Genomic DNA, 576,716 nt, shown 5'->3' with positions numbered 1-576,716 from the left:
ACATCATAACCTATGGCATAAAATAAGCTTTACATAGCAATCCGGTACACACACACACACACTCACTCTCTCACTGTCTCTCCTCTCTTTCTCTCCTTCTCTCTCTTTGTAAAATGTTGCTGAGGGACAGAATCAAAATTTCACCAATTAATGCATATCTTTATTGTAAAAAATAAAATATAAAGTGTTATGTAAATTTATGCTAATCAACTTAATTTCACAATATGTTCATAATCAATTAAATTCAGTATAAACTTTGAATGGATCTTGACCCATCAGCCTCCTAGGAGCCAGAAGGAGCAAAACTCATGCAAAGAAAGTGGAGTAAGAAAAGCAGTAAAGCAGAACTTTTCCTGCTGTTGACCTGCAGGGTTTGGGCTCAGGCTTTAAATTGTACAACAGATTGAAGTTATGATTTTATACTTGACTCGATTTTTTTTTCATCTGTTCTCACATCCCCAACACACTTGGAAAAAAGGTGACACCTTCCTGACTCATTATACTGGGGTGAGCACAGGAGAATGACCTAACCTCTTACAAGACCACATTTGGAAAAATAAAATAGAGCTATTTTCTCTTTGTACTCTTATTAAGTTCAGCCATGCAATAAACTTGTCTCATAATAATAGTTAGCCTTTATAAAGACCTTAACTATGTGTCAGCTGTTTCCAAAACCATTACCTCATTTAATCTTAACAATAGGTACTCATAAAGTACTTATTAAGAGGAGTTTGATGGTTTCAAGTTGAGTGGTGCAGTTTTCTTGTCCTCTAACCCTTGAAGCACAATACTCAGTGTCAACTGTTGGAGATATTTGCGACAGAAACTCAGAGTGAAAAGAAAGAGGACAACACAAATGCCTTAGGGTGAAGGGCTTAAGGAGGATCTCTTTTAAGTAGGTGGACAGGGAAGGGTCACTGAGGAAATAGCTTGAGAGGCAGCTTCTGCATGTGAAGGCAAGACTACCAGGAAAAATTAAATTGTAAAAATATTGCTGGGGGTTTGTATTTTCTCTCATGGAGTTCAAGAATACAGCAATGGAACTGAGAGCTATTGATGTTATATTTGCGTGAAGAAGCTTAAGAAGTTTCACCAGCTAAAATGAGGTAGGGCTAGGATTTGAATCCAGACTAACTCTCAAGTTCATGCTACTGAACTTAGTTTGTAGATACTATTCTAATTGCTAAAATGAATAGGAGCCTGCATTATCTGATTGTGAAGCTTATAAACTTGGCTGTCCCTGTTACTTAAAACTGTATTACAGGCCACGCCCAGTGGCTCATGCCTGTAATTCCAGCCCTTTGGGAGGCCGAGGTGGGTGGATCACTTGAGGTCAGGAGTTCGAGACCAGCCTGGCCAACATGGAGAAACCCCATCTCTAATAAAAATACAACAATTAGCTGGGCCTGGTGGCACATGCCTGTAGTCCCAGCTACTCGGGAGGCTGAGGCAGGAGTATCGCTTGAACTTGTGAGGTGGAGGTGGCAGTGAGCTGAGATCTCGCCACGCACTGCAGGCTGGGCAACAAAAGTGAAACTCCATCTCAAAAAAAAAAAAAAAAGTGTATTACAGAAATTCATTTATTATTCTTAAGAATTCTGGAGAACTTTTTGTGTAACATTTACTCTGCCACGGAAATTACCAAAGAGTTTGATAGCAGAAAATGTTGTAATGGACAAACTGTTCCTCAAAAGGATGTCACAATCTTTCACTGTTTGTCCACATCTACTTAAGAAATTATTAACAGCCAGGAGCCCTAAGGTATATTCTCAAGACTACTTCATTTTCAGGCAATTTTTTCTAATTGCTCATGTCACTATGATTCAGGAATAGGCTCTTAACAACACAGAAATTCAATGTATTTTGTAATTGGCTTCACATTTTCTCAGAAAAAAATTCTATGTGCTTCGATGTATGTATGTATGTAGCTCTCTGTACTATCACAATAGACTGAGGAAATGACAAGCAGCAGGTAGTCTATTCAAAGCATCTCTGGAATGCTGATAGAAAGAGAAAGAATATGTGTGAATGACTGAAACTCATACACTGAGTCAAAACTCATAGAACTACTCAGAAGTCCAGAAGGCTTCCTATACAATTTTTGTTAAACTAAAATGGTATATAAAAGGTTAAGATGAAACCTTTAAAACTACCATTTCACAAGATATTACAACTTTATCTGTAGTTAAGTTTAACTTAGTCACAAGACTTAGAACTAGCTCATGTTGACATACAGGCTGAGTTAATGTGGAAAATACGTAATGGTAAGCACAAAATCTCAAAATGTTAATCTGATAAAGTTTCAACAATGAAGCAGTGGTTTTAAGGCAGTGAGCAGATACAAAAAGAAAAATAAGGAAAGTTTTCCTTCTCTTGAAGTGAGTTTCGTTGCTGTAAAGAGACTTTTATATGTCACTGCCTTCTTAACAAGGCTCCTCCAAATCCTTCCACTTACAGAGATAATATATAAAGATATTAACTTCAAAATCATTTCCAACAAACTAAACTAAGGCAACAAAACTTTTCCCTATCACAGTAAGCAGCCTTCAGATATTTCATATCAAAAGATAAACAGTAAAACATGCATTATTATTTTTCCATTACACATGCCAGCTTTACTTTGAATTACTTTATGCATTATTCTTTCCATTTTTGAATAATTTGATTAAGTTTTAGGAAAATAATTATTTCTTAAGATGTCTTAAGATTTTATCAGCATTGTGTTTATTAGCATTCATTGTTTTTCATCTTTACATTTTTGTAGGGATGTCTGGAAATACAAGGTATAAAGAAAATATATCTTGTGGAAATAATAACAATACGCCAAATTGAGAAATGAGAAATTCTAGAGGTAGAAAGAACTTTAGAGATAGCTAGTCCAATCACATTATTTACAAATGAATAAACTAAGGTTTAAAGAAATGTGAATAAGCTGGTTGACCCCACTCATCCAAAAAGGTTATCAAAATACACATTGAGTTTAATTGTCTTTCTATTATCTAATATCATCATTCTTTAGGTACAGATTCTTTTTGTAAGCATTTTATTCCTTTACTCATTTAATTTATCTTGTGAAGAATAAGAGACTGTATTATACTTTATATATCAATGTCTTGCTTGATTAAATTATAACAGATAACTATCTTTCAACATTGATTGGAAGCTACCCAACTACTGAATCCAAGACCAAACGCCATTTTATTAATAGTTGGGTGTCATATCTGACCTTCTAAAGTGACAGAAGATTTTTGTTTTTCCAAATAAATATAAAAAATTCATCAAAGTGTTTTTGTAAGGAGCTTATTACCTATAAAGGTATAGCCTTTTAAGACATACTTTAGTATAAAATATGTATAACTCCTTTATAGATTATTAATAGGTTCCCAGTATGTTTAGCACACTAAATGTGTTAGAGAACAAACTGGAATATTGATCATAAGTTTTGTTTCAGATCTGTTTTTTTTTTTTTTAATTGTGGGAGAATTTTCTTAGATTATTTATTTCTAAATTCCTCTGATAGGAAGGAATTGGTTAGATCATCCAAAATGATCTTGTATCGAAGAAAAACAAATAAAATTCATTTATAATCAAAATAACAAACTAATTTACTCCAGTGATTCAGGTAAGGATTAATTATACCAGAGTGTAATGCAAATACAATAAAACATGTCTGCACATGAATTCAGATTTATCTACTGGACATTTTTTCCATCAACTAAAGAAGAATGTGAACTGTGGTATATAGGGACCTAGATAAAAAGATCAAGATGTTAGACTGTACCTTAGTGACTGGACAAAATATTAATGGATTGATTAAAAAAAAAACTAAAAATATAAGAGCCAATACCTATTTGAAAGCTATTAGTCAGAACTTGTTTAAAATTTTTCAAGAAGAACCACAGAGGAAAGTTTCCATATAATGAATTTCTTCATTGCCATAACTTCATTTATTCAACAAATTTTTATTGAACATATACTTTGTGCCGGGTGCTCTTCAGGATGCTGAGGATATAACAATGAACAAAATTATCTGTCCTCACAGAGCTTATGTTCTGTTGTAAGGAAACACATAAAATGCTATATATCAGGTGGTGAATGTCATGCACGTCTGTGTGAAGAGACCACCAAACAGGCTTTGTGTGAACGATAAAGCTTTTTAATCACCTGGGTGCAGGTGGGCTGAGTCCAAGGGAGATAGGGGTGGGGCCTTTTTATAGGATTTCAGTGGGTAGTGGAAAATTACAGTCAAAGGGGGTTGTTCTCTGGCGGGCAGGGATGGGGGTCACAAGGTGCTCAGTGGGGGAGGTTCTGAGCCACGAGAAGGAATTTCACAAGGTAATGTCATCAGTTAAAGCAGGAACTGGCCATTATCACATTATCACTTCTTTTGTGATTCTTCAGTTACTTCAGGTCATCTGGATGTATACATGCAGGCTTGGGCTCAGAGGCCTGACATTCCTGTCTTCTTATATGAATAAGAAAAATAACATAAAATAGTGTTGAAGTGTTGGGGCAGCGAAAACTTTTGTGGGGAGGTATGGAGAGATAATGGACGATGTTTCTCAGGGCTGCTTTGAGCAGGATTAGGAGTGGCGTGGGAACCTAGAGTGAGAGAGATTAAGCTGAAGGAAGATTTTGTGGTAAGGGGTGATATTGTGGGATTGTTAGAAAGAGCATTTGTCTCTAGAATGATTGGTGATGGCCTGGATACGGTTTTGGATGAATTGAGAAACTAAACGGAAGACACAAGGTCTGAATAAGAGAAGGAGAAAAACAGGTATTAAAGGACAAAGAATTGGGAGGACCCAGTGAGAGACAGGACTAGCTGGATTTCCTAGGCCGACTAAGAATTCCTAAGACTAGCTGGGAAGGTGACCGCTTCCACCTTTAAACACAGGACTTGCAACTTAGCTCACACCCCACCAATCAGATAGTAAAGAGAGCTCACTAAAATGCTAATTAGGCAAAAACAAGAGGTAAGGAAATAGCCAATCATCTATTGCCTGAGAGCACAGTCGGAGGAACAATGATCGGGATATAAACCCAGGCATTCCAGCTGGCAATGGCTACGCTCTTTGGGTCCCCTCCCTTTGTATGGGAGCTCTGTCTTCACTCTATTAAATCTTGCAACTGCACTCTCTTTTGGTCCCTGTTTGTTACAGCTCGAGCTGAGCTTTCGCTCGCCGTCTACCACTGCTGTTTGCTGCCATCACAGACCTGCCACTGACTTCCATCCCTCCCAGTCTGGCAAGGTGTCCGCTATGCTCCTGATCCAGCGAGGCACCTATTGCCGCTCCCGATTGGGCTAAAGGCATGCCATTGCTCCTGCACAGCTAAGTGCTCAGGGTTCATCCTAATCAAGCTGAACACTAGTCACTGGGTTCCACGGTTCTCTTCTGTGACCCATGGCTTCTAATAGAGCTATAACACTCACCACATGGCCCAAGATTCCATTCCTTGGAACCTATGAGGCCAAGAACCCCAGGTCAGAGAACCCGAGGCTTGCTGCCATTTTGGAAGTGCCAGCCATCATCTTGGGAGTTCTAGGAGCAAGGACCCCCAGTAACACCAGAACATCCAATTAGAGAGTGACCATGGGGGTTCAGCATAATTACTTGCTTGGTTGGCAAGTTTTGGGGCTCTATCCTTGAGTTTTTTTTTTGTTGTCATATACCAGGCCAGATTGATTCAGGTAAAAACAAAACTCTTCATTTAAAAATATACAGAGTCCTCCTTTTTCAGCAATGAGTAAGTCAAGGCCTAGGCAGTTTTGGAGGACAACTGCAGCTAGAGAATCAACTTGGGTCTGAAGGACTGATAAAGTTTGATAGAGCCCAAAAAACTCACCAACAAGAAAGTAATGACGCTGCACCCCCTTGGTCATTCTCTAATTGGATGTCCTGAGTGCTCCCATTTCTTTGTCTTTTAATACCTGTTTCTCTCCTTCTCTTATTCAGACCTTGTGTCTTCCATTTAGTTTCTCAATTCATCCAAAACCATATCCAGGCCATCACCAATCATTCTATATGACAAATGCTCCTTCTAATGAGGGAAGAGAGAGACCCTCTCATATTGTTTTATATTGTTTTATACTCAGTACCTGTTTTAAGAAAAAAACAAAGAAGTGAAATCAAAGACAGGCAGCCTGGTGCCAGGCCTAAAACCAGGCCTGGGCCTGCCTGGCCTAAACCTAGTAGTTAAAAATCAACTCATGATTTCGAAACCATTGTTATCCATAGATTCCAGACATTGTATAAAAGAACATTGTGAAACTCCCTTCTCTGTTCTGTTCCACTCTGACCACAGGTGCATGCAGCCACTGTCACATACCCCCTGCTTGCTCAAATCAATCATGACCCTTTCATGTGAAATCCTTAGAGTTGTGAGCCCTTAAAAAGGACAGGAATTGCTCACTCAGGGAGCTCAGATTTTAAAACAGTAGCTTGCCGATGCTCCCAGCTGAATAAAGCCCTTCCTTCTACAACTCGGTGTCTGAGAGGTTTTGTCTGCGGCTCGTCCTGCTACATGAACAACCCCACAATATCACCCCTTACCACAAAATCTTCCTCCAGCTTAATCTCTCCCACTCTAGGTTCCCACATTGCCCCTAATCCCACTTGAAGCAGCCCTGAGAAACATTGCCCATTATCCCTCCATACCAGCTCCCAAAAATATTCGCTGCCCCAATACTTCAACACTATTTTATGTTATTTTTCTTATTAATATAAGAAGACAGGAATGTCAGGCCTCTGAGTCTAAGCTAAGCCATCATATCCCCTGTGACCTACACATATACATCCTGATGGCCTGAAGCAAGTGAAGAATCACAAAATAAGTGAAAATGGCCAGTTCCTGCCTTAACTGATGACATTCCACCATTTTGATTTGTTCCTGCCCCACCTTAACTGAGCGATTAACCTTGTGAAATTCCTTCTCCTGGCTCAAAACCTCCCCCACTGAGCACCTTGTGACCCCCTGCCCCTGTCCACCATAGAACAACCCTCTTTGACTGTAATTTTTCCACTACCCACCGAAATCCTATAAAATGGCTCCACCCCTATCTCCCTTCACTGAGTCTCTTTTCAGACTCAGCCCACCTGCACTCAGGTAATTAAAAAGCTTTATCACTCACACAAAGCCTGTTTGGTGGTCTCTTCACATGGATGCATGTGACAGTGATGAGTGCTGAGAATAAAAAAAAAAAGGCAAAATAACACAGGGAGTTTGGGACAGTACAAGGGTGCTATTTTAGATAGAGATATTCAGGGAAAAATCTCATTAGTTAGAATCCTGAAGGAGTGAAACATACAGACATCTGAAGAAAAAGATTCTAGGTGGAAGGAATAACAAGTGCAAGGACGCTGAATGGGAATAAGCTTGGCCTATTGCCACAGCATCAAGAATGTCAGGCCTCTGAGCCCAAGCTAAGCCATCATATCCCCTGTGAACTGCACGTATATATCCAGATGGCCTGAAGCAACTGAAGATCCACAAAAGAAGTGAAAATAAGCTTAACTGATGATATTCCACCACTGTGACTTGTTTCTGCCCCACCCTAACTGATCAATGTTCTTTATAATCTCTCCCGCCCTTAAGAAGGTTCTTTGTAATTCTCCCCACCCTTGAGAATATACTTTGTGAGATCTAACCCCTGCCTGCAAAACATTGCTCCTAACTCCACCGCCTACCCCAAAACGTATAAGAACTAAAGATAATCCCACCGCCCTTTGCTGACTCTCTTTTCAGACTCAGCCTGCCTGCACTCAGGTGAAATAAACAGCCTTGTTTCTCACACAGAGCCAATTTGGTGCTCTCTTTACACGGATGTGTGAGACAAAGAGGTCAGTGTGGTTGAAGCAGGGTGAGTAGAAAGAGAGTGATATGGATGAGGACAGGGACATAACTTGATTTTGGAGGGTGTACTGGATCACTCTAAGAACTGTGGATTTTATTCTAAGTGAGTTGGGAAGCATTAGAAGAGTTTTGAAAGTGATACAAATTATGACTGCTATTTTAAGAAATTAACCAGGCTGCTATGTGGAAAATAGTCTGTAGTGGTGTTATGAAAAAGCCAAACTCTGTAAAATATTTTAAGAGGTTTATTCTAAGTCAAGATGAGTGACCATGGCCCACAGTAAAGTCTAAAGAGGTCCTAAGAAAGTGTGCCTGAGGCAGTCAGGTTATAATTTGGTTTTATACATTTTAGGGAGACAGAAGTTATAGACAAGACATAAATCAACACATATAAGTATACACTACTTCAGCCCAGAAAGATGGCAAAGTGGGGGGCTTACAGGTCAGAGGTGGATTCAAAGATTTATTTTATTTTGTTTTTTTGAGACAGGGTCTTGCTCTGCCGCCAAAACTGAAGTGCAGTGGTGTAGTCATGGCTGACTGTAGCCTCAGCTTCTTAGGCACAAGCGATTCTCCCACCTCAGCTTCCTGAGTACTTGGGACTACAGATGCACACCAACCCACCTGGCTATTTCTATTTTTTCAAATTTTCTGTAGAGATAAGCTCTCCCTATGTTGCCCAAGCTGGTCTCAAACCCATGAGTTCAAGTGATCCTCCCATCTTGACCTCCCAAAGTGCTGGGATTACAGGTGTGAGCCACTGTGCCTGGCCAATTCAAAGATTTTCTGATTGGCAATTGGTTGAAAGAGTTAAGCTAAAGACTTGAAATCACTAGAAAGAAATGCTTGAGTTAAGATAAGGGGGGTTGTGGAAGCCATGGTTCTTGTTATGTAGATGAAGCTTCCAGGTAACAGGCTTCAGAGAGACTAGATGCTGTCTTTTTTTAGGATCTTAGAAGGCATCAGACTCTAAATCTCTTCTAGATATGGGAAAGACCTAGCTGCACTAATAGAGATTCTCTACAGATGCCAAATTTCCCCTACAGATGGCAACATTGGAGGACCATTTCAAAATATGTCAATGAAATATATTTGGGAGTAAAATATTTTGATTTCCTTCAGAGTCTGCAACATCTGTCACGTCATGCCATACCAGAGTGACGTTGCAATTTGGTATCTTATTACTACAAAGAGTCTGTTTTCTCAGTCTTAGGATCCCTATTTTAATGTCAATACTAGTCATTTGTGCCTAAGCTCCAAAGAGGAGGAGGCATAATAAGGCAGGTCTGACCCCTGCTTCCTGTTAAAATCCACAATTTAGTTTTTCAGAGGGGATCCATTCAGTTGGTTGGAAAGCTTAGATTTTATTTATGGCTTACGGAGGCAAGGATGAAGCAATAAGACCACTGTAAACCAAAAATAAAATTCTAAGTCCCCCCCAACCATCTTAATGGACTTTCTTCTCAGCCAGGGCTCTTAAAATTTAACCTGAGAGTCTGTTTCAGGCCCTGATGGGAAGTGCGGTTCAAACATGCCTCATTATACCTTTCAACGTCAACACAGACTTTAAATCTGATAAGAAACATTTTACAACCTATTCTTTCTGAAGCCTCTTAGCTAAAATCTTCATCTGCATAGTAAAACTTTGATCTCTACAACCTCTTTTGCAACCCAGACATTCCTATCTATTGACCCCAGATCTTTAGACAAACTCAGCCAATTGTCAGACAGAAAATGTTTAAATTTACCTTTAGCCTGGAATCCCACCTCCTGCCCTTCCCCGCACTTCAATTTGTCCTCTTTCTGGACCAAACCAATGTATTTCTTAAATGTATTTGATGGCTCATGCTTCCCTAAAATGTATAAAACCAAGCTGCACTCTGACCACCTTGGGCACATGTTCTCAGGACCTCAGGCTGTGTCACAGGCTGTGGTCACTCATATTTGACTCAGAATAAATCTCTTCAAATATTTTACAGAGTTTGGCCCTTTTTGTTGACACCAGTTATAAGATTGATATAATAATTCAGGCAAGAGATGATGTTGAACTACAGTGACAGCAGTTGTGGTAGGAAAAGTGGTGGCACAGTAATGTATTTGAAAAAAATAGTAAAAATTTTTGCTTTTGGTAGCAATTTGCTGTGTGGAAAGCAGAATAAAGGCCTCCCAAATGTTCATGTCTAATCCCCAGAACAGAACATATGAATATGTTTGGTTATATAGCAAAAGGGAATTAAGGTTGCAGATAGAATTAAGGTTACACATGAGCATATCTTAAAATAAAGAGACTATGCTGGACAATTCTAGAGGGGTCAATGTAATCATAAAGTCCTTAGAAGTGGACGAGGCAGAAGAATGAGAGAGAGGAAGAAGTTTCTACCAAAGAAAGATGCATTGCTGCTGACTTTGAAAATGGAGGAATGGCTGCATGTTCCCAGGAAAGTGAGCAGACTCTAGAAACCAAACAGGGCAAGGAAATAGGTTGCCCCTTAGAGCATCCTGTCTAGACTTATGGATCTAAGTTCGGTGAGACCCGTGTCAGACATCAATCCTACAGAATAGTAGGATAAGAAATTTGTTGTTATTTAAGCTACTAATTTTTTAGTAATTTGTTGCAACAGCAATAAAATATTAATCCAGATTTGATATGGTGTATAAGAGAAAGAGAAGAGCCAAGAGTGACTCAAAGATCAATGCAAGTTTATTTCTATTACTTGTTTGGCTTTAAAGTGTGGATTCATTCTTTGTGTAGCTAAATATGCTGGTTAAATCTTTTCTTTTGCGGGGAGGTTCTAAGATGGCCGAATAGGAACAGCTCCAGTTTACAGCTCCCAGCATGAGCGACGCAGAAGATGGGTGATTTCTGCATTTCCAACTGAGGTATGGGGTTCATCTCACTGGGGCTTGTCGGACAGTGGGTGCAGCCCCCAAGGAGCATGAGCCGAAGCAGAACGGGGCATCGCCTCACCCGGGAAGCACAAGGGGTCAGGGAATTCCCTTTCCAAGCCAAGGGAAGCCACGACAGACAGTAGCTGGAAAATTGGGACACTCCCACCATAATGCTGTGCTTTTCCAATGGTCTTGGCAAACAGCACACCAGGAGATTATATCCCATGCCTGGCTCGGAGGGTCCCACACCCACAGAGCCTCTCTCACTGCTAACACAGCAGTCTGAGACCAAACTGTAAGGCAGCAGCAAGGCTGGGGGAGGGGCCTCCACCATTGCTGAGGCTTGAGTAGGTAAACAAAGCTGCCTAGAAGCTCAAACTGGGTGGAGCCCACCACAGCTCAAGGAGGCCTGTCTGCCTCTGTAGACTCCACCTCTGGCAGCAGGGCATAGCTGAAGGAAAAGCAGCAGAAACTTCTGCAGACTTAAACGTCCCTGTCTGACAGTTTTGAAGAGAGGAGTGGTTCTCCCAGCATGTAGTGTGAGATCTGAGAATGCACAGACTGCCTCCTCAAGTAGGTCCCTGACCCCCAAGTAGCCTAACTGGGAGATACCTCCCAGTAGGGGCCAACTGACACCTCATACAGCTGGGTGCCCCTATGAGACGAAGCTTCCAGAGGAAGGATCAGGCAGCATTTGCTCTTCTGCAATATTTGCTGTTCTGCAGCCTCTGCTGGGGATACCCAGGCAAACAGGGTCTGGAGTGGACCACCAGCAAACTCCAACAGACCTGCAGCTGAGGGTCCTGACTGTTAGAAGGAAAACTAACAAACAGAAAGGACATCCACACCAAAACCCCATCTGTATGTCACCATCATCAAAGACCAAAGGTAGATAAAACCACAAAGATGGGGAGAAACGAGAGGAGAAAAGCTGAAAATTCTAAAAATCAGAGCACGTCTTCTCCTGCAAAGGAACGCAGCTGCTCACCAGCAATGGAACAAAGCTGGATGGAGAATGACTTTGATGAGTTGAGAGAAGAAGGCCTCAGACGATCAGTAATAACAAACTTATCTGAGCTAAAGGAGGATGTTCAAACCCATTGCAAAGAAGCTAAAAACCTTGAAAAAAGATTAGATGAATGGGTAACTAGAATGAACAGCATAAAGAAGACCTTAAATGACCTGACGGAGCTGAAAACCATGGCATGTGAACTACGTGCTGCATGCACAAGCTTCAGTAGCTGATTCAATCAAGTGGAAGAAAGGGTATCTGTGATTGAAGATCAAATGAATGACATGAAGTGAGAAGAGAACTTTAGAGAAAAAAGAGTAAAAAGAAACGAACAAAGTCTCCAAGAAATATGGGACTATGTGAAAAAACCAAGTCCATGTCTGATTGGTGTACCTGAAAGTGACAGGGAAAATGGAACCAAGTTGGAAAACACTCTTCAGGATATTATCCAGGAGAACTTCCCCAACCTAGCAAGACAGGCCAACATTCAAATTCAGGAAATACAGAGAATGCCACAAAGGCACTCCTGGAGAAGAGCAACTCCAAGACACTTAATTGTCAGATTCACCAAAGTTGAAATGAAGGAAAAAATGTTAAGGGCAGCCAGAGAGAAAGGTCGGGTTACCCACAAAGGGAAATCCATCAGACTAACAGCAGATGTCTCAGCAGAAACTCTACAAGCCAGAAGAGAGTGGGGGCCAATATTCAACATTCTTAAAGAAACAAATTTTCAACCCAGAATTTCATATTCAGCCAAACTAAGCTTCATAAATGAAGGAGAAATAAAATCCTTTACAGACAAACAAATGCTGAGAGATTTTGTCACCACCAACCCTGCCTTACAAGAGCTCCTGAAGGAAGCACTAAACATGGAAAGGAACAACTGGTACCAGCCACTGCAAAAGCATGCCAAATTGTAAAGACCATTGATGCTAGGATAAAACAGCATAAACTAATGAGCAAAATAACCAGCTAACATCATAATGACAGGATCAAATTCACACATAACAATATTAACCTTAAATGTAAATGGGCTAAATGCTCCAATTAAGAGACACAGACTGGCAAATTGGATAAAGAGTCAAGACCCAGCAGTGTGCTACATTCAGGAGACCCATCTCACATGCAGAGACACACATAGGCTTAAAATAAAGGGATGGAGGAAGATCTACCAAGCAAATGGAAAACAAAAAAAAGCAGGGGTTGCAATCCTAGTGTCAGATAAAACAGACTCTAAACCAACAAACATAAAAAAAGACAAAGAAGGCCATTATATAATGGCAAAGGGATCAATTCAACAAGAAGAGCTAACTATCCTAAATATATATGCACCCAATACAGAAGCACCCAGATTCATAAAGCAAGTCCTTAGAGACCTATAAAGAGACTTAGACTCCCACACAATAATAATGGGAGACTTTAATGCCCCACTGTCAACATTAGACAGATCAGCGAGACAGAAAGTTAACAAGGATATCCAGGAATTGAACTCAGCTCTGCACCAAGTGGACCTAATAGACATCTACAGAATTCTCCACCCCAAATCAACAGAATATACATTCTTCTCAGCACAACATTGCACTTATTCCAAAACTGACCACATAGTTGGAAGTAAAGCTCTCCTCAGCAAATGTAAAAGAACAGAAATTATAACAAACTGTCTCTCAGACCACAGTACAATCAAACTAGAACTCAGGATTAAGAATCTCACTCAAAACTGCTCAACTACATGGAAACTGAACAACCTGCTCCTGAATGACTACTGGGTACATAACGAAATGAAGGCAGAAATGAAGATGTTCTTTGAAACTAATGAGAACAAAGACACAACATACCAGAATCTCTGAGACACATTTCAAGCAGTGTGTAGAAGGAAATTTGTAGCACTAAGTGCCCATAAGAGAAAGCAGGAAAGATCTAAAATTGACACCCTAACATCACAATTAAAAGAACTAGAGAAGCAAAAGTGAACACATTCAAAAGCTAGCAGAATGCAAGAAATAACTAAGATCAGAGCAGAACTGAAGGAGATAGAGACACAAAAAACCCTTCAAAAAATCAATGAACCCAGGAGTTGGTTTTTTGAAAAGATCAACAGAATTGATACACCACTAGCAAGACTAATAAAGAAGAAAAGAGAGAAGAATGAAATAGATGCAATTAAAAATGATAAAGGGGATATCACCACCGATCCCACAGAAATACAAACTACCATCAGAGAATACTATAAACACCTCTACACAAATAAACTAGAAAATCTAGAAGAAATGGATAAGTTCCTGGACACATACACCATCCCAAGACTAAACCAGGAAGAAGTTGAATGCCTGAACAGACCAATAACAGGCTCTGAAATTGAGCCAATAATTAACAGCCTACCAACCAAAAAAAGTCCAGGACCAGATAGATTCACAGCTGAGTTCTACCAGAGGTACAAAGAGGAGCTGGTATCATTCCTTCTGAAACTATTCCAATCAATAGAAAAAGAGGGAATCCTCCCTAACTCATTTTATAAGGGCAGTATCATCTGGATTCCAAAGCCTGGCAGAGACACAACAAAAAAAGAGAATTTTAGACCAATATCCCTGATAAACATCGATGTAAAAATCCTCAATAAAACACTGGCAAACTGAATCCAGCAGCACATCAAAAAGTTTATCCACCACGATCAACTAGGCTTCATCCCTGGGATGCAAGGCTGGTTCAACATATGCAAATCAATAAATGTAATCCAGCATATAAACAGAACCAAAGACAAAAACCACATGATTATCTCAATAGATGCAGAAAAGGCCTTTGACAAAATTCAAAGCCCTTCATGCTAAAAACTCTCAATAAACTAGGTATTGATGGGACGTATCTCAAAATAACAAGAGCTATTCATGACAAACCCACAGCTGATATTATACTGAATGGGCAAAAACTGGAAGCATTCCCTTTGAAAAATGGCGCAAGACAGGGATGCCCCCCTCACCTCTCCTATTCAACGTAGTGTTGGAAGTTCTGTTGAGGGCAATCAGGTAGGAGAAGGAAATAAAAGATATTCAGTTAGGAAAAGAGGAAGTCAAATTGTCCCTATTTGCAGATGACATGATTGTATATTTAGAAAACCTCATCGCCTCAGCCCAAAATCTCCTTAAGCTGATAAGCAACTTCAGCAAAGTCTCAGGATACAAAATCAATGTGCAAAAATCACAAGCATTCATATACACCAATAACAGACAAACAGAGAGCCAAATCATGAGTGAACTCCCATTCACAATTGCTTCAAAGACGATAAAATACCTAGGAATCCAACTTATAAGGGATGTGAAGGACCTCTTCAAGGAGAACTACAAATCACTGCTCAATGAAATAAAAGAGGACACAAACAAATGGAAGAATATTCCACGCTCATGGATAGGAAGAATCAATATCATGAAAATGGCCATACTCCCCAAGGTAATTTATAGATTCAATGTCATCCCCATCAAGCTACCAATGACTTTCTTCACAGAATTGGAAAAAACTACTTTAAAGTTCATATGGAACAAAAAAAAAGCCCGCATTGCCAAGACAATCCTAAGCCAAAAGAACAAAGCTGGAGGCATCACGCTACCTGACTTCAAACTATACTACAAGGCTACAGTAACCAAAACTGCATGGTACTGGTACCAAAACAGAGATATAGACCAATGGAACAGAACAAAGCCCTCAGTAATAATACCACACATCTACAACCATCTGATCTTTGACAAACCTGATAAAAACAAGAAATGGGGAAAGGATTCCCTATTTAATAAATGGTGCTGGGAAAACTGGCTAGCCATACGTAGAAAGCTGAAACTGGATCCCTTCCTTACACTTTATACAAAAATTAATTCAAGATGGATTAAAGACTTAAACGTTGGACCTAAAATCATAAAAACTCTAGAAGAAAACCTAGGCAATACCATTGAGGACATAGGCATGGGCAAGGACTTCATGTCTAAAACACCAAAAGCAATGGCAACAAAAGCCAAAATTGACAAATGGGATCTCATTAAACTAAAGAGTGTCCACACAGCAAAAGAAATTACCATCAGAGTGAACAGGCAAGCTACAGAATGGGAGAAAATTTTTACAATCTACCCATCTGACAAAGGGTTAATATCCGGAATCTACAAAGAACTCAAACAAATTTACAAGAAAAAATCCACCCCATCAGAAAATGGGCAAAGGACATGAATAGACACTTCTCAAAAGAAGACATTTATGCAGCCAAAAGACACATGAAAAAATGCTCATCATCACTGGCCATCAGAGAAATGCAAATCAAAACTACAATGAGATACCATCTCACACCAGTTAGAATGGTGATCATTAAAAAGTCAGGAAACAACAGGTGCTGGAGAGGATGTGGAGAAATAGGAACACTCTTACACTGTTGTTGGGACTGTACGCTAGTTCAAACATTGTGGAAGACAGCCTGGCAATTCCTCAAGGATCTAGAACTAGAAATACCGTTTGACCCAGCCACCCCATTATAGGGTATATACCCAAACAATTATAAATCATGCTACTATAAAGACACATGCACATGTTTATTGAGGCACTATTCACAATAGCAACGACTTGGAACCAACCCAAATGTCCAACAATGACAGACTGGATTAAGAAAATATGGCACATATACACCATGGAATACTATGCAGCCATAAAAAATGATGAGTTCATGTCCTTTGCAGGGACATGGATGAAGCTGGAAACCATCATTCTGAGCAAACTATTGCAAGGACAAAAAATCAAACACCACATGTTCTCACTCATGGGTGGGAATTGAACAATGAGAACACTTGGACACAGGGTGGGGAACATCACACACCGGGGCCTGTCGTGGGATGGGGGGAGAGGGGAGGGATAGCATTAGGAGATATACCTAATGTAAATGACGAGTCAATGGGTGCAGCACACCAACATGGCACATGTATACATATGTAACAAACCTGCACATTGTGCACATGTACCCTAGAACTTAAAGTATAATAATAATAAAAAAATTTCTTTTTAAAATCTAAGTAAATACATTTGCAAATGAAGGCCATTAATTTAAATGCAGGTGTTTAACTGTGACCAGATCACCTCTGACTAGTAATGATGATTACACCAACATAATTTTTTATTTTCAGAATATGAACACAAACTCTTATTAAATTTGATCATTTACCACAAGAATCTATGAAGTGCGACTGGAAAGCATGGAAAATATTTTTATGTAGCTGTTAATTAACATGGTAGTACTATTTAAAAATGAGAATTGTCATTTCAGACTGCCAGCTTTCATAGCTAAATCCTAATAGCAATCTGGTGCCGTGTCGAAATAGGTTTAAAATTCTTTGGCATTGCCTCTAGAATCTGTTTATAAATCCTACAAGCAAATCGTATTAAGAATTTACAAAAACACTTTTTTTCCCTGAAAACAAACTAGCAAAATGTATTGTTCATTTCATTTTTTTATTTGTATCTTCAGTATTATATAAAAAATGCCAACTGGGACAAGATCAATCACTTTTTTCATCATGTGTAACTGTAATAAGTCCATTGCCCAATGCACAGAGCAAGTCAATACACCAAGAAACTGGGTTGCAGCGGAGAAACAGGTTTAATCCGTAGGATCACTAAATGAGGAGATGGGAGGAAACCTCAAATTTAAACTCCCCAAGGAATTTGGGTCCAAGGGTTTGGAATGAAGCAAAGTGTGGGGAACATTTGTCAAAGAGTGCAGGGTGAAGTCTTGAGACAGGGAGATGAAGAAATGATATTTTCATGCAAATCCATTCCTCTCTTGGGGTCTTCAAAATAGCTGGCCTCAGCTGTTTTGCTGCAATTCAGGGTCTGAAAAAGATCTTAAGCAATTCTTAAACAAAGCCTTATGATTCTAATGTCAGAGACCCTATTTATCTTAAATAAAAGCCCTGTGATTTTAATGTCAGAAATTCTATCTGTAGAAACAATGGAGATGCAAATGGTCAGTATCTAATGCTATGTGACTTACAGTTACAAAGAAGTGGGTCAATGTGCAGCCTGATTAATGCCCAAATATCACTATATTTCTGTCCAGAATTCTTGTTAACCCTGTGAGGACAGCTTCACATTCAACAAACATTTGTATTTTTATACTTGGTTCACTGGACCTATATGAAAATCTCTTGTCTGAGAGGACATAAATCAGCTATTTTATTCCCTTAGCAACAAGCTCCAAGGCAACCAATCAACAGGGGAAGCCAGGTGTTAGCCCAATTATTGGGACCCGAAAGGACAAAGACATGACAGTGTCATTCCTAGAAATCTGAGCATATGTAGAAGAAATTGTCTATACTGGAGAGATAAGGCACGATCAAGCTCCTGGGAAAATTCATAAAAACAAATCAAAGACAGAGCATAAGGCTGAAGTGAGAGATGTAGTTTACATTGAAGCTTTGATCCTACAGGCAGGAATTGGTGAAATAGAGTGAATCTTTAAAGTCAAAAAAAAAGCTTGGTCCTATGGTCTTATAACTGGAATAATAGTAATATGAAACACTGTAACTAGGTGAACATCTTGGGCTTATATCTAACACACTTGACTCACAATTTTGTTGGCAGCTAGAGAAACATAGGACATGAGCTACACAGAAAATAGATGGCTCTGAGGGTCTCAAGTCTAGGACAAGTACTTGATCTAAAGCCAATCAGACAGAGCTTGTAGGAAAAGCCAAGATTGTATTTCTTGATGTTTCATTGATTGACTCAAGAATTAGATGGGCCTGGGTCTGCATGGAGCTGTATAGGAAAATGGAAGGGTATAAAAACATAATAGAGTTAAAATAGAAAAAAAATATATTGGTTGGGTTAAAATGGTAGAGTTCAAAGAAGCTTACTTCTTAAAGATGAAAAGAGTAACAGAGTTCAAAGGGAAAAGGCATAAATTCCCAAGGGCCTTTTACTTTCATCCTCCTATGCAAAACTGAAGCCCTTAGCATCTGTCTCACTTTAGTAGGAGTTTTTTATTCCATACCTGTCCATCGTGTCTCTTCTGCATTGGTTATACATCTCTTTTACCATGTTCAGAGCAGGAGTTAACTTTCTAAACTTGCTAAATGAATCTCAAAGTACTCTTTCAAATAAATGTGTAATCTATCAATAATTTAAAAGTTTCTTTTTTTCCAGATATGCATCAGGCCTTGCCTTAGAGGGTGCTAACTTTCATTAGAACTACTCACATCAAAAATGCAGCTTATCTCAAATAATTAGGGAAATATTCAGAATATCTTAAGCAGTTCCTCCTATTACAGGTGCCAATGCTGCAGACTTTTTGCAATTTCTGCTTATCTCAGCACCCATATAGATAATGTCCCTGCCACGCAGAGCGTGGAAGATGATGAAGAGGCTATGACAATTGTCTTAGACACAAAATTTAAGAAGGTGCCAAAAAATTCAGTAGCCAAGGTAAATAATATTAAATGCAATATTTTAAAAAATATAAATTAACACAAAATTAGTATTGAGAAAATATCAAATTGATAAGCAAAATGTCAACATTTTAAATAAAGACAGGATCAGTAATCCTTTTTTGGTGCTCTGATGCAGTATTATTTGGCCTAACAAGTGAGAATGTACTCTAAATTGTGTGTGCACTAATATATTTCCTAGCATTAAAAATATGGGATTTAGTTTATTACTTTTTATATAAATATGAGAGTGTTAATTGCTAAATTTTTCTTCCATTGAAGTTATCAAATTAGTTGCTAATTAGTAAGTCACTGAATGTCTGATACTTTTGATTTATCTCTCATTTATACTTATCTTTCACTTATCACTGATCTATACAGAACAGATTTTGCACACTTTTATGAGATTTTTTTTGGCACCAAGTTTTCAGATATAGTTCTCAAGATACCCTGGCCACAGAACTACATGTATTTTTAAAAATGCTTTTGAGATAAAATCAAATTTTATCCATCAATGAAAATGATATATAACTCAGCTGTTAGACATTTATCACTTTTGTATAATCCACCTGTATCTATCTGAACTCAAATTTGACCACCAAACTAGCTCCAATAACAGCTTTCTGGAGAAAGCTACACACAAAGCCTGTAGCTCTAATGAATATTGTTGGAATGTGTGATGGGTCACTTTGCAGTGGGTAACATGTGATCATCAGAAGTCCTGCCTTGGATGCCCAGCATTTCCTCCTGGCTGCAGTCACCAGATCACATCTGCCCCTTGACCCTTCCTGCTACAGCAGGGACTCTGCCTCTCTCCTCCTTCCCCTGCCTTCCTCCAAAGGCTGAGAAAACTACACCACTTTTCTCAAAGGAATTTCTGTGTCTGCTGCTGAAAAGATAAATGTTTCAATGTACTGTTATGCATTTCTTTTAAAAAAGGAAAAGAAAACATGAATTGTAGTATTCCTTCTAGAGAATGCCTCTCTTATCTGGAAGATAACAATGTAGAGCATTTACCTGTCATTCCTAGGTGTAGCCCACTCTTCTCTTCTGACTTTCAGGGCATCTGTAACTGTGTTTCAAACTGTCTCCTGAGCTACCCAGTTACCTATATACATGAAAGATTTCCTTCTCCCCTCCTGGACACATCTCACAACCTAGTCAAAATATTCCCATTGCTGCTTCCTGAGTGTCAGCTTCCATCTCTAGCGGTTCTCGCCCAGGAAGCATCATAGGGAGCCAGGAAAGGAAGCCACTTCAGCAGCCTGAGTTCTTGGCTGTAATTCCTCTCCTCTCAGGGCAAGGGTCCAAGGGTGTATATATACCACCCATTTCAGCAACCTACTCCAGCAATTCTATATCCTACAAACAGAGGTTTTTATTAAGGTTTTTTTTCTGTCATGGTACTAAAATTGTTCATTACTCCAACCCATTTCTCATTTTCCAACATTCACCTCTCAACTATCGAGACATAGTTATCTTTATGGCTGTATGGTCCCTAAGATCTCCATTCTTGTTTCAACCCTGCTCTTTTCTACTTTACCTAATCCTAGGAACTCCTTTATATGTTCTCTCTTAATCTACCTCCAAATTCAACTTGAGATCCCTAGGTGCTAAGAGTTCAAAGCCTGGGTGGATAAATACAACTGCCCTATTTGGGCTAACATTTAGCCAGTTTTGCTAACTGGAAGCCAGGTGACTCGTATAGTCTCTGACCAGATCACCTGGTATCTTCTGGGCAACATTTCAGCCAGAGGTGGATGATCTGGTTACTCGCATTTCCTGACACTCTGCTTGTGTGTGATTACATTTAGGGAGCATAATCATGTTGGTATCCGTGTCAGCTCCCTAAATTTGAATTGTTGCCTTCAGTCTCAGTACAACACAACTGTCCCATCTTTGTTTATTTGGGAGTGCTGTCTCTTTCATTTCTTCTTCAGTAATTTATTTTACTAGCAGTGAGAAGTGGAGGAACCTTCTGGCCTTTCCTGGATCCTGAAGTTTTCTTTATTGTAAATAGCTCCTGAGGCAATGTGCCCTACCTGGTGATGATTTTTCGTACTGCACTCCACAGTACTTCAATGCAAAAGTCCCTCAAGTTTTGACACATATACTAAGGTACTTCCAATGATGTATGTTCACAAACTTGACATATACGTCTCAGCATCTACTTGTGTTATTGAGTAACTTTTCGACTGATGTCAGACATTCTGCTGTAGAAAGGAAGGCATTTTGTGGTTTTTGAAAATGTACATAATTCTTAGTACCAGTTTCCAAAAACTTTCTATTAATCTCTGTTGCATCTATATCCCAGAGGCTTTGCACCCCACTAACATTCCAATGATGTGATCTAAACACCGTACAATATTTACTTCTCAAGTCCATGACATTGAATTTTTCCCTGTCCCATCCCTGCGAAGTCTCTAGTTCCTGGGTAATACAAGCTCTCAACCAAGAGCCCAAACATTGGCTCTCATAAAGTTTTCAATAGCAGACCTGTTACAGCTAATAAAGCCAATTGGGTCTTTTAATTAGCTCAAGCATATATGCAATACACACTTTTTTCACTTGACACATTCCAATTTCCTAAGAATGATGTCAGCTTTGGTTTAAACAGAAATGTACAGTTAGCTCCTTCATGGACTTTCTTTGATCGATTCTAATCAGCTCACAAAACACTGGGTATGTGTGACTCTCCAGGTAAAACATTTAATATCCAACCATGCATTTTTCCAAAGCCTTTTCCACAGCATCCTTCTGACTTTCAGTTTCTTTCCAAAGACCAGCTCTGCTCCTCAATCGATGCTCCCCACACCATTAGCTATGCTAAATAGGCACTAGAGGCTCTATTAAGAGTGATGTATTAATCAGATAGGTATCTAGATGCCCTCCTTAAAGTATCTCAGAAAATTCTCTAAGGTCCAGATGTCAGATTCACCCCTTAACAGTACGGGTTATCTATTTCTGCCCAATACCAACCCTGGTTTTAAAATACAGCTATTTCTTCAGTTTCCAGATAATGTATCATCACACCAAGTACATTGAGATCTTTACATTTTTTTAGTTCTGCTCCAGTTTTGTAGGGACGTGTGATTTTAATTGTATTCCTTTGCTCAATTCACCAAGTCTCTTTCCTAACCCTGATCCTACTCACATGTAGATGCTGAGTGGGCAGTTTGCTACATAGTTCTAGAATTCAGGGAGGTTGAATTGAAGATGTACTCTTGGGATTTTGAGAATTAATTGAATAGAGAATATTTAGGAGCCTGAGCTCTCAGGCATTCCAAATTTGGGAGGTTTGGGAAATAAGGGAGGACTGATAAATGTAAAAAGGAAGAAGTGGTCAGTAAGAAGAAAGCAGGATCACGTGAAAGCCAAGGAAATAAAATGTTGAAAAGATAAGGTAGTCACCAACTGTGCCAAATAATGCTGAAAGGCCAAATCAGAGGAAGAATGTGAATTAACCTTTGAATTTGACAGTAAGAATAGACTGTCATAGTTATACTGACAAGAACAGTTTCAATGGGGAGGAGCAAAGGTCTGATTGAAATAATTTGAAGAGAAGATGAGAAGAGAGAAGCTGGAGGTAATGAGCATAGACCATACTCTTGAGGAGTTTTGCTGCAAAGTGAAGAAGAAAAGGGATAGAAGGCAGCAGCATACACAGGATCAGTCTGAGATTTTTTAAGTTAATAAAAATAGTAAAGTTTGTGTGCTTATGAGGAGAAAATAAGAAGATACAGAGAAAATAAGAGAGTTTTTGTTGTTTTTATTGTTGTTGTTGTTTTTGAGATGGAGTCTCGCTCTGTCACCCAGGCTGGGGTGCAATGGTGCCATCTCCAATCACTGCAACCTCCGCCTCCTGAGATCAAGCGATTCTCCTGCCTCAGTCTCCTGAATAGCTGAGATTACAGGTGCGCACCACCACGCCTGGCTATTTTTTTTTTTTTTTTTTGTATTTTTAGTAGAGACAGGGTTTCACCATGTTGATCAGACTGGTCCCGAACTCGTGACCTCATGATCCGCCCACCTCTGCCTCCCAAAGTGCTGGGATTACAGGCGTGAGCCACCGCGCCTGGCCTGGAATAATGGTCTTGAGAGGGCAAGAGAGCTTGGGTGAGTACACCAGTGAAAAGGTTGACCCTTACTAGGAGCAGACAGGCCATCCATAGTAACCAGAAAAGAAGGTTCAGCATATGGACCCAATTGTCCATATGAGTAGATTTGTTGGTGGGTTCCAGTAATATTTCTTTTCTAATAGCTTCTTAATTCTCAGTAAAATAGAAAGCAAAATCATGAGCTAAGAGTGAGTATAGGGATGGAGGTTGGAGGTTTCAGAAGAAAAGTAAAAATATTAAATAATTACCAAGGAGAGTAAAAAGTTTAGCAAACTAGAAACATATGTAATCTGATGGCCAGGCAATATTAAAGGCACAGGTAAAATTAGTAATCATGAATTTAAAGTAAGATAGTTGGCTACAGATTCATACAGCTTTGATCAGTTGTGTGGATTCAGACATTCAGCGAGGGTAGAATTTCATTAGTATTAATTAGGACTGTACTTGGCTAAAACAGGCATAAGAAAGTGAGAAAGAAACACAAAAGTTGCAGCTGTTATGCAATAGAGTGACCGTAAGAATTGATGAGGGAATTTGAGCAGACTAAAAAGAAGAGCAAAGATATAAGGCAGATAAGAGAAAGTATAAATGGATAGAATCAATGGATTTGAGGCCATGCTAGGTATTATGTTTTCTGGTTTTAGAATACAAAAGGGAATGAGATTGAGCAAAAAAAAAAAAAAGTATAGATTTTGATAGGAGAGAAAAGGTGATGTTTGAAATTAAGATTAAGAACAGGGTGTGCATATGTAACAAACCTGCACATTGTGCACATGCACCCTAGAACTTAAAGTATAATAATAATAAAAAAAGAAAAGAACAGGGTGTGATTTTTTTTATGATGATAAGGTCTGAACTATGACATTAGAAAAGATGACCAAGAAAAAGTATAAAACAAGATCATTGGAGAAAGTTCACAGAACTAAGCAGCCACATCATTATAGGACCATCTATGTAGATATTGAAATTACGATGAATTAGGGCAGGAGCCATGTAAGAGACAGAGTGTGTACCAAGAGCAAAATCCTTCAAGGAATCAGAGGAAATGACTTAAACATTTTTATTTATTTATTTTTTGAGATGGAGTCTCGCTCTGTCTCCCAGGCTGGGGTGCAGTGGCACAATCTCGGCTCACTGCAACCTCTGCCTCCCAGGTCAAAGCAATTCTGTTGTCTCAGCCTCCTGAGTAGCTGAGATTACAGGCATATGCCACCACACCTGGCTAATTTTTTATCTTTAGTAGAGATGGGGGTTTCACCATGTTGGCCAGACTGGTCTCAAACTCCTGACCTCAGGTGTTCCACCCTCCTAGGCCTCCCAAAGTGCTGGGATTATAGGTGTGAGTCACCGTGCTCGGCTGACTTAAACATTTATAGAAAAACTAGTCTTTCTCTCTGTTAGTCAATCTCTAACAAAAATAGATGCCTTTTTATTATGTTCTCAATATAATGATAAAGGCAACAAACAAACATATTCAGTGCACACTAAATTGAACATTGTTATTATAGGCTGCTAAGCATTCATTTAACCCTTTCCCTTTATTTACTATGTGGACCCTAATTTTGTTCTGTTATCCTTTTTTGTTTGTTTTGAAATTATGTACTAAAAGGACTGTTGCCTCCAGTCCCCATCTCCAAATCGTGCCTGACTGTATTAAGGATAATCACATTCCCCTTACCAATGATTGGTTAAGGAATGACATGTAATCTAATTTGTGCCAATGAATCACCACAAGGATTTTTCCAGAGCCTCTGAGTAGTTTCTTTCCAGAACTTTAAAAAATTCTTCTTGAAAGGGCTTCCAAAAGGGACAATATCTTCCATCTTCCAGTTGTTATCATGTATGGATGTGATGCTTGTGCTTCTTGCCACCAGTATGAAGATAAAGCAAAAGCAAGAAAAGGGAAAGATATCCAAATATTTCAGATTGATTGAGTCTACCTTACAGCCAGTCCTATTGAGGACTTCCATTTATATGAGCCAATAAATTTCCTTATTGTTTAAGGATAAGCCCTTTTTTTTCTTTTTCTTTTTTCTTTTTTTTTTTTTTTTTGAGATGGAGTCTTGCTCTGTTACCCAGGTTGGAGTGTAGTGGTGCTATTTCGGCTCACTGCAACCTCTGCCTCCCAGGTTTAAGTGATTCTCCTGCCTCAGCCTCCTGAGTAGCTGGGATTATAGGCACCCACCACCATACCCAGCAAATTTTTCTATTTTTAGTAGAGATGGGGTTTCACCATGTTGGCCAGTCTGGTCTTGAACTCCTGATCCACCTGCCTTGGCTTCCCAAAGTGGCAGGATTACTGGTGTGAGCCCCAATGCCAGGCCAGGATAACCATTTTGATGGGAGTTATTTCTTACTTAAATAAAGTAGGCTACTCAATACATATGCAAAGAAAATTATAAATGTCGGTGAAATTGTTTGCATCAGAGGCATGGAAATATAAATAAAAACACTGAGAAATCTCCACTTCACAGAGTAGGTCAGACTTTCATGGATATATTAAATTGTTGATAATTTTGATTCTCCAGAACATCAGTAAGTGTTATATGTGCCTTACTTTTAGGGAAGTAAAAAGTATTCCTTTTTATAAACTATATTAAGAAAATGAAATTGTCCAATATATGAAAAAACAATAATTTTAAAAATCCTGAACTGTTAATAACGGAAATATATTGAGTGAAAGAATGAGTAACTGAAAGTTAGTGCTGGTGATCAAAAAGGTATCAGAGAATATGTAAACATTTAACACATACCTAATAGTCTCATAAAAAAGAAAGAAGTTCTAAGACTAAAAAAAAGAAAAAAAAAGCCCAGGACCAGACAGATTCACAGCCAAATTCTACCAGAAGTACAAAGGAGGAGCTGGTTCCATTCCTTCTGAAACTATTCTGAACAATTGAAAAGGGGGGACTTCTCCCTAACTTATTTTATGAAGCCAGCATCATCCTGATATCAAAACTGGGAAGAGACACAATAAAAAAAGAAAACTTCAGTCCAATATCCCTGACGAACATCGATGCAAAAATCGTCAATGAAATACTGGCAAACTGAATCCAGCAGCATATCAAAAAACTTATCCACCGTGATCGAGTTGGGTTCATCCCTGGGATGCAAGGCTAGTTCAACATATGCAAATCAATAAATGTAATCCATCACATAAACAGAACCAAAGACAAAAGGCACATAAGTATCCCAATAGATGCAGAAAAGGCCTTCAGTAAAATTCAACATCCCTTCATGTTAAAAACTCTCAATAAACCAAGTATTGATGAAACATATCTCAAAATAAAAAGAGCTGTTTATGACAAACCCACAGCCGATATCATATTGAATGGACAAAAGCTGGAAGTACTCACTTTGAAAACTGGTCCAAGACAAGGATGCCCTCTCTCACCACTCCTTTTCAATATAGTATTGGAAGTTCTGGCAGGGGCAATCAGGCAAGAGAAAGAAATAAAGGATATTCAAATAGGAAGAGAGGAAGTCAAATTGTCTCTGTCTGCAGACGACATGATTTATATTTAGAAAACCCCATCATCTCAGCCCAAAAACTCTTTAAACTGATAAGCAACTTCAGCAAAGTCTTAGCATATAAAATCAACGTGCATAAATCACAAGCATTCCTTTACACCAACAAAAGACAAGCAGAGAGCCGAATCATGAATGAACTCCCATTCACAATTGCTACAAAGAGAATAAAATACCCAGGAATACATCCAAAAAGGGATGTGAAGGACCTCTTCAAGGAGAACTACAAACCACTGCTCAAGGAAATAAGAGAGGACACAAACAAATGGAAAAACATTCCATCCTCATGGATAGAAAGAATCAATATCATGAAAATGGCCACACTGCTCAAAGTAATTTATAGATTCAATGTTGTTATTCCCATCAAACTACCATTGATATTCTTCACAGAATTAGAAAAAAATACTTTAAATTTGACATGGACTCAAAGAAGATCCCATATAGCCAAGGCAATCCTAAGCAAAAGAACAAAGCTGGGGCCATCACACTACCTGACTTCAAACTACACTACAAGGCTACAGTAACCAAAACAGCATGGTACTGGTACCAAAACAGACATATAGACCAATGGAACAGACCAGAGACCTCAGAAGTAACACCACACATCTACAACCATCTGATCTTTGACAAACTTGACAAAAACAAGCAACGGAGAAAGGATCTCCTATTTAATAAATGGTGCCTGGAAAACTGGCTAACCATATGCAGAAAACTGAAACTGCATCCATTCCTTAAATCTTATACAGAAATTAACTCAAGATGGATTTAAAGACTTCAATTTAAAACCAAAAACCATTAAAATCCTAGAAGAAAACCTAGGAAATACCGTTCAGGACATAGGCATGGGCAAAGACTTCTTCATGACAAGAACACCAAAAGCAATTGCAACAAAAGGCCAAAATTGACAAATGAGATCTAATTAAACTAAAGAGCTTCTGCACAGCAAAATAAACTATCATCAGAGTGAACAGGCAACCTACAGAAGAGGAAAAAAATTTGCAATCTACCCATCTGACAAAGGTCTAATATCCAAAATTTACAAGGAACTTCAAAAAATTTACAAGAAAAAAACAAACAACCCCATCAAAAAGTGGGCAAAGGATATGAACAGACACTTCTCAAAAAAAGAAATTTATGGGTCCAACAAGCATATGAAGAAAAGCTCAATATCACTGTTCATCAGAGAAATGCAAATCAAAACCATAACGAAATACCATCCCACACCAGTCAGAATGGCAATCACTTAAAAAGTCAAGAAACAATAGATGCTGGTGAGGATGTGGAGAAACAGGAATGCTTTTACACTATTGGTGGGAATGTAAATTAGTTCAACCATTGTGGAAGACAGTATGGCAATTCCTCAAGAATCTAGAACCAGAAATACCATTTGACCCAGAAATCCCATTACTGGGTATATACCCAAAGGAATATAAATCATTTTATTATAAAGACACATGCATATGTATGTTTATTGTAACACTGTAATAACAAATACATGGAACCAACCCAAATGCCCATCAATGATAGACTGGGTAAAGAAAATGTAGTACATATACACCATGGAGTACTATGCAGCCATAAAAATGAATGAGATCACGTCCTTTGCAGGGACATGGATGAAGCTGGAAACCATCATCCTCAGCAAACTAACACAGCAATAGACAACCAAAACACTACATGTTCTCACTCATAAGTGGGGTTAGGGGGCAAGAGGAGGGAACTTAGGGAACAACAGGTACAGCAAACCACCATGGTACATGTATACCCATGTAAAAACCTGCAAGCTCTGCACATGTATCCTGTGTTTTTTTTAGAAGAAATAAAGAAAAACAAAAATTATAAAATAAATAAATCCATCCATACATACAGACATACATAAAAAATGCATTCTACCAATATCTTTTAAAAAAAGCATTAGAAACTAAACTGCATTTGTATTTAAAATGCATACAATGTCAATATATTTTCCCTCAAGCATATAAATTAATTGTAAAAATTAGAAAAGTTAAAATTAATTTTTAATGGTTTCAATTTATCTTTCTTGCACAATATTCAAAATTATCTATTAGAATTAAAAGGCAAAATGAAGAATAGGTAACGAATAAAAAACATTTATATAAAAACAAATATAGGAAATCAATTGAAAATAGTTTTGGCCATGTAGCTGTCAAAGTGTCAAGAAAAACTGAGGATACAATTTATAAGAATTTCACTATTTTGGCATTACCTAATCAACTATTAAAATGAGGTAGTAAAATAGCCATGCTGAATAGAAAACTGAACAGCAACAATAGAACTAGAGTACACAACATCTACTAAGATGTATACAAAGGACAAATTAATCTTGGGAAATAGAACAGACTATTTTATAATTAAGGAAACATACAAATTACTAAATTAATATTCTCGATTATTCTCTGCAAGTGTAGTGAGAAGATTAACCATTCCTACCTGTGCCATGTGATTTGCAGTGTTCCTCCCTACAGGTGTCAAGTATTCCAGTAAAATATGAAGTTAAGTTTACTGCAGAAGCTTTAGATGTCACTGCTAGGCTTTTCATCTTTTATTTTTGCTTTTTCTCAAGGACAGTGTGTCCATGTAAGGGGCTTATCAGTCAGCCTGGATTCTAGAATGAAAACAAAATGTAAAATAAAGTTAAATATAACCCACAACAGACACACAAATTAGAAATAAGTCCCCTTTTCTTTCCCTGTAAGCTGAAGAGATTTGTGATTGTTTGTTATTGCAGCATAACCTAGTAAAGACTGACTAACACAGAGCATTCAAACAACATATATACACATGTAATCTAAACAAGATGTTTTCGCTAACAAGATGTTTTGCTTGTTTTAGCTAATCTTAAGAAAATCCACGTAAGGGTCAAAAAAACATGTATAAAAGAGCTGAAATTATATATTTATATATATAAAGACATAGACCTTAGCACATTGAAGATAAAATCAGCATCTTGTTAATAGTCAAAAATAACAATTGATTTCCTCTCCTTCTACCTGCTTTTCATCTTCTTGATCCTCATACACAAATTCCTTCCAGGCATTTCCAGAAATACCTCTTGGATATTTCAAGGGAGATGCAAGATTAGTGTTCTTGATTTTTCTGCAACAATTACTAGTCTCTTCCTTTCTGGCTCAGCTTGCTGCACAGATGTCTTCTGTATCTGCCAACATAACAAAGATTATTTCCATAGCTAGTGTGCACCAGGGGCATTGTTAATGCTGTTGGTATCTTTTGGAGTCTATTCTGAGGCTTCTGATGCCAGATATCCAGGGAGCTGATGTCTGCAAGAACAGCATGGTCTATGTCCCTGCTAAAGTGGTAATTGCTAACTAAACTTCAATCACCAATTCTGTTTTGCCTTTGTGTTTCAGGTCCCTCAGAAATTTTAGTAATACCATTGATTTGCTTTCTCTCTCTCTCTCTCTGGTATCTTTTGCTTTCTTGTCAAAGAAAACAGAGATGACTCTAGGATACTGATCCAGATGAGATTTTAAATGACTAACCCTATTCTGTATTAAAAGTGGTCCCTTCTCTCCCTTGCTAGTCAGATGCCTTTGAAACCAGCATCTGTAACTTCACTCTAGGGCAAATTTTTTTCCCAGATTGGTTCACAGTCTCTTGTATACCTAGATCCCTGCCCAACACCCCCAAATTTTTCAGAAATGTATTTAACAATCATGTATGGAAGGCACACTTCCATACATGACTAGTAAGTATATGCCTAGAGATGTATTAAACAGTCATGTATTGAAGGAACACTCTGTATTGGGCATGATGATAGGTACATACTGGAGATGGAATGCTAAATGAAAACTCAGCAAACTCAACCTTGGTCCTCAAGAAGCTTGCAGTCTATTAGTAAAACTGAAAAGTAAATAGAAAATTGTAGTCGGGCTAATTCCAATGTACTACCCAGTGAGTGGGAATAAACTATTTAGTGGTCAGGAAAGACTCTCCTAGAAAAAAGCAAGTTTGATATCAAACCCAGGGCATTGGAGAAATTACACCATCAGATAAGAGGAAGAATGGCAGGAGAGGTAGGGGAGCAGTATTTTTAAAGGCCTAGAACTGAGACAAAGTGTGATCAGTTTGGAGAACTGAGTCAGCCAACATAGATGGGTCCATGATGAGCACACATGTAATGTGGGCAGGACAGTGTCACTGAATTCGCCATGCCTGGTATTTACCTAACACATAGTAATTACTCAAGATCATGAGGGTCCTTGTAAGGTACTTTAAGTATTTTGGATCTGATAGCAATTGATAATAATTTAAAGGTTTTATTTATTTATTTTTGAGATGGAGTTTCGCTCTTGTTGCCCAGGCTGGAGTGCAATGGTGCAATCTCCGCTCATTGCAACCTCTGCCTCCTGGGTTCAAGCCATTCTCCTGCCTCAGCCTCCCGAGTAGCTGGGATTACAGGCGTATGCCACCACGCCTGGCTAATTTTGTGTTTTTAGTAGAGACAGGGTTTTACCATGTTGGCCATATTGGTCTCAAACTCCTGACCTCAGTTGATCCACCCGCCTCAGCCTCCCAAAGTATTAGGATCACAGGCATGACTCACCACTCCTGGCCCCATTTAAAAGTTTTAATAAGAGTAAGGAAGGACATGATTACATTTATACTTTACCGAAGTGTTAGAATGGTTTATATTGATGACTAAAAGTGAAAAAGGAATTCTACTTAGTAGGTTATTGCAGTCATTAGCTAATATTAGTAATAACCAATACTTATTTTATATATACTATGAGCTTGGCCCTATTCTAAATGTTTTACTTGTGTTATCTCATTTAATCTTGTGGAAAACTCAATGAAGTAAATAACATTATTGTATACATTTTACAAAGGAGGAAGATCAATCATAGACAGTTTAAGCAATCTGCTCAAGCTCAAGATCACACAGCTAGTAAGTAGGTAAGTAGTAGATCCAGGATTCAAAACTAGGTAGTCTTACTCCAAATCCCATATTCTTTTTTTTTTTTCTTAAGACAGAGTCTTGCTCTGTCACCCAGGCTGGAGTGTAGTGGGGCAATCTCAGCTCATTGCAACTTCACCTCCCCAGTTCAAGCTATTATCCTGCTTCAGCCTCCTGAGTAGCTGGGATTACAGGCACATACCACCATGCCTAGCTAGTTTTTGTATTTTTAGTTGAGATGGGCTTTCACCATATTGACCAGGCTGGTCTCAAACTCCTGACTTCAAATGATCTGCCCACTTAGGCCTCCCAAAGTGCTGGGATTACAGGTGTGAGCCACTGTGCCTGGCCTCAAATCCCACATTTTTAAACTTTCATATATTCTACATTACAAGAAAGATGATATTGATTTATTACAAAAATAAAATTTTAGAAATACGGTATTGGTGGAGAAAATTGGCCCAGAAAGAGAGATACTAAGGGAAAATTAACAAGAGCAGAGAACAGGATTAGATGAGTGGGATGTGAGTAAGAAAGACAGAATGAAGAACAAAGTCAAAGTTTCTAGCTTGAGCAAATGAGGAAGCACAAAGAAAGCATTTTGAGGTTGGAAAGAAATTGGGATAAGAAGCTAAGTTGTAAGTACTTGTGAAATATGAAATGGAGGTGTTGAACAGGTAGATATAACTCTAGGAAGGAGATTTAGATTTAGGTCATCAACTTTGATTGTCATTGAAACCCTGTTTGGTGCATTCATTCAAGGACTGTATACAGTGAAAGGAGAAGAAAAAGAATTAAATCCTGATGTACATGAAAATTGAAGAGAGATCAGAAGGTCCCATGAAAGAAACAGATAAGAGTTAATCCAGGAGAGTGTGATTTCACAGAAGCCAGAGGGATTGAGTGTTTCAAGAAAGAAGATGTAGCTGACAGTGTCAAATACTGCAGAGCTGTCAACTAAAGTAGTCTGAATATATCCAGGGACTTTAACAGAAAGAAGGTAATTTAGGACTGTGAAAAAATAGGAGAGAATCTCCCTGATAATGAGAAATGTTTAACACATATAAGATGCTCCAAGAAAGGTTGACTATTTTTTAATGCAAAGAAAAAATAAGAAGAGTCTAGTTTAAGAACAGATATTGAACTTATATAACTTTTTGTTTTCAAGCTTCAGACATCAACTTCAGCTGACTTAAAAACATAGTGGAAATTTTTTGTACAAGCCAGAAGGGTCTTGATATAATCCAGACACAAATGCAGCCAGACTCCTATGAGAGAGTGGCAGGCAGCCTGCAAATGGCCCCAAATGATGCCTGCTTCTCAGGATTTGTGCCCTTTTAAATTCTCTTCTCTTGGGTGCAGGCTGACCTAGTGACTCATTTCTAATGAATAAAATATGACAAAATTGAAAAAATGTCAATCCCAATATTAGGTTACAAAAATACTGTGACATTTGCCTTGTTCACTTTCTCCCCTAACACCTCTCTTTCAGTTTTTGCTCAGGGGAAGCCAGCTACGATGTTACAAATAGCCATAATTTTGGCGTGCGTATGAGTAGACAATTTTTCTCTTTAGTTTTGTTGATCTAAAGATTTACAGATGATAGGAACTCTAAGGAGCTATACTTAAGAAACCGTATCTAAGAATCTTCATCTGCACCTGCACCTGATTTATACAAAGAGCTTCTGGGCTTTAAGCTGATGTTGTAATAGGATGAGACTTTTGAGGACCTTAGGAGGGGCTGAGTGTCTTTTGAATATGATAGGGTCATGAATCATTGCTGGCTAGAGGACAGGCTATAGTAGCAGCCACCAGAATAGCACTTAATGATCTTTGTCTCCTGGTATTCATGCCCTTGGGCAATCCCTTCTTCATGAGTGTGGGCTGGCCCTAGTAACTCTTTTCTGATGAATAAAATACAGCAAAAGTGAGGGGATATAAATTCCGAGATTAGGTTATAAAAAGCCTGTGACTTTTGCTTTATTCACTCTCTCTCACTCTTCCTCTCTCCCTCCAAGCCCTAGCTCATGGAAAAGTAGCTCTGAAGAAAGCAAGTAGCCCTGTAGAGAGGTCCGTGTGGCACGGAAATGATGCTTCAGACCAACAACCTTAAGAGAAGACCTTAAGCCTGACAACAGCTATATGTGAGTGACCCTACAAGTGGACATTCTACAAATCAAGTTTTGACATGACTACAACCCCAGCCAATCCCTTGATTGCAGCTTTGTGAGAGACCCTGGGAGACAGGTAGTTAAGTTCTATATGGATTTTGGATCCACAAACACTATAAAATTGTAAGTGTTACTGTATTAAGTTGCTGCATTCTGGAGTAATTTCTTACATTACAATAGATATCTAATACACAGAAATGAGAACCAGGGAGCATAACTGTCTCAACATCTCTACCTCTCTATTCACTGCTTCTCTGTATCTTTTTCTCTCTCTGTGCACATCATGGTAGAAAACACAGATGTCCTTGGGGCCTAAATTCCTGGGGAACTAACTGGCCACCTTTGTATTAGTTGTCTCTTCTAGAAATATCAAGTATGGTCAATAGGGTAGGATTACCTCCACCATAGCCACTATTGATCAGGGGTGAGGAGTGGTTCAGGTAAATGAGGTCCTAAAAATATAAGCACACATCACTTAAGCATAGACACTAAAGAAGATTCCATTTGGAGTCTTTTAAAAGCCAGTGCTTACAATTTATTCTCAAATATATATTATGTTAAAATTTATGTATTTTCCCACCCTAAAAACTTTTATTATGAATTTTAAGTCATGTTAGATCATTCAACTATGTGGGTTTTTTAATTGCTTTTTACATGCCTGGGGAAATTCTTTTTGGAAGTCAGAAATTATTGTCACTTTCTAAAATATTTAATACAAATGAATACCAATCACTCCTGATCTGAGTTTCAGAGCCAAACATTCCCTCAGTAGTTTATGCAGAAATAATAATAAAATTCAGGAAGAAATATGGCCTTCTCCATCCCACAAGTAAGGGATTTGAAAGCATTCCTTTGAACACTTCAAAGTATTAATTGATACACTAATGTTCCTATTAAACCATTTATTTATAATTATTTTAATAACACAAAGAACAATGAAAACTTGTTACAGAATAAAATTTACATATATGTCAATAGTTGGATTTAAAAAGATAAAAGGTATCTGGTAGGCTAATTTTAAACTTGGTCCTGTTAAAGTATTAAAGAGTTCAAGGTACTAAATTAAAACCAAAATAACTGGTAACATAAAAATATGGGTGGAGGCAGAAAAGGTTAATGTTTACTGTATCAGTCTGTTTTCATGCTGCTAATAAAGACATACCCAAGACTGGGTAATTTATACAGGAAAAAATTTTAATGGGCTTACAGTTCCACATGGCTGAGGAAGCCTCACAATCATGGCGGAAGGCAAGGAGAAGCAAGTTACATCTTATGTGGATGGCAGCAGGCAAAAGAAGAGAACTTGTGCAGGGAAACTCCGCATTATAAAACCATCAGATCTCATAAGACTTATTCACCATCACAAGAATAGTGTGGGAAAGATCCGCCCCCATGATTCAATCACCTTCCACAGAGTCCCTCCCACAACACATGGGAATTCAAGATGAGATTTGGGTGGAGACACAGCCAAACCATATCAATTTGATTGAGGTATAATCTTGCTTCTAAAAGAATTTGATATGGGGTAAAATAAAAACTCAGGTACAATAAAATTAAATATGTGCAATTATAAAAAAAGGAATAGAAAAGCAATAGACAATTAGAAAAATCAAAATGTTAAAAATATTTTTAATATTAAGGTGAATTGCTTTTATTCTTTCATGTAGTATACATTTATTTACTCCTTTACTCCTCAGATATACATTAAATCCTCTTTTTGCCAGGCCTTCTGATAAATTCTGAATAAGACAGATGCTATTCCTGCTTTGTTGGTGTATTCGGAAAAGTTTTTTCTTAAAACAAATATCTAGATTCTGAAAATATGCCAGCCTGAAGTGAAAGAAGAAAAATGAAATTCTAAGCAATACATTTTGTAAATGTTGAAACATGTCTGGGAATTAAGGGTACTTTTTCTCTTGCTATATCATTGATTACAAGATTTCCAGGACACAGTAGATTAGAGAATGTGAATACTATGACTATCGTCCTGTTTTTAGGAATTAAATATTATGGAAATGATGCTGCTTATATTTAGACACCTTAGGGATTTTCCAGTGTTTGATAAACTAATTGAGCTGACTGAGTCCTACTTAAAGAGAGCAGAGAAAGCATAATAAGCAACCTCACATTCACAAACAGATTTTTAACTCAGTCTTTACTTAAAAGATTTTGTATTTGTTTTTAATGTAGTAATGTGTTGACTTTTTAAAAAATTTAACTGAAGAAGGATGCACAAAAAGGAAATAAAATGGGATTTGGGTGGTTAGATTTTGTGTGTGTGTGTGCCTGATAAGTTATGCTACTGTGCTTCCTCCCTACTGGGGAGTCCATATTTTAAGACTTGGCGAAAAACAGTTGAACAGAGAAGGCCTATACTTTTTCTATATGAGTTAAGCAAGCAACTGAAAAGCAAAGCTGTAAAGCATGAATAAGGCATCTCAGTCACCAACACTACATCTTAGTGGAGGATATTAGTCTTAAATGCTTGTGCCATTCACGTATTTATTGACATATTTATTTATTCAACACATAGTTATTGAGCACTTAGTAAATGTCAGGTACTAAAGGTATGGGGATATAGTGATGGTAAGGCAAAGCCCCTATCCTCATGGAGTTTATAGTCCAGTGAAACAGACACACATGCCTGTGTACACGTGCACACACACACACGCACACATGCACACACACCGAGTAACTTATGTTCAGTTTGTGACAACTGCTTTGAAGAAAAACAAAATAAGATAAGAGGAGAGATAGTAAAGGTGGTGGGCATTATAGAGAGGGTTATAATGAAAGGCCTTTCTGAGGAGATGGTCTTTGAAAATAATCTTCATGAAGTGAAGCTGGGGGAAAGAATATTTATGCAAACATTGGGAATGAAAGCAATTTAGGAAGATAGAGCAGCCTGTTACAGACTATAAAAACAGGCCTGGCATAGTCCTAAAATGTCAAGAAAGAGGTGTGCAGAAAAGGGAGAAAGGCGATCAAAGAAGGAAGATACAACACAATATACACAGATATGATGCAGTTAACCTACATTTTCTAGGCCATTGAAAGGGCTTCATATCTTATTGCTCGTACAATGAAAAGCCATTGAGCATGATATGGCCATCTCTATTATTATCTAGTGGCAAAATTTCCAATTCAACTTTCCAAAAATCAAACTCATTATCCATCCCATACTTTGTTTCCCTAAAAAGTCTTTAAGATTCCTCTATGACATTTAAAAATCAAGATTCTATCATTCAAACACGTATGCAATATTATAGTCACTATCAGTTCCTTCTTCTTCCTCGCCTCCCCCCATAATGTGTACATAAAACTAAACTAGAAGTCTAAGCATCTGGATTCTAGCCTTTCCTGGGTTACCTACCTACTCAGTGACATTAACAGGTCACCAAAACTCTCTGAATATCTGTTTTCCCAGCTTTAAGATAAAAATAGTAGATAGCCACTGTCAGGATTATTGTTTATGGGGTGTTTATTATATGCCAGGTTCCTCACACATGACCAATTTACAGATAATAAAACTGAAGGACTAATAGGCAAATTAATTTGCCTTGAATTAGGCATCTAGTAAAATGTATTGGAGATTCAAAGGCAGTTTTCTTACTGCAAAGGTGAGGCATTTAGTTAAGTTTACTATCCTTCGTTTAAAGTGCAGCTGTGTATGAGAGTGTGCTTTGAAATAAAACTCAAAGTATTATCTTTTTCACCCATTATTTGACATAGTTTATAGTTCTTATTTCAGCACTTATTCTAACACTTATTCTGATTCATGCTCTGTCCAGAGGATAAAGATATAGGAGACTCCAATCTTGCCCTCAAGTAGTGTTACATTTTTAAAAAAGTCTTTTCAATATTGTTCAAGAGGCTTACTGCAGTGAGAGATGAAGTAGAGCAAAAAGGTTGTATATATAAATTGACATGTGCGAGAAGTCTTGAAGGATAGCATTTAAACAAAAGTTCCAACTTGGTCTTACCATTTCCCTAACCATCACACTGGTTCAAGTCCTCATTGCCTCAAACATTAAAAGTGGAAGAAATCTTAGTGTTATGAACTGAATGTTTGTGTCCCCCAAATTTCATATGTTGAAACCTAATCTCCAATACGAAGGTATTTGGAAGGGAAGCTTTTGGACGGCAATTAGGCCAGGAGGGTGGAGCTCTCATAAACAAAATTATTAGTCCTCTTACAAAAAGAGGAAGAGGTGCAAGATTTCTTCTCTCTCCACACAGGCAACAAGGAAGACCATGTGAGGATATAGAGGACATAAGTTGGCAAAGGCCCCTCACAAAGAACCCAACTCTTCTGGTACCCTTATCTCAGACTGCTAGTCTCTATAAATAGAAGTTTGTTTTTTAAGACATTCAGTCTATGGTATTCTTTTGTAGCAGTACAATAGAAGACACTTAAGAATCAACACTTTTTAAGACCAATTAGTGTCCACCTGCTGGTGCCACACTGCACATGCCAATGTTTATATTCATTTTATTTTTAGCATTGTCATTTTTCTCTCTATTCTGGCTTATTCTTTAAACATCTTTATTACCGTCCATATTTTGCTATTTGTAGCATTGATTTAGCAGTTTCCTGTGCCTATTTTTTGAATGATTAATTTTATATGTTTTGCCCTTTTCGTTTTTTTCTTAGTTCTCTTAACTCCTTTTTCACTTCATTTAGAGTTTTATTTCTTGTTTCATGTAATCCATTTGAGAGTGTAAACCACTTGCAATCTATCTTAACTGCCCCACGCAAAATTGCACCTCTTACTCTCTTTCCACTTATTCTGTTTTATTTCTCTTCTTAGCACTTTTCTAAGCCAAACTTATTCTATTTTTATTTTCTAACTTCCCAATTTGTATTTATCTGTTTTTCTTCTTTCATTGCTGTCATCCCAGTCACTGGTACATGCTTATCACAAATAGGAAGCTCAGTATTTGTTGAATTCAATGAATCTCATTTTCAAAAATGTCTAGAAGTATATGTTTTCCTAATGTGAGCTCTATGCTTTTTTTTGCAGGCTGGTGTTGCTTTCCTTCTTTGTGTTGCAGTATTTTTTAATAGATTCAATCTTGGGGTGACTTTGTCTCTACTTACATATCTCTGAAAGTGTGCAAATTAATCCGCAACTGGTATTTACTTGAAAAAGAGTAGGTATATTCCATTTATATCTATGATCTGTTACACCTGAGTATAAATTTTCTGTTCTCTTTCAAACTTGAGTTGGAGACTGGCCGTTAAGTTTTCACCTATCCAGTAACCTGAAGGAGATAAAGAAGAAACTAAAACCACCAGCAGCCACAGTTATGGAATTTTATATCTGCATATTCTTTGTCTCTACGTTTGTTAAAATTCTATCTGAAAGTCATGTTTAACCTACTGAATTGGGAGCGTTTGCCACCTAATTAAGGTTTCTAATAAATTTGATTTCCCACCTTGGGACAAACTCCCAATTTCAATGAACAGTTTATTTTGAAAAGTGTGGATTCTATTAATTTCATGTGACTACACATCTTGTCCTGGCAGTTCCCTGCTGTTGATGGCCTTTAGTTGTAAAAATGGCTTTGGAAGGCGCGATGGCTCATGACTGTAATCCCAGTACTGTGGGAGGCCAAGGTGGGCGGATTATGAGGTCAGAAGTTCGAGACCAGCCTGGCCAATATGGTGAAACCCCATCTCTACTAAAAGTACAAAAATTAGCCGGGTGTGGTGGTGTGTGGCTGTAATCCCAGCTACTCGGGAGGCTGAGGCAGGAGAATTGCTTGAACCCGAGGGGCGGAGGTTGCAGTGAGCCATCACGGCACTGCACTCCAGCCACGGTGACAGAATGAGACTACATCTCAAAAAAAAAAAAAAAAAAATGACTTTGGAATATTCTTTTTCACTCTTCTGCCTTGCACTTTTATAGTCAGTTGAATGGTAGCATTCAATAGATATGTCCATAAAACTGGGAATGTGATCTTGTTTGGAAAGTAGGGGAGGGCTTTTGCAAATGTAATTCAGTTAAGAATACTTAAATGAGAAAAGTTTGGATTATCTGGGTGGGCCCTAAATTCATTGACAAATGTCTTGGCAAGGATATACAGAGGAGAGACACACAGAGAAAAAGAGATGAGGCCATGTGGAAAAGGAATCGAAGGTTGGAGTTAGAAGCCCAAGGAAACTAATACAGCTCTTTATGCTAGATACTGTCCTTCCAGGTAAGATAGAAATTCTATTCTTTATTTGAATACACTCTGCAATTATTAGAGAATGAAGGCAGAAAAAAATTAATGGAGAGCTCTGGTCACATATATTCTCTGGAAATTCTCTCATTAAAATGTCAGTATGACATTAATAATGCTCTGAGGACAGCAGCTTCCAAATGGAATATAACCTTCTTTCTGTTGTTGTCCATGCCCCTCACCCAGTCATTCCTTAATTTGCAGAAGCAGTAGAGCACTCTTGAAAAGTATGTTTTATGTGTTGTCTGTGTAGGCAGTGGTGTTTGTGGAAGTCCAAACTATTTCTTGGATTTTACCTTCATTTTGCTGCAAATTATAGTGTGTTTGGCAGGTAGTCCAAGTGATATAAATGGAAGAAAAAAATCATTCTCTGATTTTGAAGTTAATTTTTTTTTGGCATTCAAAACTTTCAGTTGTGTTTTTGAAAGGGAACAATTTATAAATCTGCACTTTACATCCTATCTTTTTTGCAGTACTTCATTTTGCTCTTGAAAACTAAGAAGACAGTTGGTATATTGGCTAATTGCTCTCCTCATTGTCAATTTTGATCAACACTTACATGTGTATTGCGTATGTATTATTAAAAATAAATATAAGTACCATAAATATAAATGTCTGGTTTTATAAAGTATCTGCTCAGCTAACAGCAATTCTAATAGCATAAACTTTAATGGTTCATTGATTATTGTATATGCTTATGATCAGAGTATCTTCCTGCCTCCCACAACTTCATGGAGGAAATCTCAGGCTATTCTGCATTCCAAAGAGTTTGTGTGTTTGTAGAATGTTGAGGGTAATACCTGACTGCAGGATCTACCCCCTTCATGTGCCAACTCATTGATTTCCTCCAAAATGTATATTCTACTCAACCACAGAGTACAATCTCTATCAGAGGAGAAGTATGAAAATTATGAGACATAACTAAAAACATATGATCAAAATATTCCTTTAACATTTCATATATTGTATTTCCGAAATACATTCACTTCCATACAGCATAAATTCTCTAAACCAATGCAAATAAATAAAAATGCTATGGGGAAGGTTTTTCCAAAAAAGTCTCTTGGGACTTGAAATAAACGCTAGTCTGTTCTGTTTTAACCTCCTCATTAATGACTTGGATAATGGTGGGAATCAACAGCACATTAATTAAATTCACAGATGTTTCTTAATTCAAAGGTATAGCACATACAGCAAAGGACAGAGACTCTAGGGTTAAAAATAGGAGCACAGAAAAAAATGTATAAATATACAAGCAGGAAAATAATCTAAAAATCCAATTCCATGGGTTGAAGATACTTGACATGGTGTTTATAGTTCAATGACACTCAGGTTGAAAATGAAAGTATGTAATATTATTATACTATGATCAATATTTTTAATAGAAGTTTAATTGTTTCATTCTTTATAGACATATACAAACATACATTTTCATGTTTATATACATATATATAGTTCCAAATCCTATATATAAATTCTATATATAAATCCTATTTTGGAACTTCTCTGAGTATTTATTATTATTATAATGCTTTAAGTTTTGGGACACATGTGCAGAATGTGCAGGTTTGTCACATAGGTATACACATACCATGGTGGTTTGCTGCACCCATCAACCCGTCATCTACATTAGGTATTTCTCCTAATGCTGTCCCTCCCCCAGGCCCCCACCCCCCAACAGGCCCTGGTATGTGATGCCCACCCCCACCTGTGTCCATGTGTTCTCATTGTTCAGCTCCCACTTATGAGTGAGAACATGTGGTGTTTGGTTTTCTATTCTTGTGTTAGTTTGCTGAGAATGATGGTTTCCAGCTTCAGCCACATCCCTGGGGTTTCTGCAGAGAGATCCGCTGTTAGTCTGATTGGCTTCCCTTTGTGGGTAACCCGACTTTTTCTCTGGCTGCCCTTAATATTTTGCCTTCATTTCAACCTTGGTGAATCTGATGATTATGTGTCTTGGGGTTGCTTTTCTCAAGGAGCATCTTTGAGGTGTTCTCTGTGTTTCCTGAATTTGAATGTTGGCCTGTCTTGCTAGGTTGGGGAAGTTCTCCTGGATAATATCCTGAAGAGTATTTTCCAACTTGGTTCCATTCTCCCCGTCACTTTCAAGTACACCAATCAAATGTAGATTTGGTCTTTTCACATAGTCCCATGTTTCTTGGAGGCTTTGTTCATTCCTTTTCATTCTTTTTTCTCTAATCTTGTCTTCTCGCTTTATTTCATTAAGTTGATCTTCAATCTCTGATATCCTTTCTTCCACTTGATCAATTCAGCTACTGATACTTGTGCATGCTTCCCGAAGTTCTTGTGCTGTGTTTTTCAACTCCATCAGGTCATTTATGTTCTGCTTTAAACTGGTTATTCTAGTGAGCAATTTGTCTAACCTTTTTTCAAGTTTCTTAGCTTCCTTGCATTGCGTTAAAACATGCTCCTTTAGCTCAGAGGAGTTTGATATTACCCACCTTCTGAAGCCTACTTCTGTCAATTTGTCAAACTCCTTCTCCATCCAGTGTTGTTCCCTTGCTGGCAAGGAGTTGTGATCCTTTGGAGGAGAAGAGGCATTCTGGTTTTGGAATGTTCAGCCTTTTTGCACTGGTTTTTCCTCATCTTTGTGGATTTATCTACCTTTGGTCTTTGATGTTGGTGACCTTCGGATGGAGTTTTTGTGTGGACATCCTTTTTGTTGACGTTTATGCTATTCCTGTTTGTTAGTTTTTCTTCTAACAGTCAGGTCCTTCTGCTGCAGGTCTGCGGGAGTTTGCTGGAGGTCCACTCCAGATCCTGTTTACCTGGGTATCACCAGTGGAGGCTGCAGAACAGCAAAGATTGCTGTCTGTTCCTTCCCTGTGGAAGCTTCATCCCAGAGGGGCACCTGCCAGATGCCAGCCGGAGCTGTCCTGTATGATGTGTCTGTCAACCCCTGCTGGGAGGTGTCTCCCAGTTAGGAGGTATGGGGGTCAGGGACCCACTTGAGGAGGCAGTCTGTCCCTTAGCAGAGCTTGAGCACTGTGCTGGGAGATCCACTGCTCTCTTCAGAGTCACCAGGCAGGAACATTTAAGTCTGCCGAAGCCGCCCTCACAGCTGCCCCTTCCCCCACGTACTCTGTACCAGGGAGATAGAAGTTTTATATATAAGCCCATGACTGGGGTTGCTGCCTTTCTTTTAGAGACACCCTGCCCAGAGAGGAGGAATCTAGAGAAGCAGTCTGGCTACAGCAGCTTTGTCAAGCTACAGTGGGCTCTGCCCAGTTCAAACTTCCTGACGGCTTTGTTTACACTGTGAAGGGTAAACCACCTACTGAAGCCTCAGTAATGGCAGACGTCCCTTCTCCCACCAAGTTCTAGCGCCGCAGGCCGACTTCAGGCTGCTGTGCTGGCAGCAAGAATTTCAAGCCAGTGGATCTTAGCTTGCTGGGCTCTGTGGGGGTGGGATCTGCTGAGCTAGATCACTGGGCTCCCTGGCTTTAGCCCCCTTTCCAGGGGAGTGAATGGTTCTGTCTCACTGGCGTTCCAGGCACCACTGGGGTATGAAAAAAAATTGCTGCAGCTAGCTCGGTGTCTGCCCAAACGGCTGCCCAGTTTTGTGCTTGAAACACAGGGCCCTGGTGGTGTAGGCACCCAAGGGAATGTCCTGGTATGTGGGTTGTGAAGACCTTGGGAAAAGCATAGTATCTGGGCTGGAATGCACTGTTCCTCACGGCACAGTCCCCCATGGCTTCCCTTGGCTAGGGGAGGGAGTTCCCTGACCCCCTTGCCCTTCCCGGGCGAGGTGATGCCTGCCCCACCCTTCTTCGGCTCACCCTTGGTGGGCTGCACCCACTGTCTAACCATTCCCAGTGAGATGAGCCTTGTACCTCAGCTGGAAATGCAGAAATCACCCACCTTCTGCACTTCTGCATTGATCTCACTGGGAGCTGCAGACCAGAGCTGTTCCCATTCTGCCATCTTGCCAGCTACCTTCTACACTATGATCAATTTTAAATGGCCAGTGGTCCAACTTAGGAGAGAGGGGCACACAGAAGGACATCATACACCATATGAAGACACAGATAGCTGTTGAAAAGATGTATTAATCTCAAGTTAGCATAAATGTAATAGAAGATAATTTTTTAAAGATTGGCAAGAAGAGATAGCTGAAAGAACTAATAATTCATAAAAATAAAAATTTATGTAAGGTTGCTTAATTTTGTTGAACTTTCAAAGGGGCCTGGTCCAATCACATGATCCTAAAAAGTGCTCTCAATTTATAGATAACACCAAGAAAGGCTAAGCTACTAGCCCAGAATCTTAGAGCAAATATTTGTTAAAACCTGGGCTGAAGGTTGTCTCCTGACTATTAATTTCTGTGCTGAACTCTCACACCATTGCCAGGTCCACCTTAAACATTAGCATTCCAGGGACATGAAAATATTCTGATTATCATATAGGAGATTCCTTGTGAGGATAATCTAGTAGAAATTTAAAATTCCATACTAATTTCTTAGAGGACTAAAGGAAGTAGAGTTCATTCTACTAGGGTGAATGCAAGAATGGTGGTTTGTGGTAGTTTCTTCTCTGCAGACCATTTTCTAATATGTTCCACACTGACTTATAAAAATCTGCAAGAACACCAGAATCAGAAGAATTTGGTCTGAAACCTTAGACATTTGCTTCAGCATTATGACTCTCAGCTTCTAAATTTGCAAATTAAGGCTAGTATCTGCACTAACCAATTGACAAGGTTGTGGTGATGATCAAATTTTTAAAACTGTATAGGAAGAGTCCATGAAAGAGAAAAGCCTATATCAATCAAGGTATATTTTTTCCTGAATACTGACTTGATGATATGCTCTAGCTTCCCAGGGGAAGTCCACTGGATAGAGGCCATGTAACTGCAGTAGCTTTTAGAGAATGTCTATCCAAGAAGGGATAGAGATTCGAGGGAAGTAAACTAAAGCAAGTTTAAAGAGCTATCCTCCACTGAAGTGCAAGGTTGCTGCCTTTAAGATAAGCCAAAAAATAGTAGGTTGATATTTAGCATATGTATAATCAGTAAGAAAGCTAAAAATGTCTAAATTGATTGATTAAAAAAATGCCCAAAAGTCAGTCCAGACTTAGTGTCTAGGACTTAGAAAGGTGTAGAGAATGTGGCACAAACTTTATCATTTACATCAAAAAGTTGTTGTAAGGATTCAAAGAGCACACGTAAATTCTCCAGTACAGTGCTGAATCTACATCATAATAATTTTTATGCCTTCTAAAGCAACTGTGGAAAATTTCTTCCAGATTAGAAAATAGTCCTGTAGTTTGCGTGGAAGTCGACTTCTAGGGGATTTATTTGAAACCCCAAGATAGAAACTAAGCTGTCAATGTTAAAGAAAATAAAGACAAAGGCCATTGAATGTACCTAGTTATAACTCCACCAACAATACATAATCATACTGTGAAACGGTTTTGTCCTCACAAGATGATAATATTTTAGATAATTTCATGAGTCCTTTTATTTCTAATTTCTCTGGCTGTGATTTTCTAAGTAAGTTAAGGAACAATTCAAGCCTATGTGGAGGTAGCTGAAGAAAAGATCGTTCAACTAACATTTTGCTGTGCTATTAGTTCCATTAAAACCGACTCATTAAATATAGTCAGGTCAGGTTCAGAGAACAATGAAAATTAGAAATAACGGGTTAGATCTTTTAGGTAGTCTGAGCCACAAAATAATCACAGCCATGATTTTCCCAGAGCTAACCATTTATTTGCACCCTAGCACTTATGAATCATTATGTTATTATTTTCCTCTTAATGTCTGCTATGCATCAGTGGTCATAATGGATGGAGATTGATGGGGAATTGAGACTTAGCAGTAACTTAGCAATTAAAATGCTCAACTGGTCTTTGTTCTAGTGTTCCCTGGTGAATATGGCCCTGTTCATTAATCTGCATGTTGATTACAGCCACAGTGTGCTATTGATCTGTGTTTCCCAGTCCTGTGATTGTAGGAGTATTAAGTTGCCATAGGCATCTATAAAAACTCATACCTCCGAATTTAATGCTGCTGACAGTTGTGCAATGAAAAAAATATATAATCACCTATTATTCTGACTTGAGGATTGATATGAAAAATTTCAAATCCTACCTACATTAAATTATTTTAATAAGATAAACTAAAGACTTATTTTACTTTATACCATAGATGTTGTTCTAAAATTTCCAGGTAATAAAACCATCTTTCCTTATTGACCTACTTTATAAATTTCAAGTAAATATTGTTTTTATATTCAAATATTAGTTATTTCATTACATTAGTTCTAAATTTCTCTCTTCTGTTCCCAACTTCTTCCTCTCTATGAAGCAGTTAATGATGTGTAAACTAACACTTAGGTGTGTTGAAAGAGCTTATATTTTTTCCAAAGAATGTGATCACGAGTCTTTTTATGAAACAATTTTTTAAATTGTGAACAATTATCCTGATATGTATATGTTTATATTAATTTTCTTAGAATGGAATATACTTCAAAATAATTGTGATATGAAGAATGAAGCTATTATAATTAGCACAAGATGAAGCCTTGTTTTAGATCACAGTGATTGAGAAGAATGATTTGGTAAGACTTATATTTAGTAAACCGTAGTTAATAGCACAGGTGTTAAAAATGAATATTTGAAACATTGTTAAACTCACCAGTAGGATCTATAAATACTTTCATTTAGATGTTTGCTTTAATTACTGTTGCATTTTAACAATGTAGTTAATTTCTTGGGTTCTGTTTTAACACTAGTAGTAGCACCTACTTAGCCTAAGACATTTAAATTTTCTGGGGATGTAACATGACCTTTATACATATAACTCTGTTAGAAGGATGAGAGAGTGCTTAATTAGTTTTTCAAAGTAACAAAAATTTTTTATTAAAGTCAAAAATTATAAACCCATGTTAACATGAATATTATGCGTACATAAACAAGTATATTATATATTTTCTTCTTCACCAGAATTTAGATATTGCTATCCTTTCACTACCTTGTCTATTTCTACAAAAGTGAAAATAAATGATAAATTAACACATTTTTAACATACTGAAAACATGGAGATGAAGAGAAGAGAATAAGTTACTATCCAAGAAGCAGTGAGATTGTCTGAATATTGCCTGAGAACTACTGTTAATGCAACAACGTATGGCCTGTGCTTTTAAAAAATTATTCTGCCAAAGTCCAGACCCTAATTGCTCTGCTAGGTCTAAGGCCACTTTATAAAGTTAAGGCAGCATAGGCTGTATTTCACATTATTTGATATTATGTTAAGTTTGGAAAAGACCACTTAACTGGTCTAATTCATCCCACTGAGTCACTTCATACGCCTTAAAAATATTCTCGGCCAGGCACGGTGGCTCACGCCGGTAATCCCAGCACTTTGGGAGGCCTAGGTGGGTGGATCATGAGGTCAAGAGATCGAGACCATCCTGGCCAACGTGGTGAAACCCGGTCTCTACTAAAAATACAAAAATTAGCTGGGCGTGGTGGCCCATGCCTGTAGTCCCAGCTACTTGGGAGGCTGAGGGGCAGGAGAATCGCTTGAACCTGCGAGGCAAAGGTTGCAGTGAGCCAAGATCAGGCCACTGCATTCCAGCCTGGTGAAAGAGTGAGACTCTGTCTTAAATATCTATATCTGTATCTATATCTATATCTATATCTATATCTATCTATCATCTATCTCTCTCTCTCTCTATCTATCTGTCTCCTCTAGGGTCCCTGTTTAGACTTGAATATGCCATGTAGAGTTCTTTTTCAATGGTTTTCAAATAAGATCTTGGTGTACAGTTGGCCCTTGAACAGCACAGGTTTGAACTGCATGGGTACACTTATGCCAGATTGTTTTTCAATAAAAGTTACACCAAGTGTGACTTTCTTTCTTGTCTCCCTTTCCACCTCCTCCACTTCTGCCTCTGCCACCCCTGAAAGCAACACCAACCCCTCCTCTTCTCCTCCTCTTCAGCCAACTCAATGTGAAGACGATGAAGATGAAGACCTTCATGAGGATCTACTTCCACTTACTAAATTGTAAATAGATTTTCCCTTCCTTATGATTTTCTTAATAACATTTTCCTTCTCTAGCTTACTTTATTATAATAATATAGTATATAATACTTATAGCATACAAAATATGTGTTCACTATTTATGTTATCAGTAAGGCTTCCAGTCAACAGTAGGCTACTAGTAGTTTAAGTTTTGGGGGAGTCAAAAGTTATAGGCAGATTTTCAACTGTGTGGAGGACTGGCACACTCAACTTCCATGTTGTTCAAGGTTTAATACTATACTAAATTGTAAGTCATCATTATGACCTTACACTGTCTGAATGCCAAAGGATTCTGTTGTATATCTCTGAGACAAATTCACCTAAAAACAATGGAGAAGCAACATTGATCTGACTTAAGTGCAGCAATTGCTTCAATGACTTATAATTTCAGAGAAATCTCAAGGCCTTACCTTTCAACAACAAAAATGTCAGTTACTTGCATGACACTGATGAAAACTCTTCCTTCCCCTCGCCAAACTAGTCACTTCCTTGAGTTGACTATTTTTTTTTTTACAAGAAAACCCTTGCTAAAATTTAAATGTATTCCCTGAGCAGAGAAAAAGATTTACTCTCTCACATCCATCAGGCTACAAAAAGAAAAAAAAAAATACACAAAAGTCAAGAATAACCTGCTGTAGGTGAGAAGGTGTTGACGAGAGGCTGAAAAGATTGCAAACACCAGAGGATCCAAGTGTGAAAAGGAGGAAGAGAGGATGAAGAATGAAGACATGAAAGACTTGGAGTTCAAGAGAAACAAGAAGCAAAAAACAGAAATGTAGCTCTTGCCTAAACATTTTCATTTCTTGTAATTTGTTTAGGTCCTCCCAAAGTTGTGCCACTCTGACATCAAATTTTTCACCAAGTAGTCAAAATTCAGAAGCCCTAACCATTATTTAGGGCATAGAACATTTACTCCTAATTTTGTTTACTCAGTTTTAGGTTATTGCAATGACGTCAGCTTCATCTTTTAACTAGGAGTAATAGTGCTACATCTCAGCTCATCTACTTCAGAGATATTTTAGTCTGAAGGCTTAAGCTAATACATTATGATTTAAAGATAATAGAAGTCTTCTTTTTGCCTAGACATCAGTACTGATCTCAGTAATATTTTCAACTCTGAAATAAACCAAAATAATATCTTCGTTATTTCCTATCATTCTTTCTCTACCTAGAATTTGATTAAGTTATTTTCATAATAATAAAATAATGAATATTGATTTTGATTTGCATAAACTCAAATTGAATTTATTATTTTTGTTTTATAATTTAAATTTACCCTGTTTAATGTATTGATTACTTTTTACACTTATGTACCAGTGAGAAGCAGATAAGTCAAAAATGTTTTTTAACTCAAATGCAATCTCAAAAGAAATAACTTTTTAAAATAATTTACTCTACAAAAAGTAAGTTATAAGAGCTGTTTTTTTCTGAGAATCATGAAGTCTACTCCAGCAACCATCTGCTTCTTTTTATCCTGACCCCTAATCTACTCTCTAGAACATAAGTGAAAGCTAGCCTGCAAGATCTTTGTTGATATTCCCATTAGCCAAAAGGAATTGGAGCCTCTGCCAGCCATTTTTCATCCACCATCACCATAGTGCGTTCCATCATAATGCCCTGGCAATCTGAGACCCAACAATCATAAACATAATTCCTCCTGTGAAAAGACGCTACAATAAAAATTATTCCTAGGATTTTCTTGGCAACAGGAGCCACTGTAATTCTCTACAGAAACTTCGTTCTTCTCTATTTTTCTACGGGCCCTGATAAATTTTGTAGCATCCAAACTGTCCTCTTAGGTACTTAACCTCATAGTACAAGTATTACATGAAGAATAGTTTATTGTACTCTTCCATTTTTCCAGGTATTATAGAGATCATAGCCTATGAGTTCTTAGTATTTTTGTATGTACTGACTAATAAATATGACTTATACTGCACTTAATGTTACTTTCAGCAGGGGGCAAATAGGAACAAAGTTTAGTAGAGAATGACAACATGGAACATTATGTCCACAAGTTTTTCCTCTACTTTATATTGTACAGTCAATGCTACATGACTCTTTAATTCCTATGAACCTGACTCTGCATATACAAGTTGTAGCTGTGTAATGTAGCTTTTCTTTTTTAGTGATTGAGTATGAGCCTTAAAGCAGTCTTGAAATGGATGGGGAAATAGGATCCAAGTTACATAGCTGCAAGCACTCAGATAATAAAACTCATACAAAAATCATAAGAGGACTAATATAGCTAAAAGATAAAAATCAGATCCCAGGTATCCTGTATGGGATAAACATTTTCCTTGAAGACACATTTTTCAAAAGGCATTAGAAGATGATCCAGTTTGTTTGCAGGCAGATTCAGAGAGAATGAAATAATATGTGTTGAGAATGTAGGGGAAGAAATCAGGAAGTGGGAAAGATAGAATAGACTTGTGATATTGTTTACCATGACATCTGCAAAGGAAAATAAATAGAAATAATATCTGTGAAGTAGACAAGATAAGAAATACAAGGCAAGAAACTGAATATATTTTAAAAGCCTAGCGTAGCATAAAGTGGCCAGAAGAGAAAGTCAATCATAGTCTTTATAACAGAAAAGAGAGTGACCAAAATCAGAGAAAAAACATATATTTATCACAAGAAAAGTTTGTGCTAATGTTGAATGAGTCACTTATTTTTAACTGTAGGATAAAAAGTAAAACAACTGACAAGATTCCACCACAGTCTGAATGAAAATAGAAGGTAATATTCACCCCAATAGTTATGTTTTGTAATGATAAAAAATGACTTCAGAAGTAGAAAATATTGGTCAAGAAAATATTACTAGTATGCAAAAGTTAAATGAAAACTAAACAAATATGTACAACATTGAACAAGACAATTTTCGGCACCAATATGAATCTGACATGCTCCTTGTCTTAAAGAAACTTACAGTCTAATGAGATAGACAGGCATATCTATCAGTAATTTTTACGTCACAAACCACTGCAAAATGTAGTGGTTTAAAACCAAAAGGGTTGTATTGCTCATAAGTTTATGGGTCAGCTAATTATTTCTATTGATCTGAGACAGAGTTACTTGATTAAACCTTTTAGACAACCACATGCAGATGGCAAATCAGTCGGCTGGTCCAGGAAGGCCTCAGTTCAGATTATTAGTCTCTGCTTCATGTAGTCTCTCATACTCCAGCAGACTAGGCCAGGTTTATTCACAGGTATAACAAAGTTTCCAAGAGATGCAGCTGAGGCATGCAAGGCCTCTTAAGGCCTAAGTGTAGAACTTGCAAATTCATTACTTTTATGACATTCTATTGACTAATGCAAGACACAAGGCTATTAGATTTAGGAGAGAGGAAATGGATTCTACCTCTATATGTAAAGTCGTTGCAAAATCACATTGGAAGGGAAAAGAACAGTGTTAAATCTTAGAGGCCTGAAAAAATATGACATTCAGAGACTGAGACTTCATTTCTAATGGCTGTAAAGTATGCTGAGTGGGGAAGAGATAACATGAGAAGACGGCTTGGTTATATTCAAGAAAAGTAGAGTTTACAAGAAGATAATCAGGGACAAAGCTGAGGAGTGGAAATATAGAGATATTGATAGGAAGCTATTAAAATAGTAAAGTAAGAGAAGACAAGAGAATAGAAATTAGATCCAAGGGTCATTCAGAAGTATATGGTTGATGGATTGAATGTTTGCATGCAAGACTGAAGGCTAGCGAATGAGGAAGAGGAATTGATAGTGATCCCAAGGCTTCAGCTTTAGACAATTGAGCCGATGTAACCCTATTTACTGGAGAATATTGCAAGATAAGTATTTCTTTTTGTGTGTGGGGGGGGGGGACTGTATTAGGATGTTCTCACACTGCTAATAAAGATGTACCTGAGACTGAGTAATTTATTTAAAAAAGAAGGTCTAATTGACTCACAGTTTCTCATGTCTGCAGTGGCCTCAGAAAACTTACAATCATGGCAGAAAGGAAAGCAAACATTTTCTTCACAGGTGGCAGGAGACAGAATGAGAGCCAAATGAAGGGGGAAGCCCCTTATAAAACCATCAGATCTTGTGAGAACTTACTCACTATCACAAGAATAGCATGGGGTAAACTGCCCTCATGATTCAATTACTTCCTACTGGGTCCTTCCCACAACACGTGAGGATTATGGGAACTACAATTCAAGATGAGATTTGAGTAGAGACACACAACTAAACCATATCAGGGAATAATAAGGGCTGAAAATTAGGAAAGTTTGAGAAATGCTGTTTTTTCAATGCCCCTGATGATGAATTTCAATGAGGTAGGAAAATTAAAAATCAAACTATAAGTTGATGAAAGAATTGGAAGTTAAGTTGAGACATATTAGGCATGTAACTTTTATGATGCTTCTCTGAAAAGAGATGAAAGTTGTAGAATGTTGTCAGAATAGAACGAAAGACTGAAGAAAAAATGTGTTTTTTTTATTTTTTGTTTTTTTATCAGATGAAAAAAGTGTCAGCATTTTTCTAAGTTGAGAGAAAGAGATAAATTAAATACATAGCTATTGAGAGGGTTGCAGATAGGACTAACTTTTGGAAATGAAATAAATAACAAATTTAAAAGGATGTGCATTAGATCCTTTTTTTTTTTTTTTGTGGCAAGATGGGGAGTTCAGAGTTAAATGCCTGACAAGCTCCTTTCTCTTTTCATATAAGTATGGTTAGCAGGGTAGAAGGTTTAGGAAAATAAAAATGACATAGAATAACTTACTTGGAAAATCTGGAAAGACAGCAAACTGAAGACACATTAAAAAAAAAAACTGTGAATGAAAGCTGAGGGCACTCTGAAAAGAAAAAGCTTTATTTGCATTGCAAGGAACCATGTTAAGTCTTTTCATAGGTGTTTCTACATTGGAATCTTTCATCAGCTTCTCCTAAGGCAAGTAATCCCATTCTAGACATGGATAAATAAAAGTTTCTAGAGGTTGAATCACCAGATTATCCTAACACAGAGGGTGAATGGCCAGGAATTTGAGCCTAGGTCTATTTGTCTCCAAAGCAGATCTTTCCACATCATATGTCTCCCAAATTCCAATTTCCCATAGTTTTTGATATGTACTTGCCCACAACTTTTAATTTCTCAAGGTTTTCCCTGAAAAGAAAGAGCTTCTTTCTGTATCACAAGTATAATCAAAGGATTGGTCCTTCCAGGGTAACCATTTATAAAATAGGAGGTTGGGGCACAGACAGGGGGCTGCTGTCTCATTCCTATGGTGGATGCCCACTCAGGCACCAAACTTGTTGAGCTGTTTTTTTCTGATTATTTATTAGGAGAAATAGGATTTATGAGGATACAATATGGAACAGAGTTGAGGTGGCATGCTCCCCCACTGTTTGACACAGTAGGTAGAGTGTTTTCTCTGGGGTAAGGGGTTTCTGAGAAAGGTAGCTGGGCATATACCATGTTTATAGGACCTGCCCAAGAAAACTGCCTCCTGTGCAAGAATATCCTGACAACAGGAGACTGAGCAGGAGATGATAGATCATGTCAGGCCAGGTTATCCCAAAGTAGCCCTCACTATTCTGGTGTCTTTGCAGCAAAGAGACCTCATTCAGGGATTCCCTAGAAATTAACCCACCCATGCACCCCATGAGGCAATAGGCACTGTACGTACCATAACAGAGAAGTAAAGAAGAATCACAGCATGACTCAGAGCTAGTGCAAAGAGAGAAAAGCTTTAAGATGGATTTGAAATAGAAATTACAGCCTGGACTAAGCTGAACTGGGCTTTTTAGTACCTAACAGCAAAAGAGCTAAAAGAATTTTAGGTGATGTTCAGTGGCAGAACAGGAAAAAGAACAAATTATAATTATAAACAGTGATTAGAGAAAAAATAAAACCATTACTTCTTTACAACTCTAACTTTCAAATCATATTATTTGATAAACAAATTACACATGGAACCATATGAACTAAAATTAGTAAGATCCTAAAGACTTAATATTTAACATGGTTTGGTAAGAGCATCAGAGTGAAAGTCAAGACTGCAGACTCAAACACCTGGAAACAGTGCATATGGCATGCAAAGTAAAAACATTTATAAATGACATTTTTATTTATTATTTATTCATGTGGCTTAATCTGTCTTTTTGCCATAAACATTATCTTCATTCAAAGAAATGATTCTTGCATTCTTACTTATGTTCTCAGTCTTTCATCTCCACAGCCAAGTACAACTCCAATTTCTATTTCATTAAAAAATAAAGTTTCTCCATTTCATTTATGATTTCTAGGTTCCTTTCCTTTAAAAAGTGAAACTAATTTTCCTCTATGTGAAATAAGCTCCTTCCTCTGATTTTTCTTTTCTGATGTTAAGTAGACAGTCAAGGTTGAGAGAATGAGTTGAGCTGAGAGAGTCCTTCAGCAGACTTGAAAACACCCAGACACAGGCTCAAAGGCACTGATTGATTCCCTCTGTAACTATATGATTCTGGGGTCTCCCCAGCTGGACTTATGTTAAACTACAGGTGCTCCATAATTCATTTTCATTTCATAATAAACAAAGGAATCCTAACTGATATGGCTTGGATATTTGTCCCCTCCAAATTTCATGTTGAAAGGTAATCCCCAATGTTGGAGGAGGGACCTGGTGGGAGGTGTTTTGGTCATGGGGGTGGATCCCTCATGAATGGCTTGGTGCCATCCTCCCAGTAATGAGTGAGTTTTCACTCTATAAGTTCATGTGAGATCTGGTTGTTTAAAAGAGCCTGGAACCTCCTTCTTGCTCTCTTGTTTCCTGTCTCACCATGTAAGGTGTCTGCTCCCCCTTTGCCTTTTGTCATGATTGGAAAGCTTCCTGAGTCCCACATCAGGAGCAGATGCCAGTATCATGCTTCCTGTACAGCTTTTAGAATCATGAGCCAAAATAAACCTCTTTTCTTGATAAATTACCCAGCCTCAAGTATTTCTTTATAGCAACACAAATGGACTAACACACTAACTGAATGTCTGAACATTTAAAGAGCCTAATACTTCACACAAATAGGATGTTGAGTCCTTTTATTGTATCTAATGATGTCTAAGGCTAGAGTTGAGAAAGTTTTTAAAATTCATCAAAAAAATACTGATGTTTCCCAAAAGTTGGCAAAATATTAATGCAGTACCATGGAAAACCAGCATGGACTTCAGGGGAAAATGGATTTGAGTTAAAGTCTATATACACCCCCGTGCTTTTATTTCATTAATTGTAACATGGAGGCTGTCATTCTTGCTTCAGAGAGATGATGTAGTAATGAATAAGATAACAAATGTAGGCAGCCACCCTGGCAAGATAAAAGGATCCAGTGCAGTGAGAGATTCACCCGGACTGGGCAAACCAGGAGTACATTGGGGTCATCCTAGTGACTTACCAGCCCAAGCTCCCATGTTTGCACTTTTAGCTGACTAAGTCATCCTGGGAACCATTTGGTCATTCAGGACATTTACATATTTACCAAGTACTTTGTGTGTAGGCTTGTAATATACCAAAAAAAGATACAGCATTGAATTAGGGGAAATCAAAGCAAATTTAGAGTATCTGACACTTAATAGTTGTTCACTCTTTTTTTTTTTTAGAATGCATAATGGTTAGATTTATGCCTATACTATGTGGTATGTGATTAACATACTTACAAACTTGGAAAGTATGGACACATTCACTTACCAATGAAATGTTTTTGATCTATGTTTTTGACAGGGGCAAAGATGGGATAAGTCTTGGAAATCCCTCAAATTTATCTTCATCATTTAAATCTCCCTTGGATGTTTTTTCCCATCTGAGTTCCACATCTTCCCCCACTTTTGGATATTGAGATGCCTTCTATTTTCCAGTCTCCTCCACCTAAAGCAGGTCTGGAATAATGTTATATATTATTGATTTGTATTTTCACTTTGTAAAAATTCATATTTCTAGTTTGGTGCAGGGAAACAGATCGTATGGCTATATCCTGTGAAAAAAAATTTAAGTCTGAAAATATAAGTACTAAATGGGAGAGAAATATTACCTAAACTTTCCTGTGTGTCCAGTCTATGCCAAAACTTTACATAGATTACTTCATTTATACTCAAAACAAGCCCACAAGGTAGATATAATTATTATCATCATTTAACATATAAAGAAACTAAAGCATAGAGAAATTAAATAAAGTTATATGGTCACATAGCTATAATGTAGATTTGGGATTCCAATACAGGCAGCCTGCTCCTTGAACCTATACTATTACTTTACAAATCACTATTCTATTTTCTTTCTTCTTTCACAATCCTCACCTCAAATTCCATAAGGGAGTTACTTCAAGAGAATCATTTATAAGGAATTAGATGGTCTGTCAGGGACAAAAATATATACTAAGAAATAATAAATAAGAACACAAAATCAGTTACATGAACTCTATTAGGTATCTACTGCTACTATAATAAGTTAGCAAAAACTTAATGTCTTAATACAAATTTATCTTACAGTTAAGAAGGTCACACATCTAAGATCATCTTCACTGGGCTAAAATGAAGATATTAGCAAGCCTATATTTCTTCTGGAGGTTTTAAGGGAGAATCCGTTTCCTTGTCTTTTTCACCTCCTACAGTTCACCTATATTCCTTGACTTGTGGTCCTTTTCTCTACATTTCAAGCCAGAATCTTAGCATCTCTCCTGTGTGGCATCTGTTTCTGCTGTTTTGTGTGGACTATTGCTAGCAATATGGGCCTTAAAGCTGTTGCTGGTGAGGGCTCAGAATAAAGTAAGGAGCATGGTAGAGAGAGCCTATATCTTCTTAGAGAATAAATACATTGTCATAAAAAGAAAATGAGTACAAATACAAATGTTAATGGCTCTGCTGGTGAGTGCTCAGAAGGAAATTAGAAATAGGTTATTGAAAACTGAAGGAAAAGTGATCCTTGTTACATAGAAGCAGAACGCTTAGCTGAATTATGCTCTTCAGTTGTGTGAAAGCAGAACTTTAAAGCAATGAGCTTGCATATGTAGCCAAAGAGGTTTCCAAGCAAAATGTTGAAGGTGTGGTCTGTTTTGTCTTGCTTTTTGTTGTAAAATGCTACAGGAAAGAAATAAATTGAAGAAAGAACTGTTAAGCAAAAAAAAAAAGAAGAAGAAAGACTTGATGATTTGGGAAACTCTCAGCCAATACAGATTGCAAAAGAATAAAACATTCAGAAATTCATCATCATGAAAATGTGCTCTGGAGTGAAAACCAAGGGTGTGACTGGACAACCTTTTGCTAATGCCTTGGCAATATCCAAAGTTCACAGTATTCAATTACACAGAAGGCTCTTTAAAGAGTTTAGACATATGACTTGACCCATAGATCCTCTTTAGTCTTTCAAAAGAAGCCAAAATAAGAGATATTATTATCCACTTTAACATGTGGGGAGGAGCCTCTTGTCTAATAGAATAAATATCTATGACATACATTTGAGATTCACAAGATTCTGGGAATGTTGTAATAGCAGAAACACTGACAAACTGGACTAAAAGGGACACGCAGTGGGTAGAATGAAAGAAGGCTGCTAAACTTCCAAAATTCTATAGTCAGGAAACGGGCCCACAAAACAACTCATCTGCAAATATGTACTGCTCATTTTACGAAAAGAATGGCTTCAGAGGATGAGCTGTGAGCTCACAGGAAAGAGCTGTTCAATGTAGAGGATTATCCCCAGCCCTTGAAACCTAATGGAATCTCCCTGCTGCGATTTCAAAATTCTTGAGACTGATAACTTCTTTCTTCTTTTTCATTTTCTCCCTTTTTGAATAGGAATATCCATAACAACTATCCTTCCCTTTCCTGTCGTTATATTTTGGAAACAGGTAACTTGATTTTTAGTTTTGCAACTCTAAAGATGGAGAGGAATTTTGCCCCGTGATGGATTAAGAGTTGCACACATACCTGATTTACACTATGAGATCTGGGACTCTTGAGCTTATGAGACTTAAACAAGACTTTGGACTCGAGTTGATGCTGAATGGTTTGAGGTTTTTGGGAACCTACAGATGGGGTGAATATGTTTTCATGTGGAATAGACATGAATCTTTGGAGCCAAGAGGGTGTCCTTTTTTGCTTCATGTGTTTTGAAGTTATTAAAATTTCTTTTGTTTTCTTAATGAACTCAATCCATGTTTGAGAAAAAAGAAGTAGAAAAAGTATGAGACAGAAATAGGACTTATTGGTAAGGTTTATTTTTAATATTACTTTCTAACAAATACGTAGTTCAATATTCTGTCAAGTCATCCAGACAGAAATTTATTGTATTTGTCAGGATGTAATTTGTCTTACAAATTAATTCCCACTAAGTTATGAATGTCACAAAGCAAAATGCAGCGGAAGGAGCAACGGGGTTTATCAAGATATTTCTGGAGAGAGTTTCTTCTTAGTCATGCTTCATTTCGACATTATGTATAAACTGGCTGTGTTGCACACAATCCTAAGTCTCGGTTGGAGAGGATAGCGCATTTATTTAGAGAAAAATTGCATATAAATTATCCCCTCAAATCAGAGACTCTAGAAAGCACTGAGGAAGGGAATCAATGAACAAATTTTGTGGAACACATGACGTCTTCTAACCTTTACAAATAATCTCTACTCTCTTTTTTTATTATGTATAGTTCTCTTTCTCTCTGCCATATAGTATTTTATTTATTGTTTGAAAAGCTTCAAAGGCAACCTGGCCAATTATATTCTCAGAAGCTTTGTTCACGATCTGCTCCTGCAACAAAATTTCATAGCACTTGGTAAATTATCAGTTTCAGGCTATGTCTACACAGCACCAAATGAAAGAGATTCATAATACTATAAATATTTTTCACTACAGACTAAGAGAATTAAACTTGGAATACTTTATGAATCACATTTTATTAACTGTTAATAATCTCAGTAAGTAAACATTAACCAAACTTTAACTGTTAATGAAGCTATGTGACAAAAAAGAGGCCTTCTCGGAAATAAAATTTTTGCAGATATAATAGTTTCATTGTACACTCTTTCATCTAACACATATTAATTGAGCACTAATATACACCAGGTATAATTCTGTACATTGAAATAGTAAAAAAAAAGATAAAATTCCTTCTTTTATATTTTAATGTAAGTACAGTCAATGAGCAAATGAACTTACAATGTCAGTGAGAAATGCTAAGAAGTCAAAAATAATGGAGATACACTTCTGAAAGATGGTTAGAAAAAGTTTTCCTGAGGAGGTGACATTTTAACAAAGATAGGAATAAAGTGAAGGAATGAGCAGGACAGTTATGTGGTGAGAAATCATTCTAAGCAATGCAAACAGCTGATGCAAAAGCCCTGAAGCAAGAGCAAGCAGAGGCCAGTGTGGCTTCTGCGGGGAAAGTAAGGAGAGAGTGGTAGGAGAGAAACTCTAAGGTCACTGGAGGCATGTGGGACATTAGATCATGTGCTGCCTTTTGGATTTTATTCCAAGTGTGATAGGAGATCATTGGAGAATTTGAATAGATAAGTGATTTGATCAAGATATTGCATAGGTCGAAGTGGGTAAGGTGATGGCAAAATAAATAAGAAGTAGTAGGATTTGGGATCTTTTGTGAAGAGATTTTGATAACAGATTAGATGTGAGAGAAAAAAGAAATCATATGTTTTCAAGGTTACTAGGTGCACTGGGTGAATGATTGGACCAATTACTGGAATTGGGAACACTAAGAGAAGAGGATTATGCTATTGGGGGGGGAAGAATTGGGAAAGAATCAAGGGTCTAATTTTGAGTATAGCAAATGTGAGATGTCTACTTTACATGTAAACTAGATGTTAATTGGGCAATTTGTAGAATTCCAAAACGTGTTTCACAAATTTGGGAGCCACCAGCATATAGATAATATTTAAAGCCATGAGTGTGGGTAAAAAAGAGATCTGAGGCTGGAGCCTTGGATTACTCCATGTTGGTATCCTGAACTGCTCCATCACAGAGATGAAGGAATGACTACTGAAACAGAATGAAAACAAGAATTTGTGTGATCTCATGGAAGCCTATGAAAAGAAGTATTTTAGAAGAAAGAGAAAGTGACTAACTTTGTGCATTTGTCTCTCAATCAAAATTAATGTAACTAGGAAGAAATACACATTTTTATATGTGGAAGAGCTAGAAAATAAAGCTGAAATATAAAATAGAAAATGTAGGATAAAATAGGGTTATATGCCATTTTTCCTGACCATGAAACCTGGAATCCATATAAAATACACCATCATCTTATTTATAAAACCATTGGAACTAATAGAATAGTACCTCAGAGGAGGAACAGATGTGAATATATATCTATTTCTGTTGCTATGTTTAATGGCAATGACAGAATCATTTTCTTTTTTTTCTGCTTTCCAGATTCAGTGATGTGGGTAACCAATATATTTAGAAAAATACCCATAGTGATGGTGGTAACCAATATATTTAGAAATGAATCATTCACCAAGAAACTAAAATAACTATATAGGCTGTCACTCAAAATGATCTATTCCTAGTTGATTTTTTAAAAATCCTTCTAAACTTATATCTCCTACTTAAAATTTTGAATATTACTTTGGTGCTAAAATTTCCCAAGGCTTTTTTGCAACTTTTTTTATTTTTTATTATTATGGATACACAACAATTATACATACTTATGGGATACATGTGATATTTCGACACAAGCATAGAATGTGTAATAATCAAATAAGGATAACTGAGGTATCCTCATGGCTGTAATATCTCTGTTACCCCATGATTGCAAGTGTGCAATGTCCTCAGTCTAGATAGAACATAGGAGACATCTTATTTCTTTTTCTCTATTAAAGGAGCTAAAACAAGTATATTCCTCATGATAAACACACCATCTATCTATCCCCACAGAAGCCAGTCTGTGCAAGTTAATTGCTTAGACCTGACAGTGCAGAGAAGAGCATTAATAAATGGGGTGTACTGGGTTGTAGAAAGAACAGATGTGAGTTTTCTGCTCCACTGTATGAAGAATTAATTCTCTATCTCTCCATTTATATACTGTGGTCACCATTCAGGATCTGTGTTTAAAGATCCTATGGTAAAGCACTCTTCATGTAACCACCACTATTTCAAAAGTCTCCAGTGACATTTGAAATTTCTCCTTTAAGAGATAGTCCTTTTTCACAGTGTTGGGAAGGAGAAGGGGGAATTTTACTTGAAATACCACTGAAATATGATTTTTGTTTCTGGTTGCTCTGAACAACTTGTGTTTACAGACCTACTGCCTGGAGAAACTAGAATTGTACAATAACCTGCAACTTTATCCCAGTGGAAAATGTAGTTCAAATATGTTTTGTAAAAAATTTTGCTTTTTTATTTTTTATCTAACTTAAGGATTCACGTCTTTAAGCTCCTAGGGATGTAACATTAGTTAAGGATTCAGAAGTGTGACCCTTGAAAGAAATGTACATATTTTAGTACCACACCGAAGTAAAAGTGTTTTTTGTCATGAATCTCATTATTTGATATCAAATGTCTTTGCAAACCTTACGGGTACTTATTGCTTCTCTGGGTACAGACCAAACACTTCTAGATAAAAAAAAAAAAAAAAAATTCCGAGACTATTACTAGACAGAAGTTAGAAATATAGAAATATTTTTCCAGTTTCTATGATATTCTAAGCATTGTGCTATACATATTTGCTACTCTAGCACACTTAGTTATCACAACAGTCTTGTGTAATGGTAAGAGAAACTGTGGAACAGAACTTCCTTAAGATTCAATTTTCTTATCTGTAAAAGACAGAGATCAATTTTATATAACTCATAAAGATTCAGGGAGTAATACCTCTAAATTACTTAGATTAGTTGCTGCATAAAAAGCTCTCTTGGTTAACTACATACCATCTATGAGTTAAATAATTTGTAACAAATAAAAAAACAAATTGCTTTTTATGAAACACGGTCCAATTTCATAGACCATATGATAAAAATCTAGAATTTATACTCAAAACAATTTCCAAATATCAACAACCGCCACATTTATTGAATGATTAACTTTGCAACATGCTAGGAATTTTGAAGTATTATTTCACCTAATTAATAAAAACACTTGTGAGTAAGGTAATATTTTAATTTCATAAATGAGGAAACTGGAGATTAAAGATATTAAGAAATATCTAAAGCTGCCAAAGTTCATAGAAGGAGGAATCAAAACCAGCTCAGGTGCATTGCAAACTCTACTTGGAGAGTGGAAGTCAAGATTTGGTTCTGTTACTAGCTAGCATATGGACAGTGTCTACTGAATGGTTGTGGAATAAATCAACCTGACTCAAAATATATATTTTAATGTATCATCAATTCATCACACTTGAAAAATATCTTTATTAAAAGCCATGTTTCAGCCAGGCGTAGTGGCTCATGCCTGTAATCCCAGCACTTTGGGAGGCCGAGGCAGGCGGATCACCTGAGGTCAGGAGTTCAAGATCAGCCTGGGCAACATGGTGAAACCTCGTCTCTAATAAAAATACAAAATTAGCCAGGCATGGTGGCACATGCCTGTAATCTCAGCTACTCAGGAGGCTGAGGCAGGATAATCGCTTGAACCTGGGAGGTGGAGGATGCGGTGAGCCGAAATCACGCCATTGCACTCCAGCCAGGGCAACAAGAGTAAATCTCCGTCTCACCAAAAAAAAAATAAATAAATAAATAAAAATAAATAAATAAAAAATAAAAGTCATGTTTCATGGAGTAGCACCATATGTAGAGCCTCAAGCCAGTAACTTAACTGCCAAGCCAAGATGGGATTTTCAAGACTGCCACCAGCAAGGGTTCAAGATGAATCCTACAATTTCAATTGTGTGTTATGAACTAGTTTCTTTGGAGAAAGAAAAGCCAATTGGGCAGAGTCAGAAAGACAGAGTATGTGGACCTCTATCATGCCATGGAAAGGCATGCCAGGACTAAGGCATCTCCTGGACAGGATGTGAATTCTCATGCAATGATACCTAATAAACTAGATTTAAATTATCACCTATTTGTAGACATTGTTTATAAAAATAAACTGCCAATTACCTGGAGACTTTGGGGCTTTTCTTTATCAGGAAAAGAAGATGTCCAGAATGTAAAATGTTGTACCTGGATATAGCTGAGTGTGGAGTTAGTCGTTTTAGAATCTCAGCTTAACTAATCATCAAAATTTGATTTCAATCCTAATAACCATAAAAGTTTCACAAAATATAGTTGGTGCCAATATATGTCATATAGTGTACTTGGATCATTATTTTGAGGTGTTTTTAGTTGATAAATAATATTTACATATTTATATGGGGTATATGTAACATTTTGGTACAAGCATAGAATGTGTAACAATCAAGCCATCACCTCCAGTATTTTATTATTTCCATGTGTTGAGACCATTTCAAGTCCTCTCTTCTAGTTATTTTGAAATATCCAATACATTATTGTTAACTATAGTCATCCTCCTCTGCTATCAAACATTAGAACTTATTTCTTCTAACTATATGTTTGTACCCATTAACCAACCTCTCTTTATCCCCACTTTCCACCCACACACCCTTCTCAGCCTTCAGTATCTACCATTCCAGTCTCTACTTCCATGCTATCTATTTTTAATTCCTACATGTGCATGGCAACATGCAATATTTGTATTCCTGTTCTTGGCTTATTTTACTCAACATAATAACATCCAGTTCCATCCATTTTGCTGCAAATGACATGATTCCTTTTTTAATGGCCAAATAGTTTTATATATATATATATATATATATATATATATATATATAATATATATATACCTTTGATATGATGGTATATATATATACCTTTGATATGATGGTTTCCATTTCTTTGGATAAATACCATATAGTGGGGTTGCTGAATTTTCTGGTAGTTCTGTTTTTAGTTTTTTGAGAAATCTCCATACTGTTTCCCATAGTAGCTGTACTAATTTACATTCCCAACAACAGTGTATAAGAGTTCCCTTTTCTCTTCATCCTTGTTAACATCTATTATATTTTGTCTTTTTAATAATAGCCATTCTAGGGCAGGATGTGGTGGCTCATACCTATAATCCTAGCACTTTGGGAGGACAAGGCAGACAGATCACCTGAGGTCAGGAGTTCGAGACCAACCTGACCAACATGGTGAAACCCGTCTCTACTGAAAATACAAAAAATTCGCTGGGCATGGTGGCAGGTGCCTGTAATCCCAGCTACTCAGGAGGCTGAGGCAGGAGAATGGCTGGAACCCAGGAGGTGGAGGTTGCAGTTAGCCAAGGTCTTGCCACTGCACTCCAGCCTGGGCGACAGAGACTCAATCTCAAAAAAAAAAAAAAAAAAAAAAAAAATCCACTCTAATTGAGGTAAAATGATATCTCATTGTGGTTTGGATTTACATTTCCATGATGATTAGTGATGTTGAACGTTATTCATGTGCCTGTTTGCCATTTGTATGGCCACTTTTGATAATTGTCTATTCATGTTCTTTGCTTACTTTTGAATGTTTTTAATTGTTGCATTGTTTGAGTTTCTTATATGTTCTTTATATTAGTCTCTTATCACATATCAGGGGAATAGTTTGCAAATATTTTCTTCCATTCAACAGATTGTTTTTTCACTCTATTGATTGTTTCCTTTACCATGCAGGAGTCTTTAGTTTAACACCATCTCATTTGTCTATTTCTGTTTTTATTACCCACACTTCTGAGGTCTTAACAATAAAATTTTTGCCAGTGTTTTAAATCGTTTCCCCTATGTTTTCCTCTGGTAGTTTAATAGTTTCTGATCTTGTGTTTAGGTCTTTAATCCACCTTAACTTTATTTTTTGTATATATGATAAGAGATAGGGGTTCACTTTCATTTGTCTGCATATTTATATATTTATATATAGTTTCAAAGCACTATTTATTGAAAAGGGTGTCCTTTCCTCAATGTATGTTCTTGGCACATATGTCAAAAATTAATTGGCTGTAAATACATGAATTTATTTCTGAGTTTGTTATTTTGTTCCATTGGTCTATATTTCTGTTTCTATAACAATACCATGCTGTTTTGGTTACTGTATCCTTATAATATATTCTGAAGTCAGGTAGTTTGATGTCTACAGTTTAGTTCTTTGGGCTATTGTGGTTCCTATGAATTTTAAACGTTTCTATTTTTGTGAAAAATGACATTGGTATGTCACTATAGAGTGCAGTAAGTACATAGATTGCTTTGGGTAGCATGGCCATTTAACAATAATTATTCTGATCTATGAAAATGAGATGTATTTCATTTGTTTGTATCCTCCTCAATTTCTTTCATCAGAGTTTTGTAGGTTTTTTTTTTTTTCTTTTTTTGTGGAAGTCTTTTAACTCCATGGTTAAATTTATTTCTAGGTAACTTATTTTGTTTTATATATATATATATATATATATATATATATGGTATTGTCTTCTTGATTTCTTTTTCAACTATTTCATTATTGGTGAGTAGAAATACTCCTGATTTTTGTATGTAGATTTTGTATCTGCAACTTTGTTAAATTTATTTATTGGATATAAAAGGGTTTTTTGTTGTTGTTGTCCAGCCTTTAGATTTTTCTAGATATAAGATCAGGTCATATACAAAGAGGGACAATTTAACTTTCTCTTTTCCAATTTAGAAGCCTTTGATTTATTTTTATTTTCTAATAGCTCTGTCCAGGACTTCCAGTACTATGTTGAATGGGAGTAATGAAAGTTGACATCTTTGTCTTGTTGCAGTTCTTAGAAGAAAGTCTTTCTGCTTTTCTTCATTCAGTATGATGAAAACTGTAAGTTTGTCATATATGGCCTTTGTTATGTTCAGGTACTTTCTCTCTATGCCTACTTTGTTAAGTTTTTATCATTCAATGTTTTAACCATCTTTGTATCTCTGAGATAAATCCCACTTGATCATGATGTATCATCTTTTTCAGGTGTTTTTGAATTCAGTTTGCTAGTTTTTGGTTGAGGATTTTAAAAATCTATGTTCATCAGAGATATTGGCTGGTAGTTTTTTGTTGTTGTTGTTGTTATATTTTGTCTGGTTTGGGCATCAGAGTAATACTAGCCTCATAGAATGAGTTAAGGAGAATTTTCTTCTCTCCAAGATTTTGGAATAGTTTGAGGAGAACTGACGTTAGGTATTCTTTGTAAGTTTGGTAGAATTCTGCAGTGAAGTCATCTGGTCTTAGGCTTATCTTTTATCGGGAGAATTTTTATCACTGATTCAATTTCATTATATATTATTGCTCTATTCAGATTTTTTTCTACCTCTTTCTAAGTCAATCTTGGTAGGTTATATGTTTCCAAAATATCTATTTCCTTTAGGCTTTCCAGTTTGTTAGTGTATAGTTGTTCATAATAGTCTCTGATTAGCATTTATTTTTCTGTGGTATCAGTTTTAACATCTTCTTTTTCACTTCTAATTTTGTTAATTTGGGTCTTCTCCTTTTTTTCTTGGTTAGTCTAGCTAGTGGTTTATTGATTTTATCTTCAAAAATCCAACCTTTTGTTTTATTAATACTTTGTATTTTATTTTTAGTGCATATTTCATTTAGTTCTGCTCTGATCTGTTTTTTTTTGCTTCTACTAATTTTGTATTTGGTTTGTTCTTGCTTTTCTAGGTCTTTGAGGTACATTGTTAGATTATGGATTTGAAATATTTCTACTTTTGATGTAGATATTTACTGCCATAAACTTCCACCATAGCACTGCTTTTGCTGTATTTCAGATTGTGGTATGTTGTGTTCTAATTTTCATTTGTTTCCAGGAATTTTTAAATTTTCTTCTTAAATTCTTTTCTGACTCAGTGGTCATTCAGGAGCATGTTGGTTAATTTCCATGTATTTTTATAGTTTTCAAAATTCTTCTCGTTATTGAGTACTAGTTTTATATCATCATGGTCCATGAAAACACTTGATATGATTTTGATTTTTTTAATTTGTTAAGGGTTATTTTGTGGCCTAATATATGGTCTATTCTGGAGAAAGTTTCATATACTGTTAAGAATGTGTATTCAGCAACTGTTGAATAAAATGTTTTGTCAATGTGTATTAAGTCCATTTAGTGTAAAGTACAGTTTAAATCCAATGTTCCTTTGTTTATTTTCTGTGTAGATGATCTGTCTAATGCTAAGAGTGAGGTATTGAAGTCTCCAACTATTATTGTATTGGAGTTTATTTCTCCCTTTAGATCTGATAATATTTGCTTTAAATATCTCAGTGCTCCAGTGTTGGATACATATAGGTTTAGAATTGTTATACTCTTATTGAATTGATGCCTTTATCATTACATAATGACCTTCTCTGTTTTTACTGTTTTTGTCTTAAAGTCTATTTTATGTGATGTAAGTATAGCTACTCCAGCTTAATTTTTGTTTCTGTTTGCATGGAATATCTTTTTTCATCTCTTTATTTTTAGTCTATATGTGTCTTAGAGGTGAGATGAATTTCTTGTAGGCAGTACATAACTCAGTCGTTTTTTTTTTTGCCACTTTATGTATATTTAAGTGGAAAGTTTAATCCACTTACATTCCAGGTTATTACTGATATGTGAAGGCTTATTCCTGTCATTTTACTAAATTATTTTCTGGTTGTTGTGTATATGCTTTGTTCCTTTCATTCTCTTTCTCTTTTTTTTTTTTTTTTTTTCACTGCAACCTTCGCTTCCTAGGTTCAAAAGATTCTCCTGCCTCAGCCTCCCGAGTAGCTGGGATTACAGGCCCTTGCCACCACACTCAGCTTTTTTTTTTGTATTTTTAGTAGAGACTGGGTTTCACCATGTTGGCCAGGATGGTCTCAATCTCCTGACCTTGTGATCTGCCTGCCTTGGCCTCCCAAAGTGCTGGGATTACAGGCATAAGCCACCATGCCCAGCCTCATCCTCTCTTATTTTTTGTAGTTTTGGTTGATGACTTTCTGTAGTAGTAATATATGAGTTCTTTCTCTTTCTTATTCATGTGTTTGCTCTACCAATGTGTTTTATACTTTCCTGATGGTAGGTATCGTCCTTTCATTTCCATGTATAGGACTCCATTAAGCATTTCTTATAAAGCCGGTCTAGTAGTGATGAATTCTGTATGCTTTTACTTGTCTGGAAAAGACTTTATTTCTCCATTTATGAATAATAACTTACTTTCCTGGGTATATCCTTGACTGGCAGTATTTCTTCTATCAGCACTTTGAATATATCATCGCATTCTCTCCTGGCCCATATAGTTGCTGCTGAGAAATCCACTGCTAGTCTGATGGGGGTTCCCTTGTAAGTGACTAGACACTTTTCTCCTGTTGTTTTTAGAATTATATCTTTTGTTTTACTTTTGACAGTTTGACTAGAATGTGCCTTGGAGATCTTTTGTGTTGTAACTTTTTGGGAATCTCTGAGAGTTTCCTGTGTCTGGATGTCAAAATTTCTTGGTAGACATGTGAAATTATTTCCAGCTATTATTTAATTAAATAGGTTTTTTATCCCTTTGGCCTTTTGTTTCTGCAACACCTAATATTCAAATATTTGGTTGCTTTATGGTGTGCCATATATCATGGAGGCTTTTGTCATTCCTTTCATTCTTTTTTCTTTATTTTTGCCTGACTGGTTTATTTTAAAAGGCCATTCTTCAAGTTCTGAAATTCTTTCTTTATCTTGATCTAGTCTATTATTGAAGTTCTCAGTTGTATTTTTTTATTTTATTCAATGAATTCTTTAGTTTCAGGATTTCTGTTAGGTTTTATTTTATGATCTCTACCTACTGAGTACATTTTTCATTCATATACTCTTTTTTCTCATTTCTTCATATTGTTTATCTGTGTTCTCTTGTATTTCACTGAGCTTCTTGAATACTGTTATTTAAACCTCTTTTCTGGCATTTCATAAATTTCTTATTAAAGCCTATTGCTTGAGAATTATTGTGTTCCTTCAGAGGTATCATATTTCTTTGCTTTTCCATGTTTCTTGTGTTCTTATGTTGATATTGATATCTGATGTGATTAATTCTTCTTCCAATTTTTTGGCTTTGCTTTTGTAGATGAGGATATTTCCTAAAGATGTATTGATAATATTGATAGTGTAGGGGCACCTTGCCTTTGATTCTGGGTACATGAAGCAGCATAGTGTGAATATACTTTCTTAAGATATAAACAGCCTCAGTGGTCTCTGTGATTTCCTCAGAGGCTCAGGGTACAATTGTTAGTGAAAGCTGTGGTGAAGTTTTGCTGAGGACAGGGATGCCAGGTGGGCTAGTCCTCAGGCCCCAGTGGTGGCAGCAGTGGACCAAACCTGCCTGTCCTTGGGCTCCAGGGAGATATATACTTGCACCAGTGTTAGCATGTCCAGGTCAGTCGATTTATGGTCCTCCAAGTGGCTTACAGCAGTGGCAGTTGTGGGCTGTGGATGGGTGGGTCCTCAGGCCCCTTGTCAGGCAGTGTGGTGTGGGTAATGGCAGTAGTAGTGGTGGAATAACCCTCTGGCTCCCAAGAGATCCATGATAGTGTTAGTGGTGGCTGCAATGGTCTTAGAGAGCTAGTCTCCAGGCTTGTAGTTGACACATGCATTTGGATGAGCCTGCTTCAGGGTACATGCCAGTATGCTATAGCCCTGCTGCTGGGGAAGGGGAGTGTGAGGTTATTGTCAGTGGCAACAGCCATAGGCAAGTGGCTGGCATATTATTCCAGTTTCATACTGCTATGAAGACATACCTGAGACTGGGTAATTTATAAAGAAAAAGAAGCTTAATGGATTCACAGTTCCACGTGGCTAGGAAGGCCTCACAAACATAGCGGAAGGTGAAAGGAAAGGAAAGGCACATCGTATATGGTGGCAGGCAAGACAGCATGTGCAGGGGAACTGCCCTTTATAAAACTATCAGATCTCATGAGACTTATTCACTATCACAACAACATGGGAAAACCCACCCCGGTGACTCAATTACCTCCCACTGGGTTTCTCCCAAACACATGGAGATTATGGGAGCTACAATTCAAGATGAGATTTGGGTGGGGACACAGCTAAACCATATCAGCTGGGGAGCATGTGTTTCAGCTCTAGGCAGCAGCTCCAGTGGGGAGAGTTTGTTCTCAGGGCACTTGTGAATGCATGGCAATCCCGCTGCTGTGGGTAGCAAGGTTGCTGCCAGTGGCTCCTGCCAGTAGCTGGCATTTCAGCCTCAGTGGCAGCAGCTAGCAACAGTAGCAGCTGTGAGTAAGGGAGCTTCTTTTCAGGGCAAGTGCAGATGCATGGAAGCCCCACTGCTAGAGGTGGTGGGGTCACTGTCAGTGGCTTGTGCTTCCATCCCGGCAGCAGTAGTGGCTGCAGGTGGGGGCTCTTGTCCTCATAGCATGTGCAGATGCACAACGGTCCAGTTGCTGGGGACAGTGAGGTCATTGCCAGTAACCCTCAGCCCTGGCAGCAGCAGTCAGCAGCAGTAGCAGCTCAGGCAGAGGATGTCAATGCAGCTCCAGTGATGTGATGTAGGGTATGTTGGGCCCTAGGGCAGGATGCAATCTGGTGGGGGCTGTGCTCTCAAAAATGGCACCGTGCTGTAACTGCTTAGGTCTCTGTGGTTGTGTGGGACCCAGCATGAGCTCCCTCTCTGGAGCAATAGTGTCACACAGACCCCAGGCAGTTCACTATATTAGTTTTAGTGCCCCTGAGGATTGAGAGGCTCTCCCATGGCTAGGATTACAGGCGTTTGCCGTGGGAATATGGATCATTGGGGATCTGTCATTTATCCTTTCCCCACAATGAGGAGCCTCTCCAGACTGCTAGTCAATACTGGACAAGGAGGCTGCTTCACTTTACTCTCCTTCCTTGCCTTAGGTGTTTCCTGTCACTTTCCTGTTGAATGTCAGTTCTCTCTCTTAGATGACCCATTCAAAGTCTGATTATCTACTCAGTTTGTTAGTTCCTCTTTGTGGAGGAGGTGAATGTCAGATACCTCTAGACAGCCATCTTGAAGCCCTACTCAAAGCTATATTGGTGTGTTTTAATCAACAAATTTTTTTATAAAAATATATACTTAAAATGATTTTACATTATCATCACACAAATATTGGAAACTTCTAGAAATATTTTATTTCTGTTTTTTCTTTAAAAAAAAAAGGGATATATACACAGAATGTGCAGGTTTGTTACATAGGAATACCTGTGCCATGGTGGTTTGCTGCACCTATTGACCCGTCGTCTAAGTTCCCTCCCTTCAGCCCCTACCCCACAACAGACCCTGACGTGTGTTGTTCCCCTCTCTGTGTCCATGTGTTCTCATTGTTCAACTCCCACTTATGCAGTATTTGGTTTTTTGTTCCTGTGTTAGTTTGCTGACAATAATGGCTTCCAGTTTCATCCATGCCCCTGCAAAGGACATGATCTCATTCCTTTATATGGCTGCATAGTATCCCATGGTTTATATGTACCCCATTTTCTTTATCCAGTCTATCACTGATGGGCATTTGGGTAGGTTCCATGTCGTTGCTATTGTAAATAGTGCTGTAATAAACATACGCGTGCATGTGTCTTTACAGTAGAATGATTTATATTCCTTTGGGTATACACCCAGTAATGGAATTGCTGGGTCAAATGGTATTTCTGGTTCTAGATCCTTGAGGAATTGCCACATTATCTTCCACAACAGCTGAACTAATTTACACTCCTGCCAACAGTGTAAATGTTTCTATTTCTCCACAGCCAGCATCTATAGTTTCCTGACTTTTTAATAATTGCCATTTGGACTGGAGTAAGATGGCATCTCATTGTGGTTTTGATTTGCATTTCTCTGATGATAAGTGGTGGTATTTCTTTTCCTGGTCTATGTTATTAGATTTTTCCTAGTAAAACCTCAGAGAGTTGTTTTTAATGTCTGTGAATCCAGGGATGAAAAAAAAAAAATGGTTTCTAGAAAAGACATACTGTAATATATGAAGCTTCCCACAGACCTATAGCAAGACACCTCTGCTATTTTATTATTAAACTCAGATTTTCACTGATCATTTACCAAATAATACTAAGGCCTAAACAAAGTTAAAAGAAGACAAAGTAAATTAGAGCTGTAGAGAAACAGTTAAGTCTTCCACAATGATAGGTAGCCAGGAAAAAGCCTAACATTCTTAAAATTCAAATTGACAAATTCCAAGAGACAGGATGAATGAACTAATGTTCCACTGAAATGTACCTTGATCAGATACGGGATTTTTGTTTAAGAGCTGCCATTTAATGTAGAAACGGATCTAAAAGTAACAGATTGATTATCAAATTTGGCTGAAGGAAAATATGAAACTATGTATGATGAGAAATCTCATGTGGAAAATCCAGAAGTATTATGGATGCAAAAAATGAGAATTTTTGGACCATTTATGCTTTCAATGATCAAAATTTAATAAGGCCTTGCATGTGTATATATCTGTTATTTTAAGTTATTGTTTTATCATGTTTTCACAAAAACTCTATTTTTATATATGACTGGCGTTACTGACACACAAACATGTCAAGTTCATTCCTTTTCTAATCCCTGTCATTCCCTATCATGTTAAAAGTTATGCATGTAAGATAGCCTTACAGCAGGAGAACAAACTGGAAAGGTAGTAATGGGATGATGATACGGTTAAGAAAAAGTGCTAGACTGTAAAATAGATTGGAGTTGAGACTTAGTTCCAACTTGCGGGCTATGTGTCCCTGAGTAAATTATTTAACCTCCCTAAGACTGTTTCCTTATCAGTAAAATGAAGATAATTAATTCATACCTCATGGTGATGTTATGAGTTTTAAATGAGATTACACATACAAAGAGTTTTGCATAGAGCTGAGGAATAATGACTATCAAGTTTTTTTGTTAAAAATACTATTGTAGCTATTATGAGTTATCAATTAGTTCTTTACATGTGCAGAAATCATTTTGATTTCTCTGAAATACTCCTTTAGACTTCATATGATATCAGCCTAACACGTTTTTCTCTTTCGGGTTGAGAAATGAGACCACCCTGGCTCCAAGTGGGGTTATCATTCGAACATGTGGAGAACTCATGATCAATCATTGCCTGTTAAGCTTTTAAAAAAACTCTCAATCTAGGTGAAAGTTGGTACAGCAACTTTGTACATTTCACTGGCACCCTCTCCGCAGACCACCACTCCAATTTTCTAAGAGGCTGTGAATTGGGGAGTAAAAAGAGAATTGGATGAAAAACAAAAAAAAAAAAAAAAGCTTGGCTATTGATATTGGAAGTAGTGAGACTGAGGTAGACGTGTCTTTTCAAATTGTGGAAAATGAAGGTAGAGGGCATTTGAAGTCCACTTCCCCCCTGAGCTCTGAGGGTACTGCAGATGAGACACAGGTCACAGTGAGGCAATGACCAGAAGAATCACAATGGCGGCCAGGCGCGGTGGCTCATGCCTGTAATCCCAGCACTTTGGGAGGCCGAGGCGGGCGGATCACGAGGTCAGGAGATCGAGACCATCTTGGCTAACACGGTGAAATCCCATCTGTACTAAAAATACAAAAAAATTAGCCAGGCGTAGTGACGGGCACCTGTAGTCCCAGCTACTCAGGAGGCCGAGGGGAGGCGGAGCTTGCAGTGAGCCGAGATCGCACTACTGCACTCCAGCCTGGGTGACAGTGTGAGACTCCGTCTCAGAAAAAGAAAAAAAGAAAAAAAATAAAAAAAGAATCACGATGGCTCCTGGGATTTCAGTGGCAGACAATATCTGATGAGGACCCTCAGTCTCAGAGATACTCAGTCAAACAATCAAACCTTACCTGAAGCTAGGAGAATGACATAAAATTCACTTGGGAAGATGATCTTTAACTCAATGAAGATATGCATCCAGAAACAGTAGCTTGGACTGTGTGGCAAAATGACACTGCAACAAATGCCAGTGAAATTGGAAGCCAAACAGTTGTGCATCTCTCTGGATACAAGTACAGAACAGATTAAAACCAACAAGTGGAGTTTTCTCCGTTCCAAAAATACAGACGTTTTTCATAAGCTTTGAGGCATAGAATCAACTGCAGAGATAAGGAGAGTAAGGGAAAATATTTCTACATTTGATTTTGAGTTTGAAATATTTACGACATGTTTACGTTTCCCTACAATGAATAGATTACAGATTCTGACACTGGATGGAAATGGGGAGCAAGATAGAAATTAACTTCAGGTGTGGAAAAATAATGTTACTTTTTTACACACTTGAATTTGTGGTGTGTGAAACTACTTTGTTCTACTTATGCAGCTTTCATTGACTTTACAGAGCAGGTTTTATTTCCACATAGAAAAGGAATAAACTATGTATCAAAGAGCTCATATAATTAGCCTAACACACATAGGCAGACACTGCAGCTGCTACCAGATGTACAATGGATCTTACTTGTACAACAGACCAGTGTTCCTCAAACACTAAGGTGCATAAAGGGCTTATCAAAATTACCCTACACATTACATATTCTTATTCCTTAGGTCTGTGGTGAAGTGCTAAAATGTGAAGCTTTAACATGGTATCCATACTATTTTGATACCAGCTAAGCTATTCAGCTTTTTAAACTGGCTTCAGTTTAAAAAGAAGAAGCAAACAGAGACAGACAGACAGGTGTACATGCATGCAAACAAACACACACACACACAAAGAGAGAGAGACAGAGAGAAGGACTGACGTATATGACCAAATATTAAAATGATTACATATTTAGGTCATAGCATTGTACTTACTCTTTAAGGAAAGAAAGACCCTGTTGCAATATTTAGGGACAATATAAATATCTAAATTTAAACTATTGGATTGTCCTCCACCTTAATCTATCGTTTATTGGACCATAAACCAATTATAATGAAAGTAGTACAAACCTTATTAGAACAATTATAAACGCAAACATTACTAAAATATGCAAATCCACTGTAAGAGTAATTATTTTAGAAGTAAATCACAATAGTAAATATGTGTTACTAAATGGGCATAGAACAGCTATTTTAAAACATTTAAAACCTAAACTAGCAATATATTGGACAAAAGTCTGGTTACATAAAGAATGAGCTGCATCTAACAATGCCACAGGAATTAGCCATTGTGATATTGGCTAGGAGGTCAGTGATTAAAATATTTACCAATAAGAAACAAATTAACTACGGGAGGACCTTGACACTCCCTTACTGTAATTTCACCTCTAACCTGTATACCTCTGTAGAAACGCCTTTCACCTCTATAGAAACAGAAGTTTTTGTTAGGCATTATGAAGCCATAGAGACTTTGTCAGCACATTATCACAATGATATTATCCTCAAAGTTGCTCAACTTCACAGGTGGCGTCAACAACTGTCCAGTTTATTCAGGACTAGCCTAGTTTCAGCACTAAAAATTCCACATCCTAAGAAAGAAATCCTAATTCTCAGACAAACCAGGATAGTTGTTCACTCGGTTTGCTGGAGAAAAGATAGCATGTCTGGTAGACATTCTACTTAGAAGAATATGCAGATGTTTGTGGTGGGAGCAACATTTTGAATACTAACCATGAATTGTCTCCTTTGTCTTCTTGAGCACAAGACTTTCAATGGGTCCACCCAAAGCCTTCATCTACTAGGGCATGCAGATGAACAGCGCTATGGAGAATGACAAGAAATTTGGGATTTGACATAGAAAGGATTCTTGGTGAAGGAATAGTGTAATATTTGGCTTCAGATGTGTAACTCAGGGCTATTCACTGAGATGATAGTGTTTCCATCTAGGCTATATACTTGAGAGAGTATTTACTGGATTGTTTTAGTTCCCCCTTTACCTTGACACACAAGCTGAAATACATAGCATATAGAGTTCCCCCAGCATAAAAGTAATCTTTTACCTACCTCAGAAATCCAGGTGACTTTTTTGATATACAGCTCATATGATATCAGGGAATTAAAAGAATTGCTCTTTTTCCCCTGGGACACTGAGGAAAGAAGAAAAACGGAATGCAAGAAAGAGACAAGTAGAGTTGTACTGTCTCTAAGCACACCAGGGAAGAGGAGAGTGTTGCATTTCCTGATTAGAGTTCAAGGAGAAGACTATCTCCCCAAATGTCCATCACAGTTTCAGGCATTGACAAATCAAGGTAACTGGTGGAACAGAAGACCCTAGGTGACTACATTCCCAAGCCATCCTTGGTTCCCATGTCATATGGAAAATTTGAGAGTCAATGGCCTGCAAAGGTATGCATTATGAGGAGGAAAGTGCTCCCCTTCCCCTGTCAAGTCTGTGAGAGGATCTCCACGCCAGTGCAACAGATGGAGAATATGGCAGATGCCCATGGTCCTACAACCAGCAAAAACCAAAGTGAAGCAGTGCCACAGAGGGGATGATGAATAATAATAAATAATAGTGATGGGTTCACCAGCTACAGACTTGAGCAACAGAGGCTATCACAGCCCTGATTATCCAGTTCCACATGAGTTTGCTTCAGCAGCCAGAGAAAACTAGGCCCAAAGAAAAAAGAAGAGTTTTCCTTTTCTAACTTGAGATCATCTATAACCTACACCCTTCCACCCATGTACTAGATCTCACCTGAAGGAGAGAAGCAGACGAAGAGGGATTCTTTAGCATATGAGACACTAAAAAATTGTATCTAAGAAAGACTAACTTTTACCACAAGGGACGGTTTGAATTATTAGATCAATTAGACATATAGTTATTTTTTCCTACTATCTAGAGAATGGGTTGTCACAATGAAGTGCAAGTCATTGAGTAAATTTTAAAAAAAAATAGGAAACTATTTTTTTGTTTCCTATGATTGTTATTGTAACATGAATTTGTGCTATTTTTTAGAGTCTACATACACCCACCCTTTTTTTAAAGTGTAGAACCAGTACCCTGGTATGGAAAAGGCTGCTTACTATCTACCCATATTCTTTTCATCATTTTCCTGGTCAAGCAGCTGGATCATATCTACAAGCCTAATTTGAAGCTCATGCCATTAAGTCCTAGCTAAAGGAATATGAGTGAACTGAGAAATGCCACTTTATGTTTGGACAAATAAAATCTTCCACATATACGTCTTTCAGTTTCCCTTCCAGTGGCCAGATACAGAAAACTCTCAGGCAGCAAGCATCTAAGGTCCCTGAGTACTGACTCAGATTGCCCTCACCAGATTATAGTTTGTGTCAGACAGAAATTTTTATTGTGTTAAGTCACTGGAAATTTTGGATTTGTTTTTACAGCAGTTAGCTTTACCTTAACTAAATACGTACTACACAGAAGGGAAAGTTAGGGGTGGACAAAGAGGATCAGATCAGGACTGACGGGTTTAGAAAGGAGAAGGAAGATCAAACAGAGAAGGAGATTCTCAAAGGTTCCTAGTAGTGGTCTTAGACCTGAACGGCACTTTACAATCTACTATTTTGCTTGAATATGACAGAAACATAACTCAAACTAGATTAAGCTAAAATGATATTATAATTCATGGGCTCTTTACATTACAAATTTTACCCTCACAGAGCTGGAACCAGGAACTTTTGTTACTCTTAGGTCTCCCTCTCTCTCACTCTCTCTTTCACTGTTCTTTCTCACTGTCTCAACATTTTTTCTAAGTGTGCTTTATTTTTACCCACCAGATGGAGAAGGATAAGTTTTCAAAGGAAAAGCTTCAGAGCACGCAAAAATAACAAATATCCACCACAATGACTTACTAAAAATACAGATAGATGGATATATACATAGAGAGAGACAGAGAGAGAGATAGATAGAGATATATATATAGAGAGAGAAAGAGTGAGAGAGAGAAAGAGATAATGATTCACATCATCCTCTAGTCTCTTTGTGTCAGGTTTCAAGAAACAAACACTTCCTTTGCTGAAGTGGGATGGACTTAAATATCATTTCAATTATTATTACTATAACTAAGATGTTATATTTAGAAGACTATATCATTGAACTGTGGAAGTATTGAATTGTGCCAGTTTATGGCTGTCCTCAAATAAAAACATATTAAAGAAGTCGGCCAAATATATTCTATCGCAATAACATCCAAACGATCTGTTTATTTTTATTTATTTATTTATTTTGAGATGGAGCCTTGCTCTATCACCCAGGATGGAATGCAGTGGTGCAGGCTCAGCTCACTGCAACCCGCCCCCTGGGTTCAAGTGATTCTCCTGTCTAAGCCTCCTGAGTAGCTGGGATTACAGGCAAACGCCACCATACCTGGCTAATTTCTGTATTTTTAGTAGAGACAGGGTTTCACCATGTTGGTCAGGCTGGTCTTGAACTCCTGACCTCAAGTGATCCATCTACCTCAGCCTCCCAAAATGGAGTTTATTAACTAAATTTAGTTTATTAACTAAAATGATCTGTTTATTAACTTCTGGATAATAAACCACACTCCAGAACTGAGTGGTATAGTGACTTAAAATAACTATTTTAATCACCTCTCATGATTTGGTGCAATGACTAGATAGCTGGCTGGATTTCTGTGCAATGTGATGTGGGCAAGGTCAGTAGTCAATGAGGGCATGACTTAGGCAAGAATGTACTACATGTCTTACTTAATATGGCTATTGACTTGTTGCTCAGCTGGAGTTGTTGACCAGTTCACCTATACATGATCTTTCTATGTCACTTGGGCTTCTCATAGCATGGTGCCTGTGTTACAAAGGGAGTGTCCCAAAAGGAAATGATTCAAGATGGTTAAAGCAAAAGCTGAGAGTCTGTCTAAATGCTAGGCTAGAACTGTCAAAATGTTGCTTCAATCACCTTCTGTTAGTTAAGCTCTCACAGGTTAAACCCAAATTCAAGGAGAAGGGAAATAAAGCCCAAATAAACTACCTCTTGATGAAAAGAATGACCCAAAAGCTGCAGCTATCTTTAATACACTACTCAAACTATCAGGAAAATGGTGTGGAAAATGTGTGTGAGTCCATCATGAACAAGCACAGCATTGGGATACCCTCTGATTCAGTCAGATACTACCAGAGAAACAGGAGCAATAGGAAATATATATATACAATTTGACTTACTCTTTTCCTAATTGAATACCCTTTATTTCCTTCTCCTGCCTAATTGCCCTGGCCAGAACTTCCAACACTATGTTGAATAGGAGTGGTGAGAGAGGGCGTCCCTGTCTTGTGCCAGTTTTCAAAGGAAATGCTTCCAGTTTTTGCCCATTCAGCACGATATTGGCTGTGGGTTTGTCATAGATAGCTCTTATTATTTTGAGATACATCCCATCAATACCTAATTTATTGAGAGTTTTTAGCATGAAGGGTTGTTGAATTTTGTCAAAGGCCTTTTCTGCATCTATTGAGATAATCATGTGGTTTTTTCTTTGGTTCTGTTTATATGCTGGATTACATTTATTGATTTGCGTATATTGAACCAGCCTTGCATCCCAGGGATGAAGCCCACTTGATCATGGTGGACAAGCTTTTTGATGTGCTGCTGGATTCAGTTTGCCAGTATTTTATTGAGGATTTTTGCATCAATGTTCATCAAGGATATTGGTCTAAAATTCTCTTTTTTGGTTGTGTCTCTGCCCGGCTTTGGTATCAGGATGATGCTGGCCTCATAAAATGAGTTAGGGAGGATTCCCTCATTTTCTATTGATTGGAGTAGTTTCAGAAGGAATGGTATCATTTCCTCCTTGTACCTCTGGTAGAATTCGGCTGTGAATCCATCTGGTCCTGGACTCTTTTTGGTTGGTAAGCTATTGATTATTGCCTGAATTTCTGAGGCTGTTATTGGTCTACTCAGAGATTCAACTTCTTCCTGGTTTAGTCTTGGGAGGGTGTATGTGTTGAGGAATTTATCCATTTCTTCTAGATTTTCTAGTTTATTTGCATAGAGGTGTTTGTAGTATTCTCTGATGGTAGTTTGTATTTCTGTGGGATCAGTGGTGATATCCCCTTTATCATTTTTTATTGCATCTATTTGATTCTTCTCTCTTTTCTTCTTTATTAGTCTCGCTAGCGGTCTATCAATTTTGTTGATCCTTGCAAAAAACCAGCTCCTGGATTCATTAATTTTCTGAAGGGTTTTTTGTGTCTCCATTTCCTTCAGTTCTGCTCTGATTTTAGTTATTTCTTGCCTTCTGCTAGCTTTTGAATGTGTTTGCTCTTGCTTTTCTAGTTCTTTTAATTGTGATGTTAGGGTGTCCATTTTGGATCTTTGCTGCTTTCTCTTGTGGGCATTTAGTGCTATAAATTTCCCTCTACACACTGCTTTGAATGTGTCCCGGAGATTCTGGTATGTTGTGTCTTTGTTCTCATTGGTTTCAAAGAACATCTTTATTTCTGCCTTCATTTCGTTATGTACCCAGTAGTCATTCAGGAGCAGGTTGTTCAGTTTCCATGTAGTTGAGTGGTTTTGAGTGAGCTTCTTAATCCTGAGTTCTAGTTTGATTGCACTGTGATCTGGGAGACGGTTTGTTATAATTTCTGTTCTTTTACATTTGCTGAGGAGAGCTTTACTTCCAACTATGTGGTCAATTTTGGAATAGGTGTGTGGTGCTGAAAAAAATGTATATTCTGTTGATTCGGGGTGGAGAGTTCTGTAGATGTCTATTAGGTCCACTTGGTGCAGAGCTGAGTTCAATTCCTGGGTATCCTTGTTAACTTTCTGTCTCGTTGATCTGTCTAATGTTGACAGTGGGGTGTTAAAGTCTCCCATTATTATTGTGTGGGAGTCTAAGTCTCTTTGTAGGTCACTCAGGACTTGCTTTATGAATCTGGGTGCTCCTGTATTGGGTGCATATATATTTAGGATAGTTAGCTCTTCTTGTTGAATTGATCCCTTTACCATTATGTAATGGCCTTGTCTCTTTTGATCTTTGTTGGTTTAAAGTCTGTTTTATCAGAGACTAGGATTGCAACCCCTGACTCTTTTTGTTTTCCATTTTCTTGGTAGATCTTCCTCCATCCTTTTATTTTGAGCCTATGTGTGTCTCTGCATGTGAGATGGGTTTCCTAAATACAGCACAAATATATATACATATATACGTGCATACACACACACATATACATATGCATATACATACATACACAGAGTGAGAGATTTATTTTAATAAATTGGCTTATACAATTGTGTAAGTCCAGTCTGAAATCCATAAAGCCATCTAGTTTTTCTTTACAGAATATGATAATTTGTGGAGCAACTAACCAAGACTGCTTTAACATTCCTTTCTGCTTGACTAAATTTTAGATAGACCTCTTCCTGACCATAGGCCTCTGTCCTCCTGTTTGCTAAAGCATTTACTTCAAAACACTTGGAATTGTAAATTGCTTCTCTGCCCCTTTGAGATGCAAATCTTCCACAATCCAGAACCGTCTTTCTCAAGGACCTGGGACCATCTCTTTGAAATGTGATCATCAAGAAGATAGGACCCCTCTATCCCAGTCTCTGCTGAAGAGTAGGAACCTCACTTCAATAAATGCCGATTAGCAAACATAGGTGATCTAATTGCATTAACCAACCTCCCCACTAATGTCTTCTGGTACTTTTCAACTAGGTCACTCAACTGCTTAAAAGCTATCCTGCTTTTCAGTGAAGTTGAGTTCTATTTCTGTCTCCTATCTCAATAATTTTGAACAAAGTCTTCCTTGCCCATTTAACCAGTTTAGTGTAATTTTCTTTTACAACAGGTATAAAGCTAATTGCTGATGAGGCTGATCCTTTTGTGGCTTGCTTTTAAGTTTTCTTAGAGTGGTTCTCTAGTAGTCTTTTTACTAGGACTACTTTAGCCTTAGGCATCACAATTTTGTAGTGGTCTTTATTGAATTCCCATGTTTTGTGCCAGTGAGGTTACACCACTCTAATTAGTTAGAACTTGAAATTCTGCCAATCTTCTACAAGCTATGGAAATTGTTTGACTTACAACACACTAGTATTATTTCCCTGAGCATAAGCAATGCCCCTATACATGTGTACAGGTCAACTCCTTAGCCAAAGATCCGAGGGGACCTCAATATAGATTTTGAGCTCCTTATCTATGTAGCTGCCTTCTCTATAACACTTTGACCAGCAAAATTTAGCTGCCTTTGTCGTTTAGAACTCCTGTTACTGACCTTTTGACTCCATGAATCATGGTTCTGAGTCTCAGTTCCCCACATTGTTGTCTGCAAACCCTTCTCCAGGCAAAAAGCCAGGAGAATAGCAGAACTCACTTCATTTGTTTCCCTTTTTTCATGGACCACTATCTTCTGTTTGTTGTCTAATAGGTGAAAATTGTTGCTTCAAATGTCAGTTTTAACCCCAGTTTTTGTTTTATTGTGGTGTTGGTCAAATACCGTCTTCTTTGCTTGATAAACGGAAGTGGAAGATTTAATATATTACATAATTTGAAATGGCTGTTCTATGGTAGATAAAGGCTTCCTGCCCAAAAAGAAGTCATTAAAATTCCCAGTGTCCTTATGTGTTTATGTAAAGTGTCATTTTGTTTCCATTTGAAAAACAGAAGTTTCCTAGATCAGTGCCTAAATACACAGCTGGTCAATTGCTTGCAATGACTTAATGTTAAATGCAATTTTATATAATTATTTTCATACATTTCTAACAAACACATGGTATGTTATTGGGGTTATATTTAGATCTGTAGTACATAAAAATCTTTTAAAGTATTTGTTTATATATAGATATATTTTAGCTGTCCTTAAAATTCTAAAAAAAATAAATAAAACATAAGAATGCTAATTGCATGGCTATAAAGTTTTCACAGAGAGGCTATTAAAAACCTGCAAGTGCATCATCAGAAAGCTTTTTCCATACTATTGCATTTATTTTTTCTCAAACTCAAAATTTCCAGATTCTGTAGCTCAAAGAAAGATACCACATCATGTGCGCAAGTTACACCTGAGAACCAGCCAAAAAAAAAAAAAAAAAGTTATTGAATGTTGAGGGTCATGGTTCAGTTCTTACTGGTAAAGAAAATTGTGGTAGACAAAAATGATGAATCCCTAATAATTTGATTTTGAGCTAATCATAAAAGAGATTATCACAGATGAGCAAGACCTAATCAGGTGAGCCCTTTATTTATTTATGTTTGTTTGTTTGTTTATTTAATTTTTAAATTATAACTTAATTTAGGTTCAGAGGACATGTGCAGATTTGTTATATAAGTAAACTGCGTGTTACAGGGGTTTGGTATACAGATTATTTCATCACCCAGGTATAAGCATAGAAACAAATGGGTAATTTTATGATATTTCCCCTTCTCCCATATTCCACTGTCGAGTAGGCCACAGTATCTGTTGTTCCCCTCTTTACGACCATGCATGTGTTCCCATTGTTTAGCTCCCACCTATAAGTGAGAACATGTGGTGTCTGGTTTTCTGTTCCTGCATTAGTTTGCTTAGGATAATGGCCTCCAGCTTTATCCATATTGCTACAGAGACGATCTTTTTTTTTTTTTTTTTTTTTAAATAACTGTAAGTATTCCCTGGTATATATGTACCACATTTTCTTTATTCAGTCTGCCCTTGATGGGCATTTAGGTTGATTCCATGTCTCTGCTATTATGAATTGTACTTCAATGAATATATGAGTGCATTGTCTTTATGGTAGGACGATTTATATTCCCTTGGGTATATACCCAATAATGGGATTGCTGGGTTGAATGGTAATTCTGTTTTATTTCAGAAATCACCATACTGCCTTCCACAATGGCTGAACTAATTTATAGTCCTGTCTGCAGTGTATAAGCAATCCCTTTTTTTGCCAGCATCTGTTAATTTTTGACTTTTTAGTAACCGCCATTCTGACTGATGTGAGATGGTATTTCACTGTGGTTTTGATTTGCATTGCTGTAATGATTATTGAGGTTGATAGTCTTTTCATATGCTTCTTGGCTGCATGTATGTCTTCTTTTCTTTTAAAAATTGTCTGTTCATGTACTTAGCCAACTTTTTAATGGGGTTGTTTTTTGCTTAGAAATTTAAGTTCCTTATGGATTCTGGACAGCAGACTTTTGTCAGATGTATAATTTGCAAATATTTTCTCCCATTATGTAGGTTGCGTGTTTACTCTATTGATAGTTTCTTTTACTGTGCAGAAGCTCTTTAGTTCAATTAGGTTCCACTTGTCAATTTTTGTTTTCATTGCAATTGCTTTTGGCATCTTCGTCATGAAATCTTTGCCATTTCCCATGTCCAAAGAGGTATTTCCTAGGTTATCTTCCAGGGTTTTGATAGTTTTAGGTTTTACCTTTAAGTCTTACTCCATCTTGAATTTATTTTTGTACATGGTATGAGGAGGCAGTCCAGTTTCAATCTTCTGCATATGGCTAGCCAGTTATCCCAGCACCATTTATTGAATAGAGAGTCCCTTCCCCATTTTTGTCAACTTTATCATAGATCAGATGGCTGTAGGTGTGCATCATTATTTCTGGGTTCTCTATTCTGTTCCGTTGATATACATGTCTGTTTTTATACCAATATCTTGCTGTTTTGGTTACTGTAGCCTTGTAATATTGTTTGAAGTCAGGTAATGTGATGCTTTATTCTTCTTCCTTCTTTTTGTTTAGGATTGCCTTGGTTATTCAGGCTCTTTTTTCATTTCATATGAATTTTAAAATAGTTTTTTCTTAAGTTTGTAAAAAATGTCATTGGTAATTTGAAAGGAAGAGCATTGAATTTGTAAACTGCTTTGGGCAGTATGGCCAAGAATCAACAATATTGATTCTTCATATCCATGAGCATGAAATGTTTTCCAATTTGTATCATATCTGATTTCCTTGAGAAATGTTTTGTGATTCTCATTATACAGATGTTTCACCTTCTTGGTTAGCTGTATCCTAGGTATTTTGTTCTTTTTGTGGCAATTATGAATAGGATTGCATTCCTGATTTGGCTCTGAGCATGGATGTTGTTGGTGTATAGGAATGCTACTGATTTTTGTACATTAATTTTGTATCCTTAAAATTTGCTGAAGTTGTTTATCAGATCAAGGAGCTTTCAGACAGACACTATCAGACTTTCTAGATATAGAATCATGTCATCTGCAAAAAGGGGTAATTTGATTTCTTTTCTCCCTATTTTGATGCTTTTTATATCTTTCACTTGCCTGATTGCTTCAAGCAAGTATAGGACTTCCAGTACTATCAATGTATTGAATAGGAGTGGTGAGAGTGGGCACCCTTGTCTTGTTCTAGTTTACAAGGAAAATGCTTTCAGCTTTTGCACATTCAATATGATGTTGGCTGTGAGTTTGTCATAGATGGCTCTCATTATTTTGAAGTATGTTCCTTCAGTGCCTAGTTTATTGAGGGTGTTTAACAAGAAGAGATGTTTAAAATGAATTCATTTCAATAAAATGAATTTTATCAAAAGCCTTTTCTGCATCTGTTAAGATAATCATGTGGTTTTGTTCTCACTTCTCCTTATGTGATGAATCATGTGTACTGATTTGCATATGTTAAACCAACCTTGCATCCCAGAGATAAAGCTCATTTGATCACAGTGGATGAGCTTTTTGATGTGCTTCTGGATCTGGTTTGCAAATATTTTGTTGAGGACTTTTGCATCTACGATCATCAAGGATATTGGTCTGAAGTTTTCTTTTGTTGTTGTGTCTTTGCCAGCCTTTGCTATCAAGATGATGTTTTATAGAATGAGTTGGGGAGGAGGATCTCCTCCTCAACTTTTTGGAATAGTTTCAGTAGGAATGATACCAGCTTTTTTTATACATCTGGTAGAATTCAGCTCTGAATCCATCTGGTTCTGAGCTTTTTTTGGTTGGTAAGCTATTTATTACTGATTCCATTTTGGAACTTGTAGTTGGTCTGTTCATGGATTACATTTCTTCCTGGTTCAGTCTTGGGAGGTTGTATGTGTTCAGAAATGTATCCATTTCTTCTAGATTTTCCAGTCTGTGTGCAAACAGGCGTTCATAGTTCTCTAAATTTTTTTTTATTTATTTGGAGTCAGTGGTAATGTCCCTTTTGTCATTTATGATTGTTTATTTGGATTTTCTCTCGTTCTAGCTTGCAGTCTATCTATCTTATTAATGTTTTTAAATAAGAAACTCATGGATTCATTGATCTTTTTATGGTTTTTTTGTGTTTCAATTTCCTTCAGTTCAGATCTGATTTTGCTTATTTCTTATCTTCTGCAGCTTTGGGTTTGGTTTGCTCTTCCTTCTCAGTTCCTCTAGCTGTGTTAGGATGTTAATATGAGACCTTTCTAACTTTTTGATGTGGGCATTAAAGCTATAACCTTCTATCTTAACACTGCCTTAGTTGTGTTCTAGAGACTCTGGTGTGTTGTATCTTTGTTATCATTAGTGTCAAAGATGTTCTTACTTCTGCCTTAATTTCATTATTTACCCAAAAGTCATTCAGGAGGAAGTTGTTTAATTTCCATGTAATTGTGTAGTTTTGAATGATTTTTTAGCATTGATTTCTATTTTTATTGCACTATGGTCCAAGAGCACGATTAGTATTTTTTTATGATTTTGCTGAGGATTATTTTATGTCCAATTGTGTGGTCAATTTTAGAGTATGTACCATGTGGCGATGAGAAGAATGTATATTCTGTTGTTCTGGGGTGGTGAGTTCTGTAAAGCTCTATTAGGTCTATTTGGTCAAGTGCTGAGTTCAGTTCCTAAATATCATTGTGAATTTTTTGCATTGATCTGTCTGATACTGTCTGTTGGGTGATGAAATCTCCCATTTTTATTGTATTAGAACTTAAGTCTCTTCATAAATCTCTAAGAACTTATTTTATAAAGCTGGGTGCTCCTGTGTGGATGAGTACATATTTGGGATTGTTAGCTCTTCTTGTTGAGTTGAACCTGTTACCATTATGTAATGCCCTTCTTCATCTTTTTGATCTTTGTTGGTTTAAAGTCTGCTGTGTCTGAAATTAGGAGAGCAACCCTTACTTGTTTCCGTTTTTTATTTGTTTGGTAGATTTTTTTTCATTCCTTTACTTCGGGCCTATGGGTATCATGGCATGTGAGATGGGTCTCTTGAAGGCAGCATACCACTGGGTCTTGATTCTTTATCAAGCTTGCCACTTTGAGCCTTTTAATTGGGACATTTAGTCCATTTATATTCAAGGTTAGTATTGATATGTGCAGATTTGATCCTGTCATTGTGTCAGACACAATGGTTATTAAGCAGACTTGTTTGTGTGGTTACTTAAAGTGTTACTGGTATGTGTACTTAAGTGTGCTTTTGTAGTGCCTGATTATGGTCTTTTCTTTCCATATTTAGTGTTCCTTTCAGGACCTCTTGTAAGGCAGCTCTGGTGGTAACAAATTCCCTCAGCATTTGCTTCTCTGAAAAGGATCTTATTTATCCTTTACTTATGAAGCTTAGTTTAGCTGGATATGTAATTCTTGATGGGAAATTCTTTTCTTTTAAGAATGCTGAAGGTAGGCTCCCAATCTCTCCTGGCTTAAAGAGTTTCTGTTGAAAGATCTGCTGTTAGCCTGATGAGTTTCTCTTTTAGGTGACCTGCCCTTTCTGTTTCATTTCGACCTTGGAGACTCTGATGTTTATGTGTCTTGGGGATGGTCTCATGCAGTACTTCATGGGGATTCTCTGCATTTCCTGAATTTGAATGTTGGCCTCTCTAGCAAGGTTGGGGAAGTTTTCATGGAAGATATCCTGAAATATACTTTCCAAATTGCTTGCTTTCTCCTTTTCTCTTTTGGAGATGCCAATAAATCAATATTTTCTCGCTTTTTATCATCCCATATTTCTCAGAGGTTTTGTTCATTCTTTTTTCTTTATTTTTGGCTGACTGAGTTAGTTCTGAGAGAGAGTCTTTGAACGCTGAGATTCTTCCTTCAGTGTGGTCTATTCTGCTATTAATACTTTTGATTGCATTATGAAATTCTTGTAATAGGTTTTTCAGCTCTATCAGATCATTTTAGTTCTTTCTTTTCCCGACCATTTCATCTATCAGCTCCTCTACTATTTTATTGTAATCCTCAGATTCCTTGGAGTTGGTGTCAACTTTCTCCTGAATCTCAATGATCTTCATTCTTATCCACATTTTGAATTATCTTTCTGTGATTTCAGCCATTTCAGCCCAGTTGAGAACTCTAGCTGGGATATAAGTGCAGTCATTTGGAGGAAAGAAGCCACCCTAGCTTTCTGAGTTGCCAGAGTTCTCACACTCATTCTTTCTTATATGTATGGGCTGTTGTTCCTTTAACTGAAGTGTAATTTGTGAACAGTCAGTAGACTTTTCTGGATATTTTCAGAAAGTAGAGACCTTGTGCAGGGACTTTATTTATAGCTAAATTCATGTCCTTGGTTTCCCAGAGTGGGTATATTAGCAAAGTATTTTTGGTGTTGAAGATTTGGCCTGTGATCCAGTAGGTGGCACATAAGCAAAATGGCCAGTACATAGGCTCCTGCTAAGCTACTTGACTCTTCCTTATTTCTTCAAGATTGTAGCCATGCTCTTTCTCAGTGTTCTGTAAGTGTGGGCTCCTCTCACACTTGATTATTGGCTGCAGATCTCAGCTTGGCACTCTCAGGCTGCACACTGTAGCTCTGGTGCAAGCTCAGGCTTTATGTTCCTTCCCTAGCTTGGAGGCAGCAGGGGAAGGGATTTTAGCAGTGGTTGTGGAAGAGGGCTTTTCACTTGTCTCTTGGGGCTCCACTCCAGAGAGATGTGGAGCTGCTATCAATCACTGCTATCAGTCTGGGATGGGGCAGCTGAACTGTGGGCCCAAGACAGGAGGGCCCTTCTTGGTAGTGAACAAAGAAGGAGAGTGGGGTAACAGGAGAGACAGACTCATCTCTTCTCCTTAGGGCAACTGCAGCTTGCTGGAGGTGCAGTTAAAGCACTCATGGTATTTGCTTCTTTCCCAGTCTGAGGGCAGCAGGGGCAGTCCCACTGCAGTGGCAGTGAGAGAGGGGTTTTTGGTGTTCTCTGGGAGCTCCATCTCAGAGAAACATGGAGCCACTGCTACTGGGAATGTTCAGCCAGGTGGTTGAGCAGCTGCACTGCTGGCCTGATCTGAAGGTTCTGCTTGGTGAGGAGCAGCGGGGGTCAAGTGCTCACAGGGAGGAGAGACCGAGCTCCTCTCCATATGGTGACTGTGGCGTGCAGGGAGTGAGCCCTCAGGCTCTCTGTTTCTTCCCCAGACTGAGGGCAGCAAAGGAAGAACCACTGCTGTGGCAGTGGCAGAGGGGCTGTCAGTTGCCTCTGGGTGGCCCTCCCCAGGGAAATTCAGAGCCAATACCAGTGGGTGTGCTCAGTAGTAGGTGGGGCAGTTCATGTGTGATCCTGAGCCAGGGGCCCTGCTTGGTGAAGGGTCAGAGGTGAGCTCTTAGGCGAGCTCTTTTAAAGAGGATAAGCCTTCTCTGATATTAGAGATTCTCCTGTTTTCCTAGAAGAAGTAATCAGCTATAAGAGAGGGCTACCCCTCTACAACTATGAGAGGCTTCTAGTATCTGAGAGTGGCCCATGGCCAAAAACTAGCAATGAAATCACAACCTCAGTTTATATCCACCCACAAGGAACTAAATTCTGCAGTATCTCTGTGACTCTGCAGCTAGACCCTGAGCTCCAGAACAGAATGCAGTCTGACCAAAACATTTAATTTCAGTCTTGTGAGACTTTGAACAGAAATCCCAGTTATGCCGTGCCTGAACTTATAACCCATAGAATTTATGAGATAATCAATTTGTTATTTTGAACCAGTAAGTTTTGGGTACTTTGTAATGTAGCAATTGATAATTAATAAAGCCACATTGGTTAGTAAAATGTTAAATACTTCTACCAGTTTGGAAATAGCTTCTGTCTAAGCTCCTGAATATCCCTCCACCATACCTGGTCATCAGACTATCATTGCTCTTAGACTTATGGATGCATCACCTAATGGGTTAACGCTTGAACCAGCAGGGACCTCCAGGAACTTGCTTCATCAGTATAGCAGTTTCCCTTCTGATTGGCCAGTGTTCAGGTAATACTAAATATTATACTATATTATATATCATTATCTATTGAGTTGTATATGTCAATATGTACAGATATTCCTTGACTTACCATGTGGTTACATTTAGATAAACTCATAATAAGTTGAAAATATTGTAAGTCACAAGCGCATTTAAAACACGTAACATACTGAACACCACAATTTAGCCTTATCCACCTTAAATGTGCTCAGAACATTTACACTGGCCTACTTTTGAGCAAAATTATCAAACCCAAAACCTACTAAAATTAGTTGTTGAATAGCTCATGTTATTTATCGAACACTGTACTGAAAGTGGAAAACAAAGAGGTTGTATGCGTACTTGAAGTATGGTTTCTACTGAATGTGTGTCTCTTTCACACCATCATAAACTTGAAATCTGTATATATTTCTCTCTCTCTCTCCATATATATATATATACACTTTATATATATATATATATATATACACTTTATATATATATATATATATAAAACAAAATATATGGTAATCTCTCATTGTGTTGGTACAGAAGTAATTGCAGTTTTTGCCAAAAACTGCACAATTACTTCTGCACTAACTTAATGCATTATGTAATATATATTACTATGCTACATATGTTAAAGGTATATCAAAGGTATATCAAAGAGTTGTTGAAATTGTAGAGAATAAAGCAGGAAAAGTCCCTGCCCTCATGGGGCTTATTTATGAGCTAAAGAAGAGATAGAAGAAAAAAAACATCAAGTTAACAAATATGATTTTAGACAGCGATCAATACTATAAAGGAAGTCAACAGGGCCTGTATGACATAAACATCTGCTTCATGCCAACAGTTTGCCAACTTAGTTTCCTGCCTTATTTTGTCACAGCTTCCTTCTTGGCCTCTTTTCTCATTCTGTGCTGCTGCTGATTATAATGATGATACAATAAAAATAAACACAAGTATGCATCCGGCGTTTTCTCTGTGCCAGGCATGGAGATAGTTGCTTAACATACATTACCTCATGTAATTCATTCAACAACTCTGTGACTTGAGTACTCTTTAAAGTACTTGTTTGATATGTAATATATTAATATATATATAACAAAATATATAACACAGTAAGGATAATATTCAAAATATTTAACAGCCAGTATGGCCAAGCAAAATGATGGAGAGTGATTGGCAGGGAAAGGACCTCTCAGAAATGTGGGATTTGAGCTGAGATCTGAATGAAGCAGAGTCAGCCATGAGACAATCTCTAAAAGATAAGTTCAGAAAGGTAAACCAGGTCACTTTACTTAACACTACTCAGACAATTGTAAGGCATGTAATTTTGTTTTTAAGTGATAGGAGTGGGCTTTCAGTAGGCTTTCAGAAGGGAAGTGACACGATTTAATTGACGTTTTAAAAACACCACTCTGCTTCCTGCTGCATTTAACCTCCAGAATCTAATAGCTAGGCAGTATTGCCAGGAGCTGTATATAGGGAGTTCCTTTACAATACTTCTCTGTACCCACCCTACTAGCAGTGTCCCATGTGGCCTCTCAAGTGAACAAAGTTTAGTTAACTGGCAGCTACCAGTGTAATTCCTGACACCCTATTGTTTACAAAAGTTTTAGGTCAAGCCATGTAGCTGTAGTGTGTGTTACATTTTTAAGCATATTAATGAGGTATCTTCTTAGTTGATCCTCCTTTCCCCACTTCTTAGAGAAGCTGGAGAATATGTTTTAGTACAGCTGTAATAGAAGAATGTAGGCTGGATTGCTACATGGCTAGAAAAAGATTAACTGCTGCTATATTTCCATCATTCTTTCCCATGCCTCCTAATTTAATACAGTATTTTGATAATATTGTATTTTTGGCTAGGATCTAAGTCACACAAGCTTTTCTCACACAGGGTGGTCAACACATGACTTAAAAAGGGTTGTATTTAATATCAAGTTTTAGCTGGGTAGTGTGGATGACAGTTTGGGTCTATGTATGCTCCTCTTGATTCATTATTGGGCTGGAGCAGTACCTTTAAGGAGCTGTCCTGCTCTGGAAGTGCACGCTGAGCTCTGCATGACAGAAACATCTGCTTTATGCCAGAGTTTGCCAACTTCATTTCCTAAACTGCCTTGTTAGTGCTGCATTGCATTCCTCACAAGGTCTCTACTTCTTAGCTTCTATTCTTTCTATGATGATAGTAACGATGATACTCATAATGATAATACAGTAACAATACCCAACACAGTATGCATCCAGTGTTTTCTCTACGCAGACATGGTGATAGTTGCCTAATACATATTATCTCATATAAGTCATTCTATAACTCTGTGACTAGAGTATAATTTTTTTTTGCAACGGAGTCTTGCTGTCGCCCAGGCTGGAGTGCAGTGGCACGATCTCGCTCACTGCAAGCTCCGCCTCCTGGGTTCACACCATTCTCCTGCTTCAGCCTCCCGAGTAACTGGGACTACAGGCGCCCGCCACCACACCCGGCTAATTTTTTTGTATTTTTAGTAGAGACAGGGTTTCACCGTGTTAGCCAGGATGGCCTCGATCTCCTGACCTCGTGATCCGTGCGTCGCGGCCTCCCAAAGTGCTGGGATTACAGGCGTGAGCCACCGCGCCGGGCCCGACTTGAGTATAATTTTTAAGCCCATTTTATGGAGAAGAAAACTGAAGCTTGGAGGCTGGATGATCTTACAGCTTGTGAGACGTGAACTCAGAATGTATACCCAGAATACATTAAAGCCCAAAGAATTTCCATCCATTTTTCTTTTCTAAACTGCTGAGTGTTCTTGCTCCTCTAAGCTGTAACTGATGACTTAACTTGGGTACATAGACTTGTTTGGGTAATAATGCTTCCAGCTTTGTCTTGCCTTGGAAAAACCCTTCCAGCATGCTTCTCTTGAGTAACAAAGGCAGATCCATGGTTTTCTTTCTCTGATTTACCCAAAATGCTTCCCACTAGGCTTTCTCACTTAAAGCCACTTACAGAGCTCATAGATCAAATGGAAACTATGCTATAAAAATGTAACGTACACAAACTGAATTGTTATTGAATTACTTTGCAGGGGCCAGAGAATTTTTTATAAGGTCAAGAAGTATACATTTTTATTGATTAATATACACATTGTTAAAAAAGATTTAAAGTCATTAGAAATATAATATCAATTCAACCTGAGGTTCTTTAATACAGCCTTAAAATAGTTATAGAAAATTAATTGAAAATAAATTTATTTTATTAAGTAAAACTGTTTGGAATTGCACTTGGTCAGAAATAAATTATATTTGTATTAGCCATGAAATATGTAATGGTTTTGTAAAAATCTATTTTTCTCTAATCACAATGTTGGAAATGGTAAAAGAATATCTTTTAGAATCTTCTAGATTTCGTCAGTACTTGTATTTGAGTATGAAAAAGTCTTTTCTTTCCCACTTATGAACTGAGTTAAAATAATACTGACTTTCCACAAATTATTTGAATTTGCTTTTATGTTGCATATGCATTTAATCTGCTTTTCATACTCATTTAATCTGCTTTTTTGTTTATCTGTTTGTCATTAAATAGCATGACAAGGCAATTTATGATTCTTAAACAGCAGGTAGTATTTATTTTCTGGCTACCCTTCTAATGGATGCAGTCTTCAACGCAGCAAGATAGAAATATTTTCAAAAGTACAATATTTGGATACACCCTCTGGCTGACCACAGTACCCCAACTGAGTAATTATATTGGTTCAAAGGGGAATAATTCTTTAAATAATATTGCAGCATCACAACACAGTAAATGGTCCAATAATTTTCAAGAATGACTTTTCTTGTTCTTAGTGCATATTAACTCTGCATCTTTATATAAGCAAATATATAGGCAAAAATAGACCTGGGCATTCTCATCCTCAGAAATTCCATTGTAAACAAACAGATGTGTTTTTTTTCCAATGGTATTTCCAGATTTACAAGTCAATAAATTTAAAATATGTTAACTATTGAAAATAAAATATTTTTAAATAGTTTTTTCTCAATAATAATGTCAAAAATATATTTTGAATACATTTCTGATAAATGCATTTGAATTATTTTGCCCAAGTTATCTAAACTGAGTTTATTTGCTGACTGAATTTGTCTCATTGTTTTATCTTCTAAGGCAGGGAAATTGCTATCTTCAAAGAACATGGTAAATAAATTCAAAGGGCATAATCCTGTCTATTTCCTTTTGGACATCTAAGCAATTATTCAAAGACTTGTTTAGTTGAAAACATACATAATAATGGTAGCAATAATTCATTTTTTAAAAATAACATTTTGAAAATATTTGTTAAAGTGCAAGAGAAGAGACACAGGTGGTTGTTATAGGTATAAAACTTTTCTGATTCATATTGTACTAAACTTGTTATCAACTCATGGAATTTATATAAATCCAATGGAATGAAATTTGAGTTCATTCTAGTACCACAGAAAAAGTAACTTAGAATCTTCTAAATGCACATAAAAAAGGACATAAAAGTTAGGTAAAGTTTTTTCCTGAATCTTGAATAATATTGATTCTGTAATATAGCAACTTGGATATCTTACCTTTATTATTTGTTGGTGTATATATGTAAAAAGACTGTGTTTACTTTTTTATTCAAGTACATTATAATGGATTTTTCCAATAAAACCTTTCAAATCTCCAAGAAAGTTCATACTCATGAAAAATGGTAAGCATTCAATGAATGTTTGCCTTTCAAGATGATTTTGGTTAAAAACAAAGAGTCTGACTAAGCATACTTATGGCTAAAATTAAAGAGATAATTGTGTTTATTTTCAGTTCTTCTGTGATCCATTTTCTCCCCCTGGAATCCTCATAACTAGAATGACAAGATGGTCTATATTGGTTTTTCTAGTTTTTATTCGTTTTATTCTATTTATTTCTCTTGAGGTCTCAAATGCTATTATATATCATAGTTGTTTCCAATTATCTAATTACTTTTCATTTTTAAGAACTAAATGATAAGGGCATCGGCCCTGTGGACTATTGGAATTTTGCCAACTCTTAATTGTTGGAGTTGACAGCAAAGCCTTCTCCACAGACAGTGAAATACTGCTCAGGCATGATTGGAGTAGTTTCTGGGGATAGGAGATTATCTTATTGTGCCGCTTGCTGCCATAAATGCATTTTTATAAATAAAATTGGTTAAAATGAATGTCATGGGGACACATAAAGGGAAACACAAATTGCTAAAAATGTAGCAGGCAGATTTGGAGAGCTAGGTAGAAGGTTGCAGGGGCCTGCAAATAGCCAAGAAACTGAATGAAAACATGGACTGTGGACTAAAAACAGTATGGACTCGAATTCTATCTCTACCACTTACTAACAGAGCAAGGCTCTGAACCTCTCTGAGCCTAATGAGTAAATAAGGATAAAAGTAGTAGGTATCTCATAATATGATAAATAATTTAATACTAAAATTAAAGAGATAATTATGTCTGTTTTCAGTTCTCTTGTGATCTGTTGTAGGCACCAGGAATACAGCATTAATAAAGTTTAATCTCTGACTTCATGGAATTTGCTTGGGGGAAAGGGACAATAAATAAAGATGTAATTGGTCAGGGAACAAAGATAATATAAGGTAAAAGAATAGAGAGTGAAAGGGAAAGAAAGCAGGGAGGCTGTTAATATTTTAGAAAAGATTCTCAGTGAAGATCTCAGCAAAATAATTGAATCTGAAGGTAGTGAAATAGCAAGTTATGTAAATGTTCTGGAAAAAAATCATTCTAGCCAGAGAATAGCATGTAGAAAGGATTGATTCAAGAACACATATGGTTTGTACAAATAATAGCAAGGTTGCCAATGAGGATTCAGCAAAGGAAGACAGGGGAAAGAAGGTGATTTTCATTAGATAAAGGGCAGTGCGTGGGAAGGTAGCAGATCATACAGGGCCTTGAGTCAAGGTAAAGACTTTGATTGATAAGTGAAGTCATTGGAGGATTTTGTGGAGAAACATGACAAAAGCTTGTTTATGTTTTATAGAATAGCCCTGGCTGATGAATTGAAAAGGCAATAGGAGATAAAGAATGGAAACAGAAAGAAGTCTAAGAAATAAGATCATTGTAACTCCAACTAATGCAGTAGCCCAGTGAACAGATTCAAGATATCATTAAAACATAGACTTAAATGAATTTACTTATGTATTGACTGTTGGGTAGGAGAGAGAAAGAGAAGGTGTTTTGCCTCAGAAATAAATTAGCATATACTGAAATGGTGAAAATTAGAAGAGGAGCACTGTTGATAGAGAAGAGAGGTTAAGGATGTAATATATTTGAAATGCTCCTTGGTAGGTAGTTACATGTAGGAGACTGAAGTTCAGAAAAAGATGGAGATATAAATCCATCAATGTGCAGCCATTATCTTAAGTCAAGACACTGTGTGACTTCTTCTGGGCTGTTAGTGTGATAGATACAGGGTCTAAAAACTAAACTCTATGACATTCCAATATTTGAAGTCAGAGAAGATGACTAGAAACCCACAAAGGGCACTGAGAAGAAATGGCTAGTAAAAAAGGAGGCACACTTAGAAAATTCCAGAGAATCAGGGAAGATAATATTCCAAGGAGTAATGAACAGTTTCAACTGGTATCAGTAGATGAGTAACAGCAAGTGATTATTGAATTTTGTAACATGGGAATGACTGTTGACCTGGATAAGAGAAATTCTGGTAAAATGGTGGAGACAAAAGCACTATTGAAATGAGGTCAAGAGAAAAGTTTCATGAAACAAAAGACGGCAACTCCTAGCCAACTCTTTCAAGAAATTTTACTAATTAAAAAAAAGGCGGGGGGAAAGAATAGTAGCTAGAGAAGGAAGTGTGATTAATAGGTTTTTTTGTTTTCTTTTAAAATAAGAGATTATTGTGTATCTTAAATGAGATAATTTATATAATACATATAGAAGGGAGACTTACAGGACAGTTACTTATGGTGGCCTTAGACTAATCCAGGAAAGATCCAAGGACAAAGAAAAGATCTAAGAAAAGAACCCCCCGCTTTTCTTTCATGTGGCTGTCAGAATAATCATAGTATGTGTTGGCAATACAATATTCTGAGGTAGGGAGGAACTGCTTGCAACAGCCTCAGCCTTATTCCTATTCCTCCTAGTCAATGTAACAGCTTGAATTAAAGGGGAACTGTCTAAGACAGCTGAGGCTTGGTTTCTCACTCCCCCGGAAGCAGAATGTCCTTCAAAGCTTTGCTCACTGGTCCTGTTGCTTTTGAGTTATATAATCTAGGATGGTCTGCCTTTTGGGGCCCCTCAGCTGTGATGCAAGTGGGGCACACATAGTAATGATTTCATCTGCCCCAGGCAGCTTTCCTGAGCCTTAGTGAACCGGCTCACAAGGGATCCTAGCTTTCTCTTGTTCCTTGAAACTTACCTGCAGATAATAAATCCACTTCATATAACTTGTTGCATATGAGTGTGCTCTGTCTCCATGGACTTAGACAAGTTGATAACCAGTGCACAGTGAACCTGCTCCTCCAGACTGGCATATAACGGCTCAATAAACATTTTCTATTGTGGCCATTGCACATTAAATAATATGATTTTCTATACTAGAAATATAAAATGAGCTTTTCTTATTCCTTCTCAACCTCTGAAAAAGCTAAACAGCTCTAGAATCACTGAAATCTTCATAAAACAGAGAAACCACCTTGACTTGAAGCAGACTGAAGTCAACTGATTTGAAAACAAGAAAATATAGATAATTCAAACTCACGATGTATTAGATAATGTAAACTCTCTATATATTTTGCCGTATATTTCAAACTACTGCATTTGACATTATTAACCACATCCTCCTTCATGAAGCTCTTAGTTATCTTGATTTCTATGACAACTTACTGGTTTTTCAATCTCATTGAACACGTCTCTAAATTGCCTTTTTCCTCTCTGAGTATGGATTATTTTCCAAGATTCTGTCCCCATTCTTTGTCCCTTCTCTCTCCCTTAATAAACTCAACATCTAGAGTCACCTCATTCTCAACATGCTAAAATATGAATGCATTTTCTTAACCCTACATTAGCTCTTCCTATACTTCTCACTGTTACAATTAGAAATATTATCTTCTATCTTATGGATACAAAAAAATTCTGTAACTTTCAACATCTTTTTTTTTTTTCACTTACCCTCAAATCCAGTTACTTTTCTGGTCCTCATTTACATCTTTGTGTCTATTTGTTTACATGCCACCTGTTATGGTTTCAAAGTTCCCTCCAAAAATCATATTGAAACTTAATCTCTACTGTAAAGGTATTAAAAGGTGGGGTCTTTAAGAGGTAATTAGTATTAGATAAGGCATCAAGGTGGGGTTCCCATGATAGTATTGGTGGTTTTAAAAGAAAAGAAAGACTTGAAATAGCATACCACCTCAGCAGCATGAAGCCCCTAACCAGATGCAGCCCATCAACTGTGGGCTTTCCAGCATCCAGAAGTATAAGAAATCAATACTTTGTTTATAAATTACCTAGTCTCAGGTATTCAATTATAGCAAGAGAAAACAGACTAAGGCATCATCTAATGTTTATGACTCACAAATTTATATCTCAAGCCTAATCATTTCCTCTTAAGGGCTAGACTCATGACATCTCTTCTTGAATGCCTAGTTGTCACCTCAAACTTGACATATCCATATCAGCACCTCCAAAGAATTCCCCATCACAGTAAAAGGCATCTCCATTCATATACTCCTCTAGTATTGAATTCTGTGATCATTCTTAACTATTCTATTTCTCTAACATCTCATCTGCAATTCATCAGCATATCTTCCAATTCTGCTATCAAAATGTATCCCCAATAGATATCAGTTCTGACAATTTTCTACCCCTTCACTGCTGCTACCATTATCTTTTTCCAATAATACTGAAATAGCCTTCGTGGGAGGCATTATTTTTGTTAACCAATATCTGGTTCTTCTCTATTTGTGGGTACAGAAATTCTTGCTCAGCCATGTAACTTGCCTGAGAAAGTAAAATATGTACAAATATAATCTGTTTCATTTCCAAATGAAGTCATTTAATTACCATTGCTGACTCTCTAGACCTTTCTTTCCCTTCTTCAGCAACTGTAGAAGCACCTGTTGGTGTGGTGGTACCATGAAATTGAAAAAACCTACAATGCTGCATGTAGAAATGCCTCCAACCACAGCACACTTTGAGTTGTTGTTACCTAGCCTGACTGATACAACTTCCAAAGGGATTTCCTTGATATTGCTCTTATTTCCACATACCTATAGACTAGTTTCAACCAAGCAGCTAATTTCTCTCTTAGCACATAAGACATTATATCAGTCCTCTTCTTCAAGCCTTCTGCTGGCTTCCCATCACACCATGAATATAATCTACAGACAATACCAATACTTCCAAGGCCCTGCATACATGATTTGATCTCTACCATACTGTTTGATGAATCTTACTACCTTTTCCCCTCACTCATTCATTACTCCAGCTACACTGAACTTTCTAAATTCTTTAACTATGACTAGTATGCTCCTGCTGGAGCAAAAATTAAAATAACGTCTCTTTTGTCATCTACTCTCTGGTCAGGTCTTCCCAGTGACACAGCTTAACCAAAAATCAACTGGGAAATACCATTTGCAGCTTTCTAGTTCTAGTAATACAGAGAAGAGTATACATGAGCAAGTACAGGCTAAGAGTCATAAACAACTAGCCAGTGCTCTTGGCATAATATAAATTGCATAATAAATATTTATTGAGAAGGCAAAATGAATATGTCCTCCTCAAAGCTTTTCCTATTAATCAGCACTGGCCTATAAGATTATGAATAATACAGAGAAACACAGTTTATGACAATGGAAGTGGTAATTAGAGAGTTGTTTAAGTAGGTACAGTAATCCTCAAAACTCAAATGCTAAGCAAGCCAATACAATGAGACTCTTTTCTTATAGGTGAAAGTTACATTAAAACATGTCACTGAATAATACTCTTATTCAAACTCCCCTCCTGAAAAGATGGGTTATAGTGCTAGCCTAAGGTTGCAGTCTGTTGAAAGACAAAATTAGAATAAATTTTGTTAAAGTTCTAATTGGCTTTTATTCATGGTTCATGGATTGGGCAGCCTTTATTCTATCAAATAGATGAAAGCTCCCATTGGGCAATTGACAGAACAGTGGGATTTGTAAGGTAAAAACAACAACACAGGATAATAGAAAAAAAAAATGCTGTTGGTGAACATTAGGTTATTTCAGGTTTCTTTTCTTGTAAAGGTAAAAGCACAGGGGACTTCCTTGTTACACTGACTTGGGTGGCCTGATCTCTTTTGGATTGGGTGCTGTGAATATACTGTTTTCAGGGAAAATTGGTATGTTTGGGGATCTCACGGTTTTCTTAAAATTTCAGTATAATTATATGACACTTAGCATAAGTGATGCCATTTTGCTTTGGTCTGGTCTGTTAGGACCCATTGCAAAAGATCAGCTCAAAACAATATTCTCTCATAATTCTTGCTTAACAGATCCTAGTATCCAAATATGGCAATGATGCTAGGACTAACATGAAGGTCACAGAGCATGAACTAAGGGAGATCTGAATGATTATAACCAGAGAAAGCAGTAGTTTCATGAGACTAGGCAGTGAACATAATGAATAGTGAGTATAGTGAAAATAAGGAATGGACAAAAACTAGAGTTGCAAAGAAATAGAGAAAAGGCTTAGAATAAAGGATACGAGGCTGAACCTTACAAAAATGCTTGTAGTTCTGGAGCATAGCTCTTGGTAGCTTTCAGAACAGAAGCATGTCTTTATTCTCTTAAAGGGGAAAAGCTTCTGACACACTGTGAGATTATAAAAGAACAGATACTCTGTTCAATTCTAGGCACTGTGTTAAGCACTTTACCTGAATGCATTAACTAATTTGTAGTTTATATTTTGCTCTGTTTGTTTTTGTTTGTTTGTTTGTTTGTTTTGAGAGTGTTTTGCTCTGTTGCCCAGGCTGGGGTGCAGTGGCACAATCACAGGACCTCCTGGATTCAAGCAATACTCTCATCTCAGCTTCCTGAATAGCTGGGACCATAGGTGAGAGCCGCCATGCCTGGCTAATTTTTATTTTTATTTTTAATTTTTTTTTGGTGTCTCCGTTTGTTGCCCAGGCTGGTCTCAAACTCCTAGGCTCAAGCACTCCTGCCACCTCAGCTTCCCAAAGTGCTGGCATTAGAGGTGTGAGCCACTGTGCCCAGCCTAATTTGTAGTTTAGAAAACCCCCAAAGTTATCTACAGTCTCAATTTCATAACTGAGAATGAGACCCTTAGAAGTTAAGTCGTTTTCCTCAAGTCATACAACCAAGTAGGGGAAACAGACAAAAATCAAATAATGGCTTGTTTTCACAGCAATGTTCTTTCCCAGTAGCCAGATCTCTTGGTAAAAGTTTCTGGCATCAAATATATTAAATATATAGAACACATACACACACGCAGAGGAAAAAACATTTTATCAATAATGCAAAATATAACTGTCTTAAAAACATATATAGTGAACTGATTTATCTTGCTAATCAAGTTTCTCATATTAAAATTAGTATTAAAATGCATTTTTTTTTTGCCCAGCAGCACAAGCCCTGTAAGAATGTGAGAGCACTCAAGGATGTTGGCTACTGGAATAAACATTTGTGACTACAACCCACAAAACAATCTGCACATGGCTAATCAAGAGAAGACTGCATTTTCCTATTTTTGTTTATATCATAGCAGTAGAACATTGTGCATTAAATCTATAGTGATGATAAACTGCCCGTTGGGATTTTCTTCATTCTTGTAATCACCCTTAGGACGCAAAAAAATCCCATAAATTTGCACTTTTTGAATTCTGTTGTGGGAAATGCTGCAATTAGGTGCTATTGAACCAATCTTTGAAAATTAAAAAAGCTGTAGAAAAATACATCAGTTTACATTCCACTTTTTCACTCCCTTTCCCAGTGTGTAATAGATTAAAAACAATGGGTTATCTCTGTGAAAAACTTGGAATGTAACATTAAAATCATTTAAATGTGCTATATCCTAGCACATTTCTCTGGCAAAGGCCAGGAAGAAGCATTACAATCAAAACAACAAATTTATACATAATTTAAAGATATAAATGAGAAAAGTAACTTAAGGAAATAAGATTATTTTTTAGATTTTGAAAGGAAGTAGCATTTTACCTAAAAACTGTTTTGCTATTAAAGGCTAATATATGTAGCAAAGTTATGCAATCATTTATGCTTGATTTTTCATCTACCCTGGTTGACACCTATATTCTTTACTAGAACCATTATTCTTTACCCTTCCTTTACAGTAATGTTAACAGCTCTAAGGCGCTTTCTAACCTCCCATTCAAACCACTACCACTTGAATCTACCAAACATGGAAGTTGCTCTCCCAGAATTTTTAGATGCTACATAGTTAAAAAGTACAGACCTAATTTGATTTTTGATGTATATGGTACTATTATTTGATACTAATTTCTGATACTAATATTTACCAATACCTTCTCTTTGAAATTTTCCTTCTTTGGGTTGTGTATCAACATTCTTCTCTGGTTTCTTCCTACCTCCCTAACCACTCCTTTACAAAATCTTCCGAGGGTTTCCCCTCTGTTTTTGTTAATACTGTAAGTGTTAGTGTTCAACAAGATCAATTTCTCTACTGTCTTCTATAAGTCATTCATTGTGATCACATCTCCTCTTAAGTACTATTTTAAAAATTATACTAGATCTTTTAATCATACTGTACACTGGATAGTTCCAGTCGAGCCTCTATATCAATAAAACTAGATGCAAATCTATCATATTGACAAACAATCTGTTCTTTATCCTGTATTCTTTATTTTGTCTAATGTCACAGCTATTCATATAGTTTTCCTAGTCCAGAATCTGGGAGATGTCTTTAGCTACTCTTTCACTTGCAACACCCAACACACCTGAAGGAAAATGAATCAATATTAATACTATAATTTTAATAAATACGTGCAAAATATTTCAATTCCCTCTCCTTTTACTACCTGTTTTCTTCCATTTTAAATGTTTTATTTTATTTTACATTTATTTATTTGTGTTTTATTTTATTTTTTTATTTCCATAGGTTTTTGGGGAACAGGTGGTGTTTAGTTACATGAATAAGTTCTTAGTGGTGATTTGTGAGATTTTGGTGCACCCAACACCGAAACAGTATATGCCGTACAAAATTTGTAGTCTTTTATCCCTCATTCCTCTCCCATCCTTTCCCCCAAGTCCCCAAAATCCATTGGGTCATTCTTATGCCTTTGCATCCTCATAGCTTAGCTCTCACTTATAAGTGAGAACATAAGATGCTTGGTTTTCCATTCCTGAGTTATTTCACTTAGAATAATGGTCCGCAGTTCCATCCAGGTTGTTGCAAATGCCGTTAACTCATTCCTTGTTATGGCTGAATACTATGCATATATATACCAAAATTTCTTAATCTGCTTACTGATTGATGGGCATTTGGGCTGGCTCCATATTTTGCAATTGCGAATTGTGCTACTATAAACATGCATGTGCAAGTATCTTTTTTCATATAATGACTTCTTTTCCTCTGGGTAGATCCCCAGTAGTGGGATTGCTGGATCAAATGGTAGTTCTACTTTTAGTTCTTTAAGGAATCTCCACACTGAATGGAAAAAAGTTGAGAGCATTTCCTCTGAGAACTGGAACAAGACAAGGATGCCCACTCTCACAACTTCTATTCAATAGTACTGGAAGTCCTAGCCAGAACAATCAGACAAGAGAAAGAAATAAAGGGCATCCAAACTGGTAAAGAGGAAGTCAAATAGTCGCTGTTTGCTGATGATATGATCATACATATAGAAAACCCTAAAGACTCCTCCAAAAAGCTACTAGAACTAATAAATGAATTCAGCAAATTTTCGGGATACAAAATTAATGTACACATCAGTAGCTCTGCTATACACCAACAGAGACTAAACTGAAAAACAAATCAAGAACTCAACCCCTTTTATAATAGCTGTGAAAAAATAAAATACTTAGGAATATACCTAACCAAGGTGGTGAAATACTTCTACAAGGAAAACTACAAAACAGTACTGAAAGAAATCATAGATGACACAAACAAATGGAAACATATCCCATGCTCATGGATGGGTAGAATTAATATTGTGAAAATCACCATACAGCCAAAACCAATCTACAAATTCAATGCAATTCACATCAAAATACCACCTTCATTCTTCACAGAACTAGAAAAGATAATCGTAAAATTCACATGGAACCAAAAAACAGCCTGCACAGCCAAAGCAAAACTAAGCAAAAAGAACAAATCTGGAGGCATCACATTGCCTGACTTCAAACTATACTATACAATCAAATATGTTTTCAGTCATTGGCAGATGTTTCATGGAGGTGGGAGGGAAATTGCCCCTGGTTGAGAACCACTGCTCTAGATATTCAGGGCTCCCAGTTCTCACCCTCAAAAATTAAGATGCTCTATTGTGTCTTTGCTACTATGTACACTTTCCAAAAGCATAGAGAAGGAAAAAGCATCGAAATTTATTTTACAAAACCAGACTGACAAGGGTAACTATAACTTAAAATGATTATCACAAGAATCTTAAAAATAATAACAATGGGATTTAACAATGTATTAAACAAAAATACAACATGACCATGTGGGATTAATCTCATAACTGCAAAACTCCCCAAACAAATATCAAAAAATCAAATTAACAATTCACTGTATTTGTTGGTCAAAAATGAAAGGTGCAGGTATAGAATAGTCATTTATTTATTTATATTTCTGCAGGAACAGACAACCTTGTCTTAGACTAACATTTGCTTCATTCCCAACCAAGAACAACTGTGAATTTATTCTGAAATTTAACAGAAAACATTACAGAACTGAATTTAAGAACTTTATGAATGTTTAGCTGCTTATTAAACCTGGTTGCAGAAATAAATTTATGAAATGAAAAAGGATCTGGAAAAATACCTATAGATAAGCAAAAACAATAAGATGATAGAAAACATGGAAAATGATTGCAGAAATAGGTAAGTTTAGGGGAAAAGATCTTAAAATGTGTAATTGGGGCTCCAAAAGGACAGGAAAGAGAAAAATGAGGAAGAATCAATATTTGAAAAAATACTGGGGAATGGACAAAAACTAGGGTTGCAAAGAAATAGAGAAAAGGCTTAGAATAAAGGATACGAGGCTGAACCTTACAAAAATGTCCAATAACCCATTGAAGAGGCATTTCTAAGGAAACAAAGGAAAAACAAACAAAGTGTTTGGACCAGTCTATACACTAGTTCCTGAGTCCAGAGGGTAGCCAGTTGAAAGGATTTCTAGATGCTGGACTCAAAACATCTTCAATTTGAGTAGAAGCAGGTAGTGTCAATCTGACAGGTTTTAAGATGTTATTTCTCTGGAGTTTATTTATCAGGTTGACAAGCTTTAGCTTGCATGGCATCATGATAATGTCAGTTTTAGCTTCAGTGATTCGAAATTAACAAAATGGGAGAAAAATTGAAAATGTTAGTTTGGAGAGTTGCTGCCAGGTATTGGAGGAAACTGAAAAAATTCAGAATCCAGTCCAGATTGAAGGTAAATAATGAAATCTCAAAAGCAGGGTACTAGAATCTCATAACAAGCACACTGTAATTTTTCTTTCTGAAACATAATTTTCTTTCTACATAATCCCCCATTTTTACCAAAAATTACCACAGTGAAACTAACTTATTTGTAAAAATAGTTCTACTCTCTTTAAATTTGGCCTGATTATTTACATAAGTGCAGCAAGAATAGTGATTGGTCACATAGGGTTTTAAGTCTGCTTGACTGAAACTTTCAATAAAGAATCTCAGATATGAGTTTTAAAAGCCTCTCCAGGCTAGGAAGGCAAGGCAATGATTCACCATCAAACTTCAGCTGTAGTGAATTCCTTCATCTGAGTGAATACTTCACATCTTGTAGTCTCCTTAATATTATGAGGTTCTTGAGACTTTCTGGAAGTGACAATCTTTTACTTACTACAAGCCTAGGAAACTTGTAAGAGAGCCATGTATTGAAGGCACCAGGCCAATTTTTAAAGGGTGCTTTATTGGCTATATAAAGTCAACCTCAGTTTTTTAAAACTGTTTGATCACAATAAAGATTTTAAACACTTGATCAAAACAGGTTCAGAAGTCACTGTAAAACCGTAATCATTTATTTAACCAAAGTGATAATTAAAAGATTTGAAAAGCAAATGAAGAAAGTTACATAGTTGTAGAAAAAAAAAAACCTTAACTTTTTAATAAAGACAACTGTTTTCCTAAGTTATCAAAGACCTAATAAAGAAAACATGAAGCACAAGGAATCATCTTGATGAAATAAAAAATGTCTTTTTGATTAATCAAAATCAAAAACTAAACAAAAGTATTTTGCTATATCATGAATGCTAAAAGAAATCTTGTTTAAAAGACAAGACCAATTTCTAGTTTTGTATCAGTGTACTTCTGTATTAAAGCTCATTTTCACAAAAGCTTATAATTTTTTTCTAATCTTAGCAAGCTTGATCACACATAAAATTCCTTTTATAAGATGTATATTTTATAAACTCTCTAAAACTTTCATATTCATTCAGTGTTATCAGTATCATTTCTTTCTTTATTCATTCTGAACCTCCAAACTAGACAAAATTACTTTCTCAACAAAAAACACATTTGTATACCCTATCATTTTTTAGTTTACTCTCCTTGTATACATTGCATACAATATTGTTTCTCTTATATTTAGTACTTCTAATTACATATTAGATTTTCAAGTGTTAGTAACCCTAATTTCCAGTGAAAACCTATGAAGTAAGGAATTATGAGCTGTCATGTACCAACATTTTATGAATATAAATTTCATGATTTCCAGAAACATGGGCTCTTTGTAGAACAATTTTTCATGTTTAACACATCCATTTTTTTTTGTTTTTCTATAAAATTTAATAAGCCAAAAGTAAATAAGCTTATATTTAGCAATTGATGGTTTAGTATTTTATTTTATTTGGAAATGATCTAGATATTTATTAAACCAAACAAAGAAGACTAGAGTTGAATACCAGTTGATTCAACTACTTGATTCAGTCGATTTCTGATTTACCACTGCACTTAATATGTATGGAGTGGTGGATGTTGCACTGTATTCTTATTCACACTTTTTTTCTTAGATTAAACTCATACCTTTTTTTATCTTAAACACCTAGTAGAGGTAAATATTGTGTTTCTGCATTGTATTTAATGCTGACAGATATACCTGTTTTAAGTAAACCAATACTATTACTATTTGCCAAAGATTTACCCAAGTCACATGGGCTTGCAAAGCATTTGTTAGTTCCTATATTTTTAGCAGTTTCAGGAGTATTTAATTTATGAGTGCTCATTTATCTTTAAAACAATTTTAATAGAATTTTTGTTCCTATTAAAATAACATGTTAGAAACAACAAAAAAAGGATATTAGGCACATATTTCTTTTTTTAACTTTTATTTTAGATTCAGGGGAACGCGTGCAGGTTTGTTATATGGGTAAATTTGTGTCACAGGGGTTTGTTGTACAGATTATTTCATCACACAAGTACTAAGCCTAGTAGTATCCAATGGTTATTTTTTTTTGCTCCTCCCCCTCTTCCCACCCTCCATTAATAGTATTTTGTGAAGAGATTCCAAACCATGTTGTAATTACTTAATTGTTTGTCCTGCCTGATGGACAGGCAAAACAAAATCAGTGAGTCAATGGCATTGCAGTAAAGAAAGAGTTTAATTGATGTGAAGCTTGCCAAGCCATGTAGATGAAGTTATGACTCAAATCAATCTCCCTATGGAGGTTAGAGATTTTCAAGGACAGTTTGGTAGAAGGGGGACTAGGGAATGAGTGATGCTGATTGGTTGAGAATGCCATCATCATTGAAATATGAAAAATGGTCCTTGTGTACTGTAGTAGTCCATTTTCATGTTGCTGATAAAGACATACCAAAGACTAGGCAATTTACAAAACAAAGAGCTTTAATGGGCTTACAGTTCCACGTGACTGGGGAAGCTTCACAATCATGGTGGAAGGCAAAAGGAAAAGTCATGTCTTACATGAATGGCAGTGGGCAAAGAGAGAGAGAGAGCTTGTGCAAGGAAACTCCTATTTTTAAAAACATCAGATTTTGTGAGATTCATTCACTAGCAGAAGAATAGCAGAAGAGCATGGGAAAGTCCCACCTCCATGATTCAGCTATCTCCCACCAGGTCCCTCCCACAACATGTGGAATTATGGAAGCTATAAGAAGAGTTTTAGGTGGGGACATAGAGCCAAACCATATCATTCCTCCCCTGGCCCTTCCCAAATCTCATGTCCTCACATTTCAAAACCAAGACTGCCTTCCCAACAGTCCCCCAAAGTCTTAACTCATTTCAGCATTAACTCAAAAGTCCACAGTCTAAAGTCTCAGCTAAGACAAGGCAACTCTCTTTCACCTTTGAGCCTGTAAAATCAAAAGCAAGTTGGTTACTTCCTAGATACAATGGGGATATAGGCATTGGATAAATACAGACATTCTGAATAGGAGAAATTGGCCAAAACAGAGGGGCTACATGCCTCATGCAAGTCCAAACTCCAGTGAGGCAGTCAAATCCTAAAGCTCTAAAATTATCTCCTTTAACTCCATGTCTGACATCCAGATCACACTGGTGCAAGAGGTGTGCTCCCACTGCCTTGGGCAGCTCTGCCCCTGTGGCTTTTAAGCAGTCCCTCCTGACTGCTTTTATGGGCTGGCATTGAGTGTCTGCGGCTTTTCCAGACACACAGTGCAAGCTGTCAGTGTATCAACCATTCTGGGGTCTGGAGGAGGTGGCCCTCTTCTCATAGCTCCACTAGGTGATGCCCCAGCAGGGACTGTGTGTGGGAACTCTGACCCCATATTTCCCTTCTGCATTGCCCTAGCAGAGGTTATCCATGAGGGACCCCCCTGAAGCAAACTTCTGCCGGGGCATCCAGGCATTTCCATACATGCTCTGAAACCTAGGCAAAGGTCCCCAAATCTCAGTTCTTGACTTTTGTACACCACAGGCTCAACACTGCATGAAAGATGCCAATGCTTGGGACTTCTACCTTCTGAAGCAACAGCCCAAGCTGTACCTTGGCCCCTTTTAGTCATGGCTGGAGCAGCTGGAATGCAGGGCACCAAATGCCTAGAATGCACACAGCAGAGGGACCCTGGGGCTGGCCCACAAAACCATTTTTTCTTCCTAAACCTCTGGGTCTGTGATGGGAGGGGTTGTTTCAAAGTTCTCTGACATGCCCTGGAGACATTTTCCCAATTGCCTTGGTGATTAACATTTAGCTCCTCATTACTTATGCAAAATTCTGCAGCAGGCTTGACTTTCTCTTCTGGAAGAATGTCTGCTTATTATTTACCTATGCCTGCATCTTAACAAAATAAAGGCCCCTCTGATAATCTTAACCTTGTGGACTTTCATTACTTTTACAAAGGCATTTTAGTTTTGGGAATGGCTATTATTGGCCTTGATTTAAAGTGAAACTATAAACTAAATTTCTTCCAAAGTTGGCTTGGCCTATCCCCAGGCATGGCAAGGACAGCTTAGAGGTTAGAAGCAAGATAGAGTTAACTATGTCATATTTCTCTTGCCATCATAATTCTGTAAAGATGGGTTCAATGTTGACACAACAAATATGTACACATGTGTACATAAAAATACAGACAGACATAAACAAAGGTCTTATAGGTTTCATTTAATAAATTTTAGCTATGAGACAGGTAAAATAACATAAAACTCAATAGTTTATAAAGAACAGTTGCATCCAAATTGTGCTTTTGCAAGTTAAGTGAACCTGCTCACATGGCTAAGGCCCTTTACTAACAGTAAAAAAGCCTTCAATATTTTTTATTTGGTCAATTTTTAAATGATTTAAGTTTTCTGGTGAGTCATTACCCTGAAATTTATTTCCAAAAGATAGCTACTAAGTTCTAGAGAAGATGCAATAGGAAATTAACATATCAAAGGCAAAGAGAAAATAATGCAAGTTTTTCCAAGAAAAAGTTTAGGGTTTGTCAGTAAGGTCAGACATAGAGGAGGATTTAAAATGGATGCCCAGGTAACATAAAATTATAGAATTTCATTACAGAATTTTACAAAGAAATACACAGATGGACCTAGAGAAGGTTCAGAAGTCTAACTACATTTGGTTATGGAAATGTGAATCCAGCTGGGCATGGGAGGTGGGCTTGAGCTTAGGAGTTTGAGAACAGCATGGGCAATGTGGCAAAACATCATCTCTACAAAAAATAACAAAAGTTAGCCAGGCATAGTGATATGCATCTGTAGTCTCAGCTACTCTGGAGGCTGAGGTGGGAGGATTGCTTGATCCCAAGACGTCGAGGCTGCAGTGAGACATGTTCACAACACTGGACTCCAGCCTGGATGACAGAGCAAGACCTTGTCTTGAAAAAAAAAAAAAAAAATACTTCTTACTCCCCTCAGGTATCTTCTTAGTAATTTTCATTCATTGCCCACCAAATGAAGAAAGCAGGGGCTTGAAGGGGAACACATCAAGGATTCAAGGGAACCAGATGGAAGATTGAAGGTGGCAAAAGGGAGGAGGAGCAGAAGGAAATGAAAGAACAAGTCTTAGAGGAGCCAGTTTGGAAAGATCTTGAGTCTCCAAAAGAGGCCAATGAAGTTTTATATTATCCTCAGCAAAAATCACTGCAGCAAATAAAGTATAAATAGAGAGCAGAGTATAAAGTTAGCATGGCTTGGAGAAAAGAGAGATTCAGTTGACTGAGGTGTTCACATGGGAAAAGCAGGATCCTATAGAGAGAATCAGAGTGGTCAAACAAAACAAAACAAAGCAAACAAAAAACAACAATGAAAAACCATAGCCTGAATATCAGTTTTGAATTAAGCTGACTTCTGACCACAGAGTTCTTTTTAAAATTATATTTCCTTCATTATCTTAAGTGCCAGATAATTTCAGTTCCAATATTCTGACATTTTACAGTATCTGCAGGCATCCTGAGATGGATAGCTGAGGTTTTGGGGTTGATAAAAATAAGTAGGCTTCAAATTGCCTCTAAACTTATATTCCTGTTTTTGTAAAGACTCAATTTGTAAAACCCTAACAGTTGCTTTTAACTCTTCAAAGAATTGGGATGCAGATTGAATGATACCAAGAGACTGACCCATCCATCTAATTGCATTATCTTTATGCTGTTTTTTTTTTTAACTAGGAGAAGATTTCCCACTAAAATGTAAATCAAAAGATTTATCTGTTTTAGATTTAGAGCTGTTCATCTTTGAAATATTTTAATAAACTTGCTTCTTACATTCTGAGTATACGGTTCCATTTTAGCTTAGGAGAGAAGACAAAAAAAAAAAATCCTATCACACTCTGAATATAAACCAAAGTACTAAACCAAAGGTATATCTACAAGTGACTCAAGACCGAAACTACTACGAAAGACAAAATTATTAAGTATTTTAATGGCTTTAACCAAGGTTTCCTAAGAGAAAGCAAAAAGATCCAGCCCTTTGAAGATCCCAAAAATAGGCAAAAAGGAAGAAAAGCTTCAACAGTTAGTGTACTTAGTCATAAATGAGGCACCACTCACATTTCTGTTCGGCCATATTCTTAGAGCTCTCAACCTTTTGGCTGGTAGCCTACACACAAAGGTCCCATAACCTGTAACCCCACAATAGACAGAGAGTTTTTAAAAAGACATTAGTTGCTAAGATAAACAGGGAAACAAAAGCTGTTCATAGGAGAAAAAAGGATCACTAACAAATGGGTACCCCAAAAATCAAGAGTCAGACCAATTCAAAACAATTAATTTAAACTAATTCTTGTAAGTTTATTCAAAAGAATTCTTATAAATGTTTTTCTCTGGAGCTATAGAAATTTCCTGAGGAAATAGAGCTAGATTCAGAGGAAGGAAATTTTAAACCAGGGGCTCAGAGATCCAAAAGATCTTCAGCTTAGAGGAAGGGAATTTATGAATTTTAACTGATTTCTGCTTTTAATTTTGCCAAGAAATTCTCTAAAGTTAGCCGTTACATTTCTTTGTATCCTCTTTTTAATTTGATCTTTTCATAAAAAAAAACTTCTCAAAGATTTTGAGAAAATATTTTCTTAAAAAATCTTTTCTCAAAAACATCTTTCAAAACATAGCCAATTTATTCCAAAAGTGACTAAAACCAATAATCCTTCTTCATGGAAAGACATGGAGGTAACTTTTCAGATTTAGAATACCATGGCATTGTCAAAGTGGGTGCACAAGATGCAGCCCTGCCACCAATTTAGAAAGTTTACTCCCAGAGACAGAATAAGAAAGCAAAGAAACTTTTCATTACCACAAACAGTTAAGGATTGTATCTGTGAATACAGTGACTCTAGACTCCTATGGACACAGGGGGTGCCACATGGAGTGCCTCCACTCACAAATCTGATCATCTGTGACACTGGCTGGGAAGGCATTATTGGGATTGGGCTTTCTTAGCACTCTCCAGGCAACAAAGGTTATGAGGACAAAAGCCTTTATGGACTGGGGCCTCTTAAGATAAACTCCCCTGAGAGATGGAACAGTCTGACAAAGAGAATGTCGCTTGGAACTTTGCATCTTGGGTTATGACCCTTTTTGACTAGCTGACTGATGCGACCTGACAATTGCACCCCTCTGGGTGGCAGAAACAAGAAAGAGACATCCTTCCTCACTGGGTCACAAAGCCAAGCTCCCAAGACACAAAACAATACAAAAGGAGAACCTCTCATCCAGTTTTTGTGCTGGGCACCCACAGGAAAGTTTGTCTAAGGAGAAGCTGGTCTGATGAGAACTGTGAACTCAGCAGTTCAAGGCTGGCTTGAACAGCAGGTTTACAGGATCTATGCCTGTGTGCTATAGCTTTTCTCTTTATAACAAAACGACACAAAAGATGAAGACAAAGAAAAACAAAGACCATCTATGGAGGGAAGGGATCATAAAACAAAAATACTCTCACTAAAAATAAAAACACCAAAGTTGCTATACAAGAACTCATTTACATACACTTTTTTTTCCTGCTAATCTACATTTGGAAAGGAAAAAGACTCCTGCCACTTGCTCAACTAGACTCCACAGGCAGAAAGCCAGGAGACTGACTTGACGATAATTCTTACCTTTTGCCAGCTTCATCAGGTCTCAGGGTCTCAAAGCCTTCAGAGTGAGCAGAGAGATTTGTTCTCCTGGCTTCTCACCGAAACTGCAGAGGGGAGGGAAACTTTTCTTCCACTTTCTGAAGTTTTGGTAATTTGAGTCTCTGGAAGAAACTGACAGCAGACAGATTAATAGGAGAAAAGACTTACAAATTTATTATGTGCACATATGCATGGGATCCACACAAAATATGAGACTCAAAGAAAGGCCAGATGGTTGAAGCTTAAATAGCATTTTGAGCTGCAGAAAGAAATAGGGGCTTGGGGCTTCTCAAGGGGAGTTGGCAACATAAGCTATGGGAGGATGAGGGGAGGAAATGCATGATGAACAAAAGTTGCCTTGTAACATAAATATAATTTCTGAGGTAGCTGTTGTCAGAAGAATAGATGATGTGGACCTTTAGTATCCTTTCCTATGAGTTAATCTTTCCAGTTTGATGAGACGATAGGGATGGGGGCTCATAATTGCATTCCTTCTAGAGGAACTTCCCTTAGTCACATAAGGAAACTTCAAAAAAAGTCCTTTCCTGCATTTGCTGCTCTCAAGGTGCTCTTGGTTTAAAGTGCAAAGTGGCATATTTTGGGCTATCATTTCCTGAGCTCCAACACCTGAAACTAAATATGTAAAATAAATCAAAATGCATATTTTAAACCAAATTGATGCAATGTGAGAAAAGAGAATCAATTGTATTTCAGATTTTTTCTTTCAGTGGCTTAGAAGCCTTAACATTGGACACAAGGAAAAGAAATTATGATCCTATGTTGTCATGTAGCAAACAATGCATCACTAATCTTAATCATGTGACCTCTGTTTAGTGCCTTTTGGCTTTGTGCTTTCCCTTTGGGTTTTTTTTTTTTTTTAAACAAAGCCTTTAATACTAATTGTAATGACAAAACAGAATGTAAAGTATTGTGGCATGAAAAATGTATTATGTTAAAGCTGAACTTTTCTGAAATGAGACCCTAGGATAAAGATTTCAGTGCAGGTCTTTTACTAGAGCTAATTCCAGGAAAAACCAAGAGAGGAATGAGGAAAGGAGACAGGGAAGGGAAGAAAGACAATAAAAGGATTATTATTAAGCACATGATCTCTGTGGACATCTGAGCCTCATTCAGACAGGAAAACTGAGATTAATCCAGCCTCAGAGTTGCTTTCCATTGAGGGGTAAGGATACTGGGGTATGTATCTTCCAAATCTCACCTGCTACTTGCTGAAGCTTAACACTTATGGCCTGCTCTGTGGGAGGTTGGAGAGGAAGCCCTCATGTAAAGTCAGAGGTGTTTTTGGATGCAAGAGGCAATGTATGGGAACAATAATGCTAAGGGAATATTAGATGAGTGCCAACAGTTTCTGCTAATGTCCACATCTTGCATTGTTCAGCTCTACTCACATGCCAAGGTTATATTACTAAGAGCTATCACTTCATCTTTAGGCTAGTGGACAGTCAAAATTTCTAGGGGGGGAAAAAAAAGAAAAATTACTTATAAGTTAGGAAACTTCATGGGACAAGCTACTATTTTAGGTATTTATTCTGTTTTTGGCACTCATTCTAGATTTTTCTCACCCTTGAACATTATTCTGTTATTCTAGATTGCATGTTTGGTGGGTATCCCAGACCTTTATCATGAGGTATCTGAGCCCCTGGTCACTGTGCCCTTGTCAAACCTTGTTTACTACACTTGTTCATTTATGATTATCATTGCAAATGAAAGAAGCAAGAGGCAACCTACTAAATCTCCTGAGTCCTGAAATACTTTTCACTGCCCAAATATGTTACAGCAGCATAGTGTCTATGTAACAATCAGGTCAACTACTCCTGGCAGTATAGTCATTCCTTTATTTGCCTGTTGGTCCGCTGGCATAAGAAACCTAAAATCATCAGGTAGCAGCTTCAGCTTGTATTTAATTGAACATTCACTATGCTCCCAGTTGTACCCCCATCCCTCCCCTTACCTCATAAAGGAACCAAAAATTTTAGTCTAATAGAGACTAAATTGTAAGGACAAGAATAAAGAGGAGTAATGTTGAGTTGGAGACATTCCGTTATACTTCCACCACTTGTTTCATAGACCCACGTGCTTTAGCTATTTAAGTCACAGTAGCATAAAATGACCATTGATTTAAAGTATATACTGCATTTTGAAGAACAATGCTTAATACTGAAGGATGTCCTTTCCAGATGACAACATATGTGCACTTTGAGAGGCTTTTCCAACACTATGAGGCCAACAGTTTCTGACCTTTGGAACTCATGATCACATGCCCCTTGTTATACTGTCTTAATCCAATAGTGGGTCCTTAGTCCTAGGTGATATTGTCAGGTCTCTGAACCCAAGCTAAGCCATCATATCCCCTGTGACCTGCACATACACTTCCAGATGGCCAGTTCCTGCCTTAACTGATGACATTATCTTGTGAAATTCCTTTTCCTGGCTCATCCTGGCTCAAAAGCTCCCCCACTGAGCACTTTGTGACCCCCCACCCCTACCTGCCAGAGAACAACCCCCTTTGACTGTAATTTTCCTTTACCTACCCAAATCCTATAAAACAGACCCACCCCTATCTCCCTTCACTGACTCTCTTTTCAGACTCAGCCCGCCTGCACCCAGGTGAAATAAAGAGCCTTGTTGCTCACATAAAGCCTGTTTGGTGGTCTCTTCACACGGACGGGGGTGAAATTTGGTGCTGTGACTCAGATCGGGGGACATCCCTTGGGAGATCTATCCCTGTCCTCCTGCTGTTTGTTACGTGAAAAAGATCCACCTATGACCTCTGGTCTTCAGACCGACCAGCCCAAGGAACATCTCACGAATTTTAAATCCAGTAAGTGGCCTCTTTTTATTCTCTTCTCCAACCTCCCTCACTATCCCTCAACCTCTTTCTCCTTTCAATCTTGGTGCCACACTTCAATCTCTCCCTTCTCTTAATTTCAATTCCTTTCATTTTCTGGTAGAGACAAAGGAGATACATTTTATCCATGGACCCAAAACTCCTGCGCCAGTCACGGACTCAGGAAGGCAGCCTTCCCTTGGTGTTTAATCATTGTGGGGACACTTCTCTGATTATTCACCCATGTTCCACTGGTGTCTGATCTCCGCGGGATTGCCTGCCTTGATCATTCACCCACGTTCCCTTGGTGGCAAGTCAACCACAGGGATGCCTGCTTTGGCTGCTCACCCACGTTGCAGCCCAGGGCTGCTCCCCACCCCCTTCTTCATGTCTCTACCATTCTCTTTAAACTTGCCTCCTTCACTATGGGCAAGCTTCCACCCTCCACTCCTCCTTCTTCTCCCTTAGCCTGTGTTCTTAAGAACTTAAAACCTCTTCAAGTCACTTCTGACCAAAAACCCAAATGCCTTATTTTCTTCTACAATGCCACTTGACCCCAATACAAACTTGACAGTGGTTCCAAACAGCCAGAAAATGGCACTTTCGGTTTTTCCATTCTACAAGATCTAAATACTTCTTGTCGTAAAATGGGCAAATGGTGTGATGTCCAGGCATTCTTTTACACATTGTTCCCTCCCTAGTCTCTGTTCCCAATGTGAATCGTCCCAAATCCTCCTTCTTTCCCTCTCCCCTGTCCCCTCAGACCCAACCCCAAGTGTCGCTGAGTCTTTCTAATCTTCCTTTTCTATAGACCCATCTGACCTCTCCCCTCCTCCCCAGGCTGCTCCTCACCAGGCCAAGCTAGGTCTCAATTCTTCCTCAGCCTCCGCTCCTCCACCTATAATCTTTTTATCACCTCCCCTCCTCACACCCGGTAAGGCTTACAGTTTCATTCCGTGACTAGCCCTCCCCCACCTGCCCGGCAATTTCCTCTTAAAAAGGTGGCTGAAGCTAAAGGCATAGTCAAGGTTAATGCTCCTTTTTCTTTATCCGACCTCTCCCAAATCAGTTAGTGTTTAGGATCTTTTTCATCAAATATGAAAAACCCAGCCCAGTTCATGGCTTGTTTGGCAGCAACCCTGCCACGCTTTACAGCCCTAGACCCTAAAAGGTCAAAAGGCCGTCTTATTTTCAATATGCAGTTTATTACCCAATCCGCTCCCGACTTTAAATAAAGCTTCAAAAATTAAATTCCGGCCCTCAAACCCCACAACAGGACTTAATTAACCTCACTTTCAAGGTGTACAATAATAGAAAAAAGATGCAATTCATTGCCTCCACTGTGAGACAAACCCCAGCCAAATTTCCAGCACACAAGAACTTCCAAACGCCTGAACCGCAGCAGCCAGGCATTCCTCCAGAACCTCCTCCCCAGGGAGCTTGCTACAAGTGCCAGAAATCTGGCCACTGGGCCAAGGAATGCCTGCAGCCCAGGATTCCTCCTAAGCCACATCCCATCTGTGCGGGACCCCACTGAAAATCGGACTATTCAACTCACCTGGCAGCCACTCCCAGAGCCCCTGGAACTCTGGCCCAAGGCTCTCTGACTCCTTCCCAGATCTTCTTGGCTTAGCAGCTGAAGGCTGACACTGCCTGATCACCTCAGAAGCCCCCTAGACCATCACAGAGGCCAAGCTTCGGGTAACTCTCACAGTGGAAGGTAAGTCCATCCCCTTCTTAATATGGAGGCTCCTCACTCCACACATTACCTTCTTTTCAAGGGCCTGTTTCCCTTGCCTCCATAACTGTTGTGGGTATTGATGGCCAGGCTTCTAAACCTCTTAAAACTCCCCAACTCTGGTGCCAACTTAGACAATACTCATTTAAGCACTCCTTTTTAGTTATTCCCACCTGCCCAGTTCCCATATTAGGCCGAGACACTTTAAGTTATCTGCTTCCCTGACTATTCCTGGGCTACAGCCACACCTCATTGCCGCCTTTTCCCCCAGTTCAAAGCCTCCTTCACATCCTTGTATCACATCCCCTTGTATCTACCCACCTTAGCCCACAAGTTTAGGATACCTCTAATCCCTCCTTGGTGACCAATCATGCACCCTTTACCATCTCATGAAAACCTAATCACCCTTACCCTGCTGAATGCCAACATCCCATCCCATAGCAGACTTTAAAAGGATTAAGGTCTGTTATCATTCACCTGCTACAGCATGGCCTTTTAAAGCCTATAAACTCCCCTTACAATTTCCCCATTTTACCTGTCCTAGAACCAGACAAGGCTTACAGGTTAGTTCAGGATCTGCGCTTTATTAATGAAATTGTTTTGCCTATCGACCCTGTGGTGCCAAACCCATACACTCTCCTATCCTCAATACCTCCCTCCACAACCCATTATTCTGTTCTGGATCTCAAACATGCTTTCTTTACTATTCCTTTGCATCCTTCATCCCAGCCTCTCTTTGCTTTCACTTGTACTGACCCTGACACTCATCAGGCTCAGCAAATTACCTGGGCTGTACTGCCGCAAGGCTTCACAGACAGCCCCCATTACTTCAGTCAAGCCCAAATTTCTTCCTCATCTGTTACCTATCTTGGCATAATTCTCATAAAAACACATGTGCTCTCCCTGCCAATCGTGTCTGACTGATCTCTCAAACCCCAGCACCTTCTGCAAAACAACAACTCTTTTCCTTCCTAGGCATGGTTTGATACTTTCAACTTTAGATACCTGGTTTTGCCGTCCTAACAAAACCATTATATAAACTCACAAAAGGAAACCTAGCTGACCCCATAAATCCTAAATCCTTTCCCCACTCCTCTTTCTGTTCCTTGAAGACAGCTTTAGAGACTGCCCCCACCCTAGCTCTGCCTGACTGATCACAACACTTTTCATTATCCACAGCTGAAGTGCAAGGCTGTGCAGTCAGAATTCTTACACAAGAACTGGGACCGCGCCCTGTAGCCTTTTTATCCAAAACTTGACCTTACTGTTTTGCCTAGCCCTCAAGTCTGCATGCAGTGGCCACCACTGCCCTAAGACTTTTAGAGGCCCTTAAAATCACAAACTATACTCAACTCACTCTCTACAGTTCTCATAACTTCCAAAATCTAGTTTCTTCCTCACACCTGACACATATACTTTCTGCTCCCTGGTTCCTTCAGCTGTACTCACTCTTTGTTAAGTCTCCCACAATTACCATTGTTCCTGGCCCAGACTTCAATCTGGCCTCCCACATTATTCCTGATACCACACCTGACCTCCATGACTGTATCTCTCTGATCCACCTGATGTTCATCCCATTTCCCCATATTTCCTTCTTTCCTGTTCCTCACCATGATCACACTTGGTTTATTGATGGCAGTTCCACCAGGCCTAATCGCCACACACCAGCAAAGGCAGGCTATGCTATAGTACAAGCCACTAGCCTGCCTCTTAGAACCTCTCATTTCCTTTCCATCGTGGAAATCTATCCTCAAAGAAATAACTTCTCAGTGTTCCATCTGCTATTCTACTACTTCTCAGGGATTATTCAGGCCCCCTCCCTTCCCTACACATAAAGCTCAGGGATTTGCCCCCACCAAGGACTGGCAAATTAGCTTTACTCAACATGCCCTGAGTCAGGAAACTAAAATACCTCTTGGTCTAGGTAGATACTTTCACTGGATAGGTAGAGGCCTTTCCCACAGGGTCTAAGAAGTCCACCACAGTCGTTTCTTCCCTTCTGTCAGACATAATTCCTCAGTTTGGCCTTCCCACCTCTATACAGTCTGTTAGCAGGCTGGCCTTTATTAGTCAAATAAGCCAAGCATTTTTTTCAGGCTCTTGGTATTCAGTGAAACCTTTATATCCCTTACAGTACTCAGTCTTCAGGAAAGGTAGAACAGACTCGTGGTCTTTTAAAAACACACCTCACCAAGTTCATCCACCAACTTAAAAAGGACTAGACAATACTTTTATCACTTTCCTCTCTCAGAATTCAGGCCTGTCCTCAGAATGCTACAGGGTACAGCCCATTTAAGCTCCTGTATAGACGCTTCTTTTTATTAGGCCCCAGTCTTATTCCAGACACCAGACCAACTTGGACTGTGCCCCAAAAAACTTGTCATCCCTATCTTCTGTCTAGTCATACTCCTACTCACCATTCTCAGCTACTCATACATGCCCTGCTCTTGTTTACACTGCCGGTTTACACTGTTTCTCCAAGCCACCACAGCTGATATCTCCTGGTGCTATCCCCAAACTGCCACTCTAAACTCTTAAAGTAAATAAATAATCTTTGCTGGCAGGACTATGCTGAATCTCCTTAGGCGCTCTCTAATTAAATGTCCTAGGTCCTCCCAGTTCTTAGACCTTTAATACCTGTTTTATCCTTCTCTTATTCCATTTAGTTTTTCAATTCATACAAAACCATATCCAGGCCATCACCAATAATTCTAAATGACAAATGTTTCTTCTCACAACCCCACAATATCACCCCTTACTACAAAATCTTCCTTCAGCTTAATCTCTCCCACTCTAGGTTCCCACGCCACCCCTAATCCCGGCTCAAAGCAGCCCTGAGAAACATTGCCCATTATCTCTCCATACCACCCCCAAAAAATTTTCACCATCCCAACATTTTACCACTATTTCATTTTATTTTTCTTATTAATATAAGAAGACAGGAATGTCAGGCCTCTGAGCCCAAGCTAAGCCATCATATCCCCTGTGACCTGCATGTACACATCCAGATGGCCGGTTTCTGCCTTAACTAACAACATCCCACCACAAAAGAAGTGAAAATGGCCTGTTCCTGCCTTAACTGATGACATTATCTTGTGAAATTCCTTCTCCTGGCTCATCCTGGCTCAAAAGCTCCCCCACTGAGCACCTTGTGACCCCCACCCCTTCCTACCAGAGAACAACCCCCTTTGACTGTAATTTTCATTTACCTACCCAAATCCTATAAAATGGCCCCACCCCTATCTCCCTTCACTGACTCTCTTTTCGGACTCGGCCCGCCTGCACCCAGGTGAAATAAACAGCATTGTTGCTCACACAAAGCCTGTTTGGTGGTCTCTTCACATGGACGCACATGAAAGATATTATATGAGGATCCTTTAACAATAAATCAGATACTCTTTGAACTTTCAGACAATGCTATTAGCTGAGGCACTATAGGCAGGGGAGGCATATCAATATCAGTAAGGAAGAACTGTTGTCAGTATAATTAGCCACCAAGTGACTGGTTGGATTCCTCAAAAGATGATACCATATTGGCAGTTTAGTGATACCTCTGTAGCTGTGTAATACCTCTGTAGTCTGACATTCAGCAACAGATAATCCTTGGCAAAAGGGAACTCATGCTATTGGTCTTTTAGACAGCCCAAATCCCTGCCAACATGACTTCTCTATTCATGGGCCACTCATGTAAGTACTAGGTTAGAAGAACAGAGGCTGGCTAGTGTATATGAAATTAGTAACTCTGTCCATCTGATTTTGGTAGCTTCTTTGAAACTTACACATTTAGTGAAAACTGTCCTAAAGCAAAAAAAAAAAAAATCAACAAGCCTTTATATCACTCCCATATGTGTCCATTTGCATGCCTCTTACCTATATCTTCCGGTTTTCAATCGACACCTGCATTTTCCAAATTTCTGAACAAGCTGTCAAGCTACTCAGTTCTTCCCAGTATTTTGAGTATCTCAAACCACTTCTTTCTTAACATAAAATTACAGTCAAATATACTGAGTAAGCCTCTGCCCAATAGAAAACTTTTCATTCACTGCCAACTTTTAGTGCCACCCCAAGTGATAGCAGTGTGACAGAAGTACTTTCTTTGGTTGAACATTTAAACGTTCCGTCCATGATCCAGGCCTAGATGTTTTGCAATTCCATCAGCTATTCCCAAGGAATCCTCAAAGACAATGTGCCTGTGAACTTAGGAAGAGTTCATTGGTATAAACAACAAACAAGAGTCTCTGGTGAAGGAACCAATGTGAGGTTTATACATCTAGAAACTTTATCCAAACTGAATATTCCTCAGATACCAGAAAAATTACTACACTGTATGTATGTGAAAGGGATGTGAGTTAGAACTTCATTTATCAGTTGGCCTCTGTATGCCTCCCTTGACAAGGGTACCCATGTTGATTTTGTGGTACTCTGGTGTTAATGTCAGCACAGAATCTGTATCTAAGTGTTCTCTCGGGAGATCTATGTATTTCTCCTTTTCCCAATGTATGCCATCTTATTAGAGACAAAGGAATGGTGGTGGGGGTTGCTATTGCCGTTTATGTATATTTCATCTCCTGAGTTCTTCCTCTCCTTCAGTCAATAATTCTGAGTCTGAAAACTGGCTAAGGTCTGGAAACAAGGATTGTGATTTTCCATTATAGAGGCTGACATCAATCTTCTCACTTGTTCTTGACCTTCTTTGATTATATAGGTCAGGGTCCTAACTTCTCCTGTAAAGGGCTAGACAGTAAATATTTCACAGTTTTGTAGGCCATACAGTTTCTGTTTTATCTACTTAACTTTGCCATTGTAGCACAAAACAGCCATAGACAGTAGGTAAATAAATGGACATGGTCATGTTTCACAGACAAAAGACTAGATTTCACCCACAGGCTGTAGTCGGCTGACCCTGATACAGATCAAATAATGCTGGTTGCTACTTGTCTATCTCATCCCTAGCTCTATGACCGATTATGTATAATAGACCTACAATGTAGGTCCTCTGCATGTCATCCAGACCTTGCTACCCATCATTATAAGTAGATATGCATTGCAACTGATGGTTAGGTCCTGTCACCTGATATCAAATACGGCATGATTTTATTATCCATATTGATCCCAAAGGCAAAAGTTCCATATAAAGATCTTCTATCATCAACCCAGAACCATAGACACAGCCACAAGTATACTTGTCATCAGTGTTGACACCTTTGTCAGTGGTGAATTCCTTACCATTTTAGTAAAAAGAATGTCCTCTGGGTCCTTCCAGGAAACAGACTCAGATGATATATTTTCCAGACTTAGGTAATAAATTCATTTTAACCTGCCTGGTTCTCCGAATTTCACCCCTTCTGTCACACTCTGCTAAAGCAAGTTTATTTACTTTAGGCTACCATTCCAAGCTTTAAACACTTATCCCAATAATATGATAGAAGCAGCTCATGATCACATTTCCAGAATTTTAATCCTGAGTTATGAGAGACTACTCCCCCATATCCATTGATATGGTTTGGCTGTATCCCCACTCAAATGTCATCTCGAATTATAGCTCTCATAATCCCATGTGCCATGTGAGGGACCCAGTAGGAGGTGATTGAATCATAGGTGTGGTTTTTTTCCTTGCTGTTCTTGTGATAATGAATAAGTCTCACAAGATCTGATGGTTGTATAAAGGGCAATTCCCCTGCACACACTCTCTTGCCTGCCACCATAGAAGACACAACTTTGCTCCTCCTTTGCCTTCTGTCATGATTGTAAGGCCTCCCTAGCCATGTGGAATTGTGAGTCCATTAAGCCTCATTTTCCTTTAAACCATCCAGTCTCAGGTATTTCTTCATAGCAGTATGACAATATACTAATATAGTAAATTGGTACCAAGAGTGGGGTACTGCTATTAAGATACCTGAAAATTTGGAAGTAACTTTGGAACTGGGTAACACGCAGAGACTGGAACACTTTGGAGGGCTCAGAAGGAGACAAGAAGATGCAGCAAAGTTTGGAGCTTCCTAGAGACTTGTTGAATGGTCTTCACCAAAAAGTCCAGACTGCAGTGGTCTCAGATGGAGGTAAAGAACTAGAGTAAATATGATTCTTGCTATGCTTCAGCAAAGAGACTGGTGGCATTTTATCCCTGCCCTAGAAATCTGTGAACTTTTAACTTGAGAGAGATGATTGAGGATATCTGATGGAAAAAATTTCTAAGCAGCAAAGGTTTCAAGATGTGACTTGAGTGCTCTTAAAAGCATTCAGTTTTATTCATTCACAAATATATGTTTTGTAATTGGAACTTATGCTTAAAAGGGAAGCACAATATAAAAGTTGAAAACTTTGTAGCCTGACGATGTGATAGAAAAGAAAAAAAGCCATTTTCTGAGAAGAAATTCAAGCTGGCTGCAGAAATTTGCCTAAGTAATAAGAAGCCAAATGTTAATTGCCATGATAATGGGGAAAATGTCTCCAGGATATCATCGCAGCCCTTGCATCACAAGCCAGGAGGCCTAGGAGGGAAAAGGGCCTTGCTGCTTTGTGCAGTCTCGGAACTTGGTGCCCTGCATTCCAGCCATGGCTAAAAGGGGCCAACATCCAGCTCAAGTCGTTGTTTCATAGGGTGCAAGCCCCAAACCTTGGTAGCTTACACATGGTGTTATGCCTACGGGTATATAGATATCAAGAATTGAGGTTTAGGAACCTTACACCTAGATTTCAGCGGATGTATGGAAACACCTGGGTATCCAGGCAGAGGTGTGCTGCAGGGGTGGAATCCTCATGGAGAACCTCTGCTAGGGCAGTACAGAAGGGAAATGTGGGGTAAGAGCTCCCACACAGAGTCCCCACTGGGGCACTACCTGGTGGAGCTGTGAGAAGAGGGCCACCATCCTCCAGACCACAGAATGGTAGATCCCCTGAAAGCTTGCACCGTGCACTTGGAAAAGCCACAGACACTCAATACCAGCCCATGAAAGCATCCAGGAGGGGTGCTGTACCCTGCTAAGCCACAGGGGCAGAACTGCCCAAAACCATGGGAACCAACCTCTTGCATCAGTATGACCTGGATGTGAGACAGAGTCAAAGGAGATCATTTTGGAGTCTTAAGATTGACTGCCTCACTGGATTTTGGACTTGCATGGGGCCTGTTGCCCCTTCATTTTGTCCAATTTCTCCAATCTGGAATGGGCATTTTTACCCAATGCCTGTATCCCCATTATATCTAAGAAGCTACCAACTTGCTTTCGATTTTACAGGCTCATAGGTAGAAGACACTTGTTTATTCTCAGATGAAACTTTGGACTGTGGACTTTTGAGTTAATGCTGAAATGAGTTAAGACTTTGAGGGGCTGTTGGGAAGGCATGATTGGTTTTGAAATGTGAGGACATAAGATTTGTCAGGGGTCAGTGGTGGCATGATATGGTTTAGCTGTGTCCCCACCCAAATCTCATCTTGAATTGTCACTCCCATAATCCCCACATGTCATGGGGAGGTAACTGAATCATGGGGGTAGGTTTTGCCTGTGCTGTTCTCATGCTAGTCAGTAAGTCTCATGAGATCTGATGGTTTTATAAAGGACAGTTCCCCTGCACACACTCTCTTGCCTGTCACCATGTAAGATGTGTCTTTGTTCCTCCTTAGCTTCCACCATGATTGTGAGGCTTCCCCGGCCATGTGGAACTGTGAATTCATTAATCCTCTTTTTCTTTATAAATTACCAAGTCTCAGGTATATCTTCATAGCAGTATGAACGTGGACTAATACATTCTTAATGTTCACTATCTAGCCTTATATTCCATTCTCCCATCCCCCACTCCTGGTATAGCATTTCAAGATTAATTATGAGGCATGTTCTCCCAACTTCTGGTAGTATATTTCTACCAGCTCCTACTGCTCTTTTGGTAAATTATCCTTTTCCTTTTGTTCCAGTACAGTATTTCATTACTTGGGCCATGCTGAAACAACTCTATTTATTGGTCTAAAGGCAATGGGATGAGGCAGTGGAAGATCTTGAAGAAGGTAAGCATGCAAATAAGGAGAGGTTGGATTCTCTCTTCTTGAAAGGAGTGGTAGTGAGATGGGGGACTTTTGCTGATGTAGAATACCTGGGATAATATGGGAATTCAAGGTTTTCAAGTCCATTCACCCAAGTATCTTCATCTAGCTCTAAGGGTACCACTCCTTCCCTCTCAGAGTCCTGACATGATGTAAGAGGACTGTAAATTTAAATCTGCATAACAGCACAACAATTAAAATCAGGAATTTCTGATTTTCAGCAGATCCTTTTCCCTTCTGCACAAGATTTGTGATTCTCTTTATTATTGCTGTGGAGACTTTCTGGCTTTTGCACAATCCCTTTGTTAATTGGTAACTGACCTAAGCCTCTCATATTCTTCCTTCAGGGTATCTGGGGCAGTTAACAATAGTCAATCAACTCCAGGATGTAAATAATAATCATTTCCACCATGTCTCTCAAGGGCTAGAGCTATAGCATAAGCCAGTGCATCCCCTTTCACCTGTATTTTATTACAATTCATCACAGGTAAGAGCCTTAGCAATTGTGATGCTCTGCATGCCAGGGTGAACTTCCATCAGTTACTAAGTCATGCACCAGTTCCCAGGAGTTTCTTTATCTCAGACCACTTCTTCCTTCCCTAAAGTTTATGAAAAGATGTACTAAATGAAGTTTTGTCCATTAGGGAAGACTTTTCTTCACTGCTATCTTTACACTGCTGAGTAGCAAATGTGGTAGTTTTCCTTTTTCTGCTTGCACCAACATATCAAGCAAACCACCCTTGATCCAGGCCCAGGTGTTTAGCTCCTGTATTAGCTGGTTCTAAGGGTTACCTCAAGAGTCCATTCACAAGAGCTCAGAAAGAGTTTCTGATGGAGTTGTTATCACCAACTGACTGGCAAACTCTCTAATTCCAGATTTTTTTTTTTATCAAGGGATAGATTAGGATCAGAACTTTTCATACTACCTTGAGTTCCTCAACTAGCATATCTCAAAAAATAAGGCCAGGTGCAGTGGCTTATGCTTGTAATCCCAGCACTTTGGGAGGCTGAGGTGGGTGGAACACCTGAGGTTGGGAGTTCGAGACCAGTCTGACCAACATGGAGAAACCTTGTCTCTACTAAAAATACAGAATTAGTCAGGCATGGTGGTACATGCCTGTAATCCCAGCTACTCGGAAGGCTGAGGCAGAAGAATCGCTTGAAGCCAGGAGGCAGAGGTTGTGGTGAGCTGAGATCGTGCCATTGCCCTCCAGCCTGGACAACAAGAGTAGAACTATCTCAAAAAAAAAAAAAATTGAGGATAAGCAGTTTATTTGAGAGTTTTGAGAGTTGTTCCCAAGAAGTGTTGTCAGGGAAAGAAGGAAATAATACAAATAAGAGAAAGAAGACTGTATTATCAATCAAGTTATATATGTGAGCAACTAGAATGCAATCTTGCTGAAGAAGTCTAGGAGACAATGTAAAACATGCCTAAAATGATGTTTTCCAAGGAAAACTTCAGGAAAGCTGGAGTATTTATCTTCAAACTCCAGTCCATCAGTAGCCAAGGACTACTCCTGGGGTATAACTTCCTATTACTTTCAGAGGTGAGAGGAGGAAAAGCCTTGAGACTGAAAGTGGCAGTCATTTGCAGCAGGGCCCTGTGGTATGCACTGACACAGTGAGTGCTAAGAGGATCTGAGCAGGACATGAATGTGCTGCATATGATAGATCTGATGGAATGTAAAAAGACAGATGGGCAGAGGTAGAAAAAAGTTTATTTCTTAGATTTAAAAGATATCATAACAAAGAGCCTCCCAAAATGCTACGACTCAAAAAAGGATAGAAGCTTATTTTCCTCACATGTTACGCTCAACATTCCTGGTCAATAACTGGTCCATGCCACCTTTCAGAGTCCAAGACTATGGAAGTTTTACAATATTCAACACATGGCTTCCAAGCCACCCTAATGATCATCTTTTCAACCAGAGAAAGGTGAAAATAATAGAAGGTATATTAGTCAGCGTTCTCTAGAGGGACAAAACTAATAGGAGATATATATATATATGTATATATGTATATATGTGTATATATGTATATATGTATATATATAGAGAGAGAGATATGTATGTGTGTGTATATATATGTGTATATATGTGTGTGTGTATATATGTATATATATGTTTGTGTATATATATACATATATGTGTGTATATATATATACACACACATATATATATATATATATATATGGGGGTTTATTAAGGAGTATTAACTCACATGATCACGAGGTCCCAAAATAGGCCATCTACAAGCTGAGAAGCAAGGAAAGTCAATTTGAGTCCTAAAGCTGAAGAACATGGAGTCCAATATTCAAGGGCAGGAAACATCCAGCTAGGGAGAAAGATGCAGGCTGGGAGGCTAAGCCAGTCTAGTCTTTTCACGTTCTTCTGTCTGCTTTTTATTTTGACCATGCTGGCAGCTGATTAGATTGTGCTCACCCAGATTAAGGGTGGGTCTGCCTTTCGCAGCCCATTGACTCAAATGTTAATCTCCTTTGGCAACACCATCACAGACACACTCAGGATCAATACTTTGCATCCTTCAATCCAATCAAGTTGACACCCTGTATTAACCATCACAGAAGGTAATAGTATTCTTTTAAGCAAATGTATAGAAGCTAACAGATATCATTCCCACACCATGTTGTATTAGCAAGAATTTTGTTACATGATTACATTTAGCAACAAGTCTTTCTGAGAATTACAGTACTTAGTTGGGCAGCCACATTTTAACTAAAACTATTTTAATGTGGAAGTAAAGGAGGATGGATTTTGGTGTAGTCTCTGCCTCAGAAGGTAAGATAACTATAGGGGATTATAGGCCCTAACTGAAGATCATGGAACAAGAAATAGTAATAAATCTATTATTCAAAATTATAAAGATAATCAACATAGCTATCAAAAATTAGAAAAAGAGGGAAGGAATTAATGTCAGCAAGACAAATAGTCATGTTTCATAAAAGGGACTCAAAAGTAATTGTTTAAAGATTATTATAGAGGTGATTCTATAGTAGCTTAATCACCAAATGATTTTAAAACCGAAAATAGTTTATAAAATAGTTGCATCTAGGTATAAGTGGGAGGATAGGTAAAATGTAATCTTTACCAATGCTTTGAATATAATTAAGATACATTTTGAAAATACAAAAACTGAAGTAGATCTCAATTTCCTGGTTTAAAATGATTTCAATAATATATTATTATCAGATAAAAGTAAAGTATATAAATATATTTTAGTACTATCCCATTAGTGTAAATAAAAAAGATGTACACATATACAGACACAGATGTGCTTGTTTATCTTTACAATTATTTTTAGAAGGATACTTGAAAGATTGTAATCAGGGAGCTATTGTTATCATCAAGGATTGAAATTGCTGGTCAAGAGTTTGGATTAGAAAAAGGAAAATTTCAATTCTTCAGATTGTTTATTACCACTTTAATGCATTACTTTCATTTAAATAAATTTTAAAAATCCATTTACAGTGAAATTATATAAGTTCATTTGACAAAAATGTCAAAGCTCTTAACAACATGTTGTGCAACCTGAGCATTGAGCTCTTTTAAAATTCCTGTGTTCACTGCAGCCATCTGTCTCCCATCAGTTGCTGAAATTATTGAGTTATAACAAGACAGAGTTTCATTAATATGGACAAAGAAGAGCACTCCTCTTTCCCACATTCCCCATCAGTGCTATCTGACTGACTTCCATCCACTCAGAACAAGACAGTTCTAAGTTAGCATGCATTCATTCATCCATTTGTCAATTCATTCATCTCCTTAAAATTTCAAGTCAGAAGCAGTAACAAAATCATTAGAAGCAGCTGATGAAAACATCATGATGGGTGATGGATGGTGGAAAGGGAATTTCTGAAGACAGCTATGTTTGGGAACAGGTATTTGCATTATTTAATGAGACTCTAACAGCTATGGCCAGAGTTGGAAAGGATAGTCTTAGTTTTTGTTTCCAAAATTTTTAGATTATTTTAAATTTTAGATTGTTTTTTATTGTAATGTCTTTAGAAATAATAGACCTTTAGAAGAAAATGTTGAGAGGAAGGATGTTTATTAACAATAATGATTTTCCTAGAATACTTTAATGAATGGGATTACTAAAGTGTGGTAGATGTCTCAGTACATTTCCATACCTGCTCCCTTTGTACAGCCAAAGAGTGATCAATAACAATCACTGTTAGTATAATATGCATTCATGAGTTGTTGTTGTTGTTTTTTTACCATAAGGCAAAGTTTCCATTTCCACATAATGAAACTTTTTATGATGTAATTCTTTTTACTTCTCAGCTTGTTCAATGTATTTTTTTCTCCAAAGGCAATCAAATTTGCCCTATAGTTTATGCAGTGATGTCCTATGGCCATTTAGAACATTACATTGAGGCTACCTTTGTCTGATGCTTCTGATCATGTTGATACATTTCAAGTTTTTTTTGAGGTATTTACATAAATTATTTAAAAGTTTTGGTGCTGTTTTAATTTCCTCTCTTCCCCTGGGATGCTGGGGTAGGCTTGCTCTGAGTGGGGTTTTGGATTCTGCTGGGCCAAGCCCAGAGCTGAGAATCTCATTCCCAGATATCAAGGTCATGGTGGCTAAAGAAGCAAACAAAGCCACTAAAATAGCAAAAATGTCCAAAATCAAAATGGTAGAAGGTGACTCAGAGGGTCATTCAATGTGAGGCTATCAGAGGCAGACTTCAGAGTAGGGGTCTGGAGAAACAGGAGTCTGGAGTTTGGAAGTGGGTACAAAAAATAAATAAATAAATGGAAACAAAAAGCTAAAGAAGGTCTTAGGAATTGCCCAAAATGATGTTACACTGGTATACTTGACAATGACCAACCAGGCAGGATGGCTATGTGTAGCTGTTCAGCTTGTTCAGTGTATAAAACAGACTGGAGATGCCAGTGGGGGCATCTCTACTGGTCTAGTCTGCCCAAGGGAAGTTTGTTTATTTGTTTTTTTGTTTGTTTTTAATTCACCCAAAGGGTTCATACAGGATAGTGCAGCGTTGAGCTCAGTTTAAGTAGCCAAGCTTCCACTTAGCTGCATTATACCTTTTAATCATATTCCTTTCTCTAAACTATAACAGCTTGTCCTCAGTCAAGCAATAAGCACATAACAAAATCATTGCAAAATAAACCAAAACAATAATAATAAAAGAATTAAAGCCAAAGTTAGAAGACAAATTTGCAGAACAAATTAAGAGTTTTCATATGACTTAGAATTCCTGGTAGCTACTTTCCCATACAATAAAAAATATATATGTGTATATATATATATACACACACACACACGCACACACAATAAAAAAATATAATAAATATATATACAGTAAATATATATACAATAAATATATATACAATAAAATATATATATACAATAAATATATATATATATTAATGTATATATATAAAATCAGGTGGGTAATTTTCAGGGTAAGACTCCCTCTCACTCTCTCAATAAAACACTACAATTCTTATTATTCATTGTTTTTAATTATGGGATTTCATTATTTGCTTTCTTTTACAAAAATGCATTGAGTTCTTACTTCACATGTTCCAGGAACTATTCCAGGAAATAGAGTGGTCTTTGCTTTTATGGAGCTTACAATTCAGTGAGAGAAAAACAGTGATCCTACCAAGATAAGCATTCCAGTCTAAAGAAATAAAAAGAGTGCCTTGGGAACATGAAACAATGGGAATTGGATGGGGGAAGTAACTGATGCAGACCTTTCAGCTTCCTGGTGGGAACAGATGATGTTCTATGAAAATACATCAACACATTTCACTCCATGAGATTAGTGCATTTCTTTTGAATTATAAACACCTTAATAAAATAACAAATGCCCTGTAGCAATTAATCAAGTGTTCTGGTACTCTAAATGTTCAACTGACAGTCATAAATCTAGTTACAGACACTGGGGTGGGATCACTTTCTTACAAACATTAAAAAGGGTTACATATAAAGGTGGAGAGATAGTACATCTTAGCTGAAAGGATGGATGAGACCCAATTCTGCTTCATCCCAGCTTTCCAGTGCCTTGTAATAAAGTAACCCACTCTTTTCCCAATATTGCTAGAATTCAAAGGACTTAAATTTGAATGCCACCATACTACTTGTTACTGAACTTTCCTGCAAGTTTCATCACTTGGAAAAATAATACTTGTCAATGTTGAAGGATTAAATGAGAAAATAGAAAAAAATGCATAGCATTAAATTGATTGTGTGGTCTTTAAACAATTAGTAATCTTGTTAAGGAGTATTTATTTTGACATAATTCAGGAGAAAAACTGGCCACAGTCTTGATTAACATAGAGAGAAAAAACTTGAGTTTCAATATCTATTGTCTGAGACTTGCAGCCAGCCACAGGGCCAGAGCTCTCCCTTTTCCCACTTCCCTTTGGGGCCAGCAGAAATTAATTAATTCCATTAATATGCAACTGAAGTCTGAGATGCCACAATGTAACACAAAAGAAGGAGTGGGAACCTTGGCTTCTACTGCTACTGTAACAAATTACCAAAAACTTGGAAATTCAGATGCCAATTTATTATCTCAAATTTTCTGTGGGGCAGAAGTTCAGGCACAGTGTGACTCAGCTGTTTGTCTACTTGGAGTTCCACATGGAGGAAATCAAGATTGCATTCCTTTCTGGAGGCTCTGGAGAAGAGTCAGCTTTCTCATTCAGATTAGTGGGCAGAATACAGTTCCTTATGGTTATAGAGATGAGGTATCTGTTTCTTTGCAGACTTTCAGTCACGAGCCTCTCTTGTTTACCAAAGACCACTTGCATTCTGCCCTTTGCCCCTCTCATCTTTGCACCAGCAACGGTGCATCAATTTCTTCACTCTGAATCTCTCTGCCTTTCCCTTATTCTTGATTCAATGGAGGCAGTTCTCTACTTTTAAAGCTCATGTGATTAGATCAAATCCAGACAGAAAATTCAGGATAATTTTTTTTTAATTTTAAGGTCTCTAACTTTGATTCATCTGCCAACTAACATCATATATTCACAGTTTCTGAGAGATTCGCATGCAGACATCTTTTGAGGCCATTATTCTGTTTATCTCAGCTTGGTTTCACTCTGGTTTCACCTGTGGGAAAAGGGGAGGAGGAGACACATGATAGAAATGGGCTGGCAAACAGGATGGTTGACTGAAAATAAAGAACCTGCATCTGTTTGAAGATTTTATTTGGCTAGCAGGGTGTTTGCTGTTTGTATTGTTTCTCAAGTGAATTTGAATGCCTTTTGGGATGGCATGTATATGCATACTGGTTCCACATTTCCCACCATTCCTTATTATCTTACTCTGCCCTGCTTCACACAATTATCTTACATGCCTGGTCTCTGGAAGCCTCTATGTTTGCAAAGAGTGCCTTCAAGTGAGTTCCATGGAAGACAAGGAGGATAGAAGAATTAGGGCATGTGGGGGTCAGTGTTCATTTGGTCAGGGGAAGACAGAAAGGTCATGATTCTTGCCATTTCACCCCATGGGGATCTGAAGAGCACGAAAAGACCAATCTTTGTAGAGTACAATATTGTACAACCAGAAAATGGCTCCCAATCCAGAGTTATTCGGTCATCAATTTTCCTGATATTTTTCATCTAGAAAGAAAATAGGAACATATCCGAGAAGACAGAAAGAAAACATCTCCCAAACTTAGCTACATTAGTATATAGTAGGGGCTTAGTAAATGTTTATTACTTCTACTGACTTGTCTGTCTCTTTTCACGAGCTCATTTTTAACTGTTCACTAAAATGCCTACAAATACGGTCTCTGTGCTTGCCATCTATCACATGAATAAATTCACAACATGAATACTTTCATAAGAAGCGATACAGTGACATGAAAGTTAAAGTGAGCACAGTTTCTGGAGCCAAACTACTGAGATTCAAGACTTGGCCCTACCATTTATCAACTGCTTACAACTTGGGAAAGTTATTTAACCCTTCTGGGACTCACTTTTCTCACTGTAAATTAGGAAGAGAAATAGAACCTACTACAAAGGATTTCTGTGAGGATCAAGGAGGTTACCACATATAAGGAGACCATCTGCTATTTAGTGCTTAATTAATAAATATTGACTATAATTGTTATTAAAACCTCTATATTTTATCCGTGATATTTTTAAGAAAGAATGAGCATTGCATTGCTTACAGATTAAAATGTTGTTTTAATATTTTGTGTTTAAGGATTAAAAAAATGTACTGACTTCTCACAAGGTGCTCATTGGCCTTGTAAGACTTCAAAGTAAACTGACTTTACAGGAAATAACCATAAAATTCCCTAGCAGGGAGTGCAGGGCAGGGGCAGGAGAATAAATGTGTGTCTGCCTGTGTGTGTGTGTGTGTATGTGTGTGTGTGTGTGTGTGTGTGTAGAGGTGGGAATATAACTGACAGAGAAATAAAATTATACCTTAGCCAGAGGTGGATTTTCCATGACACTAATGAAGCTTAAACTTTAAAAACTTTTATGGTACAGACCTTTCCAAAACTTAAGAGGGGACCTAACAATGTGTGAACTTAGATTTGTGTTGGTAATTTTGTAATAAGTTTCTTAAACTATGTCTACCAAAGGAAAAAAGTACATCAGATTTCTCCGCAAAAGTGTAGCCAGGTCACCCCAAACCTGGTCTTACCCCCCAAAAAAGTATTCTTCTGTAACTAATTCTATGGGATACCTGAGATCTACATGTGCTTTATAAGTATCCCTTATACTTATATACTGTTATGTATTTAAGTATATGTTATATACTGTTTATGTCTGCCAGGTGCTGTGCCATTAAGTCTATAATAGGCTTCGCTTATTGATAGAAAATACCTAGTCTCTCTAGCCAGAAACCTATTTATGATAGGAAACTCTTTCCTACCCCATAGCCATTACATTAACAGTGGCTTACATCCTAGAGTTTCTGCCTCCTAATAGTTCTCAAGGGCATTACCTTTGTTCCACTTCCATTGCCAAGCTTCTGTTCAGAAAGTTACCAAATCTGTCATGGACGAATGCAATAAGCTATCAACTGATGTCAGAGACTCCACCCTTATCCTAATTTTCAATTACCACTAGTATTATCTTCATAAAACTCAAATATGATCATGATAATCCATTTCATAAAATCCTTCAATTACTTCCCATTTCCAGTAACATAAATGCCTTAGTAGGAAATTTAAGGTACTTCATAATCTGGCCAATGTCTTTCAGTATAGTCCCATCTTCTGCCATTTGCTTTGTTACTATTTCCCTGCAATATTGAATTACTCATTTTGCAAATATGCTGTTCTGCTTCACAATTCCACGTGTGTCCCTTCCATCTACCCCAGGTAACAATGCCTTTAACCCAAATACCCTACTGCCTGGTTGATCATACTCTGCCTGGTGAATTCCAAGTCAACTTTCAAGAGTCAGTTTTTTAAAAAAATTAACTCTATTAAGAATTCCTTGACATACCGTCAGAATCAGGCATGCTTTCTTTTATGGGCCCATTGCTCTTTGTTTACAACTCCTTCATAATTATTGCTACATTATCTGCAAAGGCAATAACCACTTATTTTCTCTATTGTAACCTCAAACCCTAGCCTAGCACTTTCTAGAATATGATATGTTTTCATAAATTTTGGGGAAACGAATGATTGAAGGAATGGAATAAATTAGGAGAGATTAAAAATGGTTGCCTATAAGTTACTTTGTATGAATAAATCTTGCTCTTCCAAGAAATATTTCAGTAAGTATGTCATTGACATGCCATGTCTTTTCTTTCCATATTAATCTCTTGAGTACTTATCACAGTACAGAGAACATTGTAAATACTTTTTAATTGATTAAACTTTATCAGCAAGGACAATCTAAAACACTCCATTTAACTTATCTGATAGAAAAGTTAGAGAGTGCCACACAGAGAAAAATAGGAGCAAATAAAAGACAAGTTCTACTCCAGGTATGGAAGATTGCCTTCCTTTCTTAAGATCTCTAAAAGAGTACTGAGCATCCAGTTTAAGAAAGAAGATCTCTGTGATAAGAAGCCCACAGCAGTTTTCATAGTTTCCATCTTATAAGAAAAGTCAGTGGGAGCCATTAGATCCCTTCATAGATTAATCTAATTTGGGCTTTTATTTTTTCATGGCTTGGAAATATATACTGTTTATAGCTATATTGATTTCAAGGTATGTAGGTCTGGGTTCTGCGCACAATGCATGTTGATGTAATTTATGTATTCTAATTGCAAAAAATTACAAACAAAATTAAAACAATAGAACTATTTCTAATCTCAGTATAAACAAACAGGCCAAAGAATGTGATGGAAACTTTAAAGAACTAAAGAGTTCTTTAATGCTCTTCTTAAAAATCCCATAATTAACATTAAAATTGAAAAATCAAAATCCTTTTTCTTAAACAACTATACATTATCATTGAAAATGCACTCAAAAAGACCAGCCTGAGCAAGATATAATCAAGTTTTAGATGTGCATGCTAAATATAACCATTGAATCATAGGAAGTATTTAAGTATTTTTCTATATAAAAATATTCCAAAAGAAATATATTTTGTCATTTATTTCTCTAAAAATCTGGTACTTAATCCAATCTAAGATTACAAGAATAAAATTAGCGTATTATTATTGTAAGTTAGAATGGCAGGGATATGGGCAGCAGCACATTATGAGATGCTATTAGAGAAAAATGGGTTTCTTCCTCCAGGAAACATGGAGAATTCTCGTTCTCCTATTATTAAAGGGAAAATAATCATTATCAGTTATGTTTTTTAAGAACTACTTTGTGTGTTATTTGCCAAGCTTCCTTCCTCCAAATGAAGATTGGGAAAATCATTGCCACTGAAATCACCTTGAACTGATATGAGATTACATGTCCCCAAGTCAGTGGTAGTGATAATAATCACAGCTACCATTTATTGACTGTGAATTACGTTTCAAGAGTTTCATGTAAATCGTTTTAAAATCTATGCAGTAGCTCTAAATGTTAAATATTATCTTCTCCCCTTTTTCAGTTGATTAAATGGAGGCTAGGAAAACTCAAATCGTCCAAGGATACAGACTCGGCTAGGAAAGCACAGATTCAGGAATCTATCTCAGGTTACAGGCTAGCTTTCATCCACTGGGTCACATTTACTCTGGGAAGAAAACTTGAACCCTTCAGGCTTCTATCAACCTTATCATCAGAAAGGTTTTCTTCCTTATAACTCTCCATTTCCTATGTAAGTCTATTTCATCCAATTCTGCCCCTGAGGAAGAGAACAGCTGGTCAGTGCCCTCCTCCTAATAATGTTAACTGATTCACTGGTTGAGTAATTTTTCTTATGAGAAATTTTAAGCCCCTAGAGAACCAAGTATTTACTCACAGAATGAAACAAATCTACACTGAACTAATGGAAGAGGAATATTTCCTTAGTATCAAGCTTTACTTACGTTTTCAAGGTGAGTAGGATGAGAATAAGTAGACAATGTAAAAGAGCCAGAAAGAGAGGTATTTTCTTAATTTTTTTTTCTTAACTGTGATCTAGAACTTGCTGACTACAGGCAGAAAAGTTGATGGAAACTCAGAAAGCACCAAGAAAATACCCATGCAAACAATTGCAGTGATTACATCCTAAACCAAATTGTCAAAAATTGCTTAACATATTATAAAAACTTTTCACTACAATAGTATCTTTTTTTAGGTAGGGCCTCTTTCCTCAAATTTATCATTCAATAATCACTTTGCAACTATTCTTATTTCATGAATATTTTTGAGGGATCTTTCTGTGAGCTCTCTCATCAGGCTGATTTAATGCAACACTATGGTTTTACTCATTAATCTCTGCCTTACCTTTGAAAGATAATCTGCATTTAATAGATACCTTATGTAATATGGAACAAGGCAAGAGTCTCCTATACATTCCAAGAAGGGCAGTATCATAATGTGTCAACGGATCTCTTTGCATCAAAATCCTATTGATTCAATTATGAGTCTGGGGAATTTTAGAGCTTTACTATCTTTATTTTTCTTTATACGGATTCTAGAAATTAGAATTCCACGTCATTCTGCTATTTCTCAATGGATTACCAACATTGCAACAAAGATAAAAACCATCATATGCCAAAATAAAATATAAATTTTAAAACTATATTTAAATTACTAAGTTCTTGGAGCAGAGGAGTTCCCTGTTCTCTCTGTATTCAAACATGACTACAGTTTCTAATGTTAATCAGGCTTGATAATGAATTCAAAGGGTAAGGTATTTTTTCTTGAGTATAAACATAGTGCTGAGCCCTATCTAACCGAGTGGCTGGACTGTACAATACATAACAAGTTGTTTCTAAAATAGAAATAATTGAAAATTATTTTACTCTTTTGTAAGGAGGCAAATAACTCATCTCTTAGTGGATGAGTGAATGAATGAAAAAATTTTAAAGTAAATGGGTTGTTTGGTTATGATCTCAGTCTATAATTTCCTCCCCTGTACTTTCTTTGAAATTTTCAAAGTATGATAAGCCCACAAGGCCACAAAGGAAAATCCTTACAGGATAAATACAGTGCTCTTCCCTCATTTCAGATTTTTATCCACTGTATTGACCTACTATGTATCTATTTCACCAAAGCATTGAACTCCTACTATGTGCCAGATACCATGTAAGTCACTAAGATACAAAGATAAATAAGAATAATATTGTCCCCTTGACTTGACATTCTAGCAAAGAGACAAATGGATAAACAGATGATTTCTATGCAGTGTGGAAAGTTTAAGATTGAGATCTGATTCAGTGAAAGTACAGAAGAAAGGTAACTAAACACTTGGCAGAGCACGCATCACATCTTATTAAAAACACTTGCCATTTGTCACTTAAACTTTCTCCATGCATGCTTTACACGTACACATTTAACCCACAAAATTGCCAAATTTCTTCCAAATTCTGCCAGCCAGTTGTGAAATGTACAATAATAGCTAACTCTTATTGATTGCTTACTATGTGCTAGTCCAGGTGTTGTTCTAAGTTCTTATGTCTATTAGCTCAATCTTCTTACTTCTCTATCTGTGTTAGGTACAATTATTAACATTTCATAGATGAGTAAACCAAGGCAAGAAAAGCCAAATTACTTTATCAAGATCACAGAGCTAGAAAGTAGAAGAGCTGAAATTCGCATTCAAACAATCTGACTCCAGATATCAAGTTCTCAGACACTCCACTTCACTGCTTTCTGATGATTGAAAGTATAGTAAAGTAAGAAGAATTTGGTTCAAATCACTGCTGCAGCCCCTATTAACTCTGATTTTAGGAAAGATCCCAATTTCTCAACTTTTAACCTTTCTGGTATAAAATACAAAAATTAAGTTTTTCTCATTTGGCAGTTTTAAATGTGATTTTAAAATTCTTTGGCGCACTGTCCATCAAGATGTGGGATTTATGTTCCTCCCTTTGCGTCTAGGTTCTGTAAATGACCAACATAATTCAATAGTGGTGTGGGAACTGTGACAGTTCCCAGACGTCATCCTTAAGAAATTGCTGCATCTACTGCTTATCACCTTGGATGCTGTCTCTTGGAATCTAGCGTCCAAGTATGAGAAAGGCCAGGCCACATGGAAAGGCTATGTGTAGGCATTCAGGCCAACAGCTCAAGTAGGACTCCAGCTGGTATCAGTCCTAGGCATGTAAATGAAGAAATCTTCAAGATGACTCTGGACCCAGCCACTGTCTGACTCACTACATGAGAAACCTTGAGCAAGAACCACCTGTGCCCAGTCAACCCCCAGAATAATGAAAAATAATTTTTTAAAAAATAGATGGTATATTAATCAGGGTTATCTAGAGTGACTGAACTCATATGATGTATACATAAAGGGGAGTTTATTAAGGAGTATCAACTCACACAATCACAGGTTGAAGTCCCACAATAGGCTGTCTGCAAGGTGAGGAGCAAGGAAGCCAGTCCAAGTCCCCAAACCTCAAAAATAGGGAAACCTATAGTGCAGCCTTTAGTCTGTGGTCGAAGGCAAGACTCCTAAAGGTGAAGAACTTGGAGTCCGATGTTCATGGGCAGTAAGCATCCAGCATGGGAGAAAGATGTAGGCCAGAAGACTAAGCCAGTCTAGTCTTTTTAACTTTCTTCTGCCTGCTTTTATCCTAGCCATGCTAGCAGCTGATTAGATTGTGCCACCCAGATTGAGGGTGAGTCTGCCTTTCCCAGTCCACTGACTCAAATGTTAATCTCCTTTGGCAACACCCTCACAGACACAGCCAGGAACAATATTTTGCATCCTTCAGTCTAATTAAGTTGACACTCAATTTATTAACCATCACGGGTGGTTTGAAGCCTGTAAATTTTAGGGTGATTTGGCATATAGCAATAGATAACAGAAACTGTTACTTGTCTTGTCAATATTGTTACAAGTATGAAAGTCCTTGGCAAATTGTGAAGTATTATGCAAATGTAAATAAGTATTATTTAACCTATATCAAGTATATATAAACAGATGATTCCCTATAAAATAATACACCATCACAGAAATCTGTCTAATACCAAGGGCCAGTGAGTACATTAATTTAAATCCAGTGGGTATTCCTTGAGTGTCTACTCATTGTTAGCAGTAAATTAGGTTCCATGAAGACACAAAAACAACAAAGGCAGGAGTATTCCATACATTCTAAGAATATATGAAAAGCATCTTAAAACTGAGCTGTAAATGGAATGTTTTATTTAGCATCCTAATTTCTCACAAACATTGTTTTATTCCCTAAAGCATTGTTTGCTTCTTGATAAAAAGTCGGTTGGTGCTGGCATCAGGAAAATTGGGGTTTCAATCTTTCCTCTAATACTTCCTTGAGTACATACAAAACATATTTAGGTGAAGGGTTCCTATTTGTGAAATGAAGGTAAAAATATCTATATTGCAGGAGTCTTGGGAGGATTAAATGACATGTATATATTAAGAGCATAGCACAAAGAATGAGATCAATAATAGCTCCTATTATAATTGATCCTTCTAGGTTTGATCTCCATTGCAAATTTGCAATAAAAAAATCATGGATATTTATCATTATTGTTCAGAAATATGGCTGTTAGGTATTCTTGAGTTCAATTCTTAAGAGCAAAAGGCTGCATTTGTTCTTGAATTACTTCTAATGCTTCCCTAGGCACCACAGACATGTCAGCAAATCATGTCAATTTTACCTTTTTAAGGTACCCTGGATCCAGTGCCCCTCAAGACTTCCAGCAGCACCAATCAGGCAAAATCATCATCTCTCACATGAATTATTTTAATAGCCCCCTGTTTAGATTTCTAGGGCTTTCATTAAAAAGTGCCACAAACTGGGTTGCCTAAAACAACAGAAATTTATTTTATCATATTCTGGAGACTTACAGACCAAAATCAAGGTGTCAACAGGGCCATGCTCTGTTTGAAGGCTCTGGGAGAGGATCTAGATCCTGACTGCTTCCCAGTTCTGGTGGTTGCTGGCAATCCTTTACTATTTCTTGGATTGTGTCAACAGAATCTCTATCTCTGTCTTCATAAGACTTTCTTGTTCATATGGGTCCAAATTTCTCTCTTTTTATAAGGACAACAATCATTGGATAAGGGACCACCCTAATTCAGAATGACCTAATTTCAATTTGATTACATCTGCAAAGATCCTCTTTCCAAATTAGGTCATTTTCACAAGTATCAGGGGATTAAGACTTCAACGTATCATTTTGGGAGATACAATTAAACTCATTAAACTTCCCAGTTGATATCCCTGCTTTCCCTTTGATTCCTTTAGACTATTCATTCCATCGCAGTCAGAATGCTTCCCATGTCAAATCATGTTTTGCTTCTGCCCAAACTCTTTAGTAATGCTCCATTTCCCTGGAAGTAAAAAAATCAGTGTCATGAAAGAGGACAAAAAGTTCATCAGGAGCTCCTTTTGCCTGTCTCCTCGTATACTCACCCCAGGGTCATTTCTCACAGCTCCTCTTCCTGGAACTCATTACATTTCAGTACATCAGGTCTACTTGCAGTCCCAGTTCCCCTGCTCTGGGGCTTTTGTACTCAGGGTTCCCTATACATGGAATTCTCTCCCCTTAGCTCTCATAGCCTCACAGTTTGCTTCCTTTTCCTTTGGGTTTCCACTTAAATATCACCTTTGCGGAAATACCTTATTGATTACTCCATAGAAATTAATACTCTCCTTTATCCTATATTACTTGGCATTAGTATCCTGCTTTGTATTTCTTTATAGAGTAGTACATGTCTCTAAAGGCCATGTTATATATTTATCTGTTTAACATTTGACTTTAACTTCTTACACACACACACACACACACACACATACACACACACACAAATATAAACTCCAAGAAGGCAGGGATTTTGTTTTTTCCACTATATCTCTTTTGCTTATGTAAAATATCCAATAGTAATGCAAATGATTCTTGTTCATAGACATGCAAGTTGTGTCTGGTAGAGATTTGGCTGATTTATTGCCCAGTGGATACTGACCAGTTTTGCCAGTTTGTCATCAATTAAGTGCATTTATATCAGCATTCCTGGTGGCCTTACATCCATGTGGTTCTTTGAGTTTTTTGAACAGCTTATAACATCTTACTATTTCCAATTAATTATCTCATTAGTTAATTTCTCATTAACTATCTCTTAACACCATTCATATTGATAAGGTTTCTAGAAAGGGGTGAATGTGAATTGAGTTTCAAAGAGTGTAGGTATGTACTAGAAGAAGGGAGGGCAGGTGACACATGGAGACTTACAAGGCAAAGAAGGCAATAGGATTTATGCATAGTAAACCCTGTTAACTCATAATTTTAAAAAGGTAAAATAATGACTCATAAAAATATAAAATAAAGTCAATTCAACGCTTTAACTCGTTAAGTAATGAGGGAACTAGTAAGATGTGAACAACAGCAGAGAGTCTTAATCTTTATAAGACCAATTCTTCAAACTGCCAAGAGCAGGAATCATTTGCATCACTATGAACAGGAAATATCTGCACTGTCATCAACCTTTAAGAAGTTTATCTGTATCCCTAGAAAGGTGAAAACTACACTAGTCACAAGTAACTCAAAGGTGCACACCATGAAATACCATAAGATAAAATAGCTCTTGAAGAGTACCCTAAAAAACATTCAATATTCCATTGAAAGGACATCAGTAAACTTTCTCAAAAATCTTTCACAATGTCCCTAAAAACATCAAGCACATTATGTAATGTATACAGGCCCACATGTTTCTGAGAGTGATGACTATTTGTTTGGTTGGATGAAGGGGTAGCCCAGTTGGTGAAAGATGTTATTGCAAGGCAAGTTAGGATTTTATATAACAAGTTATGGAAAGTCACTCTAAATTCTCAAGCAGAGGAGTGATTTGATGAAAACAACATTTAAAAAGAATCATTTTAGCAGAGATGTGTAGGATGGAATCTTAGAGCTGGAAGATAGGCAGGGAGAAGACAGGAAGCAACAAGATACACTCAGAAATGTTTTATAGGAATTCAAACCTGATTTAGGCCTGAGATTTGCAAATGATCCAGAAGAGGTTGGACAGAGAGTATTGGGTTTGGGGATAGTTGATGTAACTGAATTGACTGAGAGACAGAGTCAAGGTTCCTTGAAATTTTTCAGAGGATACCTCATTGTGAGGAGATTTTATAGTTCTAAAATGTGTACTTTCTAACATTTGACAGTCTATTTCTCTGCATTTATATTACTTTTTCGATGGCATGCTAATAAGTTACTTTTTCTTTGAATTTAAAATATCACATTCACCTTTTATTTAAGACTTAGGCTTTTGTAAAATTTTCTCACCTAAAATCTTTGCTCCCTAAAATGTTTTTCACCTCTATCATCTGAGAAAGGCATACATCCATAAAATATTCAAGTGCATTTATTTCATCTCTGTAAAAGTATTTATGATATTCTTTCTATGTTGGATATTATTTAGATGTCAACTCTAGTGTAATTAATTCGTATAATTTCACTAATATTTAATGCTTAAATGCAATACTGCATGCTAATTAAAGCTCTTGCAATATCTGTAGCAAGCTTAGATAAATCCATTTTTTCTTTGTAAGCTTTCTTTTAAAATAAGTAGTTTAATTACATTTTCTGTTTGTCTGTGTTTGTTTCACTGGATTTTACTTAGTTTATTAAAAAATAAGAAGAAGCATCATGTCTTTTCAATATTAGAAAATAAAGTAAGTCACTCAGGTCATTTAAATCCATAGCAAAGCATGTTTGAAGTGCTTAGGTTATAGCCTGATTTCAGGAAAACCAAATATCAAGGAATAGTCTCGTGGTAATTGCAGCTAAACATTTGAAGTTCAAGCCATGTTTCCAATCTGTGATTTGAGTCTGCTTTTTTTCACTCACATGGATTTTGTGGAAATTAAACAGTGGTATTTTATGAAAATGCCCTTTTGTAGCTTGACATATTGTAAGCAAACACACACACTCTAAAAATGCACATCCGAAGTTAACCTTTTGAAAATTCAGACTGTACTGAGGACATCATAAATGATTCACCAGTGACAGACATATAGGTAATTTTTATGACCTGAACCATGAATCGTTCTTTAGTTCTTGATTCAGGTGACTACTTTTCACTATATTGAGCCGTGAGTTTCAGAAATAAACCTTTTGCTGATAAGGAGATCTACAGGGAACAAAAAAGCCTGAGTCAACTATTTATCTGGGACCAAATTCTGTGAACTAAGCTTAGTTCAAGCAAGAGGTTTTCTAAGCAGTTCATTTATTTTAATATGGTACAAGTGATTTGGAGTTACATTGTAGCTTATGTTCACAGAGCTTTGACAGAAGAGGAGGGGAAAGGCCTGGAGGTAACATTTCATGCATTCTTAGAGATAAGAATTAAGCACCTGCTAGAAGCAAAGCCCCACACCAGATGCTCTGGAGATACATAGGCCTAGCCTGCAAGGAGCTTCCATCTATTCTAGAGGGAATAAAACAAGCTCACAGATCATTATGTTATGATAAATTATAAGACAGAGTGTTATAAATAGTAAAGAAAGGGTAAAAAACAAACTTTTTTTTTTTTTTTTAAGAAATTCCAAAGACAGAGAAAGCACATTGGTTTTCCAGGGGAAGGAAAATGACTTCATGGCATTTGAGTAGAACAGTGTTTCTCTAACTTCTGCATGCATAAAATATACCTGAAGAGCTTGTTAAAATTTAGATATCTGGACCATCCATAGAGATTCCGATTTCTAACATCTGCATTTCTAACCTGCACCTTAGATGATTGAGATAGAAATGGCCCAAGTACCTTGCTTTAAAACACATGCTTAGAGCCTTAAAAGATAAATAGCATTGAGAAGGCAGTCATAAAAGGATAAAGTATTCAGATGAAAGCAATGATAGAATTTAAAAAAGAGATAAAATGGTGAGGATCTCACCTTGGTGGGTGGGTGGCAGCGTGGGGAGGGGTGTTGGAATCTCTAATCAGGATTAACCTATTAAAATAATGGTTTTCTGATGAGCAGTTCTAGAGAAAGGCAGTCTTACAACAGAACAGATTTAATAGTACTACTCAAAAATTATCTCTAAGTTGATCTAAAATTTATGAAAGAGTAAACAAAGTATCAATAAGAAGTTCTCACATTGCAGGGAAAGCTCTTCTAAACAGCTACAGGACACCAGAAGGGAAAACATTCCAGGGAACTCACCAGGGAGTCCAGCACAGTGACAAGCTCACTTCTTTTCTGTCTTTTTCTTTTTCTTGATATGGAGTCTTGCTATGTTGCTCATGCTGGTCTAGTGTTCCTGGGCTCAAGTGATCCTCCTGCCTCAGCCTTCCCAGTAGCTTGGATAACAGGCATGTGCCCATTTATGATCAGCTGATTTTTGAAACAATATACAGTTACAGGTTTTCTGTTGGTCTGCTTTGAGTAATTGTTGTCATTTGCTGGTATCAGGCTGGCTCACTGTATCCCTGAAGCCAGTGAACAGTGCTCAATAGTATATGCCAATGATGGTCTTCACGGAGTTGGGGGAGGGAAGTCAATTATCTTTCTCCTATATCCAATTGCAAATGGTTAGGGGTTTCCTGTCTCCTGTATTTCTGAGCATAAGCTTGGAATCCCTCACTTACATTTTATTTTCACTCACATCCCTACTTTACATATTATCTGCCCTCACACAACATTCTACTAAAGAAAAGGAAACTAGCACTCCTTATCTGTGTTAGCATGTGGCTAAAGCAGCAGAGGCTGGGGCTAGGACTCAAAAAAAAAAAATGTATGATTGGTAAAGAGCCCATATCCAGCCTCCAGCAAATGAGAATTATCTAAATGCTCATCACCACAAAAAGCCTGCAAAAGAGTCAAGAAAATTATAGCCAACATATGATGTACAACAGGAAATGAAAACCAAGGAACAAATAGTACATCAAAGGCAAATTGTAAAAGATCGTGAATATTAGGGCAAAGAACTTTTTTCAACAGACCAAAGGGAATCATTAAACATGACCCAAATTTGGCTGTAGGAAGTTTGAACTGGCTACAGTAAGGAAAGCATGCAGAAATTGGTTAAAAGCCAAACAAACAGGAATTTTAAACAGATACATGGAGTTACAATTATTCTTAGTCAGTCCCTGCAAAAAATTTTGTTTTTTTGTTGACCTATGGAAGACATGTACTTACATGATTAATTCCAATTTGTTTCTTAAAGAACTTTTGAAACTGTCTCCACAAAATTTTTATAAAATTGGTTAAGGGAAAAAATAAATTTCAACTAGGCTTGCAGCACAATCAGCAGCAATCATTAAGCCAGCTTGCCCTTTGGTCCACTTCCTTGTAGAAGTCACTGCTTACTACACCAGGTTAATGTAATCCTTGACACAAATTTCTTTGTTTCTTTCTGTTCTATAAATAAAGTATAAGAATTGGAGAGATGATAAGCTTTCCACTTGAGTTTCTCTTTTAAGTTCTGCAAACCAGTAAATTACCTCCATCACCTGATCTGAAGGGTCCAGCAAGGAGCTGACTCGTGGAAGAATACAGTTTCTACATCTGGATGATTTTATCCTCATCACCCCCATCAATCAATGACCCCAATTCTCCAGCTCTTCACTCTCTATGATCCCCTTAACACCCTAGGCCAGAACCCCTCACAGAGACAAATTTGAGGCTTGAGAATTGCAAAAATCAGGAAGTAAAAAAATGAAAGGATTATACATGTATTTGTTTATTTGCTTTCCTGCCATATAGTTCCATCACTCACATTTAAAGCAGGCATTTGTTCTGTATATTAGATTCTTCTTACGGTAATCACTATTCTAAAAAGTAAACCTCAGAATAGAAATACTTTGTTCTCATCAGATCAGAAAAAATAAATTAAAGCTAGTCAGAGCCTTTCTCTATCTTTGGTGGATAAAAAGGGTGAAGAGGGGAGATCCTCAAGGTCTTCTTATTTAACTTTTTCAATATCATTACATGTCCCTTTTACCCACACCACCCCACAGCTTCTTATCTTGCCTTTCATGGAAACCACAGGTAATGGTTAGTAATCTTTCTCCAACTCCATTTACTCCACAAAGCTTTCTTAAAGCATTCAGTCCATACACAACTTTCCCTTCTCTCTGTAGTGACCTCAAAATATATTTTGTATGTTTTCCTGTATGCTATTATATATATTATGCTATATAAGCATATTAATAAATATAACACTATAATAAATATGTAATATGGAATATACATATATTAACATATTAATAATATATAGTTGTATATAATATATAAACCTGGAAGAATTTATATAATATATATCAAATAGGATACAAGAAAACATATATACATATATATAAAAAATATGCTTTTCTATACCATACCGTATATGGTATTCTGTTCTATTTGTAATTGCTGTTTGTGCAAATAAGAAAAAGTTATTTTAGACTAAAAACTATGCCTTATATTACTTTAATGTCAGCATTGCATCTTATATAGATTTGAGCACACAGTAGGTCAACAATAATATACTACTTATTAGCTCCATAATGGTTATAGCTTAGACCATTAGCAGTTAGTAAAGATTATATAATTCCACCTGATCTCTGTTTTATATTAAAATATCAAAGAATAAAAGCTTAATGAAATTTTCCCAGTCCAATCCAAAATCTTGCAAGACATTTGAAATCCATAAATGTCATCATTTTCTTGGATAGATTTACATTTTGTGGCAATAAAGGAGATACTGTGAATGTTTTCTAGATGATGATAATTTGAGAAGGCAGCACACATGCAAAATCAAATATATGTGAAGTTGATAGATCATTAAATGGAAAATGTGCTTTTTTAAAATCATAGAATTTCTATTAACAGTGAACAAAAATCTCTTTTAATAAACCACATAGACACTATTTTTTAAAAAATTATCTTGGTTAGTTCAGTTTTTCAACTAAAGTTTCTCTCCCCCTTGTGCATTTTGCAACCTTTTGGCAGCTTTATTGTTGAAAAGCTCAGGTACATTCATAATTGCACCACAGTAACATGCATTTATCATTGGCAAAGGTTCCGTAGTATAAATGAATTACTGTAATAGATGTGTTATGAAATAGCATCTCATTATCCTCCTCTTCTTCTACTTACTCCACCAAGTGGGTCAAAGTCGATAACTAGTATGGCTCTAAAGTGATATTTTTGAACAAATTAAAGAGATGGTGTGAGCTTTAAAGCTTTAGCTTCGCAATGCTTTAAAATGATCAACATTTTTTATTCTGGTTGTGGCTCTACGTGCTTAAAAGTCTCCTTGCTCTGCTGTTTTTGCTCATACTGGAAAGTTGTTTTAATACTGGCACTTAGGTTGTTCTCAATCAACAAAATGTGATTGAGAATTTATTATATTTGATGTTTCTGTCAAAAATGGAGATAAATACCATCTCTACCCTTGAAGAATTTATAATCTAGCGAGGAGATAAAACATATTGATTTAAATATGGATAGTATAGTCAGAGGGAATTATATACATGTAAAAAAAAAAGATCTGTTCAGAGGAGAGATAGTTAAATTGATACAAAAAATTAGCTTTATCACACCACTGCACTCCAGCCTGGGTGACAGAGCGAGACTCAGTCTCAAAAAAAAAAAAAACAAATTATCTTTGAGTATGAATAAATGAATGTCTAATTTAGATTATAAGATTTCCGGTTGGTTTTAGTCAGATGTATTTGGGAATTTTGAGAAAGAAAAATCCCTTTCCTCCTTCAAAAAGTTTTGGCAAGATATTAGAGTAAAACTATTTTTTGGCTATATGGTGTATTGTTAGCTGCCATTTCTGTTTTTTGGGTAGCTAAAAGAAAGTGATTAGAAATGTACAAGTGTAGGGTTCTGTTACCATGTTATTTTAGCTCCTTTATTAAACCCTAAAGAAGGCAGTGGATAGTCTGTGAGCACAGAGAAGTTGTCCCCAAACAACGTATAGTACCATGTAAACATAGCCTAACCACTGGATCTACACACATAACCAACTGAGGAACCAATGGCAGGTATCAGATCTACTGGCACAATGACATTTGGGGGGAAAAAATCCCATGACAATCTCGTGTCATTATTTAAATGAGGACAAAAGTGACATGCTACTCACAGGTAGAAAGAGAAGCTGTTACAAGGAATAACATTATCGAGATCCCCAAATTCTCACACAAAAACATTCAGCAAGAAAAAAATATTAATTTCTTGTCTTGTGTGTAAAAAACAGCCAACATTTAACTGAGAGTTGGCTTAACAATATTCAAACTTTGGATCTTTAATTGAGCCAAGAGCTATGTAGATCAAACTCGTCTTTATAAGTAAACTGTAAATTTAGATGTTACTAGAAGTATAGAAACTAGGGTATGCCAAATGGTATTTTGCTTTATCTTTGCAGTGTGGCTAATTTATACTAGGGCTATATTACAAAACCAAATATCTCAAGTGAGGATGAGTATTATAGTAAGCAAGGAAAGCATCTATAGTCAAAGCAAATGAGATTTTTGTGCGTGAAATTCAGGCAAAGTATTTGCTTTCACTCATTTGATCCAAGTAATTGAGAGTGACTAGAAACTTAACATATGGGAACCTCTATTTTAAAAAGAATTTGTGGCAGAACAAAGAGATGTTCATATATCACCTCTCGCTTTGGGTTTCCTGTTTTGTTACTAACCAGAAAGGGCAACATGAGTTCTTCAGTTTCATTTATCCAAAGCTAGATTTTGCTTTTTCCTTTTGCTCTCAAGAGAACAACCAGTTTCTACGTACCCAGATAACTACTGAATCTTATTTGACAGTTCTAGAAACTCATGTCACTTTCTATTGAACCAAAAATAATAATATTACACTTCAGTCTAAATCTCTCCTCCAACTCACCAGGTATATTTTCATATGCAAGAATATGAGGATTTTCAAACTAGCAAATTGAAGAAACTAATTCTAAAAGATTGAAAAATATATTAATGTGTAACATGGGACTTTAATTTCAATTTTATGTGAAAATATGCTTGGTCAAAAGTTGTGTCATTTATTCTTAACCTTTTCTTATTCTCCCTCCTCTTCCATCCGAAACATACACACATACATACACACTTAAACACCTCATAAACACTAGCCAGCTTTTGCACTTCATAGGCAATGTGAATAAGATTGAAAGATTGAAATTAATATTTACTTTAGAACTTGTGCTTATCACCTGAAACATTACATTTACTTCACTCAATTATTTTTCTCAAATAAATTCACTGGAAAATATTTGGATTAACCAAGAACCAGAGTTAACTATTGCCTATAAAATATATTCATGACATACTGAAACTGCCTGGAGTTATTTACATACCTGTTGCATCTTTGCATATTCTCTGTCTGCTAAAGTCCACCACTGTCATCAATATGGCAAGTCTATTTTCCAACCCCTTATCTTGTGCTAAATTTTCATGCATGCCTCCAAGTGGATGAAATAAAGCCTTTCCTATTAAGATTTAGCTTTAGGACTTTTACATAGATCTTTGCTCATTAAGCATTTCCCTCTTTTTCTTTTCCCAGCAGGCGGTTGTTGGAGTTCTTGGCTAGACCTAAATTTGTCACAGATGTCTCAGTAAAGTTATTCATCCTAAGAATTCTGATAACTTAATAAGAAGCTACTAACTTGGAAGGTCTTACTCTACAGAAAAATTTCCTTTCTGCATAAAAATAGGTACAATACTAAATCCTATAAAAACAATTACAAGGGGTGAAGGATGGAGGATGAAAAAAATAACAAAAGGAGGACAGGAGGATTAGAGTTTATTTTTTTGTCAGATATGGCTCAAGAGTTATCCAATTAAATAATTCACCCTTTCCTCTACCAGCCTGCTAAAATGCTCAAGAGGTGACAATATTTCCAGTTCTCCTTTTATTGAAAAGAAAAAAAAGAATTAGTTTGTATGCCGAAATCTCTAATTAACTAGAGACGTTAGGAAAGAAGAGCAAATTTTAACAACCCAAGGGAAACCAGAACTAAAGGATTGACGAATGAGCACAAAGATTCAAAAGTACAACCAAGCAGTTTCAATGTATCCAGATGCCCTTTGGGTCTTGTTTGACAATCCCAGGAACACATGTCACTTTCTATTATGCACACAGATATAGAAACAGCTTAAAAATTCTTTTCGCAATGTCAAGTAAAAATACAGTGTCTGTTGCTGAAAAGGCTCAATGCTCAGCTGGCAGGTCACATGAGAGAAAAAGAGAAAGCAGAATAAAGTAAAAACAACAACAATAACAACAACAACAAAAGACAACTGGAAAAGGAGTAACATTTCGATGACAATAGTGTATAATAATAGTTTATGGTGTGTTTATCTCTCTGAGTAACAATTTTAACATATGTCATTCCTGATCTCCAATGTCAGGCAATTGTGAAATGAGCAGCAGAAAAAAAAATTGTTTTATTCAGCAGAGTAAAGGTACAGTCACTTAATGAAAAACACTTCCAATGGGAACCTCCTTTCTTTTTTTTATTTTTCTGTATTTTACTTTAAGTTCCAAGATACATGTGCAAAACAAAACAAAAGTTAAAAATTTGTTATTGTTGATAATAGTAGATGTGAAATTATTCACCGTCATTTATATAGGACATCAGGGGAAAGGGGATGATAAGATAAAGCGAGCAACAGCAGAAAGTCAGAGTCAGAACCAGGAAAGATCAGGCAACCACGTAGATGGCACCAGACCACTCAGATTTATACTGTGGCAGTGACATGTCAGGGCAATAAAGTCAGTTGTCCAAACTTCTTGTTTGCTTTTCACTATTAAGCTAATTGAGAACACGTTTTTGACTTCCATATTTGGTGGAGAATGCCAAGTAATAGTATGAACTTAGATTCTTGAAAAACAGGTATTTCCGGTAGTATTCTGTAATTAATGCTCAAGCTATTTTACACTTAATTTGGTACCTCCTCTCAGGGATCGTGAAAGCTCTATATTAAAATCAGGTGTTTTTAAAAATGCTTAAATGAATGCCCCATGCCAGAGTCTTCTTTAATTGGTTTGAAGTGAAGCCCAGACATCATCATCAGGTTTTAAAAACAATTCAGGTGAGTCTGATGTAAAGTCAGGGGTGTGAAGCCCTCTATCTAGCCAACGTTTCTTAAAGTGCAGTCTAGATGGATCGCCTCCGCCAGAATCACATACAATCCATGTTCAAAATGTAGATGACTATATACTATTCAACACCTACTGAGCCAGAATCTATAAGCTCCCTCGTGGTTTTTAGAGAGTATCCTTGCTATCATGCCAGTATAATTCACCATTCATTTGACAGGCTCTCCAAGTTAAGATGGTACCCAACTGATATTTTGCAATAGCCATTTTCTGACTTGTGTGATTTTTCTGCAGCACAATTACCACTTGGACGGGGAAATAAATAATATATATATGTATGTGCTGTTGGGGATATATACACATATGTATATATAATGTATGCATATAAGACTATGTGTACACATACTATATGGATATTTTATTACATATAGTTATACATAAATATATGTATATATGTTATACATGTATATGTAATGTAGACACTACTGTTGAGATATAAATACATATGTACACACACACACACAAGACACTGTCTATATGTCTTGTGTCTTTAATATAGGTCTATATGTCTTTAATAGAAATATTCTTTGTCTGGCTTGGAAGGCCTTCTATTTCTTACCCTCATGTTCACGGACCAGAGGAGGATTATCTATGGCTGTATAAAGTATTATGGGAAAAGCTAAAATGAGTGGCTCTGCAAAGTCAAATTCTAATGTTTTTTGCCTAATCCTTAGAAACAGAAAAACCCAGAGACATTGAAAATATATTTTGAGTGCTACTTACGAATCATGATTATATATATTTTACAGCCCTGTTGTTATCGAAAACTGTTCTTGAAATTCAGAGCCTGACAGTCTGTTGAATGCAGAAAACCTATTAAAAAGCAATCTGAAATGCATTTCAGGTGAAATCACTTTTTACCAAAGTGCAGATCATTTCATTTATTCTAAAGGCATGTAATTAGAAAGGAGAACAAATTGTTATTTTTTTATTTTTACAGTATAGCACAAATATATACGTTTTTATTGTAGCTTCAGCATGCGTATAGTCATGAAAATGTCCATGTCAGAAGAGAATAATTTTTTTCCATCTGCATGGACCTCTACAATATATATACTCAAAATTTTAAAAATGTATTTTCAAGTGAAAAAAACAGATGGTATTATTTATTTTGGTCTTATCTGCATGTCAGAAAATTAAAACTTTTAAAATTGTGATACATTACATATTACTGTACAAAATTTGATTATCAGAGGCAGAATTCATATTTTTTCTGCTTAAAATACAGAAGACAAATTTTCTCATTTAGAAAAATCAATTTTCTTAGTGCTTGGTCAGAATAGAATAAAAATTTCATGTTGAATACGTACTAATTCAATTTTTACTGAATTTTTTAAAGGCATACATTGAAAACATTTATCTGCTAAACTAACAAAAGGTTATTTATTTGGTCACTGCTTTATTAACACTTATTTACCGAAAGAACTGCTACTTTTTAATTCCTAAATCATAAAATGTTAGAGAGGAAAAGTGCTTTTATATGGCATATTTTAAATAAGCCTGTTCACTTGGGGAATGGATTTAGGAAAATAAACTTTATTACTGAATAAATTTAGGTCCATTCAAAATAGTTCATAATATTTTTAAAGATTATCTAATAAAGTCAGTGGTGTTCAGAAAGCCAATTATGAAAGCTCAAAGATAGAATTTCTCTTATTGTTCAAGTAACTAGACAACGCATAATACAAGCCCTAATCTTTTTTAGTTTTTCAGCCCTAATCTGTTTTTGATATTATCAAAATGCAAAGGGATTAAAAGATAGCAATGAAAAATGAAAAATGGTAAATATCTTTATATGTGGCAATATATAGGTAGCATTCAAAAGGATAATGTGGAATTGCTGTTACACAATATTTTGGAAGGTAGAATACAACATTTGAGGAAAAATTCACTCAAAGATGTTTTGCATTTGAGAAATGCTAGTTAATAAACCTATTTTAAATGAAAATAAATAGCAAAAACTTAATAATGAATGTTTTCACCCAGTAGGTCATAAGCTATGTAAAGGTGGGAACAAAATTGTTTACAAGAGCAAATGCAATACTGTGAACATAGTAGAGGTTAAAAGGGTAGCTACTAAATGATTAACTTAAAAAGTAAATGCACTGTACATTTGAGGCAGATGTTCTTAACTCCACTGTAATATTTTCTATAAAACCTTTCACTCTTTCCTTTACTTATATGACATAAGAAAAATGTGTGTGATGAGAAGTAAGTTGACCTGTGCAGAGGCAAGTCAAAGCACTTATCTTAGACTGTATCTTCACACAGCAGACCCATTGAAAATGTTAAGTTTAAGTAAATTAAGCAATTGCAGTCCATCTATACTTCTAAGCAGAATGACAGAGATACTTCTCTGACCTCACTGCTAAGCAAAAGGAAAGTTCTGGCTAGACTAATATGTCTCCTCCACATGCAAAGACAGAAGTTTAACCTTAACTTTGTGGTCCACTGGTAAAACCTTTTCAATTTATTCTGTCTTTTCACTTATTTTTTTCGTGTGTGTGTTTCATGTTTTCATGAAAACTTTTTATGGAATGTATAAAGCAACTTTGTTAAGAAATGAATGGTAAACCAGAATGCACAAATTAATACTTCTTTCGAAAGAGCCAGCGACAATGATGAAGTGTGCTAAGTACCTATTCAAATCTGCTATAGAGAATGGTCTGTACAGATAAACATGTTTTCATGCATGCTGAGGGCAGATTAATGACTAGTTTGAGCTATATAAGGCTTGAGTTTGCAGAGTTTTGAATCCAAGCTAATACCACTAATTAATTATGTAAACTGATAACAACTCTGCCTCCATCTACTCTTTGGTGAATTAGAGCTAATGACATTTCACAGGGTTATTAATTGATGTGATGCTAATAGACATATATTAAAACAGACACCTATAAAGTGCCTAGCATTTAGTAGGCATTCAAATTTTTGTAGCTTCCCTTTATCTTAACTCACTTAACATTAATACAGCACAAACATTTAGTTCAGAACAAAAGAATCAGTCATTTTGTTTTCTTTTTCTTAGTACATTAATAAATGAACTAGGAATGTACAAAAGATAAACCTCTTAAAAATACTATCCCTAAAGTACGAAGTATTTGAAATAAAAGCCATTAAAGTGTTATGTTTTCAAAATCTGGGGTAAAGTCATCTACTAGTGGTTCAGTGGTGAAAAACCTATTTAAAAACAAAATGCATGTAATGGCATATATGTAGTATAGTTAACATTAGAACATATATTTTTAACGCTGCTTTTATTAAATATTTAAGACAGTTTAAAAACTTTCCTTATCTAAACTTTAAAATAAAATTTCACAAAATAAAAATAAAACTACTGAAATACATTTTTGTTAGACTTTTCCTGAATCTATATCACATTAAATAAAATACTTAATATTTTAAAAAACTTCATCATTAGTTCAAAGCAATTGAACAAAAGGTTGTTCTTATATAATTAAATTTGGGATTCTAGAATAATTTACAAGAACCTTTTCATAAGTTCACATATAGTAATTTCAACAAATAAATTATGCTTAGGACAAGTATTATTTAATCTGCTTTAAAGAATATATAATTAACTTAAAATTAACACATTGTGAGATACCAATAGTATGCCGAAAGCATTTTAGAAAACTTGAACTACTTTTTCATAAGTAGATTAAAGTATTCCTGCAACTTACTAATACTACTAAATTGTTCAAACAGCTTTTCTTAAGGATAAATTCCATCCCAATTTATATTCCAATTATTAGAGTTTAAACTCTATTATTTGATTATAATTCCAAAATGTAACACATTTCTGTAAAACACAATTAAGCACTAGGAAATCAAACAATAAAAATTATACTAGGTATCATAAAAGTTTTGAAAACCAGTATACAAAAATAGTTGTATAATATTATGTATACCTAAAAATGATTGACTTCCCTCTCTGTAGCAAGAAGTTATTTTTTCTGTTGCCCTCATTCCCTTGGTTCATTATTTCTTTTTCTTTTTCATTTATTGTGATATGAATTCATTCCTTCAGGCCATATTCATCTCTGTATTCCTTTCCCTCACTAAGTGCCTTGTGAAATAAAAGATGCTCAATAAATATTTCTTTAAGTATAGTTATATATTGTATCTATACAATATATAGTTATGTATTGTCAAATGATAATTCAGCTATGATCTCTGATAATGAAAAATTATCTCTGATAATAATGAAAAAATCAGGTGTAAGAACTCTTAATTATTTTTCATTATATGTGCTTTTACTATTTCTTTACTAGGTGTACATGGTTATTTCATGAGAGTACCCAGGCAAATAAGCAAGCTATTTTAGGTTCTCCAACTTCTTAGAAAAGAATTCCTTAAAATTCTAGTTGCCAGTAGATTTTAATTAAATGTATTATTGTAAACTTCCTTAGGCATTCCTTTACTGCATCTAATCTAGTAGTACTAAAATTGCATTGTTTTTCACAACTTAGTCTGCATAGATTTATAGACATTTTACCAAATATTATTTTTACTGATTTAGATGCACACAATTTATCTGCATTCTGACCATCTGTTACTATAGACAGAATTTCTCAGATAAATTTGTGTTGAAAATTAAGCAAATTATCAGTAGTTTAAGGTTATGTTTAAACAATGTTCAATAAAAGATACAGACAGGAAATATAATTAATAAACTAAATGAATTAAATTCTTTGTCCCAATATTTGATTATTTATACTGACCAAATTAAATCGTAACATTTCATCCAGCTGTTTAACATCATGCAAATTAGAAATGCAAAAGTTAACAAACAATGTAATTATTGCAAATATATTTAACTGTGTATTTTGATGCTGGTCTAGTATTTGGAAAATCTCCAATTAATGCAATGGATAGAGATATTTTCAACATATATGTATATTTTAGCTGGGGAATGATGTTGTGATAGACTTAGGTTATTATATTGGTTCCCAAAATAACAACATTGTGATTTTATTTTATTTTTTTAGAGACTGAATCTCACTCTGTCACCCAGGCTGGAGTACAGTGATCATAGCCCACTACAGCACTGAACTTTTGGACTTAAATAATTCTCCCACCTCGGCCTCCCCAGTAGCTGGGACAACAGGGGCACACCACCATGCCTGGCTAAAAGTTTTCATTTTTATTTTTATAGAAATGGGGTCTCAATATGTTTTCCGGACTGGTCTCAAACCCCTGGGCTCAAGTGATCCTCCCACCCTCAACCTCCCAAAGCGCTGGGATTACAGGCATGAGCCACTGTGCCCAGCCCCATTTTGTAGTTTTAAATAGCTCATGTTGCTACCTGAGCCCCAGTTTTCTCATCAGAATATTAGGGCTCACAACATTTATTATGTTTTTGTGAGGAGTCAAATAAAACAAAATGTGTAACAGTTCTTTGAGAAAGCAATGCATTTTATCAATACATGGCATAACCTTAATAATAGCCTCACAAGATATTATACTTATAATATTTGTAAATAATACTATCACAAAAATCTCAGTCCTATGATATAATTGTCCTGGACATAATATAAAGTAATGCGAGTTTATGACCCAACTAAAACACATGTTATTGAAACTAAAGAATAGACCTAGTATTGTAGATATTAGTCTTAGAGGTTGAGATTGTGTATTTTAGAAACTTCAAAGATTATAGAAAAATTTTAAGAAAAAATGTGTAAAAATGGGGAAATATTTTTATTTACAAGTTACCTGGAAATGTTTAATGCTCAATGTGATAAATAATGTCCTTTCTAATTGAAACTACTTTTTTGTACATATATTGGCACAGCAAATTGCTATGGCTGGAGGTTGGACACTTTCAACAGTTAGTTATTTCATGCATACATATAATTTGTAAAGCCGACAAAAAAGAAAAGATAAAAACTCTAAGTAGAAAATAGAATTTTATAACCACATTTTACAGATTATTCCAAGAGATATCATTGGTTATTTTATTCTTTTGAAAATATTACTTATTTAAACAACTAAAAAAACCGGTAAAGCCTGATATAATTTCAACATTAGAAAGAATAAATTATTGAAAAATATGTAGAACAAAAACACCATCTTAATGCCATTGGTACCACTATACTGTTGAGCAAGTATTATATGAGGTATTGAACATTGCACATAATTATACACTTAGGATTTGAGATTGTAGATAAACCAGTTGTTCAAGGCCACTAAAATACTGAAAAAGGATTATGATTATTAACAGTGGGGAGGAAAATACAACTATAAAAGCCCTTCAAACTCAAATCTGGAAATGGTAATTTTACTCAAAAATATACCACAACTACTAAGAGATTTTAGTAATTCATGACACAAAACAAGACATCCACCTCTAATTTTTTTCTTATCTATTACATGAATTCAGTGGTGATATAGCACATATTTGGGACCTCCATCACAGTGTGATATTTATTATTGTTATGTTTTAGAAGTTACTCAGTTAATTAAGGATTTTATAAACGTGATATGTAGTAACTGGATTTTATCATTTCTGATATATGGAAAAAGTTTAGATTTTATACTAAGTATTATCATGCCTATTCACATCATGTAAAATATTATATTTAAAATTCATGTATTTTAATTGAATGAAATGCTGAAAAATTTAGGTATGACTAATAGGTATTACTTGCTTATATGATAAAATTCAATTTTAGGTGGTACTTTATTCTATAGATTCGGAAATAGCTCCTCTTTTCTACTAATTTAAAATAATTCTATGGCTCTGGTTCCTAAAATGTCTAATTATTTTCACTATTCAGTGAGTACTGTTAGAATATATTTCTTTCAATGATTTGTAAGATTTGGCGGAGTGAAAAACCTCAGGAAAATAAGAAGTGATTTATAAACATTTGGCTATGTAGAGTAGTTGCATTGGTATTTTATACTGGTAAACTTAAAATATGCTAATTTTGCAGCATCTAAGCAATGTTTGGAAAGCTGGCCTACTGGGTGAGAATACCATTTAAAAACATTTGTGTTACACAACACACAGCCATGAAAATGGCTATTCAAAATTCCCAGGTAGAACACAGTTGTTAGTGCCAAAAGAAAAGCTTGTACATTAACACAAGAAAAGGAACTTTTCATCTTAAGGGATGGCACAACTGGCATAAAAGGTCATTAAATGCTAATAGACCCACTTGAGGTATGCTTGCTTAATGGAGGATTAGAGCAAAACAGACTTAAAGACCAACATGCAGAGAATTTTTTTAACTCTCTGGACTACTCAACATAAGGTAGGAAAACAAACAAGACGGAAAATAAACTCTTTTTCAGCACTAATAATTCTAAGTTTGCATAATTGTTTCATGCAAAAAGAACTTTGACAGAAAACGATGGCAAAATCTATAGGCAAGACTGACACAGGAGAACTGGAATAGTAGTTAGTTTATACAAAAATTTTGTTTGTATTCATCTTCATGTAGCAGAATAGACCACTGTTCAAGAAGTAGATGAAAAATTCATAACAGTTGAGAAATTTAGTCAGGACATAGAAAGAATAATGTTGAGATAAATTCCTTGAAGCCTTTTGCAACTGTCCTTAAGTTTATAAAAAGAGATAAATTTTCTTTGATCTGAAGACATTCTTTGTACATGTGCAGTGTACAACATACTATATACATATGGGGCTTCCCTATGTACATATACATATGCATACACTATCTATATGCCTTTTAAAATGTATACACAGCTTTAACTCAAAGAAAATGAGTTAGCAACACAGTAATCACTGCCAGACAATCCAAGTGCTGAAATAAGTGATGTTCATCACGTCAAGGGCTATTTTACCTCTCACATTGCCCAAAATTGAGAATATCATTTCTGTTTTTAGTTTTTCTTTCATTGCAACACAGATTGTCATATATAATCTTTGTGCTTTTGCATAATGCCCATCCTAGGTGTAACACATATTCACACACAACACTGGACGTTTGAAATAAGCATGCTGGAAACACAGGCAGGACCATATATCCATGCACAGATATTCTGAATATGTTTTTCCAAATTGACTGTAACATCGACATGCATCACTATCATATTTGGTCCTGTACAGCAAGGAATGTACAGCTGAAGCAATCATGGCTAGTTTCACTTGCAAGAGTTTCTTTAGAGAGGAACACCCAGTAGAGAAACAGAACAGAATGAATGAAACAAATAAAAAATATTCCCCAAAACCAAAAAATAAAAACTAAAAAAAAATTCCTCCCACACGTTAACACTGAAAATCTGGCCATTTTCCATGTAGTACATTTTCCTCATTCCACAAAAAGCGAGTCTTCTCATAAACTTCTGAGTTGAATTGTTTATAAGATACATATATTAGTGTCTTAGAGCTTTTCCTAACCATTGGAAAAGTTCGTCTTGGTAAAGCATTTTCCAGCGCACATTGGCTTCGACAGTTTCCACAGCTCGTGAGAAAGAAGCAGCAGCTACCCCATCATAGTTCTTCATGAAGTTCTTGAGCTGGAAAAAGAGATTTTTAAATGGTAAATCTGCCTGTCTTAAAAAGAACTCATGTCCAACATACATGAACAATAATCTATTTGAAACATTAAAAAACAGAATATATTTGAAACAAAATGCCACAACCACTATAGAAGATATATTTAGTACTGTGGAATGAGCTTGGTAACTGAATGAAATATGACAGATTATGTCAATTAGTTGTGATGTAATTGATTTTGGAACAGAAAAGGAAACAGTGGACATGACAACTTAAATGGCTCCAAATTCAGCTTCATGTTTCATGATTAGATATTAAAACAGACATTTAATTGATCATTTCAAAATCAGTTGATGGGATTGTGGCAAGCACTAGTTCTAACTTCAATGTGTATACAATGCACCAAGTAGCCTTAAACACTGAATATAAAGATTAAAGTTCACATTTTGTCTGCAGAGAGAAAGTTATTTTTCATCTTCTCAAAATGAGTGGTATTGGGCTTGACATTATCTTTGTTGTCATTGAATAACCAAAGTATTGTCTGGTGGAAAAAAAGTAATGGTGCTATGAAAATTGTATGATTAATGACATGGCAATCACCTGTGTAACTAGATTTTGAAAGAATAAAGGAGGGATATGGTCTTATTTAGCTAGAGAATCTGAGCATTTAAGTTATAATTCTTGAATGTTTTGCCATATTTTTTGACATAAAATTTTATTTGGAGAGTTCACATACTCTGGAAATACTCCAAGATTTTACTTCAAGATTAAATGCCGGAAGTTTTTCCTTTCGTTTGATATATCTTAAGAAGCTGGCAATGAACTAACAATTGTGATGCTAATAGACAAATGTGAAAAATCAACTTGCAACACAGAAACATTATGTGGTGTAATTAGTGTGGGGTGTGATTCATCATATGGTGGGCGCCACATGGAGGATATGCCAGGAGAGAAATGCAGTGTATCAAGATTGGCTCAGGGGCAGGCAGAAATGGTAGTCGAGGATGGAGTTAAAACGCGGTTATAACTTTCTGAATTAATTTATAAATTAGTTCATAGATAGCTTAGTTTATTTATAAGTGTTACTTTGATTACATGATACTGATGGGTTTTCTCAGAGTTTTTACTCTGCTTTCCTACAAAGCCCTTTGCCCAGCAGCATTAGCAATGGATAACTGTATCTCAGAGGTACATCCTTTAGAAGATTTCTAAATCACTGTGCTTTCATAACAAACATGTAAAGTAGCCAATGTATAAGAAAGAATTATGGGTGTTGTCCTTAAAACTGATATGGCATTTGACCAAATTACATATATTAAGAAAAAAGGAAGAAGCAAAGGGATTGGAGTTAATAAATATTAATAAATGTTGCAGGCATTGTGCCATGGGGATAGAAATATATATATACACACATATATAAAGGGGAAGTCTAATGGAAGCACTTGAATCATAATTTTAAACTTTATCTGATTAACACAAGAATATATTTGTACTTATATATTTATGTTCAGACTCATCCAGTCTATATCCTTAAAGCAAAAAGTAATACATTTTGATCTATGTTTTGAATTTCATTTTAATTTATTATAAAAATATGATATTATAATGGCATTATTTACATGTTATAGGTCAATCAGAAAAAAATTACATATGCTCCTTTTAAAGTATATTCTGAATTATTACTTTTTTTCCTAGGCAGTCACTGAATACACCAGAGAGTCATAAATGACCCTTTAGCAACTTTAACTCTGTGGAGCATGCTCTTGGCTTCCTTATGAGATGGTAAGCCAACCTAAACACATAAAATAAAACTCTTAAGTCCTCCTGAAAGGCAAACTATGGGTTTGAATATGAACGTTTATTGACAGAGAGATAGTAGGCTGGATTATCCTGCAAAAGAACTCTCAATAGAAAATGTGAACTGGTGGGTCTCTAGAGATTCACTTCTTAAATCATAATTTAAGTGCAGTAAATACTCCCCTTGTGGGCTGAGACAGTCTGAAGTGCCTCATATGTATCTTATGAGGAACTTATTCATCAGAACACATCTGGCCTACTTTCTACAGTTGCCATTAATTGATCTTATGCCCCATAATTCTCCATAGCTCTGATATCCAACATGTGGTTGGAATTGCCTCTGACTGGCCCTAGTGCACGCTCACAGTGCTTTACAAACCCCTGCCTCACCTTAGAGGGCTTGGGGTAAAAGAAAGCAGTTAGCATTCTAGTTTGCTTATTTCTTCCACTCTTTGGTAGGATTTATGCTTCCATTTGTGGGCGAAGAATTACCCAAGTGCCAAGGCAAGAGACTGAAGGCACAAACTGTAGCAGTGTAATAAAGAAAATAGTTAGAATAAAGAAAAGTTGTAATACAAATTAGATATAGAGATGATCATGGACAATTATCAATCATTAGTATAAACATTATTAATCATTAGCTTTTAATATTACTCTTTGTTGCATTACTAACATAACCTAGGAATAACCGGCGAGAATAGGGTCAGGTGCTGAAGGAACATTGTGAGAAGTGACCTAGAAGGCAAGAGGTGATCCCTCTGTCACGCCCGCATAAGGGCCGCTTGAGGGCTCCTTGGTCAAGCGGTAATGCCAGTGCCAGGGAAGGCACCCGTTCCTTATCAGACCGCAAAAGGGAGTCTCCTTTCTTTGGAGGAGTCAGGGAACACTCTGCTCCACCAGCTTCCTGTGGGAGGCTGGATATTATCCAGGCCCGCCCACAGACAACCGGAGGCCTAAACCCCTCCCTGTGGTGCTGTGCTTCAATGGCCATGCTCGTTGTCCACTTTCATGTTCCTCCTGTACTCCTGGTTCCTCTTTGAAGTTCGTAGTAGATAGCGGTAGAAGAAATAGTGAAAGTCTTTGATCTTTCTTATAAGTGCATAGAAGAAAACGCTGACATATGCTGCCTTCTCTCTCTGCTTTGGCTACCTAAAAGGGAAGGGCCCCCTGTCCCATGATCATGTGACTTGCTTGACCTTATCAATCACTTGGATGACTTACCCTCCTTACCCTGCCCCCTTGTCTTGTATACAGTAAATATCAGCACGCCCAGCCATTCGGGGCCACTACCGGTCTCCTCATCTTGGTGGTAGTGGTCCCCGGAGCCCAGCTGTTTTCTCTTTATCTCTTTGTCTTGTGTCTTTATTTCTTACAATCTCTTGTCTCTGCAAACGGGGAGAATACCTGCTAAGCCCCGTAGGGCTGGACCCTACACCATTAGTTGTTTTTTTTTTTTTTTTATTGTGTTTTCTAACTATACCATAATATGGTTTTATTTTAAAATCTTGCAAGTTTAGGCACTTTTATAAAATAACATTTAGTAAATGGCAATGTTGTTTGTGCCCCCATCATCTTAGCATAAAACTTTGAAGCATGTTTGTTAATTTTTCTATTAAAAAGATTCTGGCATTACAATTTCCTCTTATTTCAGGGTATCCTAGATATCAACATCATAAGATAAATTATTTTTAGAGTAGATTGTAAAACATAATATACTCTTAATAACTATGTAAATGAATAGAATTAACTATTGCCCTATTATAAAGTTTATATCTTCAATATTAAAACTGTAAATGTAATGCCTTTGATGCATAGGATCTATGTTCCTCCACAGCAGTGAGGTATGTTAGGTTTAAAAAGCAGAAAAATGGGCACGCGAAAGGATTGGTTAATAGTCATTAATGTGGAAAAATGGCAAGGGCCTCTGAGGTTCAAGAAGATCGTCTCCATTAGTTTAAAATTAAATAAATAACAGATTGCCTTATGGAGTGATATTGTTCAAATTGCTAGAGCCATGCAATTAAAATTAAAAGGAAACTCCAGTTTCAGGTACTAGAATACTGTTTTTGGGAGAAAACCACGGAACAATGTAAGCGTCTTTACTGAATCCACCTAAAGCTGATGTGGATCATTAAAATCTGGAATGAGTTTTCAGAATTCATAAAGATGCTGATTCCCTTTTGATCTATAAACCCTTAGAAATAAGAATATGCCATATCCAAAGGGAGCCCATTGAGCTTTCTGCTTATGAGGCTTATGGGTTATGGTAGAATGCAAGTGAATTCTCCTCAGCCTTTTCTATTTAAGAAAGGGGGGTTATCATCATAAAAACCAAAACCCCCACCCCATCTGACAATAATGTTCCTCAATCTTATAGATGATGTAAGTATTAAAAAGCCTCAGGCAGCACCTGTTAAACTGCAAAGCCAGAGTAAATAACTCCAGAGTGAAGAGATTCATTCCTCATGCCACTTAGAGACTGCATTATGACGTTAGCTGCTTTGTAGATAATGAAATAAAAGCCATAATTTAGTTTCAATTTTGAAATTAACCCTTCATTATAGGAGCACTTTGAAATATCTAAAATGGCAATTAAATAAAGTGTAAAAATTTAATAAATCAGTGAAATATGTAAGACAAAACAGTCAGTATGTGATAAAATCAATTAAATGTCTAAAATATTTTCTTTTCATAGCCTGGGTAATACCAAGTCCAGGAAAATATGAAAGGCAAACGGAGTTAGAGGAAAGCAAGAAGAAGAAAAATTAGAGAAGGGATCAGAGAGAGGTAGGGAGGAGAGGAGATAAAAGAGAAGGAGAGAAGCGCAGAAAACGAAGGAGGCAAACAGGAAAGAAGAGAAGAAGGAGAGATTTTGCTTTGTGCTCACTTCAATGGCTGCGCAGGTTGTGACTAAATGAGTCTTTAATTCCCAGATTATTGAATGTGAAATCATGAAATTAAAAGTACTTCATTTAGATACAGAGAAAATTGGAAGCAATCATTAATTTAATTGTTCTTTCTTTCTGTTTTTTATGGATATGAAAACAGTCCTTTCCATTTAGCTTCCTTTATTTAAAAAATAGTAAAATATGTTCTGGGGCTTTCAAATTTAATCCTTCAGGGTTGGGAACACACATAGCAGGGATAAAGACTGAATTTCAAATCATTACAATCAGAGACTTAGCTTAGCTTAGCTCATGGTGTGAAAGAAACCAAGTTAGTGCACACGGGATAATCATAAGAAACTGGACAATATTAGAAGATATTAAGGATGGTGCCAGGGTTGATGCTTCTAGGGAATGGTGCTCAGTGTGATTAGCTGTGAGGCACAGCATTAGGCATTTTGTCAGTGAAAACTGAGAAAACCATCATTCTCAATGTCAAATATCAGCTATATTTTACAATGGAGAACAGGAGCACAAGAAAAGGCAATCAATGTTTCAAGCGCGATCCATTGTAATCAATTAAAAGAGTCTATATTTTGCTTATTTTTCCTTCCTCCTTAACCCTCTCCGTATTTCTCATCTCTCTATATTAGTGAGGTTACTTAATGGCAAAACAAACAAAACTAGCTGGCTTAAATTTCCAGAGTAATACACCAGAAACAACATAGTAAGGAAATGTTAGATACTCCATAACCTGGACACCAGTCCTTAAAAATCAAGTTTATTTTCACTAATAAAATTCATTTGTGATTGCACCAAGCAGTTTTAAAGCAATTTATTAATATCAATATGTATTACCAGATATGCTCCTTTCTACACTTAAGAATTTGTTTCATTTAAGAGGCTACATAGCACAAAGCAATATTATTATGTACAGTATGTCCGTTGTCTGTTTAAGGCTGACCAGAAAGCAGTGAGACACATGGTCTATATCTCAACACCAACCTTTGTCCATTATACAAATACTGAGTCATTGACAGGATGGTTTTGTTATTTAGTGAATCCTACAGTAGGTTAATAGAATCATTTGAGGAATAGCTGATTGGATCAATGATCTCTGAAGTGGATTGTGGGTCTCCAGGTTTGAAAATTACTACATTCAAACATTCCTTGCAGGCCTTCAATGTTTGACATGTAAAAATACCCTTTGCAAATTATGAATTGAGTAGTCTTTAACGTGTGTGTGTGTGTGTGTGTGGTGTGCCTGTGTAAGTAAAAGGAATGGATGTGAATCTGTTGGAAAGAAATGACTGAAGTAAATGCATAATTTCAAATGTTTATAAAAGAAAATAATTAGATTTCATCTTAAAATATTTACCTCTTTGAGTTCACCTTCAGTATTAAGAAATTCTGTGACACCACTGATGAGTTTGGAATTCATAAACAATGCTTCTCCATACCTCAAAAGAAAAAAAGAGTCTTAATGTCAATGCAGGTTGTAATTTAAAAAAATATTACTACAAAGATTTTTTAGAGTTTTCTCAAGGGTTCCATTTGCTCAATGTTGTCAGAGACTGCCAGATCTCTGAGCACTCAAGCCCATTTCTCTAGGGAGTCAGGGAGGGACAACGAGTTATGGCTGTGGGATATCATCAGGTCCCACCTAATATGGTTCACAGTGTTTCAGAGAAGTCTGAGTTGTAGCAAATTTTTTAAAGGGGCCCTCTAAAACTGGATTTAGGGATTAACAGTATATTTCCAAGCCAAGGCCTGAGAACAAAATATTTTAAAACTTTCAATTACAAAGCAACCTAGCTTACTGGAAGGGAAAATGATTCCATAAAAGGCAAGAGGAGCTGCAGGATCAACCTGGGCACTGTCAGATCCTTTGATATGATTAGTCATAATTGACACTGGCATTTTCATATTATTTTATTCTTAGAAATTGAGGCAAAATGCATTCTCAAAAATGCATTTTCTTATTTCATTCTTAGAAACTGAGGCAAAATACATTCTCAAAAATGCATTTTTATATTTCATTCTTAGAAGCTGAGGCAAAATGCATTCTCAAAAATATTCTCCAAAATATTAGCTTTTTTCATGTGTACATTAAAGTAAAACATCTACTTGTTCATTTGGATTGCCTAATCCTTGTACTACAAACAAAATTACTTGACTTTTGACCCAAGACAAGGAACAACTTGTGTCAGTGAGTTGAAAAGAATTCTCATTTTACTGATTTGTCCCTTCTATGCTAAGGATACCTATCACAGGTTATCATACTTTTAGAACTAAGGTAAGTACAATAAAAATAAGACTGGGTTTTTAAAGACAAGGATCTACACACTGTTATAAGAGGTTTTCTAGTGCTTCCCTAACTTGTAGGATCTTAAGCATCTAATTTAAGATTTAATTTAGCTTCTGTAGAACTTAGTTTTCTCATCTATAAAATGAGAAGGTTGAACTAAATGACCACTGAGATTTGTTGTAATTCTGACATTGAACTATTCCACAGAAAAAAAAGTTAGCTAAGTAAAAGCAAACAAATAGGCATTCAATAATAATGTGAGTGATCATTTTCAATCAGTATGTGGGTACAAAATTGTCCAACTATCCAGACAAATAACAATTCTTTTTCTAAAGAAGTGTTAGTTGTTTTTACTTATATTGTCCTGTGAAGATATAATAAGGTACAGTCTGTTCCTTGAAGGTATTATACTATCCAGTTGAAGAGCTAGATATGTAATCAGATCATTTGCACTTATTGTGGCTAAATGTAGTGGTGATAAAATTATACACAGTGCTCAGAGAGGATTTCTTTATCTGTAAGGTCTTGGGAATGGCTTCTGAGAGAAAATGGCATCTAGATTGACCATGGAGTAGTTCTGAGCAACAGGAAAGAAAGTAATTTTAGGCAGAAGATGAACACAAACAAAGACAAAGAGACGTGAAAAGACATGGTTTGTGCAGACAACTACAAGCAGTTTGATATTAACAGTGCACACAAGCCAAGGCGCCTGTGATCCCAGCACTTTTGGGAAGCTAAGGCAGGTGGGTTGCTTGAGCTCAGGAGTTCGAGACCAGCCTGGGCAACATGGGGAAACCTTGTCTCTACAAAAAATAGAAAAATTAGCCGGGTGTGGTGGTGTATCTCCGTAGTCCCAGCTACTCAGGAGACTGAAGTGGAAGGATCACCTGAGCTCAGGAGGTCAAGGCTGCAAAGAGCTGTGATTGTGCCACTGTGCTCCAGCCTGAGTGACAGAGTGAGACCTTGTCTCAAAAAAAAAAAAAAAAAAAATTAGTCCATACACTGATACATTGTGAGCCTGGGGATTGAAGAACAAGATGCTGACAAAATATGCAGAGGACATATTAAGGGGCTTAGATTATAAATCTCACATAGAAAGTTTTATAGCAGGGAAATATCACATTTGCTTTTCTGAAAGGTTCTTGGGATGAAGGGAAGAGGCCAAAGTGTGTTTATATAATTATAGAGGCAGTGAGACAGAAGGCTATTATCGTAAGAGTACTGGGAAGAGATGAGAACCTGCACTAGGGAAGTGATATGTCTTATAGAAATATCAGTGTTTTCTGACATTGACACACCTATGGATAGAGCGTTTTAATATGACACAGCCATTCTAATTGAACTCATTATACCAGGGCAACTGATGAAGGTATGCTTAAAAATAATAAAGTTTACACACTAGCTTTTCAGAGACAGAACAGTAGGTCTGCTTACTGTCTGGGAACATTTAAGTTAAAGAAAAACAAGAAGCATTTACACGCTCTGTAATAAATTGAATTTTAATAGGCCATAGAGATGATCAGAGTAATAAATTAGTGTGTATTATAATATATTTAAACACATAATGAAATATCTTATAAAATTGAGGCTAAAGAATTCTCACCATGAAACAAGATGTCCTGGGAATAAATTTTACTGCAACTGGAATTATACAATGAGTCAAATGATTAATATTCCTTCTCTACATCATGGTTTTATTCAGGTATTTTAAGATATTTATATTTAAAGAAAATTTAAAACAATTATATGGAAGTAATTAAAGTTTTATTTTTATAATACCACTGTATTTATAAATCATTTCTATAACATATTCAAGATACAGGGGTTTTATTGATACAGTGTCTTCAACTTTGGATATTTTGATAGATTTTCCAGGAAAGTTGCTCAGCTAAACCTTTTATACTCCAAATGTTTGCACATATAATTAATTAAGTTTATCAATTTTAATAAATGAATTATATTACAGAATTTTAAAAATAATTTGGAGTTCCACGGGAGTGGCAACATTCACCATGGTTGAATATTTTTAAATCTAATCCTATTGCATGGATCTTAGCTTTAACACAAAACTTGGGCCTTTATTCCTCGTATTTTGGCTTTAATTTACTCATTCAAGTAAGAATTCTAATTTCTACCTGGTATTTAATATCTTCCATTTATCCCTGAAAAACTTCCAGGCAAGGTCTCGGCCATGTGGATTTCGAGCTACATGGATTATGACATCAATTGCATCTTGATCCAGCACCACCTCAGAATTCAGTGACAGATTTAGAAGCCTACAAAGATAGAATTTTGTAAAAATTTTTAGTCCAATAACTTAAACATTTTTATAATCTTACTAAAATTGTAGGACCTAGTTTGTCATATTCTTCAAAAGAATAGTCTAGTACAATCTTTAATAATGCAAACTTATAAACAGAACACATTTCTGTTTATAAAAGAGGATCAAACTCATAGTATTTTAATTAAAAACACTAAACTTTCAAAAAAATCTTGTGGAAGGATAAATCACAATTCTGGTTTGATGATTCAAATTCTCCTTTTAAATTCTTTATACTAAACACTTCCTTTTATATTGAAATATCTTCTTAAACATACATAAATTATATAAAATAATTACTCATAAAAAGATATAACCTCTGAAATCAAGTAGCTTTAGTCATTAACATGGCAGTTTTCCTCATGTTTAGGAAGATATATTTTAAAATAACTAACATATATTCAAGTAAATAAAAGCAACTTCAGAGCAATTTGATTAACAGAGAATACTTTCATTACAGAAACAAATCTAGAAAATCAGTCGGCCTACCTGTTTAATAAATTCCTGTCATCACTGCAAGTTAAGGCTTCCAATAATATTTTCTTCTCAGAAACTGCTGTGGTGGAATGGAATTTCATCCATATGAATTCCCAGACATCCTCATCCAGTAGTGACACTCCTGTACAGTATACGATGTCTCTAACATTTAGTGGTATTCTAAAGAAGCAACCCATGGTGGTTTTCTATTAATTAAAAGCTTAACAGTATTGAAAATAAAGACATGTTTTGCTTTATTTACTATAGTCAGTTTTTTAAAAGATTATTTTGCTAATTAGATTTTACCTGAAACAGAGTACTACATAGTAATAATATTTTAAAAATATTTCTCACTGGATGAATAAAATAATGTCTTTTATTCAAAGGTAGTTTTGAACATAATTATTATTTCCACTCTTGACTATACTTAAACAAAAATAGTAACATAAATGCTTCACAAACCCATGAAAATAAGGCATTTTATCTTTTCACCAACTTTAATATGTTTATTACACAAAGATTTTGCTCTCATAATTGGTAGACCCAAGAATGTCAAGAAAGTACCAGTTGAGGAGACTAATTAATTTGGATAGAACAGAAACATTTTCTCTTAAATTCTTAGATAACTTTCTCTGTAAGTAATTTTCTCAAGCAACTCTCCAAATTTTGGAGACCTAGAAGATTATAAATATAGGTAATAAACAGATACCAAAACATAAGTAGAAAGTTATTTTTTCCTATGTTTATAAAATAACTTAAAATATACTAAAATTTGACTTTGATCCAAAATGCAATATTAGAGTGGGAAACAGTAAATTTAATTAGACTTGGCTATTCATAAGTTGTAAATTTTCATCCCTACTTTGCCTTAGTGATTTTTCTTACTAAATATTATTTCTTTAAGTTTTGGTATGTACCCTACATTTACTGACTTTTTAATATGCTTCTCTGAAAAAATGCTCCAATACTTCTAAAAGTTTCAAAATTTAATTTTGCTTTTTTTCAACATTCACTAATCTATTATCAAATTTCTCGTTAATAATTTGAGTGTGGCAGTTATATACTGCTTTCTCTGGATAGCAAAAGCAAACAATGCCTTCTAAAGATTTAGGACCATGATGATTAAAATACTGCTATGATTAAAGGAGTATTTGGAAAACAGGAAGAATTGTGTGAATAACTACCAGTAAGATGATCTGAATCTCATTTTGTTAAGCAGCTAAGAAGGGCTACAATCAGAATATGTGGCACTATACCAAGTGTGTAGAATTCTAAGAAAGTATCATACAAAATTAATGTTCCCAGAAAAGGCTGAACTTATTCTGTCTTTTTCAACAAATAAAGTATTTGGAGAAAAGTTACTTTAATTTTGTTAACTGAAGCCCTTTTTCTTTGTGGCATTAGAAAACATTTCGTTTGATTTGTTTTTAATGAAACAAAAGGAACACAGACATAGAATAAACCATTAAAGAGCTTCACATCTTTCTCTTGTTTTCCATCTCAGCCCTCGAAGCCTTGTGGAAAGTACCAACAAAAGCCTTCTCAATTATTAGTGACATGTTCTCTCTGCTGTGTTTATGACCAGCTTGACACAGGGCACCCCTGAAATCACTAAAGAAGGCATTGCCACCACATTTTGAAGGATGTGCTCAGTTCTGGTTAAGATTACAGAGATGCCTCCATCTTTAATAACTTAAATCAACAGCTATAAAAGAGGGTGGGTCTTTTCCTCTGTATATTATAGGCTACAGAGCACAAGAGTGCATTATTGCCCTACTTTTGCCAAAAGAATGAATAAAAACTTGCAAGAAAAAACAATAAAATATCTACTGAAATCACTAACCCATCAATCAATGTACATTTCCTTAATATTAAGCATGATATTATAGTAACAGTTTACTTTCTAAGATGTATTTATTAAGCAATTAATATACTAGAGAGAATATAGGGATAGAGCCCCTTAAGTCCGGTTTTTTGTATCACCTATAGAACCAATCTCCAATATCAATGTTCAAGAAGAAAAGGCATGTAGAAATATAGAAAAAAAAGTAACAGAATATACTAAACTATGTTGCCTGGAAGGCACTTCAGTGCCACATACTATGCTGGTGCCATATATGACAGTTATCAGTAAAAGTACCCAGCCCCTGGCAACCATCATTCCACTCTTTAATTTCATAAGCTTCACTTTTTAAAATATCTCATATAAGTGGAATCATATCTGTCTTTCTGTGACTGGCTCTTTCACTGAGCATAAAGTCCTCCAGGTTCATAAATATTGTCAATATTGAAAAATGTCCTGCTTTGTAAAGTCGGAATAGTATTTCATTGTATGTGTACACTACATTTCCTTTATCCATCCATCTGTTGATGAACATTTAGATGGTTTCCACATCATGGCTAATGTGACTAGTGCTGCAATAAACTTGGGAATGCTAATATGTTTTTGATACCTTGATTTCAATTCTTTTAGATAAATATCTACAAATGGGATGCTGGATTATATTGTTGTTCTATTTTTAGTTTTTTGAGAACATTCCATACTGTTTACCAGAGCAGCTGTACTATTTTGCATTCGCATCAGCAGTATGGAAGGGTACTGATTTCTCCATAACCTTGACAACATTTGCTGTGTTTTGTTTTTTGATAATAGCTATCCTGAATGTGAGGTGATAGTTCATTGTGATTTTCATTTGCATTTTCCTGGTGATTAGTGACTTTTTTTCATATACCTGTTGGCCATGTCTATGTCATCTGGGGAGAAAAGTCTTCAAATTCTTACCCTTTTTTGTAATTGGATTAATATTGTTTTGCTATTGAGTTGAAGGAGTGTCTTATATATTTTGGAGATAAACCCTTATTCAGATATATGGTTTGCAAATATTTTCTCCCATTCTGTGGGTTGCCTTTTTACTTTTGTTGATTGTTCCCTTTGCTGTGCAGAAGCTTTTTAGTTTGATGCAATCCCACAATTTATTTTTGTGTTGCCTATGCTTTTGATGTCATATCCACGAAAATCATTGCCAAGACCAATGTCATGAAGCTTTCCCCTATGATTTCTTTAAGAAGTTTACAGTTTGGGGCCCCATTTAAGTCTTTAATTCATTTTGAATTGATTTTTGTGTCTGGTATATAAAACAAAGATCCAATTTCATTATTTCTTTTGCATGTGCACATCCAGTTTTCCCAGCACAGTTTGTTGAAAAGACTATCTTTTTTTTTTATCTTTTTGTGTATTTGTCACCATTGTTGAAGAGCAGTTAGGCATATATTTGTGAATTTACTTTTGGCTTTATATTCTGTTTAATTGGTGTATATGTCAGTCTTTATTATAGTACCATATTATTTTGACCACTGTAGCTTTGTAATTTATTTTAAAATTAGCAAGTGTGATTCCTCTAGCATTGTTTTCCTTTCTCAAGATAGGTTTGGCTATTAAAGTAGTCTTTTGTGGCTCCATATGAATTGTAGAATTGTTTTTTTTTTTTTTTAGTGTCATTGGAATTTTGATAGAAATTGCATTGAATCTGTAGACTGCTTTGGATAGTATTGCAATTTTAAAATATTAATTCTTCCAATCCATGAACATCAGATGGCTTTCCATTTGTGTCTTCTTTATTTTCTTTCATCAATGTTTTATGGATTTTAGTACACACATTTTTCATTTCCTTAGTTCAGTTTATTTCTAAGTATTTTATTCTTTTGAAAGTTTATTTTTGTATTTTTTTTTTCATAGAGATGGGGTCTCTCTATGTTTCCCAGGTTGGTCTCAAACTCCTGGCCTCAAGTGATCCTTCCACCTTGGCCTCCCAAAGTGTTGAGATTACAGGCATGAGCCGCCATGCCCAGCCTATTTTATTCTTTTTGATGCTGTTGTGAGATTGCTTTCCTGAGTTACTTTTCAGATAGCTTATTGTTAGTGTATAGAAACACTACTGATTTTTGTGTGTTGATTTTTATATCCTGAAAATATACTGAATTTGTTTATTAGTTCTAATGGTTTTTGGTGGAGACTCTAGGGATTTCAACATATGAGATCATGTCATGTACAAACAGGGACAATTTTACTTCTCCCTTTTCAATTAGGATGCCGTTTATTTATTTTTCATTCCTATTTTCTCTGGCTAAGGTTTCCAGTACTATGTTTAATACAAGTGGTTAAAGGAGGTATTCTGATTTTGTTCTTGGTTGTAGAGGAAAAGCTTTCAATTTTTCACCACTGAGTATAATGTTAATTGCAGGCTTTTCATATATGGCCTTAATTATGTTGAGGCACTTCCCTTTTATTCCTTATTTGTTGAGAAGTTTTTTTTTTATCATAAAAGGATGTTAAATTTTGTCAGTGCTTTGTATTTATTGAGATGATCATGTGATTTTTATCATTTATTCTAATAAGGTGGTATATAACATTAATTGATTTTTGTATGTGGAAGCATCCTTGCATCTCAGAAATAAATACCAGCTGGTCATGGTATATTATCCCTTAATGTAATATTGGTTTCAGGCTGCTAGTATTCTGTAGAGGATTTCTGCATAGGGGTATTTACCTGTAGTTTTCATTTCTTGTGATGTCTTCACCTGGCTTTGCTACCAGGGTGATGCTGGTAACATAAGTTTGGAAGTGTTCCTCATCAATGTTTTCGAAAGTTTCAGAAGGCTTGCAGGATTCTTTAAATGTTTGGTAGAATTCACCTTTCAGTGAAGTCATCTAGTCCTAGGTTTTTCTTGTAGAGAGGTTTTTTATTACTAATTCAATCTCCATCCCAGTTATAGATCTGTACAGACTTGCCAATTCTTCATTGGTTAGTCTTGATAAGCTACATTTTGTAGGAGCATGTCCATTTTTCTGTTATTTCATTTGTTGGCATGTAATTGTTCATAGTAGTTTCTTTTGATCCTTTTTATGTCTGTGGCATCAGTTGTAATATCTACTCCTTCATTTCTCTTTTTATTTGAGTCTTCTCTTTTTTATTAACTAATCTAGTTTAAGATTTATCAATTTTATCTTGTCTGATTTATTCTATTGTTTTTCTGTTTTCTATTTTTTTGTTCTTATCTTTGTTATTTCCTCCCTTTTGCTAACTATGTGGATAGTTTGTTCTTCTTTTTCTATCTCCTTGAGGTGTAAAGGTAGTTTCAGCTCATTATAAATATAGGTATTTATTACAATAAACTTCCCTCTTAGTACTGCTTTTACTATATCCCATAAGTTTCAGTATGATGTGCATTCATTGTGCTTTCATTTTTGTTTGTCTTGATGTAGTTTTTACTTTCCTTTTGGATTTCTTGACTCAATTGTTGTTCAAGAGTATCTTGCTTAATCCACATACTTGTAAATTTTTCCATTTTCTTTTTGCTATTGATTTCTAGTTTCACTTCATTTTGTTTAGGAAAAGTATGTGGTATAATCTCAATCTTCTTAAATTTGTTAAGACTTGTTTTATGACCTAACATGTAATCCAACTGGGAGAAAGTTCTATGTGTGCTTTAGAAGAATGTATATTCTGTTGTCAGACGGTAGGATATGTGTTAGTCTGTTAAGTCCATTTGGTTTATAGTGTTGTAAGCCCTCTCTTTCCTTATTGATTTTCTGTCTGGATATTTTGTTTATTATTAAAAGTTGAATACTACTATTTTTAATGTTTTTTATTTCTCCCTTCAGTTCTGTCAATATTGGCTTTATATATTTAGGTGCTCTAATGTTGAATGCATATATGTTTATAATTTGTTATATCTTTCCAGTGGTTTGACACTTTTATTATAACATAGTGCCCTTCTTTGTTTTTGTGATGGTTTTTGACTTAAAGTCTGTTTTCTCTGATATAAACATAGCCACAACTGCTTTCTTCTGGTTTTCCATTTGCAGAGTATCTTTTTCCATTCCTTCACTCTCAGCCTATATGTGTCCTTAAAGCTAAAGTGAGACTATTACAGACACTATACATGTAGGTCTTGCTTTGTTAATCCATTCAGCCACTTTTTTTTTTGATTGGGAAGTTTAATCCATTTACATCTAAGGTAATATTGATAGGGAAGAATTTATTTTTGCCATTTTAACAAAACTGTTTTCTATTGGTCTCATTTTTTTCCTGTCTTTTTCTCTCTTGCCATCTTCCTTTTTTCGAGTTTTTATATTGATATGCTGTGATTTGTTTTTCCCTCTCTTTTATGTAATTTCTAGGGCTTTATTAGTGTGCTTACCTTGATGTATACATATCTTATAACAGTCTATTTTAAGCTGATAACAAGTTAAGCTTAAATGCACACAAAAACTCCACAATTTAACTCCTGTCCTCACACTGTTATTGTTTTCACAATTTGTACCTATTCATATTGTGTACCTTTTAATATATTTTAGTCATATTCATTTTAATACTTTTGTCATTTAAATTTTATACTAGAATTAAAAATTATTTACCCACCACCATTACAGTAATAAAGTATTTGTATTTATCTATATGTTGATTTTTACCAATGAGTTTCATACTTTCTTATGCTATTTTGTTGCTGTTTAGCATCCTTTTATTTCAACTTGAATTTCCTTTAGCATTTCTTTCAAGGCAAGTCTGCTGGTGATGACCTCACTTAGCTTTTGTTTGTCTGAGAAAGTCATTATTTTTCTTTTATTTGTAAATGACATTATTGCTTGTATAGTTTTCTTGGTTGACAATTTTCTTTTTCTTTTCAGCATTTTGAATATATAATCCCACTTCCTTCTAGCTTGCAAGATTTCTGCTGAAAAATCTTTTGATATTTCTATAAGAAGTGTTCCTTAGCAGGTGCCAAGTCACTTTCCTTTTGCTGCTTTCAAAATTATCTTTTTTACTTTTGCCAATTTAATTATAATGTGTCTTGATGTACATTTCCTTAAGGTCACTTTATTTGGGGTGCTTGGGCTTTTTGCCTCTGAATGTCCATTTCCTTCTCTAGATTTGTGACGTTTTCAGCCATTATATCTTTGAAAGAGCTGTCTAGTCCTTTCTCTTTATTTTCTGCTTCTTGGACTTACATGATGTATATATTGGTCCACTTGCTGGTATCCCAAAAGTCCCTTAAGCTTTCTTCACTTCTTTTCATTATTTTACATTTTTGCTCTTCTAAGTAAATTTTTAAATACTTGTCTTTAAGGCTGCTGATCAATCCATCTTCACGAATCTGATCTGCTGTTTAACCCTTCTATTAATAGTAAATTTTTCAGTTATGTTATTGTGTTGTTCAGCTTCATCACCTGTTTAGTACTTTTAAATGTTTTATATCTCCTTGTTTAAATTATCAGTTTTTAATGCACTGTACTCATCACTTCAGTGATCTTCTTTATGATAGTTATTTTGAAGCAACTGTCAGGTAAATCATATGTTTCATTATGGTCAACTTTTGAAGATTTATCTTGTTCCTTTGTTTGGGACATCTTTCCTAGATTTTTATTTTTTTCTGACTATCAGTTCATGTCTACACATCAATTAATTACTTCTCCAAATTCACAAACTGCCCTTGTACAGAAGAAGATACTCACCCAATAGCCTGGCTAGAGAGTCTGGGAACCTCTACTAACTGTCTTTATTCCCAGGGAGAAGCAGGCAGCTTTGGTTTTGTCTACTTGCTCTGTGCTGAGCTGGGGAGAAGCTGCAGTGTCTTAACAGTCCAAGCCACTGCTTCTGTTCTCCCCTCGGTGGCTAGCCTGCACCAGGCCCATCAGAATGCCAAGACTGAGAAGTAGGATGTTAATTCTTTGGGGCGCCCCAGAGAAGTTTGAGCAGTGGATGCACAGATCAACTCTTTCCCTCCCCATGGGGAAATCAAGAGCTGGGATTTTCCCTCTATTTGCTCTGTGCTGAGCAATAGAAAAGATCTATGACATTTACTAGTCCAAACTCCTATCTATCTCTGTCCTCCTCCAGCTAGCTAGACTATGGCAGGTCTGTCAGAGCTCCAAGACTAGTGAAGCAAATGCTCATTCTTTGGGCAGCACCAGAAACATTGAAGCACTGGAAGCATGGATCAAATCTCTCCCTAAGAGTCTGTCAAGAATTGGGATTTTTTTTTTCCCATCACTCTATGCTGACCAAGGGAAAGAAAATATGGCATCTCTAGCTCAAGCCACCATCTCCATTCTCCCTCATACAGCTAGATTGTGCTAGACTTTTTAGAGTTCCAAGGCAGGCAAGACAGAAGCCAGTCTTCTGGGGATACCCTTGAAAATGTTAAGATACTCAATGCGTGAACCTACCTCATTTCTCCCCTAGGAGAAGCCGGGAGGAGGAATTCTCTTTCTGATCATTTGACTATGTGCTAGGGAGTAGAGATTCTGATAAGTGTGTCCTGAATCTCTCTACTAGCTTTGATGAATGGTTTTACACTCACTAATGATACAGGAACATTTCAACTAGTTTCTGGATTTCTCACAAAGGGAATTTGCCCATAAATTGCTGCTGAATCATTGTGTTTGTCAAAGGAAGAAGAATCCAGTGCTTCCTGCTCTACCATCTTGCTGACATCACACCAAAAATTGTATACGCTTCAAGAGGGTATCATTGCCATGACCTGGGCCTAACCAGTGAGCTGCAGAGTAATACCAAGGCATCCAGCATATAATCTTCTGAGAGTAGAACTGTACACAAATGTTACCTGTAACTTTTTTTAATTACTTTTTTTAAAAATCCACAGTTTAATCAGTCATCTTGGATAAATGTTTGATGTTGGAAAGACTGGATTTCTGACAATAAGTATTCATTCTGTTCACCAGCATTGAAGTGATACTTGTTAAAACACAGCCTCTGGGTGAATTAAAAGGACATAAAGTAGCAGTATATTTGAGGAGCTACTGTATGGCAAGCTGGTCATACCCAGAGCAAGAAGAGGAGATTCTGAAAGGACACTCAGCAATAAAATGTGGGATAAAATGACAGACAGACCACCCTGAAGGAATCTAACACAAATGGATAAAATAACAGATAGACCACCCTAAAGGAATCTAACACAAATACAGGGCAAAGAAGGTCTCTGAAGGCAAAGCTGCCTAGAACAAGGGCAGGTTCTATATTTGTATCTGTAACCTCAAATCAAGAGAAAGACTGCACACTTTAAATGTGCTTTACAAAAAACTGCTGGTCAAGTTTCAGTCTTCTCAATGGCTGTCCATCACATAGCAGAGATATCAAATTTGATGAAATTTCACTACTATGAAAATGAAACACACATATATTTACATATATAATTTAAAGCATGTTGATGGTCCATTGAAAAATAGTCCTCAGTCTCAGCTACGAATCCTCAAAATATCAGGGAAGAAATGGCCCTATTAGCAGTTGCTAAGAAGTACAATTGAATAGGTTTAAATGACTCCTTAGAAGAGAACAAATAGCATCTCTTCTCACCCCATCAACTCCTCATGTTTTTTATCCATGCAGCAGATGAAGAATCAATGTAAAGTTCACAAGATCATTTTTACTCATGCCTATAAATGAAACAAGATTGGTAAGCACCGTATATGCCAAGGGCCTTCAGTTCCCAATGACTTCCATTGTTAATGAAACCCCCTTTTGTTGCTAAATTTGTAAAGATGTTCTAATAACATTTCAGCAAAATGATTGCTCTGGGGACAGTTTAAGATCTCTTTGTATAAACCAAAGTCATTAGAAACAAATGAAAATGCTCATTTGTTTGTAAAGCATGAGCTAAAAACACCCCACAGAACCCACAGTTATGAACAGTACAAATGAGTCCTGTGAGACTCTTGATATTAGGATTACAAGGAGAGGGCCCCTCCTAGTGAACATGGAAATTGTTTATAAGAATGTGAATATTCCCACAGTCATTTCTCTTTAAATGCTGCCTGAGAATTAAATTCTTTAATAGAATTTTATTATCTGGGAAGGAAAACTGTGTTTGTTTTTCTCTAGGTACGGTATACATGATAAACATGAACAATGAGTTAGCCTCTCCTAGCTACCTTCATACAAGATGAATCCCGGGGTAATGCTTAGCCAAAATAAAATACCTTTATCTTTTTTAGGATACTGACATTACAGAAATTATTACCTAATTAGAGTAACTCGTTTGATAGTTTATTCCATTCTCATTTGAAATAGAATTGTGACGGAGTTCATTTGTACGATAACACTTTTGAAAGCATAGAAGTTCAGTGTATCACTGTGAAATAATTTCTTTTCATATTTTAGTGATATATTTAACTTTGTTATCTTACTCAAAGCAAATGTTCTGGAATTAAAAGTTAAAAAATTAAGTAGGTGGAAAAATAAAGACATGCTTCTTTCAGGAAAAATGTTTTACTGAGTTAAATAATAATGACGGCTGCCTTAGTCTGAACAGCTATAACAAAGTACCATATACTGGGAGGCTTATAAACAACAGAAATTTATTTCTCACAGCACTGGAGGCTATAAGTCTGAGACTAGGGTAACAGCATGGTCAGGTTCTTGAGAGGGCCTCCTGCCAGGTTGTAGACTGCTGACTTCTTGCATTCTCACGTGGCAGAAACAGGGCTAAAAAACAATCTGGGGTTTCTTTCATGAGGTCTTTAATCACATGGTGAGGGCTTCAGCATCACAAACTGTGATTTAGCTCACAAAGACCCTACTTCCTAATACTATCATATTGGGGGTTAGGATTTCAATATACAAATTTGGGAGAAAAATACGTTGTGCATTCATAAAAACACTGGAATGAAAAATATGTCATTCATTCATAAAAACAGTGGAATGAAACTAAATCATAGTGAATTGGTATTTTAGTTATTAAATGAAAAACAGTGAAATGAATTAATAAGATAAATAATTAAGACAATCTCCAAAGATTTTGCTGTGAATGTTTTCATTGCTTTGTGGTAGAAAATCTGAACTCAACTAAAATATCAACAATAAGGCACTGGTTTAAGTTAACATACAAATAGCAACTGACAATGATATAGATTAATATTTAGTCTATATATAGTATATTAAAATATACTAAAGATAAAGTAGAATGCATATATTAATGAATAATATGTATAGTACCATTGCCTAAGTTTACAAAAATAACATAATGTGTATGTGCCTAGTAAAAATAGACTGAAAGGACAGACGAGTATCTTAACATCTGCCTCAGGGTTTGGTCATTATAGGTAACTACTCTTTCTTTTTTTAAACTCATATATTTTGGAAACAATTTAATAACTTTTATAATTAGTTTGGAAATAAGTAAATGTAGAATTACATTTGTAAAAATAAATTCTGTTACTGTTAGAAGAAAACACATTCAATACAGAAAAATGCTATTGAATAATATGTAGAGATAAATTTAAAATATCTTACACAGGAAAATTATACGTGCCAAAGAAAAAATATTTAAAATACAAATTTTGATACTTAATTATGACATAAGTCTATTTCTAAGCAAGTTTTTTGGCAGGCCTAATTTGACCAATAACTGCCTCTAGATCCAGGTAAGTCAAGGTCATTTCTTTGGGCTTTATTTTTTACCCTAATTGGACAGGGCTAAACACATGAGTTCTAAAGTCCCTTCTTGCTCTGTGAGTACAAGATTCTTTCATTAGTGATTGTATTAACACTGAAATGTGGATTTAATTATTTTCCAAGACAATGAAAAACATTTCTCAAACCACCAGCCTCTCTAAGAGCACCTCATTCTTTCAGTGGTAGTATACGTGCCATTGATTTAGAGTGAGGCCTAACACTTAATTAATTTATAATTAATTAATTCATTTGAAAGATTGTTTGCCTACTCTAACTGAAAATTAAAACCTCTGGTGGAGGCTTCCTTGAAAATATTCCAAATCTTGTTCTGCCTTACAAATGCTTATACCCTTACCTCTTTGGGGACAGGAAATTCGTGACTTTGAAATAGCAAACTGAAAAATAACCTGCATTCACAAAGTTTGACCTTGTTCATAGTGTCCTCTATTCTCATTTCTTTCTATTCTCATTCCTTAGCCTCTTGTCTGCTGCTAATGAAGCCACCATGAATAAAACCTAACGCTGTTTAGAAGGAATGAGCAACTTTTTGTACCTATGTGTCAGTTTCCCCTTCTGGAAAATGGGGATAATAATTCCTTACAGGGCTGTTACAATGATTAAATGAGATGTCTGTCCAGTGCTTAGCACAGGGCCTGGTGTGTATATAAAGGGTTTGGCAGGGGCTTTATCTCCACAATGTGCACTGCCCAGTGCTGGGAAAATAGCAAATTGTTCTCAATATTCAATAATGACACTCTTCCTCCTCATTATTTTTATTACTATTATTATTGAAATGGAGTAACAACCATCTTTCCCAAATGAGTAATGGAATTTTTAAAAAGCAGTAGTAAAAATAAGAATCTCACTGAAAGTGAATGAGTAATTTATTGAAAAACATGATTGATAATATGTCTCAAGTTTAAAGCATTATAATAAAATACACTTTTATAATCCCACCTAACTTTACTAGTATACTTGTCAATCAAATATAGTACCACTAAATTCATAAAAACCCTGGCAACCAGGAAGAATATGGTTTCTAGAAATCTCTACAATGCCCCCTAGCAAAGAGGGGACAGAATCCCAAGTGAAACACATAGAGAGTGATGGGTGGAAAGGTCACTAGGAAACAATGCTGTTTGATAGGCACCTTTCATGCTGAAGGTAGGGTGGTTCTGTTTCTAGAGAGCTCTCTCACTTGTGCCCAAACAGCATTTGCATTCCCACTGAACCTTAAGTATAACCAAAAGAAATGGGAAAATCTCGAAACAAGGAAAAGGCAGTTCAAAAACAGTCTGCAACGGCCCTGTGAAATTCAAAAGAATAGCATTGGAGAAACCTGGTGGAGAACAGAATAAATGTATTTAAAATTATCTGAATATGTTCTAAAATGATATTCAATACTTCTTAATATTTTAATTTTGCATGTTTGCAAAGAGGCATATGCAGCTCTTTCTATATGAAAAGAAAGAGACGTGCTGGTGGGGGACAAGGGATCTTAACTCTTAACAGCCTGAATCTATCAAAAGATTACTCTTTAAAGTAACTGCTCTCCTTTCAAGTGGCTTTTAAAATTAAGGTAAATGTACTTTGAAAGGGACACTCACTTCATCTAAGTTTAAGTAATATATATGAAATTACTTTTTAAAGGTTTAAGTTCCATATATAAAATTGGTATTAATTCTGCAGAAATAAAATTGGATAGTCAGAAAGAGGGATGATGAAGGTTAAGTATCTGGGCTATAAGATCACTTTATAAAATATAGTTGCCAAAGCACAAAAACATAAGAAACTGAGTGGCCCAGATAACATTAAAAAGAAAAGGTCAAAAAAGGAGACATCAAAGGGAAAGTAAAAAGACAGAAACAACACAAGTGAGAAATGCACAGAGGCCAAAAAATTCAGTGTGAATGACAAAGGCAAGAATGACAAAGACCTACAAAAACGTAAAGAAAAAAAGCAAATAATTAGAGGAAAATTCATGACTTGTCTAGTTTTTGTTTTTTTTTTTTTGGTCCAATGTTAAACACATCCTACTGAAAAGCCTAAATGCTGGATATTTAAGAACGCTTATGATTTTCTTGCAATATATCCAGCATCAATTATACCTATAAGAGTTAAAAAAAAGCTTTATAAGTAGAAAAATTAAGATATCTATGATGACTCAGTCTAAAACACTGAAAAGCAGGCTGCCAATACAAATAGCTCTAAGAGCATAACATAATTTAATACTTAAGAGGTATACAAGTGTAGTAGAAGTTGTGAAATGGCTGATAAATTGCCCTATTTATAGACTCCAGTGTTGTTAAAGATGAGAAATTGTATCCTGATAATCGCCTGCCTCTTATCCTTGGCTTTTCAACTCATCTGCTCCATCCTGACTGAGTATTTAAACTGCTTCTTCACTCAGCTCTGGTCAGGGCACTGTAAATCTAAGTACCTGCTATCATATAAAGCCTAACTATAGAAACAAAAATTAATGGTATTGTCTGAATCACAGTAATTGGGAATTAGCACTTTAGCTTAACTTGTTAAGATGAAAGATAAATTATAAGAATGAAACATTAGCTACCACAGCAAATACACAAGCACTGTCCTCATTCAAATCATGACCCAGGTCTGAGTGTCTATGAAAGCCCCACTGGATTATATTAGGCTACATCTCGACAAATAACATTTGTTGCTCAGGAATGATATATAGCAATTGTCATCATCTTTTGTATTCTTTGCACAAATGTTGAAAAATTACACAGATTTATCTTATCCAGCAATGTACTACTTCCAAAAATGTGAGGAATCAGTGCAAATGTGGTTTACCTTAATCTCTAATGCACTGTCAAGGACACGGAGATTAACAAGGCTGATTCCTCAGACTGGGAAGAATTGATTATTACCATTCTGTTGAGTTTTTTGGCATAACCATAAAGCTGTCTTCAGTAGAAGAAGAGTAATACATTTTTCTCAATTGAAAGTTTCTCAACCAATGAGGCCAGTATCATCCTGATACCAAAGCCGGGCAGAGACACAACCAAAAAAGAGAATTTTAGACCAATATCCTTGATGAACATTGATGCAAAAATCCTCAATAAAATACTGGCAAACAGAATCCAGCAGCACATCAAAAAGCTTATCCACCAAGATCAAGTGGGTTTCATCCCTGAGATGCAAGGCTGGTTCAATATACGCAAATCAATAAATGTAGTCCAGCATATAAACAGAACCAAAGACAAAAACCACATGATTATCTCAATAGATGCAGAAAAGGCCTTTGACAAAATTCAACAACCCTTCATGCTAAAAACTCTCAATAAATTAGGTATTGATGGGACGTATCTCAAAATAATAAGAGCTATTTATGACAAACCCACAGCCAATATCATACTGAATGGGCAAACCTGGAAGCATTCCCTTTGAAAACTGGCACAAGACAGGGATGCCCTTTCTCACCACTTCTATTCAACATAGTGTTGGAAGTTCTGGCCAGGGCAATTAGGCAAGAGAAGGAAATCAAGGGTATTCAATTAGGAAAAGAGGAAGTCAAATTGTCCCTGTTTGCAGATGACATGATAGTATATCTAGAAAACCCCATTGTCTCAGCCCAAAATCTCCTTAAGCTGATAAGCAACTTCAGCAAAGTCTCAGGACACAAAATCAATGTACAAAAATCACAAACATTCTTATACACCAATAACAGACAGAGAGCCAAATCATGAGTGTACTCTCATTCAAAACTGCTTCAAAGAGAATAAAATACTTAGGTATCCAACTTACAAGGGACGTGATGGACCTCTTCAAGGAGAACTACAAACCACTGCTCAAGGAAATAAAAGAGGATACAAACAAATGGAAGAACATTCCATGCTCATGGGTAGGAAGAATCAATATCATGAAAATGGCCATACTGCCCAAGGTAATTTATAGATTCAATGCCATCCCCATCAAGCTACCAATGATTTTCTTCACAGAACTGGAAAAAACTACCTTAAAGTTCATATGGAACCCAAAAAGAACCCGCATTGCCAAGTCAATCCTAAGCCAAAAGAACAAAGCTGGAGGCATCACACTACCTGACTTCAAACTATACTACAAGGCTACAGTAACCAAAACAGCATGGTACTGGTACCAAAACAGAGATATAGATCAATGGAACAGAACACAGCCCTCAGAAATAATGCTGCATTATCTACAACTATCTGATCTTTGACAAACCTGAGAAAAAAAAGCGATGGGGAAAGGATTCCCTATTTAATAAATGGTGCTGGGAAAACTGGCTAGCCATATGTAGAAAGCTGAAACTGGATCCCTTCCTTACACCTTATACAAAAATTAATTCAAGATGGATTAAAGACTTAAAAGTTAGACCTAAAACCATAAAAACCCTAGAAGAAAACCTAGGCATTACCATTCAGGACATAGGCATGGGCAAGGACTTCATGTCTAAAGCACCAAAAGCAATGGCAACAAAAGCCAAAATTGACAAATGGGATCTAATTAAACTAAAGAGCTTCTGCACAGCAAAAGAAACTACCATCAGAGTGAACAGGCAACCTACAAAATGGGAGAAAATTTTCGCAACCTACTCATCTGACAAAGGGCTAATATCCAGAATCTACAATGAACTCAAACAAATTTACAAGAAAAAAACAACCCCATCAAAAAGTGGGCAAAGGATATGAACAGACACTTCTCAAAAGAAGACATTTATGCAGCCAAAAGACACATGAAAAAATGCTCATCATCACTGGCCATCAGAGAAATGCAAATCAAAACTACAATGAGATACCATCTCACACCAGTTAGAATGGCAATCATTCAAAAGTCAGGAAACAACAGGTGCTGGAGAGGATGTGGAGAAATAGGAACACTTTTACACTGTTGTTGGGACTGTAAACTAGTTCAACCATTGTGGAAGTCAGTGTGGCGATTCCTCAGGGATCTAGAACTAGAAATACCATTTGACCCAGCCATCCCATTACTGGGTATATACCCAAAGGACTATAAATCATGCTGCTATAAAGACACATGCACATGTATGTTTATTGCAGCACTATTCACAATAGCAGACTTGGAACCAACCCAAATGTCCAACAATGATAGACTGGATTAAGAAAATGTGGCACATACACACCATGGAATACTATGCAGCCGTAAAAAATGATGAGTTCATGTCCTTTGTAGGGACATGGATGAAATTGGAAATCATTATTCTCAGTAAACTATCACAAGGACAAAAAACTAAACACTGCATGTTCTCACTCATAGATGGGAATTGAACAATGAGAACACATGGACACAGGAAGGGGAACATCACACTCTGGGGACTGTTGTGGGGTGGGAGGAGGGGGAAGGGATAGCATTAGGAGACATACTTAATGCTAAATGGCGAGTTAATAGGTGCAGCACGCCAGCATGCCACATGTATACATATGTAACTAACCTGCACATTGTGCACATGCACCCTAAAACTTAAAGTATAATAATAAAAAAAAAAGAAAGTTTCCCAACCAAAAATGGGTTTTATTTTGGCCAAAACAAATTTTGCTACTTGTATGTGTGTTTGTATGTATTGCTCAAAATACAAATCTCTAGGCCTTTGACAGTTGTATTTAATTGATTCATTATATTAAAAAATGCTGTACTTTTTAAAGAGAGAAATTTTCTTATTCACATCCAAGCCGAGATGTTCCATGATTTTGCTGAAATGTATTTTGAGCTTCCTGTTTTCTTTTTACGTGAAAAGCAGTGAAACGCATTATGACTCTCATATATATGTGTATTTTAAGGAATACTGATATAATTAAATTTGACAAAGGTACTCACTTAAATAGTTAAGAATGTAGTCCTATTTTATGAAGTAATGGAAAATTATTGAAAACAAAACAAAATAACCTAGCTTCTGGCAAAAAGGAGGATGGCATAATTGAATGAAAAAGTTACAAATTAGGCAAAAAGGGACATTTTGCCTTGTGAGATGATATACCTGAGAAATAGATTTTAAGAGTTGACGTGGTTTATTTTGTGAAAAATTGAAATATTTAAGGTGTATACATGCATATATACATGTAATTGGTTATGGTATTACGTATGTCTGAAGCAAATGAGTAAACAGTACATGTTGAATGCCTGCTCTGTATATCTCAGGATAAAATAAGATTTTCATATGAAAATTAAATATAATATCCTATTAAATAGGATAAAATAAGGTTTATTTATATATGAAAATTAAATATAAGTCACTTTATTTTTTTCTATTTGATTTCATAATTATAAATGGAATCTCAAGTCATTAGAAAGAAAAAAATGAAGAAACTCTAATACTTAGAAGTAAAGAGATCCTGAAAAATGAATATGGGTGGGTTTTTTTTTTTGCTATGAATTTTAGGGAAATTTCGATATATTATTCTATTTCATTGAATGGATCACTCCCATGATTTTTTCCCTATACAGTTAAAAATAATATTATAATGGCTGATGATTATAATTTTATCTTAATTTTGTGAGCAACAAGAAGAAACTGCATCCTCAGTATTTTTATTCCTCCTTTTCTTAATGAAAATCTTAAGTAAAAATAAGGATGAATTTTGTTAAAGTGAAAAATTTAATTTGCAATACCTCCCTGATATTCCATCAAACAAATGAAAAAAATCAAAACTACTGATTATACATCAAGGCTTGAATATAAGGCAGAGACTGAAGGTGTATGCATTAGTTTTCTAGAGCTGCCAAATAAATTACCCTTAAACTTGGTGGCTTGAAATCACAGAAATTTATTCTCTTGCTGGTCTGAGAGCAGAAGTTCAAAACCATGGTGGGTTTATCCTGAAGACTCTAAGGGGAAACATACCCATGCCTCTCTCCAGCTTCTGGTAGCTCCAGCAATGCTTGGTGCTCCTCTGTCTTTACATGACTTACTCCCGGTATCTCTCTCTGACTACTCCCCTATAAGGACACTCATCACCAGATTTAGAGATTTCTCTAAATCTAGGATGATCTCATACTGCGATCCGTAACTTTTTACATCTGCAACAATCCTACTTCTAAATAAAATCATATTTACACGTGGGGATTAGGATTTGAAGGCATCTTTCAGAGGCTACTATTCAACCGATGGACGTATGTGGGTGTGCTTTTAATTTTGCTGTTACTGCCAAGAATTTCTGAACCATAAAAGTTCTAATTTTCCTACTTTTCAAATACTTTATATATATGTATACATATTCATTATATAAACATAAAATGAAACAATATTGGTGCTTCCATATTTTACCATAATTATCACAATGTTAAATTAATGTTATCACAGTATCATTAGAAGACTAACATAAATTATTTTCATTTTTATTTTGAAATAGAGTGAATTATATATATAGAATCAGTCTTAAGCCTTAATCACAAGGGGAAAAAGTAAAAAAAAGGAAATATTAGTGTTGTTGAAGGACTCCCCTTAGTGATAATATGAATGCTTATATTACATTAGGAAAATGTGAAGGAAATCTCTTCTTTGTAGTGGTTGGCAATGATTGCAATGAATTTTATATTCAATCTGTCAGTATAATATACTCACTGTGTCTTAGTACAAATATTTTGGAATCTGCAAATTTTTTTTGGCTACTCAGCCAACAAAATTCCAGTTTAGCAAATAATAATGCTTATTATTATAAGTTTAATAAGCATTGTTCTTAGTTGCCCATGTGAATCTATATTCACTGAGCACTTGTACTGTAATAAACAGTTGGGCTATTAAAATAGAGCTATTCTACAACTAATCAATAGGCATATATCTTTTGATAGAAGACACAGAAGTGTCTGAAATCAGTATAATTTTAGGCAAACAATACTAGCACAATAAGAAAATTACTATTGGCAGTAATGGGGGAGATCCAATTATACTGCAAAGAAAAAAATTAAATTAAATCACATCACCTTCAAAAAAGCATACTTATGTAAAAATTAAGATACTTTGAAAAAATAACTATTGACTATGTGCCTCTATGCGTGGCTAGTAATATAATTTTTTTAAAAAGTAAAATGTCAGGAAAAAGACCAAAGTGTTGGGAAAAGGAGTACAAGTGTATGATTATTTCTGCATTTTAAATTAGAATATAAAGTCGTTAATGCATTTAGATTGGAAACTAAATGTGACTATAAGAAAATGAATAGAAATATGCACTCACTGGAGTTATATTAGCTGTAGAAGCAATTAAAGTCCCTGCTATATAAAAACTAAATTAAAAATACAACCAGATTAGTTAGTCCCTCAAGTAGGTCATTAAGTCAAACATCTATCTCATGACGGACTGAACTGAGTTGGCATGTATTAAATTCTCTAAATAGCAAGGAATAGTGGTATTTTCAGTGTGATTTCAGAAAAGCTTAGTTGAAAAGAAGGATAAAAAGTTCTTGTCTATATTCAGGTATAGCCACTATTTAAGTAATTGCAATATATGAAGACCTGTAATTATACAAATAATAAGCCAGGTAGCAATTCCTGTCTATGAAAAGGATTTTCATTTTGACAAAAGAATTCACAATGGGATAAAGTCAGATAGCAAGTACACTCACTACATTTCATATATTATTTTTCTTCTATATAGCTTTTCCAAAACACTTGTTTGGTGACATATTCTGATGTTAGAATAGAGATCCTGTAAAGCTTTGATGAAGGAGCATAATCAACTTACTGGGATTTTTGCTCCTCTCAGCAAATAAAAACAAAACAAAATGATAAATTAAAAATTAGCTTGCAAAATTTTTAGAGGATGTTCTTGTTTCAGTATGGATTCTGCCCAATCAGCTAAACTTTTTGAAAGTATCAAGAATCTAATCTTGAGAAAGGATGTTGTGAAGGAAGCTCATTTTTACACACTGTTGTTTCCACTTAACACCTCCTTTCTTTCTTAGTCTAAGAGTGTGCATCTCTCCCGTAGACCCCAGTTCAGTTGCCGTTCTACAGGGAAGTCAACTTTTTACTGACAGGTCAAATTGTCCTTCTCCTATAAACCTTCCATTTGGCTTCTCATCACAGTTAAAATACTACATTATTTGTATTCCATCTGACGTCTGATTAGCATTGGTCTACCCCATTAGATTGTAAGGCAGGAGCCATGTTCTTTTGTTCATCATTGGATCCCTGGTGACTTTTAGCATGATGGCTAGAACATGGCAGAGGCTCAGTATGTTTTACATTTGAATCAAGTACTGTAAGAGTTTGAATTAATACTGGTTAAAACAAGTAAACTTATAATTTTGGAAGAAATATGCAATAGCATCTTATTTTAGAAAAGTTAAAAGTCCAGTCGGTACCAGCACTTTGACAGACTAAGGCAGGAGGATTGCTTGAGACCAGGAGTTTAGGACCAGCCAGCCTGGGCAACGTAGTAAGACCCTGTCTCAAAAAAAAAAAAAAAATTAGCCAGGTGTGGTGGTGTGGGGCTGTAGGCCTAGATATATTGGGATGCTGAGGTGGGAGTGTTGCTTGAGCCTAGGAGTTTGAGGGTGAAGGAAGTTATGACAGTGCCACTGCACTTGGATAATACAGCGAGACCTTGTTTTTTAAAAAAAGAAAGTCAAGTTGACTATTAACCAGACATGCCATTACCCATATGTAGACTGGTTAATCTGGCCTTACAACATTGCAACTGTCCACAATGAGGGATGCAGCATATTAAATATTTTATTTTTCAACCTTAAAGAACTATGAAGGAATAAATTGAAAATGAGGTGTCAATAGTAATGATGATTTTGATGATAATTGTGAATGCCAGAAGTGCCCATACCATTTTCTTCTTTAAAGACTCTTATGACCAATCTCTAAGTTTCTGTGCTAGGACTCTGCAGGCAACAATTCACAATGAACTGAATAGCTATAACTACTGATGATATATAAAATTCCTATGGCAGAAAGGTGAAGGAAGGAAGATGACTATCCTTAAAGTTATTTTTCTAAGCATAAGATGCAACAGAAAAAAGTGCCCTCAAGTTTTATATTGAGTGAGCATGAAATTTTGAACTTTTAGAGCTGATATAAGCACTGGAAATTTGGGTGCAATCTCCTTACTTCAGAAATACAGTTGAGATTTTGAGAAGTTAACTGACTTGTCTAAAGCCACAACTGTTTAATGACAAAGGACAAGCTAATTCCTAAGCCCAGCTCATTGCAAGGGCGGGCAGCCCTGTTCTTTTTGCTATTCCATACAAACTCCTTGCTGTATTCACTGGTCTACAAAATGTCTATGCTGGTTACAGCACTAGAGAGGCAGGTCTGACTTTAGCCTATGAAAATTTAGAGTGGAACAATTTTATAATAAGAAAAAGAAAATAGTGGTATAAAGAACTGAGGAAATAGGACCACACCAACTTGGAAACAAAGTTAGGATCTATGTTTTGGGGAAAGAAAACATGAGGTTTCTGGACGAGATATACACAGACCATAGTGAAAAGAGCCTTTTGTTCCTCCACCTTTATGTTCTCACGTAAGAAAAGCAAACATTGATGAGAGGGATCAGACGTAAAGGAACACAGTTATCTGGAGCACTCTACACTACGAGATAAAGTGAGTTCTGGTGGACAAAGGGACATTTGCCATGAATAGCAACTAATTAAGAAGAGCAAGGATGAAACAGTTATATTTGCCAGGAGGCCAAGACAGGCACTATTCTTCAAAATAGGGGAAAAGGGGCAAATGTCCTCCTGCTCCTAATTGAGAATCTCTAAGGTAGCATTTTGTTTTATATTTTATGTCACAGGTCACATCCTTGTAAGACTCAAAACTTATAGAGGGTAGACTGAGCATTGAAGGCATTCAGTAAGTGTTGCTATCTCTACTGTCCCCACTTAAAATTCACACCACCCACTACCCAAAGACAGTGAAAACAAGTAGAGGGTAACTCTGAAGAAGACTAGTGTTTTATAATTTTCTACAAAGGTTAAGTATTATATAGGCATTCTTTTACATAACTCTCATGACCTGTGTGGTTAGTAATATGATTGCCATTTTGCAGATGAGGAAACTAAAAGACTTTTCCAAGGTTATTTAGGGAAACAACTTCAATTTGATCACAAGTGTCTTAACTCTGAAAACACTAATCTTTCCCTACACCAGCGATTCCCAAAGTGTGGTACCTATACCAACAGCATCAGCTTTACCTGGGAACTTGTTATAAATACAAAACCTGTGAGGAGCCAAGATGGCCGAATAGGAACAGCTCCGGTCTACAGCTCCCAGCGCGAGCGACGCAGAAGACGGGTGATTTCTGCATTTCCATCTGAGGTACCGTGTTCATCTCACTAGGGAGTGCCAGACAGTGGGCGCAGGTCAGTGGGTGAGCGCACCGTGCGCCAGCCGAAGCAGGGGCGAGGCATTGCCTCACTCGGGAAGCGCAAGGGGTCAGGGAGTTCCCCTTCCAGGGGTGACAGACGGCACCTGGAAAATCGGGCCACTCCCACCCGAATACTGTGCTTTTCCGACGGGCTTAGGAAACGGTGCCCCAGGAGAGTATAGCCCGCACCTGGCTCAGAGGGTCCTACGCCCACGGAGTCTCGCTGATTGCTAGCACAGCAGTCTGAGATCAAACAGCAAGTCGGCAGCAAGGCTGGGGGAGGGGCGCCCGCCATTGCCCAGGCTCGCTTAGGTAAACAAAGCAGCCTGGAAGCTTGAACTGGGTGGAGCCCACCACAGCTCAAGGAGGCCTGCCTGCCTCTGTAGGCTCCACCTCTGGGGGCAGGGCACAGACAAACAAAAAGACAGCAGTAACCTCTGCAGACTTAAATGTCCCTGTCTGACAGCTTTGAGGAGAGCAGTGGTTCTCCCAGCACGCAGCTGGAGATCTGAGAACGGGCTGACTGCCTCCTCAAGTGAGTCCCTGACCCCTGACCCCCGAGCAGCCTAACTGGGAGGCACCCCCCAGCAGGGGCAGACTGACACCTCACACGGCCGGCCAGGTACTCCAACAGACCTGCAGCTGAGGGTCCTGTCTGTTGGAAGGAAAACTAACAGAAAGGACATCCACACCAAAAACCCATCTGTACATCACCATCATCAAAGACCAAAAGTAGATAAAACCACAAAGATGGGGAAAAAACAGAGCAGAAAAACTGGAAACTCTAAAAAGCAGAGTACCTCTCCTCCTCCAAAGGAACGCAGTTCCTCACCAGCAACGGAACAAAGCTGGATGGAGAATGACTTTGACGAGCTGAGAGAAGAAGGCTTCAGACGATCAAATTACTCCGAGCTACGGGAGGATATTCAAACCAAAGGCAAAGAAGTTGAAAACTTTGAAAAAAATTTAGAAGAATGTATAACTAGAATAACCAATACAGAGAAGTGCTTAAAGGAGCTGATGGAGCTGAAAACCAAGGCTCGAGAACTACGTGAAGAATGCAGAAGCCTCAGGAGCCGATGCGATCAAATGGAAGAAAGGGTATCAGCCCTGGAAGATGAAATGAATGAAATGAAGCGAGAAGGGAAGTTTAGAGAAAAAAGAATAAAAAGAAACGAGCAAAGCCTCCAAGAAATGTGGGACTATGTGAAAAGACCAAATCTACGTCTGATTGGTGTACCTGAAAGTGACGGGGAGAATGGAAACAAGTTGGAAAGCACTCTGCAGGATATTATCCAGGAGAACTTCCCCAATCTAGCAAGGCAGGCCAACATTCAGATTCAGGAAATACAGAGAACGCCATAAAGATACTCCTTGAGAAGAGCAACTCCAAGACACATAATTGTCAGATTCACCAAAGTTGAAATGAAGGAAAAAATGTTAAGGGCAGCCAGAGAGAAAGGTCGGGTTACCATCAAAGGGAAGCCCATCAGACTAACAGCGGATCTCTCGGCAGAAACCCTACAAGCCAGAAGAGTGGGAGCCAATATTCAACATTCTTAAAGAAAAGAATTTTCAACCCAGAATTTCATATCCTGCCAAACTAAGCTTCATAAGTGAAGGAGAAATAAAATACTTTACAGACAAGCAAATGCTGAGAGATTTTGTCACCACCAGGCCTGCCCTAAAAGAGCTCCTGAAGGAAGCGCTAAACATGGAAAGGCACAACCGGTACCAGCCACTGCAAAATCATACCGAAATGTAAAGACCATTGAGACTAGGAAGAGACTGCATCAACTAACGAGCAAAATAACCAGCTAACATCATAATGACAGGATCAGATTCACACATAACAATATTAACTTTAAATGTAAATGGACTAAATGCTCCAATTAAAAGACACAGACTGGCAAATTGGATAAAGACTCAAGACCCATCAGTGTGCTGTATTCAGGAAACCCATCTCACGTGCAGAGACACATATAGGCTCAAAATAAAAGGATGGAGGAAGATCTACCAAGCGAATGGAAAACAAAAAAAGGCAGGGGTTGCAATCCTAGTCTCTGATAAAACAGACTTTAAACCAACAAAGATCAAAAGAGACAAAGAAGGCCATTACATAATGGTAAAGGGATTAATTCAACAAGAAGAGCTAACTATCCTAAATATATATGCACCCAATACAGGAGCACCCAGATTCATAAAGCAAGTCCTGAGTGACCTACAAAGAGACTTAGACTCCCACACATTAATAATGGGAGACTTTAACACCCCACTGTCAACATTAGACAGATCAACGAAACAGAAAGTCAACAAGGATACCCAGGAATTGAACTCAGCTCTGCACCAAGCAGACCTAATAGACATCTAAAGAACTCTCCACCCCAAATCAACAGAATATACATTTTTTTCAGCACCACACCACACCTATTCCAAAATTGACCATATACTTGGAAGTAAAGCTCTCCTCAATAAATGTAAAAGAAAAGAAATTATAACAAACTATCTCTCAGATCACAGTGCAATCAAGCTAGAACTCAGGATTAAGAATCTCACTCAAAACCGCTCAACCACGTGGAAACTGAACAACCTGCTCCTGAATGACTACTGGGTACATAACGAAATGAAGGCAGAAATAAAGATGTTCTTTGAAACCAACGAGAACCAAGACACAACATACCAGAATCTCTGGGATGCATTCAAAGCAGTGTGTAGAGGCAAATTTATAGCAGTAAATGCCCACAAGAGAAAGCAGGAAAGATCCAAAATTGACACCCTAACATCACAATTAAAAGAACTAGAAAAGCAAGAGCAAACACATTCAAAAGCTAGCAGAAGGCAAGAGATAACTAAAATCAGAGCAGAACTGAAGGAAATAGAGACACAAAAAACCCTTCAAAAAATCAATGAATCCAGGAGCTGGTTTTTTGAAAGGATCAACAAAATTGATAGACCGCTAGCAAGATTAATAAAGAAAAAAAGAGAGAAGAATCAAATAGATGCAATAAAAAATGATAAAGGGGATATCACCACTGATCCCACAGAAATACAAACTACCATCAGAGAATATTACAAACACCTCTATGCAAATAAACTAGAAAATCTAGAAGAAATGGATAAATTCCTCAACACATACACCCTCCCAAGACTAAACCAGGAAAAAGTTGAATCTCTGAATAGACCAATAACAGGAGCTGAAATTGTGGCAATAATCAATAGCTTACCAACCAAAAAAAGTCCAGGACCAGATGGGTTCACAGCCGAATTCTACCAGAAGTACAAGGAGGAGCTGGTACCATTCCTTCTGAAACTATTCCAATCAATAGAAAAAGAGGGAATCCTCCCTAACTCATTTTATGAGGCCAGCATCATCCTGATACCAAAGCCTGGCAGAGACACAACAAAAAAAGAGAATTTTAGACCAATATCCTTGATGAACATTGATGCAAAAATCCTCAATAAAATACTGGCAAACTGAATCCAGCAGCACATCAAAAAGCTTATCCACCATGATCAAGTGGGCTTCATCCCTGGGATGCAAGGCTGGTTCAATATACGCAAATCAATAAATGTAATCCAGCATATAAACAGAACCAAAGTCAAAAACCACATGATTATCTCAACAGATGCAGAAAAGGCCTTTGATAAAATTCAACAACCCTTCATGCTAAAAACTCTCAATAAATTAGGTATTGATGGGACGTATCTCAAAATAATAAGAGCTATTTATGACAAACCCACAGCCAATATCATACTGAATGGGCAAACCTGGAAGCATTTCCTTTGAAAACTGGCACAAGACAGGGATGCCCTTTCTCACCACTTCTATTCAACATAGTGTTGGAAGTTCTGGCCAGGGAAATTAGGCAGGAGAAGGAAATCAAGGGTATTCAATTAGGAAAAGAGGAAGTCAAATTGTCCCTGTTTGCAGATGACATGATAGTATATCTAGAAAACCCCATTGTCTCAGCCCAAAATCTCCTTAAGCTGATAAGCAACTTCAGCAAAGTCTCAGGATACAAAATCAATGTACAAAAATCACAAGCATTCTTATACATCAATAACAGACAAACAGAGAGCCAAATCATGAGTGAACTCCCATTCACAATTGCTTCAAAGAGAATAAAATACCTAGGAATCCAACTTACAAGGGATGTGAAGGACCTCTTCAAGGAGAACTACAAACCACTGCTCAAGGAAATAAAAGAGGATACAAACAAATGGAAGAACATTCCATGCTCATGGGTAGGAAGAATCAATATCATGAAAATGGCCATCCTTCCCAAGGTAATTTACAGATTCAATGCCATCCCCATCAAGTTACCAATGACTTTCTTCTCAGAATTGGAAAAAACTACTTTAAAGTTCATATGGAACCAAAAAAGAGCCCGCATCGCCAAGTCAATCCTAAGCCAAAAGAACAAAGCTGGAGGCATCACGCTACCTGACTTCAAACTATACTACAAGGCTACAGTAACCAAAACAGCATGGTACTGGTACCAAAACAGAGATATAGATCAATGGAACAGAACAGAGCCGTCAGAAATAATGCCACATATCTACAACTATCTGATCTTTGACAAACCTGACAAAAACAAGAAATGGGGAAAGGATTCCCTATTTAATAAATGGTGCTGGGAAAACTGGCTAGCCATATGTAGAAAGCTGAAACTGGATCCCTTCCTTACACCTTATACAAAAATCAATTCAAGATGGATTAAAGACTTAAATGTTAGACCTAAAACCATAAAAACCCTAGAAGAAAACCTAGGCAATACCATTCAGGACATAGGCGTGGGCAAGGACTTCATGTCTAAAACACCAAAAGCAATGGCAACAAAAGCCAAAATTGACAAATGGGATCTAATTAAACTAAAGAGCTTCTGCACAGCAAAGGAAACTACCATCAGAGTGAACAGGCAACCTACACAATGGGAGAAAATTTTTGCAACCTACTCATCTGACAAAGGGCTCATATCCAGAATCTACAATGAACTCCAACAAATTTACAGGAAAAAAAAAACAACCCCATCAAAAAGTGGGCGAAGGACATGAACAGACTCTTCTCAAAAGAAGACATTTATGCAGCCAAAAAACACATGAAAAAATGCTCACCATCACTGGCCATCAGAGAAATGCAAATCAAAACCACAATGAGATACCATCTCACACCAGTTAGAATGGCAATCATTAAAAAGTCAGGAAACAACAGGTGCTGGAGAGGATGTGGAGAAATAGGAACACTTTTACACTGTTGGTGGGACTGTAAACTAGTTCAACCCTTGTGGAAGTCAGTGTGGCGATTCCTCAGGGATCTAGAACTAGAAATTCCATTCGACCCAGCCATCCCATTACTGAGTATATACCCAAAGGACTATAAATCATGCTGCTATAAAGACACATGCACACGTATGTTTATTGTGGCATTATTCACAATAGCAAAGACTTGGAACCAACCCAAATGTCCAACAATGATAGACTGGATTAAGAAAATGTGGCACATATACACCATGGAATACTATGCAGCCATAAAAAAAGATGAGTTCACGTCCTTTGTAGGGACATGGATGAAATTGGAAATCATCATTCTCAGTAAACTATCGCAAGAACAAAAAACCAAACACCGCATATTCTCACTCATAGGTGGGAATTGAACAATGAGAACACATGGACACAGGAAGGCGAACATCACACTTCAGGGACTGTTGTGGGGTGGGGGGAGGGGGGAGGGATAGCATTGGGAGATATACCTCATGCTAGATGACGAGTTGGTGGGTGCAGCGCACCAGCATAGCACATGTATAACATATGTAACTTACCTGCACGTTGCGCACATGTACCATAGAGCCTAAAGTATAATAATAATAATAATAATAATAATAAAAAGAAAAAAAAATACAAAACCTTGGGAATCATTCTACCTACTAAATCAGAAACTCAGAGGGTGGAGCCCAACAAACTGTTTTAATCCCATCTGATGTTTCAGGTGCATGTTCAGGTTCAAAAACCACTGGCTTCTGCCATATAGCACCATGCAACCCATGTGCATAAAACTGTTGCTTACTCACTGAAGTGAGTGCTTGAGATCTGTAGGACAATTTTTATTTATTTATTTTACCATTTTTGAACAAATGTATTTTACTGATATATAGTAGTGTAATATACCACAGAACCACATGCAACAGTGTTAGGGGGCAGGCAAGCTGAGTAAAGAAGTCCAGCTCTACCACCTATTATCATATAATCTTGGCAAGGTGCATAACCTTTGTAAATTTAGAATTTGGTTTTGGTAAAATAAAAAATAAAAATAGTGAGATAATACACAAAAAGCACTTAGCCAGCACCCATAATGTAGTAAATGCTCAATAAAGAAAATATAGCTTTATGATCATCATTAAAGACAATATTAGTAATGTTATAATTAATTGAATAAGTAGTGAAGCTCGTGTATTATGTATGTTGCAAAGTAGAGATGTGCCTCTACTTAGAATTTTTATTATAGAATTGACATATTTTTTTCACTTTCAAAATGAATATTCAATTCATTTCAATTCAATAAACATTTACTATATAACAAGGTGCTGTGTTGTTTCAGGGTATTTTTTTAAGTATAGTGAAGATACCAGTCTTCAATTTATGTTAGGGAATGGACATTATTATCTATTTAGTAATGCTTTCGATTAAATGCTTTAAAACTTTACTTTGTATTGGCTTACAGCTTTAAATTGTGCCCTTTAACAGTATTTAAATACATTATTATGATACATATTTAACTTCTGGTCAAATTTATTACTTAGAGGAAACCCTGTAATACCATATTTGATCTCTGTACAGTTAACTGTACAACATTGTATATTAACAAAGAGATTTTAAATAACAGTTCATCTGCAGTAATACTATGTACTATTTTTTTTTTTTTACTCAGTGAGACTTAGGCCTATTATTTCTTGCTAATTTGCACCAATCAGTGAAAGAAACCAATTTCTATTCCCTTTATAATGCTTTTATACATAGAAAAAGGCCACCATCTTTTCTGTGTCTTTTTTTTTTTATTTTTTGAAATTTTCAAGTTTCACAAGCTCCTCTCATAGCTCATGTTTTCAAGATCTTTTTTATCATTTGTATTGTATCTCCACCAAATGCTTGGCAATTTGTCTCCTTTTTGAAATGTGCTTTTTTGTTGAACTTAGTCTCCAAATTGCAGCCTAACAAGACCTGAATGTAGCTCAATCCATTTTTATGCATGACATCACCATTACAATTCAACACACTGTAGCATTTGAATATTTTAACAGGTATTAGAATGTCAACTCATTCAATTTATCATCCACTGTTAACTCTTGAATTTTTCTTTCTGCTGCTACCATCTCTAGCTATTCATTGTACTTTTTGGTCCCATTATCCCTCCTTGCAGCACCTTTCACATTCATTCCAGTTTTGTGATTCTGATGTCACTGATTTTACCCATATCCCCAATGTATCAAGATTATGCTGCATAATAGTACAACACCCCCAAATTTGCAATCCCTGCTACTTCTATGACTCACTGTTTTATAGACATATTAGAATAAATATTTATTTCCCAAGACATTTCATAAATATACTACTACATTACCTCTAGTATTCTTTTCTTAGATGACTTTTGTAAATCACTCTATTTAAGGCTTCAGTTAAACAAACAAAAAGCAAACAAACAAGGATTACTGGTCTATTGCTATAGGACCATTTAAAAAAAAATGTTGTTCTTTCCTTTTTGACTCAATTTGAGAAACTTAAACTCAGCACCAACTATAGGATTGCATTACTGTTTAATTATCAAGCTGTCATCCAAAAAATACAGATTACACCTCTGATCTTCACACACACCTAGCAGCATAGTGGATATTATGTGTCCTCGCCGCAGGAGGTGACTTGTGTTTGCTGGGCCCGTCATGTAGTGGGTTAAGCAAATCTTAGTAAACAAGAGTTAATTTCACTTAACATGTTTACTTTCCCAGTTACAAAAGAAAGCAAAGCAGAGAATATAAAATAGAATTAATGAAGGAAATGACAAAAGAATCTTAAGTTGTTTGGCCCAAATTTTATTATTTTACCACACATAAGTGGCAGAGTTACTAAAACCAAAATGAGCTGACAAATTGTTCAAGTTTACAAGTCAAACATGACCACAATTATTAAATTAAACAGCAACGCATGTGGCTTTCTTCTGTCTGGAATTCCCATCTACCTACCTTATATATTCATAGATACCTACCCCTGCCTTCAGTCCTGCCCTATCCACTTAAATCTTACTTATCCTTCATGAATCAGAATGAGATCCCTCCAAGATAGTAATGTTTCCTTTCTTTGTGTTCACACTCTATCTTGTACGTAGTTCTTACTTCAAAATAAAACTGCTTAAAAAACAGTTCCTCTATGAATATTAAGATCCACTTCTTTGATTTCCAGCTACCAGATGGTACTGAGAATTATTCAAAAAGTATTCTTAAATAAATGAACTATTTTTAAAATAGCATTTTCCCCAACAGCTATATTTCTAAAATTTAGACAGTGATATTAGGCTGGAATGCTTTCTAGAGAAATTATGGTGATGCAATGGTGTGAGTCCAATTTTAATAACATGGTAGAAAAACATGTTTATATGAGTAGACCCATTAAAGTGTTAAAACAATAATCAGCTCTGAAAAAGGGCACATGTTTATAGCAAGATAAAACAAAAACAAACAAAACACACAAAAACAAAAGGGAAGAGAGAAGACACTATAATTTCTCCATAATACATTTCATCTTTTTTATATGTATATATGATATGGATTTTAATAAAATTTTGGCTGTATTTATTTTGGATAAATATTTACTTCCATGGTCTGATTATACATGGTAGAATTGAAGGAGGTGGTAAAAATAGCAAAATAGTTTGTATAACATTTTCAGGTCTAATGAAATAGTTCTCAGAAGACTTAGCAAAAAATCTTGAAAATTTAAAAAATGGGTACAGTTTGGTTCAGAGAAGACAGATGAAATATTGGATCGCTGTCTTCAAATATATGATAGATCAATTGGCAGATGATACTGATAAAATGTTTTCCTTTTTAGCTTGTGTAAGACCAGAAACAATTAATTTAGAGGGCAAGTAGGAAATGCTACAGGAAGGTGAGGTGTTATGATGAGTTACTAAATAATGTAGTGAAAGATTCCTACAGAGATCTTTCGAACAGAATAGTTACTCTTTGATCTAATCAGTTAGATATTAAATCTAAACCTAAATAGCTCTTTACAAGACAAATACCAATTCATTCCTAAGTAGGTTATACTGACTGCGGTTCTCTAAGTTTATCCAGAACAAGTGTCTTTCTTTGTTGTCCATGGGATCATCCCTCACACGCATATCAGGAACAACCCCACTGTTGCACATAAAATAGCATCATCTGTACAAATCAAGCCCTAGCTTCTCTTCCTTCCTAGGAGGAAAGACTCTAGTTATTGGGGCCAAAAACTGGAGAGGAATGGGTATCAGTTGTCAAAGTGTAAAAAGAAACGGTACATTAATACCCTTGAAAATATAAAGATACCTTAAGAAGGCTTAAAATATTGTAGGCATAATACCAATAATCTTTGATTATTTTTCCGTTTAGTATTCCTTTCATTAACAAGTGACATTTAGCACAGTATTTTTTTCCTCAAAAGTAATTTAATTAAACAATTTTAACCTCATATATTAAAATACTATATTGCAAAATTCTAAGATAAGATACAAGTTTAAGGTCATTGTCAAGGGTCACTGAAAAGGGAAAGATCTTTTTTACATAATCTTTTATTTTTAGTTTTTAATATTAACATTTGTTATGCTACTTTGTTTATGACATATGCTGGTAATTGTTCTACGAATAAATACCACAACATTTATAAAGAACCTGAAAGAGTCTGGATTGAATTTCATTATTTTGTTCTTATGAGATAGCAGAGCTTTCAAAACTTGAAATAAGGTGACAATTTATATATATTTAAAAATAAAGACCTAAATTACTAAAGTTAGCATAAAGTCAATGAAACATTTCAAAGATACCTGTATTGTGACTTTCACACTATTGCCTTGGAAGCTGTGAACCTGATACAAAATGTTGCTGCATGCTTTTGTTTTTCCTTATCTTGTTTTTCTCCAGTTGGTAAATGAAATGCATCCACTGAGAATCTGAAAGCACTATTAAATAATATCAGAAATACAGGATTTGGCTCAGTTTACCTGTTCCTGTTGCTGGAAATCCAATCTGAAATAAGTGTTGATGCCTGTTGGTGACAGTGCTTGTTGCCAAAACTGCAGGCCAGCATTATAACTTCTCTACGTAGTTCTCTAGATATCATCAAAAGGGAAACAAATTAAAAAGAAAGTTAGGGAAACTCATTCCCTAAATAGTAGATAAGTAAATTATTAACATAAAAATGGTTTTTAGATCTGGAAATCCTATGCTGCTGACTAAAAGTCACTTAGGCAGAGTGAAAGTTAAACATACTAAAAGTTTAACAGTACTCCAGTGAGAGGCATGGGTTCCCATCACCAATAAAGGTAGATCTTAAATTAAAACACAGCAAGGAAATGTCTTTGTTCTCAGGATCAGGCAATGGAAACTGTGCTACCCAGCAGCAGTCCTCTCAGGAAAGTGAAATGTAAGATGAAGAATGAAAGGAAGATTGTCTCATGCTGCTAAAGTCACAATGGCACTAGTAGTACATTATTGTACAGCTCTAGGGGAAAAGAGGAGGATAAGAAAATAAAACGGTACTCATGTTGGTAGGATGCTTGAACAAGAGATCCATTAAAATTATTTTTCGGCCACCCAAGCTTGATATACATTGTTGCAACTTGCTTTAAAATATATTCCTAAATGGGGTATAGAATAAATAAAGATAAGGTCAGTTTAAAACTTCTGTATGCTGACAATTAAAATTCTAAAATAAAATTAAAATATTCTTAAAATGTACCTACTTTCAAATATCAGTAAAATTATAAGTACAATAATGTTCTATTATAATTTTATTCAATTTAGTATTTCATATATAGAAAATAGGGATAAAATGCTATTGGAATGGTACAAGTCTACTCTTCTTCCTATTAAATCACTAAGTAATTTGCATGAGTAAATATTTTAGATGATGACTTTTGTAACAAAATGAGGAAAACAAAGAATATTGATAACACCTATGCGTACATATGTACAAATGTATATAGATATACTATATGAAAATGGACATCTAATATTTATGCATTTTATATCAACAGGGCATATTTAATGTAAAACTACTATACTGGCCCAACCAATGGCCTAGTATTGATGAAGCTGAGATACACAGAACTCTTCAGTGTAATTATAATGGTATTTCAAAGTCAACAATTCACTCAGCTAATGACACATTTAAGTGTCAGTATCAAGGGAAGGCATGCTCTCCCCCACTATTTTTTGTTTTTTTAGACAGGGTCTCCACTCTATTGCCCAGGCTGGAGTACAGTGGCAACAACCACGGCTCACTGCATCCTCTGCCTCCCAGATTCAAGCCATCCTCCCACCTCAGCCTCACGAGTAGCTGGGACTACTGGCACGAGCCACTACACCAAGTTAATTTTTGTATTTCTTTTTTTTTTTTTTTTTTTTTGTAGAGATGGGGTTTCACCATGTTGCCCAGGTTGGCTCTCCCTCACTTTAATGTGCTTCTTGAATTTTGCCATGGAATACAAACAATGAAATTACAATAAAAACGATTCTTAACTGTTTACTGAAAACAAGGAATCTGACATGATACACTATTCTAATGTACAAATATATTCAAAAATATATTTTACAAAGGTTTAATATTGCAGTGTCTTTGTGTTAGGGAGAAATTAATGTGTACTCTTTGTCCAGCAGGTAAAAAATCGTATCATAACTGTAATGACCCATTTGTTTGCATGTCTGTTCTAAGGGCTTAGACAAAACTAACAATGAACGTAATTATTCCCATTTTTTAAAAAAAATCATTAAACAGTTTATTTTCTGTAGGTTTAAAGTAAAAATAAAAAGGAAGGAATTCTGATGGCCATCAGAAATCAGATGGCTCCAATAAAAAGATTTCATGTCACAGGAATCCACTTTTCAGTAATCCCAAATGTGTATGTTAATTAGTACAGTCAGTATGTTATAAAAATAAGATAATTTTATAAAACACAGGGCAGGCTCTTACACTAACTAAAGGAAAACAAATAGTGTTCAAAGACCATGGAAGGCACAGTGATAAGAAATTTAAGAATCAAAAGGTTCATGAGCAGTACTTAATCCTAATATTATTTAAAATGATTATTAAATCAGGTTAGGTGGCATGAGCAGTGTAATTTTGGTTTACTAGATTTTGAGTTCGGAAAATCTGGTCAGGTAACATTTTGGAATGTTTGTCATGTCTTCTTGTCTATTTGGATTATCTGTTGTTTGCTTTCCTGTATCCCCTTGGACCCAATTATGAATGGGCTTTTGCCTCAATGTTGATCTTATCCTTGTTAATTAAGGCAGTGAATTGAATTCAGTATGCCCTTTTGGATAAAAATAATGACTGAGAATCGTTACTGAAAATGCCTATATTCTGTTAAGATCTTTGGGATCTTTCTACCCAGGTTAAGTCCTTTGTGAACACAGAGCCCTCTAACTCTTGGAAAGTAAGTTTGAACTTTAAAAATTTGCCATGTATACTTCTTCTTAAATTCTGAAGCATTTAAGCTTAATTGACACTTTTAGGTCAGAGTTTTGTATTAAATTTCTTCTTCAAATAATTGTCATCTGTGTTGCATAGACAATCAGGACAAAAATCAGGATAACACAAACTAGAAGAACAAACTAAAATAACTTGGCATCAGTTGCATATATAATAGTAGAAAAAGACTAGTGTATCTTCTAAAAATTAGAAAGAAAAATTATATCTTTTTACATTGAAAACGTTGTAGTTTTCCATGCGGTCCAGTAATTTATCTAGAGGATAAAGAGCTCGGCTGGCAGCATGCCAAGGAAGAAAATCCTTCTCCTCAGACAGGTATCTGATAATCTCCAGAGGAATATTCTGAGGCAAATAGCCAGCCCTACAGTTAAAAAAAAAAAAAAAAAAAAAAAAAAAAAAAGATACATGATGATGCACAAACGAAGATTTTTACTTATGCAAATAAAAGGCAGAAAAGCAAGATTCATCATAGTATAAAGAAAGCATATTCAGTGCTATAAAAATAAAATTACTCACTATTAAAATACAGTCGTACTTAGGATGCCAGTGCCACCTTAATATATGCAGAGTTGGACAGTTAAAAATTTATGAACACAAAAACATCAGAACGCATTTTTTTTAAAAGTAAGGAATTATGGAACATAAGCAAAACCGGAGTCTAGATATGTTCCTTCACAGAAACTCTTCAGAGGTTAACAAGCAATTGAAAATAATTGATCACTGAAATGTAATTTCAGTTTGTCCATGTATTGTCTTTACTTGTCATTTAGCTCAGGGTAATGATATTTAATACACATTGTTTTTTAAAAGATCATCAAATTAAAGTGTCAATTTGTAGTTCTGAGTGTTTGTTATATTACAATATTAGCATGTTTTTCAAATCTTTTTTTAAAGTTGCTTTCCATAACACTGATGAAAATCTGAGTTAGGTTTTAATAAAGTCCAAATTACAAAAATGTTAAAAGAATAACTTTTTTTTCTATTATTTTCCTTTCGAAATAAAATGTGTCACCTTGAGAACCAATATCAGTTTCCTTAGAAAATACTAAATTGTACCTTTTAAAAATTATCTTAACACATACTGTCTATAGTTTGAGGCCATATCAAGAAAAGGAGCCAAAAAGAACTCTTTTTTCCAATAGACTGTATATAATATTCTTGCAAAATCAAAGCAATATAAATGACAGTCCACGATACATTAAAAGATCGTCTTAGCCTTGATGTCTTTGCTGCATATAGTGACACTATGTATTTTGGTGGAATTTTTCAGCATTGATATTTGCTATGGTTTGAATGTTGATGTTTCCCTAAAATTTATGCGTTGGAACCTAATATCCATTGTGACACTATTAAGAGGTAGGGCCTTCGGAAGTGATTAGGTCATGAGGGCTCTACTTTCATGAATGGGATTAGTGCCCTTATTAAAGAGGTTCCAATGCATTTTCTTCACTCTTCAGTGCATGTGCAGCAAGAAGGCACAATCTTTGAAGCAGAGCAAGCTCTCATCTGCTGGAACTTGATCTTGGACTCCCTGGCCTCCAGAACCATGAACAAAAATTTCTATTGCTCCCAAATTACCCAGTGTAAGGTATCTTGTTATAACAGCCCAAACAGACTACGACAAATCAACTGAATGCAGACTGTTAACATAGGGAAGAGGGAACCATGAAAGCTACAAAGCCTGGTTGTCCTGCTTATCTACATTTCACACTGTTCTTTTGTAACATAACAAAATTAGATGGACCTATGTATTTGCGCATGGTGGAAAGTGGACAGGGAGGAAACGGAGCCTTTTTCATCTTCAGTTAAAATAATTTTTCCATATTATTTAGTCTTCATTCAATGTCATATGCAAACATTACCCTACAGATGAATATTAGCTTTACCTGTGCTTATGTCATAATAAAAACCAATTCTGAAGAGGGTGCTGCAGTTTTCTTTTAATTAAAACAAAAGAATGTGTGACACTCTAATGATTTTGATTCAACCACAATACAAGATCAACCGCAGGTTCATATTTCACATGAATAGTGAGCAAACTTCAGATTTCACAAAATTTAAAAATCTGAAAATTTATGATTTACAGTGTATCTAGATTTGTGCCACTTTTCCTGTGCAAATTCCATTTTATACATTTTTGTAGAAATAGCATGAAATTTAGGCTATGGCAACAATAATTAAATAAGCAATTGTATTTTAGCTAGTACAACATCCCAATAATAAGTTAAACTTTGATTTCACAGGTTTGTCGCTCCCTGAAAAAGTAATACAATTTTTTATTAAAATAATGTTTTAGATTGATTATGTCCTTAAAATAAATAAAGATTTCAGTAGTTCACATTTTGTAATTTGTCTCTCTCGAACTTTTAATTCTAAATATTAATTAGTGTGGTGATTATATATTCACCTTCTCTTTATACATGCCATGAATTGTATAATGTTAAAGTTGAAGATTTATTTAGAAGCCATTATTATTTTGTTAAATAAGAAAAGTAGTGTTTTTTTAAAAAACTTTTAGTAAATGACTAACTTATTACAAAACTTCAAATAAGTTTGGAAAGTTTGGAAAGTTGCTTGCATCTCGTTTCCCATAAATTTGGACATGATAGCTTTATGTCAATAATAATTTATTGTGTTTTATTTTATCTCTAAAAATGGATAGACATTATTTAATGACTCATACTTTGTAGGGAATTTGCCTGCAAATAAAAACGATGACAAATAATGTTATGGAAAGAAACTTAGATTTGAGAAAGAGCCTGGATCGACTACTACCACACTCATCCAATTAGGCAAATAATTTATCCCTCCAGCCCTCACATTCTGTGTCTATAAAATAAAAGGATGGAACTAAGAGACACCCATTATAGCCCAGAAAAGCTTTTAATCTAACCTATATATCTACAATTTAATCTACTGAAAAATAATTGTAATAATATGGGTACAATTTATTTAAAAATTTGAAAAATACTTTGTAATTTTATATTCTCCATTCTTCTTTAGTTGCTTAATATGTACAAGTCTAGGAGGCAGGACATGGATCTAGGTTTTACAAGACATCTGGCATTGTGTGAAAAAAATAAAAGCAAAGCAAACCTGATAAAAGTTCCAAATAACGGCAAGGCAAGTAATTAAAAGCATTCATTAAACAGAGAAATGGAGCAAGTTCTGTTTTGAGTCCTTTTGGCAGAAATCACTAACTGCTCACCAAAATCCATGCTCTTCTCTTCTTCTTTGAATGAACTATACTCCCCAGTTCTCCTGGTACTTAGGTGTGGTCATGAGACTGAGATCTAGCCAATAGAATATGAATGTGCCTCTCTGCCTGGGTTGTCCTTAGACATCTCCCATTAGCTGTTCTATGTTTTTTTCCTTAAGTGAACCTTCCAGGTGACCTTGGCAGTCTTGTATTAATATATCAAAAACCTGCCTGGGTCCCTGGATGACTGCATGACCGTGTCAATTCTCACACACACTCTTGTTAGGTGAGCAGAAATAATTTCCATTGTATCTTATCCAAATGTGTTTTGGGGTCAATTTTTTTTAACAGCAGTTAACCTTCTTTAATGCAGACCTCGAATAGAATAAGAAACAGATTATACTCAAATTGCCCTCCTTCTGCTGTGATACCAACATATGTAATTATCAACCACATAATTTAATATACTTGCATTTAAGCCTACAGCATCACAATATGTAGGTACACTTAATTGGACAAGAGGATGATCAGCTTCATTACAAAATTAAGAATTGTAAGAGATAATGTTGGTGTATAGGTTACCTAGCTCAGATGTGTGTTTGTGTAATTGGCTGGTAATGATATCTGTGATTACTACTACTGATAATACAATCAATATAAGGAAGTATGTGAAATCTAGTGAATGAAACACTACATTAGTTCACTGTAATCAGCCCAGTAGGAAGCACCCTTAGGGTTCTGATGCTGAAATGCAGTTTCCCTAAATTTGCATCACCACAGGGAAATATTGCTAACAAAAATTAAAAATAGCAAATTTGAAGAATATATATTGTATGTATTTCATGTATAATTAAGTGTGTCCTATCAATATTTTAGGAAGAGGTTGTAGGTTATACCTTTCTTCCCTACTATTGGAGTGAGGATGAGCATAAGAAATGATTTGGGAATCAAAGAAAAAACAATGAGGAAGAGGCAAATGAGGAATGTTACAAAAATAAATAAAAGATTGTCCACATGCAGCTAGACAGCTGCTCCTCCCATCCCTTGCTGCATGCACACATATATCCTTCCCTCCCTTCCCTCCTCCTTCTCCAATTTATAAGAGCTTGAAATAAAATATATCTTTAGGTGCACAAGATAATGTACTTTATAAGAAGGAGATTAAAACCAGACTATGTTAGCTGATGTTGAAATGCTCTGACCTTAACTGGCTTTGTTTCCACCTAAGATCCAAAATTGCTTTTTAAAAACCGTTCTGAATTCCTGTGAATGTTAACTCTTGAATCTTACTGAGATGGGTGGCTTGTATAGAAAAATAACCTATTTAACTGTGAGTTTTCTTTAAAGGCAATTGATTTCTGGGCTTGAAACTTAGAGAAATAAAAATAAAACACAATTCTCAGATTCTTTGGAGCATCATACTCTACTCTTTATTAACTGAATATTCATTTAAAGCCAAAAAATAGTCCCCTACATATTTCATAATATATGCTGAAGATACTGTCACTGTCCCTTAGGGCACAGATTTTTAAAGCACTTGCTGAAATGCTTAATTAAAAAGTTTACTAGGTTGTATCTGTTATTCTTCATTATTCATTATTAAAAGACTTTATATGCTCTTTGTGGGAAAATCTTATGGTACAGATTGGGAATCCCAATAGTCCTTGATGCACCATAGAATAAAAGGGAAAAAACACAAGGAAGTCTCTCTGTCAGCCAACAGCCTCATTTGATCAGTTTCTAGAGAAAAAAATATATATATATATATTTATATATATATTTATATATAATTTATATATATTTATATATATATATATATATCATCCAGCCATCACTTAATTGTCTGAAGAGATGAAAAAGGAAGTTACTGATTTGTAGCCCCATAAAATTAGTGATATAGTATGAATATTTGTCCCCGTCCAAATCTCATGTTGAATTGCAATTCCCAGTGCTGGAGGTGGTGCCTGGTGGGAGGTGTTTGGATCATGAGGGCAGATCCCCCTTCATGGATTGGTGCTGTCTTTCTGATGCTGAGTTCTCATGAGATCTGATCATTTAAAAGTGTATGATGCCTCCCCCTACTCTCTCTCTCTTGCTCCTACTTTTGCCAGGTGATGTGTCTGCTCCTACTTCGCTTTCAACCATGAGTAAAAGTTTCCTGAGGCCTACCCACACTGACACCAGGACTATTGTTCCTTTACATCCTGCAAAATTGTGAGCCAATTAAACCTCTTTTCTTATAAATTACACAGTCTCACATATTTCTTTATAGCATTACAAGAATGGCCTAACACAATTCGTAATGTGAAAAAGTGCACAGAGAAGAGATCTCAGAGAGCCTCTCCTCCTTCTGCTCCTTCTCTTCCAGAAAGCCTGATCCCAAACTTAACTTAGGCACCTATTTTCTGGGTTCAACTAACACTTTGAAAACACCTCTATTCATAATAATTATCAAGACATTAGTCATGATTTTCTCATAGTATTATCTAACTCACTGGCCTTAACTCTTTCAGAAAATGAAATATGCTCCACCCATCTTTTTATCCCCGCAGACTAATGTAGAACCTAGCACAAAATAGGCACTCAATAAATGTTCCTTAAACCAAATTAAATTATGGCAATAATGTCATAGCTTTTAAAAACAGGAGCACTTGCCAAAGATACTATAAAACTTAAACATAACCATTTTTTTAAATTAAGCATTTTTGAAGGTTAAAAAATAGCAGGATGAGAAAATTTTATTAGAGTGATATTTGTAGTATTTTTGCTCATCTATTTTATTAATGATAACATACATAGAAGATAAGAAGGCCACTGCTATCTAGACAACAGCTTTAAATTAGCTAGTCTATACCAAAATAAAATAGCTTTACAGCCAGTGAGCATGGAGAGGCATTATACAAACAGCTCTACTTTATTTTTCTCTGATTAGCAAATTACTTTCCTAGAAGCAATAGTGTTATTTATGCCATTCATTTAAATAAATTAAAGGAAGGCTTAGAAATCCCTTTCTCCTGGTCAGAAAATTGGCAAGAGTAAACGACATGATTTCTAGAGTTCCTTCTTCAGTAAACATTTAAAAATTAAAAATAAGACATCCAGGAAACATTTATTTTGCAATCTATATAGTCTCACTACCACCATCATTGCATCCAGCGTTTCTTCTCTACACACGCTAACTTCTGTATTTCCAATCAAAATTTCATAAGAAATCAACCATCATCTTAAAACAGAGTCCACTGGGTACTTAATAGTGTAGAGAAATAGGGTCAATGTTTGACCATTAATTGCAAGAATTAATAGATGTCAGTTATTTGGTCAAAAAGAGAAAAAAACCTTAGTTTTAAGGCCCAAGTCAACTATTTTTTAGAAAACTACCAACTTAATAATTTCAAGCTATCATGTATTGAGGACTTAATGTATACCAGTTATGATGTTATGAAAAGATGGTCTAAATTTATTTCAGTCTACTATCCTTTAGAACACTTACACTAAGCATCAATATCAGCACTATTATGCCCATTATTTTGAGAGAAAGAAGCTAAAGTTTACAGAAAATAAGCCACTTGCCAAGCTCATATGGCTAATGAGTAGCAGGGCTAGAATTCAAAGCCAGGACTGACAAGCAAGCTCCTGCTGGTTCTACCCCATGAGGCAAGCTCTCAAAATACCTCTTTGAATTAGGGTTAAGTGCTTTCTTCCTTCCTTCCATTCACATCTGGCTTGCACGTGACTTTCATGGAATTTATCACATTAGACTTAGTACACAAATACATACATAATGTGATCCCAGATGCTATGAAGAGAAAGCAAGCAGGATTAGGGAAAGAAGAATTAGGGGGGGAGTGGTTTAAATAGGGTGGTTAGGGAAGGTGTCACCCGCATGAAGTGAGAGAACAGGTTGATCGATTCTAGAGGGAGAAGAATTCTGACTGAGGAAACAGCAAGTTTGGTGGGAGGAGAATATTGACTGAGGAAACAGCAAATTCAAAGGTCTTGCGATAGGAACAGACTGGGATGTTGAAGGAATAACAGAGGGCCTTTGTAGCTGGAGTGGAGTTAGCTGAGGAAAAAGGTTAGGGTATGAAGTTGCAGAGGTCAGTGGTAACCAGAGCATGAAAAGCCTGAAATAATAAGGGCTTCGGATTGTTTTTCTCTTTTGTCTATCAGAAAATACATTTGTTATTAATAGTGAGTGAAGAAAAGATGTCAGTATTCACGATAGAGAAGAGATTGTATAAGCTTAAGGTTGCCTTTATACTGATTTTTAAAATTCCTTATTTCACCTGTAATCATAAACATCATTCTATTAAGAGGTAAATTTTCTCTCCTTTTTGTCTCTTACTGGCATGATCATCATAAGAAGTTAAAGTGAAAGAACTCTTACACAGTCAAAGGAGAAAACCAATATGCCACAGCCTAGACAATTTCACACAGCACTCTCTTCCCAAGATCTAGATTTTTCCCTCTCTTCTTTACACTCCAGTTATTAATAACTTAGCCTCACCGTCACCCCTAGCTTTGTTAGAGTGAAGGTTCATGAAATGAAGGAGCTTGGTTAGAAGAGAAAGTTTTTATGGCCAGTAGAAGTTGAAAGTGCAAAAATGTCAAGAGGGCTGTCGTTTCAAATCATTACTGATCAAAATGTGATCTAATTTGTTCAGAATTCACCCTCTGGTGCTTCTCTTTAATGGTATTCTCTTTAAATAGGATATTTTCTTGTTAGGAAAAAAAAAAAAAGTTCTACCTCTGGAATTAATGTTGAAGGAGATTTGCTTGTTCCAGAAGTTGATATTATGATCTCTTCTCAAGCATGTTCTGTTTGGCATAATGAACACAGCACACTTACATGTTGGCTAGTGCAAAGCCACTGAGGGTCTGGTGTGTGCTCTGGTGATAACACTGAAGAATTTTGGCCTGCAGATCAGCACAGACAGGACAAAACTCATGTCAATCTGAACTTTGCTTCCATCTCTTTGGCAGCTTTCTGATATTGCTCAGTGGTGACTTTGTGGAATTCAGCTCCTCTCCTCCAGTCTAGCCAGCTGCTCCTTGTAAAATGCATCCTGCTGCTTTGCCACAAAGAAGTCTTTCTCTTCCAGGTGCTTAGCCAGGTGTTTTGCCTTACAGCCTTCCTCCTCATTTGATAGCCTCTCTGAAGCAAAGCTCATTGGCAGTGGCCCTCTCTTGGTTGGTCCAGTTCTTTACCTTGCTTTAATCATTTCTGATTTTCAGAATCTTTTTTGGGGCATGCTCCAATGCCAGTTCCTCAGGTACTCTTCTTTTTAAACCTTCATGAAAAAACTGATGCACCATAAACAGCAGAATACTGCTGTGACATTAAATCAGATGATGCAAGTTGCTTTCTTCCATCAATTATATTTTCTGAAAGTCGGATGCCCTGCACCATGGTGATGTTCTCATTCTCATGTGCTTAGAAGGTGACTCTGTGGGGGCAGGCAGTCCACCTCTGGTTCCTGCTTCTGCCCCTGCAGAGACCTAGCGCAGACCCAGGTGCACACACACACATGCAGGCACCCAAACTTTTTGCTGCACAGTGGGAGCTCAGATTGTTTTTCTATGTGTGATGGAAAGCCGCCGCAAGTTTTTGAGCTGGGAAATGACACGATCTGATTTATGCTTTAAAAGGGTGACTCTGGCTGCTACGGAGAGCAAACTCAAATGTGCCACGTGGTCTTTCAAGATGAGAAGGATGTGAAATATGATTTCCCAGTTGATCTTCTCTCACTACACAGACTATGCTTACATGAGAAAAATATGTACCTAGTGAGTGAAATGAATGACATAAAAACAGAGAAGGTAAGTTTTAAAGACAGACCATGCATGATGTTTGTTTTAGAAAGTTTCTTATGAAGATATCAGAAAAAATTATTACAAAAGCTTATCCACACATTTTTTATTGTTTAAATGTCAGAAGCAGCATTAGAAAACATAGGGAAGGTCACTGATAAATAATTTCAATAATGAATTCATTTTAAAAGAATATATACTTTATGTACAGGAAGGTGTATATTCCACTTTGGGTTAATTAGCAGAATTAGCCTAGAATTTAAATACAGACTACTGCCTGAAATGAATAAAAAATAAATAATCCACAGAGCTTATGATTTCCATGGAAAATACAACTCTTAAAGGTAGTATGGAATTCTGCTTATCGAGCAGTGAAGTTTTTCAGTGCTCTAAAGGGGCCACACGGGAGTAAAAAGAATAAAAAATTCCAACAGGATTTTTCAGAGGCTGAGTCTACTGCCATCAGGACATCCAATCGTTAACCTAAAGGTCCATAAATCAGTGAAGCTTCTAACTTCCTATATGGCTGATTTTTGGAGAAATGTGTGAATAACAGGAAACTAGAAGAGAGTAAAAACATCACTCAAACCAAACAACTTAAAAAGAACTGACTATGTCTTCTCTAGTCTAATGTTTATGTCAAAAGTTTTGCCTTTTCTATATTACACACAGAAGTTTATATATTTAACTTATTGTGGAGGGAGGGAGGAGGATGAAGTTTGAAAAACTACCTATCGGGTACTATGCTTATTACCAGTGTGACAAAATAATCTGTAAAACAAATCTCTATGACTTGCAATTTACCTATATGACAAACTTGCACATGTTCCCCCGAAACGAAAATAAAAGTTAAAAAAATTAAGAAAAGAGCAGGAAATAAAATCAGTACTCAAAAATTTTTTGCATGTTATTCAAATTCTTCGTAATTACCTTTGGATTGGTTCTAATAATATTTCGTTGAGAAGATAAGTATAGTTCACTATTGTTAAATATTGTGGTTATATACATGTTTTATATCATAAATAATAGGACTATGAACATCTTTGTACATAATGCTTTTACATGTTCTGAATGATTTTCTTTGGATAGAATACCCAAATTAGAATTATTAAGCTAAACATGTGTTTCTTGGAAAATCTCTGAGTACATGTTTTCAGTCTTTGTAAAGCAGCAAACGATGCCAGACAAAGGAGCAGAGAGCCTTATGTAGATCAGACAGGCACTGTGATAGCCAACATTGCTTTAGGGTTCCTTGTATGTCAGTCCCTGTGCCAATGTTTTGCATACACTATGTGACTAAATCCTTTAAACAATCTTCTCAGGTTGGCAGTATTACCATCCCCATTCTACAGATCAAAATTGAGGCTCAAAAAAGTTTTCTAACCCCCCCAGGGTCATATTGCAAATAAGGGTAGAGCTGGAATTTGAACCCAGTCTTCCTACACCACACCCATGATATTCTTGCCACCATTCTAAAAAGAACTGGGGATAATTGTTTATTCTCTCTACCATGTTCTAGTAAAAGAAAATATGGGAGAAAATTACAGGGGATATCAAGTAGGAGTAATCCATGGCCTTATGAGAAAAGCATAACAATAAATGCGGATGGAGGGAGAAGTTTGGTTCATGGATGACATTAAAATGGAGGTCTTAGTGAACTCATTGTAAATACTCCTTTTAGCCTTTGGCCATTTTTTGGCCACATTAGCCAAAGCCATGTTCTTAACCACTGATCCCATTCCCTGGATTCCTTTGGTATTTCATCCAATCTACATAAATCGGAGAACACTCTTAGCCCAGACTCTGGCAGTACTATACCTACCATGAACAGCATGCATTACAATAACACTTTGCTTTCAGAAATATTGTTGACACAGGTAAACAAATAGATTACCAGGATGTGGTCCCAAAAAGAAAAGGGGAGGTAATGATATAAAGTATCTTTAATTTACATGAGAAAAAATGCTTCAAACAAAGAAATACTTTCCATCTCAAGGTTGTATAGGGAAGGCAAGAATTAAGGCTCTGGAAAGTGGTTTGGGGTTCTATACTTTGCCTGACAAGGAAAGGGTGAAGGACTCAAATAATGGCATATGGCGCATGGGAGTAATTGCTTCCTCTACATAACTGTAGGGCTGAATTTTGGGCCTGAAATGAAACCCAAAGATAGCCCATCTCAATTAAATATCTCAAAAATAAATATCAAAACCAAGTACAGCTCTAGTTCATACATGCAGGTATCAATACATATATGAGGCCTTTATAATTTTCTAAATGTAGAGCTAAGGTTGAAATTTCAGACTGATGCAAAGTTTAATAATTAAGCAGGAAGACAATACAACACTCCAAAAAGTGGAATATTTTTGAAGGAAAAATAGAAATACTTTTGAGAGTGTAATCTAGTGATGCTAAAGGGAATGATGGCTTTAAAAAGAGGAAAGGCTTGGAAAGGCTTTAAAAGAGCAGCCAAAAAAGACAGAGGGACTCTACCAAGAGCAAAGTGATAGCAACACATTTAATCTGTGCTCTAAAACCAACTTAAAGAATCTCCTGGCCAAAGTTAGGCCATTTTTGAGTGTCATTAAGAATAAAAACTGCTATGACTTGAAACCTATCTGATAGACTTAAATTCATAAGGTCAAAATGATACTTAAAGACAAAACCAAACAAAATAATTGGTCACTATGGAGCATGCTAGAGAACTGGCTCATTAGTTTTGAAACTGAAAAATAAAGAAAACCATCAAGGATTTATTCTGATTTTTAAAAAAAACTGTATCACTGGTTGCCAAATAGTAAACAACAGCAAGTTTCTCTTTGAAAAACTATTCCATTTTCACATAAAAAAAATCAATGAAGGAAACAGCATTTTGCAACATCCAGTGAATTAAAGATTCAGACATCGAACAGCAACAGTTGTGAATATCATAAAGAGATACAATTATTTATGCTATGTGTGCATACAGAATCAACTCTGAAGTAATATTGCCAAAAATTTAAACCTGTACTGGATCAAGCCTCTAGATTCAGTTACCGATTTACAGGGAAAAGAGGGGACAGAGAAACACCTAAAAGGGCACAGTGGGGATGCAATCCGCAAAATCCAGACTGTAGAAAGTTGAGTATGACAAACAACCTTCCTCACTAAATAGTTGGGAAGGAAATTTTTTTAAATTAAAATGAAAAATAAATAGTTTTAAAAGACTTGAAAAGATATTAACTAGTCACTGAGCAGTAAAATCATTTAGATCCTAATTCAAGCAAACTGTGAAAAGAATATGGCATTTATGAGACCATTGGAAATTTGAACGCTTCCTGGATAGTTTGATATTATTAAAGGGATGTTAACTTTTAGACGGTTATGTTTAATAATAATTATTATTAGAGATACACAGTGAAATTATTTAAATAAATTAATTTGAAGTGTGGAATTTGCTTCAAAATAGTATAAAAGGTTGGATGGGGACATGGACGAAATAAGACTGACCATAAGTAAACAATTGGTGATGCAAAATGATTGATACAGCAGCTTCATTACACTCTTTTTCCAGTGTGTGTGCATATTTGAAATTCTTCACAATAAATAGTTAAAAAACAAAGTAGGGTCTAAATCTTATTTATCTCTGTATCCCCAGTATGTATCATAAAGCCTTCCTATGGCATATGCTTAAGAATATCTGCTGAATAACAAACTTCAAGAAAGGTGACCATTTTAGTCTCAGTTTCTTCCTTTATAAAATGGGGGAAACAGTATTTACCTTCCAGCGTCATTGTGAGTTAAAAGACAAGAAATGGAAGAGTATTTTGTAAACTGTAAAGTGCCACACAAAGGTGGCAGCCTTAAGACTGAAGAACCAGAACTAGAATTCAGCATCACGTGCCATGCATCTATATTCTGACCTTGATTTGTTCCCCACATTGAGCTAATAAACTCATGTACAGATCCCAGCACATTCATTTTCCCCTTAGGGACAAAGTACCAAATGGTAGCGTAATTGCCAAGGGAAAATTATTACTCTGTTCTGAGTTATTTCCATCATAAATCCGAAACCAGTCAAACAGTCTCTGTCACAAAAACGACAGGGTTGCTGTACAGTGATGAGAATCCCACATACAAGTGCCCCATAAATTCGTGAGTATCACAACCCTCCAAAGTCATTGTGAATCATGTGTTTAAATCAGAAGTGGGAAGCCAGACTGGCAGCATGTTGGTCAACACTGTGGAAACAATGAAAATGAAGTGATTTACTCAGCCATCAGTTAGAGAAATATCCTATCATCTGTCTCATGTAGATTGTACAACATAAGAAAGACATTTTGTTTGTCTTTAAACATTTATCTATTGTATCCAAGGAAAAAAGGCTTTTTTCATTTAGTAACAATAATAAACAGTCATCCATATTTCTCTTACATTGAATTACAGCTGCAAAAAGATATTAGAGTACGTCAAAGAAACTATTTCAAGCAATAATGAATAATAGAAAATGGATAGAGAAGGACACACCTTCTATGTGTGCCATGCATTTTCACCTTCTCTAATCTTAGTAAAATATTCATTTTTACTTACAGAGAAATGAAATATCTAATCTAATTCTTTATGATTTAAAGTGATCTTTTCCTGCCTCTCAGAATATTATGCTGTATTCCAAATTAGAGTTAAAATCCTTCAATGCTATTGCAGATGAAGTGTGGAAAGAAAAAATATGTTTTATTACCAGTGAGATAGAAAAAGGACTTCAAATATATAAGTCTTTGTATAGAAAACAGTTTAGTATCCTCTAAAATACAGTTATGTCCACTTGAAACCATCTTTCAGGAAGCAGGAATATTAGATTTTTGGTACTTTGCTCTCCCTCATAAGGGTGCTAAATAGTAACTGAAAGAAATAAAGGGCAAAGCTAAAAAAATACATTGAGTCGCAAAGAGTATAATGTAAATGGTGGCATAGAAATAATGCTAACAGCTTATTTTAAAATTTGAACCTACAAAGAGTTTCAGAATTATTTAAGGAAATTTTTAATACTTAGAATTAAAATACACTGAAAGCCTTTTGAAATCATCTAACACCTATATATTATAATAACTGACACTTTTTGTCCTTTGGGACATTAACTTATAGATAGTTTACAAAACATCCAGGGACAGAGGTATTATAGGGAAGATAGTTGCTTCTAATAGCTACTTACTTATCAAATTTCTCAATTTTAGTTGCAACTTCCAGTGTCACAAAATTCAAAATACACTATTCATCTAGAAATATTTAATTACTCTTGGATCTCCAGCTCAGAAATATGACTGTAACTTTACCTTGATTTTCTTTAATGGTGATAATGTTCAAATAAAACGTAGAAAAAGTAATGATAATGATGTTCTAACTACTTAATGATGATTAACAATTAGAAGACATTAATGGTATAGATTTACCATGTTCTAACAGTGACACTCATTAATTTTAATAACAGTCTCATAGTTAAGTCCTTGCTTACTGTCTGAAAATTTACCCCTCATTAACACTTGTAAGAAGTAATTTTCTAAAGTTGAAGCATCAATGAAAATACAACACAACAGCAGAAAAGTGCTAGTTAATTCAGAACAAGTATATTAATATTATTCCAAAATGTGAGTGCAAAATAAAGTGACACTTTTTAATAAGAATTATATTAGTTTAAGAATATTTTATATTTTGCTAAAATGATCACATATAGTTCAACATTATTGAAAGAGTATAAAATTGAAAGAATTAGAAATTTCTCTTCAGTAAGAGAACCACTGATACAAGAAGAAAATTCTGGAACCTTAATTTAATAACAGTCATTGTTATTATTATTTAATATACAATGCTAACAGTAATAATTTTCTCAAGAATCACATGTTTAATATTAAGAAGCAGAAACCGAGGAGAAAAGATGATAAAGTGATAAAATCTTTTTCAAAATTGATAGTTTTAGATAAAATGACAGAAACTGGCACATCCCCTATGACTAAAATGCCCTTTAAAAAAAAACTTAACACTTGCTGCGTGATTCTTTCAAAGAGAATTTCATCTCAGTTAAGCTACCTTAAAAGAATATTTTTTCCTACGGATTTGTCTGTAGTTTGTTTAATCTGTATCTTCTGAGTCTCTGCTAAGAAAGATGAGGAAATAAGCACACTTACACTTTATACCACCTGTTTTTTATCCTCTCTGGACTTTTATTTGTTAAATTACTTCTAAATTTTCCTAGTTTACAGATTTACCTTCTATTTTGTAACTTTCCTTGTTCTTTTTCTTTATCTTTGATTCCAAGTGTAGGTAAATTGAAGACTCACCATATCCTTTAGTAGCCAAAGGATAACTTGATTACATACAATACTTTGTATTCTAGTCACTGGATTATTTTTGCTTGTAGAAATCTCAGCCTGCCTGAATTTTCTACTTTCTAGCTAACTTGCCTTGTTTAATCTTTAAAGCTCAGTTTAGTCACCAACATGTGTCTCAGTGTTAATCCCTTTGAGTGAGATTTCTTTCCTAAAACACAGGGTGCACTTCAGTCTGTACACTTACATTGTTTTTTGTTTTGTTTTGTTCGTTTTTTGTTTTGAGACGGAGACTCACTCTGTCGCCCAGGCTGTAGCGCAGTGGCGCGATCTCGGCTCACTGCAAGCTCCGCCTCCCGGGTTCACGCCGTTCTCCTGCCTCAGCCTCCCTAGTAGCTGGGACTACAGGCGCCCGCCACCACGCCCGGCTAAATTTTTTGTATTTTTAGTAGGGATGGGGTTTCACCATGTTAGCCAGGATGGTCTCGATCTCCTGACCTGGTGATCTGCCTGCCTAGGCCTCCCAAAGTGCTGGGATTACAGGCTTGAGACACCACGCCCAGCCCGCACTTACATTGTTATTATAAGAAAGTTTACTCTGCCTATATCTTCACATTTATTTTCCTTTGCTTTCATAATTATCAAATACAGACACACCAGCACACCGACACACACCACACACACCCGCCAACACACAGAATACCTCTTGTTACATTACGACTTTCATTGCTTTTTCCATTTCATTTATGTCAACTATCTCAAGCTTACTCTCCATTTGCCTGACAATGATTTCCCCTGAATCTGTAAAATTTTGTACTGCTTCTAATATGGCTTTCTCTCTTGCCATGCCAGATCAATTTCATTCTTTTTGTTTCCTTATCTCTTCTTTATTCTTTTGCATGTTTTCTTCAAACTTGCCTCAAAGAAGCCTTATTTCTTTATCTGAACTCTTTGAACTCACATAGATGGGTATATTTGAAGCTTTTGCTTGGTGTTATAGTTCTGTTGTTATGGCTGTTGCTAACTATCCTTCTTTTGGTATTTTTCTACCATTTTAACGATTTCAGTCTGGTTTATGTTTAAACACCATTCACAGTTGAAGGGGCAGGTCCTATCCAGTAGAAGTAGTTGCTGCTGGATTGTGGCTAAAGGGCAATTGTGGAGAAGAGATTGAAAAGTAGCAGTTTGCATTTAGAGTTTTTATTTCAGACATGGTTCTAATCAAATTAGTGGTTCCATCTGTTTAGGGGCATATTTCTGCTCCATAGTCCCATTTCAGAATATGCTGGAGAACTCTGTGACTCACAGTTCAACCCTGTATATTGCAGGTTCTCATTGTGGTGATTTAGAATTTAATTACTTTTTTCCAGCTGTCTCAATTAATGGTTGCCAAGCCAATTGCCATATATATTTCTTCTCCAGCCCACCACTTCTGCCCCCTTCTTCTTGCAAAAATGGTACTTTTGCATGTCTTCTCTTTCAGGCCTGAATTTGTTTCCTGCTCTTCCATGTGGAGAAAGATGTACCAGTGTAACCCACCATACCTCCAGATTCCATTATTCCAAATAAGGCAGTCCCTTCAGAGATGTGTCTTATTTTTGTAGAGTTCTCTGTCTTATAGAGGATCTGTAATTTTTTCATATTTTCTCAGAATCTTTCTGTATTTCATCCACAATTCACAATATTTTTCAGTAGTTCTTTACTTTTAGTGTTTGGAGTTGTGTCTGTCTCTGTTTTTCTCTCTCCCTCTCACACACATACACATGGAGTTTTCAACCCTGTGTTTTCTTTTTCCTTCCTTGCTGGGGTTGTTATCAGACATTGATGTTGGGAAATCAGGGAAATAGAAGTATGTGTATTTCTCTCCCTTCAACTAAGTGTCCTTAAAAATCAAAGCAGAACAAACAAAAAATGGTCCTTCAGAAGGATGTGTGGAGGCCAGCACTCTCATGAAGCTCTGATAGGATATTCAATTAGTATCTGTAAAGAATTCAACTTGTTCTTCACCAAATAAATTTTATTTTAATCCTAAGAACACAACCAGACTTCATGTACCCAATTACCTCAAAATTTGTTACCATGTACAGAGATATGGTAGGTTCAGTTTCAGAATACTGCAATAAAGCACGTATTATAAGAAAGAAAGTCACAAATATTTTTGGTTTTCCAGTGTATATAAAAATTACATTTACGTTGTACCATAGCCTAGTTAGTGTGTAATAACCTTATGTCTAAAGAAAGAATGTATACACATTAATTAAAAGTGCTTTATTGCTGAGAAAAAAGCTGACAATCATCTAAGCCTTTAGTAATCCATAATCTTTTTGTGGTACAGTGTCTTGCTGAATAATAGTGGTGATTGCTGAAGGTTGGTATGCCTGTGGCAATTTCTTAAAATAAGGCCACAATCACGATTGCTGCATTGATTGACTCTTTCATGGAAGACGTCTTTGTAGCATAAGACGTTGTTTGATCACATTTTACCCACAGTAGAACTACTTTCAAAATTGGAGTTAATCCTCTCAAACCATACTTTATCAAGCAAGTTTTATGTAATAGCAAGTAAGTTTATATAATGTTTTAATCCTTAGTTGTCATTTTAACAAAGCTCACAGTATCTTCACCAGTAGTCGATGACATTTCAAGAAACCACTTTCTCTGCTCATCCACAAGAAGCAATTCCACATTTGTTACAAAGTTTTATCCTGAGATTGTAGCAATTGAGCAACATACTCAGTCTATGCTTCTGATTCTATTTCTCTTGCTATTTCTACCACATCTGTAGTGACTTTTTCCACTGAAGTCTTAAACCCATCAAAGTCATCCCAGACAGTTGGAATCAACTACTTCCAAACTCCTGTTTATGTTGATAATTTGACCTCCTCCCATAAGTCATAAATGTTCTTAAAGACATCTGGAATGATGAATCTTCTCCAGAAGGTTTTCAATTGACTTTGCTCAGATCCATCAAACGAATCATTATCTGTGGTAGCTATAGACTTATAAAATGTATTTTTAAAATAATAAGACTTAAAAGTCAAAATTATTCCTTGATCTACAGGTTGTAGAATGGATGTTGTGTTAGCAAGCATGAAAACAACATTAATCTCCTGGTACAACTGTATCAGAGCTCTTGGATGACTAGGTGCATTGTCAGTAATTGTGAAAGAAATAGTTTTCCCTGAGCAGTAGGTCTCAACAGTAGGCTTAAACTATTCAGCAAACCATTCTATAAATAGATGTGTTGTCAGCCAAGCTTTGTTGTTTCATATATAAAGCACAGGAAAAGTAAATTTAGCATAATTCTGAAGGGTCCTAGAATTTTCAAAATGGTACATGAGCATTAGCTTCAACTTAAAGACTCCGCCAAAAGACTCCTGGAACTAATAAACAACTTCAGTAAAGTTTTAGAAAACAAAATTAATGAACAACTCGGTAGTATTTCTATACACCAATAACATTCAAGCTGAGAGCCAAATCAAGAATGCAACCTCATTTACAATAGCCACACACAAAAATTAAAATACCTCTAGCCAATAAGGTGAAATATCTCTACAAGGAGAACTATAAAACACTGCTGAAATAAGTCATAGATGATACAAACAAATGGAAAAACATTCCATGTTCATGCATTGGAAGAATCAATATCATTAAAATGGCCATGTTGTCCAAAGCAATCTACAGATTCAATTCTATTCCTATAAAACTACCAACATCATTTTTCATAGAATTAGAAAAAAAAACTATTCTAAAATTCATATAAAACCAAAAAGGAGCCCAAATAGCCAAAGAAATCCTAAGCAAAAAGAACAAAACCAGAGGCATCACATTACCCAACTTCAAACTGTACTATAAGAGCAAATCTAAGTAAGTAAGCCAAAACACCATGGTAATGGTACGAAAACAGATACACAGACCAATGGAACAGAACAGAGATCACAGAAATAAAGTCGCACACCTACAGCCATCTGATCTTTAACAAAGTTGACAAAAATAAGCAATGGGGAAAGGATTCCCTATTCAATAAATAGTGCTCAAATAGCTGGCTAGCTATATGCTAGAAGAATGAAACTGAACCTCTGCTTTTCAGTGTACACAAAAATTAAGTCAAGATGGATTAAAAATTTAAATGTAAGAACTCAAACTCTAAGAACCCTAAAAGAAAATATAGGATCTTCTAGAAAATCTACCATAATGAAAACACCATTGTGGACATAAGCCTTAGGTAAGAATTTATGACTAACTCATAAAAATCAATTGCAACAAAAATAGCAATTGACAAGTGAAACCTTATTAAACTAAAGAGTTTCTATACAGCAAAAGAGACGATCAATGGAGTAGACAGACAGACTATAGAATGGAAGGAAATATCTGCAAACTATGCATCTGACAAAGATCTAATATCCAGAATCTATCCAAAACTTAAATAATTAAATAAGTAAAAACCAAATAACCTCATTACAAAGTGGGCAAAGGACATAAACAGATACTTCTCAAAAGAAGGCATACAAGTAGCCAAGAAACATGAAAAATGATCCACATCACTAATCATCAGAGAAATGCAAGTCAAAACCACAATGAGATATTATCTCACATGTCAGAATGGCTATTATTAAAAAGTCAAAAGATAGTAGATGCTCATGAAGCTGTGGAGAAAGGGAACACTTTTACACTGATGAAGGGAATGTAAATTAGTTTGGTCCCTGTGGAAAGTAGCCTGTGGAGATTTTCAAAGAATCCAGAACTACCATTTGACCCAGCAATCTCATTACTAAGTATATATCCAAAAGAAAATAAATTGTTCTACCAAAAAGACACCTGCACTCTTTATGTTTGTTGCAGCACTATTCACAATAGCAAAGACATGGAATCAATGTAGGTTCCCATCAGCAGTGGGTTAGATAAAGAAAATATGGTACATATACACCATGGAATACTATGCAGCCATAAAAAATAAAATCATGTCCTTTCCAGCAACATGGAAGCAGCTGGAGGCCATTATTTTAAGTAAATTAATACAGGAACAGAAAAGGAAATACCGCATTTTCTCACTTACAAGTGGGAGCTAAACAATAGGTACTCATGAACATAAAAATGGCAATAATGGGCACTTGGGATTATTAGAGGGGTAAGGGAGGGAGGAAGGGCAAGGGTTAAAAAACGTACTGTTCAGTACTATGATCATTATCTGGCTGATGGGATCATTTCTATACCAAACCTCAGCATCACACAACATACTCATTTAACAAAACTGCACATGTACCCTCTGAATCTAAAATAAAAGTTGAAATTTAAAAAAAGAAAAGAAAAACTAACCAGGAAGCTAGTCTCAAAAAGCAAAACCAAAATCTAATTAATAAACTTTGCTCTCCAGGAATTCTTCACAATGACCCTTGTGTCTTCCATTTATCCCTATTTGTAATGGCAGGTATTATTCCATGCCCCACTACTTAGACTTGGTTGTATAAAGGACAACCAACTTGTTAACGCATAGGTTTCCAGACTTGACATAGAGATCTGTGCCTCACTTGAAGATACTGGACTTTGAGCTGGGACATTGGTTTGTATTCAAAAGAGAAAATTGCAGAAGGTAAGCATTTAAATTCCCAGTTTGCTGATCAATAATATAAATCAAACATGCAAAAAATTGGCATTTCATTTAATATAAAGAAGATATGTGGCAAAACTATCTACTCCTTGAAGTTTATCAAGTAAAATTTTCTCTACAATTTTCAAATATAAAAAGCAATGTAGAAACTTAGCTGTAAAGTTAGGCAATCAAATATGAATAAAGGTGACTGATTCTATGTAAACAAAATGTTGAATAAAATGTTGATTCTAACTATATTCATAGATAGGATCACTGATGTTAGCTTCTGTTAGTTACTAAGTATAAACCATTTGAGTTTTTTCTTTGTTTTCCTTTTCTTTTTTTGCCACTTTTTAGGTATGTTACATAATCAATTTGTTCAGGCAAGAGTTGGTTAAATTTGCTCAATTTTTTGGAAAAATAAATATTACGTGGTAATATCTGAGGCAAATGGTATTTTGAAGAATGGTATATTTTAATAAAAAAAGGATTGCAACAGTTTTCCTTTCCTTTTTCCTCCTGAGTTATGACATGTATAAGGAGAAATAGTATAGCACACTAGTGTCTTTAAAGAAGCATTACATATACTTTCTATTTTAAAAATCATAAAAAAGTCTCAGTTTCTATTTTAGAATATATATCTATATACATATGTATTTGTGTGTGTGTGTATGCATATATATATGTATATATATGTATATATATATGTGTATATATATATATATATATATACATATATATATACTTCTCTTAGTTTTTTTTTTTTTTTTTTTAGACAAGGTCTTGCTCTGGCACCCAAGCTGCAGTGCAGTAGCATGACTCTGGCTCAGCCCAACCTCCACCTTCCAGGTTCAAGCGATTCTCCTGCTTCAGCCCCCAGAATAGCTGGGATTACAGGCACACGCCACCACGCCTGGCTAATTTTTATATTTGTAGCAGAGACAGGGTTTCACCATGTTGGCCAGGCTGGTCTCAAACTCCTGAACTCAGGTGATCTGCCTGCCTCAGCCTCCCAAAGTGCTGGGATCACAGGCATGAGCCACCGTGCCTGGCCCCTCTCTTAGTTTTCACAAATCACTATTGACTAATAATACAATATAAAAAGAATCACAACATTGCTAATAATTAACAAAAATGCATACCATGTAATATTCTAAGCATGGATCCAACACTAAGAAACCCCAAAATATTTTCAGTTCAATGAGGCCTAAAGGAGAGACATTCGTATTTTCACATCATCAGTGAGTTCCCGCATAGCAGTGTGTAACTAGAGACACTTATGTTCTCCAGAGTGACAGCTTTTTACTTTCTTATAGTGCTATCTCAGTGATATAATTCAAATATGGTTAAAACTGGATCACATAAAAAATAAAACTGGTTGGCAAAGGGAACATTTTTAAATGGTCTTTCTATTTTTGCAGATCACTCTAACTAGGCATAGCCACAATTTGTATATCCTCTATCTGGAGATTTAAAATCTGAGCATGTTTTTAAATTTAAATTCAGAATAGATTTTCATAATGGTAAGGAATTCCTTTTTAAACTTAAATTTAACAAAGATACTATCATTTTATCTTTTTCATGCTGATTTTTTTAAATGTTTTCCTCCTTCTACATTCATCTGTTGCAGTCACTTTATTTTGAGTCTCTTTGAAAATTATCCTGAAATACCAGCTACTGCTAAAGTGCTTGAGATCAAGTATCAGATAATGCTGAATGGAGATGTCTTTATATCATTCATGTGATATTACTTGTCTCCTTCTAGATCAAAGGTCATCCTAAATCTTCAATTGCCACCTCTTCTGTGAAGCATTAGGAAATTTTCGGTATACTATCCAGAACTGACCACGCCTTCCTTGGTTATATTTGTATTTAAACCACCCAATATTATTTTAGACAAACATTAAATACCTTAGACCAATGTATTACATTAGGTAAAATGCTATATTAGATAATTGTGAAATTACAATAGCTTTCAAAATTCTAAGGCATTTGAGGATATCCTATGAGATTTTTGTTGTATATATCTAGTTCAAGACAGTGTTACAGTGGAGTCCTCATAAACATTTATTCAATGAATGAGTGAACTACATGTATTTCTTATAGCTACGATTTGATGAAGAATTTTTATTTTCCATGTAAAAGTGATTTTAATAGGATCTTTGCTCTCAAGCCACATTTATTCAAAGATGTTTGCAACTCCTCTATCCATTTATCAAAACTACTAAAGTTAATATAACATGCAACTGATATATCTAAAACTACATTTTGCATACTGGAAGGATTATTCTGGATTACAATGATATTTCTTACCAAAGGGAAACTAGGAAAGAATATATTACGTAGAAAGATGAATGAAGATGAAAACTGAGAGTCAACAACTTCATCAAAATGGACTCAGTTTAAAACTTGGGGATATATTTTCAGTAATATCAACCCCGAATAATTTGTTCTAAACTGATGTGAAATGAAGGTAAATAGAGAATATCCCTGATTCACTACATTTTTAGCCCTGAAATCTCAGCTCAATATAATTTATCTTTTGAATATTATGACTGAGATTCATGACTAAGTCTGCCAAGGACTGTTATATAATAACAGAAAATATTCATTAAACACTCACTGGGCCTAAGCTATATGGCATGTTTTAATTATAGTATCTTATTTAATGTTCAAAATAAAACTCTGATGCAAATATTGTCTTATCCACATTTTGTAGATGGGGAATCTAAGCATAAGAGAAGTTAGTAACTTGCTCAAGGTCACATATTTTATTGAAGCTAAGACTATGTTCATACTTAATTCCAGAGTCAGTGACCTTAACCACTGCATATTTTAATTAAAATTTTTAAAAAGGGAACAATTATATTTTTAAAAATAATCATTTCTTAACTTTTTTGTCTAGAGTATAGAATAATATAAAAAGTGAAATGAATGACATCAGTTTTCAAATTAGTAACTCTGGAAAACACTCTCATATTCTGCTTGAGAGAAATCTGCTTATCTTTAACGACAACTTGACAATTTGTCTCAATAGTTTTAAACGTATTTACAATCATTCCCCTAACAATGAAAGTTCTAAAGACAAACCTTAGTAGATAATTCATAATAAAAAAATTCATGTACAAAAATATTCCTTAGAGTAGTTCATAAGTAAAAGTTTGAAAATATTTCCAATAACATGAAACTGTTTTATAAAATACAGAAAATACTTTTAATTTTAAATGAATAAAATGACAAGTGGGAATGATTTCAAAACATAAATACCAAATGGGATTATATGAGTAATTCTTATTTGTACTTTATACCTAGTAATATTAAAAAAAAAAAAATCACATCTGTAATCCCAGAGCTTTAGGAGGCCGAGGTGGGTGGATGACCTGATGCTGGGAGTTCGAGACCAGCCTGACCAACATGGAGAAAACCCGTCTCCACTAAAAATACAAAATTAGCCGGGCATGGTGGAGATGGGGTTTCTCCATGTTGGTCAGGCTGGTCTCGATAGGAAGACACTTCTCAAAAGAAGACATTTATGCAACCAACAGACACATGAAAAAAAGCTCATCATCACTAGCCATCAGAAAAATGCAAATCAAAACCACAATGAGATACCATCTCACACCAGTTAGAATGGCGATCATTAAAAAGTCAGGAAACAATGGGTGCTGGAGAGGATGTAGAGAAATAGGAATGCTTTTACACTGTTGGTGGGACTGTAAACTAGTTCAACCATTGTGGAAGACAGTGTGGCGATTCCTCAAGGATCTAGAACTAGAAATACCATTTGACCCAGCCATCCCATTACTGGGCATATACCCAAAGGATTATAAATCATACTGCTATAAAGACACATGCACAGGTATGTTTATTGTGGTACTATTCACAATAGCAAAAACTTGGAACCAACCCAAATGTCCATCAATGATAGACTGGATTAAGAAAATGAGGCACATACATACCATGGAATACTATGCAGCCATAAAAAAGGATGAGTTCATGTCTTTGTAGGGACATAGATAAAGCTGGAAACCATCATTTTGAGCAAACTATCACAAGGACAGAACACCAAGCACTGCATGTTCTCACTCATAGGTGGGAATTGAACAATGAGAACACATGGACACAGGGTGGGGAACATTACACACGGGGACCTGCCAGGTGGGTAGGGGGAGGGGGGAGGGATAGCATTAGGAGACATACCTAACGTAAATGATGAGTTAACGGGTGCAGCACACCAACATGGCACATGTATACATATGTAACAAACCTGCACGTTGTGCACAGGTACCCTAGAACTTAAAGTGAAATAATAATAATAATAATAAAAGAGTAAAACTCCCTCTCAAAAAAAAAACCTGTATAATATTCATTATTGTCCCAATGAGCATAAAAATATCAGTGAATTTATTCCTCTGAAAAAACTGTTGTAAGGGTGACAATAAAATAACATGATCTTTGGAGTCACTTAGATTGGTTTTGATGAATTCCAACTCTTACATTTAATAATAGATTGAAAGTTGTGCAAACAAGTTTACCCTTTCTGAACCTTAGACACTTTATCTATAAAATAGGGGTGAGGTTTCCCTTTTAGACTGGGGCTAAGTGCAATTTCTACAGCATGTATAGTGGCATAGTGACAGCAAAAAACATGTGGAAACACAGCCTTTCTGGACTGGCAACCAAAAATGAACTTGGAAACCATAAACACTGAAGTGAGTAGGAGATCCCAAAAATGAAAGAGACAGAGAGCATATTCCTCAACTCTACTCACTTTTCTGGCTGATGACTGTAGCACTCACATATGAAAGAGATTTTAAAAATTTCACCAGCCAGGCGTGGTGGCTCATGCCTGTAATCCCAGCACTTTGGGAGGCCGAGGCTGGTGGATCACCTGAGGTCAGGAGTTCAAGACCAGCCTGGCCAACGTGCCAAAACCGTGTCTCTACTAAAAATACAACAAAATTAGCCGGGCTTGGTGGCAGGTGTCTGTAATCCCAGCTACTCAGGACGCTGAGGCAGGAGAATCACTTGAACCCGGGAGGTGGAGGTTGCAGTGAGCCGAGATCACACCATTGCACTCCAGCCTGAGCAGCAAGAATGAGACTTCGTCTCAAAGAAGAAAAAAAAAAAAAAAGAAAAAAAAGAAAAAAAGTCACCTACAGGCAAAAGGCCTTAACTAATACTAGAGCTACCTCAACAGAAAAACTGCATTTCAAACCCAACCAAGAAAATTACTTGGAAAAATAAAGGAAACAACAAAAACAGAGAGAGAGAGAAAAAAAAAATCACCACAACTTAATGTGCAAACTACCAAGTATATAATCCAAAAATAACTAACTTATGAGGAATCAAAATAATAGAACATACATTAAAAAAATCAATTAACCTTGTTACTGAAATGAACCAGATGTTGGAACTAATGCGAGTACTTTTAAATGGCTTTTATAACTGTCCTCAAAGAACTAATACAAAGCATGTACTCATGGTATGTAAAACTCAGGTAAGAAATATAAAATTTCAGAAGAAATATAGAAACATATAAAAATAACCAAATGGAAATTCAAGAGATAAAAAATACAGTTTTACTGGATAAACTTAACACCTGGTTGAACATGGGGGAAATGAAGAGAAGAAAAGGTAAACTTGGAAAGAGATCTATACAAATTATTCTTGACAAAGAATACCAGGGAGAAGGTAGATAATGCCAAATGGCTCACATTAAGTATAACTGGAATAATAGAAATACATAAAGAGCAAATGGGAAAGAAAAAAATATTTGACCAATTAATAGCCAAGCTTTTTTTTCAAATTTAATGAAAAAAATTTGCAAATACAAAATGCTAAACAAATACCATACAGAATAAGCACCAAGTGCACGCATGCATATATCATAGTTAAACTGTCAGAAGTCAAAGATAAAAATCACACTTTGAATACAGGAGGAAAAAAATACACAATTGCATATGGAAATAATGTGCAATTAATGGCTGATTTCTCATCAGAAACTATTGAGGCCAGAAGACATTGAAAAAAAATGTTTAAAGTGGTGGGTAAAAGACACCATCAATCCATAGTTCTATAATAATAATAAAAAAAAATTCTTCAAGACCAAAAACAAAATGAAGAAATCTTCATATAAAAGAAATCCAACAGTGATATGGATTGGTTGTGTCCACACCCAAATCTCATCTTGAATTGTAGCTTCCATAATCCTCATGCTGTAGGAGGGACCCAGTGGGAAGTAATTGAATCATGGGGGTGGGTTTTTCCATGCTGTTCTCATTATAGTTAATAAATCTCATAAGATTTAATGGTTTTATAAAGAGCAGTTTCCCTGCACACAGTCTCCTGCCTATTACCATGTAAGACATGCCTTTGCTCCTCCTTTGCCTTCCACAATGACTGTGAGGCTTCCCCAGCCATGTGAAACTGTGAGTTGATTAAACCCCTTTTTCTTTATATTACCCAGTCTCAGTGTGAGAACAGACTAATACAAATGGAAAAAACAAAAAGTAATTCTGAAATTATCTAGATAATAAAAAGATAGAGGGAACAATAACAGACAAGAAGAAAACAATAACAACAAAATGATAGACCTAAATCCAACTGAATCAATAATTACATTAAATACTAAAAGACTAAACATTCTCATGAAAAGGCAGAGATTGTCAAAATAAAATTTTTAAAAATTATAAGCTGTATAAAAATGCATTTTGAGTGTAAAGATACAGAGATATTTCCAGCAAATATATTAAAAGTAATAGCATGCAAAAAATAGGATTAAGAAGGCTGGAGTGACCATATTAATAGCAGATAAAATAAATTTCACAATAAAATGTATCACCAGGCACAAGGAAGATACTTCATAATGATAAAAACATCAATTAATCAGAGAGATAAACAGAAATGTGTATGTGACCGCATTAACAAAAATATATAAAGCAAAAATTGACTGAATCAAAATGAGAACTAGATAGTTTCCAAATGACTAAAAATTATAAGACCATTCTCTCATCAGTTTATAATACTAGTCAAAATATCAACAAATACATAATTCTGAATAGCACTACTATTCATCTTGATCTAAATGCTCTGAACAACAGCAGAATACACATTCTTCTTATGTACATATGGTATGTTTACCTGGATAGAGTAATACCTGGGCCATAAAACAAGACTGAAAATATAAAGTTTGAAATCATATAGAGTATGTTCTCTAACCACAATGGAATTGTTTTAAAAATAACAAATAATAAAATAGCAATAAAAACAAAATAATATAAATTAAGTAATATACTTGAGTAATCATTGTTCTCAAGAAGAAATCACATAGGAAATTAGAAAATATTTTCAACTGAATGATAACATATATAAAATTTTATGAAATGCTAATAAAACGGTGCTTTGAGGAAATTTTATGGTTTTAAATGCGTATGTTGAAAAGAAAAAATATCTCAATCAGCAATCTAAGACTCCATTTAAAAAACTAGAAACAGTAAAGCAGATTAAATTCTAAGCAGACAGAAGTAAACAATAAAGATAAGAGTAGAAATAAATGAAATAGAAAATAGAATAATTTAAAAATTAACAAGACCAAAAACCGATTCTTTGAGAATATCAACAAATTAACTCTAATTAAAAGAATCACATAAAAGAGAGAAAACAAAACGTCAATATCTGTAATAAGAGAGAAGACATTTTCACAAAACTCATAGACATTACAATAAGAGAATATTATACGTAACTCTATCCCAATGACTGTAATCACCTAGATGAAATGGACAAATTACCAAAATAGACTCAAGAAGAAACAGAAAATTTGAACAGCTCTATACCAATGAGCAAAATTAAATTCACAATTAAAGACCTTCCCATACAGAGAATTTCAGGCTCACATGGCATCACACCCATCTGATGGTAAATTTTATCAAATATGTATGGTAAATTCTATCAAATAGAAGCCCCTAATGCATGTGGGGCTTAAAACCTAGATGATGGGTTGATGGGTGCAGCAAACCACCATAGCACATGTATACCTATGTAACAAACCTGCACGTTCTGCACATGTACCCCAGAACTTAAAGTGTAAGAAAAAAAAAAGTGCAATAGAAAGAAAAAAGGAAAAGCAAATGAGCATATGAAAAGAGTCTCAACATCATTGGTCATCAGAGAAATACGAATCAGATCGATCATAAGAAAATATATTATTCACCCAACAAAATGATTGATGTTTAAAGGAAAACATCTGCACACATCTCAACTATGATATGTGAACCTCTGTCACTCCAGAGGCTACCAGGTTGCGCTGGGCATCTCTTGATCCTTACCAGGTGATATTGTTTTGCTGTGTCTCCACCCGAATCTCATCTTGTAGTTCGCATGATTCCCACGTGTGGGAGAAACCTAGTGCGAGGTAATTGAATAATGAGGGTGGTTACCCTCATGTTGTTCTTGTGATAGTGAGTTCTCAGGAGATCTGATGGTTTTAAAAGGGGTTTTTCCCTCTTTGCTTTCCACTTCCTTTTCTTACCGCCTTGTGAAGAAGGACATGTTTGCTTCCCTTTCCACCATGATTGTAAATTTCCTGAGGTCATCCCAGCCATGCAGAACTGTGAGTCAATTAAATCTCTTTCCTTTGTAAGTTACCCAGTCTCAGGCATTTCTTCATAGCAGCATGAGAATGGACTAATACACCAGGCAAATAGCCATAGTATCATCTTCAACAACAGTCTTTATGGAGTTTGTCCTGATGACCTTTCTAACTAGGCTCCCTGCTTCCACACTCATTCCCTCATAGTATATTCTTAACAGAGCAGACAGAGTGAGTGATCCTTTAAAAACACAGGCCTGGTCATGTCACTCTTCTGCTCAAAACCCTCCCAGATGCTTTACCTTTTACTCTGAAAAAAACTGCAAATTCTCACAATAGTTTATTACATGATCAATGTCCTTTTCCTGCCTAAACACATTCAGCCTGCAATGCTCCTTACTCACTCCATTAGAGCCACATCTACCTATCTCTTTTTCTTAAACATGCCAAGCACATGCTCTCTCAGGGCCTTTGCACTTGGTGTTCCTCTGGAATGCTCTACTCAGATGGTTCCCTTATTTACTTCTTTCAAACTACTTCTCAAGTATCAACTGGAAAATGAGGGCTTCCCTGACCACCATATTTAAAATAACTCTTTTCCAAGTATACAAAGCTATTAAATAACAGAAAGATAATACTGACTAACTTTGTATTACAGAATTTGTCATTTGTTAATTATTCTTACTAACAAGCATCAAAAATTAAAATGAGAAAGGTCAACGCACTATAAGCATTGTGAATTGCTTCTCATGCTTCTTAGGATCTTTATTTTGTCCGTGAAAGATGCTTGCTGATCGCTTACCAGTACAGGATAAGGGGAACATATAGTTCATTTAATATTGTGGATATGCACTTCAGAAACTGACTTGTTTGCAATGAGAAATAGGTATTGAATGATGATAGCACATACAAACCTGGTAACTAAATATTGAAAGATTTTCCTATAAGCTTTTGTGTGTTTTTAAAATTTTAAAATTTAAAAAACAGACCAACAAATTAAGAACGTATTTCTGCCTTACATTTTGTTTACCATATCTTTGAAGTAGGTGAATATTTTAAAATTTCTGCATCAAACACTTGTGACTTATGTTACATGTGATAGCTATTTAGTATATAATTCATGTGTATATACTTATCTCAGTAATATCTTTATTCCACCAAGAAAATCACTTGAATTTATTTTAACTACATATGAGCGGTGATCCTTTAATTTTAAAATTCTGTATAATTTTTTTCATATGACACCATAACAAAGATGTCTTTCTGAGGCTAAATATAGTGATTTCACCATAGCATGAAGTGTTATGGCTCTATCTTTGTTATCCATCTACTTTTAGATCTACCTACTTTCAGATAATTCATCTGCCTATCATCTATCTATCTAATCTATCTACGTACCTACCAATCTATCATCTATCTACAAATTCATTAATGTACACACTGTATACCTAATTTATTGAAATAACCTACATATTGCATCTATTGAAACAAAAATTTTCACAAGGATTTCTCAACTCTTCATACTTAAAAAAACTGATAATCTACCAATGTTAAAATTCAACAGAATTCAAAAACATTTTAAAATAAAGGGAAATAGGAAACTGGAAAACTCTACAAAGATGAAAATTTAAAAACTACAGTAAACTGGGAGGCCAGAGACTTAATTGCTCTGCACAGTAACTATTTTTCTGTGAATAACTGTAGTTTCACTATCAGTTGAAAAAGGATAAGTAATATTTCCCTCAACAGGTCATGGATAAAATTCATGATCTGCCCTCAGCTTACACAATTAACTTTTTTATATTTGCACACTGGGAATGCAACACTAACTAATTTTCATCTACAGTTCTTTCTATTTTGGCATTTTTGACAGCATTCCCAATAACTGCCCTCTAATTTAGAGTGTGTTTAAGTTAGCATCCACATAAAACTCTGATATTCAATCATTATTCTCTTCAGGGCCTATTAGCCTTACTCGAATTTGTCAAACGCAGACTTCTAGACTAACAATATTTTCTTCCTTATTGCAAACTCTTTTTTTTTTTTCTTTTGGTTAGCATGACCACCTGGTGTCCTGGAGAGTTTATATTGAATTTCTGTTTTATCCTCACCCTAATTAGATGAAGCAGCTGAGCAACAGGAAACCTCTGCTACCTCCCGTTAGAGGCGTGAATCATCTGCACTCCAGGCCATTCCTAGTTTAGGAAGGAAGAATCTAATCTGTGATTCAAATGTGGTCTGAGTTCACAGGGCCCAGAACTACTTCTTAGCTTCTGTGTTGGCCTGTACTTACATCTTTAACATTAAGTAAGTGTTGACATAGTTGCAACAAGTCAGATTTTCCTAATCTGATGTTTTCTTACATCCAAAATAGTGAAGGCCTCTTCATTGATACTCCATTCCACATAAGGACATTAGAAGCATTCCACAAAGAATAGCTCAAATTGCATGCAATTAAGAGAGAACATCATGTATTTCAAATCACCTCCTAAGGCTTTACGATTTGTCACATAAGCAAAGTGTACGTTACTTCAAATTAACCACTCACTTCATTGCACAAAATCTTGGAACTAGATTTCCTTCATCTTCTTCCCCAAATTATCACCTTTTCATAGTTAAAAATGGAATCTTTTATATTTATGACTACTGTAAAATAATGTAAAATGCTTATTTTCTATTATCTTATTATTATCATGATAGCATTGCTACCTTGCCTACAGTTTAAGCCAAAAATAGATTTCATGAGTTCTGGGATAAAAAATATGAGCAGCTCTTTACTTTATCATTGGCTAGTCAGCATGTTTAGTAAGAAACATGATTATCAGAAGGCTCCTTTGACTCTTTGTTCTGAGATGGGAAAAGATCGTAATGAGACAACTTAAACCAATAAGTAATTACCCAAACATAAAGCCTGTATTAGTACCTGTATTCATATATTCCTCATTTTAAAAATTTCTTTAGAGTTTAACTAATCATAATAAAAATAAGAGGATTTTTATTTTGAGTTGTTTGAGAAACAGAGTAGATAGTGATCTTTATAAAAATGAGGCTTTTACATTGACAGGACAAATGCCAGAAGGATTCAGTTTAATTTTTCAGTAGTCTTTGTCTACCTCAAAACTCTCATTTTCTTTTCTGGTAGAATAGAATGTCCCGTTTTGGCTGAGTCCCTGTCAGACTTCTTACAACAAATCAAAAAGCAAGTAGTTCCTGTCCCCTTTAGCAGAAGCAAAACCAGGTATGCTTTAGTCATATTCTACTTCCTCTTAGAGTTGGCATTAGGATGTGTGTTTACAGATGGTTTGGGGCAGCCTAGGAAAGGGGTCAGTTCAGAAGATCAATGAATATGGTGGATTGTAAGGTAGTATACAGGAAATAACAATGATGTCTATTTACTCTGGAGTGACCATAAGTACGTGCTGTGAAGGTAGGAAAAGGACAGAACAAAAATAACATTTATTTAAATAATAGTTATTTATTGTCAGTTATTTCATAGAGCAAGAATTCCAACTCTATGTAACCTGATAGCGAATGCTGTTACCAATTGGGAAAGGAAATCAAATTATACAGACTTAGATTAGTGTTTAAAATGTAAGACAAAGAAGAAAGAGAAAAGAAGAAATGAATTTCTAGAATAGAGAAATGATCAACATATAAATTTTAATAAAATTAAAAATGATACAAAGAAACAGACATAAAATGACTTGTAGAGGCTATAGTCCCATACTAGCTAAGCAATTTCAAGCAAATGGTTGCCAACAGCCATGGTATAGACTGGTCATGTTCAGGCATGTGCAGATAATAGTAGTCAGTTAAATGGCAGGCACCAGGCAGAGGAAGAGCTTCCCTCGGAAGATGATAAAAATAGTGACAAATAGATAAGATTTTCCCAACACAAAGGCTCTACTTTGGCTATACGCTTATTAGGAGAATATAGGGACAATATGATATTTTTAAAGTACTGTTGCTGTCAAAGAGATATCTGCACTTTCATATTTATTGCAGCATTATTCACAATAGCCAAATATGGAATTAACCTAAGTTTCTATCAATGGATGAACTAATAAAGAAAATGTGGTATATATACAAAATGGAACACTATTTACCCATAAAAAAGGAAATCCTCTCATTTGTGACAACATGGATGAACCTGGAGGACATTATGTTAAGTGAAATAAGCCAGGCACAGAAGGAAAAATACCACATAATCTCACTTATATGTGGAATCTAAAAAAGATGATCTCATAGAAATAGAGACTAGAATGGTGGTTGCCAGAGGCTAGGGTTGTTGGAGGAGAAAGAGTTGGGAAGATATTGGCCAAAGGATTCAAAATTATAGTTATATTAAAGGAATAATTTCAAGAGATCTATTGTACAGCTTGATGACTATAGTTAATGACAATATATTGTATTCTTGAAAAATGCTAAGAGAATGAATGTTGTGTTCTCATCACAAAAATAATGTGAGATCATGCACACAAGAATTAGCAATACTGAACCATTTCACAACACACATATACTTCAAAACATCATGTTGTATATGATAAATACATACAATATTATGTCAATTGAAAAAAAATAAAATGGACCAAACCTACAGAATAACGTCAAAATACTTTGCTTTTACTTTCTACTCAGCACTCTCAGAGAGTAGGCATTAATATTAAAACATTTTCTCCTACAGAGATGAAACACAAATTTGGTACTGGAAGGTTACAAATTTGCTTTTGATTTAATGCAGCACAATTTAAAAGTCTCTAAGAAAGTTTGCCATCCTTTAGAGCCACAAGCCTGCCCTTAATGCCTCAGGAGATTTGTACTTCTCATAAGTACCTGGTATAGTAGTTCCTCATAAATCCTCATCCCAAGGACAACATCTGTGACTCCACCCTCAACAGATTTCTAAAGACAGCTCAAAGGAATGTATTAACTCAATCTCTAACCTTGAGCAAACCAGCATATTCCTGCAGAAACAGCGTAGCTTGAAAATCCAGAAATATACTCTAGGCTTTTACTGAGTTATAATAGAAATAAGTCTAAAGATTCCCAGCTTGTTACAGTTAAATGTCCTGAAAATGTTTTCAGACTATTTTTAACATTTCTCTGTGGCAAAGTGTTGCATAAACTAAGACTAATTTAGAGGTGTTTTGGATATGAATTTTTAAATAATTGCACGCAGAAAGGTATAAAACAGGAATGCTTCAAGGTGACTTTTTTTGCATGTCTCAAGACTGAGCCTTCACTGATGATGACAAATAGATAATTAGAATCCCCAGACTCAGCGAGGTGAGAAATGTGATCTTTTGGGAATGGCCATGAAGCTCCTGGAAGGATTCACTGTGAGACACTGCTCATATCATGGAACAACTTACACCGGTTAGAAAGGCTGAGAGGATAACAACAAGCTAATTTTAATAACTTTTGGTCAATGGCAGAAGAGTGGAAGCATATAGTCAACAATAAATCGTAGTTTGCAATAAATAATTTTATCACTTTCAGGACTTCATAATCATTTAATATTTATCATTTTGCACACATATTCTGGTGGTTTAACAAAAGATAACTAAGAACTATAACCACACATGGACACCACTCCCAAATGAATCTAATACAAACAGCTGAAGAGTCATCCTTCTCTCCATGTCCAATGAGAGCAATAAACAATACATTCAAATCAATGTTCTATTATTATTAATAATGCTCATAATTTCATTGTAAAACACAACTAAAAGAAAAATGTTTATACTGAGATTCGTATAGTACTGTAAAAACAGAAAAAGATAGGGATTAAATAAATAATTTTGAAACTAAGCATCCTTCATAAAATCAACATTTATAAAGCATTAGGCAGGATATTAGAGGGATCTAGGATCCTTAATCAGGTTTTTCATGGCAGTTTTCAGCTGAAGTGATGTAGTCCTGTTATCTCTGTTATAGAATGAGGAAATCAAAACAAAAAGTCCAGTCTGCCAAGTATTTCTCACAAAAGGTTTATAAGTCATTCCTTCTCAATTTCATTTTTGAAACTTCAGCATATTACACATTTAAACAACCAGCTATCAAAGCAGGAAAAACTGCTACTCATCTAGCCAGGGTCAGGGTGCACTTGCTTTTCAGGCACATTATACCACTATTTTCTGCAATAAGTGAAAAAATGATCAACATATGTTTTGCAAGAGAAACCTTAAACGAGGTACAAGAGAGCCATCCAGAAGACACAAAAGAACTTCTAACAAAAACCATGCTGAAAAAAGTCCCAAAAGGAGCAAATTACTTCCACAGTTTGCAAATGTTGTTAAGGTTATTTTAACAATGCTGTCTCCATTTCTGAAACCAGGCTCAGAAATGAAAAAAAAAATCTGTAAGTTTTTGAAATGTTCTCATAATTTTCTTCTTCTTTAGCCATTATATTTTCAGTGGCTATTATGCTGAATTCCCAGGCTTCTAATATATCTCAAATGTATAAGCTGTTAGACAAGTAAATAAAAGTGCATTTATTATTTTTTAACTTATATATTCATCAAACATATATTATGCACTACTGATAATTGCTCTCCAGTGCCTACCGCACTTTTTTTTTTTTTTTTTTTTTTTTTTTTGAGAAAGAGTCTCGCTCTGTCACCCAGGCTGGAGTGCAGTGGCACGATCTTGGCTCACTACAAGTTCCGCCTCCCGGGTTCAAGCAATTCTCCTGCCTCAGCCTCCCGAGTAGCTGGAACTACAGGCACCTGCCACCTTGCCCAGCTAATGCATATCTAGTCATAACTGTAGTGTGATTTTTTAGTAGAGTTTGTCAAAATGACTCTAAAATTTATATTGAACGGAAATATGTAAGATTCTGAATAAGAACAAGATAAAATTTGGGCAACTGCAACATACAATAAATCTAAACCTATTAAAACAATATGATAGTGGTGCAAAAAAGAACAAAGAGAGCAGTTAGGCAAAATAAAAAAAATCTCTACAACATGGGCATTTGCATTAGGATAAAGATATCATTTCAAATCCATAAAAATTAAAGCCTTTAAATAAGTAGGATTGAAAAAATTGGCTCTTATTAAAGTTAAAGAAAATTAGACCTCTACTTCACTCTAAACATAAAAATTGATCAGAGAAGGAAGGGTTGAAGAGACAGATGCAAAACAAAAACAATCTCTTAAGAAAAATAGAATATTTCAAAATCTTCAGATAGGGAAGCCCTATGTGAGACACAACCAGAAAGCTATAAAAGGAATGCCTTGACATATATATTAAAAACCTCTGAATGATGATAAACACCACAAAGTTTAAAAATAATTAGCATAGTGTTGAGTGAAAACTACTGTAAAGTGTATGCTACAAAAAAGGATTAATATCCAAAAACATCCAAAATATATAGGAAAGTATAGTAGGAAATACCTTTGCTCATTTTCTATTAGGTTTTTAATCTTTTGTTTTTAATTGGGTGATAATTCACAGAAGAAAACATACAAACAGCAAATGTATATGGAAGGATGCACAACTTCTTTTAACCAGTAATGAATAACTTTTATAAAATCACTTTTGCCACTAGACTGTCAAAAGTTTAAAAAATATATACCATTCATTATAATGCAGGATTTGAGGAAATTGGACCTGCTCACACATGGTTGATGGAGGGTTAAATTGGAAAAGCCTTCAGAATATAATTTCTAATATTTATTTAAAAAGTCATACCCCAAATTCAACTTACAAAAGTAAATCTTAACAAAATACACATACACAACAAAAGACTCCTCAGGGATACTCATTGCAATCTTGATTCTAATAGTGAAAAATTAGAAACAATCAATAGATCCCCAGATTTATTTTTATAAATGAGTCAGAGAATAAACTTTCTGTTCATAAAAAAAAAAACACTAAACAGTAGGAAAGTGTAAAGAAAAAATGGCTAGATAAATACATGCCAAATATTTTACCTGTGAGCAGGATAAAATGGCAGGGAATGAAGGGAGTAAAAGAAGATTTCATATTGTATCTCTTGTTTTGTTTTAGTCCTTTACAATTAGAATGCATTCAGGCAAATTTATATATTTAAAAAACAACCAAATAAAGAATGACTAGAGCAAGTTTGCTTAATCTCACAACAAGTAGCGGCATAAAGTTAATAGTCTAAATAATTAACAATTACTTTATCAATTCATGTAACAAATATACACAGGCACAATCCTGTAGCAAACATTAGGGTACACAGTAGTAATAAATGGATGACACAAAGGCTTCTCCTCCACATCATCGAAGAACTATCAGGAACCCAGAAAAGTAAGTGGTTGAGCAATAAGGTGATAATTGCTGTAACACAGATCCATAGAATATCACCTTACTTTTGCTGGGAAGGACAGATAAGTCCTCAATGAGGGAGGGTGAGTAAAATCATACAGTGTATGATAATACTCTCAACAGTCAAGGGGAATGAGGATAGCAAGAAATTTCATGTAATGGGCAAAGTCACTCTTACCTGAGGTCATGGATTCTGCTGTGTCACTGTTTGGGGTTGAACTATTTCCTCCACCCCTGCCCCAAAAGCTGTGCAGCCTTACCTAAGCAACTTAACCTCTCTTAATCTCAATGCCTCAGCTATAAAATGTCAACAAGTAACCACACCCATTCCATTGGTTCATTGAGAAGACTGATGGAGATCATTCATAAAAGCATCAGAACAGTACCTGGAGCCTACGTATTTAATAAATATTTGCTATTCTTTTACGTGTTATCTTTAAAGAAGCCAAAGAGTGCATGATGTGTTTAGGAGATTGAGAGAAGGTTGATATAGATTGAATAGCAAAACTATGGAATATTTGCAATACTATAATGAAATATGAATAATCCTTAACTCCAAGACCACAGAATTTGCCTAAATGAATCTAAACTTGTATTTATTTACTCTTACTGTAATAGGAAAATTATCTCTTGAGCAATAAAACAAATTATAAATATATATTCAAGGAGATTTGCATGTTTTTCTGGTGAATTTATATAAATGATCACGAAATTATTTACTTCAAACTTTTAAGGCTCCCAGAATTGTAATCGAAAGCATCCAAAATTGGAATTGAAAGCAATGTTCTGTCTTAGGGAAGAAGAAATCTAATTTTTGAAAAAGAAATTTATCCACTAAAATTAAATAAAATATTTCATCTAAAAATAACTTCTATCATTTAATGCAGATGAGTCAACAGATCCCTTCCTTTTAATTTCCATCTGGCCTTTGTCATTAGGATATCACTATTTACTTGCTTTCTCACCATCATTTCAAACCTGTAACGATTCACATGAACAACAGCCTTGAAACCCCTCAGTCTTTCTATATCCTCTGGCTCTTTTATTACAATAAATACTATTACTTCTAAGAAGCAGCTTAGTGCTCTGGTTAATGGCAGAGGCTCTGCAGACAGACCACCTGGATCCAGGCTGTGGCTCTCCCAATTATCAGCTGTGTGACCTCTCTGAGCTTCCATTTCCTTGCACTTAAAGTGGGAATAGTAATAATATCTATCTACATATCTTATAAAGTTGTGAAAATTAAACAAATTACTATATATAAAATAGAAAAGCATTTGGCTCCTTAAAAGTGCTAAATAATTATTAGCTAATGAAAACAGCTTTCTTTGAGTTCCTTACCCTTTCTTTGTGGTACTCAACACCTCACTCTCTCTTTTTCTGCTTCTCTTTCAGTGCATTATCACATTAAATACATTATCCTTCTGGCTTTCCGGACTCTCTAAACTTCTGTGCCAAAATAATCTTTCTTTCGCACATAAAACTTTCTACAAAGACTTCAGATTTTACTGCAGAGCAAAAGCTACATATTAATCATTATCTCCACACAAGACTCAGCAGGCCTTTATGTAGCTCTATTATTTCTAAATTTTTGCCCAATAAGATGTTGCTATGGCATGGAAAAGCCTTCGTTTATCTTTACTAGAACTGAACCCCAGTTCTTATCACACAAATACATTAATTGGTACAATTTCATTAGCAATTTCCTCGTTGTTCATAAATTGTCCTTAGATTTGCCATTCAATTATTAGGCAAACGTGTGCCTAAAATTGTACATGCCTGGTCAGAATGAGGCACTGATACAGCATCACTCACCAAATAAGAAAAATATTAGCAATGTTTTTTATTTCTTTAGTAGCAATAAGGGAGGCAAAAGTCAGAGTATTTTTTTAAACAGAAAAGCACCTGAAATTTTTTCCTTTACCCTCTATATATTTATGTTGTTCCCTCTATATTGCTTGTTTCTACAAAAATCAATCTCTGTAATTTGATCCCAAACTATGGGTTTGCTTCTATCAAAGTAATTATCAAGTCTTCTATGTGTAAGCTTATTATTTTGCTGGATTAGAATCCTGTAGTGTGTAATATGCTTTTTAACATATGGAAGAGAATTGAATTTTGATTGAATACATAAACTGCAAAAGTAGTTTCAGGTCCCATGAAAAAAAGCCTATTACTAAGATAAGTCATGTGTTAATATCAGCACTACTAACTAACCAGTTTACCCTGATTACCTTAGAAGAAAATGTGGTAAATCATGATAACCAGGTAAGTAAAGAGAGTCACCTATGTCTTAATTGACAGCTTGCATAATTTGATTATTAAAATTAAAACTGTACTTGGCTGTGAAACAGTATGAAATATTAAAGAGACTTAGTTTGTTTTACATTTTAGTCTCAAAATTGAGCAAATAGCTTCAGTTTATGAGCAACATTTCATTTAATGCCTATTCAAAGGAATAACTAATTTGAATATTATAAATCTAGTTATTAAAATAACACAAATATTACTATAGTACAACTAAAGTCTTCTACAAGATTGATATGTATTTTGTCAAGAACAGTCTCACCCAGTGGAATATTTAATTCTGTTTTGCAGCACAAGCTTCTTAGAATGAATAACATTCAAAAACATTTTTAAAAGATATACTAGTATATATCAGGGAAAAATTGCCAATACTTCAAGGTAATTTCTATCAGAACTTAAATATGGCCCAAAGGTCACTTTATAGAGTTCATTAATGAAATTGGGAAGAGACTATTAATCTTCAGTGTTAAATTGATCTTGTGGAGAAATTCATCAAGCTTATCCTGACTTAGAAATACCCTATAGCTATTATTGACAGAAAGTTTGGGAGACTAATTAGAACTCATATCCAAAGTCAAAGAATATAAGATAGAAATAGATTTTTTTAAATGTCCTAAATAAAAGACATATACATACTATGCAGTTTAATACAGGAAGTCTTGCAGGCACAAGTTTTTATTGGGGAGATCCACAGGAAAACATACCTGGCTAGGCTGAAGGCATCATCGATCAAGCCTGCTCGGTTACTGACAGAAAGAACCTAAGACCAATTAGAAAAAATAATAGGATAATTTAGGATTAAATGGCAGGTGTTCACATATCAAAAAATATCTTTGATAAGCAAATCTGGAGTGTACCTCATGATTCCGGATTAATTGATCAATTAATAATCTCCAGTTCCTTAGGTCATAGTTGACTCTAAAATAGCCAGTTTGATTGATGTTCCCCAGCAGCCAGCTTCCTTTGTCCAAATAAGTTATTCTGTGGTGCTCTGAAAAAAGCATTTTTGGGATAGATTTCAAATTTTAAGAGTTAAAATGAAATGAAGTATGTTTTCTTAATGCCAGATATAACAATACCAATAATTAAGTGAATGTCATCTTAAATACCTAATTGAAGCCTACTCTTTAATTAATCACTTGCATCTAGAATTTGCTAGAAAAACCTTTAATTGGTTACTCACTATCATCTCAATTAATTGTTTTCTTATAATTAGCATTTTTGTTCTTGACGAAACCCCATTACCTATACATAATTTTCTTTCTCAAAGTAACTGTAACCTAGAAATCTACCACTATATTCAGGCAACTTCTAATTAGATCGTATGGGGATATGAGACTAGAATGAAAGAAGAGGTTTTAGATGCATATTCTACTAATTTTATTCAGTAAGAAAATATTAAAACAATAGAGCTCATTTACTTGAAAGTTATTGTTGTTTGTCTTTTTTCTTGTGCTTTCTTGAGAGAACTAATAAATAACAGACTTTTCAACATCATCAGTAATGCTAGTAAAATAAATCTTACTTGTTCAAGATTTTAATATTTCCATATAGAATTAGAAACAAAGATAATAAATTCTGCTTATTGAGATCACTTTGGAAAATGGTAATTTGATTATCCTCACTAGCTAATTCAATTAACAGAAGCCAATAAAAAGTAAAAACAATATTATAACTTCTTAAACATTTAACTCCTTCAAAAATAGTACAGAGAGAGGACACTATTCACTGCACATTTAGCCTTTACTGACTCCACGGAAACACAGTTCACAGTTCTAATAATTATGTTGTTGATTTTCAGGTCTCATGTTACATAAAAGTTACACAGTGAAGTTGACTTTAAATGTATACACATACGCACAGACATACATAGTCTGACATCCAGGTGAAAAAAAATCAAAACCGCATGGGTCTACTCTAATTTCTACAATGACTCAAAACCATAAAAGGCATCACAGAAACCATAAGCTTCTGGTCTGAGTAGGGATACATCTCTAGTTCTTACTCCAATGTCAAAGTTTTTACACATTCAGACTTCAAAATAGAAAATAAATTTTCCCTCTCATTACCTTGAAGGAATACATTTACAGAGTACTCTCTCTCAAGTAGAGACCACACAAGAAGAGTTTATACCACAAAACATATTGGGTGGACATTAATGACCATTCGTTTCTCAGGTCTGGAATGAAGTGAACTAATAAACCCAATGCATATTATAGATGATCAATTTTTTAAAATCTGCAGTAAAATAGAATGTACTTCTACCCCAAAGTATACTGAATATAAAAATTTAATCTTTATCATTTCCAGTATCACAACTTCCCACCACCTTTATAAATTGTGTCTATTAGAACAGATAAAGAAACAAGGCTCAGACAGGTTAATTGAATTACCCAAGAAAGGAAGTGGTTCATCTTATATCTCCTGCCTTCAGTGTCCAAATTTTTACTATGCTATATTCTATTGATACAAGATGGTATAACACTTTTACTATAATATGATATATGTTTTTCACATTCTAATGTTGATTTGAAAGGGAGAAAATGGCACTGGAAAAAGAATTAGAGTACTGTAGAAAAGCTAAATTCTTGTCTCAGCTTTCCTATACGTTAAGTGTTTAAATTTATGCTATTGATTCTCTTTGGTCCTGAATTTCCTTACTTGTAACCTGAGGGACAAATAATGGCCCTTAAGGTTCTTTCCAAATCTATGATTCAATGTAAGAAGACATTTATATGTACTATTTTTATATACTATACTTAATCCATGGAACTCAGAAAAATAAATCATCAGAATTTTTTTCTAAAATGCAAATGATTTCTCCAGTCTCCAGAACTATGATTGTATAGTTTTCAAAATTTAGTGTGTTTATTCAAACAATTGCTACAAAAATCTAGAATTTCATATCTATTTTAAAGATGTAAAAATGACTACATAAATAAATGAGAAAATACCATTCTTTAAAATTAAAATAACCTCAAAAAAGAGATCTTAATTAATAATGTCTGCATTCGGTGAATGAAAATTGAAACTTAAATATTGAGAATGTTGTTTCTTTTTTATTGTAAAAACCTTAGCAACCTTGAAGGCAGAATTAATTAATCTCTAAGTGTCTTCAAGTATACTAAGATTTTTATAACACAAAATATTTAAAGTCTCCTTGAATTCACTTGAGCTGAGAAAAGCTGATAAATTTTATCTACGAAGTGTTATTTTTTTCAAAAAGTTACAATGTTAAAGCACCAAGTTTAATATATAAACACATACTTTGGATTTTTACAAGTTTGAAATGGTCATGCATTCCTGTAACAGTAACTACATTTTTAAAGTTATTTCCTGTTCACATTTTAGATAACTAGAATAACTTAGCCCCATTTGATTCGCTTGAATCTAGTTTTTAAACTTAATTTCAACAACTTATAGATATGATATAGTCAAATTTAAGTTAATATGTATATTAAAATAGGAAAATAATTGAATTGCTGTACCTTCTACACTGTCTGACCAGAATAAGAAAGACAGGCTTCTATTGTTTTTAAGTATGTCATTATTAAATTTACTACTAAAACCTGAAGGTTATTACTGTTCATGAATATTTTTATGCCTTTGTTACAAATGAGATGGTTGGAGAAATGATTCCCTGAAAATTTTTGTAATAGATTTTTAAATATCTTTTCAGTTCTAGTTAATTATATCCCTAAAATGTTCTTCAAGTTAACTGATGGCAAGCAATGAATTTTAAAGAGATCTTTTCCAATGGCCTAATGAGGTATGGTATTTGATGAGTACCATAATAAAATGTATGGAAGTTATATCTTGATGCTGGCAATAGTAATTAAAAAATATATTTAGAATGTATCCAAAATGGCACAAGGCTTAGACTATTGAGGTACAGAGTAGTTGGTATTTTATAAGATTTTATATTTTTTTTACTTTCTGTTGGAATAAAAAGGGAAAAGAGATTAGGTATCTCTATCCAATATTTGCCAGTTGCAAAGAATTGGAATTTAAACTTTTTTAAAAAAGGTCAACCAGAGTAACAATGTGAGACAAACTCAGGGAAAATAATACATATTTGTCTTCTCACTCGACTCTTCTGAAAATCAAATGAGGATATTTTGTAAAACCTATAAAGAATCATGTGTATATAATCAAAGACATCATATTAAATAACTGACAGATCCGTAAAGCAATCTACCATAGCAATAAATCATGTGTGTGTGTGTGTGTGTGTGTGTGTGTGTGTGTGTGTGTGTGTTTGCAGAGTCAGGGTAACGGTAGGAAGCAAAGGAAGCCAACTTTCTAAAGCCACCTCTTTATGTAATCAACTGATATTTTGGACAAATTACTTCTCAAGCCTTAATTTCCTCATTTGTAAAATGGGGACAAAATAATGCACATTTAAAAGGTTGTGAGTCTCAAATAAACCAGTGCTTCAAGAAAGCACTACTGCATTATGCTACTTTTCATGTTTGCTTTAATTTTCAGGATCAATTTCCTTCTATTTTAATATTTTCTTTCCCAACATTTGGCATTACATTTATTCCTCTCCACGAACCGTTAATTGAATAGCCAGTCAACATGCAGGCTACTATATATACAAATGTCTGAATTTTTGGTATTTGCATAATAAGAATGAAAAAGATAAACACTTCGACCTGTTTTCTAAAACTGAAAAATTGGTTTAAAAATTATTTTTAGGCTAAAATGATCTATGCTTTACCTTGGCATTAATTAAATATTTATCCAAAGTACTTTCAAAAATTGAACTGACAAGAATATATGACGATCCAAATCTAATTTGTACTTTATATTATCCACCACTGACTGCCTTAATATCATGTAGATAAAATCTATATCACTAAGGACAATGAAAAACTACAAAAACATTGACCTGATTGTTATAATTAAATATGGAACTGTTTTACATATGTTTAAAGGAATTGAACAGAATTTTTTCTTCATGTTTTTGTGGAAAACCAGTTTTCATTGTGATTTAGTTGACAATATTTTGAAAAAGAGGAGATGGGACAACATACAAAAGGAAACAAAAATTAACAATCTTTTATCTTATTTTCCTAATTTTTGTTTGCTGTTAATTTTTTATCAGTCATCAGAACGAAGGACTTCATAAAAAAAATTGAATACAGTTAAACTGGGACTGAAAAGGCAAAACAGGAAAGTGCTCAGTCCTTTAGATGCCTCTTGTAAACTTCGCAGATTTTTGTATTTACAAAATTTTCAGAAAACATTTCAGGAAACATTATCTTCGTATAGGCAATCTGCAAAAGTTTTAACATTCCAAATGTGGCAATGTTATATCAAACAGACGATAGTGCTACGAATGTGTCGTTTTTCATTAAAATGTCCAAGTCGCACCTTACACAACTTTGGGGTGAGGGCCTGTGCCATTCATATCACAGCCTGTGCAAATAGCGCCTCCTAGAGTTATGTACTGCGCAAACTCTGCAGCTGTATATAAGGACCATACATATCAAGATAGGTGATATTTTAGGCAAACATATGGTTTGAACCAATACATTGTTTTATTCTTGAATAATAATGAAAGACTGTAAAGGAAAGCAATCCCTCAAACATAACCCGTGGCTATCGGTCAAGGAAAGCTAGTATACTACTCTTTTTTTTTTTTTTTTGAGACAGAGTCTCTCTCTCTCGCTCAGGCTGGAGTGCAGTAGCGCGATCTCGGCTCACTGCAACCTCCGCCTACTGGGTTCAAGCAATTCTCCTGCCTCAGTCTCCCGAGTAGCTGGGATTATAGGTGCCCACCACCATGCCCAGCTAATTTCTGTATTTTTGGTAGAGATGGAGTTTCATCATGTTGGCCAGGCTGGTCTCAAACTCCTGATCTCAAGTGATCCACCTGCCTCAGCCTCCCAAAGTGCTGGGATTACAGGCATGAGCCACAGCGCCCAGCCTGGGATACTATTCTTGATATTCTGTGAGAGATAAAAATACATCATGAATAACAGCATGGAAATAACTAAGAAGTTAGAAGAAATGGACTCGGAAAGGTATCCACCAGAATTACTCATCCTGAATCCTTGCACTATCTAAAAGTGAAGTTTTGGGCTAATCCCCACGTTTGATCAGTATCTTTACCCTCTTCTAATTTTCCCATTTCCATTCTACCTTCCAAAGATAAATATTTTACCTTATTTCTGAAGATAGTTCTATCACACCTCACAGGAATCCTATAGAGAGATGACTTCTTTCTAATTTGATCATTATAACAACTCACTGCTCTCCCTCATCATGTCACAAACAACTTATGTAGACAAATAACTACATGACAGGAAAAGACAAATACAAAATCAAATAATACAGGAAGTGTGAATTCAGAATCACAATATAAATACTAATTCCAGTAACTGAAAGAATAGATTATAATAAAGAATTTAAAAGGAAAAAAACACCAACAAATTTTAAAGTATTTCAATGCATTGCTACATTACTTATCAATGTTTCATATACAGTGTATATAAATAAAAGCATATGTTTTCATCATATGTCTTTATGTGTTAGAAATACAATAACCTGAAAATGTATGTAAACATCTGCATGGAACTGTAAGTGTTCGTACTGCTGACAACCAGATTAGATTTTACTGTAACAACTTTCTTGCATGTATACATATATGTATTCTGAGCACTTAAACCTCCCTTATAATAGCAAGGCTGAGGAGAAGAAACTGTGTTTGTTTATTTATTTATACCTCACCCTATTTCAAATAAAAAATTTGTGGCTTTTTAAACTAAGGCTTATGAAAGAGCAAAATAACATCAATTAACAGCATCTGAGGAAGGAGTAGGAAAAACAATATCTGGGCACACTTGACTATCTAAATCTAAATGAAATGTTACATAAAAGATGATAATTGGCTTTTTCTCTAACTCAGTGGAAAACAGAAATAAAGGGACCTGTTTCACACTGTAGAATGAAGGCTATAGATTGGATTCAAGAAATAGCTTTCTGACAGTAAATTGAAATAGGTCACTATCTTATTTGAAGATATTTAGAAAGAGAATAGAATCTCATCTCTCTCTGCTCCTTGAGGTTTGACCCCACCTAAGAGATGGCTTGCTAACCTGTCCAAGCCCCCGACCTTTTGGCCCTGTAATTATATAATTCCATGGAGAATATTGCCTCTCTCATCCTTTAAAGAGACAGTCTGGTAAAGAGAAGATAGGAAAGTGGAATTAAAAATGAGACGTGTGTTTTCAATATTTGGCATACTCTTCTCTTTGAGGTTATAATTATATTTTAATTACATGTGGAGTTACAAAGAAATACAATTTTAAACACCTAAGATTAGTATTACACTTATTTTTAAGTTTTCTCTCTACCATTAAAGAAACAAATAAATTTAGTAATTACATAAACAAACTGAAATTAGACTATTTAGAAACTATACTATATCTAATTTTATAGGGTTGATAATCATTTCTTTATATTCTCTTTCTAATTTGTCTTTATTCACATTTTATAACAGCTGAAACCAGAGGTTAAGTTGCTAAACAATTATCTGAAACCAGATAGTTCCTCAGGAGAGAATATATAGTTTACCTGATTTGTTAGACACCCAAATAATTGCTTCTGAAGACACATGGCTTCTATTTCCTACAACAATAGTTAATGGAATCTGCCACAGGTAACTGCAAAATAAAATAGAAGCTTTAAGAATAAAAATAACTATATCAAAACAAAAACAAAAAACATTTCCCATGCGCCTTCTGTGTGATTTTTATTACTCTCATTAGGTGAACTAAAAAATAATAATTCCAGTCATAAAAGTAAGGCATAAGTCAAAAAGATGAATTCAGTCTTTCAATGCCATTAAGAATACTTGGCCTTTAAGAATTTTAATTGCAGTGCAAAGAGAACTGCCAACAAAACCATTTATCTTGGGGGAAAAAAGATTCGCATTTTGAATTTGAAATAGAAAGTACCTAATATCTATACACCTGAGCCATATTGATTAAAGTCTAAACATAACTTCTTTCTACTTGTTTTTATGTTAGATTAAGACACATTTCAGTGGCTTCATGCATTTACATTTTAATATTCTCCTTATTTATTATCTAATGACTCTGTGGGACACTATTAATGTACTTTATAGAAAAGTTAACATGACATATCTAAAGTTACTCAGCAGAAAGAAAAAAAAAGCTAGTCAGATTCCCATACAATCCAGATCCATAGAAAGAATATTGTGGGACACACTTAATGCTCTGTTTTGCAAAATGGAATTTCTAGCTTGATGTGTCAAAGCATCCACCAACATGCAGGGACCAATCAATGAACTCAACTATTAAAGAGAAGCATTTTGTAACATTTACCTTTTTATAGGATAAAAATTGAGGCCTACACTTATACATGCAGTAATGTCAGTTTAATCTCAAATGAATAGCCAGAGATATGCTGGATGGTCTTACAATAAGTCCAATGACTATATTTGTTTCCTTCTTGAAATATAGCCAGATTATTTCAATCTATCATTTCACCATTATCAATAGGGTAGCCAACAATTCCAGTATGGAAAAAATATTTTTCTATTTTAGAAATGTAAAACAAGATATTGTGTGACCTCAATAACTGTGAGAATAAATAAAGAATTAAAAAATGTTCGGGAAACATGCCTGGAGGTAATAAACATTATAATGAATATGTCTTTTGAGGAGTGAGAGAGAAGGACATTTCCTATGACTCTGTTGTGTGAAATTTGACTATTTTATTATTCCATGTTTTCCATTCACAATAAACAGAATTCAGTAATAGTAAAGAGTCCAGATGGAAGGTTGGAAGAAATTCATAATTTCATACCAACCCTATCTCCAGTATGGAAAATCAAAATAATATGTTTACAGTTCTTAATTTTAAAACTATATCCTATACTTAATGAAAAAAAAACATTTTGGAGGGCAAACTATGTGGAGATACTATGCTATACTAATAAGGACTCCATACAATCAGTCTGGTAACAAAACAATTTATAATAGCAAAATCTATATTGACTCTTTAGACAGTAGTTCACGAACAACAACTCATGTAAACTCTTTAACAAATACTTCCAAGCTTTCAATATAGGTTTAAAAATATGCCCCAGATATTTAATGACAGATTTACTGTGAGGAGGAGACAAAGAACTGATCTATTTCATTAACAGTTGTTCTCTAAAAATAATGGGTCTCTTTTGGTTAATTGGAATACTTAGTTAAGAGACCATGATGCCCAACTATGAGTCTGATTCTCAAATTAAATGATAAGCTCATTTTTGTGTCCCTAGATCTTCAAAAAGCCTGAAAATAGAAGTCATTTCTACTCTAAATCATAAATTACTATTGAATCTGATTGAATGGACTTGGAATAAAAGGCATAAAACCCATCTATAGGTAAGACAGATTAACTTCAGAAACTTGACTTTAGTACATATTTTCCATATTGAGTTGGGTCAGCTAAATTGTGAAGCCAAATAAGTACTGGTTAAAAGGCAAAGAATATATAAAATTGAGGACGTTTAAAAATTCTCAAGGATAAATGTGTCTTTTTTGTAGCATGATCAAAAAATGTTTGTGAATCATTGTTTGCCCCTAATAAACATAATTTCCATGTATTTAAATTATTTGTTCTAAACAACTAGAGATTATGATAAAAGTTGGTTTGTTTCTATATTTGGGTTTTAGAAAAAAATCTCTAAAATTCAGGAAAACGATTCACATAAATACCTGCATGTCAATATCACATACATACAGCACTTCCTAAATGTCAGGCATCATATCACATAGCTGTTCAGATACAAGTTAACTATAAGGTTAACTAAGTTAAACTATCAACCTTATAACTATAAGGTTTGGGGATACAAACTTTGAGGCATTTTTTAAAACTTAAAAAAAAAATTATATATTTCCTAAGAATAATTTTTCCCTACTCTAGGTGTGTTTGTGTGTATGCACACACATAATCAAAATCTACATATAGTAACAAAGACAAATTAAAAGTTCCAAGTTACCAAGCATATTTGAAATTTGTATTTATTTTTGAAATACTGTACTGTCAATACATTTCATAACTTTCAAAACATCATATATGTGGACTTTTCATAAATTTCATTTTAAAATCAAGGATAGCCTGATAATTATGTTGCTTTGTGATTATAACTTAAAAGACTAGAAGACCCTAAACATAGTTTAGTGAAAAGCCCTCTATGTTGTAAAGAAATCCAAGACTGCAATGGATTATGTTTAAAAAGATATTAGAAAAAATAACTTAGGAAATTAGATTGTGTTGCAGCTGTTTCAGTTTAACTTGAATTTTCATCACGTTATTTTAAGCATTAAAAAAAGACCCATCAAGATATTTTTTTCTTTAACAGTTCCTGGGACTGCCTCTCTTATCAGTCGTTTTCACTGTTATAATAAAGCAACTTTTATTCTAATGATCATATTAAGGCAGCAAAGAATGGGTGCATATAAACCTGAATGAGACATCTTTTTATAAAATAGCATCAATATTAATGAAGCATTTGTCCAGACTGTGAAAAACTGTTCAGATGTCACCAACATCAGGGCATGAAGAGAAGGAAAGTATGACTGTGGAGGTTAGTAAAATTCTCTGCAGCAAAGAACACTGAGAAGCTCCTCAGTGTATAGGGAGACATTACTTTACATTGCAATGCATTAACTTTATAATGAAAAAGGCTACGCAAATTCACAACTTCCCAAGTACCAAAATTCTAGAATATATTTTATACTCCGTTACACATCAGCTAAGTTTATGTGACTATTTAGTTATGTAAAGGTCTTTCCTTTCTATGTTGTAATACAACTATTACATATAAAAATATAATTACTGGATTCACTTAAAATGTTCTAGGCATATTGCAGTGATGTTCTAGTATTTCTTAGAAAAATGAAAAGGCAAATAATTGATTTTCCTGGCTCAGAAAATATACAGATTTCACAGGACTTCTGGAATAGATCGGCAGTTGGTTTTACTCCATCAACTGTTTGCTTTGTGAAATAAAGATCTAGGAAGGCTATATCCACAGGCCAGAGAGAATCGTATTGAAGCTTTGACCAGGATGTTATAGTGAATTAAATGATCAATAATATGAAATTGTAATAATAAATTTTCAGCTACAAGCTCTATAATTGCAAAACAAATAGAAAATCATTTTTGAGACGAATAGGATGTCCTGCATTATCTTACTCTTAATATTTTATATGCCAAGTTCTCAGAGTTCAAAATCATACATATGGCTCACGCCTGTAATCCCAGCACTTTGAGAGACCAAGGCAGGTGGATCACGGGGTCAGGAGATCGAGACGATCCTGGCTAACACGGTGAAACCCCGTCTCCACTAAAAATACAAAAAATTAGCCGGGTGTGGTGGCGGGCACCTGTAGTCCCAGCTACTGGGGAGGCTGAAGCAGGAGAATGGTGTGAACCCGGGAGGCGGAGCTTGCAGTGAGCCAAGATCGCGTCACTGCACTCCAGCCTGGGAGACAGAGAAAGACTCCGTCTCAAATAAAATAAATTTTAAAAATCATACATATGATTTTATAATTCCAGAAGACAAACCGACAAAGCTGTCTAGATGTTACATATGCTTGTACAGCCTTGGAGAAATTCTTCCTTTAAAGAATCAGACTCCTGGCTGGTACATCTGATGTATGTTATAGGTTGACAGAATATTTTTGTTCAAAATTTGTTCTGTCATCTGCGTGTCCTTTATGTTTTTCTGCATCAGTGATGCTTGTGTCACACTGATCATTCTCAAAGGCCTGGCCCGAATCTCTCTAACTTTGCCACAGTCGAGTAGTTTTTATGTACTTCCTGGCAAGGCCAGAGTTGATGCCTACGCTTGTGCTTGTTTTGCCTGGGGCCAGACATCAGAAGATTAGAAACAGCACTTGGCAGATGTGGGAAATCCAGGCTCGGGGAAGAAGCATTGACAGAGTCAGCCCCTAACAGTGGTGAGAGTGTGGCAGGGTACTAGCACATTCCACGAGTCTACACAGTTGGATTTCAAAGGGTAGCATGTTGAAGGTAAACATAGACTGTATATGGAGAGAGTGATAGAAGACACTGCTTTCCTAAATCGGATTCCAAATGTAGTCACCAGAAACATTCATGAATTTCTCAGTCACTTAGATTGAGTGACTGGCTGGTCTTGGAGCCAGCCTACAGGGGAACAATTTCCATTCTTCATAGAGATGACAAAGCAAATTAATGTCTGTTCCAGATCTCCTGGACATGGGTGGATGATAAAGTCAGACTCCTAATTTTCCAAGGTAATGGGAGACAGCATGAGTAACCCAATCCAAACATCTCATTGCGTTTATCAATTTTAACTTCTCTCCCTCTTCCTGTACCTCCCATCCCCCATCCCTACCCCCAGCCCTCACTGGAATGAAAGTCTTACTAGGGCATCTTAAATGAAATGAAATGGACTGATTTAAGTTTTAATATCTTTCCTTGGCTCAGACTTTAATCAGACACAAAATAGAAAACATAAAGTAGAAAAGAAACAAAAATGCTATATGCTGAGTTATTGGTAATTAAATAAGAGTTTCAGCAGAAAGTTAAAGAAACAACAAATAAAGATCCTGTGTATGCTGTCTATTGATTTTAAACACTAAAAATGAGAAAGAGAACATATGTTGATACTAAGTGGCATTAATCGTTAGATCATTTTAAGGTATCGTTTTAAATTCCTTTGACTCAGACATTATTTAATTCGATTTTTGTTTTAGTTTTTCTGCATTATGAGTTTCTGTTCTCACTTGTTTTATAAATCTCACAGTTTGCTCAATTCCTTTTAATTCACAGCAACACGTTTTAACTTTCTTGCATTTAATTCAAGAAACATTCATGGGGAAAAGTGAAAAGTAACATTTTATTTTTTTAAACACCATGATTATTTAAAATTCTGTCTTCCTAAACAAATAACTTTGGTGTTTTTTCAGCTTGAAGGTTCAGATATCCGGGAAATGGGAGTAAAAGGAGAATCAAAGTAACTTGTGTAAATAAAGAAACAAAAACTATATTTCACTTACAACATTTCAGAATTGTGTTATTAATGCTCTTTGAAATATTAAACCTGCAAATGTAAGAATAAAAACAATATTTTTCATGTAAAAAAGAATGTCGTACCTGTTATTTTGAAGTTTAAGTGCTTTAGTTTTAGCACTGATATCATAGATAAAATGTTGTTGGGTAATTATTATTCTATTTTCTGCTGTTGTGTTTCCCAAGATGGTGATAACAGGATAACCCATCTGGAGTGTCCACTGATCCATTACTTCTTGTATATTTACATATTTCCCATTTCTTTTTAAAGCCTTTACAAGAAAAAAAATGTATAAATTAGTTTTATAAACATGAATTATCAACATAATTAACATTAAGACATTTTTATTTCTATTTTTACTATTTACCTGAATATGAAAACATTTAAAGTCATTGAAGCCAATATAATGTGTTAGTGAAATTAATCTTCTTGCCCTAAGTTAAGCCTCATACATGTATATAAAAATGAAAGTTGTATTAACATTAAAGTTTCTATATAACATAAAATAAATGTTATTATTAAAGCAAATCCCTGAAGCATCAGGAATTATTCCCATCATGTCTAGTGTCACATTTAAATATTTGACCTTTAGAAAAAATTATTTAAAACTTCAATTTTTTTTAACATGAATATCTTACACCATGTTAAACTTACATTTCAGAAGTATTGTCATGTTTGAAAGTAGGCGAGGTATCATTTACTACCATTTGTAGTTTAGTTTTAAACTCCTTTATTTTATAATATATTATAAAAAACAAAAAATCAATATGAACAAATGAAAAATGTAAAAAGTAAAAACAAACTGTCAGTGTCAATAAAGGCTATGAATGTCTTATAAATGCAATTCAAATATTCAAGTAGAGGTTTTGATATTTGAGCTTCCTATACTTTACCTCTGATAATGTATTCCAGAGATCATTTCTGGCTGCATTGCCATACTTATGAATGGTTAAATAATCCTACAAGAATATAAAATTGTAATTATAATTCAAAGGTTAAACAGTAACTACTAAACACATTTATTTCTCAATTAATAATTTTCATTTGTTGGAATTATATTAATAAAAAAGGACATAAAAGAAGATAAATAATCTCATTTAAAAATATTCCAAAGAGATTTAACTATAGAATATCTCCTAATTAAGTCGTCGAACAATATTAATCTCTTAAAAATTATTTTCATAACTATAATAACTTCTTACAGATATCCAGGGTCAAAGATCTTTCTCTAACTGAGCAAGTCAACCTCAGTCAATTCTGAAAACACTACCTCTTCAATGAAATATTTAGAGAAACCTTCCCATCAGGCTTTTGCGTTAAAGTGTTGAAAAAGAAATATTTTATGAAAAAAAGAAAGAGCTAATATATGCTGATATTAAGAGGGATTGCTTTGCTGAAAGAATACTCTCTTCACAATCTGTCTCCAGTTCAGTGGTCTCTCTGCAAAGGAAAGGCTGCCTATTACAATAATGATAAATATTTATTTCCATGGATTTGAAACACACATTAATATCTGATAAGAAAAAGTCATTCCTAAGTTTATTTAATATTTTGGGCCTTAGGACTTGCAATTTTTAATGTTTAGTTATTAGTGGTAAAACCTATACACTTTCTATCTGATTCACACTTTGTTCTCCTCTAAGAAGCATGGTTTGTCTCCTCAATGTGCTATTTAGTTATGGCTGGTTTGCATTATTTTTTCTGATTTCAAAACAGAAATATGAATATGAAAATAGTGTTATATTGTAAAAGTCCCTCCTCCTTCATTTGAAATTCCATGATCTCTGCAACATATAGATAGTAGACAAAATCCTAAATTACATCAAAGTACAGAAAAGAAAAATGCTGACCCCTTCAGTACTTTATATGGAGTGGGCTACCTGGGGATAATTAAACTTGGGGGAAGCAAAGTTTCTGAAATACAAATTGTAACACCTGTGACAGGTTCAGCTTTTGTTGGCAACTCACAGCACAGCAAATGGCAACTCCCACTTAATCAGATGCCTAGAGATGCAATGTCCAACACTAACTTAGCAACCACAAATTCATCATTGCCATCAGGTGTTATGAATAACTTTGTTAAAAAATATAACCCTGAATAACCATTCTGAATCCTGATTTGGCTTTGAACATTCCATATGAGGTTTTTCAACATGAACCCAGAGACCAGGATTTAACTATTTCAGATTTAACTTTCAAAATTATTCTTTATGCTTTTTTTTCACTTAAATGAATAAACTTGGGAATAAGATTTACAATATAAATGTGCATTTTATTTTATTTTTTAATTTTTTATTTGAGACAAGATCTCACTCTGTCACCCAGGCTGGAGTGTAGTAGTATGATCATGGCTCACTGCAGCCTTTACCTCCCAGGCTCAAGTGATCCTTCTTCCTCAGCCTCCTCAGTAGCTAGGACTGCAGGTGCACACACCACCACATCCAGCTATTTTTTTTTTTAAATTTTTTGTAGCAACAGGAGTCCATTATGTTGCCCATGCTGGCCTTGAGCTCCTGGGCTCGAGCTAGTCTCCCTCCAGGGCCTCCCAAAGGGTTGAGATTACAGGCCTTAGCCACCAGGCCTAACTTGCATTTTATTTTAGTGATGTAATAATAAAAGGTGCTAATATTAGAACTCTTTACTCTTAGGTTCTGTTTATGGGTAGTGCTGCTAGGCTAATTCAGCAAAGTGGAAATAAAGGAATACTATAAAATCCAATATACAATTTTCTTCTCAAAGATCATAGAAGTCTAACTATTCATAATATGAGTTGACCTTGTCCTAGTATCGTCAGTTTGAACTATTTCTTCCCTCCTCAGTTTAGAAAAAGGTTCAAGTTTCCACTTCAAGCAGGCTGAAATGAAAATTATCCAGACATAAGAAGCAATTTCCAACTTGCCTGTCTCTGTATTCAGGGAAGATAACATATCTTCTTGAACTCTCAGTAACCCTAATATTCAGATGTTATTGGAATTTTACATGTGCCAACTTTTTAAAAAAAGTTTCCCTTTTTTTTAAAAGAGAAAGCTTGCATAAACATACTCACAGCTTGAATTAAGAAAATTTTGCAGAATTATAAACAAACTTAAAGGATAATGAGTGTGTTTCAATAATCAGTCATCTATTTTTTTTTCATTAATTCCACAAAATGTATGGAGCACTTAGTGTGTTCAGGTAACTTTCTAGTACAGGAGAAACAATGGTGAAGAAAAGATTACTGACAACAACTACAAATACTGAGATGTGATTTGTGTAGGGAGATTTCCATGACTGAAGCTATAGAAGTCTTGGTATAATAACCACTTGGCAAGATGAAATCACATTTAGTATCTCATTGAATAAAAATATTTTAAGTTCTTTTCAAACCTCTAAGTCAGTGAATATGAAAGTCCTTAGACATATAAATCTGAAATGGAAATCTAAGTTTACATTTATGTGTATAAAAGTCAGTCTTCAGCAGATTTGACATTATGACATAAAATAGAAGAATGTTTTAATATTAACTTTAAAAGAATTGTGGTTTCTCTATACTAGGTATTTCAGAAATAACAGAGTTATTGTAAGGAATAAAATAATCACCAGAATATTCTTAAGAGACATAACAAATAATACAGACTGATTAAAAGTTAAAATTCTATTTAACAAGAATATATTACATCTGCCTATGGAGAGAGGTATCATAGCATAGTGGTTTAAAATGCAGTAACAAGAGCCTGCCCTGGTTCAAACACAAGGTCCAACATTCACTAGCTATATGAGCTTTAGAAAGCCATTTAACTCTTCGCACCTATCTTCACATATATAACAATGGGGATAATAAAATAACTACTGTATATATTTTTTTTGAGAATTGAATGATTCAATATACAGTGTTAAAAGAGTGAAGAGTGCCTAGCACATCATAAATATTCAGTGGTCATTCTCTCTGGTAATCTTTTTAATAATCTCAGGCTATAGGTTGGAAAACTGAGTAACCGAGAAGGAAATGCATGATTATCAATAATAATGAAAGAGCACAGCACATGAAAACAGTAATATTTGTCTCCTTTTTAACACTGTGCGAGTTGCCTTATATTTTATCTCATTCAATCCACACAACAACATTAGAGGTAGACATTATTATCATCATTTAAGAAATCAGAACATTGGAACTCAGAGTCTTCAGCCTACATCCAAACCCCATGCCTGTGCCTGCCCAAATCCAATATCCAAGATATCCAAGCCACATAGATAACTGAGTCCTATTAGCCACATAACTGAGTCCTATTAAAAATGGAACTCATTATCCTCCCCTATATTGGCTCCTTTTGGTGGCCCTTCTCCAGTGAAGACCTTTTCATCCACCTCTAGCAAAGAGTTATCTTGATGCCTTGATCACCCTTTCCACCATATTCAATTAATAATCAACGACCTAAATATACTCCAAGATTCCCACTTTCCCATACCTGTTTGTCTACTCTACAGAATCTTACATGGGTGGTGACAGCTGCCCTTGCTCCTGCTTTGTCCCTTTCACATCTAGTCTCTCCCACAAAGCCAGAATATTTTTGATCAAATACACACATAAATCCCTGCTATGTTCAGAATATAGTCCAAACTCCTTAATATAACCTAAAAATGGCCCTCATAGTCTTGTCCCTCTGTATTTCTCAAATCCCATTTGTTAACTTGTTGCTCCCTGCATTAATTTAGCCACTTTCAGCTTTCTGAAGATGCCTAATGGATATTTTATCTCACTTCTGGTTCTCTGCACATGCAATTCTCTACATATTCTTTTCTCCTTTGCCTACCTCAATTCCACTCAATTTCTCGGACTCAATTTTGAGGCATTTCTTCCAGGAATCATTCCCCATCCACTTCAACCTCCTTCCTAATTCCAAGTTAAATATCTCTTTTATATTGTCACACAATGTTCTATATAATAGCATTTATCCCACTGTGCCATAGGTGCCTGTTTATTAGTTTGACTGTTCACACAGTCTGTAAAATCCGTGAGAGTAATGATCCTGCCAGTCTTGTTCACCACTATTTAACCAACATCTTTGTGCCCAGTCTAGTACACAATAGGTGCTTTCTCACTCTTTCTCTCTCTTTCTCTCTTTCTCTCTCTCCTCTCTCTCCCTGTCCTCTCTCTCCATATATACATATATATATTTAAAATGCAGTAATAAGAGCATGTATGTGTGTGTGTGTGATTTGTCTTTCTTTTTGCAATATTTGTTTCTGTTGATAACTGACAATGCAGTAAGCATAGATTTCTTATATCTGTCAGGATCCCCCAAAATATCATATTTAAATATTAATACAGGACATAATTCAATATTTCAGTATATATTTGTCAGGCATATAACTTGAAGGGATACATGCAATTGCATATAATGTCATCAAAAATTGTGAACGATTACATACGAGACCATTTTTGTTTTATTTCATTTGCTAACAAGTGATGTGTTTCATAACATGTCATGTGTAAAAGCCAACAGGACTAACAAAGACAAGGGGAAAAGTAAAGAGTGAGTTAAGGAAGTAAAGCACTATTATCTTTTAAGATTTACATGGAAATAATTATGGAATAATTGCTTTCCTATTAATGAGTCTTTTAGCATGCTAGGATAGAGGACTAACCACATAAATGGTTTACTCCTTGAGACATAAAGGGATGATTCCACAAAAACCATATGGATTCATTTACATGTGTTTAGCTGCAGGTAATAAGCATCCACCCTAGAATGACTTTTAAAATAGGAGTATTTATTCTTTCCTATCATAAGTAGGTAGGACAGAGCTGCAGCCACTTTCTTCTGGAATTATTTCGGTCCCACCCCATCTATGATTTAGCTCCATTCTCAGGTTCGTGGCTAGATGGCAGCAGCAATCCCAAGCATCATATTCAGATGTGACATTGTACAGAGGAAAGATACAGAATTTCTTCCTGAGAACCTCCTTTAAAGCATCAGGAAAACTTCCCCTCAAATTCTGCAGCAAATTTCCCACATTTGTCATTTGTCAACATTGCATCATATGCTCTAGCAAGAATCTGTTACTGCATCTTAAGGGAGCATTGTTTGAAATTTACCCAAGGAAAGACATAGTCCTCTAAAGTATATGGCTGTTTATAAGAGGGTGAGAACTTACAAGAAAAAAATCAGAATTCAGCTAATAAAAAAGAGAGGACAGCTAGGTATAGGGAGACCACCACCAATAGTGCTTTCTCCAGTGAGACAGGGTACAGCAGCCTGGGACTCATTGACACTGGGAAGTAGGATGTCCTATAGTTGTAAGACTAGTCTGGAAATGCTAGGTAAATTCAAGCACTGATTTTTCTGACTATGTGACAAGAAGGCTGAAGCAAGAGTTTGAAATATTGTTGCTTTCTATCAAGAATAATTGTACCTCAAAAAATTTGTAGTGGGCATTTGTCATCTTTTGGCTTTCCAGCATTTAAACACCAGTTTTATAGGGGGCAATCACTCACTATGGAATCTGGGAGGAAGGCAAAATCCCTCTATTGAAATGGAAGGGACAAAATACTAAATATTCCCTCTCCACTTTGCCTGGCAGCTAAAGCCTGGGCATGTGCTCTGGCCTCAGACAAGGGGATGCTTCGTCTTAGGACTATGAATCCTAAAAGAGTAGTGCCTGTCATGGTGACACTGAGGGTCCTGTGGTAGCCACTCTAATGAGAACAGCTGAACCTTCACTCCTGTGGCATCACCTTGGCTACATCTCTTGATTTCTGAGTCTCCTTTAGTTCTTATTCTACTTTGTAAGCCTGGTTCTTCAGCCTTCCCAATGATTCAATGGGCTACCTATATCCTTCAAATAATTTCCTTTCTGCCTAATTTAACCAGAATTTGTTTCTGTTGCTTGCATAATACAACCCTCATGGGTTAAGCAAAATGAAGGAAGGCACTTCTACATTATCTTGGCAACCCCTAGTAAGAAATTAAACTATTGCCTACAACTTACACAAAATAAAAACTAAAGAACACTAAATTCTATTTAGTACATCAGTTAGGATTTTGTTGTTCTTATGAACAGTAGATACGGCGTAAAAGACAAGTATACTTAATTTTTATGTTTTAAAAGCAGACAAGAATGTTGGAGAGAAAGATTAAAACTGAAATAAAGTGCAGAAGGTTCTATAGACTGGGGGGCAGACAGAGTGACAACAACAAAAACATTTTAAAAAGCAACACTTTTGTCTTAAACAAAGCTTCCAAAGCAGAGGCTTCTGAACTGAGAACCGTAAGTTCTGAACTTATACATTTGTAAGTATGTGCATTATTAGAGTAAGATGATCTTAAAGGGATCCATAAACAACAACAAAAGTAGACTAAAAGCATCAGATCACAGCAAAGTCACACAAGAGTTGAATAAAACCCATTTGAAGCCTGGCCCATGCACTTCAGAGGATGTTTTTACATTCCCTAACCTTGAGAAACAGGAGCAAGGAGACTACAACAGTGACAGATGACCAACTTAAACAAAGAAAGCTAGACTATAGACCAAGGTGTCTATTTGGATTCATACCTAGAAATTGATGGAAATTTTAAGATTAAGTAAAAATGAGTAACAAATCCCTAAGAAAGCTTTATGCAAAGATTAAAAAATAATATTTATATTTTAATTCTATTAGATAAGAGTCAAAGATGAAAAGGTATAAATAATTATTGAAAACTTTCTTTATTATTAAATTATATTAGGTTTCCAAGACGTAACTACAGTATAATAAGAACGATTACTAAACTTTTTGAGGTATAGCAGTTCAAGCCACCGGACATGAAAAGAAAGAAAGAGATGACAGATTTAGGAAAGAAAGCTATTGGAGAGATAGAAGAAGAATAGTTGAAAGTCAGTTTCCATGGTTTGTATGCCATTCTGATTCTGAATTTGTAAATGTGTTTACCCTAAATTTACCTTTAGAAGTGGCTTGCTTAGATACGGGAGTATTTAGATAGTTTGCTAGGAACAAAAAAGGCATTTTACATGTTCTACAAATCCATTACTCCACCCAATTAATGTAAATTTTGTAAGAATAAGTATATTTTTATAAGTGGCTGCTAAATATAGTAGAACATCACAATATTTTAAATCAAAACAACCTGCCAGCTCATGAAAGTTTTTCTTGCTTGTTTGCTTTAAATTACAGACAATGGCATCTTCTCACATCACTTTTGTTTTCAAATATCTCCTATGTTGTAATTATAGATCATACCACCAATTCCTCAACATGCAGGCACATGACCAGAGTTACAATATTTCCACTGTAGGATTTGTATGCCATTCCAGAACAAGGTGACAGGGTCCTACACCTGTCAGTGAAATAATGTAAGTGTCATAGTCTATAGAGGAGTTCTGGGGTACTAAAATATTTCTACCTCTCACTTTTGCTGCTGGCATGAAATATTACTGAGACATAAAGTGAATCTATTGGTAAAAATGAAATTTGTGAATTGCTTTTTCTGAATACCCTGATAAAGGGCTTTGATCACCATTCACTCCCAAAATAGATAAATTACATCCTGGTTGGTAAAAATGGACCGCTTCTTGTAAATCAAGTTGTCCACTGATTGCAGGCATGTACACAGAGTTCCCCTCTCCCACCTCTTTGCTCTCTCAGCCCCAGTGCTGGTGACAATTTGGGAAGAAATGTAATTTAGTTGAGAAAGAAGGTATATATAAACTAGGTATAGGTATTAACCCAGGCTGATTCCTACCAGTCATGTGATCTTGAATAAAGTATCTATTTTCTCTAAACCTTAATTTCTTCAACTGAAAAATGTACATAATGTAGTGCTTACCTGATAAGGGTATGCACAGAAAATGATATAAAACAAATAAACGACTTAGAAAAATACCAGCCACATAAAGAATCCAGGAAACTTCAGTTATTTTAATAGCAAGATAAATGGGAAAAAAGGGCTAGTGTCAAAAGTCTTCTTCAATCTTCCCTCCAAGAGAAGCCAAAACGTTCTAGAGACACTATAAGAAAATTATATGGACTTGGCCAGGAGCGGTGGCTCACTCCTGTAATCCCAGCACTTTGGGAGGCCGAAGCACTTGAATCACCTGAGGTCAGGAGTTCGAGACCAGCCTGGCCAATGTGGTGAAACCCCGTCTCTACTAAAAATACAAAAATTAGCCAGGTGAGGTGGCAGCCACCTGTAATCCCAGCTACTCAGGAGGCTGAAGCAGGAGAATGGCCTGAACCCAGGAGGCAGAAGTTGCAGTGAGTCGAGGTCGTACCATTGTACTCCAGTCTGGGCAACGAGAGTGAAACTCCAAATAAAAAATAAAAAAATAAAAAAAAAAAGGAAAAGAAAAGAGCAGAGAAGAGGAGAGGAGAGGAGAGGAAAGGAAAGAAAAGAAAATTATATGTACTAACCTGAAGGAGGAAATTGCCTGGGTGGGGTGGGGGGTGTGGTGGAGCAGTAGAAAAAGAAAAGAAAAATTAAGAACAACACTTCCTTTAGGCTTCTGGAAAGCTGCTTAGAAGACTTCCTTCCACATACAGGAAAGTAATGGGTTTTGGACAGTTCTTCCAAGTTGTGGGGTCTAGCAGCCTGTCTTTCACAGAGCTCTACTGAGATGACAAGACCCCTGATGGGCAGTTCATGGAATGGGCACATAAATTCGACTCAGCACAAAAGAGACTTACCCAAGCTGGCACTAATGCAATAAAGACACTAATCTTACTGTTATTATTATTAATGGTGGGTTATTTGTCTATCAGATTCTTCCTGTCTTCTCTTCCCTGAGTATCCAGATTAGATTTCATAGATCATCTTAATCAAATCCTGGGAAAAAGCCTCATCTTTTTTGTTGTACTGTCCTTCAATTATAGTAGCTTGGCAAAAATCCCAATCCTGGAGGAATCCAAGTATTTATCTAAACCTGTACTCATACAGCTGAATATCGCAGAAGAAAATCATGCCATTGAAAAGCTGAGCTTACGATAAATTCATAATCACCAAATTCCAACAGAAACTCAAAACTGTCAGAAAGTACCTTTCTACTCTTTGAATTCTCTATTTTCAAATTTCTCCACTTCCCACTCTCATTTCACTTTCATTCAGCTACTGACCTTCTCTCAAAAAACACTGAAAAAATATAAGTCATCAGAAAGGATTTCTCTCATTTCCCCATTGCCAGCTTTCCAAATTTACTGGAGATAAGTCTCCTATTAAAGACAAGTGCCTCACCTTCTCAATGAGCAAGGTCCTGGAGTTATTTCTCACTTCTCCAACATTATCATCTCCTTTCTCTGCCAGCTTAAAACCATTACAGTTCCCTCTCATCTTTAAAAATAAAACAAAAATCTTCCTTAGCCTTTATCCCCCCCCCCCACAACTGACCCTGTTTTTCTTATCTCCTTCCTTGAAAAATTTGTTTAATTTTATTCTACATACTGTTTCCATTTCCACATTCCCATTCACTCTTTATTTTTTTCGTTTTTGTTTTTATTTATTTATTTCTTTATTATTATACTTTAGGTTTTAGGGTACATGTGCACAATGTGCAGGTTAGTTACATATGTATACATGAGCCATGCTGGTGTGCTGCACCCACTAACTCGTCTTCTAGCATTAGGTATATCTCCCAGTGCTATCCCTCCCCCCTCCCCCCACCCCACAACAGTCCCCAGAGTGTGATGATCCCCTTCCTCTGTCCATGTGTTATTGTTCAATTCCCACCTATGAGTGAGAATATGCAGTGTTTGGTTTTTTGTTATTGTGATAGTTTACTGAGAATGATGATTTCCAATTTCATCCATGTCCCTACAAAGGACATGAACTCATCATTTTTTACGGCTGCATAGTATTCCATGGTGTATATGTGCCACATTTTCTTAATCCAGTCTATCATTGTTGGACATTTGGGTTGGTTCCAAGTCTTTGCTATTGTGAATAATGCGGCAATAAACATATGTGTGCATGTGTCTTTATAGCAGCATGATTTATAGTCCTTTGGGTATATACCCAGTAATGGGATGGCTGGGTCAAATGGAATTTCTAGTTCTAGATCCCTGAGGAATCGCCACACTGACTTCCACAAGGGTTGAACTAGTTTACAGTCCCACCAACAGTGTAAAAGTGTTCCTATTTCTCCACATCCTCTCCAGCACCTGTTGTTTCCTGACTTTTTAATGATTGCCATTCTAACTGGTGTGAGATGGTGTCTCATTGTGGTTTTGATTTGCATTTCTCTGACGGCCAGTGATGGTGAGCATTTTTTCATGTGTTTTTTGGCTGCATAAATGTCTTCTTTTGAGAAGTGTCTGTTCATGTCCTTCGCCCACTTTTTGATGGGGTTGTTTGTTTTTTTCTTGTAAATTTTTTGGAGTTCATTGTAGATTCTGGATATTAGCCAGATTCAATGCCATCCCCATCAAGCTACCAATGACTTTCTTCACAGAATTGGAAAAAACTACTTCAAAGTCCATATGGAACCAAAAAAGAGCCCGCATCGCCAAGTCAATCCTAAGCCAAAAGAACAAAGCTGGAGGCATCACACTACCTGACTTCAAACTATACTACAAGGCTACAGTAACCAAAACAGCATGGTACTGGTACCAAAACAGAGATATAGATCAATGGAACAGAACAGAGCCCTCAGAAGTAACGCCACATATCTACAACTATCTGATCTTTGACAAACCTGAGAAAAACAAGCAATGGGGAAAGGATTCCCTATTTAATAAATGGTGCTGGGAAAACTGGCTAGCCATATGTAGAAAGCTGAACCTGGATCCCTTCCTTACACCTTATACAAAAATCAATTCAAGATGGATTAAAGACTTAAACGTTAGACCTAAAACCATAAAAACCCTAGAAGAAAACCTAGGCATTACCATTCAGGACACAGGCATGGGCAAGGACTTCATGTCTAAAACACCAATAGCAATGGCAACAAAAGCCAAAATTGACAAATGGGATCTAATTAAACTAAAGAGCTTCTGCACAGCAAAAGAAACTACCATCAGAGTGAACAGGCAACCTACAAAACGGGAGAAAATTTTCACAACCTACCCATTCACTCTTTAACCTACTCCACTGAAATCGATGAATTTACAGGCTACCTCCATTTAACATTGTTGGCCACTTTCTTGTTCTTGAAACAAGCTCTTCTCTAAGCATTTGTGACATGATGCCCTTGGTACTCTGCCTGCCTCTCTAGCTGTTCCATCTCAGTCACCTCCACGGGCTCCTCCTTTTCTCTTAACCTCCAGTTGTTACAGTTGTTCAAGGCGTGTTTCCAGGTCCTCATCCCAGAAACCTCAGAATCATTCTTGATTACATTCTCTTCCTTATCTCGCATACCACACTCTTCACCCAATTTATCCCTAGGCCCATTGTATTCGACCACTAAAAAACATTTGAGATCCATCTATGTCTCTATTTCTATGAACTATTTAAGCCTTGATAATCTCTCACCTGAATATGAAAATATCCTCCTCACTTTTTTTGCCCAATCCCTTTCTTGGTATGCTGACTGCCCCAATCCCAGCATATTAGTACAATTAGCCAGAGAACTGTTCTGTATGTAAATAGAGCCTTGTCATATCTAGTTTAAAACTGTTTAATACAGCACTTGGAATAATATGGAATCTTCTTAGCACAGACTATTGGGCACTGCATGGTTGGCTGCTGCTCACCTTACCTACCTCTTGTTCTTACTAACTCTACTCATCCATCAGTTTCTTTCTTTTCCTAAAACATGCTCAGTTCTTGTCTTAGCCCTTTGTAGGGCTCTTCCCTCTTCTTGAAATCTCCCTGACCCCCATCTTTCTTCCTTCAGACCTCAGCATACCTACCATCTTCTCAAGAAGGATTCCCTAAACACCCGAATTAGGGTTGCTCCAACCACCCACTCACTATGCTTTCTCACAGCATCCTATTTTTTGCTTCCTAGCATTTTTTTCACATTGAGCAAAAAATATATTTATTTGTTTTTTCCCATCTATCGTGTGTCCCCTTTATCCTGTTACATGATTCATGAGAACAGGGGCCATATCCGCTGTGTACAGCATGCCCTGAATATTTGGTACTTATTATGATGTCTGACATAGACTAGATGCATAATAAATACATGTGGAATAAATGAATGACTGGACATGTCTAATGGGTGGGGTATGTGAACTGTATATATAAAACTAAGCAAAGCTGGTATAGGAAGATAAATTATAATTTTGTTTTGTTAGCATAAAACATTAAGAAATGATTTTTTAACACTTATATGTGTTATTGTTCTTAAATGGAAAAGAAAATGATCAGTAAAATATCATAGGGAGAAACCTTGAGCAGAAGAGAGAAGGTGAATACAGGAGACTGATTGGAAAAGAAAATTAGATTCATTGTAACAAGTACCATTTCTTTTTGTGCCATGCTAACATGAAGCTCTCTCTTCCATAAACAAAAATACAGAGGTAGACCAAAAGAGATTTTTGGATGCATATGAATCTTTTGTAAACCAGGTTCAAAATATGTAACTTAAGTCTTTGCAACACTCCTAAGCCACTAATTTGTAATGTATTTTTTCATAACAATAATTTTTATATATTAAATATAGAGGAAAAATAGTTTGTAGTAAATGTTATAGTTTGTTACTTTTATAACTATATAAAGTTACTAAAAAGAGAATAAGACCTCAATTTTAATGCATAAGACACATGGATAAATGTTATAAAAGAATAAATGAAAAGGGTGAAATGCAAGCAGAGAATGTATTAAAATATTTCATAGTCTCATTTATGATATAATGTATACACTGAAATAATGGAAAAAGTTTTTTACTTGCTAAATTAGTAAGAAATTTATTTTGAAAATTTATAAGAATCCTGTTTACTTCGTGTAGTATAAACAGAGAACTTTCAAACTTCTAGCACTATACACTAGTTTAATATTTTGGAGAAAATATTGATACTATGCTCCTAAAAATATATACGAAGAGATAGTTGAAAATATAACAGAAAAAAATCAACAATGTAAAGATTATTAGAGTGTTATTTAACAAAAATTAGACAACAAAGTAAATGCTCACAAACATGGACAAAGCGAAATATATTATGGTACACCTATGTCATATTACTAGTATTAAACTAAGCTATGTAACAGAATCATGTCAAGCAATTATAAAAATATTAGTAAATGAGGAGAAATATTTTTAACTCAGGAGGAATTTTTGTAACCTTTCCAAATATATAGTTCTAGGCTATTACATGCACTTTCCAAAAAGAGAACATAAAATGAAAAGAAAAATAAATTTTAAAAGGAAAAGAAAGAAAATTGCTGATGCAGAAGCTAAGTAGGTTACAGAAAAATGCCTCTAAGGCAAATTTATTATACTATTGAACTAGCAATCTAATCAAATGGCAATGTCTACAGTCACAGACAGTTTTTAGTAGCTGTATCCATAATTACAGATTGGCATGCATTTACACACATACTAACATACAGATACACCCATACATCAACTAAATGTGTCTAATAATTTCATAGATACATTTAAATAACCAAAAATGTCATTTTATAATATCAACCCAATTAGCTAATATGTAATACATCTTGAGCCCTTAACTAATAGATAAAAGATAACCAATAAATATAAATTTATGAGGCCTCCTGTTGAGCTAGACAAATGCCTGCAGGATTATTAAATAGAGATATATATCTCTAAAAATAAGAGCTTTTTAGTTAATACTATATAGCCACATTGGTCGGTTAACAACCTTTAAATTAGAAGCAAAATAATAAAGATTCAATCAGTGGCTATATATTTTAAAAATTGATGAATAAAAATTATTTCTCTCTGATCCAGAAATATGAATACAGAATGCTATTTACTTTTTTTAAAGTATTTGTTTGTATTAAAGATGGAATTCTTAATTCTGAAATCCATCAAATCTTTTCTCAAACTTAAATATTTCTTTCTCTATAACATGCTCATTAATTTTCCTTTATAGTTAGGTCATTAATAAATTAAATGCCAATTAAGTCAAATCCAATAAGTAAAAAATTAGTAATGATAACATTATTATCATACGACATTGAGTGAACACATCAAATTCTTTTCAACTTATTAACCTTTTTACCCATAGCATATCTAAAACTGCACAGCATTTTAAGCAAAACTAGGAGACATTTGAGCAAAAGCTTCTATCGTCATTCATTTTAGATTGAGTATGATTCGGCTGCCATCTGGATAAAAACACAATATTATCTCTTCAGAAAGAAAATTAACTTTGACACACTGTCTCTGCTCCTCTATGATTTTCTGACTTTTTACTTATCTGAAAACCTACATGTAAGGGACAAAACACTCTCTCACAAATATAAGCCTGCAGTTTTCAACTAAAAATCCTGCATACACATGTTACCACATAACACCTCATTGGAACACAAGTTATTATGTTGTTGCTACTAATAATCCCTACGGCTTTGTGCCTGTCATTACCTTCAGGCTATCAGAATTTTATGAGCACAAACCAATAATAATGATATTTCCTTTTTGCTTTTTATCCACACCTCATTGCCTTACATTGATTTGCATAAGCAATTTCCACCCTGATAATTGGAGCCAAACATCTTGTTGTAGGTTACCTTATGGAAAAGAGCAGTTAAATAGTAATCAAGATAAATCTTTCTTTATTCAACCATATTTTAGATGATGGTGAATTACCCTCACTGCCTGAGCAGGAAGGTGACTCAATTTCTGACAGGGATTTTAGGCTTTGAGTTTATATCAAGCTTAATAATGATCTTTCTTTATAATTTCAATACCCTGGTGTTGACTCATAACAACATGAAGAATGGTACTACTAGGCTCAAATCATTAAAACAATATTGTTTTGTTTGATAGAAAAAGCCATAGCACAGGTACTAATTATTTTTTAATAGCTACCTAGCCAATCAATGTTATGTGAGGATTTCATAATTACAGCTTTAATTTTTATTTCCTGAAAAATCTTTAAAAAATGTAATTAGGGAGATTAAAACATAAAAACAAAATAAGAAAAATCAAGTCATGTAAAGATACATACCCAAAGGAATAATTACTTGAATTACTTACTTTAAAAGTAAGACTTATTCTACTTATGTAGAATCAGGATTTGAGCTATTGAACTTAAATTATAAAAACAAGGTTGAAGAAGTAGATTCTAATTTATTGACCAAATGAATATTTTAACTATAAGCATTGTTGTATATGGATGAATAGTAATGTATATGCAGGCAAGCACTAAGAACTCTGTAAGTGAAAGATGCAAGAATTACCAAAAGATGCTGTAAGGTGAGAAATTTTTATTAGAGAAGGAATTTAGATAAAATATTTATTTATAGGAGAAGGGAATATTTCAGGGAGATATGTGAAATCACCAACAAGAACTTCTACAGAGACAGACAAAAAAATGAGGGCAAAATTGCAGTACATTTATACTCCGAGTACCACACAGAAAGGGAAATTCAATAACACTGGGTCCTAAAGTCTGTCCAAGAGGAAGAGAGGATAGAAGTGGGGTTGCACTGCATATATTCCACCCCAATGTTACACTAGTAAGAACTCTACTTATATTTGCAACATTTTAATGAGAAAACCAGATTCCAATAGTATAAATATTAAATAGGCATGAAACCCATGAGTGATCTTGCTAGCTTGTCCTTACAAATGACCTAGGAAGGAATTTGGAGATGTGTATACCACAAACAAAAATGAGGTGCTAAAGATAAGAATGATATTATATTTTAAAAGTGTAACTTAAGCTTCTGTGCAAGACACAGTTTCTGGTTACTGCCAACCTGCCTATTGCATTTCTCACTGACTCTGCTTAAGTTGCAATAGGTCATGTATTATGAAGATGTTTTCTTAGTCATCATTACTCTCTAGAATTATTGCTAGGAGAAAGTCCTGGGTTGGGAGAACACATAATCTTGCTTTCCAGATGTCCTATGTAGAGGTGGTCTTAAATCAAAAGCAATTTAGGCAAACTGCTGCTGTACTTTAACTTATCCCAGGAGGATTGGCCCACCTGGGGAGGTAGGAATGAGGATCCTACAGTTGTGATTATGCAAACCAAAGGCTAAATTCATTAAGTTAATCAAAAAGCAAAACAATTATTCACAGTAGTAAACTCCCGTCTTTTTTCCAGATCCTTATTTTATGAGTAATCACTTTAGAAATTTGCAAATTTTATATATTACTGGTACTGATTCATCCTGACATAATCAAATCAACTCATTCAAAGAGAAAACTGGACATTACAGACCACAAGCAACTGGACTGAAGTTATGAGGTTAGTAAAATGTGGTAATTGTTGATTTGATTTCCATATATCTCTCATCATATGTCCTGGTAAAATTGTTGAAATCAGCTGAGAACATTCTCTGCTCTACCTAGAGAAGTATCATATGGTCTTAATACAATATTAAGGAAGAGATAAATAAAGGAGTTAATACTTTTTAAATCTCCATATGGTAATAAAACAACCTGCAAAAATAATGCAAATAATATTTAATCAATAGAACAAAGACATTTATGGATCAAGTGTGTCAGACTGTTAGCCATTCACCACCACTTCCCCTGCCATTTACACTCTTGTGCACTGTATGGGTTAGAAGCTTGAATGCTACATTTCCAAGAATCCTTTGCTAGTTAGGCTCAACTTTATGTTCTGCAAAATGAAAAGCACACATAAAAGATATGGATAGCAGTAAAGAAGGAGGAGTTGTCATTGCTCATATAGCAGAGAGCAGGCATGTGGGCTTTGGCAGAAGGCAGGGGTAAAGTATTACCAGTGGCTTTCAGGTGTACTCTAGGCAACTGAGAATATGTATATTACTTCCCTATGAAACCCAAGTGTCTTTATTTCTGGAAGCCTGGCAGTGGCTTTCCTGACCTTTACTTCCATAACCCTGCCAACAGTTTTAGAAAATGACTATATCCAATGTTAATTCCCTTTCTGCTTGAAATATTACTAAAGGTTTTAGTATGTTACAGAATTATGTACCAGAAGTGATTGTAGACCCTCAGAGAAGGTTATCTACAATTGTTTACCTGCCTTGATTAGATTTCAAGAAGGTAATGTCATTAATAATGAGTGATAGGATCATGATAATTAATCATTTTCAGGGCCAAAACAGTTTCTTAAATGATCATTGGTAGTTTCTTAAACTAAAGAATAAGCATTGGGAAAACAAAGGACTGTTTCAATAGAACATTATAACAGAATAGAGAATTACAAAGTCTTTGAGAGGCTTGGCTATTTCTGACTAGACTGGAGAGATTACAAAAACCAAAACAACAACCTTAGTGCTTTAAATTCTCAGCTGAAGGTTTGGCAAGGAACCAGAGATCTATGACTATGTGAAAAGAATCATGTATCTCTTACAGGCTTAGAATCAACGTATCCAAAAAGAAAACTATGATTTAAAATTCTGAGTGGCAAAATTACAACTCAAGTAAATTTCATGGATTTATTAGGTCTTTTATGTGAGAGTTAGGGTATTGACAAGGAAAGTATAGGATGCAGAATCGGAATGCAGGCCTTGAAGGTCTAAATTTCACTGAGCCACTGTGGTAGCTTTTCTTGTCTCTGAAAAAGTAAATTCCCCTTGTTTGAGTTTCCTGTAATGTCACTTATCAAGGAGGATGCTGGCTCTTCTCAAAACCAACTCCAATATACCTAAATGCAAAACCAATAAATAGAATTGGTTTCAGCAGATTTCAAGACTTCAAGTAGAAATTCCAACATTAGAAGATGGAATTTACACTGAAAATCACCAAGAAATTTCAAGAGTTCTTAGCATATAACATCTGAAACCACTGTAGCTTAATCATAAAATTATAAAGTATCCAGAGTCAATTATGAAAGTGAACAAGTAAATAAAAGCCAAGGAAATATAAGTCATTTCCTGATACTAGCAAAATAAAACTATTACCAGCAAAAAGTCCCTGTTACAAAAATGCTGATCTGGTTTGACTACAGTTATAGTTCTATATATATTGATAGTCAGATAATACAGCCTTAATATTCAAATGATTAAAGATTCAAAAAAATGGACTCACTCTTATATATCTAGTTTACAAATGTGTCCATCAAATTAAAACAGCTGTCCCAAATTAAATATATCAAACCCAAATTGTCTAACTAGTAAACTGCATTAAAGTAATCCTAGATTTAGAGAATATAAAAGATAAAAGGAATCTTACAGTATTTAGTTCAACTCTTACATTTCATAACTATAATGTCAGAGGTCAAGAGAGGTCTAGTGACTTGCAGAAAACCACTATTAACTGGAGGTAGAAATGAGAATTATTTCTCCTTATTTATTCTATTGCCTCATGTTTCTCAAAATATGCCTGCTATCATTTTGGGAAATGGATTACATAGAACAGTAGACATGTAGAATTTGCAAAAATTAAACATTTTTGCATTTAAAAAATATTTATTAGTGACACATAATCTAACCACAGAAATGTTCAAGCTCAATTCAGTCCAGTTCCACTTTCAATTCAAACATTAAAATGGAAGCTAATTTGCTGGTGGTATCACCAACAAATCACCAACAAAAGCTGTGATTGTTCAGTAAGAAATTGTTCTCCTAAACTTTCTCACAGCTGATCCAATGGGTAATATAACTATTAGAAACAAAACTTTTCTCAGAAAGTCTCTAGAGTCTCTTCCTGCTGAAAAATATATGTTTAAATTGAAATTTAAAATATATTCCCATACAAAACATTATAAAAAATTGAAAATGTAGTTGAATCTACACCGATACTTTATAAGTTAAATATGAGTATGTGAACTAACCCAGAAACCTACTACCTTTCTATATTACATATACATACACACACACACATATACATGTATGTATTTTTTAAAAGTTTACCTTGTTTCCAAGAGACCTTAAGGTGGGTCGTAAGGATACATAAATTGCAAGAGAACACAAATTTCAGGTAGATAATAAATCAAGAAGAAACAGCATTAACACATTGTTCCTATGTGGAACATGAAGTTTAAAGTATGAGCCCAGAAAAAAAAGAAGAAAGGAAGAAAAGAGAGCAAGAGAGAAAAAGAGAAGAAAGGAGAAAAAAAGGGGGAGAATAAAAATATATATGAAAAGTACACTATCTGCAATTTGGAATTGCAAATAGTAAACTTTCATTTGTTAACATGGAAATAACCATGGTTAATGTAAAAACAATTCATAGGTTTTCCAGTAGAGATAAGTGCTGACAGCCTAGATTAGCTCTTTCAACAACTTGTAAACCAAGACTCCCCAGGGCCTTCTGGATAGGAAGCATATTAATATCAACTCTGAGGCCACTCAGCACCACGACATGAAGTGTCTGTTCAGGAGGTCATCTCCAAAATGTATCCCATACATCTTCATGCACAAGAGATGATAATTTATCACCTACATGTAGGGATCTACTGTAAACTAATCCAAACTGCTGATGATACACTAAATCAGTTTGAGTGATGAGTACAAATAAAGCTGCAAGCGAAGTACTGAAGGATACAGATCTATCTGATCAATGAGATGTCACCAGGCAAATGAAATGCAGTGTTGACAAACATAGAGTACCTCAGTTGAAAATTAACCAAATCAAGTATCAGAGCATAAAGGCACACATTAATACAAGCTTGGAATGAAAGTTTAATATGATATGAGTCAGAGGCTATATTCTAACTGTTTCATATAAAACTGAGCAGAGTGGGTCGGTGGAAAAGAATGTATTAAAAATTGATATATTTTGCACACCATAGAAAGTATGACAGGATGAACAAAAATGTTGCAAAATAATAATCCTTTCCAAATAACGTAACTGTAGTTATTCAATCTTCTGAGCAAATCCATAAACACAGATGAAGAAAAACAATAAGAATTTTATACAGAAAATGATTTCACATCAACTTGCTATGAAGAAATCAAATTCAATTTGTGTTGCCCTTATGAACAGTTAGATATTTTCTGAAACTGTCATGCTACAACTTCAATGGGGAAAAACAAAGGAATGGGGATAAAGAAGGACATTCCTCCAGATAGTTGATATCCATGAAGGACACTCCTTGAGAAAAAAAGATTTTCCCAACTGTGTGATCAGAATAGAGCCGTTAACATACAGCAAATAGATTCAATGGATTCAGCTATTCTGAAGGTGCCCCTAATGGAAAGAGCTGATTAAAGTAAATTTCAAACCCTGCTGGAACACATCTGTAAAAATATTTTCTGAGGGAAATTATTCTTCAAATAATTTATTTTTATATATAGTTTTTGTTGTGTTAAGTATATAGAGAGAGTTTGTCATAACATAGTTAACTCTTCCCTTGTATTTTATCTTTCAGTTTATTTGGGGGTACAGATAGAATTATACTACTAAAATATGACCTGGACCCAGATATAGTTTATTTAAATTTCAAAATGAAAAGCTTACTAAGAACAGATAAGATTGATTGCTCTCTCTGTCTTAGCATAATTGTATTTCAGGTGAACATCAATTTACTTTAAAGGACACTTCTAAGTAGCAGAATGCATCATAAATAATTCATCAATCACAGCTACTAGGAACATGATTTACTCCAGCAGAGTCAATGGAATAAAAGTTTTTTATATATATTTGTGTCTGCTTTAAGAATTTTAATAATCTTCCTTTTATAAGAATTCATTCCTAGATTCTATACTTCATACTCTAAACACATTATGATAAAAACTGCTTTTTCTTCCTTTTTTAAGAAAAATATATTTTCTAATTAAAATAAAAACAATTAAAAACCTTTGGAACAAATAATCTATGTATATCAACAGCAAAATAACAAAAACCTAAAAGGTACATATTTGAAAAATAGCCTTAAGATTTCTCAAATACATAACTCAAATAATGCTAACAAAATTTGTTTCACCTTATTTGAATCTTTAAATGGAAGAAAAAGAAGGCAGTCTTTCTGGAAGTCTTTTATAGAACATTTAGAATCTGGCATATCTTAAAATTACTTCAATTTAAAAATGCAAATCAAACAGATTCTAAATTGTTCAACCGTTCAAGTTTTGTCAGTTGATATCGTGAGTGTCCTATCTAGAATTTTCATTTGTCATATAGAAAGACATTGCTTAACTTACCATCTTAAAGTTTTCCACCAAGTTCAGCAATTTTGTGTTAGCCATTTCCTAAGCTGTGAAATATACTGACAAGGAAAAATGTAAAAGAAAATAAAAAGCATTTTACTTACTTGCAAACCCCTCTGGAAAACTGAATGGCCCATAAAATTAGCCAGCATTCTTATTAAAGCAGCACCCTATAGGAAAGAGTAATAAAAAGAACAGAATTTCAACAAAGTATCATGATTGTAAAGTTGTTTTACTCAAACCTAATCTACTTCATTCATGCTATTCTATTTTCAAAAATAATTAAGAAACAGGAGTATCATGAAAACAACATCCAACTTAGTGATAACAATTTCATTTTTTTGGTCTTGTGAATTTTAAAATTTTGTGTAAAACCTACAACTACAAAATGGAAGTTCTCTACAAAGAATATCTCATGGCAATGATAAGCTGTAATTCAGGAGTACTCAATATTTTATTGAACACTATATATGACAAATTTAATAAAACATGGTTCTTGTACTTACAATCTCATAATTTGCTCAGGGAAGGATACCCATGTTAATAAATAATCATATTAAAATATAACTTTGAAGTAAAATAGATACTTAATGTACTCCTTAACCAAGAAAAGTTTAGTTGTGGAAGTAGAGAGTAGAGTACCAAGAAGTCAGACTGCCTGGGTTCAAATCTTAAGTCTGCTACTTACTCACCATGTTTACTCAGTAAGAATATTTCAGCTCTCTGCTCCTTACTTTTCTCTCTTGTAAAGTGTAGTTAATAGCAGTTATATTTAATATGGCTGTTCTAAAGCTTAAATAACTCAATATATGTAAAGCAGTTTGAACTAGATCTGAAAAGTAGTAAGCCATATAGAAGTGTTAGCTATCAGTATTATTTCAAATTGTCTAATCATTTTTATTTCCTATTTTTTTGAGGCTGTATTTAGCCGCATACATCCATATGCAAGTAAAACATATGAGATCAATATAAATAACTGGAGAAATAGAAGAAAATACTAATTTAAAAGAGTCTCTCTCATCTTGAGAACCATTATTATAATATGGCAGAACAACATAAATGCAAAAGGTAGGTATGTAATCAATATGAAACATTCCAAGGAATGACAATTAAGTATGGATGATAACAAATCTTCATGTAAAATATAAATAAGTCTTCAAGAAGACACTTGACCAAATTGAATTGGTATGGAGCAGTGGATTGTAAGCAATGAATGTTTAAATACAAATGGTAGCCTGGATTGGGGGTTACAAATTTCTTTATGACTACACATCCCATTTCAAACTCAGTACAAATATACAACTGCAATAATTCATTTCTGACAAGATGTCTCTTTTTACAAGAAAATCGTAAGAATCACATATAGAATCATTCAGCCAGGGACTGGACTGCTGTCCAGCACAGTTTGTTACTAGAATGATTTGCTAGAATTCTGGGACTTGAATGTAGTGCAATACTCAGACTATGAATCACCATTAAAGATGTGTATCAAAAAATTTCAACCACCACCAAAATTGCTCCCCAAGTCAGTATTTTATTCTCATCTCAACAAATGATAGGCTGAAATATAATAGTTTTATGCCTTTTCTGATTTTTTTTCTTCTCACACCTTCCATTCATTGCTCTTTCTTTAGCTTCTTCCTCTTTATCTTCTGCACATTTGTATATGACCATGAAACATAAGCATTTATGATTCAATCTGAAGACTAGGTTAGAATTCCCTTTAGAACATATCAGCTCTGTTCCTTGAATTTCCTTGACAAGCTCTCCTCCTATACATTTCCCAATATAATTGTCCCATCCTGAGGGTGGAAACTGTCCATTTCTCAGCAAACCTGACCATTGCCAACTGGGAATTGAGACTTAGTATCTAAAGCAGTCAACTCAAACTTTCCTTCAGCACTGAATAGCCATCTTCAGATGATTTAGGTGTTTCCCTCCAGGTAATGATGACTTGGTCTCTTGTCAGGTTATAAAAACTATTAATTTAGCATGGTCTAATGACACAAGAATCCTTTCTGATCAGAAAGAATGTACCAATTTTCCTGTCTGAATTAAGCTGGAGAGAGTGGTAACAGGAAGGAAAAACTAGAAGTACAATCAGTATTCAAAAGTTATAGAATATCACTTAGCTCCTGATTATATTATATTGTATAACTCAATTAAGTTTTAGAAAATATGACTATGTTACCCATCTGAACATTTTAATAGTCTCTGGAGTGGCATGCACTCTTCTATGTTTAACTAGCCTTTTCTTTCCAAAGCTAGAATTTAAAAATCCTTATTTGATAGAACTTCATAGACAGATGGGCTCTCCAACTGTCGTGGTTTAGCCAACATATACTAAGCACATACTATGTATGGATTATAACAAAGATCACAACCCCTAACACAGGCAGAGCTCATTATAAACTTTTTTTAAGAAAACTCAGAATCCTTTTTCATCATGTCTTTAACACATTTGTTTATCAACCAAACTTTGTTTACAATATTGTAACTTACATTACCTTGTGATTCAAAACTCCAGCCCCAGTCAAACAAACTGGACATTTAGGAAGCCCGAGTAGCTTTATGAAAAGTAGATATACTATTTCTGCAAGATTTAATAATTTTTGAGACTTGCTCTAGAAAACTCATCACTGTTTGCTAAACTAACATTCAAGGATACATTAGGATATCTACTTGATTTTTCTAAAGTTTCATAGAGAATATTCCACAAAAGTATGCTTATAAAACCATTCATCATTTAGCAATTTTTATATCTGGAATATCTTTTTAATGTAAATTCCCACCTAAATTTTATTTTATTTTACATTGTAGCCATTTGCATGCACATCAGTCTCAGAGGTATTAAACATGCCCAGAGAAAAAACTGTGTCCTCATGACTTGGTACCACCCTCTTCCTATTCTGGCTCAGAGGAGGTGCTCCCTTAATGTAAGACATGGATAAGAGAGAAAGAGAAAATTCTGCATGCATAGCAATTACTTTGTGTTCTTGTAGAGGAGCTATTCAGCCAGGATATACAGTCTATTGCTTCATTGGTATACTTCAGTGATAAATCCTCACTTTTGGAGAGGGAGATCTTCTCAACTAATTTATTTCTGTAGCACATGCTTATTGAATAAGGTGGTATGTTCGGTATCCTAAATGACACAAGTCTCTGTCTTTGAGAATTTCAAAATCTCGTAAGTGAGATGAGATGCAAAGCAAAATAAAATGAATAACAAGAGAAAGTATTCTACTGTTTTCAGAAGAGGGAGAGGTTATATCTGGAGGGACAAAGGATAACGAGGGTCTAAAGAAGTGTTATTTGTGTTGAACCTTGGAGGATGGATAAGGGTTCCATGAGTTAAGATAAACAAAAGGCATTTGCATGTTATGACAGGAATGGACTTTATGTGGTCAAATAGGCGTGACAGTGGAAATCACAAGTAGGGAAGTTTATACGGAAAGACAGTAAATAAAACCAGAAAATGGAAGATTAGATGGAAAATAAGATTGAGACAGTTTTTAGAGGACTTTGAATACCAGGGTTAAGGAATTTGGAAAATTGGTTTTCAAAAAAGTCGGGACTTAACTATCATACTCCAAGGAAGAAGTAAAGTAACCAGAAACAAATGATAACAATGATAAAAATCAGAGATAGGTTTAAGAAATGGAGCAAAGATAAGTTTGTATTTTAAAGCTAGAGTGGATGATAACATTAGCAGATACACAGAATTTAGAAGAAAGTGCTGGTGAGGTGAATATAATACATCTGTTTGTAAATGTGCTGTTTGAGGAACAGGTATGGAACCCAAGGAACAGAGGGCAAGTCCAACCACAGGAATAAAATTCAATGGAAAGTTATGATTGAATAGATAAATTGGGAATTAGAGTGGATGAGTCTGCCAAGAGAAAAGTTCTAAGGCTTTAGTAAGAAAAATAGAAAACAGAATCGTATAATTGTTTTCTATTTGTTTGTTCTGTTTTATGATTTGCACTTCAGTGCTCGTAACAGGCGCTCAACAAATATCCATTGAAATCAATGAAGAAATGACATTAAGAGAAAAAAATGACATACTGTGATAAAAAACAGAAGGCAAACTGGGTATAAGCGGTGTCATAGAAGACACGTTTTAAGAATTAGTGCTTCAGATCTCAAGGAAAATAATAGCTAAGAGAAGGCCATAGTAGGCCATATTTAAGAGAGAGCTATTTAAATAGACTTGTGGGTGTGAAAGCCAAGTGAAAACAGAAGGAAGAAAAGAGAAAGCTAGAAGCAAATTCACATGAAAGATTTGTTGGTGATTTTCTTTGGTAGAAATAGGAGAAATTTTTTTTCTGCAAAGCAAAAGATGACCCAGTGGAGATAGAAACTGAAGACGCAGTCAATCAAGAAATCATTATTGAAGATTCCAGGAAAGCTAGATAAGAATTTAGGTTAATCTTGGGAAAGAATAACAACAATCTACTCTGACACAGGACTGAGGTAGAAAAGGGAAATAAGAAATAAGAAAAGATAAATAAGAGATGTTGAAGTGTAAAGCACAGAGGTTAAGAAAGTACATTGCACAGAAGAGACTGTAATCTCCATCAAGGTGGGGACATGGTCTGTCCCCATTATACGCTCATTGCCAAAAACTGTTCCTGGCACATAGCTGGCTCTCAAAAAATACTGAACAAGTGATGGACCATCACTTTCCAATAATATAGGAGATGTGGTCTGAAGATAACATGAGTTGGAAAGACTGGAACTAGGTTTGAAGTAACCCATTGAAAACGTAATTAGGAGTTCAAGATGTGGAAAGATGTAGAAAAGTTTTAAGTTGTACTAGTCCATTCTCACACTGCTATAAAGAACTGCCCAAGACTTGGAGATTCATAAAGGAAAGAGGTTTAGTTGACTCACAGCTCCACATGGCTGGGGAAGCCTCAGGAAACTTACCATCATGGTGGAAGGTGAAGGGAAAGCAAGCACCTTCTTGTGAGTGCGAGCACGCAGGAAAAACTACCATTTATGAAACCATCAGATCTCATGTGAATTCAGTTACTATCATGAGTAACAGCATGGGGGAAACCGTCCCCATAATCCAATCAGTTCCCTTCCTTGACACGTGGGGATTACGGGTCCCTTCCCTTGACAAGTGGGGATGATAATTCAATATGAGATTTGGGTGGGGAAACAGGGCCAAACCACATCATAAGTCCTAGCTGAAGTTATCAATAATGTATCCGTCATTCATTAACTATTTGTACTACATGCTAAGGCCATAATATCAAAAAGAAAATATTACTATCTTTATTTATCAGGTCAGAAAATTGAGGCATAAAGGTTACACACCTTGCAGAAATTGACGTGGGTAGTAAACAATGCAGCCAGAATTAGAAACCCACTTACACCCAGCTCCAAAATCAGTAATTTAAACCACCTTAGATGACCTCTTGTGATCCCAATTCAAAATATTTACATGACTATCTCTAGAAACATGGGGCATAGCAAGAACTTAGAAAAATAAAGGAAATTCTTAGAGTTACTGAGAGTTTGGAATCAGTGAGATGCTCACAGAAGAAGATGAAGGAAGACCTAATTCAATGGGACATAGTTGAAATGCCTGACCCATATTCCCAGGATTGGGGATAAAATAGAAGACAGATATGAACTTGCAGAATAGGACATGTTTATGGTCTAGGAGACATAAAGTTTCTTTACGGCAGGTTCAGTAAGAACAAAAGGATAGCAAAATTGAAAATAGTGATATTTTTATTACTGTATGTGGATGTGGCAGCTGTGAAAATGCACTGCTCAGATTTCCCACTGCTGCCCCTCTGCATTTACCATCACAAAGGCCACTCTTTTCTCAGTTTACTTCTAGCCAATCACTGAGCAGGACAGTGTAACAACTGCAGACCTGTTCTAGTGAGACAGGAGACTCCGCCAATGGATAACTCTAACTAGATGACTCGTCACTGGTGTGGATGAATGTGTTTTTGCAATTGAGCTAAAGTCTGAAACTATCAACCTGACACCTCTTCCTTTCCTCTCTCCTTGCAAAGGCTGTCAATTGTAATGTGGTCTGAAGGCAGCTCCCCCATCTTCTCTGGCTCCTTTAACAAATAAATCTTTTGCATACAATGTTTGCTGCTTCTTAGAAAATCTGGACTAACCTAGTAGCTCCATTTTTAGTGCAGAAGTCCACACAAGTGTAAACTAATGATAGGTCCCTAAAATAAGTTGGTAATGAGAATACTCTAGTTAACAAGTAGCACATCCATCAAAACAAAATAATCTTTTCCTTCTTAGTCCTTTCAGGAAATCTTTGGCTAGTATATATTCTACACTACAAATGTCTTAGCTTAATGGTTTGCTCTCCTCCAGCACAAGAGAAGGTAAGAAATAACGTATCATTACTTTCCGTTGACATACAGGAGAGACTGAGGTGAAGGGATTAGGTGCTTTGTCCAAGTTACTTGCTTCCATTCACTCAGTTGTTGAGTTCTTTGATTAGCAAAAGAATTATGAAGTAAGAATTTCTTGTTACTTTTTGAGTTACTGAAAGGATTAGTCTATTGATTCAAAATCAAAGTACTTCTAAAATGTAAATTTGTAAATGATGTTTCTGCACTAATTCTGGACGTGTGGAAATAAAACAATGTTCTAACAAGATTTGTTACTGAAGCATGTCTTTTGGTATGGAATAAAAGCATATCTTAAATCCTCCATGGTTTTTTGAAAAACATGTTTTCCTCTCTGTTTTTTTCCATAATAATATGATAGCTATATTGAGCATCTGAAGAACAGAAAAAGAAATACCTAATCCTGAATATCCCTTACTCACAAGCTGATTACAAAAAAGAAAGGCAGAAAGAGAGGACAGAACAAGAGAAAAAAGAGAGTGAAAGATGAAAGAAAATTAATTCCACACAAGAAAGCAGAATTAATGCCCCATTGCTTCAGTTACCCATGCTTGGAGCCTTGGAGTCCTCTATGATTTATTACTTCCTGAGGCCAAGCCTCTACCTCTGCATAGCTGAATTATTTCACTGTCTCCTAGAGACAACCCCAGATGTGTTCTCACTCTCAGGAATCCATCCTATGGGCCACATCAGACTAATTTTAGTAATTATTTTAGAAGCATAATATCCGTTAAGAGTCCTGGTTCTGTCATGTACTTAGGCATGTGAGATGATGTAAGTATCTACAATTAGAACATAACAATAAAAATGATGATGACAACTATATTACTACCTTTAATAATAAGAACACCTATTTCAAAATTTTTCTGAGAATTCATTTAAATTATTATAAAGCACTAGATACTCAGTGTTTAGCATATAATAAGGTTTAAAAAGTATACAGGTATCGATATCATCTTCATCATCACTATCATCATTTTTATGTTAGTCCCCTGCCCCCCAAATCTCTACTTTAAAAAAAAGTGCTGTGGTAGTAATAAAGGCCATACATAATGAGATTCACCACTACTTACCAATGCTTTTTTCCATGTGACCAGACAATCAGCTTCTACACGGGTTAAGCTCTTCTTCCCATTATCCCATGAGCATTCCTTACACACTTATGTTTTAATCATGCTTATTTATATCAGTTGCAATGTTAATCCTTTTTGATCCTATATTCTGAGCTCTATACATTATTAAAAGCACAGGAAAAGCCCATACCATAGTATAGTCCACACAGCTATACTGCCACCATTAATAATAATGATAATGATCATAATATTTCCATCAAAATTTTTCTTAGATTTAAATTATTCATATAAAGTACTTGGTACAGTGTTTGGTATATAATAAACTTCAAAAATGTATGTATAGGTATTGTTATCTTCATCATCATCAATATCATCTTTTTATGCTAGCTCCCTGCCCCCAAAAATTCAGTACACAGTAGTCAATCTCCCCTGTCAAGAAATTCGGCATATATCTTTCACTGGGACCATACATTTTTTGAGGAGACTTTGTCTCCTTCCCACAACTACATGTAGGTCATTTAACTACATTAATCTCGTTTAACTAGATTATTTAAACTAACCATTGGCGTATCTGTTAGTTGTCAATGACATAACTTTTCCATCGCAAATGAAATATGATCCTGGCTAAGCGAAGTATCCACCAACTCCTTGCTAGTTTCAAATCAGCAATCCAGACTACGAGATTGCAGCCTATACCCAGGTACTCATCAATCTCCTCTGCCATGAAATTCAGCATATATCTTTCACTGAGGCCGTATGTTTTTTCAGTATTCTCAGGTAATGGCATTCAAACAGGGTAGTCTATATTCAAGATAATAGGAGACCAAAAAGTATTCAAAGAGGATCACAGATATCAGAGACAAAAAAACAAAAACTTTCAACAGTGTAGGAATTAGCACTTGCATGAAAGCATTCAACTCAAGAAATTTGAAGCATAACAATACTGCACCATTAAATGAATGTACATAGAAGGATAAAACATAAAAGCAAAAAAAAAAAATAGAAAACAAATAAATGGTTGAGAAGATGAAAAATAAAACATAAAGAGTCCATGAAAAAACTAATAAAATAGCAAAAGCTCCAAGAAAGAAAGTAATCGAGGTAGAAAAGAAGAAAAGAAGAATAAAATAATGTAAATACTAAAAATGGGCACATAGCTATAGAAAAAAGTTTTTAAAATTAAAATAAGAATATTCTAGAAACATATACTAATAAATATGAAAACTCAGATTAAAAGAAAGTATTTTCAGCTGGGCATGGTGGCTCACGCCTGTAATCCCAACACTTTGGGAGGCCGAGAAGGGCAGATCACAAGGTCAGGAAATCGAGAATATCTTGGCCAACATGGTGAAACCCCACCTCTACTAAAAATACAAAAATTAGCTGGGTGTGGTGGTGCACACCTGTAGTTCCAGCTACTCTGGAGGCTGAGGCAGGAGAATAGCTTGAACCTGGGAGGCCGAGATTGCAGTGAGCTGAGATCACGCCACTGCATTCCAGCCTGGGCGACAAGAGCAAAACTCCATCTCACAAAAAAAAAAAAAAAAAAAAAGAACTTTCTCTAAAATCGTAATGTCACTAAAGCAGAAGTAATGGTTTAAAAATAAGAAATACACCAAAAACAAACAACAACAAACACACATACCAATCCAGGACAGTTTTACAGGCAAATAAACTTTTAAGGAAACACTGTCACATATTACTCTTGTTTTAGATAAAGTACTATAAAGGAATTGAAAATGAGTACAAGCTTTTCAACATTTTTATGACGCTATGTAACTGATATGCAAACTGGACAATGTAAAATATAGTCCAATATCCTTCATATGATCATGTATGCAAATATATACATAATTGATGGGATAAACATCACATATATAATATAGACTAATATAAAGACAAGTTTATATATTATACGTGATAACACAATATATAATATATATATATAAAATATATATTCTATGAAGTGAGAGAAGATATTTAAGTAGAGTTCATTCCAGAAATTTAATAATTGTTTAATAGCAAAAATTATATTATAATTAATTGCATTAATAGTGGAGACAAATTGTTTAATCATCTCAAATGTAGGAAAACCATTTAATATTACTTAGCATTCATTCATTCTTATTCAAAATAATAAGATATCTTAATAAACTAGGAAAAGAAGGGGACCATTAACAATAAAGGCAATCTTTAAAAAATATACTCAATAGTGAAACATGAGATGCATTCTTCCTAAAGTTGAAAATAAGAATTCACTCTACTAATATTTCCATTCAAAAGTATAATAAAATGAATGAACAAATGAAATTCAAAAAATAAAGCAGTAAATTATCATAATTCAAAGATGATGTGAAAGTTCTCACAGAAATCTAAAAGAATATATAGAAGCAATATATAAAATCAATAAAAGAGTATAGCAAAGAGATTAATTATTTTTTCATTAAGTTAATCTCTGACATGAGATTAATGAATAAAATCAAAAGAATATGTGTTACTAAAATTGAATTTAAGGAATTAATTTATTGAGTCTTATTCTCAAAAGTACAAATATTATAAAACAAAACAAAATAAGAAAAATTTCAAAATTGTACGGAGTTTTCATGGAGAAAATTATAGAACTTAACCAAACACACAAGGATGTAAAAATGAAGAACTATATTCTTTAGAAAGCTAGAAAAAGTTATTGCAAAAATGTCAAATATCGTAAAATTAACCTGTAAACTTCTCAAAATAATTTCTTTTTCACAGAAATTGTCTTGATCTGAAAATTCACATGGATTAGCAAAGAGTAAACAACAGCAATTTTGAAATAGAAAAAGATGGTAAATCATCTCTTTTCATAACAAAACTATAAAGTTACAGTGGTTAGCCCGATGACGGTAATGTTGGAGCAGAAATAAACATACAAACTAGGGACCAGATCAAGGGATTGCAGATATACCAATACTGATATCTGTGATAGCTGACAGAGATGGTATGTGATACCAGCAGAATAAGAGTAGGGAATTCAGTAAATCACACTAGAATGATTGGTTACCTAAACTAAAATTAAATTACATTGGACATCACAACATCAACAAATAAATATCACCAAAAAATACCCAAATGGATGATGAAAGAACTCAATATACAATGCAAAACTTTAAAAATATTAGGAGAAAATGAAAAAAGCACATCCTTATGAATTTGGGATAAAGGAGGATACTTAAAACAAAACAAAAAGCATGAAGTATAAAGGAGAAAATGGACAGACTACATCTGAACTTTAAAATCTATATGATAAAAGATATCATAAATTCACAGACAAGCGGCAGTACTATTAGCAATGAAAGATTAGTATCCAGAATGCAAACAAAAAACAACTCTCATTAATTAATTATTAAAATGAATAGGAAAACAGATTAAAAAACAAAGACCCCCTTGGAAAATGGGCAATGGATATAAATAGAAAATTCAAAAAGTAAGCAACCCAAAGGGCAATAAATACATGAAAAAGATTTAATCTCATTAACAAACAAATAAATATAAATTAAAACAATAAGAGAGCATTTCCTAGCCACTGCCCAGACAAAATTTTGAGAATTTAACAATAATAAGCACAGATGAGGATGTGAGAAAACAGGATCTTCTCAAACTCTCTAGTGGGAGTGTATACATAGGTACAAATGCTTTGGGGAAGAAAATGTTATGCTAAAATAAATGTTAAGATTAGTTTATTTGTGCATTTAACAAACAATTATTGAGTGCCTACTGTGTAAGGCACTACGATAGGGTCTGAAAATGATGCAGAGAACAAACCAAATAAAGCTTCCATGCAGTTTATATTCTAGACAAAAGAGGCAGTTAGTAAACAAAGAAACAACAATAATATCAAATACCCATTATTTCTTTGAAAATAAATAAAGCAGGGTTAGGGGATAGAGAGTGCTGGGGAATAGGCTCTCATATGTTACGTAAGATAATCAGGAAAGATTTCTTTAATAAATTGACATGGAACAGAGAAAGGAATCAAATGAAGAAGCAAGCCATGTTGATGACTGAGGAAGAACATTCCAGGGAGAGAGAACAAGCATAACCGGATTTTGAAATCTAGAAGTCTGGAGACAGAGTAGGGCTTGAAGTCCCAGGCTCCCACAAAGAGCAAGAATAGATGAAGAAGATCAAAAAAAAAAATCTGAAGAATAGGTCCTGGGAGTTCCAATATTTAGAGGTTGAGAAAAGTAATTAAGTTCCTCAAAAGAGATGAAAAAGAAATGGCCAATGAGCTGGTTAAAGTTAAAAAAATAAAAATAAAAAAAAGCTTCTAGGAAACAAAATGAAGAAAGTGTTTCAAACGTAAAATGATTATCACTACAAAATGTGCTTAAGAAAGCAAGTCAACTACCATGAAAACTGGATTTTGCAACATGGAATTAATTTTTGAGTTGACAAGAAAAGTTTGATTAAATGATAAGAATGAAAGCTTAATTAGAGGGGTTTTAAAAGAGAAAGAGAAGAGAGAAATTGGGCTTTTGTTCTAAGAGTGTAAAGATATAAAAATAGTCTGGGTGGAGTAAGTCAAGGGAATTTTTACTAAGATCAAAATATTTTAACATTCTACAGAGGGAAGAATAATTGAGTAGAGAAGGAAAAATGGATGTTTCAGAAGACAAGAAACAGCTCAACATGACCAACATCCTCGAGTAGACAAGAGGATGGAGTCCAGTACAGAGTGGAGGCATTGGCCTATATCATAGTACAGACCTTCATCCACTGTGACAAATAGCAAGGGAAGCAGAGTATATAGGAATTGATAGGTGAGATGTGCAGGGCTGGAGGTGTGAGAACATTGATTTGTTTATTGCTTCTGATATTTTAGTGAAATAAAAGCAGAGTAATCAGATGAGAATGAGGAGGGATAACAGAATGTGAACACTAAGAAAAAAGAAGTAGGCATTAAGTGTGTGGAAGAATGATAAATTGAGTTGGGAAATGTGGATGCATGTACCTCCCAACTCCACACTTTCTCTAGCTGGATACACAGAATGACCAACACTCACACATGAACACAAGGACACCTGTAGAAAGAGGTCATTTGCAACACTGTTTCTAATTTCTAATTCTAATTTCAATAGTTTATAATAGACAAAAACTTCAAACAAACGTCAGCCCGTGAATAGGATTTATAAACTGTGCTTTTTACATATTGTATAGCAGCAAAGATAAATAAAATAGAGGTCTGAGTATTAAAATATGAATGAGAGTTATTTCTCTTTAATGGTTATCTCTGGGAAGAGAGGGAGGGACGGGGGTTAAGAAAGAGATTAGAGGACTTTAATGTTTTATTCTTTAAAACAAGTCCTATATAAATACATCAAACAAAATAATAATAACTGCTGACTTTGGGTCTTGAGTATATGTATATCTGGCAATATCCTCTGTATGTTTAAAAATTTCTCAGTTGAGATTTTTATTTAAAAATAACAAACAGGAGTCTTTGGGAAAATTGCTAACCTGCAACACCTTATAATTAATCTCATTTAGTTCAGTCATGTTTTATATAAATTTCTTACTCCTCTTGGCTTAAGCACCATGATCTATCTCTGGAGCCTTCTAAGAGTATTTTAGTCCTATAGTTTAATTTTTTGGTTTTTATTTAAAATAAACTTATCTGACAGAGGAAAAATGAAATAAGTTAAATGTAGTCAGACACTTGAGGTAACTTTTAAACAATGAAGATCTAATGAATAATTATTTTATTTTAAGAATAAAATTATTAGTGAATATATTATAATCACCATTAAAGTATAAAGGTATTAGCAAAGCAATGGTTTAAAAGTGCTAAAAATATTTATTTTGTTTATTTCTGGATCCAACAGAAGACTAAAATGCCCCAAACTAACAACAGCATTGAATGAGTAAAACTAATTTAATTTTGTTTTAAGAAGGGCCTGTGCAGTGGCTCATGCCTGTAATCCCAGCACTTTGGGAGGCAGAAGTGGGGGGGTCACAAGATCAGGGGTTCGAGACAAGCCTGACCAACATGGTGAAACCCCGTCTCTACTAAAAATACAAAAATTAGCCAGGCATGGTGGTACACTCCTATAATCCTAGCTACTCAGGAGGATGAGGCAGGAGAATTACTTGAACCCGGCAGGTGGAGGTTGCAGTGAGCTGAGGACAAAGCGAGACTCTGTCAAAAAAAAAAAAAAAAAGAAGCTCAGAAAACACTATTTGTTTGTAAAAAATCTAAATATTTTTCAATTCCATTTTCAGTTCAGTTCCAAATTCAGTTCAGTTGTGAGTAACAGGCTGCAGAATAACTACACGAAGACAACATCGTTTGTGTTTTTAATATCAGCCAACAAATAGTATTCTTGTCATTTATTGCAGAACAATTGTTCCTTGTCAGAGTTAAACTATCACAGCTAGAAAGAATATGAAATTTAGAGTATTAAGAAAAATACGTGATTAATGTTAGTGAAGAAGGCATTTCAAAGGTACTAAATAAACAAGGCTTTTAAAAGATGCCTGCATAATATTGTGCCAGAAAACGTCACAAATAAAATACTTAACAGAATTATTACAAATTAGATTTCAGGTACATTTTGAATACAAAATACTTCCCCAATTTCCATCTAATATAAAAGATGGCATAATCTTAAAGCAGCATGGCTGGAATTGGCTGAATGGTAGCAACTTAAGTAAATATGGTTATTATGCAAAAAACAATATATATTAGTGTTGTAAAGTTTTAGTGTCCGATATTTTGTCTGAAAGTTGAGCATAGTGTTAGCCTTTAAAAAGTTATGTATTATGCTACATATTTTCTGAATAATGTAAACATTCATTTTTGCAACAAAATGCCAAATACCTGAATATTTGAAAGTTATTCATAAAGTAGTTTAAAGCACATTTAGTTACATGATGAAATTCATACTTTTTTCTAGTTTTTCTTTTCTAATATTTTATTGTGTATGTTGATGTATATAATAATGATGTGTATAAAATACATATAGCATATGTCAGTCCTTTCATATTTTTAACATATTAAAATAAGAAAAAAATAATGGGTATGTGATTCTTATGAAAACAATATTTTCTTGAATCTGTCTCTTCTTCGTAATCTTTCTCTCAGACTCTGGTTTATTTTGTCTTTTATTTTTTTTAAACTCCTCTTACTATCATTCCCAATAATATTCCCTTTTGAGAGACTATGAAAAGAGTTATCTGTCTGGTCTCCTGCCTCTAATGGCCATTTCTTCTGGTCCCTGAAACAGATTCTGTACTTCCCATTATCCTTATTTTTGTATACGTTCTCCATGCCTGAAATTCCACAATTGCCCTAAATCAAATTCTTAACTTTATGCGACATAACTCTAGTATCACATATTTCTAAGAAATCTTTCCCAATTCAAGTCAAAATTAAAACTGTTTTCACAATTTTATAGCACTTGTTTTTGATAAATAACGTAGGAAATAGAACAATCTGTCTTATTTGAGAATTTATACATAACACATACTTGCCATACCATTAGGAATCAGGAATGGAGGAGCCATGCTCTGCAAAACCCAGTATTTTGCTTCATGGCTAGACATTCAACCCATACCTGTTAAACTAGATAACTGAGTAACTGCATTAATGTGTAAAATATTAGTAAGAAATGATAGGAAAAAATAAAACAGTAAATAAGTATAAGAGCAGTATTATTTGAGACAAAGACTAATCCTTAGTAAATATTTCTTCTGTTTTCTAGAAATAACCCAAGTAGAGATGTCAAGAAGAAAATAATTGTTTAAAACTAGATGCAGAATTTACTATTCATTTACATTTACTCCTCTTTTCTGATTCCCAAACTTACAATTCCCTTTTATCGATTTGCCCTAATACTCTTAATATATATATCTTCATCATTTTTCTTAATCTCATCCACTTAATCATTAAATTATAATTCTGAATCATAAAAGTTCATTTTAGTATTATATCGAAGTCATAAAGACACATGGCTCCAAAACTCAGATATCCATGTGCAGACACACCTCACTCACTCTACATTCAGCTGAAACATAACCAAGTATATCCTTAAAGAAAGTGACATTTAGTAAAGGATGAACTATGGCAGAGGGCAGGCACTTTTGTGTAATCCTTTTGTTGCCAGAGAAAATTTGCAGGGTATGAAGAAATGATTTTACAGTATTTGAGAAAATATCTTTGCATATTTATTTTTCAAGAATAATTTTGAATTATGACTTGTCATCAACAAAACATTTAGAAAGTACAGTCATCCCAACCACATAAAATATCAATTACGAGCTTAATAACCAAGCCCAAAGAAGCTGGAGTCTTGAGGTAGTATTTCTAAATCTTCTACCAAAAGCTGACAAAAAGTAAGCAATTGTTATTGTGTGAGTTGCTAAGAAAAAGGACTTTAGCAATAAATTATCTGAAAAATGTGTAAAGAAATCAATCCAGTCAAACAACAGTAGAATACATGTATTTGCTCCCAAGTATCCTGAAACTGTTCAGAATGGACATGATATTGGGATATAAACTATCATGCAGCAAACACATTATATTGAACATGATTTGTAATAACTATGTGATGAAAAAAGTTATAGGTAAAAATGTCAGAGGACAGCAGAAAAAATCCATAGATAAGATAAAAAGTTTTAAAAACTAGATATAATTTTTTTCTGGAAAAATGGGGGCCAATCAAACACTTAATAATAATTTTCAAATGTACAAACGTTTTATATGAAGTAGATGTGGTCAGCTGATTCTCAACTACACTGGGAGTTAAATAACGACCGCAGGGGGAAAAAATGACTGAAACAGAAATACTAAAGGCAGAAAGTGTTCCTTAAACCATGAAAGCCTTACTATTTGGCATTAATCACTAATGGTACACGTAGATTGTTTTTCAAAAGGTAGAGTCTGAATAAACTATATTTTCCTTTTGTATTAAAAATTTAAGTATTGACCTAAAAGAAAGAATAACTTTCTCTATAAAAACTTTCCACAATCAAACAGTGGCTCCCAAACTCTTTCCTACCATAGTTCACTGATACTGGAAAGAAGGGAATGGCCGAAAAATCACCAACTTTCTCTCTCTCTCTCTCTCTCTCTCTCTCTCACACACACACACACACACACACACAAACCACACACAAAACATGAGAAGTCTAGTATAGTATTTCAAGGCTCCTTGTGATTATATATGGTAAAGGCAAACAAATTTAAGTATAAATTTCAATAATGTCATCCCAAGGTATACAAGGCACAATCTTTTAATTTGATTTTTAATTAGATTACTAATCTAATTACTATTAAATATCTCATCATACTACATTATTTAGTTTTAAAAGACTTGATATTTTTAGAAATGATAAACCTTGGGAAAAAATTAAAACTGGGTTTTGACTTCAAAATAGAATATTTTGAAATTTAAAAACAATGCACATATCTAAAGGACAAAGTTATTTTATTCGTATTTTAAATGGAGATTCTAGCTTTTCAAAACCATTTTTCCTAAACCATGAATATGTTCAAGTGACTTTTTAAAACACCATTAAATTGAAGTAAATAAGAGTACACTTTCGTTCACAGGGTAATTTGTGTAAACATCTATAGCTTGTTCATCTAATTCAGAAACTCCAGACTCAAATATGTCTTAGTGTAAGCTTTGTCTTGGATGGATAAATGCATCACTGAGAACAGGTGTTAAAAGATTCCAGGGAAAATTAAGGAAATTTAAGTCAAGGACACTTGAGTCTTGGAGGTCAGTTCTCTGGAATTTCAGTCATACTTTCCACATGAAAAGAATTCACTAGACATAACCATAAATAACTATGCCCTTCATGCGTGCCCAGGATTGTCTGTTTTCCTTGAAGACCAGGATACATGAGCTGCTTCCTCTTTCAGACAAAGTGTTGCAGGGCCTCCTCTTATAGTAGAAGTTTTATTTAGCAGTTGTGGTGAACATCTCATGTGTTCTGACACAACAGACAAGGACAAAAGCACAGTATACTTTCTCATTAAGCATCCATACGAGGAAATCTTCAAGGATGGGCTCACATAAGAGGCTGATGAGATTATTTACACAGATGGGCCATCACTGAGTTCAAGAACAATATTGAATAAAGCCATGCTTCTCAAACTCCACTGTGCTATAAAACTGAATTTACCATCCTGCTAGATCCATAATAAATAAAATATGTATTACAAGTGAATACCAGCATAACTGATGTTTCCATCATACCAATTAATCTGCAAAGGAAATGGACCAATTGAGATCTGCGCCTTGTTTTATCACTCATATATATGTAGAGAAGCAAGAAAAAAAATCTTGTCTAGGGCATGGGCTTGGTAACTGAATGACACTTTGTAATCTTCACTGTTGAATTCACTCATACATGATATGACCGATTTTCTGGAAGCTAAGAAAATTATTTTACTCTACCAATATTTGCAGGATAAGGGAAATAATTGCTTGAGTAAGGTTTTCTCTATCTCCCTTTCTGCTATTCTGACTTCAGGGAGAGTTTACGGAGAGGACAAAATGCCCTGATTAAAGTTTCATCAAGCCACCTTCAGCTGTTCTCAAAAAAATAAATTAGCCTCTTCATGTATATCATTGAGAAATGGATGATTTCTTTGCTTTTCTTCCAAAAAGGCAGAAGGCACAACTTCAATGTGGATGCTGTGCATAGCAGAGGATAATGGAGAGCAGGTTAGTATTGAGGACTTGATAAAATCTAGAAGTCTGTCAATGAGGTAAATAATCATCACCATCCCAGCTTGTAAAACAGGACAGCTTTCACTTCCAGTTTTCGCTTTTTGTTTTCAGAGTGGCAAAGCACAGATTTATTCTGTCCCTGGTGAATTTCAAAACGCAAAAACATATCGTCCAGGGAACTAAAACAAGCCATTTATCACAAAGCAAACTCTTCTGACAGTGGTGTATCATGAGCAGAATCAGCCCAAGTTTTTATGTCAAGACAAGCAAATACAGTCTTATTAGAGTGTATTCAGCAAGCCCATGAAAGAAATTCGTTGTTTAAGTTTTTCATTGAAGGTGCAGTTTTGTGTAATGCCATTAAGCTAAATCAATGCAATCTGAAGTTTCACTATCTGAGTTAAAGGTAAGAAAATAATTTTTATAAAATATATTGTAGAACTGGCATTCCACAAATTACATTTTGGAAAGCACAACCTTTATAAAATAAAATTTCTCAAGATATGTATGTAAAAATAAACAATGCCCTTTACCCTAGGAACCTGTAAGTAAGCATTTAACACTCTCTAAGCAAACATCCACATCACAGGTCCAGTTACAGCCTCTCCAAACTTTAGCTTTTTGTATGTGGCAGCAAGTTTCTACTTCTAGCTTTCTTCCATTCTTTTTCCATTAACCAAAAGAAGAAATATTGACAGTTGCTACTAACAGGAGCCTAGAAGAAATAAACACCCTAATACCTGGTGATCTAGCAGCTTTTCATTTTAAAACAATTAAAGGTAACTTAACGTTCTTATGATTTAACATAGAGCAAACGTGAGAAAGAAAAAAAAAGCAAGTTACTCTTATATCCTTATTCTTCAGGAAAAAGAAACGGTGTTCTATTTCACTTGCAGCAAGTTTCTCATGTAATCCACCAGCAACATCATGGCTTCTGCCTACAACAGGGTCACTGATAAGAGACATTAAAATAAGGTGATAAAAAACATTTGGTCCCAAAGCTATAAAAATGTTTTCTCAAGCAGAAGTGGAAAACAGTGAAAGATTTAGCTCTTAAAGTAAACAAAAGTGGAATTAGGAACAAAACTGCCATAAAGGGGCAGATCAATGGTCCGTCAGACTGTGAGCTGACAAAGGCATCAGGGGATGTGGAGAGGCGAGTATGTTCATTACTCTCCATGACCTTCATTTCAGAGGTGAGGGGCATGCTCTGCATGTTCCTAACTTCTCCATTGGGTTTGTAGAAGCCATCACAGGACACCAGAAAAAGGGATTATCACTGGTGCTTGAGGAAAGTAATTTAGAGCAAACTAAAGAAGTTTTATTCTCCAGTATTTTTCAGAAGAGATGTGACTAGTTCAAACTAAACTCTTAAAAAAGTTAAGAGGAACACTTATTAATAAAGTATGATATTGCTTCATAGTACAGAGCCATGTTTATTTCTCTTTTCATGCTAGATGTTTAACAATCAAAAAAATCAAAACTCATTGCTGTTAGTAATCTGAAGCAACTAGAAATTCAATTTGCAAGACTACCTTAAAGCTTCTGTGGGCTTGGAGAGCAGGATTAATCACTGTTAAATTCATTCTAAATCCTGAACTATAAGTATCAGTTTTTGCTCACTATCTGTAAGTCACTGCACTAGGTGATAACTAGGATTTCTAAAAACTTTAATTCTAAAAGGACATACAGATATATGTAAATAATTACAAAATATAATAACTCTACTGAAAAAGAAATGAGTGTTTCTTCATGTTTTATGGGTAAGGTGCTCTATAAACATAAAAAGAAATCAAAGGTTAAGCAGTCTGGTGTAGGTGACTAAGAGCACAGACAGAATGGCCGGTGTTTGAATCCTGACTCCACCATTTACTAACTGCAATGCTGGGCAAGTTACTGCCTCAGTGTCCTCATCTGTAAAATGGAGATGGAAAGAGTATTAATATAGCATGTGATTGTTGTAAGAATTAAATGACTTAATATACATAAAAAACGTACACAAAATTATCTGGTACATAGTATTATATACATGTTAACTGAGATTATTATTTCAGACGTAACTATCTCGAAACATGCTAACTTTTCCCTAACCCTACCACCACACTCATTTCAAACTGGAAAAACATTTTTAGGCATTAGACAGCACTTAAAACTCTTGCTTTTACTCTTAACGAATGTGACTACTGAAATAGTTTCAACGGCTCCAATTTAGTAGCAAGATTCCTGCTGTGACAGATCCCCTTCCAGAAGGAAAATGATGTGGCAATAAATGTTTGCACATTTCATCTTAAAATCGTGGAGCTGGAAAACAGTTTGGGGAATATGTAAGCAAAACACAGACATTCAGCTGCTTGGTCATTGCTTTACTTGGGCTTATAGTACTTACCAGGGGAATACATACCAAAAATTCTCTATGTTAAGCCAGATATTTTTATGGCACTGAGCTAACTGCATCCTATTGTAAAATGATAGCAGAGAGGCAGCACACAACTAAACGACACAAGTTGGTTTGCTTGGATGTGCTCTACTCTGTAGAAGCCAAACCATGTTTCTCAGAATTGCTGCGACTCACACTCTCCCCTCTACACCATGCTCATCTCCACTCAGGGTCTCTGAGCTCCAAGATAGCCTTGGCCTAGCGCTTTTCTGAGGTCCTTATGCTGTTAGCTCAAATTCAGAGGGTAAGCCAGGAAATACTAAATAGGGTAAAACAGGGATTGAAGAGAAGGGAGGCAATGCAAATTAAAATATCTCATCAAGGTAGACTCTTTGGGAATTATAAAATCATGAGACTGGTTTTGTAGGAAAGAATGAGATTGTATCTGAAAGTTATTTCCAAAAAGGGAAGAAATAAATGGTGAGATGAAAGGAAAAATTATTTGGATACATGTATAGTATTCTCTGCTGTGAAAGTCAATACCTATTTGACTATGCGATCAGGCAATCACACAACAGGGCAGAATTTGGATTCAGGAAGGTGGGGCTGAAATGTTGGTTCTGCTACTCACGAGCTATTATGAGTCTGGGCCAAATAATTTAACTATCTTTCAGCTTAAAGTTTAAATTGCATGATATCTGGTAAAACTCTGGGAACATAGCAAACACTCAATAAATAACAGTTAATGTGAAAAAAGTACAATTTTAAAAGTTAATACCAGTTTTATCTCATTCAAGCTTTTAATATGGTAATAAAAGAGAATATAGATGATAAAATTGTGCTGTGTTGATGCGTGAACCTTATTACTTTAAGACTTAGATCGAACTCAGAGCTCCATTTCTAAAAATGATGTCACTGTTTCAGGCAAAAATTTTCTGATGCTAAGAAGCTATAATTTGATAAAGAAACAAAGGATTGAAAAAGTAAGTGAAGGCTTGAATCCATGTGTTACCAATTCTCACTGCCTTTTCTATACATCTTTATGTCTCCTGCGTAACTCTTGAATACACAGTATCTTCACTTCTATCATTTAGTTTATAATTCTCTCTTTAGCTCTTTTTTAATCTGTGATGAACTTATCTGTCATATTTGCTATATTCTTAAGTTATTGCATTTTCATTTCTAAGAATTCTCACTGTTCTTTATATCTGCTTACATTTTGCTTATAATGTCTCTTTTTATTTCCTCAAATTTATTAATACATTATTTTATGCTCTAAGTCATGCATCCAGTGTCTTAGTCATATGCACAAATGATTCTTCTCTTAATTGTTTCTGCTGTCTCATATTCGTGGAAACTTGTTTCTTCATGTGACTGGTGATTTTTGACTGTAAATTGTTTTTTTTTCCTTGAGATTTATCTGTGGAAATCTTTTGAGGTGAGATATGAAGGTGGGCTTTTCTAGAAAGGATATGTTTTAGTGTCTGTCTGGTATCTGGGGATACCGTCTAGTCCAGGACCAGCCATTTTAAATTAAATCCTGGCCTGAGGTTCACAGTGTACCAAGATGGTTTTCATCTGAGATCTGATGCCAGTCAAAGGTTGCTTGTAGTTGCTAATTTTCAGGAGAAATTTTCTTTCCGTTTTCACTTGCTGCCAAAGTTTGGAACAGGTAATTTCTTTGTAGTCCCCTGAGGATGGGGATAGGTTTATTTCTAGTTCATCTGTGTGCTAAGGTGTAACTCTTTAAGGTCCTGGCTTTATGGGAGGCCTCCCACTAAACTTCTCACCTTCAGCTTTGTCTTCTTTTCTTATCTCTGTGAAACCTTAAAAACCGTGCTTAAATTCTCCTGCTTGGGAAAATGCCTTTAAGACAAAAGCCAGATTTTGTACTTTTAAAAAAAAAATCTGTGTCTTCAAGGTAACAGTATGTTGTATGAAATCACAGTTAAGCCTCCTAATACTAATTCAAAATTAACTCAGAAAAAGCTGAAAGACATTCTATTTTTAAAAGCAGAGAAATCAACGACTTGATTTTGGTTCTCCTAGGAAATATGCAATAGCATGAATGAAAATAAATATAGACAACATGTAGTCTCTAGATAATTTTCCAGTAGGTCATCAAATGGTCCTTAGCCTCCCACGAAAGAATCCATAAAAATATCTGGGAGAGTATGTCCAAAGAAACAATTTCATCATTTCCAAGGAAATAACATATTTACCTGAGAAAATAATACTTGGGCCAAAGAGAAAGGGTGTCTTTGTTGTTCGACTAGAATTGTATCTGCCCCATGGAGCAACATAGTTTCACCTGTTTGAAACTGAAACTCTGATTGAGGTTTATATATGTCTTTAATTAATAAAGCCCTGAATTCTTAAGTATTTCAAAAATACAATTTTTATAATGAAATGAGATAATATTTAGGTCTACACGAAAAGGAAATAGTGATAAAAGGTGACCTCAATGGTAAAAACAACTGTGTACTAATGCTTCTGAACATTATGTGTAACATTGGTAACGGTATAGGGCTTTTGAAGGTGTTTATATTTCATTAACATACCATATGTGGTTGATTAAAAATTGGTGTGTGGTTATGTTGATTAAAAGTCATTCCTCAAATGCCAAAACACAATTCATTCACAATTACTCCACAGGAAAGATCAATTCAGTTCAACCTCTTTCAATATGGTTAGATGTACAAACACTACTTATATTCTAAATATGGTTATTCTGAATTTTCTCCAAGTGTTCTTTCTGTAAATAGGAAGTTTTATTCCTATTCTCCTTTTCCTTCCTGTATACTTCTCATTTATCAAAATGTCAACCCTTGATTCTAGTTGCCTTGCTTATTTATCCTTTACATCTTAATTTATTCCTTTCTAAGTACTATAGAATTCTGTCAATCTGAAAAATCTATAAAAAATCTATATTACCATTTATATTATATATTATTATATTATATAATTATAATATATTATATATTCCATTTATAGTAACTGAAATGCTAACTTTTTATTTTTCATTATGACTGTTGATGAAGTCTAGCATAAGTAAACCGACTGCAAAAGTCATTAGAACTAAGCTTTTTGCGTAAGCAGAAGACAAGAACAACTGTAGCTGTAGAAGTATTTCTGAAAGCCGTGAAAGCAGAATCTCACTACAGCCAAGTTTTGCAAGCTAATGGCCCTTAAGCTTCTCATATCATGAGATCACCACTTTGGCTCTCACAAAGCCAGTGTAAGAAAGCAGAAGAATAGAGTCAAAACCAACATTGCACCTTCTTAAGCTTTTCAGCAAAGTAAAAAAGCAGAAACTGTGTGCAACAGAGGAATTCAAAAGTAGCTATCTAAACCATTAGTTAACAACAATACAATGCGACACAAAGAGGGACAGGAGAGGATAACAAGAATCTTTGAATAGGATTAATCTATTCCTTACTCTATTCAATAACCTGCTACCTATTTTTATTAAATACAGACTTTTTCTTTCAGTCTCATCAAGTAAATGCCAAATCAGAGATGGACATCTAATGGGGAGAAGTGCAAGTTTCTAGAATGAAAACAAGCTGTTTTAAGTGTTAAGGTTCGCACAGGAAAAAATAAAAAGAAACCATTAAATGATGATGAATCAGTGAAATATGTGTGCAAAGGAAAACTTGGCTCCATCAGCAAAATGCACAAATTAATAATTTACCAGTAAATGGTAAAGGCATTTATCACAAAAATATCAATAAAAGTATCTCCTCCCACCATGTACATTTTCTTTATGAAGGCAAATAGGCATTTTCTTTACAGAATGACTTGAAATTGCTGCTGGTCCAGTATAATGTTGATTTAGCTTCAAAAGCAAAGTCTGGTAACAAAGAAAAAGAATAACAAAAATATATCTAGAAATTATTTTGATGATGTTTAATAGATATCAGTAGACCATTCAGACACAGATGGGAATTATCTTTAATTTTTTTCTGTTTACCTAAGAAGCTAGTAGTTCTTTTCTAAACCACTCACACTTCTATATTTATAACAAAAAGAAATTTAATGATACAAACATAAATATGCAAATACAAAATTAGTTTCTGATAAGCTGTAAATTTTATACTATTTGACTATTATGTAACGTGAAGTTAATATCCAGGAGGAATTTTTTCAGTAGTTCTCCAATTTAATTTGTTAATTTGGGAGCACATTTTAAATTTTATTTCTAAAGAATATCAAAGAATGAAGATTTCACAAGCCTAAGTAGTTCATATTAAAATGTTTAATTGCCTTTTATGTCAAGAAGTTCTTTCTTACATTAACTGAAATTTCTTCCTGTAATTTAAGTCCATCTGTCTTACTCTGACCTTGACGTTGACAGAGAAGTGGCGAGCAGCCTTCCCATAATGACCATTCACATATTAGAGCCAATTATTAAGTCATCTCTTAGCCCTCTATCTTCCAGGGTGGACATATGTAAGTTCTTTAGCCTTTTCTATAGGCTTTATCTCCAAATGTTCCAAAATCAATCTCTCTTTCTCCCTTCTTTTTTTGGCTTTTTCTCCTTTGCCTAATTTTTTCAGTCCCAAGCTTGTTCACATTTTCCTTATGAGATGATCATAAACAGTGCTTATACTTCTCAGATTTTACAACCTTTATTTTTGATATGCATGCTAGTATGTTACTTATTTTTAAATAAGACACTTTTTTTCATTCATGGAATGAAAACCCAAATCATATTTTCTATTTAAACAATGGCACAATAGACAAGAATCCTGGCAGAATGAAAAGCATATGAGTTAGAAACAATAAGATGTGAATCCCAGGTCTGACGCTTAGGAGCTGAAGCACATCATTAAACTTTCTAGGCCTCTATTTACTAAATTGAAGATAATAATTTATACCTTATATGTTACAAGTGTGGGAGATTAAATAAGTGGATGTCCAGTGGCAAAAAATAGCTGATACTATTATCGCCTATTATTGCCATCATATAGCACACTAAAAGCCTATTGTCCAACCATTTTACAGAAATGACCACAGGTGTTATATTTAATCAATAAATGTAATATACCAGATACTGTAGAATATCTAAAGAGTATCACAAAATAGTGATCTATTATATTCATTTGTTAGTATATATGTAACTGATTCACTGTGAGTAAAGTCTCAGAAAGCAAAGTCTAAGAAGGACCTGTTTAGAAAAATAAGAGCCAGGAAGACTTGAAGAACAGAAGGCTAATTGTGCCTGAGGTAGGAGAGGGAAGAGACAGCAGGAGAGTAGCTGAGCTCACAGAAGGGGGTCCCATGAGGTCCAGGGCTGAGGGGTCAGGCCACATGTGATTCATCTAATGGTTTCAACCCATTAGAAAACTAAATGACTGGGCAACACAATCTTTCTTTCCCCTCTGGAATTCATATGGAATTAGCTTGGAAACTCCTTAATCCTATTTCAAGAGCCAACTCTTTTTCCTAATTCCTATAAACAGATGGGATCTTTCCCTCTGAAACACCAGAATGTTTTGTTTATATTGTTTTTCTGACATTTACTTTAACTCAACAAATACTTATCAGAGTGCTTACTGCACACAGGCAGTATAATAGGTACTAGAGATACATTAGTGATAAACCTAGACATAGATCTCTGCCTTTATGAAGCTCACATTCAATGGGGGAAAGTGGAAAGTCAAACAATATAGTAAACATAATAGGATCAGAATAAGAAAAATGAGTGGGAAAAAGACTGAAGGTGTCAGTTCCCATTTTAAATGGGAGGTCTTCTTGAGAAGGTGACATTTAAGTAAAGGTTTCAAGGAGAGCAAGCTGGGACCATGACACTATGCGGAGTAACACTTTTCATACAAAGAGAAAGGTTAGTTCAAAGGCCCTCATGTGGGAGGGAGTTTGGTAGAGCTCAGGGAAAACAAGGGAGCTGGTAGAACAGTAGCACCATGAGTTTAGGGAGAGTAATAGAGAAGAATTCAGATAGATAAGAAATAAAACAAGAGTCGGGGGTCTATAAGTACCTGGGGAGAATAGAATGTGTAGAGATCAGGAAGGGATTTGTGGGTCAAGACTGTGTCTTTTATTATCATTTTGTGTGTGTGTGTGTGTGGAGGGGGGAGTTATGGAATTTCCAGCAAAGCTGCACAATATGACACAGGTTTTATAAACATCACTCTGAATGCTTGATAAAGACAGGCTGTAGGAGAACAGGATTAAAAGCAGAGAAATGTTGCAGAAAATGATTCTGGCAAAATGGTGCTGATTCAGACTGGGGTGGTATATTAGTCCATTCTTGCATTGCTGTAAAGAACTACCTGAGACTGGGTAATTTAGAAAATTTAAAGAAAAGAGGTTTAATTGGCTCACAGTTCCATAGGCTGTACAGGAAGCATGGCTGTGGAGGCCTCAGGAAACTTACAATCATAACAGAAGGCAAAGAGGAAGGAGGCACATCTTACATGGCTGGAGCAGAAGGAAGAAAAGAGCAGGGGGAGGTGCTACACACATTTAAACAGCCAGATCTCATGAGAACTCATTCACTATCATGAGAACAGCAAGGGGGAAATCCATCCCCATGATTCAATCACCTTCCACCAGGCCCTCCTCCAACACTGGGGATTGCAATTTAAAATGAGATTTCATGTCCTTCTCTCATCGCAAATACAATCATGCTTTCCCAGCAGTCCCCTAAAGTCTTAACTCATTCCAGTATTAACTCAGAAGTCCACAATCCAAAGCCTCATCTGAGACAAGACAAACCTCTTCCACCTATAAGCCTATAAAATCCAAACAAGTTAGTTACTTCCAAGATATAATGGGGATACAGGCATTGGGTAAATACTCCCATTCCAAAAGGGAGAAATTGGCCGAAACAAAGGGACTACAGGCCCCACGTAAGTGTGAAACCCAGCAGGGCAATGATTAAATCTTAAACCTCCAGAATATCCTCCTTTGACTCCATGTCTTACATCCAGGTCACACTAATCCAAGGGTTAGGCTCCCAAGGTCTTAGGCAGCTCTGCCCCTGTAGCTTTGAAGGGCTCAGTTCCCACGACTGCTCTCAAGGTCTGGCATTGAGTGTTTGTGGCTTTCCAGGTACAAGTTGCAAGCTGTTAGTGGATCTATAATTCTAGGGTCTGGAGGATGGTGGCCCTCTTCTCATAGCCCCACTTGGCAATATCCCAGAGGGGATTGTGTGTGGGGGCTCTAACCCCACATTTCCCCTCCACACTGCCCTAGTAGAGATTCTCTATGAGGGCTCCACCCCTGCAGCAGATTTCCACCTGGACACCCAGGCATTTTCACACATCCTCTGAAATCTAGGTGTAGGCTCCCAAGCCTCAACTCTTGTCCTCTTTGCACCCACAGGCTTAACACCACATGGAAGCCACCAAGGGTTATGGCTTACACCCTCTGAAGCTATGACCCAAGCTATACCTTGGCCCCTTTTAGCCATTGCTGGAGCTAGGGCAGCCACAATGCAGGGTGCCATGTCCCAAGACTGCACAGAGCAGCAGGGCTATGGGCCTGGCCCATGAAACCATGCTTCCCTCCTAGGTCTCCAGGCCTATGATGGGAGGAGCTGCTAAAAGATCTCTAAAATGCCTTCAAGGCATTTTTCCCATTGTCTTGGCTATTGACATTCAGCTCTTATTATACACATTTCTACAACCCACTTGAATTCCTCCCCAGAAAATGGGTTTTTCTTTTCTATCACATGGCCAGGCTATGAATTTTCCAAACTTTTACACTCTGCTTCCCTTTTAAATTTAAGTTCCAGTTTCATACAATTTCAGATCATCTCACACATATGAGAATACACTATCAGAAACAACCAGGCTACATCTTGAATGACTTGCTGCTTAGAAATTTCTTCCGCCAGATACCATAAACCATCACGCTCAAGTTCAAAGTTCACAATAAGTTCTTCATCTCCATCTGAGACCTCATCAGCCTGGCCATCTCTGTTCATATCAATATCAGCATTTTGGTCAAAATCATTCAAAAAGTCTCTAGGAAGTTCCAAACTTTCCCGCATCTTCCTGTCTTCTTCTGAGCCCTCCAAACTGTTTCAACCTCTGCCCATTATCCAGTTCCAAAGTCACTTCCATATTTTCAGATATCTTTACAGCAATGCCCCACTCCTGGTAACAATTTTCTGTATTAGTTCTCACACTGCTATAAAGAATTACCTGAGACTGTGTAGTTTATAAAGAAAAGAGGTTTAATTGGCTCACAGTTTTGCAGGCTGTACAGGAAGCATGGGTTGGGAGGCCTCAGGAAACTTACAATCATGGTGGAAGGCAAAGAGGAAGGAGGCATATCTTACAAGTCTTGAGCAAGAGGAAGAAGAGAGTAGGGTGAGGTGGTATACATATTTAACATCCACATCTCATGAGAACTCACTCACTATCAGAACAGCAAGGGGGAAATCTGCCCCCATGATCCAATCACCTCCCACCAGGCCCCTTCTCCAACAATGGGCATTATAATTTGACATGATATTTGGTTGAGGACACAAATTCAAACCGTATCTGGTGGCAACAGTGACAGGGATGAGAAGAGGTTAGATTCTGGAAATATTCTGATAGCGCAGACAAGATATCCTTGTCTCTGGATGGCAGGATCAAGGGTAGCCTGGGAGCTTGGAGTTGCCATCCACTGAGATGGTCCATATCATAACTTGCCTTGAAATACATTTATTTGTGAAAGACTTTGTAGATAAGACCTCAGGATTCAAATTTAGATATATCTGACATCAAATCCTGAAATGTTTATTTGCTAAATATCTGATGCTGTGGCAATCACTTAAGTACCTAAGTGTCAGTTTTCTCATCAGTAAAATGAGTTAAAAATGCCTGCATGCCAAGTTTTCTGTCAGGAATAAATAGGATAATACATGCAAAGCATTTCACAAAATACATTGTACATAGTAACTGATCATTAAATGACAGATATGCTTTTGTAGTACTCATAGGATAATCACTATTTTTATTTCATGTGTTTTATGTCTTCTATTGGGTTGCATTCTTTTGTTTTGTTTGTTTGTTTGTTTGTTTGAAATAGGATTTTGCTCTCTTGTCCAGGCTGCAGTGCAGGAGAACTATTATAGCTCACTGCAGCCTCTAACTCCCAGACCCAAGCATTCCTCCTCCCTCAACTTTCTGAATAGCTGGAACTAGAGACATGCACCATGATGCCTACCAAATTTTAAAAATTTTTTTGAATGTTTTGTAGAGACAGAGTCTCACTATGTTCACCAGACTTGAGTTAAACTCCTGGGTTCAAGCAGTCCTCCCACCTCAGCCTCTCAAAGTGCTGGGATTACAGGCATGAGCCATCATGCCCAGCTGGGTTGCATTCTTGAAGAAAGGCATCTTCTTTTTTTCCCCCTTGCAGAAATAAGGCATACTGTGTGTAGCATTAATAGTGCTCTCTCTGTGCATTAATCATCACCTGACTGACATGATGTTGTGGATGGGGAGCCTGGTATTACAAGGGGTGATAGATACAAATGGATGATTGGCCTTTCCTATTCATTTCTAAAGATGATAGAAATTTCACATGTTGACTTCTGTTGGTCAAAGGATTTTCAAATATAAGGTGTGGAATATATTGGCAAAGCACAGCAAGTTAAATTTCTACCACCATCACTTTTTAAAAATGTGTCCCCAATGATCCCTTGAAGATTTTTTCACTTGCTAATTATCTTACCTTTTATTCTATGTAATTTTGTTTGGTGTACAGATATACTAACCACGACATAAGAATTGCTGAAAAAATGTTCCTGCTTGTAAAGGATGCTCTTTAAAATTGAAGTTATTTTGAACCCTGTTCTTCTCTTCCAAGCCTGTAGCAACCCTCTCCACCTTGGCATCATATGTAAATTTAATGAGCATTCACTCACTTTCATCATCTAGGTCATTGGGTTACTGATTCTTGTTTCCTTTGTGCTTTTAGAACAAAAAGACTGTCTCAATCCATCTATTCCAGTCTTTCCAGTCTATGGACAGTATTTTCCTGCTTCCATTACACTTTAAGAATAAAAGCATTTTCAATCTACTATTAAAATGGGAAACTTGTTATTTCACCAGATCTAATTTTTTTAAATAGAGTAGTTTTCATGTTTTTCTCTTCCCACTCTAAAAAATGCTTGCAATTTTAGGAGTTTTTTATTCTTTTAATAATGGTCTTGGGACTATCCATATTGAATATTACTCAGTATTTCTTCAAAGGCAGTCAGCTCTTAAATTCAATCCCAAATTAGTAGCTGGTCTATTGGTTCCTAACCTTTATTTTTTTATAATCTTCTGTCCCATTATAATACATTTCTTTATAAAAAGCTATTTAAAGTGTATTGTAATTATTATTCAGGGAGAATAACAAAAAACAGAACTGGGAATAATTAGAATAATTATTAAGGAAATAATTACAAGAGATGATAAGCTAGCAAAACACTGATGCAATGAGGGGTTGACTGTTGGCAGAGGTTAATGTTGACAAGTAACAGAGATCTTTAGGGAGAGGAACGCAGAAGAGCAGTGGCGAGAAATTTTTATTGTGTTACATACAACATTCCAAAATATAAGTGATACATTCTACAACTCCAGTGTCTACAATCTTTCCTGAATTGTCCAGATCTATCAATATTAACTCCATCTCTACATCTACAGGAATATTCTTTTTAGAATGCAATTTTAATTACCTGACTCCTCTGCTTTAAACTCTTCTTGGTTCTATCTAACCTGTTGGATAAAATACAAATTTCTGTCTCGGAGCAGTGGCTCACGCCTGTAATCCCAGCACTTTGGGAGGCTGAGGCAGGCAGATCATGAGGTCAGGAGTTCAAGACCAGCCTGGCCAATATGGTGAAACCTCGTCTCTACTAAAAATATAAAAATTAGCCAGGCGTGGTGGTGGACACCCATAATCCCAGCTTCTCAGGAGGCTGAGGCAGAAGAATCACTTGAACCCGGGAGGCAGAGGTTACAGTGAGCTGAGATCATGCCACTGCACTCCAGCCTGGGTGACAGAGCGAGACGCTGTCTCAAAAAAAACCAAAAAACAAAAAACATTCTTAGTGCGAAAGGAAATGTCTTCCAAGTTCGTATCCAGCTTATTCTTCCAGCCTGTCTGCTACCCAAAATTCACATTCTGCTATGATCATGTTTAACTCTTTGATGTTCCACTTAATCACCAGTTTTCTTTTCTGAGCTTCCTCTAAAGAATGATTTTCTTGTTTTTTCACAGTTCCCCTCTACTCCCCTGTCTCGTGACTGTATCTTGTACATATTTCTATCATAACTCCTTAGATTCTGAGGTGGCATCCATAACTTTTTTCTACTGATCATTTTCTTTCAGAAATTGCTCCTCCTCTACTTTGAGTGATCCCAGGGGGCCTACCCACTATGGGACTTTTGTCTCACATCACAGAGGATGAGCTCATGATCTTCACTGACCAGTCAGAATACTCCATCCCTGTGGACACAAGGATTGGCCAGTAATAATCTATTTCCTAATCAAAACAAATCACAGCCCTTTGGGGAAACAGATATACCTTCTATCGGATGGGAGTCAATTTACTCTTTCTCTGAGCTCATTAGAGTCACAAGATTGAGGCCCGTATGAGATGAGTCTTAGCACATCTTAAGGATCATCTAGAAATTAAGTCAGATAGAGAGAAAGAGATCCAACAAACTGAAGAAAGGTAGATTTCTGATGATATTGTAAATACCTAATTCAACTATTCTGAAAGTTAATACTACATATCGAATTTACCCATTATTTAGTCAACACGAGTGAATAAATGGCTTAAGATGACTTCAGGTAGGTGTCAACATTTAATATGGAAATATTGCTGGATAACACTCATATGTTACTGCACTGGTTTATTTATATGTTTTCTCTCCTTTGTGTATTATTGATTGTTATATCTCTTCTACTCAGCACACAGTGCCTAGAACATAAGCACAGGCTTATCAAATGATTTTGGAATAAATGTTCCAGCCAAACTTGCTAATCAAATATGAAAATAATTAAGAATACTGGCTCTGGAACTTAATTTTCTGGGAAACATATCCTTGAATTTACCATAACTCAACATACTTATCTTTAAAGTGAGGATTATGATCATAACAACCCCATCAGATGCTTATAAGAATTAAATTATATAATAAATGTAAAAATCTTAGTTCGGTGACTAGTACAGAGTATCCATGTAATAAATGTTAGCAGTTATTATTTATGTCTCCAGAATCATCTACATTACCTGTCATACATTGCAGAATGATGTGGTTTAACCTGCAAAACCCAACATAGTTTACCTTTGTTCCACTTACAAAGTAATTGGTTATTACCCATTATGCACATACTAGTTTTCTTACAGGAAGAAACTGAGTGAAGCCAAATCAAAGAACAAGGCTAAGAAACTGAATTTACATAAAGGCCTGATGCTGAGATTATGAAAATGAAGTCCCTGAAATTTCAGCCTCAATGTTTTAATCCTCATTTCTCCATATTCACATTTGAAAATTATTTTTCAGATATGCCAGCAGATAACTGGGTCACTATTTTTCTCCACAGTTTTAGATGTTTGATTTGGTACTACGTGAGTGAATCCACACAATGAAGGCCCATCAAGAAAGCATGATGAATAAGTGGACAGAAAATCAATAAGGATACAGAACACTCGAACAACTCTATCAACCAACCTCACCTAATTGGCATTTATAGAACACTCCAGCTAACACTAGTGGAATACATATTCTTTTGAAGTGGATACAGTACATTTACCAACACATATCAACTTATGGGCCATAAAATAAACCATAATAAATCTAGGAAGATTCAAGTCATACAGAGTATATTCACTGACCACAATAAAATTAAATAAGAAATGAATAACAGAAAATTTTCTGGAAAAATCTTCTAATATTTGTAATCTAAATAATACACTCTGAATAAGACACAAGGCAATTTACAAATGAAATGGATAATTAGCAAGTATCTTAAAGTGAATGAAAATGAAACTTCAACATATCAAAATTTGGGAGATTTCGTAGGTTGTACACTTAGGAAAAAAAATTACAGAATAAATGCTTAAAATGGAACAGAAGAAAGGTCTCAAGTTAATGACCTCAGCTTCTACCTTAGGAAACTAGAGAAAAGAAGAATTTAAATTCAAAGTAGGTAGAAAAAGGAAATATTGATTAGAGAGGATATCTATGAAATAGAAATCAAGAGAAAATCAATTACAACAAAAGATGCTTTTTGTGATCAATAAAATTTATAAATGTCCAGCTAGACAAATCACAAAAAAAGGAATAATACACAAATTTCCAATATCTGGAATGAAAGAGGTTGTATGATTACAGATGCTACAGTCATTAAAGGGATAATAAGGGAATATATCCTGTAAAACTTTATGCCAATAAAGTAAACATTTTAGATGAAATGGGCGAAGTGCTTGAGAAAGAAAGAAACTACCAATGCTCACATTAAAATAAATAAATAACCCACCATATTATTAACAAAATTAAATCATTAGTTAAAAACCTTCCCAGGAAGAAAATTTCAGGTCCCTACTGCTATACTGGTAAATTCTAACAAACATTCAAGACAGACATAATATAAATTTTATACAAATTCTCCCAGAAAGTTGAAAAAGATAATAGTTTCCATTACATGATGCTAGCACTATAGTAACAACAAGGTGAAAGACGTTACAAGAAAGAAAATCACACACTAATATCCCTTATTAGCACGGATGCAAAATTTCTAAACATGTTTTTAGCAAATTGAATCCAACAATTTATAAAAAGGATAATATATTATGACTAAATGACATTTGTCTCAGGAATGCAAAGATGGTCTAACATTAAAAAATTAATCATTATAATTCACCGTATTAACAAACTAAAAAACAAAAAATATATAACCATCTTGATAGATGCTGGAGAAAAGCATTGAATTGAGTCAACATCTATTTCTGATTAAAACTTTTAGCGATGTCAAAATAGCATGCAACATCTTCAACCTGATAAAAGGCATTTATAAATATTTAGAGACATCACACCTAAAGGATAAAGACTGAAGGTATTGCTTCTAAAATTAGGAACAGCACAAGGGTTTGCTCTCACCACTCCTATTTAACATTGTACCAGAAAAATATGCAAAAATGAATTGTATTCTATGTACAGCAACACAAAAATTAGAAATGAAATTTCAAAATAATATTATTTACAATAGCCCGGAAATGTAAAATACTTAGGGATAAATCTGAAAAAAATATATGAAAAATGTATTCACTAAGAACTACATCACTGATAGAAATAAAGGGGACCTAAAGGAATTGGAGGCATACTGTATTCATGGGTCAGTCAATATTGCTAAGATGTCAACTCTCCCAAATTGTTTTATAAACATAATGCACATTTCTTGCAATTCCAGTATAATTTTTGTAGGAGTTTACAAACTCATTCTTAAACTCATATGCAAAGGATCAAAGAAACTTAAAAAAAAAAAAAGAACAAAGTTGGAGGACTAACAGGACCCAAACAAAATATTTTTTGTGTGTTAACTACAATAAATCCTTCAGGGGATAACTTCTAACTTCCTAGTTATTTCCATGCTGTTATTCATGATATCTTTCTATCCCTCACAGAGTATCAAGAATAGTATTCCAGGCTGGGCGCCATGGCTCAAACCTGTAATCCCAGCACTTTGGGAGGCCGAGGCGGGTGGATTAATTGAGAACAGGAGTTCAAGACCAGCCTGGCCAACATGGTGAAACCCTGTCTCTACTAAAAATACAGAAATTAGCCAGGTGTAGTGGAACATGCCTGCAGTCCCAGCCACTCAGGAGGCTGAGGCAGGAGAATCACTTGAGCCCGGGAGGTGAAGGTTTCAGTGAGCCAAGATGGCACCACTGCACTCCAGCCTGGTGACAGAGCGAGACTCCATCTCAAAAAAAAAAAAAAAAGTACATAGAAATTCCAACAAATGCAATTTAACCTACACTAAAGATCACAGCAGACTTTGATCCTATTATAACTATTATTAAGTGGCTAGTGCATGTAAAACACTAAGAGGCACATCATCATGTTAAAATTAGAACAACTAAGAGATACAAAGAAAAATCCTAATCCAAGTAACAATGGGAAAAATTCATATTTGCCTTATTTTTATATCTAGTCATTGGCTCAAAATTATTCGTTGCCATTCAAAGTCTAGTCTTTAAAATTTCTTTTGTTATGCTTATTCAGGAAACATGTTTAATTTTCAAAATCTCTTTTAAATAATGTTTATAAGATGCATGTATCATGTCATTACCTATATCCATTTGCATCAGCCCATCAAAATAAATTAGTATTTAAGGACATTGGTGAAAATTAATTTGTCACTATATGGGTCAGCCCTCTTATTAATAATAAAAACTGACATTTACATAACATCATCTGTAGAGCAATTTCATATCGAGTCTCCAAATATTTATTGATTAATATTTCCAATATTTCTATGCATTATTTGGCAAACATTAATCTCCATTTTGCCAACTTTTAAAGCAAAGCTGTAGCTCATAAAATGACATGAACCTAGTGACTCTGTTTTCTAACTCACAGTCTATGTCTATCTGCCGGGAAATAAAGAAAAATATACACATCTAACATGAATTAGTTTAGCTATCTTGGTAATGAAATATCTAATTGGCACTTTGTTCTTTATTCCCACCTTTTTATATGCGATCCAGTCAAACACCCTGTCAATATCTGTTGCCTGCAGCACTTCCTGTGATACTGGATGGGAACTGGCCAAACCGTCCAGCAGCATCACTTCATGCAGAACATCGGTCAGAAACCTCTGCTTTTCCTGCAATACAGTAGATGGGGCAATATCATAGGTGATTCATAGTTAGACATAATGTATATGATGACATGAACATAATGTGTGTCACTTAATTGCTGATGTTCATCAGTCTTCCAAGGCATGACTCAACTCTAAATGAACCCAATAAAAATGCTCCTTAAGTTACTCTAAAACAAAGGTGGTTGACTTAAGCACAACATGAAACAAAATCAATGGACTACATTGGTCCCTAAATAGATAAAAACAGTGAACTCTGTGTTTTAACAGTGGCTAAAGCAAATTTGGACAATGGGCAGGCAATAACAACATGAGAAGATGCAGGCTTATCTGTGCATTTTACAAGGGTAAACATTATAATTCCAGTCCCAGATCACCTTTTAGGTAAGTTAAATATAAGAAGTACTAACCTTCTGTTATTCATACCATGGATTTCTAGTAACATTTGAACAGCTCTTGTTTTTCCCTGTCCTTCCCTCCCTTCCTGTCCCCTTCACACACTCACACAAAACACACACACACACACACACACACACACATATTTATTTTCTGAAAAAATATCAAGAGACCACAACTAGTAATAAAAGGCACTCTTCACATCAAGCTAGAATACTGGTGGATGTTATTTGGGAATTCAAAATAATGGACATAAAGCGGAGATCAATAGGTATTAATAATCCATTGCCATGAAGAAATGAAAATAGAAAAATCATGAGACTTCCATTCTCTGCATGTTGAGACATTAGTATTTGCTCTGGTGAAAGCTGATTTGCTATGTTAAAAAATAAACTGTAAAGAAAAAGTACTTCTCTGTTTTTGTTTTTTGTTTGTTTGTTTTGGAAAGTCTGCTTTAAAGAAACAGCTAGGTTTTTGTTAATAGAAATGCTGGCAGCTAGTAGTCTTCCTGGCCTCCTGCCTTCATTAAAGGAGGAGAGTAAGAAAAAAGAAATTGCAAAATATAAAGAAGGCTAAATAGCCCCTAGATAGTTGTGACCTGAGGAGTATCATTACAGAGATTAAGACTCCAATGCTTAAATTGCTCTAGCTAATTCTGAACTCACTCCTGGAGTCTCCTAGTTTTGAGCCCAGCAGATAAACAGCATGTTATTTCTGAGTGAGTTGTAATTTCAAGCTGAGAGTACACCAATCCTGGATTTAAAGAAATGGAAATGGAGAAAAAATACGCCAAGAAAAGAATTGTTAACTGGACATAAATGTGTGTGGTAATTTAAACCTGGCTTTAAAGAAAGATTTTTTTCATCCTCATTTGCTCAATGATTTAGTATGTTTAATTGATAATTTATTTAATTAGGCATCCGACTAGATACTGTAAGGTTTGTTTTCTAATAGATTGTGTTTTATAGTCTATGGCCCATATATTTAACTTCTTCAGTCCTCTCTTGCTCTAAGAGCTTCACAGCAATGGTCTTTGCTCCATCCAAGAGGATTATATGGTAATGACTGAATCAAACCACGCTTTGAGTCCCAGAGGGCTGCTCCAGACCATAAGAGGCCACAGATGAGAAGTTCAAACTTAGACTGAATTAAATGACAAATATGACATAAATACTATATTTCTTCTCAAACCAGTTTCCTAATTCCAGACAAATTAAAAAGAGTAGAATTAGACCTTATGCTTTAAAATTTTAAGATTAATAACACTAATATTCAAATTGTTCATTTAAGTCCACTGAAAAGCAACAATAAGATCTCAGAAAAATAGCATAGTCTTAGAGAATAAGAAAAAATTATGTATCAATTTCAAAAGAAAAAATTTAATGTTATTTTTAAGCACATATTTGATCTTGTTATTCATTCAATTTTAAAATGTAGATGAAAACTATCTGATATTAGAATGGGAAAAATAATGAAATTATAATTATACTTCAACTTGACCAATGAACACTTTTGTGTATAAGAAATACGAATTAAAAGTGTGATTCCATTCTGAAGATAAAATAATATTTAGCCATTTAAACAGCAATTGCCTGCTCTATTACAAGCCATTCAAGTACCTGATCTAAAACAACCAGGTAAAGTGAACTTAAAATGATGCTTTATTTAAATCTTAATTTTAATATTTGATAACAATAAATACATATTGATCAATATTAAAATTTACTAAACATACCTTGGTTTGCTAGAGATGTAATTTTTTAAATGGTATAAAGTAAATGGCTATATAATTTAAAAAATAAAATCTAAAGTAAATTCCAAAGAGCAAACTTTCCTGTTAAAAGAAATATGAATTTGTTTGTATCCTCTTTTATTTCCTTGAGCAGTGGTTTGTAGTTCTCCTTGAAGAGGTCCTTCACATCCCTTGTAAGTTGGATTCCTAGGTATTTTATTCTCTTTGAAGCAATTGTGAATGGGAGTTCACTCATGATTTGGCTCTCTGTTTGTCTGTTATTGGTGTATAAGAATGCTTGTGATTTTTGCACATTGATTTTGTATCCTGAGACTTTGCTAAAGTTGCTTATCAGCTTAAGGAGATTTTGGGCTGAGACAATGGGGTTTTCTAGATATACAATCACGTCGTCTGCAAACAGGGACAATTTGACTTCCTCTTTTCCTAATTGAATACCCTTTATTTCCTTCTCCTGCCTAATTGCCCTGGCCAGAACATCCAACACCATGTTGAATAGAAGTGGTGAGAGAGGGCATCCCTGTCTTGTGCCAGTTTTCAAAGGGAATGCTTCCAGTTTTTGCCCATTCAGTATGATATTGGCTGTGGGTTTGTCATAGATAGCTCTTATTATTTTGAGATACGTCCCATCAATACCTAATTTATTGAGAGTTTTTAGCATGAAGAGTTGTTGAATTTTGTCAAAGGACTTTTCTGCATCTATTGAGATAATCATGTGGTTTTTGTCTTTGGTTATGTTTATATGCTGGATTACATTTATTGATTTGCATATATTGAACCAGCCTTGTATACCAGGGATGAAGCCCACTTGATCATGGTGGATAAGCTTTTTGACGTGCCGCTGGATTCAGTTTGCCAGTATTTTATTGAGGATTTTTGCATCAATGTTCATCAAGGATATTGGTCTAAAATTCTCTTTTTTGGTTGTGTCTCTGCCCGGCTTTGGTATCAGGATGATGCTGGCCTCATAAAATGAGTTAGGGAGGATTCCCTCTTTTTCTATTGATTGGAATAGTTTCAGAAAGAATGGTACCAGTTCCTCCTTGTACCTCTGGTAGAATTCGGCTGTGAACCCATCTGGTCCTGGACTTTTTTTGGTTGGTAAGCTATTGATTATTGCCACAATTTCAGCTCCTGTTATTGGTCTATTCAGAGATTTAACTTCTTCCTGGTTTAGTCTTGGGAGGGTGTATGTGTTGAGGAATTTATCCATTTCTTCTAGATTTTCTAGTTTATTTGCATAGAGGTGTTTGTAGTATTCTCTGATGGTAGTTTGTATTTCTGTGGGATCGGTGGTGATATCCCCTTTATCACTTTTTATTGCATCTATTTGATTCTTCTCTCTTTTTTTCTTTATTAATCTTGCTAGCGGTCTATCGATTTTGTTGATCCTTTCAAAAAACCAGCTCCTGGATTCATTAATTTTTTGAAGGGTTTTTTGTGTCTCTATTTCCTTAAGTTCTGCTCTGATGTTAGTTATTTCTTGCCTTCTGCTAGCTTTTGAATGTGTTTGCTCTTGCTTTTCTAGTTGTTTTAATTGTGATGTTAGGGTGTCCATTTTGGATCTTTCCTGCTTTCTCTTATGGGCATTTAGTGCTATAAATTTCCCTCTACACACTGCTTTGAATGCGTCCCAGAGATTCTGGTATGTTGTGTCTTGGTTCTCGTTGGTTTCAAACATCTTTATTTCTGTCTTCATTTCGTTATGTACCCAGTAGTCATTCAGGAGCAGGTTGTTCAGTTTCCACGTAGTTGAGCGGTTTTGAGTGAGATTCTTAATCCTGAGTTCCAGCTTGATTGCACTGTGATCTGAGAGATAGTTTGTTATAATTTCTGTTCTTTTACATTTACTGAGGAGAACTTTACTTCCAAGTATGTGGTCAATTTTGGAATAGGTGTGGTGTGGTGCTGAAAAAAATGTATGTTCTGTTGATTTGGGGTGGAGAGTTCTGTAGATGTCTATTAGGTCTGCTTGGTGCAGAGCTGAGTTCAATTCCTGGGTATCCTTATTGACTTTCTGTCTCATTGATCTGTCTAATGTTGACAGTGGGGTGTTAAAGTCTCCCATTATTAATGTGTGGGAGTCTAAGTCTCTTTGTAGGTCACTCAGGACTTGCTTTATGAATCTGGGTGCTCCTGTATTGGGTGCATATATATTTAGGATAGTTAGCTCTTCTTGTTGAATTAATCCCTTTACCATTATGGAATGGCCTTCTTTGTCTCTTTTGATCTTTGTTGGTTTAAAGTCTGTTTTATCAGAGACTAGGATTGCAACTCCTGCCTTTTTTTGTTTTCCATTTGCTTGGTAGATCTTCCTCCATCCTTTTATTTTGAGCCTATGTGTGTCTCTGCACATGAGATGGGTTTCCTGAATACAGCACACTGATGGGTCTTGAGTCTTTATCCAATTTGCCAGTCTGTGTCTTTTAATTGGAGCATTTAGTCCATTTACATTTAAAGTTAATATTGTTATGTGTGAATCTGATCCTGTCATTATGATGTTAGCTGGTTATTTTGCTCGTTAGTTGATGCAGTCTCTTCCCAGTCTCGATGGTCTTTACATTTTGGCATGATTTTGCAGTGGCTGGTACCAGTTGTGCCTTTCCATGTTTAGCGCTTCCTTCAGGAGCTCTTTTAGGGCAGGTCTGGTGGTGATAAAATCTCTCAGCATTTGCTTTTCTGTAAAGTATTTTATTTCTCCTTCACTTATGAAGCTTAGTTTGGCTGGATATGAAATTCTGGGTAGGAAGAATCAATATCGTGAAAATGGCCATACTGCCCAAGGTAATTTATAGATTCAATGCCATCCCCATCAAGCTACCAATGACTTTCTTCACAGAATTGGAAAAAACTACTTTAAAGTTCATATGGAACCAAAAAAGAGCCCGCATCGCCAAGTCAATCCTAAGCCAAAAGAACAAAGCTGGAGGCATCACAATACCTGACTTCAAACTATACTACAAGGCTACAGTAACCAAAACAGCATGGTACTGGTACCAAAACAGAGATATAGATCAATGGAACAGAACAGAGCCATCAGAAGTAATGCCACATATCTACAACTATCTGATCTTTGACAAACCTGAGAAAAACAAGAAATGGGGAAAGGATTCCCTATTTAATAAATGGTGCTGGGAAAACTGGCTAGCCATATGGAGAAAGCTGAAACTGGATCCCTTCCTTACACCTTATACAAAAATCAATTCAAGATAGATTAAAGACTTAAACGTTAGACCTAAAACCATAAAAACCCTAGAAGAAAACCTAGGCAATACCATTCAGGACATAGGCATGGGCAAGGACTTCATGTCTAAAACACCAAAAGCAATGGCAACAAAAGCCAAAATTGACAAATGGGATCTAATTAAACTAAAGAGCTTCTGCACAGCAAAAGAAACTACCATCAGAGTGAACAGGCAACCTACAGAATGGGAGAAAATTTTCGCAACCTACTCATCTGACAAAGGGCTCATATCCAGAATCTACAATGAACTCCAACAAATTTACAAGAAAAAAACAAACAACCCCATCAAAAAGTGGGCGAAGGCCATGAACAGACACTTCTCAAAAGAAGACATTTATGCAGCCAAAAAACACAAGAAAAAATGCTCACCATCACTGGCCATCAGAGAAATGCAAATCAAAACCACAATGAGATACCATCTCACACCAGTTAGAATGGCAATCATTAAAAAGTCAGGAAACAACAGGTGCTGGAGAGGATGTGGAGAAATAGGAACACATTTACACTGTTGGTGGGACTGTAAACTAGTTCAACCCTTGTGGAAGTCAGTGTGGTGATTCCTCAGGGATCTAGAACTAGAAATTCCATTTGACCCAGCCATCCCATTACTGGGTATATACCCAAAGGACTATAAATCATGCTGCTATAAAGACACATGCACACGTAGGTTTATTACGGTGTTATTCCCAATAGCAAAGACTTGGAACCAACCCAAATGTCCAACAATGATAGACTGGATTAAGAAAATGTGGCACATATACACCATGGAATACTATGCAGCCATAAAAAATGATGAGTTCATGTCCTTTGTAGGGACATGGATGAAATTAGAAATCATCATTCTCAGTATACTATCGCAAGAACAAAAAACCAAACACTGCATATTGTCACTCATAGGTGGGAATTGAACAATGAGAACACATGGACACAGGAAGGGGAACATCACACTTCGGGGACTGTTGTGGGGTGGGGGGAGGGGGAAGGGATAGCATTGGGAGATACACCTAATGCTAGATGACGAGTTAGTGGGTGCAGCGCACCAGCATGGCACATGTATACATATGTAACTAACCTGCACATTGCGCACATGTACCGTAAAACCTAAAGTATAATAATAAAAAAAATTAAATTAAATTAAAAAAAGAAATATGAATTATATATTATATTATCGCCTCATGCTTCTGGAGGAAAACAAAAACAAACCTTGCCTAGTCAGTAGAATTTCAATAACCAGTGTTTAAGTTTTGGAGTGTTAAATCATTGGCAAACGATTAATCTGTCTACCTTGTTGGAGAGAATGATATTGTGTAATTGAAAAAAATAACATTTATATGCATAAATGGATTAAGAGAGAGGGGGAACAAAGAAAAAAGCCTGGCAGGAGAACACCCACAAAGCCCAGAATAGCTAATACCTTAAATTGAGGAGGAAAAAAGAAAATTCTAGCCAGAGGCAAACTCAATTTAACAGACTTGCAAAGAGTTTCCAGCAGAGAAGGTGCTAATTTTTTATAAAGACCTGTGTCACTATAAAATAAGAAATGATCTTAGCTTGTCAGCCCTGGCAGGGGCTCTCATCGTCATCAAAATCAACAACATCAGCAAGATTAAGTATTGGTTAATTGCCTACTGTTTACCTGAAGCTATGAAAGTTTAAAAATAAAGAAATCCTAGCTTTAATGTGAGATAAGAGATAAAACAGAATATTTGGCCATAGTGAATGAAATAATCGTTTTATCTTACAGGCTGAATGTGCTAAAGGGATTTTGAAAAAAACAACACTGATTTGGTTTGGCTCCGTGTCCCCACCCAAATCTCACCTTGGATTATAATAATCTCCACATGTCAAGGGTGGCGCCAGATGGAGATAATTGAATCATGGGGGCTATTTCCTACATACTGTTCTCCTGATAGTAAATAAGTCTCACGAGATCTGACCATTTTATAAATGGACATTCCCCTGCACAGGCTCACTTGCCTGCCGCCATGTAAGACGGCTCCTCATTCGCCTTCTGCCATGATTGTGAGGCCTCTCCAGCCATGTGGAACTGTGAGTCAATTAAACCTCTTTCCTTCATAAATTGCCCAGTCTCACATATGTCTCTATTAGCAGCATGAGAACAGACTAATATAAATACTCTTAACTGGAATGATTTGTGGAACATTTAAAGGAAGAAGTAGAATTTGATCTGACTCTTGAAGGAAATTTAAAGTTTGGTGTGTATGTGTGTGTATGTGTGTGTGTACACATGCATGTTGAAATATTTGTGGTGAATATTCAACAGGCACTTATCATTTTACATCATATTTTAAGGCCACCATGATAAGTGACCTAACACTTTGAAAAAGCAGCACAATAAAACAAAATGGAGAACTTTAAAATCTGTTTAAAATAAGTTCAATGTCAACAGTAACCATAAATTCCACCACTTCAATGTAGATACTACCTAGAGTGGTTGAATATGTGCCCACATTTAAATAGTTACAATAATATCAAATGTATCATTTTGTATTCAACTATTTTCAAAAATCTATTGCAGTTGAATTTTTGGAGAACAGTACAAAGGCATTTCAGAAAAGTAAAGAAAATGAGAGTAAATGTAGAGTTGAGAATGAATACCATATAAAATGACACTGCCATTATTTTATGTATTCATTCATTTAACACATACCTATTAAATTACCACTCTATGCCAGATATTGTGCAGCATTTGAGGAACGAATATATCAGCGAAACCTAGGCCCTAACCTTAAATAACTCAACAGTAGAACAAAAAGTACAAAAAAGTACAGATAAACAGCAAACTGTAATATAATATGATGGATGTTATAAAACACAGAGGATGAAATGATTAATTAGTTCAGAAAAGGCTTCATAGAAGAGGTGACATTAAAGTGGGTTGTTGAAGGATGAGTGTTTACTCAGATAAATGGGGGAAACAGCTAAAAAAGGGCAAATCTGGCAGAGGAAACATGAAAGAAAGGCACTCTGCATTCTCAATTATCAGGTTGAAGTTTGGTCTTAATAAATAGGCAGCAGCAGGCATAATGGCAAAATAAAAGTAGTGTCTTAGGAAAATTATCTGCAGTAGACAGAATTATTTGATGCATGTAAACAGGAGACAGGAAGTGGGATGTGGTGATGATGTATTAGAACACGGTGTTGCTGAAGGACTGTTGGATCTGAGAGATATTTTGAATGAAAAAAATTCAACCAATGTTGACACTTTGATGCCTTGGTTCCCTTAGTAGATGAAAGAGAGGAAATACTCAGAGATAACTACATAGTTTTTAGACTTGATGAAACTTAAAAAAAAAAAAAACGGGGGAGGAACTATTGACAGAAATGGAGAAGTAGAAAAAGGTTTGGTTTGGAGAATATGCTAAAAAAATCCAGTTTTAGACATTTTGCAAGGAAAATTAAGGTAAATATCTAAAAAGATATGTGCTATAGGCAATTGAAAGTAAAAGCCTGGGTCTAAGATAAGAGGCAAGTGCTAAAAAGCTTTTGACAATAAATAGTAGTTATATATAAATAAAAGTGAAATCTCACAAAGAATTCACTCTCTTAAATGGTATTTATTACAATATTAGCATTTCATATATTGGTATTCAGTAGCATCTGTGAAGGGAATTATTAATAGTTCTTATCACAGCATTAGGTACATCTGAGAAATTATATTTCTTGATGTCTTGTAATGGCTTCTGCCTGAACATGTCAGTCTGAGGGGTTAAAAGAGAATATGCCTGGTGTAGCTTCAGTCACTGGTGATGGATGGAAAATAGGAAATAAGAGTAAGGATGTTGGCAGGTTCCCCTAGGAAGACTGACTAATTTTAAGGAAGAGCAATACAAGGCAGATACTTTGACTTTGTCACCAAAAAAAACAAACAAACAAACAAACAAAAAGCAGACCAAAAAATCACAGAATAATCTAAATCAAGATCAAAGAAAGTGAGATACATCAAACAAGAGACAAGGAAGATAAGAGCCAAGACTGAGCCAATTCAAGTAGTTGTGAGGTATTCATAGGCATGGAGAAAGCAGAAGAAAAATTATCAAAGAGACATGGGTTACATCAGAGCAGCTACAAATACTCAATTTTATAGAAGGATAGATCTGAACATAAATGGCTTTTATGGTATTCCTAGGATAAAAGGCAGACACATAGAAGCCTCCAGACTGGATATCTGCCATTCACTAACTGTATAACCTTGAGCAAGTTACTCAAACTTTTTAGACCTCAGCATCCTCAGCTGCAAACATATGTGGTTGTAAAAATTAAATAAGATAATTAGTTCTACAAATATTTATTAAGCACCTGCTATATCTCAGACGGTATGCCTGGTTCTGGGACAAGAAAGATACAAAGACATAAATCCTACTTGCAAAGGCTATAGAAGTAGGACAGACAAAGGTGAAAACAAATGTTAAAACACAACTTGCTATATGTAAAAATGGAAGTAGGTTCAGGATGTAGTGTGACTACCCCGAAAAGTCTGTTAATTATTCTGCTTTAGGCAGGGTAGAGTTTGAATTGAATATTTAAGGCTGATGTGAGTTTTCTAGGAGGAATGGCAGAAAAGGGCATTCTGGACAGAAAGGAATATGTGGGAAAAGTCACGGAGACCTGAGATACTGTGATTTGTTTGGGGGACTACAGAGTTTTGTGTGGCTAAAGGCAGAGAGTATAACATAGTAAATTACTAGTAATGAGAAAAGGAAGATAGGCAATAATGAAATCATCAAGATTTTTCCATGCCTAGTCAGAAAGATAGTGTTAGGAAGTGACATCATCAGGGCTACATTTAGAGATATGATTCTGAATATCTCTGAATAGTGGGAAAGTGGACTAGAGTGATAAGCAATTGGAAACAGAGAAACAGGACAACATTGCATAATTGTGCACAAATAGCACACAATATGTGCTTTACCTTTGTGATCAAAACACATTGCACCAATTATTTCTTTAAAACTTAGCTCAATTTTATAACCAGTGGTGATCAACCAATGTATTTACTTTGAAATCCAAAATGCGTACATTAAATATAGATATAAATATAAATGTAGGCAGACTTATAAGGTATGTAGATGCAAATATAGATATCCAAATACAGTTATTTCCTTTTTCAGTATTTTCATTTGTTTATGTAATATCCTATTCTAGATTGTAATGTTCACAATATCTGGATATAATTTCTTAGGTACAGATAAGGGAAGTTTTTTAATCCTTGGAATCAAACAAACAGAATGTCTGACTAAAATTGTAATGCTTGAACAATGCAATCTAATTCCACATATGTTTCCTGACTCCCTCTTCTATAGGAGGTCCTCCGTTAGAAGCAAAGGAGACATAATTGAGACACAATTCTGCCTTTAAGCAACTCCCATTATGGTATGAAAGACTGATACACATACAGCCCATTAATGCCATGTGATAGGTTCAGTATTATTAATAGTATAAAATACTGTGGGAGTAGAAAGTAAAGAGAATGTTATGAGTTAAAATGCTTTCAGTGTCTGAGACTATGTTGATTCAAGTTTACTTGATCTATCATAAAGAGAACAAATAAGATATATAATTTATGTTTTACTTCTCTGGAAATCTATACTACAACATGATAAAGACTTTTAAGAGTCCCTAGGTTAAGCAAAATACCACATGAATTATTACTAAACTGAACTTATTTATACAAGGCTAGAATGAAGAATAAACACATAATTAGCACTGCACAGTTGGTGTTTTTCCTTCTTGTTTTTCATTACCTACTCAAATCATGACAAAGGTTAAAGCAGAGAAATATGATCAAGAGTTGAAAAAAAGTAAATATATTGGGGGAAAATATCCATCAGATTTTAATCTATGTGAAATAGTATCCCTGTAACTTTGCAATTATCATCTTTTGTAAGCATATAGCACAATGCCATATTTGTGAAAATTAGAAATTATATAGACTTCAAATTTCCTATAACACTGAAAGAAATTTACTTTGTGAATTTTATATTGTCATCCAACTGTTTATAAAGTTCTATAATGTCCAAAAGTATTTTAAGTTCTACCAGTTGAAAGTTAGCTAGATTTACCAGTGAAAAATTATACCATCATTTAGTTGACTAGTAAATAATTTATGCACAGCTAAATCATACTGATAGAGAAAGTAAAAGCTAGTGAAAATAAATGTTGCTTCCATATACCAATGCACTTTAAAAATTAACATTTCAAAATCTCATGTGTAAAATATACTTGTCCAAGATGTTAATAATTATTTTCACTTGCAGCCTGTTAAAACAGTCCATTTATACTAAAGCCAATCTTGTGTAAACACACTTAGATACAGAAGACATTTTTGAAAAATAATTTTAAAAATAATCACCACTAATGCCTACAATGAAACAAGCACTCTACTGAAAAGTTTGTTTGCATAATCTTTTATGGAAAGCGGTACATGATCACAAGACTCCAGGCATATCTCTTATTGATATAACATTATTCTGTGATTTTGCATAAGCATTACAAGTAACTGAAATAATGTGTTCCATATGTTATTTCTTTCAGCCATTAACTACATTTCATTCAATGCCAAGCTACAAAATCTCTAAGATGCCTTAATCAGTGCATAAACTTAAAAAGCGATTATATTTTTATAGAAATATCTCAGGTGATTTTGTGCCTCTCATAATCCCAGATAACCCTCTGCACAGTTTTTATGCGCTGCTATACTCTCGGACATGATGAACACAGAGAAAGTGGGTTAAATTGTGGGTCTGTTCCATGACTAAACCCTTCAGCTGCCTCATGTTTTGTTTTTAACATCCAAGCTGAATGCGTCATGTCTCATTTTATCCAAGATGTGATGCAGCTAAGGGAAAATGCTAAGATAGAACACAAAATGAACTTAATTATATACAACCAAATTATTATTATTCTGCAGACTTACTCAAGAACCTTAAAAATATAGCAATATTGATACAGCAGAAGTTATCAACCAGTCACTCACATTTTCATTAATTATGATAATCCTGGGTCTTATGGAACAATTGTGAATGTGCTTCAAATAATGTCAATCACAGTAATAATTACGAACAGGTTGTCTAATTACATAGCTCATTCTGATTCTCGCGGCCCAAAAAATCACTGCAAATAATCTCCATATGTCATGTGCTTTCATATAACCCTTTAAAAATATGCATGTCATTTAGCTTTCATTTATTTTTGAGGATTTCTTTTTTAGTTGCTTAAACTATGAATTGTGATTGTAAAGTGTTCTTTTTAATAAATATTATTGTGTAAATTTAAGGTATACAACATAACATGGGATATAGATAGTAAAATAGTTACTATAGTGAAGCAAATTAACATATCCATCATCTCACAGCTACCTATTTTCTTTTTTTTTCGGTTTTGTGGCAAGAGCAGCTAAAATCGACTCATTTAGCACGAATCACAGACATAGTACAATTTTACTATTTATAGTCCTCATATTGTATCTTAGACCTCTAGACTTGTTCATCCTACATAACTGTTAATTTGTATCCTCTTAACTACATCTTCCAATTTTTGGACCACCTCTCCACCTGTATCCACTGCTTTCTTCTCTATCTCCATATATTTAAGGTTTTTTTTTTTTTTTTTTTTACAGATTCCACATATTAGTGAAATCATGCAATATTGTTCTTTCTGTGTCTAGCTTATTCACTTAGCATAATTTGTCCCAGACATATCCATGGTATGACAAATGGCAAGATTTTATTCTTTTGAACAAAATGTGTGTGTGTGTGTGTGTGTGTGTGTGTATTTATACACAAAATTTCCTCATCAACGAACACTTAGGTTGTTTCAATATCTTGGCTATTGTGACTAATGCTTCAGTGAACACTGAAGTACAGATATCTTTACAAGATGGTGATTTCATTTCCTTTGGGTATGTATGCAGAAGAGGGATTGCTGGGTCACGTGGTAGTTCTATTTTTAATCATTTAAGAAACTTCCATACTATTTTCCATAATAACTGTATATCCCTACCAAGTGTACAAGACTTTCCTTTTCTCCCCAACTTTTCCAACATTGGTTATCTTTTAACTTTTTGATAATAGTCATCCTAGCAGGTATGAAGTGGTATCTCATGATTTTGATTTGCATTTCTCTGATGACAAACAATGTTGAGCATATTTTCATATATCTGCTGGCTATTTTTATGTCTCTTTTGGAGACATATCTGTTCTGGTCTTTTGCTCATTTTTCAATTATTTTTTCTACTATTAAGTTGTATATGTTCTTTATATCTTTTGGACATCAATACCTTATCAGATATATGGCTGGCAAACTTTTTTTCCCAATCCATAGGCTGCCATTTTATTTTGTTGTTTCCTTTGCTGTACAGAAGCTTTTCAGTTTGATGTAGTCCCATTTATTTATGTTTTCTTTTGTGGCCTGAGCTTTTGGTGTATCACACCAAGATATCATTGTTAACAACAATGTCCAAGAGTTTTTTCCTATGTTCTCATCTAAAAGTGTTATAGCTCCAGGTCTTACATTTAGGTCTTATCCATTTTGAGTTGATTTCTATGGATGGTGTAAGACAAGAGTCTCATTTTATTTTTTGACATATGGAAATCTAGCTTTCTCAGCACCATGTATTAAAGACACAATCCTTTTCTCATCGTGTCTTCTTGGTGGCCTTGTCAAAAATTACCAGAGCGTATACATTTGGATTTATTTCTGGACTCTGTATTCTTTCCACTGGTCTACATGACTAGTTTTAATTCCAGTACAACCCTCTTCTGATCATTATATCCTTGTAACATATTTTAAATCAGAAAGTGTGATGTCTCCAGCGTTGTTCTTTTTGCTGAAGACTGCCTGGGCTATTCAAGGTTTTTTATGTTTCCATATACATTTTAGAATTGTTTTCTTCTATTTCTGTGCATAATGCCCTTGGGATTTTGAGAGGAATCATATTGAATCTGTACATTGCTTTCCGTAATACAGACATTTTAACAAATTAATTCTTCACATCCATGAGCATGTGATTTATTTCCATTTATTTGTGTCTTCTTTTTTATTTCTGAGTTATCTGTTCAAACTTCTTCACTTTAATTTTTTTATTTTTTGATTTGAGTCTTCTTTTTTCTTAATTAGGCTAGCTAAAAGCTTGATGATTTTGTTTATTTTTTTTTCAAAAAAAATCTTAGTCTTATTGATTTTTTTCTATGGTTTTTCCATTCTGTATTTGATTTATTTCTGCTCTGATTTCTATTATTTCTTTCCTCCTGCTAATTTAAGATTTTGTATGGTCTTCTTTTTCTAATTCCTCGAAGTGTAATGTTAGATGATTTATTTTGGAGCTTGATTCTTTTTCAGTGTAGGCATTTATTACTATAAAATCCTCCCTTAGAACTGCTTTTGCTGCCTCTTATAGATTTTCACGTTTTGTTTTCATTGTCATTTGTCTCAGTATATTTTTTAATTTCCTTCGATTTCTTCTTTGACCCATTGGTTGTTCAGAAGCATGTTGTTTAATTTCCACATATTTGTGAATTTTTCACAATTCTCTTTGTTATTGACTTCTAGTTTCAGACCACTGTGGTCTGAAATGATGCTACCTACGATTTCAATCATCTTAAGTTTTCTAAGACTTGTTTTGTGGCCTTACATATGGTCTATTCCGAACAATGTTCCATGTGTCCTAGAGAAGAATGTATATTCAGCTGCTATTGGATAAAAAGTTCCATATATGTCTACTAGGTTCATTTGGTCAAAAATGCAACTCAAGTACAATATTTCCTTATTGATTTTATGTCTGATTGATGTTTCCATTGTTGAAAGTGGGTATTGAAGTCCCCATTATTGTATTGCTATTTATTTCTCCCTTCATGTCCATTAATATATGCTTTACATATTTAGGTGCTCCAGTGTTGGGTGCCTACACATTTACAATATTTATATTCTCTTGATGCTTTAACCCCTTTCTCATTAAGTAATAACCATCTTTGCCTCTTTTGATTGTTTGTGATTTGAAGTCTATTTTATCACATAGAAGTATAGCCAGCCCTGCTTTCTTTTGGTTACAATTTACATGGAGTCCTTCCACCCTTTCACTCTCAGCCTGTGTGTCTCCTTAAAGCTTAAGTGAGTCTCTTGTAGGTTGCATCTAGTTGGATCTTGTTTTCTTATACACTCAGCCACTCTATGTCTTTTGATTAAATAATTTAAGCCATTTACAGTCAAGGTTATTATTGATAGGTTACTATTGCCATTTCATTCTTTGTTTTCTGGTTGTTTTATAACTCCTTTGCTTCTTTCTTCCTTTCGTATTATCTACTTTTGTGATTTGATAATATTCTGTAATTCTGAGCTTTGATTCCTTCCTAATTATTGCTTGTGTATCTGCTGAATTTTTTTTGTTTTGTGGTTGTCATGAGGCTTAAATAAAACATCTTATAATCAATTGTTTTAAGCTGATAACAACTTAACTTCTGTTGCATACAAAAACTCTGAACTTTTACCATCTCCCTCCACAGTTTAGGTTTTTAATGTCACAATTTACATCTTTTTATATTGTGTGTTCCTGGACAACTTTTTGTAGCTTTAGTTATTTTTGACTTTTAACCTTCATACTAAAGATATATTATATTGGATTTATACATCACCATCACTATGTTGAAGTATTCTGGATCTGACTATACATTTACCTCTACCAGTAGTTTTATACTTTCATACATATTCATGATAGTAATTAGTATTCTTTAATTTCCATTTGAAGAACTTCTTTAAGTATTTCTTGTAAGTATAGTGGTAATATATTCATTTAGCTTTTGCTTGTCTGAGGGATATTTTATTTCTCCTTAGTTTCTGAAGGACAAAATTGCTGGGTATAGTATTCTTGTCTAAAAGGGTTTTTATTTTCTTTCAGTACTTTGAAAATATCATCCCATTCTCTCCTGGCCTGTAAGATATCTGCTGAGAAATACACTGATAGTCTAATGGAGGTCTCCTTATATGTGACTATGATTTTCTCTTGCTGCTTTTAAAGTATTCTCTTTGTCTTTCACTGTTGATAGTAAGATCAAAAAGTTCCATGGAGAATACATCTTTGAGTTGTTTCTGTTTGGGGACTGTTTGAGGACTACTAACAACATCACTTCCAAGACTTAGGAATTTTCAGCAATTATTTCATTAAATAAGCCTTCTCTTTCTTTTTCTGTCTCTTTTCCTCTGAAAATTGCATAATATGGATATTTCTTTACTTAATGGTGTCCTATAAATCCCATTGACTATCTACACAGTTTTTAATTTTGTAAAAAAAAAAAAAGTTCTGACAATCATTTCAAAAGACCTATCTTCAAGATTCTTCCTTCTTTTTGTTCTAGTCTGCAGCTGAAGCTCTTCAGTGTATTTTTTATTTATAGCTGAACTCTACAGCTCCATAAATTTGATTTGTTTCTTTTTTAATGATATCTATCTCTTCTTGTTTAACTCCTCACTCAGATAATGAATTGCTTTCCTGATTTCATTGTCTATTTGTATTCTTTTTGTATGTTGTTGAGTTTCCCTAAGATTATTATGTTAAATTCCTTTTCAGGCAATTTGTAAATTTCCGTTTCTTTGCAGGTTAGTTACTGGAGAATTATTATGTCCTTTGATAGAGTCAGGTTTCCTTGCTTTTTCAGGTTTCTTGTGTCCCTGCATGTATGTTTGCATACTTAGTGGTGCAGTCACTTATTCTAAGCTAAGAGTGGCTTTTAGAGGCTAATACTTTTACCTGCAGATGGGCATATGGGTGTCAGCCGGGCAGGGTGAAGTTGCTCTGGTTCCATGTGGGTGCAGTGGTGTAGTCTCTGTCTAGCTTCTTCAGTTGTTATGTACATTAGCAATAATTGTGGTACCTCAGTGGTCTTGGCTGCAGGAATTTGTGGAAGTGATGGTGGCTGCATAGGTTATTACTGCAAGGGCTTTAGGGATCCTTCCCTTCTCATCTTCCCTACAGTAGGAGTCTTATCTGAGGGGATCGCTCTTGGTGTCATGTCTGACATGGCCCACAGGCACGTGGCACTTGGAGTCAAAGCACAGGTGATCAGAGAAACTGTGAAGACAGGTTTCTGGGATCAGGGTCTTGTAAAACTAACTGTTATAGCACCTGAGACTTGAGGTACAGCTTCACTTTCCAAGGTATGAGTATATGCAGTTCTCCCAGTAAGCTAAGAACTGTTGCTCTGAGGTACATCCCAGCAACCTGGACCCAGGGAACTGGGGTGTAGCTGTAGTTTTGATCCTAAGGGTCAAGGCACAGTATTGACATGTCTCTGGGAGAGAATAGGTTCTCTAAAGGCTAAGGCCTCCTGGAGCAGGATACAGCAGCAATGCAGGACCTGGAACCAACAAAACACAGTGGGGTATGAGGTACCACACAGTGGTGACTGTAGACCCTGAGATGATGGAACTAAGCTGTATGGGTTCTGTGACACCAGGCGCAGCAGCACCAAGTACCCAAGAACAGCAAGATGCCTACACGGCTTGGGAGCTGAAGGGTGGGAAGCAGTGCAGCAATGACCACTCCCCATAGAGGTGGGACATCTTAGAATCTCAAGCAGGGCACCTGCTCAGCCTGGAGGTCAAGATAGTACAGCTCAGCCAAAGCTCTGATTCTCCAGGATACAAGATGTTACATCTTCTCAGCCCCATAAAATGTGGCTACATGGGTCAATAGAGCCTCTGCATCCCTTTGTATGGGGCAGGACTCCGAGTTAGCTGTGACATTGGGGGTGAAACTGCTCTGGTATTCCTGAGACTCGGCTCCCCAGGGACAGGATGCTGCCTCACCTGTAGAATGGGGAGGGGTCAACTGCTGTGGTGTGGCAGAGGCCCCTGATGTCCCTAGGGGCAGGGCCCTCAGCTGTGGTGCCAGAGGTGTGACTGCTCTGGTGTGTAGGAGGCCTGAGGTCCCCAGGGGCTGGAGTGCTACTTCAGCTCAGCTCTAAGAGGTGGGTGCACCAGCCACTGGAATGCAGAGGCTGGAGCGGTTCCAAAGTAGCTTGCCCCTAGGAGGTAAGGAATAGCAGCAGATCAGCTCAGGAATGGCATGCTACCAGGTGGGCATATTGCAGGGGCAGCAAAGTCTCAGGGATGGAAGGGTACAATGACTACTCACCCCTGGAGCAGGACACACTCTAATAGTGGCTCTAATTCAAGGTGGCACAGCACAGTAGCAACTTGAGCCACGGGGATGGGGAATAGCCACACTCCTTCTCTGGGTGTAGCTCAGTGTGTGGACTCTGGAGAGCTTCTTCAGCCGGGCTCAGAGCCTACGAAGACTGAAGGAGTCTCTAGTAGCACAAACCGCAGCATCCATGGTGGTGATCGAGGCTACCTGGGGCTTCTTGCTTACGTTTTCTCTGCAGGAAGAAGTCCCTCCTGGTTCTGAGTTGATCCCAACTCAGGGAATGGGGTGATGGAGGCAATGAATTTCCTTCCCTTCCCTATGTAGCCATCCTGAGTTTCTGTGCTCTACAAGATTTCTGCTGTTTCTTTGCTGTTCTATGGAGCTCTCTTTTAGTTATTTTGGTCAAAATGTAGTTATTTCTTTGTTGTCTGGGGACTTTTCTTGTGGGGGAAAAGAGCACTAAAAACTTCTTGTTGGCCATCTTGCTGACAACCAACCTTTAGGAATTGTTGCCACCTTTTCCTGTTTCCTCAAAACATGTATCCAATATAGTTTCATATATATTCTAATTTCAATGTCTTCTTTTGTTCAATGAATGCGTTCCTAATAGCAACATAGAAACTCTTATAATCTTTCATAAGTGATCTTGACATTTGTTAACATTCATTTCATAATTTTCTGTTAATTTTTGGCCAGACTTGTATTGCTGAACATCTCATATATGCTAAACTTTTAGATAAATCCTGAGAAATGATGGTGAAACAAACAGTCTCTAAGCTGATAAAGCATATATCATTAGTGGGGAATACTTGCTTTCTCTTCTTTGCTAGTTAACATGAACATTCCCATTCTTCTAGAAAATGTCACTTCAGGATCCTGTCCATAGATTTTAAGTTTCTAAGAGATAATACTTCCTTCACCTTTTCAAGAATTTTATACCTACTTTGGTGGTAAGAATATTTTCCTGCATGCTAAATTTTTTAACAATCTGATAGGACATTTCAACAAAATCAAATTGGCTAATCTTTTTTCATACTTATCCATTCATTTTGCACATTAGTCACAAGGAGTCTCCAATATTTTGCAGACACTTAAGAGAATTAAGGCATTTTAATATTTGACAAAATGTAATTCAGAGCATTTTTAAATGTATACTGACTAATTTTCTTAAACAGATTATATTTCTGTTTAAATTTCTAATGGAAACTGTCTCATACCATTCAGGTTTGGAAGAATTCCAAGGATGAGCTAATCGACTCCCAGAAGTTATTAACATGGTGATGAATTTATGTTATTTTAATTTATAAAATAAATAGCCATATGACTGATCTTAATTCTGTAACAAAATTATTAATTTTTATTAATTGTTCAATAGATTTTATAAAATAAACCATTTTTGTACTTTACTTTCAATATGATATGAATTGTCAATCTATCAAATAACCTAGTCTGATAAAACCTTAACATTGTCAGATAATAAGAAGTCTTTATATTTCCAATGAAACTAAAAAGCATCTTTTTTGAAATTTGAAAATTTTGATAACCCAGAGCAAACAACCCCAGAACATATAGAGTACGAAGAGTCCAGAAAGTTAATCAATTAAGAACCTATCATATAAAACTGCATTTGAAAGTAAACTATTATAATATTTATAAATTGATTGTATAATTAGTAGAGAAAAGCTTTGCTCTTCAGAATGTAAAATCTGAACTTGCAATCCATTTATAAAGTATAAAAATGTTAAAATATGATTACCCTGCAGGTAATATTATTACACTTAAGTACCCAATAATAACAAAAATATTGGTTAAAAATGATAGTAAGAATATAAATTTCTTTAATTCTTAAAACTAGTCTGTGATATAAACAACATGGGGATTTCATACATATTTTGAAGCTGGATAAACAAGATCACACAGCTATTAAGCAGCAGACAGCCAAAAATTTAATTCATGGGATTGGTAGAAAAAGGAATTGAACTTCATTCTAGCTAACTGTAAAGTAGTATTCATTACTCTAATAAAGATAATCTAACTAAATTGGTAAAATAGGTCTGTGAGACTTAGAGGGCATTGATGTTCCATACTTATTTGAGTGTCTCCCATCCCTGACTGAGAAACCAGCCAAAAAAAAAAGGGGGGGGGACATACAGTAAGTGTTTATTAAATGAAAGAAGAAAGAGAACAAGTCAATGCAGATTAATCCTTGTAAATATTTGGTCAGTGAAGAGCCCAAATATGCCAGCAAAATACTTAGCAATAAATAGAAAATACTATCTTGTTGCAGGAAGCCAAATTATTTTTAGGCCTGGTAAGTTATATGTCCTGTCATCTCTCTAAAGAAGCCAACAATTTCAAGAAAAGTTCCCTGTTTTAAAACTAGGGCAACAAATTTGTTTGTAGAGTTTTTTTAGTTTTTCATTAGTCATCACCAATAGTGTATCATGATTCAAGTGCTTCAAATTGGACCAGTCATGCGAATAGTTAGGAAAAGAATGTAATTAATGCCAAATTTTCCTCTGAAGGGGCAATCGATCTAAACTTGTCTTTAATCAGGAAACTTATAAAATAAACAATATTTAGATGAAAATATTCCACCATACTACCACCACTGCCACTACAATCAAAAGAACAGAAATCTGCTTTTTAAGTAACCTATCTTGCAAGCAAAGCTGTGATATTTAGGGAAAGAAGCAAGACTTAAAAGCATAACTTACCTGAGCAGAAAGATACTCAAAAATCTAATGAAATGGCCATTGTAACTAGGTTAATCTGAGCAAACATTACAAAATATGTTTAACCCATGTAATATAAAAATAATAATAGGTAGCTAAATGTTCTGATTATTCTATGGTTTTGCTAATCCTTTGAAACTTACCATGCCCAATTTTATTTTTCAAATGTATCTATGAATTAGAACAACCTGATTGAGGTGATGGCTCTGTATTTTTGAGCTGCTCTGTAAAAAAGCTACTTCTGACAGAAGTATGACGGTCAGCTAAGAGCCAAAAAAAAAAAAATTTCCTAAATTTATCCACATCTACTAACTGAAGCCACCAAGCAAAAGATAAATACAAAGTACACAAGAAACTAATAGATACCAATTCCCTATTATCATGAGATTTATTCCATAGAAATTAGCACAAGTGGCTCATTTTAGGTGCTTGACAATTCTCTGATGGAAATAAATAGAATGAATGAAATATATGAGTGAATAGAATGAGAAAAAATGTAGCAGCAATACATCAAACTAATTTATATAAAATTATCAACCTAGTATACCATTAACAGCACTTAAGAAGGGCCTCACTGAACTATAAATAAAATCTGGAGAAGAAAAACTAAAATGATTAAGGGAATTAATTGGACACAGGTGTTTTTGAAGTGGGTGCTAAGGGGAGAAAAGCATTCCCATGTATCTTCATATTTAATGACGTATATGACACAAACTGACAAAAATAAGACTAATCAGTGGAATTTAATTTCATCAATCCTAGGAAAAGGTACAAAGCTAAAGACATAACAGTTTTCAAAGGGAGCTCACTCAAGTTTGTGAATGGTATATCCACAGAAGTTATTAAGCTCAGTGTCAAAACATGTTCTAGCAAAAATATCTTTTGAATTCATGGTTGAGAAGAGCTGCCTGAATGGCAGAACTGAACAGTGATCTAACCAATATAATACTCTTCAGACTCAAAAAAAAAAAAAGACTATAGAGAAATTTGACATTCTCTATGATTTTCTCAACTTCTGTTGAGTAAAAATAAAATAGCCTTAAAAGGCAGGAGGGAACAGAGAAAGGAAAATGCAGTCAGAGAAGAGGTCCATTTCAAAGACTGGGATTCCATGAGACCCAAACAGGCATGCTTTCCACTTTCCTTATCGTCTCTCAATGTAAATGTCACTTTTAAGCAACTTAACAGGATCAAAAAGACCAAGAGCCCTTGGGTCCAGCCCTAAGAAGCCCTGAAATTTCTCACATTCACTGGGTATCAGTCATTTGAGAATAAAATATCAATAAATTAAAACATTTGGATCACCTTCTAGTTTATTACTTCAGAGGAGTTATTTTGCAGACTGAACTTCAGTTGCATTAATAATTATATTTATGCCCAGGTATATGTCCTTACAAAAATTAAGAGAAAATGTCCAGTCTGCTGACTTTATCAAAGTATAACTTATAATGTTTTTGGTGCGTGAAGCTCTTTACCTTCCCAATTTCTTTAACAAAAGAACATACACTCATGTTTAATGATTTTCATTATAGAAGCACTTTCTTGTAATGCTACATTCAGGAACCTGAAGGAGTCACCTAGAATGTAGACCACACAAATTATAATGAAACCTATGCAATATGCACAGGGGATATGACTTGACCTGCATCGGCACCAGATCTTTAAAATGAGGAGTTCTCCATTGCAGTATTTTAATAAGCAACTTTTTGCTGTATTAAAATTTTAACATAAACTTTTTTCAAATTAAAATGATCAAGAGTTGTTGAAGAACAGTTACTGTGCTGTGTCAGTCCTTCTTTTTATCTGTTTTGAGGAAACACAATAAGATTTAATATGATTGCCATTAGTGGCATACTGTAACTTAATCCATCCAATAATGTTGTCACTAACAGCCAACTTTGATAAAATAACATCAAGCAAAAAGACTATTCATGCCATGAATCCTCTTTGAAATGTGTCTTCAGCCCTAAGCTGAGGAGGTCGTTTCTAATGATCTTGACACTTCTCTTTGATGAATGAAACATTATCTAAGGCTTATGTTCCTATGGAATAGTCCACATTGCCAGTATAGATAAGAATTTATTTGGTGAGACTGAATCTAAATACCAAGTTTATTTTGTATGTATAAATAATTGGTATAAGCCTAAGAAGCCAAAATGGATTACTAGGGTTGGAAATGTTAGCGTATCTATACGTAAAATCAATGTACTTTTCTAATAGAGCATTCATTTTCCCAGGCCCATGATGCCTATTTACATTTGTAGAGTGGTTCATACATTTCAAAGACCTCATAAGTTATTTTGTCTCCAAAAAAATTATGTGGACTTACTAAGTCAGTATAATTCTCCCATTTTTCAAATGATAAGGATGAGTGAGAAAGGGGAAATGCCTTCCTTGAAATCTGAGCTTCTTATTTCCAATCTATCCCCCTGACTTGTATCATACTTCCTATAAAACCCCATATCTATAAAATGGTAAACTTGATTAGTTTGCTAGAGGACAAAATTATCACAAAATGCTTATTGTGATAATTTTATTATATGTAGTATTCCTTAATTCTACATCAGAAACTGGCTCTGAAAACACACATACATACAACCTAAGATTTTACTAACAGTTAAGCGAAGTATACTGGCCTAAGTCAGAACAAGAGCCTCCTTAACAATACTATGTAATTCTAGGCTTCTTTATTGCTAGTCCATGGAAGGTAGATTGCCATAGTATCTCTCTAGCAGATAAAATTGTTTTTCAGTGTTTGAGCCTTGATGCCTAAAAAAGCACTGTTTTTGAGATGAATGGCAAAAGAGGTCAACTTCCTGAATTTCTTTACTCCTGACATGAGCCTGACTTCTGGTTTTTCTATTACAGGCTCAGGTGTAGTGAACCTTAAGCCATGCACTTACAGGCAAGCTTTTATGCATATCACAATAGTATGAGTTACTGCTGACACAGCCATCACTCTTGTTCTTTTGAGTATTTCTTTCACTCTTTTGCTGATGCCATTATGAAAATTCGTGCTGGCACAGCCTTCAAGGCACTTAATATCCTCTCTTATTTATGTGGCTATCTTATTCTTAAAACTTTGTTTGCAAAGAAGGTATTAATTATATATGGAGGGGCAATTTGTTTATAGAGTTTCTACTTGTAGGTTTTCTGGATTTATATTGAGCTATCTCACAAACTAAAAAGCAAAAGCAATCAAATAGCAGAAAGCTTTTTAAATCTATATGACCTAAACACAAAAACACATCATGACCTGTAATCCCAGCACTTTGGCAGGCTGTCACAGGTGGATCACCTAAGGTCAGGAGTTCGAGAGCAGCCTGGCCAATATGGTGAAACCTCATCTCTGCAAAAAGTACGAAAATTAGCCCGGTGTGGTGGCTCACACCTGTAATCCCAGCTACTTGGGAGGCTGAGGCATGAGAATCACATGAACCTGGGAGGCAGAGATTGCAGTGAGCCAAGATCGTGCAACTGTATTCCAGCCTGGGCCACAAAGTGAGACTCTGTCTCAAAAAAAAAAAAAAAAAAACATCATAATAAGACTTGTTTCTTCTCACTATTAACTGTGTAATTAAATGTGATGGAGTTTATTATTTCATTTTTTACTTTAATAGGATGAGTTTTCTGTGACACCATAATTGTTCCATCATTAGTTTTCATTTCTTAATTATTAAATATGAATTTAAAAGTAATCAAATCTTATATCTGACTCACCTCAAGGTTTTTATACTCCTAATGCATGGTCTGTGTTTAAGAACAAAGTCTCAGTTGTCTTATTTACACTCTGTGTTCATTTTCAATACCTCTAAAAAATATTTTCCAGAATTCCTATATTTACAATGTAACTGATAAAATGATGAAGAAATATGAAAAGTCATTCAAAGACAAAATTTGGAATGAGGATACTGAAACTGAAGACATATTACCATGCTAAAACAATCAAAAGCTGTCAGTTTTCACCCCATGTATAATTATGTTGAGTACTTTTAAATCTAAGATGCATTTTTCATAATGGTGAATAGAAAGAATTTTATCACAGGTATCTGAATGAGCTAAAAAAAGCAATACCTATGTATAACATGTCACTTGTAATAAGGACATCTTTTAATATCGAAATATAATGAAGTTATAAATCAGGAATAATCCACAGTATAATAAAAATTAAATGAGAAATTTAAACAAAGTTGATGGAAAGTCATCAAAAACCAAAAGATACTTTTGGAAATGTTTCAGTTACCGTAAACATTTATGTTTTAAAATTACACGTTTTTTAAAAAATACTTTCAATAATATAACGTTGTATTGCTGATTTTTCTGCAATGTCATTTAAAGGCATTGTTAATTAATTTGAATGCCAAAATAAAACACTTCAATTAAGATATTAAAATTATGTTATACATATATAAATGCCTAGGCATATAAATCAAATAAACTTATCTTGTAGATTTGTGCAAATGAGTCATGTTGCCTTCATAAAATATCAGTAAAATTTCATGAAAATAATTAAAACACATTGACATGGTATTACTATCTTCACATTTTTGTTAAAGTAATTTCATTTTTTTTTTCTCAGCAGGAGTCATTTAAATTTATGTTGGAGAAGTTATATGATGACTTACAGATGCTTTCATATTTTACCTTGGTTTATGTGTTCTTCAAATTATACTTGGAACAATAACAGACAAGTAGATAACTGCCTATTACTACTTTAGAACATCAAAAGAGAGCAGTATAAAATATTTTTGGAAGCAATCTATCCACTGACAGATGAATGCATAAAGAAAATGTGGTGTATACATGCAAGAGAATACTATTCTGCCTTTAAACAGAAAGAAATTCTGCCATTTGTAACAACATGAGTGAACTTGGGACATCATGCCAAGTGAGATAAAACAGACAAATACTACATAATTCCACTTGTATAAGGAATCTAAAATAGTCAAATTCACGGGAGCAGAGAATAAAATGGTGGTTGCCAGAGGCTTGGGGGAGGAGGAAACAAGGATGTATTAGACAAAGTGTACAAAGCTTCAGTCATGCAAGATGAGTAAGTCCTAGAGATCTACTGTAGAGCATAATGTGTATATTCAATAATTCTGTATCATACACCTGAAAACTTCCTGAAGGGCAGATCTTATGTTGTGTTCTTATCACCAAATAACAATAAGTAAAGAAGATAGGAAGAAAACTTTAGAGGTGATGAATATGTTTATGGCATAGACTGTGGTGACCATTTGTTTTATGAATGTGCACTTATCTCCAAACTCATCAAGTTGCATACATTAAATATGTACAGCATTTTGTATGTCAATCTTGCCTTAATAAAGTGGTTTAAAAGAATATATACATATATGTATGTGTATATATGTACGTATATATATGTATGTGTGTGTGTGTATGTATATATAATCGCCTATGCTATGTCACAAATAAAATTTGAGCTTTTGGAAGTTGATAAGTACTGGTACATCGCAATTTTTACTTAATTTAATAGTACCACTTAAAATAAATTTAAATTTGAATTTCAGAACAACATATATACACCCCAGGTTCTATTTAATAATTATACTGTCACATATTGATCAGTGACAGCTTATATAAAATGAAAAACTGATATAACAAGACCTATAGCAAAACTACACCCTCCCTCTACTTTTTCTTCTAGGATGCCCTATAACAGCACAGCTTAAGGCACAAAAACCTTTCTTCAAGTTCTGACATTCCTAAAGTATAGGTATAATATGAATAACTCTTCATAAATAAAATTAATGACCTCTTATTAAGTCATTTAATCCTAAAATACATATATCTACAACAATAATACATCGTATCTTTTAGATATTTTTTGTGTTTTATCTCATGAATGAGATGTCAAGTCCTCATTTTTCTATGTTTGATATATTCTGTATATTTAAAATATTATTAATTACCCTTGACTTCTTTATTTTAAAGGACAATTTGCCTTTACTATAAAATACTACAATTGAAAATATTTCTATTTAGTTAAATTGCGGCATTTTGAAGCTAATGAATAGCAAATCAGACTATATAGTTCCTAATAAGTAAAAGATGACTCTTTAAGAATACTAACATTTAAATTTTTGGTTACATTTTATTGATGCATTTTCATGCATCAGTTGGTATTTTTAGTAATCTCTAAGGATGGTATAAGCCTAATGTAACACTAGATCAGCCTTTTACTAAAAGTTTCAAATAATTGAAGTACACTTACCATGTTCCAGCCAGGATAGAGGTAGTCCGTACCAACAAATTCAAAGTAGTGAGCAAACCCTTCCTTCAGCCACACGTCTTCCCACCACACAGGCGTCACAAGGTCACCAAACCACTGCAGTAACAAAATTAATGGTCATCAAATAAAATAAAATCTGTCCCCAAACTATTTTATCTAAAATTACATGTATTAAACTATGATTATTATAACTGGAATTCATTCCCCAGTTGATTTTGTGATCTTAAAATGTGTTATGGCAAAACTGTATTGATTTATTTGAGTACCTGGGTGACACTAGTTTTTCTATACATGCTTTCAGAGAAGAACAAAAAAGAATAATCAATGAACACAAAAGAATATTTGACTTGGAGAAGAAAGGGCTCAGGAGAGAAAAACTGATGAGAGCTGTCTTCAAATATTTGAAGACCTATTATGTAGAAGAGGAAAGGCTTGTTTCTTGCGACCCTACAAGGGACAAACCAGGACTAATGAATAGAAATTAGCATGGGTAAATGTCTGCTGAAAACGCAGAAAACCCTCTAACAGACTGAGATGGCCAAAGATGGGAAAATACTGCCTTGAAAGGTAGTGAGCAGTTCATCACAGGAGGTATGTAAGCATCACCCTCTAGTGGCAGAGGCTATTCAGAGAAGATATTTGCTGATTGATAAAACTAAGGTTTTTTGAGGTCCCTCACACTTGACTCTCCATGATTCTATTATAATAAGGATTTAGACCAAAAAAAATTCTCTAAGATGCCTTCATGAAAAATAATGTAATTTTAACAGGTGTTTTGATTAGATCATGATGTATTATTCTGAAACTTGCATAGTTCAGGAAAACGTTAAAGGAATTCTTTTCTTATTAAAAAGCAAAAAATACATTATATGCCAGGAGCTAGCCTAAAAACGGGATTCAGTGAAGAAAAGTTAGATAATGTTCCTCCTCATGCAGCTGACATTTTATTGTAGAGGTAGGGGGGATGAGGGGAGGTAGACGATAAAAAAATAAATAAGCAAATGAACAACGCAATTTCAGATCCTAACAAAGTGCTACAGGAATGAAGGAGGAACTGCTTTACATTGTAAAAGCAAAAACATTCTCTCTAAGCAAGTGACATTTGAGCTCAGACTTCGATGATAAGGGAGAGCCAGCCATGAGAAAGGCATGGGAAGGAGAATTCCAGGGAGATGTAATTAACCCTTAATGTGAAGACTCTAAGTGGGAATGAGCTATTTAAGAAACAGAAGAAAGACCTGTGCGGCTGGAACATAGTGGACCAGGAGGAGGAAAGCATGAAAGAGTCCAGAAAGGCAGACAAGTACCAGATCAGGTATGGCTTTAGGAGCCACATTAACAAGCTTGGCTGACAGTTTCAATAGTAACAGTAAAGTATCTGTTCTTCAAGAGGATCTCTCATTGAAATACAAACAGCTCTCAATATGTTGAGGACCACAAAATAAATGTTTAACCTTTAATAATTTTTTAAATAAAAAATGCATGTCTCTCCTTTAACTTGAAATCCTGTCTTCAGAATTGTGACAACAAATAGGTGGGCAGGAAAGGTAACATAGAAATTAATTGGTTAATGACAATGGAAATTATTTTAAGTGTTTCTCCTAGCTTCTGGTTCATTACTCCATAGTAAGTGGCCTACAAATACTAAGCTATAACAAGAAAGTAACTTAGAATATGAAACAAATGAAATCCAGTTCTCCGAACAATTATACATTATCAGTGCGCTTTCACTTCAACAGAACTATATATCTAACTTGTCATTTATAGGAGCATTCAAAAAGGAAACTGCTTTTGTCTCAAATAATTACATGATATTCAGTCAAAACCATCCTCTTTAGTACAGACTAGGAGCCCCAGTCATCTCTGCAAAGGATCTCCCTTAAGCCTGAGATGAGGAACACACCTCAGAGATCTGGTCAACAAGGCAGACACAAACATCAAACATCTTACAGGTTCAGTGCAAAAAACTGACATTTAGGGGCCAGGCACGGTGGCTCACGCCTGTAATCCCAGCACTTTGGGAGGTCGAGGTGGGTGGATCACCTGAGGTCAGGAAGTTCGAGACCAGCTTAGCCGAGATGGTGAAACCCCATCTCTACTAAAAATATAAAAAATTAGCTGGGCATGGTGTGGGCACCTGTAGTCCCAGCTACTTGGGAAGCTGAGGCAGGAGAATCACTTGAAACTCGGAGGCGAAGACTGCAGTGAGCCAAGATTGCACCACTGCACTCCAGCCTGGGTGACAGAGTGAGACTCAGTCTCAAAAAAAAAAAAAAAAAAAAGCTGACATTTACATAAACGGTCGTCTGACCCGGATCACTTCATCATTAAGTCAGTATTCATTTATCAGCATTTAACTGTTTACCTTCTTTCACTGACAGCATTTTTCACATCACTCTTTCCTTAGTTTTTTCAGCTTTTAACAAGGTGTGGGGTTTATAATTTATTGAAATCACACTGTATCACAATGAGATTTCTGGTGTTATAAGTTTAAAGCTATCCATAAATACTGGTAACCAGGACAGGTATCACTTTCTATTGGCATGGACGGCTATTTTCAGTGATTTTTTTCCACTAAAATTAAGATTCACATAAGCACTGCGAAATCTAATACCTTCCATTCATTGTGAGAAAATGCATAAAATCAAAATGAAATTAATTTTATCTTAGCTTCACTACAAAGTTGGCTAATTTACATATGAATTCCTAAACATGCCAAGACAAAAAATATCAATCATTTGAGAACAAAGAGTCTATGGCTGAGTTAGTGAAAGACTTCCTAAGTGTCTATGTGGTGGGAAAAGGGGAATAACAAATTGATTTCAGCAAAAGCAAATTTTGACACATACACAAAACTCAGCTGCATCTTGCAGCGATGCAATAAATCATTGCCATCACTGCACTTACCATATATACACACTAATAATCACAAGAAAATAAAGCAAGGTTGATAACTGACCAGACAGGGGCTCCAAAGAGGCTGCTGGGTGGCAGTGCCATCTCACTCTTCAACTAAATGGAATGACAGTTGCTTACTCAATACGATCAGTGTGTTTGTTTTTGTTTATTCTATGATTGGAGAAAAATGACATGTCTTCCAGAAAGAACTACACAGTGCTCCATATAAAATTAAAACTTCTTTGGGAGGATAATAATTTAGCTCTTAATGTAGGTATTCAAAATCATTCTCAATAGCTTTCACATTATACTTACACCTGATTCTTTTTCTCATACCTGGTGACATATCTCATGAACAATGACCATGGTGACATCCAGCAAATAAGAAATAGATGAAACACTGGGATCCAGCAGTATTCTTTGTTCCACAAAAATACTTAGTCCCCAGTTCTCCATAGCAGCATACGGATGCTTAGGCACAGCTAAAAGATCTAGAAATAAAATAAAACAGTTCCAAAGGCTTTAACAAAGACACCAGATTCTGAATTTGTATCCTAAAAAGCGTCCAGAAATCCTAATTATAAGGAATACTTGATTTTACTTAGTGATTTTTTTTGGCAAATTAAACTACTTGCCATTTTTACATGACAGCAGAAATATAGGCTATCACTGCAAATGCTGGTCATATCCATTCATCACAGTTCATTTTCAAGCCCAGTGCTATAGGTAGCTGGAAGTATCAGTGCCATTATTGATGGGCCCATCCTAATAAATTTCATAAGTCAAGGAAACCACATGCAGCAGGAACCTACAGAGGCAAAGGTGTTGTGCCTTCTAATGAAAATACATTTGACTCAATGCAGTAAATACTATATTCTTACATTTACCTCAATATTGTATAAGAGAAAACATTTTATATCTGTTTTAAAATGTGATGTTTTGTAATTGCTTAAATTCTAGTGTATTTTTTCAGTTATGTTAAAAGAAATATGTTACATGTAAATATATCTTACAGGGAAAGCTCTGATAGTGGACATAATGGAAAAAAAAATACTATTGAGGGGACCCACAGGCTCTGGTCTGGCTCTGTCGTCAACTGGCTATGTGACATCAGTAAATCACTTAATTTCTTAGGACCACAATTCCCTCACCTATGAAATAAGGTCATTAGCCTTAATTATCTCTAAAATGCCTTCCAGCTCCAAATATCTATGATTAGATGATTCTAAGATCTGTGCTTATTTTAAAAGGTCATAGAGTTATTATCAACTTCTGGTTATGGTGACACAAAGAGTTCATGCTTCGATGTACTCCCTCTGCTCCAGAGACATAGTGATGATAAATCAAATATTAAAAGGGAAAACTAAAAAACATCTCCAGGCTTAAAAATAAACCTCTCCCTGGACCAGAAATCGTACAGAAATGCAAAGTGATGATTGCATGTGAAGCCACAGGCCTGCTGGGCACTGGCTCCAGCAACAGGCAGTGGCGGCTGGGAATTGGCTCTGGCAGATCCTTCCAAAGCCAAAAGGACCTAAGCCACGCTGACTACTTAATGCCAGGGATTGAGGTAGGGCACACATGCTCATGAAAACAGGTTGAAAATAGCTAGCGCTCCTTGCTTCCTGGGAAAGTCAGTAAGTGGCAGGGTAGAAATTTGAACCCAGCAGCCTGGTTCCAGCACCTGTGCTTTTAATCACAATGCCAAGCATAGTGTTTACAGTCTCTGACCCAGAAGTTCTACTTCTCGATATAACCCTGGGTTAACTCCTTACGATGCAACAGAAAATTGTACAAGAATGTTCGCTATGGTATTGTTTGTACAGGTGAAAAGAGAAAATTAAGTGCGTTTAAGCAAAGGACAAAGAAACTGAGAAATAGGTATATAAAGGAATATTACACAGCAATCAAAACAATTGATCTCACCACTAGATTCTAACACTGCATACATCAACATGGACAATCTGAGAAAGATAATGTCGAGGAAATAAGTGAAGAGTAAAATTACCCTATAATAACATCTACTATTTAAAAACAAGTAGAATAACACCATGTGTTGTAGATGGATACTCATACATGAACATATGCACAGGGACAGTAATGGCAAGATGCACACACAAACACACACATATAGCAATGATAAACATTAAAGTCAGGATCATGATTGCTTTATGGAAGAATGGAGGGGAAAAGGATGGAAGACAGTCACACAGTGAATTAAATAGTGATGTTTTTAATAATAATATTTCACTGTTGGTGGTATGGGTACTGATTATGACATTACTGATTCTTTTCCATATGCTTTAAATATTTCAAAATAAGAGAAAGAATAAAATAGTCAACAGTCTTATAATAAGGTTGATTTTTCTTTATTCCTGACTTTAAAAAATATCTTCTCAGCATTGGTTGTGGGTATTTGTTGTTGTTGGTTTTGTTTGTTTGAGATGGAGTCTCGCTCTGTCACCCAGGCCAGAGTGCAGTAGTGCGATCTCGGCTCACCGCAACCTCCGCCTCCCGGGTTCAAGCGATTCTGTTGCCTCAGCCTCCCAAGTAGCGGGGATTACAGGCACGTGCCACCATGCCCAGCTAATTTTTGTATTTTTAGTAGAGATGGGGTTTCACCATATTGGCCAGGCTGGTCTTGAACTCCTGACCTTGTGATCCACATGCCTTGGCCTCCCAAAGTGCTAGGATTACAGGCCTGAGCCATCGCGCCTGGCTGGTTGTGGTCTTAAGTCTGAAATATATATTAAAATAAGTCAAATATGACCCCATCTTCCGCTACATTTTAGACTCAGCATAAGTGCATAACAGCTATAACACGAAAAAAAGGGAAATATGAGCAAATAGTTGAAGAATTAAGGGTGCTAAGAGAGAGAAAAAACAAACCTGATTGGGGAGGTTTTCAAAGAGATGGTACTTAAGTTGGACTTCAAAAGGTAAATAGGGAATTGAACAATAAGAACACATGGACACAGGAAGGGGAACATCATAGACCGGTGCCTGTTGTGGGGTTGGGGGAGGCAGGAAGGATAGCATTAGGAGATATACCTAATGTTAAATGACAAGTTAATGGGTGCAGCACACCAACATGGCACATGTATACATATGTAACAAATCTGCATGTTGTGTACATGTACCCTAAAACTTAAAGTATAATAATAAAAAAAGGTAAATAGGATACCAACGGGCAGAAACAGGTAATCTATGCATTCATATATACAACAAATACTCATTGAGCCTCTCCTTTGCTCAATATAGACACAGTTTTGCCTTGTTCTGCAAGCTCCTTGCTCTCTATCATCATGGTGCTTATATGCATATGTGAGTGTGTGCAGGATGTCAATTAACAAGTAATAAATGAATGAGAAAATGAGTAAATGATAAATGCTACAAAGAAAATGTAACAGAGTAAGATAGTGATTGATTGACGGGGTGGGTGTCGTGTGGTCAAGGCAGCCCTCTCTAAGGTAGTCACGTTTCATCTGAGATGTGAATAATGGTAGAAGCTAGCTTGTTTGAAATCAGAAGTGCATTCTAAGAGATGATAACAAATGCAAAGGCTCTAAGGTGAAAATGAGAGAAGTATGCTTGACAAAGAAGGTTAATGTGGCTGAAATATATAAAGAGGAGGAACATAGATCAGAGAACTGGTATGAATTGTAAGTTCATAACCAATAGATATTCTTTTATATGAGATTTTACCTTAACACCTTGTCTAAATATGAACAAACCAGATAACAGGACCACAGTGTGTCAACTTTGTCACTGGTAGATGGCAACAACAGTAGCAGGTCTGGTGTCGTTTACTTGTAGCAACATGTGACTAATGAACAAGCCTTCTGACTCAAGCCTGTGACGAAGTAGAGGGAATTCCACAAGCTGTAGTCCTCCGGAAGCCAAGAGTAGTCGGTCATCAAGGCTAAGCTAGCATATCAAGCCACATGTTGGGATTTGGACTGGCTCAAATAGCACAGGAAGAAGACTCTATGCATATGAGCCAGGTGCAGTCTAGGAGTTTGGAATAAAGAGGAAGGTAGACTTGGGGGCAGTTGTCAGATAGCAAAAGCCTGACTAACAGCATAAGCAGATATGGTGTGAAAACAATTGGAGGCTGGTGATAAAGATATCAGGCACTGGTGACCTAAGCAGGCAGCTGGTTACATACTGGTGTCGAGAGGTATGAGGTCACAAAAGTCAGGCCTGGGTAACAAGATTACAGATCGACCAAACAAGGACTCTTCAGCAAATGGAGCCAGAGTCAAATTAAAATCATTAAAGAATAGAGTAAAACACAGATCAGTAGTAGAGGACAGCTTCTTATATACACACAGATTTTATAATAAACATGAGGAACCATGATTATAGATGGCAGAGTAGGGAAAAAATAAAGAAAACATTGTATGCTACTAACCTTATAACCGTGTATTGAAGCAACTTAGATTTTGTTGAAGCAACTATGGAGAGGTATTTTTAATTGTGGCTCTGTTCTATGTCTTCACAACTTAAGGAATCTTATATGATAGGTTTATAATTTAAGAGCACCTATATCAAGCATATATCTACACAAACATTTGTACACAAATATTCATAAAAGCCTATTTCCAGCAGCTAAAAACTAGGAACAACTCAAATGCCCATCAATAGGCGAATAAATAAAGTATGGTATATCCATGCAACAAAATACTACTCAGCAATAAAAAGAAATGAACTATGGTTACAGTCCACAACATGGTTGAATCTCAAAACAGTTATATGGAGTAAAAAAAGAAGAAAGCTATATCTACTCTATGATTCATGCCATTTATGTAAAATTCCAGAAAATGCAAACTAATCTATAGTGTCAGAAAGCATATCAGAGGTTGCCTGGGGACAAAGATGGGAGGAGTTAGAAGATAGCGACAGGAAACTTTTGGGACTGATGAATATGTTCATTATGGTGATAATTTCCTGTGGGTATACATGTGTTAAGGCACCAAATTGCATACTTTAAATATGGACAGTTTACTGTACATTACTGTACCTGAATGAAGCTATTAAAAAAAAAAGCAAGCTCAGTAACAAAAATATTATTTTGTTTATAAGGCAGATAACATTAATTCACAATGAATTAAATTAATTTAATTTTTGCAAAAGAAATTTGTTATGAGACTATACCCATTAAAATGTATACCCATAACTCTTTCATATGCCTTGAAAACAGAAGAAAATTCAAATGTCTCAGAATCTAATTTACTTGGAAATTCAAAGAAAATGCTTGATAAAATTATGCATAGTAGTCTGCTTCCAATTAAATAGTATAGTACAAAAAACTATAGACAGATATGAAATAATTCATATAATACTAGTGAATGTGATAACATAAATTAACATAAAAATCTGACTTGCTCTACTTGTTTGCCTCCTACTCACCCTCAATGCACTATAATTTGCCTTCTATTCTTAACACTATCCTGAAACAGCTCTGAATAACTAAATTCACAAACTCTCATGGACACTTCCCAGAATTCATCTTTTTTTGGCATTGCTGAGAATTATCATATGGTAGGCTAGTGTCTATAATAACAGAATATCCATGTTTTTCCTCCACTTCTCAGATTAGCCCTTCTTCTTGTTTTGTTTTGCTTTGTTTTTCATTTTCTTGCCACTTTCTGACTTTTGAAAATCAAAGTTTCCAGGATTTACATCTGTGGCTTCTGTGTTGTTTTGTTTTACTAACTGCTATGGTTTAAATGTGTCTCCTCCAAAATTCATGTTGAAATGTAATCTCTATGGGTCTCTTCCGCCATGTGAAGATACAACATTCATCCCCTCTGGAGAATGCAGCAACAAAGAGTCATCTTCAAAGCAGAGAGCAGACCCTACCAGACATCAAACCTGCCTGTGCCGTATCTTGGACTTCTCAGCCTCCAGAATTATAAGAAATAAATTTCTATTATCTGTAAATTACCCAGTCTCGGGTATTTGGTTATAGCAGCATAAATGGACTAAGACACTTACTCTACTCTACTACTTATTTTCTTTGAGTGTTCCCATCCACTTTAACATCATCCATCACCACCCACATGCCCAGACTGCTCTCTTTGAGCACTAGATGAAAATATCTAAGCATTTTGTAGTAGGCTGCCATTTGATAGGCCCCCAATGTGCTGGGCCTCCTTGTGTAACCCTCTCACCTTTTAATCTGGCTTAATAGTACATACTAAAGGAAAGTTAAGAAAGCCTTGCAGCTTTCTGTTTTGCCCTCTAGGGAAAGTCAGCCCTCATAAAATAAAATGGCCCATTGCCCTGAGAACATCATGCAGGACGAAACCTCACAACTTTGCAAAAGGTCCAAAGAATCACTAAATGAGGTCTGTTCACTAGTACATACTAACTGAAATCCAGTCTCCAGCATTAGTGAAAGTGTTGCCTTATTACTCTTCTGATGCATAACCTTGTAAGCTAGAAATGCACTCTAATATATTCCAAATTATTAAATAATCACTAACAAAAATGTGTGCAATATCAGTTCTCTCCTGTCTGCCACAGTCAGATTCTTATCTCACAGGTCATGATAATCAGTCCAGAATAAGATACTTTGCCCCAGCTTTGAGCTCCTCTAAGCCCTGGCTCTAGTGCAAAAGAGTCTGGTATCCTCCAGCTCAGATATTCTCTGCTACATGATCAAGCTCACACTCCACACTCTAAGTGTGAGAAGAGTACAGGAGATTCTCTCTGATATGTGACCTCAGATAGTTATCCATTGTCCTACTTTCTCTCATACTTTTCCTTTTGCCTAAGCCATACTACCTACAGTACTGACTTTTCCTGGCAATATTTCTTCACCAGCCAGTTTCTGCCTTCCAGTTGTCCACACTCAAACTTATCAGTTCATTCTAGATTTGTCATCCATTTATTTAGCTAATTTGAGATTCATAAGTCTATAATAAGATCAGAACCTGAATGCCCCAGACTTCAACCTTAATCCTGAGGGAAAAGGGATAGAAAGTCCTGGAAGACAAGAGTTTTAATGCTGAAGAAATAAATATCCCAGCAATTCAGGAGCATCACCTCAGCAGCCAATCCTTCCATTCCTAGGCAGAAAACAGACCTGCTGCTGAGCGCCTAGTGTAGTCAGGGGATGTGGCATTTTCCTGAAAAGCAGCACTGGTCTCTGATTGAATGTAAGATATTTTTGCTCAGAAAATCTAAAGTGCCATGTATTAATAATAGAAGTTGTGGTTTCAGAACAGAATAAATTCTATAAATTTGTTCTTTCTGGTTTTCCTTGTACACATAAGGTACTTCTTTGAATTAGGTGTTCATTCATTCACTCAGTAAAGTTTATTGAGTCCTTACTCTGTCCAGCAGAGAAGGAGACTAACAAAGGTGCTGCTGTGTCCAAGCTCATGTTCCAGGTTTGAGGGGTTGGGGAATGCAGGTAGGGCAGGGGGCCAAATAATACACAAATAGACAAATAGATAATATGAGACTGCAATTGGGGCTATCATGAAAAGTACACATAGTATGTTAAAGAATAACAGAGTTGGAGGCAGAATACATTTGATCAAATGACCAAGAAAAGTTTAAGAAAATTAGTATCTAAGCTGAAACATCAACCCAATCCAAGACAGGGCAGTTTTAATCTTAACTGCTCATTTGCAGTGCTAGCATAGTACCAAGCACAGGGCTAATATTCAAAAGGTAACTGAAAAATAAATGAATAGTTACCTTTGATGGCAAGTCATGCTAAATATAGCTTACAACTAGTTTTGCCTGCAATCATAAGCCACACAGATGTATAACCACTACCAACACCACCCAGGAAAGGGCCTTCGGTTCAACAGTTCTGGTCATGAATTCCATGGTTTCACTCTGCCATGTAAAGAGCTCTGCGGCTCTTCTAAATCACCTCTCTACTCCTACGCAAAAAAAGTATCACTTAGATGCATTCCCTTCCGATTCACAGATGGGCTCTATGCATGCTGATTCTTCCAATCCAAAACCATCTTGTGCTCAAATCTGCAAGCTTCTGACCTAACTCTTACTTCTGTTTCCTGCCTTACTTCACTCTTTGAATTTTACCTTCAATGTTGTCACCAGGCTGTACTCTAGTAGCATCTCAATCACAATCCAAGTTATTTTTCCAGCTCTGCTTCTCAAATCTTCTTGGCAGAAAGCAATGGATATAATGTTTGAAGCTGCAAGTTGTGGAGTCCATACTGGGTTTGGGATCCAAACCCAAATTGTTTAGCCTCTCTCAGCTTTCACTTCCTTACTGATAACATGGGGATATTAACAGTACCCGCTTTGCAAGTTGCTGTGAAGATTAAATGAGTTATACCGTGTAAAGCACTTAGTCCTACATAGTAAGCATGATAAATGTTATCACTATTTGAGATCTTTCCAGTTCTTCCCCGCCTTGGGGAATCGAATGCATCATAGGCCTCAGGAAAGAAAGGGGGAGGAGTCTTATCTTCAAACAAAGATGAAGTTTAGGTTAATATGTTCCATTATAGATTTTAATTTTCAAATTGAAATTTTATATTATGATTTAAAACAACATAGATCCACTTAAGATTGAGCCAAAAAACATTATAGGATATGCTCATATTATCATCCAGGGACACTAATTTTAAAGGCATAGTAGGCTAAAAAAAAAAAAAGTTGTATTTTGATTATACTATGACTGGCTGTTTGTTGCTCAAGACTGTGTACATGTATTTAATAAAAAATGGAACATCTTGCTCTGAAGATTAATACATGGGGCTGGTAAAAATATAAACTACATTTGAAATAGTAATATTAATAAAATTTATAGAAGTAACCCATAACTAATATCTATAAAATGAGAACTACCATTCTTTTTCTTCCTTTCAAGGGTATATTCTCAAGATTTTTACTCATAAACCAGTTAGGTACTGAATGACTCTTTTTCAGTTTGTTTGACAAAGAAGTTAAACTTTGCTATCCTTAGATACATTCCTACCAAATTTAGGAGTCAGTCCTTCAAAGCTCTAAAGCAGAATACATTTTTCTCCTGATGGACTTTTTATTTGGGCATCATTCATTTAAAGCAGACTAGTTTCAGCTACACATTGTGGGTTGTAACAGAACTTTCATCAGCACTACTTGTATTCAGAAGCTTAGCTTTCAAGCATTCTCGAACTTCTAGCATTCTCCTGAATTAGCATTAGGCCATAATAGGCAGTCAGTGTTTTTGCTGATCCTCCTGCCACACATTCAAAATATTTTTTTTTTCATTTCAGCAATCAATTTTCCTCGACATTTACTGATTACTGTCAATTGCAATGGAAGAACACTTTACATGTGTTGCTTGATTTCCTTTTTCCCTGAAAAAGGCTTTCTATGCCAAAGGATAGATCCCATATGCACAGGGAACATTTGTCAGTTTCTCATCCCTTTAATTTTTAAAATTAGTGCTACTTTGATTCTCACCATCATATTGTCCATTTTTTGTTGTGCATCTAGTACTTACAAAATCACAGTCTTTGCTTTAAGAAACATGATTAGGTATGAACACAGAAAAGACATTAAATGACCCCTTCTTGACATCCACTGGTGACAGCCCAAGTTGACTAATACTTGTTATAATAAAGATTTGCTGTTATCTCAGAGAATACAGGTTGAATGTAAGGTTCCTTCCTATTAAGGTTTCATTTACAGTGTATTTTCATTTATTCCAAAAATACTTGCTCATTACCTAATACTGGCCAGACTGATTTAGGCTGGGCATATAAACATTGAACAATAAAGACATAGTCCCCTTAAATTTTCATGGAGCTTAAAAACCAATGGGGGTTACAAACAAGTTAAAAAGCATATATATTATAGACACACATGACAGCAATTACAATGTAGTGCATATGCTACAATGAGTGAACAGTATAATGGCTACAGCATAGAGCAGGGATTAAGAACATGAACTCAATTCTGCTACTTAATGGGGCACGTTACTGATCCTCTCTACCCATCATTTTCCTCACCTGTAAAATGAAGATGAATATAATTGCAACTATTTTGCAGGACTACTGTGAGTGTTATTGTTGAAACACAATTCTCAAGGGTCTCTTACATGTGTGTATATCTTATGAGCACAGGCACTGACTGCTTTTTGTTCCACACTTTCTTTTTAAGGATGGTTTTGTATAGCAAAAACAGAGATAGTAGGCTCTCCAGAGCAAAAGGCATACATACTATCACTTATAAGAGAACCACATTCCCTAGGGTCTGGTATACTCACCTATCATATAATCCACTGCATGTGCAGGTATCAGCTGTACCTCTGTGTGTCACTCTTGGGAATTAGGGCTCTGGGAACTGGCACAAAAAATTGATGATACCAGCAGGACACAGTGGCTCATACCTGTAATCCCAGCACATTGAGAAGCCGAGGCAACAGGATCACTTGATCCCAGGAGTTCAAGACCAGTCTGGGCAACATAGTGAGACATTGTTCCTGCTAAAATAACAAATTAGCTGGGCATGGTGGTGCAAACCTGTAGTCCTAGCTACTTTGGAGGCTGAGGCTGGAGGACTGCTTGAGCCCAGGAGGTCAAGGCTGCAGTGAGCTATAATGTTGTCACTGCACTCCAGCCTAGGCAACAGAGTGAGACCCTGTCTCTAAAAGAATAAAAAATGCTTATACTCTAGCTACTGCTGTAGCTAGAATAATAATGTCTTTTATTTCTAATCCAAGAGTTTCATGACTTCTGCCAGCATTCACGAAACAGTGGTGGTCTGACTAGTTGATATTACAAGTAGGATAAGGCAAAACCTTAGACTCCTAACAGTTCTTGACAACTGTAAGAATTAATATATGTGGCGTGCTTAGAACAGTACCTAGCAAGTGTTATCAATAACTGTTAGCTACTGTGGATAAAAGATGTCCAGGTCCTCATTCCTGGAACCAGTGACTATATTAGGTTACTTGGCAAAGGGGAATTAAGGTTGCACACAGAATTAAGATTGCTAATCAGCTGAAATTAAGATGGGAAGAATATCCTGGATTATACAGGTGGACCCAATATCATCACAAGTGTCTTAAAAAGTGAAAGCAGGAGATGGGAAGAGAGTCAGTGTCAGATTGAGGAAATGTTAGAAAGATTCTACCAGGCATTGCTGGCTTTAAAGATAGAAAGGGACCATGAGCTGAGGAGTGCAGTCTCTAAAAACCGGAATAGTTCAGAAAATGTAGCAATTTTCCCCTAAAGCCTCCAGTGAGAGTAGTGTCAGACTTTCAGCCTACATAACTGTAAGATAATAAATTTGTGTTGTGTTAAGCCACCAATTAGGTGTTAATTTATTATGGCATCAATAGGGAACTAATACAGTTATTATCATCATCACCATTACCTTTATTATTATTACCACTACTCTGTAAAAGAAGTCTCTAATATTGACATAAGAATGAGAAAAGGCTTCCTTAGAGAATGCCCATTATGGGATCTGTTGAGTGAATAGTGGGTAGCCAGAGGGGAAGTGTATTTCAGGTTAAGGAGGTAGCACAGGCAAAGAAGAGACAACACAGTACTTTCAGTAATCAAGAAAACTAGATCAATATGACTGAAGCATATACTGACAAATCCTGCTTTGGACATGCTGAGTTTGAGTCATCCCTAGAACATCCAAATAGAGATATCTACTAAGAGGCTGAATGTAGAAGTCTGATGCATTGGGGAGAGGCTGGGGTGGGAGAAAAGATTTAAGAGATCATCAACACATAGATGGGAGGAGACCATGACCAATGCTGAGTAGAGAAGAGGGCTAAGACAGATGTCTGAGGAGCACTGAGATTTAAGAGACAGGCAGAGGACGAAGGCAACTGGGGTGGGACCCACAAAGCATACTGACAAGATGCTATCATGAAAAGGGGAAAGAAAATCAGGAAAGTGTGACATCACATCACTTAAGAGTAGTGATCCATCCACAGGGGAGGGAAGAGTTGACAGTGTCTATGAATATCTTAGGTATATTCATAAAACACTGGCAATATATAATTAAGTAGTTGAATTTTAATTAACAGTTTCAAAGAATACTAGTTTCTCATTCAATATTGTTTTCAGCAGATTTCCCAAATAAATTGTAAAATATTTTACACAGATATAACACCAAATCGAATCACATATATTAGCACCATCACCTGAAGGGAGGGTAAAACCAATGCTCTGTTAGGGGTTCTCATAATCAGCTCTTTAATGAGTGTCAGTTGCTGAGTGGGCCCATCCCACAGCATGGAACTCAGGAGTCTCTCCTGTTTTCAAAGTCTGAGGTAGCTGGAAATCAATTTAGCGGTTTAAATAGCTCTTTGACACTCTTTAATTGACAGATTCACATTTCCAGTAGAAGGGAGTATGAAAACAATACTATTTATAAATGAGCATTCTTAACTCTTGAAATTTGCAGTTGTTAGTAAAATGTATTTCCAAATTCTTATGTACTTTAGACAGTGTGAGTACAAAGTGGTTACCTCTAAAAGAAATTATTTTTGTAGGCTTGGCAAAGTGAAAACAAAGATGTATTGTGCCTTAAGGCCAGTTCCTCTTAGCATAAGCTGTACTAGCAGTTCACACAACATTCAATAAAAAATGCAAACATATAATCCAAAGGAACCAAATGTTTGGTTCTTAGTCTAAAACTGTATAGCATTAATCTCAAACAAAATCAAATACTTGTTGAAGCCCCTGAGGAAAAAAAAAAAAAATGCTGATACCCAAAGGTTGCTTAATTTTTTAAATCACTTATTGCAGTGCATAGTATTACCTAATATTAACTGGCATCTAAACAATGAATGGATTATCAGAGAGCTAGTTGTATAAACAGGAGATACTGAAATTCACCGTGAACTTTATAGATTCCTAGGAACAACTGAGAGTGCTTGGCGTAATGAGGGCAGAGAGAAAAGAGAAGAACAGATAATTTAAAAACAGCACAATTACAGAAATGGAAAATATGATGACATGGTGTTACTTTACTACATTTTAACACTAAGATGAAGCTAATTTGCCTTTAAGGGAACTAAAAATAGAACCTTATCAATGTAGTCCTCGGCCTGCATACTACTAAAAGACTTTATCTTTTTTATATCCAAACCTATAGACTTTCCGTTTGAAATACTATCAAGTCATTCAATGTCATGAAGAAAAATGAATGCCATGTCCCATTCAGGTTGAATTATGTATCAGCTGGGAGGCATTGATCAAATTATGAACCATGTTTTTCATTACTGAAGGTACCTAATGCTTTGTTATAAATATCTTCTTGAGAGTTTAAAGAAACTGGCTTTTCCAAATTTTTTCACAGAAGAGTTTCTGAGAGCTTCTATTCAATGATTTTTTTCAAAACCCATTACTAGTGTTCCAAATATTCCCTAGTTCAATTTACATTAGATCAAGAAATGAAACACAGAAAGAACTAATAATGAAGCAGAGATTGAACTGAACCCTTTACCTCTCCAAGCTCCAGTATCTAATGTGAATCACTAAGTTATACTCCTAAATTGTATTTTATAAGGAGGAAAACACTTTGCACCCATAATGGGAAAATGCTGAGAAGAGATTTTTTTTGTACTCATCATAAAAATGTTTCTCCTAATGTAAATACTCAGGGAATTGACATAATAGAAAATTGCCAGGAGCCATTTTCCTAACACCACAGTTAATAGAGCATGAGGGTTCTTTAGCTCAAAACAACATGTAACTGATCACTACACATGCGACAGAAGACTACCATGAAGAAAATGATAACACCTTCCTCATTATTTGTTTTTTCTTGTCCTCGTAATATACTATGCAAATATTTTATTTGTGTCCTTGGAATCTGTTTAAATAGTTATTAAAATGAAAGCCAGTACTCTAATATAAACATAAGATGAAGTGCTATATTAAAATACAGAGGTCCAAGAGCACAAAAGCATCTGCTCGTGTTTTGCAGTAGCATTTGGAATATTCCAGTCCTGGATGGGGATGGAACCCTTACAGCCTGGCCACCTTTCCACCCTTCTAGTCTGACCAGGGAATGCCCCAAAATGAATGTGATGAAAGCTAACCAACTCAAGGAACATATGTCCAACTCTCTGAGTCTCTGTGTGTGTGTGTGTGTGTGTGTGTGTGTGTGTGTGTGTGTAATTACATATTATATTTATATAATATTTCTATTACATAAATATACTTACTGAGTATATATGAGTGTATGTACTACATAATATTACATATATACACATCAGAAATCAAAATATATGTGTGTGAGTATATACATATATGTATAGGAAATATATATGTAGGATTAAGATTAGCCAAATTTTGGTAAACTAGTTGAATTCTATGAGGCTATGATTCTAAATTCATACTTAAAGTAGACTCCTCTGTATCTAGTCCTATATAACTCCAGGCAGATGGAAAGATTAAAACCAAGCTATACTTGTGGGTTCTGTCCCAAGAGGTCTAATTTAATAATAATAGCAAATAATACTTTTAAAAAATCATTTGTAAAGTCTCCAAATTAGCTAAGTAAATACAATACCTCTAACTTTTATTTCTGACACTTCTAACATCTCAGACTGTTTTAAACCTGACATACTGATCTCTACCACCCTAAAGGGGTCTAATAAATTGTTGACTACCAGGTAAGTTTTCATATTTAATGTAATTGTCATCCCCAACACTTCCATTTGTTACTGGAAACATAAATCCATCCATTAAAGATTCTGCACTCAATTAAAAATAAACATAATGATATTTCAGGAAAAAATATTTCTACAGAAGATATAACATTAAAATACATTAAATAACCAAAGGTTCTAAATTTACCTTTACAAAAAAAACTTTCAAAATCTTCAGCCTTTAATTATAAAATTATTTTTAAAGTTTACAACTACTAAACACTTGTATAAAGTATGCAGATTTTTGTACCAAATAACCAGTTGGTTGTTATCATTATATTACAAAGATACACCACATTTTCAGATCACATATAACATTTTTTAATGGCAAAGAGTACCTGAGAAAGTTTTTATAAAATTTTCTATACTGATTATCTATTGATAAAATTTAGCACTTTGAAATATCAGAAATATTAAGCCTGAGAACATCAAAGACATTAAGTTTCTAAATTTGAGATCACCATTGACTCTGAGACTTTATTAAACAGTCATCTCTCCCTTCCTCCTACCTGACCTTCTTATCCTATATTACTGGGTCTTAGAATAAAGGTGTAAAATATTGTGTTCAATGAATCATAAAGCATTCTCAGTGTTCTGGGAAGCCTAAGATCCATGAAGAGAAATGGCAGGAGGCAAGTTAGGATGGAAGCAAATAAATCTTGAAGGATATGGTATAGCTTTATGGGTTTTTACTCAAGTAGTGCAGGACCATGAACAATTTGTGTTTAGGGAGAAAACTATCACACTCTAGCCTTGTTACTCCAAGGTGTGGTTCATGAATCAACAGCACTGGCATCATCTGAGGATTTGTTAGAGCTGAAGAATCTCAGAACCTGCTCTAGACTAACTGAATCAGAATATGCATTTTAACAAGATCCTCAGACTACTTATATGTACATTAAAGTTTGGGAATCACAGACTTAGAGTAAGTCTTCCATGATGGGGTCCTTTCCCCTGAGTTTGCTTAAGACTATCCATGAAGATTGGAGAGTAAAATACAATGTTTATTTATATTTATTTTTGCCTGGTACAATAAGAAATAGATTAAGCTTTTTCAGTATTCAACATAAGATATTCTCTTCTGTTCATGTATCAAGGTCCATGAACAGGGATTAATGGTTCCATAGATGTCATAATAGCACAGCCTTTCTCATTAGTTCACTTTCAAGGGAAAAGGGCACATGACAGCACCTGAGCACCAACTTAAATCAATTTATAAATTAGATTATCTAGTTTAAACAATCTTCACAAAATCAATAGATAGCTTAAAAAGATTCCTGCAAAAAATATTAGATTGGAGTTAACATTTATAAATGTTTAGATCCCTCAACCATTATACTCCATTTTATCCCATTTTCATTATAAGGTAAAAACAAAGAGTTGATTACATATTTAAAAAAAAAAACAAATTTATCAACAAGCATTTTGCACTATTGATTTATATTACTCTTACAATGAACTTCACTCTACATGCATATGTGCATTGAAATTTAGCTACTGAAAATCATAAGTGTACTACTTCAAAAGTAGATAAATTCAGCTAAGTCAGAATAAATGTACTCAAAAACATCTGGTAGTAGTGCAAAACTGAAAATGAAAAGGAGACTGTGACAAAAGGTATAGATTCTTGGAAGCTGTATGACACTGCCCATCACCTGAGAAACCCAAATACTTATCCTAGTCAACTTAGGAAAACTTGGGCGCCCACAGGTTTAACACAAAATGGTACCTGCCAAGGCTTATGGCTTACACTTTCTGAATCAGTGGTCTGAGCTGTACCTGGGCCCTTTTGGGCCACAGCTGGAAATGGAGCAGCTGGGATGCAGGAAGCAGTGTCCCAAGGCTGCCCAGGGCAACAGGGCTCTGGGCCTGGCTCAGGAAGCCATTCTGTCCTCCTAGGCCTCAGGGCCTGTGATGGGAGGGGCTGCTTCCTAGGTCTTTAAAATACTTTCAAGGCCTTTTCCTCATTGTTTTCTCTATTAGCACTTGCCTTCTTTTTAGTTATGCAAATTTCTCTAGTAAGTGGTTGCTCAGCAGTCAGCTTGAATTTTTCTCCTGAAAATGGGCTTCTCTTTTCTACCACATAGCCAGGCTGCAAATTTTCCAAAATTTACATTCTACTTCTCTTTTAAATTAAATTCCAACTTATTTCTTTGTTCCCACATCTGAGGTAGGCTGTTAGAAGCAGCTATGTCACATCTTGAATACTGCTGCTTAGAAATTTATTTTGCCAGATACCCTAGGTAATCACTCTCAAGTTCAAACTTCCACATATCCCTAGGACATTTACACAATCCAGCCAAGTTCTTTGCTTAGGAAAACATGAGTGAATTTTGTTCCAGCTCCCAATAAGTCTGTCATTTCTATCTGAGACCTTGTCAGCCTGGATTTTACTGTTCCTATCACTATCAGCATTTTAGTCACAACTATTTACCCAGTCTTTTAAAAATCCCATACTTTCCTTCATCTTCCTGTCTTCTTCTGAGCCCTCTAAACTCTTCAAATCTCTGCCCATTACTCAGTTCAAAAGCTGTTTCCATATTTGTCTGTATCTCTATAGCAATGCCCCACTGCTTAGTACCAATGATCTGTGTTAGGCTGTTCTCACATTGCTATAAAGAAATATTCAAGACTGGGTAATTTATGAAGAAAATAAGTTTAATTGGCTCATGGTTTCACAGGCTGTACAGGAATCATGGTGCTGACCTCTGCTTGGCTTCTAGGGAAGCCTCAGGAAAATTACAATCATGGCAAAGGGGGAGTAGGCATGTACATGGCCAGAGCAGGAGCAACAGAGTGAAGGGGGAGGGGGCACATGATTTTAAATGACCAGATCTCATGGGAACTCACTATTGTAAGAACAGTAGCAAGAAGATGGTACTAAATCATCCATGAGAAGTCCACCCCCATGATCTCCCATCAGGCCCCATCTTCAACAGTGGGAATTAGATTTTGACATGAGATTTGGGCAGGGACTAACATCCAAACTATATTATCCATATATGAAAAACCCATAGCTAACATTATACTCAACAGCAATAATTTAAAAGCCTTTCCTCTGAAATCCAGAACAAGACAAGGATGCCCACACTTGTCACTTCCAGTAAATATAGTCCTGGAAGCCCTAGCTAGAGCAATTAGGCAAAAGAAGAAATAAAAATCATCCAAATGAGAAAAGAATTTCAACTGTTCTTATTTGCCAATGACATGATCTTACATATTGAAAACCTTGAAGACCCCACCAAAAAAACTACTGGAGCTAATAAATGAATTCAGTAAACTTGCAGGATACAAAATTAATATACAAAAATCAGTAGTGTTTCCATATACTAACAAGAAACTATCAAAAGAATCAAATAAACTATCCTGTTTACAGTATCTACAAAAAAAATACTGAGGAATAAATATAACCAATAAGGCAGAATACCTGTATGATGAAAACTATAAAACACTGACAAAAGAAACAGAAATTGCACCTATAATCCCAGCACTTTGGGAGGCCAATGCAGGCAGATCACTTGAGGCCAGGAGTTTGAGACCAGCCTGGCCAACATGGTGAAACCCTGTCTCTATTAAAAATACAAAAATTAGCTGGGCATGCTGGCACAGGCCTGTAGTCCCAGCTACTTGGGAGGCTGAGGCAGGAGAATTACTTGAACCCAGAAGTCAGAGGTTTCAGTAAGCCATGATTGCACAACTGTGTTCCAGCTTGGCCAACAGAGCAAGATGCCGTCTCAAAAAACAAAACAAAACAAAACAAAAAGAAAGTAAAAAGAAAAGACACAAATAAATGGAAAGATATCAGTATTATGTATTGAAATAATTAATATTGTTAAAATATTGATAAATTACCCAAAGCAATCTACATATTCAATGTAATTCCTGTCAAATTACTTTTTTTGCAGAAACAGAAAAAAATGCCTAAAATTTATATGAAACCACAGAAGAGCGCAAATATCCAAACCAATTTTGAACAACAACAACAACAACAACAACAAAAAAACAAAGCCAGAGGCATCACTCTGCCTTAATTAAAAACGTACTACAAAGCCATGGAAATAAAAACACCAAAGTGCTGGCATAAAAACAGACACATAGACCAACACAACAAAATAGGGAGCCCAGAAATAAATCCTTGCATTTTTGGTCAATTGACTTTTGACAAATGTGCCAAGAACACACAATAGAGAAAGGACAGTCCCTTCAATAAATGGTGCTGGAAAGGCTAAATATCCACATGCAGAATAATGAAATTAGACCCTGATCTCATACCATATACACAAGTCAATGCAAAATGGGTTAAAGATATAAACATAAGAACTGAAACTATAAAACCACTAGAAGAAAACAGAGGAGAAAAGCTCAATGGTACTGCTTTGGGCAATAATCTTTTTTGGATACAACCTCAAAAGCACAGGCAACAAAAAGCAAAAATAAACAAATCAGATTATATCAAACTAAAATACTTCTATGCAGCAAAGGAAACAATCAACAAAGTAAAGAATGGGAGAAAATATTTGCAAACTATATACCTGATAAAGGGTTAATATAAGAAAGTCAAACAACTCAATAGTGAAAACAAATAATTTGATTTTGAAATGAGCAAACCACTGCAATAGACAGTTCTCCAAAGAAGACATACAAATGGCCAAGAAGTATATGAAAAAAATGTCAACATCACTAATTATCAGGGAAATACAAATGAGAACCACAATGAGTTATCAACTCACGCCTGTTAGAATGGCTACTATAGAAAAAACAAAAGATACTAAATGCTGGAGAGGATGAGAACAAAAGGGAATCCCTGCACACATTCCATTGATGGGAATGTAAATTATTACAGCCATTATGAAAACCAGTGTAGAAGTTCCTAAATAACTTAAAAATAGAATTATCATATGATCCAGCAGTACCTCTCATGGGTATATCTCCAAAGGGAGTACAAAATTTCTGTCAGATAGGAGGAATAAGTTCAAGTTGTACAACATGGTGGCTATGGTTAATAGCAATGTACTATATTCTTGACAACTGGTAAGAGAGTAATAAGTATGTGAGGTAGGCAATGCATGTGTTAATTAGCTTGACTTAGCCATTCCACAATGTATGCACATTTCAAAACATCATGTTGTACATGTTAAGGATATACAATTTTTATTTATCAATTATAATGGTTAATTAATAAATTGTAAAAAATTAATGCCTGATGTTAACGTCCACAGATTCTTAATTTTTCTAAGGTAGGACCTAGGCTTCTTCATTTGTCAAATGGCCCAAAAGTGAAATGAAAGTTGAAAATCACTGCTTTAGATGGGAGGAGAATAGAAGCAGATATTGTAGTAGCCTAAGTAGGAGATAATAGAATCCTATGTAAAATATAGTGGCATTTCAGAGGTATATCTGAATGTAGTACATTGCTATTAACCATAGTCACCATGTTGTACAACTTGAACTTATTCCTCCTATCTGACTGATATTCTGTACTCTTTGGAGATATACCCAGAGGTATTTCAGAGGTGGAAACAGGCAGGACTTGGTAATTAACTAAATATTAAATTCAGATGAGAAACTCAACAAAGAAGCATAGACCATACTACCCAACTGAATGAATGGGGAAATGAATGGAATCATTGTATTCCATTAACCAAGATTGTGAATCCAGGAAATTAGAAGGAGAAAAGTGAGGAAGGGGAGGGAAAATAAGTGGAGAAAAAGGAGGTAATATTTTTATATTACAGAATACAACAAAGTATGTTTTTGTAATGTTAACTTCAAAAATTCCATTTATTGCTAGTAAAGGAAAAGTAATAACAAAAGTTGCTTCCCATAACACCATTTCTGTCTTTAAATCCTTTCCAATAGTTAAATCCTGGGCTGCCTAGGTTCAGAGTCCATATCTGCAATCTGAACTCTATGCTGCATCCTGTTGTATTTTTATGTTAATGGAAAAGGGGCTCAAAGGACCAACAATAAATCAAAAATAGTAGGGATTTGCACCCAGAGCTATGAGACACTGAAAAGAGCACGCCTAAGCCATCCATCCTTCTATTACTAAAAATGCAGTCTGAACTAAAGTCTATTGTTTTAAAAAGCTTTTTGAAGGAAAAAAAAAATAGTAGAGGCAGTGTGTACACAATGCCAGAAAAAAAATTCAAAAATCAGATCACATGCACTTCTGCTATTACCTAGGTAAATACTAAATAAACAACATTTACAGGTTTATTATGGATTACCAGTGTTGATTTCCACAAATATTCAGTCCCCTGTCACGGCATTGTAGTATAAAAGGCAAGACTCTGTGTCAGCTTGCTCTAAATTTCTTTGCTTTAGTGCCAATGAGTTTATATAAAAATTTAGTTAGACCTCTATTTCAAACGTAAAATTTTTGGCTACTGAAAGCCTGCATTTTTTAGTATGGTATATTACCTGGTGTCAATGAAAAACATCAAAATGTGCTCCGCCATAAACAAACACACCCCTTAACAAGAACTAGTAATTTTAAACCTTAGAGGAAAAGAGGAAGCTGGATAAGATGCAGACCATGCTCTGCTGACATTTTCAAATTAAGAAAATATATATGGCACAGTACTGACTGCTACAATATACAAATGTTTCATTTCCACTCTGACTGAATATAACAGCAGGTGGTAAAGTGGCATTACAAGCCAGTCACTTACACTTTAAGCCCAAAGGCAAAGGATCCATTATTTTTGCAGTTAGCTTAAGTTATTCCTTTGCCTCTTCCACACATACAAAAAAAAAAAAGTAAAAATAAAAAATTTCCATTACCTCTAAAGGGAAACAAAATGACTAGTGATAATATGTCTCCTTTTCTTTCTTTCATTTTTTTTGTCCTAAACTGCTTTCTGTAATGCCGTAGTTCAAATCATTGGGCTAACCCGTAATAGCACTTTACATACTCTAAGACACTTTAGAGATAGTAAGTTGTAATTCTTAATGTCATAATTCAGAACATAATACATAATGGACACAACTTTGAAAAATAGTTCTAAAATAGTCAATGAATTCGGTATTAATATTTAACCTTCAAATAATTTTTCTAGAACACTACTACCATAAGTTTACCAATAGATTAGCTAATTAAAGTTTATTAACTGCTTAACACTGATATTAAATAAAACCAACGCTTATTTGTCAAACAACTGTTACATAATATATTTTTCAGTTGAAGTAAATTTGTTTTATCATGAATTTATAGTGGTTTTGTTTGTTAAACTAAATAGAGCCTTATTGCTAGCCCAAATGAAGCCATTACACAACTTAGAAAAAGCCACCTCTTACGCAAGGCACTGTAATACCATCAACCAGAAAACAGTCTTAATAAATGCACAAATCTATGATGGCAACAAATGTGAATGGCAGCCTTCTAGAGTTGTGCAGTGCACAACTTAATCCATTAGGTTGTGTCAACAGAATTAGCAAGAAATGTTTCCTAATCCACAAAGCACAAAAATATAATGCAGTCTGCAAGGAGATAGTGAAACAGGCTTTCAAAATAACAAATACACTTGTAAAGAGATGACTTATGAAACACCATTTTTGATCAAAGGACCTAGTAATCATTAAGAACATCATGGGAAATCAGCTACTTTTTTCTTTACAGAGGATATAGCAAAAAACAAATGGACTTAAGTTAGAAGTGTTACAGTTATAAATTTTTTCTGACAAGAGAGCTATCGAACATTCAGGTAATGTGCCAAGAAAGTCTCTTTACTGAGCATGGTCCTCAGCTGTGCTGTACCTTAGAATAAATTGAGACCCTTTTAGAAATACTGATGCCTGGGCCCCACTCCAGATCAATTCTCTCTGAGGCTCTAGGAGTGCGGTTCAAGCATCAATCTTTTTTTGAAAATTCTCTAAATAATGTCTAACGTTCAGCCAGGGTTTAAAACATCAGACTTAGAAGGTGATTTTAAAAATAGTATTCCTACCCGAGATAGACTAGGATGGTGGTTCTCAAACCTGAGTGTGTATCAGAGTCACCATCAGGGTTTCATAAAATAGATTGCTTGATTCCACAGTTGCTAATACTTTTGGTTAAGAATCATACATGAAGAACCACTGGTCTAGAACCTTACTACTCAAAATACTGCCCTGGAATGGCAACACTGACATCACTAGGAGTCTGTTAGAAATGCACAATCGGTGTCAATTTTAGATCTTTCCTGCTTTCTCTTGTGGGCACTTAGTGCTATAAATTTCCCTCTACACACTGCTTTAAATGTGTCCCAGAGATTCTGGTATGTCGTGTCTTTGTTCTCATTGGTTTCAAAGAACATCTTTATTTCTGCCTTCATTTCATTATGTACCCAGTAGTCATTCAGGAGCAGGTTGTTCAGTTTCCATGTAGTTGAGCAGTTTTGAGTGAGTTTCTTAATCCTGAGTTCTAGTTTGATTGCACTGTGGTCTGAGAGACAGTTTGTTATAATTTCTGTTCTTTTACATTTCCCGAGGAGTGCTTTACTTTCAACTATGTGGTCAATTTCGGAATAAGTGCGATGTGGTGCTGAGAAGAATGTATATTCTGTTGATTTGGGGTGGAGAGTTCTGTAGATGTCTATTAGGTCCACTTGGTGCAGAGCTGAGTTCAATTCCTGGATATCCTTGTTAACTTTCTGTCTCGTTGATCTGTCTAATGTTGACAGTGGGGTGTTGAAGTCTCCCATTATTATTGTGTGGGAGTCTAAGTCTCTTTGTAGGTCTTTAAGGACTTGCTTTATGAATCTGGGTGCTCCTGCATTGGGTGCATATATATATTTAGGATAGTTGGCTCTTCTTGTTGAATTGTTCCCTTTACCATTAAGTAATGGCCTTCTTTGTCTCTTTTGATCTTTGTTGGTTTAAACTGTGTTTTATCAGAGACTAGGATTGCAACCCCTGCTTTTTTTGTTGTTGTTTTCCATTTGCTTGGTAGATCTTCCTCCATCTCTTTATTTTGAGCCTATGTGTGTCTCTGCATGTGAGATGGGTCTCCTGAATGCAGCACACTGATGGGTCTTGACTCTTCATCCAATTTGCCAGTCTTTGTCTTTTAATTGGAGCATTTAGCCCATTTAAATTTAAGGTTAATATTGTTATGTGTGAATTTGATTCTGTCATTATGATGTTGGCTGGTTATTTTGCTCACTAGTTGATGCAGTTTCTTCCTAGCATCAATGGTCTTTAGAATTTGGCATGTTTTTGCAGTGGCTGGTACCGGCTGTTCCTTTCCATGTTTAGTGCTTCCTTCAGGAGCTCTCATAAGGCAGGCCTGGTGGTGACAAATCTCTCAGAGGGGAGGGCAAGGGGGAGGGATAGCATTAGGAGATATACCTAACGTAAATGACAAGTTAATGGGTGCAGCACACCTACACGGCACATGTATACATATGTAACAAACCTGCATGTTGTGCACATGTACCCTAGAACTTAAAGTATAATAATTAAAAAAAAAAAAGAAATGCACAATTGGGCCCCACCCATCACTGAATTGATATTTGGATTTTGACAGGTCCCCAGGTGATTCACATGTAAATTAAAATTTGAGAAGCACTGGTCTAGGGCACAGACCAATTAAAAAGTCTACTGGGACAAGGAGAAATACAAATGGGGATGAAATAGAGTAGAGACCTGTAAATAACTGGAGAGCTCATATTCTAAAACCTTCATCCCTAACCAACCAGGGCCCACATGGGAATGCAGGCCCAGTGTTGCCAGATAATTCTCCTATTTCCAGAAAGCCAGGGGGAAAAAGCAAGCAAGCAAGCTAGTAATCTGGATTTTTATGTGAAATCTCCCAACTGTAAGATATTGGCAATTAATTCAAAGGCTTAATAACATCTTCAAGACCAAATAAAATCTATCCATGTGCCATACTTGGCCTATAGTTTGTCCATCTGTAATGTCTGATCTAGAAAGAGTCAATCATAAATTGAGTTAGTTGGAAATAAATCAGTGGAAATCCTCTCAGAACTCTTCCTTTAAAAGCTTAAGATGAACAATATATTTGGTAACAGTTAATTATTTTCCATAGGGTACACTTCTACCTAACATAAACTCAGCAAAGCAACAAAAATAAATGTTAGGGCAGCTATGAAATACAAGTTATGGATGAAAGAATATCCAGCTGTGAGGCAGGAAGCAAGAGAGGTTGCTGAAATGGGTTGGGAGTGTCTCTGAAAAACCTGAGAAACACAAGCAATCAATCTCAAAAGGAGAAGGGCCGAGGTATTTGAGTATGGGATAAATACACCTATGAACAGGGCAATATTTTCTTCAGAGTGGAAGAAAAACAGTAGTATTATACATGACATGTAGAATTTATTTTCACTTATTAAAAAATATGTGATAAAACAACCTCAGTTCCACAATGGGATTTGACCCAGCCATCCCATTGCTGGGCATATACCCAAAGGACTATAAAACATGCTGCTATAAAGACACATGCACACGTATGTTTATTGCGGCACTATTCACAATAGCAAAGACTTGGAACCAACCCAATGTTCAACAATGATAGACTGGATTAAGAAAATGTGGCACATATACACCATGGAATACTATGCAGCCATAAAAAATGATGAGTTCATGTCCTTTGTAGGGACATGGATGAAATTGGAAATTATCATTCTCAGTAACCTATCGCAAGGACAAAAAACCAAACACCGCATGTTCTCACTCATATGTGGGAATTGAACAATGAGAACACAAGGACACAGGAAGGGGAACATCACACTCTGGGGACTATTGTGGGGTGGGGGGAGGGGGGAGGGATAGTATTAGTAGATATACCTAATGCTAAATGACGAGTCAATGGGTGCAGCACACCAGCATGGCACATGTATACATATGTAACTAACCTGCACATTGTGCACATGTACCCTAAAACTTAAAGTATAATAATAATAATTTAAAAAGTCCTTTGGGTATATGGGAGTAATGGGATGGCTGGGTTGAATGGAATTTCTAGTTCTAGATCCCTGAGGAATCGCCACACTGACTTCCACAATGGTTGAACTAGTTTACAGCCCCACCAACAGTGTCAAAGTGTTCCTATTTCTCCACATCCTCTCCAGCATCTGTTGTTTCCTGACTTTTTAATGATCGCCATTCTAACTGGTGTGAGATGGTATCTCATTGTGGTTTTGATTTGCATTTCTCTGATAGCCAGTGATGGTGAGCATTTTTTCATGTGTTTTTTGGCTGCATAAATGTCTTCTTTTGAGAAGTGTCTGTTTATATCCTTTGCCCACTTTTTGATGGGGTTGTTTGTTTTTTTCTTGTAAATTTGTTTGAGTTCATTGTAGATGCTGGATATTAGCCCTTTGTCAGATGAGTAGGTTGCAAAAATTTTCTCCCAATTTGTAGGTTGCCTGTTCAGTCTGATGGTAGTTTCTTTTGCTGTGCAGAAGCTCTTTAGTCTAATTAGATCCCATTTGTCAATTTTGGCTTTTGTTGCCATTGCTTTTGGTATTTTAGACATGAAGTCCTTGTCCATGCCTATGCCCTGAATGGTAATGCCTAGGTTTTCTTCTAGGGTTTTCATGGTTTTAGGTCTAACGTTTAAGTCTTTAATCCATCTTGAATTAATTTTTGTATAAGGTGTAAGGAAGGGATCCAGTTTCAGCTTTCTACATATGGCTAGCCAGTTTTCCCAGCAACATTCATTAAATAAGGAATCCTTTCTCCATTGCTTGTTTTTCTCAGGTTTGTCAAAGATCAGATAGTTGTAGATATGCGGCGTTATTTCTGAGGGCTCTGTTCTGTTCCATTGATCTATATCTCTGTTTTGGTACCAGTACCATGCTGTTTTGGTTACTGTAGCCTTGTAGTACAGTTTGAAGTCAGGTAGCCTGATGCCTCCAGCTTTGTTCTTTTGGCTTAGGATTGACTTGGCGATGTGGGCTCTTTTTTGCCTACCATAAGAGAATACTACAAACACGTCTACGCAAATAACTAGAAAATCTAGAAGAAATGGATAAATTCCTCGACACATACACTCTCCCAAGGCTAAACCAGGAAGAAGTTGAATCTCTGAATAGACCAATAACACGAGCTGAAATTGTGGCAATAATCAATAGCTTACCAACCAAAAAGAGTCCAGGGCCAGATGGATTCACAGCCGAATTCTACCAGAGGTACAAGGAGGAACTGGTACCATTCCTTCTGAAACTATTCCAATCAATAGAAAAAGAGGGAATCCTCCCTAACTCATTTTATGAGGCCAGCATCATCCTGATACCAAAGCCGGGCAGAGACACAACCAAAAAAGAGAATTTTAGACCAATATCCTTGATGAACATTGATGCAAAAATCCTCAATAAAATACTGGCAAACAGAATCCAGCAGCACATCAAAAAGCTTATCCACCATGATCAAGTGGGCTTCATCCCTGGGATGCAAAGCTGGTTCAATATATGCAAATCAATAAATGTAATCCAGCATATAAACAGAACCAAAGATAAAAACCACATGATTATCTCAATAGATGCAGAAAAGGCCTTTGACAAAATTCAACAACTCTTCATGCTAAAAACTCTCAATAAATTAAGTATTGATGGGACGTAACTCAAAATAATAAGAGCTATCTATGACAAACCCACAGCCAATATCATACTGAATGGGCAAAAACTGGAAGCATTCTCTTTGAAAACTGGCACAAGACAGGGATGCCCTCTGTCACCACTCCTATTCAACATAGCGCTGGAAGTTCTGGCCAGGGAAATTAGGCAGGAGAAGGAAATAAAGGGTATTCAATTAGGAAAACAGGAAGTCAAATTGTCCCTGTTTGCAGACGACATGATTGTATATCTAGAAAACCCCATTGTCTCAGCCCAAAATCTCCTTAAGCTGATAAGCAACTTCAGCAAAGTCTCAGGATACAAAATCAATGTACAAAAATCACAAGCATTCTTATACACCAATAACAGACAAACAGAGAGCCAAATCATGAGTGAACTCCCATTCACAATTGCTTCAAAGAGAATCAAATACCTAGGAATCCAACTTACAAGGGACATGAAGGACCTCTTCAAGGAGAACTACAAACCGCTGCTCAATGAAATAAAAGAGGATACAAACAAATGGAAGAACATTCCATGCTCATGGGTAGGAAGAATCAATATCGTGAAAATGGCCATACTGCCCAAGGTAATTTACAGATTCAATGCCATCCCCATCAAGCTACCAATGACTTTCTTCACAGAATTGGAAAAAACTACTTTAAAGTTCACATGGAACCAAAAAAGAGTATTTTTCTTTAAACCTTCAAATAATCACTTGTTAAGACATCTTAGAAGCTACGTGGAGAAGAAGAAGGTACTTGTTGGAAAGGTCACATAGGAATAGAAAAACACAGAGAGCAACTAAGCAGGCTGAGAGAATCATGAAAGTCAAATTACATATCTGAATGGGAGGAAAGAGAATAGAAAAGTCATGGAAACTGCTTATTATTCTGTTAGAGTACTAATAAACAAGGAAAGTTTCATAAAGGCCATGGGAATGGCACAGAAAAAGACCAAGGAGAATATCTAGCCTCTCCTCATCACGCCTCCTTTAAAATACACTCCCTTCACTATGCGATCCTTAACTCCATAAGCTCAAGTGGCTTGCTCTCCAGATTCACTAACAGACATTTCTTAGCCTGTGATAATATGGTTTAGATTTAATCTTATTAAATTATTAAATACTATCTCTCACTTCCCTCCAAATCCCCTCAATTAGACCCACAATTAGGACAATAGGTATTTTACTCAACTATGTCCTTATAAAGTCTACTTCGGGGACTGTTGTGGGGTGGGGGGAGGGGGGAGGGATAGCATTGGGAGATATACCTAATGCTAGATGACGAGTTGGTGGGTGCAGCGCACCAGCATGGCACATGTATACATATGTAACTTACCTGCACATTGCGCACATGTACCATAAAACCTAAAGTATAATAATAATAATAATAATAATAATAATAATAAAAGAAAAAAAAGAAAAAAAAAGAATAATAAACTAAAGTTTAGCAGGATGTACTTCTTGGTTCAATATTTAAGGGTAACTATCATCTCTTACTTTACTCTGCTATCAACTGATTTTTCAAAAAAAAATGTTGGGTATGCCAGTAACAGTTAAGTAACAAAGAAATATCAGATAAAACCATTTCCTTTAAAAAAAATTAAGCAGAACTTTGAGCTGCACCCAGCACCCTAAAGGACACAGACTAGCAAATGAAAGACAGACTTTTACAGTGCAATTAGAATAAGGGAATTTGTAGTAGAAGCTGCCAAGACTGGGGGTTACAAGTGTGAATATCTCCTAGAGTCTATATTTATAAAAAAGAAAACTTCATCTTTGGGGTTTTTTAAAAATATTGAAATCAGAACATCATCTAAAAGATGGGTGCACTAACAATCAGGAGCACCTTGTTTTTTTAGCTTTGCCTATAAAGAAACTATGTGGCCCAAGGCCAAGGCATTTTGGTTTCTTTATTTTAAACTGATGTCACAATTCTTCTTTATATGCAAAAAGAGGAAGGAAATAAATTAGCATTTAGTTTATTATTCAATATCTTCCAGGCTCTGTCTTTGGCAAAATTACCAGTCAGATGGGATGATGAATTACACAATCTTTATGGCCCCTTTAATTGAAAAATTATCTCATTTCTATGGAATATTTGAGTAAATTGATATGTAAATCACATGTAAATCCTGATAATAGTAAGTCACACTAGCACGACTTTTCTCTCGGAATCCATGCTCTTTCTATAGCAGCCTCTCCCCTCTGCAGTGAATAGCTCCTTTACCTACTTGTTAGTACTAAACCCAGAAATATAGAAAGGATCCATAGCAGCAGCCAAACAAAATGACTATCTTCCTGACCATATTGTCACAATACATTATAGTATAAAATATATAGAGAAAAATAGATACAGCTTAACGCAAAATGTTCCACTCAATGTGTTCTCCATTTTTTCTCACAATACGCTAAAAGTTTTCCTTATTTTTAACCAGTTTACTTCATTACCATTGTTATGTTTATACCCAGCTATTATGCTCAATCCTAGGGAAAAAAAGGTGACTAATACTCAATCTAAGTCCTTGCTTCTTAGGTCTCAACAAGGTCATGAAACATAGCTTAAGTACATAGTAAGTGCAATATAATACCTGGGATACTAGGAAAACACAAAAAGAGAGCATCTAATTCAATCATGGAATACAAAAAAGGCTTTCTAGAGTAATGGTGATTGAGTAGACTCCCTTAAAGATAAAGAAGTTATGAACAAAAAGAATGAGGATACAAGGCAGCTCAAGCAGATAAAGTAGTGGAAAACACACACACACACACACACACACACACACACACAGAGGAAAGAAGTAGCAAAGTATATGTGGAAAATAAGCTATGGAATACTATTGTAGTACAATGTTGGAAACATAGGATTTGGGAAAATGAAGCTAAAGTGGTAGTCAATGACCAAATCGTGGAGGACTTTATACGTCATGCTAAGAATTTGTATTTTATTCTAGGAGCAAGGGGAAACCAATGAAGAGTGCAAGAGAATAGCATGGTCAGATTTACCTTTTCCAAGTTTGAAAGGTGGATTTCAGGTAGAAATAACTGAAGGCAAGAAAATAAGTGACAAGTGAGTCCTTATGCTGTTCAGTGTTAACAGGACTATGGAAGAGTGGATAGAATTAAGAAATAGTTAAGACGTGAAATTGGATGACTGATATGAAGGCAGCAAGGTGAAGTAACCTAAGAATCCTCTCCTTATTGTTTGTGGCTTTTAGGCCAGCTCCTTACATGGGAGTGCAAACAATTGAGACATGAAATACATGGGAAGAGCCAGACTGTTCAGGGTGCAAAATAGGAGCAGGGAAGCTGAATGCTGTTTGGATCTGCTGCAAAAATATAACTCATAATCCGTGAAGGGAGGTCCAGTAAGCATTAATCAAAGTGGTAGAGGGAAAAACAGGAGGTAGTGCTATCAGAGGAAATAAAGTTCCAAGAATGAAAGAAGGATCAATAACACCAAATGCAGCAAGGAGATGCAGATAGATAAGTAAGGAAAAAGTGTTTATTGGATTTGGCCAATTTGCCTTTGCCAGGTAGTTTCAATGGACTGCTGGGGATGAGAGCTAGACTGCTGTAGGCTCAGGAGTGACTAAGTGGTAAAGAAGTGACAGCAGTAAATCTTCCATAGATTGCAAAGCCATGTAGGTAAGTGAGACTTGCCCAAGTATCTCCTCTGCCCTCTCTTTGTGGAGCAAAAATCTCCTTTGTATTTTATCACACATCAGTGAGGCTCTCTATCAAGATGGCTTAAAAATAGAATTATTTCCTTTCAACTGAGTGAAAAGCCTTAATCACATTTAAAAGTCAATGTGAATAATAGTTATCAACCACCTAAATAAGTCTCATGTAGAGGGGCAGGATGAAGCAGGATGCCAACGTAAATCCCAAATAATCCCGGCATCATTTACAGACTATCCTCTCTTTACAAGGTGAAATGTTATTCTAAATACAGCTCAAGCATTATAGAGAATATAAAGAGACTTGTAGCTTCAGTTAACACCCCCTACTCAGCCTTTTGCTTAGTGTTCACAAGGAATGTTCTAGAAAATTCTGTCTGCTGTTCCCAAGTTTACTCAAGGAAAAATGGGTGGCAGAAAATGGGAAGATTCCTATCCAAATCAACTTATTCATTTATTTTATATTTCAAGCACTATCGCTGAAATATTATTGTTCATTTCTATTTCTTACAAGCATTTGCTTTATTATCTTGTTTATCTTTGGATTTTGAAATCATCAAAATTCAATATGCATGTGATGTATTTGGCCAACAACGTCAACTGGAATGGAATAGCTTCGAGTTCTCTGGAAATGAGAATACACTTACAACAGCTCTCTTCATTAAACTCAAACCTGATATTACTTATATTTTATGATTCTGCCTGTAACAGTAAACCACTTAAAAACATTTTCAGAGATTCTCCAGAAGGATTAAAAGGAAGCTGTATTTCTCATCAGGTTTTCCCCACACCTCCTGTCCTCTTTCCTTTCCTGCCTGTCCAGCTTGATGTCAATCACCTTGTGTACTGCAATGATGAACTGTCTTACTCCTCACTGAAGGCTTTGAGAGAAAGAGCAAGACAGTCATCATGGGGGTAGGAAGAGCAAAAAGAGTAAAGGGAAAACTGAAAAGTTATTATTAGTCAATTTTATTACTGCTGTAGCCAAATAACAAACTATTTTTTTCCATGCAAATGACTACATAATTTCCATGATAAAAAGGCAAAACATTATATGAGAGGAAGGCAAATCATCATTTATAGTCAAAGCAAAACAACAGCAAAAATAAAACAGAAAGAGCATATTACAACATAGCCACTGCAAACTGCAAGTAGGTAAAATTTATCCATTGATTTTTTTTTTCGTTAAGCCCTTATTATCTTCTATAGTACTGAAATCTAAAGAGATAGCATGGAACTGAGTATAATAGTATTTTGATTCCCCTTAGTTTATCCTGATTATCTTCATTTCAGAAAGTCATAACACATGAATATCCTTCACTCCAAAAAATTGCCAAGTGTGTATTGTTTATTAATAGAGTCATTTGTTACTAGCTTCTTGATAAATATCCGTTTTGAATGTGCATATCTCTATCCTTTGCAGTTGAAGTAAATATGTGATGTCATCTGAATCCCAGAAATTGAAGTCCTGGTTGCTATCATTAATAGTTACCAAACATCTACCTGTGACAGACCCTGTGTTGGGTGCAATCTACTCTGATGTTCCAAGCATACCACAGCTCCCACTAAGAATACAGCAGGGGGGTTTATACCTCAGATGCTAGAGCCAGGCTACCTATTGAATCCTGAGTCTACCACTTGCTGTCACTGCTTAATCTCTTTGTACCTCAGTTACTGTTTTTGTCAAAGTATGCTGATATGGATATATATCATAGGACTGTTATGAAGATTAAATAAGTCAATATATGTGCTAGCATTTATATGCTTATATATTTTATCTAGCATTATTAACATGAAATGTAAAAGATAAATATATTTTGAGCCCTCTACAAAACGAAAAACAGTTTGCAAAAAAAATCATCTCAGATGCCAATTTATTCTTAAAAATATGTATGTGAAAATTTAATAAAATTGAGATTGAATAAGTAATAAAAAGTTTCACATCAAAGAAAAGCCTATCACCTAATGATTTCACTTCTAAATTATGTAAAATGTTTAAAGAAAAACTAATACTAATTCTTCTCAAAGTATTTCAAAAAATTAGAATATGAGAGCATAACACTGATACCAAAACCAGACAAAGACACTGCAAAAAAAAGAAAACTGTAGGCCAATATTCCTGATGAACATAAATGTAAACATCCTCAACAAAATATTAGCAAATCGAATACAACAGCACACTAAAAAGATCACTGCCCATTATCAAGTGGGATTCATCCCAGTGATGCAAGTATGATTCAACATACATAAATCAATAAGTGTGATAAATTACATTAACAGAATGAAGAACAAAAACCATATAATCACCTAAATAGATGCAGAAAGAGCATATGAAAAAATCCAATATCCTCTCTTGATAAAAACTCTCAACAAGTTAGGTATAGAAGGAATGTCACTCAACAAAATAAAGACTATATATGACAAACCCACAACTAACACAATACTCAGTGGTATGCTATTATGTCAGGAAAGTTGAAAGCTTTTTCTCTAAGATCTGGAACAAGAAAATGATGCTCCCTCTTACCACTTCTATTCAACACAGTACTGAAGGTCCCACCCAGAGCAATTAAGCAAGAGAAAGAAAGAAAATGCATCTAAATAGAAAAGGAAGAAGTCAGAAAGCCCTAAAGACTCCACTGAAGCACTGTTAAAACTAAAAAATTCAGTAAAGTTTCAAGATATATATAAACACAAAAATAGGAAATCAGAAAAATAATCACATTTCAATAGCTACAAAAAAATTAAGTACCTAGAAATGGATTTAACCAAGGAAGTGAAAGATCTTCACACTGAAAACTATGAATGAAAGAAACTGAAGAAGACACAAATAAATGGAAAAAAATCCCATGTTCATGGATTGGAAGAGTTAATATTGTTAAAATATTCATATTACTCAAAGCAGTTTATAGATTCAATGCAATTGCTATCAAAATAACCAATGATATTCTTCACAAAAATAGAAAAAATATCTCAAAATTTTCTATAGAACCAAAAAGACCCTGAATAGCCAAAGCAAACTTGAGCAAAAAGATCAAAGCTGGAAGCACCACACTACCTGACTTCAAAATATACTATAAAGCTATAGTAACCAAAACAGTATGGTACTAAGGGGAAAAAACAGAACCATAGACCAATTAAGCAGAAGAGAGAGCCCAGAAATAAATGCATGCATCCAGAGCCAACTGACATTCAACAAAGGCACCAAGAGCATACAATGGGCAAAGGACAATCTCTTCAATAAACGATGCTTGAAAAACTGGATATTCACAAGTGAAAAAATAAAACTGGACTCATCTCACACCATACACAAGAATCAACTCAAATGGATTAAAGACTTACACATAAGGAACTCAAATGGATTAAAGACTTACACATAAGGTTCAAAACTACGACACTACTAAAAGGGGAAATGCTCCAACACCTTGGTCTAGGCAATGCCTTTTTAGATATGACCACAAAAACAGAGGCAACAGAAGTTAAAAGACAAATGAAATTATATCAAACCAAAAAACTTCTGCATGGCAAAGGTAGTAACAGAGTGAACAAAAAATATTTTCAAAAATTTTGCAAAAATATTTGCAAACTCTACATCTGATAAAGGGTTAATATCCAAAATATATAAAGAACTTAACTCAATTAACAAATAATCTGATGGAAGAAAATATGATCACAAAAAAATCTGATGAAAGCAAAACACCATGATAGACATTTCTCAAAAGATGACATAAAAATAGCCAAAAAATATATGAAAAAATGCTCATCACTAATCATCAGGAAAATTAAAATCTCAATGAGATATCATCTCATACCTGTTAGAATGGCTATCATCAAAAAAGTTGAAAGATAAGTATTGGTGAGCACATAGAGAAAAGGGAATCCTTGCACATTATTGATAGGAATGTAAATTAGTACAGCCATTACAGAAAACGGTATGGAGGTTCCTCAAAAAATTAACAATAGAACTACCACATGACCCAGGAATCCCACTACGGGGTAAATATACAAAGAAAATTAAATTAATAGATCAAAGATATATCACTCTTCCATGTTCATTGTAGAATACTCACAATAGCCAAGATATGGAATCAAATTAAGTGTCAATCAACAGATGAATAGATAAAGAAAACATGGTATATATACACAATGAAATACTATTCGGCCCTATCATTTGTGACAATATGGATGAACCTGAAGGACATTATGTTAAGTGAAATAACCCAGTCACAGAAAGACAATTACCACATGATCTCACTCACATATGAAATCTAAAAAAGCTGATCTTATAGAAGTAGAAAATAGAATGGTGTTTACCAAGGGCTAGGGTGATTGGGGTGGGTTGGAAATAAATTGGCTCAAACATACAAAATTTCATTGGGATAGAAGAAACAATTTTAAGAGTTCTATCGTATAAATGGTGACCATAGTTAATAATATATTGTATTCTTGAAAAATGCTAAGAAAATGAATATAAAGTGTTCGCACCATAAAAATAACTACATTAGGTAATGTATATGTTCATTAGCTAGATTTAGTTACTCCACTATATATATTTCAAAATATTATGTTGTTTATGATAAATACATGCAATTGCATGTCAATTTTTAAAATGTGAGTCAAAATGTCAAAAACTATTGAATAGAATCTATTTTGCACTTGTATACTTTGAAGATTTCTACCATATTATGATTCCATAAAAGTGATCAAACCACATAATAAGCTGAAAATGACAATAGTAGTTCAAAAGTTGCCTGAGTCTGACTTCTAATGAATTAATTTTCCCATTCAGTATTGTTTGACAAAAATTACTTCATTCCTGAAGACAACAGAATGAGGGTATCAGACCTCTTTTAAAAGCCTAAAATATCGCATGGACAAAAGTTGGATTAGCAGAAATACAACAGAGAAATGGGTGACAGAAGACCAGAGAGGGATGAACTTTGAATTCACTTAGGGAAAAGGAAAGGTTACAAAGAGGCACGATACTAATTACTTCCACAGAGCATTCATTCTCTGTAAGGCAATATTTGAGGTGCTTTACTCCTATTAACTTATTTAATCCTCAAAACCCAAATTAATAGGAAGATACTTTTATTATCATTGCTATTTTATACATAGGGAAACAGAGAAATTAATAAACTTGTCCAAACTTGTCCAAGATCGTGCTATAGCTAGTAAGTAGTGTAAGCAAAAATTGTGTTCAGTCTGGCTTGTATTCCTGCCTCCCTCAAATATAAGGGGATACAGATATATGTATTTAGCTTGAACAGGACATATACAAACTGAAAATATAAATAATTGAAAATAGATAATGGAGGACGTCCAGATATTAATATAAATTTAATATGTAGATGATGGGTGGTTGCATGTTAAAATTTTGCTGTAATGCTCTAGGATCTATGAAGCTCACAAGATTGCTCAATTATGACACTTAAGAAAGGAGTTCATACTGTATTTTTTCACCTGTCCAGATGTTTCCTGTAAAGCACCAAACAGAATGGGCTTCTAAAAGCAAGACAATAAGAAAATTCAGAAAAATTACTCTCTGTTCTTCAGTACATCAATGATCTTGAAACTTCAAGATCATTAATTCTGAAGAGTATGTCAGGCTGATTCTCTTGGAATATTCTTAAAGGAAGCATTACCCAGGCCATGTCTTATCACTGGGCCCGACTTCATAAGAACCCTGTGAAGTTCAGGAGATGGGCTACACTTGAATAAACAAAACAAAAACAAACACCATTACTTTGTAGTCCTTCAAAATAATCCCAATTAAATAATTAGCATAATGTCTTTATATGAAGAACATCTAAAAATTTTAATAGGTTTGTATTATAATAATCATATCAGTCTAAAAACCAACAGGACAAAAAAGAAGAAATGATTAATTAAATTAAACAAGCTGGTATATTATCAGGATTAGAAATAAGTCTGGTCATACTCTATATTTTATTAATGACCTGGAAAAAACCACGACATGTTAATTAAATCTATAAATTCAACTAAACTGACATGATATTTCCAAGGTTAAGCTAGGAAAAAAGTCAAAAAGAAGCATGTTCACCTTAAGAAAAATATTTTCAATAAGTAGAAGTACTGTCATAAACTCTCACTTAAAGCACCATCAATTATCATTGAACAGAGATGCTCTTTAAATAAAGGTCAAACTCCACATAATAAAACACCTAAGGACAGATACATGACCCTGTATTTAAGAAAGGCTTTGTCGTTTATATTTTCATTTAGTGTAAAAATCCTCCCTCTTGTTTTTATTGGTCAGGGGGGAACATATGTGAACAAGTTAAAAAATTAAATTTTCACCTTTATCATTTATACTTTTTTTTTGCCTTTCCTACTTAATGAGCCAGAAACTCTCTGTTTGCTTGTAATAGAATAATTACGTCCTTGGGAACTGGTTTTCATATTGCAGCTATTTATTCCTTTACCTATCAGGTCATTAGTTCAAAATTATATGTTTCTTTTGTAACAGCTAATAATAATAAATTCTTACATTGCATCCCCAAAGAACTATGAAAAAATGCCTATTAACCACTTCATTCAGAACAAACACAAGGCAACAGTGGATAGAAAAAAACTCTGACAAAAAAAGAAATCCCAGCTTGGGATCTATTTTCATTCAAGTACTGTATCCACAAAATTGAATCAAGAGTATTATGCATTTTTTTGCAACAAAAACAGGACAATGTTATTAACATCATAAAATTAGAAGATTTTTTTCATATTCTAATCAAACATGTAACAAACCTGATTGGAAGAGATTTAGGTGAGAATCATTCAATCCTGAATAGCTTCCCATCCTGGTTTAGATACGGTCTAACTCCCCAACACAGGGAGCTCTCAAGCTGAAAGAACACCAATGCCAATGAACTGACATCAAAAGACATCAGTCCCTACAAGATTAGTTAAATAAACTGCCGCAGTTTGATGGCAGATTTCCATCCTTTGGGGAGGACAGATTATTAAAGTAGATACTAATCCATCTGGTGAACAGGTATAGATGGCAGTCATGTTTTGCTTAATCTGCAGAATTTCTTTTTATTTTTTTTTTATTTATTTTTTTTTTTTTTAGCAATTTAAATAAGAGGAAATTTTATTTCTTTTTTTTTTTTTTTTTTTTTTTACTCTGAAATCCTTTTATTCACTCAATCATGATTCACTTTTCTGTTCTTTTTTTTTTTTTTTTGCTTTTTTTTTCTTTTATTATTATTATTATTATTATTATTATTATACTTTAGGTTTTATGGTACATGTGCGCAATGTGCAGGTAAGTTACATATGTATACATGTGCCATGCTGGTGCGCTGCACCCACCAACTCATCATCTAGCATTAGGTATATCTCTCAATGCTATCCCTCCCCCCTCCCCCCACCCCACAACAGTCCCCGAAGTGTGATGTTCCCCTTCCTGTGTCCATGTGTTCTCATTGTTCAATTCCCACCTATGAGTGAGAATATGCGGTGTTTGGCTTTTTGTTCTTGCGATAGTTTACTGAGAATGATGATTTCCAATTTCATCCATGTCCCTACAAAGGACATGAACTCATCATTTTTTATGGCTGCATAGTATTCCATGGTGTATATGTGCCACATTTTCTTAATCCAGTCTATCATTGTTGGACATTTGGGTTGGTTCCAAGTCTTTGCTATTGTGAATAATGCTGCAATAAACATACGTGTGCATGTGTCTTTATAGCAGCATGATTTATAGTCCTTTGGGTATATACCCAGTAATGGGATGGCTGGGTCAAATGGAATTTCTAGTTCTAGATCCCTGAGGAATCGCCACACTGATTTCCACAAGGGTTGAACTAGTTTACAATCCCACCAACAGTGTAAAAGTGTTCCTATTTCTCCACATCCTCTCCAGCACCTGTTGTTTCCTGACTTTTGAATGATTGCCATTCTAACTGGTGTGAGATGGTATCTCATTGTGGTTTTGATTTGCATTTCTCTGATGGCCAGTGATGGTGAGCATTTTTTCATGTGTTTTTTGGCTGCATAAATGTCTTCTTTTGAGAAGTGTCTGTTCATGTCCTTCGCCCACTTTTTGATGGGGTTGTTTGTTTTTTTCTTGTAAATTTGTTGGAGTTCATTGTAGATTCTGGATATTAGCCCTTTGTCAGATGAGTAGGTTGCGAAAATTTTCTCCCATTTTGTAGGTTGCCTGTTCACTCTGATGGTAGTTTCTTTTGCTGTGCAGAAGCTCTTGAGTTTAATTAGATCCCATTTGTCAATTTTGGCTTTTGTTGCCATTGCTTTTGGTGTTTTAGACATGAAGTCCTTGCCCATGCCTATGTCCTGAATGGTAATGCCTAGGTTTTCTTCTAGGGTTTTTATGGTTTTAGGTCTAACATTTAAGTCTTTAATCCATCTTGAATTGATTTTTGTATAAGGTGTAAGGAAGGGATCCAGTTTCAGCTTTCTACATATGGCTAGCCAGTTTTCCCAGCACCATTTATTAAATAGGGAATCCTTTCCCCATTTCTTGTTTTTCTCAGGTTTGTCAAAGATCAGATACTTGTAGATATGTGGCATTATTTCTGACGGCTCTGTTCTGTTCCATTGATCTATATCTCTGTTTTGGTACCAGTACCATGCTGTTTTGGTTACTGTAGCCTTGTAGTATAGTTTGAAGTCAGGTAGTGTGATGCCTCCAGCTTTGTTCTTTTGGCTTAGGATTGACTTGGCGATGCGGGCTCTTTTTTGGTTCCATATGAACTTTAAAGTAGTTTTTTCCAATTCTGTGAAGAAAGTCATTGGTAGCTTGATGGGGATGGCATTGAATCTGTAAATTACCTTGGGAAGGATGGCCATTTTCATGATATTGATTCTTCCTACCCATGAGCATGGAATGTTCTTCCATTTGTTTGTATCCTCTTTTATTTCCTTGAGCAGTGGTTTGTAGTTCTCCTTGAAGAGGTCTTTCACATCCCTTGTAAGTTGGATTCCTAGGTATTTTATTCTCTTTGAAGCAATTGTGAATGGGAGTTCACTCATGATTTGGCTCTCTGTCTGTCTGTTATTGATGTATAAGAATGCTTGTGATTTTTGCACATTGATTTTGTATCCTGAGACTTTGCTGAAGTTGCTTATCAGCTTAAGGAGATTTTGGGCTGAGACAATGGGGTTTTCTAGATATACTATCATGTCATCTGCAAACAGGGACAATTTGACTTCCTCTTTTCCTAATTGAATACCCTTGATTTCCTTCTCCTGCCTAATTGCCCTGGCCAGAACTTCCAACACTATGTTGAATAGAAGTGGTGAGAGAGGGCATCCCTGTCTTGTGCCAGTTTTCAAAGGGAATGCTTCCATCTTTTGCCCATTCAGTATGATATTGGCTGTGGGTTTGTCATAAATAGCTCTTATTATTTTGAGATACATCCCATCAATTCCTAATTTATTGAGAGTTTTTAGCAGGAAGGGTTGTTGAATTTTGTCAAAGGCCTTTTCTGCATCTATTGAGATAATCATGTGGTTTTTGTCTTTGGTTCTGTTTATATGCTGGATTACATTTATTGATTTGCGTATATTGAACCAGCCTTGCATCCCAGGGATGAAGCCCACTTGATCATGGTGGATAAGCTTTTTGATGTGCTGCTGGATTCTGTTTGCCAGTATTTTATTGAGGATTTTTGCATCAATGTTCATCAAGGATATTGGTCTAAAATTCTCTTTTTTTGTTGTGTCTCTGCCAGGCTTTGGTATCAGGATGATGCTGGCCTCATAAAATGAGTTAGGGAGGATTCCCTCTTTTTCTATTGATTGGAATAGTTTCAGAAGGAATGGTACCAGCTCATCCTTGTACCTCTGGTAGAATTCGGCTGTGAACCCATCTGGTCCTGGACTTTTTTTGGTTGGTAAGCTATTGATTATTGCCACAATTTCAGCTCCTGTTATTGGTCTATTCAGAGATTCAACTTCTTCCTGGTTTAGTCTTGGGAGGGTGTATGTGTTGAGGAATTTATCCATTTCTTCTAGATTTTCTAGTTTATTTGCATAGAGGTGTTTGTAATATTCTCTGATGGTAGTTTGTATTTCTGTGGGATCGGTGGTGATATCCCCTTTATCGTTTTTTATTGCATCTATTTGATTCTTCTCTCTTTTTTTCTTTATTAATCTTGCTAGCGGTCTATCAATTTTGTTGATCCTTTCAAAAAACCAGCTCCTGGATTCATTTATTTTTTGAAGGGTTTTTTGTGTCTCTATTTCCTTCAGTTCTGCTCTGATTTTAGTTATTTCTTGCCTTCTGCTAGCTTTTGAATGTGTTTGCTCTTGCTTTTCTAGTTCTTTTAATTGTGATGTTAGGGTGTCAATTTTGGATCTTTCCTGCTTTCTCTTGTGGGCATTTAGTGCTATAAATTTCCCTCTACACACTGCTTTGAATGCATCCCAGAGATTCTGGTATGTTGTGTCTTGGTTCTCGTTGGTTTCAAAGAACATCTTTATTTCTGCCTTCATTTCGTTATGTACCCAGTAGTCATTCAGGAGCAGGTTGTTCAGTTTCCACGTAGTTGAGCGGTTTTGAGTGAGATTCTTAATCCTGAGTTCTAGCTTGATTGCACTGTGATCTGAGAGACAGTTTGTTACAATTTCTGTTCTTTTACATTTATTGAGGAGAGCTTTATTTCCAAGTATATGGTCAATTTTGGAATAGGTGTGGTGTGGTGCTGAAAAAAATGTGTATTCTGTTGATTTGGGGTGGAGAGTTCTGTAGATGTCTATTAGGTCCGCTTGGTGCAGAGCTGAGTTCAATTCCTGGGTATCCTTGTTGACTTTCTGTCTCGTTGATCTGTCTAATGTTGACAGTGGAGTGTTAAAGTCTCCCATTATTAATGTGTGGGAGTCTAAGTCTCTTTGTAGGTCACTCAGGACTTGCTTTATGAATCTGGGTGCTCCTGTATTGGGTGCATATATATTTAGGATAGTTAGCTCTTCTTGTTGAATTAATCCCTTTACCATTATGGAATGGCCTTCTTTGTCTCTTTTGATCTTTGTTGGTTTAAAGTCTGTTTTATCAGAGACTAGGATTGCAACCCCTGCCTTTTTTTGTTTTCCATTTGCTTGGTAGATCTTCCTCCATCCTTTTATTTTGAGCCTATGTGTGTCTCTGCTCGTGAGATGGGTTTCCTGAATACAGCACACTGATGGGTCTTGAGTCTTTATCCAATTTGCCAGTCTGTGTCTTTTAATTGGAGCATTTAGTCCATTTACATTTAAAGTTAATATTGTTATGTGTGAATTTGATCCTGTCATTATGATGTTAGCTGGATATTTTGCTCGTTAGTTGCTGCAGTCTCTTCCTAGTCTCGATGTTCTTTACATTTCGGTATGATTTTGCAGTGGCTGGTACCGGTTGTGCCTTTCCATGTTTAGCGCTTCCTTCAGGAGCTCTTTTAGGGCAGGCCTGGTGGTGACAAAATCTCTCAGCATTTGCTTGTCTGTAAAGTATTTTATTTCTCCTTCACTTATGAAGCTTAGTTTGGCAGGATATGAAATTCTGGGTTGAAAATTCTTTTCTTTAAGAATGTTGAATATTGGTCCCCACTCTCTTCTGGCTTGTAGGGTTTCTGCCGAGAGATCCGCTGTTAGTCTGATGGGCTTCCATTTGATGGTAACCCGACCTTTCTCTCTGGCTGCCCTTAACATTTTTTCCTTCATTTCAACTTTGGTGAATCTGACAATTATGTGTCTTGGAGTTGCTCTTCTCGAGGAGTATCTTTGTGGCGTTCTCTGTATTTCCTGAATCTGAATGTTGGCCTGCCTTGCTAGATTGGGGAAGTTCTCCTGGATAATATCCTGCAGAGTGTTTTCCAACTTGTTTCCATTCTCCCCGTCACTTTCAGGTACACCAATCAGACGTAGATTTGGTCTTTTCACATAGTCCCACATTTCTTGGAGGCTTTGCTCGTTTCTTTTTATTCTTTTTTCTCTAAACTTCCCTTCTCGCTTCATTTCATTCATTTCATCTTCCAGGGCTGATACCCTTTCTTCCATTTGATCGCATCGGCTCCTGAGGCTTCTGCATTCTTCACGTAGTTCTCGAGCCTTGGTTTTCAGCTCCATCAGCTCCTTTAAGCACTTCTCTGTATTGGTTATTCTAGTTATACATTCTTCTAAATTTTTTTCAAAGTTTTCAACTTCTTTGCCTTTGGTTTGAATATCCTCCCGTAGCTCGGAGTAATTTGATCGTCTGAAGCCTTCTTCTCTCAGCTCGTCAAAGTAATTCTCCGTCCAGCTTTGTTCCGTTGCTGGTGAGGAACTGCGTTCCTTTGGAGGAGGAGAGGTACTCTGGTTTTTAGAGTTTCCAGTTTTTCTGCTCTGTTTTTTCCCCATCTTTGTGGTTTTATCTACTTTTGGTCTTTGATGATGGTGATATACAGATGGGTTTTTTGTGTGGATGTCCTTTCTGTTAGTTTTCCTTCTAACAGACAGAACCCTCAGCTGCAGGTCTGTTGGAGTACCTGGCCGGCCATGTGAGGTGTCAGTCTGCCCCTGCTGGGGGGTGCCTCCCAGTTAGGCTGCTCGGGGGTCAGGGGTGAGGGACCCACTTGAGGAGGCAGTCTGCCCGTTCTCAGATCTCCAGCTGCGTGCTGGGAGAACCACTGCTCTCCTCAAAGCTGTCAGACAGGGACATTTAAGTCTGCAGAGGTTACTGCTGTCTTTTTGTTTGTCTGTGCCCTGCCCCCAGAGGTGGAGCCTACAGAGGCAGGCAGGCCTCCTTGAGCTGTGGTGGGCTCCACCCAGTTCAAGCTTCCAGGCTGCTTTGTTTACCTAAGCGAGCCTGGGCAATGGCGGGCGCCCCTCCCCCAGCCTCGCTGCCGACTTGCTGTTTGATCTCAGACTGCTGTGCTAGCAATCAGCGAGACTCCGTGGGCGTAGGACCCTCTGAGCCAGGTGCGGGCTATACTCTCCTGGGGCACCGTTTCCTAAGCCCGTCGGAAAAGCACAGTATTCGGGTGGGAGTGGCCCGATTTTCCAGGTGCCATCTGTCACCCCTGGAAAGGGAACTCCCTGACCCCTTGCGCTTCCCGAGTGAGGCAATGCCTCGCCCCTGCTTCGGCTGGCGCACGGTGCACTCACCCACTGACCTGCGCCCACTGTCTGGCACTCCCTAGTGAGATGAACACGGTACCTCAGATGGAAATGCAGAAATCACCTGTCTTCTGCGTCGCTCGCGCTGGGAGCTGTAGACCGGAGCTGTTCCTATTCGGCCATCTTGGCTCCTCCCCCCCAGAATTTCTTTTTAATTCGTAGTCAGCAGTTTACAAATTGAGAGCTTTCTCATACCAAATAAATCTACATTTCTAGCTCCTCTTTAAGAATGACAAGATCTGACAACAACGACAAACATATTCATATGGAAACAATGAACTGCTGATGAGGAAGAAATTTTCCCTTTACAGGGTGATACACCTCCAATTTGCCTCAGTCCTTAGTTCTGTAATCCCCACTATACATTTAAACATGTAAGGTAGATTTAAACTATTTAAATTTGCCATCCTGTCTTCATGCCCTTGTTCTACTCTGGAATGGCATGTACCTTACAAAGGGAGAAACGTGGGAGAACAACAGAAGGGGAACAAGTAGTGAGAATAGTTCCCATCAGAGTGTGAAAGTGTTGGGAGTGGCCAGAGATTAGGTGTACAGAGGTGAATATTTATTATTTATTTACACGAGCCTTTGATTTTCCTGAAGACAGATATAGCCTGGATTTCAAGAGACATGCATTAGAGCATGGGACCTTATTATTAGAAAGAACGTACAAGGTCATTTTGTCCGTGCGCCTCCAAATTGGCTTATTGTAATAATTGTTGAGAAACCTTTATTTTTGACAGGAATTTCACTAGTGACTGAAAATCTAATCTAGGAATTCAGAATATGTCCAGAATGGCATCATGAGGAGCTCCATAAAACCGCTCCTCTCACACACACAAAACTTACCTGATAAAAATTATAAAAACAGCAAACATATAAAGTATTTGGAAGTTGGCCAAAGACATATGACAAACTTTTTTTTTTTTTTTGAGACATAGAGAGTCTGGCTCTGTTGCCCAGGCTGGAGTGCAGTGGCGCCATCTTGGCTGACTGTAACCTCTGCCTCCCAGGGTCAAGTGATTCTCCTGCCTCAGCCTCCCAAGTAGCCGGGACCACAGGTGTGGTCCACCATGCTCGGCTAATTTTTGTATTTTTAGTAGAGACGGGGTTTCACCATGTTGGCCAGGCTGCTCTTGAACTCCTGACCTTAAGTGATCTACCCACGTCAGCCTCCCAAAGTGCTGGGATTACAGGCGTGAGCCACTGTGCCTGGCCAAGAAACATTTATTTAAGAAAATTTACTAAGTCACAGTAGAACGGTGATTGTCTGTGGCACTTTAGTCCTCACTCACTCCTCTCCCCAGTTCAGCTCCCCATTTTAGCTCCACAACAGGCAGGTACATGGAGCTCATGGCTTTCTTTCCCACCAGCTCTCAGTCAAGGGCTACAGTATCTCCTCTGGAGAGACAGGCTTCCAGGAATTCTCCTCATCACCAGCTCCATCTTGTAGAGGCTACATTCCAGGCATGTGTAACAAGAGATTAAGAGCCTTCTTTCTACACCCATTCCCCACTTGTAAGGGAGACTCTACCAGAGCCAGACTCTGTATGTCTCAAGAAAAAAAAAAAAAAAAAAAAAGTTTATTTGTCATATGTCTTTGACCAACTTCCAAATACTTCACATGTTTGCTGTTTTTACAATTTTCATCAGGTAGCTTTTGTATGTGTGAGAGGAGGGGTTTTATAGAGCTCCTCATGCTGTCATTCTGGATATATTCTGAATCCCTAGATTAAATTTTCAGTCACTACTGAATGTGGGAGGCTGAAAATAGTGAGTTCCTAATTGCCTTTGCTTCAGCATGCTCATAGGGCAAAGGCTCCATGCTCACGGAGGCAAGCCAAGGAGACTAGAGGCTACTGCTCCTGTCTAGCACCCCACCCACAAACTAGAGTCAAACCAAACCTCAAAGACTGGACCCTAAATTACTCCCACAAAGGGGCCTGAATTTAATTGGACCAGATGTTTAAAGAATTAATACCAGTTCTTCACAAATAGAAAATTCCCAAGTCATTCTATGAAGGCTGTATTACTCTGAGACCACAAGCAGACAATACTTCAGAAGAAAGGAAATGTATAGAACAACATCTCATGAGTATAGACCAAAAAAAAATCATCAACATGCTAGCAAACCAAATCCTGAAACAAATCAAAATGATTATATACCATGGCCAAATATAACTTATCCCAGTAAGGAAAGATTGCTTTAAAATCCAAAAATTATTACTGTAATACACTATATAAATAAAATAAAGGGCAAAAGTCACATGGTTGTCTCAATAGACGCATTAAAAGCATTTGAAAATATCTAGCACCCTTTCATAATAATAAAAAAATACATAGGTAGTAACTTCTTCAATCTAATAAAGGGAATCTATGAAAAACCTCCACCTATCAATGGTAAAAGACTAAATGCTTTCCCCCTAAGATCAAGAACAAGATAAGGATTTTTCACTCTCTCCACTTCTATTCACCATTATTCTGGAGGTTCTAGCCAGATTAACTAAGCAAAAAAAATGAAATAAAATGCATCTGTATTAGAAAGAAAAACTGTCCCTATTCGCAAAAGACATGACATTTTACATAGAAAATCCTAATGCCCCACTGTGACCCAAGACGGCTGTATGCCAGGGGTTCACCTGCTTCTTCTCCTCCCAGTCGCTTCTCCCTGGATCTCCAAACCCAGGCTTCAAATGTTAGATGATGTCTGCTGTGAGGAATGGGTCACAGTGGTGGGAAAAACTATAGGGAAAAGACACAAACCTTCTGAAAGGCCGGAAGGTTCTGCAGACCCCGGGGAGAATAGCTGAAGGCAGCTGTTCTATAACCCTGAGGCAGAGAGCAAGGAGTAGGTACAAGGGAGCGTGGGGGAATTTATCTTAACCTTGTTTACTTATGTTGACCAGGAACTGACCTTTGATCATCTGCACATGTGACATTCCCTGAAAGGGGAACAATAAATGTTAATTAGCTACAGGTTGTGTTGGCTCCAGGTTTTCAGCATTGTGCCTGCACTGAATAAAAGCAAGCAGCTCCAGCTTCTCAGGGCTGCTCTCTGGCCACTAGAGCCAGGTAGTCACCTAGCTGCTCTTAAACTGCATACCCATGTCTGAGTACTCATTTCATCCGTCGGCCAGGGTCTGCGGGACAGACCCAGCAGTCCGCCACACAGTCTCTGTAATGCTGTTGCTCTCTAATGCCTCTGATCAGGCCCAGCAAAGGAGAAAGGGGGTGAGAAAGGAAGTCTCTATACCACGGCTTATATAAAGCAGACCACATGCAAATCAACGATGGTAAAGAACCTAGGAAGCAACTGGCTACAAAAGTGAATCCTCTATGGGAGGAAGAAAGAAACCTCATAGTTACAGGCCTGGTACTGTGGCAGTCCACGAAATTTGTTATCAGAAGTCCACTGAACTTCTGATTAGCAAATTTCTCTTCCAGCATCTGGTCCAAGAAATTGCTCAGAACTTCAAAACATCTGTGCTTCCTGAGAGCAGCTATTGGAGCTTTGCAGGAAGTGAGACCTATCTGGTTGACCTTTTGGAAGACATCAACCTGTGTGCTATCCATGTAAAACGTGTAACAGGTATGCCAATAAACAGATAATAGGCCACATACATGAAGTATATGCCTAAGAATCCACTATGATGGAGAAAATTTCATTCTCAAAAAAAAAAAAACCTCTTCTTGTTATTGGCAGATCTGAACATTAGATATTTTTTCCCCATAGAATCAAAAGGTACCTAAATATAAGATTGTGAGTGGAAAAATAGCAGACAGAAATCAGATAGTGGCATTTTTTCCATTTTTCATCTTTGTCTGAATTTTTAATGTAAATGTGGGGACATAAAGCATTAATGTAAGTCAAAATATTTCAGTGATCAAGTTTCAGCAGTTCAACTTCATAACAACCACAGATAAACCTGTTAAATTTTTCTTCACAATGTCAGCATTTGGCTTGTTTTTAAAATAAGTAAATTTCTTATTAACAGCAACTAAATGGTGTTTGTGGCATTTTTTATCATACAGTAAAGAGTATAGTACATCCATTGACTGTACTTTTCTGAGTTGTCCTACACACAAGTTCATGTTTTTAATGTTGTCTCTCTTGAGTGCTATTTCTGTAAGTGTACTATTAAAATAGATTAAACTAAAAAAAACCTAAGAAATTCACTAAAAAACAAAGACTAATAGAAGAGTTCAGCAAGATTACTACATATAAGTTCAATATGCAAAAAATAAGCTGTATTTCTATACGTTAGAAATGAGCAATCCAAAAATAAAATTGAGAAGACAATTCCATCTACAATAACATCAAAAAGAGTAAAATGCTTAGAGAAATTTGACAAAAGATACAAAATTTGTATACTGAAACTATAAAATATTGAGAAAATTAAAGACCCTATTAAATACCTAAATTAATTTTAAAAAGCATCCTATGTTTATGGATCAAAATACATGATATTACAATTACAATACTTTCCAGATTGACACAGAGATTCAAAGCATTCTCTATCAAAATCCCAACTTGTTTCTTAGCAAAAACTGACAAGCTGATCCTAAAACTCATATGTTAATTTGAGGGATCCAAAGTTGCCAAAATAACCATGAAAAAGACTAATAAAGTTGGAGTAGTAACATTTTAAGGTAATAGAAATCAATAAATCACTTGTAGTACCAGGATAAGGATAGACATATAGATCAGGGAGACAGAATGCAGAGTTCAGAAAACAATCCTCATATTTATGGTAAATTAATTTTTTCACAAGAATGCAGTGACAATCCAATGTGGAATTAGTTTTTTCAAAAACTGGTATCAGAAAAACTGTTGTATATATATACATACACACAACAGTTTTTTATATATATATATATATATACACACACATACACACAACAGTTTTATATGTGTATATATATATATATACACACACATGCATATATATATATTGCATGTATATATGCAAAAGAATGAAGTTGGATTTTCTTACATTCACATCTTGCACCAAAACAACTAGTAATAAAAATGGATTATAGACCTAAACATAAGAGCTAAAACCATAAAATTCTTGGACCGAAATACAGTGACCTTGAGTTAGGCAAAACCTTTTTAGATATGACACCAAAAACAAAACAACAACAAAACACAGCTAAATCATATTTCATCAAAATTAAAAATTTTGTGCTTTAAAGTATATCATCAAGAAAGTGAAAAGACAACCCACAGAATTTAAGAAAATATTAGAAAATCTTTTATATCTATCTGATAAGGGACTTGTATGTAGAATATACAAATTATTCTTATAATTCAATAATAAAAAATTTAAAAATTGACAAAGATCTGAATAAATATTTCTCCAAAGATATATGAATGGCCAATATATACATGAAAAGATGCTCAACATCATTAGCCATCGGATGCCAATCAAACTATGATGAGATTCCACTTTACACTAAGTAGGCTATAATTGAAAAGACAGATAATACCAAGTGTTTGCAAGGATGTATAAAAATTGGAACCCTCAATACTGGTGGCTGGAATGTAGAATGGTCCAGACACTTTGGAAGATAGTCTGGCAGATCCTTCAAAAGTTAAATATAGAGTTCCCACATGATCCAGTAATTCCATCCCTAGCTATAGACCCCCAAAAAATGAAAATACATATCCACAGAATAACATGTACATGAATATTCATAGCAGCATTATTCATAATAGCCAGAAAGTAGAAACATGTAAATTCCCTCACCTGATGAATGGATAAATAAAATGTGGTATATCTTTTATTTTTAACTTCCTTCTCTGTGAATTATTATTATTATTATTATTATTATTATTATTATTATTATACTTTAAATTCTGGATTACGTGTACAGAACGTAACATTTTGTTACATAGGTATACACATGCCATGGTGGTTTGCTGCACCCATCAACCTGTCAGCTACATTAGGTATTTCTCCTAATGCTCTCCCTCCCCTTTCCCCTGACTGACCAACAGGCCCTGGTGTATGATGTTCCCCTCCCTGTGTCCATGTGTTCTCATTGTTCAACTCTCACTTACAAGTGAGAACATGCAGTGTTTGGTTTTCTGATCTTGTGATAGTTTGCTGAGAATGATGGTTTCTAGCTTCATCCATGTCCCTGCAAAGGACATGAGCTCATCCTTTTTATGGCTGCATAGTATTCCATGGTGTATATGTGTCATAAAACGTGGTATATCTATACAATTGAATTTTAGCCATAAGGATTAATTAGATACTGATGCATGTGGCACATGAATGAACTTTGAAACATATGCTGAGCGAAAAGAGCCAGCCACCAAAACCACATATTGAATGACTCTTATTTATATAAAGTGTCTATAATAGGCAAAGCTGCACAGATATAAAGTAGATTCGTAGTTAGATTTTTAGGCAGGGGATGGTGAAGAAAATGGGGTTTCCTTTTTAGATTGTAAAAAATCTCTGAAATTCTGCTGGTAATGGCTGCACATGTTGTGAGTATACCAAAAATCATTTGATTGTACAATCTAAATGAGTTAGTTGTATAGTATGTGAATTGTACATATATTTTAATGGCCTGTACAGCATTTATTCCTCCCTTCTAATAAAAAAGAAATAAAAATAAAGCTGTTATATTAAAAATAAAGCTCAATAAAGCTGTTATATTAAAAAAATTAATCCAGGCTTTGTCATTCAAAGACAGAATGCTTGATCCTTTTTGATACTTTATCCATAATTGACAAAAGCCTTTCAGCAAGTATATAAATATATACATATACACCCATAGATATAGACATACATATAGAGATAGAAATACATCTTAAACACACACATATTAGTATTCACCATCACATTGCTTACAAATGACACATTATGGAATTAGTGAAATAATTCAATATATCCAACTCTTACAATATGCTGTGCTTGTCATCAAGAGTCATTATGTAGATTCATTTCTTCCTATGAAATGACATAGAAATATGTCCCTAGTATATGGTTAGGACAAATTTTTTAAGAGTATAACACAATGTATAAACAGATTCAATCTTTGCAAAATTACATATATATGAAATAATATGAACCAAAATATTAAAAGGAATAATGTCTGGCTGTTAGGATTACTGTTAACATTTATTTTTTCTTTGTTCTATGTTGTCTGAGTGCCTAACAATGATGTGGAGTTTTATAAAACAGACAGATCACTTGACTTCATCTTAAACCTACTACACCTCTGGAGGTATGACCTAAGAATGTGAGTTTTCCTCAAGTTGTCCAAGTCATTCTGACACAGCCAATCTGGCACAGATGTGGGATTTAGAAATCAATAGTCTTTCTAATTTATGATCTAATAAAAGAATTACCTTCACAGCATCTTGAACATATGGCCATCCAGCCTGTGCATGAACACATAAAGGGAAAGGGCTCTCTCAATCTCAGATGGCAGATTATTCTATCATCACAGAGCTCTATTGGTAGTATGTTCCCCTTATGTTATCTAAATATATTAAAGCCACCCTTTTGGTGCTAGTTTTGCATTCTCAATAACTTATGTGAATTGCAATAATGATCATTAAGTCAATACAAGAAAGAGTGTAAAATATCCCATGTAGTGATACTTTTCTCTAATCCCTTCTTCCCCTTCCCCAACAAAAGCCAGGGATATAAATAGAGGGAGACGGTATTGAGACTAAAAGAAGAGTAAAAACCCATGAGTCCTCTAGTGTGATATCTTCCATGAGCTAACAGGAAATCATACTACACAATGTGAAACACAGTAGGATGAAATGACTTACAGCCCTTCCCAGAAGCTGAAGAGGACAGGCTGGGTCCTGTGGAAAAGAGATGTTAAAGAGCTGTGGAGAGAGTTCTAGGGGAGAAGAAAGCACCCATAATCAGGGCCCCTTGTAGATCAGGCACTATGGCACACATATGCAAATTAGGAAATAAGCCTCTGTCTCCAGGTAATACTATTGTCTAGATCAGGGGTTGGCCACATCCATTCATTTACAGATTGTCTATGGGTACTTTCAGGCTACAACAGCATAGTTGCCACAGAGACTGTATGGTCCACAAAGCCTCAAATACACCACTGCTATAGAGCCCAGATAATATAATTTGCCAGAATTTGTTTTAGAACCTAGATAACTGAAGATCCACTTTTAGTGTTCTCGGCCATCCGAGGGTCAGGACTATATATAGGTGACATTTGGCCACTAAAGTAAGAATGATTAAGATGAAGATGAATTTTCTTTTCATGGAGAAAGAAGTTTGGCAATGATAAAAATATGAGAAAAAAACAAAAACAACAAATGGAGTATTAGCAGTCATTTTCTCTGTGGCTTACTAAAGGATGTTTTTTACCTCTTGATAACTGATCCCTTTTCCCAGGAAAAATAATCCCTAAGAACGCAAATTACATAAGAACTGTTTTTTTTTTAATCTATTTTTGTGCCTGCCATATCTCTAGCACCTGTAACACTACCTAACATATAAAGGCACTCAGTAAATAGCTGTTGAACTTGTCCTGTCTCTACCACCTACCACATACAAGTGGCCTTTGGCAAGTAACCTACTATTTCTAGTCCTCAGGTCCCTCACCTAGAAAATTAGGAAAATAATAGTTCCTACCTCTTAAGCTTATTGTTAGGATTAATGGAGTAGATACATGTAGATTATTTATAAAAGTATCTGGCAGAATGTGAAGTATTTATTACTATTGTTATTTTTTAAATCTTCAGTTGTACTATATAATTAAACCACTGAAAGTGTTTTTCTTAGAAGTTTTAAATTTTCCTCAGTCTCTTTCACATAAAGTTTGCAATTTATAAACATGTAGAATAGGAAGCCCCAGCATATGTGGCATATTCTTATGAACATATTTTACCCATTAAAATACAACAACAATCTTATTACATTCAACAGAGAGAAAATATGTATGCCAGTGTGATTATTTCTTCAGTTAATCAGACATATGTTTATTTAGGATATCTCCAATAGCATGTTACTACATACTTTAAAACCAAATCTACCTTGAATTATTGAGAGGTTATACATACTATTGTCACTTGTATATAATTCCATTTACTGCACACTATAGCAAATGAGTCCTTAATAATGTAAGCTTCATCCCTGCCACCATTTCAATTGTTTGATTCTGTCACCAGTGTTTATTGGCATAAACAGTTGATGTCTTGCTTTTTTTTTTGACCTTCTATAATTATATATATATATATGAGTTTTGGCAACTCCAATAGTTCTAGAACTTCTTAGTTTCTTTAGTGAAAATTTATTCTTGTTGTTGTTGCTGCTGCTGTTGTTAACTACAACACTGAGTATGGTTTGTCATAGACCCATAGTAAAAAGCAAATAGTAAATTAATTAATTAACTAGTTAATTAGTTAATTTCCACCAATAATAAGAGGCAGTATCAAGGTATTTTTTTAAGTTGCTTCTTTCAACATATGTTGGAAAGAGAAATATGGTGCAGAAACTTTAAAATCTTAAATAAATGGTTACTTAGAATTGAGACAAGAGAAAAATGTTGTTTTTCCACTTATCTTCAATCTTGTGATGAAAAATTATTTCAAGAGCATTCCATCAGCTGTCACAAAGTGAGGATCTTAACTGAAGACAAATTATGGAAACTCAATTGATTTGATAACTTAAAGTACAACTGTTAAGCTAAATAGAGCCAACAGACATACACACAGATGATCTGGTTAACAGATTCTTTCAAATTCTTCTGTAAGTAAGAATTTTAAAACATCTAAGTGTACTGTGGAACACTTAGCAATCATACAAAAATAAAGACTGATATTAACTATATTCAGCAGGCATATTTAATCAGGAATATGCAGGTTGCATTAGCTATAGAAATGGAACCAAACAGAAAGATAAAACCAATCCGCTACAGTTTTCCAAGGAAAATCATTGAGGGTTTTGCTGGCCAATGGAATGCCAACATTTTCTGTGCTACCCTTGCAAAGCACTTTTAGAGTAAGCCAAACTAACAACAACAACAAAATGCATATGCAATTGCTCTTTTTATAAAGCTATCCTAAACCTAAAATAAAATTCAACGTAAAACATAAGACCAATATTGCTTTCCTTTTTCTTATAGGAGTAAAGTTTTTATAGTAACTGTAGTAAAAGTGACTATAAAATGGTTTCATAGCACATTTTTATAGGACTTTTTTTTCCTTTCTGTGATTTCAGTTTTATTTTAGTTTCAAAGTAGTTACTCTCGAAGAATTACTTGACACTATGACAAAGGAATTATGTTCTAGATGAGAATTTAGCATTCTTTTACTAAATACTTATTAAATGAATATTAGGCGTTAGTTTCTTAAAGAGATACAAAGAATAAATTGCTTCTTCCCCCAAAAGCTTTAATATTAAAGAGACACAAAACATAACAAAACAACAAGGGAATGAATAGTGATGAAAGTTTATTCAGAGAAGTATAAACAAGTTCATACTGGGAGAATAGATGGAATTTAGCAAGAAGAGATAGGAACTTCAGAGATGAGACAGCATTTGAGTTGGTCCATGTGTTAGTTTTCTATGACTGCTGCATAACAAATTAACACAAATTTAGTGGCTTAAAACAATACAAATTGATTATCTTATAATTCTGGAGATTATAAGTCCAACACAGGTCTCACCGGGCTAAAAGCAAGGCACTGGCAGCCTTGTATTCTTTTATGTTGAAGCCCTAACCCGTGGTACTTGTGAATAAGATCTTATTTAGAAATAAGGTCTTTGTAGCTTGAAGCAATTTATGATTGGGTCATTAGTGAGGGCTTAATCCAATATGATTGATATTCTTATAAGAAAAGGAAAACAGCATGAAAGACAGAGACATACAGGAAGAATGTCATGTGATGACAGAAGCAGAGACTGGAGCGTTGCAGCGGCAAGCCAAGGACAACCAAGTATCAATGGCCACCACCAGAAGCCAGGGACAGGCAAGGGAAGATCCCACCCAGAGTCTCAGAGCATGGATGTCCCTACTGACAACTTAGTTTTGGACTGTTAACCTCTAGATCTTGAGAAAACATATTTGTTGTTTTGAGCTACCCAGTTTCTTTCAAAGAATTTGAACAGATTCTTTAAAATTTTGTGGCACGTGGTTATCCAGTTTGTGGTACTTGGTTATAGCAGCTCTAGGAAACCAGTACAAGGGGCAAATCTGTTTCTTGCCTTCTTTGCAGCTTCTAGAGGTCCTTAGCTAGTGGCCCTCCCCTTCCATCTTCAAAGTCAGCAAGGGCAGTTCTATTGCCTCTCACACGACATCACTCTGAGCTCTGCTTCCATCATCACATTGCCTCTCTGACTGATTCCTCTTCTGCTTCCTCTTCCACTTTTAAAGACTCTTCCGATTACATGCCACCCACCTAGACAATCTGGGAGATCTCCCCATTTAAAGTTAAACTGATACGCAACCTTAGTAAACTGATTGCAAATAGCAACCTACCTATTTGCAATCTTAATTTCCCTTTGCCATTTAATAAAACATACCCATAGTTTCCCAAGATAAGAATGAGGATGTCATTAGGAGAACATTATCGTGCCTACGACAATCCATGAATTAAAGTTCCTCAAGGTGTTGTGGACAGAACACCCATATCAGAATCACTTTGTTGTCTGTTAAAAATGCAGATTTCTAGGCTTCTCTTGCTGCATTATGAGTGGGAATCAGAAAATCCACACCACCTTAAGAGATGAACAGAATTTTTGACTAGTGTCTTGAGAGAAGAAAAGTAGCTCAAGTGGAGGAACACTTTGATCCTAGGTAAAGAGGAAGGTAAATAGAGATGCTCCTCAACTTAGAATGGTGTTGCATCTCAATAAACATATAATAAGCTGAAAATATTGTAGTTGAAAATTCATGTACTATACTAACCTACCAAACACCATAGCTTAGCCTAGTTATTAAATGTGTTCCACTTTTGTACCATCATAAGGTTGAAAAATCTTAAATAGAACAATCATAAGTCAGGGATCATGTATATTGTGATTATGAAAGTACAAATAAGTATAGTTTTAAGGAAGGATTCATAAAAATAAGTTTGGATTCTAAAAGAAGTTTGGAAATGAGGATAGGACCAGAGTCAAAAGAACTTTGAGGGTCTCAGTATATTTTCTGCTGCTATAATAAAATACCTGGGACTGGGTAACTTATAATGAATATAAACTACTGACTCACAGTTCTGGAGGCTGGGGAGTCCATGATCAAGGTCTTGGGTCACCACATGGCGGAAAGTGAAAGAGCAAGAGCACAAAGATGAGAACCCACTCCCACAAGCCCTTTTTATAATGAAAGAGCCCTCATGACCTAAACACCTTTGATTAGGCCCTATTCACTAACATGGTCACATTCAGGATTACATTTTCAAGACATAAATTCTGGGGGACACATTCAAACCATAGCAAAGGACCAATCTAAGTAAATTTATCTTCACTCAGAAGGTCAAGAAGCTGAAGACGTTACAGAAACAGTCAACTATTTCTTGCGCATATTTGCTTTCTCTCACAGAAATAAATTTGTTCCAGGAAGAATAAAATGAAAGCATTCTGTAGTCTTTAAAGATATAATATTGAAACAAAACCATTTTGTATTACTCAGTTATGAGGCCATAAAAATTACTATTCCTATCTTAATCCATTTCTCTCCAAGAATAAATCACAGGCTAGAATTGAAAAGATAGATTGCTAATCAAAATGTCTCAGTCACTTGACACTGCATAAGCCAGAACACAGTATCTTTTCTTTCACAGCTAATGAATATAGACTTGAAGGATTGTGTAGGGAATGCAAAAATTAAATGGTGGAAGTTGTAATAAATGTTACCCCTTTCCATTTCAGCATGATTCTAACTGCGAGTTAACCAATTTTCAAACTCTTGTCATTGCTTTAAGGTGCAGCACAAAATTGGCAAGTTTTTCTCCTCTTGTCACTGTTTCTAAGAACCATAAAACCCCAAATGAAAAGAAGCCACTATATTTCTATAGATAAAAAATTAATAATATAATATGAGAAATGAATAGCAGCAACCCCAGAACATTTTAAACCATTGTTTCAGGATGGGAGATAATAAATCATTTAGCTATGAAAAAGACACAGGACTTTTTATAACAATAATTCTATGTCAATATCAAGGAATAAAGGTAGACATATATATCCATTGTGTCTGGACCATAAAATATTTGGCATTCTGGTTTACACATTTCTATTGAATAGGATATATGAGTAACCACTACAGCTTTTACAAAAATATCCAGAGGCAGTGTTGATTTTAAAACTCACAATTGAACTGCTTTTACCAACACAGATAAGTCTAAAAAAGCCTAAGTGTGCATCAAGAAGTGACTTGCAGGCTTCCCTAAATGTTTCCACTTTAACTCATTGTCCAAAATAATAATAATAATAATCATCATCATCATCATCATCATCATCATCATCAAACTAACTAAAATCAGTATAGTGTGGCAGATATTTTTTTCAAAAATTCCCACAGCAATGTCTCCCACCCCACAAGGTCTTTTACAGCATGATTTTGCAAATTCCCTTCCTTTTGAATGTGGCTGGTTTTAGAGACTCTGTTGTAACCAACAAAATGTAGCAAAAATAATGCCACATAAATTTAGAGGCCCGGTCAAAAGAAGCCCTACACCGTGAAACCCTGTCTCTACTAAAAATACAAAAAAAAAAAAAAATTAGCCGGGAGTGGTGGCAGGTGCCTGTAGTCCCAGCTACTCGGGAGGCTGAGGCAGGAGAATGGCGTGAACTCGGGAGGCGGAGCTTGCAGTGAGCTGAGATCATGCCACTGCACTCTAGCCTGGGCGACAGAGCAAGACTCCGTCTGAAAAAAAAAAAAAAAAAAAGAACCCCTACAGCTCCTGCCTTGGTTCTCAGACAGATCTTTCTCTGTGCTGCTTCTCTGGCCATTATCTACAGAACCAGTCGCCATGCTGTAAGAAAGTCAAACCACATGGAGAGACCACGTGTACCTATTCATATCATCAGCCACAGCTGAGCTCAGGCTTCAAGTCCTGCTGGCCCAGTTATCAGATACGTGAGTAAGAACCCTCCAAATTATAACCCAGCCATTCAAGAGTCACCTCCAGCCCTAGGATCTCCCAAGTGAAGCCTTAGACACTGTGGAGCAGACACAAGTGACACACTCATGACTGTAACAAAATGGTTGATGTGTGACAAATGGGGGATTAAATTTCCAAGACATAAATTTGAGTTGGTTGAATCTGAGTTGATTTCTTATGCAGAATGAGATAACTGGAACATTCAACCTAGTTCATATTTGGTATAGAAATGATACCAATCCCACCTGGGAGGCGGAGCTTGCGGTGAGCTGAGATCGCGCCACTGCACTCCAGCCTGGGTGACAAAGCAAGATTCCATCTCAAAAAAAAAAAAAAAAAAAAAAAAAGATACCAATCCCATAATGAGTCTGTAAGAAAGGAATCCAATACATACGAGGTATTCAGCATTTAGGAATCATGCTATGTGTATGAAAAGTCTACCACCTACAGGTTCAGAGCCATGCCCAGGCTTTAAACCAAGTTTGAGAATTTTGTTTGAGAGTATGTTGGGAGTTTAGCTACTAATAGTTGAGATATATTCCCTATATTTGATGCCCTAAACATGAAGTCAATCCCAATATGTGTGAAATTGATCAACAGCATACCTATATACCGTCTGTGTGACCAGTCTATATGATTGGTTTTATTCCCTAAATTCTGGTGGAATTGAACCCAGTCTATTTCAATGGTAATTTAATCCCCTTAGCTTTTTCCAAGACCGTCTCTCCAGAAATGAACTCTGCTTTTAGGAAGTTTCCAGATTCCCCTATCTATGACTAAGGACCCATATGATGCAAAGAACCATGGATAATATCATATATCCTATGATCCACACCCATTGAATATAATACTGGCTTGAATCAGAAAGGTCCTAAGTCCTTTGTAGTTGCTTATGTAAATAGTTTGCACCTTCCAGACATGAGACAGTCTTTCTGTCCCAAGATTATTTCCTCAGCTCCTAACCATCATTCTATGAAAATTAGAATACCAGGAGTTGCTGCTAAGATAAAGAATTAAGAATATGAGACCAGACAAGGCCAAAGTTCCCAAAATTAGGGCTGGACTGCCTAGATACCAACTGTCAGAGTTCTAAACTAGAGACGATCAACTGCATTCAATCTAATTTTAGTACTGATCTTAGAGACATGGGGTGGCCTGAATCTACAGATGGTGTTTCACACTAGCTGTAGGATGTAGCAGAATGCACAGGCCAAGAAAAAAGCACTGCTTAATAGAGACGACTGATCCTCTGTTATATTCCTGATGAAAACCTTTGAAATAATGTATTCTAAAATTGTACGTGTTTTTATTTATTTGTTGACTATAGTTTTGCTAATTTGTATTTTTGCTTCTTTGGAAAATGAGACATTTCTCCATTTCCATTCTTATTTTCATGATTCTTCAATGACTAGCCTAGTCTAGCAAAAATCTGCAATTCACTGTGATACAATTCATCTTGGTCTGGGAAGGAAGTGCATGGCAACTAATGTTTATTTAATTATTAAGTAACCACAATTTGCCAGACTATTTACATCAGTTATCTCCTTTAATCTGCTAATTTATAGGAGGTAAGTGTATTTTTCTTAATCACAAAGTGATATAGTTTGGATATTTTTCCCCACTAAATGTAATCCCTAATGTTGGATGTCGGGTCTGGTGGGGGGTGACTGGATCATGGGAGCAGATTTCTTATAAATGGTTAGCACCATTCCCTTGGTTCTGTTCTTGAGATAGTGAATGATTTTTCATGAGGCCTGGCTGTTTAAAAGTGTATGGCACACTCCCCATCTCCCTCTTGCTCCCACTCTCACCATGTGACATGCCTTCTCCTTTTTTGCCTTCCACTATGATTAAAAGCTTCCTGAGTCCCTCACCAGGAGCAGACGCTGGTGCCATGCTTGTGCAGCTTGCAGAACCACGAGCCAAAAAACCTCTGTTCTTTTAAATTACCTAGCCTCAGATATTTATCTACAGCAACACAAAATGGACTAAGACAATTGGTCACACACCTCTTCTTCCATCATTTTGTATACAACTTTTTACATTTTTTCTCTAGCAACTTCAACAGGAAACTTTCTGGATAAATAGACCAATTTCTTTAAACACCAATTATACTATCAGAATTTGGTGTTATTTTCTGTTCCTCTAGATCCATCTACTCATTCTTGAGTCTCCATCTTAAGTGTTTAAATAGCTCCACCCTCATTAAAATACTGGCAAACAGAATCCAGCAGCACATCAAAAAGCTTATCCACCATGATCAAGTGGGCTTCATCCCTGGGATGCAAGGCTGGTTCAATATACGCAAATCAATAAATGTAATCCAGCATATAAACAGAACCAAAGACAAAAACCACATGATTATCTCAATAGATGCAGAAAAGGCCTTTGACAAAATTCAACAACCCTTCATGCTAAAAACTCTCAATAAATTAGGTATTGATGGGATGTATCTCAAAATAATAAGAGCTATTTATGACAAACCCACAGCCAATATCATACTGAATGGGCAAAAACTGGAAGCATTCCCTTTGAAAACTGGCACAAGACAGGGATGCCCTCTCTCACCACTTCTATTCAACATAGTGTTGGAAGTTCTGGCCAGGGCAATTAGGCAAGAGAAGGAAATCGAGGGTATTCAATTAGGAAAAGAGGAAGTCAAATTGTCCCTGTTTGCAGATGACATGATAGTATATCTAGAAAACCCCATTGTCTCAGCCCAAAATCTCCTTAAGCTGATAAGCAACTTCAGCAAAGTCTCAGGATACAAAATCAATGTACAAAAATCACAAGCATTCTTATACATCAATAACAGACAAACAGAGAGCCAAATCATGAGTGAACTCCCATTCACAATTGCTTCAAAGAGAATAAAATACCTAGGAATCCAACTTACAAGGGATGTGAAGGAGCTCTTCAAGGAGAACTACAAACCACTGCTCAAGGAAATAAAAAAGGATACAAACAAATGGAAGAACATTCCATGCTCATGGGTAGGAAGAATCAATATCATGAAAATGGCCATCCTTCCCAAGGTAATTTACAGATTCAATGCCATCCCCATCAAGTTACCAATGACTTTCTTCACAGAATTGGAAAAAACTACTTTAAAGTTCATATGGAACCAAAAAAGAGCCCGCATCGCCAAGTCAATCCTAAGCCAAAAGAACAAAGCTGGAGGCATCACACTACCTGACTTCAAACTATACTACAAGGCTACAGTAACCAAAACAGCATGGTACTGGTACCAAAACAGAGATATAGATCAATGGAACAGAACAGAGCCGTCAGAAATAATGCCACATATCTACAACTATCTGATCTTTGACAAACCTGACAAAAACAAGAAATGGGGAAGGGATTCCCTATTTAATAAATGGTGCTGGGAAAACTGGCTAGCCATATGTAGAAAGCTGAAACTGGATCCCTTCCTTACACCTTATACAAAAATCAATTCAAGATGGATTAAAGACTTAAATGTTAGACCTAAAACCATGAAAACCCTAGAAGAAAACCTAGGCATTACCATTCAGGACATAGGCATGGGCAAGGACTTCATGTCTAAAACACCAAAAGCAATGGCAACAAAAGCCAAAATTGACAAATGGGATCTAATTAAACTAAAGAGCTTCTGCACAGCAAAGGAAACTACCATCAGAGTGAACAGGCAACCTACAAAATGGGAGAAAATTTTCGCAACCTACTCATCTGACAAAGGGCTAATATCCAGAATCTACAATGAACTCCAACAAATTTACAAGAAAAAAACAAACAACCCCATCAAAAAGTGGGTGAAGGACATGAACAGACACTTCTCAAAAGAAGACATTTATGCAGCCAAAAAACACATGAAAAAATGCTCACCATCACTGGCCATCAGAGAAATGCAAATCAAAACCACAATGAGATACCATCTCACACCAGTTAGAATGGCAATCATTCAAAAGTCAGGAAACAACAGGTGCTGGAGAGGATGTGGAGAAATAGGAACACTTTTACACTGTTGGTGGGACTGTAAACTAGTTCAACCCTTGTGGAAGTCAGTGTGGCGATTCCTCAGGGATCTAGAACTAGAAATTCCATTTGACCCAGCCATCCCATTACTGGGTATATACCCAAAGGACTATAAATCACGCTGCTATAAAGACACATGCACACGTATGTTTATTGCAGCATTATTCCCAATAGCAAAGACTTGGAACCAACCCAAATGTCCAACAATGATAGACTGGATTAAGAAAATGTGGCACATATACACCATGGAATACTATGCAGCCATAAAAAATGATGAGTTCATGTCCTTTGTAGGGACATGGATGAAATTGGAAATCATCATTCTCAGTAAACTATCGCAAGAACAAAAAACCAAACACCGCATATTCTCACTCATAGGTGGGAATTGAACAATGAGAACACATGGACACAGGAAGGGGAACATCACACTTCGGGGACTGTTGTGGGGTGGGGGGAGGGGGGAGGGATAGCATTGGGAGATATACCTAATGCTAGATGACGAGTTGGTGGGTGCAGCGCACCAGCATGGCACATGTATACATATGTAACTTACCTGCACATTGCGCACATGTACCATAGAGCCTAAAGTATAATAATAATAAGAAGAAGAAGAAAAAGAAAAAAAAAACTCTTGGATGGCATAGCTGCTTTTTCCTAGAATTACTTCCTACCCGTTTCCCTTTAGAATTTAATATCTCTTTACCCAGATTTCAGTTGAAATAGCAGTACTTCTGCTCATTCTATATCCCAAGAAAATAAAGTAACTTCTGCTTATCATCACTATCCATGTGCTTCCTTGATAACTTTTAATAATAGAGATTGTTCTGAAGCCTTCTCTTCTTCTTTAGCATCAAAATGCACAGAACACAGCAATGTTCCTTGGTAGCAGAAACAAAAGACAAAATTCTATTATAAACTTGATCTCTGACTCAGCACGTGATTTGAAACAATAAGACCTCTCTATATTTTCTTTTTCTCACCTGAAATACTGGGACAATAATGTTTTCCAATTATTGGTTTGAGGATTAATGAAACAATGTTTGTAAAACACTTTGAGTACCTCTGATGAAAGTTGTTCTATTGTCACTCTGATTTCCCCCTAAAAGATGGGGAAATCAATTTACCAGTCTCTATGGAAAGTTTTTTAAAAATCCATTTTACTCACTTTTGTAACACAGCTGGAGGACAAAGAAGAAATTCACGTAGGAAAAGAATCAATAATTTTGCATTGCACGTTTTCATCAGAACCTGAAGCAGATTACACTTATCTTGTAAGCAAATGACAGCTTTTAAATATTTTAAATATGCATGTATCTTAAAAAATTGGCATTTTACTAGTAAATATCACATATTTTAAGTCATCCTTAAACTTAATATTACTTAATCCTTAATTAATATTTACCTTACATTCTGCCACTAAAATTGAATACAAAAAGAGAAACACTGAAGTAATAAAAACTTTGATTCATGCCTGAATAAATGTGAGAATTAAAAGTTACTCTTGAAAACCAATTTTGATTCACATCTTTATGCCTCAAAGAAATTGAGCAACAAACTCTCTGTTGGTTATTTTTGATAGCAAGAATTAATAAAGTAGGAATTATGGCAAGATTTAAACTTCAGCATAAGTTTAAAACCTGAAGCCTAAAATATTTTTTAAAATAATAGTTGGGCCATCTGAAAGCACAAACATCTTAGTTGAGTTTACAGTGTCTTCTTCCAGACAATGGCCATATATTAAACTTACAGTTTTCTGCTGCACTTAGTAAAAAATATGTGTTTTGAATTTGCTCGTGAAATTGAGAAAGAATATGAGAAAGACTAATGAAATCTGGTCAGTAAACTTAAAAAAAAACCTATTAATATTTGTATTGAGGAAATTATGATCATCTAGAAGTACTTAAGGCTTATTTAGTTGGTTAGGAAATTCAGAATTAAGCTAGGAAAAACTTCAGTAACAATATGAATTATATGCACCAAATAGAATCACACAGCACAGTGATTTGGGGGAAAAATCTGTCACAGAGCACTAATGTGAATAAAATAAAATAAATAACATTACTAAAGTCCCACCTTCCAGTACAATTTTCCCCCTCCGAAAAATAACATCAAATTCAAAATTACCAATATTATACTTGGTACAGATAGAATCAGTTTCGGCCAACTTGCAAAACACAATTGTTTTACAGAGAGACTGAGTAATGCTGTGGCTTGTCCCAGATTGTACAGGGCATTTAAAAAAGTAATCAAATAAGCCAAAGCAGATGTGAAATTTGAAGAATAAAAAGAGTCTAACTGTTAATCTCTGCCAATGCTTAGTTCCTACCGATTCCAATTACATGTCTGTTGAGATCACACATTAAAACTTAGGACTATCAAAGTTATGTTCCAGCCTGTTTGTGATTACTACACTTGTCATTTAAAAGTTAATAGTCCAGGACCCAAAATCAGCATACAAAAAGCAGTAGAATTTCTACATGCTAACAGCAAACAATCTGAAAAAGAAACCAAGAAAGTAATCTCATTTAAAGTAGCTACAAATAAAATGAAATACCCAGGAATTAACTTAACCAAAGAAACAAAAGATCTCTACAATGAAAATGGTAAAATATTGATGAAAGAAATTAAAAACAACACAAAAAAAGGGGCAGATATTCCATGTTCATGGATTGGAAGAATCAAAACTGTTAAAATGTCCATATTATGCAAAGCAATCTGCTGATTCAGCGCAACTCCAATCGAAATATCTTTACAGAAATAGAAAAGTAGTCCTAAAATTTATATGGAACCACAAAAGGCACAGAATAGCTAAGGCTATCCAGAGCAAAAAGGACAGTGCTGAAGGCATCACATTACCTGACTTCAAATTATATTGCAAAGCTACAGTAACTAAACAGCACGGTACAGGTATAAAAACAGACACATAGACCAATGAAACAGAATAGAGAACCCAGAAATAAATCCACATATTTACAGCTAACTCATTTTTGACAAAGTTGCCAAGAACTTACTTTGGATAAAGGACACTCTTCAATAAATGATGCTGGAAAACCTGGACATCCATATGCAGAAGAATGAAACTAGACCTCTATCTCTCACCATACACAGATATCAAACCAAAATGAATTAAAGACTTAGACCTAAAACTACGAAACTATTAGAAGTAAACATTGGGGAAATTCTCCAGGACATTGGTGTGGGTGAAGATTATTTGACTAAGACCTCAAAAGCACAGAGAAAAAAAAAGCAAAAAATGGGGTCACATAAAGCCAAGAAGCTTCTGCACAGCAAAGGAAACAATCAACAAAGTAAAGAGACAATGCACCGAATGGGAGAAAATATTTGCAAACTACCTATCTGACAAGAGATTAATAAGCAGAATATATAAGGAGCTCAAATGTTTCAATATTTAAAAAACAAATATTCCAATGTTTCAAATAGGCAAAAATCTGAATAGACATTTCTCAAAAGAAGACATACAAATGGCAACAGAAATATAGAAAAATGCACAACATCACTAATCATCTGAGAAATGCAAATTAAAACTACAATGAGATATTATCTCACCACAGTTTAAAAAGGTTTTTATCAAAAAAACAGGCAATAACAAATGCTGGCAAGGACATGGAGAAAGGGGAATCTTCATACACTGTTGATGGTAAAGTAAATTAATTCAGTCACTATGGAGAGCAGTATGGAGGTGCCTCAAAAAACAAAAATAGAGCCACCATATCATCTAGCAATCCCACTGTTGGGTATACATTTTTTAAAAAAAGGAAATCAATATAACAAAGAGTTCCTCACTCCCATATTTACTGCAGTGCTATGCACAATAGCCAAGGTATGGAATCAGTCTAAGTGTCTATTAACCAATGAATAGATAAAGAAAATGTGATACATATACACAATGAAATATACAGCCATTAAAAGTAAACAAATCCTATCATCTGCAACAATGTGGATGGCACTGGAGGATATTATGTTAAGTGAAATAAGTCAGGCACAGGAAGACAAATAGTGCATGTTCTCACCCATATGTGGGAGCCAAAAAAAAAAAAAAATGAACTCATGGAGAGAGACAGTAGAATGATTATTACCAGGGGCTGAGAAGGGTAGTAGGGAGGGGGAGCAGAAAGGAGGAAGAGAAGATGTTTGAAGGAACAAAAATATAGTTAGACAGAAGGTATAAGATCTAGTGTTTGGTAGCACAATAGGGTGACTATAGTTAACAATAATGTGTTGTATATTTCAAAATAACTCAAAGAATGATTAGAATGTTCCTAACAAAAAAAACGATAAATGTTTGAGGTGATGGATACCCCAATTACACTGATTTTCCTGTTACACACTGTATGCCTATATCAAAATATCACCTATATCCCATAAATATGTACAACTATTATATATCCATTACAACTCTTATGTATACATAACAACTGAAAATATTTTTAACTAAGTAATACATTAATGAACTGTAGCAGTGGTTCTCCAAGTGAGGTGTTGAGGAGCTGGGCAATGCAAAGCAGCATGATATCACATGGAGAGCTCATTTGTATAAATTTGTATCAAGGACTCCACTTCCAAAATACTAAATTACAGATTCATGAACCAATGAACAGTAGGAGCCCCTGTCAAAGACAGAAGCACCTGCATAGGCCTCAGGTCAGATAAATATAACTAAATTCAAATCTTTGTTTAGTCCCTTACTAATTACGTGATTTTAGACAATTTAAAAAAATTAAGTCATTAAATTTTCTGAATCTCAGTTTTTTCATTAAAAATAAAAGCATAGTAACACCGCCATCACAAGACTACACTGTAATAATTAATGGTTTAATGTATGTAAAGAGATCAACAAAGAGTAGTAAATGAATAAATTATGTTCTCCCTGTCCTCACCCTAGAAGATACTAGGAAGAGATCAATTAATACATCCCATGTCTCTACCAAAATGAAACACTATACAAATGAAAGCCTTTTAGGGAAAGCAATTTTACAGCTAGCCACCTCTAGTAGGTTATTATAGTAATTAATAGCCTTACTGCCAAGATGCTGGTCTCTATTGCTTACATAACTGCAAATTAAGTCACTTTCTTCCTGACCTTATTCAATTACCCTACTCTATTCTTAATTCGACAGAGTTGTTATTGAGAAATTCTTTGCCTTTCTCAATTCATTGTTTAAAACTAAAATCTATGAATGTCTTTTTAATCCTTCTTTATTTTTCTTCTAATTCTATGTAAAGAAGCAATAACCTCAAGTAGCTAATAGCTAATATTGGGTTAGTATTACAGCACATGAATTTCGTTGTCTCTCTTATCTCCATTAGTCTTTCAAATTTATCCAAAGGTGTTCCTGGGCTCTGATGTTTCCCCCTACTAATTTATAAAGTAACTAGTTTCATTGCTTCTTTAAAAACTCCTAAGTTTATAAAGTATTGATTTTAAAATTTGACCCCGGTCATATAAATATTTTTTCATGTTTAGAAACTTTCTGTCAGCACGTATCCTCAAATCTGCCTTCAGCAACTTTGAATCCATTTGTAGAAGTAAAACAAAACACAAATAGTAATAGTCCTCAATCCCAAAACAATATACAAGCAAATGAAAAATTCTATGACAGAGGCAGCCTATATAAATACTAAAGTGAAATACACTTTAAAAGATTTACTCTTTAAAAGTCATCTTACTAAAAACTAGCATACTTATCTCATTTTATTGTTGCAATTGCTTAGTGATCTAATATCACACAATTTTATAAACAAAGGAATGAAAACCTTATTAAATTAAGTAACTTTATGAAAGTGGCATAGCTACATTGCTGGGATTTGAACTCAAATTTGTACTACAGCAAGGCCAACAATTCTTTGGATTTTACCATAAGTGTATGACAATCTAGATTTGGAGAACTGTGATGCTCATGAACTTTTCTTATATCCAGAAACCTCAGGAAAATTTTAAGATTTAATGTGTGTATTAATTATAATAGATTAGTTTTTGGCAAGTAATTTACTATATTTGGGACTCGTTTTTATCTATAAAATGGACTCGATTGACATTATCCTTCAGAAATAAAATTAGTTACACATGTAGTTTAAAATTTCTAGTAGACATATTTAAAAAATGAAACAGGTAGAGTTAATTTTAATAAGGTTTAACCATATATGTTGTCCAAGTATCATTTTATATATAATCTATATAAAAATTAATAAGATTTTTTATATTTTTTATACTGAATCTTAGAAATCCAGTGTGTATTTTAGATACACATTTTAATTAGCCACATTTCAAGTGCTCAATAGTCACATGTGGCTAGTGGCTACCATATTGGATGGTATGGCTAGCCGTAGAGAATTTCAAGTTCTGTTCTACCCAAAAAGCCTAGAAACCTATCATTCTACGGTATACAAAATAAACACAGGCTGAAAAGAATTTTTCTAGAAAAAAATATGCCATAGAATTGCCTGCGTAACAAAGTAACACTGACACTTATGTGGATTTGTTTTTGCCTACCTGGATCTTTTAAAAATTATTAATTATGAAATAACATATACAGAAGTAGTATATAAAACACAAATATAATCTTAAAAATAATGATATATTGCAACCTCCCAAATAATCACCATCTGGGTCAAGAAAAAGAACTTAATAAACCACTTCATAACCAATCACCCCCCAAGTGTGCACCACCCCAATCACTGCCCATTTCTTCCCCCTTAGAGGTAAATACAACCCTGGTATTTGTGATCATCATTTCCTTATGTCTTTAAAATTTTATTATCTAGTTATGCATCCCCCAAACTATATACAACAGTTTAGTTCTACCGTTTAATTTCATATAAATGAAATTACATAGTGTGTATAATTTTGAGAATTTCAACATCTGCTCAAAGCTATCTTTGTGGGGTTCATACATGTTTTAGATATAGCTCATTCATGTTCCTGGCTTCATTGGGTGACTGTAGCATTCTACTATTGACTTACACTCAAGTTCTTTCTGGTGTTTGGCTATTATAAACAGTTCAGCTTTGAACATTCTTGTCCACATACCTTGAAGAGGTACATGCCCAAGAGTATATCCAGAGTACACTTAGGAATGAACTTGCTGGATCATAGGACAGGCCCATCTTCAACTCTACTAGATAATGCCAAACCTTCCCAAATTGTTGCATAAGTTTACACTTCCACCAGCAATGAGTTTCGCTACAACCTCCCCAGTGACTGGCATTGTCAGATTTTATAATTTATACCAACCAGATGAGAATATAATAGCATTTCATTGCAGAATTATTTCTCTAATTATTAATAAAATTGGTTACCTTTTTATATACACATTGACCATTTGAATACTCTCTTTTAAGTTGCCTCTTTTTCTTACTGATTTGTATGTCTTTATAAGTCCTGGATATCTGTCCTTTTTGTTTGGCTTATTTGGGTTATATAAATTTTTAACAATTTCCCCGAGTAATTTCTCTTACCACACTTTCAACGGGGTCTTTTTGATAGATAGATGTCGTCAATTTTAATACAAATCAATATGTCAATCTTTTCCTTTATAGGTACTGGATTTTATATCTTGTATAAGAAAGACTTTCCTACCTTGAAATTATTCTCTTATATTATCTTCTAGACCTTTGTATTTGACCTTTGACATTTTAGTCTTTAATCTGCATGAAGGTCAGTTTTTACATGGTGTGAGGTAGGTGTCAACTTTAATTTTATTTCAGTTTGATATCTAAATGGTCTAGTATTATTTATTAAAAAGTTTGTCTTTTTCCACTAATCTGCAAAGTTATCTCTTCCACTGCTCAAATATCCCTCAATAAGTGGGTTTCTTCTTGGGCTTTCTACTCTGTTATTTTCTCAACTTGCCTAGCCCCCTGCCACTGTCATAATTACATAACTTTAAAATATGTTTTGATACCTGATAAATCCATTCTTCCCACCTTATATTCCTTTAAGATTTTCTTAGCTTTGACCCTTTGAAGTTCCATATACATTTTGAACAAGCTTGTTGAATTGAACAAAACAGCCTGCTAAGATTCCATTTGAAATTCATTAAATATATAGAAATCAATTCTGTCTCAACTGAGATAGAACTGAGATTTTTAATAATTTTGAATATTTCACTCTATTAATTTTTGTTCTAAGTATATTTCGGTCATTTTAATATAAATTTTTATATTTTTTCCACAGAATTCTTATATATCCTTGTTAGATTTATTCCCAATTGCTTCATGTTTTCTTAAGTTACAGTAAAATGTGTATTACCTCATTTTAACTGTTATTTTGCTGGTATATAAAAATGCAATTCATTACTGTATATTAATATGCACCTTATTGAATTCTCATTAGTCATAATAATTGAATCTCTTTGATGTTCTATATAGAATCATGCCAAATGTTATCAGTCGCAATTTTGTATTTTTTTTTTTTTTTTTTTTTGAGACGGAGTCTCGCTCTGTCGCCCAGGTTGGAGTGCAGTGGTGCAATCTCGGCTCACTGCAAGCTCCGCCTCCCGGTTTCACGCCATTCTCCTGCCTCAGCCTCCCAAGTAGCTGGGACTACAGGCGCCCGCCACCACGCCCGGCTAGTTTTTCTGTATTTTTAGTAGACACGGGGTTTCACTGTGTTAGCCAGGATGGTCTCGATCTCCTGATCTCGTGATCCACCCACCTCGGACTCCCAAAGTGCTGGGATTACAGGCGTGAGCCACCGCGCCCGGCCTGTGTGTTGTTTTTAATCTCAAATCTTTTTTTTTTTTTTTGTCTGCCTATGTGATTTGGGTCAGGCTTCCCATGTAATGTTGACTAGAAGTGGTGGACAGCCAGCCAGCATCATTGTCTGATTCCTGATCCAAAAGAGAAAATGTTAAATGTCATTTTAGGTTTGATACTGCTATGCAATTTTTGCAAATAATTTTTCATTATATTAATGATGCTGATCCTAATTTGCTAAGAATTTTTGTCATGAACTAGATGTTGACTTTTATGAAATGTTTTTCTGCCTGTATTAAAAGAATCATATATTTTCTCTCCTTTTTTAAATTGTGCTAATTTATACTGATTGATTTTTAAATGTCCAACTAATTTCACATTTCTGGAATAAATTCAACTTTGCAATGTATTTTTATATTTGCAAAATTTTGCTTAGAATTTTTATCTATGTTCATGAATGAGAAAGACCTATGATTTTACCTTTCATAATGGCTGTGTCAGGTTCTGATATTAAAGTTATGCTGGCCTCATAAAATAAATTGGGAAATGTTCCTTCTTTTCTACTGATATTTAAGAAGTTGTATAAAAATTATTTTACTGTTTGGTAGAATATGACAAGAGTTCAATAATAAAACCAGTTAGACTCAGAGTTCTTTGTAGGAATATTTTAACATTTTGTTTATTTAATAGATAAAATACTATTAATATATATCTGTTTGTCAACATTAGTAAGTTTGTTTTTCTAGGAATTTGTTCATTTTACTTAACTGTCAAAACCATTGACATGAAATATTAATAAAGCCCTAATATTATTTTTAATATATATGGTATCTGTGATCTTTTTATTCCTTAAATTCATTATTTGTACATTCTCTTTCTTATTCCTTGATTATTCTCAACAGATATTTGTAAATTTTATTATTCTTTTTAGAAATTCTACTTTTTGGCTTTATTGATCACTTCTTTTTTAATAGTTTTATAGTATTTTAATTGCTGCCCTATTCCTGGATAATGCAAGGACCTTCAAATACTTGAATTATATTTATTCCCCTCTCAATGTATATGTTATCATTACCAGTTACTATAGTTCTATTTTATGCCCCACAGTACATTATTATCATTTTAAGTAATTCATATTATTTATATTTGTCTATAATTTCCTGTCATTACGTTTGCTTTCTAGACTTCCCCTCTGGGATCATTTTCCTTCAGCCTAAATCACATCTCCAAATCATACTGCAATCACAGGTAAATCCAAAATTGTATTGTCTTACAGTAACAAAGGTTTATTTCTGTCACATTTACATCCACGGAGGATCAACTAGAGCTCTGCTGAATGTGCTCTTCATTTCAAAATCAAAGCTTAAGGGGCATCCTCTATCTGGGAAACTAGTTCCAACAGTGCTCAGAAGTGTTGCTTGTCACTTCCACATACATTGTATTGTCTGATAAAGTGATATGGTCAAATCTAATGTCATCAGGACATAAGGTCCCTATTAGAAGAAGCCAGAAAAGCCGATATTCATAGATTAATATGATCTACTCCACCATGTGTTTGTATTTCTATTAGATAGTACCTGTTGTTGAAAAACTCAGTGTTTCCCTGAAAACTGTATTTTATTTACTGAAATTCTTAAAATATATCTTCCCTGGGTATGCAATTCCCTTAGTATTTTTCCATTTAATACAATAATGATATATTTTCCCTTTCTTCTGATTCTATTGTTATTATTAAGAAGTTAGCTCAGTCTAGTTGCTATTCCTTTATAGATAATTCTCTTTTATTTCTGGCTTCTTTTAAGATTTTTACTTGTATGTGGTGCACTGATGCTTCACTATGATATACTCAAGTGTGTATTTCTTTCCACCTGTCATGCTTGAGATTTGTTGGGCATCTTGAATCCATAGATTAGTATTTGTTCTGTTCAGGAACATTTGCAGCCAACAATTCCTCAAATATTTCCTCCTCTCTATTCTTTCTGTCCTCTTCTTCTGGAGCTCCGATTAGACATATATGAGAATTCATATATTAGACTTTCTCTTTCTGCCCTCCATGACTTTTTATTGTCTCTTTTATATATTTTCTCATCTCTTTGCTTCTTCATGCTACATCCTGGAAAGTTATTCTGACTGATCTTCAGAACAATTATTCTGGCTGATTCATCTATTGAGTTTTTACTTTCAGCTATTGGATTTCTCTTTTGTAAAAGTTTGATTTGGTTTGTCCAATCTTCTAGGGCACTTTTTGAGTATTCTATTACCAGGAATATTTTTATTTCTTTAAACATTGTTGGCATGGTACTTTATAACTTGTGGCTATAATCATAATATCAAGTCTTTGCAGATTTGTTTCTGTTTTGTTTTGTCAGCTGGTTCTTAATTTTACTGCCCTTGTTTGTGTGTGATTGGTTATTATTGCCAGTGAGTGCCCATTAGTCATTTTCCTTAAAAGTGTGTTTATAGGCACTCTTTAAGAATAAAAATGAAAATACTTTCCTGCAAAAAAAACATTTTAATTTGCTTTTGCTAGGTTTCTATGGATACTGAGAACCACCAGTCTAGTAAATTTGGGTGTTTAATACAAAAGCCAGGTTGTGATTATAACTTTTCTGAGAGTTCCTGCTGTGCTCTGACTGTGTTTCTCAAAAGTTCATGCGTTGGAAACTTTATCCCTCTTTCCTTGTGAATGAATTAAGGAATTAATGAGTACGTTGCCCTCATGAATAGATTAATGTCACTATTAGAGAGTGCTTATCTGAGAGTGGTTACTCTAGTATCATGCAAGTAGGCTTCTTATAAAAGTAAGTTTTTTCTAGCTCGCTTGCCCTTGCTCTGTCACAATGTGATGCCTTCTGCTGTGTTATAATGCAGCAAGAAGGCCCTCACAGATGCTAGCTCCTCCATCTTGGTCTTCCCGGCCTCCAGAATTATAAGACATAAATATTTCTTTATATATTACCCAGTCTGTGGTATTCTGGTACAGCAACAGAAAACAAACTAAGGCACTTCCCTCTTCTGCTTTGCTAAGCATCACGGTCACGTTCGTAGCAAATGCATGATACTGGGAGAATGAGGCTAGTTTACTTCTAATTACCTCTCATTCCTTGGGGTTCCCAGATCTATAAGAAAGGTGCTGTCTATTAGACTTCCACCTAGAGTGTGCCCTGTGTTTGTTTACCCTTTACCCTATTCCACTTTTATTCAAGTTTAACTCATTTGACAAACATCCCCAGAGAGAAGTGAATTAAATGATTCTCTTATGTTCTGATTCCAGTTTTTACTTATAGTTTAACTTGGTAGATCTTTACTATATTTTTAAATCTTACATTTCTAAAAATACATTTATTTTCTATTGTATGCAGCACTTTTAGTTGTTTTATTCCAATGCAAATGTTGGCCCAAATGACCTCTCCCTGACACTTTCCTCTGAGGGTGACTACTGGACAAATTCTAAAATGACTCCACACTAGCATTCTCCTGGGTAGCCTAGATCCAGCTAATGGAAAATGCTCCACATCTCTTGCTGTGACTCTGGAAGTGCAGGTAAATCAAAACACATCAGCCCTCTCTTAGCTTTATCATAAAATAATCTTTCAGTCTTTTATGACCTCCAGATTTCTCAGACAGGAGTCAGACCTCAGTTCAACCTCTGCTTTAGTTTTCTCACATGTGAGTCAGACATGAGTCCTCTACAGCTTCCAACTGCAGGAGACTCATTTAAAGTTCTAAGTTGTCTCACTGAAGCCTTCCCCATCTAGCTTTCAGAGAAAGGAACAGACCATTCCTCTCCCAAAGGCAACAGAATGGAAACTCTCCACAGAGCAGTAGCTCTCTGAAAGAAAACCTTTGTGACAACTCATCCTCCCAAATCTGATTCTTTAAGGCCTTGATCACGCTGAAGAGTACAAGACTCACAGAACAGCTTGTCATTTTGTAAATTCTGCATGGGAAGCGAACTGTCCTCTTACTTGGCATCTTCCTATGGTTTTCACACCTCAGTCAAAAATGAAACATTCTGTACACTCTGATATCATTTGTCATAATGAAAAACAAATTATGAAAATTTGAGGTTTTTTTAATTTTAACACCACATTTAGCAGTAATCTGTGAAATGCTATGGTGAAAAGGCTAGTATCTATTTTCACCATTTATTTACTATTTTTAAAAAGATATAAGTAAAACTACATGATGTGCTAAATTGTACTAAATTGTTGGAACTTTATAATCACTAATTTATAAAAACATCCAAACTCTAGATGTGAAAACAAAGGGAAATAAATATGTATCTCATAAAGAAAAAAGAGTGGGAGGACAGCAGTAAAGCTTTCTAAAAGATCAGGAGATATTTAACAAAACTTAAGAGAATCTCTCCCTTAGGAAAAGAAAAAAATTCACCCTCACCAAAAAGATCCAGGTACCCCCACTCACTTCCTAGTAAGACAACCAGCACCTAACAGTATAAACCCTATTTCCTCTAAAAGCAGAGTGCCTCTTACATGAAGAAAAGCCCAAGTATCTTGACCTCTGCTCGGAAGCAATAATATTACAAGCCAAGAGATTTTTTGCTAGACTTTGCTGGACTTCCACTGGGATTCTCAGTGGAAACAATAATCTGTTGACATATAGAGTACTACACAATTCCCCCGGAAGCCCTAATTCTCATAAATCAAAAGTTCTACTTCAATGCAACTGATCTATTTTGGAGAAGGCAATCCTGCTCAGGATTAGATTTGTCACGGCACATTCTTTTAATCTTTAGCAGTATGAGCTTTGTAAACACAGTATTTGAAATAATACAGCATATTATTTTATATAAAAGCCTTGAGAGTCCTAGATTCCTGAATACTTTCTAGTAAAACGGGCAAGTTACTTAAGCTGCTGCTTCTTCTCCTCCTCCTTTTTCTTTTTTAAGCAAGAGAGAAGTAAAAGTCCTACGAGCTAGTGAGCAAAGAAATGTTTGAATATTGAGGGAGTTAATGAGACAGAGATAATGCTGTTTCAGTTGGCAAGTCCTACAAAGCAAAGGTTTGTGCAAAGGTAATAGTGATATGAATTGAGGACAGGGATACTGACCATCTATTTGATATTTACACCCTCAGAATCTTTTCCTCAGTAACTGTTTCACATATGTAACACTGCCAACTTGCTTGAGAATATAATCTTCATAAAATGTTATGTTTGCCTTTACACTGAACAAGCATTTGCCCTTTCGGAAATATCAGAAAAGCCTTTAGTGAGGCTTTAAATCAATCTACATAAAATGTCTTTGAAGTAGCCAAGTGGTTTTCTGTTTGCTTTTAATTTTCTCTTCTGTGGTCCAAGCACTTGGAGAACAGATGTGAAAGAAGGCTTTGTATAGAAAATTAAAGAAATAACAGAAGCTTTCAATGAGAGAGACTTAATGTAGTGGTGGCTCTGGGGAAAAGTATAATTAGGAATTAAGCAAATATTAGAGACCAGAGATACCAATGTACAGCTAGAAACCAGAGATGCCAATGTACAGGTAACTCAAATCACAGTAGGTGACCATTGCAGAGAGTGAAGACATAATAAACATAGTAAACACAATGATCTATGGAGAGGTCCATTTAAATGAACAAAAATGGGCAAGTTATGAACAAATATTCTACAAGTCCATAGATAAAAAATTAAACATTATCTCCTCTATGAAGTCTTACATAATCTGTTCCCTCACCCACAGCCAAGTTACGATGTCTTGGGATAGTGCTCTATCAGATATATCTATACATGATTCCCCTTATTGTCTCAGTTTTGTCTTTTGTAAAAACAGCTAATGATATCTTAAGGATTAAGTGGAATAATTCCTAAAGTCCTTAGCACACACATTAAACATAGTAGGCACTCAGGAAATAATCATTATAATTATACTGCAATTTGTTACTTAGATCTGTCTCCCTCATTACAATCTCCTTCAAGAATTTATCACAGCTAATCAATAGCTACTGTTAATTATGAAGTTATTGTACACTAGGTATTGGTCTATGTGATTTACATGCAGATAGTATTATTATCCTCATTTTATAGACAAGGCACTGACAGGATAACTAACTTGCCCATGGTTACATATCTCAGAAGTAGCAGAGGTAAGACTTTTAACCCACATACTCTGGTGATATGGTTTGGCTGTGATCCCACCCAAATCTCATATTGAATTGTAGCTCCCACAATTCCCATGTGTGGTGAGAAGGACCTGATGGGAGGTGATTGAATCATGAGGGTAGGTCTTTCTTGTGCTGTTGTCATGATAGTGAGTAAGTTTCATGAGATCTGATGGTTTTATAAAGAAGAGTTTCCCTGCATAAATTCTTTTTGCCAGCCACCATGTAAGATGTTCCTTTGCTCTTCCTTCATCTTCTGCCATGATTGTGAGGCCTCTCCAGTCAGGTGAAACTATGAGTCAATTAAACCTCTTTCCTTTATAACAAATTCTATTACAATGTGTTTTTGTTTTTTGTTTTGTTTTGTTTTTTTGAGACAAAATCTCACTCTGTTCCCCAGGCTGCCCAAGCTGGAGTGCAGTGGCATGATCTCAGCTCACTGCAACGTCTGCCTGCCAGGTCAAGTAATTCTCCTGTCTCAGCCTCCGCAGCAGCTGGGACTTCAGGCATGTGTCACCATGCCCAGCTAATTTTTGCCTGGCTAATTTTCTCTGTGTTTTTAGTAGAGACAGGATTTCATCATGTTGCCCAGGTTGGTCTCGAACTCCTGAGCTCAGGTGATCCACCCGCCTCAGCCTCCCAAAGTGCTAGGATTACAGGCATGAGCCACCAACCCAGCCCTCGGTTATGTCTTCATCAGCAGCTTGAAAACGGACTAACACATCTGGCTAGTACAACTAGTACAACACACTGAGTACTCATAGAAACACAGACACACACACACACACAGGCAAAGATGTGCTTGTGTGCATTCTGTTTACTTGTAAAAAGGACAAACTTCGTCTAAGTCAACTTGATTTCCTTAACATTTTTCTTTCTATCCATAGTCAAAATCAGAAATGCCTGCTGAAAACCATCTTCAACTGTGACCTACCCCCTCCACTCCACTCTGAGCCCCCATAATCTGACCTGGTAATGCTGGTTTCCTTCCTGTTGACTTCTGCAATTCTGACTATCCGCTTCAGACAGAAGTCAGGCTTGGACTTCCTAGCTGGGTTTCAATGTTGGCATCATTCCAGAATCTTATTTAACCTTTTGTTTCAAACTCTGCTGCCTTTGGATCTGGCCTATTCTACTCCAGCATCTAATCCAGGTCCCTGGGAATGCAGTCCTGGCTCTTGTTTTGGAATCCATCTTTTCTTGAAGGCAAGTATAAATATTTAGAGTAAGTCTAACTTGGGATTGAATCCCAGGGATCCCGGGCAAGCTTTTAATTTTTTTGTGCCTCAGTTTCCTCACTGGAAACGTGAAAAATATTAGGACCTGTTTCACCAGGTTGCTGTGAGAATGAAATAAAAAAAAATATGTAAAACAGAATTGTGCTTGGCACATAGCAAACAATGAAAAAGTGTATTGGATGAAAAAAGGATGACAAAAGAATAATTTAGTCTGATTTTATTATTTTGTCTGAAAAATAAATACAAAGGCCCTGCATGCTCCCTGTATTTCTCACATCACCTTCATTCTTCAAGACTCAGCTCAATTATTTATTCAAGGAAGAGACCCTCCTTTGTGCTCTCACAACAAACCAAACAAGCTTTTATCTCGGTCCTTGCCACATTGTGTATCATGTGTCTCTTTGTCCATACCACTAGATTGTCAGCTTCCTGAGAGAGGCCCATGTGTGCATGTATGTATGCGAGTGTGTTGGGGGTTATTATACATTAGTCACCTCTGTTGCCCCAGTGCCCATCATAGGTACCAGATTTTTCTGGGCTTAACTAAACTGTGTATGTGATCTTCTGCCAGAACCACAAAATGAGAAGGTACCCACTGGCTAAATAATGAGATTGGATGAAGCAAAGGGAGATTTGTGAGGAAGTAGTCATCAGCTTAGAGCTGGTCCTCAACTCTGAGACAGAGTGAAGACACTCTACCTCCACCATATGAGAGTCAGACGGTCTCTCTAACATGGACTACTTACCTTTTACCTTAGGAAATAAAGGACGAAAAAGTTGTGCCCTGCAGAAAAAAAAATCAATGAGGCTATTTCATAAGAAATCTAGCATCATTAAAACTAGAATGGGATATTTTTATGTATGTAATTGTGGTCTGCAAGAAGAAGTTGACATCCTAACCCTCAGTACCTGTGAATGTGACCTTATTTGGAAATAGTCTTTGCAGAGGATCAACTTAAGATGATATCATTAGGGTGGGCCCTGATTCAGTATGACTGGTGTCGATATAAAAAGAGAAAATTTTGACAAAGGGACAGACCCATGCAGTAGGAAGACATGCACAGGAAGGATGCCACTAAAAGATAAAGGCAGAGATTGAAGTAATGCTTCCACAGACCAAGGAACACCAAAGATGGCCAGCATGCCCCTAGAAGCCAAGAGAGAGGCATGGGATAGATCAAGCTTGTCCGACCTGCAGCCCATGTGCTGTCTGCAGCCCAGGATGGCTTTGAATGTGGCCGAACACAAATTTGTAAACTTTCTTAAAACGTTATGAGATTTTTTTTTTTGCGGTTTTTTTTTTTTAGCTCATCAGCTGTCATTAGTGTTAGTGTATTTCATGTGTGACCCAAAACAATTCTTCTTCCAACGTGGCCCAGGGAAGCCAAAAGATTGGACACCCCTAGGACAGATTATTCCTCACGGCCCTCAAAAGAAACCAATCCTACCAACACCTTGATCTGGAATTTTGGCCTCCAGAGCAATAAGACAATCAATTTCTGTTGTTTTAGCCAGCCAGTTTGTGGTACTTTTCTATAGCAGCCCTAGAAACTAATAAAGACTTGTTAAGGAAATAGCCGGAGAATCTCAAAAAAACGTAAGTATAATAGAATACCATCAAGAAAATCAGTAGTAGTAACCATTTTAAGCTTCAAACCCACTACCAATAACATTTTAAAGTTTTCAAAATACTGAAACAGAGAAAAAGATGTTACTCATCCCAGGCAATCAGTTCCACCTAATAGCTTACTATTCATATCTAGAAAAGCAAACACTCTCCAACCCCAGTTACTACTATTCTCTTTCCAAATGGTCATGGTTCCTCCTTGCTCATCTATTTCTATTATTACAACCGAACTTCAGGATCACTCTATTAAGTTCCCAACTTTATTATAAGATGATATAAAAAATAATTTACATAGATGTTTAAATGGCATTAAATGTAAGGTTCAAACATTTCTTATTAATTATATCACTGGGTATTTCATGAAAATCTGTTGTTGATGTGAACTTGTTCATTTTAATTACATTTTTAAACTGTCAATTGCCAGTGTAAAGGAAAACACAGACTTCTCTGTTGATGTAATGGTCAGTTGCTGGCTCTGGAGTGCATTACTTGGGTGCAAACCTTAACTTTTCCACTTGCTTCAAATGTGATTCTAGGCAAGCTGCTCAACCTCTGTAAAATTTCCTCATTAGTAAAATGAGGATAATGTTAGTAATTACCACATAAGGATGTAAGAATTAAATGAGATAATGCATGTTAAGCAAGAGCCTTGTATATAGCAAGACCTCAGTGAGCGTTAGCTGTTATTGTTGCCGTAGTTAGTATTAGGTATGTATTAACTCCTTAATGAGAAATTGAGAAAGCAAAACTGTCATAGAGATCTGCCTTTAAAAAAGACAAATACCCACCAAAAGCCAAATATCACTTAAAAGTTTATAAAATGGTTAAAAAATCATTCTCTCATTTTTACATTTTTCCCTACTGTAACTCTTTTAGAAAACAAGTAGAGCTGAATAAAGAGTTAAGCATAGAAAAAAAGGAGAAATTGGCTAAATAGGACTGTCTTAAAATATTTTATTTTTTAAAAAATTCTCTAAATATTCTCAGCACATTGGAGTGCATTTATCTTAACTGCATATAAAATATAGTAACCCAAGAAGAAGAAATTATTTTACTCCATTTTCTTCTTTTATAATTGAAAGTCACTTCTTTAAGCAAATAACTAAAGTGCTCTAGGTAAGAAGACACAAGAGAACATTATTCGACATGCAAAGTGTTTTGGAAATCATAGCTTCTCCAATTAAGACAAACTTTTACTTAAGACTGAATAGCATACAACGTACAATAAAATAAAATACGTGATTTAACAATACATGCAACCTGTAATTCAGTTCTAACATGGTTTATTTAAAATCTCTAAAACTAGAGATCTGGTTTCCTAAAGTTACTTATAAATACATGGTAATAGCTTGAAAGGTATTTCTGCTAGTATCTCTGCAAAGTCCTCACTACTCTCCCAAGGTTTGAGAATATGTAATATCTGTAAATGAAAGCTCCCTCAGTGCATAACTGCTAATAGGCATAAAAAACACCAGTTTACACTGAGAATTTTTATTTGTCAGTATGTAAAACCTGATTTTGCTTACACCTACATATTAAATTAAATGTAGGTGTAGTCTAAGATGTATCTCTTCTTTGAGCAAAAGAATTGCTCGTACCAACAGTAATTAATAACAACACCTAGTTTCTCACATTGCCATGTAATAACTCTCAAAAACCAAGGAATAATTTTAATATTAATAAACTTACACTCTGTAAAATACCTTCTGCTGTAGTGTCCTATAAGTAAATTTTCACTGTAAAAATTCATTTTACTAATATACAAGCAGATACCCTTGCCTAATCAGATAGAAAAATTTAATATAGGTATCTACTCTATATTCACCCAATAAGTCACTTTCTGACTCGAAAGGCTTGACACCCAGTTGTCAATACCCTAGACAAAAAGAATATAACAAATCATAAGATACCCATTTATTAGATTAAAAAACTGAGGTCCAGAGAGATTTTTGTCCAAGATTAAAGAGTGAGTTAGTGGCAGAGTGGGAAATTAAAACTGAAATCATGGCACTCCATTTTATGCCTTGATAGCTTATTCATCTACATTTTAAAATAGACCACAGACAATTGAGATACAGAGGCGATAAAGAATCTAGAAATCTGTCAGTCATTTATCATAGAAAGTTTACTCTTTTTTAAAAAAGTAGCCTAGTTTTTAAAGTTACAAGAATAACCACGCTTTAATAAAGAATCGGAAGGAAAAAAACAACAAGATTTTTAATTAAACATGCAGAAATCATCTAAAATCCAGTGAAAGGAAGTTATTTTTGAGCTTATATGTCTCAACAATTACAAACTGGGTTTAATTTAAACTTTCTGTGTGAAAATTTTCACTTTTGCCAAGAACTGTAGTGTTTTTTGTGATAAAAATCAGTTTCTTGGTGAGAAATCGAATTTGAAACATTGACATTTATGTTCTTATGTGAATAATAAGTAAAACATCTCTGTTTCCTATATGTTTACAAGCAGCACAAGAGTAGTTTATTATTATTAAATAAATAAAATATTAGCAAATTTGGAGTTAGATTATTCTAGAAATTGGAAAATGACCCACTTGCTGGATAAAATGGTTAGTACTTTCCAAATAAAAATTAGATATTCCTCTCTTGCAAACTCAATTTCATGATCTAATGTGTGTAAGTTTCTATTAAGCCACTCTGTGAAGATTTTTCTAACATTAGCCTTCAGATAATACTTAAAGCAGACGTTCCCAGCCTTTTTGGCTTCGGGGACCAGTTTTGTGGAAGATAATTTTTCCCCAGACAGAGGCGGGGGAAATGGGGTGGCTTCAGGATGAAACTGTTTCATCTCAGATCATCAGGAATTAGATTCTTATAAGGAGTATGCAACCTAAAGATCCCTTGCATGTGCAGTTCACAGTAGGATTTGTGCTCCTATGAGAATCTAGTGCCACCACTGATCTGAGAGGAGGCGGAGCTCCGGCGGTAATGCTCACTGGCCACCTCTCACTGTGAGGCCCGGTTCCTACCAGGCCATGGACTGGCACCAGCCTGGGGGTTGAGGAACCCTGGCTTAGTGTTTTAATTTTTCTATTAATTTGTAAATATGTCAAGCTTGGACTAGTAAAAATGGCTATATTAACGTAAAGCATCTAACAACTTAATCTGCACCTCTGGAAGATGGGTAGAGTGAGGGATACCCTACCAATCCCTCATTCCCATTAACCAGAGAAGCTCTGCTTACACTTGTTGTCTTCATAGGTACCCCAAATAAGATTTAATTTATCAAAAATGCCATTCTGCTGACTTAAAGTAATTGAAAAGTTGTTCAAATTTCTTATAGAAAAGAGTAAGTCAGGAGTAATTTGAAACAAAACACTGATATTTTGATAATTCTCTTATCTAATGCATATTTGTCAAACATCTACCATATGTCAAGTACTTTTGGAAACATTAAGAATATCGTGATAAAATTCTTGTCCTCATGAAACTTTCAATTGAATAAATAGACACTGCTATATAAATGGCAAAGTACATAATACAATAGGTTTACTCTTGGTTGTTGTTTGATAATAGAATGGACAATAGGAAAAGTTGCAAAAGTTTAAGTAAGAAGAGTAATTTAGAAGCTGTTTCAATAGTCCGGGAGGAAAAACGTGATGGCTTGGTGACTTGGAATAGCAGCGAAAATGTGGAGAATTAGTAAAACACGAGATTATTTTTAAGGCAAAAACCTCTAGGATTTGCTGATAGATTACATAAAAGTATACAGGAAAGATGAATCAAGGTTGACTCTGATTCTGTTTTACTAGAGCAGCCTGATGCATGGGTTTGCCATTTACTAAAATGAAAAAGAAGAGTAGGCTTGATGGGTGAAAGAAGAGTTGTGTGTTTGAAATGTTTGCATTTGAATTTCACATTGGAAATTTCAAATACGAAATTAAGAGTCCACAGAGGTCGGAGGTGAAGATATAAATGCATCAGCATACAGGTGGCTTCAAAGCCACAGTATTGAATAAGATCAATAGGGGAGATACACTAGAGAAAAGAAGAGAGCAAGGAGTACATTCTTGGAATATCAAATATATAAACATTGAGAAAATAAGAAGTACACAGGAAAGGAGTCTGAGAAGGAATAGCCAGTGAGATAAGAAGAAACTGGTGTGCCATTCCAAGAGCCAAGAGAATAAAGTTTTTTTGTTTTTTGTTTGTTTGTTTTGAGATGGAGTCTCGCTCTACTGCCAGGCTAGAGTGTAGCAGCACAATCTCGGCTCACTGCAACCTCTGCCTCCCAGATTCAAGCGATTCTCCCACCTCAGCCTCCCAAGTAGCTGGGACTACAGGTGTGCACCATCACGCCCAGCTAATTTTTGTATTTTTAGTAGAGATGGGGTTTCCCCACGTTGGCCAGGATGGTCTCGATTTCTTGACCTCATGATCCACCCGCCTCAGCCTCCAAAGTGCTGAGATTACAGGTGTGAGCCATCATACTTGGCCGAGAATAAAGTCTTGAAAGAGTGAGTGAACAACTCTCCTATATGCTATAGAGGGGCCAAGTAAATTAGGTCTCTTAGCTGACCATTACACAGCAAACTTAGAGCCCAGGCAAAGCTCAAGGCCTGATTAAAGAGAGCTCAAAGGATAATGGGAGGTAAAGAATGGACACTATAGAGAAAACATTCTGAAGAATATGCTATTAATAGTAACAGAGAAACCATAGCTGAAGGGGGAATCAAGATCAGGAAATGTTTCTTATTTGCTTAAAACAGGGTATATTGAAGCCTGTTTGTTTAAAGATAATTTAGTTGGAAGAGTGAGGACCTGATGATGCGAGAAAGAGTGGATAATTTTTAGATCAAAGTTTTAAAAGCACCCAGAGGACATAGGGTCAAGACCATTTTAGAGGAGTTGGCCTCTATACGTGTACAGAAAATTCATACATGGCATACCAGGAGGGAACACAAGGTATATGAGTACAGATGCAGCTAGATAAGAGAAGGAATTTACTTTTGATTGCTTTTGTAAAACAACAAAAAAAATGAAATAAATATCCAGGTCATTGGCTAAGATTGAGGAAAGGAAGAGTATACTAGAGGTTTGAAGGGAGGGAAAAAGATGTGAGAATGTTTTCTTGGAGAATATAAAAGCTAAATAATTACAGAAATATAGAATGATTGTTGCAAAAAATTAAGGGCTCACTTTACTGTGTAGTCATAAATTTAAAGTAAATACCATGATCAAGTCAATGCAGGCATAGAATAAGCATAGAGTAGGATTTAACAAGGGTAGATGTCTTTCAGGTGAGAGTGATAGGCGCAAAAGAGTTGAAGATGAAAGCAAAGGAATGATACAATGATATATTATATCATCTAACCTGGGTGAAATGAAATGGAGGATATGAGAAGAGTCATGATCCTGAAAATATGTAGGATTAGTAGGTTGGGAATTCTAGGGAGAAGGAGGGTGACAAGTTGTTGGAGCAGAAAAACTGGAAGAACAAGGCTACAAAGATAGGAGACTGCAAGCAGAGTAGGATGTTTGAAATGAAGATGTTTCAAGGTGATACAGTTATTGGAAATGACAGGGTCCAGGGTATGACTGTGAACTGAACGGGGGGCAATGAAGATCAATAGAACTGAGAAGATTAAGGCCTCCCAAAGGTGTTGGAGGGGTCACCAATGTGAATACTGAAGCCACCAATAAGGATGATAGAGGAGTGATGGAAAGTCAGTGTTTCAGGTTCATCGATAACCTCATTGGAGAAGGAGGGAGAAGGTTGGGAAGATGTTGGTCAAAGGATACAAAATTTCAGTTAGATAGGAGCAATAACTTCAAGAGATCTATTGTACAACACGGAGACTATAGTTAAGAACAACATATTATATTTGCTAAGAGTGTAGATTTTAAGTATCCTCACCACAAAAAATAATAACTATGTTAGGTAATGCATATGTTAATTAGCTTGATTAGATTTAGACATTCCACAATGTGTGCATATTTCCAAGCATCATGTTGTAAGCAATACATATGTAAAATTTTTTAATTTAAAAGACATTTAAGAAAACACCATTTGGTGAAATATGATTCCTGGGAGGTAACAGTAGATTAATTCAACCAAGATGAGGAAGCAGGAGGCATACATCACCTACATCCAGTCAGGTAGCCAGAGATTTTAGGAAGATGGCAAAGATAAATAGCAACCTGGAATTCGCTCTAAACAATATGATACCTATACCACTTGTGGCTTGTATGCTGCAAGATGTGAAAGGAAAATTGCCCACACTTGAGAGACCAACAGGGGAAAGAGTGTCTTCAACATAGAGCCAAGTTTCAGGAAGAGTTAAAAAGTAAACAAAACATTTATAGAAGTTAAGGGCATAGGGGGATTTGCATAGGGGAGTTCCAATGGGCAGAATGGGAGAGTCTGGAACAGAAAAAGTGAACTTGAATCAGATTAAGGAATGTACACATATATATGTGAAAAAGACTCAAGGTGATAAGGGATGCCCTGGGATGTTTGAGATTATGATGATAATGAATTAATCATCTCTCTGGGGAAGGCTAATTAATATAATTATGGTGTTCTTCCTTGTACTGATCTCTTAGGCAGTTTGTTATGGTGTTGGGAGGTAAAAGGTGTGCAATTCATGGCAAAAATACTTGCTGCCCTAAGGATCTCCTTTAAATCCTGTTGCAAGTGACATTTCCAGAATCTACTGTTAATTGGACCATTAATCAAATTTCTCTGTGTTTAGAATTTGAGAGCTCAGAAAGTATTGTCTTGCACCATTTATTAGACTCTGGTGACTTAACAAACTTAAATTAAGCATGATAAAATAAGCCTGATAATGGTTCATTTTAAGGTCTCCAAGTCAATGGAATTAATTGTCCAAACCATATTTCTTAAACTTGTCAACCTCAATGCACATAATGGGTAATATATACCTATGTTTGTATGAGCCAGGTGTACACATTTACAGTTACTAGCTCTAATTCCAGTCCATTCATTCTCTCCCAATGAAGGATTGCAGAAAGAAAATGCATGAGAGTTGGATTGATATATTAACCATGAGTCCACTATATTTTTGAAAGAAATAAGACTTATTAATAGCAAGATTTAATATTTTCATGAAATTCATAGTAATATCTTTGTGATACTTGTAACATACTTTACATCTCAGCTCAACATTCTAAGATTCACTCTCTAGGCTCTGTACAAAAAAAATGTCAACTATAACACAGCATTATATCGATCAAAATAAATCAACCACCATCCAAGAATAAGGATCAGCGTATTTTCTTTTTTGTGATCATTTATTTGTAGTTTTCTTCATCTCATACCTTCAGTGACTGATACGTTTGACAACAGATATACAAAATCTGACACTGTGGGAACAGATCTTCAATTTTACCATTTGTTAGGTTTAAAAATGTGACAGATTCTGAAACATGTTATGTGTTCTCTGAGATTCACTGTTTGTTTATGCACTCCCCTCACTGCCCTTGCCTCCCACATCCTGCATTTCTCAGGGACAGCTCTACTAAACAGTGGACCACTTTTCTTGGGCCCAAGCTCTGAAACAGGGACTGCAGTGGCCTATGCATGAGGCTTGATGGACTTAGTAACTTGAAAACCAGCATTCTATCAATAATATGCATTATTATTAGATAAATAAATCTGAGATTTAAGTCCAGTCACCTGATTCAAATGTCTATATGATTAGCCATTATTCTCTATCTTCCATCTTAGTTTGAAGCATTATTAGAGGTTGCAGAGGAAAACAAGTGTTAATTCTGACAAAAAATTCAGGTTTTCCTGACATTACTCACTTCGGGTGAGAATGTAAAATAACATGAAGCAACATGAGTCTTTGCGTAAATATGTCATATCGAATATAAATATATAATATATGAAACATTAGCATTCAATCAGTATATATAAATTTGTATACAAATGTGTAGTGTATAGTTTTTAAATGTATGTAATAATAAATTGATACATAGTATATATAGTATATAGTGTTTATTAATACAAATGTAAATTCCAATAATGTGATGCTTCTACACATATTTATAAGCAAATGGATGCCCTTAAAAGGAACAAAATGTACTAGTTATTTTAAATGTGCCAGTTTAGTTTGATTCTCAAGCACATACAAAAATGTAGAAAAATAAATCTTGAATAAGTGCCTTTCAGAGATTTGTAATTTTTATATTATTAAACTAAAGGGGTTATCAAGTAATGCAGGGCTCAGCAAACTGTAGTCCATGGGTCAATTCTGGCCAACCATCTGTTTTAGTAAATAAGATGTCATTGGAACACAACCACATCAATTCATGTATATTTTGTCTATGGCTGCTTAGCTATAATGGCAGACTGGCATAATTGTAACTGAGATTGTATAGTTTACACACCTGTAAATGTTTTCTCTCTGGCCCTTTACAGAGAAAAGTTTGCTGATCATTGTGATATTGATTATGGAGGCATCTTTACATTATGAAAATTTTTTTCTATCACATATTTTTTCACTATAGATCAGAAGGAGGGATGACACAGAGTAAAAGATATTTAAGGAGGTACATCAATACTTTCTTCTGAAATTACCAAAGTAACTCGGACAAAATGGAATTGTGACTGAAAGAGCTGAGTAATTCACGTGGTTGCCATACTCTTTATTTTGGCCATGTCCTCACTGGCATCCCTTACCACAAATCTCAGCAGAATGATCCATGCCTTACATAGGTGTATTAGTCAGCTTAGGTTTATGTGACAAAATACCATAGACCAGGTGGCTTAAACAGCAGAACTGTATTTTCTTATAGTTCTAGAGGGTAAAAGTGTGAGATCAGGGTGCCAGCATGATCAAGTTCTGGTAATGACTCTGTTCCTGGCTGATAGATGGCCATCTTCTTGCTTTGTCCTCACATGGCACAGACACAGAGAGAGATCTCTCTTCCTCTTAGAAAGCCAATAGTTCTATCACATTAGGATTCCATGTTAATTTGGCCTTAATAAAGCCTCCTAATTACCACTCAGTTACCGTTTATTTCAATGAGTTACATTAGGCTTTAGCGCTTCAACATATAAAATTTGGGGAGACACAATTCAATCCATAGCAATAGGTATAAGAAATTATGCCCAAATTTCTGCTACAGACATGTAATGTTGGTTTTGTCCACTAGAGAAGTTTGGCTCATCAAGTTTCATACCATTTTACCAGCTACCTCTATTAATACTAATAAAAATTGACACGGTATATCTCAATGTATTTAGGAAGCTAAATGATCCTAAACGATCTCAACCTACCAATTATTTTATGGCTTAGTGAATATTTTTCAGTCTGTAAAATAAAAGAATAGCTAAACAATTTAAAAGCTTAAAAACATCCTATTCTATGCTGCTGAAGACACATTCTAGGTCATTTGTGAATTATTTACCATACAAAGACAGAATCCATAAGGAAAAAAAATAAAGCCAATAAAGAATAAATCTAAGTTACAAACCATTAAAATTCCTCCAACTGAAAAATGGCATTTAGGACTCACTCTTTCTTTCAAAATCACCCTTTAAAAAGCTTCAGCGATGCCCTGAAGGCTTCATTTATGACTACCATATTGGATTTGCTCCGCTTGTATACTGCAACCTCCCTTACAGGCTAAGGTTTGTTTCACACTTCAGTCTACTTTACATTTCAAAGTATATAAGCAGCAGCATCAAAATTCTCAAAAACAGTAATGAAAGACTTTAAGACTAAAAGGTGGGCCAGGAGTACATTTTTCATTTAAAATGTCCCAAAATGTTTCATTCCAAATCCTAAACCCCTCCAGTGCCATGAGGGATAAAGTCATAAGTTTAAGATTTTAAAAAATAGCCAATTTTATAAAAAATTATTTATTATTAAAATGATTATATCACTTAAATATTGGCTGGAAATTTCTTTCTAAGGTTCTTTCTTCTTGTAATATCTCTCAATAATCATCCAAGTTGAATTTTATATGACGTGCTGAGGACTTGCCTTTTATATTAGACAAGCAAGTGAACAAAATAAATACATCTCACTCAGGTTACAATAGTACCTCTGCTTCTTACCCCACAAAATTACAAGCAGATATCCCATAGTCTATAGCAAAGATTTTTATTATGCTTCATTATCTGATAAGATCATAAGACTTCAATGCCAAATGTAAAGGAGTGATGTCCTGATTATAATAACCACTTAGAGTTCCTAAACCTTAGAAATGATAATCAATCAATAAGTAATCATGGAGTATCTTTACAATGGAAAGGTCTGAAAAGTTCTGGATAAAGAACACTGTTACAATAACACTAGGAAGAAAAGAAAAAAAGGTATTTTGACTATTTCTCTCTTACATAGTATTTCACTTTAATTGACTTTTAGATGGTTAACCCTAATTTACATAACTATCCCTCAGTCTCAGTTACTTGAAATGAAGCTATTTTGAAAAAACTTCTGATCTCAAATACAAGCTATTTTAGCTCTAAAGTTTATGAGAATGGTCACCTTTCTTTTAAAATTGGCTGATTGGCAGTGCTGCTGTCAGCAGTAATCCCCAGCTAGACTTTAATGAAATGTTCCTCCTTTTCTCTAGGGCTTTGGATTGCTATTTGGCTATAATTAACTCCAGATTGACCAATAGCCAGTGAAGGAAGCAACTCACTCCATGAAGAGGATTATTACAACCATTATTTTAGTCTAAATACAGCTGTTCTGGTTAGAAAATACAGAAAATACAAATTATGTATCTTGCTATATTGATTTCAAATAACCAAGAGAGACAAAAGGAAGTATAAAAAGATTGGTCCTTTTTACTATAGCTACACAAGCAAGTAAACCACATGGGAAAACAAAAACAAAGCTCATAGTTTTTCAAGCTTGTCACAGTCTCCTAGACTGCACTTGAAAGCAGCTAACAACAAGCCTTCATTTGAATCTTATTATAACACAGCAAATCCTGTTGATTCTCCTTTTAAAACATATCCAGAATCTGCCCCCTTCTTACAACCTCCACTACTACCACTTTGCTCCCATATACCATTATTTCTTAGATTAATGCAGTAGCTCCTCTCTGCTTTGATCTTTGCTCCCATCCCCCAATAGTCTGTTCTACATGAGGCAGCCAATGTGATTCTTTAAAAATGTAAGTCACACCAGATCTTGCCTGCTATGTACCGGATTGTATCCCCTCAAAATGCACATGCTGAAGCCCTAACACCTAATAAGATAGTATTTGGAGATGGGACCTTGGGAGGTAATTAGGTTTAGATAAGGTCATGAGGGTGGGGCCCTCATGATGGGATTAGGGCTTTATAACAAGATACACCAGAGAATTTGCTCATTCTTTGCCACTCGAGAACACTGCAAGGAGTTTGCCATCTGCAAGCCAGGAAAAGAGCCCTCACCAGAGCCTGACCCTGCCAGCACTCTAGTCTAGCCTCCAGAACTATGAGAAAATATACTTCTGTTGTTTAGTCACCCAGTCTATGGTATTTTGTTATGGCAACCCAAGGTGACTAGGACAATACCTCTGCTCAAAGTGAAAGAGCAAATCTTTCAATGGCCAGACAACAGATCCTTCACCATCTGGCACAGTTACTTCAAAGATTTCCTTTCACCCTCATCTCACTCTCACTCACTTTTATCCAGGGACACTGATCTCCTTGGTATTACTCCACAAGTCATATGTCCTCCTCCTTAGGGTTTCTGTACTCTTTCAGATTTTGACTCAACTGTCACCACTTCAGCAATGCATTTTCTGATCACCCACCTGTTTAAAACTGCAGTCCCTCTCCACCCACCAACATTTCCGACACTTTCTTCTCTGCTCTATTTTCTTTATAGCAGTTATCACTTTCTAAATATAACTACATAAATTTTTTTCTGCCTCTCTCCCGTATTAAAATATACATCCAATGAGGACAGGGATTGCTGATTCTTGTTAACTGATGATTTTCTATTACCTAGTAGAACAGTGTCTAGTACATAAGGATATTCAATAGATGTTTGTCAAATCTACAGTAAATGTTCTCTTTTAAAAAAAACAACAAGGAGGAGAAGAGCTGATGGGCAACTAGATACTTATTTCATTTTCCAATTGCAAAAACATCCCAGGTACAAAACATAACTTCTTTAATAGCCTCACCATAGGATTGCTATGATAATAATACAAAAGCTCATTATTTCTTCCAGGTACTAACTCACCCATTTTTCACAAACAATTTCCTTTACAGGGATCCTTAATGAGAAAATAGCTGCAACTATAGTTAAGTCATCCTTCATCTCTTCCATTTTTATTTACAGAAAAGAGTTTTCTTGGTAGTTTATAAGGTACAGCAACATTATTTCTTTGAAATCACATTTATTTTATTTACACAGCAGCTGAAGCTTTGCCTTCTCTTTCTCTCCTATGTTGTGAAAATGATTACAACAGGAAGAAGTTAGGTATTATTCATTTAACAAGAATTTATTGAGTGCCACTTTGGGCCAGACACACATCTCAGTAGAGGGAATAGAGCAGTGAACCAACAGGCAAAAACACTTGTTTTCGTAGAGCTTACATTTGGGTAGAGAAATAAGGGAGATGTGGGAAACAAATAATAAAGAAAATAAATAATACATAAACAAAACACAAGTTAGGTGAGATAATTAAAAAATACCATGAAGAAAAGTAAATCAGGGAAGAGATTTTGGAAATGATCTGCAAGGCTGAAATAGAACAGAGGAATCAAAGAAGACCTCACTAAGGCAGGGTGATATTTCAGCCATGCATCTATTTGAATGAAAAATGTTTTAGGCTGAGGGAAGAACAAGAACAAAGGCCTTGGGTTGGAATGGGTTTGGCCTGTTGGAGAAACAGCAAGGAATGCAGCGCAGCTGAAACAGAGAGGGAGTAGGAGGGAAATAAATGAGATTAGAGGGTCCAGGGGGTAAAGGGTAGGGGCAAGCATGCAGGGTCTTGCAAGCCAAAGAAAGAATCATTTACTGTATTAGTCTGTTTTCACACTGCTGATAAAAATGTACCTGAGACTGAGTAATTTATAAAGAAAAAGAAGTTTAATGAACTCACAGTTCCACATGGCTGGGGAGGCCTCACAATCATGGTGGCAGGCAAAAGGCACATCTTACATGGCTGCAGGCAAGAGAGAATGAGAACCAAGCAAAAGGGTGTTCCCCTTATAAAACCATCAAATCTCATAAGACTTATTCACTACCAGGAGAACAGTCTGAGGGAAACCACCCCCATGATTCAATTATCTCCCACTGGGTCCCTTGCACAACATGTGGAACTTGTGGGAGCCACAATTCAAGATGAGATTTGGGTGGGAATACAGTCAAACCATATCAGAATCTTAGACTTTATGAGTAATGGGAAGCCATTGGAATGTTTGAACAGCAGAACAGCATCACCAGGTAAATTCAACATCCCTCACAAAAACTCTGTAAATTAACTCTTTAACTTCAAATTTTATTTAGGTTGAACTCTTGACCCCAAGCAAAAGAGTATGGTGGTTGGAATGCGAATACTAGCAATGGAAAGCAAAAGAGTATGGTGGTTGGAATGAGAGTACTGCAATGGAAATAGTGAAAAGTTATCAGATTCTGGATACATTTAGAATGTGGAGCCAAAAGGATTTGCTGATAGGTCAGATGTGTCATATTACAGAAAAAGTATCTAAGGCCAAAATTTTATATCCAAATGATGGTGGTTTAAGATCTGGGGCTCAAATTTAAACATGCCAATGTAATAATATACTCATTAGGCATCTAAGCACAGATATCAGTAAAACATAAAAGTCTGTAGTTAAGGAGAAAGAACCAGGCTGGAGATGAAAATTTAGGAATCATAAGTATCAGCATATGGTGTTTAAAGCCATAAGACTGAATGAGGTAACCAACGGAGGCCACTACCAATGTAAATAGCAAAGAGAAGAGATTCCAACCTGAGTTCTGGGGCATTCGTGGTTTAAGCAGCTAGAAAGGCAAAAGAGCAGGGGAAAGAAGACTTAGAAAGAGTGGCCAATGGGTAGGAAAAACAAAACAGAAAAAAGTGTTGCCCTGAAAGACAAATGAAAAACTGTGTTTCAAGGAGCTGGAAAGAACAAGTGTGTCAGATGCCGCTGATAGCTCAAGATAAAGACTGAGAATGGACCATTGGATTTAGCAGTGTGGAGGCATTATTGAACTTGAGAAGTTTTAGTATAGTGTTGAGGGGAAGTCTGATGTAAAATGCATTCAAAAGACAAGAGAGAAATTCAAGTCAGTGCAGATGGACAATCCTTTCAAGCAATCTAACTGTAAAGGAAGGAGAAAAAATGAGTCAGTAGCTGGAGTGAATGTGCATGTGTGTGGTTGAGAGAAACAGCACCATATTTTTAATGCTGATAGGGAAAAATTCAACAAAGAGAGAAAATTGAAGATTCAGGAGAGAAAAGGAAAAATTGCTGAAGCAATGTCCTTGAGCAGATGAGAGAGGATGGGATGAGGTGCACAAAAGGAGGAAGTATCTATTACTAGAGCAATGCCAGTGGACCCATAGTAATAGGGGAAACAGCGGAGTATAAGGAACAAGGCTAATGCAATGACTAAATATGAAAACGTTCAAAATGGTTATTTCCTAACTTAATGGCAAAGCTGTAATGGCCAAAACACTGTTGGATTATGTAAAACAATGCCTTGGAGGCCTCTAAAATACACCCTGATTAGGTTACAATCCTGTTAGAATTAGTGAATATATGCTTAGGAGTAAACCCAAAGTTGTGAAGATCTGAAACTCTTAAAACTAGAGAAGGGTAGAGGAGGGCAGTAAACAAATTAAACACATAACAATATTGTCAAGCTAGCAAAATAACAAAAAACTTCTCTTCAACTAGATTTTAAGCTTCTAGGAGAAGAGGCCACTTACTATCATTGCTGAGTACAATGTACGTAGTTACTACTCAATAAATGCTGGTTCCATTAATTCACTTGTATGTTGGTTTGTATTGCATTAAATAGTTTAGAGATGTAATAATCTCATGCATTATTCTCACTAAAATGCATTGTTTTCATTGATTTCTTTCATCCTTACTATTGTGCTTATTTCTCTTTATTGCATTAGTGGTTGAATATCATAAACATTAAGTATCCTATATATTTTTTGTTTTTTATTATAATCTTGAATGTATACAGCATGTAATAGCTGCAAAATAGCTTAACAAGAACAGTTAAATGGCCATATTATAGAGTAATTAATGAAGGGATAAAAGGCCTTAAATTGTGTTAAAATAACTATTAAATATTGAAATAACTGTGTCCATTTTAATACAATTCGGTGTTGTTTTAGCACAAGTGGTTGTCAGAGTGCAGGGTTAGAAACATATAAAAATATTTCCCATCAAAAAAATGATAACTGATATTTTGGTTTATGAGAAAATAAACTTACGAAGGGTTTTTCAGAATTAAATTACCTACATAAAATAGGAAGAAAACATTTATTTGATTTTAAAGACGGGGAAAAGGTTAGTCCCTTGAAGAAACTTATTTCTCTATGGTACTTGCTAACTTAGAAGACAAACTATCACCTTAGCTAAGTCTCCAGAAAGGCACTAATAATGCTAACCCACAGAGAGATCCTTAGGTTAGTTTCCACCAAGAAGCCATACAATAGCTGAGTATAAGATCAAATGTTTTGAAGAGCTCTTGTTGAAGGAAACATTTTGAGAGTGAATTCACATTACATAAAATTAGACCAAACTACCAAACTACATATAAAGAACCCCCAGAGATTTTATTTTAAAAGGCTGTATTACTTTAGGCCAGTAACAAAACACATATATAGTAACTCAATATTTACCTAATCAAAGGCAAGGCAAGAAAAGTCATACTTTAAAAAACATAAGAAAAGGTTCAAACTATGAGCCGTTCGATTAAGATCAAGATAGTATTATATAAGTGTCACCTCAAGTTAAAAACAGCAAATCTATTCACTAAAGACAAAAACACATAACCACAGAGGATAAAATGTCCAGAATCATTATAAATATTTTATAGAAATGTAATAATACAAATATGTGATGAAAAGCTTTAGTATTTGCAAATAGTAAATTATCATCATCATCACAATCATCATCACCACAATAAAAAAAATATATGTTTATGTATCTTAAGCAAAAATGAATCATTTAAGCTAGGCTCTTATTTGTGAACTTCAGTAGGGCAATTTATCCCATAATTTATCTATTCTATTATAGAAAAATGTTGACTCCATCAGCATGATACATAGATCCTAGGGTATTCATGGACTTTCCTACTATACAATTCTCAAAATGGCCTCTTCTCTCCTTTCTTCTTCAATTAAATTCATGTATTTTTTGGTCTGGCATGAAGTAAAAATAAGACTTCTCTTTATGTGCATTTTATTCCTACAGCATTGTACAACGATCCCACTCTTTCAACATAGTGCTCAATATTTACTCTACAAAATGTTGGTGCTTGATTATATTTTATATTGTGCTAGTCTCTAATTCATTCATTTCTGTAAATATTGCATTCTCTCCTCAACAAAACCACAATCTCCTTGAGGGCAGAAATTCTAGTTACAAAACACCTGGGCTCCCTCTACAGTCATAGCACTCTTCCAGATAGGTAACGAATTCTTCATAAAAGCATGGTGTCTTGAAAAAAAGCAATCAAACTCGTTTTTGAAACATTAATTTACAAATTACAGAGTAGTAGTAAAAGGAAACTGAACACTGTCATTAATCGAAGTCTAAATAGGGTGAATAACAAAATATTACAATATAAGCCTGAGTCATTTTATCTGATGCCTAATTAACTATAGTGCACCTAAATTAAAACACATTTGCAATACTCACATGTCTTCAGGTTAATAAAATTATGAGTTATAACATGTGCACTTTTTTTAAGTTTTCAAATTTTCTACAAAGACCATCAGTAAAATCAGTAAAAAATTAACAAAAATAGCTGTTATATCATTCCTCTGACAATCAAATCATCAAGTTTATAAGGCAAGCTATATTTTAATCTCTGAATTATTTAAATTCCTGGAATCTATTTCAGCCAAATCCCAAGATTTTGGAGCCAGACAGCCTGGGTTTGAATTCCAAATCTATGTTTTCTGCTGTGTGGTCAAAACATACTACTTAGTCACTGAGTGCCTAAATTTCCTCATCTGGAAAATGAAAAAAAAAAAAAAAAAAAACAGAAATTACCAGAAAAAGCTGCAATAAGATCAAATGGGGGGCCGGGCCCTGTAGCTCATGTCTGTAATCCCAGCGCTTTGGGAGACCAAGGCAGGTGGATCACTTGAGGTCAGGAGTTTGACACCAGTCTGACCAACATAGTGAAACCCTGTCTCTACTAACAACACAAAAATTAGCTGGGTGTGGTGGCACATGCCCATAGTTCCAGCTACTGGGTAGGCTGAGGCAGGAGAATCAGCTGAACCTGGAAGACGGAGGTTGCAGTCAGCCGAGATCGCGCCACTGCACTCTAGCCTGGGTGACAAAGCCAGACTCCATCTCAAACAAACAAACAAAAAAAATTAAATGGGTTAGAATGGTCAAAGCCCTTAAAAGTGGCTCACATGTAGTAAACACAAATAGTTGTCATTGTTATCGATATGCTTTTGGGATACAAAAAAAGATAACAATTCTTTATATGTCTATAACTTTCTTTTAAAGTAACATTCCATGCCTCTGACAGTTCTTATGAATATATGGCGCATAGATATAGAAAGGATTGGTGTATTGTATTAAGTAGGTGCTATACCTCTTATTACAATTTAATACCAAGAAATAGAAAATCTCTGCAAACCTTAGTTTTAATTACCTCATTTAGAGATTTAAAAACAAATTTTCACACAGTGTGCGCTGGTTACTTATTTTGGCTTATCAATGATACAGGAGTGTCTTTATGTAACAAAGAGAATAAATTACTGTCCTAACAGCAAGAATCAGAATTCCTCTTAGGGAACTATCCCGATAAACTACTTGAGGTGGAAACTCAAATCCTTAGAGATGAACTAGCATAAGATGAGGCCACAGGGGAGAAATTTAAACTAATTCCACATCAGAAATAAAAAAGAATTCAGGAAGAAAGAAGGTATTGTAGAGCTTATGACAGAACAGCAAAATGACTTTTAAGAGAAGAAGGATCCAATACTAAGTTTTAAGGTTTTTTTTGTACTTATCTTGTTTGTCTGTTTTGCAATGTAACACCCTGAAATTCACACATACAAACATTCCTTCCAAAGCTTCAGTAAAGTCAGGTCAGGCCAACTGGTGGAGAGTCTTCCTATTTATTTATTTATTTATCTCAATTTTTGGTTTTCTAATGCAAACCAATGAAAGAGGCAAATTCCACACCTCCCTGGACATGATTTGGGACAGGGATAATTTGTGAAGTAAGAATGCCACCACTTCAGCAGAAACAGCTCCTCTCCAGAGATGGGTATTGTTAGTATTGTTATACTACAGGCCTGTCTCCCTCTCCCTCCATTCCCAGAATCCTCCCCACTGAACATTTTTAGAAATGCCAACATGTGATCTTCACTCACTGCTTCTAGTCACTGTCTCTCCTCCCCAACCCCATGCTCATTTGCTTTTAAGCACACCTGTCAAGTCTGTGTTCTAGAACTGCTTTTGTCAAGGTCACCAGTGACCTTCATATTACTAGCATCAATTAATGGTTAATTCTGAGACCTCATCTAACTTGATTTACCACAAATATTACTTACTTTTTGAAATGCTTTCCCCACTTGATGTCTCAGACACCACAAACACCTGGTTCCCTTAATATCAACCACATGCTCCCGCTCAGTAGTCATTTCTGACTCCTAGGAGTCTTTAACCTCTGAGCATGGGACCAGTCCCCCCTTGCTCCTATTTTGTTTCTATCTGCCTTCACTGCTGTGGTAGTCCCATTCAGCCTCACAACTTTACACATCATAATATGCTGGCAAATGTACATCTCTAGTCAGATTACTCACCCAAATTCCATATTTATAAATTCAACTGTCTACCTGGATTTCTTACAGACATAAAAGTGCCACCTAAATGTTAAACAGACATGTCAGTCTCAAAAATTATCACCTTCCACAATCTTTCTGTCTCACTAAATGGCAATTCCACCCTCCTAGTTCTCAGGCCAAAAGTCTTGGAATTGCCCTAGATGCCTCTCTTTCTCTTACAATCACATATTTCGTTCACTATTAAAAGCTTTCGTATCTACTTTCAATATATATCCAGAATGGTACCACTTCTGACCTCTAACTGTTAACATCCTCATCCATGCATCCATCATATTTTGTCTGAATTTTGCCATAGCCTCTTATCTGGTTGTCACACCTCTGTCATGTCCTCTTACATCAGGTTCTTTCAACCTTGGTTGTATTGATAGTTTGGGCTAAATAATTCCTTGTTGTGAAGAGCTATTCTGTGCATTGTAGGATGGTTAGCAGTATCAGCTGGGCCTCTACCAACTAACTGCTAGTAGCACACACTGTACTCACCTCCCAAGTTGTAACAGACAAAAACGTCTCCAGATATTACCAAATGCACCTGAGGGACAAAGTTGTCCCCCAATTGAGAATCATTGTCCTACAGTGTATTCTCAGTTTAGCCACAGAATGACCCTTTACAACATTAATCAGATCCTATAATGCCTCTGCTTAAAACGGACCCATAGATTTCCATCTCACAAAACAAGAAAGAAAGAAAGAAAGAAAGAAAGAAAGAAAGAAAGAAAGAAAGAAAGAAAGAAAGAAAGAAAGAAAGAAAGAAAGAAAGAAAGAAAGAAAGGAAGGAAGAAAGGAAGGAAGGAAGGAAGGAAGGAAGGAAGGAAGGAAGGAAGGAAGGAAGGAGGAAGGAAGGAAGGAAGGAAGGAAGGAAGGAAGGAAGGAAGGAAGGAAGGAAGGAAGGAAGGAAGGAAGGAAGGAAGGAAGGAAGGAAGGAAGGAAAAAAGAGAAAGAAAGAAAGAAAGAAAGAAAGAAAGAAAGAAAGAAAGAAAGAAGGAAAAAAGAGAGAAGGAGGGAGGGATGGAGAGAGGGAGGGAAGAAGGAAGGAAGGAAGGAAAGAAGAAAGGGATGGAGGGAGGCAGGCAGGCAGGCAGGCAGGCAGGCAAGCAAGCTGCAGCCTGCTGGCGGTCCATGGTCTGCCACCCACCCATTCCTCCTTGACCGTATCATCTACTTCTCACCCATTTACTCACTCTGCTCCTGTCACACTTGCCTCTTTGTTGTTCCTCAAAAACACCAGGAAAACTTTCACCTCAATGTCTAGGCACTTTGTTCCCTCTGCCTGTAGTTTTTGTCCCATGATATCTGCTGAGTTTGGTCCTTCACTGAAAAGCCGTCTTCCCAATGAAGCCTTCCATGATTGCCCATTTTAAAAACTCAGTCCCTATCCCATGCCCCATCTGTCCCCCACACTTCCTATCCCTCTGTTCTAGCTTTATTTTTAATGGCATGTATCTCCAATCTGATATGCTATAAATGTTACTAATTGCTTTAATGTCTGTCTTCACCTAAAAGAATGTAAGCCCCAGAAGAGAGGAGATTTTTGCCTTTTTCATTCACTGGTATATCTGCTTCTCATAGAAAAATTTCCATGGTAGGCACTCAATAAATGCCTGTAGATCAAATGTAGAAAGGGTAGGATATGTCTGGAAAACCATCTTAGATATGAAGGGTTAAGGCAGCCTCAGCTGATATCTAGGATACATCCATATGCATCACCAACAAAGACTAAGCTGGTTTCTATAGAATTTATTTAAAATACGATTCATAATGTATAATGGAAAGTAGGGATTTGTCAAAATGCGTATGTGCTTAGGGGTTTTTATGTGAGGGGTATTTACAAAGCATATTTATAAATCCATTAACATATAGATCTAAATATCTGTAGATATATAAAATAAGTAGAACTTTAAGAGAAATTTTACAAAGCACCATGGGCTATGGTAACTCCCCTAGATATATAAAAAGAAGTATGCTGGGATAAGTCAAGTCATTCAATTATATACACCATAAGGTAGCTTAACAAGTAGTGGTAATGGTGAACAAAGCTCTTTTCTACAAATGAAAGGCTGCATGGTTCAATTGTGAGTGAAACAGAGGAACAGAAATGCTTCCTGCTGCAAGCTGACAGTTACATGGAACCCCCTGAAGTTATACATTGAGTTCCTCTGCTAATTACTGGTCTGAAGGGGACAAATAAAGATCCACATTTTATTTCTCTTGCTGAACTTGCAATATAAGCACTTGTGAATTTTACATTAGGGTCAAGCTGGGAAGTTCCCAGCCAGTTATACCTGGAGTAGATAACAGTGCCACCTTCCATGCAAATGAGGTCAAGTATTCCTTTCTGCCTTGGGTGACCACCAGGGAGATTTAAGTATAACAGATTCCAACAGGGAAGTTGAAATACAGGGAGAAAAGAGAAGGAAAACAGAACAAAACAAAACATTGATCCGGTTTAAAATAAAATTCTGCCTATGAATTCTAAAAGTACATATTTCAAAAAGATTTCAGAATTTTGTAATATCACTCATAAAAATTGTATGTCACACCCATTGATAACAATATCTACTATTCTGTCACCTTTCTGAACTAACTACTTATTGCAAGACCCATAAAGCTACACAGCAGGCAGCTACTTTAATGAAAGCGGCCTGGTTCTCCAGGGAGGAGAACCTGTGGTTCAAACACAAAAACTTTTGATCAAGTAAGCACTTTATTCTTGCCAATGAGAAATACCTTTAATGTGGAATCTGATCAAAAATGCTCTTGGGAAAGCTAAGGGAAGAGGAGGGATGAGAGGGGAGCAAAGGACTGTTGTGATATAATATTTCAAAACAGGTTTTCTGGGAAGGAAAAATAACTTCCACATTTCTAATGCATGTAGGTACCCTTTTAACTTCCTGGAAAGTCTTGTTCACTCCCTGGAAAAAGCAGCAGCCTCACTGAAATTCAGATAACCAATTAATTCATTTATGCATTTGACTGACAATTACCAAGTGCATTCTCTTTGTAAAAGGAAGAAATATAAGAACACTCACAGAGAATACAATCTCCATTATTACCAAGTTTCTCTTCTCTCTTATTTGTATTGTATTTACTATAACAGTGTACTAGATATATGACTGAACAAAAATAATCTAAGGGATAACATACATCGAGGTCTGACGTGAAAATTTGGAAGGAGAAACAAATCAATGAATGTCTTCTCCACATAAAATATTGAGTTGTTTGGGGAGTCATCAAGACCTAGTTTGAAATCCCAACCCCTTCACTTACTGGCTGTCCAGATGAATGGAAAACTCCCTGGGTCTCAACTCCCTTATATGGAAAATGTTCTAGTTGTACCTACCCCCATGGTAGTTTTACTGATTAAATATGATGTTGGCAAGCACCCCTCCATAGTACATATTCAACAAATTATAGCTATTTGGCTTGTCTTTTGGAATCCTAAACTAACGTAATGCCTTTCTTAATTCCTATGAGCACTTATTGGCAAGATTCCAGAAACACTAAATCTTATTTTACCTCTTCAAAAGAAATTTTTTTTGTGTGCTTATCTTCTCTAAAAATATAAATCTCAGAATTTTCATGCTTCTGGATGGCTCAAATAAACACATGAAGAAGAAATTCCACTTTCAAGGAGCCCTTCCAATAAAATAAACAAGAAAATTCTTACCTAGTTTTGGCAAGGAATAGGGCACTTTAAAGTAGTCTTCATAAAATTCTATTAATCTCTTTGTTATATGGAGAGCATAGTCCCCGGATCCTCTTCTGATAGCATCAGGTCTTGCATATAATCGTACCTAATTAAAAATATATATAAAAGTTACTTTAGCCTTTTAGCACTTGAGTTTTATCTTCCCTGCAAATATGAATCTACACAAATCACTTAGAATACTACAAAATTTAAACAGGATTCTTGGTCATACACTATATCAAAGCACAGTGGGGCTGAAAGGACCAAACTTAAACAATTGAAGTAATTGAAGTAACCAAGTAGAGCAAGTCACAATTTCCTCGCTTTACAAGATGACATCGAGAAGATTTATACACCTTGCATCAAAATAAATATTCAACGTTATCACTTACATGTGCTTGCTAGAGATAGGAAGGTACAGTGGATTAGTATAATGGGACCCTGACTATGCTGAAAGTAGGCAGGATATGGTGGCTTGGCAGGAGAAAAAATTCATGGTTTGTTAAAGACAGGTTGTATCAAGCTTCCGAAGTATTACCAGACTGAGAATATATATCTATAATTTATGCTTCCTTTTTTATTTGGAATCAACTGTCTTTATTCCCAATATGCAAAGTAGGGATAGAAAACTTTTCATGTACACAAGCAATCACCATTCTGGAAGGCTGTCTGCAACTGCTCCTGGCTTCAAACTCAGCAGAGTAATTCATATTTCTAACACAATCCAGATACCTAATATTGATTTTTAAAGCAAGCATTGTATATTATCTAGTCCTTGGCCAAAAAAAAAAGCCTAAAGCAAGTAACATAAAACTGAACAAAACTAACAATTGTATGGAAAAGGTTAAAATGAGATTAGTTTTCAGAGGTTTCATAAAGCTATCTAGCATCTTTCTTTCCAAAGGCTAAATCTATTTTTCACAGATGTGGTCCCTAATCCTCATATCAATTCTATGAAAAAGAAATATGTATTTTGTGGAGCAGTAGAGAGCACAGTGGCTTGGGAGTTGGATTTTAGTCCTACTCTGCCACTAACCAAGGTGGGTGATATTGAACAAATTACTTAATTTCTTTGGGTCTCAAACACTCTCATTTATAAAATGAAGGTGTTGGCCACCAGCTGGCTGCTAAAATGCTTTCAGTTCTAAAACACATTACTTCCAATCCCATTTTACAGATAAGGGAATTTGTGTTCTTTTCAAATATCAAAAAAAAAAAATGATTTACTCAGTATACAGAAGTGAATACTTACATTCAATAAAAAAAAGAAAGTTGTACTCATTGAATACTTACATTCAATTAAAAATAAATTAAAAAGCTGTATATGTTATACATCATCTATTATGATTTATAATAAAAATTGATTATATGATTAACTCTTTATTATCTCTGCCTAAGGAGAGAGAATAGGAATGTGTGTAATTAAAAAGAGTATAAAGTCAAGGAAAACACATTCTGACTGTATGTTCAAAAGACTTGCAATGCAGTAAGTTATTTACTAAATTCTATAACAATTATTTACTGAAATTGTAAAGCTACTTTCCTACCAACAACTAAATAAAATATCAAATTTAGTCTATAGTCACCAACATTTTGGGCTGGCAGTATTAGAAAACCAAAAACTATCAGGAGAGACTACCTGCAACAGCAGAACTTGACACTCTTAAGAAGGTAGTGGTTAGGATCCCCTACCCCTGACAATAACTGTGAATAAACATGCAATATCTGAAGTAAAGTTCATAGGAAGCAGACCTTTAAAAAAGGATGAATGTACAAGTGATTTAATAAAGAAGTGCTCTAAGGAGAAACTTACAGGAGAATGGGGGAAGCAGGAAAATGGAGGATAATAAACTAAGCAAGGGTGCAATTTCAGATGAAGTCCTGGACTCAGCCTGATCCACAGGAGCTCTGGAGTGTGAATTACACTGGTGAGTTCACACTGCCTTGAGGCAAAAGAACTAGACTTCCATACTCTTGCACCTTGTCATTGGCTACTGGTTACCAAGGGGAAGACATAAAACCCCAGGCACTTCTGGTTCTTGAGCATCTTGGTGATGCAGGTCTCACTGGCCAGAGATAGTCCTTTGGAGAAGATGTCCTGTGTGAGCTGTTAGGAGCAAAGCAGTGGAAGCTAGAAGACGTGCATACCAAACAGGAAAAGGGATCTAGTCTGTCTGTGCACCAATAACATCCACAAGAGACAGTCTTCATTAATTTGTGCATTCATTCAACAAATATTTATTGGCACCCACCTTGTATCAGGGCCTGGACTAAGCATTTTTAATTTAGCAGTGAAGAAGACATGCATTATTGAGATAAAAAGCAATGAAGATACAATCACCATTCTCAAAGACCTTCTCATTTATTAAGTTAGATTGTGACCACAGATAATGATACCTGCCATATGAATGGTAAAATATAAATGTAAAATGGATACTGAGAAAGAATGGATAGCTTTCAAAAGATTCTACATAAAGTATCTAGTAGATTCATGTTAAAACCATAACCGGAACTACTCTAAAATGATACAGCAAATGTCACTGGTTTTACTCTTAGGACACTTCCCTGTTTTTGGTGGAAACACAGCCATTCCTATCAATCGATCTTACCAGTTAGTCAAGCTATCTGTACACCCAGACAAAAGAAACACAATTAAATTAATCTGCTTGTCAATATTTGATGGAAATGATCCAATTTAAGCAAGAAGATAAAACATACACATGTTCAGCACAGCGTCTTCATTTGCTCATTCAAACTTTTATTGTTTACCTGCTGTGTGCTAGGCATTGTACTAGGGAATAGAAATAGAACAATAAAATTCCTACCACAAAATGAACAAGACATTTATACTTACTGCTCTTAAGAGGTTCATAATATGTGGAAAAGCAAACAAATAAATTAACAACAAAAATACAATGTGAGAAATATAACAATGTACCCTCCCTTCCCTGCCATTACAAAGGATGAACTGACTAAGCCCCTATCCAAGGCTAAGCTCTTCACATTTAATCTCCTCTTGCCTTTTCAAAGGCACAGTTCCCCAAATTCCCCCCTTTATCTCCCACATCACCAATCTATGCTTTCTTGATCACGGTTCCTCCAGCTATGGTTTCCAGATAATGCTCCTTGAAAGTTTCCTGTATAGCCAAGGTGAACATGTCAGTTAACAGCCAAACCAAAACACACCTGAGAATACTTACAACCTGAGACTATCGGTGCAAGTAGGGCATTCACCTATTTATACTCCCTTTTTTTAGTCTCCCTTGAACTCATTTCAACAAGGCTTTCATTCCCACTACTCTACTAGAACTGTTCACATAAAGATCACTAATGGCCTCAAGATACCAAATCCCACAGTTAGTTCTCAGTCTTCAACATGCTTCAGCTGTCAGCAGCATTTGCACAGTTGATTGATCACTTCCTGTCCTTAAAGCATTTTATTCGCTTCTCTTACTTTTCTATCTCACTGCCACTCCTCAGTCTCCTGCCCGATTCCTCCTTCTATTCATCCCAATCATTGATTAATGTTGGAGGGTTCCCAGGTTTTAATACACAGATCTCTTTACTTTTCTGCTACACTCAGTGCCTTGGTGATAACATCTAGTCTCATGGCCATAAAGGTCATGTAGATGCCAAAAGTTTATCCAGTTATTCCAGACTTCCAGACTCATTAATTCAACTGTTCACTTGACATTTCTACTTGGAGATCTAACAAGCATCTCAAACTTAACAGGTCTAAAACCAAACTCCTGATATCACACACACACACACACACACACACACCCTTCTCCTTCTAAAATCTTTCCCACCTCAGTTAATGGTAATTCTTTCCTTCTATCCAGCTGTCCATACCCAACCCTTGTATGTTCATCATCCTTGTTTCCCCTCTTTCTCTCACACTCCGTGTTCAGTTAGTCAGCATATCCTACTGGCTCTACCTTTAACAATACATCCAGAATCCAACCACTTCTCACAACCCCACTACTACCGCCCTGGTCCAAGCCTTCTCCATTTCTTGCCTGAATGACTGCTTTATTTTCCTACTGATGCCTTGTCCCTTGCTCCTTCAAGCTGTTATGTACACAGTAATCAAAACCTTCTTGTTAAAACGAGCTTCAAATCACACACTCTTCTGCTTTTCCTCCTTCAGTGGCATCTCCCCTCACAGTAGAAGCCCCAGGTTTTTACAAGGGCCCCAAATGTCCTATACTAATCTAATCCCTTTTAGCTCTCTGGATTCATATCCTAACACTTTGCTCCACACTAACTTCAATCCACTCATAACACTAGCTTCCTTTTCACTCCTCAAACATACCAGAGAGATTCTCGATCAAGCATTTTGAGTTTTCCCCTAGATAGCCCCATGGCTAGTTTCTCCATCTTCTTTAGATACTTGTCCAAATCCCATACTTTCTGAAAATCCTTCCCTCTGACCCCAGGACCATCTATCTCCTTTTCTTGCTTTATTGTTTCCTGAAACACTTATCACCATTTAGCAAAATATATGTTTTATTTATTCATTTTGCTTCTTGCTACCATTTTTTCAGAATGCACATTGCATGAGGGCAAAGATTTTTATCTATTAGCTCAAGTCACGTGAAAGAGCCAGTTTTGTGAGTCGAAATATTTTGTTCAGTTTGCCTCTCAAATGCCTAGTAGATACAACTTTGATGAATAAATGAGCAAATGAATGAGTTTCATAGGTATGTATAGGTCCTAAGGAAGTATGAAGTATGTAATAAGGACCCATCTCAGAGGAGGGGAAGTTTCAGCTGAATCTTGAAAGATAAGCTGGACACAGGAAGCTACCAAGAGGAGGATGATATCCCAGACTAAGGTAACAATATGTACTATGACAACAGTTCTGACCAAATAATAAGTGACTGTAAAGGGATTACTGAATACTAGGATGTTATTTTAAAATGTGTGGGAATTGGCCAGGCGCAGTGGCTCACGCCTGTAATCCCAGCAATTTGGGAGTCCAAGGCAGGTGGATCTCACCTGAGGTCAGGATTTCGAGACCAGCCTGGACAACATGGTGAAACCCCATCTCTACTAAAAATATAAAAATTAGCTGAGCATGGTGGTGCATGCCTGTAATCCCAGCTACCTGAGAGGCTGAGGCAGAAGAATTGCTTGAACGGTGCAGGCAGAGGTTGCAGTGAGCCAAGATCATGCCATCGCATTCCAGCCTTGGTGACAGAGCAAGACTCCATCTCAAAAAAAAAAATAATATTAACAATAAATTTTTTTAAAGTGTGGGAATTCATAAGAGGATATTAAGCCAAAACATGATAAAATTAGTTTCACATTTCAGAAAAATCACAACCTATACTAGGTGAACTAAGATATAGAAAGCTGCCTGTTAAAACTGCAGGCAGAAAGACTAATTAGAAAAGTGAGGAGATATATAGTGATAGGTGACACTGAAGAAGTAAAGAGAAGCTACAAAATATATTACACAAGTGTCTGTAAACTGAATTGCAAAATATGAATTTAATACCATCAGCACAAGCAAGTCACTTAAAGATTTTAAGCCATAGAATGACATGATCAGAATTAGGTTTTAGCAGACTACATTGGCTGCAGTGAAGATGATGGATTAGGAGGAAACAGAAACAAATAAAAGGACATGAGTTAGACTATTGTAGAAGTCCAGATGAAAGATAACAGTGATTTGAACTGGAGAGATGGCAGTAGGGATGCAGAGAAATAGATGGATTTATTCAATCAGTCCTAACCCTCTGTTGAACATGTCCTTTAGTTACCAAGTAAAGCCAATTGTAGTCACATTTTTACTTAAAAACAATCATTCACACTATCTGTACTCCAGTATCTCACTCCAGTGACCTGCTGGAACACATGAGACCCAGTTGAACAAGTGGGAGAAAAGTACAAAATATTTTGCAAACCGAGTAATTCCTGTATGGTTAATCAAGTGAATTTTGTACAATAATTCACTTTACACTGTGAAAAAAAAAAAATCACAGTTGTTTTCTTCTTTTAGAGTAACTAGGTCCTACTTAATCATAGCACAGAGAGTAAATCTTCATAAACATAGTTATTACTCAAAAGCAATAAAATATAATTTTATTAAACCTGCTTATTTGCAGCATTTTCTGACATTCCATGATAAGAGCCCAGCTCTGAAACTGTAAATTGCTTACTAGGCTTTATCTCTTCCTCTGCAGAGCTTCTTCCAACCACCAATATGAACCAAACTCTATGAACATTTAGTCCGGTGGAAAGGACATTATACTAGGAAATAGCATGAAGGGACTGGAGGGTCAACTTTCTATAACTACTGTCTAGTTGTGAGAGTCATTAACTTCTCTGGGTCTCAGCTCAAAGTTCCTTCCAGGGGCTATAGTTTATCATGATCTATTTATTTTATTACATCTGAGAGGTTGGTGTGTCATACAAACATGGCAAAATTCTTCTCATCTAGTCTACATTTATTTTGAAGAGAAAATAATGAAAAGGTTTTTTTTGTCCTGACACAGTTTTACTCCTTTATATTTTTTATTTCCCTTGACAACACAAATCAACTGCTCAGCTACCTTTCTCCATCCTTTACTCCTGTGTATTCTTCTTTGCTTTCCTGACTGGCCATGAAATTGTTACTGATTGAACAGAAATCACTGTAGTAACCAATACAAAACAGAAGCTGGCTATGGAAAAATATGCTTATGGCACCACCCTGGTGGTAATACATCATAGTAATGAGCTAAGGTAGAGGACTACAAATTTCTGATCCCTTAGAATAAAATGGGAGCTCCTGTTGGTGTTTCTATGGGACCTAGTAGCCTTTACTCTGTAATTTCATGGACTCGCTATAAATATGTTTATTTCATCTCTTTATAGAATTTTAAGTATTTTTATCATTGAAAGGAAAAACATACTAAAGGCAGATAACTTCAACCCCTTTGGTCATCTCACTTTCCCACAAGTCAAAGATGGCAATAAAGTTTCAGCTATCCTGACACTGTGGGTGGCTGCTTACAGGACATGCTGGGAAGAATCCTGAGACCATATCTGGACTTGGCAGAAAAAAGTGCTGTCATCCGTGAAATGCCAGCTGTGTATACAAGGGTAGGAAACACAGCGCTGGTGCCAGATACTCAACACTATTAGGGTAGAATATTCTTTAGGAAAGTGTCAAAATGGAAGAGAACTTCAGATAGATTTGAATTAATTATGTCTCATAGCTGTGCAATTTAGAAAAAGAACATCAAAGACTGTTTAAGGATTTCATCAATGGGACATTTATTTATTCAGTTAATAGTTAATAAGGGTCTATTAAGGGTCAGGTCACTATTCACATGCTGAGTGTCCAAAGGTAAACAAAAGACAAAAGCTCCCTTCTTTCAAGAAGTTTGTAGTCCACTGGGGGAGACACAATAACATGGTCCTATAATTTAGAATAACAAATTGGATCTAATTTACACTGGCTCTTCAGAAAAGTTCTGTCTAAAGAGATGGTGACTCAGCGGAACAAGGTCAGAGTCCCATGAGAGTAAAGATGAGCAATTATTCAAATTATTACATACAAAGTTCCTTCCTTCATTGTACTAAAATTATTGAAAGGTAAAAATACATATATAATTGCAATATAATGCAAAAAAAGAAGACACTTTCAGTTGTCAGAATTATTATGAAATCTTCTACTAAATAAATTTAGAGATTTTCTTCTAATAATTTAACGTACCTTACAGACTTTTTAAGTTTATCATCATAAACTACCTGGAGTTAGCAATAAATTCTGATTTTGCTGGTTAAGAATTTGAAGAGATTTTCTAGTCATTGATTCGATTTCAAGGGAATGAAACTAAATCTCTCCATCTAAAGCCTTTCTTCTAGACTGTATTAATGATTTGTTGTTTAAAAATGAATTGTGGTAGTTCTTATATAATTATGTGAAACAGTGTATAGTTATACCACACAGCCAAGAAAAAGAAAAAAACATTTACCACAGTAGTGCACCTGTTAAAGACTTAAATAACATTTTCTCTAATTTGACATTTGTAAGTTGGTACTTTAAGTTAAATAAACCTTCTGACTTGCCAGAGTTATTCTCTGAGAAAATGTTATGCTGCAAGAGTACATTAGAAACTTTGGAAGACATAGTAATTATTTCACAGCTTTAAAATACCACTATAACAATACATTTACTTTTCCTTTTGCCTATAACTGAAAAACTAGTCCCCCTCTTTAATAATTCCAAAACCACAATGCACTGAATTGCAGCCAGTAAAGCTGAATTAATTCACCTATGTGAATATAATTTGATTTGGGGGTTCTTCCTACAAATCAGGAAAACAGAACAAGCCAGGGAAAAAGCAGCAGGTTGACACAAAGAGGAAAGGATGTTGTAAACAAGAAACTAAAAGCTCAGGAGTATTAGTCTTATTTAAAATTCAGAAGATAACTTTTTTTTTCTAAGCAAAAGGGAAATAAATACACATGAAAGTCTAACAGAAACAGGGAACTAATGCCCAGATTCACATTGAAGAGCCAATAAACATAAAGAAGAGGCTGGAAGGAGGAAGGGGAAGGCACTGGCCCGGGAGTGGCAAATGGCAGAGCCCAAAGAGCCTTGACCCCTCATATGAAGACTGGACATGTGGCTTTGAGGAGTTGAGAGCCACTGCCGAGTTTGAGGCAGAGTGACATGATTGAAAACGACAAAGGGAGATTATTTAGGCAACAGAACTTAAGATGCATTGAGACAAGAAGGCCAGTGAGTAGAAAAGCATAATATTACAGGTGAAGAACTTGTGCTGTGGTTTTTACGGCAAGAACAGCCAGTAATAGGCACTCTCCATCACCATAGTCAAAGAACTCATTCTGAGAAGGAGGAGAATTTACAATTGGTGATGGATGGGGAGTAAAATCTCAGTGCTAAGAAGGAGGCACATGATGATATGAAAACCACAACTACCTCAAAACCTATCAGTCTAACAAAAACACTTTGCAGAAAGAAATCTCAGAGCCTCTTGGTGAATCTCACCAAGAATCTGCACCACAGATACATATAATGAATATTTTGAGAACAATTACTTAGACTTCTTTACTAAGGTCAAAAGTCAGCCTTATGCTAAATTTCACACCATAGCAAATACTGTTATAAGGCAAATCCGAGTATTATCATTGATAAAGTTGCTCTAATGGCCTGTCCCTGCTTGTACTTTCCCCCTTCCCTCTTTATAGAATTTTACTAAAAATTCATGAGAAAAACACTCACTAAAAATTCTGAAACAGGTCTGCTACATACTATGGGGGTTTTTGGGCCCCATGGCCCTTATTTTGTAGGTTTATAGGCTCTTATACTTAAAGTGTGTTTGGCTTATCTTTCTACAGGACTTTAAGTTTCTTAACCATTGGGTCGGTCTTTTCACTCCTTACTGTGTCTAATACGATGCCTTGCACCCAATAGGGACTGACAATATGTTTCTGACTCCCATAAAATGGCAATAAACTTTGAAGGTCCTTGTCCACTCTAGTACTAAAACGCTGCTATAATAGATTGATTACATCTTCCAACTGCATTTTGCTTCAGGCAAGGAAATTAGCACTGTGGCATACTGTATAGTCTCTTCTTGTAAATCACTTCACATTTATTTACTAAGCTGTGGAATTTACAAGTTTAAGTTACTTACAGGGACTTCTAGGAACAGGCAGGACTTTGCTATATTCACACTGATATTGTCACATTTTTCTAAATATGTATGTGGTAGGCTGAGTCATGGCCCCCAAAGATAGCTACATCTTAATGTTGCCTTCTACAGCAAAAAGAACTTTGCAGGTGTGATTAAATTAAGAGATTACTAGATTACTGGAGATTATCCTGGATTATCGAAGTAGATCCTAAGTGTAATCACAAATGTCATTATAAGACGGAGGCAGAAAGAGTTTGTTGGACCACCAAAGAGGAGAAGGCAATAGGATGACAGGAGCAGACAGAAATGTGAAAAAATCTTCAGATGGAAAGATGGAGAAACGAGCCACAAGCCAGGGAAGGCAATGGATGCAGCATTAGAAGCTGGAAAGGCAGGGAACCAGATCACCCTGCAGAGCCTCCACAGGGACCAGCCCTCTACAGTCCTTGGTTTAGCACTGTAAAACTCATTTTGGATTTCTAACCTCCAGAAGAGTAAGACAATAAATGTGTGTTGTGTGAAGCCACCGAATTTGCAAAAACTTATTACAGCTGCAATAGGAAGCTAATATATTATATCTTCTTATCTTCTTGCCAGTTAATTCACTGCTTCGGATTAGATTTTCAACTTCCTGTGGGAGCACAGTGTGTGTTCCTTTTTGTGCTTCTCTCTTTATTGTAGGTATAATTCTTTACACCTGTGAAACTGCTAACTTTGGCACACCTGTATTATTCACCTATATTATTACCAAGCTTCCAATACATTAATGCATGTAAGTGGTACACAGAAGAAAATGAAATAATTTTAAAAAGTTAAACTCACCTACAGTTATTTTTCTCCAAGTGTTGTCCCACAACGTTTGCATCAGAATCACCAAAGGTTATTGTTTGAAATTCAGATTCCTGGGCCTAACCACACCAGAAGTTCTGAATCATCTCTCCTAGGCAGGGCCCTGCATTTAACACACTTACAGTTTAACCATATGTATTCTAAAGTTGAAGAACCACTGGACTAGAGTCACCTGAAAAAGCTTTTGTTCATTTAACCCCATGACAAGCAAACCTCAAAGCTTGAAAGAAATATTTAGCAAAAGCCTAATACACAGGAAAAATATGTATCATGTTTCCTTAAATCTATTTCAACATCAGAGTCTTCAATGAAGATACATTCAACATGGCTGTTATTATTTTTAACTCTAACAACTAATCTTTCTCCTGCACAATAAGCAACAACAGATAAGTCAGATCCAACGTTTGGGAATCAGAAAAAGTTGGTTAATCCTGTCACAGCCCAGAGATAAAACAGTAGCATTTAATCCCTCTGTGAAATAGAGTACCGCTTTTGTAGTAAACTGAATTGCACTTTTTGGTTGTTGATTTGTTTGTTTTTAAACAAGAGAATAAACTTAGAGAATTTCCTTATTAAGCTATCTATTTTATGCCTGATCAAACTTCTTCAGCAAGACTGACAGCCAGATACATCTATTTGTAAATACAGGGGCTGAATGCTGAGTTGAATTCAGTATCAATTTAGTTTGGCCCATCAGTCCTTTGATTCCTTGATTCCCAGCTGCCTGCTGACCTCACTTTGACGAATGCCATCTTCCTTTCTAAATCAACACCATCCAGTTCAAGCACAGCATTCTGCCTTCACTGATTATCTCTCTTGTATATTTTAATGATGTTGGCATCCCTCTGTCCCCCAGGGTAAGAACCTCAGGACTCATTTGTTTGTTCATTCATTTTACAAATATTTATTGAGAGGCTACTCTGTGCCAGGACTTATCCTAGGTGCTGAGGACACAGAGTGAACCAAACAAGTAGAAATCCCTACTATGGAAAGCTTACATTCTCATAGGAAAGACAGGTAATAGCCAGATAAATACAATTTATAGGATGTTAAATAATAAGTTTTCAAAGGGGATTAAGAAATGTCCAATGCCAAGGAAAGCATCACTCAGAAGGTATTATTCGAGGAAAAATATAGTGAGGATGTGAGTAACACGGATATAGGTTTCTGACAGGAATGAATTCCAGGAACAGCCACTTATCCATGTCCTTAAAATCTTCATTGTATCAGTTCTCATACCTCTCCATTCAACTCTTTCATTAAATAAATTATAAAACACCTACTCATATAGAAAAGTACAAAGAATAATATAACATTAATCTTACACCTGAAACAGATTTAATGTTGATATTTTTTCACATACGCTTTGGATATTTTTTATCTTTTACACTTTATTGTATCTTTCCAACAAATCTATCAAATATTACTATTGGTATTTTATACATAATGCATGTCCAAGCATAAAATCCAATCTTTTATTCAGCTTGACACATTAACTTTGTTAAAATATCTGGATTTTCACCTCCAAAGCATACAGTTTTAACAAAACACCTGACTAAATCCCATGAGATTTTATTTAACATGGTAAAGTCAATGTTCTTCTAAAAGGTGTGAAGGGCACAAAAAAAAGCTTTAAAGAGCAATTCCACAGAAGAATTAACAAAGAAGTAAAAGGAGAAACAGACACTAATATACACAAATTATCCTCAGCAAACTAGCGCAGGAACAGAAAACCAGACACCGCATGTTCTCACTTATAAGTGGGAGCCAAACAATGAGAACATATGGACACAGGGAGGGAACAACACACACTGGGGCCTGTGGTCGGGATAGTAGGAGGGAGAGCATCAGGATAAATAACTAATGTATGCAGGTTGTAATACCTAGGTGATGGGTTGATAGGTGCAGCAAACCACCACAGCACACATTTACCTATGTAACAAACCTCCACATCCCGCACATGTATCTCAGAACTTACAATTAAATTAAATTTTAAAAATATGTAAATTATCATAACTGCAAAACACTCCCTTCATCCGATTCCCATCCCTCCTGCTCTAGAATTACCCACAGCCATGAAGTATTGGCTTTCACAATCAACTGTACAATATATTCTCAATTCATTTTATATTTGTTTTTTACTCAGTTTTACTCTGTATTATCCATTTCTCTTCAAAAGGGTTGAACCAATTTACATCTTACCAGTACAAGCCCTGCTTCCCCACATCCTCACCAAAATTCTATTTTGAGATTTTTGTTGAACAATGGGTATGAAAGTGTTCCACTGTTAGTTGTAATTTGCATATTTCTGATAATAGTGAGGTTGGGCATCATTTTACATGTTTATTGACTCTCAATTTTTTCTCTTCTGCAAACTGCCTTGTTCTACAAACTGCCTATTTTACCTGTCTATTCTACCAGTGGATCATTTATCTTTTTCTTATGATCTGTAGAAATTCTTGTATATCCTGGAGAGTAATCATTTGCCAACGTGCAATTTTCAAAAATCTCCCAGTCTATGACAGCCTTGCACATTATGGCCTTGATCACATAGAATTTTTTACTTTGGATGTAGTCAAATATCAGATGTTCTCTTTAGGGTTTGTACTTTCTGGGTCTTTTTAATGAAATCATTCATTGCCCTCAAGGTCAAAGTGTTCTTTGTTTTCTTTCAAAAGTTTAAGACTTTTGTTTTTCAAAGTCAGGCCTTCCATTCATGTGGAATGTATTGTGTGAGTGCTGTGAAATAGGGATCTCATTTTATTTTTTCTGTGTGGATAATCAATCGTCTCTGTACTATTTATCGAATTATCTTGCCTTTCCACTGACTTATAATGCCCTTCTTGCATATACCAAGTTCTCATCTATACTGGCCTCTTCATAGTTTCCTATTGGCTAGACAGTCTCTCACCGTGCCAATACCACATTCTGTAATCACTAAAACTAAGCAATAAATCCCGAAGCCTCATAAGACCAATACCCTCTCTTCTTTTTTGAAATGTCCTTATTATTTTGTATGAATATCAGGATAATTTTCCACACTTATACACAAAGTCTTATTGTAAATGTTGCTAGCATTGCACTGTATTTGCATGTCAACTTGACACCTTCAAAATATTAGATCTTAGCATTTATCCCTTGGAATAATATCTCTTGATTATTTCAGTCTTTGCCCCATTTCTAAGTTTTACAATTTCCTCCACATAAGCCTTGCGCAACTTCTATTAGATTTGCGTTTAGATACCTTATGGTTTGTTGTTACTGTAAATGAGATTTGAAAAATCATATTTCTAATTTATTATTTCTGGTATTAGCTACCTATTGATTTTTCTAAAGTGACTTTGAAACAAGTCAACTTTCTCAATTAATTCAAATCATTTTTCTGTGTTGTTTTGTATTGGCTTGTCTCAGTCAGGATTTCTAGAATAATGCCAAATAGGATCCACGAAAGATGGTACCCTTATCTTATTTCTGACTTTATTTGGAATGCTTCTACTGTTTCCCTACCAACCATAATTCTTGCTTGAAAGATAGGGAAGTTCCCTTCAATTCATTGTTTGCCAAGAATTGTATCATGAATAATGTTGGATTTTTCGAAGGCTTTCTTCACCTCTCTTCAGATATGTTGTTTTTTTTTTCTTGTGAACTGTTAAGGTAATGAATTATAGTAATAATTTGTCTAGTGTTAAATTATTTGCTTTCCTGGGGAGGTGGGGGTGGGGTACACCTACTTAGTCATGTTAGGAAACTCTCTTGTTTTGTTTAAGATAAAATTTAACTTTTCCTAAAGAGTGAGTGAAACATACCTAAACATACCGATAAAACTGTGTGAACCTGGTGGCCCTTTTTTGTGGAGGGGGCAGTGGTTAGAGTTTTGACAACTGATTCAGTATCTTTAAGGTTCTTGATAGCTTATTGTTTTCTTAAAAATTATGCATTTCATCTAAGTTTTATAAGTATGAGCATGAAATTCTTCATAATACTCTCTATTTCTAAAATCTCTCCCTTACCTGCAATTATATTCAATTCTAATAATATTTGTATCTTTTCTCTTTTTCCATTAAGATTGTCAGAGGTAGGTCACGTAGTCTTTTCAAATAACTCTCTTTTGGCTTGGCTGAGCCTTTTTAGTATTCCTTTAGCTTTTATTTCATTAATGTCTAATCTTATCTTAATTATTTTCTCCTTTATTTCACTGTACAGTTGATCTTTGAACAATGTGGGGGTTAGAGGCGCTGACCCCACACAATAGAAAACCCATGTATAACTTTTAATTACCCCAAAACTTAACCACTAATAGCCTACTGTCGACCACCTCACTGATAACACAGTTGATTAACACAAATGTTGTATGTCATGTGTATTCTATACTGTATTCTTACAATAAAGCAAGGTAGACAAAAGAAAATGTTATTAATAAAATCATGAGGAATAGAAATATATTTACTATTTATTTAGTGGAAGTGGATCATCATAAAGGTCTTTCATACTCGTTGTCTTCTTGCTGAGTAAACTGAGGAGGAGAAGAAAGAGGAGGGGTTGCTCTTGCTGTCCCAGGGGTGGGAGAGGTGGAAGAAAATTCATGTATAAGGGGAACTGTGCAGGTCAAACCCATGTTCAAGAGTCAATTTTATTCTGCTATTTCTCTAAACTCTTCAATAAAGTGGTCATCTGATAATTTTATATCATTCATGTTGTAAAGAAGACCTTTTATACTATCTCCTTATAGGCTATAAATCCCTCCTAAGTACTGCTTCAGTTGCATTCCACAAAATTTAATCAGCAGTGTTCTTATTTTTCATTAATTTTTTAATATTTCACAACTTTCCATTTGATTCATAAATTATTTAGAATTTTTTTAACTTTCTAATGCCATAATTTTTCAGTTATCTTTTTGTTGTTGAGATCTAACTTTATCGCCAAAAGCATGGTCTCTTTGATACTGATTCTTGGTATTTCTTTTTTTAAGTACATTTTATTGTGTATATTTAAGGTATACATGATGTAAGATACATCATTACTATAGTAAAACAGTTACTACAGCAGAATAAAGTAGCATGGCCATCATTTCACATAGTTACCCATTTTCCCCTTTGACAAGAGCTACTATAATCTACTTGTTTAGAAGAATATCAAGTAATATTTACACTCTAATGGTCATTGCAGCACTATTCACAATAGCCAAGATATGGAAACAACCTAGGTGTCCATCAGTGGATGAATGCATAAAGAAACTGTAGCATGTATACATTGAGATATTATTCAGTCTTTAAAAAGGAGGAGATCCTGCCATTTGTCACAACACGGATGGATCTAGAGAACATTATGCTAAGGGAAATAAGCCAGACACAGAAAGAACAATATTGTATAATATCACTTATATGTGGACAATTTTCTGAGTTAAATATATAGAGCTAGAGAATAAAACAGTGGTTACTATGGTTGAGATAGAGGGGAAAAATGAATAGATGTAGGTTAAAAGATACAAAGTAGCAAATACATAGAATGAACAAGTAAAAACATCTTGGTATTTTTTGAGTATTTTTCATGGACTAGTAATTGATGAATTTTGTAAGTAATAGGTATTGCTTAGGATTGCCTTGGCTATTCAGTGTCTTTCTTTGGTTCCAAATGAATTTTAAAATAATATTTTCTAGTTCTGTGAAGAATGTTGTTGGTAGTTTGACAGGAATAGAATTGAATCTGTAAATTGCTTTGGGTTCTCTCTGGTTGCTTTATTTAAACATGGAAAGTTTTAAGTATACATAAAAGCAGAGAGAACTGAATACAGATTCAACAACTATGAAGAATTTGCTTCATCTATTTTGCTGAATTGTCTAAAGGAAATCACAGGCATTATGTCATTTTATCCATACTATATGTATTTCCAAAAATATAGATATTTTCTCATGTAACCACAATGTTATTATCAACCTAACAAAATGATCTCTGGCTGACAGGTAAGTTTTCTCTTTGTGCTTGGAGTTTCATAGTTTCACCATGATGTTTCCAAATGTGGCTTTGTTTTTACTTATCCTGCTCAGGTCATTCTTGATCTCTCCCTCTACCTCACCAAACCATCCCAAATCCAATCCATCACAAGCCCTTTTAATTTTACCTCTTTAACAAATTTTTAATCTATCATTTTTCTCCGCATCCACTACAATCCTAGTCAAGTGACTTCATCTTTCACATAGATTGCTGTAAACCACATAACTTCTCACATCCATTCCTTCCCCTCTACATCCACTTTTCACAAAGTAGCCAGAAGATTCTTTTTTTTTTTTTTTTTAACTTTTATTTTAGGTTCAGGGCTACATGTGCAGGTTTGTCATATAGGTAAACTCGTGTCACAGGGGTTTGCTGTACATATTATTTTGTCAACCAGGTACTAAGTCTAGTACCCATTAGTTATCTTTTCTCCTCTTCTTCCTTCTCCCACCCTCCACCCTCAAGTAGACCCCGGTGTCTGTTGTTCCCCTCTCTGTGTCCATGTGTTCTTACCATTTAGCTCCCACTTATAAGTGAGAAGATGTGGTATTTGGTTTTCTGTTCCTGCATTAGTTTGCTAAAGATGATGGCCTCCAGCTCCATCCATGTTCCTGCAAAGGACAAGATCTCATTCTTTTTATGGCTGTGTAATATACCATAGTGTGTATGTACTACATTCTCTTTATCCAGTATACTATTGATGGGCATTTAGATTGATCCCATGTCTTTTCTATTGTGAATAGTGCTGCAATGAACATTCTCTTGCATGTGTCTTTATGGTAGAACAATTTACATTACTTTGGGTATATACCCAGTAATGGGATTGCTGGATTGAATGGTAGTTCTGTTTTTAGCTCTTTGAGGAATTGCCACACTGCTTTCTACAATCCCATCAACACTGTATAAGCATTCCCTTTTCTCTGCAACTTCACTAGCATCTGTTATTTTCCGACTTTTTAGTAATAGCCATTCTGGCTGGTGTGAGACGGTTTCTCATTATGGTTTTGATTTGCATTTCTCTAATGATCAATGATATTGAGCTTATTTACATATGCTTGGGGGCCACATGTCTGTCTTCTTTTGAAAAGTGTGTGTTCATGTTCTTTGCCCTCTTTTTAATGGGGTTGTTTTCTCTTGTAAATTTGTTTAAGTTCCTTATAGATACTGGATATTAGACTTTTGTCAGATGCATAGTTTGCAAATATTTTCTCCCATTCTGTAGGTTGTCTGTTTACTATGTTGATAGTTTCTTTTGCTGTGCAGAAGCTCTTAAGCTTAATTAGTTCCCATTTGTCAATTTTTGCTTTTGTGGTGATTGTTTTTGGTGTCTTTGTCATGAAATCTTTGCCAGTTCTTATGTCCAGAATGGTATTGCCTAGGTTGTCCTCTCGGGTTTTGAAGGATCTTTTTAGAAGGCAATTTTATCATGTAGCCTCCATCTTGAAACCTTTATTTGCTCTGAGGAAAAGAGCCTACAAGGTTTGCATGGTCAGTCTAACCAGCTATGCATGCACTCTTTGTTTAATCTTGAACACCTTCTCTAACTACAACTCTCCATAAACCCCAACCACTTCTGAATTAACTTTTACTATCCTTCAAATTTCTCACCCCTATTTCACAGAAACCATCCTTGGAACCCAAATATAGGTCAAGGCTTTTTTCCTAATTTTTCATAATGAATACTTGGCACAATAGCAATTTTGCACCTTCCCTTTTGTTGTGTGATTATTTGAATAAGATTATTCTCTCCAGGAGACTAAGAGGTCCCACGTTGTATTCACCACACCTAGAAGAGGAATTGACGCAAAGCAGGGACTCAATCAATATTGGCCAAATGACTAAATGAATGAATAATCATTTAGTAATTCTTCCTCTGTGCTTCCACTCTACTCTGCAAATTCCTATCTCATAGTACTTACCACATTTGACATGATTAACAGTTTTTTACTCAATCTCCCCAAATAGATTACAGCTCCTCTGGGCAAAGAATGCATTTGATTCACTTTTGTGCTTCTAGCTAGACAACTGGCCTAGTGCCTACACATACACAGACACACACACACACACAGAGATAACCATGTATATGCATATTATATATTATATACATTTTATGTATATATAATTATAAAATAAGAAAATTGGTATATATTTTACATATATATTTTAAAATTATTTAAAATAATTTATTTTTAAAAATTATTATAAATATAAGAAATTGGGAAAAGGACATCAGGCACTAGTTTCGTTTGGATCCCAGATGCATGGATCTGAGTTGATCATCCTTAATTTATATATTCATTTTTCATTCCCATTTTACTTATTAGAACACCTGCTATGCCCGAGGCACTGATTTAGGCACTAAGGATACAGCAATAAATAAAACTAAATTTCTGCCCACATTAAGATCATGCTATGCTATACTTTTACCAGTGGTCTGTGAAAGTTTCCTCTTCTGTTTCAGACTTTTATTCTTACTACTGTTTTCCCTTTTATTCCCTATTCCCAAGACCATTCTTCTCTCCTTATTAGTAACTACTCTCATGTACTTTCTATTCATCAAACATATCTGTTTTTACATGTAAGAATATCCAGAAAAACATAAAGCATTTTGTGTGTATTTTAGATTTTTTAAATAAATGGTATTATGTTATAATGTCATTTTCTTCTTTACTTTTGTTTGTTCATTTGACTAATTTTGAGATCTATCACATTTCTACATGTAAAATCTAGTGAATTTCTTTTGAGTATTTCATAGTATACCATCCTATGAATATAACAAGGTATCCATTTCTCTAGAAAAGGACACCTATGGTACTTCAACTTACTACATCCCAACACTGATGTAATAAGCATCCAAGTGCATGTCTCCATGTGCATCATCTTGAGAGTTTCTCTCTGCCACATGCCCAAGAGTTGAACTGCCATGACATCAGGATTAGCATACTCAATTTCCATAAGATCTACAAGAAGCTCTCTGAAATGGTCACACCATTTTACACACCGATCAATAGTAGAAGAGGTCTCCCCTTGTCTTCACATTCTCCCCAGCATTTGTAAGTATCAAAATCTCCCACTTTTGCAAATTTGATTGTGGTAAGGTATATTTTGTTATTATTTTAATATACATTTTTCTGATAATTAGTGAGATGAGTATCCATATACATGTAAGTGGTTCTAAAACAGATTTCCATTTGTATCCAAGTAGTCATCAGTACTTTAACTGCTCTGTGACTCAGAGCAGTTTTGTTTGGATCCCAGGTGCATGAATCTTTTACCTCCTTTGTAAAGTAGGAATGACTAGTACTTCTCTTGTGATTAAATGGTTAAAAAACTAGCTACCGAGAATAAAATCTGTGACAAGAAAATGTTAGCTGTCATTATCTTTTACTATATTTTTTACTTTTATTTTTCATTCAAATAGCCTCTTCTATAAATTGCCCGTTAATATCCTTCAACTACTTTTCTTCCATATTTCCTGTATATTCGTTTCTGGTTTCCATGAGCTTCTTGTATATTCTGTGTATCAATCCACTACAAATGCTTCTATCCGAATAAGTGAATGAGTGATCACAGATTAAACACTTCAGTTTTGTTTCACAAAACTCCCGACTGTTTGCTCTTTCTGCTCACTGCCTTGCTAGGTCATTTTTGTGAACATAATTTTGAATGTCAATGTATTTTTAATCTGACCAGTACATTTTAAATAAAATTTAATTTATATTCCATTTTTCTATGTCCACAAGACAAATCTACAAGTGTGGGGGAAAAACAAATCCTAGTTCCAAACTGGAAAAAAATTAAACAATTGTATTCCTGGTTTTATTAATTTTTTTTAAAAAAGAAGCAGAAACATGTACTACTTTTTTAAAAAGTAAAAAAAAAAAAATAGTACAGAAGAGGTACAAATTCTGTCAAATTTTCTCAGAGACAAGTACTTTGTCTCAATTTCAAAGTCACTATAATTCGATCTTTAAAATAGGCTGCCCAAACAGTATAATTTTCTGCAAGATTCCCAGAGGAACTATTTATCATTGTTAAAAGGCCATAGTTAATAGAATTCTTAGCAATCATTTATAAAACCATACAGAAAACCCTCAAAAACATCATAATAGAGCATCGATAAACATTTGATAAGAATCAGTGTTCAAAGGAAATCTATGTAATGAACCCTAAACTTTATGAACATTTTTTTGGTAACTTAAAACAACACAGAAATTGATAATAGTGGCACACAAACTGCCTAGCCCAGATCTATATAGGAAGTTTATAATTACTAGATTATATTTTAAACAGGTATTCAAAACTATTACTCAGTAAAAAAGTAACTGTCTTCATCTTGAAAAAGTATATTTTATATAAAAATGGGGAAGTGGGAATCACAGCCCAGCCACCATCATTTCCATATACCACTCAGATGGGTTTCTAATAAATGACGCTGTTCAATTTTTTAAAATGATGAGGTCAGGTGATCTGTACAAGAATTCACACATTGACAGAGAAGGCATTCTGGTGATCAACGAATTGTTTCTATCTGCATCCATAATATTCTAAGTAGGTAAAACAGACACAATTAAGAAAATGCTGGCCAAATCTTTTTTTTTTTTCTCCCAACAAATTCCAAAGCTGATATGCTGATTCACTCAGTCAATCATTCAGTTTAAGCTTAACGAATATCTACTGGATTCTGGAATTTACAAAAACGAGGAAAAATTGACAACAACCCTGTTATGACTAAGCAGAGGAGACAAACGTTCATTTAAAAATCGCACAAAGGTGAAATTACTCTGAAAGGCTCATGGTCAACATTACAAGAGTCTATACTAAAATAATCTGACCTAGTCAGGAAGATCAGGGAAAACTTCCCTGAGCCAACATCTGCAGAAGAAGAATGAGTTAAGCTGGTAAGCAAATGAGTCGGGGGAAGCATATGTGCAAAACTCTATGGTACAAAAGAGTGTATTGAGTCCACAGCAATAGCTAGGATGAAGAGAATAAAGAAGATGCAAGATAAACCTCAGAGAAAAGACGTGTCCAGAATGTGCCTAGTTATATGGCTATCTTAAGTGTTTGTTCTTTAAGTGCAATGGAAAGATATTGATGGGCTTTAGGAAAGGAGGTTCTAATTTAGAGCATGAATTGGAAAGACACTAAGAATGGAAACCAATTATAAAGATGTTGCCATAGTCCAATGGAGAGATAGTAGCAGCTTGGACCAGGTGGTAGTGATGGAGATAAAGAGAGGCTCAGGGACTCTAGAGATACTGAAGAGGCAAAATCGATAGGACAGGATAGGAAAGGAGAGATGCAACAAATGCCTCTTTCATAATTTCTCCATGAATCTTTCTAGGCATTGTACTGCTTTCTCTATTATGGCTGCCAGTTGAGTACAACTCTGTATGTTAAAAGGGAGCTGCTCTCTTGCAACTGCTTGGACACCCAGTCAGAATTTTCCATGGATCCATTAAAGAAATAGTTTCTGCACCATTTGTGATAAAGAACACTTTTAGTTCTGGATATTCTGTAATATAAACTTTCGTAACATTGCGGAACTAATTTTGCAGACTAATATACGATCCCATTTAACCCTGTGGGACATCCATTACTTTCATTGCTGTTAACCTCATTTTTTTCTTCAGCACACCTGATTATCACAAGCAGGAAGGATGCTTACTTCCCAGAGCTTCACTCTTATCTAAGAATTTATTGCAGTTTGTGAAGTATTTTGTCTGTAAAACCTGAAGAAGCTTAGAATTTTTTCTAACCCTTTTCTCCAGCTCTCCCATGTGTTGAACAAGGTGTATATGACAGAAACACAAACACACTTAAAGATTTTTGCTACAATTTTTCCTTCAAGTTCACAGTCAATTGTATGCAATTGGCTAGTTCTACCTGGCTAGGTTTGGATTCTTTTACTATAGACACTCATAGCAACATTGACCATGAGCCTGTCTTTCAGAGTAATTTCACCTGTGGGATTTTTAAATGAATGTTTTTCTCCCTTGTTAAGCCAAACCGCTAGGGATGTTGTGAGTTTTTCCATGTCCTCCCTTAACTGGAGTATCAAGTTATTTGTTAATATCCATTCACATATTATGAAAACACACCCAGTTTTAATCTTTAGAATATATCTGTACCCCTATTTTTCTATCAAGCCTCATTTTCCATAAGCAATTCAGGAAGGGAGTTCAGTACCTAGAAGATCAAAAGCTAGACAAGTAGAACAAGCCATCCCAACCACCTTCTGAAATTAGGGGCCTATACATCAGCATAGGCAGTCACTGATTTAAAACACTGACTTTGGTATCAATCTGTTACTCTGCCACTTACCAGCTACATGTCCTTGGACAAGCTGTTTAACCTACCTGAGTCTCAGTTTCTTACAAAAAGAAGATTATAATATATCATGTTCTATATTACATTATGTAACTAATATATTGAGATATATAATACATAGAGGGCTTGCAACAGAGAGATGTGTGGGAGCTATCATCGCCATTACTGCTGTCATCCTTGCTATGTTTCCTACTTTGCTCCAGGCATGACCATCCACCAAATGGGGAGGGATGTTTAAGAAGGAAAGGTTGTGCCAATCGTCTCTGTCTCCTGGCATGTTGAAAGGTACAAGATTGAATACATCATAAAGCAATTAATAATACATTTTAAAAACTCAGTAAGTTCAGCCAGAATATATGCAGAGACAGGATGGGATAAAGTGATGCTAGCATATGTGTTTGTTGAGGAAAGTTGGTTAGAGGAAGGAGTAAATTGTAGTTTTAAAGAAAAAAGTACATGGAATATGGAAAATGGCACATAAAATGGTATCATTTTATCAGTTGAAGAAAAGGAATGATATCACAGACTTGAATCCAGTATCTCTTTTATTTTATGAACTTTTAGATCTATGTAAGAGCAAGCATATTCTGGTTTGTAATTAACAGCTATGCATGAGAAATGCATGATATCTGTTCCCAATTTATAGATGAGGCAACTAAGTCTAAAAGAAGTGACTCATTTATAGCTATATATTTAGGAAATAACAGGGCAAGACCTAATCAGGTTTTCTCACTTCAAAGTCCATGCTCTTTTTACTGCACCAAAGTCAATCCCAAGGCCACATGGCTTGGTCTTCTTTGACAAGAGTTGCCAATGCAATTAGTTACAGTCACAAATCATCATCCTCACCAAAAAACAGATGTTGTTAGGCCTCAGTGTAAAGTCAGTAGGGTCTACTGCTCTGAACACTGTAAGGATGTGTATTTTTCTATAAGCCCCACCCCTCCCCCCCCCAAAAAAAAGGCAAAGGGACCTAAAAGCATGCCAACTACCTTTTAAAGTAATCCTTTTTACTAGACGTAAAGCAGAAGGAAGAAAAATCAAACCATGTTCATACTCAAGGCATCAATAAATTCCCAAAGGCATCAAATAAAGTCCCTCTGATAACAGCATTGCTGGTGATATTCCTTTCAAGACTGCCATGTAATGCTTAACATTTTCAGAAGCATAGAGAACATCTATTTGTCTAACAAAGGCAATAAAATAAAGTCATGCAGTTTAGAAATGAAACCATGTATTTCTATGATGATTCAGAATATTTGTATGAGCAAATGAATTTCTGATATATATGGTTAATATTTCTAGGAATGCAAAGATATTCATAGGAAAAATGGCAGAAATGCATGCTTAGCTAAATTCAACTTTATGTATGAGAAGTTACAACTACAGTATAAAATCCACAGTAGAAATGAAACAGGATTACATCACTTACAATTGCTAATATTAATGGACCAGAGGGAGACTACGTTCCCTCAAGCTAGAAACATGTCAGAGGGGAAAGACATACAATTCAGCTTGAAAAAGCAAAATCCATTAACCATGAAATAGGGAAACAAAAAATCAAACTTACCATATACCATATCTTACTGGAAAAAATCTATTAGCAAAAAAAGAGCTCTACTAAACAAAAGATTTCCAACTCAGAGAAAATGTAAAAACAAATGATTTCAAGTAAAGAAAAATTCCAGAAAATTCATATGGTTATTTTTATGGCCATCTGTATCCATCAAAGTACGAACATATTTCTGGGTACGTAGGTCTCAATGCCTATAGATTGGAGTACACTTAAATGCATTTTTTAATTTAAGAAAATATTATATTAACTACCACAGATTTGATATGAAGTATTCCAAGCTTTTGTCTCTATTGTGAAATTACTCTATCCGGGAAAGAAGTCCTAGCTTCTCTAATAGGAAGAGCAGGGCAAACACAGATTTAGCACCCTCAGTATACTTACCTCAGTTAAGATTTATAACAGCTTCTTGAATAATCTTTTTTAAATATTTCACGCCAGAAAAAAGGAAAGATAGCCTGAATCAATTAGAGAGTTGCTCAAATAGCAAGACTCCCAGATGTAAAAGATCAAGGCCACTGTCAGGGATCAAAGTGATTAACTGCCTCACCAGTGATCCAGGGTGATGCAGAAGAGATGTGGTGTAGCATGCACTCACTGAGAATTAAACCAGTGCACGAGGCTTTCTATTGCTTTAATTGGATTAAAGAAATAACATCCAAGATGACTGACAGAAATATATTTAAAAATTGCTAAGAGAGTGAATTGTAAGTGTTCTCATCACAAAAATGTATGTGAGGTAATGCATATGTTAAGTAGCATAATTTAGCCATTCCACAATGTGTGTGTATATATATAAGTATATATATATATACATACATCATGTTGTATACCATAAATACTGTATATATAATTTTTAATTGTCAATTAAAATATTTTTTAAAAGTTGAGCATCTACTTCAAGTGCAAATCCTTACTCACATAAACAATCAAGCCTATGTGTGGGTAGCCTTTCTAAGAGGGCCCCCAATGATTTCCCCCTGTCTACTGGTATTCACACCCTTCTGTAATCCTCTCTTTTTGAGTGTCACCTGAGCCCGGTAATATGCTTCTATTGAATAAAATATGACAAAAGTAACGGGAGGCCAATTCTAAGATTGGGTTAGACAAGACTGTGATTCCTCCCTTACGCTCTATCTGGTTATTCTAGCCTGTTCACTCTCTTGAAGCCAGCTGTTGTGTTGTGAGTTTGAGTTGTGAGGGTATGGAGAGGCTCACATGGCAAAGGACTCAGGGCAGCCTCCAGCCAATGCCAGCAAGAAACTGAAGCCCTCAGCCCAACAACCCATGAGGAACTGAATCCTGTCAACAACCACATTAGTAACTTGGAAGTGGTCCCACCCCCAATGGTGACCTGAGATGACTGCAGCCCCTGCCAATACCTTGATTGCAGCCTCATGAGAAACACTGAGCCAGATAACCTAGCTAAACTGCATTCGGATTGCTAACCCACAGAAACAGTGAGATTATAAATGCTGCTTTCTAAACCACTAAATTTTGAGGTAATTTGTTACACAGTAATGGATAATGTACAATTTGTAATGAAAACAGCCTCCTAATTAATATTCATCTATGAATAAGTATATTGCTGATTTTAGAATGCAAACATCCTTGTCTCTACCCAAAATCTGATTATTCAATTCCAGGACCACAGCATCTTTCACTTAGACTTGTCTTCTTGCTTCTCATTTGGTCTCCTCTGAATCCATCTCTTATGGGTGTGAGTCCCTCAAAAACCTAAACATTGAAGTCCTAGTCCCCAGAATGTGAATTTACTTAGAAATATGCCACATTTGGAAATAAGGTCATTGCAGATGTAATTAATTAAGATGAGGTCATATTGGAGTAGGCTGAGCCCCTAATCCAATATCACTGGCATCCTTAAAAAGCAGACAGTTTGGATACAGACACACACACACACAGAGAACACCATGTGAAACTGAAGTTATCCTGCCTTACACCAAGGAACTACCAGAAGCTAAGAGGGAAGCCTGAGGCAGATCCTTCCTTAGAGTCTTCAGGAGATGCATTACCTTGCTGACACCTTAACCTAGGATTTCTAGCCACCAAAACTGTGAGACAATGAATTTCTGTTGTTTAAGACACTCAGTTTGTGGTACGTTGTTAGAGCAGCTCCAGCAGGCTCAAGCCACCTTCTACACAGCTTGCCAAGAAAGATCTACTTGAAATATGAATCTCACCATGGCATTACACCTATTCACTCATTCCGCAAATGAGAGCCTCTTTCATGCCAGGCTCTAAGGTTGGCACTGGGCATTGGTAACAAAAAAATCCAGCTGCAGCACATGCTAGCACAGTAGCACATAGGGTGTCTTTGTGCTTGAGAAAAGGGAGCCATTCCCAGGCAGACAAATTGGGAAATGGCACCCCCTTGTGGAAGATGACTTAACATAAAGATGCTCCTCAGGGGAACAGTTAACACAAAAGCACACCACATGGGCAGACAGACCTAACAGCTCTATGTTGGCAAAGTTGGTAAGAGTGTGCCTGCTGGATTTTAGCATGCATTTCCACCATCTTGGCTGGATGCTTTTGTGAGGGACAGCTTGCATGCTCATTAATGACGGACCTGAGTAAAGGTCTCTACCCTCTCTGCTCTCACAGATCTTTCAGAACTTAAATTCCTTCAAGATTCATCATCAACTCTTTGTCAAGGATACCCAAGAACTCAGAATCCTGTGCTCCAATAGCCCAAACGGTAGTTTGCTAGAGCCAGCTTCCACAACAGGCCTCAACGTCCACAGAAGTCCCTAAAATAGCAGAGGAGAATGATAGACTCTTCCAGAGGTATCCAGAAATACACCACCTTGAGCATGAAATGTATGTTCTGTGTCACTACCTTTGAAAAGCAAATGCAAATTTTTCATATCATTCCATGATACATTCATTCTTTATTTTAATAGAAAAATAATGGATTTTCCTCTCAAATTCCTGAGTAAAACTGATGTCATATCAAACTGTATTATACTTTCAGGTTCACCCAACCAAGGAACACCTGTCACTGCTTGAGAAGCACAGAAGGCAAACTAAAAGGCACTCTGTGATCTGGCCTCAGGACTGTCCTTTTCTGTGAGGAAACAGGGTCCCTACCTGGCCCTGGGCTTTGAAGAATCTCTCTTTACCTCTTCAGCTGCCTGTCTCCCCAAGGGATAAAGTATCCAAGGGGTATGCCCACCGGGAGCCCACACATTCTTCCACCCCATTAAACAATGCTCTGTATACCCAAGAACACAAACCCCATGACCAAACAGCTCAGACAATAGTGTGCTGGAGGGACTCCTACTGGTTCACAAAAGTCCATTGTCATATTTTCAGAAATTTTGAAAGCTGGATGTTAGACATGACCATTATTAAAAATAAATTGTATGAACTTAAATCAGTTATACTGAAAACAAAGGTAATTAGCATTTAAAACTCATCAGTTTCTAACTATTTTACTATTATTTATGTACTTGTTATTTATGCCTGTTGCATCTGTATGGTGGCAATACTAGACAATGGTGTGCGACTAGGCATCTCTTCCCAACTCTGCATTCAATGACATCATGTTAGTAACTGGAAATTGGCTTTAGTGAGAGTATACACACCATATAAATCAGCAAATAGTGTAAGTCAGGGCTGGATTTATTTTTTCTTCATTGTCTAGGCAGAAGAAAGTGATGGAGAAAATATTAATAAAACCAATTAAACTTTAGAATGTGTCATGTCTGTAGCTTTTACATGTATTTATTAATACAAAAAATGAGAAAACATTCTGCCAGTATTTAAAAACTATTATAAAATTTAGTGTAATAGTTGCACTCCTCATTAATTAACAAGTGAAGTTCTATTTGTTTGTTTCACTTTCACTTGCCCATCGACATAAATAAACATATCAACCACTGTGCCATATGTCAACCACATAGGAATTATAATCAGAGAGCTAGTTGTTGAACATACCAGCACACAGTAGGCCCAGAGTCCATTTCCAAGGCCAACATGAGCCTCTTTTTTTAATCCTTCCTATCAAGTGTGGACCATGCTACGTGTAGTGTGTGCCCCTAGGACAGATGTGCAGCCAGGGGTGTTCATCCATAAGAAAAGTGTTCCTCATGATGCTTGACCAAGCAGGAGCAGGAAGACAAGAGGGTTGGCAGCAGGTCAAAGCTCAGGGGTGGAGGCTTGGGAGTGGCCTCCACTTCTGCATGTATTAGGGGCAATCCAGGACCCATACCACTCTCTCTAATTGTATTTTCTTTTGCACACCAATAGCACACCAGACTGTTGGAATTCTCTGCACAATTGTTCTTGCCAAACCCTTGCTCACGTAGCCCACTTGCATGGGATGCTCTTTTATTTTCATCATCCTATCACTGGAACCCAAACCAGGACATGGCACACAGTAGGACTCAGCAGTTTAAAATAATGAATAAATTAATTTTATGGATTCCAATCTTGGTCCATTATCTATTAGCTATGTGGCATTAGGCAACACATTTAAGACCCTCAGGCTTTAACTTCCTCAGCAGCAAATGAGGATTAATAAACCTTTTTTGTAAAAATTAAAAGATATGTGATAATTATAGCAGCAACCTTTATTAAGCACATACTTGCTAGGCATTGTGCTTGATGCTTTATACAGATTATCTCATTTTAATCCTTGCACACTTTACCTCTATGAGAGAAGTATTATAATAATTATGCCCATTTCAGAAATGTGGAAACTGAGGCTTTACAAGTTTCTGTCTGTATCAGAAGACTCAAATAACAGTTCTTCATCTACTCCTACAAAAGCCATAATATATTTTGGGTCAGTATTTAACTTTCTATGAATTCCAATACAGTGATTATTGAAATATTAATAAAGATGTAGCTCATCTTTAATCTGGCTATATGCTCAGGAAATCTTGTCCTGAAAAGCAAATGAGTCCAATGAAAAAACATATATATAAGAAATGTAATAAATATAGATAAAGGAGATTAAATATAACTATACCATAAAACTGGTTTAGACAGACAAGAATAACAATAGCAAGGTAAGTTTTCAGTGAACAATGTGATAGAAATGATATGTTTCAGCCCACCAACCAGCAAGAGGTACACCAGCCCTGAGAAGGGATCTCTCATTGTAGAACCAATGAAGTAGAAGTTCATTTTAGGAAGTTCAATGCTTCCTTTAAATCTTTTAAGTTTCACATTACTCTATCTATAGTCAATTCTTTTTTTACTTCAAAAATCATATAAGAAAGTATATCCATTGAGAAGAATACTCATCATCAGTTATGAATGATTTAAAACAAATAACACTGAAAACATAAACAATTGGCACAATAAACAGGAGAGAACACATAAAATTGAACTTAAAGTAACAGTTAATAGGTTGACAATTACACCTGGCTTAGGACAAGAAAATGTGGAGTGTTATGGACTATAGTAAGAATCATGCAAATCTTAATGATATTTAACTTTGCAACACAACACAGTTGACCCTTGAACAGATGTTTGAACTATACAAGTCCATTCATAGGCATATTTTTTTCAATCAAACGCAAATTGACAATATAGCATTCAAAAGATGCAAAATTTGCATATATAAACGGCCGACTGTTTTGTATATTCAGATAGCGCAGGTCAACTGCGAGGACTTGAGTATGTGTGGAGTTGAGTATGCACAGGGGCGGGGTGGGGGGTGCTCCCTGGCACCAATACCCAATATCCCACATATCCTGAGGGACAATTGTACTCATATTGAGAAGTGACTTTCTCTGTTTTCTTCTTTGGGCGATTCAAGTCGACACCATCAATATATGCTATCTATAAAGCAGCGTGATTAAGACCATAGGCTGAAGTCTGACTGCCCGACTTAGAATCCTGGTTCTGAAAGTTAGTTATGTAGCCTTGTGCAAGTTATATAACCTCTTCATTCCTCAGTTTGCTTAGTTACACGATGTAGGTAGTAATAGGACCCACCTCATAGGACATTAGAATTATTACATGTGTAAAGCACTCACAACAGTGCCTGTCACATAATAAATGCTGTACACTGGCTATTAATTATTAGCATTATCATGAAAACTAAATAATATCTCAAAGCTTAGTTGCTACAATGGCTGAGTTCCAAAAAGATGAAAGGGAAAAAAAATGCTCCATCCAAGGATCCTGTCTATAAAACTATATTACACAACATTACAGTGAAGAAAGAAAATCAATGAATGTGTTCTAATTCCTATATGTACAACTTCATCTTCCTCTAATATTAAGAGAGACAATAAAAATAGCTCTTCCTCAAAGATACTAGTTAAATCTACTTACAAAATATATAAATTATACTCCAATGTTTTTCTCTTTATTCATTGCTTACTTTACTAGTTAATGAAAATAAAAAAGATTAATTCACCCAATTCCACATCTCAATCACCTATACTAACCATATTCTCTTCATTATTTCTTTCTTTAGGAAACAGGAAGAGTATATTCAAAAAGACTATTTAGTGAGAGATATGTCTCAAATTTGTAGCAAATACCAGGAATCTCCCTCTTCTTGAAAACCCATTCTGGTTTCTAAGAGTTCAAGATACTGAAAATTAGTTTGGAGTACACATTTAAAAAGAAATGATTAGACGAGAACTAAAACAAATTCTTAGTATGGCAGATTTAACTTAGTTTCACTTAAACCACATTGCTCAAGTATTTGCCAATCTAGCAAAAAGGTTATAACCATGATTTTCTTTAAATTAGGTTATTGTGTAACGATAAAAATGAGTGAATAGAATCAAAATATAACAGTAAAACAAATTTGAAAGAGAAGCAACAAATATGGGCAATTTTTTCTCTAAGTGAGCTCCAATTTTATTTCAAATCACTCCACAGAAATTTGGGAGTTTTTAAAGTCTTTTCTTTTTACTCATATTTGTATCCTGAGCAATGATTTTGAATTGTTTATTTCAATCCTTCCTAATACTGACTTATTTCCTGCTGTTTTGTAGCTTGTCATTTCTGTAGACTAGTTCTTCCAAAATCATTTTCAAACATTCCTTCTGAATATTCTTGTAACTTACCAGCTCAGGATTTTGAAGAAGTTACTTTTAGAAGACTTTTAGAACTGTCTGTATATAAAACAGCAGATTCATCTTCGACAAATATATTTGTCCGCAGATACATGTTTTAATTTCTGATTCTACTTCCCAAATATCTTTCAAATACTGCCCCTTGACTCTGTCGTTGCTATTGCTAAGCTCTACCCATCACCACTTCTCATCTACATTAATGCACTAATTTTAGAACTCTCTCTGCTTCTAATCTTAACTCCTTTCAATTCATCCAATTTTCAAGTTTTCAAAAAAATTTCCAAAGCAAACATCTGATAACAACACTATCTGCTTAAAAACCATCAATGCACTCTTTCATCTTATAGAATAACAATGAATCCTTTAATTTGAATAATATGATATGCCAGTTAGAAAATTAGTTGCAAATAACACAAACAAAATCAGACTTAAGAAGAAATATGGGATGATTCACAAAACTAAAGCTGGAAACCATCATTCTCAGCAAACTATCACAAGGACAGAAAACCAAACACCGCATGTTCTCACTCCTAGGTGGGAATTGAACAATGAGATCACTTGCACACAGGGCGGGGAACATCAGGGGGTTGGGGGCTGGGGGAGGGATAGCATTAGGAGAAATACCTAATGTAAATGATGAGCTGATGGGTGCAGCAAACCAACATGGCACATGTATACCTATGTATCAAATCTGCACATTGTGCACATGTATCCTAGAACTTAGAGTATAATTTTAAAAAACTGAAGGAAAGGCTGATAAAATAGAATGAGAAAAAAGAGGTTCCAAGTTTTAGAAACACATGGATGGTCCTTTAGGAACACCCTCCATGTCAGCTGTGGGTCACTCAGCTCATATACCATAAACAAATGGAAGAAATGGGCAAATATCATGGCTTAGCTGGGTTAAAGTCACTGCCCACTCCCGTATCTAACAAGATTGTACCCAATGGGAGGTGACAGCTTCTGTGGCAGAGACTGCTAATTATTCACAATATTCTGTCTTTTCATCCTATTTTTAAATTCATATGTAGTCCTTTATAATAAAGCTTACAATTTTACCATTCTACACAGTGTGACCATGTTCTGGCCAATGGAACATATGAGGGGGCTACTGTGTACAACTCTGGGAAGTATCCTTAAAGATGAGGGCAAGCCTTTTTCTCCCCTTCCTCTTTCCTGCTGGCTGGAATGCAGGAGTAGATGGGTCTAGCATCTGTCTTGGACATCAAGTGGCTTTGAGACTGGAAGCCACCCACGGCAGGACAACAGCATAGACTGAAGTTGAGTCCCTAACACCATGAAGCACTACAGCAGCATCAGACTGACTACCTCTATACTCCTTTTATGTAAGAGAGAAGTAGGCACATTTCTAGTATAAGCCACTGTTATTTGTGGGGTTTCCATTACATGCAGCTAAATCTAATCTGAACTAAACAGTTCCTCATAGCAAACTCAATGTGTCAATACTGGAAAAAAGTGAAATGGGTGCTAGACAGAAATAAAGCAATAGATGCTTACTGCACACAGCCATTCACTCTATGCAGAGTTCATTGCTATTTAGGGTTGCCCAAATATATCAAGCCTTATAACAAAAAACATTTGGCTGGTTGGATTGCGTTTATCTGCTTCATCTGAATAGCTAACTTCTACACACACCAAGTATCAGATCATCAATCATGACTTCTCTATCATTTTCTGAGTTCCCATACTCCCAGGTAAGTTATGCAACAGGGAGAGTTGCATACAGAAAGTTTGTTGGGATGTACTCTTACAAGATATACCCATAAGGAAGTGGGGAAGGTAGGACTGGGCAGAGGCAGAAGCTGACCTGCAATGCAGTTGCAACTGAAGCCTCAGCCAATCCTAAGGGGAGATGTGTGGCTATGAAGTTTCTTCAGTGTTGTCACAAATTGAGGCAAGAAGGCATACCTGTCTATTTTTACATCAGACAGTCATTTATTTTGTCCTTACCCCTTCTCTCCCAGAGAGATAAACCTTGGCTGAATAAGGTCCCTGTGGTCAAGGGCAATTTCCAGTAGGGGACTCAACTATGATCCTTTAGTAGCAGGCATCCTCAATGGGTGGGGGATAGGTGAGCACCAGAGTATCCACCACAGTCAAGGGCTGTGTCTCATTCATTTCTAAATGTGCAATGCCTAACATAATAAAACCATGATTTGATTTTGTTTTGAATGAACACATTGATGGATAATCAAACCAATAATTATGTCTGTTTTCAGGCAGAAGGAATAAAATCAATAAAGGAAAAATAGAAGATGCTCATTAGAAACATAACTATAAGAGCAAAATCCTGGTAGATAAAGGAAAATAGAATTGGAGTACCCTATCAGCTCTATGCTGATGTTCCTTAGAGATGAGGCAAATGAGACCCCCAAAAAACTTAAACAGTCTTATTAAGGTACACTTTCAGTGTGAAATGGCATAACCAGTAGGTGTAAGGGTTAAGACATAGGTATAGAAAGATAGTCTTGAAGATAAGAAATGATACTTCATTTGTTGAGATAACAGTGGATGAAGCTAGTAGTACTAGTCAATATTATTGGAAAGGTAAAGGAGGAATTCGAAAGTAAAAGTTTCAATATTTTCAGTAAAATATAAGGTAAACATAATTAGTAGAAATTAAACTGTGTAAGAGCTTCAGGACAGTGAAAATTTACCAAAAAGGAAAAAATTATGGGAGTATCCTAAGAAATCAAGAGATGTGAAGAAGGTGGACTTTTACATAGGGATTGCTCCACTGTGCTGGAAATTGAATTAAAGTGAGATGGCAATTATCTGTCATACAACAGATCACAATATTCAACATATCAAAGAAAAAGGTTACTTCTAGAATTTTTACTTAAGAAATATCCTTCTACTGAAAATGCAGATAAACTGAATTTGTTTACTTTAATATGATCCTTTCCTCCTATGTAAGGCCAATTTCAAAAGAGAAAGAGTTTAAAGGCTTTTTCTTCTTTAAAGAACTCAAACCATGTTGATTACGATATCTTGAAATTCTTGGAGAAATCATATATTAAGAGTCTCCTTTTTTTAGTGTCTCTCTATAAAGACATGTTGTAGGCTCACAAAATTTATCTAGAATATGTCTTCCCCATGGGACTTAAGTTACATCACCATAAGCAGCAGTAGCAACAGCATCTTCATCATCATCTGCGACCTGATATGTTTATGGCACATCATTGTTTGCACAGGGCTTTACATACATCAACCACTGAATCCTCTTTATAGCCTTGTGAAGTAGAAGAAACTTATCCTCAGTACGAACAAGTGATGTGAGCAAAGTCATATAACAAGTGGATGTCAGATAAAAAGCTAGAACCTATACTCTAACTCCTTTTGGCAAAGTACTTCTGTCCCCTATATACCACACACTGATTCTCAAATACGTTCTTTTCTCTGCCATCAACGATCCCACATTCTGAAGGTCAATTTAGCTATTTCTTCATCTTTCTTTAATTATTTAAAAATTACCAAGTGCTACAAGTAGAAAACACCAATTAAGATCACATTCTGTTTACACGATCAACCCTAACCGTGACATAACAACTGCCAAGCAGAAAAACAATCACCACTACCGTCCTTAGTTAGAAAACACCAGGATTTTTGCCTAAGGCAGGATTGTAGAATAAATTCTCACATAGGCAATAAAAAGCTACAGAGGAAAAGCTTGGCATCAATCTAATAAATAAGTATAGCCAAGAAAAATAAAAAGCATTTCTTTCCAACATTCTGTGCGAAAACATAAGCAGGCACAGCAACACTTGTACAAAAAGTCATCTGAAACATATTTTCGAGTTCCAGTTAGCAGAAAATTCCTGCAGATTCGAAATTTCTATAAGTTCCTTTTTTTCTGAGTTCTGCTTGAAGATTTACTTGATTTTGCCAATAGATTTTTCACAGATCTGAACTTCCTACCTAAAAGTGTTGCTAGTATTACGTGTAACCACAGCCAATTTACGTGCAATGGGAAAACAGTGTATTTTTCTGCTACATTTAAATGTTTTCAGTGGGCTGACAATAAAAATAAAAATAATAATAATACCCATGCAAATTTCAGAGATGCATATTAGGGACAGCAGGTAAAGGCAGGGAGGCAGCAGTGAATCTAGACCAGCAAAAGACATAAGCAGGAACTCGTCTGATTCAAGCAGTTTGGGAATAATGCCGATAAATCACAGAGTACGCAAAGGGGAATAGAATGCGTTTCAGACTTGGCTCAGAGGAAAAGACATACAAGACACACTCAGGGAAACTAAATTTATACAGTCTAGGGAATGAGCTTCAAGGAGGGAACCTGATCATAATCTATAAATACCACCAAGGTAACACCATAAATAATTAAGGGGAGAAACTACTCGTTGTCTCTGAAGGTCTAAAAATGAAGTTTTAGATTTACTTCTCCCTTTGTTTCTTCCTGGCATCAGAGCACATGTGTATTGAGAGTTGTTTGCTCCTGCCTGGGATATACTGGGGCAGAGCACCAGAAGGGTGAGTGCCTGAAGCTCCTCTGCCCCTGCATGAGGGGCATGACTATCTCCGTTTCCTTTCAGCCATGCAGCTCATCCCGGCCTGAAAAGAATAACTACAGGAGCAGAAGGAAAAGACCTCTGTCAGCTGACACTCCTGAGACTTGTCTCTGCCACTCCAGGAAGCTGGAGCAACCAGACCTTCCTAAAACTCAAGCAGAGAAGTGGGCTTCGTGTATGTTACTATCATTTACTGTTGCATCTAATTGCTCCAAATAGTACTAATCCTGTGCTAGGATGGGGCTTCTCAATTAAAATGCATACAAATCACCTGGAAATTTCCTTAAAATACAGGTTCTGATTTAGTAGGTCTGGGGTGAAACCTGAGATTCTGCATTTCTAACATGCTCACAGATGACGTCAATGCTGGCAGTCTGCAGACCGCTTTGAGTAGTGCTATGGTTTGAATGTGTCCCCCAAAGTTCATGCAGCAGTTTTGGGAGGTGGGGCCTAATAAGTGGTCACTAGGTTATGAGCGCTCTGCCCAAATGAATGGATTAATGTTGTTAATGCAACAGTGAGTTAGTTATCATGAAAGTGGGCTTGTTACAAGAGTGAGTTTGGCCTCCTCCTGCTCTCTTGCTCTTGCACACCTCTTGGCCTTCCACTTTCTTCCATGGGATGACACAGCACAAAGGCCCTCACCAGATACTGGCATCATGCTCTTGGACTTTTCAGCCTCCAGAATCATGAGCCAAATACGCTTCTACTGTTTGTAAATTATCCAGTCTCAGGCATTCCATTACAGCAACAAAAAATGAACTAATACAAGTACCAAGGCTCTAGGAGCTGAGTTTCTTGGGGGAGACAGACACAGAAAGGGATAACTAAATGCAACATGTTGACATGCCATAGGCAGCTAACCCACACTGAAAGGCATAGAGAAAGCAAACTTCATGGAGAGGACAATCCTTGAGCTCATTAAATATAAGGAAAAAGCACAGAGGAAATTCTCATGATATTTTCATTCATAGATAATTAATATGAATAACTTTTGGGATTAGGAGAGATTGTATTAGCTGCCGATTTCCTTTTGTTGGTCTAAGATTTTACAATGGTTTAACATAAAACAGTGTGCAGCACAGGTTTTGGAGTCAAATAACCTCTCTGAACTTCAATTTCCTAGTGGCAAAACAGGTATAATAAAACCTGGCTCTGAAGTTTTAGAATAGATAATAAATGGTAAGTTCTCAACAAATGTTAAAACTCTTTTCTCCTTATATTGGCACCTAAAGAAAACTGCATCTCCAGCCTCACCATAAATGCTTTATCCCACATCCTACATATGTACTTCTATTCCTAACTACTTAAATGTGCTTATGTCTAACAAAAATTACATTAAATTTACAACTTTTACTTGTTTTAAATGCGTTAAATGTATTATCCAACTTGCTCACTAGCATTTCTAAAATAATTGTTCATGAACCTCATGTTCTTTAACAGAAATACAGATGTGGCAATTGTACACCCTGGGTTTTTTAAGGCAGCTCTGAATTCAAATATCTTGTCCACTTATCAAACAACTGCCTCCAATTTTGGGCTTCCAAATATGATCACCAGAGATATAAATCAGAACATTCTGAATTGTTGCCACAATTTCTGGGAAATATTTTACTCAATGTTTCATTCAATCAGTTCAAGTGTTATTTAAAAATTCCTAAATGCAAGGCTCTACAAGGCAAGCCTACATGATTGTGACACCGTCTGTGCCCTCAGTGCTCACATTACAGTGCTCACAGAGAGCACTTACTTAATGAATGATTGTGTGTGTGCGGAGAGGTAGTCGGCAGGAGGTAGGGGAAGATCTGCATGATATATGCCTACCTAAGTACAGTCTGGTGTTTGGCGCCAAATGTCTCGTTTTGGTTCCTGTCTACTTTATCTTTCTGGCCCACCACAGAAAAGACTGAAATAAAAGATGACTAAATGCCAAATTAATTTCTAGTATCATACATGGGTGTCCACTGTTTTTTTGTATTTAATGTCTGCAGTTCAAGGAATGGTCTTCCTAAAATAGATATAAAGCCTTTGCAGTAATAATGGGGTGTATTCCCTGAAATCTCTTGTTAGAATTTAGAATTTACCCCCAAGAGCACATAAAGGAAATTCTCTGTGATTGGCAAGCTGTAGTGAATTTCTTATAATTTTATGTTGCCTCAGCATCCATTTTGAGTATAAGTTTAACGCTCTCATGCCAGAAGCAGGGCACAGTCACCCTTGACACAGTTTCCAGTTCTACACCACACCCAAATGGATTAGGCTGTGGCCAGAGGTAAGAACTTAGAGGCATCTCTCCTGCCTACTCTCTCTGCTTTCCTGCTGCTTCCTTTAAAGGGATCATTCTGGCATTTGCCTGCGAACTTTAAGTTATGAAGATCCTATTCCTTTTATATCCACTGTTAGTTGCCATGCTCTCTTCTGTCTCCCTGCCTGACTCTTTTCATTCCCGCCTGGCGTGACCCGGGGATGAAGGACTGCCCTCAATCATTGCACCCTCCTCGCTCAGGATCTGTAAGTAATAAATCTTTGAACTTATTTCCTATTGTGGTGGTGTATTGAATTTGTGCCTTCCCTCTGATGAACTCGGGCCTACTAAGGCTGGGTTTTCCCTGGGAGGCCAGAGTGAACACAAGGTCAGGCTCCCAGTGCTAGAGAGATGGTCAGGCATGCATAAACTGGATATGGATCAGACAAGAGCTACAAGGGCATTTGCCAGGCTAAACAAGTTTCCTAGCTGAGGGACCCCCTGGTTGCAGATCAGACAGCTGGGCATCAGGCCGTCTGCCAGGTAAAAGAAATTTCCTGTAAAAGGTACATTATAAACACCCATATCTGGCTCCCTTTCATTTCTTATTAGGGCAGGGTTGCTAGCCACTCTGGTGCTAGAACCCCAATTTAGTTGTGGACTCTTAAAATGCAAGCTCCTAAGGAATGCGCACTCACAACAAACTAGAGTTTGAGTAGGAGCTGATTTGGAAAATACACTGTTCTTATCTCTGTTCTATCATGAAGAATCGGATTGAACCCTGTAGCTACTCTTTAAATCATTTTTACTGAAGAAAAATTCTGGCAAGAAAGGAAAGATCTACAAATGAGCAAAATGTCGACTATGGCAATTATGATGACGAATGATTTGCTGAACAATATATTACACAGAGATTTTTACTCTCCATGAGCACTGTAATGTGATTATTTTATGCCGTGCCCCTTGAAATACAATTATAATGGTAGAAGCCACTGCTGCTCTTCTCTCTCCACTTTCAAAGAATTAAAAGAAGAGAGAGTAATTAGGAAAGTCATTCAGAAGACTCTCAATAAACCTAAAATTATACCCATTCCACTAGCTACAGAAAATCAAACGGTTGACTTTAATCCCTAAATAACTGGACCATAAAACATCACTTCTCTCCATGCACCGTCACTTAAATTTGAATTATTCAGCATAATAATGCCTTTTTTAAAAACTATGTTTCTTGAATAATAGGATTTCCAACAGGAAGTCTATGTACTCCTAACAGAAAAATATTAAGAGATGACCAGAGTTCAAAATAACACTTTACCTCAACCCCAAATTCAAAGCACTGGCTCAATCTGATGGTGTTAAGATATTTTTGTCCCCATTTCCATCTTTAGAAGTATATTCATGCCACATAGGCAAGAGGATTAGACAAGATTTACTAAGGGCATATGTATGCATTCCTGTCTATACACTTAATCATTGAGGTTTGTGAATTTGTATCTCCTGGATTCCTATCGCCTATGTCTATCCACTTGTAATTCATAGAACAAGAAATCTTCAGTAGTACAGAGCTCTGATTTTAACCTCATTACTGTCACAAATTTTTCACAATATCTCCCCAAAACACCTTTTCTAAAATGAGGTCTCAATTCTCTTCACCCGGATTACTACTCTCTGCTCTTCCAAATTTCTAATTGTTAACATTTTCCAATTCAGACAACCTTCAAATCTACTAAAAATATATCTCCTTATTGTTTTTATCCTCGCATTGACTCTTATAGTAGGACATCAATACGTATTGGTAAATGTTCAAGACAATCTATATTTTCTGATTTAATTTGTATTAGTTTCTCCATCATCTAACCAATCTGTCAGTCTTCACTGGGTACCACCAAAGTTCTTTGCCCTGAGTTAGAAGCTGAAGAAGAGATAGAAAGGTAATGAGTGCACTCCCCATTACTGGGGTCATTAAATCAAGGACCTGACAACCATTAGTCAAGGATTTTATTTCCTTCGCATCCTCATAAATCCCTAATTTTACTTAGCTCATTCTAGGAAATGTATTCATCTCCTAAGTCAGACTATCCTTCAAAGGTGGTGATAATTTCAGTAAACTTGAGAAGAAGGCAAATTGCTAAAAGCTGAATGGTCTAGTGCTTCTCAAACATTAAGATCCAAATGAATTGCCTCAGAATATTGTTTAAATGTGGATTCTGATTCAGCATGTCTAGGCTGCACTAGAGATTCTGCATTTCTAACAAACTCTGAGATGATGCCCAATACTGATGCTACTGATCATTGAATAGCAAGAGGCTCCATTGTAAGGTCTCTGAGAGCAGTGTCTCTGTCCTTTCACTCACTCTAGTGCCTAGCCCAGTAGACTCAGTACCTAGTATGTAGTAAATATTCAATAAATATTTTTGAAATAAATAATTAGTTGTGGAAGAGACATTATTAAAGAAGTGATATGGTTTGGATGTTAGTTCCCTCTAAATCTCATGTTGAAATGTGATTGCCAATGTTGGAGGCTGGGCCTGGTGGGAGGTGATTGGATCATGGGGGTTGATCTCTCATGAATGGTTTAGCACCATCCCCTGGGTGATAAGTGGGTTCTCACTCAAGATTTGGCTGTTTAAAAGAGTTTGGGGCAGAGCACAGTGGCTCATGACTGTAATCCCAGCACTTTGGGAGGCCGAGATGGGTGGGATCATGAGGTCAGGAGATCAAGACCATCCTGGCTAACACGGTGAAACCCCATCTCTACTAAAAATACAAAAAATTAGCCAGGCGTGGTGGCAGGCGACTGTAGTCCCAGCTACTTGGGAGGCTGAGGCTGGAGAATGGCGTGAACCTGAGAGGCGGAGCTTGCAGTGAGCCCAGATCGTTGCACTGCACTCCAGCCTGGGCAACAGAGCGAGACTCCGTCTCAAAGAAAAAAAAAAAAAAGTTTGGGAGCTCCCCCTTGGCTCTCCTGCCTCAGCTCTCACCATGGGATACACTGGCTGCCCTTCACCTTCTGCTATGATTGTAAGCTCCCTGAGGCCCTCATCAGAAGCAGGTGCCAATACCATGCTTCTTGTAAAGCCTACAGAACAGTGAGCCAATAAAACTTATTTTCTTTATAAATTACCCAGCCTCTGGTATGTCTTTATAGCAACTCAAGAATAGCTTGGCACAAGAAGTAAAGAATATAGACAAGGAGTGCACTCACCTTAATTCTACTTTCCTTTATGTAGAGTTGGTCAAATCATTTCTAAACACAGCTTCTCATTCTAGTCATTCAAACTGATCCACATGTAATTCAACATACCTATCTTTCCACCTCTTGCCACACAACTTCCTCTAGGTTGGGCCATTTTTCTCACTGCACGTATACGAAGGCACACACATCTCGTAGAGTGCCCCACAACTCATTCCTTTTCCCTCATAAACCTGGGTCCACCCACCTTTTCAGCTCAAGTCCTACCTCTTCCATGAAGTCTCGCCCAGCTTGCTCAGCCATACCTGATGCCACCCTTCCCAGGAGGTCTGTATCTCACAGTTATTTTTAGGCACTGGCAGTAGAGCAAAGTGACAAGTGAGCAGCTCCATAGCAGAAATAATTAGTTCATTTGGTAGCATAGTAATGAAATGTCTTTCTGTCAAGATACAATTCACTGAGAGAGTTAACTTTCTTGTATTTCTACAGTCCCTGCTAAGTAAGTAAAGAATTAATCATCTTCAGTAGCTTTTTCCATTCTTTTCTTGGAAAACAGGGACAGGTCAAAAATATGACTCAAGCTATATGAAAAGACAAGACACCGGTAAGTGCTATGGGATAGTGGTTAGCACATGGTTTTGGAGATCAACACTTACATTCAAATCCCGGCTCCATTACTTGTTATATGTATGTCTTTGGGTAAGTCTTTTGATTTGTGGGAGCCCAAAGCTCTACACTTAAAGAGAGTAAATGATATACCCAATAAAGTTTTGTAAAGATTAAATGAGATAACAGATGTGAATTGCTTAGCAAATTGCCTGGCATACAGCAGGTGTTCAAAGTTTGCTATTGTTACTATTACCACAGAGGGTTTCATGTCGGCAGTGGTTTTCAAAATGTGGTTCTCAGAGCAACAGCTAGCAACATCACCTGGAAACTTGTTAGAAATGCATATTCTCACGCTCCACCCCAGACCTCTTGAATTAGAATCCTGGCAATGGGACCCAGATACCTGTGTTGTAACAAGCCTTCCTGGTGAATCTGAGGCATGCTAAAGTTTGAGAAGCACTGTTCTAAAGATTAAGGAAACTGTAGGTGTAAACCACCCAAGCTTAGTGTCAGGCACAGGAGGGACTACCCACTAAATGTCTCCTATTATTTTTAATAGGATATTATTTTCACTCTGAAAGTACTTTATTTTCCTACTTCCCAGCACTAAACTATCCTGCCCTGTGTATGAAACTACCCAGTTACTTCAAATTACAGAGCTGCCTAATTGCCAGCCTTTGAGAGTGCTCCAAGCTGCTGCTCACAAACTATTTAATTGCTTATCCAATTGCCTACGTAGAAACACCGGTGGGTCTAATTACCAGCCGCTGACCCCTGGCTGCAAAAGCGTGACCACAGGCTCTCCCATCACCATGAGAGTAGCTTTCCAGGCAGAGCGCTGCTCGCTCGACTCCAGTTCTGACACTTCCGCTCGCTCACGTAACATCCCTGTGGCCACATGAACCAACTATGTGCATGATTCTGAATTGCTTTGGCTTTTTTGAACTACGGTTTTGGTTTTTTTTTTTTTTACTTTTCTTTGCCTTTATTTTTTAAGAATTGGGAGGTTGGGGGTAGGGAGGTGGGGAGAGTTGCTTTTGTTTCCTTAACAGCAGAACAGTAAAACTTTTCCATAAAAACTGTGTATTGCTCAAGGCCAGGCCGTTAAGCAGCTGGGGCATTTTGGGCACTGCCTGTTACTGATTTTATTTCCTTTCCACTGCACTTGCAAGCAAGTCATTTATCTTTAAGTTAGCAAGCAAGAAATGGGAAATAAAAGAAATACGTTTTATTTAAAGCAGTGTTTGTGGCTAGGCATGAGGAGGGAAATGGGCACTGCCTACCCTGATTTCATTTTCATTCCACTGCACTGACAGCGGATCAATTTATCTTTTTTGGAGTCCCACGTTCATCTCTCATTTCTCTGATTCCCTTATGTTTCTCTTGGTGCTTTCCCTCCACCGCTCCTGCCATATCAGTGTTCTTAAATTTTTATGAGAACAAACTGAATCCGGGATAAGGGATTCCTTCCGGTATCAAAAGCCCCTAGACATCTTTTTCCTCTCTGAGGGAACTGGCATAGGATAAATACACCATAATTTCATGGTATAAACTGGATGGGAACCTCCTTTTTCTCCATCCAAATGGGACAAACAATAAAGAAAATGTTCTACTTCCATCACCTATTCTTCTTTAATATGGAGATATATGATTCTACCATTTATCAATGCAACCTGTGATGTAATAATGAAACAAAATAGGAATGAGCTATAAATGTCCTCAGAAACCAAAGGAATTGGTTTTTTGAACAAATTCCATTTGCTTGCCTTTAAAATGTTATACAACACCCACTTTAAAGACTCGGTAAGAAAAGCTATTGCATTACCAATATGGAGGGGTAAAAATGGGTTCGATGCATTTACTATCATCAGAGTAAATCTCTGATTTCCCAAGATCTGCTCTAAATATACCTGATTCATGTTTCCAAATCAAACGACATTTTCTTGTAGCCAAATTTTTTAAAATTGCTTGTTTTCTGCTATTTAAACTTTTAAGGACTGGTTTACCTACAGTGGATAAATTATTCGCCCACTACTGTTTATTCAATGAATATCCAAAAGTAAGAATGTGCGTCTAGCTTTGCCATAATGCTCTCTGCTTCATTTAACATAGTAGACAACATACGATAATCACTGATTTTCTTATCTGTCCCTAACCAGCCAACTGTGAGCTGGGAAACATCTACTATATCCCAAGAGTCTAGCAAAGGACAAGAATATGATGAACTCTTCATAAATATTTTTGTGATGGAATGAATAAAGAAGAACTTTACAAAACTTTGAGACTCTCTTTTGTATTTTTACACAGACATATTTTCAGTGGCACCAGAGAAATGAAACCATATAAAAAATATAACTTATAATCTTTATCCTATATAAAGGATAAGTTATTTCAAAGAAGCTTATATAATTTAGCTACTAAACTAGTTATTATGGTATAAGCTAAAATAAACAATGGAGTATTTACTCAAAAAGGATTATGCCAATTAGGAAAATCCCTTGAAATTATGCTACCTGAAAATTAATAGTATGACAAGATAAACAAACTTGGCAGCAAAGAAACTTTTCCTCTCTATGAAATTACTTCACCCAAGTCTTTTCATGTTCAACCATTTCAGCAAATTTTTTTCTGGCCCAGCCGACTTATTATGCATGTGTAGTACAGTTTCTCTCTAAAATATAATATGGTAAAAATACACTAAAATCCCAGAAGTGTCTAGAATAAAGATGATACATATGCCCCCAAAAAGGCCCCCAATCATAAAGACACACATTGCTTTCCTATTTTTATCTTCCTCAGATCATGATGAATTAAATCATCAATAATCCAAAAGTAAATTCAAGATTTAAATTTTAGGCTTATGCACAATCATTTTTTAAAAACCAATAGAAATGTGAATGTTGTTTGTGAAAAGAATAGAGATCAAACTTAAATTTAAACCATTAAATTGTAGTAAGGTGACCTACCAAGAAAAAGAAATTCCAAATTAGGCAGTTACTTATAATGTGTCTGTAACACTCAGCTTCTGTTTTAATTGTCCTTGAATGCCTAGCCCACCCTATCAAGGGGAACCTTTATAGAAATCTAATTTTAGTTTGTGTCAATACATGCAAAAACAAAAGTACACCAAACTAGCATCAATTTCAGAATGGACTTTTCAGGCCTCAGATTTGAATATTTTGGCTTTGATGGATATAATTCATGACCTGACATGGTTTAAACCTAGCAAGCCAGGTTTCTTCCTCTGATGATACTCGTGGGCCATTTACAATGCATGTCAATATGCAAAAATCCAAGCGACTGGTGTTGATTAGACAAAAGCCAAGCAAGGACAATTACTAAAACTGGGCTGCTTGCCCTATACACACTTCTAGTAAGAAAATTGATGAGGAAATGTGTGTGAAACAAGTGGCAAAAAGAAGCCTGAGCAAAACAAATTCCCAAAACAATCTTTGAAAGTCAAAGCTGGGATTTTTTTTTTTAACATTTACAGTCTGATATGTAATCAAATAGCTTAGGTGTTAATTTTATGTTACGTCTTTTTTTTCTTTTAAAATTAATCCCATAAAAGAGAACAGCTGCTAAAAGCTAGTTTCATCCAAGATTTAAGAAGTTTCAAATGAAAAAAAAATTGTTCATCTGCAAGCAAATAAACAAAAAAAAATTTCTAAAATGATACACAACTTCTCTTAATTGTGGTCTCAAAGCAGTTTCCCCTGTTGCTAATATTACTATAAATACAGTGTTGAATTCTGAAAATAAATCTTTACAGTCAGTTTGGTGATTCAGTGTGTTCTGCTAGATGATCCATTTAATTGTAATGATTCCCCAAATCCAAACAGTTTTAGAACATCATAAACGTAACCTAAATTCTTTAACCAGGAGAAGTCTTAATGATGTGAGAAAGGACATTCACTCATTCATTCACACACTCTCCCGATCAATGGGAAATCTAGACCATACTCTTATCACTGCCCAACCCTCAAGTCTCACCTCTATGCCTCATTTTCTTAGTAGAAGTCCTAAGGTTAATTAAAGGAAAATAAGAAAAGGCTCCCTGACTCGGGCTTCATTCTCACTAATTAGAGTTCCTGCTCAGTGTCTCCAACCTCCACGCCCCCTTTTCTCACTAGACAGGTTAGCTCAAACAATTTTCTGAAATATCTTTGATTTTGTGAAAGATATGAGTGAGATAAAAGTTCTCACAAGGAAGTCACACCCAAAAAAAAAAATCAAAACTTGATAATAGATCTTATATCTTCCTCCAAACTGCAAAAATGTATGCTTAAAGGAAGGAACAAAACATAGAATCATAAAATCAAAGAACTGTAGAGCTTGTAGGTGTAGACAGACATAGACATATAATCATCTAGCTCAGCAGTTCCCGAATAAGAGTCCCAAAGCTACTGCCACTCCTTGTCAAAGTGTTCACCATTTAAGTCAAAATGAAAAAAGTAAGGGCAATGTAGCAAGTTTTGATAAGGCTCAATTTGTTCAATGTGAAGGATGCCTGTTATTCTGAAAGTGGACTTCCTACGTTTTTCATGTTAAAATACTTTATGTAATGGAATAATGGTAACAAAGATGATTTTCTTGGGGAAGAGTTACTTGTGATTACTTGACAAACTAAAAGTTGACAAATCCACATTGGTCCACAATATTTTTTTCTTAATTTTCTGTTGTGTGAATTTCCTAAGCTTGGAAGTTTTATTTAATCCAAACACTATTTTTTTTAATTTTACTTTAAGTTCTGGGATACATGTGCAGAATGTGCAGGTTTGTCACATAGGTATACATGTGTCATGGTGGTTTGCTGCACCCATCAACCCATCATCTAGGTTTTAAGCCCCGCATGCATTAGGTATTTGTCCTAATGCTATTCCTCCCCTAGCCCCCCACCCCTCAACAGGCTCCAGTGTGTGATGTTCCCCTCCCTGTGTCCATGTGTTCTCATTGTTCAACTCCCACTTATAAGTGAGAACATGAGGCATTTGGTTTTCTATTCCTGTCCAAACTATTATTTTACAGATGAAGCCTGGTAAGATAAAGAAATTAGAACAAAGTTATGTGGTCTAGTAAGTGCCAGAATGAAATATAGGACTTGTCTTTTTTGACTACAAGTCAATACTTTTTGTTTTTTAACGTATAGGTGTCCTTTAAAAATAATAATAATAAAGACTATTTTTTTCTCATGAACATGGAACAGTTGGTGGTTAAGAAAAAGAAGAGACCCTCCAAATATTAGAGTTGTTCTGTCTCTATGCAGTTTGTTAACAATGCCAAATACTTGGAGAACTGAATTGATCATTGTTTTGAGTGGTTCCACAAGAATAAGACCCTTTTCCTTCAACAAAATGGCAAGTTATTTGAGTGAATACACCACATCAAATGCCTGGTTTATAGTTCCATAAAACAAGAATCATATTTTGTGTTGAAGCATAGTGAATTGCACATGTTACTATCCAGTCAACTTAAGCAAAAAAACCCAGACCTACTATTAAAATGAGAATTGGCTTGGCTGTGTTGTCGATTTCACTAAATAGTTCCTCATTTCAAAGTAATTAAACTTATCCTTACAATAGAAAGATTTAACCATGGTGCTCAACATAGAAACATGGCTTAATAAACATTGATTAAAATCACCAAAAGACTGAAAATAATAGAGATCTACAGATATAAAAAATGATTAAATATAGGTAAAATACTTCTGACAAAAGGAAAATACTACCTTTTTTCTGGCCTTTTTTTTCTCTATGAAATAATCCCTTACTTTGTTGGTGTTGTTTGTTATATTTGCATGGTTTCTTTATTCCTAAAACACCAAATTCCAGTTACAACAACAAAATTGCCACTGAAGTCTTTCTTTACAAAAGGTTGTTTGGTAAACAGAACTGTTCATTTGTTTTAATGGCTTTCTTTCTCTAGATTTTTCCTTTCTGGGATACATGTGAAAATACATAAACCTCTGAAGATAAAAATCTAAATCTCTTTAGTGGGCAGTGTTAAAGGAATGGTGGCTACGTGAGAATAAAACTGGGGGGTACAGATTTAAACTGAAGAAAATAGAATTTCATTTAGAATTAAGCCTTTAAAAAATAACAATGTTATGTCTACATAACACAAAATAAGGGTTTTTTCAAGTTAAAAAAAAATGAAGCAAATGGCTATGGGCAATGTTTTTGTCAAAAGAGTTCCACCGAGTTTCATTCTGCTTTTCTTTTTTTAAATTCTTTTTCCATTTGGATTCAATTTGCCCCTTTCTTTTGGTATCCCCAAGAGGAACATTTTGGCTCAAAAGCTCACAGTTGATGATTGACACTCCGGAAGTACAACCTACTGTACATTTAGGATTATGATCACCAGTGGTTCCTGAAAAGTCAAGCCATGCCCAATGTCTAGAACGATGTTTGTGACAGAAAGACAACAGAACATCATTTAAGTATAGTTATCCATTAAGGAGTTTTATAAAATCATACCTAAAGATGGTGTCATAGGCCTCCTTCTGATACAGAAATCTAGGGATGAAAATGAAGGTCTGTAAAGATTCGAAAGGGAAAATAATTTACTGTTTCAGGAGAAAGTTATCCTCAATATAAATTTTCGTTTATGCAGTGACATTCCGCCCCTTTTCCTGACTCTAATTTTTCCACAGAACCAGCCCATCTTTCACCATGTCACAAATGGAGCACAGTTCTCTTGTATCCGCTGGAGTCTGAACTTCCCTGCCTAACTCCCGAGCCTTGATCTGATGACTCCTGTGGACCACATTTAACAATAGGAATATTCAGCTCATGTCTGACTTTTCAACTGATTTCTCGCCCATGTATTATTCCCTTTTATATCCTTCATGACGTTTTTACCTCTGTGTGAAAGGCCCATTTCTCCTTCGCTGTAAATCCTCCCCATCACCTGCACCTCCCCTCCTCTGGGAAGTCTTCCTCTGTTCATGGAGGCAGTATGTAAATATCAGGGACTATAGTATCAGGGAGACCAAGGTTCTAGTCCTGGCTCTGACACATTTACTTATTTTTGACTCTGTCATTTAACTCCTCTGGGCCTCGAATGCCTCTAAGATTCCTGTCAGTTTTAAATTGATGTTAACAAATAAAAAGTACCTAGTAGGTACTCACTAAACATGAATTATTTTGATTACTAAAGCCTCACTACTCACTTTTGTTAGACTTTTCGGTTCCAAGGAAGAAAGGGAATCAACGGGCTGATGCAACTGAGGGGTTATTTAAGGATAATAAACATGCATAGGAAGTGTTGAACAAACTGGTATCAGGAAGACCAGGAATTATAGTCAATTTTGGTCTCAGAAAGCATAAAACTTTGTAGCAAAGCTGAGCCTTGGGGTTTTCAATAAATATTTTGCCCTGTGACTGAGATGGTCATTCTGTGTCTACTTCTCTGCTGCCATCTCTATCAGCCAGATTCTCCTTTCCACCTCTCTCTCTCTCTCTCCCTCTCTTTCTCTCTTTCTCTATCTCTCTCTCCGTAATTTCATCTTGCAAGACCCCCATCCATGACAACCCAATCTCTCTACACATCACAACTGCCTTCGACCTTCAATTCCCACAGTTGTCTCATTCTGTAACTATTTCCTAGTTCAAATTTGCTAAGAGGAAATTGGATAGGCTCCGTTCACATTTTGGCACCAAGCCTTCCCAAGAGTCAGTCACAGCCTATGGATTAGCTTCTTTTCTATCAGGTACCCTTATATAATACAGCCATTTGTGGAACTGAGATGAGGGGGTAGAGTCAGGATCCCCGGGAACAAACATGACCATGAAAAAGCAGCCCCTTCAGAAGCATGACCACCTAAATGGAGTTGTGGGAAGGACAAAGCTCCAGAATGACAGCAAGTAGGTTACTGTCCTTTTCTTAGAACTTAAACAACTTTCATTACCAACAGTTCTAAAGTGTATTCTGTTGGAACACATTCTAAGGAACGACACAAAATGGAGAGGAGGGTTATGTGTAGTTAATCTGGAAAATTATTCCCCACCAGGTGATTCTAATAAGCCACTCTCTGCCATCCACATCCAGGTGGAAAACCACAGCTCAATAGGATCTAATTTATCCTTTAATTAGACATCACTTCTTATTGTTTATTATTTCAATTTTAGTGTGTTCTCCCAAATTAGTTATTACCTTCTTAATTGTAGGCATTGTGCTTTATATAGACACATTTTTGTAACCTTTCTTTTCCCCTTTCCCAAGATCACAGGGAACCACATGAGCACTAAATTAAGACTTTCATTTATAAATATATATAATTTTAGCACTGGAAAGAACTTTAGAAATCTTCGCTCTACTTGTTGATTTTAGAGATAAGAAAAAAGAGTCCAAGACAGTGAAAATGGCTAAATGGCTTCTCCAATATTACACAGCTAATTAGTAACAAAGCTAGGACAAGAGCCCAGGTAGGCTAAGCCCCCAGCCAGGTTTCTGCACCCCCTATATCCACTGTTAACTAATACACAAATGTGGATAACTGAAGTCCTAAAAACGCATTTACAGTTTATCATATAGCTAGCTAGCACTGAATTTGTGAGATATTTCTTCCAATACCAAAGTGATATCTGCAAATCTGTATACATACTGAAAATCAATCAATCATCTCAGTGTTTTCATAAAACACCTGTTACCATTATTCACAGCTGTTATTTCTACAAAGTTGTTGCAAACACTGAATTAACAAATACTGAATCATTGCCCCTGTGGAAAATACAAGTTTAAGTTACCGTGAGCTTCTGGTCGCATTTTTGTCAACCCATCAATACATAACTTTGTTTGATATCTGTTTCTGTTAAAGGCAGCTTATTTAATATACATTGTTAATTAACATTGAACTCATGATCAACAGCAATATAACTCATGCCTGTACAAAGTTTATCTAACACACTATTTTCTTTATAAAGCATATGGCAGCCTTCTTGCACAGAGAAACATTAGATAGCACTAAAGCACTACATTTGGGGGCCATTTTAAATAGCAATCCTTAAATAATCACCAAGAGAAAGAGTCCCTGCAAAATGCAAGAAAATAAGTGGCACTAAATAGACCACAAAAAGAATACCTGTTTACAGCATGAGGGCTGAAACAAGTAGGTAGAGCATCTCCTTGTTCGACCTCAGCTGAGAATATTGACTTCAGGTGACTCAAATTTTCTGCCATTCTGTTAATGTCTTTGAGTGACCATGAAAGCACCACAAACATTGATTTGGGGGTTACAAATACATTTTAGCAAATAGGAGAATTTTCAAATAAGAAATCTGTGAAGAATGAGGATTGACTGAACATAAACAGACTGGGTGAATAAACTGTGTTCTATTTTCTCTTTGATACTTTATGATCTCCTATGCATAAGAACTACCAGAATAAGCAGTCAACAGTTCCTTTGATGTTAGTGGAATATAGCCTCTAGGACTCTTGGGGTGTGTGTGTGTGTGTGTGTGTGTATGTGTGTAGATATATATGTGTATTATCCACAACTAGGCAGACTGCACCAACACTAAACACTAAAGAAAATTATACATTATTTACAAATGGTTATTTACAAATACTGCTACTTTTGTACTTTACAACTATATTAACCTTGCATTTTAATGTATACCTCTATAATGCATTCACAGTAAAGAGTGACTTTTAGAAACAAAACTGAATATATTTAGAACATAATGTATATACATTTTAATGAATATTCACTAGAGAAAAGGCTTTGAAATGCTTGGTAAAATAAACGCACCTTTACTTTCTGAAAACAACTTACAAATGTCTTCTTCCTTAGATCTATGTAGCATCAAATGCAAGGTGAATTTTGAAAACACTTTCCAGAGCAGAAATGATGAAGAAGTATCCCAAAGGTCAAATACCATGTTCGGTTTTCCCTGAACAGTGTTAACCCACTTTATGTATCTTTTTAAATTTGGAACTAACTGCAAAAAATTATAAATTGACAGAGATTACAAAAATTTAATTTCCCAAATTATTTTGAGAAAAATTATCTGTGCTCACCATCCCCAATTCTTTCCTAGAAGCCATCAGCTGGCACTGAACAGTGGCTGCCTCTTGTTCAGGGCATTTGCCCCCTTCTGTTATCTCAGTTTCTACCACTTACTATTCATACTGTGTCTGCGTGTCAATTGCCATTTTGCTCTTGTAAAATTAAAAGATAAGCATTTCTATTACTAATGGCTCTATCAAAAACGACATAAAATCACTGAGAATCACAAGTTTATTTTTCTCTCTCACCCTGCTCATTCTTATTGTCATTCGAGTTGATGATTCCTTTTCTACACTAAGGTAGATACATTTCCCACTAATAAGTTGAAATATCCTTCACTTTGAATCAAAGCTTAATTAATAATCTTACCTATAGCTCTTTACAGTTTACAGAGGCTCATGCATTATTTAATTTGATCCTTCTAATAAAGCTAAGTTGGCTAGAGCAAGTATTTTCACTCTCACTCTACCATGAAATGCAAAACTTGCAATGCTTAAACAGCTTGCCTGAGGTCACACAGTTAGTAACAGACCAAGAAAGGTGAAATCCAATCTTCTAATTTGAAATCCAGAGCTTTACCTAATATACTCTGTCATATAAGCAAAAGGGCTGACCCATATTTTATCACATATTGCATTTTTTAAAAATATATCCTTTTTATCAAGGTAAAACTCTGGAGTGATAGAAATTAAGGTGTTGCTTTTATTTTTATATTTCACATAGAAGAGCCAACGCAATTCCATTACTTGCCACACACACACACACACACACACACACACACACACACACACAGAGTCAACCCTCTGTATCCATAGGTTCTACATCTGAGGATTCAACCAACAACAAATAAAAAATATTTAGGGAAAAAAATGGATGGTTGCATCTGCACTGAACACGTACAGATTTTTTTCATGCCATTATTCCCTAAACAATATACTATAACAACCATTTATATAACATTTACATTATTTTAGGTACTTTAAGTAATCTAGAGATAACAAAATATACAGAAAGTGGGTACAGATTGTATGCAAATGCTGTTCCATTTTATATAAGGGACTTTAGCATCTGCAAATGTTTGTATCTGTGGTGGGTCCTGGAACAAATCCCCCATGGATATTGAGGAATGACTGTATGTATATGTATGTACATGCCTCTATGTGTGTATGCATATACACTCCTCATTCCAAACAAGAACTGAAGCAATTTACAAGACTAAAATAATTGAGAAAATCATGTGTAAGGGGAAATAAAAGTAGGGTAGATAAAATAACCCTACGGGTTTAAGCCACACCTGGAGGATCAAAAAATAAATAAATAATTTTTTAAGCCAGAAGTATTATTAGTACCATAATTAAATGTCATAATTCCCAGATGCTTTAGTAGGTACCATATATTTTACTCTGAGCTTCCCTAGCAGTCAGTACAAAGAGGGAGACATCATCAGCTATTCAATTCAATTATGTTCAGAAAAAAAAAAAACATGTTATTGATTTCTAGGAAACATTTTTTTCCCAAGAGTCCTCATAATGTCCCCTTTTGGCAATATAAAAAAACAGATTCTCCTCAATATCAAAACAATGAATAAAAAAAAAATGGTTCTTATTATCTCTCAATGCAAGCTGCCAGCATAATGCCAAATCACAGTTCAGTAAAAAGCAATCCTGCGAAAAGCCAACATAATGCGGTCCAAGTACTCAGAAAATCTGATGGCCAGATTAATAAAAACAGATAGGTGATGATAGATGATAAATAGAGAAAGATAAAGTTACCACCTAAGAAAGTATCTAGAAAAGCACACCTTTCAGGCGTTCCATATGTACCATTTTTTCCATCCAAGTTTTGATTAAGTATTGAGCAGAAAAGAGTTCAAAGTTAAAAATCTCTGACAAGTTCTTGACATATAAATATTTTATGTTGTTGATTAAAGTCAAATTCATAACTTCTGACGGTCTACTGAGGCGGACCTAGGTTTGATACTAAATATGAAATAAAGAGACCCACTCCCACAGTCCTACAGAGGAAGTCAAGGAAGGACCTGAGGCCAAGGTCAGCGGCACTTCTCTTTTCACCTAAACAGCTGGCCCCTCTATGAGACATCAGAAAGCAACAAAGGCTACAGCACTTGACCTCTCTCCTGAGCTTCAGTCCTGTGTCATCAGCAGTCAGCTGGACATCTCCATCTGACCTAATGTCTCCCCTGACATGTGCTTTTCTATTCCTGTATTCCCAGTATTTACTGGTGACCTCCCATCCTACCCATTCATTCAATCCCAAGCCATGGTACACTGTCCAGTTTCCTCTCCTTACCCTTAGCTCTCACTGACTATGCCCTCTCTCCATGCCTACTTCCACTATGTCGATTCAGGAGAGAATCTCCTCTTGTTTGCCTTCCAGAATCATCCTACCAATGATTTCTCTGCCATTCCTTTCTCATGCGTACCCTCCCCCAGTCCGACAGAGTAACCATTACAAAATGATAATAATAGTATTTATTGATTGAGATTTTACCACCTGCCAGGAATTGCTCTAAGTACTTATTATTTCATATATTCCTCATAACTCTGAAATCATTCCATTTTTAGACAAGGAAATTAAGGCACAAAAAAAATAACTTTTGAAAGATCACTCAGCTGGGACATAATGGAGCCAGGATACAAAAAGGATCAGTTTGAATTCATACACTGCACTCCTAGCAACTGAAAGAGAAGCTTCTGACACCTGGGAGTTAGCCTCACACTCACAGCTGGGCCATGGTGTTCTCTTCTTGGGAAAAACAATCTCAGGGAACATCAGCACCAGCCAAGGTCACTGTGACTGTGATGAACTGAGACCAACACCAAGACCAATTCATAATCGTATCTAAGCGCACACACAAACAAGCTCACTGTGCAAATCACAAAAATATCTCATATCACCTTCTCCCAGCTAATATGAGTGACTGTTGCTTTTTACCAATTACAAGGTTATGCCTGCACTTATCTGTCTTCCTTCTAGATACGATATATTGAGGTACCAATTCACTGTATTCTCCTGTTTACTGACAGACCTTTATCTAGAATGTACCCTCATTTCTTTGGACTCTCCACAAAATCACCCAACCATGATCCAAATCCAGTAAGTATTTTCTAACACCCTCTGAAACACACACACCACACCCCCATTGCTCATACCTTTGTATTTTTCCCTCATTGAAGCATATAGTAAATCCAACATGAACGATTAAAGAAGTGTTACTGGTGGTCTTTGGTTAAAGGACCTTGACACTGCTGTGCTGTACTGCCTGTAGTCATAATTCTCTTATAATGAGAGCCCTTTGATTGCTATAAATTCCTTACATGGAAAGGTTTTAGCTCATGAGAAGGAAAACCCACTCCCCCAACCTCTTACCTGTGCCTCGTTCTTCAGCCTCATTCCTACCACATCCTTCCTCCTGCCCCTTCACCCCTGCCACCCATCTTGAACGTCTTACCACAGCACTGTTTCCCAAATATTTCATACCTTTACGCATGCCATTGTTATCCCTTGAATGTTCCCTGCCCATTCCATCCTATAATTCCCCCCTTCTCTTACTCTTACTCTGCAGGCTGACATTGGTGTCCCTCTTTCATGTACCTATAGTTTCCACACCTGTTGCTATGTTTAAATGTTTATGACCCTCCAAAATTTAAACTATATCTCCAATGCAATATTAAGAGGTAGGGCCTTTAAGAAGTAATTAGGAGCCTTCATGAATGGGATTAGCGTCTTTACAAAAGGGCTTAAGGGAGCCTATTTGGTCCTGTTTGCTGTGAGAACACAGCAACAAAGCACCATCTTGGAAGCAGAGAGTGAGCCTTCACCAGACACCAAACCTACCAGTGCCTTTATCTTGGACTTCTCAGCCTCCAGAACTGTGAGAAATAAATTCCTATTATTTCTAAATTACCCAGTCTTTGGTATTGTATTATAGAAGCAGGAACAAACTAAGACATCTGTATTACAATTTGTATCTGCCATATTAAAATACTCATTTAATTTACCCACTGTATCTCCATACCCCACAAGAATACAAACTCCAGGCATGCAGAGATTAAACCTTGGTCATCTTTAAGGGGATACAGTAGAAAACCTATGAATTTTAAGTCAAATGAAGCAGCCTAAATTCACACTTCTGCCACTTTTAAGTTGTATAAAAATAGGCAACTAATTTTAACTTTCTAAGACTGTCTTATCACCTATAAAAATGGAATTATGATACCCTCAGAATTGTTGTGAAAACTAAAAGTTCCTAATATAGTGTCTGATGCTCAGTGTATGTTTGGTGAATTTATTAGTACAGAGCATAATAAAAAACACATAAACTCTTCTTTTGATATGTATTAGGCCCAAACATCTTCATCTTTAAAAATTACTATATTCTACTTTCTCAGGAATTCAGGCTTGTATTAAATGCTGTCCTATATGAGCTACCACAAGATAATCATGTAACTTATACACCAGAACACACTTCTCTGAACAATCATTCCATTTTAAACTTTACACCAAGGAGAGACTACAGAGTCACTTAATCCAATGCACTCTTATTTTTTTAAATAGATTAATTATGGCATATTCATGTGATGGGATCTTTGTTACCTGCATCAACATGAATAAATTTTAGAGCCATATCAGTGAGTGAAACAAACCAGAAACAAAAGAGCATGTATGGATGATTCCATTTACACAAGATTCAGAAACACACAAAAACTAATTTATGGGGTAAAAGGCAGGACAGCAATTTCCTTTCAGAATGAGGTGGAGTTTATGACTAAGAGGAACCTGAAAGTACCATGATGGGTGCTGGTGGTGTTCCATTTCCTGATCTGGGTGGTGGTTATCCAGGTGTTTTCGTCTTGTAAAAAGTCGCTGGGACATAAGCATATGACTTGAGCACATTCCTGTATGTATATTTCAGTGATCACCATGAGCATTAGCTATACCCTATGTTGCTTCCAGGCTCTTAGTGATACCTGTTTACAGGCAATGCGCTCATTTTTAAAATGAGAAGGGTGAGGCAGCATAAGTAACTACCCCAAAGTCATATAACAAATCCATGACGCAGAATTAAAACCTGCAAGTACTGATTTTCTTGCCAAAGCTCTTGATTTATGTGTATAATGCCATTCCAAGTAAATATATCAGTGTCTTTTCAAGGAAAAATTTCCTTGGATTTGTGCATTCAGAAGCTGGAATAGAATATATTCAATGAGAAGCTACCCCTTTGGCCATATCCCAGCTATTATGCTGGCGGCTGGCAGAACATCCTTTGAATCTATGAAAATTTGCGACTCAAGGCCACGCCTCAATCCGCAGCTGGCACAACACATTTCTGTTTGAAATGGAATTTAGTTGTGTTTTTCTCCCCCAGCTAAATTACATAAAAACGGGGAAAAAATCATTGAGCATCCTTTTAAAGTAACCGTAATTCCAAGGCCACACAATGCAATTAAAATGCTGCAGAAAATCAAGCTACATGGCAATAATGCTGTATTGCCAGCTCTCCTTTCCCATCAGTACCAACAGGCTGATCAAAGTGAATTAGAGGCAAGAGGGCATCAGGCAGTCCTGCCTAACTGGAGGACCCAAGGCTAAACCAAAAGACACCCAGGCCCCCTGGCAGCCTCAACCACCAGTCCTGGGCTCCTGTGGCCAACCACATTTTCCAGCAACTCTGCCCATATGCCTCTGAGAGGCCTTGATTTGCAGATCATCTGCTCAGGTACAGAGAGAAAGTGCATACCATAATTTTACAGCTACATGTCTTAATATCCTGCAGCACTTTACTGTTTTAAGTATTTAGATGGCAATAAGGCTAAAGCTATGCATAACTAGATGCTGATTAAAATGCACAAGAAATCATGAGTTATGGCACAGATGGCTGCTTGAAAAAAAAATCTAAAGTATATATGGACTTACAAAATCTAAACTACTTGTTCCATAAAATATTGCCACCTTGAGGAACTTGTATAAGACCTATCAGTTTGGTTTTTTTCTTACAAAATTAGCAGAAAGCAATCCTTAGTTATCACTTAAAAATACTTCCTAATCTCACCAGAGTCTAAAGTAAAAGTTTATCTTCCTCATCTAAATTATGCAAAGGTTTTGAGGCAAGTAGCTGAGAAAAACTAGAAATGAGTCAATTTGTTTTAAAAACATAAAGGATACCGTTTTCCTTTAAATTGAACAAAAAATATTATTTTAAAAATCTAAGGGTTAAAATACTCTGAATAAATGTTAAGAAATCATCCTAATGTAAGTTATACAGATATACCCGCCTAAACAATTTATTTTTAACTAGGTAGCAATAAGTTAATTTGGTAAATCTGCAATTAAAACATGAATTATATTAAAAGGTATTTGTGGTTCAGTGAGTGCAAGCTTGCCATCTAACCATCTAAATATTAGTCCTAAATGCAGTGTTTTTAAAAATGTTTTCTAAGTGTAACCACATTTCCAAATTTCAATTCCTAATTCTAACATTTAATCAGGGAAGCTAATTCAGAATGAAAAAAAGACATAATGCCAAACACTAAACATTAAAATCATAGTCACCAGGCATTTTCACTTTTTAAAACTCTGATTTTTTTTTTTATCCACTTGCCAAAATTCAATATAAACTTCACCTGTGACTCTTGGTAGGTCCAAAGGGAGGCACTCCACAGAACTACAAACTGTAGATATATCAAACCCAAAACTATCATTTCAGCGTTTCCTACCATTTTTCCTTCAGTGACATTCGTTTGAAACAGTAGCAATTTTATGCAAATAAAATTAATTCATATTTATGTACGGTGTCTACAGTAAATGCTGCCATAGTGGATAATGTCTATAAGGAAAATATTATATATGAATGGTTCATTCTCAGTTTATTTAATTTTCAAAATTAACCAGAAATCCAGAGTAACAGATTGCAAGTTTGCATTTATAAGGTTTCTTTTCTTTTTTTCTAAAAAAAAAAAAAAAAAAAAAAAAAAGGAAGAAAGGAAGGGAGGGAGGGAGGGAGGAAGGGAGGAGATAGAAAAGAATGAAAGAAAAGAAAAGAAAATAGAAAGAGAGAAAAAAAAGAAAAGAAAAGGACAAAAGAAAAGACAAGACCTGGTGTCTGCTGTTCTGGTACACTCAATTCAGCTCACATGTGATAAAACAGATTTTTTTGTCAAGAACTGCTAAGGGTCTGAGATTTTACATTGCTTGCAAGTTAAGAGTTTAGCCTGTCACAGTCTCATAGAGGCTGACAAAAGACATGAGACCCCTGGGTCAGAAACATAACTTTATTATCCATAGAAGAGCAGGCAGCATGAGCTTCATTTACATATAGGCTTTCCTTGCTCCCAGGTCCCGTGGGAGTGATGCAAAGCAAATGGATGCTGCACACACACTGGATCTGAGGAATCCCAAGCTTGAAAAATCCTCAGTATTATAAAGTGAACTGTAAGGAAACTTGCCTAATCTTTGTTCCTGAAAGAGTTTGTCCTGATCAGGGAAGAAATCTGCCCTCTTCCCCAGAGGAAGACAATATCTCTAGCTTTGAAAGTTATTTACTATGTCTCAACTATGCAAACATCCTTAAAAGATAATCCAGAATTGAACAAAAGCTTTCACAAGACTTGTAGAAAACCTTAGAGAATTGTCCCTCAAAGTTTTGTGCTATATGTTCCATACTTCGTCAAGATTATTTACTCTAAAAGTTTCTACACTTTGCTTAAAAATAAAGATGTTCTAGGAGAACATTTTTTCCATGATAAAACAGTGCGCAGTTTGGTGTCAACACAGAAAAAATATATACAAAAATTATAATGCCATTTTAATGACAGAATTAATTTCAGTACAATAATATATTTTGGGCTATATCTTATACTACCACAGTTATATCACATTTGCATAAAAGAACGCTTTTAAAAACACTCATGGGAACATTTAAGAAGTATTAAAAATATTTTTGAATGTTTTAATTTAAATAGAAGGCCAAAAGGAAAAGAAAAAACACTTGTATTAATATTTGGTCAAATATTTAAAAACTTGTATAAATATAAATATAAAAAAACTTGTATTAATATTTGGTCTATCAGGTGTTCTACAATGCCAATAAAGTCTGAAATTTTTTAAAAATCCATCAATATGCTGAAAGTAGCCAAATATTTTAGTTTTAGGAAAACAGTAAAATTATTTATCTGGCCCAGTTGTTTCAGACTGTAAATATTGCCCACAATAATGAAATCATAAACCTAATAACTATAAAAAATTTTAATGTTTATATTCTAACCAAATAAAGGCTTATATCACAAGAGTAAAAATATTTCAAATGGCTAAAAACCAAGAGCATAAGAGGAGAGAAGGGAGGGAGAGAGGAAGGAAGACTTCCTTTTAAAGTTTTCAAAAATGTTAAGAAAAGTTTTGCTTCAAGACCCCCAAAAAACTAGATGTTTGTTGATGTATATTGGCAGAGATGCAGTAAGAAAGAGGGAGGAAGGCGAAAAATAGTGGAGGTATGGGTCACTACTTTATTACTTAATAAAATTCCTGGACCAAATACTTTTTTATAATCTATGAAGCTGATGTTTATCTCATTTTTTTAAGTGGCATAACCTTAAAAAGTGGAACTATAACCTTTGTGACATTTTATTAAGGTTTGAGAGAATAATATAGCCCAATGAAATCTGGTAAATTCATGGCCTCCCGGAAAATGTGTTCATATTCTCTGAGTGAAGTTACGGGAAATGGTGGTAGGCTACCAATATTACCTTTTTAACACCCACCACATTGTTACATAATAACCGAAGTATCATTTGTTGCGTTATTTATTTATTTTTATTATTTTTAAAACAATTGCTGAGTGCTCTTGGACCATAATTAATAGCAAGCTGGAGAAGGTCTGGTCATTACTTTACAGGAAATGTCTGACCTAAAGGTCATCATATTTATTATAAGTTGTTCTAACCTCCTATATATAGAAAATAAAAAGCGATTCCTGTTATTTGTTGAACAATTGTACATAATCATAAAGTTGATGCTCTGTGAACAATACCAATACATTTAGCCAGTAGATAAATAGAGCATAAGGGATGACACTGAAAAGTCATCGTGCTGTATAATGGGCAGCAACACAGGAAATCAGCAAGGTGAGGTAATTGACTATGGCCTTTGAGGGCGGTCCTGATTTTACTAGCTGTGTGACCCTGGACAAGCTCCCTTTTGGTTTGCATGCCTGTAAACGGTGATAACAGCACCTGCTTCTCAGGGTTTTTGTGAGGATTAAGCAAGACGTATTTTAAGTGTCTATAACACATGTGGCAGAAACTCAGCAAGTGTTTGTTCACTTTGCTTCCACTTCTCTCTACATCTATGCTGCAATCCAGACACTGAAATTTACATGATAGTCTTAATGAAGAAAATAAGAATTAAAAAAAAAAAAAAGAAGTGTAAGAAAAGATTCCTTTCTGGAAGGAAAGTACTAAATGATTTGAAGCTATTATAGCAGACAGCTAAATAATGAGTTTTATTCTCCCCCATATGTTATAGGAAGAATTTATATTGCCCCTCAATTGCCCATTTTGCCTGTTTTTTCTCCAGTTTCTGTATTACTGGATATCTACCAAAATGTACTGACTCAACTATGACACTCCAAATTGGCCAGTATAATGGACAAAACAGGATTAATACTATCATTATTATCATTCTCATCACACAGATTAATTGAGTTTCTCCCCGACAGTAGGTAAAGCTATTTAGTTAGTATCCCATTAAAGTATCATTTGTTTGATGAATAGTCAGCAATATTTACTGAATGGCAAGTGAAAAACAATCTCTTCCTTCTTTTGCTGGATTTTCAACAATGTTAATGTGTTGATTCCATCCATGAAGACTGCACCACTAGCCCTAGCTGCTCTAAGTTATGAATGAAGGCTGCATCTGTAGACTCATTAGCACCATCTTTATTCAGCTGCCCATAGACGACCACAACTATAGACACATACACTGATATGTTCACACATGCACAGATGATGGATAAATCTGGGTGTCATTAACAATGAAGTCCAATAACAGGTTTCCAGAAACTGTTTAAAAATAGCTAATTGATATAGATGACTTTCTAGAAAAGACAAAACAGTGGGAAAAGAAAAAAAAAATCAGTGGTTGCCAAGGCCTGGAGCTGGGGTAAGGGACTGACCACAAAGAGACATAAAGGAACATTTTGGAGTGATGGTAATGTTCTATATCTTGATTGTGGTGGTGGTTAATGACTATACGCATTTGTCAAAATCCTTAGAACTATATACCTAAGAAGGGTAAATATTGTATATAGCATATACACCAATAACCTGGCTTTAATAAAAACTAATTGGAAAAGGAAAAAGAAAGTAGAGGGGCCAGAGTGACAAAATATGCTCTGATTTTTTCTCCAATAATACTCCATAAAGCTCAAATGCAGATTGTCAGAAATCTTTAAAAAAAATTGTGACATTCTATACATGAATAAATTCTTGACTCAATACCATTAGAGGTCAGAATCAGCTGAAATTGGTATTGATTAGGGACTGTCAGATTTCCACTCCACATGCTAAGGAAGGAAATAGATCCATGAGGAAAGCAAAAACTTCATTTTAATTAGGAATTTAAATGGCTGCCTTCTCGCCAATATTTTTTTTCTTCAGAGCTACAAGTTAAAAATATACTCATATAAATATATAATCAAAAATATTATAATAATAATTGACAAAACATTTCCAATTCCTAGTGCAGCTCTACATTTACGTAAACATTTCATATTTCATAGCATTTTCACACTTATTGCTTTATTCTATTTAGCTGGAATGCAATTAATACATTATGTAAAAATATAGTGTTTCAAAGTTACAGAACACTTTTATGTATATTATCCCATTCAATCATCACGAAAATAAACGCAGTCAAGATTTTTAACCTTATTTTACAGACAAAGTAAATGAAAAGCAATCAGCAACGGTTGAACGGCTTGCCCACAGGCACAGGCCAAAGGCTCTGAATTTAGACAGGAGACTTGAATTCAGGTTTACCGACTTCTAATAATACAAGCTAGACTTAGCTATTGGCACATACTAAGACACTTAATTTTCACAACAACCCTATGAGGTGGATACTATTATTGTCTCCCTTTAACAGGTGAAGAAAGTCAGACATAGAGGGGTTATGTAACTTGTACAAGATCACACAGCTAGAAAATCCAAACACAGGCAATACGGCTCCAGATTCCATGGCCCAGCACCACGAACTATTGTGTGTCATAGCATCTTCCATTATTCTTGTGCTGGACATATGGCCCAGTCTCGCCAATGTATACTCTCTCTTCATTAGTTTTAATGGAAACAAAATTGCATTAACAAGCAACAAAATAGAACGATCAGTGTTTCACTGTTTTGTTTTAAACAGGGCTTCAGATCTAACAGAGAAAATAAAATGTTCTTCGCCTTACCTCTACCCTTTGACTCCTGACTCTGACCGGTTTCCTCATCTGTTTAAACTTCATGGTGCATAGCATAGTATCAACCATTCTATTACAAGCATTCAACTTCCTGATTTGCCTGTCTTTCCTCTGCACCCTCTGCAGTATCAAAAAACCCCATCTTCTTTTTTTTTTTATTTTTCTATCCTGGCCACAAAGAGCAACTGAAAGAAAAAAAAAACACACTCTTTTATATTTTTTTCTTCTCTGCATCTCTCAGCACATAAGCTTCTCTTTCATTTAATTGAGGAAATTGAACTATCAAATATGAACTCTTCAACTGTCTCCAAGTATAGTAATATACTTCTTATCTGCATCATATTGGACCACCTCATCTCTTTTTGAGGAAAAGCTGTTTTTCCTCCTTTCCAGTTATTCCCCAATTGTGCTTTTTACCCCAGCCCCTCTCATCTCTTTGGGGACCCTCTTTCATCACTGATCTCATCTTTCCAGTAGTTTCAAAATCTCCCTTTCCACTGCTTTTTCTATTCAGCACATAACACATGCGAAAATTTTTTAAAATCCTTCCCTTAATCGTGTCTGACTACCTCTCTTTCTCACACTTTCTGTTCACAAACAGCTTGAAAGAGTAGACACGTTCTCTCTCCTCTTCACCTCTTCTTTGTTTCTCAGACAAATACTATCTGCCTTCTACCTCAAAAATGACTTTTAAAGGCTCACCAACTCAAATTCAGTGTACCAGCTGCTGGGGACTGCAAACAGAGGGAGGAGCAAGAAGAAACTTCTGTGGGCGATGGAAACCGTCTTGACTGTAGCCGTGGTTTTGCATCTGTCAATACCCAGTGAATTGTTCATTTTAAAAGGGTGCCATCCTGTACATAAATTATACCTCAAAAAAGTTAATTAAAAAATAAACTCAATGTGACAAGAGTTCTAACATTAAAAAAAAAACAAAGAAATGAACTTAAAGGAAGTGGATTAGAGTTATCAAAAGGTGAAGTCAGATAAATTATGCAACTAGGCACTAAACTGAGATGGGAGTTTCTTCTCAACTAAGTCAGAAAGGGAATAATACTGGATTAGAGAAGTTTCTTCATGGTATAACTTCATATCATACCATGATCACTTAGTCTTTACTTGTGAGATTTTAGGTAGCATAACAGTTTCAAAAAATAGAAACAATACTTAATTGGACATTTATATATCATCTTCTATTTTAAAAAATGAGTGTATAACATTAAATTATTACACAATAAAAGCATTTTTACAGCTACTGATATAACCTGGACTGGGCTTGTTAGCTTCTGACAAGGTAATACACTGCAGGAATAGATAAGAATTGAAGAAAAATCGTCCTTCACAACCCAGGTACTTTTTACGTGTATCTCATTTTATCTAACAAGCTTTTATTATGCTTGTTAGATTAGATTACTTATTTAAAGTGGTTAAGTAATACAGCTAACACAGAGTAGAACCAGAATCAGTTCCAGAATCTGTCAAACTTCAAGTCCTTCCTCTATGCCACACACATCCACTGATGTAAAAATGAATGAATTGTCCACATGACCATTAAACGACCTCTCTCAGATATCAATTGTCTGAAGAAGTTATTTGCAAACACTGGGTCAAGGCAATTTGTCCTCACATTCACACACATGCACACAAAGTACCAATAGTCTACAGGACTGAAGGAGAAAGAAATGTACTTTAGCCACCGAGAAATGCAGGAGTTAGAGTTGCACTGCTCTGAGAGCCCAACTTATAGTCTCCCTAGTTCCTCCCTCCATAATGATGTAAACTAGAGGATGATCTTAAAGAAAGCAAAAAATGTACTATCAGTCTTGATTCTGCTGAAGCTTTCAGGCAGTTATTGGTGGAATCCGAAGCATGCTAGACCATATAACATGAAAGAGACAGGCATGACAAAAAAAAAATCCTACCTTGACCATAAGGCAACTGATTTGTAATAAAAACTTCATTTTTACAGGTGCACATAAAATGTGTTAGCTGCAAAATTCATCCTTAAAGCCTCAATTAGTTACCTTGTTGGGTAAAGTTATTTAGTATTATCCATTTAGACAATGGAAAGATTTCCATCTTAGTTTAAATTGAGCTGATTCAGAGCTGTTCTGACAACAATGAGCAACAGCTCAGCTGTTCCCTGTATAACCTAGAAATGGTAGGCATCATATTAACATAAAACAGAATATTCCTCGAGTTCTCTTGTTTTCTCACAACCCATATCAAATATATATCATGAATTCCAGAAGTTCTCCCTTCAAAATATATCCCAAACCCCGCTACTTCTCTACACTCCACTCCACACACTACAGTAACCACTTACATAATCTCTCTGCCTCCAGCCTTACCCCACTATAGTACACAGCCACAATGCAGCCAAAGAGATTCTTTTGAAATACAAGTCTGGCCAGGCATGGTGGCTCATGCCTTTAATTCCAGCACTTTGGGAGGCGGGTGGATCCACTTGATGCCAGGAGTTCCACACCAGCCTGGCCAAGTGGCAAAACCCCATCTCTACCAAAAATACAAAAAAAAAAAAAAATAGCTGGGTATGGTGGTGCATGCCTGTAATCCCGGCTACTCGGCAGGCTGAGACAGGAGAATCGCTTGAGCCCGGGAGGCAGAGGTTTCAGTGAGCAGGTTGCAGTGAGCCAAGATCGCACCACTGCACTCCAGCCAGAGCGACAGAGGAAAACTCATCCAAAAAAAAAAGTCTGACATATCACTCCTCTGTTTGAAACATTCCAAAGCCTTCCCATAGCACTCAGACAAAAAGTAAATGTCCCTATACCCACCTAGAAGGCCCTACCTACACATGCACACACATACATATCTGATCTCGTCACCTACCATTCTACTCCTCCTCCTAATGCCTTTGCAACACCTGAAACATTCTAGGCATTCCCCTGCCTCAACTCCTGTTCCCTCTGTGTAAAATCCTCTTTCCCCAGATATCCCAAGGTCTACTTTCTCTGTTCAGTCTCTCCTCAAACACTCATTCAGAGAGGCCTTTCCTAACATCCTATCTAGAATTGCATCACTCCTTTACCCCACTTCACTTTTCTCCTTGGCATATATCACCATTTTATATATTGTATATTTTAATGTTTTTGTCAAACTCACCCCACTGGAATAGAAAGAATGTAAGCTTCATGAAGCTTTGCCCGTTTTATTTACTGCTGTGTCCCCAGTGCCTAGAACAGTGCCTGGAAAATGTGAAAATTTAAGTAAATATTGGTTAAAAGAACATCATTGCATGACTGAATGAATGAAATCATGATACCTACACAGATAAGAATGCTTGTCTTTTTGTTTGCTACTGCTGAAGTGTGTACGTCTACTTACTCTAATACTGTTGCCGAGTTGTTTAATATAAATTTAAAATGAACGAGAAATTAGGGCAAAAGTCTGTCTTATATGGTTCAGCACTGGAATTTTGTGTATCATAAAATAAGTCCTCTCCACTCTCATTTAATAATGTTAGTATTATGCAGATTTTCAAAAAGCATTGACTAGCCTGTGATTTACAGAGGTATTATGCTTAGTCCATAATTACTTCCTGACATGGAATCAAAAACTGATGGATGAATCAGTGAACACTGTCCTCTAGTTTGTTTTCAGTGAATACACAAATATAGAAAACAGTTGTAAGAAGTAGATTATCTAAGTCCTATTTCTTTCTCTTGCAAAATACTAGATTAAGTCATCTAATCTCATAACTTTTTAGAAGAAAATTGAGTTTCGATTTGATATCCACCAGCAGAAAAAACACTTGGCCATAAGGCAGCAGAGGGGAAAAGGGAATAACAGAACAACCCAAACTGCATGAGACTTGCCTTTGGATTAGTGCTTCTCACTGGTGGTAAGCCTGGCAAGATGGAGCTGTCTGTACCACTGGAATGTCAAGTATAAATAAGCTAAAAAGTAATAATGGCCAGGGTAGAGAGAGGTAGAACACCAAGAGAGAAATCGAGGATTGTCTTCTAAGATTTGGAGTGTGTGGAGAATTCATATAACCATGTTTGAAAAGAATCCACCTTTTAGGCACCGAATCAGTGGAACCAGTAAACGATCTCCTCTTTTCAGACTGCACCTACTCATTTTCACAGCCTTCACATCTTCAACCATTATATCTCACTACTGTTGAGTTTTTGCTTTATTGTTTTGTTTTGTCTTGCCGGCTTGGGATTGCCCAACCAGTTAATAATGGCCTTCTCCTGCATATCAAACCAGACACAGAAATATCCTTTCTCCAGTTGTAGGTACATCCTAATGCAACTGCTCTCATACAGTTAGGGTGAATCCTATTGAAAATGTTAGAACCTGTTACTGAAGAGGCAAACGATTCTTGTAGCCAAAATCCTCCTGGATTCATAGTTACCATTAGGTAACGAATTATTTGACTTGCCCCGAAGGCAATTTATGATTCTGTGATTTCATTTGCAGAAGTCATACCATGAGCAACAGCAATGTTTCATCATAATCTTATGTAATTGTGCATAATAACCTAGGCTGGAGCCTTTTAGTGGGATTTAGTAATCCATTTTTCAGGGAGGATTAATTTGTTGAAATGATTTAACCTAATTTATGGAATAACATTTATTTATTTCCTACTGAGCATGTCAGTAGGAATGTCATCTTTCTAACTTTGTCAGAGTTGTTAGCTGTTACTGTTGGCATTTTAATACTTTTAAATAAAAATACAAAAGGAGCCATAAATGATATAACACACATGTAACTATTTCCCATAATTAAGGGCTTTTATTGTTGAAATTTTTATGGGTCTTTTTTACTAGTGGAGTATTCTAATAGAAAAAGTTAATATCTACTCTCTCTCTCTCTCTCTCTCACATGCGCTCTCTTGCTCTCTCTTCCTCTAAATCTTTAACCACAAGATAAGACGACAGACACGTGGGACGTTAAGACCAATTTCTGCTTATCTACAACCTATAACCCTATACAACCTGCTTACAGAGGAAATACTTCCCTAGAGACATCAGCATGCTATGAATTGCTTACCATTTAAAAAGTCAATCATAGCCTGGAGAAATGAATTCCCTATATTAATAATTTCCTAAAACATCCCTGGTTCATTTAGATGTGTAATCTGGCATGGTGATAGTGGGAATCAAAAGAATTCTAGAAAAAATTTCAGATGAGAGTAACCATCTTAGGGATAGACTTAGCTATGGGGAACTCATTATCAACTGTCCTCTCGATTAGACAGACATTGCTCTAAGACTTTCTAGAGACAGTTGTTTGACTGTGTCATCTCAAGATGATAAATAAGCTTAACCAGGTATTTTTTCTATTTGATTCATGAACTAGCTATCATGGAGAGAGGCGTATATATTTATACAAATCCAAATCAGATTTCCTATGAAGCTTACCCTGGCGGGATCACTATGACAACTTCAAGATTTCATTTTATTAATGTATGATCCTCTGGATTATTGGGAACTATAAGCTCAAAATGTTGCCAAATTTACTAAATAGCATCAAGCTCCCTCTGCAGCTGTTCCCACCTTATGGTGGTATTTCCTTTCCTCACTTACAATTAAGAAAACAAAGTAGATATTAAATTCAAAATATGCAGTAATATAATTCTAATAAAATCGGAACAATTAAGACTATTGACATTCGTATTACCAATAAGGGCAAAATATTACATATATAAATCTAAAGACTCTAAAACCTGTAACTAATAGATTACTTGAGGAAATTAAGGGAGTGTAATTAGTCTAGTACAAAATGCTTGTAAAACCAGACAGAACCTATTTAATATTTTAGCCCTAACACCCACGAGCTATGTGACAATGATCAAGTGTTCAGTCCTTCCAGATTCCATTTCCTCATCTATAAAATAAGGATAATGATAGCAGCCACATCATCTGGTTCCTTTTCTCCACCCCGGAACACATTCCGTGTTCAACAACTGTCTGATACTGTTACTGTGTTTTAATAACAGTCTGTGGCAAGGACTGCTAATTATCCACCAATGTCCCTTCCCCTAGATCCTTAGTTTAAGAACCCCTCATTTTTGGCTTGACACATGGCCGTGTGACATAGAGATTATATTTCCCAACATAGTCTGCAGCTAGGTATAGCAAATAAGAAAGTTATAGCCAATACGAATTTTAAAGACATGCTCTGTGTGTGACTTCTGTGCCCTTAAAGGGAAGAAGTAGAGCCACCAAAGATCATCCCAAATAGAGGGAATGGGAGGAAAAATTTTAGTCTATGCTTCTTGCTCCAGGGTGTACCTCTGAGACTTTTAATATACCCTTAAAGCTGAGCTTCCATACCTGAAAGTGCAGATTCACTAAGTCTAGAGTAGGGTTCACAAATGTGAATTTTGAAAAAGGTCCCCAGGTGACTCTAATACACACATGTAGTTTAAGAGCCACTGCTGTAGGGGCTCCACCAAGTCTCACACATTTAGAATATGAAGGGTAAATGAACATCAGTAAAACGGTGCATTGGAAACTCTGCAAACTGAACAACCCTCAAACCATCCCTAAAGCCTCCAAACAATCCCTGACCATAGAAGATACTACAAAAATTTCCTTCTCATGTGTTCTTTCCACATGAGGAGCTGTTTCCTATTATTAAAAGGGAATGTTTATATCTTACCCCTTTTGTTTTAATTCCTAACATCTCTAGTGATATATACTAGGTTTCTTCTCATTGCATTTGGGTCCACGTTTATCTGGAGAAGTAAATAGAGATTAGTGAGAGAAACGAGTCTTGATAAGCCCATGTCGCCCCTTGAATATATGCTCCAAATGGGCTGCACACCTCCAGATGGAGTCACTACCATAGGATCATCAACCACCAAAGTCATTATTCAAGCATAGTGGTTCTCAACAGGGGATGATTTTGCCAGAGCACATTTGGCAATGTCTAGAGACATTTTCAGTTGTCACATCAGATGTACTACTGGCACCTAGTCAGCACTGAGGCCAGGGACGCTGCTAAATATCCTACAATGCACAGGACAGACTTCCACAACAAAAGTTATTCAGTCCAAAATGTCCACAGTGTTGAGCTTGAGAAACCCTGTTCCGAAGGGTGGTAAAGGTAAAGCCTTCCTCAGCAGATCTGTGGTTAGGAAGCTCAAAATACGCATTCTCTGAGAAGTGTCTACCATCTAGCTAACAAATAAGTTCCATGAAGAGAAAGAGACACCCCTGTGTCTGCCTATAGTCATTCAATCATAGCCTCTGCCAAACAATGAAGAGCAGGATCTCTGCAGTCGGATCATCTGAGCTTAAGCCCAGCTCCAGCACTTACAATGGGCAAGTTATGCCATCTCTCTCAGCCTCCATTTCCTCATCTATAGATTATAAAAATATCGTGGTAGAAACATCCTTATATTATTATAAATATTAAATGAGATGATCTTTGTAAAGACCTTAGAATAGCACCTGAAACATAACGAATTATTTTTAATCCAATTTTTAAATAAAATTACTTGAAAGATTTTTATGAAGTTCCATTAGGGCAGAAATATTCTCTTTTCCATCTTTCAAGTTGTATGTCATTTTCCTCCACCCCACCTTTAATCGCAGCCTGATAACTAGCAGGATATAATTGTGTATATAAACACACATGCACACACACACACACACACACACACACGCACATACACATACACATAGATAATAATCATAGAAACATTTAGGTTACTGATTTAATCGTTATCTCTTCAAACACCTTTCTCTCTCTGGTTTCTTCCTGGAAGCAATTCTTCCACAAACCCAAGAACATTCCATCTTCCCACATGTAACAGAATCATAAATGAACGTACTTCACAAACATCTCACTTCCTCTAATAATTAGGTTATAAGTCATTTGCACAATGTTGGTAATCACAGGAAAAATAAACACTACAAATTTTGCAACACTTTCCACCATATCACTATGCTGGAAGATCTAGCAGTATTATAACAGAAATAGCAGTATTCCTATCTTCACCTCATAAGTAATGCCTCCTTGCCTTTTGCAAATGACCTTTTTTAAGCTGTCCCCATAGAGGATCCCATTTAACCATCTGTGCTCATTCTCCCCCACCCTACCTACAGTCCTAGCCTGCTCACTAGTGAGACATCAACTTGATCTTGCCTGTGTAGCTGCCAAGCTTTGCACACTCTTATGTGTCAAGCACTTTGATAGGCACTGTACTTCTATTGTCTCTTTCAACTTTCTCAACTGCATTACAAGATCTACATTGTTATCTCCATTCTGTATAAGAGAATACACAAATCTAGTTAAGAAACTTGCCTCTAATAAGCGGTGGAATCCAAAACCCAATCCAAATCTGCCCAATACCAGTGCTATTTCCACTAACTGTCTCTGTTCAGCCTGTGCTTGACTCCTCTATAGCCTTCTAAAAACACATTATTTAATAGGATCCCTAAATTCTCAGTTGATTCTTTTGCATAGGACTATTTCACTCTCTCACTGTTCGCATTGCCTTTCCCTAGGGAAAGTAAGGTAAAAGGATTGTCTCCACCATAAGCATCTCTTACATTCCCACAGAGGCACTTCTGATGGAATTTCTCATTGTCTAATGAATTACTGAAAGGAAAAAAAGAGACCACTCTCCCATTTAGACAAAGTGGTCCTTTATTTTTTTTCCCTATCTGGAATACTGAGAGACACTTCTGCATTAATTCTAGGCATGTGTGAAGATAACCTAACTTTCAGCCCGACTTGCCATTTAAAAGATTTACATTTCATCAGAGAGACACATGTAATAAATTTGCCATATTAAAAAAAAATAGTACTCCGTATTTCTTCATTTTTCTCTCACTGATATGACAGGATCATATAGTGCTAAGTTTCAGGGGAAGAAAGGAAGCAAAATGCTTCACTCTGGCCAGTCCTCCCGCTGAACCTGGAATTCAGCAGAGAAGAGTGGGTGAAAGTAAGAGAGGAGGGGAAAGAATGCAAAGAGAAAAACTTTCAGAAATAACCACACAGGGCTAATGCACCATCTACTCAGTCAGACAACCTGAAACTTTTAGGTTTTCTTTGATTCACTTCTATTTTTTTGTCACCCAAATAAAGGCACTCATCAAAACCTATTGATTTTTTTCTTCAGACTGCATCTTATATCAACCATTCTCTGAATATTTACTGAGTGACTACAACTGCAAGAAGCTGTGCTATGCTATGTACCACGGAGATTATATACACACACACATATATATACTGTGTGTGTATATGTATATGTGTGTGTATATACATACTACATATATCATGTGAGAACATATATATACACACACATGCTATACATCTTTGAGCTGCTCAGTATACACATGCACGTGCACACACACACACATATATACACCATACATTATTTCTATAAGCCTCCCAAGATACTAAATACATATATAATAAATATATATACACACATATGTATATATGTCTGTGTGTGTATATAAAATACATATATATAAAAAACACACACACATATATAATACATATCTCTGTGAGCTGCCCAGCAATGTGTGTGTGTGTGTGTGTGTGTGTGTATATATATATATATATACACGTATATTTTATATGAGTGTGTTTTTCACTGGAAACAATTCTTGTCCTCAAAGATCTTGCAATCCAGTAAGTGAGAAAAGATGTGAAAAAACAACAATATAAATATGTTAGCACAATGATTCAAAAACACTGAAGGCCTATTACAGTTCAAAGAATGAAAACAATCCAGCTGGGGCAAGGCTGCATGAGGAGATGAAACCTAACACTGCCTGGAAGAACGGTTACCCTCTTGTACTTTCTTGTTATAACAATATTCTTTAAAATCTGCACTCAGTAATTAAATCACAGCCATTCCTGAAACTAAAAAAGGTGTTTTTTACTCTAAGAAAACCCAGTGGTCATCCTTTCTGTGTACACTCTTCCTCTCACGAAGAAAACTTTCAAATTTGCCTTCCATCTACCATGTCTATCCATCCCTCAAGATCCAATACTTCTCAATCATTATCCATGCCCTCATTGGTCTTCTCTGTTCTTTTTTAACATTTAGCATCCCACTGAAGTTACCTTTTCTTTATAAAACAGCATCTTGTACCATGTAGTGCATGATAGTATGTTTATCTTGTCTTATTGTCTGGCTCCTAAATCCCATAAAAACAAAATCATTTAAGATGACGCTAAGCCCAAAGAGCACACTGAGTTGATTAAGGTTAATCAGAAAATTTAGAAATTTTTCCTCTCTCTGTAACTCAAAGTCCTACATCTATATGAACTTCTGATGAATTCTGCTCAGTCAGTTCTCTCTTTGATCTTAATTATGACAGAATTCTCCCAATATTTCAGTTCACTGTTGAACACGGTTGCTCAATATATATTTGTGGATGAATAAAAGAATGTTTTTCTATGGTTTTAAGATGACAGTAAGAAATGATTTTCAGTACCATGTGAACAGCACATATGGGTAGTGATTGGTTTTAGGCATTTGCCGGTTCCTCCCCAAATTAAACTTAATGAGAAAACAACAGCATCTCCCAGACCCAGCAAGTCTTAATCTTGCCATCTGGTCTGATAAGGAAGTCAAGAAACATTAGTAGATGGTAGTGGTTGAGGACAGACCGTACTATTAGTACTTTTGCTATCTTCTTCCAGTCTGAATATTCACCCTTATTTATCCATCTGAGTACAAAGGGCTTCCAAGAATAATACTTGATTCTTCAGGAAATAATTTGTCTCTTTGTCTCCTACAAGTCTCATCCCTAGAAATATTAATATATCTCAACAGAATGTCTTGGTTAATCTTCCTGAAATTTGATATCAAATCCTATAAGAACCATTTGAATCTGAGTGACATCAACCTTTAGAATATAATTTTGTCTTATCATTTCTTTTGTATCATGGTCACCCAGAGATTCTTCTCTGTACTGCAACATATTTTGTGCAAAAGTTTGGCCATTTTTTCATGCCAACTGCAACCTAAACTCCACTTGCTTGCCCAGACAGTCACTTAATGCCTATTCCTTAATCCTCAGGAAAGCTGAGCTAGACCCATATGGCAGCCTTAATGAAACAGGAAAACAGATCCTGGTCAGGTAAGTAATGGAGAAAAGAAATTGAGAGTCTTTTGACAAAGAGGATAAGACATTTTGTATTATCTCCATGCTTTTAAAGAATGCTCCTTATATAACCCTGAAGCCCTTCCAAGCTCAAATACTTCAATGGTTCCCCTCTGCCTAAAGCATACAATCAAAACTCCTTAACATGACATACAAACCCCTTCATGATCTGGCTCCTGCATAAATCTCCAACCTCATCTTTCACTCCTTTTCTCCTCAGTATTACACAACATTCTACCTCTCTTGGATTATAAAGGCTTGGCCAAAAACAGTTCTTTAAAGCAAAAGTCCTAAAGAACTGGAATGTAAAAGAAGAAGAAAGTCAAAAAATAAAAACAAATCTGAAGCCAGAAAGAAAAACTTTTTGATATTATCAGATCATATGCCATTACTTTACTCTAGATATGCCAGGACCTTATCTAAGAGACAACTGGACTGGCAACTCCCTCTGCAGTCACCCAAAATTCTACCAGGAAGAATAAGGGAAGGAAGATCACAGCCAGAATCATCTCCTTCCTCTCTCCTGAAGGAAAAAAAGACCTGGCTGTACACCATGCAATCTATCACACACATTATCAAGTATAAACATACTGTAATCATGGATACACTGACCAAACTGTTCTGTTTTTTAGATTTGTTTGTTTTCCACTTCAAGCTCTTTCTATTAGCTTCTATTAGCCTCTTCAATATGTAGACTCTTAAACCTCAGGGCAGTTGATAAATTGTAGATTATATAACAAAACCCATTATTGTTCATCACTGAATCCACCATCAGCCAAAGCCAGTCACAAGGGGATGGAGATTTGCTGAGGCTTACTCCATTACATCCATATCCCAATGGAAGCCTTGGGGCTCAATGGTTCTATAAGCTCCTCCATTAACTAAATTTGGCCTGCTCAGTCCTCCCTCTGTTCTGTTGTTAACATGTCCCTCCAGTCTACCATTCCGTCTGCTGCGTAAGTAATCCTTTTTCTCAACACTTTTATCCTTTGCAAAAACCCCTGACTCCCACTACTTCTGCCCACACTCTCATCCTTAAGCAGATCTGCTCTCATCCACCCTCAGAGGCAGAGAGAAGGATGAGCACTTTCTCAGCTTCTGCCATTGCTGCTTTTACACCACTGTTCCTCCACTTCCGTGAAAACAACTCTCTTCTTTCAGAGTTCATGGCTTTCACTATTCCCATTTTCTATCTGGCCCTGCAGGTGACAATCTTGAACTTTTTTCATGAATCTGAAGCCTGATTTACAGCTTTTTCAGAGATTCTCCCAACCTGTTCAGGATCACCTCTCCATGTTATTGACATTTGTTCCAACACAACCTTCTGGTTACTTTACTTTCTGCTCACTCCATGATTCTATCCTCAGTTCCCTTCATCCACCCAACTTTGCAATAACAGGCTTAAAATTCCACCAACTCACCCTGAAATCTGAAACCCTACTCTCTATCACATACAATCTTTCCAGCTCATCCACTTCATATCTCTACTCATTTTACTTTTATGGTGACTTGTAGTCTTCACCCCTGCTATCCATTTTTCTGAACATCACTTCCATTATGGGTTCACTTGCCTCCCTGCTTCTCCGGGTACCACGGCCAATGATTCCAGTAGTATATTTATCGTTACTCTAGATGTCTTACCCTCCAGACTGCTGGCCAAGTGTGCCTTGTCAATTCCCCAAGTTCAATCTCCCTACATTTACTTTCTCTATTCCTATTCCTGGGTTCTTAAAACTTGCAGAAAGGCACAAAAGAGTGTTGCTATTTCCCCTACAGACACAAGCCATTAACATCAGGTAGCTCTTGGCTGCTTTCTGGAAACTTTCTGTTCTCTTCTTATAGACTCAGCTCTCCCATAATCTAAAACCCCTTGGAACAGACTCTGCATAAATAATTTTCTTACTCCTTCTCTTAACTAGCACTCTTAAAAACAGTCTACAATCACTACATCCATTTCTTCATTCTATACTCACTCTGTAATACAACCTATTGGCTCTGCTCCTACCACACTAATGAAATTTCTGGAGGTTCATCAGTTTCATTCTTTTCTTTTTAACCTCCTAAACTCCTCGACTCTAATAAACTTCTGACCTGGCCATGTAGTCTTCTGATACCACTGCAGACCTGACTGGGTGACTCATGCCTGGCTCAGGCATCTCTCTCATGCAGCAGAGGTGAGCTGGACATCACAAAAGCAATAAAGGCACTCACATGGCTGCAGACCACCGAGCCAACTCAGGCCCCACCTAGCTATCCCAGCTATGACTCAGCTATTACTAACAAATCAACAATACTCAGGCACTGCTTTCCTAATGGAGAACAGAGACAATTCTTTGTCTTTCTGCTCACGGGAACCATCCCATTTCTCCTCAGAGTCTGCACTGGATTCAGTTCCCTGTTTGGTGGTAAACCTTTGCTCCTCAGTACCCAACTCTCTTTAGTAACTCTTTTCACTTACATCTTCCTGCAGATGTCCTTAAAAGTGATGACATTGGTATTGTAACATTTTCTTTTTTTTTTCCCCAAAACAAAAAACAATATATATACCTACTGTCTATTTTACCACTAACTTTTTTTTTATTATACTTTAAGTTTTAGGGTACATGTGCACAATGTGCAGGTTAGTTACATATGTATACATGTGCCATGCTGGTGCGCTGCACCCACTGACTCGTCATCTAGCATTAGGTATATCTCCCAATGCTATCCCTCCCCCTCCCCCCACCCCACAACAGTCCCCAGAGTGTCATGTTCCCCTTCCTGTGTCCATGTGTTCTCATTGTTCAATTCCCACCTATGAGTGAGAATATGCAGTGTTTGGTTTTTTGTTCTTCCAATAGTTTACTGAGAATGATGATTTCCAATTTCATCCATGTCCCTACAAAGGACATGAACTCATCATTTTTTATGGCTGCATAGTATTCCATGGTGTATATGTGCCACATTTTCTTAATCCAGTCTATCATTGTTGGACATTTTGGTTGGTTCCAAGTCTTTGCTATTGTGAATAGTGCCTCAATAAACATACGTGTGCATGTGTCTTTATAGCAGCATGATTTATAGTCCTTTGGGTATATACCCAGTAATGGGATGGCTGGGTCAAATGGTATTTCTAGTTCTAGATCCCTGAGGAGTCGCCACACTGACTTCCACAAGGGTTGAACTAGTTTACAGTCCCACCAACAGTGTAAAAGTGTTCCTATTTCTCCACATCCTCTCCAGCACCTGTTGTTTCCTGACTTTTTAATGATTGCCATTCTAACTGGTGTGAGATGGTATCTCATTGTGGTTTTGATTTGCATTTCTCTGATGGCCAGTGCTAGGAAAACTGGATAGCCATATGTAGAAAGCTGAAACTGGATCCCTTCCTTACACCTTATGCAAAAATTAATTCAAGATGGATTAAAGACTTAAATGTTAGACCTAAAACCATAAAAACCCTAGAAGAAAACCTAGGCATTACCATTCAGGACATAGGCATGGGCAAGGACTTCATGTCTAAAATACCAAAAGCAATGGCAACAAAAGCCAAAATTGACAAATGAGATCTAATTAAACTAAGGAGCTTCTGCACAGCAAAAGAAACTACCATCAGAGTAAACAGGCAACCTACAAAATGGGAGAAAATTTTCGCAACCTACTCATCTGACAAAGGGCTAATATCCAGAATCTACAATGAACTCCAACAAATTTACAAGAAAAAAACAAACAACCCCATCAAAAAGTGGGCAAAGGACATGAACAGACACTTCTCAAAAGAAGACATTTATGCAGCCAAAAAACACATGGTATTGTAACATTTTCTATTTTTATTTCAATATTGGTCAAAATTACTTCTCACAAATTTTCAGGCTCCACATATTAACCTAGCCAAAAGGTTTCCAAAACCCTTGACATTGTGGTATCTCTGATGGAAATTGACTTATTTAGACAACCAGTGGAATTTCACTGAGTATCTATCACTTTCTACATATAACATGAACTGCAGATCTTACAAAGATGGTGCCTACCTTCAAAGAGTTCACAGTCTAAAGGAGCTGGCAAGAAAGCTCTATGAACAGCAGAAAAACAGCTATGAGAGATGAGTGTAAAAAGTTTTCAAAAAGTAGAGAGGAGGAGGATGACTAACACTTCCTAGGGTAGGAAGGAAGCCTCTACTTACATTCCTAAATAGATTGTAATCCAACTCTTTTGTTACTATGTCTTTTAGTTTCTCTATGGACCATTATTATGTTTGTAACACAGTCCTATTGGAATGTTTAATGACAACAGGACTTCTATTACTAACGTGATTTTTTTTAAAAAAATAGAATATATGCTTAGAATATATTAACCTACACTCCAATTCTCTCATTAAAATGAGACTTAATTTGTTTTCAGTAGGAAACTTCACAGAATATTCCTATGCTTTAAGTGTATATACAGAATATCACATCTAGAAAAAAAAAAGCATCAGGAATGTGCATTATGTGTATATGTCTTGTACTTTCCTGGATGTGGGTATACATATATACATACCACCACTGTAAATTGTGTATGTCCTTCCTATTGCAGTCACTCCACACAATAAAATTAAACAGTATGTTTTGAGTACCTGTAGCAGTTTTTTGCCCAGCACCTCTTCTCTAAAACTTCTTTCTTTTTTGCAATATATATTCCCATCCATGAGGTTGAAACAGAAGATACCATGTTCCTATCATAGTGACGGCAGCGGTGGGTCATCTGGAGCAGCTGCTGCCATCACACTGGCTGCATCAGGGAGGCATGGCCAGGGCTGCCCTCTCCATGGAGCCCACGAGAGCCAGGGACAAGCGCAAGCCCTGCCCCTTCTAAGCTGGGGCGGGGGCTCCCCAGTGCTGCTGCAGCCACCCAAACCACACTGAAGACCCAGGTCTCCCCTCCCTGGAGCAGGCAGGAGCCCCATCCGCAACCCCTCCCACCCCCCAACCACCCCCCATCCTCCAGCCACCTCCCACCACAGCTGCAATCACCCAAACCACAGCTGCAGACTCAAGCATCCCTGCACTTTTGGGGGCCCAGGAAAGCCCCCCTTGCCCTTGCGGGCTCAGAAATGCCTGCTCCCACTGCCTGGCTTCTCCCTGCTGTCCTTGCCTGCTCCTATCTCGGAGCAAAGTCGGGGCAAGCTCCAGTGCTGTCACAGCGCTGCTGGGTGTGCACATGCTCAGGGCAGTGCTGACACTCCAGCTCCCTGCCGCCTCAGCCCCCACCCCAAATTTTGGGCACCAATGAGCATAGGAGGGAAGCCAAGGTGGGGCTGAGGGCAGCTCGATGCTGGCCTGCAGATACCCCTTGGCACTTATAGCCTGGGTGCCATGAACAGGCAGCAGGAGGCAGACAGGTTCTTGGGTGGAAGGGGGCGGGTCCCCAGTGAGGCCAGGGATCAGGCTGCCATCCCACAGACCAGAGTAGGGACTTGTGGTGCCTTTTCCCGGCCCAACCATGGCCACCCAATCAGTGTACACTTCCTCCCCTCTGAGGCTTATAAGAGCCCCATGCTCAGCCAGAGCTGAGCAGACATCCAGACGACTGGATGCAGAGAGAAGCAACACACTCTAGGTCCTCCTCTGCTGAAAGCTGCACAAGCAACGGGATGACCAGCTGCAGAGAGAAGCTACCTTCTCTGCTAGGAGCTGAACACTTGTCAGGATACCCTGGCTGTGGAAAGGAGCTGTCTGCCCCACCGCCCCACGCCACACACACACACAGACAGGTTCCCTCTGAGCTTTTCTATCATTCAATAAGGCTCCTATTCATCTTGCTCACCCTCCACTCGCCTACATACCTCATTCTTCCTGGTCACAGGACAAGAACTCAAGACCCATTGAATGGTGAGGCTAAAAGAACTGTCGCACAAACAGGGCTGAGACATGCCCCTTGCTTGCCATGTTGTGGGAAAAGAGAAGGAAAGAAGAGCTGCAGTCCTTCTGGGAGCCCAGATCTGGGAACTCCCTGAGCCAGGGCTGTGACTCCCTCTTTGGGGCCCTGTGGTTCCTGGCATCTCCAAGCTTCCAGGCACCACCATATTCCCCAGTACCAGCCATGAAACCTGCTTGTGGTGCACCTGGCCCAGTGCCCATGACAGCATCTGGAGCTGCCTGCCCCACTGCAGCAGCTGGCATATCTGATTGTGCACCGTTGCTGGACCCCATGCTCACTCACACACCCCTCACCGTTCCACACCTGACTCATCCTTGGCTGGTGTGGGACTTAGGCCAGTAGTGTGAGCCAAGTGCAGCTGCCAGGCAAAGTGGGCGAAATGAGCCCAGCTGGCACAAGCAAAACCCAGGCAAAAGTGCCATTGGCCACAGGTTCCCAGCCAGAAAAATGACACCCCAAACATCCCATAACAATAGGATGCCACACGTGCATGCTATACACAGTAACCAGCAATGATCATTGACTCAAGCCAGGGCAATCAACTCACTCCCTATGAGTTTGGGAACTAATAATGGTCACTTTCTTTCTTGGGGTCTTCACATTAGTTTGCAAAACTTGAGAACTTTTGGCAGCCATATTCCAGCATATGAACCAAAGATGAGAGGAAGCCTGTCTCCAGTAAGAGAGTAAAGAACAAGCGTTGACAAAGACCCAAAATGGAATTTCTGAGCTTCCCACAGTGCTCCAAGCCCTAGGTCCATCCCTAACCTGGGTTCCTTGATACACCTTGATCACTTTCTAATAAATTTACCTTTTTGAGATAGATAGATGGGACTTAATTAAACTAAAAACTTCTGCACAGCAAAAGAAATAATCAGCAGAGTAAACAGACAACCCACAGAGTGGGAAAAAATATTCACAAACTATGAATCTGACAAAGAACTAATATCCAGAATCTACAAAAAACTCAAATATATTAGCAAATAAAAAAAACAAATATTCCCATCAACGTTAGACCACCATGCTATTAACACAAGGAAGCTCACGCCACTCGGAGAGACCATTGCTAGATGCCCCAGATGACAGCCCCAGCTGAGGTTCCATAAAACACACAACATCAAATAAAATCATTTAGTAAAGATGCAGTCAGAAGAGTCTTGCCCCCAGCTATCAAGTTAACCCCAATCAATGAGGCCTCTCCCACTGAGACCTCAGACATCGTGGAGCAGAGATAAGTTGTTCCCTGCTCTGTACCATCCAAACCCTTCGTGGCATTTTCATGCTCACACTACTCTCCACAGTGAGCATTAAAAATGGTTACTTTTTGTTGCTACATTTTCAAATGATTTCTTATTCAGCAATATTGATTTGAACCAATTTTGATACTTGGAATTAAGGCACTGCCATATCAAAAGCCTTGAAATATGTGGCATTGACTTTGGGACTAGACTAGGCACAAAAACTGGAAAAGCCTTGGGATTGTCAGCAGAAGCCTCTGGGGCTTGAGGAGGCTGTTGGTGAGAGCTTGAAGCATAGTAAGGTAAATGTTACTGAAAGCTGAAGGAAAGGGGACCTTTGCTATGTAGTAGACAAAAGTTTGGCAACCTCATTACTTGTAATGCTATGGAAAATGAGAAATATAACTACTGAACTATATTTTCTAGCTATGGAGATTTCCAGGCAAAACACTAAAAGTGCCACCTGGCTTCTTCTCACTGGCCATGAAAATTATAAAAGAGAAGAGATGAGGTTAAGATTAAACTGTCCGGTTTTCAAGCAAAATTTAGAGGAAATATAAAAGAGCCAGGACTTGCTGTTTTGAAATTAAAACTTTTCCTTCTCCTCGGCTTCTTCAGATAACAGATGATTCTCATAGTAAGAAACAGCTTCAGAAAAACAACAAATTCACGTCACTGTCAGGACAAAAATGGTCTAAGGATGAAGCCAAGGGTGAGTCTTTATCAAGACCTCAGCAACTCTTAAAGCGATGCCCCATAACCTCTTCAAAAAGGCAAAAGGCTTTATAAAGATCTTAAGGGCATGCCTCATAAAGCCTGTTAAATAAAAGAGCATCTAAGAATTTTTATTCCACAATGCCTCAAAGTAGACAAAGGTTCATCTTAAAGAGATCTGTGGGTATCATTTTGTCTAATGGAGTGGATATAACTTGATACATAAAACGCCAACATTTTTTAACATAAGTGTACCTGCTTGGGTTGAATGTAACAGAGCCAATACAAAAGAAAAATAGGTCTTTGTAGCCCCAACATTTTACTGGTAGGAAGCAAGCTGAGGTTATTCAATTCAATTGCAAACACAAGCTACAGTCATCCCTTGGTATCTATGGGGACTGGTTCCAGGACCTCCCATGGATACCAAAATCTATAGATGCTCAAGTCCCTTATATAAATGGTATAGTATTTGCATAGAACCCATGCACATCTTCCTGTATACTTTAAATCATCTCTAGATTGCATATAATACCCAATACAGTGTGAATGCTATGTAAATAAAATATTGTATTGTTGGGAAGAAGAACCAGAAAAATAAACTCTAGCTCCTGTTCAATACAGACACAATCTTCTTCAGTGGTTTTAATCCACAGCTGGTTGAGTCCATGGATGTAGAACTCACGGATATGCGCTGGCTGTACTTTTATGCAATTATGACTATTTGGTTGCAAACACAAACTACTTTTTAATTGGAAAAGAAAGGATGCCTCAGAAGGCAAAACAAAGAGCCCAAAGGGTGGGGCCAAATGCCAAAGTAAACAGTTCACAGGGAGCAGCCATTCATCCATAATTAAGGAATTGGTAACATGTGCCCAGTTGGGTTTCAGAATTGCTGTGGGCTAGTGACTACTGTATCTTCCCATTTCCTCCATTCTTGAATGGAAATGGCTTTTTGTCATAACCATGTTCCAGTCTTATTATTGTCTGTTGAAGGGAGAAAAGTGAGGTAAGATAGCTTGTATCTTTCGTTAACAGGTCTTCAGAGTGAGAGAAACTATGCCCAAGAAACCAAACCAAGTCATCTCTTCTATGCCTGAATCTAAATTAGATGGTGAGACCTGGACCTCAAATCTGAGCCTGATGTTGTAATGGGATGAGACCCATTGACAAGTATAGTATACATTGTTTGTAGGATGAATATAAATAGTCTGCAGGCAGAGAGCCGACTGTGTTAATTTTAAAACAGGCCTACAAATTCTTTTACACTCTTCCTGTCAAGAGCTGGGGTCTAATGCCCTCTTTTGCTGAAAGAACACTATCCTTAGTGACTCACTTATAACCAATAGAATGTCTTAGAAGTGATGCTCTGTGACTTGTGAAGATAAGTTTAAAAATTCCACATAACGCCCACCTAGTTCTTTTAGGACACTCACCTTTGGATCTCTGAACTACCACGCAAGAAGTCCAACCATCCTAAGGCCATTATGCTTTGAACAAGCCCAGGCCACATGAAGAAGCCACAAGTGGATATATGGCTGACAGCCTCAGCTCACATCCCAAAAGACTGATGACACAACTACTAGACAAAGATGGCTTCAAATGATTCTGGCCCCTAGCTGTCAAGTCACACCCCAAACATCCTGCTTCCCCATCTGAGGCCCCAGACATCATTGAGCACAGAGAAGTTGCCACCACTGTGCCCTTCCAAATTCCTAGTCTACAGAAACTTTGAACATAATAAAATGGCTGTTTTATGCCACTAAGTTCTGGAGTAGTTTGCTATGACATGATAGAAACCAGAACAATATTGTAAAGGAAAAATTCATACTATCAGTTTTCAAACAAGAAAATCAGAATAAAAAAGAGGTTAAGTAATTAGCAAAGGTTGCAGAGAAGCAAAGCAAAGAAATAATTCTGAAACAGACTAATCTGATTCTAAAATCGATGTTTATAATCATCACGCCACACTATATTCCATAGAGATATACCTACCTCTGTGTCTTTTCCTATTAACATTTCCCTGGCAAAGAATTATATGCATACAGTATCTGCTTCTCTAAGACCAAACCATCATTCAGGGCCATACTGAATCCTATCTTCTCCATGAAGCACATCCCTAGACTTCAAATCTTAACAATTTCTCCCTCTTCCAACTAGTCTTGAACTTATTTTCTACAAGTTTCAATCAAAGCAATTCATGAATACGTAAATACTAGTGTTCCTAAACCACAATTATTGAATTCATTGTTTTTCCTATGCACAGTCCTAGGCTACCCTCTGGATTTTCAACTCTAAATATATATAGGATTGATCAAAACAGGAAATAAATATCAGTGAAATGGACTAGATGCAAAAGAATAAAAGTGGTCTGGATTAAGTGAAACTGGGAAGCAAATGCCTCATGTAAGTGAGTCACCACCACCCAGCTCTAGCACAGTGATTTTCTTAATAGCATATATCACTCCCTGACATATTATATATTTTTGTTTATTGCCTCTCTCACCTCATTAGAACATAAGCTCCCTGGGAACAGGAACCTTTTCTGCTTTGTTTGCTGCTATATCACAAGAGCCTAGAACAATACCTGCCATTCAGTCAATAAATACTTGTTGAAGGAATAAATGAACAAATGTTACCAAATAGGAGTGTAACTTTAGTGTTACAAGAGCTTTCCATTTTTCAAGAGAAGCCAGAAATAAATAAGTTTATGTGCAATCTTCTATTTTCTAAATGTTGACAACTAATATAAAAAATGTTAAGCCATTTTGGGGATGGGTAAACAAAACATGGCTGCAGCCTTGGATTCAGTCTGAATGCTTGAATTTGCAATCTCTGTACCAGAAGGATTTTAGATTTTTTTTTAATCTTTCTAATTACTTAGAACAGTGCCTTGCAAAGTGTATGTAGCTTGATAAGCAAATAACAACAGTGATGATGATGTCTCAAATATTCACACTTAGGGCCCTACTACCATTCAGCTGTGTATTATTTACATGCTACTAAGTTCCTCTTTCATATCTCAAAGAAAATTGCTTCAGCTTCTGATCTGAAATGACCACCTGGACTTCATGTGATCATCCCACATCCAAGATTCTAAAGCTAAACTTCCACTCCTTCCAGCTGTTAAGTGTTGAGAAATGTCATTCTCATATGCTCCGAATAATAAAGGGGAAAGGCAGTGAAAATAAAACAGATTGGATTTCAAAAGAGTGACAGAAAAAAGGAGTCAAGTTTTAAACTATATTTCCACAGTTGATAAATAAGAGCTCCCAATAGCAATTTTGTTTTCTTTTTTATAGATTTTAGTATTTTAGGTTACGCAATCTAAAATTTTATTTCAATTGACCTTTCAGCATGTTTTATCATTTCTACATAAAAATTATTAAGCAGGAATTTTAAAATATTTACTAATTACTTAGAGATTCTTAACTCTAACAAAAAGTCACATCTAAATAACTATTAGCGAGTGTCTGGCTTTAAAACATGGGTCACTTAGCAACAAGCATAATTGTTTAGGGCTGAAAACACTTTTAAGATACTTTAAAGAAAACATACTAGAAAAAAGAATTTCCAGTGTACCCTATGCTAGCTGACCCACAGCAAGTCAATCATCAACTTTTGAAGACATAAAATGAAATGAGATGTCTTTGTGTTCCATGTCTGTGTATGGTCCAATGAGTACAGCCTTGAAATGCCCATAGAGGACATCAACAAACATCAGAGAAATTCAACATATCAAATGATTATAAGTCCAAGAGAGTAATATGCCTACTGGCCTTCTAAGAAGTGTGCATTTAAAACATGATTTTAATGATTAGATAGATGAATTCATTACAAGCAGTTTTTCAGTAATGGCATTGATTTTGTATGCTGGCAGATTTTATTTTTTAAACAGGTCCCACAATGATTTAAATTAAAAGTAACAGTGAGGAAAATTTCTTTAGCCAAAACTATTTTTCAAAATTTAGGTTATTTTAGAGCTATCAACTCTCTACAAATTAAAAATATAGATTTCTATTCACCTATTTTGCTGTGTTCAAGCAACACTGAATACAAAGCTTACTGGATGAGAAGAATCACAATCTGAATTTTCTTATAGACACACAAGTGAAATGGTGGAACATAGTTCCTAAGGCACAGGGGGAAGCCCAAAATTTAGGATCAAACCAACCAAATTTGATTTACAGCTCTACCATTTGCTTACGTTTAACCCCGGGACAAGTTACTTAATCTCCTTAAACTGTACTCAATTTACTTTACTCATTTGAAAAAAAAAAAGTGGAATCATAATACCTTGTCTTAATGTTAATATGAAAATTAAAATAAATGCATATATATCATGTAAGCCATTGAAATGAGGAAAAAATTGTTAATTCAACATGGGATAGTCTACCCTAATGCAATGTAATTGCATGTAAAAAGTACCTAGAATACCATGGTGTCACAAATGATAGCCATCAAAGAGAATTCAACAGATTTTTATTATAAATTTAATGCAGACAATGCTCCCTCTATCCCATCCTTCCTAAGAAGATGAAATGAAAGTAAGTTGCAGGATATTATCTACAATAGAAAATCACTTACATGAAATTTTAAAATATGGTATGTATTGTAAGTCTGTGTGTGTGTGTCTATACACAGATATGAAATAATCGTAGGATAATATGCATGGAAGTAGCAAACACCAAATTCAGGACAGTGTTGATCTCTAAGGGAAAGACCAAGGCAGTGAGATCAAGGGATGGTTACACAGAGAGCTTCAACTGCATCCTATGTTTTACTTTCTCAGCAATAACATTAGACTGAAGATGGCAAAATATTTAGTTCTATTGATCTGGCTAGTAGGTTTATGGAGTTTACTATATTACTCACCACATGTTCTGTACATTTCAAATATGTTACAATAAAAAGAAGTAGTTTTCCCAGTCATACAAACAGGCAATTTTCCAAAACAGACAACAGCAGCTGTTCCAGAGATGTACAATAGTGCAGGTAGAGATGAGGAAGAACAAGGATGATGGGGGAGGGAGGTGAAGGTGGTTAAGGGAATAAGAGTGCTGGGTATAGAAGACAGGTTTCTCTCTGACACTTTGAAACCAGTAAAATATGTAAACCCCCCCATAAGAATTAAAGAAAGAATTCCACTATATAAGGTGTAAAAAGGTTAGAAATGACTCACTGTTAATCCAGAAATCAGGTTACTTTACAGAGTGTACATTATCCAAAAACATCATTAAGCTGAAAATACTTACTACAACCCCACTCTTGGTGGTAGTTTCTCTGTATGTGAAGTTGCAAATTGCCCAGGCTAAATAATATGTGGACATGAGAGGGGTCTGTGAAAAATGATCCGTAACCCATCCGTCTTCCTCAAACACGGAAGTTTCCACTGGCATATTAGATAAAGATAAATAGGTTGCTTGATGCTTGATGCTGATTTTGAAAGTAGCCTTGTAGATTGGCTCATCAAAACAAGGAAATGCCTTTCTGGCATGTGTAGGCGAAAACTGAGTAACACCAAGGAATCTGGAAAAAAGAAAATGACATTCTCAATTACATTTATGTTGTGAGTTAAGTTATGGCCACATTACATGCTTCTGTTGATGAAATAATATATTATTCCAAATTGCAATATTTTTTTCTGAACCAAACTTAAGTGCATGAATAGCATGAAAGCATAATCCATATGTAATATACTTCCCCAACCATAAAAGTTTCTCAGGGAGGTTTCTGTCTCAATTAAAATAAATTCATTAAACCCAGGGAAGTGCTCATTAGATGAAACATTACACACTACAGAAAAACAGCTCACTGGCATCACACTGGCCAGAACTGGAAAGTGATGTTTCTCCTTTTCAGTGTGCTTCACTTTCTTCTCTGAAGCTGTACAACATGTAAAGACAACGAAACCAAAATCCAAAAATTGTCCTCAGATATATGTAGAACATAGACCATCATTTGGGAAATATCTGTGCCCTAAAATTTCAACAAGACACAGCCTGGTTTTGTTCGGAAAAAGGATTTTGAGACCTGAAAAATTCTGGTCTGAATTCTGGCTCCACAACTTTCTTAGCTATGCCATCTTGGGAAATTATTAAACTTTCCTAAGATGTAGTTGGTCATTGCTGAAAAAGTAAATAATCAAGTCTAACTCAAAAAGTATTGCACAGCTTAGAGGAAAAGAAAGGATGTAAAGCACCTATGACTGTGACTAGCATGGAGCAGTTGCTGATGCACATCTTCAACCTTTCTTGGAGCACAGGAATAAATATTTATACAGATCAAGCTGTATCTTATTAAAATTCCAACTGAAAGCACCTTCTATATTCTTTCATGATTTATGGTTACAAATGAAGACAAAGATTAAATATTTTAAGAAGGACTCTTCAGCCCGGCATGGTGGCTCACACTTGTAATCCCAGCACTTTGGGAGGCCGAGGTAGGCGGATCATGAGGTCAAGAGATCGGGACCATCCTGGCCAACATGGTGAAACCCCATCTCTACTGAAAGTACAAAAATTAGCTGGGCGTGGTAGCACACGCCTGTAGTCCCAGTTATTCGGAAGGCTGAGGCAGGAGAATCACTTGAACTCGGGAGGCAGAGGTTGCAGTGAGCCAAGATCGCGCCACTGCACTCCAGCCTGGCGACAGAGAGAGACCCTGTCTCAAAAAAAAAAAAAAAAAAAAACAGACACTCAGACACTCTTCTAAATAAGAAAAACATTCATGACAAAAGTTAATTAAACTTTTTAAATAATACTAGTTACAAAACAATATAAGGCAAGTCAATATTAGACTGTTAATAGAATACTATTGAGTTCTGAAGCGATTGCTTTAAAAGGCTTGTTCCTCCATAAGTAGTTCTGCCACCACTCCTCTCTCCATCATCTGTGATATACATGGTTAATCTAACATGGCAACTTTCCCACTGAACCCGAACTTGGCCTCAGCACAGCACTTCAGGCAACTACTACCAATCAATACAGGTTGACATGCGTATTGAATCTTATTGGCTATCCCTTAGCTCAAAGCATGAGGTATAAATGTTACACTATTTTTAAATTATGAAGCTTACATTGATCATTGAGGGCCTCACTTTTTAAAGCTTAATTTTAGAATAGAGAAAAATAAAACATTTTAAAAATTAATAGTTACTTATTTTCATAGACAAGCTTTTTGAGAGTTATCTTGGAAATAGCAACAGGCTGCTACATACCACGCTTGGTGAAGTAACTTAACTATCTGACCCTGTTTTTTCATTAGTACAAGGAAAATATGTTTTCCAGGCTTTCCTTACAAAAGTCAAAATGATAAAATGAGATAATATATGGAAAAGAGATTTTAACTGTAAATCTTCATACGAATATGAGGTTAAAGCTGGAAGCAATATTAGAAACAAATTGTCCTACTCCCATAAATTTCTAAGTTGAAAAAGTGGATCCAGTAGGATTAAGTGATTTGTCTGAAGTTACACAGACAACTTGCACAAAGCTGGGTCTAGAACTCACATTTTCTGAATTACATTTCAAAACAGTAAAATTAATTTTTAGCCATAATTTATAAATGTCTTAATTCAGCTGTAAGTAACAAAGATTCTTCTTTCCCAATTTGCCAGTATCATGGTAATATTTTTCTTACTGTTTTTTGCTGATTAGTAATACACTTTCTGCTTAATGAAATGTCAGTACCTTTTAGTTAAAATGCACCCATTTACAATTTTGTCTTCATATGCTTTTATTTTACATAATGCTCGTGAATCTTATCTTTCAGCTTATTAATTAAAATGTCCACTGAGCTTAATATTTCTCACTGAGGCTATTTAAAAGATGCCCATGGGATTTTATATATGAGTCAAAGTTACTCCCTTTTAACTTTGAAATATCTGAGAACTCCAATTCAATCACTGAACGAATATTGTCTGCTATGTGTGAACTTTATGCTATACAGGTTGAGTGTCTCTTATCCAAAATACTTTGGACCAAAAGCGTTTCAGAATTTGGATTTTTTAAGATTTTGGAATATTTGCATTATATACTACCAGCTGAGCATCCCTCACCCAAAAATCCTAATAAAAAATGTTCCAATAAGCATTTCCTTTGAGCATCATGTTAGTACTCAAAAAGTTTTGGGTTTTGTAACATTTTAGATTTTGAATTTTTGGAGTGGGGATACTCACCCTGTATTAGGTACTCGGTATAATTTTTTTTAAGATATAACCAACTTCGTATTTAAGGCCTTTGCAGTCTAATTGAAAAATATATATTTTTCCATGAAATATATACATATGTATAATATTTTCTCATGGAAAATTAAAGGACAACTAATAATGCTAGGGGAAGAGTTCTACAAGAGTTCAACAGAGAGGTTGTAATTATAATGAATTAGCCTTTAAGTAAAAATCAAAGATGTCTTTGATATTAAGTAATTAGTGGGTAAGAATTTATTAGGTGTAAAAGATGTAAATACCTCTGGGCTAAGGATAATTTGATTAAATAAATATTTATGCAGAGAAAAAACATAGTGCAGTCTCTTTTTGCCTTATCAAGTAAGTAAGTATGTTAGGGAAGGTAGCAATTTAAATCACTGATCCTCAGGGTTGAAAAGAACTATAAAGATCACCTAGTGACTTCTTCTGCAATTAATATTCTTAATGAATTCATACACACAGTATATACCTATGCACAGAGGGCCACCATATATTCTGATAATGTCTAAATGAGGAAATACCAATTTCACAGTCTGGCACCTGAAGATGATTGCAATTGAATTTCAATTCAGTATTTAGAAAATCAAAAGAAGTCCCTCGGTAAAGAAGAGCAGTTGGACTAGATTACATTTAAGGTCTTTTCCAAGCTTGAGATCCTATAACTGAACAAAAATCAGACGTAAAATATTCCCCAAATGTGATTGGTTTTTTAAAGATGTTAAATTACACTACCACTAAATAGCTTTTTACTACAAGTTCTACAATGCATTTGCTCCTTTTAATCATTTATTTTTGAGTGTTCGATACTGGGGAGAAAAATATAAATATATATGCTTCCTTCCTGCAAAGAGTTTCTATGCTAATAAAATAAAAATATACCTAGACAGGTATTATACAAAAAGCCATGACAAAAAGGGAAAAATGTATGAAGAAATTACATTCACCTAAAGCAGAGTTTCTCAATGTTGGCACTACAGACATTTTAGGCTGGATAATTATTTGCTCTGGGGACTGTCTTGTGCCTTGAAGGATCTTTAGCAGTATCCCTGGCCTCTACCACCAGATGCCACTATCATCTCTCCCCAGTTGAGATGGGCAAAAATGTCTCTGGACATTGCAGATGTCCACTGTAGGAAGAAATTGTCCCAGTTGAAAACCATTAGCTTAAATAACTCAAAGAAGGCTTTATGAAGAAGAAAGCATAATAATTGGTCTGAAAACCTGGATGGAAGTTTAAAGGTCAGAGTTGGATGGAGAAATGAGTGAGTTTACTATAGGTAGCACAGAAACAAGCCTTCAATAAAGTTTTCACTCACATATTAAGTTTGTGCCCTGTCTGCTGTCTTGCAGATTCTGGTTACATCAGATCTCAGTATTTCAAGTCCATCTGCAACATCTTTTTCAACCTTGATACTCTTTTTTCTAACAGAGACAGCCAGTTTCAGGTCAGTGCCCTTAACAGGCAACAGTGCCTGCAGAATTTCAAAAATACAATTTTGTCTTCACTGCATATATTTTATGGTTGCCTTCAATTAGCGGAAGTGAGACTTCTCTTCTGCTTACTGTCATTAAAAACATCAAAGAGGCCCATAGCAATGGTGATTTTGAGAAAAAAATAACAAGTTTGGAGTGAATTTGTGGTGAGTTTGAGGTGGTAAGCAGAATAACAAGTATAAGAAATATAAAAAATTAATTAAAAATAGAAATATTTCAATTGTAGTGTGGACATGAAAAAATATATATAAATATAGCAAAAAGTAAAACAAAACAGCAAAAGGCAGAAGGTAATGGGGACAAGTATTTTGTTGTCTGTTATTCTCCTGCTTTCTTAAACAAAATCATTTTTGTCTTTTAATGAATCTGTCTATTACCATAAAAAATTCCACTTTCAAAAGTGACATTCTGGGAGTGTGATTCGTAGAATGTCATTTTAGCATAACTGGAAAAATGTGAATAACATACATGTATTTTAATTCTCTTCTATCTAAAATAAATTACTTTATTTTCTTAACAACTTGTCTATTTTGACATTTTGGTTGAGCTAAGAAGGAGGGCTTAAAGCTCCATGTTGCCTCTGAAGGATATAGAGAATTGATTTCTTCTTATTTCTGCGGAAGTTCACTAGGTAAGCTACTTGTATCAAGTCATTATGATAACATTCAGCAGAAGTAATGCACTAATGTTGGTTGATATTGCCAACAAATTACAGTATGTGATACAAAACAATTTCTGCTCCATTATTTTTCAGTTTGCCTTTTCATAAAGGTAAGACATGCAGAGGAAACAAACATTTGCATAACACTGTTAGTATTCAGATTGATTCATGGCATTTCACTGTGGAATCCGCCAAAACCAAGAGAACCTCACAAACAGCATGGATGACTTGAAAGGTTTTCTTTTTGGCCACATCTATGCATAACACAGTGGAAAATGATTTTGAACCTACTTCTATAGCAACTGCAATTTCTCTAATATTGCAGTAGTTTAAGATTGGTAACAAAAACTCCCAAGACCTAAAGAAAAGTTTCAATGGAACATCTAGTTACTATTCAACTGATTGCAGTAAGCGGACTGTTACAAGGTCATGGAAGTTACACGTGTCCCATTTAAAATTGTTAATCCAAAATGCAAATCGTTACTCGATGACTAAATTCTTTAAGCCAAAATGGGTCGTTGTTTAGACTGTGTGTTTTTATGCACTTCAATGAGTCATTAAACCTCTGCTATTTCAGAAGAGAAGTACTCCTGCTGAATATTCAATACTATAAGCAAGTGTGTAGTCTATTTTTTTTAAATAACCATTGGAGTAAACTAAAAACATAAGGCAATAATGCCAGCAATATGTATGTAGGAAGTGGTGCATATGTGAATAATCGTGTTATAAAAACAGAGCATAATATTCATAATTGTTTCACCATTTATGTACTAAATATGCTTACCAAAAATAAGTACTGCATACTTGATCATCATTGTTGAAGGGTATTATGAATGCATTAAAATGACTTTCCCAGGTCATAATATTAGGTTTTCATAAAAATAAATAAAATTAGTGTCTGAGATTCATGTTTTTTTATTGGAAAGAGGCAAAACATTACATAAGTATTATAAAGTACTGCTGTTGTCAAAACTCACATAAAGTCCTAGGAACAATATCTAATGATTGAGATGCCTTTCCCTTGGTACTTAAGGCTTTTCTTCTTGCTGTACTGGTACCCTTCTGACCCTTCAGTCTCTGGTTCCTGCTATCTGGTTCCTGCTATTCTCACTGCTAATAGAGAGCAGTGCTGTAATCAGAGACTTGCGTGTTTCTCTTGTTTCCCTCAGTCTTTCTGCTCCCTCAACCCTCTCCATCTCCCAGTACTTGATCCAAGCTGGGAGGTTCTCTGGCTGAAATACCACAACCTTTCTTTTCCTTCTCTTTTTTCTGGTGACCAGGCTCTTCTTCTTCCTTCCCACCTTCTTTTCCCATTCCCTGTCTTTTGAACTCTGCTTAGGTGGTAAAAACAAACAGCAGCCAAAGGAATGTCCACGGTGACCATTTCCCCACTGTTTTGCCAGCAAGGGGAAACCCCAAAGCAAGAATGTTGGTCCTACACAACCTGGTACTAGCCCAAGTAGCAGATCTCCAGCCATGGAATAATAAAATTATATTTAATAACCACAGACGTGCTTACCAATTATCAGACACTGTTCTAAGGGCTTTATTACTGATGTAATCATCACAACAACCCCGTACAATAGAATATCATTATCTCCACTTTCCAGAGGAGGACACTAGACACACAGCAATTAGGAAATCTGGCCAAGGTCTTAAAGCTAGTAAGTGGCAGAGTCAGGATATGAGGCCAAGCAGGCTGGTTCCACAGTCCCTGCATAGGAGGAAGAGAATGAACACACTAAACACATACACACACACTTTTCCATCCAGCAACACAACAAAAGTGGACTATTTTTTAAAAGATATAAGATTTTTAAAAATAAGCTATTTTTAAAAGATGTAAAAAGTGGCCAACAACCATAATTTTTGAACTACTTTCTTTGTCTATCCTCTGATTTTTCTTTTTTTAGTTGTGTAGTCATGAGGAAAGATGTGAATGATTAAAACAAAACTTCACCCTGCAGCACACACATAGGTGTGCACTGGGAGAAATTAATTCACCCTGTCCCTGTACAACTGGGGCCACAGTTCTATAAATGTCAGGCCCACCCAGGCATTCAGAAGCTTGGAGGCAAAGAAGGCAGGCAGGGTGAGCCTGGGTTCTTCACCCTTATTCAGCCCCATGCAACATGGCCAATCTTATTCTACCCTCGCACTGCCACCACCACCATACAGCTGTGCCTGTTTGTGCATCATTTTAGGTTGTCCAGGAAACTGGAAAAAGCAGGAAGTATTTTTCACATTGGAATTTTCCAAAATTCTGCCTAGTAAAATCCTATCTGTGGGAGAAAGTACGCAGTCTTCTGTAGTAGAAAGTAGGATGGCATGAACTTTGAAACACCCTGGTGGAAGCTGGCCAGTAATGTAAATCTGGAAGGAAGTAAAGAACATGCAAAGAATTGAGAAATGATGATGATGATGATGGTGATGATGAAGATTATGATTGCTGGGGGTTGGGAGGATGAGCATGGGGGTGAAGGAGGGATGCCCTCCTTAAAGACTGTAAAGCATTTATGCCTTAAAGGTAAATTATTTCTTCCTCACTGTTTCTGTATCACTCCTTGAAGTCACACTTACAGAGGTAAGTCCTATTTTTGTAAATCACATTGACCAAATGTCACCACCCTCAAGCACACCTAAAACATGTCCTGCGTTGTTTGCTCAAGCCCATCCACATACACAGTGGCAACAATCAGTTTAAATAAACAAACATGTTGTACAAACCAAACAAATACTGGGAAAGCCAGTATCAGGTCCATCTTTATTTGAAAGGGATCCAAAGCAGATAGGCTCAGTTTGGAGTTGCATTGAATAAATAAAAACAAAGGCAACTGCACAGGCAACAAAAGCAAAAAATAAACAGGATTGCATCAAACTAAAACGTTTCTGCACAGCAAAGGAAATAAACAATAGAGTAAAAAGACAACCTATAGAATGGGAGAAAATATTCGCAATCTGTACATCTGATAAGTGATTAATGACCAAAACGTATAATGAAATCAAACAACTCAATAGCAAGAAAAAACAAAATCTGATTTTTTAAAGTGGGCAAAAGACCTGAATGAAAATTTCTCAAAACAAGACATACAAATGGCCAACCGGTATATATAAAAAATGTTCAACATCACTTATCATCAGGGAAATGCAAGCACAGTGAGATGTCAACTCACACCTGTAAGAATGGCTATTATCAAATAGACAAAAGATAACAACTGTTAGCAAGGATGTGGAGCAAAAAGAACCCTTGTACACTGTGGGTGAAAATGAGTACACTATAAATTAGTACAGCCATTATGGAAAACAGTATGGAGGTTCATCAAAAAATTAAAAATAGAACTACCACATGATCTGGCAATCCCACTACCAGGGGATTATATATCCAAAGAAAAAGAAATCATCATGTTGAGGAGATATCTGCAACATGTTTATTGCAGCATTATTCACAGTAGCCGAGATACAGAACCAACCTAAGAGTTCATCAATGAAGGATGGATAAAGAAAATGTATACATACACTAATGAAATACTATTCAGCCATAAACAGAAGGAAATCCTGTCATTTGAGACAACATGGATGAACTGGAAGACTTCATGTAAGTGAATAAGCCAGGCACAAAAAGACAAATATTGCATGATCTCAGTAATATGTGGAATCTAAAAAAGTTGACTTCATCGAATTAGAGAGTAGAATGATGTTTACCAGATACTAAGAAGTTAGGGGAAGAATGGAGTTGAGGAGTTACTGGTCAAAGGATATATAATTACTTAGATAAAAGGAATAAGTTCAGGGATTTATTGTAAAACAAGGTGACTATAATTAATGACAATATATTATATTCTTGAAAACTGCTGAGAGTAGATGTTAAATATTCTCACCACAAAAATAGCTATATGAGATGATGTATTTGTTAATTAACTACATTTGTTCCAAATGTATGCATACTTCAAAACATTAGGTTATACACGATAAATATACACAATTTTATGTCAATTAATTTGAAAAAACTGTATATTTAATTATTATCCAGGGTGATCAAATCGAATGGCACTACAAGAAACGCAGCAAGACAAACACCAATTGCATAAATTTTCTCCCTGAGTGAGTCATTATGACATGGTCAGAGCTTTTTTTTTAGTAAACATTGTCTAGATATGGTTTACTGGTGGCATTTTGAATTGTGTTCAAAATCCAGCACTGAACTCAGTTTTGCCATATGGTTATGTGAGCCTGACACAAAAACAATGAGCTAAGTCCATTAAGGAATCACAGAAAAAAGTTTTTACAGAAACAAATGGTTCTCAAAGATTTTTTCAGTTCACAGTCTATAGAGGGACAAAAAGCGATATACTCCTACTTGCTCATGTTAAGCTATCTTCTTACCAAAGTGAATGGGAGAAATGAAGTTGCTTTCAATCTAAAAATAATGTAGTGAATTTCTTGTTTGTATTAAATACCACGAGTATTAATTCATTCTGAGTAAATTACAAGGCATCAGATCACACAAATACCACAGTAGAGCAAATGCCTACCCAGAGATAAAATCCTCCATTCTCTCCCCAAGATTTTTGCAAAAGGATGGTCCAAATTCTCTTTGATAACTACCACTATTATTTTCCCATCTTACTTGGAGACTATAGTTTCACTCTAAACAATCCTTTATAGAAAAGGACCTCATATTTTTAATGTTGTCTCACTTTGGCATGTTATAGATCCTATTAAAGTTTGTCAAAGAAAAACAGTCTCCCTTTTGAAAGTGAACAAAATGTTCTTTATCTTGGCTATATTTCCTTTTCAATTCAACCATCTGGATCTAAATTAAGGTACCCTACTTTGAACATGGGTGTGCTCACCATCTGGCTACCCAAAAGCGGCAATTATTTCAGGTAAATGAACATTTTACCTAATTCTAAGCAAGCATACTCTCTTGTCGGAGACTACAGCATAAATACACACCCATTTGTATCTGCCTGCTGCACACCTAGTTGATGAAAAAGTGACTATGTATTCTGCCTAATTTACTTCTTGGTGTGTAGACATGTGGATTTTAGGAGAATTTATTTTCAATATTCAACAAGTGTAGTAACCAAGAGTAGAGAATTTGTCTCAACTTGGGAAACCTTGGGCTTCAAGGGGGAGCTCCTCTTCTAACCTTTGTACATTACAGTATGGAAATCAGGAAAAGCAAGTCTTCCCAGTTGTACAAAGCCAGGCTACCTACAACACCCAGCAGTGGGTAAAACCTTCCAGGGGTCCAAGGTATATAGCACACAGTGGAATCTAATTTCCCTGCCGTCACCAAAATTCTTTTGCTCAGGTCTCTGAGAAGCAAGTTGAAGAATCAGACTGATAGGATTTTAATGAGTTAGTGTTTCCACATAGGCTAAGAGAAGTGGACTGCATTGTAGTATTGCTCTTTCAAGCATTTCAAGTTGCTCAATATGACTTCCTTTATCAGATTACATATTTGTTTTTATGACAGATATTACCCTATAATTAAATTGGCAAAATTATATCTAACTAAATACCAAAATGTTTAATCATTAATCAAATGAAAATTCAGTGCTTGCATCTGCGTCCTATTTGAAAGTGGGTTTTAAAATGCCAATTTACATTGCATTTTGTGGACAAAATAATCACCAATAAAAGTCCAACCCTAGCTGAGATGCTGATATGGGTCTGTTTAAAAATGCTCCATGCTCCAAGTGGCTATAGTAACAAAAAAAGTTTAATAAATAGAAAGTTTGCATAACTATGAAACGGTTTATTAGATTTATTTCTTTTGCCTTATCAACTCCAGAGAAACATCCAAGAAATTATCAGATTTACTCTAATAATAATGAGGAAGGAAAAAAATGAGGAACAAGGACTTTCTCTAAGATGCTGTTTAGAAATAATCCTGGAATTCTCAGAACACTGAGTTCTGCATTTCTATTGGGATGAAGAATTTAACTATATGTTAACTAGGTTGAACTTCCAACCAAGTTATTTACTTCTTTGGGGAAAACTGCAAGAGAGTTTGAATACAAATGTGCACTAGGGGCACAAGAAATCAGTTACGGGTCAAGCAGAAACATCTGGTCTTTTTAAGAGTCCTGTTAATTTGAAAGCATTGACCAAAACAAGCTCAGTTCTGCCAAACATATTTCGGCATGGCTCAAAAAACAGGATTTTTCAAAAGCATTTATTTCACCACAGCAAGATGTATCAGTAATGATACGCAACTCCCACTGTTGACATTTTGACATACAAGCTTATTCCTAAACATAGTATGCAAATTTGTTTTCTATGCCTTTCCCCCATATTTGACATAATTCTGGGTTTAAAAAATATTTTTAATCTGTATTCTTTAGAACATGTTGGAGGAAGTGGTAGAAGGGGATTTAAAATATCCATATCTGATGTCAGGAGTAAGAAAGTGAATAATTTCTACATTCACTTCTAGGAGGTTTTAACTATCATACAACTACTAAAGCATTGGGCATTTTATTTATAGGAGGTTACTTCATAGAACTCTATAAATAATAACACTTTTGCTTATTTTCGCAACACATTGCAATTTCCCCAGCCTCTTACACAATAACTTCTTCTGAGAGTTTCCAAACACCATAAGCTCTGTCTGGTCCAGGGATTAGAGAACCAAAGTTTAAGTCCTAGCTCTCCACTGACAAGCCTGCTCACCTCCAGGGCCCTGTTGTGAGAATCACCTGAGAAAAGGAGAGTCTCTGCCTCATTACTAATCTGTAACCTGCCTCCTCTTCTAAAGTTGTTGGTTTAATTCTTAAGCTCACTTTGGTTGTTCATCTGCCCTCAGTCATTTAATTAATCGAAGTTATCTTAGCAATGAGGGCGTTAGAGCAAAGAACAAGAATCACTTATTCATTCAACAATATACCTGAGAGCTTACTGCCACAAACACTCATGAGAGCTAGCATTTATGGAGGATACTCTATATGCCAGGCACAGGGGTAAGTACTTTGTAATGCATTCACTCATAGACGTCTACCCCAATCCTACAAGTAGAATATTATTATTGGTATCCCCAAGTTAGAATTAAAAGTCTAGGCTCAAGAGCCAAACTCCCTGGGTCTAAATCCGAGCTTTGTCTGCTCACTCTTGGTGATCTTGATCAAGCTATGTTACCCACCTGTGCCTCCATTTCCCCACCTGTAAAATAGGGAATGCTGATAATTGCGTCTACTTCATAGGGTTCTTGTCGGATTGAGTACATGGGTGTGCAATAATCACTAGAAGTAGTCATGTCAGGAAAAGGTTAATTACCTTCCTCAAACCTCCACCAGAGTTAGATGAACAGCAGAGATTCAAACTCAGTTCTATTGGATTATGAAGTCTGAGCTCTAAACAAGTGGTGAAAAGCTCCACGGCCTCTCGGAAATTTTTTATAAAAATACAAAACTACACAAATGTAAAACGCTGCAAAGATACTAACAAGGCATTTGAGACTGACCACTAGCTTTCCCACTCCTTGACCACTGGAATCATCTCCAGAGGCAGCAACTCATAAACAAACAACTGTAGTCGCCCTGCCTTAGCACAGACCTGGCAGCGCCCGCGAGGCCACTTATCGCTGGCTCTGGCCTTGGCAACCTCCACCCCCGTTCCGGTCCTCTCAGCCTATCTCTGGAAACCACTCTTTTCACTCCGAATCTCAACTTGAAGTTTGGGGAAACTTGACGCAGCCAAAGCCCATCCTCTGCTCTGCACCTGGCAGGAGACTACTAATAGTCAGGGAAGATGGGCATGTTGTGGGTGGGGGTGGAGAACGGTGTGTCCCTGACCTGCCCTGACATGCTAACCTGGATGCGCTGTTGTCTTGGCCTTCAGCGCCACGTATTTTCCCTCGAGAGTAACTTGGCAAGCTTTTCATGTCACTCAGGCATCGCTCAGATTATCAGCTACCTTTCAGATGGCTAAGGAACTCTGACAGGAAGAGGAGAGGTCCCGACTAGAGGAGGGGGCAGCATTCATCTTTTGGCACCAGTGAGTCAGTTTGCGGAGTTGGCGGCAGCGAGACCCCGAGGCATCTGGGAGACCCCGGGGTTCTGACTGCCCTACTCCGCTTTCGTTTCCTTTCCCCCACCCCTGGCTTCCCGGGTATTGGAAGCCAGCTGGGTCCCCGGGGTCGCAGGCCGCCCAGAGGTTCGAGCCGCGCGGCGGGGTGGGGCGGCGCGGGGCACCGCCTCCCTCCATACCTTCTCTCCCCGTGGAGCACATAGGAGCTGCGGAAAAAGCCCAGGAGCTCATTCTCGATGAGAGCGTTGTAGATAATCTTCAGATTGTAATTCCTCTGCGCGTCCAGTGTCCTATTCAGCACCACCACTAAGACCTGAGTTTGCGGGTAGAGGAAAAAACCGGCCACAGGGACAGCCCCGAACGCCCGGTCCTCGGCCAGCTGCACTTTCTCCACCGCCACTCGGGAAGCGTGCAGCACTACGTAGCGGGTGGCGTTCCGGCACGCGATCTCCACGTTGACCTCCCCAGAGAAGGTGAAGTTCTCCATGAAGGCGGTGAGCATCAGATTGTAGTGCAGCGGCTTCAGGTGGCCCGACAGGCGCAGCTGCGTCCACGGCTGCCACGGCTCCCGCTCCTCCTCCGACGGCGGCTGGGCCGACGGGGTCCCCGGACTGGCCACCCCACCCGCCTCGGGCTGCCAGGAGTCCCCGCCTGCGTGGTGGTTGCGCCGGGCCGATCCAGGGAGGCTCCCGTTGCCGCCGCGCTCCGGAAAGCCTGCGGGGCCACCGTCGGCGCCTGGCGTGGCACTCGCCCCGCACTCGTCGAAGCGCAGGCTGAGCAGCACGGCAAGCATTGTGACCGCGAGCAGTGCCACGAGGGACACGGCGAAGGCCAGCACAAGCCGCTTGTGTACCGCGATGTGTCGCTCCGTGGTGCGGGGTCGCACTCCCACTGAGTCTGCCCACGGGTCTGAGAGCCCCCTGCCGCCAGCCCGAAGCGCGGCGTCGTCTTCCCCCATCGCGGCTGCGAAGGGTAAGCTGCTCTTCTCGGCCCCCTCCTCCTCCTCCTCCTCCTCCTTCTTCTTCCTCTTCTTTTTCTTCTTCTTCTTTTTCTTCTCCTCGTCTTGCTCCCCCAGCTCGCCGTCCAGGGCCATCACACCGCCTCCTCCTCCTCCCCCGCCCCCTCCGGCACCCCCCGCGGGCGGGCCACCCGGGCCACAGCCAGAGCAGGCATCGGAGAGCGCACGCGGGCCGAGGGCGCGCGACTGGGGATGCTGGCCCGGGTTCTTTTAAGACGGATTCTGGCCACAAGCGACGGCAGCTTCCGCGACCCCCATCAGCCCCGCCTCACTCTGGACGCCGGGCTGTGAGCTCTGGGACGCGCCCAACTTGGAAAGCGTCTTGCTTGCCCAGCGCGCGCTACTTCTCGGGCGAGCACCCGGCGCCGGGGCACATGCTGCCCCCGCCCCTGCGCGCTTGCGGCTCCCGGGTCTCCCTCCCCTGCGCCGCGCTCTCGCCTCGCTTTCCGCGGGAGCCTTCCAACCGGTCCTCGGCTGGGGAGAAGGACGGGAGCGGTGGGAAGAGCGAGGGTGTAGAGCGGGAAGTTAGGGCTTCCGCTTTCTCCCCCCACTCCAGCGGCGGCGTTCGGTCCTCTGAGTGGAATGTGCTCGCAGCAGCGGTGACGGCGGCCACAGCACGGGAGGCACCCGAGCCATACACCCTGCAGCTGGAGAGGAAAGGATGGCCGAGGTGGGAGAGACTAGAGTGAACCAGCAGGAGGAAGTCCCAGGGCCGCGAAGCTACGACGGAGATCCGTCCTGGAAAAGCCTTCTCCACCCTGGGCACTTTAAGCGGCGGTGGCGGCAAACGGCAGGAGGTTGCAGACCCGACAGCGAGCCTCCCTCATTCCAGTCTTGCTCTGCCCTCCGGAGATGACAAGTGAGAAAGAAGTGTCCGGCCGGGCCATCCCCTTCAGGTAGATGAAGCTCTGGGTTTGCTCCATATCCCCAGGGGTAGAGACGAAGTGCGTATGTGCGAGCGCGTGTGCATGTGTGTGCGTGTGTGTGAGTGTGTGTATATACACAGGCTTCGGGTTTAGATTGCCAGGGCTACCCCAGCTGCATTGAGGGACTGAAACTCCCCGAGAAAGGCAAAGGAGAGAGAGCACGCGAGGAGGCAGGAAAGGCGGGAGGGAGGGGAGCGGCTGAGCGGCAGAGGCAGGCACTGGGAGATTAGAGAGCTTTTCTCCGCTCTGTCACACCAGACACCCACAGCCACAGAGGGGGTTGCTGAGCCGCCTGCAAGAAGTACATTGTAAATCTTCAGCGCAACAAGCCCCGCAGTCACCCCTCTTCCTGACTCCTTAGCCTCACTGCGCACCACGGAGAGATCCTTGGAGCCTTTGGCTATTAACATAGAGAGCAAAAGAAGATCTTGCTAGGGAGATGTGGCTGTGTCAGATTTCACATCAAACTCGCCAGAGGATTTGGAGGATTGTATGTAAATTGAAATAAATTCTCCAAAACCTGACTACATATATTACATTATACTGTGTGATGTGTCCAGGTGTGGAGTACTAAAATAATGTTAGCAATGAAGCATTAAAATCCTCCGGAAGTAAAGGCCAAAGCAAGGTGATGTTTTCCCCATAGGATAATTCCCATCTTTAGATTGGGGAAATGATTAAAACACAATGCTTACAGTGTAACATTCAGGACCAAAACCTTGAGACTGAGAAAAGCTGGGCTTAATAGAACAGTGAACGAATACATTCCATGATTGGTCAGTTTTTCATTTCACCTTGTCATAATTACTTTCTTGCAGCTTTCCCGTGTTACCATGAACATTGTTTAAACTTTGTTAGGACAGTTATCAATAGATAGTTTGCTGACAGCAGGCAGCATCAGAATAGGTTCATAGCCTATTGGTTGATTATGGACTCTTGTCTGAGTATATTGGAGTTTAAAATTATACTGCAGAGTATGTATAAGTATGTGGGATATCCAACCCTCAGAATTTGTGTGAAGAACTCTAATTGGAACAATATTCGGGGAGAACAGCCACCCCGAAGGTGACAGCTAGGAAGCAGGAGTCCCCAGTGTTTAGTAAAACAAAGTGTGATTCGCTTCTGGGTTAATTAAAAAAGTGAATAATAGAAAGAAAATGAGGTAATTCCTTTTTACATGTTTCTTTCCTGTCTTCAAATCTTGAAGGCATTTTACAAATCATGTCCATAACTATTTTCTTACAGAAAGAAATAGTTAATGCTTCTGGCTTTGGAGTACTGAAAATAGACAATTAAAATATTGTGTTTGGCTTTAAAAGCATGACCAAAGAGAAGAGACCAATTACACATTAACCTTAGCCTGATAACCACTAAAAACACAGCCCTGCTCGAGGAAGCCCTTTTTCATTTATCCCCAGATGGGATATATGCTCAATGCCATGCATTCTAAATGTCCATTGAATCATTTTTAAATGATGATGAAAATAAGTGCCAGGGTGGGATTTTTTAAGCATGTTGTATGTGGGCCGTTAGCAACAGACCAAGGGAAATGCCACATTCTGTTCAAGTTACTTTTTTCTGCTCTGTTTTTAAATGTCTGTGCTCTTGCTGTCCATATGTATCTGGCTGTATGCATTTTAAGAGTTGAGGAGTTGGGGTTCATTGGTTTGTTTTCACAGAATCAGGAACTATAGCGCAAGCAAGTAAGAGGAGCCCTGAGGTCCTCAGCAGGTCACCAGACTTCTCTGACTTTAGGGTTTTAAACTGGTAATTCAGTATTACTGATCCAATATCCATGGATTTAGTACATTTGATTATCAGAGGCTTCTGGAATCATCCCGGGGAGTCTAAGACCCACTGCCTAAAGGAAGAGGTTACCCACTAAGGGATCTTTAAGACTTTCTCTTTCTAAAACATTAGTCAAGAAAAGATTCAAAGAAGGTGTTTTCTGTTTGTCTTTTTTTAAAAATGTGTACAAATTTGTGGGATACATGAGAAATTTTGTTACATGCACATAATATGTAGTGATCAAGTCAGGGTATTTTAGGTGTCCATCACCTGAGTACAATACATTTTTGCAAGGTATAGTCACCCTACTCTGCTCTCAAACATTGAACAGCTAGATTCCTTCTGTCTTGCTGTGTGTTTGTACCCTTTAACCCAGTTCTCTTCATCTTTCCCCTTTCCCTCACTCACGGTTCTCAGTCTGTTATCTCTTTCCTCACTTTACCTCCCTCTGATCTTCTTTGTATTTCATCAATGTGTTTATGTACTTCTGAAAATTACTACAAGGAAAGTCTCAAATATTTCAGAATTAAATAATACATTTACCAATTAATAAAGTCTCTACTAACTGTGATTAAATTAGTAAATGGATTATTTTTTCAGACCCAAGTGGAGTAGACATAAGATTATTCATATAGAATGGACACAACTTACTAGCTCATGGATTCCACTTAAATGTAACTTTGCATAATAAAACTTCCTAGCAAGATCAAGTAGGTAAATATTTCTTCCTTTCATATCAGTGTTACGAAGGTTTTCAGTGAGTTTTCTTTTTTTTAATTTCTGAAAGTATATAGCTTTCCCAAAGAAGCAAGCACTTTAGTAAAATAATTTTTGAATATCATTTTTTCTGGAGAATGTTCATTCTACCTTCAAAGCAAAAGTAGGGGGGTGAAATTTCAGAGTTCGCACCTCACAAAAATATTAAAGACATAGTTTACTAATATTCCTTTTTAAAGTTGCTTTCAGTGTTACAGGTCACTGGATTCAAGATAGGTTTGATTTTGCCAATACTGGAGCCATGGGGTGCTGTAAACAAGGAAATTAAACTTCCCAAAGTACCTGATGCTTCTCTCAGAAACATGTTTATTTCTTAGGAGAATTTTATGATTACTTTATTTAGCTAATAAATATCACTAAAGTCATGATGTGGCCATATTTGATTCAGGGGCTTGTAAAAGTAAAAATTGTCTGAATATTTAATATAAGGCCAAACAGAAGTTGTTTTTAATAAAATCTACACCTTAGTCCTGAAATGATCAAAATGAACTATCTTCAGTGAATGTATTGGCTTCAGGGTCTTACTATTTGATTGTTTACAATTTAACTGCCTTTTTTGTTTCTTTTCACACTGGTTTGTGTATAGAAGCACATAGTTAGGTGTCCTTGGGTACTCAGTCTCTTCACATGTGAGTAAAACCTCATGTCCAGAAACAGCTTGGCTCGGGAGAAAGAACTAGATCCTGATCACCTTCATCTTCCTCTATTGTCCTAACCCAGTACTTAATGGACTCAATTTCTCAATGTGTTAGTGTAAAGGAGTTAGATTTGGGGGTATCTTTCAGCTCTGGACTTCTGTGAAAAATATACAGTACAGAAGCTAACATACTACCCTCTTTATGTTCTCAAGAAATATTTAATTAATCTTCATGAGAAGCAAAAAATAATTCAATTAAAAACTAAAACTTGAATGGGTAAATTTTATAAAAGCACACTGTAGTAGAAGAAGGACAGGGGGAAACAAACAAATCTTACTACTCTGGCAGTCAAACTAGGCTGATGTATCGTGTGAGAGGGATATGTTTCTGAAGACCTCACTCAACTGGAGACCAATATGAAAAAAGAACGGTGAAGTTTCTGTTTAGCTGCTGAAGTGGTGCCGCCATGTGGCAATAGCAAAACAGCAGTTTGAAATTTGAAACTGATCATTTGATGAAATTTTTAATTTGGAGAAATTAACATTACTGCAAAGTGTATTAATATTTTTATATTGCAGACTTTCAAAATTTTATAACATTTGACCCACTGATCTGTTGATGTTGTTGTGGGGTTTCATATAAGAACTATCCTTACAGACAGAACATTCCTCAAGATCTTGAAGATGAGGAAAGAATTATTTAAAATCAGCTATAATTGAGATGGTGAAATTTCACGATTTCTGTAGTTTGTCCACAACAATTAACACCTTCATTTAACTGTTAGTTGTCTGACTTGAGTATTTAAAAGGATTAATCTAAATGGAATTTACATCTAAATTTGATTATATCTTTTTACCTCATAAAAACCTGTGAAACCATGAATTTGTTTTTGTCTTTTTTCATTTTTTATTTTTACTTTTTATTATATATTTTTTTTAGAGATTAGGTCTCACTCTCTCGCCCAGGCTGGAGTGCAATGGTATGATAAGAGTTCATTGCAGCCTCATACTTGAAGTTGTTTTTAATAGAAATATTTCCTAACCTATTAATATAATACTATGTGTTTTTAGTCCCAGAAAAGTCTCATGATTATGTTTATACCAAGCTAGAACAAGCCTCACAGCATAAAATGGATATCTCTAGAGAGCAAATGTAAGGAAAAGAATGACCAAATAATTCAAGTGTCATTTCCAATTTTAGCATTACATGTTATATCCAAAGAGAGAATTAGTATCTCAAGAAAGTTATATCGTTATTTGAGGGGTTCTCATGCTAGGCTAAAGCTCTTTAGCGTTCACTCTAGGCTCTTTGGTTTATGACTTCTATAGGAAAGCTCTATAAAAAGTCAAAGTATAGATCATGGAAATGTTTACAATTTATTCATGAAACCTGCAAACATAATATAGACCAAAGTCTACAAACAATAGAAATTAAGTATTGTTCCAGAAATGTTTCCATTAAACTGGTTAAATTGTCTAGTCACTCAAGAAATGGAAATAGTGAATATACTCCTATAATTGTTACCATGAACTTAAATTGCTCAAATCCATGTTTCCAGATAAATATGGCAGGAAGAATTAATGAAAATAATAATAATAGCTAAGATTTTTCAAGGGCTTAACTTGTGCCAAGTATTTGTCTAAGCATTTTATGCTGTCTTATGTAATCATGAAAATCACCACCTTCAGGTCAATGCTATTATTTCCTCCACTTGACAAATCAAGAAACTGAGGCTGAAAAAGATTAAATATCTTGGCCAGAGTCATTTAATTAGTAGATGGCAGAGCTGGAATTCAAAGCCAGGCAGGTCATTTCATCACCTTTATACTTAACCTTTATGTCATACTACTTCCTGAAAGATAAGCCAAATATAAACTATCCAATTGCATAATGAATACTTGCTACAGAAATTATGAAGTCAGTGCCAGGCACTGTGCTAGGGATATGGCACTGAAGCAAACATGCCTGGTCTATACTCTCCTTGGAGAGGACAGTGCCTAGCACATGGTAAGTGCTACGTGTTTGTTGAATAAATGAATAGAGAATAATCTAGTATGACCCTGAACAAAGAAATAATTATAATTTTGTAAGATAATGATAAAAAGAAAACCCGACAACATTATTACTCCTGGATTGAGAACTAAGTAATTGAAAGAGTTGACTATAGCTGGTTTTCATACTGCAGAATAAGCAGTTTACATGCTTTAGGAATCTTACCTCTTCAGTGCATCCAAAAATATATATTTAACCCAGGCTTATTTGACAGCGCAAATTTACATAATTTGAATGTAAATTTTAAACCATGGAAAGTATCTGCTTCAAAGGCGCAATAGATAAATATTAATGTAAAGTCACATAAAGACATAAAATATCCTGCTTTATTTCATCCATATGTATCTTCTAGTCCATATATGTTTTTCTGTCTTCCAATCATTTATTCCCCATTCTTTCATTTAATAATAAAATATTGTTTATCACTTAAAAACTTCACTTACTACAGATAGATTCTGCTTAATATGTAAATGTTTATCAATATAGCTGTTTAAATGAGGTAATTACAGTATTTTCTTGAATCTGAGTAACAAGTGATTATTATAAATGGGCTGATGAAGAGACATTGGAAGAAATATGGTGAAATTTTTCTTTTAGATAATGAAATATCGCTAGTATTGAGGTCATATCGCTGTATGTAAATTTTAAAAGCTAATTTTGAACTACAGTGTTTTCTTATTTTTAATGATATATAACATAATATAAAATATATATAGTTTTGCTAAGTGAGGATTCTGGTCAAAGATACAGTCATGTTGACAAGAGAAACACACCTTCTGTTAGAGAATAGATAACAATATGTGTATATATAACAAAAATACAACAATAATTATAATTGTTTTATTTTAAAACCTCACTGAACTCCTACTTTCAAACTATGGAAAAAGATGTATTCTGATTTTTTCTTCAGGTACTAGATCTGTACATAAATAATATATTTTCTTAATCGTGAACTGAAAAATAGCTCTTTTTTTCTGGGGGGGGTGGGGTCCATGCCTTTTCCTTGCTTATATACAGAGATGTTTGCTAGAAAATTACCAGTTTCTTCCACCACATGACACTATAAGAATCCTCCGTACCTCTTTAATTTCAGGGTTACACACCAAGGCTACACCAGCGTATAATTTTTTCTTTCTCTGTACATGTTTTTCTGAGAGTATTGTCCCATTCACATCCCTATACAGGCTCAGAAGTTACTCTCCAAGTGCCTTGAAAGTTAGGTGAAAAATATATTTGGGGATCCAAGAATTATTCTTGAAGTTCAAACAATTAGACTTTGGCTAAAATGGCTTTTTCTTGGTCATTAAAAAATTTATTTGTATGCTATAATTACAAATATTAAAATCTAAATATGTTAGTATGCTTTGTATTATAAAGTTAAATATGTTGGGTCTTTTTTTTTACATTTGTATTAACAACATTAAGCACTAGGCACTATACAAAAGATAAAAGAGAAACAGTCAGAGTTTATAATCAAATAATAATCATGGAGTCTGTATCTGGAAAGAGAAATAACTTTCCCACAAAATAACTACACAAAAAATTCAATTATTAACTCTTGAAAATAACCAGCTGCTTGATTGAATGAAACTTTTGGCTCTAGAACAGTCTCTATTTAAAAAAAAAACAATGAACCTAAAGATAACTGTTTTGAGCTATCGGCATATTAAAATTTGGTATCATTTTATGAAATAGATTTAATTCTTATAATAGAATTGATTTAATATCTAACTTGCCTGTGATCTTCGCTTTTGTCACTTTTCTCTTTAGTGCCACCTTGTGGGTCAGCCAGTAACAATACATATATAGGGTCTGGAGGGTTTTTTGGTTTTTAACTCTGCTTGTATTAAAGCTAGACTTACAAAGAAATGTGATAATTCACATATGAGACAATTTTGTTTTCTCAGAAAAGCAACCACTTCACAAGAAGATTCTGAAGTTGGCCATTTTTGATCCCAGAACAGTTTCTCATAGATTAGAAATATTGGAGTCTACACAAAAATCGATATTCATTTACAAGATCATCACCAAACTTACCTTGCATAACATAAGTGGCAAGCTCTGACTTGTGATTTTTTCATAAGAAAAATGTTTTTTAACTTAGTATCATTTCTACAACAGTGTCCCATGATAATTGATTCTAGGTGATTTGAAACACTGCTTAGTCCTGTTTTAGAAAAAGCTCCCATATCTGATTTAGTCTTATATGCAGCTTACTTCTAATATCAGATTGAATTTGCATTGAGTTACCTTACTCGGTTTATTTTTTTAATTATGTTGCAGTTACAAGGGAATAAGGAAAAGTCAGTATAGTGCGTTGAAATGTCTTTTTTAATTGAGACACACAAGAAATGTGTTATAGGTTCCCAAACATTCTTCATATATTAGAGATGTTATAATAATCTTTTGAATAGCCAAGTGAAAAGGAATAGTTTCACCTGAACATATTAGAATTTATTGCTACATTTTTTGTGTGTTGCAGTGGAGAAATAAATTTTTAAATCGCATTTATGGAGTCATTTCAGAGCAAGTAGAAATCATATGTAATCTGGTCACTTTGAATGTGTAAGTGTTTGTATCTGAACTCCTCCTGCCCTATTAAGGGTTAAAGGTTGTACTATATGTTACTCAAAAAGTAATTTTCCCTGGATATGCAATAAGGCCTCAGATTTGACCTATAACCTGAATGTCATAAGCTATCCATTATCTATGCCGGAAGCACACCACCACCAACAAAAAAGTTTTAAGTGTTTTTATAGGCTTGCTAAAATCCGATTATAGAACCAAGACAGTCAAATACCATGAGTAAGACTGCAGAAACCCTAGAATTTAACTCCCTAGTTATTCTTAATGAGCGAATCCTATGCTTTGTGTCTAAAAGCAATGTATTGCGCTTTCCAATTCAGGAAATGCATTTTAATTGCTATACCCATTGATACATCAATCTGTCCATGACATTCTGACATATATCCAGTTTCCTATGGATTCGGTATAGGAGCAAATTAAAAGATGCACTAGAATGGTAACATTTAATCTATAATCCTCCATTTAACCTTTATGTGGCTGTCACTGAACAAGTCCTGTTTTTAGAGTTGAACCAAAAAACAAAACAAAACAAAACAGAACAAAAAAAACATGCACACACACTAGAGAAAGGGCTTTTTTGTTGTTGTTGTTAACCTGGGGACCATGAAAACGTTTTGACCATTCCCTGACCCCCATGCTTCAACTTTAGCTTTGATAGTGAGCGTGTGTCTTCCTTCAGTTTAAGTTGAACAAACTTCTGCATAAGACCCTCCAGAAAACCTCTGAACACATACACTTTTGGGGGCAACGGGGACTGAAATATGTACAAATAGGTGATACTTCAGCACACAATTCCTGGGATAAATTTTATCCTCATCTCATTTTTATTTTTATTAACTATATGCGGTTTTTTAAACAAGTTACAAGAAGCAAAACACATTTTACCTTTACTCTGTTACATATTTCAAATTAAGCAGATCCTAATTAATTGGGTTACATTATATAACAATAGCCTTTTTAGTATCAAACGGTTTTTATGATCGCTTGTCAATTTTTCTTAAAATGAGACTGCACTAAAGATTTTCTTGACATTTCTGGGAATTTCATTTTCAGTTTCAAAAAATTATTTATTCCTTTAATCTTTCAATGTGGAAAAGTAATGAATATTGATTCATTTTTAGAAGCGCTAACATCCAACTAGGTAAACTTCATAAGTGATGGCTATTAATGTTCTCTTTCATCTTCTAGACAGAAAATCAAAGCTATTTAAAGTAAAGGATTTGTTTCAAATCAATGTATGTCCACAAGTTAACATTAATGTTTACAAACACTTTCTGTGATAATTGTGTCTTATTTGGGTGTATATATGTCTTTATATCTATCTGTAAAGATATAGTTGCAAGTAGATGAGAGACGAATGTTCATGTTTCTATATGGTCTGAATAAAAGTGTTATCACTATGCTAACCTACAGTGTTATAAAATGCACCAATGGCTCTTTGTGCCACTCCTTCATTTTCAGTGGTTACCAAGATAGTCAAATTAAACTGCTGATGTGATAATCATCCAAACATTTAATTTTAACACTACAATTATAGAATGTTTTTATTTCTATGATATTTACCTATAGTAGCTTTCTGTTTAATGTTCAATGTTCTATAGCAGTTTCCTTTTAAATGTTCAGAGCAGGAGCTATACCCTCTAGGATGTGCAAATAATCAAGTCTTAGCAACCTTATAAAATATAATCCACATTATGAATCAAACAGAATGAGCCTTCAGATCTGATTGCCTAAGGCTCAAAATGTTAATGCTCCTGAAACGCCGTGTACATATTAGCTAGTTGAAATTGCATTAAAACAAGAGAACGAATTGTAGTCTTGACCTCAGTCTCATTTCACCAGCCTTTGCCTGCTACTGCCAGCCTGAGAGGGGAGCTTCTGCTCTGCAGATGGATGGACAGCTGCTGATCTTCACCTCCTGTCTGTTCCCACAATTCCAAAAGAATTAGGCCTGAGGAACTTTATCTTCTGGTGTTCCATTGTGAACTGACTTTATTAAATTTTTTCCAAAGTTCAGTGTTCTTCAGTTCTTTCTCAGAGTACAAATTGAAGAGACACAGAGCCGTTCCAAATGAACTGAAATTGTTTTGTAAAAAATTAATTCAAACAATAATGCTATGGAAAAGCACTTTGAATTTTTCAATTCCCAGGCTATTGATTCTAAAAAAGAAACAATTCTAAATTATCCACATGTTCTCATTTATTAGTCTAGAGCTGTTGCCCGAAGAATTATTTGCCAAGGTAATATATAGAACATCAGGATGATTTACTTGCTTTTCTAATACCATTTTACCCACAAACTCTATGGAATTGAAAGCATGTCAGCAGCAAAAGAAAGTCCACTACCAGCTATAAAAGAGAGCTCACTAATGAACAATAAATATCTAAAAGTAAAGGGAAAGGAGCTGAATTCCATTTTCAAAAGCCAAAATTCTGCAGTAGGTAACTATCACAGATAGCATTGCTTATTATTTATAATCACTGAGAGTAATCTATCATTTCTTTAAATCCTCAAAATAGGTCTCTGCCAGCGACATTACTGCCTGCAGAAAAGTTTGTTATGACTGCCTGGTTTTGTAAAGTCCAGACAACTTTAAGCTGAATAACATTCATTTACTCAAAAGCTATTCTAAAATTGTAGAGTTAATGAACACTAAACCAAAGTTAGTGCTTTAACTGAAAGATAATTTTCTGTACCCTTTGGAGTCCAGTCCAGTACCATCAAGATCTGGGAAAATACAACTGGTAAGCACTTTGACTTTTTCTCAGAAAATCATTATCTACTTCCTTCATACTTACTTAACATCTCAAGAAAAGGAAAGAAAGGGGGGGAAATATCTAAAATTTTAATCTAAATCTTTCTTAAACTGTGCATTTCAAATACATAAAATACTGTGTGAAAGGGTATTAAAAGTAGTATCTAGAAATGGCTTCCAACTCTATAACTTGGTATAAGCCTTATGGAAAATAATTTACCAATGGCTGTCAAAATTCACAAATCTAAAGACTGTAGCAAGACTCTTGAGATACCTTGTAACTATTGGCATGATTCCTTTCTACTAGAATGAAAGTTTCTTCAGGGCAGGAAACACATATATTCATTTCTGTATCCACAGAGCAAGCAAAGATTCTGGGACATACTGTCCTTCATGCGCATATTTTGAATGAATGAAGGCTCCATTTGGTAGTATTTATCATCAGCTTCTTGGCCCTTACTACTCCCTTCTCTCATTTAAAGCTTATGTCGTCTTCGCTGCCCAGCACTCTTTTTGGCTGTATGCCTGATAAGGGTGCTCTTCAGCTTGGCCTCCTTTGACGTTATTCCTCCCCTGTTCTACTTTTAGAGTCTCAATAAACTCTTGTTTCTTATAGTGGAAAAATATGTTTATAAATCAAGACTGGACATTAAATTTGCTCATTGCTGCTCAGGCATTGTTGTTCCCCTGTCCAGTTGCTCCCAGTGAGCCACTCTATTGGAGCTGGTCCCACAGCCAAGACCCTACTTTTCCCTAGCTCTAGCCTAGAAACTTGTCACCAGAGCATTAATCTACATTTTAGAGAGGATTACCTACCAAAAAAAAAGTATCATTTTTCCTGAATAAGTAATATGTTCTAGAATCAGTGTGTGATCCTCTCAGCTTCCTTTTTGGAAACCAAATGATGGTTCTCCTGGAGAAAGAATTTGACTAGATGTTGAGACAATTTAGGCTATACAATAGAGTCCTACTTGACAGAAGAGTTAGATTTTGAAATCAGCATATAAGGTAAGAAGCACCTAATGTCAAATTTGTACTTGAGAAAAAATTCCTAAACTGTGTACACATTGCAGTAAACCATGATTTTGTGGATCCATTCCTATACAGCAACGTATATATATAGATGTGCATAGAAAGTATGTGCCATCTTACAATATTTTCAGTATTTTAATTAACTTGAATTTGAATAAATAAAATACTCACATCCTATAACTCTGCTGTTTTAAGAACACTGTTACCAATTCCCTACTATGTTTACATGATGCCTAAATAGCCAGCCAATGCAGAAAGGTCAGTTAGAAAATGAGGCCAATGCTTGCCTCTCTTTCTTTCTATTGAAAGGGTGTCGGTGAGTGTCAGGGTCCACACAAAGCGGGAGCTGGAGTGGGCATGAAGGCAGTTTGATGGGAGTCAGGGTCTATGGAGGGAGGGCTGCTGAGCAGGGCAGAGGCCTGGTAGAATCAGATGCTTGGCTCCACACAGGGAGGCCACTTTCCTAATGCTGGAGAAAGTGCAAACATGGAAAGAGGAAAAGTTGAGATGAATGATGTGGTATTAGATTGGAATTGGAAGAGTGGATATATAAGTATATATGACATGTAAATAAACATGGATTTAAGGGTGTGTCTGTATGTATCCATTGAAGGGACCTGGGAGCAACAATGCCTGAGCAGCAATGAGCAAATTTAATGCCCAGTCTTGATTTCTAAATGCTTTCCACTATAAGAAACAAGAGTTTATTGAGACTCTAAAAGCAGAACAGGGGAAGAATACGGAGCTTTGAACATGTTAGGCCAGAAGGTAAGAAAGTTCTCAGAAAAACAATGAGAACATGACCAAAGGATCCAGGAGCCACCTTGAAGGAGCTCCTACTGACCAAATCTGGAACAACTCAAGCATAAAAATAAGTAATGAGAGTAGTGGATTATAATCCACTGCATAAAGGGGAACCCATGAATCCACAATTATATAATAAGTAAATAGATAAATGGGAAGAAAATAAATGGGTAAGAGATTGGGTAAGAGATTATTTCTTAAATTAGAATGCCAAGTAATAAATACAAAAGGAATTCAAGCAAGACATCAATAAATGCTAAAATTAGTGGATGAAAGTGAGATGAGAAACAGAATTTTACAGAGTTTCAAAGTATCTTTCTACAAAATGTTTAATTACAAAGGGAGAAAAAGTTAACATTATAGTGGAGAAACCTAACAGACACTATCTGATGAAGTGATCAAAGTTAACACTCCCAGTAATTGGAAAAATCAATATTATATGTCACCTAATCAAATGCAATGAGAAAAACACAACATCACTTCTCTAAAATTTATAACCTGGTTATAATCAAGAGGAAACATCGGACAACAGAAATTTGGAGAACTTCTATTGAATAACTGACCTTCGAAAATGTCAAGGTCATGAAAGTCAAGTAGAGATTGCAGAACTCATTCAGACTAAAAGAAGACAGACATGGCAGACAATAGAGTGTAATGTCTTCTCTGGACCTTTTTACTGTAAAGACATGAGAACAACTGGCAAAACTTGAATCAGGTCTCTGGGAGAAGTATATTCAGGAGTCCACCATGCTCCTCATGCAAATTTATTAAATTCATTCATGCAAATTTTCTGTAAGTTTGAAATTATTTGAAAATGAAAAAATAAAACCAACTTTATTCTTATTAATTCTTTTTTTAAGCTCTCACTGTGCAGCTCCAAAATTATACAAGTCAAGAAAGGGACATTAATGAGAAATTAATGACAGCATCAATAAAATGGAAAAGAAGATGAACTAATTACATAACGTCAACCAACCAGTTTTTTCAAAACAGGTTTTACTGTTTGGGGTTTGTCTACTCTGCTGGCATCCTGTAGGCACCAGCTTTGCCTATTCACATTTTCCCTTCACATAGCCTGTGTACCCATTTTAAACACAGCAAAAGATACTTTGAGAATACCTTCTGCACTACTTTTATCTTTTATTTTCTTTCCTTTTCTTCTTACCTTCCTTCCTACTCTCCTTTATTTTTGGAAGCTGCATTCACCCTACTGGAAGAACCTATTCTGAACATAAAGTAATTTGCCTCATCCTGCTCATCCCCATGACAAATAGGTTAAGTAGCATCTGGTGAGACAAGAGAAAAGAGTAACTACACATTTACCCTTCTGCACCCTCATCTTCTACCCAGCTGTCTCTCCTGCCTTTTCCTCTTCATCACTATTTTCCCCTTCTTTGGACCAATGATTTAAACTGTTCTTAAAATTTATTAAAGAGAAGTGGACCTCCAGCAATTTTTCTTACCCCTATAATCTAAAGTATTCAAACTCCTCACTTGAAACATGAAAGAAAATCAGGATGTAAACGTTCCCCTTTTTAAACTTTTTTATTTTCTAAGCCATCTTCCTCTGCATTAAGTCAGTCTGCCACTCTAAACAGCACTGTCAGGAATGTGTGAAGTTATTAAAAGAGAAGGAACTTTAGAAGATCTAAATTCAAATTACCTTGACTACCATTCTTTAGTAATAAAAGGGGAGGTAGAAAGAAGACAGAAACCACCAGATTTTCTAAAATCTCCAGCAATATTCATCCATCTAAAGCATCTGAGAAACAATGACCCAAGTTATATTGGGAGAGATATTTTAGCTCTCTTGCCTGAATCTAACTCACAGAAACTTGGGAAATATCAAAAATCCCTTTTTCTAAATGTTTCAGTCAAGAAGTGTTTTGGATTTCAGATTTTGGAATATTTGCATATACATAGTGAGATATCTTAGGGGTGCGACCCAAGTCTAAACACAAAATTCATTTATGTTTTATATGCCCTTTAAACACCATAGCCTGAAGGTAATTTAATATAATATTTTAATGGTTTTGTGCATGAAACAAAGTTTTGACTGTTTGACTGTGACCCATTACCTAAAGTCAGGTGTTAAATTTTCCACTTGTTACCTGGAGTGCATCATGTTGGCATTCAAAGAGTTTTGGATTTTGGAGCATCAGATTTCAGATTTTTGGATTAAGGATGTTCAACCTGTATTAGATAGCCTGGTGCTTTTCTCCTCATAATCACTCCAATAATTATGAAAGGATAATCATAAAGATGACAACAATTACAACAAAGATGATAAAAAAAAATTAAGCCACTTGGCAGCACTATTTGTGCCCTCATGAAAATGATTCCCAATGTCATAATTCCCTCTGAGATCCCCACAATAAAAAACTATTGGAACTAGAACTGCATACCACCGTTATTGGTCATTTCACATGATGCCATGTTCAGGCATAGCTGGTATGAGTGCTATTTGCTTTCATCCAGTGGAGCCATTCTCGGTAAGCTTCATCTCTGTGCTGATGAGAGCCTGGGTCTGTTCTTCTGGCCCAGGATCTTCTCCACACCTCTCAAAGGACTGCATCTCTCCTTAGATATTCTGTGTACCACAGGAAGGGGCTGTACCAATTTACAGCAATCTCTTTTCAACATGGTATAACTAATGCAAGTATTAGACCACAAAGCTTCTCTTTGGAAACTTGTCCAAAGGTTGTCATCTCTGCTATTCATTCATTCATTCATTTATTCAACAAATATTTATTAAGCAACAAATGTGTGCAAGGTACTTGTTCTTGGCATAGTGAACAAAACAGATTAAAATTCCTGATCTTGTGGAACTTACATTCTAATAAGGGAGACAGACAAATTTTTTTTTAAATGAAGTAAAATAGATAGGGAGATAGGGAGTGCTGGGCCTAGGAAGAAAGGGTTACAATACTAAATATGACAGGGAAGCCCTCAAATTCGAACAAGGATCTGTAGGAAGTGAAGTATGTTGATATCTGGGGAAGAGGGAACAATAAAAGCAAAGGAATTGATACAGGAGTGTTGCTGGTGTCTGAGATATGGCAAGCAGGTCTGGGTGGCCAGAGAGGAGTAAAGTAGGAAAAAAGGAAAAGTAGGTAGGGTTGGAAAAATAATGGGGAGCCAAGATTGGGTAAGGTTTTGTAGGCTATTGTAAGTACTTAGACTTCTACTAAGTGATGGAAAGCAACTGAGAAAAGTTGACTTTCAATTGGAAAGAGCCATGAAAGTTGATGGATGGTCAACTTTTGACCTGAGGAATGACATGACCTATTGTAGGTTTTAGAAAAGTCCTTCCAGTAGATTTAGTGAACATTCACTGAAAGATAAAAAAAGAGGGTAAATTGAAATAATCCATGCAAGAGATGATTGTAGCTTGGATAAGAATGGTAGTAGAGGGGTGGTGAGAAGTGATAGAGTTTTGCTGAAGGATTATACATGGAGTGTAGGTAAGAAACCTCAAGGTTGATACCAGGATGTTTGATCTGAGCAGCTAGATGGATGAAGTTGTCATTTATTGCAGGACAGTTCCCTGAATGGCCCTGGACCCACCCAGTTCTCCCCCTTTCTTGTTTATAGTTACCAAGAATAGCTGTAGAATGTGCTGGGAATGCAATATCCTGAGATAAGGAGGAACTGCCTGAAACAGCCTGGACCTTATTCCTGTACTTCCTAGGAAATGTAACATCTCAAGTTAAAGAGGAACTGCCCAGGACAGCCCGGGGATTGTTCCTCTCTCCTGAGAAGGAAGATTACCTCCAAAGCTCATCCATTGAGTCACACTGCCCCTGTGGTGGAGGGCGGGTTGCCTCTCCAGGTTCCTCAACTGTGGTGCAACTGAAGCAGGCACAATCAAGACTCCATCTGCTCGAGGCAGCTTTCTCGAACCTTGGGGAACCTACTCACAATGGATCACAGGCTTTTTTTGTTTTGTTTCTTGCTGTCTATCTGTAAGTAATTAACTTGCTTCATATAACGTGTTGCATATGAGTGTGTTCTGTCTCATAGACTCAGGGAATTGGTAACACTGCAGCCGAGGATGCAGTGGACAGAAGTGTTCAGACTCCTGTTCTTTGTGGTTGACACAGTGATTATGATCTCTTCTGTCCTCCACAGAGTGGAAGTCCTCTCTTGGGAATGGTTATTGGTGAAACCACTTCGCAATTTATTAAGATGGCAAAAGCTTAGGGAGGGGCAGATTTGAGGGGAAGATCAAGATTTTTCTGTCAGTATTGCAAATAGTCAAGAATACGTGGTCCAAGAAGTGATCATTATCTTTGGCATTGTGCAAGTCATTAGTGACCTTCACATGAACAGTCTCAGTGGAGTGTTGGAGGAAAAAGCCTAACTGAAGAAGGCTCAAGAGTGAATGGAAAAAGAGCAGTAGTATGTGGAGAGTACAGACAAGTATTTCCAGGGGCCTTTCTTTAAAGAGTGGTAGAGAAAGGGACATCATTTTTGGATGGGGGAGAGTTAATTATAGCATGTTTATATGCTAATGGAATTGATCTACTCATGGGCAAAATCTTGATGATGCAAGAAAGAAAGGGATTTGTTGGAATCTTGTCCTATAATGGGTGAGAGGGGATGGGTTCTAGAAGAAAAGGCGTGGGTCTTTGTTTGAGGTCAGGCAATTCATCTGTAGGAACCAGTAGGAAGATGGTTAAGTGGGTACCTGTGGTAGTGGATGTTTGTGAACATTCTTTTCTTTTCCATTGTTTCTATTTTCTCAATAAAGTGGGAAGCAAAAATCAGCTGAGTGAAGATGAGGAAGAAGGTGTTAAAGGTTTGAAGAAAAAAGGAAAAGGATATACTAATCTAAGAGGATGAGTAAGTAGAACATAGATAATGAAAATGCTGGCCCTTAGGATTGTTGGGCCTAAATGCTCATATGATATTGGTGGTCACAAATTTGAACTTTCTCTAGAGCCAATTTTTTCATGTGTGTGCAGGCCTGGAGTAGTTGGAGAGTTGGATTTAATAGGATTGAGGGTCAAGCAACTACAACCAGGGAAGAATGGGACAAGGGAGATTAAGGATATTGGCAGGGGAGCAATTATAAACATGGACCATGATCAAAACTGGATAGGAAGGAAAATAGGGATAAGAGGGGTGGAAGGTTAAAAACAGTGAAAATGAGATAGAATGAATAGGTTGTAGGTCCCTGTAAAGTTGAAGAAGTATTATTATGCAGTACTCGTTATTGAAATGAGGTCACTATGCTTAAGGCACAGTGAATCCTAGAAAATAGTGGTTTTGTTTCTCATTAGGCAATATATTCCTCTTTGCTCCAGAATGCAACATACATGTATCCTTTTCTGTATTATTTTTTATTAAGAATTCATACTTAATTCCACTGACTGCCACTCAATTTTAATGTACAGTAGGGAATTCCAGTACTATGTATTATGAATCCATTCCTTTGAATTTCATTTATAATACTTCATGACTGACACCTGGCTTTCCACCAAGACTCAATTTTCATAGCAAGCCTCATCATCATAAGCCCCCAAATTAACAGGATGAGGAGGAAGAATTGGCAGGCTAAAGAAGATGATTATATCAATTAATGCAGAAAAAGCATTTGATAAAATCCAATATTCGTTTGTAATTAAAAACTCTCAGCAAGTTAGGAATAGATAGGAATTACTTCAACTTAATGAAGAGTGTCTTTAAAAACCTTGAGTATTTTCATCAATTATAACAAATGTACCACTCTGGTGGTGAATGTTGCAAAGGAGGGAAGCTATACATGTGTGGGGAAAGGAGATATGTGAGCCATTTCTGTACCTTCTACTCAATTTTCTGTAAGCCTAAAATTGCTGTAAAAAATAAAATTCATTTTTTTAAAAAACCTACAGCTGTCATTCTTAATGCTGAAAGACAGAATACTTTTCTCTAAGATAGAGAATCAGGCAAAGAGTAGTTCTCACCACTCCTATTCAACACAGAACTACAAGTTCTAGCCACTGAAATGGGGGTTGGGGGGAAGCAGAAGAAGAAAAGAAATAAAAAGCATACAGTTTCAAAAGGAAGAAATAAAATAGTCCCTATGTGCAGATGACATGATTGTCTATTTAGTAAACCCATGGATTATACAAAAATAAAATTCCGAGAACCTAAAAAGTGATTTCAGCAAGATCACAGGATGTAAGATCGAGATGAAAACCAATGTCATTTCTATATACAGTAAGTCCTCTCTCAATATCATCAATAGGTTCTTGGAAACTGACTTTAAGCAAAACAACATAAAACTAAACCCAATTTTTCATCATCAAAGTTATAACAAAATGATGTTGAGCAAAACTACATTATTTCAGGACCTGCCATACATCATGTCACTTAAAATTACAGTTTCTAAGAACCTACCAATGGCATTATGTGAGAATAACTATAGTAACAGTAAACGTATGAAAACCAAAATTAAAACACATTTACAATCAACCCAAGGAAAATGAAATATTGAGGTATAAACTTGGCAAAAAAAATGTATACTGTCTGATGCTGAAAATTGTAAATGCTGATGAAAGAAATCAGTGATGACAAATAAACAGAGAGACATACTATAGTCACAAATTGGAAGACTCAACGTAGTAAAAATGTCAATTTGCCTCAAAGTAATCTGTAGGTATAAGACAATTCTTATCAAAATTCAAGGAAGTTTTTTGTAGGCATTGGCTAGCCTATTCTAAAATTTATATGAAAAGCACAAACCTTAGAATATCTAAGATAATCTGAAAAGAAGAATAAAGTGAGAGGAATCACTCTACCCGATATTAAGCTTTATAATACAGTAACAGTAATCAAGACTGTGTGGTATTTGCCAAGGCATGGACTCAGATCAATGGAACAGAAGAGAAAACACAGGAATAGACCCATATAAACATTTCCAACTGATTGTTTTCCAATCGATTTGTGACAAAAGTGCAAAAGTAATTCAATGAAGGAAGGATAGCCTTGCAACAAGTTGTGCTAAAGCAGTGAGCACCCATAGGCAAAAAGAAAAAGAGAACATCAACCTTAACCTCACATCTCATACAAAAATTAATCCAAAATTGATAATAGACTTAAATGTAAAATATAAAACATTTCACAAAAATAGAAGAAAGTCTTCAGGATCTAGGACTAGGCAAATAATTCTTAGATGATATCAAAAGCATAATTCATAAAGGGAAAAGTTCATAAATTAGACCTCATTAAAATTAAAAACTTCTGTTCTGGAAAATGCACTGTTAAGAGGATAAAAAATATAAGCTACAGACTGAAAGAAAATATTTGCAAGCCACATAACTGACAAAGGACTAGTATCTAGAATATATAAAGAATTTTCAATACTCAGTTGTAAAAACAAAATAATTCAACTAGAAAATTGATACGAGCAAATATGTCACTGAAGAGGATGTACAGATGGCAAAAATGCATGTAAAAAGATTTCAATTTCATAAACCATTAGGGAAATGTGAATTAAGCAACAATTAGCTATCACTATGTACCAATCAGAATGGTTAAAATGTTTAAAAAATAGTAACACCACCACATATTGGCAAGGATATAAAGGAATTGAATCACTCATGCATTGCTAGTAAAAAATGTAAAGAGGTACAGCCATACTGGGAAACCTTTTCATGGTTTTCTAAAAATTAAGCATGGAGTTACCATACATCCCAGAAGTTCTACTCATCAGCATTTATCCCAGAGAAATAAAAATTTATATTTACACTAAAACCTATATATGAATGTTCATAATAGCATTTTTCATAGTAGCCAAAAATTGGAACCATCTCAGATGTCCTACCATGGGTGAATGGTTAAACAAACTATGGTGCATCTATATCTACCATGAAGTAGAACTCAGCAATAAAAAGGAATGAACTATTCATACACCTTATAACTTGGATGCATCTCCAGGTAATTGTGCTGAGTGAAACAAAAAAAGCCTCAATTCCAAAAGGTTATATACTCTATGATTCTATTTCTGCAATATTTATTAAATGATAAAATTACAGAAGTGGGAAAATGACTAGTGGTTTCCAGGGGGTATATACAGTAAGGGTGAGAGGGCCAGAAGAGTGCAGTTTTATAAGGGCAACATAAGGGACCCTTATGGTGATGGGACTATTCTGTATCTTGACTCTGTTGGTAGTCACATGAATCCACACATGATAAAATTGCATAGAATTAAACATATATACACACTCAAATGAATGCATGTAAAACCGGTAAAATCTGAATAAGGTAAATGGATCATAATCAATGTCAATTTTCCATTTGTGATATTATACTATAGTTATGCAAGATGATGTTAGCATTGGGAGAAACTAGGTGATGGATATACAGAATCTTTCTGCATTATTTCTTATAATTGCATATTTATCTCAATGGTCTCAAAAAGTTAAATAAATAAGAGAGACCAAAAAGTGGCTTTCCAGTGGAGAACTGAGATAATCTGAGCATCTTATGCTCTAAATAGAGAAAGTATGCAATAAAAATAAAAAATATATATATCTGTAAGTTATATTGAAAGTTACACACCATTTTGGGGAAAAGTCAAGTAAAAACAGCAGCATACACTATTAGCTTTAACATTAGGCTTTGAGACTATCTCTGCCCTTTTCTCTGGCCAAAGGGAAAGAAATCCTCAGATCTACTCTGAAGCCTTTCTTAGACTGAGAAGCCTCTGATAGCATTTCAAAGCAGCTTAGTGCCAAACATTCTTTGAGCATCCAGTAAGAGTCTGTTTGCAACTTAATAGAAAGATTTTTTTAAGTTGCCTTTTGACTATACACAATGAGTTCTCTTTTTATCTGGTTCCTGATTACTCTCTGACCTTTATCATACAAAGAAACATCTTTCAGCCTGTTCCAATCTGTACTAAAATTCAGATAAGAGGAAGCATCCTCAAAGCTGGATTATCTGACTCTGAAGCCAGCGTGATCCTCCTACTGCCTTCAGCAGCTTTTCGTAGTGTTCAGCCAGAACTGACATTTCTACATTCTACACTGCCAGCCCTTAATGACCTCTCTCATCTCCAACTTCTATAACAATTATTACCTATACTATGCAATAAAAAACACTCATTTTAAGTATAAGTTTAATGCCATGTTGACAAATGAATTCAGCCCTGTGTGACCATTGTCATAATCAAGTAACAGAACATTTCCATCACCCTAAAAAGTTCCCTTGGCCTCTTGCTCTTTTCCCCAGCCCCAGGCAACCATTATTTTGCTTTTTATCACTATAGTTTTGTCTGTTCTAGAATTTTACTTAAGTGAAAGCAAAAGTGAATATTCTTTTGTCATCTGGCTTCTTTAAATTCTTCAGCATAATTTTTTATATTTATCTGTGCAGTTCTTCTTATCAGTTTATTTTTATTGGTGAGTAGTAGTCTTTTGTTATATAAGTTATATAAGTGGTATTATATTTTGTTTATTCATTTACCTGTTCTTGGATGTTGAGTCACCACAAGTTTTGGACTATTACAAATAAAGCTGATATGAATATTCATGTATGAGTCTTCGTATGCCATCATATGCTTTCATTTCTCTTGGGTAAATAACTAGAAGTGGAATGACTGGATCTAATGGTAAGTGTATATTTGTTTAACTTTATAAATACTAGAGTATTTATAAAGTATTTTACATTCCCATCAACAACACATGAGAGTTAGCATTCTTGCTAACACGTGCTTATTCTTTTTATTGTAGCCATTCTGGTGTGTGTATAGTTATCTATCATATGGTTCTAAATTACATTTTCCTGATGACTAATAATGTTGCACATCTTTGTATGTGCTTACCAGCTTCCATATGTCTTTTTATTTTTTGAGAGTTCTCACTATATTTCCCAGGCTGATCTGAAACTCCAGGGCTCAACCAACCCTCCTGCCTCAGTCTCCGGAGTAACTGGGATTACAGGTACATACCACCATGCCCAGCTCATATATTTTCTTTTGTGAAGTATATGCTAAAATCTTCTGCTTATTTTTAATTGGGTTGTTTCTCTTCTTATGACTGAGTTTATATATTATGGATAAAATTCTTCAGGTACACAGATTATTAAAAATTACCTCCCAATTCATGGCTTACTTTTTGTTTTACTTACGAATGTCTTTGAAGATCAGTGTCGTTTTAATAAGATCCAATTTATCATTTTTTTTAAGTTTTGCTATTAGCTACTTTGTCTTCCATGAAAATTTTGCCTACCCCAACGTCATGAAGATTTTCTCCTATGCTTTTGTCTAGATGTGTTATAGTTACATCATTTATATTTAGTGCTAGGATGCATTCTAAATTTCTTTTGATTCAAAAATAATAATAAAAACCAGAGCTGAACACCCTTTGTCTCCATTAATATGAAACTTATTTTAAGCGAACCTGTTAGAGGATCTATGTTTTATTTTAAAAATCAAAGAATTACCAACAATGTAATAAATAAGAACATTAAGATCTGTCAGTGAGGGTTTCAAATATGTAAACTGTTTAG

At 36.1% G+C, this 576,716-nt stretch overlaps 1 protein-coding gene across 2 annotated transcripts; it reads right to left on the bottom strand.

The window, feature by feature from the left end:
- Window positions 1–160,465: 160,465 nt before the first annotated feature.
- TRHDE (thyrotropin releasing hormone degrading enzyme) lies at window positions 160,466–552,935 on the bottom strand. 2 transcript variants are annotated; one of them, XM_002823522.6, is made up of 19 exons: window positions 552,022–552,935; window positions 538,700–538,973; window positions 450,909–451,035; window positions 348,738–348,892; window positions 345,486–345,599; window positions 317,832–317,969; window positions 281,659–281,724; window positions 260,324–260,389; window positions 259,514–259,701; window positions 253,925–254,013; window positions 247,198–247,331; window positions 247,045–247,100; window positions 206,463–206,610; window positions 204,296–204,393; window positions 203,758–203,865; window positions 170,738–170,905; window positions 170,064–170,204; window positions 166,999–167,080; window positions 160,466–160,958 (listed from the first exon to the last, which is right to left on the bottom strand). In XM_002823522.6, the coding sequence occupies exons 1-19, from the start codon at window positions 552,933–552,935 to the stop codon at window positions 160,815–160,817; spliced, it is 3,210 nt and encodes a 1,069-aa protein (XP_002823568.4). In that variant the 3' UTR covers window positions 160,466–160,814. The 2 variants fall into 2 exon arrangements, with proteins under 2 accessions (XP_002823568.4, XP_054383375.1); XM_054527400.2 differs by lacking the exon at window positions 260,324–260,389.
- Between the last annotated feature and the right edge of the window lie 23,781 nt (window positions 552,936–576,716).

Source organism: Pongo abelii, chromosome 10, assembly GCF_028885655.2.
Source record: "Pongo abelii isolate AG06213 chromosome 10, NHGRI_mPonAbe1-v2.0_pri, whole genome shotgun sequence".
Lineage (NCBI taxonomy): Eukaryota > Metazoa > Chordata > Mammalia > Primates > Hominidae > Pongo > Pongo abelii.
Note: the sequence above shows the minus strand (reverse complement) of the source record. Positions and strands in the feature narration are given on the sequence as shown.

Excerpts from the sequence above, each read along its gene's own strand:
- TRHDE (XM_002823522.6), bottom strand. The coding sequence starts at position 552,935 with ATGGCCCTGGACGGCGAGCTGGGGGAGCAAGACGAGGAGAAGAAAAAG. Across the intron at positions 538,974-552,021 it reads GTGCTCCACGGGGAGAGAAG|ATTCCTTGGTGTTACTCAGT; the intron begins GTATGGAGGGAG and ends TCTTTTTTCCAG. Across the intron at positions 259,702-260,323 it reads TCTGGAATACATTATCAGAG|GCTTTAAAAAGAAATGGGAA; the intron begins GTAAAGTATAGG and ends TTTCTTGTAAAG.